Here is a 548,055-nt window from a genome sequence, read left to right on the forward strand (position 1 = left end):
AAAATAATGTAATGAAAATGGACATTCAAGATGGATATTGAACAGCAGCCTTCGTGCCCGAGTTCTTGGATGGAGACTTTTACCAGTGATTCCCAGAAAAGACAGTGCCAGAAATGTACGCCTGATAGACAGCTTCCCTCCTGCATACTCAAAGCCTAAAGCTAACAGAAATGTGTTCATATAATTGCAGAAAAAATAAAAACTAAAATCCAGGGCAAGCAAATGCCAGTGCTCACACCTTCCCTGCTGGTGTCCGGTGCAGCCACTGAGATTACCCGAGTGGCTCAAGGAGGGGGTTAGACCTCTGGTTTTACACCTCCTGTGCTGGCACTGAGGCACCTATGCACAAGGAATGGGGAGATAAACCAGCTGGGAAGCACACCATGCTCCGGCCTATGTCTGGTGTGCAAAAAATAAACAAAATGAGGGAAACTGGCAAACGAGAATGTTGCTCCCAAGAGCCAGAGGCAGAACTGGTACTACAGGTAAGGCCGGTGTTTGTTACGTGGGGCTCTTAAAGGTGGTTTTAAGGATGGTGGTGTCCCTTTAAGGGCAGTAGCACGCAGTTAATATTTTCTTTACTGCCAATGAAATGCAATTAAATCCCATGAATTAATATATTCACTTCAGGAAGAATTCCCATTCTTTTCTTAGGATATCAAAATGGAGCCATCATCAGTCAGTTAGTTAAATAGGAGAATCTGGAGAGTAAGTAAATGGAAGAGCTTTCAAATGCAGGGCTAAAAATGCCCAATGAATGTGTAGGGGGCTTCAATAAAAAGATTTTGACTTGTGTTTTCACCCCTTTCCCACTTTGCTCATTGTTTACTGACACTGCTATGGACACAGCATTCAGCCGCTGCCTGCCCGAGCCCTGGGATGTAAAAATGTCATCTCTATTGTGCTGCTGGGCCGGCTTTGATGCCGCCGCCGCCCTTTGTGCGCTCCTCTAAATCCCTTTATAAGGCTGTCCCGATTGTCCGCGCTGCACATCGCCACAAAAGCTCGTCTTATTGAGAAAGTAAAAAAGTCAGAGAGGGGCCGAATGACGGCGAATTGGGCCTTTGCTGTAAAAGGCCCAATGTTTGTCTGCACTTCTCTCCGTGCAATCACAAAGTTTGGGCCGCGGTCGCAGCAGCAAAGCCAGGCCTTGTTTTGAAAAGCCATCCCAGTGGGACACGTCCTTCTAATGTTCTATATAGAACTGCCAGTGTTGTTTTTGTAAAGAGTGGGCGCTACGGAGGGGATGAGTTAAGCCCTAGAAGTGCTCCTGGAGTGTATTTTCCCATTTCTGAAGTAGGACTCGTGTGCATTTCATTTGAGGAGCTGAGACGGGGTACACGCAGATTCAAGCAGTGCTGCAAAAAGTGCCCGTCGTTACAAACCCAATATAAATACAGCCCTGTCCCCGCGGGACCGCGTGTCTTCGGGACGGGAACCCGAGCTGCGGACTCGCACTGCTGCTCTGGCAGTTGTTCTCCTGCCTAATGCTATTCTGTTTTGTCCTGAATGTTAGTGGGCAGGAAGCAGACAAAGGCTGGATAAGGTCTTATTCTTTCGGAGTGGGCTATCGGCATGGGAGGACGGTGATTTCATGGCTTTTGTTGCCGAGGTTAGGGACCGAATTCTCTCACTGAATTAGAATGGTAACAAGTGGGACCGGGGATCTCTGGGGCTTTTGTAGTGCACTCATCTGAGAGATTGCGCTTTTCTCAGCCCTTCAGATTTATTTTGCCAAAGTTACAGGGCAATTATGGAAATGCGCCCTTTGAAGCTCGGCCGATTTCTCTTTATTTTCTCTCCCCCCCACCCCACCCCAGCAAAGCCAAGCTTCCCTCGCCTCCTTTCTTCAGCCTAGCAGCCTGCAGTGACGCTGGGGTTTTGAGTGGTGACTCTGCTAAGCTTTGGAACAGCAAGAAAAACTTCTAATAAATACATGCTAAAAATCAGACTTTGAAGCTTTTTTGGGAAGGAAGTGCAAAATAACAGGGAGGTAGCGACCTCCTAGGAAAGGCTCTGTGTATGTGGAGTGCTGGAAGATCCATGCTATGAAAAGAGCCTCAGTGCAGCATTCAGCCAGGCCGCTGCCCACTGCACTGCACTGTGCGGGGCTCAGCTGCACCTCGCACTGCGGTGAGGGGCCCAGGGCAAACAGCACTGTGCTTTCTCACCATCCTACACTATTTATCAGCACAGTTTGGAATCTTGGTGCTGCCTGTGAGCTAATATGACCTACTTTTGATTTTACTTCTGTCCTACCCCTAAAGAAACATATCCAAAACAAGATGGTCAGACCTGGAGCTATGCAGTCTCTGACTAGGGCTGCTTTTTGCCCCAAAACTCAGTTTTGCATTTCTGTTCAGCCCTTCTTTTGTTTCTCTATTTGTAGCAGGCTGCCTTGCTCCTCTGGGGTACACTGAGGCTTTTCTGGGCCATTCAACAAATGCTACGGGCTACACTCAGACTTGAAGTGAATAGGAGGTAACTACTGATCTCCTTGAAACTGACATACACAGGACCCAAACCCAACCTGAAATGTAGACACTTCTATCAGCAACTAAACATAGTAAGAACTGCAATATTCCTTGTCTGTGTTCTGTAGCTGCGGTGCCAATATCCTCTGTGCTCTCTATAGAGCTTATGAGGGATCTTAGGACCTTCAGCAGCTCCGAATACAAGAACCTGGTGTTCTCAATGGATTTTTCATGACTGATGCAGGAGATTAAGTGTTGCATGTGTGGCATTCAGCACTCGTATAGAGGCCCCAGCAAACACATTTTAAGGGAACTGAGATCAGCAGAGTTTCAGTAGGCACCATGGGAAGAGAAATAGCATTTATCCACTCCACCCTCACGACACCTTCCTCCCCTAGTTGGCTTTCACACATGCATGTGTCAGATTCCTACTGACATGCAGATGTCTTCAGCCTACCACCAGGTACCGCAAGATGAGTGGAACTCTTGTGTCTCAGCACAGAACCATTTCAGATGCCCATGTTTCAGCTCATACTATAAATAATTGCCATGCACAGCTCCCCTGACATGGTATGACAATGTGGGGTACTCAGGGAGCCTGGCTTTCTACTGGTTTAGGCTTGTACTCCAGTAATTAAAAAGACTTTGAATCTAACCTGCTAACACTGTTTGCCAAGTGCAGGGTTCACCAGCTTCTCCTCCCACTGCAGCAGCTCCAGCCATGTGGGTATATGGGGGTCCATGGCAGTGATCTGGCCTTCAAGCTGAGATGCATGTCACATTGCCAAAGTCTGGACCTGCAAGTAAATGTCACAAATTTTAAATACTTTAAATATTTTTGTAAGCCACTTTTGAAGATTGCAAAGAAAATGGGTTTCCATGTTTGGCACTGTCAAAAATGACCCCAGGAATGCAAAGCTTCTCAGTGTACTCAGGTTAAAGCTCATCAATAAATAGGGCAGCCATCAACTGTTAGGTTGATGTGAGGTCTTCCAGATGCCTGCTCTTACAAGGAATAATTTTGGCTCGTCTGAGCTCAGTTTTAACCCCCAACTCTTGTATTTACTCTACAGTGAAAGCAGAACAGGTCAGTGCTATGAGTGTGCTGAAGCTTTGGATATAGAGAGACGGGCATTGCAAACTACAATTATAAACTCATTTATGGTACAAAAGATGGTATCTCTGCTACTTCTACAAATAGACTCTGGCTGTGGGTCAGTGGGAACTGTGTGTCTCCTAAGACTATGACCTGGTTATCTCCTAACCCTGAGCAATTAATCACCAGTACCTAATAGGAAGTAGCAGCACACTTGGTGTCATCTGTTTGAAGTAATGCTTTTCCCTTTTCTACAGCTATCAGCCCTATAACTTCCCTCAACATGAAACCCCTAGCGCAGAACACCCATTGAATACCAATGGCTGCTCACCCAGGCATGGGAAGAGTGCACAGAGGGTCCCCATACGCCCTCCCTGTGGGTATTGATAAGTGAGAGCAGGGACAGATCCAGAAATACCAGTGGCAAGGCTGGGGATGTTACCAATGCTTCAGTTTAAACGAGAGGAATGGCTTTGTCTCCAGTGGGCTGCGCAAAGTTGGAGTAAGGTAGTGAAGGATCAGGCCCCAGCAATTCTTTGTAGTATGGGAGCTTTGTTTTGAAGTGCAATAAAAATACAGGTGGTGGAGGAGATAATGCACCGCACCGTTCCTTTGGGACACACGGGGAGACGCTAAAGAATTCCAAAATACGGAGCGTGGGCTTTTCCCTGCATTCATCACAGACGTTAGTTCAAGAAAACACCCAGAAGTAGCAAATATGCAAATTTGTTATGAAAGAAGAACCTACAGTACCCGCTCTGTTAAAGAATTTCTGTCAGGATATTTGATCCTCACGCGGAGTTTATCAGATTACAGCTTTAATTTGCGCATTCAGTTTAAAGAAAAAGGGGTGGGGGATCCCTTTTAAACATCTTTTCTTTCTCCCCTGCTCCAATGCTTGTACTTGAGCTATCTCACTTCTGCTCAGATACGAGAAGTGTGTTTACAGTGTAATATAAATCTGGGCTGGAGAATACCAATTTCATATAAATTAGATGGCAGAGCACTGTTCCGCTATTTTGTTGTCTAAATTATATGGAAATTGGTCTTATGCAAGGAGTAAGTCCTCACAGAACAGGGCCCTTAGGCTTTTGGTTTAATTATCATAAGCTTCCATTTAATTAAACTTATTAAATGGTTTGGTGTAAGAACAGACTATCATTTTGCAGAAGCTTTCTGGAAGAGAAAACTATTTGTGCCCGAGCTGCTTGGGAAGGAAGTAGAACTTCCCTTCAGAGCTGCTTCCTGGAGTACAAGGCTGAGCTCTGCCCATGCCATGCTGCCCAAAAAACCACCCAACAAGCCCTTCCTCTCTTTCAGATCAGCTCAATAAACCACTGGGCACTGTATGCTGTAGTGACAGCATTGGCAGGTTGGACCTGGTACCACAGGATACCTCCCCAGCCATGGGTTTGCTCCTCACAACTTGTGCAGGTATCAGCACATAGCTTCACCTCAACTCTGCTGGGCATACGCAGCCACTGTCCACCATATCCATCAATTTAACCAGGAGAGACCTCATGTGAGATACAGATGGAACAAAAATCCTCATTCTGATCAATTTGACTCTTTGTGATGTCCTACAGAACCTGAGCTTGCTTTATTCAGCCAAGACTACAGCACACTCACTGACTGACATTGCTGACTTCTGGAATAAACATGGGATAAACACATCTTATTTTCTTCTGCAACATATAAAACATTGTCTGAATTGACCAAAACAAAAACCCGCACCTATTGATAATGTCCATGTAAATGGAATGGTGTGGAATGGTGTCATATTCCACCACTCGTGGTACAGTGTACTGACTCCTTTAGAAAAGGATAATTAGAAGAATAATCAGCTGAACACATGAAATTGAGATGCTTCTTCAGGGACATGTGAGAAGCTGATTAATAAGAGGAAGGAGGGCCACTGTGTGTCAGGGACCTAATAAAAATATTTAAGGACAAATAGGTAGAAAAAGAAAGTACACATTACTAATGTTGATAGAAAGCCTTAACCGCCTAATGAATTTCAGAAATTGGTTGAGAATAGTTAATCTGTGTGATAACATGACCCTCAGGGTTAGTTAGATCTGTGGATTCTTATCCCCCCTGGGGACTTAGCAAGTTTCCAGAGATTCACACCAAATTCTTACAAGGAAAAGGCTTTCACAGATGGGAGATTTCATGCAGGTTTTGCTTTTGAATGCTCACATTACACAAAACCCAATATACTGAGATAATAGAGGGAGTGAAGCTCGGTGCTAGCCACACTGTTAATTAAAATTTTCACTTTCTAACAAACAATCACACACATTTGGATTTATTATGGGATCACATGTAACTCTAGATGAAAGGAAGTGTTTTACCATAACAATAGTTGATTCTTAGTTGCTTCTCTATGCTAATTTAATCTCTATATATGCTGAAAAGCAAATGTATCATCTGGTATTTTCTTCATTGGATCGGGCATTTCTTACACACCCTTCACAGGAATTTCATGGGAAAAACACAGGAAAAAAGCCTCCTCACTTTTATAGACCAGAGCCAGTGTGTAGTAATTGCTGTCTCATCAGTGCCTTAGGAATCCTGCCAGCACAATATTTCAGAGAGCTCCAGGGAAGATGCAGCATTGTAAGATGCCATGACCTGAGGAGTGGACAGGGACCCTCTTCCAGGGCAGTGGTTGCAGGGAACTCAGCTGCCCCAGCACTGGGCGGCTGGAGGTGCCACTTCACAGTTGTTGCTCGTTGATGACGCCCCACCTCTGTGCAAAGCCAAGAGGGAAATTCCCCCACAGATGGCAGTTCTTACACCCCCTCACAAGTCTACTACTAGACTGGGATTTCCAAAGGAATTCAGGGCAGTGAGACACCCAAATCCCACCAAAATCTCCTTTGAAAAATCTCAGCTGGAGCTGTTAGTGACAAGTTGCAGCAGCAGCCTTTTCCTTTGAAGAATGGCACGGATTTCGTTCTTAATATGGATGTAAAGGTGCAGAAGGGGGCAAAAAAGAAAAGAGTCTGAGCCCACGGAGCTGGCAGTGCCATGGACTGGTGTCTGGATTTGTCTGCAGTGAACAATGCTCTATCTATTTTCCAATGAGCAATGCTATACCTCAATTTCCAAGTCACCTACAGCAACCATTGGAAGCAAGGACTGGAAAGAGGTGTGTGCCCTCATTTTTATGTTGGGTCTATAGCTTGTGAGCTGCACTCATGCCCAGCTTGACCAAAGTGTAGCTCAGGACTTGTGTTCCTGCACAGTGACTATCAAAGGTCTTAGAAGAGGTAAGTGAGACCAGAGGGTGAGGATCCCCAAAATAAAAAGCAGATACGCATTTTGTGTGTGTATCTGCCTGCACACCTCCACCTCACCCACAGAAAAAGGCAAGGTTTGTTTGTAACAGTGACATTAATATAAATGGTGTTGAAGGCATACTTTTCAGCTGATATTGCAAAAATGAATGCTCACCACATACTTGTGCATAGGAGGTCCTGCTGAAAATACTTATATATAATTTAACAAAAAAGAAGCTTTTGTACTAAGAAATTATGGCTTAAAGCTTTCTTATTTGGGAAAATTCCAGCCTCTGTGCTCATATCCCAGTTATTACAGTAAAGACTTCCAAATGGGAGATATTTTAGAAGAAAACAGTACCAGAGTGATAAGGGTACCATGCTTATTTTTCTTCAAGCAATGGTATGCTTTTAGTTTGAGAAGGAATTTTAAAAGGTTCTAGATGAGATGGTACAAATCAAACATATTCTTATAATATTTATATAAAGTATGTCAGGGAAAGGGAATAAACGGGGCTATTAAAAACACTGCCTGACAAACAGAACAATAGTGGGGCCAGAATGCATCTTACTGATCATAGCTGTACTGAGCTAAGGATGTATGAATAGGCCTGTAGCACAGGACTATAATGACAGAAACCCTTCAAAAGACTTTAGAAACAAGCCTTTCGGTAAATATGAACAACATCCTTTTTGCTTTTGCTTTTCCATCTAAGTGCTATAAAACATGGCTTTCATGGGAAGATATACACCTGGAAGTACTGCATGGACTGCTACTGCTAAAAAGATGTGCACCGCTCAAACCAAGGCGATGTCTCTCAGCTCTGAAATTAGTGTTTGCTGCTATTTTTTCCTTTAGTGATATTAGCATATAGATAACATTAACAGAAAGAAAATTTATTAGCAATGACAGAAAGGCAAGGCAGATTGGTGAGTGAGATCCAAGGGTATGAGGGGAAAGATCAAAAAACATCACAGAGCCTATCATCAGCCTGTGCCTGGATACCTACAAGAGAAAGTGAGGCTTCAAAAAGATGAGAAGGAAGCCGATGATGGGGTGACAGAAGCAGCTCCTCTCCAGGACAATGACAGAACAGTAATTATAGACAACGATGACATGTGATGGAGAGCTTTACTCTACAACTTTACAGGGTAGGATCTAGGCAAAACACATGTATCGGCATACTCTATGATGTGAGAGATAGGGAATGAAAGGAGAAGTGAAGCACATCCTCTGCCACAGCAACTTCATCGTGCTCGCCATATCATCAGTGAGGAGAACCTACAGCAAGAAGAGCAAGGGGATGTGTCCCTCCACAAAGACAAGTGGGACATGCCAAACTTGAACATGTGGGAAGCCTAGGTGAAAACCTCTGGTGGGTGCTGTTGGCAGTGCTCCTAAGGGGCAGCACCCTTAGATTTATTTCAGTTTGTGATGCATACGTTTGCAGTGCTTCCTATAGGCGGATGAGATCACAAGCCTGGCTGGGTGTGAGAACAATGAAGCCGAGAGCCTGTCTCAAACCATATGGCCGCAGTGCCTTGGAGCTGCCTCGAGCCACGGGGTCAGTCTGCTTGGAATCAAAGTGCCATCGCCTGCTTGGTTTTACTGCCTCAGCACAAGCAGAGGTTGTTTTCATTTTATTCAAAGTGGAAGTGAGACAAAATAAAGAGATTCCATATTTCACTTGCAGTAAAACACCAGAAAATGTACCATTTAAAATGCAGTTTCAGTAAATAGCAGCATGCTTCCAAGACTTGCACTCTTTTAGTCCAAGGAATGAGCTACTAATTACACAGATGTCATAATTTAAATTACTCTCCCCAGTCAAGTCCTACCGACAGCAACCAAGCCACTGCAAAACTGTTCAGTGCTATCATTCCATTTGGCTCCCCTACAGTCTCTTTTACCTACACTACCTTGTCCAGAATAATTGCTGACATGACCCTCCCAGAAATGTGGCACGTTGTCTGCTGCTGCCCCACAGGTGGCACCGAGAACAGGGCTCCACGTGAGAGCAGGAGCTGTAACTGAGATCCCCACTGCCAGTTCTGCACAGCTCACCCTTAGCGCTGTCAGGGGCTGCAAGAACAAATGCAGAGCTTCATCCTGCTTGCACGCACACATGCATGCTCTCTCTTTCACACACAGATACTATGAGGACTAATAAAAGATCAAAAGCAAATGAATGAGGCAAATTAATGAAAATGAAGTGCAAGACTGTAATCACACCCAACCATGCCAAAACAAGAAAACAAAAAAAACCCCAAAATTCAGAACAAATTAGTATGTAATACACTGCTTCAGACAGATGTTCAAATAGGAACAAAAGGAAATAAGTAGGAAAACCATACAATGCTGGCTTGAGAACTTTCAGGAACATGAAAAAAAAATCACATGAAGGATAATTTCCCATTTAGCCTGCAGCAGGAATAAGGCTGGATTCTGCTCCCTTGAAGATCCTCCTCCCATCGCCTACAACACAACCAGGGTCAGCTGAGCATCACATTTCCCCACCTTGCAGGGCTCAGGGCTCGGCTCCCACAGCAGCCCTCTTTCTGCCTCTTGTAACCATTACTACACACAGTTTTTCACCGTGACGTGCTCAGCTTTTTGAGCATGTGAGTTCAGCTGTGATCACAACCAGCTGAGGCACGTGAGCTGTGGGGTGCAGCTTTCAGGGATGGCACCTCTGCTCCCAAAGCCCCCAAGCTTTCCAGTCTGCCCACATTTGCTCACTCAAATACAATGAAATCTAGCTGGAGTGCGATCAGTTGTTAAAACAAAGCACAACACCTTCCCAGAAAACAGACACAGTTTGGAAGACCCACGGCCTCTGTCAGCCCCAGCAAATGGGTCATGCTGCCTCTTTCACCCTGGCTCATCCCTTGCCCTACTCCATGGCCAGATCTTTGCTGCCTGCACACAGCCCCCAGCTCTGCTGCCCTCTGCACAGCTGGCCTTGAACAGGCAGCCATCCTTTCTCTAGCAAATGCTTCAACAGCTGGAACTTCCCCTCAGAAACGCATCAAACAACTACCTTTTGTTGTACCTGCTTTCCGATTGTCTCATTTCTGATGAGCTCTCTCCCTGGATGACTTTATGCAACGTCTGCAAATACCTTGTGGAAAGGTCACCAGCCTTTATGCGTTGATCCTCTTGAAGTTCCATGCTTGTTACACAAACTATTCTTAAAGACAAATCAATCCTTTCTTTTAATAGCAGACTGTCCTTTATCTTCCCCTTCTGCCTAAAATTCCTATGTTTTCCCATCGGGAAAAGCTTTCTCCTTAGCCCCAGAATGGTATTTTCCACCTGGCTTCCACTTAGTTTAAGTCCTGCTCAGTTTGTTCCTCCTGCAAGGCCCCATTGCCCAGCCTTGCTGCTGAGCAGCCAAAACCATTACCCAGTCCTTGGCTCCCCAAGCCTTCCGCTCCCAATGGGGCAGGCCATCACCCAACCTCAGCTTGCTGTGAAGCTGCCAGCCTGCCTTTAGCCTGGGCTCTCAGCCATCGCAGCCTTCTCTACTGCCTTCTCAGGAAGGGTCTGGGAGATGCCAGGAGATAATCCTGAAGCCACCACCCACCTTGCCATGCAGCAGAACCAAAACAGAGTTTTAAGCTAGATGAAATGACTACTTGTTCAAACAATACGAAGAGTTATTAATTCATCATGATAGATTAAATAGAATGCCTTTGTGGGCAAACAAAGCAGTTGAAGACTTTCCTGTCAACCTGTCTGAATTTGTACACAGCCAGCTCAGGCTCAAGCCTTAATGTGTTGTGTTGTCCTACCTGCCTTGAAGGACTTCAGGAGAAATACCCCCCTCAGTGCTGGAGTCAGACTGTGATCTTGTACCTGTGAGAAGCCAGAGCTCAGGACCACAGCTACGGAGCTGGACCCACACCCCCTGTATCTGTTACATCTATCAGCAGGGGAAAGGGAGGGTTGCTGATCAGTGATTTTATACCCTAGCAGTGCAGGTCTCGCTTCTCCACTGCTGTGCATTAGAAATTGCTCTGAGTCCACCAAACCAACCAAAAGCAATGTTCTGCCATTGCTGGCATGAACATGAGGGAGAAGCATCTGGGTTGGAGCGCTGAGAGTTTCTGTGACACCACTGCAAAGTGGTTTGTGCTTCACGCATCAAGGCTAATAAAGTAGCCCTTGCTGAGCAGTATATGCTGCTGCAGCAGGATTGCTTCTTGTTTCTTGTTTACAAAGTTACACATTTACTCTTGAAGTCAGCAGAGCTATCAGAGATTTGAACTTCATGTTTTTAAGAAAAAACATTCGACCATAACAATGCAGCGTGTGTCCTATCGAGTACGGCAGGCAGGATGTGGTGGTCCGGGCAGAGAAAGCTTACACAACATTAAACTGCAAAAGCTGCTGGTGGTTGGGTGACCCATCTGACAAGCAGTATGGTGTTACTGTATGTCACATAATTAACTTCATCTGCCTTGTTCCCTTCTATGACTTGCACCACTCCTCCCCATCCATACTTCCCATACCATGAGCTGGTACCTTGGCCTCTACTGTCTCTGTAGCTTTGCTTTCAGCATTTCTGCTCCATTGTGCCAAAATACAAACTCATTCAAATGAGGAAGCACTTATTATTACAAGAGAAAATAGGGAACAATCAAAATATCTAATGTTTAAAGCATTTCACTTTCACACCATTTTACCACTCTGCACAAGGACAGCACTGACGTGTTCTTGAAGTGAATATGCCTGCAGAAACTCAGCTTCTATTCTAGCAACAACAGTACAGAACAGTAGCTTGGATCTGCTTAACTGAATTTTGGTAGATAGTGGGAGATGCCCTCAAATACTCACGAATTGTATACATATCTTGCCAAGTAGTATCAATTCTTTTGGAAAAACCAACCAACCACACACATCATATATATGTGATACAACAACCAAGTCTGGAATTATTTTCGTTAATATGCCAAAAATAATTTGTAATTGTCCCTGAAAGTCAGCAATTTGCTGATGCTGTATTAGACCATAATACCCCTTACCAGCTGAACATACAGCCAGGCCCAAACAGCTCTGCATTTACGTTAATTAAAACCAACCTCTTTGCAGAAGTTTGAGTCTTCGCAAACAATTTAAACTAAATGAGCACCTCTGAATCTACCTTTCTTCTTCTGCCGAGAAAGTACTTGCAGCACCGTTGTCATCAGCCAGTTATGTCTGCGATATTAGGTACATATGATGGCAATTAGAGGCAGAGCCTCCCAAAATCCCGTAGTACGCCCAGGCATCGCTGTAGCTATTTTAAGCAGATTTATACTTAGGGCATCAAAGAATGTCACCGAGAGAAGAAAATATGGTAACTGTTGCTTTAAATTATAGCTATCATTACTTCAAAAGGATATTCAATCAGAAACCACCGCAGACTAAAACTATTTATGTCTTCTGACACTAAAAGGAAAGTAGGCAGTTTCAGCCTGTCATCTCTTAATTCTTTTTTTTTTTTTTTTTTTTTTTTTTTTTTTTTTTTTTAATAAAAGAAAAGTAGTGTTTGGTCTGTAAGAAACAAGTTAGAAGTGCAGCAGGAACGAGTCAGAACAGGTCTCCTGCTTGTCTCTGACCTTCCCCTGCCAGTCAGCCTCATTAAGTACCGCAGGCTCACAAAGGCAGCAGAAGAGCTGAGCAGAAGGGTGCAGCGACAGCTCTCCAAACGTGCCAAAGCCCTTCCTTGGCAATGCACACCCCTGTCCTGGGTGCAGGGAAGAAGCATAGTTTCAGTTCAACATTTGCGTTACGCAGACATAGTCACAAGGCAAAAGTGCCCCAATGAAGACTGAAGGCTGTTCTGCACTTTCTGGAATAGTGGGGCTATTTCTAAATACTCGGATTTAGAATAATGTCCAGCAAAGCAAAGCAAACAAGTGAGCCAAATGTGTGAGGTCACTTCCCATTTGTGGCTTTTAGCTGCATTTTGAAATGTGCTCAAATAATTTTTCAGTTTGCTGTTGAGACTGTCTTTTTATTATTATTATTATTATTATTATTTTAAATCTATGCTTGGTAGGATCTGTTTATGAAAAACAAGGGACCCCCTTTTACCTTTGTCTGCTCCCCTTTCCAAGCAGGCAGCACCGAGCGACCAGCAGACAGCTCGTACCGCTGACAGCTCGGTGCCAGCTCTCGCAGTGTAAGAGCAGCCCTCCCGCTGATGTCTATTCTCAGCAAAATTACTGACAGTTTGGTCAGGCACAGAGTCCAGAGAAGCATTTCCCCACCAAGATTCACGTGCCTGTGGTCAGCAGTGTCAGCCCAGCACAGGGGTTTATGCTGTATGAGCAGGAGGGAGCGCAAAGTCTGGGCAGCAGGAGGAAATACACTCCTTTACATGACCGGTAATAATATGATCATACTATGAGTACATAAAGAAAGATGTAATGCAGAGACAAAATATATTTCACGGAGAAGACGCAGAGGAAGAATAATCACAGAAACAACACCGGCAACAGGAAGATGGGGACGGTGCTGGATGTCCTGCTCATGGGGCTGCCATGGCTTCCAGAGCTCTGCTGCAGCTCCAGATGCCCACAGCCACCTGCAACAGGGACAGCAGCACAAAGGCACTCGGGGGAGGCAGCCCTGGGATGAGCCACGTCGGAGGAGAAATGTGGCTGACACGCAGCCCTGTGTCCGCTCAGTGCAGGTAACCACCGCTTCAGTCAATTGTTTCACAGACTGGAATGCAGCAAGAACTGATCTAATTAGCGTAGGCTGTAATTTAGGAGGGTTCATTATGTCACAGACATTATGACTCCTGGGTATTACTAAAGGACTCATTTGTAGTACTCGAAATGAATTTCTCAGAACACACATAATGTCACCCCTACGAGTGGTGTGTAGCTTTAAGACGATCTGACATATTTAAAATCTCTGACTTTGAGAAGGATTAACTTTCCAGACAGCAATAAACAAATCAGCAAATAGTACAGATTTACTTCATGCTAGGAGAAAAAAAATGATTTAATGGCTATTTCGGGTTGAAATGGCAAGTAAACTCTGTGACAGGACTACAAAGGGAACTAATAAATCATTCCAGGGGAAATATATACAGTGATTAAACACACACACAGACTTGACAACGACTTTGCATTTCCAGGTACAATATCTGTTTACTTCATCTAAGATGGAAAAAGTTTAATGGCTCCTTCGGAGAGGTCGGTTATTTATTATTTCTGCTCCCAGGGCTCCTGCAGCAGGAAGTGAGCTGGCCCTTCTCGTCAGGCCGTGCAGCACTTGGGGAGGCAGCACATAAAGGTGTACGAGCAAGTTTCAGTAGTAACGATGCTGAAGTGCAAACTGAGTTATAATTAGGCTTAAATTGGTCATATGAAGAGGTAATATATATAACCTCTATTACTGGCTTTCCTTCGGGGGAATGTCACAAGATATTTCCTAGTTCTTTGCTTTCCTGACCTAAAAAGTTGATTCCCACACAGATATAAATATGCTTGTGCTTTTTGCTTACAAAATGTCTGATATGAAACGAGAAAACTCTTCTGGAGAGCACTTTTGCACGTGCTCAACATGAGCCAGTCCTCAGAGCGCCCTGCCTGCATCTTCTTCCACCTGTAGCAAAGCCTCTGCTAATTTCACTTGCTTGTAATCCACACTCCATGCTATCAATATCGGTGGCTTCTGATGTGGCTGTTCTGAACACACCGATCTCCAGAACTCAGCTAAAATTAACTGAAAGTAATTAATATTTACTTTCACATGATTTGCTTTGGACTTGCCTTCTTCATGGGGGTCAGAACTCATTTCTCAGCTTCTCTTCAAAATCCTGAATTTTATCAAGTTAATTTTAAAAGCCTTTGTTTATAAAGCAGTACAGTAGGATTAAATCTTGTATGTGGAATACAGCCTTGTTCAGTACGAAATGGGCACAACCAGTCGGCTGTGACACATTAGGAACAAGCTGCAGCAGATGAGCTGCTTTTGCCTCACTGTTCTGCATCCCAGGGGCTCCAAGTGCCCCTGGATGAACATCATCAACATGAATTATTTTGCAAAACTTCTCTCCATGAGAAAGCTGGAGAGCTGATAGGGGTCACCTCTTCCCGTTACTTCCAAATACATACGGGAGCTCATAGTCTCATAGTCTCGTGCGGGTTGGAAGGGAGATCATTGAGTCCAAGCCCTGGGATTCGAGCCTCTGTGTAGCAGAGTGGCACTTCTACCACTTCAGCATCTCTTAAATGATTATTAAAAATCTCAGATATAAATTTAATTTCCAGAAACAGATTAGATCCCCGCTCCCTTACAAAACACCTTTAATGTTGTTACCACTGGTATCCTTTTTTGGCTGCCTAGGAATTCTAAGTGAGTACTGAACCAGCTAGAAAGAATGACTGTATTTAGTCCTTAATTAAATGCTGACAGATTTTCTTCAATAGCATTATGCTCAGAAATAATAATAATTAAAAACCTTAATTAAATGATGCTCCTACAGCAATGATCAGCATTCTTGCGTGCAAGGTGTGGTAGCAGAGTGAGCCAAGGATTACTTCTTAGTCTTAGTTTGCATATTAAAGTTCTTATAGCTCATGAGCAACCTTATTCTGTATGCATGAAACATAAACCAAGCAATTGTCCTGAGGATGCAGTGGATTTATAAAAGTCCATTAATCTGATTAATAATTGGATTGCTGACAAGTTAAGTGTCTCGGTGCTGTTAAAACGAAGTATATTTTAAACGTATCTGACTTCCTCCCATTATCTGTCATCTCACTGAAGAGGTTTTGGCAAATAAAAGGTTGTTACCATAAGACGTGTGGAAGCCCCTCTGGTGTTAGCAAGCAGTGGAAAGCCCAGAGTGAAGAGCCGGTGAACTGCACAAGCTCTTGTAACGTAATGAGAAACAATGTCAGCAGAAAGAGGGGCTATTAAGGTTGATCAGTAAGACTCCTTGTTGTAAGTGATTATTTTCCAGTATTAGTGAGCTCCTACAATTTGCGCATTTATTTCTGAAACATTCCTTTTTGTGGACATGCTCTACATGATGGCTTGGCAGAAATCAGGAGGTAGACTCTGATCTTGGCTTTGCCACTGACCCGCACTATGACCCTGAATAAATCATTTCACTGCTCCGTTCTTCTCCTTAGTTTTGCCTGTCTTGCTTCCTTAACGCACAAGTTCTTCACATGAGGAGCCAATCTCCAGTTATTTTTCTTGTCCAAAATCTGTCCTCAGATGAAGTCTATAGGTACTCTTGAAAACTAACAAGAATAGTGGTGAGGAACAGGTGGTACTGACATGCACAGTCCTCACTCCACTCCAGGAAAAACACCAGGTACCACATCTCAGCCACATCAGAAGAGCACTTGAATGATGAGTCTATTTTCTGCACAACTGGGCATACTTCTACCTCCTCTTGAGGCTATGTTTCACGAAGGACTGCCCTTGTTCTGGCACTCTGGCCCTCCAATCCAAGAGACTTAAATCCTGGTATTACCTTGCATCTCCGTTATGTGCTGACTCCCAAGAAAGGCACAGCTCCCAGAGGGCTCTCAGCACCTCCCAAGTCTTCCTTACTCAGCATGCTGGCTGCTGCAAATCCTGCTCCAGTTGCTCAAATTGGCTGACTTGGCTGGATCCCTCTGCACCCTCACCTCACCAGGAGACATGCTCAGGCACAGGCTTTGCAATGGTGATACATGAGAAACAACGTGAGAAAGCCAATCCTACCCCCCAGCGTGGGGCTGGCCAACCTGTGACACTTAGCTTCATGATGGTGATAAGCAGATTAAGTATGGCTCCTATGCTCAAACTACATCACATGCCTGGCACCAGGACTGTGCTGCTGGAAAACCTGGATCTTCAGCCATAGGAAGCTGTAAGTCAGCAGGAACTGCCCAAAATGGTATTTCAGGACCCTGCTGGCATACAACTGTATGCTCTATTCAGTAGCATCAGGTGCTGCAAAACTGAGATACCCCTAAGCAGCTTCCAGCAACTTACATCTGCAAAATCCTGTCTCTGAGGTATGGATCAGTCCAGAGCCTCCGAGCCACAGGACAAGTGGGTGCTGTGTGCTTCCTCCTGCACAACAGATCCCATACCCCAGATATCTCAGCAAAGCTGTGCCTGCTGCCCCAAGGAATCTGGGGAAATGAACGTCTGCACTACATTGCTAGCACAGAATCACTATAAAAACTCCATGCCAGGTCTGAGTTGAGCCACATAAAAGACAAAGGAAAGATAGCAGCAGTTTTGGTAAACTGGCTTGATTAAAGAAATGACTGTAGGCTGAGCGATACTGAATAAAGCTAGGACAGGATGAAGAGATGTGAGAAATGGAGTTTTCTTTTCCTCCCTTTAACACTCCTCCCTTTTTTCAAAGCGAGCTTGACCTAGTGTGACTCCTAGCAGTTACCTGCTGGGTGCACATCAGATATGTATCAGTAACTGGAGAATGAGGGATAAGTCTCAGGCCACGGAAAAGAAACCAAAATGAAAGCTTTGCCATTAAGAATATTAATATTGGGACTGTTTGAGTTCAGACAGTTACAGACTGGAAGGCTCAGTTGCCACCCATAGTTTGTGTAAGCAGGAATATCATCAATCCATCCTGTGAAAACCAGTACTTCAGCTGGCAGAGTGGGAAGAGAAGAGTGAGAGAAATAGAGGGCTTTTGTCTCAGGTTACAAGTCTGGGGGCTTGGAGAAACCCTATTACCTCTTCTTTTTTTTAAATTATTATTATTATTATTTATTTTCCTGTAGAAAGCAAATAAAATGAAACAGAAGGCAAAAAAAACCCAACAACACAGCAATGTGACAGTGATGTGTATAATGATCTCTGGCAGCCTAAGATAAGATCACAGCCCTTGGGACTGGTGGAGCCTGGAGCTAACGGACCCCTGCTTTGGGGAAAAACTAGAAGTGGACAGAAAAAAAGTCCTGTTCTCATATTAAAAAGGAAGGAGAGGTATGTTGCTAAATCTATTCCTTCTGAAGAAACCTTTGAAAATATAAATGTATGAAAACATCTGAGTCATTCCAGCACCCCTGAGTGAGCGATGCCCTCTCCTCTCCCCAGTGATACTCCAGTATGCACTGAGAGCTATGCAGGTTTGGGTCACTTCCACAAGAACAGTCCAGATACAAACTTATGCTTAAAGTTAAGAATGATCATATAATGAATGAAGTCCATCTAAATTGCTGCTGTCACTATCCTACCCCCAGGTCTCCTTCAGGTTTTGGGAGAGGGTCTGTTCTCTCAGGGAGGCTGTTTGGAACATCTGGAAACTAATAATAGAATAAAAACTCAGTTTTATCTAAAGAAAAGATCCAGAAACTCCTCTAAATCAAAAAATGGCTTTGTTCCTTCTATTGGTTTTAGACGGAAGGTGTGAAATAGGACAACTAAGTGACAGCACAGATGAAAAGCCACAGTTATTTACGGTCCTTTTCTGTTGCACTGGTTTCTCTGCAGAACTCCTTGTTTATCTGTGTTTGTGTTTGGTGTGGTACAGTGCAAGGCAAGCACAGGATGGGAAAAGCCTGATTTTTGGGATGCTATTTCAGCACAAGTCAAACAGTGCCCTGGTTGCAGCAGAACCCTGAGCTCTTATGTAAATCCAGCCCTTGGACTGAATGCTGAACAAAGAGCCGTGCTCGTGGTTAGCTTAAAAGCTTGGTACTAAAAATCACGAGTTTGGCATGTTGGAACAGGGGGAAACACACCACCACCAAATGCTGAGTGGGTGGAAAGAGCAGAGCACTGTGGTCCTGTGAATCATCTTCCTTCCCCAAGGCCTCGCTGTCATTAGCAGTACAGGTGTGTGTTTTTAAAAGCACATGCTGTCCGTACCACTATATCAACAAGCGCTAGTCAAAGTAGTAGCAATTTCAAGAGGAATTTGCTGGTCAAGATAAACTCTAAGCTCCCCCCTCTGGGTTATCTCAGTAGTTAACATGTTAAAATTGTAGCTGCTGAGTCCAAGAAAGGGTTTTAAGAGGAGTTAAAAATAAAGTCCTTTTTGTACAGGCATGGCTTAAGAGAGAAGTGTCCAAATCCCTTCTTCCAGCAAGAAGAATAGAAAGAAGCAGAAGAAAAAGAGGATTAGAGGCAGCATATGTGCTCTGCCTTCCCTGTTTTCTTCCCAAGCTTTTATTTTGGTCTGCTCCACTTACTGAGTGCACCATCGGATGCTGATCCCATTAATTTCCACGTTACCGTTTAAATCAGGCACATATAGAGCAGAGAGCTGCAGCCCAGGCCTCGGCAGGGCCAGCACATGGATTTCTGCTGCCAAGTGAACATTGGTGCAGGAGAAGGAAAGTGCTTTGCAAAGCAAATGCATCTGCATTCAGTCATCATTAGCTCAAAACCAGTCATCTTTTAGAAAGCACTAGAAGTGGAGGATGAGGGAGATGTTCTCACATCCATTCAGCTCTGCTACTGGGAACACATTGGAGAAACTCACTGGCATTTTCAGGGATGTAAGATTAGGCAGGGTTTGCTCCAAAATCAGGAGAGCTAAGTTCACATCCATCGAAGTGTGACCATAATCACACTTAGTGAATTTGGAGCGGGGTGCCTGGTAGCAGCCATGTACTGACTCAATCTGAAAGCAGACCTCTCTAAAGGCAACAGAAGTCTAAGCTGACACGTGCTAGGAAATAAAGTGTCATTTAACTAGAGAGAAGAAAGTAAATGAGGAAACAGCCATGTGAAAGTAAGAGAATTCAAGGGGCACTCCTTTCTGCTGTCATTTGTCATGTATGACACAGGAATGTTGACATCATCCTCTGATAAATGACACTGGCACCTGCAGCAGAGAGATATTCTTCAGCAAAATAGAAGTCTGAGAATCCAGCAGCAGGGCACTACTAGTAGGTTCCAGGAGCTTGCAAGAAAAGAAAGATAGATGATGGTAATTTTCTTCCAAAGAGAAACATAAGACTTTTTAAGAACCATTCTCTTTTGCTTCCCCTTCTGCTCCCTCTGGGCTTTGGGAAATGATTCTGTTTTCTAAATCTAATGCTGGCTTAGACACAAGCTATATGTTATCCAAAGGCTAACCTGTGGCATTCGTGCCACCAGCCAGTGTGAGGGGATCAGTGTCATGAAGCGCACCAGAAGGCACCTGGGACTGGCAACTCTGGAGGGGCCACCCTGTGTCCCAGGCCAGTTAGAGAAGCCTTTAAAAAGCCTATTCTGCCACTATTCCTCACTTTTGCATCCACAACCTGCAGTAAAGAGACTGTTTCTCTTGGGAAGAGCAGGAATACACATCTCCATCGCGCTTCTGCGAGGTTTTTGTACAGCTGCACGGTGGGTTTGTGGCAGAGGAGGATTCCCAGGTGACTTGAGCACAGTCGTGCACAGCCTGCTACAGCAGAGCATCGACATCCACAGCCAAGGGTGCCCAGAGGAATATTTTACCACATCTTCTTCAGACAGATATATCATGGGCTTTATGTTTTGAAAAGCTGGAGAACAGTGGATTAACTGTGTTTGTAAGAGAAGTCCTGCTACTCTTAAAAAAGAAAAGCAAATACATGTTTTCTCTGTCAGATTTTCCACTCTGTTGACTCATGGAATTCACATGCAGCTCGATTTTTTTTAATGGTGTGATTTATTTATCCCAGAAAAGAAAGAAAAAAACCTATTTGATTTGGAACAGCAGGTTGAGAAGGCGAGTACGTGAGCTCTGTGACCAAGGCAGCCCAGCCCATCCTCAGGAAAACTGCATTCAGTGCCAACAACCTCATAGCTACTGTCTAGTCCCAGTTTGCTCTGAGCTGCTAACTACTGTCCGGTCCATTTATTATTTGCCCTCTCCCGGGATTATAATGCAGTGATATGGACTAATAGCCCAGCAACATGCCAAGACGTATCCTTTACATCCAGCACAGTCAACACAGTCTTCCAGACCTCTTAGTGCATGAGGGAGACAGGAATCTGGAAGAAGAACAGCTGGCTTAAAACAAACCCTGACAAGCCAGCACTGGTGGAAAGGAGAAAACCCTGGAAGAATGAAGCAGTACACAGGATCACCTTCATCTGCAGAGCTTTGTCCAGGATGGTCAAAATATGATGCAGTGTTTTGGTCTCTCTAGATCCATCTCTGGTACTGAGTGCTCAAGCAGAAGCAACCACTGCACTCCTGACTCTCCTGCTGGGATAACAACCCAATGTTTGTGTCTTCATTATTTTCAGGTCGGATTATTGTAACCTGGGTTACATGACAAATTCACCGGGAAAATATATGTTCATCTTCTAACCCAGAGGAAAAACAGAGCATATCACACAGGGGTGCTCCTCAGGCTGCTTTGGACTGGAGATTCTTTAACTGAGTTTCAGTCACTGAATCCCAGCCAGCTCAGCTAAGTGCCTTCCCCTTCTGGGGTGATTGTCTGCATCATAGTAAAAAGGGAATGATAACCACAGATGATTGCTGATCAATGGGGTTAGAACAGCCCCATTTTGCAAGGCTGCTTAGCAAAAGACAACTAATTTTGTCTTGTAACTGAACAGGTGAATGGCTGTGGTTAATGACAGAAAGCAGTGACACAAACCTCATATTAAAGCACATTGAAAACTTCAAGTGCTCAGGCCTGGATGGGCAACTTTCAGCAGCCTGTTCTTTAAAGAAAACAGGAACTTCAGGGACTGAGGGAGGATGTGAATTCTTATGGAGGAGGGTGAGGCAGGGGATGGCTTTTTTAATTTCACTTATTTTCTTCATGGAAGTATGGACATTTGTTACAGGCTTGATACTATTAGCAGCTTTTCTATAGCAAGCTATTACTTGATTTGTTTATATTGTTTAGAGCACAGCAACGATGACATAATTTAGTTGTAATGAAGATGAATATTGTCTCAGAATGTCAGAAGGCACCACATCACCCATTAAGTGTAATGATTTCAAAATACCCTAAAGAAAATTCTGCTGGGCTGGTTGCAGGAAAATGTACACATACACACAAGTCTGATTTTGATTAAAATATAAGCTATTGAAATGCTCAGCTCAATCCCAAACTAGAAGCAACTGTTCAGCCCCACAGATCCACAGATTGAACCATAGAAGAAGGGGAAAAAAATCCTCCCAGGACTCTGATATTCTCTGTGCATTAGCCAGACAGTGACCTAATAGCATCAGTGACTTGGAGGATATTTGTTTATGTAGCCTGAGCCCAGTTAAATGGCTTGGAGTTAACCTGGCAGGTCACCCATGTTCTGCTGGACTGAGCCATGCTGTATGAGGAACCCTAGCCTGAAGGAAGTGATTCACGGTAGGCAAAGGTGCTAATTCAAAGATGGTTGCAAACACTTTGTGGCTACAAATGACTTGACCATATTTCTTCTCTTTTTACATCTGTAAATGCAAGCATAACAAGGCAGGGCAGGAGTTACGGTGTGCCAGGCTGTGGGTTACCTGGCAGCTCTACCCATGGGGCTGTTAGTTGGCAGCACAGGATCAGGCCTCAGCACAGACAACGTTCTGCCCTGCATCTTTTATGGCTTCCCCTTAGAAAGTATGGCTAGACGCAAATGCAAAATGCAGAAGATTGAGAGGATAGGGGTTAGAAGGAGGAAAGCTGAAGGAAAATATGCTATAAATATGAACTGGGTCATATAGAAAGATTAAGTATAGAAGACAGCTTTCTTGTAATGTCCAGCTGTTTCTCCTAAATATTTCTAGCAAACATACATATGTAGAGCTTCAGAAATGCACCAATAGGGAATACTAGTACTTCACTTAGGAAAAAAAACACACAGCTCTGTAGGACGGCTAGTGTTTTTGAAGCTCTAGCACCGAGATCTGTCAGGATAGGGCAGGAGTTATTTCAACAGTACTAAATAGCTCTCCCACTGCTTTACTGCAGATTGATCCATTTTCATCCTTTCTTGCCTTTCTGCAGTCAAACACAGATGTAAAACAGATTAAGTCTGTACAGAAATAAAATGAAATCAAAAAGACGCCTAGGACTTTTTTGACTTCCCCTGCAATAAAGTGCGGGGAGAGGTGAATAAAGCCACACAAGAGACAGTAACAAAATGACAACGGTCCTAACTGATAGCTTATCGAGATGACAACTCGGTGAGTTTTCAGACATCCCTGGCATGAAGACTACTTTTGTCTCTCCACAAGTTAAGACATATGTACGATCAAGACAACTGCCTGCCTAGCAGCTGAAGCCTGTTTCTCCCCATTACCTCTCTCTAGCAGAGCCATACCTGACTGCAAAATACTCCTTCTGCATTTTAATGTACTTTAGAACAACAGCTGACAATGCTTGAGAAGAAACCAAAGCACAATAACAAACCATTATCAATATATTATTCATACAGGATCCCAAATCTGAGGAACGCTGCTAACAAGTCACTTCAATTTTCAGTCACAGATCTTGTGCATGGGAAGGCACCATGATACACACCTGGCTGGTGGGGGAGGAGTGGGGAAAACAGTGTGATGAGAAAGGCCAGACTCTCCATTGACCTTTGTGCAGTCCTTGCCAGTGCATAGGGCTTTTACTCAGCCTTGGCAGCACACAACACCCTTCTCTGTTGATGCAGACTCTGCACAAGGAGCAGGAACATGGAGCACCAGTCCCTGTGCTCCCCACCCCCAGGTCAGTCCCCAGCCTCTGGCTCCACAGCTTTCTCCTCCCAGCCCAGAGCTCCAGCCCTTGTGGCACACAGCATCCGGGCTCTGGAATGCCTCAGATTTAGCTTCAGACACAATAAGCATTACAAATTATGGAGCTCAGTGGGAATAAAAGAGATGGGTAACCCTCTCTGACTATCCATCACTGTTTCCCATGTCTCTGGGCGACTGCAAAGCTTTCTAAATAGCTGAAAGACAAAAATAGGGTGTATGTATTTTCAAATGTTATACTTTCCCACTCTTAGGCTAATAAAAGTCAGAAAATAGAGAAAGCATTGATTTTATACTTTCCCAAGTCACCAGTAAAAGAAAGCCCCTACACACTTTATATTTTCAAATGATAAAATATTGAAGCTGGATGAGGTGGTTAAAATACCAGTTTTTCAGCAGCGGCTCTCAAAGCGCTTTAAAAAAAACACTTCTGTTATACAGAAAATTTGTTCTCTCTGTTTTAATCTGTAATTGGTTTAGGCAGTAGATGGTGAAGCAGTCTGCAGAACAGTCACATGGCAGGTAAGAATCAGCGAGGCTCTTTGTTTTGAGGTTTAAGATGTAAAACTTACTGAATGAGAAACGGACTGCTTTGAAATGAAGAGAAACCTCACAGCGAACCTGACCCCGTCACACCATCACGAGATCCCAGAGATGCCAACCAATTTCAAATGAAGAATTTTTGTGACGGTAACGCCAAAAGTCAGAGCAATGCTGGACATTTCTGGGGGTTCCGCTTTGTGTCTTATCAAGCCAGCTCCAGGACAGTGGGACACCAAAGGTACAGCTGCCATCAGCTTGAGGCACTGAATCTCAGGGTGATGGCTACAGATCCAGCAGAGAGTAAGCTGAGTTACAGGTACTACAGTCAGATATTACTGCAGAAAAGCCCTGAACCCTTCCTGGATGAATGGATGCTGAGAACCCCATTGCTGAGATGGAGACCCTCTAATTAAAAATTAACAACAAACAACACAAAACAAAACATAGGCAGATAAGGCAGATGGTGAATGGGGTGGGGAAAGGTTAGTTAAGCTGTTGATTCAACACCAGATACCTAAATAAAATGCTGCCTTGTCTCAGTTGCTGATCAGTGAGAATGAGGCACAGGTGAGGTCATGTAGTTGGTGACTTCAGAGTGTGTCTACTCTGAAATGGGGGTAATTCCAAAGGAAATATTTCAGTAATATAAGGAAAAAGGGCCATTATGGAGAAATATCTTCAAAAAGTAGGAAAAAAGGCCTTCATGAAACATTGATTTATCTGGCTCCCCAGGATACAAATGGAAAGCTAAATCTCATGCCTAAGACAAATGGATTTGCAAAAGAGAATTGCTAACATCTTCTATCCTCACTTTCTGGATCTTGTCACTTTTCAGTACTGGAAGAACAATTTAGACCTTGCTCATGAAATTAATACTAATGAACACTGAAATGTTTTTTCATTTGTTGCGAGTCCTTAGAAGGATCTGATGTTCTGCTCCTGGTCTCCAGCAGAGGACTAGGGACAAACCAAGCTGGGAAACTAAAAACTGCATGATTTCATGAAAAAAAGCACTGGGCAATTTAACATGAGATCTATGGCATGGTAAAGGCAGGAAGTCTCTTTGTAAAAATGCTTTTTTATACTTGATCAGAATAATCAATATCAATTCAAGTGGGATAGCACCTCTCCCTTAAATAATAGTGTGAGATTCTTCCAGAGTACTTCTAGCTTACTAATGTGCTCCACCTTCCAGCACAACGAAACATGGGGATGTCCGTACCTTCTGTGTCTCTCACCCACAGCCAGGCTGTTACTGTGCATGCATGTGCAGCAGGCTTGCACAGCCTGAGAGCACCAGCCCAGCTCTTACCCCACACTGCTGCTCCTGCTGATCATACCCAGGCTATATATCCATAGGACCAGAAATTTGCCACCTTAGGTTCATTTCACACCATTGGATTTCATTCCCTCCCATTTTTTATTAAGGCACAGCAATGCTTCCTCACTTCTATGATTCTTCCAGCCCTCTGGCATGGCTGGTACCCAGCAGCACAACTAAGCAGGGCTGGGCAGCTCCTTGCCAAGAGGGGCAGCTCTCAGTGCAGCAGCAACCTCCATGACTGCTGCCTGGGTGGCTGTACTGAGCAGAGCAGCAGCAGGCCCTGTGACAATAGTTGGGGGAAACTTGCTTTTGGTACTGTCGGAAAATCCTTGCCAAGGTGACACTACATATTAAAGGGTTTATAATAACAGAAGGTTGAAATTAAATTGAACAGGATATTAATACCTTGTAGCAGAGGAAATGGTATTTCCTTTTGATTTTACTCTTTGCTTTGTGACCTTGCCAAAACCTGCTTCCCTGCACAACTGGAACCAGCTCGCCAGGCTCTCCAGCTCAGCACTCAGCTGCCCGCATGCCTTAGTGCATAGAAAGCCTCTTCAGAACCCCAGAAAGTCTGAAAGATTGGCTCTACCTCATCCCACATCCCCTCCAGATCTTTTGTCTATCCTACAGGCTAAGGCTGTTATAAGCTGGCTTATAACACATCTGAACAACCCACAGTTGCAAAGAGAAGATTTAAAACATGGAATCGGTTTCTACTGTCTGATTTCATCCCATTTCCTTCTGCAGTTCATGGAGATCTTTTCCCCTTTCTCTTACAACTATCAAGGGAGCACAGAGGTGCAGGACTGAACTAGCATAGGGTAGTGCTGCCTGGAATAGCCCAGCCTGACCTGCATTGCAGCCCTCAGAAGGGGACAGGGCTGTCTGTCACCCCTATGTCCCAGGGGCTGAGTGTGGCTCTTGGGTAATCATAGAATCACAGAATGGCCTGGGTTGAAAAGGACCACAATGATCATCCAGTTCCAACCCCCTGCTATGTGCAGAGTCGCCAACCACCAGACCAGGCTGCCCAGAGCCACATCCAGCCTGGCCTTGAATGCCTGCAGGGATGGGGCATCCACAGCCTCCTTGGGCAACCTGTTCCAGTGCATCACCATCCTCTAAGTGAAAAACATCCTCCTAATATCCAACATAAACCTCCCCGTCTCAGTTGAAAACCATTCCCCCTTGTCCTATTACTATCCACCCTTGTAAACAGCAATTCCCCTTCCTGTTTAATGTCTGGGAGTCCTACTGCAATGCCAAGGCCTCTGCTAACTGGATCCTGCCAAAATCCATGTAGAGGCACACAGGTTGTATGTGTGGATACATGTATTTAACAGAACCCCATCTGCAAGTACATTCTTTAGGGACTGGCTTTTTAAAAGCATCAGGTTGAAGTATTTGCACATTATCCAGGCTAAGTTTAATGCATTTTTCTGGGCACTGGCATAGCACAAATGGGTTGGCCTGTACACCAGCAGCCATCACTAGGCTAGCAGCAGAGTAAAATTGGGGAAACATTAAGAAGTATGTTTTGTGTCCATAATTGTGTGTTTACAAATGAGGCATTTGAGTACTATATAGTTAGTCTCAAGCAACACTGAGATGGGAGTCATAAGAGTAAGAAAATTTGGCTTCCTGGTATGGAACTCTGGCCAAAAGCATCATTTAATCCAGACAAAGAAAAAGATCAATCAATTATGCCAGTAAGTTTGAAACAGCACTATAAAAAGAAAAAGTGACATGGCATAGGTTTGTGGTTCCCAGCTAATGGACCTAAAACCTAGCATCAGCTGGTTTGTGTTTTACATTATTGTCAAACAAAAATAAATCATTGAAAACATGGCAGAATCAAGCCTAACTGGCAGGACATACCATAAAGAAAAACAGCTAGTGGTTGAAGTGAAAATTAAGAAATGCTGTTTGTTCTCCCAGAAATGCCAGGGCTAACCAGAAGAAGCAGCTCGCTCTCACAAGCTTTGCAATTCTTTCCCTTTCTTTCCCGCGAGCGAAACGTTGTTACGCCATAGCTGAGTTCTGCTCCAGAGAGATTTTTCTTCTCGATACTTAGAGATTAGCATATTAAGTACATTATGTCCCATATTTACATAACTATTTCATTATGGCATAATTAGCATTTTGTCAGCATTTCTATTGCAAGCCTCAGTTATAGAGCCTGGAGTTGTGATTGAGGATCATCTCCAGATGACCATCACCACAGGGCAGGGGGAAGGGGAGGTTACCTATCTGTTTTTAAAACATATTCAGATCTCAAAAAGAAACAATCACCTACCAATGACAGCAGCTAATCAACAATGGGAGGGAACAGGAATTCTTTCAGGAAGAACTGATCTTTCAAATGTATGTACTGGCAGGCAGATGCTCAAATGACCATCATTCTGTACATCATCACCAACCCCAAACATTCACACACTGTGACCTGAGACCCAAAATATCATCTTTGGCATTATCAATTTTTTTTTTGGCCACAACTATCACTACAGCACAGACTATGGGCATCATCAGTGGACAGTCTTTGACTTCAGCCATGGACTGATGCAGCAGGGCCAGAAAGTGAGACAGACCTTCCAGGCAGCATTCTGCCTACCACAACTGTTCCCTGCCTGGGTTACTGCAGAACTACTGCTGCATCAACATCAGCAGTGTTCTTGCAGCAACCAAAGCAGAGAAAAGCATGCACTTGTTCTCCCAACTTTGCCATAGTTAGGATTAAATTTAGAATTTAAAAGGCACTTGTTTGAATACTCAAAGAAGTTTTACTTAAATTGCTAGCATAGACGAATGAGCTGTTCCAGGTAACCTGGCACAGCATCAGCTCATGTTGTAAGCACAGGACATTCAGATGTGTCTTGGGGTCAGATTCCCAAATGCAATCAGGTGTCTGAAAGAGCAAGAAAATGTCTGCATGCACTCAATAAACAAAATGACTATCTGAACCTTTAGACACTTATTCTGGCTCACAAGGTCCAAATCCCAGTGGCTCTCAATGAGTCTAAGAATCTTAAGTGCCTTCATTACCTCACTGAGAAGGAGTCTGAAGGGCAGATTTTAAAAGCCATTTGCAGCCTTAACTCTAATCTGGCCCTAAGCTACTGGGAAGCTTTGAGGCTTTTACCCACTGCCTCTCCTAACTCGGGTGGAGAAATGGAGAGGACAGTTGCATTGCTGATGATGAAGACCTGGACTGTACTCAGATGGCACAGGACTCAGGAGGAGCGCTTTGGTTGCCCAGCACCTTGTGGCTGTGCCATGCATCCTGGATGTTCCTGCACAGTCATTCATAAAAACAAATAGCCAAAGTCTTCTTTCATAACATATCTATGGAGAATTATTTCTTCAAAACATAAATAGTAAATTCTGCATCAAAACAGGCTTTGTTTATTGAAAAATGTTTTTTGTCACATACTTGATTTTTGCCATGAATAAATGTTTATGCATAAATGATAATGATCCAAAAGCAGGTGGTTATAGTGGGAATCAAAGCTCACACAGACCATTAACTGCTATGACAGAGCAGGGCAGTGCTGACACTCACACATATATCATGGTTATTGACAAGTTGCAGCATTTACCAATTTCTACAGTTCTGAAGTTGGAAAGTCAGTATCATATGTGAAGCCAAAGGCTAAGGGTAATATTTCATCACTGAGGTAACTTTCCTAAACCATGAATTTACCTGGCAGTAGATCATCCTAAAATATATCATGTGACAAGCCTCCATCAATGCGCAGTTCTTTCAATCCCCCAGTCTGCCATAAGTTACGTGCATTGCACTATGCAGGACAAGGCTAAAAACATTACTACAGTGAAGCATCTCACCTTGCTAAAGTAAACACCTGCCTTGTTTTGACTGAAGCAAAGCAATCCAGCCAGCTCAGAGCAAACTTTGGCCATTCTCCACTCTGCCGAACACTTACAAAACTTCAGCGAGTTTATCCTTCCAACATATAATGAAAATATTAGTATTTGCCGCAATGAAAAATACTTTCTTTGGCATCTTTATTTCCCATCCTTATTCTAAGATAAACACTGACAGCTGATGGTATTCAGGAACGTTGCCATATGTTCCCTTAGAAATGGGATGCTGAAATATGGCCGTTATCCACCAATTGGCATATTTGCTAATTAGCACAGGGTTGCTCAAATGCACTCATTTCTCCCCTGAGGGAGAACCCCTCTGAGGAATTCTTATCTACCAGATAAGAATCGGCATCAGGATCCCCTACTAACCGCTTATCCACTCTCACAGTTTCTGATTTAATGGTTAACACAAGGAATCAAACAACAATTCGAGGGAGCAAAGTCAAACTGTGTATCTTCCATTGTTATTTTTTCCAGATGAGCAATGCAAACAGCACTCATAGAGTTAATATTTGAATGCCTTTTCTAATAAAACCAGCTTCCAGTTTTTCAGTCTTTTGTGAAAGTTTAATAAAATAAATTTTGAATATCAATGGAGTACATTCTATTTTTCTTGGCATGTCTGTGCCTTGCTGTGTCCTTCTATTGCAGGAGTCATGCCATAGGGAGAGCACTTTTCCACAGTCCATTGAAGTTGTGCCATAAGGGCTGGAGATGATTTGCTAAAATGCTCCAAAGGTATTCAGATTTCTTTAAAGAAGAAATTCAATTTATGTGCATTTATATTGCAGTGTCTTTCAGGAAGAAAGGTTATAATCACCAGCATATTTTAGATTTACATTTTCTTCTATACATGAGGTAATGGTATTAGAGGTAAACTATGAGGTTTAAAGTTGAATTCGATGTATGGTACTATTTTCATTGCTGCTAAAAGCATGTTTTTGAAGTTCTTGAGGAAAGCATATGTTAGCATATGTTACTGAAATATCAGGAACAGGATGCTGGGTGGCTTAGAGGATAAACCGTTTGTCTTTCTTCTCCGCATTCTTACATAAAGTACGGCTGGGTTTCATGAGCAAAATGAATGGAGGATTCTCAGCTCACAAATTAGTTCACATCGTAAAGCTGTGGCACAGTTTTGTTGAGCAGAGTAGCAGTTAGGCGTGTTTCTGAATTAACATGTGAGCTAAACGTGCCTTTAGTCGTTACTACTGAGGAAGGGAAGAAGAGGGCTTCAGGATTTTGTGATAGTGCTTATGTGAGCCTCAGAAGAGCAAATATTCATCAAAAATTAAAAGGAAGGCACAGCACGAGGGGAAGATCTTCGTCTCATTTTACTCTGAAAATTTACTTCATTTAAATTCTCTGTGACGATATTAAATATTTAGATGTTGATATTTTTCACCGAGTAGAAAACATTATCACGATTCTTATCAAGTTGGAATCCTTCTAAGCATATGTTAACGTTATCTGATAATGAAATTGCCACTCTTATCTCATTCAGGATCCTGATTATAGCCAAAGTACTTCAGTTGGATATACTGCAGCTGATTTTGGACCTGTAGCTGAATGCCCTCTTTCAAATGAACACTGACAGTTGGTCAGGAGATTTATTTTATAATTTCACTGCTACCCCTGCAGTCTCTGTCAACAAGGAAGCACCAGAGCTATCACGATGGTTTTTGCACAGCAAGCTAATTGTATTTTAAGCCAACTTCCAAATTAAATCCCTATAGCCGATCAACTTTGCAAACAGCCATTTAAGCAGTGCTCTTTGGGGAACAGCGCGTGCAGGCGCACATGCATGCATGCTATTTGCTTCATAAATTCCAACAGATAAAAATCCTGTTTCATTTCTCACAGAGTGTTTATTTTTAATACATTATAACTAGATATTGGGCCAGATATGGCAACAACAGATGTTTGCTGAGTACCTGAGTGGCCCTTGACAAGATAGGGCTTCAGTCCTGCAGTGAGCTTCACAGCCTCATAACCTCACACATGACTTTTCTGTGATCAGAAGTACTTGGGGACAAGAAAGAAATCTCAAGAGAGGGGTTATTTCATTTGTATAATTGTCCATGGGCTGTGTCTAAGCCTAATTCACTGAATACTCTGATCCTTCCCCTTCCCTCATAAACACCTTCTATCAAAACTGATAAAATGCAATACTTCAGGACACCCTTTCTGGATATCTCTGGGGGAAGATTACTGTATTAATAGCAAAGCTTTGTGAAATGCATAAATTCCACTTGAAAGCACAAAGACGCAGGTCCAATATAGGATGTGAACATCTCCTGTTGGAGTCTTCCACTGAGATGACTAAATGTGTTAGCACACATTCTCAGCTTGAAGCCCTAAACCAAGCTTCCTTTATGACCATATTCGCACCATCTAAAAAATCCCAACCAACAAACTCATTAACAGGAAAATAAAAATAAGCAGGATGCATTGAGCCTGGCACTGCAGAACTAGTATTGTGGAAAAACACACTGAGGGTACACACTGTGCACTGGACAAAGAACTGCCACAAATCAGGCACCAAGACCAACTGAAATCAGTAGAACCCTATAAAACAGGGTAGAAAACACAGCCATGTTTCTCCCAGTACTTTGCATGGTTTGAGCTTTGAATGTCTCAGTGTTGTCAGCTTTGGAGGGCTTGTTTTGAACATTTTACCCCTTTCTAAATGGAAGCAAGAGTTCAGTAGTGCTCTATCACTTATTTAGGAATGGAGGACTTTTTTCTCTTGTCCATTCCTACTTTCTAGTTATTTTCCAGAACAGCTCAAGTCTGTTTTTTCCCTTTTGTTTCTTCTCTATAGTGAAACCAGCCATCATTAAGAAGGCCAATAAACTGCACCTACCATAAAAGACTTTCATAAAAATAAAGGATAAATTTCCAAAAGAAATCAAAGTTAAAAATCAATCACCAAATTGTTACCAGATTGCTATTTACATTTCTATTCATTCATCTGAAGGCCATTTGTTTAATGTTAGGAAATTAAAATCTTGCACATGATTTACCTGCTCTAGACTAGCCTGGGAACCCTTCCAGCTTGCACTACATTTCAGTGCAAACAACAGTGGCAGGAGTATTAATTCACAGTAGGTAAAAGCATTCTTATGAGGTTGCATTATAAGGGTGATTTTGTGCTCTTCCCCCTGTTCTTAACATACTCTGGAAGATGCTCACCCAAGTAGAACTATTCAAAATGAATCCCTCCAATAGACCAAACTGTGCCTTTGGTGCATGGCTCAGTCTCCAGCCTGCTAAGTGCAATACCAGCAGTAGTTAAAAACCAAAGCCCCCCATGTCTCAGCTGTCCATAGCACTGCTTACTTCCATGTACAGTTTTCTGAGAATGCAATTGCAAAATGGATTTCCACCAACAGCAAAGCCAACTTAAGGAGTTCCCATCACAACTGAGCTGATTGCTCCCACCCTGAGCAGCAGCTCAGTTACAGAACTCATCCATACTTGGCGCTGCATCACTGAAAGGATTTAGGTAAAAAAAAACAGGCAAGCTTTTTACTATCACAGGAAACATATTGTGACCTAAATGTGAAACATGCTGACACTCTGAATGTCTTTGTGACACCGGCAGTGGTGATATCACCAGCTGATGGTCAGCAATGATCAGATGTTCTGCTGAGATCCATGTGGAAGGGGCAGAGCTGGCACACACCAGATGTATGATAAGATGGTAACATGTGTGAACACATTTCTGCATAAAGGGGATTTGAAACAGGAGAGATGGGAAGCTTCAAATGGCCACATAAAAGAAAAGAGTACAAACGAAAAAGAAAGATGAGCACAGAAGAAAGGACAGCATATACAGTACAAACTAATTAATGCCATTTACAAAAACTCCCCTGACCCTTGCTTTTGATTCAGTTTTGAGTAAAATCACACTGTTTTAATTCTCACACTGCATTCTACTGTAATAAAGTTATAGCCAGGACTGTTGTTTTACCAAGTGCTAAATAATGAGTACCAACAGCAGCAATCCCCTAGCAGGATTCTCCACTTTCCTTCCAATACAGTGCCTGTAACACTTTTAACACTGCAGAAGTCAAGGGCTGATGTTCAGCTGGCAGCTCAGAGATGCTCCTGAAATGCCAGAATGGAACCAGAGGAGCATGGGGCCCAGTACTACATCTGCCTGGGAATTTCCCAATGAGATCTTTTTCATTAGAATAAACCAGCTGGTAGAAAAAGAAACATTCTGTGGAAACATATTGATTTTAAATTAGGAGACCAAACTTTCGTGATGCAGAGCAGGGAATGTGAAATGTTGGGCTCTTGCTCGGTGCCACATGCAATGCTCAGGTCTCTAGGATAGCCCTCAGCTGCTTTGGATTCAGGAAGAACTCCCCAAGGGCAGCAAGGAGCTCGGCTTCCTGCAGCCACAGGAAGAGAAGGGGTGCCTGCAAGACAAGAGAGCTGAGCAGTCCCATTCATTTTTGGAATGCTGTGTTGATCTTATTTTTGTAAATTTATTTCCAGCAGGAAATATCAGTATCTCTACATTTAATTCCAGCTAGAAATAAAACCCTTAGCATGTTCTTGTTTCCTCCAGCTGTAGCTACTGAAAAAGAAAATCACCAGGAGATGAGCTGTACTATTGGGAACGGAAGTTATCAGAGGCTCAGCAGGCTTGTAAAGGCTGGCTCTGTGTTCAGAGCTCTGGGGATGAGAATTTTGTTCCATTTTTATAGTTTTTTCTTATTTCAGTGTCATTAAACTTTTTCCCTTCCTGATACTAGCATGTGCTCAGCTAAACAGGCATGGTGATGCCATGTGCTGTCACAGCTCACCCCAGGGCAGCCCCGGTGTGATGTGGTGTATGCTCACTGGTGGCACTTGGTGCAGCTGATGTGCTGGGAGCTCCGTGCCCCTCCTGCATCCACTGGTGAATGCTGGCCTGAGTCCTTGCTGCACCAGGAGCCCCCATGAGATGCAGAATAGGTGGAGAGGGCTTAGAGCAAGGGGGAACAGGGGACAAGTGAGGCACTTTCAGCTGCTTGGTTACAGCACTCCTGCCCCTGGCAGCCTGCTGCCATTACAGAGCCTGCAGCATGGCAATGCCCACTTTGTGTCCCAAATGGAGAGGAAATGGCAAAATAAGTGATGGTATTAAATCTCTGTGTTCATCTGCTGCCCCAGTCTGAAACACATTCCAGTTACTGACAGGCCTACCTGAAATCAAAGCTTCAGGAAAAAAAATTAGGAGCCCTGAAGAATTTTCCAAAGGTAAATCAATTAAAAGGAAGGCCCATCTGAAATTCAAAGTACTCCTGCACATTTGGATTCACTGAAAGATATTACACAAGAAATCACAGCCCCAGTCGGCTCAGCGAGTAGCACCAACACTTGTCTGCACTGTGTTTCATTGCATCCCCACACATGGTATTTCAAAAAGCATGGTAATTTGAAAAGCAATTTTGTAAAAGCTTCCATACATCTCCCGTTAAGAGCAATTTGGCTAGTATCTGTTGCTAGTCGTGAGCGTGCTTTTAGATAATAGATGGATGAGTGCAGACTAGCAGGAGAAAAAACAGCGGATAAATACTTGGCAGTTCTCTAACAACTTTCACTAGAGGATCGCAAAGTGATTTACAAATATCAATTAATTAAGCCTCAAAAAGCCCCAGTGAGATAGGTAAGTATCATTACTCTAATTTCACTAATGCGTAATCTGAGACACTGAGAGAATAAGTCTTGCACCCAAGGTCACGCAGCAAGCATCTGGTACAGCCTGAGACAGAAACCAAGAGCACTGACTTACCTGGCTCCTCACCTGCTGGGTCACTACATCTCTTTTGACACTGTTCTTAAAGGTCTCTTATTGCTATGAGCAAATGCAATGCCCTGCAAACCTGCTGAAGTTCCCTTCTAGTGGTAGAGGTCACAGGGACTGCCAATACAGGGCTGTGCTGCTGCTGGTAACACACAGAGTCTGCTTGCCTCTCAGCTCCTAGTGCTACAACACACTTGGGCATCTCTTGTGCGGCTCCAGGCTGGTAATGGGGCAAGGACAAGAGACTCAATGCAAACAAAACAGTCCTCAAGGCTGGAAGCAGGACTGGTACTCATGGCTTCCACATAGCTGCTCGGTCATGACCAAAATACTGCTTGATGTTAGCATAGCTCAGCTGAGGAAGAGAGCTCCTGGTCAGCTGCACAGAGAGCACTCCTCAGGCACAGCAGGCCTGCGCACAGATACAGGGCTTGCACCATACAGAATAAAAGGCACAACATCGGTGTCGGCACCACTTGATAACACCATACACTTCAGAAGAGGCACATGTTTCTATTTCAAACTGGCATTTCTTTCTTGAAAAAGAACTTTTGATGCTTAAGGTTACTACTGAGTACATTACCAGGGATCAGTTTACAAGGATTTAGAGCATTGCCTAAAAAATCAGAACGGTGTCTAGAAATGTATATTTATGATATATGATGCATGCTCAACGTGCACCAGGACACAGACCTTACATATAAAATACTTCAGAAAGATTAGATAAACTCCCAGCAAACAAACATCTCTGAATAGCTCTGCATATATGCACACACATATTTATATATGCAGATAACCAACAATGATCCCATCCCAGATGGATGCTCCCGCGCCATGCCCATTTCTGCCCCTTGCTGCCAATGCCATGCTTTAACTGCAAGCCCAATTTGTTGGGCTTGCACAGATGGAAAAAGAGAAACAGAAGAAAGAACTGAAATGCAGATGGACTGTGTAAGAATGTTTTACATTTATCTGTTCATGTGTCAAGCACTAGTAGTAAAGCTGTTGCTTTTTAAAAGCAATTGCCTATTGTACTAATGTGCAAAATAAGGATAAAGGCAGTACTCTCAGCTATTGCAAATGATTCTGGTTTGCTCCCAAGGAATTTCAATTTAAACTATTTATTCAAGGTTTCATATTAAATCATACAATAAAATACCATTCCTACACAGAAAATGGATTTATTGCACACAGATGTGCCAAAAGCAAAACATCTGCACATGAAAAATCATCAATGCCACAATATTTTATCTCCTGTATGCAGATAAAGCAACTAATTGCTTTCTGAAAAAAAATTCAGGTCAGAAATTTAATGCCCCAAATTTTTAAGGGTTAAAAAGAAAAGAAGTAATTACAGAATCCTGTCTCGCTGCCATTTGCACACACCATATTGGGCGTGCGCACATGCCATCAGACCTCAAGTAATGCTTTGTAGATTGATGAAGTCTGACTCAAACAATATGTCACAACAGGAGTCTGACAACCAAAAGCACGCTTAATGTAAACTTGTAAAGTCGTAGGAAAGAATGCCAGAGCTTTAGCCAGTTAATGATTTGAGCAGTAGGCTCTTTTTACTGCTACTGAAATTAAATACGTCGGTAAACCTCTCGTCAGTTACAGATGTCCTCCTGCATCAAAATCACGCACCACTGTTTTGCTTCTTTAACAGAATCAGATGAAACAGAGCTGAATCTTTACTTCTTCCCACCCGGCTGCGATGAGTGGACAGACATTGCTGAACGGGACCAGTGAATCCCATTCTCCCCACCGAAACCCATTTTGCAGTTTTCTGAGTCAAACTGTAAGCCAATTACCTTAGTGAACAACTCTGTTTACTTCTTTTTGCTAGAAAGGCTCATAACACCTTGTAATACGTACACATTCTTTCCTTGCCTGGCTACTAAACACTGAAGTCATTGAGGACATTTATTAAAATGCATGCAGCTCTTTAGTTTGACGTTAATTGGGAATTTATGTTCCACAGAGCACTGTGTACAACACTGCGGTGACACTTGTTTGGGATGTGGATAAAGTACCAAACTTGTCTGTAAAGAACTCACAGAACATAAAGGCTGACTGAGTAGTTTCAAAACAAACAAAAGGAACAGAGGAAGGTGAGTAGACTGAAGTTTGGGGGAAAGTATTACTGCTTATTTTTAAATAGACACTCAAAGAACAAGGACGTAGGTGGAGGAATTTGATTATCAAATGTAGTTTTAAGTCTTGTTTCCCTCAGAAATGAAGAATCCAAGATGATTTTCTTTTTCCTGCTGCAGGAAGGGATTTTAAAATTAAAAATCGTGCTACACTTTATCCTAAGATGTTGTCTTAAATATTTGATGGCAGGTGCCCAACCCTACAGCTTACATGACACATCTGATCTTCCCAGATAACAATACCGCCATGCTCATTTTTATTTCATAAATCCTCTGTCAAAAAGGAGAGAAAAGAAAGAACCGTCTCTGAGTGAGTATAATTTGAAGGAATAGGCAAATTGTGACACTTGGGCAGCTGTTACCGTATCTAAACAAAACACCATTCCAAAGCTGCAGCTGTCTGTAGGAAAGATGGATACAAAGGTACTAAAATTTGGTTTATGATCAATGTAGAGAAGAAAATGAATATGAGGTCAGTATACCAGATGTATCTGCCCCATAGTACCAGCCTTGAAACCAGCCTCCCTGGACAAATTTCCCTAAGGAATAGTCCACGCCGCCATCAAAGGCAGGGATTAGGAGAGTTGCTTCTTTCCCACTATTTTTATGAAAGGTATCGCATTTCAAGCCAGTTAAGGGAGGGGGCAGGGGGTGGCCTTTCAAATTGGGGCTTGGAGCTGTTATTGCAACAACTTGAATTATCATCTCTTTAAGTCTACTTTTCCCACATGTCCAAAATGCATGTGGCCAGACTTGGGTAAAAGGGGGGCGGGGGGGAAAGAAAAGAGAAGGAAAGCCTTCTAAAAGAGCCTCTCACCAGAAACTGCTAATTTGTCAGCTGTATTATCAGAGGCAGTTTCCACATGCCTCTCCAGGCCTTTGAAACTTCATGGTACATCTATCTCCCTGTAACAACATTTACAGATGCTCTTTTTCTGGCATATGTAAGGTGCCTGGACTTACAGCACCAGCTCTGCTTGAAATCCTGCCTGCCCTCTCTGTAAGAGCTCACTTGTGGTGAAAAATGAATACTTTCCATCCCCCTTATTTTGCAAACCATTAAATATATTAAGAATAGAATGAATGTAGGAGTACATTTTGTATTAAAAACGTATGGTGAAGGCTCCTATGTTAAGAAGCGGGTTAACAAGCAACATCAATATTATATTGTACAAACTTCAATAAAACCAATACCTAAAGAAATCCCAAATTTTGTTTCACTACATAGAATCATGAACGCTTCGATGATTTCAAATGAGACACTTTGTCAATGTTGCTGCTATCTAACAGTACGTGTTTGGTTTGGGAAACAGCTTTTATCATGGCTGAAATGAGCTAAAAATCTGCAAGAATAATAAAGACAAGCAAAGGTCTTGTTTCTGGATTTGTCTGGGTGTGCAGTGTTCCTTTCAGGACAGCAGGACAACTGCAGTGCTGCAGGTGAGTGGAAGATGGCTCTAATGGGCAGCTTGCTCTGCACTCCATTATCCATGCTTTAAAATCACAGACCTAGGCAAATTACATGACTGAAACATACAAACTGCCAGCACCAGGACTAAGGATGGTCCACAGGCTCTAATGCTCGTGATCCATGTGTCATTGGAGGAATTTGTGGATGCACTCCTGAAAATGGTCAAGAAAGCTTTTCTTTTCCCTTTCCCTTTCTCTTCCCCTTTCCCTTTCCTTTCCCCCACAGTTAGTGCTGCTTATTGCACACTAAGCTGGAACATAGCATCTCTAGGTATATGCATGCAATGTATTGCAACAGGACTCTTATCCCAGCTGAGGTATTTGAGTGTTAATCACAAGCTGAGAACATCTTTTGATTTAGAAGCAGGAGAACGCTTTGTATAGTCACACAAGGACCATAAATGGAGTTGTGAAACTCCGGCCGTAGCTCTGTGTTGTAAAAGCTATTTAGCTGCAAACTATGAAAGATTCTACAGCCTATCACTTGTTCTTGTCTCACAAACTGAAATACATCAGCCTTTCAGCCACAAATTGTCACCTGAACATCTACACACACGCATATGTGTAAAGAAGAGCAGATAAAACAGTCACACAAGATATATCTACATAGGCAGTAAAGACAGATAGATGTCAGTGAGCCATACTTGAACAGAAACAAACTGCCAAAATAAAGCATTTAGCACAGGCCTGCAGACCAGCTCCTCCTTTTTAGCCATGTTCCACAGATCTTTCCCTAGCAGCCCATTACATCTCTTCCTGTTTTTTTTCTCTTTTTTTCTCCTGCCTGTGTTCTTGTATTTGCCTAAGTCTCGCCAGAGGAAACTTAATGACACTAATTTTATTTAATATTGTCGATCAGCATTTAAAAAAAGTTATTCTTTTAAACTTCCTACTTCAAGCCTTTTCATGGTTATTACGTTTCAGTCATTTTAGGAAAATGGATGGAGGTAGAATGGCAAAAACATAAGAAATCGCTACGTTCAGCAGCACAATTAATGCAGTCACCATTGGCAGCTTGGGAGAAGACAATCAACAATCAATGGCTGGAAGGTGACCTGACATCACAGTTTTCTGCCACAGCAATCAATATTGTTCTTGCTGCAGACAGGCTACTCCAGATATGTGATGTTTCATCTCAATGGCTTTTATTCTTGTCCAAATGCTTAATATCATCACACCCAGAGAACCCAGGACTACTTTAAATTACATTCGTATCATGCAGAAGTGAAAGAAGTTACTCTTGGAAGAATTTGTCTTTCTGTCCAAAACAAGTACTTTAAAAAGGGAGAAAAAAACCTCAACCAAACAAAAACCCAAGCTGAATTCATTCACACACATTATGCTGTTTTTACAATAGCAGCCATTTTCAATTTAATAGAAGCAAAAAGGCAAATTCCTATAGTTTCCTTTGTTCCCGACTAAAACGTTAGTTACTTGTTATTTTTTGTAACAACAAAAGTAGTCCCAGATCAAGTACCATTTGTCTACGGCATGATTATTAATTTTTTTCCCCAGAAAACACATAATTATCTTAGTGTTAATATCTGATAAATGAAACTTTATCATCCATTTCTTTTTTTCTTCCTGTTAGGTAAATAGTTTGGGAAATTATTGTGCAGTTTCTTGTAGGTAGAAGTTAATACAAAATGTAGACAAGCACTTGGTTTGGGATGTTGTTGACTGGTAATACTGCTCATCCTTGGACCAGTGAAACCAGGAGTGCATTAGATGGATCCTTTACAAAGACTGTTAGTCAATTTTCTCCATTTTCACAGCACTTGTAACATCTTTTTCATCTCTACACCCAGACCAGCTTCTACAGAAGTCGGTGGGTGCCTTCCCATCAGCAGGCAAAGGCAGAACAATGAGTTCCTTCTAAGAGCTCCCTGTTAATTTGAGACAGGCTAAAAAATAAATCTCTGAAAAAAAAGCTCCAGCAAACTAATAACCACGTTCATACCAGGCACAATATTCTCCAGATACATCCCGAATAAAAGCATTAAGATAAAATTCTTAGGATAGAATGCATTTGTAAGGAACAGTAACACACTTTAATTAAATGAAATCAAATATTTGAACGGCAGTGCATGACCCCACAATTACTGCTTGAAAACATACTTTCAATTAACTGAACAAATGCATCTTAGTGGATCCTTATGGTATACAGATTGCGAGACAGTTAGGCACCTCTTCAAAGCCCTGAACATGGGGCGACCCTGCTCACATGGGGATTTGTCCCCAAGGCTGAGCGCTATCGTGTTAGAGGGGCTGAGGGGAGCGCCTCATTGCTTCCCTATGTGCACAGTACGTGTGGAACTGCAGACATGTGGCATGAGTTGTGGAATCATTTTCAGATTTGTTTTGTGGTGACTATGTTTGCGGCAAATACTGAAAATATTATACTAAATGCTGAAAGCATGCCTATGGGCCCCAGGGATAGACAAGTACATTTTATAATCAAATTACCATATGCTTCTGGCCCTTAATTCAAGAAGTTACACCACTGCACATTTGGACGCTTACATAGGGTACATGCTATGCTTAAGGACAGGGCATAAGCACATACTTAATAAGCATATTGTGGGCTTTTTTGTTTCACCAGAATCTGGGCTACAAAGAACAAAACAAAACATTTGGATGAGTGATGTCCTTCGAAGGAGGAAAGTAAGTCTCATCCAAGCTAAAAAAGACCCAATAAATAATAGGCATGAAACTTCCAATACTAACCTAATGCCTGTTTCAAATTATGCTGCAGTCCTGCACCAGTGCCTTCAATATCAAAAAAGTTTTACCCAAAAAGAAAAGAAAAAGCTAGAAAAGAATAGAAATATTCACTCTTCATAGTGATATTATTTGTCTTTTAGTGTTTAAAGTTACATGTATAAACCTTTGGCTCAAGAAAAAAAAAATTAAATTGCTTTATGTTAGTGAGTGATTATAAAATATCTATTGAAAGTGCAGAACATTCCTGCCTCTGATTAATATATTTTTATTTAATTACAAAGGAGATTCATCAGCAAGCCTTCTTGTTGCTACAGTCTATTAAAGAGCCTCAAAGTTGCTGAGCAATGCACTTTTAACAGCCGATAAGCATATGCAAGACTGAGGCCTGGTTTTAAATGCACAGATGCAAGTTATCAAAGCAACCATTCATTTCATGTCAGTTTTAATATTCTCAACTCAATACAATTTGATGACTAATGACTTGAATTATATTTTTTAAAATGATAGCCTTTGACTCATGACACTCAAAGTAAAGGACGGCAACTAAAGGCCACCAAGTGTCAGTCCATCTCGGCCCATCACGAGTCTCACCATCTCTGATTAATCTCCTTGCATGTTTAATGTTAGGCAGATGCTTTAGTAAGGAGCTGGGTCAGGCACCAAAGCCAGTAAGTATCATCAAATTTCCTCACGTTCCATTATATAGAAATCAAGGCATAACAATTTTTAATGAACATCAGAGAACTGTGTCAGCATTGTTCTTAGGAGAACTACAGATTTGTTCAGTTTAGATATGTTCTAATTTAAAGATTTCCACAATAGGGAATTAAAAAGACCTGAATTATAATTCCTTTAGTGGCAGATCACTTGATAACACTGCCATCTCCAGCAGTTCTATATTAAAATGCACGGTTGTGCAGACAAATACTTTTTGAAGGAAAAGTGTTTAACATTATCATTTAACTTTGTCTAATTAGCTGAATACTGTATTTTTTTTCTCACCCTGAAGCTCCTAAAAAGCCGATCTAATTTCACAATGAACACTTTGTGCCATTATATTTGGATATATTTGCATTTGCCAACTCTTGTGCAATCACCGTTCATCCCTCTGCATTCATCCCTTGTTTCTCTTTCCTTGGGAATGATTCTCTACCTTCTGTTCAGATAAGCTCATTAAAAAACCTGTTCTGCTGATTCAAACAAACAAACAAAGTTGGAAAAGTTTCTCAGTGGATATTTTTCTCAAAGGGGAGGATGTTTTGCTTCCTCAACCATCTTCCGTCTCCTCTATCCTTAGCAGCACTGAAATTCAGTTCCAGAGGAGATTCCACACTCACTGTGTGCTGAACCACAGAATCACACAGAATGGGAGTGTTGGGAGGGACCTCTGAAAATCACCCAGTCCAGTCCCCAAGGTCAGCTGGAGCAGGGTGTCCAGTTGAATTTTGAATATCTCCATGGACAGAGACTCCAAATCCTCTCTGAACTTGCTGATGTGAGCCTATGCCAGCCAGCACTCAGCTGACAGAAGTCAAGCCTACAGGCAGCCCAGAGAGGCCTCCCAGAGGATGCCTGTCCACAGCTTACCTCACTAATGGTGCTGAGTAGACTGTCAGAGTAATGGCAACCTTCACCTGATAACATACCCTAATTGCTTCAAAACCAGGGGAGCTGATTTTAGCAGTACTGGCAATACTGCTCTACATCTCTGTAAATACAAATGCATTGATGTGCACAACTGGGAATGCCCAAGATGAAATACTAATCCATCTGACTGATCATGACAGCTATCAAGCATTTCACAGCTTAGGAGAATAAAAACGTTACATAGTAAAAGGTGACACTGCCTCAGCCTTCCTTGGACTGTACTGCTGCACAGGGAGAGCAGCTCCCAGCCTGAGAAAGGGGCCCTTTGGCACCTACCAACAGCTCGAGACATGTCAGCATACATTTTAGACAAACATTTCTTCGAAGCCATGCAATTGTTGTTTCCTCCATTTTCATTTTCCATTTGCTTGCTCAACCTCTGCAGCCCTTTTGTTGCCTGGTAATAGGTGAGATAGGCAAATACGGGCTCTGGGTGCTGGAACGAAAGGGCCTTTCATGTTGTCGGCGCTGCAGAATGAGCAAGTGGTGTAAGCCGCCTTTGCAGTTTACATACTGTAGTGGCCTGCTATAGAAACTATGTAATTTGGTTTGCTTTGTTATTTGATAAACGGCAAGGGAAGCTTTGTAGCATGTTGACTGACTCTACTTGTAAGGTCATAGGCCAGTGCTGGAGTGAGAGGACACAGCCTTCTGCATGGTCCCAGAATGCCTCCAGATTGCCTAGGAGAAAGCAGGCTTTATTAGAGCTACAAAGACCCCGCCATGAAGAGCAGCCGCTCCTAATCAGGAGAAAATATTGAAGGAGGCTTCGACAAAAAGGTACCAAGTAGTCTTAATGTGAATAATGCACCGTAAAGAACTATGAGTCTTATAAATGATGCTGCGTGCTTAGAAATCCACACTGTAGCCCACCATGGAGTGCCATTTTTTTAAATTCAGTCCCATACACTTTTTCACCCTGGACAGCCCATTTCAAAAGATCTGTAAAACTGAGTCTTTCAAGTGGATTTTCTCAAATACAAATGAGTGAAAGACATGTCCACTTTACTAGACTACTGCTTGTGACAACACCCACGTAGAAATGAATAAACAGTATGGAGAGGATGCAAGTCAGACTGTTCTCATCAGTTTTTACCTCCAGGAGCCATCTGTGACACAACAGCACATGTTTGTTAACAGGAAACTATGCCCAGCAGTGGCCCTGAACAAGGAGGACTTCTGGACCCCAATTAGTGGAAACATGTGGAGATGGAAGAGAAAAGGAATTCAGTCAACAATTACCATCCCTGCTACATCCTCCCCCTGCTCCTGCTCCCCTAACACTTGTGGCATCACAGACCAGGATCCTCCTCTTCATGGTGTTTCAGCTACCAAAGGGGAGCTTGTATGAGCTATCTGCACTGCTAACAATTACAGTATGTGCTACCGTACTTTACAGACAGCAATTTTTTTCCCTCTGGAAATATCCAGCTTGCTATATTTCAAGGCTCTATATTTCAAATGTGCAGGTACATCTGTCTTACCACTGAGAAATCGCTGACAGAAGCAAGGACCTGACCCTGAAGATTGTCTTTGGACATATCAAGTGAATGGGAGCAGCTACTGTGTAGGAGAAACCTGGCTCTTGACTGTGGAGTACACATAGCAAAAATTCATTATATTCAACACATCCTGATATGCAATTAAGAACATGAAATGAGTTCAGGTTATTGGCTTGCACCATCTTCCCAAGCAGTGCAAACCCAGACTTGCTCTGTAAAGAAGGTGTGGGAAATTTCCAGAGACAGTGAAGGTACTGGATGCCCTGGCCCAGCTGGGAGACACTGGCCATGCACAGCTCCAGCTCCAGGAGTGGGCTCAGTGCTTGACATGAATCTATTGCCAAATAACCGATTAAAAGTTAAAGCTGGTATTTACACCTACCATTTTCATAGTAGACACAAAGCAGGTGACGTTCAAGACCAACTGAAATAGCTCCTCTGAATTATTCTGCTTGTTTCTTATTTATTTTACGTTATTCTGAAAGTTAGTTCCATTTTCTGAGTCGGGGAAAAGCACTAAGAGGAAATACCTTGCTAGTCATTTGGTCAGAGCTTGACAACAGACAGTCTTGCAAAAAAAAAATAATAAAAATCACTTCTGCATTACTTTTAAAACCAAAACAAGGACTGAGTAAGCCTAGGGAAACTCACCTGGAAGCAAGATGTTACAAAGGGGGCAATGAAGTTTGACAGGCAAGGGATGAGACTTAATTAAAGCTAGAGAGGGGAAGAAGGGAAGAAATTAAATGCTATTTGGGAACACACAAAACATAAATAACTCAAAATATGAAATATTCATTATTTGTAGCTGTGAGAGGTTGCTTGGGAATATTTTATTGCTCTTCCTCCGTCCCCAGTGTTTTTTTCTGGGAAGGGAAAAAAAGTGGAGTACTTCAAAGGACGTGGAAAGCAGGATAACTGGGGGGTTAATTCATGTACTTTCTGGTCTTTCTTTCATTCTCTAACTCATCCCATCTGAGCCTTGGATCTTATTCTGGTTGGAAAGCCAAAGCATGTACATTTGGAAGTAATGGGAATATTCTCACTCCAAGTGATGGCTAACTATCATTATTAGGGCTCTGGATCCGGGCAATGCAGGGCTTTTCTCTGGCTTTGAAAACTTCCCTGTTCTGGGCAGCAGGAGGTGAGGCATTACCATTAGGAGGTGAGGATGTATCCTTCTACCTCTTCAGGGGCCAGGCTGCTCACATCAGAGCTGCAGCTGCAATGTGCTTTGAAAAGGTGCAGTATATATGCATATAAGTGCTCCTTTAGTTACTATGGAAGAGGGATTCAGCCTATTCCTAGCCTCTTTGAGGTGTCAAGCTTACTGAATTATTGAGCTTTTCTGCTCCTTTGAGCATGCTTTCAAAATAGGTACTATCTAGTCTTCAAGTATATGGATTCTCTATATTGAGCAACAGTTCTTGCAGTATCTGAGTTCTGCTGATTAAGACACCACTATCTTCCCTTTAATCATTACCATAAAAATCACAAACTTTCTGAAAAATATAAATTATTTCTAGATTTTATTCCTTTTTCTCTGATGTTAACTTTGTCACATCTTTTGTATGTTCTTTTTCCCTCCCCATCCAAGAAAACCATGCAAGCCTCACATTTCTGTCTGCGGTTTTAAAACGAAATCTTTAAGCTGGGGTAAAAAAAAAAAGTTCCAGTTATCACAACACGCAGAGTAATTAACAGATGGCCAGGCCTTTATCTGCAAAATACATTACAAATATTCTGCCTCCACTGCAGTATCCACCTCAGCAAACAGTACTACTTTCATGTCGTGGGGAAGGGTTAAAGCCATGGAGGGATGTGGGTAGTGCTGAGCAGTGCAGTAGCTGACTCCTGGCAGTGAACCCAGTGATGCTTTGTGGAGCTCAGCCCAATGCAAATTCATACCTCAAGCCATCATACTGCTGAAGTGTTTAACATTTCTATAAAATACTGTAATTATTACTGCTAACCTGATTATTTACTAAAAACAACCCTTCTTTAAAGCTCTCCTTCCCTTGAGAACACCAAACACACTTATGCGACCACAACTTCAAGTTAGATAAAGAACTGCAAATGCCGGCTTTCCAAGGAGAATGCTGCACAGACCTAGAGCAATGAGGGAGCTACATTAACAAAATAAGGACAAAAAAGAACAGCTTCAAGCAACACTGGTTTCACAAAACATATTCAAGAGACTCCATCCCTCCTTGAACCTCCTAAAGAATTCAAAAATCCATTTGAAAAAGACAGTTCTCCTTATTACACCGATAACAAACTCATGCTTTTGGTAAGGGCTGCTGTGCCAGGAAGGTCTCCAGCCAAAGACCTGAGGAATTAGGTGGTGCCATAGCAGCTTCTCTAAGTACTCACAGCTTCAGGCAGAAGAAAAGATACATCTAAAGATACTGAAGGAGAATGAATTTATGAAAGTTGCCTGCCAGGAAAGTCAGAGCAGTGGCAATGGCAGGGCTGCAGAGACAGAAAATGCACATTTAGGCACAGGGAGGTGCTTGGGCTCAGCACCACGGAGCGTGGACAAATTGGGGCCTTTAGATATTCACTCAGGTCCCAAAACAAATCAACACCAGCAACTCCAGTCCAAAGGGAAGAAAAGTACTCCTCACTCCACAAGGCTACTTACAGATCGCATTTGGGAAGCTCCTCCGCCATGGCCAGGAGCAGGGGCCATCTTGGTGAGAGCTGTGGACTCAGTGGCTGCCCCAACCTCTTCTCCAACAACAAACCCAAAGCCTTCCTTCTGCAGCCCAAAGGAAGGGCAATGAGTGGAATGATCCTGCTGGGAGTGGTTTGTGCCATCTGACGGCAAAGCTTGTTGCACAGCAAGCATCTCTAAGCTAGGCAGTGTGGGCCATGGCCTGGTGTTCAAACCAGAAAATAACTTGAGAAGATAAGTAAGGAATTAGTTCTGGATTAAGGTAGGATGTGAATTCAATTTGCTATGATGCTGCAAAGCAACTGAAGTAAGCTCAGCCAGACAAAAAGTGCATTTCCAGTGCCTGGGCCCTGGCTGAGGTGGTGTGAGGTGATGGGTGCCTGCGCCCTGTGATGCTCACTTCTGCCTCTGGATGCTCCTCGTCTGCTCTGTCAAAGCCATCGATGTAGGAAAATACTAAGTGTTTAATTTAAGCCAGATAATCCTGACAAAATACAATGGAGGATCACGCACGGTTGTGCCAGGAGGCACGACAGACAGCAGCCTTCAGGAAGGTCAGCATCCATGCTGGGGCAGTCCCTGAGTATCCCCACTCAGGCTCTGCTGTGCCCTGAGTATCACAGCTTGGCTCTTGTTCCTGGCCAGTTCTACACAGGTCTTTATGTGGAGCTGGCCATGTAAGTACCCTTAAGTGATCCTTTGAAACACAGATAAACAACTTTTGCAGGAAAAAGAAATAGGGTAATATAAGACAGAACATGAATGCTGCTTGTGTTATTTTGTATGTAGAACACTAGGCTGGTATTGAACAATTATGCAAACTTTCTGAGAGAACTGGCCGTAAACTAGTTCTTTTAAGAGGTGTCAATACCACAGCTGAATAAAATCTTTACACATTATATTGATCTGTATCTATCACATCTTGATCAAAGCTTCCTGCCTTCTGTTAAGGTATTAATGATTTTCTAAGCAAAATCAAACATGGCTACTTCAACTGTCTGAACAAGTTAGATGAAGCCTCTTTAATTGCTGACTTTGATGCATCTTTTCTTGCATACCAATTTCAGCTAGGAAAGACAGCATGCAAGCATTAAGTTATCAAAAAGGTGGTAGCAGAGCCATCTTGCTAAAAGCATCTCACCCATTCTTGCCTAAGCCTCAGTTTTAGGACCCTTAGGTTCAGATAGCCACAGAACAAGAGGGCTTGCCTCATAACTGACTCTTTGAGGACCCAATAAATAATAAGATCCCAGCTATAGCTGCAATATTGCTAATGAGAGATTGCCTGCTGCTATCTGGCAATTTGTTAGACAAAGGTTTGGATAAACAGTGGAAAAAACACCACCTGTAAAGTTAGGAGATACTCAAAAAACTGGAAAAAAAAAAAGCCCATCAAACTTAACATCAGAAAAACATTCCCACGGCTGTCATTCTGAAGACTCTAGCTCATCAGATTTAAGCATCCCCTTCACATCTAAAAATACTAAAAACTCCAGTATTATTATTACAAAAGCTGCGTGAGTGTTCAGTCATCAAGCTCTGTTATGTATTCTGTAACTAAATTATCCCTGGTCACTAAGGAGTAGAAGCATATGACAAATCTGCATGTCTACTGCTGATATGCTTCTGTCATCTGTGTCAGAGTTTTTAAAAGTTCACAGGTGCAATACAAAAATTCACTTTTGCACAATCACACTATTATTGGCTGCTTCCACCTTGTCACCTTTTGCTCAGATGAATGATATAATATTATATATATAAATATATATATAAGAAAATATAGGAATGAAATCCAAGCTTAAATATAGAGGAAAAAAGGTTTGGAATGGCACTTGCTTGCACCCAGATTTCCTTGTGCCTCAGCCCTTGGTAGGATCTCTCTGGCATGGTTTCATCTTTGTCTCTTTAAAATTCCTTATCAGGAGGCTTGTTCTTCTTGTGTCTGTCCTTGTAACATGATAAAAAGGAAAAATTAAAGAGAATGGGATTCCCACAGTAATATATTTGTATTGCTGTTGTTAAACTTGTGGCAAGAACTTATAACTTGACCACAGAAAGGTCTGTACTTGGAGTAAACCTGGGTTTGTCCCTTTGGGGCAATTTCATAAAACACCAAATTAAGAAACATCAGCTGGGTTCTTAAATTACATGAAGTAAATAAGATACATCAGTAGTTTCAAGTACTCATCTGTAATCAAATAATCTGTATTTAAAACCTGACATTTGGCAAGGGGTTAATTCCTTCTGCAGATCTGTTCTGTACACATTTTTTGAATTTTTAATAAAAGACAGATTGCCTCATAATATAGTAGAGCACAATTATTTTACTGTGGCATGAATGTTCTAGCCTGTGCCTAAACATGTTTTGTTTTTCTATGTTTGTTGTTGTTCACTTTGTAGAATACACCGTAAGTACTCTTGGAAATTCCTTTGCCAATTTTACAATGTGACTTGCAAATTTTATCCCTGACATGTTTGCTTAATTTCTGGACGACTGCCATTGTATGCACAAATGTAAGCCTCGTGTTTTGAAGTGCTGTGCCCCTTAACCACGACTAGTTCCTATTGCTTTCAACAGTTATTCACACATGGCTGTAAAGGTCCTGTGCTCTGTACAGGACAGGACCATTGGGTCGTATATGCATCTCAAAGAACTGAACACCTAAGCTATCACCTGATTCTCATAGGTTCTGCTTGTGAACTTTGTGGTTATAGTTTCAGTAAACATAAGTATGTTTGGAGAAGTTCAAATGCACGTACAATTACAACGCTACCCTTCCTGTGCTGTTGTATAATGGTAACGGTAATGGTCTCAATGAACTCAAGTTTCCTTCAGTTCTGCCAGTCCCTGCTTCCATCTGTCAGGCTGCAGGACAGCACAGCTGTTTCTACAGTTTGAATATAGTGGAATGCACATTCTAAGGCAAGTAACACTGCCCACCTGAATGTCTGAGTGCACTCTAAACACATGCATCCTTAATTTTCTTACCTTAAGCTGTCCTGCGCCATTGCTGGCACTGCATGTGGTACTATCTATCTGCCTCTATTTCCATAGCACTGACAGAGATAATGCTCATCAACACAGCCAGCCCAGCCCTGACAAGGATGAAGAACTTCAGTAGCAATGTGGACATTTGCTCAAACTGTGCTTTAACCAGCCTGATGCAGAGCTGCCTTTCTAGTCTTAGGCTCATAGGGCTGGAGACAGAGACCATTGCCAAGGCAGATGTGTGTTTATACAAAGAAAAGTAACAAATGTAAGCTGGAGGATGTTTCAGCCCCTTGCACAGGGGATTTAGTCCATGGAGAATGGTGGAGGAAGGCCTGGTATGAGAACTAACCCTGCCTTGAGTTAGTTCTCAGGCAGGTGAAATCTGATTTAGGAAACTTGCCCATATGATGGGAGACAGCTTTAATTCAAGCCAATTGTGCATTTGGCTTGCTCAGGGAACACCTGCATAGGGTCACTGAGGACCCCATGTAGTTCCCCACACACAGGGATGTGCTGGCTGCAGGACAGACACAAAACAAAATCATTCCCAGGGCCTTGGACTATAAAATCTCCTGTTTTCTTCAGCCACACTGTTGTACTCATTAGAACCAGTATGTGAAAATGTTAGAATGAATCCTTATAATATTTATTACCAACTGTAGAACATGTCCTGCCTCAAGTAACAAACACAGGAGTTCTTTCAAAGAGAACTAAACAAGATACCTTTCTGTATACTACAGACCAAATTATGTCCCTCTCTGAAGGATACACAAGTCTCTCTGGGAGGAATGAATACATATTTTTTTGTTTTAAAACGCTTTACTATCCTGCTGTATAATCAGAGATTTCAGAACCTTCATTGTCAGCGTGAAACAATCTTTTGTATATACTTCAGCCATTGCTACTACCATGCAAGAGGTAAACTACTTTGGATTTGTACTTCACTTTGTGCTGTAATGGTATTAGTTTTGCCTTAACAACAAAAGTATTTACCATCTCCAAGTCTGAATGAATGCTTTAATTGTTCTTTGAGTTGAGGAGAGGTGCTACATTTGAGGTTGGGAAATATTTCTACTGCAAACATCAGACTAAAGAGCACAAATTCAGCCTTCATTTTTCTCCATAGCGATCATCGCGTACAACTTCTGACACAAAAGCGAGTCAGTACATAATACAGCAGCAACAAAACATCTCAATAAAAAGATATTTTATTTAGTGAATGTTTCAGTTGCCTCAACAAACAAAAGATTTGCTGCTATGCCCATGAATGGCTGCTTCAGTTGCAAGGTATAAGCTATGTGTAAGTCTCACAACATAAGTGCTGCCCTTGAACTGAACTGCCCTGAAACAGGAGGGTCATAAAGCACCATCCTGATAAACTGATTTATGTCAGACTGAAAACCAGCAAGACTTCAGTTTCAGCTTCAAATGTATGTGGATATGTATGCTATGGAGTGGAACTAACAAAAAATAGTGCACCTCTGAAACAAAACCTAGCATGCCTTGTCTTTCTTTTTTTTCCTCCCTGTATAAAGGAGTTAGGATATTCATTAGGCCCTTTACTTTAATTACATATTGCTCTGTGCAATCATACATACAGCTCACTCCTAAAAGATCACATGTACAAATAGTTCATTCTCTTTTGTACAGATGTATGTATTAAAAACTCAGCAATAGCCAGATAGCAAATAGTAGACCTGCTCTCAAGGTGTATTTTCCAGTCCAATAAAGGTACACACAATTCCCAGTTACACTCAGTCTAACCAGTGCAACCATCTCAGGGCTGTGTGTGACCAAAAGGCACTAAAATTCCAACCTGAAGCCCTCGGTTTAGTTCTTCACCTGCCAGATAGTGAGGCACTCTTAAAAAATGGTGATTTGGGGCTTAAAATCCCATTCATGTTGGGGACCCAGCAATTAATTTTTCTTTTACTTTTTTGTTTGTTTGTTTAAATTGCTAAATTAATGCATTAGGTAATTAAAACACTTTTTAAAAAGTCTGATTTGCCTTTTTTTCAGCTATAGGTCAAAGTCACAGTAAGGTTTTTGCTATTAAAGAATCTCCCTAGGCATGCTGCTCTGTCACAGATCTTTACTCAAAATCATTTATTTAACATCTGTTCCGCAATCATTTCTTAAAGATTTACTTCCTTTAAACACAACTGGGACACTTGATCCTCCCTTGTTTCAATCTGCAATATCCTTAAAAATAACAGTAGAAGACGTTGTGAATACAAAACCGAAGCTGACACCAATAAATTTCAGTGACTCATTTCTCTTGCATTATTCCTGCTTGGCTGGTTTCTAGGAGGAGATGAACTATAGAGACACTCAGAGGCAATTTAGTGGTATTACAGAAAGACCCATTCATTTTGGATTGCAAAGATCCTCTCAAAGCTACCGGAAAACTACTTTCTAACTAATTCCGTGTAAAAGGATGAACAGATTTACCAGGTGCTAGAAGATCTAATGTCAGGTTATGAGGTTGTTGCCATGGACCTGTCCTCTTTTTTCCACCTGGAAATTTTGCTTGGGCTGAATTTAAGGATTCTGGGTATTGTTCCAAGACTTCTGGCAATGCAGCCAGAGCAGAAACCACTGCCAAGCTGCTGGTCATCCAGAACTGCAAACCAAAGGTCTCCTGAGCATGTACAGATCAACCCCATAGAACCCATCAGCTCTGCAGGACACGTGCTGTAGTTCTCATGTACCATAAGTTTGCTGCAAATATTTGGACCATCTGTCCAACTCAGGAGCATGTATGTCAGACCAGAAAATCCTTGCTAAGAAAAAAGTTTTTCAGGTTAGAACTGTGCAACTGAGAAAATGTAAATTGATGATCTGATGCCAAACATACATTGCAGCAACATGTAGGATAAGGAGCTTGCAAATATGACCTTAGAGAATTGAAAAACATGGGTGTGAAAAAGGAATCCATAATCATTTGTTCCTTGTTAATTATTTTTAAGCCACTCATTACTCAACCCACTGACAGCTTTGAAAGTCCATATCCTGTTGATGAAGTTCAGTTTGATTTCAAAATTAGATTTAAAATGCAGTTTACATGGGGCTGAAATGTTAATAATTATTGTGGTGTAAAAGATTTTCATTGAGAGAGGTTGTAGCAAGCCATTGCAAGCCCTTGTGCTGGATACATTTGTCACAGCAAGTGCCTGGGGTCTACTCCCAAAGGGCTGACTTGGCTTCTCCAGCTGCTTCCAGGTCACCACTGTGCCAGCCCATTACTGCACTTCAAATGGGGCTGCCTTGGATTGAACTAGTGCGGTCCCTATAATTCGTGTCAAGTATCAAGGAGGGAGAGGGGGAGGGAAATACAAATATCATAAATGAAAGAAAGATAATAGTCCTTTTCTCAGTCCTGTAATTTCATTCAAAGAGTCATAAGAGGTGAAAATTGCATTAATTACCTAAAGATATGCACATAATATTTACTAAAGAGGTGGTCTTTAAATTTATGGCAGATGTATCAGCTTATAGGTTTGTCGTTGTTTTTGCCCAGCAGTACGAATGAATCACAGAATCACAGAACTGTAGGGGTTGGAAGGGTCCTCTAGAGATCACTGAGTCTAACCCCTAAAATGAAAAGCAACTCAGCAAAATTCATGGTGACACACTGCTGTGAGAACAGCACAAGTGGGTGGAAAACCCACCATGACCAGAGTAAGGAATTAATCTTGGTCCTTCCTCAACCACAGCCCAGCCACACAGCTCCAGCCAAGTTAAAGTGCTTGAGAAGGGAAATGAGACTCCTTGGATAATGAAAGAAGTCTTGTGGGATGCTGCATATCTCACTGAAATATGTCTTTGCTGGTGGTAGTGTGGATGCTGCAAGAGGGCTCTGCCTCCCCCAGCAGCACCTACCCCAAGCCTTGCTGCTGTGTTGCCTTACTAAGAAAAAGCAGTTCCAGATCCTAACAGTATGATGCCTGTGTCTGCAACTGAAAACATCTCAACATCTCAGATGCTATCACGTCCAGATGGAATCCTGCTTGCAGCAACTCCCAGCTTCCTGAGATCTCTAGGTGGGCGGGCTGTTATCCTGTGCTATCTCCTGGAGTCACTGTTTGCCAGACATCAAATGATAACAAAGCAGGGAAAGGCCAGCCTAGTGTCCTGCTCACTACTGGGAACCCACTAGCAGGAGCCCTGATGAACTCCATCATGGAAAGATGGGAGAACTGCATCCCAAGGGCTGTGCATGGAATAAACTACATACAATCTGGAATTACTTTTGGTTGCTCAGGACCCAAAGGGCAATCACTTTTTTTGCTGGATCATAAGTGAAGGTCTCTTTGTTTGAGTATATTTTTCTCCTATTTATGAGTATCCTAAACTCGCACTGAGAACATTTCTCAAAACAGTAAATACGACAGCAAAGATTCCCTCACACACGGAAATCTACATTTTGACTTAATGCAAATATGTCACCCTTTTTTTTTTTTGCTGGAAAAAGACTGTTTCAAATATTTGTCAGTGCAATGGGAATGGTCTCCAGCTCTATTTTCACTGCCTCTCCCCAGGGTCTGTAACTTCTGTCTCCCATGGAGACTCGAGCATGACCCCCCCGACATGCTTCCTGCTCACTCTCTCTTCGTTTCTCAAATGTGTATTCTGGCAGGAGCACCACCTCAAGGTCTGTGCAGCACTGGGTATTCCCCCAGCTTCCACAACAGTCCAGATCCCATGTAGCTGATGGCAGAGAGGGGAGTGCTGATGGAATCAGCTGAATTTCCTTAATATTTTATTTGAGTGCTTCGAGGTTACTGCTTCTGTTTCAGACCCAGTGTGTCCAAACACGTATCTGTTGTTCCATAATTATGTCTAATGTAACTATAACATCTATAACGCCTCTAACTAATAGGAGATACTAAATCTCCTTAAATAGGTTGCTTCACTTTTGTTCAGACACTATCATGACTGCACCACCACTACGAATATGAGCACTTTACAATCATTAATGGATTAATCTTCACAGCACTATGGTAGAGATGGAAGACAAAAGCACAGAGATAAAGCAAGTAGTTATTTAAGCTGGAGACACAGCAAAAAGAAAAAGGAAAAAAAAACCTCAGAATACCAGAATCCCTTCCTGTATGTCCTCATGATGGGATTGCAGCCCAAGGTTTTTAAGTTGCCTTTTTTTTTCCTCCAAGTTTTTTTTCGTAGCTTTTTACACATAAGAAATGAAAACCTTAACTCTTATACATTTTAAATTGCACAGAATACCAAACTTCCACAGAAAATCACATCACAATCCAAACCGAACTGTTTCAGTCTGCAGTTTCCATGTAACAGTTTTGAATTGCTCTGCTTTTGACAACACTTCCGACAACATTCAGATATCAAAGCTAAATATGACTTTGTGAAGACTTTCTTTTAAAAAAGAGCAGCTTCTTCAATAATAATAAACTTTTCAAATAGCCTCACCACCTATAGGCAAGAAGTTATTTGCTATTTCATTGACTTAAAGATAACAAAAGTCTTGCAAGCTTTGGATCCGATAGAAGTCCACGTTGTGGAATCACAGAACATCCTGAGTTGGAAGAAACCCATAAGGATCATAGAATCATAGAAGGGGCAGGGTTGAAAAGGACCTCAGAGTTCATCTAGTTTCAACACCCCTGCTATGTGCAGAGTTGCCAACCATCAGACCAGGCTGCCCAGAGCCACATCCAGCCTGGAGCATGGAGTCCAACTTGCTCCACACAAGACCACTCAATTTCCTCAGAAATCCCTGCATGCAGTAGTTGAGCTTCTGCATGTTTTTGTTTGTGAATGGGGATGGGAACCTGGATTTTCAGAACAGCTCATTTCCACTGGTTACTGGGCTAAACTGACCAGCTTATTCATGCCTGACTACCATGAGAGTATGTCCACACATACACACTTCTACCTGTGAGAACACAGACAAGTTAATGCTGCCTGTGTGCTGCTTTTTGTTCCCACTCAGGCGAAAGAAAGAAATGGAATTTATTTATCTTAAAGCTATCGAGAAAAATAACCTCTGCTGGATGAGCTCTAGATTTCCAGTTCCTCCGCACTCCTCTATGCACTGCTGTATATAGATGCTTCATTCTTCAATGAGAAAGCCAGAAAATTAAAATCAATAACTTAATTATGTCTACAGTGCTTTTCTGTGCACTTGAGCTTTCCCAGTCTTAATGTCTTACTATAACTTAAAAATCACTGCTTGGCTTTTCCAAAATAGCCCATTTCTATTCCTTTCATACAGAGGTTAGAAATATAGAAGTGTATATTCTATCTTTTTTATCATGTAGATTCTGAAAGGATTAAAGCAGATCTGTTTTCTTTCACAAAGAAATGTCCAACTGAAGGAAATACAAACAACTATTTTTATGGTATCTTCTACAGATGGTAAAAAAATAATATTTAAAACAATGGAGCAATTATCGGGAACCTTTTACATTCATATTCTCATTTTCTGACAACAAGAATTCTTCCCGCACGGTTCCTCTTGTTTAGTGCATATACAAAAAATAAATAATTGACATTTTGTACTATATGAACTTCATGTATTATTAATTTGATGGAAATGAACACATGATGGAGCACCTTCTTTATCTTTGTGATTGTTTTCGCAGATATGTCAGTAACACTGATATTGCATTGTATGATGTGTCCTAGGGACTGCAACGCTTCAACAAAATACCTCTAGAAATGCATGTGCACCCTCAATGTCATCTAACAAACTCACCTTTCATTACAGTCACCTGCAGTAAATCCAAGCTTACATTTGAAAGGCAAATCTAAAAAGCTACTGAAGGGAAAAAAAATAATGCATTAACGTAGCAATAGAGTCTCAGAGATTACTTTTCCTATAATTCTAATGAGACAATAAAAATAAAAACCCAGGGATTCAGACTTGACGGTAATGTGGAACTTCCTTCACAAGAATATTTGGGGTCTTCATTAAATGATATACTGTGTGCTATTTCTATCTCATCTAAAATTCTGGCATCTCCTGACAGTGTGATCCTCCCAGTGATATGCACATGAGTAATCACTCATTTACATTAATGGGATTATGGGTGTTTTGTATCTAGGAGAGAATACTTCTTTTTCCATTCTTTTCCCTCTCTAAAGAGCTCACATAGTGCTCACTATGCACTTGGCAACTGAGATGTATTAAGGTTTTTCCCTAAACAGGAATTAGGTCTCCCCTGTACAGCATGTCATACTTGCCTGAAAGCGAGAATGCTGCCTACTAAGCAACAGACACCCTAATTAAAGTTGCCCAGCATAATATCAGCCCATTAGTATAAACTAAAGACCAAAGAGAATAATGGAGGTGGTATTAGGATACCACAAAACATAACCTAAGGTCAAACAAAGATTAGTTTGCTTTGGGTAATTTCTTTAAATTTATACATTTTAAACCAATTTCCAAAGCTAAATATAGACAGAACAACGCATGTCAGTTTTCAAGCACCTGCCAAAACAAAAATGATAACAAATAAAGAGCAATAAAATAATTGTCAATCAGATGCTCTTGCACGAACATTTTGCAATAATGAGATATAATAAATATTCATCAACGCATAATCCATAAAGGCACATAGGAGCATATTTTCTGCCTGCATGTAACATATTGTGCTGAACAGTTACAGCTGATCATGGAATAGCAGCAGTCTTACAATGCTTTCTTGCACATTACAATTCCTTTATCCTTGCACAGTCTGGAAAATTGGAACCCTTAGAAACTGTGGGAGAAGGAAGGAATAAAGATTGAGCATGTTGCGAACGCCAGGCGTTCCCTCAAGAGGACAGGCCAAGCTCTGAAATCAATCGACCTTGCAATTGCCGTGTACAAAGTTTATGTTTAATCGATAATCAAATATTTAAAAGTGTTGTTTTTTTTTTAAATAAATATATTCTTGGTTGACTGTTTTGGGTTGAACCACATGAAAATACTCCAGGAACAGAGAAATGCTAGCGGTAATGCTGCTGAATGACTGCCTATTAAAATGAGCCTGCTTTCAAAATAATAGCAATAATGCTAATGAAACCGAGATCCTGACAGCTAGCCAAGCAAAACAAATTATCCAGACTTGTTAAAAACACTCGCATGGCACCCTAACAAACAGGAGTATGTTTCAAAACACAGGGAAACCCCCCTCAACAGTAGATAAAGGAACCAGCTTGCAGAGCGTGGTTGGTTTCACCAGATCCTCCATGGTACTTGAAATGTTTTGTACACACCTATCATATAGTTCTTTGAGGTGTTTACTGCTGGATTTGGGGAAACAAGCACTGGGTGACCTGTGTCTTGTTAATGTAGAGCATGGGTGCTGTTGTGCTCAGGGCCCTGGAGGACCTCTCCACAGGCTCTACCAATGGCCCACACCATCTGCAAGGAGGAGAAAGGTGTTCATGGCATAGGCTTGTGGTCTAAATTTGTTCTGCATTTCTCCTACAACAATCACACCCAAAGACCAAATGTAAGGGAACTCATCCATGAGGATGTATTCAAAACCCAAAAGGCAGCAGATAATCCCACTGCTTGCTGCAGGGTGCGCCCCATGGGCATTGCTGTGCAGCTGAAGGTGGGCCAGCATATGGATGTCATACAGATACCAGTGCTCCAGCCCCCATGTGCTGTGCAAGGCTTCTGTTATCACACTTGGCAGTGGGATTCAAAAGAAGGCTTTAAAGGCTTGAAATGGAGATGACAGAGTATCTATAACAGCACCCATTACATGGATTAATCCCTTTTCTCCATGTGATTAAATGCACTCTGCTGGAGAGCATGGAAAGAATGACTTATCTGTACCACAGATGGGAACAGGATCTTGGAAAAGATGGGCTAGACCTCTTATTATGGATCATGATCTTTCTAATCTTACATCATTACATAGCAAGATGAGCAGGAGCTGCTAAAATAAATATGCATCAGGCAATAAATGTACTATTCAAGCTTGTCTGTAAGGATAAATTGGAAATGGTAAGATTAAAACCCAAAAGATGGCCAATAAGTATAAAGGGAAGCTCTCTGGACATATCTCACTGCCCTTTCTATAGATACCTCTTCCAGTGGTATTGTAAAGCACAGAGCCCACACTGTTGTCTGCTGCTGTGGGGAGCATTCATGGGACACTTTTCTCTAAGCAGAGATGCACAAATGGCCAAGGGGACACCGGCACATCTGAGCCCCGGACACCACAAGCCCTGCTCAGTCCCATGGGCTTTCAGCATGTTGTGTTTTGCAGCTGGGCCAGCCCCACTGCCTGCTGGATGTGATCATCTCTCGTGTCAGCCAGGTAGCCCTGGGCCACAGCCCAGTAATTGCCAGGGTTTCCCAAGTGCCAGGATGGAAAAAAGCTCCCATCAAAACTGAGTGGCTCTGCCAAGTTCAAAAGGTGAAATAAATGAATCTTTACACATTATAAGAACAAAATCAACATTCTTCTGTGGCATAAAGTGCCTGAAAAACTAGCAAGTAAAAGCAGGTGTGATGTGCTCCCTGTCAGCTAACGACACTGATAAGCTTGCCATGGCTGGTTCTGCTTCATTTCAAATAGACTGCTGGAAAAAAGGGGGAAAAGCCAGAGCAGAAATAATTGCTGGAGCTTCGAGTTAGCTGAGAGAGCCTGCAGGCTAAGATCAACGCGACTGATTTCATCCTCTTCCTTTTATTTCTATAACCTTAAACGTTCTGCTATTATAAAAGTCATCATGTCAGCTTTCCCCCAAGCCTTAGCAGCGGCCTATTTTAAAATTGTATCAATTGGTAAAGCTCTTGGCTGGAGTATTTTCATCTTGATTTATGGTTTTCGAGCTTTAAAGATGAAGGAAAACTCCATTGACCCGATTCAAGCATGTATGCACACTGTCGCCTGCATATGTTTATAATCAGGTGCTACAGAACCAAGACATGCTTAGAAAAGCTTTAAAATTACAGAGAAAGAAGCAAATTGCACATGAACACAGCTTATCCCATATTTGTCTCCAAGTAAGAAAAAAAACCAACACAACAAAGAAACAACACAGAACACCTATTTTGATTCTAAATGTTCTTCCTCTGCTTAATATCAGGGATTTAGGACTTCCTGAGGCCATTGATAAGGGAAGGTTTTTAGAATTAAGAAACTCGTAAATCAGTGTAACAAATGTGGACACATAGTGCTGTGGCCTTGTCCTTGCTTCCAGATCAATGTAACTGATAAAAGAAATCTGGGATAGTGAGGACGGGGGCAAAGGGACTCTTTTTTTTTATTTTATTATTTTTTTTAAAGCAGGGTCTGATCAAAAGCAAAGCTATAACTTGTATTATTTCAGCAAAGAAGCAGTCAGCCAGCGCCAACGCACATCGCTGCCTTTTAAACACTTGCAGCACGGACCCCAGAGAATGCATTATTAAAATGTTCAAGAGGATCGTATTAGGGTTTCAGAATAAATACTAACTTGCCACAATAATCTTCACACATTTGTCCATGGGGAACGGAGGAATAATGACCCTTTGAATTTGTAATACAAAGGAGAGGCTTTTCTTCTCCCCTCTCCTTGCCAGCAGTGAGGTGGCATTGCACACCAAAGAGCCTGCCGCTAGCGGAAAGGTTAAACTGCTGTGGGAGGGAGGTGGGGAGAAAGAACTTCATCTAGAAAGATGGTGTCTGAAGTGGGAACATCGAGGTAAGGCTCGCTTACATGGCGGGGAAATGCCTACTGCAATGATGAGCTGTGAGCCAGGGCAAGGAGCTCTGGCCTTTGGGTACAGCCAGTTGGTGATGCTCCCAGTGCAATTCAGTACCTCTGAAACACTGCCCTATGCCAAAAAGCACGGGAAGTAGCAGTGAGGTCCTCTAGCTGACACAGTGTTTTGGTGTGAGAGAGAAAGCCCGAGTGACCTCTTCAATAATTTCAAATAAACTATCCATCAAACGCATCGCTCCTTGTGATGCGGGGGGGAGAAAAGCTCAATCCAAGTCAGGGGTAATTCTCTTTGGATTAAGTGAAATTTGGATCATCCCCTAAAAATGATTTCTACCAGCTCAGCAGACAGCAGGTCAGGAAATGCTGCTCTTCCTTTGAGGTGAGTGGGTAGCTGGGGCCCAAAACAACCCCTGCTGCCTGCCTCTGCTCTTTGAGGAACGGCTCAGCACAGCTCACCTTACCCACGGAGACCCTTGATAGATGGCATGTGGAACAATCTGATCTCTCCCTTTTCCCAGGACAGACTTGTTCCTGACAATACGCTTCATATCTGTTATCAAATGAATTAAAACATGCAAATCGGAGAAAGGTCTGCAGAGTTACCCCAGTGCTTTCAAAGAGCCTAAAGTCACAATTTATTGCAACTCGGAGCCTTTTAAAAACAACGACTGCTTTAGCAGAGCTGGGGGGGAAGAGGGGTTGCGCGTGCAGTCAAAGCCGTAAACGCAAGCCTTAGCCTGAAAAAAGGTAATTGTGCTGTGAATGCTGACAGATCTGACAGAAAGTGTCTTCATTGAGAAATTGCATTTTGAAGTTCTTCCCATTCCTTCAGAAATAAATGGACTAAAGCACCAGGGCTGGCTCTGACAGGAAGCGGGGACTCGGGACTTCAAATACAAACATTATGAAAAACAAGCAACATCTGCAAACAGTAAGTACTTATTTATATTTTATGGAGTGTGTGCTTGGGATTTTGACAGGTTTTTAAACAGAGCCTATATTAGGCCCATACAAAGGCGAGAATGTCCCTTTTTAAAAATACATTATGCTGCTGAAAAGGAGTCTAAATCTGCAGCCCAAACCTCAGGTGAGCTCTGACCCCTCCTAACCTGGTCTAACAAAACACACATGTGGTGTTTGCAATGGAACAGTTTACTGCTACTTTCTCAAGGTCAGGACAAGCCAGACACTTGAGGGTTAGTATTCAGCAAGCTTTTCCCTCAGCTGCCAGAGTGGCTTTGAACTTTTCCCTTTTGAACAAATAGGAAACGAAACTGTGAGGAAACAAGTGCTTGGAATCATAGCGAGGAACACATACCAGATAGAGAGGGGAAAAATAAACAAACTATAAACAGACCCTTTTCAAGCAAATAATAATAAAAAAAATAATCCAAAAACCAAAACCAGCCTGACATCTAATTTAAGGGTTTAAAATTATTCCGTGTGTAGTTTTGAAATTTGAACACACAGTCCTTTTCAACATGCTACCCCTTCGGTTTTTTTTCTATAACAAATAATAACCGGTTGGCAGGTATGGTGCACTGTGCACTATAAAATATTTAGTAAGGCAATAACGACTCCCTGGGCAGCATAAGAAAACCACGATTATATTCAGAGAGAAAGCCATGAACAAACAGAGGGGAAAAAAATACAAAGAAAGATAAAGGAAGGCCTTTCATCAGGTCTTCCTGTCCAATAACACACTCAGGCTTGATCCATATGTTTTGAGAAAAATCAAAGTGTCACGACTACCAAAAATGTCAATAGCTCCAGTAAGGAATATTGTCTAACATTTTCTATTACACTGTTGAAGAATTTGCCTCCCAGCGCAATTTGGAAGAAAAGTCTTTTATTTCTAAAACACTAAAAAAACCCGAACAAGGCACGCTTCTGTGCAATGTGTAATACAATAATGCTGTGGGCTTCCAAACTATCCTGGAAACTGATACTCTGATGAAAGTGAGTCCTTCTCCACACCTCTCATATTTTCTGTCCTTTGCACATAGACAGGGCTGCAAGGCACATCCTGGTCAGTTTGATCTAACAGCGCAACGCACCATTCAGCCTGAAACTGGAGAAGGCCAACTTTCATCAGCCTTAATATTTTTATAATCCTGCATAATGATCCCCAGGATTGTCTGACCCTCCTCCACAAGAAAAGGGGGATGGGGGGGGTTGATCCAGGAAGGGGCATTAACTTTGCTCAAATATGTGCATCTTTCCACGTGTTCTTTGCATCTGTGTGCGTAGCTTGCTTTTAAAGACATCCCATTTCTTCCTGTCATCTGTAAACAAGCAATTTATTGCTGTCTTGGCAAAATGCAAACAAAACTTAGCACCTTGCCCTGGGGAAAGCTGCAGCTAACATATGGTTTGTCTGTACCTTGGTGCACAATTTCTTTTGTGTTTGTCTTTTCCAGCACCCTTCAAGTTCCAGAGGGAAAAAACACATCAGGCTGCTCTGTCTTTATCCCGGGGAATCTAAACTAGAATTGAGCACGTTGCAGGCAATCAATACTGCTGTGCAAATTAGCCTTTATGACTGAACCACTGTTTGCTCAGAGGAAGAAAAAAAAATCAGCGCTCCTGATGCCCAGATTGTAGTGCTGCCTGGGCAGTCCAGGGCTCTGCTCACAGGGCTCCCACAGAGCTGCTCAGTGTTGGAAAGACACAGTTCTGAGCTTGTTGCACTGAGCCTGTGCTGTTCCTCTCAAGCAACAGATGAGCAGGAGGTGAAGTGAGGACTTTGGACTGGAGTTGAGAAGAAACCTCCCCCAGGGCCCCAAGGCCAACTAAGCACGAGGTGTCCAGAGGGGATGTGCACTCATCATCCCTAAATATTTTCAAGACCTAAGGAGAAAAATCCCTCAACAACTTCTTTAGAGCACACAGTAACTTGTTTTGAGCAGGACTAGAGACCTCCAGTGGCTCCTTCTAACCTAAGCTATGCCACAAATCTCTCTTTAAAATCAAACTACGGCTGAGTTGCTTCAGTAAGACACACCTTCAGTAAGATGCTCAGTAAAGTGTTTCAGAATCTGGTCTTTGGGGTGCGACTTGTCATTAATTTTTGCCCCATCCCTGGTGGTGTTAATGCCAGGTTGGATGGAGCCCTGGGCAGCCTGACCTGATGCTTGATCTAGTGGTTGGCAACCCTGCTTGCAACAGGGGCTTGGAACTAGGTGATCTTTGAGGTCCCTTCCAACGCGAGCCATTCTGATTCACTGTATTTCCAGCACAATATTTACATCATCTCCCACCCACAAACACCCCTAATACACAACGCTGCATGCAGGAAATCCAGCAAGGCTGCCCTGTCAATATTTGGTCTTACTGTTCAGCTCAAAGTAGTTTGTCTTCCACCTGTGCGTTATTAAATGGGAGTGCTAACACAGTAATGGACATCAGTAGACAATAAACTAAGTCATACTCTTAATAGGAAGGTGTCCAAAAGTGAAAACAAACAGAATTGCCTGCCTAAGCAAATCAAGATGTAGGAGGAAGACACGTTCTAAGAATTTATTTGCTAGTGAATAAACAGTAGAAAATAACCAGAACTGAGATACTTGCAATGAACAAGTTATTCAACACTTGTAACTCCTTTATCTTGTTTGCAAATTATCTGCAAATAGACAGTGAGCCTGTGTATCTATTTGCTATTTAGAATTACTCAGCAAATGAGTCACGTCAGCAAGCTGCTGCCAATGCTTTACTGGTAGGGTGTTTTTTACGCTGTTTCTTTTCTCTCCCACCACCATTACTTTGAGTCTATGCTCTTCACACACAGCAAAAAATAAAAATCAGCATTCATACTGGGCAACCTCCTGACCTAAGCCACGCACTATTTCCCTCTCTCCCATCTGATCCCCATGCTGACATGGCACGCACAGGACAACCATCCACTTCTGGCACCAGTAAGTCATAGTCATGAGTTCTTTCCACACAGAAATGTTTTTGTGCAAAGAGAAGAGTTCAGAATGTTCCCAGAAAGCAAACAAAGATACAGCAAACACCGTCCAACCAACTTGCACCTTCTGCTTACAATAACACTCACAAATAATTTCTTCAAGTATTCACGCACTGCTAAAAATAACCCCTCTTAATTTTCTTCTCTAACAGCGGGCTATATTCTAAATAACATATTTAAAAGGATCACGGAAAGCATGAAATCTCCTTGCTTTGTGCACTGGGTTTAGGGTGCTTGTAGCTCTCAGGTCACCCAAACATCAGATGAGGTGGGGCTGATAATGCTGCACAGCCACCCTCTAAAGGCATTCCGAAGTGCTGTCCTGTCCCCAAGGCCAGCTGCCACCAATGGCCATGGGGGATCAGCTGCATCAGCAGCATTTTCCTTGCTGTTGTCTGCACGTGGCAAGTTGCATTTTGAAAAGAAGTGACTAAGATCTCGAGCATATTGTTACCAGAGATACGACACTGTCTTATTCCTTCAGAGGAAATATGGTCCCCAGATGATGAAGTTTTCCTCTAGTCGGTGTCAGTAAACAGCAACAGAAATCAACAGCCACGCGGGTGCAATTGTCATTAGTATGTAAATTTCAAAAACCAAGTCAAAAATATCGATACTTTCCACTTAATTTATTACTTTATAAAGATGGATGATAGTAAAGTGAAACATCGATTTTCAATGCCCTTTAAAAAATGGTGATGAAGAAAATACTCAAGGACAACTACTTCAAAATGCACACTCAAAATTAATTATTGGTGGTGATGCTTTTTGTTGTTGATGTTTTTGGTGTTTTTTTTTTTTTTGTTTTTTTTTTTTTACAACTGCTTGTTCAGTTCAATCCCATTTGATTGCTTTTTTTCTTTCTTTAATGAAGAAAAGGAATAGACCGTTTATGTAAAGGGCCATTTCAGAATTGATTAGATGTAAAGACAGGTTAGCATTTTTACAGTATTGACAGAAAACCATTAACCAGGCAGCCTATAGACACGGTCACTGAAAGTTAATCGAAGCTCACAGTAATTTGGGAGAGCTTTGCGTGACAGTCATACAAGCCCAGTGCCTCTGTTCGCAGGTTGGGGCTGTCACTGATCTCTGAGGTGCATTGAACTGCCTCTTCTGAACGTGGTGTATAATTACTTTGGGATTATCATCATTGAGTTTAAATGTTTTTGATAGTGTGTAACTGTTGTCACATGCTTGTTTCTAAAATTAACTACAGCACCTTCAATGTCGCACACAGACTTGGATTTAAGAGCACTGTAAGCAGTCTCGGGTAATAACTTCCCTTTGATTATTTACTTTTCAGATGACTCCAGTCTACATCGTAAGATAAGGCTAAAGCTAGGAAATTCTTTTAAAGGAAACAACGCTTGTGGGCATTTTAGGTCGATGGTTCCACAACAATTCTGTGCCACCTGACAAATGCTACCTGCTTGCAGCAAACACGGCCTTAATAGTGCTAAGCTGCCACTAACCAGTTTTTCATGTGGTTTTTGGACACGGAACAACCAGTACAACATCTGAACTACAACAGGCAGCCGAGATAGAAGGCCTGAGTAAGAGGGTGTCCAATTTAATAGTGCAGATAGCAAATAGCCACATTTCCTTCCACATTTACAATTACACTGCATATTATAAAAGCAGGGCAATTAAAAAACATCACATACATATGTGTATTACTCTTGACTTCCTGCAATTAAATTAATCTTAGCTTTGTTTCCCATTCTTATTGTGTTACTTGAAGTACTGCAGGAACATTTTGATTTCCATCTCATTAAAAATATAGGCAACACCAGTGGCTTCCATCTGCATGTGTCATAGCTCTGTTCCATGTTGCAGGGGAAAAATACCTGAAGCCTAAAGATTCTTTCCAGACTTGAAATACTTAATCATCTAGCAACCTTGCTGACATCTTCCTGGAAAGCATTCATTCTAGATAACTAAATTTGTGATAAAGTTAGTATCTTATGCCATGAATTTAGCACAGGAAATATAAAAACAGAGTTGAGTTTCATTCGTATTTCCCACATCTTAGCTAGCATGATCACCTACAAGATTTAACCACTGACAGCACTGAGCTGGACAACAGCATCCTTGTAAACCTAATTGGTTTCACTGTTCATCATGATTCTAGTATAAGACCAACAAAACCCAAAAGGATGGAGCATTTTGAAAGACAATCTCCAGAGTGAATACCAGGGAAATCCTGCTTTCCACCAAACCCTACAGCAGAAAACTACTGTGTGGATTACAAAGGGTACTGACCACAGCAGGGGCACCCAGAGGGACCACTGGCATCATCTTCATCTGAAGGTAGATTTTTAGTACAGTGGAAGCAGGCTGCTTAGCTCCTGTTCCCCACTGAGCTCATGGCACTTGGCCTATATGGATGCACAAAGCTATGCAGCAATGAGCTCCTGCAACCACCCCAGAGCTGCCCCACCAATCCTCTGAAGAAAAAGATGAAGATCACTCCCCACCACCACTGCAATGTGTTCCAAACACGTACATGGGATTTTATTTTATTTTTTGCTGAAGGTCAACATTCGGACCTTGAGCAGAGCAATATTTGATAGAAGAGTGTCAGTAGGGAATTTCTAATAATGTCCACTCAGAGAGAGAAACCAGTAATTAGGACAACCCTTACACAGCCAATTATATAGCAGCAAGGGAGATGTAGCTGCCTCTGTGCACCAAAGCCAACAAAAAGAGCCATTTCTCCTGGTAGCCTCCCTTGCACAAAGTGAGAGCTCCATGCCTCTCAAGGCACTGCAGCTGTAAGTGCATTTTAAAGAGAACAAAATGAGAAGCAGGAGCATGCACCTTGTCAGACTGCAAAGCGGTTCAACCTGAGGCTTGAATACACAGACCTTGCAAAAAGGCTCAGTGTGAAAAAGCTGGAATTGTTTTCTTATTTGTCTTGAAAGGAAAACAGGAGAAAAAAATGCAAAGATGCCAAAAGCTGGAGGCTTGCAAACCTCAGAAACACAAACCAAAGGCTGTCCCAACCTGCAGCTGTTGCACAAAATACACTCCAAGCCTTCCCCAAGTAAATATCTTCCTTGCCTGACTCTTTATTAGCGAATGCTATGAACCCTGACCCAGCTTAGAAAAATTTAATATTTTCCCCCTAAATACTTTAAAAAACATATTCAAGGGGCCTGGTGGAGTCAGGAAGTCTGGCGAGAGGTAATTTGACATCTGAATTATTTCAAGGCCAATATGGAAAGCTATTCAAAAGCTTATTTGGAGATACGTCAATCAAGAGACCAGTACCACAGAGATGCTGTTGGAAACCCAGATAGCTCACAGAAAGCTGTGAGACAGAGCAAAGGAATCAGGATGGATGTCACATCTCAATCTAAGACATCTATGATTAAGAAAATTATCTTGGTAATATGCGTATTTCCACACCTGTACAAGCATTTAAAATTTATTAAAAATGATGAGCGTAAACAACGAACATGGTGTAACTGCTTCCCTCTGCTAATTTGGCTGCACTGATTAAGATTTTCCATGATGCTTCTAAATCAGAACGTCAGCCCCACACCTCGCCATGACGCACTGCAGCTTGGGGTTCATGCACTGGGCTGGAACACGTGCCCTTCCAGCACGCCGTGCTCAGGGCAGCTGGGGGAAACAGCCTTCCTTTCATTCTGCTTGTGCCATGGAGGATTTAATTATTCACTGTTCCTCGTGCAACATGGCTTGAAGTAAAATGGCCAAGCTTTTGCTATGCCTTCCCTTACGTTATTTCCCCACACGCATATGCACACACACAAAAAACCTAATTAACCATTATTAAAATTTGAAAAAAACTGTAATTATGCAAATCTGGAGTCATTTTGCCAAGAAATGCCCAAGCTGACTCTGAATCAGAAGTAGAAATGGGAAAATAAACAAACATTCATTTCTGCAAAGTAGGAGTAGCATGTGGCTAGCAGCTATTTAGCAGGAAAAAGGGAGGTGCAATGGGTTCTGGGATTGACTGCTTAAGTTTTATTTCTCCAAAGGAAAAAAAAGGCCTTTCTTCTGCCATTGGCATTTTCTCAGTACAAGTGCTATTCTTACCTTCTGCAGACTTCTTCATTTTCTGGCTCTAAGGCTCAGAATCCAATGTACAGAAACGTTAAGTAATATCAGAAACATCACTGCATCCCAGTGCATAGGTGCACCTCAGGGATAAGCCCGTCATGCAGGAGCAGCATGCACTGATAACACCTCCCACCTTTCTGCTGTCCTGCAGCTTTACTAAGGAGCCCAGTGAAGCAGAGCTGAGGTGCAACACCAGTCTCCGCCATCTCCCAAGGACAGATGGATTGCTGTTCAGAAGGAATCTGTATGGGCGTCTGTAGAAACAGACAGCTCCATTTGCCAGAAGGGTAAAAGTTCCTGACCCTTCCATGTGCTACCTTTGAGCCAAGAGTGGCCTCTCAGCTGCAAACACGGTGTTCCCTAGCTTCTCCCATCTACATTTTATCCACAGCTACCAGACAATGTGAAATCAGAGTACAGCTATGGCATCTGAGGGTGAGTCCAGATTCAGAACAGCAGAATTTGTCCCCATCCTTCATGAGGCACTGACTGTCCAGTAATATGCATTTTCCTCTGGTTTTCAAACTTAGTTTATCCTCATAACAAAGGCAAATCAGGTTTTAATAGTCTTGAAAGTAAATCTCAACCCCAAAGACTGCTGGTGATTGAAAATGACTTCTTCTCTTTGTTGGAACACACTGAAAAAGAGATAGCTGGGCAGGGTAGCTGGGACAGCCAAAGCATGGGAGAAGCCATTTGCACAGACAAGGCCCTACGCAGAAGAAAGCAGAAGGTAACTGGCAAGACTTTGAGCATCCTTTCTGAAAAGACCACAAGCCATGTCCCTGAAGCATCAAACTATGCAACTCCAAAGACCAAAACCCATGATTTTCTGATATAAAGTTCCTCAGGCACTGGTCTGGCAAACAGTCACGCTACATTAATGCATCCTCCTGTCACCTGATAGAGAACACTTCATTCCAGCAGTTACATCTTACCAACATTTCACCTACCAGCAGATCTCTTCCTAAAGGCTTGCTAACACAATGCTGATTGGAGAGATAGCTAATGCCTTGTTGCCAAGTGATTTCCCTTCTAATTGCATTTTAAGTCTCTTTTAATTGGTGCTCTAAAAGTCTCACACTCTCTAAGTGGAATAAAGTTATACTGTGTGTCTGATTAGATTTCTTGCAAAGTATGTTCTGTAGAGGATTTTACTATGGCATTCTGGCCTTTTCGTTCATTAGTTTTAAGGATAGGATTAGCCTGTGTTTTGGATATTATTGCTTAAATGGCAGCTCTGGAATTGCAAATCTTCTCCTTCCATTAGAATTCTTTGCAGTTCCAAGTATGAAATACAGTGGATGGCACCATGTTAATCCTCACTAATAGTTTTTGACCTTCAACTTCAGAAACGTATTTTCCAGGTTTTCAGGAACAAACCCCAACTCTGTGCTCTGCTGTGAGCTGTTTCATCTCCCTGCACACTCTAAGTGAAAACTTTCTGCACAATCTCTTTGCTATTCACAAAGCCCACATATATTAAGGCCATACTTCCATTGACTTTGCCTTTAATATTAAACAGGCAGTACATGATACCCTCAGTATTGACTCTACTAAGTCCATTAATGACCCTTTTGTGGCTTCACTTTAATTTACGCTTTGAAGGAAAACTGCTGTATTATGAGTCAGGGGTGAGAGAGAATATTGCTTATATTAAAGATCTGTATAAAAAGAATATCATCTCTGACCTACTGAGGCAAAGTTGAACGCTCAAAATCATTTCTACTGTAAGGCACATGAAAAATATTATTATGGAATGCCCAGGCTTTCATCTGACAAGGAAGATTTAAGGATTTCATTGTTTATGTACATAAGAGGTAAAGGTCTTTAATTTTTTGTTGCCGACGAGGTGCAATAGAGCCAGAGTTGTCCAAAGTCAAAATATATACATCTATCTCAAATTCTATGTAATTGCTACAGCTTTGAAGGACCATCTTTTCCAGTCTCCCATTCTGCTAAACTGCTACAGCACAGAGTATTAAAAGCATCAGCTGCTGAGTGACATCTTTAGTACCTAACCCTTACAGGTCACATAAAGACAGAGTTTCAAAACTCCCCTAGCCTTGCTGGTTTAAGTGAAACCCTTAATAATTCAGTAGAGCTCTGTATGTGTATACCAAACCCCACGGTAGAGCTGAGCACGCTGTAATGAGATAGGAGCAGATCTGTCTTGCAGTGAAAGATGACATGGGCTAATGGCTTTGGCTACAGCATAAAGTGTGAGATTTAAATTGACTAAAGTGAAATGCAAGGGTGAGATTTGCTTGAATGCGGTCATCTGAGGCAAATTCCTTCAGATTGCCCCAGGGAAGAAGCAATTCAGAGAGGACATTCTGGAGTCTGTCAAGAAGACCTCGAGCTCCCCAGCCTGCTCTAAAGGGGCAGCTGTTGGGGATGAACAGAGGAAGTCCTGCGTGCCAGGACTGGAGCTCACAGCACTATTACCTGTCTGCATACAGGCATCTACAGGGGAAAGCTGAAGGCTCCTGCAGCAAGCCTGAAGGGTGACTGAGACACTAAGCAGCCACAGTAAAGCAGCTAAAAGACTCACAGCATATTGATGCATCAAAAAAAAAAAAAAAAGAAAGCTGAAAGAATATAAAGGCAGGTGACAGATTCAGAATGCGGTTGGAATCGATCCACTTGTAAGCGCACCGACACTGAAGACACCCTGCGAAAAGCTGGCGAGCTGCATAGCGACTACGTGAGAATTCCTAATGCAGGCTTTGCAGTAATGAAGGCTTGTTGCTTGGGAAATTGCAGCAAGCTTTAAGAACGCTGCAAAAGGCTGAGGAACACTTGGAAAACTTCGTTTTAAAACCTCCCTCAAATTGCAGCTGGGAAGAAATGAAATGCTAATGGCCGCTGGTCCAGTGCAACTGAACTGTATTGGCTGAAAGCTGTAAGAAGTGCAATTATCTCACTTCTCCTGCAAGTCTGAAGAAGTTTCTGTACTATCTCCTCCAGCCTGGCTCTGGTTATTCACTCCAGTCTTCAAACTGGAGGAAGAGAAGCAACCTCATCAGAAAATGAAGCTACTGGAAGGAATGTGCTTGTCTGTAAAGACAAAGGGCAGAGAAAGATGCATGTGTGTGTATTGCAGCTGGGGCACTGCTTCTTTTCATCTGGCCAACAATCAGAATGGCAATTACATTTAGATACAAATGTGAACCATGTATCCCAGCATTTTAGAGCAGAGAGTCCATGCAGTAAATTCTCAGGCAGCAATCCCCTCTCCCACCCAACCACCCACGCTCAATCTCAAACCAACTTTTAATTTCCTTTAATTGGGTCCTACCTGACAGGAAACCAGACCAATGCTGTTTTAAGGTGAGCAAAGTCTGGAGTCTCTCAAACAGCAAGAACCCAGAAGTCTGCTATAGTTATCCTGACCTTTTTCCAGCCAGCAGCTTCCACAGCCAAAACAAAGCATGGCAAGATGCAGATGGGAGAACGTTCACGTAATATTCAATTTTATTTTATTTTTTTTTTCTTCACATTTGTGAATGCCTTGTAAAAATCTTCAGCTAAAAACCAGATGTGGGAGAAATGTCCTTGCGGCCTGGAAGGAACAAGGCTGCTTGTTAAGGGGCAACACAAGTTGCAGGCTTCTCTGGGGTCGCACTACTGACTTGGATGGTTTAGAGGAGAAACAGTCAGGATCAACCTGGCTAGCAAACAACTTGCCTTGCTAAGCCTGAGCTCAGGGGTCAGTGCTTTCTACGCTGAGTAGAGCCAATGGATTGCAGTGGACCAGTGTTTTACTTATAAATACTTTAACAGAGGGCTGCATACTTCTAACATCTCACAAAGGAAACTGTTAACTGAATTCCTCCCTGTTTATCTGTATTCTGCAGTCATGTCCTGGTGTGAGAACTACAGCAGCAAGCAAGAACAGAGCCACAAAACAGAGCTGGTACCCAAACCAAGCTCCATGTTTCCCAGGTAAATGCCAGCCCTGTGCTCACGCCCTCTGATTCTGCTCACCTCTGGTGCACATCAACAGCAGCTCTGCAGGATTTGGGTACTGTATCCCAAGAGGTTCCCACGGAAAGGTGAAGCCGTTTGGCCTGGGGCCCTGGTGCTGTCACTGCACTGCTGGCTCCCCCAGACATGGGCATGGACTTCAGGTCATTAGCAGTGCCTTCTGCATTGCATAGCTGCTCCAACCAGCCTGCACAACTTGTTAAAAAAGGTCTTTGGAATGTTTTCTTGATAGATGCCACTGTTTGAAGCAGGGGACCAAGTTCTGCAGCTCTTCTATGAATACACAACAACTGCAGTGGGAATTTTTGCTGAATGAAAGACTACAGACTTTAGCCCATTAATTTTACAAATGTCTTGTCTTCAAATGCTACAGTAATTAGCTTAACTCTTTCACACTTTAAGATGCTTTAAAGTGTGCTGCAGGAATGTCTTAGATTTTAGGGCAAAGCTAATTTAAACTTCACTAGCAGTATGTTCTCTTGGGATACTGCAGGCAATATTGATTTTTATCTGCAAACTCTCTTCTTTTAACTGTTGCCAAGGTTTTAGATTTTATCATAATGTATTCACAAATATTTATGGAGACTATAACTCAAATATGCATTGGTTAAAATTAAGCATATCTTATACAAGGTAACATCGCTGCCAGTTTATAAAAGCAAGAGGTTTAGCTCTTCAGCAGGCTTATCCATCACATTTAGGAAAAGCACTTTTAAATCCTGACCATAGCATCTCATGAAAGAAAGCTAAATCCACGGTCACGGTGTACTTTCTGATGCACCTTTGCAGCACGCAATGGCTATTGCAGAGGTCAGTGTTGCTCACTGCACAGCATTTGCATGCTCAAGGCATGACATTAGCACTGAGGTGCATGGGTTGTTCCTTAGGGAAACTGCTCTGCTGCTTAGAGGGCAACTGGGCTGCTCACGGACTCGTGGAACCCTGCATTTCTGGACTCTGTAGGTTTCTGAGGAATGAAAGTTTTCCCATGATTGATCTGATGATGGGAACACACCAAAATAACGCAGGTAAAATAATACTCATTGAAACTTCTCAGAGAAAATAAGGAAATGCAACATGAGAACTCATCAGCTTCTGGGTGTTACAGATATGGAACTTGTTCAGTGTAACAAAAGAGTCATGGGAAAAGCAGAAGCAGAGGAAACAAAGCAAAGAAGGTACTTAACATTTCCATGGCATATAAACCTAAATTCGGTATTTTAAGTGTGAATATTTACTGTTGGCCCTGCAACCTCAAAAATGCTTCCAACATACGCATGCCATTCATGATTTTCTACAGTTCTAATTCAGCACGCTGCTCAAGTTGTTGGGAGAAAAGTTGTAAGGAGAAAGGGCAACACTGAACAATGGCAAAATTAACCTTGCAGCAACTAAGGCTGGAATCCAACTTGGATTCAGAGAAGCAGAAATAAATGGATTTATACATTCTTTGCAATGTGAAGTTTGTGTTTGACCCAAATTCTGCTAGCTAAGGGTTTACCCCTGCAAGGACAGTCACAGGGAAGAAACCAATTTTCTGTCCACATTGACAAGGTAAAGCAGGCCATCTGGTCTGGATTTAAGATGTTGGTATCAGAGAATCACAGAGTGGTCAAGGTTTGGAAGGACCTTTAGAAGCCAGCCGGTCCGACTCCAGTTTGGGCTGGGACATTTAGAGCCAGCTGCCTGGCACTGTGCACTGGGCCTTCAGAAGTTACTCAGCCAAGGGAAGGATGGACCTGCCTCAGCCTGGTTTGGAATGGTTTTCAGGCAGGGCAGACACACAGAATACATGGGTTAAAACGAAAGCAGATCTTACAATGGGCACACACCTCATCTACACATCGCAGTAAATGCTGCATGTCTACTTTCTGCTGCAGCCACATGTATGCATGAAGTGGATACAGGCCTTCAGTGATAGAGCCTAATAACGTCCAAGAGTAGAGTTTCAGACCCAAAGCTGTAAACATCCAAGCTTAGATTGTTTTTCTCATATACAGTATACGACTAAATGGACAGTCCAGTTTTGATATGTAAATAAGGTCAAATGAAAAACAGGGAAGGAAAAAAAACAACTATCAGTATTTGAAACCCTAACTGCTTTTATACGTTATCTTCAGTTACATACCACGTTATGCAACACTCTATTTTCTAGGCCTTCTTGGGATTCTTTCTCTATTTCCACTCAGTGTCTGATATGACCGCCGCTGGAATTATGTTGCAGCCCACCAGGATTGAGAGCCAGGTACTTCTCATAATGGGAGGTCAAACTAAATGAAAGTCAGAGCCCCACCAGTTCTCACAGCTGAATTCCAACACTGGATATGACATGGCCAAGGGGAAAATATTGGATTTATTTTTATGAGTTAGTCATAACCCTAATGCCCTTAAGAGGTACTGTGAGAAGTGAATCCATTCATAAGGCCAACAAGGTCACTTTTAACTTGTAAAAATAAATCCAATATTTTTCACTATGTCTTATTAGGTTTGTACAATGCAGCAACCACAGTGGTTTGTTTTAAAAACGTCACTTCCCACAACTGCTCATATTGCTTTTTAGTATGATTCTCATCTCCCTCATCCCTCTGCCTCTCAGCTCCTGGGACTTGTATTGGCTCTCTGTTAGTGCTTTGGGACACACCAGTGGAACACAGCCCTCTCCATTTTGTACTCACCCTTCACAGTAACACTACTTTACTGTCAACACTTCTTTTCAGCCTCCTACATTTCACCATTTCTGCACTGCTAGCCTTCACTGACCTGTCTTAGTGCCTACTGCTATTTGCAATGCAACCAATAGAAACTCTAAAGATCATATAATTTGTGGCTTAGCCTGCTCAGATATATAGGATAATAATTACCCCAAACCTAATCATTTCACAAGCTTTTTCTTTTGCATTCCCCTCAAGGCTTCCATGGAGAGAAGAAAGGCAGAGCTGGGAGCGCTGCCTCAGCCACCACATCCGCCTCTGCAGGCCATGGGAAATCTTGCAGCCCTCAGGACTTTTCTGAGGTTTGGAAAAGCATTTCACCCCACAGACAGCAAGAAACCATTACACGTTTCCTTTTCTTTTTCTCACAGATGGCGCCTTAATATATAAACAAGTTGGAAAAGCAGAGGGCACAGAAAGGCAGCATCTCTGGGGCAGCCTTGCAAGGAAGGAAGGCAGGTTTCAACACATGGGAGTGGGAAGGCTCGGGATGGCAGGGCTGGTCACAACTCCTTTGTTTGCAGGAGAAGACAGGGCAGCACTGCGCTCACCACAGACTGAAGAGCTGAGCCTCAGAAAGGTCAGGAGACAGCAGTGCTACAGCAGGAAGCAGATCAGATCACATTGAGGTGATCAGCCTTCAGCACGCACGGCAAAGTGCACTTTCAAGGATGACATGAATATTTGCCACTAAGAAGCTCAAGGAAAGCAGTGGATTAAAGGGCACGGACAGAGCAGAAAACTTTGCTCTCCATGTCATTGAAATTTGTTTGCCACCTTCTGCTTTTGGAGGCTTTATGGGCATTAACAAAAATTGAATTAGAAAATAAAATCTTTGTCATGAATCAATAGCTCTCCTCCTATTTGGTTGTAATATCCTAAATTAAAGTCACAAACCCAGCAAAATATACCAAATCAATTAAAAAGGAACTTTTTATGTCAATCACATTCAATTGCTTCCTTTCAAAATGCACAAAAGGAAAGGCTGCTTTCCACCAAAAAGCCTCCCTAGAAAGTATTTGCTTTTTTCCTAAAGGAGCATTCCAATGTTTCTGACTGCAGTCACAAACTTCTATTTTCTGCCCTCTTTAAGGCAGTGCAGAACACAAACAAAGCTGTGAACAGAAGTTACAAAGCCGGCTCTCCTAGTGCTCTTCTCATGCGTCCATCTAAGCGTCCCCATTCACCTAAATGTGATGATCTCCCATTTTTGGTGGTGAGCAAAAATAGAACAGAACTGGGCACTGACTGATACATACATCAGACCTCTCTCCAACTACAATTTGTTCACGCTTTATCCAAATTCTGAGCTACGTTCCTTTCTGATAATGATTCTCACTCACTTTATACTAACATAAATCATGGTTTCAAGAGGTGCAGAGAAGACGTTCAGCTGTGTATCTATCTCAGTGAGAAAAGGCTGTCCACGAGCAAATCAGTTCCAACAGCTCACACACTTTTTTTCCCCTGAAAATGGCAGGGCCACATCTTTATAATTTCCAAGCTCCTGCTCCCTGCTTGAGTAGCAGCTCCAGATCATATAGCGCAATTTAAAACCTTGGCACTTGGCTTTCAATAATTCCCTGTTAGATTACTGTCTGTGGAAGAGCATATAACACAACTGCTACAAATGCTGGGAGCAAAATCTTCAATAACAACTTAGCGCATATGATAACTTTCCCAATTTCCTGCATCTACACCACCTATCTCTTTACTCTGGTCTGTAGCAGCTTGTTTCTTTATTGAACATCTGCCTTGGGATCCCCTGTCATAAAAAGTAATAAACACATCAATCCGAAAGAAAGAGTATTTCATGGCCCAAAACTACTTAACCAATCAAACTGGCAGCTGGTAGCGTGAAACTAAAGGGATAAAACTCAGAGGTGCTTTTTATACCGAGTATTTCTAATGATATTACACACCTGCTGCCATTTTGCACACCCAACTGTCTGGGTGCTTCTAATAAGTTAATTACAGTTTCTAGCACCAATTATGGATTTCAACCTTTGTGGAAATACCAAGCAATGGGATTAATTTGTAAATCTGCTATCTCGCTGATATTTGACAGCTATTGCTTTGATTCTCTTTCCTACAAAATACAGATGGATTGTCTTGGGAAAAAGCATTCTTTAACTAAATAATAATAAAAAAGCTCAATAGAAATGCCTTGTAGCTTATTATCTACAGACCCCACAACTTGTAACTGTGACTGTAATTATAGTTGTTCTAGTTTCCCCTGCAGGTTTTGCTAAACAAACAAATGAAAAAGATCCCCAAAAGGAAAAACAAAAGCAATTTATGCTCACCAGTTATCATAATATAAATATCCATAGATTACTTGCATAGAGAGCAGATCAGATCTAATCTTTCACTGGAGTTGCTTGTAAATTAGAAATTACATTTACTTCAGGTGTATATTGTTTGCCCTGCTCATAACCAGCTGTAAATTAGAGCAGTTTTGCCTTTCGGGAGAAAAAAAACCTCTCTTTTGAAATGTGTCTTATTGACTGTGTATAAATTACCAGCAGCTGATCCATGAAGCAGATTTGAAGGCAGAAGTGCCTATAGGCAACTTTCTTTATTGATTGTAGATTGATATTCAGTTGATTTTAAAGAAAAGCAAAACAAAATAAGGCTACAATGTAATTGCTAACTCTTTGTTGGAGTAACACAAACATTATCTCTCATAATACTGTGACTTGACGAGCTATTTGTTCCTCATCCTGCCAACTTTCCTTTCCATGTTCTCCTTGAATGAGTATGGAGGTGACCAGGTTGGGATCCCGAAACCTAACAGCCCCATAGCCATGATGACAGCTGGCTTCCTTTCTGGGTAACATTGATCCAGAACATCTATACATACCAGTGAGTAGCCTGCTGCATGTGTCCCTTAGCAAGAGCAAGATCAGCACAGTGTTGTTTTGTTTTTTTTTTAAGCTTTATCACAATAAAAAGCACAAAGAAGCTCTCCAAGCCATACAATCCATGGATTCTTACTTGCTGTAGAGCTCTGTCTTGTAATGTAATGCCTCTGTAGGGTACCTGACTTCTGCTAGGACAGAGCTCTCAAAACACCTTATTGGTTCTAATAATGCCTCCTTCCTGCCTTCACTCACAAAACCTGCAGAAACTTTTCCCTTCCTTCAGTTAGATTTAGTTTAAGTAGGTCCTTGTGAGCAGCAAAAATAATTAAACCCATGGATTGAAATTTTCTGTCACTGAAGCCCCTACCCAATACCCCATCAGCTCACCTCTCCCCATGTTGGTTAGTATTTCCTCTAGGCAGACAAACCTTGCTGTGATTGAACCAGCCGCCCGCTGCAAAGGGACAGTGCTGCTCATATTGGAGGAAACACTGCCATACACCTCTCTTCCTTTGCTACTCTCTACACTCTCCATAGAAATTTCTGAACTTTCATCTCTGAGACCTGAATTTCTCTTTCACGTTTGATTAAACTTGGCTGTAAGTACAAAACTCAGCACAACTCAGGGAAGGACAGATGATGGAAATACATTCTCAGAGGCTTCTCCACATTTAGCAGACAGTTAAAGCATGTCAGAGTGAGCTTTCTCAAGCCAAACTCTGTCTACAGCAGAACCAAAGCTTCATTCGTATAGATGAAACAGCTGTGCAGAAAAATGTTCTTGCCTGAATTTGGTTACTCTATTCATCACAGAAACTAATCACACAGTCTTAACTTTTCTACCAAAAGCAATCCTTTCTGCAAGCAAATTCAGAAGTATGAAGGAACATTCCCACCTACCTTCCTGCCTCCAAGCGTATCCACCCAGTTCTTCCAGCTTTCAGTTCCCTCCTGGCACACTTCCAGCTGCAGCTGAGAAAGTAAATGGAGTTTGTGCATATTTACTTCCTTTTCCTTCTCACTCATTCATCTCCTCTGCCATCTCAGTTACTAAAGCCATAGACGACCACGTCCTTCACAGTTCAGGCCCAGAGGGAAGTGGCTTGTACATCAATCAATTGCCAGTTTCCCCTGCCAAAGGAAACCATTCCTGAGAATCTTTGCTATTAATTTGGTTCCCATATAAGTCCACATTTTCATGGTAACCACCTTCATGACTTACATGGGCAAACTAAGGACACAGGGAGCCCACTAATGCAAACACCTGCTATTCCCACAAACACCATTCAGAGCAGGTAGCATTAAATTATAACATCTGTGAACTACCTAGTGGAATGAAGTACTAAAACATGCTCACCAGTGCATTACATCTGTAAAGTGCTTAATATGATGAGCCACTCCCTCCTAATTGGCACATCTCAGTTTTCCTGTAATACAAATAATCAAATTACATTTTATAAAAGAAACTTCTACAGCAGCCAGTTTGTACACAGACTAACAGCTGTGCTTTGTGATGCAGGGCTACTCTCCCTGTTGTTGCTGATCAGTTTGCTTCTATTACTGATTTTCAGCTTCCACTTAAAAAAAACCCCAACAACAAACACTCAACCCTTGCTTATTAATCCTGGTACCTTTTCTATAACTGTAGAACATAGACATTGATACACATGCATTTGGAGAACATGTTAAGGACTTTATAACCAATTTCTAATGAATTTCAGCAGGTAGATAACTTATAATTACATACAGCTGCTTCAATTATTTGGGGAAGTAAATTCTGGTATTTGTGGTTGCCTGAGTGTTTGAGGAGTTTTCTTCTCTCATTACATTCTCCCTAAAAATGCTGGTAAGGCCACTTGCTTGACAGGAGTGGAAATGCAGTGCAGCACTTCATTTTGGGGCATGTTACTCAGTGATAGGCAGGCAAAATTACTTCACTGAGTGTTTATCTGCCCTCCTAATGGAGGAAAGGTCTGAAAACCTTTCCCTGTATGACTTTCCTATGTTAAAAGTACACGAGTTCCCTGAGCTATTGAATTTGTCTGCTTTTTAGCACTGGGCATGGCATGAAGATTTATGTTGCTCTGTGTGACCATAGCAATCATCCATCACTGTTAGTTACAATAAAATGTTCTCCTTGTTTTTAAAAGCCCTCTGAATTAGATTCCATTATGAAGTTAACGTACCACTGACTGTCAAGCGCTTGTGAATGTAGAGGAGGCAAACAATCTTCAAAAGCATCGAAGGGAAAGTCAGAGGACTTAGATGACTACAGATGGACTTTCTGTGGCCATATTTAGCCACCTGAAAGCCAGGCACACAAGTTGCCTTAGGTTTGCCTAGAGTCAAGGGGATGGGATGGGCTTCTTCAGAAGCAGCTCATCTTATCCTGAAATAAATATCAAGAACAGGAGGAGTGGTTAATACTCTGGAGCTGCTTCTTGCCTTCTGTTTTTTATGGAAACCATATAGGAATATGAATGTAATTATCAGAAGATCTTAACTTAGATAAGAAGTATTGAGGATTTTCCCGGTGGTTTCAAAATTATAACAACCTTGTATATGAAAAGGAATCATAAAAATATTGGAGGTGAATTAATAAACATCTGAACACAGTTATGCTATTATGATTCTATTTTAAAAATAAGTGTATCATAGTCTTCTAATGGAGTTGAAAATTACATTAAGAGCAAACGTGGCACATAGTTTTGTCTCTCACAAAGGACGTAGCACAGGCTCCCTTTTCTTCACCTGCAGAATTTCCTTTAGGATATACACACCTATATGAGAAGACAGCAGTTCATTTATACTCAGAATGAGATACGCAGTAGGTATTTAAGCCATGCCAAATCCTTCCAACGAGGGCTGCACTTGCACACGTGTTGTACTTTAACCACTAATCCCACACTACTGCCCATTAGCTTCCTTTAGACTTATTTTTGTTCACGCTGCCATGATAAAGCTAAACACACACCCAGAACAAGTACCACTAAATACTATTAACTGGGCAGGCCTGCAGCAACAAAGATTGTAGCTTTGTTTCTACTTTATGTTTTAAACAGGGATCTCTGTATTTGCCACCTAGTGTTTGAGTTTGCAGAGCTCCCTTCGATTCCATTCAGCTGTAAGTGGGAAGTCCTGCTATTTACTTCTTACATGAAAGCTAAAGCAATGTTATTACAGAGTCACTCATTTCCAGGACTTCAGACTTTAGGCAAAACAGCAAATACTGCATGCCTTTCAACTGACAGCAGAACATTGATAGGATTTGATCACTGAGTTACTGCCCATTAAAAGCCTATCTTTTGATATTTTCCTTGTTCTTGGATGCAGAAAATCTGCAGAGAAATTAGTCCCAGCAGAGCTTTGGTGCTCACGGAGGGGACAATGAGTGCCACTAAAAAGTGCAACACAGCAAATACATTCTTCCAACCATCAGAGCAGATCTGTATTTTCTCCCTGACTTTAGAGCAGTTTCACCAGTGTATGAATAAACAAAGACAGCAAGGGGCCTTTGCTATAGCACAGGTTTCCAAGGGCTGGGTTTCTGAAAGGGTTGGCTCATGTGCAAGCAGGATGCAGACAGTTCATATTGTCCCAAGGAGGGTGCAGACAGCATTGTTCCTGCTGCCACATTTGCAGGAACAGGAGGCATTCAATCCATAATACCTCAGCCACTTCTTAGGCAACAGAAAGACACCAAAAGCACCAGATTTTTGCTGGGTTTTCTCAGTATCCCATCAGCAAAAAAAGATTGCTCCAGCAGTGTGGAAGAGCTCTCCATTGACTCTGGCAGTGGCTCAGCCACTGTGTGCCTTCAGTTCACTTATGCTACTTAGATCTGTTATTCCTTGTTAAGCCGTTATCCCCCCATGACACATTTATTTATTTTTAAGCCAAACATACGAGGTATATTAATGTTTCATCAGCTGCTCTTACCAACCCATCCCAGGAAGCCCCCGTGCAGCAAGCAGTGGTCATTTCCTCACTCCCTGTGTCAGCAGCCCTCTGAGCAGCTCTTGCCACCTATCTGCAAAGGAGTTAAAAACCCTAATTTTTCTACTGGCACTTTAAAAAGAAACGCTTTTATAACAGCCAAATGCTGGGCTTGCACCCATGTAGCTCAGCAGAGCATTTGGCTTTCTCTTCACATCATATTTTAGTGAATGTTGTGTTTTATAAGATAAAATGATAAATGGCCTGACTTAAATGACCGCAGGGTATCTTCTTTCCTGCTAGTCTATTTAAAAGGTTTCTGTGAACATTTTACACACCTTATTGTGCGACTGTGGCTGTCTAATAGCAAAGGAAACAATAGCCTCTGATGTCCACAAAGGCAGGGCATACCACACAGGTGCCATGTTTTACAACACCACTATATCTTGTCATTCAGAAGTGCTCCCTGAACAAATTGCCTGTCATATTTAAAGATAAAATCTGACAGTGCCAGAGCTGACAACCAGTCCTCAACCCTGACATACAACACGGAGCTGAATTTTGCTAGATTCGCTGTAGATGGATTTGTCTTTAGAGATTCACAGCAAAGCCAACTGCTGGCAGAGCAGCAAAAATTATTTCAAAACATTGCTACTAAGTGTCAGGCTTTATTAAATGGTTGCTTTAAAAAGGGAAGGAAAGGTTCGGCGGTAGTCTTAGAGGAGAAATGTACAGAAACATTTTATACATATTTCACCTCTCTGTAAAATAACGATGTACGCTGTTTCTAAATAATAGAAAATCCTGCACTGCATTTCAGGAAAGGTATTTTCATTACTCCTTGGCACTGTGATATATTTACACTGCAGGAGCCTGTATTCTTTTATCTTTTACCCGGTGAGGCTCTGAAAGGAATGTGCAGTAAATACGAATTAAGGAGGAATGATGCAGCCGATTCAGTAATTACAGACTCGATGCTCCAGTGGTTACTGGTGCAAGCATGGAGGGTTTGCCTTGGGTACACCAGCACTGGCACCTCAGTGCTGTTTCCTGCGGGCAGTAATGAGGGGTGTTTGTTGTCTGGTTCTGTTGTATGGCTGGTGAACAAGCAGTGCAGTGGCAGGTGGGCAGAAGCAGGGCAGGTACTCAAGAGGTTTGTTATCACTTCACCCAATCACTGCCTCTAAGTCAGCCCCTTCTGATTTTGGGGTTCTGGGGTTCACCCTCTCCCACAGCTCTCTAGAGACATATTGTACCTGCATTAGATCACTGCACACTTAACTCCTTCCTTGCCACAGAAAGGAAACTTTGGTATATATAACAAGAGAGATTTTTCTCTTCCTCCTCATGCATCGAGCTCCTGTGTTCTGCATGTGCCAGATAGGAACATCTGTTGCCAGCAGCAGCAGCACCCAGCACAGGAAGACACCCCTTACTTTCTCCAACACAACAGCCACCTACCCATGCTTCATTTTCTCTCTCAAATCTTTTCCATAGCACAGATCTCTCTACTAGTCACTGGAAAAGCTCTCTGAGTCATCCTACTCTTCCTACACGGCATGGTTTTACCTTCGCAATATTGTTAGCAAAAGCTGTAATTGTCATTCTCCTGGGCTGCATCAAATCTTATCTAAGGATGGATCTTTTCTCAATTTCTCTTAGAGGCACTTTGCCCGGGAGAGAACCAATCCATTACTGGAAGGAGACGCCCTGACCCCATTAGCTGGGCAGACGTGTGTTTGAACCAGAGACCTCTGAGCATCCTCAGTTCAGGATGAGCAGCTCAGGCTGCTGTGTCAGACAGGGCGCATCCTCAGCCACCCTCCACTTGCTGCTCTGTACCATAGGGGCAGTGTGCAGCTGTGAGGTCAGTGTGTGCCCACGGTGCGATTAAAATGAGTGAGCATACAGGTATGCAGATAAACAAAAAAGCCTGGGAAGTGTTACTTGTTTAAAAATCAGCATTGGAAAGAAATTCTGCATGGTCTGTGATTCTCATATTAGCATGTACTAAAAAATTGCTCTGTTCCCAGCCTGTTTTATTTGTGTTTGATTCCGGCCCTCTGAGAATACTGAAGCTGCATAATACGAGAGTTTGTAACCTTTAAAAGTGGAAATGTCATAACTTAGTCTTAGGTAGTTAATTGTGGCCCTGACTGTAATGAAAGCGCTGTTGCCCAACAAGCTTTGCACTGCATTGATTTTTCTTCTATCAGCTGGGAGTTCTGGTAGAAGAACAATAGATCTAATAACATCAGCAAAGCAAAAGAGAGTAAGAAACAGCGAGCTCTTCAAAATAAGTAGGTCAAGCCACAATCAATTTCCAGATTTGAAATTATGCTTCTAAAATATATGTTTAATACAGGACCTCGTTCTATGTCTATCAAGTCAAAGCTTGTAAGGTTTAAAGTTCTTGAACAACTGCTTTATCAGGTAGCCTGGAGTTAGGCCCCAGAGGTTAAGCAATAAAAGAGAAACCAAAATACCTTAACAGTTGGTGCAGCTAGTTGAACCCAGCAACAGCTCCTTATGCAGCTTCTACATTCCCAGGGCTCAAAATGCCAAAAGGCCTCAAAATACATTGAGAAGCTCTGAATTTGCCACATAGGATTTCACTTCCTCTTCTTATTAGAGGTTATAAAATTTATTAGATGTTAGTAAAATCCTTGTGAACAGAAAATATGAAAGCATATAAAACAGTGCTTACTATTTGCACCCTAATAATTAAGATGCAGCTAGGAATAGGATGAAAACAGAAGCCTGATTTACAAAGTGCCATTAGTGTCAGAGTTGTAACGATACTTAAGCAACAAATTTCACACATAAGTGTTGAAATAAAATATAATTGTGTAGAATAGAAGTATTTATGGAGGATATCATAAAAAATCAGATCAAAACTTGCACGCATAATCTTTTTAGTTGGAAAGGACTGAATTACAAACTCACCTGCTGGGAAAGCACGTATCCAGAGAGTGACATAAACTTTCTCTATTTCCTTTTTTCCTATTTACAAACTCAATGAAGACTTCTTATCTTGAGTTTGTTATTTTTAATTTGAATCATCCTGGAATAAGAAAGCCAACACTGTAAAAAATCTGTAGTAAAAACTGCTTCTAGTGTCACTGTATGACAGCAAAGTAAAGAAACTGACTGGTAATCTGCAGACCTGCAATGCAGTATAACTTGAAACTTCTTGGTTCAGAAATTCTTATAACTGAATGGATGAGCTATAGGACAGTGTATACGTATACATTCTGTGGAACTCTTGTGTGCAGAGTCCTAAGTGTGTATACAGGGCACTAGAATCTTTATGATGAAAGATAAACAAGTCTCTCACCCCAAAGAGGACAGGGTTGTATGATAGATTTGATATAGATATTTGATATTGTACAGGGGCTCCTCCTTGGGAACACCTCCTTCCCACTGAACCTACAAAAAAACATGATGTTCCTCAAGTATTTGGAATTAAGCTTTTATATTTTCTTCCTGGCTTTACATACGCTGAGCTGTTGTTTCTCTTTAGGGTCTGGCTTGCATGAGAGGCTTTGTAAGTAAGTGCTTTCCAAAGGCAGGTTTTCACTTTTACATTTTAGAGGACAACTATCTCTCCTGGTGCAGGAGATTAGCTGGTGCAGGAGCTATTGGGCTGTTTCAACCCTGTACCAGCATGAGTACCTGGCACTCTCCAGCCACCAGTGCTGAGGAGGCATCCTGATTAGTCTCTGCCTCATTTAAGGCAAGCTGTTCTCAACTGCAGAGACCGAAAGTGTGCCTTACTCTCCCCAGAAGATGCCTATTTTTGAATGAAGAGGAGCAAAGTCTCCTTGTGTTTGCATCTAGCCCATAAAACCTCCTGAGGACTGCACCTTTTTATGGCAAGGTCACTAATGCCATGTATTTTGCCCACTCTTTTAAAAAGATGAAGAGTGAAAATCTAGGTAACCTTAAGGTCTGAGAGAACCAGAAAAAAAGTATAAAAGGATCAGTTTTAAGAAATCTAGATGCAAGGGAAATTCACCTTGGTCTTGCTAGGTGAATGTAACATACATAACAATGAACTGTTAAGAAACGTGTAAAACTAGTTCTGGTTTCCTGACCATATACTTACTTTTGGTTAAGCTTCTGAAGCCAAGGAAAGAATGTTCTAGGCTAAGAAATCAGATTTCAAGGCTCCTGGATACTTTGCTGACCCTCAGCTGGAGAATATGTGAATGGTGCTTTCTGTCAACCATTCTTGGCTAGAAGACTCCATTCAGTCCTGGCAGGGAATGACCTGGCTGCTGTTCTTCACACTCGTGTCACCTCCTGGCTGGCATCTAGTAATGTAGAGTAACTAGGCACACAGCCTTCAGTGTTAAGGACACTCCAAGTAACACAGAACACTGCAGTGCATCTTAGCATCATGGGCATGTGTACTTCAGTTCAGCCTTCTGTGCTCTACAATGGCATTCTTCAGAGTACCAAATGAAGTTTGTAGCACTGGTCCTCATCTCGCCCTGAAGTCTGTATCTGGCTTAGAATGGACTTCACACTTCCTTTGAGGTAGCAGAACCCTGCACAAAGTCTAGAAATAACAGACATCACAAACCTCACAATTTTTTATTCTATGTGCAAGACACATTTCTTTGATATTGTCTTATTCAATGTAACTAAATGTGTTTTCCATTGCAACTTCTACTGCAAAAACCATTGCACGTGTTTATACACTCAAAAAAGGTTGATACGGTGCTGGTAGGCACTGCTTTACTAGTGCTCATATAAGGTAAGAGTTTGTATTGCATATGGGAAGTGTAAGGTTGCACAGTCAGAAGATATCTTCTAAATTTAGTGGTACAGCTAAACATTCCCACACAAGAGGGAAGCACTATTATGGGATGTGCATGTGGGGAAGTTAGACATGTTTATTTATTGTATGAGTCTTACCAAATTAAAAGAAATTAATTTGCCTTCCAGACTAGAAGATACGTGTTATAGTCAGAATTTAATTGAATGAGTTTCAATGATAACAAAAAACTTCCCTGTTACCTTTTATCTACTTCCAATCAATAAACTGTCAGCATCATTAACAGAGGAGAATACCTATGGTAACTGACTTGGACAAGCAGAAGAGTTCAGGTAAAGGGAGATGCCCCACTGAAGACCAGAATCAGTGTACCTTTGAGTTTGCTGCTTTGAAGAAGCTTACCTCCTGCTAATCAGCATATAGGAATCTTACGCAAAATTAATTTGCTCATGCACCTGAATACTGTAAAAGTACACTTCTCTTATTCCTTCTTCTTCCACTCACTGCAACAGTGAAGAACTGATGATAACAGCTAACACATTCTGGAGGACAAATGACAGACAGCAGATTCTTTAAGTAATTTATTTAACAAAAGTGAGTAAAGTAGCAAAGATATAATACAAACTTAAATATCACTCTACATCTCTCAGTGTTACATAAACAGGCTTTAATACAAATCAGACGTAGCAATACCAAATAAATAAAATGAGCAAAAAACATCCAAATAAATTGGCTGGAAAATAAATGCATCTGAGTGAATGCTATCTGATACTTACTTTTTATGCTTTCTTGCTTTAAAGCCATGTCAGTTTAACAAAGAACAGAACTTGCTAATAACAGTACTTTTAATAATGAAACAAATGGGAAAAAAAGGGCATTGGAAGGCAGAAGGGAAAGAACAGCAGTGAAACAATCGTGGAATGCTTTGATAATGTTTGAGTAATAAATTACTGGGATGTTCATCACAATAACTAGGGAAGCAGTGCTCTCAGTAAAGTACTACCAGACTACAAAATAAGTACCAGACAAAAAGTGCTAACAGGTGCATAACAAGCATTCCAGCATGTTCCAGCAATGCATCTTCACCTTGATAAATAGCACCCAATACCCACAGGGGATTTTCTTAAGAGTTTCCTAGTACAGCAATTCTATCACCTTGGGGGCTACCCATTGAGCATATTTAAAACACAGCTAAAAGAGTGCGGGCTTTACTATAATACTCTCCATGGAATAACTTAATAGTTCCAGTAAAATTCACTTTTTCCCATTGAGAGCTCGGGGACTTGGAAAGTAACTAAAAGATTCACTTGAAAGTTTAATCAAGTATTAGGAAGCCTGAAAGATCTCTGTTACACAAGATGGATTACCACACGCTATGCAATTAAACAATACGTTAAATGTATGAGGAGGAAGGATTCCAGCTCCACTTTCAAATGTATCATTGGAGAAAAACTGTTCTATGAGAGCACCCCTAAGCTGAGAGTGGAGCTGATTAACTGGAAGTAACTGAGACATGCCAGCAATGAGGTATTATGCACACTCTGCTCCAGCGCTATTGCTCAGAACATGACCACACATTTGACTTCTGCCTCAGTTTCTCTGCACAAAGCATCCTGAGATCTTAACATCAAAAGTCACTTTACTATATTACTATAATTAGCTGTTATTGTTTCCAGTGAAACTTTTGAGCAAAGGACTTTGGAAAATCTCTTCCCACTCCCTTTGCATCCTTGAAGGATGCAAGGAAAGGAAACAAATGAAGAGGTATTTCTGACAACATAAAGGTTATTTCAGTGCCTTCACTTTTTCCTCTTTTACACAGATATTCATGTTCCACAAGAAACCAAGCTTCTCAGGACTTGCTGGTAGTAAAAAGCCTTAGTCATACACGCTCAGTTTCAAAGTTGTTACTACTCAGAGAGAGAAATAAATGTATACTGTATTAAAAACAATCATCCCAGCCCTTTAATGATTGGGTAGTTTAGCTTTGAATGCAGTTCAGCCTAATAGAGGTTTTAATGGCTTTTGACAGATTGTTCCACTGATCAAGGGCCATGTATGAAAATAACTGCCCACCGAGCCCTGATTTGATTTTAAGAAAAGAAAACTGAAGGTTAATGGTAAACAGAAGTTGATTGTTCACATTTTCAATGAAATAACTCTATCTGACCTGTTCTTAGAAACGGTGAAATAAAGGATAATGGGAATCCTATACACCTGACTTTTTACTTTAGCCTCTAATCAAGGAGACTAATCAGACCAAGATGTGTTGGCATGAAAGCAAGTATTTGGTGATATAGAGGGGGAGGAGAGCAACTTTTTGTCCAAATTCAGCTCTGAAAAACCAATAGGGTATTAGAGGAAGTAAACAGTAGACCAGAATGTCCTGTTCTATCACGTGAATTGAGCACTATCACCAAAGCAACAAGGAGATGAAGCACAGTTTTCATGTCATATGTGAAGTACTCACTGCCAAACATCAGCATTTTAATGTACTCATTTTATCAGTCATCTGATGGCTTTTATTTCACATATTGTTCAGCCAATTCTGTAGCTTAAGTACAGTCTTTTTGCAAATGTATACATTATCTTCTCTTGTTCAATGAATGCCTGAGGCTAAGGTGAATAGGAAAGATGAATGCAAATTATGACGCCTGGTAACATTAAAGGTGATGGGTTTGAGTTTGTACTAGAAAGACAAGTTGCTATTGAGGATTGCCTCTGCTCTGGTAGTGGAGTGAAGAGATCAGTACAGAGCTGAGCTTTTTAGTGTGCTGTGGGGAGTGCAGTGGTCTTGAAGAAGAAAAGGAACTTTCCTGCAGACAATGCCCTGTTTTTCTGGCCCTTCCCTATGACAGCTCATCAGCCCAATGGGGTAATGCAGATGATGAATCACAGAATCATAGGGGCTGGAAGGGACCTCCAGAGATCATCGAGTCCAACCCCGCTACCAAAGCAGGTTCCCTACACCAAGCTCCAGCAACTCAAATCTCAACAGAAACAGATGCATGGAGGCACTCAGTTCACAGAGGTTTGGTAGGACAGATATAGAGCTAAGCTTGTTCCTGCAGTATGAAAGTGCTCTTCCCAACTCTGTAACCTTGGCAGAAGAAGGTAGTGGTCAGCTCCTACCAAAGAGATGTGGACCAGCTGCTGGGGGCATGAGGAGGGTTAAGGACTGAAAATTAAGTTTGCATCAGGTGGTAACAATCAAGGGAGAGGTCATGGCCTGCACTGTACAAGTTATTGCTGGATGATTCCCATATGAGTTAAATTAATAAAGTTTTGCTCTTGTGAATGCACATCCCTTGCATCTCATTTCTCTTCCCCTCTTGTCATCCCACCTTTACCATTAGCTAGCTGATATATCAACCCAAATTCCACCATGTGTCACAGGGCTACTGGAACTGCACTGCAGTAAAAGAGAAAGGAGCAGTGTCTGCTGTTAACACACTATAATATATTAGCTATCATTTGTGTTAGATTTTTGTATAATTTTTTCTTTTTTTCCTGCAAAATGGCACTGGAATTCTGTCCCATAGCAACTAGAAATCCAGCGTGACTTTCAAGTACATCTTGCTAAGTAAATCTACTTCATTATCTGTGAAACTGAAGTCTGCATCTGAATGAGAGTGAGACAACTGATTTGAGAAGTTATTATGCTGCAAGTTACCTATCCTTGGCAGTTTCTGTTTGGTGAGTACCCATGGAATTCTTATTTTCAATTTAAATAATCAGGATCTTCTGTAAAGTTCAGAGCATAAGTATGATGTCTTTAAAATTTAGTGCACTGGGATTCATATTTTTTATTTACTTAACCTTTTAACAACAAGAATGGACCTACAAGATAAAATATTTTCATATGTGGAGCTACGAATGAAGCATTATAAAAACATTTCTAATTTACATGGCATAACACAGCAGTTTTCTATCAAATACTTATAAACGGCCTTTACCTTTCATCCCCCCCATTACAGAAACAATAGAAGTTTTTCATTTTCTGCCAACATTTTCTTTCTATGAGTGCGAAACCGACTCTATCACATTTTTAACCAAATCCTTTGCCTTGAGCATTTCATTTGTATTGGTTCCATGTTTAGTCAGTAGCTTTCGTAAAATTGATGAATATTGTCTAAAGGCAAGTGCAGACAGGCAAACTGATCTGTATCTTCTGTAACCCATTTTGCACGTGCAAGTGAACTATTTCACCTTAATTCTTTCATGGCTGATGAAAAGTAAATGTACACAAAGCCATGAACCTTCCTGTTTTAAAAGAATCACTGAATCTAATGTTAGAAACTAATTTATGCTCTCACTTCTTCCCTGAAACAAACTGACCTTGGTCCTCATGCATCTAGAGCATCCAGACTTGGTAACCAGTTGCTATACACAGAACATCCATTAGAGGCTGTGTGTTTCGGCTCATCCAAAACCATAATGTGTTACCTAGTGCTGGAATATAAATGGACTCCTGAAGCATCACTGCAACATGAACTATGTTGCTATTCTTTGTATAAAATAGAGAAAATTTCAAAGTATTTCCCTACTTCTAGTATGTATCTCAGGTATAGCAACAATTCACGCTTGGTCTTTCAGTTTTCTTTTACAGATATTTACCTTCAACCATGTTCTTCTCTAGGGGCACCCTTTGGCATTCCTTCTTGCTTCAAACAGTTCCATCAGCCTTACCCATGTCTTTGCCATCAACTCTTGTGGGCTTTGGAGAGATGAAACCTCCTTATACTTCTGCCTTTCCACTGAATTCAATCATGTTACACTGATTCTGATGATGTGAGACTCGAAAGCACCACAGAGCTTTAATTCTCTTTAACCACTTGATTATTGGTACTTTGCCATTGAATCTTAGGTCTCATTCATTCCAGATTTTTTCAGTTTTTAGTCATTACCACCCTTGGCTTAAATGAGCACTATTTGACTGAGGCTAGAACTAGTGCAGCTCATTCACTAGCTTTAATCCTTAGCATAGACAAAGCCTAGAATCACGTAGTTTTAACCATCGTGTTATTGCTGCCAGCACTCTCCTAGTACCAGGAAATAAAACAGTGTTGCTTCAGTGCTGCTGGAAATAATTTTTTGCCAATGATTTTTTAATAGCTTCCACTTCAGCAGCAACATTGCTGTGCCTTCTCTACCCCTTGTAGCTGTCAGATTCACTTCAATACTGTGATCCCCATGGTTTCTAGTAGCGCTTAATTAAACACAAAATAATCATAAAGTAAGGGCATAAACAAATAAACAATCCCCTCAAACCCTGTGTTGTGTTACGTCTTTAGCTCATTTGATTTCATCTTTCTCATTTCCAAAGTAATATTTGTTTCTGTGAGAACTGCCTTCCCCCAAAGCAGAATTCCCACATTCTCATCTTTTTCTCTAGCTTTTCTCTAGGTGATTTCCAAAGTAAACACTATTTAGTGTGGCATTCATCCAAATATATGCTATTTGCCCACTAGTAAAGCCAGCTTTAGCTAGTGTAGGAAAGAAAAACTATGCCCAAATAGAGTATTTCAAAATTGTAAGAAATTTGTTGAGCAGGAGACAGCAGATAAATCTGCAGATCAAGGTTATAATGTAATTAAACCTAATTTAAATAATTTATTCTTTAAAGAGTTTATTTCCTTCTGCAGGGTGGCTAACGGCTTTAGCAGAAGTCCAGGAACACAATGAAAATGCTTGATCTGGGTCTTCATACTTTTGCTGGCATAGCTATGTTAAAGGTGCTAAGAGGTACAACCTGTAGTTGATATAATTGTCCTGGCAGAAGCTGGTAGGTGTGGTCACAGTTTTATACCACTAAAACTGAATTTTTGCTGGCACAGCTTCCTCAGCTGCAGGGAGGTCTGGCATATGTTATACTGTCAAATGTACAGTTTTCAGCAGTACAAGGCCCATTCACACGCAGAACACTTTACCAATAGAGTATACTGGTATGCTTTAGGTAAGCCTGGCCTCAACAGTGATTTTAAGCGAAAGATTAACACAGGAGGCGTATTCTGTTTCTTGGTGGCAATGTCAAGCTCTGAGTCTCACTGTTCTTTTTTCTGTACTGGTAGTATAGACTGAATGCTGTTTTACTGCAATGTAATTTCCCGCTGCTTTTGTACAAGGGAAAAGGAATACACAGCTCAAGTCAGGAGAGCAACTTCTCCAAATGAAAAATCTCATTCAGGACATCATCCAACACAGAATTGTTCTTTTTATAGCATGTTATTACAAACTAGATCACAAACAGCTCCATTTCTCATAGGCTTCTGGTTTTGTTCTCATGGATAGATCAGCACAGATGTCTCAGTGCCTGGTGTCATACAAACTATAACTATTTTGTCAGGAAATCTGACCCAAAATGGAAACCCTAGGTCCACTTGCTCTGGACAATGCACTGGTAAAGCTGGGCTAAGAAAAGAACTCTCAATAGGCAGAAATAATGTAAAGGTTAGGAACTAAATTCTGAGTACCAAGAAACTGAGGACATGTAAATATAACATTGGAAATCTCTCCCTGACTTAATCCCTTTGGTCAGGTATAAAGGACAGGTCATCCCAATCTTCTAAAAGGATGGCAGAAGTAAATGTGCATCAGTTAGAGCACAGCCCTAGCAATGGGTCCTTCCAATCTGCCTAAAAGACAAACCTGCAAGCTGTCCTGCTGCAACAGTACTGTGCACCCCTTGGGCTGTACCTGAAAGCATTGTCCTTCAAAGCTACATATGAGGGTCCAGGTAGGATGTTTCTAGTCTAGGAAGTTTTTAAAAACTCATCTATCAGGGACAAGCACTGTCTGCTGTTCTCAGTAATGTCATATTAGCATTAGTGCTGAGACTAGCAGGCAAGTCTAACACCCCAAATCTAGACAGTTAAAATGCACAGCAGAGGAACCTATGGAAACACAACTATCCATGGGCTACATTGTCAATGGAAATTAGAATGGAAGAGGAAAGTCCTGAAGTTGGTGTTCCAGACATCATGTGTTAAAAGCCACTTATTTCTATAGACTTGGTACCTAGTCAGATTTTTTGTGACTCAGGAACTAAGGTGGAAACCAATAAAATTTGCATTGAAGCACAAAACAACAAATGACTAAGGAACCATAAAGCAGAAAAGATGAAAGCTGACAAAAAAAAACCACAAACTTCTCTTCAAATGTTGAGTATTATTAATTCTAGACTGGAAGTTTAACCTGATATCCTACCTACTGAACAAGATTTTGTAGATGAACAATTACTTCTTCGAGATCAAATGGCAGAGGCATGTTACTTTCTTCATCTGACCAGAAGGGATGGCATTCTGGCTTCTGCTCTTCTGGCAAGCTCTCCGCTGCTTCCGACTGGCATCTGAAAAATAGATAAACAGAAGAACTACTTAAGTAAAGCTACAGCAAGAAACTGAATACTCAGCAAGGATACGTTTGTGCAGTAACTTAAAGAGAGTGATGAAAAGAAAAAAAGCACATCTTCTGACCAAATAGGTTGTTCATTTACAGTGAAGTTCTCCTCTGTTGTAGCCTTTGTATTTTCTATAGGGATTTCTCAAAAAGCCAATCACAAAGAAAATGCAGTTAGCACACCTTTATATGGTAAATTATTTTTTCATTATCACTGCTGTTATTTAAAGCATGTGATTAAACCATTATCAGATTTAAATGTTTGCCGGTTTCCAATGTATTACTAGATTATTGAGAAAGATTAAACTGAATTTACTGCATTAGGGTCAGGGGGGATAGATTAAACAATATTAAAGAAGCTGGACTAGCTTTGTAGATTCTGGAGATTTACAAGTGTATCAACCTGCTTAGCTCTGAAAAAGGCAATATAAAAAGAGAAAATTCTATAAAGATAAATGGAAATGGAGGTTAATAACAACTTCCAATGATGAATAGGTGGGCAAAACTTCAATAAAATTAAATTAAGAGGTTAGCGTATGTTAGTCCCCTGAGAAAATGTCTAAATCACAGTGTTTTTTATTAAATGGATTATTCATCAATACTAGTGGAGTCTAATTATAATATTCAGCTGAACTGCAGCCTGCAGAAGAAAGTTTTCGAAGTGGAAACCATTACATCTCTTAAGACATGGCTGTAATACAATGTGCCACAACAAAAAAAGGTCACACTTCAATAAGAATTTCCCCTCCCCTCTTTTCCCATTCCCTCAAATGATCTGTATGTTGATTATTCATTAATTAGCATTTGTAGCACAACAGGACAAAGAAAAAAGATTTGTGTTGTTAGAATTTCATTCTAGGCTGCAAGTCAACATAGTTCTTCAAACATACAAAAAGCAAATTGTAAGCTTTTATCTTGAGCAAGACATTTGTTTTTAAATCATGCCTTATAAAACATTGTTGTGATGATTTAAACATTGTTTTAAACATACATATGAGTCTTCCATCTCTGTACAATCAACTCTGAAAGTATTGACACACGCAACTTCCTTGTCTATACTGACAGCCTTCTGGAAGTGACTGTTTCCAAATGGAAGATGTCTTCTTCTCTTGGGAATTATTAATGGCAATGTAATACCCACGAGAAAACATACTTCAGCTTTACACCCATGTTGGTGTGTGGTTAATTGCTGCACCAGCATCCTGGGCACTCAATCCATCGTACATTACACTACAAGGACAGTATTAACACATAACATTCCAATATATCTTCAGCTCTCCACATCAGCCCCTGATAATAGCATCTGTTAACATGCACTAAGTACTATTATGTAGCACATCACTTCATAAATAATAAGATTAGCCGACCTCAGGGCCCTGGGAAGAGTAATGTGTTTAAATGTTCTCATTATTTATTTAAAACAAGAATTAAAGGAACAGAAGCTACTTGTGACAATCCTCTTAGCATAAATATTAAACTGTTTGCATTGATAAGCTGCACTGTACAGAATAACAGAGGATTTGTTTTGCAGGCTGCTTTGTAATAGTTGTTAGAGCAAATGCAGTTTAGTGTATGAGTTTTGAGAGGTACTTAACTGATTGTGCCATCATGTTCTGAAGACATTTTCCAAATTATATAAAGGAAGAGGAGAAAATTAATATGCAAGGAAAGCTGAAACTAATTACAGCACAACTCTATGAAGCTTTTAAAATCTTGCCTTATTTTCTGTCTTGGCACACAATAATACGCTCAATTTACTGAGTAGTATAAGATATTTGAGTCTAAGCATTTCAATCTAAGAGTGGATAAATTAGCCGTGTACAGATTATTGCAGATGACAAATCAAGAAGCTCAGCTGGTATTACTGCAGGCATATTATGTGGTCTGCAAAACTCAATTTATAATAATAAACATTCTCTCCCTCATCTGCTATTAACAAAAGGATTTTCACTGAGAAGAAAAGCACACTGCCGCACACTGCCTCCCAGCTTCTTCACCATTTAGGCCCCTTTTTTCCTATCTCCTTTTAGCACATTTTTTAATCCTTTGCTCTCTCTGACAAACTGTATGTCCCTCACCTTTGGGTTTTGGACATTTGTGTCTCTGTAAGTGGGCCAGAAGTCACCAGTGATGCTGTAATGGGGCAGCCCACGAGCAACCATTCAACTCAGTACTTTTCCTTCTCTAGTTTTGTTCTCGAGCCATCTCTGAGAATTCCCCACCCCCCCCAGTGAAGCTTGTGCCTTAACATTCAGGCCCTTGGCATGCTCCAGCCATCTCTTGTTCCATGAGAGAGATTACAGGGATGGAAGTGTGTCCTTGGGTTTCCTGCACAAGTTTGATGACAAATGTATCAGTGTACTGGAAAATTATGAGAAACAGGAATATTGCCTTCATATCCCGAGTTCTGCAAACCACAGCTCCTCTGAAGTGTTTCTATTGTTCTGCTTTACATCACTAACAAGAACAGCAGGAATGTTACCTGTTTTTTACCAAACTTGCAATTTCTGAGCACTTATGACCCTCTGGAGTTAATGTCACTGCAGGCTGCCTGTGCTTTTGGGTGCAGGGCTGGCTCCTGATGACCTGGCATGGCTCTGTCAGCCCATCACAAGCCTGAGTGCACTCCTCTGGGTCTGTGCATCAGACCTCTAGCTTAGAGTTAGGATACAAGAACTGCCCAGATTAATATATCACTATTGATTTTAATAAATTTCAGCACGATTGTGGGAAAAATTGTTCCCATGATGCTCTTTAGTTTGTATCAGAGTTAAGGATCTTAAGAGTCTGCAGAAGGATAACAAAATTTCCAACCAAAGCAGAGCAATCAAATGCACTTGCAATTTCAACAGAAAGAAACACCGCAGTGATCAAAGTATGGTAGTGGGAAAACAAGATTGAAAATATTATACGTTAATTCAAATATTATATATTTAAAACAGATTGAGTTGTTAATAAGGTCAAACCTATAAAAGAGAATAAATTTATTGTCTGAATATTGTCTGACCAAATGTCACACTCTGAAATACAGAAGAAAAGTACATATGGCAAAATTAAGGGGCCTCTTTCAAAACTCACTTGCAGCAGCAGAAGGAAAGCACTACCTGGATATACATCAGAGCAATTTAGCTCCAGCACCTTGATAACAGCTGTCTGCCAGCACATCGGATGGATGACTCGTACGCCTGAAGATGTGCAGTCCCTACTTTCTTGCTAAACCAAACCAAACTGGAGCCAGTTTCAATTTAAAAAGGCCTGTATTGAAGGAGCAATGGGCTACTGTTGCCATGCACATTCTTACCACTCTGCCATGTAAACTTCACAGGTTCTGATTCCATTTTTGTTGATGGACTTTGCTCACTCATATTTAACAATAGGAGAATATAGATATAGGTCATGGCAAAATCTGGTGTGACAGTGCATGGCTCCTTCCCTTGGAAGGTGGCTGGTTTCACCACAGCAGGTACATTCACTGGCATGCAGTTGCTTGGTTCTGGTCCCTTGGGCTGCGCTGACATTTTGATGATCAGGGTGTCAGCTACATTAGAGGACACTGATCACAATGCTGAAATTAACCAAGCTAGCTAAAGTGTGTGTTAATTATGAGTATGCAAGCAGTCAATAAGAGGTTAATGCAAAAGTCAAAGGATAAATTTATTTCAGTATTGCATCACTCTACCAACTAAATGACTAACATTATGCTTTGTTTTTAATCAATAGATTTTACAGTAATGCGTGAGCCATTGATTTGAAAAACATTCTTTCTAACATCTAAGTTTTGCAACTATTTAGTATCAACCATCAATATACTCTTTTTTATTTTTTTTTAGAGCAGCTACTTTTTGGTTTCAGGGGCACGAACAGGAAAGCATACAGAGAGAAAGAGGCCTTGGTTTCTGCTGGTGTGTGATTAATGCAAATAAGAATTATCACCTAGGAACTTTAAATAAAGTACTGTGAATTAGAGTCCTGGATTCTACTGCACTGTTTGCTCTGCAGGAGTGTAGTCAAATCAGATCAATAGGGGTCAATCTGTGGCTCAGACTGCAGAGGCATGTTAAGTAAGTGATGATCCGAACAGTCTCATTTCCTAGATGGCACTAATTTAGTTAGAAAGGAGACCATGTGGAACTTTGCAAGGTAAGTCAAAGAATGTAGGCTTGCCCATCTGGCCCATGTACTGGTATGGTCAGAATAGGAGGAAAACGCACCCTACATGTGCAAAAGCACAAATTCTCCCATACATGCTTACTCCTTCATTTCTGAAGCTACTTTTGCTATATTTTATATTTAGTTTCTCCCTCCATTCTTGCTAGAAGCAGGTGGCACTTAACTATTATTCCAAGTTCCAAAATATTAAAAAAAACAAGGATGGCCCAGATAAAAAACACATCACTCTACTAAGATGAACATGTTCATTAATTGCACATTAACACTGTCTAAAATGGTACAATTATGCAAATGTGTTAACTTTGAATTAATTTTTTTTTGTTTAATAGGGGATCTTGTTCACCTGTATGGAAAACTGACTTCAGTCAAACTTGAAACTTTCAGTGGTTTCAGTGAGAACAAGACCTCAATTGAATGGCACTATATCAGCTGGTAAAATGTGCACCCAGAAGATGGGATGTCCTGTAACATCAATGTTGTCACAAAGGAAAAAATGTTCCATTTTATCAAGCTGAAAGATTCAGTAAAGAATGGAGAAACTCAAGCTGATGCTTTATACACATATTCTCCTTCACCTTTGGACATGGACAGGATATTGAAGTAAAGTCCCTAAATAGGATTGAAAAAGTCACCCCTGTTATTTGAAGAACTGGATTTTCATTTATCTTCATGAAAAATTAAAAGGTGGAAGGACAAATGTCACCCATGGTGAAATGGAATGGGGGGATAAATCCAAAAGGCAGCTGCTTTCCAGGTGGATGCCCATTACAGCATTAGCAATTTCAGAAATCACAATATGCCTTAGTATTTTGCTATACCCCAGGCAACTGTCTAGTCACAGTAGCTGGTGACAAGTGAAAATCTCCAACCACTAATTAAGGTTTAAAGCCATCAGGTAACCTATTGAGAACAATTTTATACCTAGAAACATTTATCAGCATGTCCCTTACATACCAGGGGTGAGGAATGGGGTATTTTGCTGGCTGACCAGCTAGGTGAGCTGGCCACTGAGGTCAGAGAGGCAAGTGAAGCCTCTTTTTTCCTACCTGCCAGTATGGAATAATATGGAGGTCAAACACTGAGGGTCATTACACATGGGAGCAAAATGCACGGTAGCCATTATGGCAATGACACCCAGATTCTGCATGGATCCAGACTCCATCAGTTATATTAGAAGGAGAGCACTGCTGGACCCCCTTGAGCATGAGATCTACATAGAAAGTTAAACCACAGTTTAAAAATGGTCATATCTTGACTTCCAGTTTGGCTTAGAGCAAATAGCTTGTACAAAATAAGTATTTCATTTGGATAGTTACCAAAATTGAAGGCAGTGGGGAAAATGTGGGCCAGTTAATGCACCATCATGGCTGGCTTGGAATAATTTCTGATTTCTTTCAACTCTTTAAACCATAATCACATCAATAGCTTATAAATCTTCCATTTGTGATTAAAATTAATATTTCATAATTTATACCCTAAAAACTTTTTACTGAATAAATGAAAGATGGAAAGCAAGTAAGTATTTTGAAATTCAACAGCATGAAAGATATTTTCTTCCAGTTGTTCCATGATTGTTGTACTGCTCTGCACAACTAAAACCTTTTCAGTTTTAATTTGTCTTTTAAGAATAGAACAAATGACATCAATATTTGACTTTGCAAAGCAGATTTCAGAAGTACTGGTCCCAAACAGGCATTGAAATGAAGTGGCCAGATGGAAAGAGCATTGAGCTTAACTCTTTTGAACATCAAATCCCCAGCGTGTTCCCAAATAGTCCGTCCCATTCACATTAAGCCACTCCTGATGTTCTTTCATGTGCTGTAACTGCTCCCAAGCCCAATCATAAACAATTCCTGGCTGAGAATAGGAATTGCATTTATGGAACAGAGAAAATTGATAAAATGACTTTTTTTTTTTTCTGTTCAGAAATGGAGACAAAAATGCCAGATTTAGGAAGGGATGGAGGCACTTCCCATCAAATTTTAGTCCATGGAAAAACTATAATGTATATATAATCTATATATAACCTATCATCTTTCAAAAGCTGATAATGACTTGTATAACTTGGCCTTTACTAAAGACAGCAAATCTTACAGTCACTGACTCAAGAGCTTTATGCCCCCAAAGTCACTAAACTCACTGTAATGAAGATTCTACTGCAATATTCTAAGGCATCACTGGCGACCTAGTAGGACAGACTGAAATCTATCAACATAACTATTGTGTTTACTTCTACAAAGTATCCATAAGTAACTGATACAATAAGTATCAGTTGTCTTCCTTATCATGTCCACCAACTCCACCCTACCAAAAGGGAACTCACAGCACATGACATGCAAGGACAGCAAGGCCAAAAAGGACAGTGCTGGCTGATGAGTGATGCTAACATGACCTTCCTAGACAGAATCTTGCCCTTCCTTTTTGCCCTTAGTCCAACAGACCCAGAAGCTGCTCATGAGAAAATCACTGTGCTTCCTATTCCCACAAGAGAATAGCTGTGTGAGGCAGTCTCCATTTCACGTTTGTTTGATTTTTTAATTAGGAATCATCACCACTCTCTATAAAGAGTAGGAGGTAGGGAAACCCCCAAGAGATACACTGAATAAATAACACAGCATTTGCTGAAAGATGAAGTTTAATCCAATTTAACCTATAGGTCTACAAATTTTTCTCTTTCAGTCCTGTTTCTCAGATGCTTTTGTTTCCCATTTTTAGAATAATACATATAGAAGCAATATTCCTGACAGCATAAGAAGCATGTTTATGCATATTTATGTACACACCCCTTCATACCGATAGTTGGAAATAATCCCATCAGTCCAAAAGAGACAGCATTTAGGAGGAAATTTTCAGCACCACAGACATGGATTTAGTTATATACTTTTCATTATCAGCAATGGGATTTGAATTATTCCCTCTGCGCTGAGAATATTTGGCTTCAACTTCAAACAACACAGGAATATACAAGATTCAATATAATTTATTTTCTCAGAAGGAACCTAGAATGCTTTAAGCCTTTGCTGAGGTATCTGATGCTCCAGTCCCTTCTGTTATACAGTACAATCGGCTGTTTTATTTCACTTGCAATCCTTGCTTTCCTATAATTTTTTTCAGACAAAGAAACAAAATGTCTGCTATATACTGCGTATAAACACAGCTGACTTGTTTTCCCGAATGTATTGATTTTATGCACTTTTAAAATAACTCTTTTCATTCCGTTATGCATAATCACCTGGGACATCGTTCCTCTACATTTGCAGAAACACAGATGGAATTGCTGATTTGGAACCTTTGGAGAAATCTTACACTATTCTCTAGAATCTAAGCTTCTATTAAAATAAGGTTTCTAACTTCTGGTTGTGAAGATAGCCTGGACAATGTAAATTGATGCATGGTTATCTTGTTGAGTCCACAACCAGACAGACAGACACAATAGCAACAAGGGAGCTGTGAACTTCCGCCACTTATTTTATTGGGTGTTTACTTGCGGCCAGATGCTCCCCTCTGTTGTGCAGAATGGCATTAAATGACTGAAAAAGAGAGAGGAAAAGGAAATGGAAATACAAACCAACAAAGAAGAGAAAAGGAAATCTCTGCAGCCTTCTTCCCTGGGGGTTACAGATGCCCTCCCTTGCCAGTATTAGACTGTTGGAAGATTTGGGGCTGAGCCATGGATATGGCGTGCTTTTCTAAAGACACCTTATTTTCCAAAAAAAGGCCACAGGAAAAGTTAATGACACTTTCAGCATTGTTTACCTTCCCTCTTTATCTTTTGCACTTTGTTTATGTGGAGGTCATAAAGCCAAGGAAAAACACAAATGTAGCATGGTTTCAGATACCAGTGCAAGAATATGGTCTTCCACTTAGAGATCTCTTGTTTAAAATAGGCAGTCCCACATTTCCAAGACATTCTGTGTTAGAATAATGCAAGCAAACTAAAACCTTTTCCTTGTTGAGGGTGTGTTTCTCCATAAGATAACTTTTCATGTCATAAGAAATCAACTGCTATATGACAAATCTGTATTTGTTACATGTGGAAAGTAAAATCAAAAGCAGCATGTCTGAACACAAGTAACAGTAACTGTATTGCCTGAAACTTAAAATAGGCTGGACAGAAATTGGCTGCATCTTTTCAGCATCAAAACCTTGCAATCCTTCCAGCTCCACTTCCTGCGTCACTCCCGCATGCACCTAACAAAATCCCTCCTCAAAATCTCAGTTTCCATCAAGGCCAAAGCAAGGGTGACACAAAAGGGGCAGTTCTGGGAAGCAAACAGAACAGCATGCACAGAAAGACTCTGCAGACAGAAGGACTTTGCATATGGCCGTATACCAAATAGTTCTTTGCAAGTACCATATGAGAAAGCCTAACAACGACAGGAGTAACTTCCCAGTTGCAGGATGAAACCAAGATCTGTAATGTGATATACATATGCTTGTGTACATATCTCTCTATATGCATACATACACCCATATATGTAAGTACAGCGTGCACCACATTTTCATGTCTTCTGTCTACCAAGAGGCATGGCTTTGAACTCCTATGTGGCTTAGGGAACAAAATGAAAACACGGTTTATTGTTCCATGGATCTACACTGCCTTTCCCTTGCTATACACTACAGCTGTAGCCTGCAACCCGGATTTTTATAACAAACATTGGTACTAATACGGTAAGAGCAATGAGGACCAAGGCACTAAACCACAGTTTCCTTCAGGGCAACATGATGCCAAATAGAAGCAAAAGGGAAGAGATACAAGAAAGGCAATCTTGATAACAGGAATAAAGTTTTGGAGTAAAAGAAGTGTCAAGTAAGTAATCACATTTGAAGCACTATATTAATTCTCAATGACTGCTGCTTTATGCAGTGATGTCTTATCTTAGAATCATAGAATGGCCTGGGTTGAAAAGCACCTCAAAGATCATCTAGTTTCAACTGCTCTGCTAAGGGCAGGGCCACCAGCCACCAGACCAGGCTGCCCAGAGCCACATCCAGCCTGAGCTTGAATGCCTCCAGGGATGGGGCTTCCACAGCCTCCTTGGGCAACCTGTTCCAGTGATTATGGATAAATGACGATCAAATATACCATCAAGAAAGTCCCAGTCCTGGCAGAGATGACTCATGAAATGTTACAGTACATCCAGAGACAAATAAAAGTCACATGGAAACAACAAAGGATAAAAGGAGCCCATTAGTAAAACCTTACCCAAACTTTGTAACTTCTATTGAAATCAATGCAAATAATTAGTAACTAGTGATCATGCAGAGAAAAGAGAGCAGTCGCTAACGTGCAAATTATAATCAGTGAGATCAACAAGATGCAGAAAAAATAATTAATTCTTAACTCAGCTGAGAGTCTCATTACCACTGAAGTTTGCTGATGGTTTCATTCTAAGTGGAATGCCAAAGAGCTTGGGAGCGTCTGGGATGCTCTTCCTTGGGGTGTATTATGAAGTATGTGACAAGACTATATATTCTTGGTGTAAGCCTCAAACCTACTTCAGTGTGATAGAAAACAGCAAGGAACTTTTAGTTACAAACAGTAAAGTCTTACCTTTGAACCTTGTTCAGTAATCGTTATACTGACAATATGCTCAGCACTAACAACACCTATGGATTTTTTCTGCTTTCCCTTTATAACTGAAAACAGTATATTGACATGTCAAATATCCTTTTCTACTTTAACTTGTAAATGATTATCATTTTCAGAATACAATGCAAGTAAACACATTTCTTTACTCAAATCCAACTCCTACTAAGGGAGGAAATTCTGTATGAAAGTTCATCTTCAGAATCTACCTCAAAATTATGCAGTTTGTAGAAGTCTGAAGTATTTTAAACACCAACTAAAGTTCCAGTACAGATTGAACATTGACTTAAAGATGTTAGACAGGAACACACTTTCCTATGTAGAACGTGACTGCAGTCAAACCATATGCAGCATCTCGTCCTGTCCCATTTTCACAGGCAATACTACCACAAGGACTTATAGAAAAAAGCACAGGATACTGATCTATAACATCCTTTCAGTGGAGCTCAATTCTCTCAGCATCATAAAGATATTTTTTCACTCAAGTCCAACTTAGTATCATAATTCTATGATTAGTACCAGAATGCTTATAGTAGGTAAAATCTAAAATGATTATTACAGTAAATGCATGCAGCTCTTCATACTATTTTTCTATGGTGTAAAGAATCTTTCTGATTGAATGATCAATGACTTTAAAACACAGACTCAGACTTTAGGCCTTTTGGTGGTGCCAGCTCACTTGTTTTGTATGTTATGATAGTCCTGGCTTTGAGCTATCTCTTGCTAACTGATGCTTTTGATGCTTTGTTCTCTTTTTACTTTAGGATAGAAAAAAACAAATAATGCTGAGTTCTCTTGAATTCTTCTGATGTCTGTCTTCAAAACTCTGCTAACATCCAATTTATGTCATTCTATTTCTTTCTTATGCTCTGAATTCGAAATGAAAGAAGGTAACATAATATCATAAGATCTATGGACGATTGAAAAGGCCTTCGGAGTAAACTTCAGAGTTATTCTTAAAACTCTCTTGCCTGAGTAGAAACTGAAAAATTGCTTTTCAACAGATAATGCAACTACTCTTCAAATTCTCCCTGGATGAAGTTATTACCGTAGGGAACACTGTAATGATAATAAAGTGCCCTAAGAGAAGTTCACATAGGTTCTTTTGTGAGCATTTGCAAGGCACAAGTCCAACTTGTCCTCAAACATCTATCTGCTTTCTCTTGATTAATCCTTTGTAATAAAAATGTTTACAAATACTGAAGTTTGCGAATGAGCGAAGCTGACATCTGCTTTACCAACTGGCCTGCAATATTTATTGTGTCACACAATTTCTCTTAAAATGTTGTATCAGGATTTTGAAGACTTGTTACATAAGTTAATTAAGGATCTGATTTGATCTTCTGAGCAAAACACATATGCATATATTCAAATCTCATTTAGCTCTGTGGAACTTTCAAATATATTTCAAGTTCAGACCAAGCTTAAAAACTTCATTGTGTGGGGTCCCTACAGGTGGTCTCAACATCACTGCTTGACACACTACCTCATGTACATACATGATTAACTGCAACTTAAGAACCCAAGGTAGCCTCCCCATACCTACCCATCCCCTACCTTTGCATTTAATCTCTCATCTCTGTCATTCATGATGCAATAGGCACAGTAGCCACATTGTCAGGTCTGAATTCTGAGGATAATGGTATCATTTTTAGAGCCTAAGGAAAATCATCTCTTGTTAGGTGTCATAAGCCATCTGTTTGTCAGTGCTTTGGGCAGATTCATGGGGAATAAAGATCTACTTAATGAAGAGTGTCCATTTCACTGTTCTCACGAGGGACCTACTGTTTTGTCTTCTTTTGTTCTGTGCCTGCTAGACAACAGTTATTTGAACTTCATGAAAAGTGGATTGTCTTGTCCTTCCTCATGTTCTGTTTTGCCTATGAACATTGTTTTTCAGACTCCCTTTTCCTGGTTTATTGTTTGCCAGCTGAACAACATTCATTATTCCCTTCAATGAGCTGCTGATGAAATCTTCTCTTCCAGATTTACACAAAATGATACTTCTCTGAGCATGCAACAGACCTAATACCCCTCCTATTTAGTCTGCTTTTTCAAATAATACTGTGATTGTATTAATCTAAAATGCAAAGTATATATTCATTTTTCTTCTTTACTGCAAGGCTGTAATTCTATCTTCTCTTAATGCCAAGCAATTAATAATATCATCATTAAGGTTGGAAAAGACCACTAAGATCATCTAGTCCAGCCAGCAACCCATCACTACCTTGCCTATTAACGTGAACCTTAGGGGATTTGGCAATAGCTATGCCATCACCCTTTTTGGTGCAAATCTATGTCCTTTATTTGTTTCCTTTCTAAAGCACATTTGAGCTGTTATTAATTTGTAGTTTCTATTTCTCAGAATATGCAGTTGTAAAGGAAAATTCGCATTGTCCTGTTGTGAGAACATCTGGGGAAAAGAATATTCACCTTCACCTGAAGTCAGGCCTCTTGGAGATATTAATGCCCAGCACTGAGCTATGCTATTAACTTACTAACAAACTGAAGAACCATGTGGCCCAATGCTGATTTTAAACAGAATCCTGGAAATCATGAAGCCTGGTAGAGAACTACCATAATGACAAAAATGTGAGCTACCCAGGTACCTACAGGCCCTGCAGTAGATCACTGGGCAGCAGAAAAGCTGTTCTGGGGTTCCTTGCACAGAAAACAGCAAGATATAAAGCATGACAATCATCAATGTGTTTGTCTGGAGAACAGTCTTGAAGGATAAACTAATTAAGACAAGCTCATATACCAGGAGGAGCTATGGAGAAATAGTGTAGGTTGATTTATTCTAGCTTGTGAATGATCTTTTTATTTTTTCATGTAGCACTGAATGTGAAGTGAACATAGACTACATGAAATAAGTAATGCTTACCAATTAACATGATGATAAACATCAATGGCGGATCATTACTGAATTGTGTCCCTTGTAGGGGATTCCTCCAGAGACTGACACAGTGGCCAGTATTAGTTCCCTTCAATCAGTATTCTGAAAGTAAATGTGAATGATCCAATACCTGATCATTTCTGCAGATAGCACAGAGACTGACAGAATGGTTAAAAAATCTGAAGAAGGGACTTAGTGTTGACAAGTTGCCCATGATCAGGACTGAAAGCCTTTCAGAACTATAGACAGAGACTGAGAGAACATGACTGGAAAATGGATGAGACAATGCTAAAGACATTGCATCTCAAAACAATGCAGGTATTCCAGGCAGTTCAAAATTAATTCCTACTATAGTACCTAACCCTTCTGCCTTTCGCTACATGGACTAAACGACAGTAAAATGGAATAATCTTTTTTCCAGCTTTTCAGAAGCACATTGAAGAGAACACAGAAAAGTGACTGTGGAGATAGGTAGAAAATATGTGATAATGATTAACTCAATTTGCTTTGCTTACCAGATTTAAAACTGATTGATGGAAGGAAAATAACCTTGTGTGAAAAAGCTCTCTAATCTGGAAGAGGAAGCTGGAATTTGAAACAGAACCCAGAGAAATTAAAGCATATCTGTTTTTTTTTTACAATGAAGTCAATCACACAATGGGACAAGCCATTAAAGAAACAGAATATTCTCTATTTCTGACACCTCCAAATCAAGAAAAGATTCCTGCCTGGAAACCATGCAGTTACACAGTTAAAATAGGGATAAAAAGCTGAAATTTAGTAACCTGTGATAGAAGTCAAAACAGCTGACAGAAAAAAACTTAAATACAGCAATGTGCAAACTTTTCTACATCCATTCTTTAATGAGCTCCCTTCGAAAACTCCTTGTAATTCATCTTGCTGTAAAATTACACACTCCAATTGGAATGGGTATTCCAGCAGAATGAAACATGACTTCTACTGTCAAAGTTCCAAACATCATTTTAGCCCTTGAACACAACACCTCCACAATGAGAGAGACTCTGATGTGGGGAACAGAAATGTGTACAAACATCCATATTCTCTATTCTCCTATTCCTGCTTCAGATTGCTACAAAAACTATATAATAAAAGAACTAGTTTGAAAATGAAGTAAGAACTGGCTGAAAGGCAAACGTAACCAAATATTTAACTGAAATAATGACTCGTCATGTAATTTCTCAAAATACTATTCATCAGAAAACATAATTTGACAGTATGTTTATCATTTCATTTACTTTGTTCCTCTCACACTTTCCTGGAATGACCATACAAGGTCAAATCAAATCAAAGGACATCATCTGTTTGTTTGAAATATCATTATGGACAAACCAGGACAAAGCAGCTGTATTACAAGTCACCTTTCCAGCTCTCACACACAAACTGTTAATGGAGAAAGTCGCTCCTTTGCAGTGCATGATGGGACCAAGGTCACTTGGGATACGATAAGGCCTCAGTGGATGCCCACAAGACAGAAGAACAACTTCAGCCCTTGACAGTGGTAAAAAGGTAATAGGAATGCTTTGGTAGGCTATCTTTGGAGTACAAACAGATTAAAAACAAGCACACATATCTGTGAATTACCTCTATACAGAGTCCTCCATGATGCTCCCAAAAAAATAAGAGGTTTGACCTGCTAAAACATAACCAGCTGACTACAAACTATGTATATGATATAAAATGTGGGAAACCCAATGTGGTTTCCTTCTACATCTTTACGTGTTTGAGAAGTCAGAGACATTAAAATCCTGCAGAACCCTCCACTAACTCAACTAGAGGTTACATTTATCTTCCCGAGTGAAGACATCTTAAAAAATACAGTGAAGTGGAAAAGGAAAAGCAAAAAATCTCTAGGCTGTGATCACTTCTTCCACACACAATTGTTTGTCTTTAAATCTTCCTTTCTATCAGTCTAACTTCCCTCTATTTATAAGTAACAGTTTCTGCACTTTCAAATCAGATTCTAATCCTACAATGGGCGCCATAGGTAGATGAAAAGCTCTAGGAAATATAGATTACAGGTGTGCATAAATGTAATTCTGTGATCGAATGGATTTAAAACATATGGTCCAAATCTTGTACCAGTTCTATGCTGTCTTAATCAGGTTGATTTAGCTTGAACCTTTCATATCAGTTTTACAGTAGCATAATTAGATTGATTTCAGTGGTAATTCTTATTGACACCTAAATAAGAAATCAAGTCCACAGATTATCTTTCATGCCTCAAATACATTATGCAAGGACCCAACAAGACTTCCAGTTCTGTGTGTGTTTTTATGTACGTACAGCACACATACACATGCTTTAAATGATGATGAAAGCGACAAGAACTGATGCCACTTATTTTTTCACTGTCTTGAAAGGACATTTGGACTGCTTAGTGTAGTCACATCAGAGTAAAACATGATCTCTACTTGTAAGAAACTTCAATTAGTTATTCTTTTATGTCGGGTACTCTAGCCACTAGAGCAACTTAACTTTAATTCCATCTGACTTCAATTGTGTTCAAATTATAGTAAAGAGGAAGAAGACAACAAGCTGTAAATATGAAAAGAGACAGAAAATCATTGAGAATCATGCCTTTATGAATATTTGATGAAGAAAGGTTAGATCTACTGCTGGCAAATTACAAGAAATTATGTCCATCATGTGACTCTGTCAGCAAAGGTTAATACAAATGGGTTTGGATTTAGTTGAGATGACAACGAGGATTAAAAAAGATTTGTCCTGTCCTCACTGCAATTAGTTTTTCTCCTATTATTATTGTAACAGAGTTTATCGTTAGGATTATGGTAACAGAAATACTGCTCAATGAATTCATTTTGTTTTTCATCATACTGTGGCAGTTTTGCAATAAAATTTTCATCTCTACTAATCTAGCTCTTTATTGTGCATTTGCTGACGTGGAAATACAACCATTAACCCATTTCCTCCTGCAATGCCTCATTTTGTCTGACTGTGACAGAGCTCCAAGATTGCCCAGCACTGTTCCCATGATGGCATGGGATGTTGGTCAGGTGTGACATCAAATGACTTCTTCTGGACACATCTGATGACATCTGAGCTCATCCACAGCAACTCTTGTATGCTTATGGCTATGGAAAATGGGAATATCTCAAAATTACTGCACATGTGGAATAAACACAGCTGTAAATGTAGATGTCCTGTAAAACCACACTTCCCTCTCACGTTGTCACTGCTTCAAAACAGAAGCTAAGGTAGGTTTAGATCTCAAAATTATCTTCCATAGTAGGAATTTATATGTAAACTAATACCAACGTGCCTGTGCATAAGAAATCAGGTTATGTGAAGCCAGGTTTTCATCAGTGTGCATTTTAAGTGTTAACTTCCAGGTTCAAATGGCACTTCTGCATTTGTGCTGACAAATTAGAGATAATTTTGCTATCTCGGAGTCCATGTTTTCTTTGCCTGCTTTTGAGTTTGAATGCGCAATTAAGAGCAGCAGAATTTTAATCCAGACCCTTTTTACTTTCATACCAAGCTGTGTAATCCCATCAGATAAATACATAAGTTAAAACTCCAGAAGCACACAGTGTATTAGCAGGGGTATCCAGATTTGATGAATCGCTAGGAAGTATTAAGAGTGACTGGCAGCTGACTAATTGGAATTGGCACGCACATCGCAAGTTGATGGCAAGCAGTCAGACTTCGGAGGTGTCCACTGAGAGTTACTTCTGCAGTTACATATACTTCTTCCACACTTAAAGCCATGTGAAAGAAGGAAATTTAACACATCAGGAAGCTTGCTAGATTATCAGAACATCTAATCAATACCATTGACAATAATTCTATCTAAAAGCATTGGGGCAACCCTAAGTAATATACGGGAACAGACGTTCAGGACCTTTGCCAATAGATTACCTTTGACCCAGCGTTTCCACTGCATGCCCAAGAGGAAACTTGGTTTCCTTCCCTGAGCTTTTCTACCTAGAGACTTTCCAGCTGCCTAGTTCAATAAAATGCACCTTCACCGTAGCTTTGACCCAGCTATTAAAAAAAAAAAAAAAAGGAAAAAAAAAAAGGTAAAAGCCCACCCCCAGAACCCCACCAGTGCTACAGGCGCTGAGGCACGAGAAGTGCTGCTCTGGGTCACAGCTGTTACCCTGCTGCAGCCATCTTATCAGTTGCAGAGATTGGACTTGTGTAAATCTCAGCACTCTGCTCAGCATCGCAGGACTCAGTGGGATACAAATGGCTTCTTCGTGTACCAGGCTTGCTCACAGAGACTTGAGTTACCTGCGGAGCAACTTTCCTGCTATCTGACATACACCTGGTGGTCCTGAAAGACATCATGACAAATTTCCACTCGCCAGATTTAACGCTCTAAAAAGCACCCAGATTTTATTGCTCAAGTTGAAGCTAACTCTGAAAGACAGAAGACAGGGATGCGTATGTCTCAAAATAACGCAGGTAGCATTAGGGAAATGAAGTGCAATGGAAAAAAAACATTAAACTCATAGTATATGCAACATATCAAGTGTGACTTTTGTTCCCATGTACTGGTAATGGCCATCTATCTTGAAAAAAATAATAAAAAATCAACCCATTCTGAAAAGAAACATCCCAGAGCACGAATGCACTACACAGGAGTCACAGATCAGTATACAAACTTCTACACATGCGGCTGCTATAAAAACCATAAAAGAGAACAACAAGGAGAGTCAGAGCTATTAGCTAAATTATGCACATATCCCCTAGAAGAAGAAACACATCTCACAGGGCAGGGAAAATGATTTTGTCATGTTATCGCTCACTTGATTGTGTGTTTAGCCACGGGACCAGGCTGCCCGTGAGAATCATTCTTCTGTGTGCCACTGCAAGGCAACCCACGGAGCCCAGGTTATCTTAGGGATGTGAACGTTATTCTACAACCAGCCGCTGAATTCTGAGAGTTTGAAATAAAAAAGTGAATATTGCTTTATGATTGCCAAACTGCCGTTTTTCAAAGACAACCAAATCAGCCCCCAGAGACACAGCCCTTTCAGTCAAAAAATACACTTTTCACAGTGATATCAAAGTCCAAAAGAAAATCTGAGGCCTTCGGTTTTAAAGACAACATAATGAGATCAGAGACTATGCCTGCAAAGAAATTAATTAATGGATGATTAATGCAAGTAACCTTAAACAGTAGGCATATCATCACAAACCATCACAGGAGCTTTGCACATTACTATAATTCGTATTAAGTATCTTAGAGTTCATTCAGTTATTACTGCTCCCTCTTCTTGGTTGGCATAGGATGAAGCCCTAAAAGAATGAGCTTACAAAAGACACTTAGCTGGGCCTCCCTCGCCTTTCAGCTACCTCTTCTGGACTCTGACTTTGCTTGGTTCCATCTTCATCTACTTCCTTCTTTACGAACCTCCTGCAGTTCCTTCTTACAGCTTTAGTACACCAGTCACTCTGTTCCACACAAAACATGAATCTAAATATTTTGCTCTTCAGGATTGTCCAGTTTCCTTTACTAAAACTGCCGAGGCCTCACACACATATAAACCAGCATTTTTTGTGGTTTTGTTTTTAATTAGTTTTCTTTATATTCATATTGGTTTACCTTGGTAATTGAGACTAAAAAGTCTCAATTTGAGAGAAAAGTGAGCTGCTTGTGTTGGGCCTTATTTTCATCTCCTTGTGGTGTTATTAGTAATTAATGCATCTAGATACAGCAAACTTATAGCATGATTAGCGTTACATATCAAATTGTTTGTTAGCTTTTCTGGGCAAGTATGTTACCTTGTATGATTAAACCAGTTTGCTTGTTACTGATTTGGACAATACGCACCATTTTTGCCTACTACCTCATCAGCCATCACGTGCCATCATTGGCCCACCTACAATACTAAGACCAGCAGTTGTCCAGAAGAGGTGGAGAGAGCATTTTTGCCTCCTTTTCCCAGGCCCCACACTGATAGGAAATAACAAAAAGAATTTAGGATGGAATTTTAAGGGTTTTTTTTTTTTGTTTGTTTGTTTGTTTTTTTAATAACAGAGTTGCTGTTGTTTTCTGCTTAGTCTAAGAGCTTATTTTGAATCTGTTTCATTCAGCACTTTACTCTCACCAAAGAGTAAGGTCTGGGAACATGACACACTTGGAGCTTATGCTGATCAGACACCCCGGTTAAATTGATGGAGTGACTTTAGAAGTCTTACATGCAAACAGCACTGCCTTGCAAGAGACAAAATAGCTGGCAAGCAGGTCTCTGTCTTAGTAAATCTACTCTCTTTTTTACAGAGGAGAAGAGACTTGAAGATAGTAAATGGTAAGTGACACTATGCACTCAGGAGTTAATAGCTTCATAATGATCAGTGAATGAATTTGCTGTTTGGAAATAAAAGGAAAACATCACAACAACAATTTCATCAAAATACTCGTTGTGCTGAAGAATGGTGTAATTTTAACAAAGAAGTTGAACTGACACATGAGAGCCTTCCAAAGCAGGATGCTCAAATTAACTCCTATGAAGACAATGTTAACTCAGAATAAGAAACAATGTAAAACCACCAGCAACAAGCTAATGTAAGTGATGTTGTCTAAAATGATTTCAATATATAAGACACGCTCATTTAGAATACCATATACTCACATCATGAATATTCAAAAAGGACTATGGAGGTGCAGAAGGGGGTTAATTTTGTTCAGATTAACCACAGTTATTATTTCAAGACACAACTGTAAGCAGATTAACTGTAGCTCAGATGGCTGTCATGCAGAAAGATGGCAATGTGTAGATTTTCCTCAACAAACAGCTGTACAGAAAAGTTGCCTACACAGCTCCTAAAAATGCATTAAGGCATTTGGTCATCCTGTCTCTTAAAAGCTGTTCTTTCTTTTCCACTTTAAAAATATTGAAAACACAATTGCAGAAACATTTTTTTTGATGGAAAGGTGGAGATTAAAATGAAACCAAGGCATTTTACCTAGCCACATATTACTATCTTACCTACCCTAAACCTCAGTAGGGATGTTAACTCAATCCCCCCTAGATTTTTACACCGTTTCTAGCTCAACAAAGTGAAAAAACACACATTTGTCTTCAGATATGCCTCTCAACAGAACTACTGGTTCTCTTACAGAGAGATCCATAGAGCCTACATAAGTTGGCCTGCATTAGTAGCAATCTGTAGAGTGACATATGTATGTAATATGGGAATGAATGTATACAAGGAATGATTCCTGACTTCTCCACAGAAGGATAGTAGGAGTTTTAGCTCCTGCAATCAATATATTTATTCACCACAACAGAAACAGCTAAGAATCTATGTAAGTTATTAGATAAGATTTTCCAGAAATAAAATTAACTCATTTCAATACGACCAGGTGAGAACAGCAGTTTCAATTGCGTGAAGGAATAGACCAAGTGCTATTCTACAGAACAGCTGGCTTTATCTGTGGCTGTCAGAAGAACTCAAGAGTTTGATACCATCTGGGGGTTACATTCATCTTTCAGGACTGGTCATGTGTGGCTTTGTATTTGATAAACACGAGGAAACCAGGCAACCATACATTAGTATTAGTATTTCAAGCACTTCCTCTAAACCCTCTAATGCTTGATGCATGAGTTTGATACAGCTTGCAGTACCATGACATGATACTGTGCACTTTGCTAAGAGCACATACTCTTCAGAAAGAGTATATACAAGCCACATTATATGAAAATTAGTGAAGGTATCATAGTATCATAGTCTTGTGTGGGTTGGAAGGGACCTTAGAGATCATCGAGTTGAACCCCCCGGGATTCGAGCCTCTGTGTAGCAGAGCAGTACTTCTACCACTTGCGCCACAGGGGGAATTTGAACCCAGGGCCTCCAGTGTTGCAATGCGGCATTGCTACCACTTGCGCCACCGGGGCACACAAGAAGGTAGCAAGAGTGAAGTAACAAGGATAAGCAACATATTACCAGACTTCTTTCACATAACTAATGTTTGTTTGGGGGAAAATAATCTGACAACTTTAATGACTCATACTAAACAAATCTGTTCAGAACTTAACCTAATAGATCACCCATTGTAGGTCCATGGACATGGAATCTTGACTGATATAAAGTATGAACTGGCTGGCTCTTTGTAGTGATTATCACATTCATGCTGCAGTCTATGCAGACATGATATAGAATTGCTATTATTTTAATCTTTCAAATATGAAAACTTTAAAGTGCTACTTAAAATTGGCATGAATACGGCTACACATTACTTTTATGCTTCTGTAAGACTGATGATTTAATTGCATATACTTACATTCAACTTAATTAAGACGATGAACAACCAAACGCTCTGTGAATACGAGTCTGCAAGATTCGTCTCAGTTACATAGGCACTTACAAACAAGCACTGTAGGAAAATTGATCATCCCAAGATGAATAGACACCTAGAAAGATAAAAATCTGTCTGGATGACAGGGCGACCAGGGGGTAGTGGTTAGTGGCCAGCACTTGCCTTGGATGCTTGCAAACAAGCAAAACACCACGGAATTCTATGCTAGGAATAACCTGGGCCAGGCATACTTATCCTTCTTGCTGATGACAACAAACTAGAGGTGAAAAGAGGGAGCTAGTCAATATACTCAAGGGTAGGAGAGCCATACAAGAGTGACTGGAGGAATGGGTGAATGGGAACCTCATGGGATTCAACATAGGAAAAGAAGAGTGGGAAGAAATAATGACATAGTTCAGGCTGTGGTGTAGTCCTTCTGAAAATGGAGCTGAGAATAGCAGGAGGACAGCAGAGAAGAGACAAACCAAAAGGAGAGATTCTGACCAGACATAAGAAAATACTCCCTTTCCATGAGGACAGCCAAGTAGTGGAACAGGTTGCTGAGAGAAATTACGCAGTCTCCATCCTTGGGGGTTTTTGTCTGCCCACTTAAAACCCTGCACGATCTGATCCAGCCTCACTGATGACAATGCTTTAAGCAAGAATCTGGCACAGAAAAATCCTGAAGTCCATTCCAATCTCATTTATCCTATAAGCTCAAGAAGTGAAGCTTATGAGTTCATATCATTAAAGATATGCTTCCATAATAACAGACAACTGCAATTTTCTTATGTTGCAGCTAAATTTGTTGGCTTAATTCCAACTTCCCAAAGCAGAATTTGCAAGGAAGAAGAAAACCCAAACCTTTATTGACATAAACCAAGACAGAGTGGCTTCAGGTTTCCCAAGTATTAACATTATAATTAGGAAACAAGAGTTTTTGTTCCAGCTCCGGGTTTCTCACAACATTCTGCCTTAACAGGATCTCTTGGAATTTGTGACTACTTTAAGCACAAATTGTTCTTCCAAAGAGATGTTGACTTTTGTGGTCTATTAAGCAAGCAATACAAAATCGTACAGTGACGCAAGTGCTTCAGGCTAAGCTGTATATAAATCAGCTTCTTCACCCAAGGGATTTTGTAAAAGTATAGACAAGATTAAAAGTAAACTTCTGCATTTTAGCAATAAGTGGCCAGGAAACAAAGGCAATTCATACAAGTTTGCTCTTGCTGCATCTTCAGGTGAAAATATATCTGCCCAGTTATAAAGAGATGGTATAATTCTAAGAGCAAAAAGAGAGATAGTCCCACCTTTTGGGTAGAATGAAAATTAGCATACATTCTCATGCCTTCGGATCCTTTCTCCAGACTCTGTACCTCCCATTTATGAAAGGCTACAGGATTAGCCCTTAAAAAGTGAGAAAAAATGCATGCTTCTGGAAAGAAAAGGACAGAACCCCCATGTGTGCATCAGCAACCACAGCAATGACCATTTTAGCTTGCTATAGCCTCCAAGAAATCCTAATGGGAAGATACCTGGGCTCAGATGGAAGGTAAACAAATGAAATTAAAAAGAATTTTCCACAAGTGCTTTACAGAGGAAAAATTCTACCGAATCTTTTGTCTATTTACTTCCAGATTTACTATCGTGTATGTTTTTCCCTCACTGGTGTGGAATGAACTACCACATTATTTGCACCAAGTTCAGCAGTAATATAAGCAGATGCAAACAAAAGCCTACTCACATCAATAGAAATTCTGACAATCTGATTTGAAGAAAAGATTTCTATGTCATTTTTTGCCTAACATACTTGATACAAGGATAGTTAAAACTGGAAGTCAAGGAAGCACTGGAAGTCAAGGAATAGGTGGATATGGAATATTTATTTTAGGATAGTTCCATTCCACTCTGCAGTATTCCACCTGAAAATTTATCTGGAAATTGGTAGTACTGAGAGCAGCCAGGGGCCTGGCATAGGATTACTTCCCAAGTACTTACCCAGGTTCTTACGTTTACTGTGATCCCCATTTATTAAGTTATCTCGCATATGTTTCCACTAAATATGCTTAATAAGAAAGTTCCACGTAGCTTTGGTTTATTTTTTTCAAACATACTTCATGAGATAACTTTCAGCTCATCCATGAACACCAGGTCAACATGCCTTGTGAAATCCTTTAGTATAGTCCACTCAGAAAAGCTGTAAACTGGCAAAATATTATGCACAGAAATTTCAGCTTCAAAAAGAAGTCCTTTCCAGTGGGAGCTCACACTCAGTTTGACAATTTGGGAAATTTCATTTGTAGATTTTAATTGTTCAGCTGATCTCTGCCTAAATTCAATAATCACAACAGTCACCGCAATGAGATACAAGTAATGTGTGTTAAGTTAACTCTTACAGGATTCAAAAGGGAAAGAAAGAATTTCTTTTCAAAGTCTTTGACAACTAGAAGTTTTTCTGCAGAACAAAAATAACTCTGCTTGTAATGTAACTTCCATGTTCCAGCTCCTATTCCTCCCAGCTCAAAGCACTTTATAACATTGGTCCAAATAGTTCATGCTTTATGCTTGGAAGCACTTTCATTAACTATTTATGTAGGTACAGAAAACAAGATTTGGTCCATGATAAATAATAAATCTTCACTAGATTTAGCTGGGATCTTTTCAATGAAACATGTTTTCCCCAGAAAATCCTAATTTATTGAAGCCATAAAAGTTGGTGGAAAAGGTCAGTTTCAAGTTATTAAACATTTCAAAGATTTTGTGGAAAGACATTTCCAAATTAATAATAATAATAATTTTAGTACATTCAAAAGAAGTAACACCCATTTGGAAATTTCACCTGAATGTAAACCAAAAACCCCCGCAAAACTCCAATATGTGTTAGGAACAGAATATGCACTCACCAGCCTGTGTGCTCAAGTGTCTTTGGAGCTGGAGGTTGCTATTAGGTTCCAGAATTTCACTTTTTGCCCTTGATATTTTTCCTGAGATTCACATCTGCCCTTCATATTGACACTATTACTATTTACATTTTGTTGCAGAAGAATATATGAACTACTTCAGATGACAGAGTAATTGCATTTTAGAAGAGTGAGAAACCAAACTGCTCTGTTTTCCAACAATATGCTGAAACTGCCTTGTTCCATACTTCCACAAATAAAAGCTAATAAACTCTAACTCATAATTCAAATGCTGCCATGCAGTTCTTATAAGCATCCCTGAGCAAGACAGGGTACACCTCCTAAGTGACATATAGAATAAGTGCATGATTTTGCAAAACTGGGATCAAAACAAGGTCATCAGTAGTACCCAGCTGCAGTTAATTTAAAGCCATTGAGGGTATGACTACGTAAAGTAAATTTACAGTACTGCATTGTAATTTACAAATATTGAGTTCAATCAGCTCATCTGTAGATAAAGAAAGAAGGGCATCATGGAGCTTTTCTCTCAACATTTCAATTACTGCTAAAGGATTGGACAAAGCTCACTCTGGCTCAGTATTTGCTCTGTTCTCTCATCACATAAAGTGCTTAGAACCAAGAAAAAGGAGTAGACCAAAGCTAAGCAAAAAATCCAAGCTAGAAATGGAACAGAAAGAACACTGGCAGTTGCCAAGACTGCTGATTGAGAAAGCTCTATCAAGAGAAGGAACAACACCCCACCTTGATCTGTCGCTAAAAACTTCAGAAGTCTGCTTTCCTAATCCTTCAGTCTTCCATGGACCTGTCAGCAAGCATTTATGTTCTGCTACGCTTCCCCACAAAAGACAGGATTCATTCCTAGGCCTGCTCTGAGACAAAACCTCGAGGATATTACTGGAGATTCCCAGAACCAAAGTGATGAAGCTAACGAAGTTAAATAGATTCACCATTTTGGACCAAGAGGGAGAAAAAAGAGATGACTCACACATCAGTATAGTTCTTTCTACTCTGTTCTGTACAATTCCAGAATTTGCCTTAGCAAAATCTTGAATGCAATACCTATCACATATTAAAGTTATAAGTATTACAATTACACACACTGACAAACAGGGGAAGGTATTATTTGCAAATAAATGCATCCTACAAAGAAATAAAAATGCACAAATGCTCTCTGAGGTGGCTTTAAGAGCAAGGCCCTAAAGAACTTCGTTATTTAATTTTAGCATTTATGCAGTTAGAAATAGTCTGAAGCCTTCAAAATTACCATGCTAAGCTATCTCAAAAGCTGAGTCAGGACTTACTGCTGCCATCAAAGACCCTGAAAAATGATCAGAACACAGCCATTTGTCCTTTAGATGTTGTTTTGGTACTAGCTCGTTTAACAGGGTACTGGGAACCCAACAAAATCAGTCCCTTTGCCAAGGTAAAGCTGAGGGTTTGGCTTAAATTAACAACGCATGCCATCAGATATATAAACTTAACTAAACACAAAAGACTCAATTGAACCAGAATTTTAAAACAGTCAAAGTGGATTTTTCATTTTATATATATATATATATACATAGGGGAGGAAAAAAAGTAGCTATTTTGTCACGGGGGGGGGGGGGGGGAAGGTTCTGAGACCTCCCTTCACAATGGCAACAAAGAACCCACTGGCATTCACCAAAAGACCACCCACAGAACATACAGTGTGTTGGAAATGTCAAGGAGGAGTGAAAATAAAGACTATGTGCCCTGTTTCCTATGAAACACTTCAATATGGCATGTATAATGTTTTAAATTTTCCACTGACATATTGGCAGTTACTGTGGACCAGTCTGGATTGTCACTCAAATGTCAAGACAGAAGGAGAAAATACAGGGCTAGGATTTTTCTTTTGCTTTAAACTTACCCATATTTTTACTGTCAGTCACCACCCTCCCTCTTGCTACTAATGGCAGCCCATATAATTCTGAGAGGTGGCAGGAGCATTTCTAAGACCACTACTCAGCCTACTCTGATTCCCATTCCCAACATGGAAACTCATTTATAGATTCTAAAATATGGCGCTCCATGCAACGTTGCCATCACGCTGTGAAGGGAAGGGATTTTGCTCTATAAAAAGACAGCAAACAGCTAATAAACAAGACATGCGAGCAGCTACACCAGTGTACCAAGAGAGTCCAAGTCTTGAGTGGTCTGAATGGTGCTGACTGAATTATTTTCCTGAGAAAAACCTTCAGAGAAGTCGTGGTGTGATGCTTTTATCAGATACACACATATATTAATACCAGGTCATGCAGCAAACTCCCCCAGGTGAGGCTGCAAGTTACAAACACGACATCATATCACAGTAAAGTCCCACTTTGCACTATTTCCCAGGATAGGAAAAACAAAATACAGAAGCGTGGCAATGAAATATACACAAGTCACCAGTGTTAATTTTCTGCTCTGACTTCAAGCTTCTACAAAGTAACATATGAATGCAAAGCACCGCTTTCTAACATTCCCTGGTAAGCAGCTGCTTTATGAATAACTAGAAGAAAACCTTTATGCTTGGTCACACCACCAGCAGGAGACAACTGGCTTTTCTCATGTAATACAGGGAATTGGCCAGTGCCAATTCCCATACAGGGAATGAAGCCAGTGCTTCATTAAAACACAAGACACTTTGGCAGACATGGATGCTGAACATTGCTTACTGTTCACATCTGTGGGTAAATGACAGCAGCCTGAAACTGTTGCCTTCCACTAAAGAGCAAGTACATGATCCAGTGCAGTTAATCAATAAGATAATGGAATGAATCAATACCAAAGATTTTTAGGAGGTCTTAATTAAACAAACACTTGCAGATACAAATGATGTCTTCAATCTATTGATGGTAACAGGGTGAAGGGTTAAACACGAACAAAACCATCAAGTTTATTTTACTAGCATGTATTTCTCTAAAGTACCATATAGCTTCTTGGCCTCTGCATTGGCCCATTGCTGCATTCCTATTCATTTTTACCACCATGTTGCACAGGCAGATTAGCCCATAACAAAGCAAAAGAATGAATCACTGAGGAATTCAAGATGTGATGACAAAGTAGATAAAAGTCACTGCTACCCAGTGTTATTTCCTCTCTGTTAAAAGTGCAACTACCTAGACAGAAGTGCTAACAAAGTCAGTTTCCAGCTGCAAGGTGTACAATTAGAATAATTAAAGAACACCTAAATTGATGGACCCATTAATGCAGGAGATCTCCAGCAGACCTTCTGCACAAACACGGCCAGTCAATATTTTTGATTCCCCCAATGGTTCTGTGCTAGGCACTGTTTTAAAGAGACATCAATCTATGATGTCAGCATTTATCTAATGAAGCTTCAAAAATCAATGTCAAGAGGGTGTGCTACATGCATGCACCCAATTTGTCTGTTCTCCAAGGGATGCTAGATAAAACAAAAACGTTATAAAAGCAGTGAAAACTGACTGTGACCACTCTACCTGACCTTGAAGATGTTAATGACAGGATGGAAACTTCACCTGGCTGATGGCGCAATGAAAGGTTTCTAAAGCCAACAGGCATTCCAATGCCTATTATGCATGTTCATACAAAACAATAGGCGGTACAAAAAGAAAATCATTTGATTTAAGGCCCTCTGAAAGTGCCTTTGTCAGCCTTACAGTGCAATGACAAAATAAACAGGTGGTTGTTCTTTTAAAAAGACTATAATCAAGGTTCTTCAGGATAACAAGATTACCTTAGCTATTAATATAATTCTCCCTCTGCCAGTAGCGTTTGCCTTGGCAGCATTCTCACCTGCACCCGACAGCCAGCAGGCTCAATCCCTTCCCCAGCTATTAGTGAGGATAGCCACTTAGCTTTGCTGAAGCTGTACATTCTTTTAGCTATTTTCTTGTTAGCATTTAAGACTCAACTCATCCTCACTATTCTGTCCACGAGATTCCCTGAAAGTGATGTTTTGACACCATATCAGACAGAGAGTGGAGGGCTAAGTTAGCTTCGTTCTCTCTCTCACGTTTGAATAACAAACTGGTCTCTGGCTGCTCTGAGGTAGGGCTGCCTGGGTTTGTAACTGGAGGTGACAGGTACTCGCTAGCAGATGGGCTGTCTTGTAATCTTTTTCTTTATTCACAGCAACTCTGTCTCTTCCTTCTGTTCAGACTATTTACTCTTGTTGGTAGCATGTAAACAGTTAGGTATGCCTTAGACAGTTCAAAGATGTGTTATGTGGGTGAATTAGTTGATGCAGGATGCCTGTCTGCCTCCATTCAGATGTGTCTCACACTTCCTAGTGCAGGTTTCTGCCCAATTAGCTGGCGATGCCGGCGCCCAGCCCAGGCTCCTAGCACAGAAGGAAACATCCTCAGAATTCAGGCAGCGTCCTTGTGGAGCAGGAAGTTGAGCACTGGTGGGAAGGTGCTGTGCCTCTCACTGCAAACCACAGCATCCCATGCACCGAGCAGACTTGTGAGTGCTGAGCCTCACTTATCAAAATACAAGGTAGCATAAAGCATGTAAAGGTAGCTCCCCATGAGCTTTGTGCCTTAGTGCTACAGCAGTGAAATCAATCTATTTTTCTTTTCTCCATATAAAAATTACACAGAAAAATTTCCTTAAATTTGTGCATTCAGCAGGAAGTGGGACAGCAGTGACATACAGGACAGCTTCTGACAAATAATGATATCTCCCACCAAGTGCAGTAATATTTCATACAGGCATTTTTTCCCTGCCTGTTGTCAGAGCACTGCTGATTTGCCTTTACCGCCAGCTAACATTTACTATCCGATGCAGTCCAATGAGGACTGACTTTGATTGCTGATATTTCAGCAAATGTAGATGGGTTTTGTATTTTAATACTAACAATGCTCAATTTGGCTCCTTTTGGGAAAACTAGTTCCCTGAAGGCCATAAACGTACACTCTTGCATGAGTATGAAATATATATTTATTATTATTATTATTTTATTCTCCTTCATGCAAAGTGGAATTTGCAAAATCGCCCAAGCGCTTTTGGAGCAAAGCCTCATTAACCTCAGGGATTCCGTATTTCACTGTACTTTATCTGCTCTTTTAGTTTATAAATGCAAAATGCAACCCAGCTTTCAAAAAGCAGCATAATACACACACTTTAGAAACTATCGTTCAGTTCATCCAGAAGATGTTAACCACAGGTATCCAATTCTATAACCATTATGGTAACACATCATTTGCTGCAGAAAATGCACTAGCAGTCCAATCAATAATAATTCAGCAGCTCACGTTTTGGCGGCACAAGAAGAAATTTTTCTACTCTTTACACCAACTACTTTAATTTTTCCTAAGGTGGCATGAAATGGTTGCAGAAGGTTTATTGCACTATCTGCCCATTTCTAGCAATTGTTTAAGATGAAATTTGCCCCAAAGGCCTCATTTAACCAACAGTATGCAGAGCAACAACATATCATGATCTTAAACACTGCTGTGAACTTCAGCCTGAGCAACTATATATCTTATTAAAAAATAGGTCACCACTGACAACATAGCATCTCTAATATTGTGCTAGAATATTCATTCATAGATCAGAACGCCTGCAAAAATAACTAATTAGTCTTTAGAAAGCATTAAGATACCCCTTCATGATCTCCCAAGAGCAGTCTGGTCTCAATCATGCTTGGGAGATCTTTGTAAAGCATATCTGGACTTAAAATATTAAGCTGCTGCAATTTTAATAGGTGTGATTCATATTCTTGTAACGGTTGAATTGAAACTCCGGCCAGACTCACCATGTGTGCTATGGTCTTCGGAAGCACGTTATAAAGGCAATCTAAAATCAATACCAAGAAACAATTACAACATCTGAATACCATTTGGGTGAAATAAGCTGATGGTGATGATGCAACCGGCAGATGTATGTCAATACTTGAAGCAAAGTACTATACAGCACTTGCACAAAGAGGGGTTGAGTAAATATCAATAAAGCAACTCTTGTTACAAAGAGCAAAAATGATAAAATCAATATCATAAAATAAAAAAGTTAGCACATGGATGAACTCTGGGGTCTGGACCGTGCTGTGTTTGGAGTGCTCCTAAGTTCCTGGTTCTTGGGTACCAGTAAGGGAACAGTGGTTGGGTTTGTCCAGTGTTCTGATTTAGAGAAACCAAGTGCACAGTGTTGCACCACACAACCAAAGCAAGCGATGTACTGCTACAGAAACTGATACCAAAAAAAGAAGAGTATTTATGTTGTTCAGCAGGGGAATGCACGTATCTACTGCACCTGCTGGTCCTGCACGCCGTCAAGGAGCCCTCTAGTAATCCAAAATGTGCTGTGTGCTGCCAGCACTATCTGGTTAATTAGAAGACGCTGAAGGACTTCCCATTTGTCCGTGAAAAAGGATAAATTAAGAAGAAATAATCTTGCCAAAAATTCATATGAAAACATCAAACCTCAGTGAATTCTTAAAACGAAAACAGCAGTTAAATGGGTAAAACTGTGAGTGACAGCCCATCTGCAAGATTCTGTCTGTGGTCCTGACCAGCATTTGAAAATAGGGCTGTTTAGCCTTTCTAGCACCTGAAGTTGGTTCTGCTGTTTGCATTTCATAGAAAATACTTTTGAAAGTAAACAAGAACCTTTAGTGAATTATTTAGCATACAAATAAACCAGCAAAGGAGGCTAAGTAGGCCAGTATGAACTAACTGGATTGAAATATTCATCTGTAAATAACTTTTCAATCTGCTGCTTTCACGTACAAATACTACATGGAACATTAGACACAACTAGCTTCTAGGGATATTTAGGCTCACTGGAGAGCAATTTTTATGTCTACTGGCATCTGTGGGTAGTGATATGGACTGACTGTTAATATAACCAACATAAAATTTATGTGAACGCTCACTGCAATAGCAACACACTGTCAGACAGCTGGTGGTTGATGCGTAGCACATGCGGATTTTATATGCACTGTGTAAACTAACCTTTGCAATAAAGATTTAGCAGGTTTATTAGTTTAGGAAATCGCTATAATTAAGGATAATTCATAATGGCCGCTTATCCACTCTCTAGCAATAGCTGCCTTAATTTAGACTCTGTTTCTCTGAGCCATAAATAAGTGTGCTGCTATCTTCTGCACAGATGTGGCACTCAACCTGTTCAAGTTGGTTGAGTTTCACTTCTGTTTTCATCAAAAGAATTAGTAGATAAGACCATAAAATGCACTTTCTTGAAATAAATTAGCAAGAAACACAGTTTGGAAGTTCTGAAACTGCTAAAAAGCTCATTTTGGGGAGAGAGAATAGAATATGGGAATTTCCCGCAGGAAAGGAATGCATTGTATAATCATAGATATGACCTGAGATAGAATACTGGATTTGCATAATTAATTATAGGAAAAATATACACGCTTGTGATCTATGCATATTATTTACAATCTACTTGGTTTGTAATTGAGGGTTTGCCCTCTGACAGCCCTGCCAGTAATGCCATCTTCGCCCCTTTTGTGCACAGCCCAGAGCTCATTTGCAGAAGAAACTGGATGGTGTCCTGTTACTTTAGCTCCTATTAATAATTCCTGTGAAACAATTCTTTGTGTCTGCACAGAAGATTCAGGGGAAAGCTCTCTTCCCAAACTTTCAGCCACAGGTTGGAAATGCACCCACAGATCCAGTTTTCCTTGCACTCCCTTCCCCTAGATGGGGTATATAGTCCTGATATAGCCATTACATGGACATCCAATATCATCACTCCTAAAAAGCACAGGAATTTTGCCTTACAGAAGGCAAGCCAAGAGCATACCAAGGATGAAGCAGATGCAAGGAAGGCAATAGCCGAGCAGACCACCCCTCACCAGGGCTTCACAGGAAGGAGCACTGACATACCATAGCACAGTCCTGCGTTTCTCAGTGGTACAATGGGAGAGAAGACTTGTAATGGCCTTCTGAGAGCAAACACTCAGCCCTTTCTGACTGAGTGGGAAGAGTCCATTTCCTTCCAGGAACTAATGTAATAAAAGATCATTTCAGGTTTAACTGGGTTTTTCATCTGGGTGGTGTTCTCCATAAAGAGGAACAATAAAGGCTGTGGAAGACAGCAGCAAAAACAGGGAAAAGGAGCATGGAAGCTGTAAAGTGAGTTGTTGAAGAATGCTGTAGGGCTTGAGAGGTGCATAACTGCACAGAAGACCAAGTGAGCCGAAGGCAAGAGGCACTAGAAGCTGCACCTGGTTTCCACTATGCATAGGATTAATGAACTAAAGCTGATGTTATGAGAATGCCTTGAAAACACATCTAAGTGTAAGTAGCTCTGCCTATGTTATGACACCTGCCTGTGATCAGAACCTGGGTAAAGCTGAGTGCTGCCTACATGCCGCAACCTCTTGTCCAGGATTCCCCATCCTTTCCCTCTCCTATGTTACACATTGCTGCCCAATGCTTCTCAAAAAAATTCTGCTTCACCATCCCATGATACGGATCAAGTCTACTGATGGCAAATGACCACAGCATTCTGGTCATTTCCAGTCTAAACTGAAGAGGCATTCATTGTGAGATTCATACTCAGTTAATGCAAAGATCTTGACTAAACAAAACAATTCAATAGAAACTAAAATAGTGCTGGATTTCACACTGCAGAGAGAAGTTTGGTCAGACTATGACTTGCATTGAAGAACACAGTCTGAAAATATTAATCATTAATTAAGACTATTTCATAGCAAAATCTATAGGGTTGACTAAAATCAATTAAAGAGCAAAATGTTTAAAGTCTTAACTATTTTTTTTCTATTATATCATTCCACTTTAAGATAACATACAGCTAAAAACATAAACTGTTAATTACTAGCAAAGTACTGACTGCAAATCACACACCTGCTTTATATAGATGTATCTTAGACGCCTAGGTGGGACAGAACAACATAGCTTTTTTTTTTCCAGTTGAAAGGACATGTAAGCAGAAAACATTTAGAACACAGACAAAATGAACAGTAATCTAAATAAACGTGGGTTTTAAAACCAAAAATATCCCACTATCAGTTTTCTAAAATATACTATTAAATGCCCCAAAACATTTCTGTAGCTAATATATAAAATAAATAAATGATCACATTCATTTTTTTCATGAGTTCACAGAAGAGAGGATAAAAGTATAAAGTATCTTCCAATTCCCTTTGCAAATCCACGAAGCAGTAAAGCACAACTACTGCTTAAGCACCATTTAAGGCACAAGAATTGCAATCATTATGTACCTTCTGGGTGAAAAGCACTATGAACAGAAAAGAGGAAACAAACATTTTCTTTTCTTCATATTTCTAAGAGGTGACAGGAAATAACCACATTTCCCCTCCCAGACTCAGAGCCAAGATTAGGATGGAAATGGAAGAGATGAGCTCTAGAGCTGGAAGTTTTACTGTCAATGCAAGAGACCTTTTGGCAGTATCCTCCTGCTCTCTGGGTTTTAACTAATATGTTCTGAATGAGATAAAAGCTCCTCCATTAGCATTCAGTTCAACCAACAAGAGCAATTGAGTACAAAAGAGAATTGCTTTGCCAATGGCATATTGCACAGAGCTGAATGAGAACGCAAATCTCTATGCCAGAGGAAAACTTCAGATTTCCATTCCTTTTTTTTACATATTGCATTTCTTAATCAAATAATGCCCAAATAATTCCAAATTGCAATGTTCACTCTGATTTGTGGAATCTAGTAGAAACCCTTGGTGTTCAGTCAGTGAAATACAGAGCCACAGAATGCTAATCCTTATGGTGACACACGGCTTGCTAGAAACCATGGCAGGTGAGCCTGATGCTCACATTCACACAGTGGTCAACAATCCTTAGAGGAGACTGTATCTCTGTTTTTTTTCACAGTCATTTAACTCCTATAACGCCATTTCATGGCTTTGTCATACAAAGTCCAAAATGCATCAAAGGTTTTGTGCTGTTGCTAAACAGCGCTGTTGCCAAAAGGAAATAGAACAAAGTGGGGGACATTTTATATTCACGTACAATGAAATGTTTCTGAATAGTCAGAAACTTGAACTACCATATTTCAGTTCAAATTCATATAAAATTAACAGATATTTTCCATGGAAAGCTTTAGCTTTGTTTAAAAAAAAAAAAAAAGAAAAAGAAAAAAAAAAAAAGAAGCATTTTTGATGAAAAAAACGTGACTTATATTGTGATTAGCTCAAATAACTACAAAAATATGACAAAATGGGAAAAGATTTAGACACTGTTTTTTTAATTTTTAGAATTTATGTACGATTCAATTATTTGCTGCACCCTTCTTAAGAAATTCCTGGGCTTGGCATAACATATAAATCTTCACCTCAGCCAAATGTGACACCACCTTACATAAATCATCCAGAAAATCTGTGCCCAAGACCATGTGAAGGAGGCAAAAAAGGAAACCAGAAATACCCAGCAAGGGAGCTGGGGTTGGCCCCTGGGGCTGTCAATGTTCCACCCCAGGTGAGGTGCAGGCACTTGGTGGGGAATCAATACCTGCTCCGAGCACTACAGAAGTTGCCCAGGTACTGGCAGTGTGCAGGGGAATTCTGGACTTGACAGTGAACTTCCACATGGGAAGAGAAAATTAAAAAGATGAAAAAAAATAACCTTGAGCACACTGGCTGTAGGGAAGGCTAAGGGCAGCAGTTCTTTTTACTTGCCAGCCTGGGGATTGAATGAACTACAGAGATTGTCCCAAAAAGGACAGTTTCTTATAAGCAAAAGGCAGTGGCCAGGTCGAGAAAAAAGGGAGAAAGCTGAGTTTGTGAACTAAAGAAAACGAAACCCCAAACGCAACTCCTGCCTGCTCACTTCTTCCCAGATAAATAAACTTCAGATTATCTAATCACACTAATGAAAACAAGGTCATGAAGAGTGACTGAATTCAGAGGTGGCCTGCAAGGTTAGATTACATCTCTTTGTCTTAAACAGACAAAATACAAAAAAAAAGCACCTTAACTATCATTTCCTTTTGAAAGAATATTTTGAAAATGTCTGGTCAGCATTTTAAAATTGAAACGCAGTGCAGTTGGAATTAAAACACTCTTCAACATAATAAACAGGAAAAGGTTGGATACCGAGTTTTAGGACTCATGGTTGACATCAATAGCTAAAGTACAATGCTTATAAAAGAATGTACCTGTGAACGGTCCCACTTTTCTCCATTCGATTTGCAGATGGGGACCTCTATTGGTATAAAAAAATTACTAAAAAAAAATAGACACCTGGAAAAGGATTTACTGGCTCTCACTAAAATCACAGGGGCCAGATTCTTATTTTCATTTCTTCAGTGTTAACCTATGCTGATTTCAATTAAGATGACAGGAATCAGCCTACAACCCAGTGTAATTAGTATAAGAACCTTGCTGAATTGTGAAAGACTTCAAATAAGTATTTAAAGAAAGAGGCTACGAAGCAGAAGCAGTGCACTTTTTTAACCTCCATGTACGTACGCCTGCAGCTCTTCTGTGCGTGTGCCCTATGTGTATTTTTACCCCATCCCTCGTGTAAGCACACAGCACACTGCCTTTGGACTGACATATCTCTGCACTGGGCAGGATTTTCAATCCTTCATGACTATCTATTTGTCACTGCAGGTGAGTGGTGGCACTCCGGCTGATCCCCAGCCACTTTCACAGTTACTTATCTGTCTTTATGGATTCTTCCTGTGTGTCAAGTTGGTGCATAACAGCATTACTGTCAGGGTGACAAAATTGTCCCCAGAGTGTCACAAATGATTCCCTATCCTTATGGCTGCAAGCAGGTAGTAACACATCGACACTGCCTTTCCAAGCTCATCTTTCTCCAGCCCTGCCAGCTGCCCATTGCTGTGAACACACACAGACATCCCTGCATGCAGGCAGAACGTGCTGCTAAGCACTGAGCCCCCTCTGATCCCACTCCTTCAGCAGGTCCACAAAAACCAGGCACAGTGTGTTTCCAGGGGAAATCTTTCTCTTGGGAACGTCTGTTTCTCTGCCCTATTTTTAAATAACAGTTTTTTTAGGGGAAGAGAACACTGCAAAATCCCTGTTTTCTCAATACAGAAACTGTGACTATAAATTCCCAGTGCTGAGTAAGATAGCTGTATGTTCTGCATTTGTAGAATTCTCCATGCCATCAGAGCTCTTCAGCTTCTTGAAATTTTTCTATCATGCAAAGCCTATTTTTTTGTCTTTTACCTTCCTGCCTATCACTTTATCGCACTTCTTTTCTTTTTATTTTTTTTTTTTTTACATTTTCTCCAGTTCAGAGCTGGGTGCTTTGCTGAATTAAAATTCTCATCAGACATGTGTTGGTTTAAATACTTTCCCATAATGAAAAATCATTCCAAAGAGAGAGAGAGAAAAAAATAATAATAGCCCATAAGGTTAAAACAATTTACACAATTGGAGAAGGCTGAGAACCTTGATGAATATATAAAAAAGAATGTTTTAACAAGACACCTCGCTCAGCAGCCTGAAAGCCATTCTGTGGTCATGTATAGCAGTGCAGGATTCAGGTGGTTCCCACACAAGCCACGTTTAAGCACGCTTTGCTTTAAGCACACTGTTCTCCAGTTCCTTCAGACATCCTCAGGAGTGGCTCTGGGCAGTGCCCATTGTGCTCCAGATACAATGTCTTGCTACAACACCTTGTGCTCCAGTTTTCCTAACTGGAATCCAAAGACTATTATTCCCGTCTTGTATACAGACGCTGAACAAACTGCAGCACAACCAGTTACCATGACATGCAGCCTGGGACAAGACTAGACGCCTTCAGCACGGAGGATGAAGCTCTCCCAAAGGACCTGGGCATGCTGCAGGGTGAAGCCCAGCCTGCTGCCCCAAGCTCGCAGGTGGGGTCAGGAGAGCTGAAGAAACAAAGCCAGAAGCAATTTAGAAATACCTGCCCACAGAGTCAAAAGGCAAAATATCTGAAGCTTCTCCCGGAATCTTTGACCTCAGAGGCTGACATGGTTTGATGGGAAATTTAATGTAATAGTCTGAGAAAGCCAAAAGGCCTATTGTCAGCAATGAAGTCTGAAAGTTAGCAGAATTAATATAACTGTACAATGGAAGTGCCCTCGAGGGACAGGGCTGCAGAACCAGGGCAGAGGGAAAAATGACTTTTGAAGTCATTTCACTATGACATTCTGTCATCGCCGCTAAACGGAAATAAGAAAATCATCTGAATCACCACGCGCTGCCGCGTGTCCTCTCCTTATCTAATAGAAAGCAATAACACGGCGGCTCCGCGCCCCACCTCGCCGGGCAGGGCTCGGGAACGAGGGAGCTCCATTTTGCATTGCTAAAAGCAATAAGAATAAATGCAAGTGGGAGGCTGCTAAGCAGAGAGCGATGGCTGGGCTGCAGCCCATCAAGGCCCAATAAATCTCAATGCTTCAACAAGAGATGAAAATGGTTAGCTCATCATTTCAGTGCTAGGGTGAAATTTTCTCGGAGCCGGAGTATTTTTATAGATGATTGATGCCTGCGCAGGGCAGTTGTTTAACAAAATGGCAGATAATGATAAATAGAAAGTAAATAGAAACAGCAGCAAGGGAGTGGTTCTTAGTTGCAGCAGCAGAATAAACAATATACTTACATAAAGTATATGTCACATATAAGTGCCATTATTCTAAATTCCATGAGTTACTTGCAACATCATATAACAGAGCTGGTAATGGGATTTACAGGAGAGGGAATTTAGGATGCACATGAGGCAAATACGTATGAAAATTCTCCTTTCTGTTCCACCCGCGTTAATCCCACTTCACTGAAATTACTCAGGATCTACAGCTGTGTAAAAAGCAGTAAGTGTGTCTGTACTCTGTATTTTTAATATATTACTGTGTTAAAATGGGAGGGATCCAGGAGATGGACTAATTTTGCTGTCCTTGAAATCTTATTTTTTAATAACAGTCACATACACAGTGTGCACTAAAATACAAAGATGCTTACGGAACAGGAAAATACCAATACATGTAATATCCAAACGTGCTTTTCATTACGGTCATCTAAAAATAAAACGTATTTATTTTTTAAAGACCGGAGTTCAGATGACGTGGTAAAACAAATATTCACGGATTTAACGATGGGAAAAAAACACAGTAAAAAAAAGCAATGCAAGGCACCTCTTGGAGTTTTCTGAATTCAAGATACGGTAAACAACGTCAAATTGGAGAGGGAGAGATTTGAGGTCAGGGTTCTCGGGTTGGGTTTCTTTCCCTTATTATGCATTTTTTCCTGTGGCTGTACACAAAGGAAAAAAAAGTCTAATTACAGCTTTAAATGCCCAAAATGCCATGTCCACCAAAAGCCCGATGCTCATTAGTACTAGTAATTAACTTTACAACTGTCAACACAAACACCATGTAGGCTGACAGATAGATAGTAGCTCTGAGGGTGCTAATAAATCCGGAAATAACAACTTGACACACAGATGCACAAAAGGATGCAGGTGATAAAGAAATGTTGACATCAAATCTAATTATCTTCGAAACGGCCAACTCCTGCCCAATGCACAGTAATGCACTGTTATTGCTAGTGATGAGCCCCACTGGAACGGCTCTTAACCACAGCATACATCCGAGCTTTTACAGCCCTTGTCATATCTAGTGAGGACAATATCAAAAAGGAAATTATGAGTGTCATGACCCCTCCAAGTCAAAAATCTAGTGATGAATATAGGCTCAGCAAGGCATAGCAGATTACCCCCTTACGAGTTTTAAAGCCAGGATGATATATGACATTTTTATCAGGCACTTTCTCAGGAATGTCACCAAGAGGGAAAATAAAGGCCCTGAAAAGAGACGACTAGGTGAATTATGCAACTGTAATTGCCGATCATAACCTGATATGAGCTGAAATTGCTCTGTTTTCATATTGAGATAGCATAAAATTGTCGGGAAATGCAATGGCTCCTTAATGTGGCCTAGATGAGTCTAATATTCTGATCATTTTTCACTCAGCTGCTAGGTAAATAGTGCTTCTTTAACACAACCACCGTGGCCCAGGGCAATCTAGGGGCCCAATTTTACACTTGAATTGAGGAAATATGTGTAAACTACAATTTTTCATATTTTCTGCATACATAAGAAGATGAAACATCTTTATCATGTGTATTGTCTGGCTGAGCTTATACAAAATATTAGTTTATCTCTCCTACTTTGGTTTATTCCATAAGCAAAACACATAGATCTAAAGGACAGGCAATATTCTATATACAAAATAGGTCCATCTTTTATGCGGCTTCATATGACGAATTCTACCATTTTCGCTTTGAAAAGCTGGCAATTAGTAAGTGAAGATTTTGCAAAATAAATTAAAACATTCTACAATGCACACAGCGCTCTGCAAATCAGAGCAAAAATAACAGAAAAGGTCACAGGAATACTTATCAGTACAACCTGAGATGTTACTTTAAGCAATAACCTCTAGAATAAAAGCAAAGCAAAGAGCAGTTCTTTATTACTGTGCTATAAGAGAAAATTATTTCATTGGAAATCTGTTGTACTAAATGCTTCATAAACCAGATTTGCTTAAAAGAAAACAACACAAGTTAAAAACAAAAGAAAACAAAACCCATGAAAAACACCGAAACAAAAAGCGTGCAACCACTCACTCTCAGATAATAATCAGCAATAATACCTGGGGCAGAAAGGTCATAAACCATACTTCCAAGAGAGGAATAATTCATTGTACTACTATGTGTTTAAGAATTAGTTTGATAGAGTCACTATCTACCCCGTGAGATATTGTCTATCAATCTGACCTTCTAAAAATGAGCAGCCAGGCTCCCGCTTGGATCAAACCCTCTTTGCTTTTATGATATGCGCTGTTGTTTTTAACAGCGATTTTTAGGAGCAGGCTTATGAGAATAACACGGCATCATTTGCAAAATACATCAGTGTAGAAGAGCAGCAGTACAACTAGGCTTTTCTTTCCTAATTCCTAAACGTATTTTTCCTCCCAAATAAACCACGCTGAAATGCAGCCTGTTTTTACTCTTCTCTAAGATCCAGTTCAGAAATAAACAAGTGCAAAGGAGGTCAAAAGGTTTAAATTTCTTTGTTTGTATTAATGTTATCTGTTTTTAATTCCTATATATCCACCTTATCGGGGTGCTCCAACACTAATTGCAGAGCAGCGCTGCTGAGCAGCAATAACCGGTGCTCAGAAACACCCAGCGCGTCACTGGTCACTGTAGATAAGAGCCCCTTCACAGAGTTGGTTATATTTGCATCAACAACTTCCTTCCTACTCCATTTTGCATTTTGTGCTTTCTAAAGGCTCAGATGTTGCAATAAGTGACACAGCAGAGGGTGACACCTTGCTCAATGGAGAGGCTCAAACACAGAGCATTCCAAGGGCTTCAGGGTGTGGGTGCAAGGCACTGAAAGTAGCACTCTGATACTTCAGCAGTCCCTCGAGCCTTTGTAAAGTATTTCCCTGGATGAAATAAAACGGGGTTGAAATACGGTGCCTAGCAATTAATACTGTGTGATCCTAAACAGAGTTGTTCAGATCTTCAGAGAATTTAAAATTGTAGACCCATCCGTAATTATTACTTTACCACTAGCCCTACTATGAGCAGTCTTTATGTAATTAACATACCAGCAGGGAATTTAAGAGGTACTCAGCATTAATTTTCAATCCCTATTCTCTGTGAATTTGGTACTCTATTGTAGTGACAAATAGAAGACACATGGCTATGATTATGCATTTTCTGTAACCATTATGTGCAGCAGCAGAAAATACCTTCTAATGTAACACAGGCTCACAGTTAGCAAGAAAACTGTTTGTTTGCATTCTGTTCCTGTAACTAGCAAAGCCAAGTGACCACTTTCCACTCTTTCTCCAATTTTTGCAGGACCTTTTGCAGAAGACTATTCTCATAGTCACTGCCTTCAGCAGGAATTGGATTCTGGGCTCTCCCAAAGGTGCAACACCTCCAGCCCCAGTCCATCCTTCCATCTCTCCATCCTTCTGCCTCTGCATCACCATTGCATCCTCCTGTCTCTGCATCCCCCTTCTGGAGGGTCCGTGAAGAGGCAGTGGCTGTTGCTAAGCGACTGCTGCATGGCACAGCATCCCAGCTGCACAGTGCTGCCTCTCTCCAGCCCCACAGATCTGGGGCCAGTGCAATAACAGCAGGCAGTGGTACCCATCAGCTGGAAAGTCAGCACAGGGATCACAAGAATTAGAAAAGGACTGCTGTCATAGTAGCATCACTGTCACTGTTATTGCTTTTCATCAGTATTTTAAATCAGAACTTTATGTATCCATGTGTCAGTTTTCAATTTTTGTGATTTTTATATTTTTATATTTTCTTTCTGTGCAAGAAAAAAAAAAAAAACAACACCGTATCTGTGCTGCTGAAAGTTACTGTGAGATCTATCAGTAATCAAATTTCAGCCCAGATTTTATGGTTAGTCTAACCGAGTTAATTTCTCTAATGGTAGCAATTCAGGGAAGAGGTCTCTGGTGGCAGCCCAAACCTGGGATCCTCAGCAGCTGTCAGAGGGACTCTGAGGAATTCCTTATTAGCCAGAACGCAACCAGGCAGAAAACTCATTACACAGTGCTAAATATACTTAATCACATCTATTAGAGAAAAATGAACTTGATAATTACAACAAATAACCAAAGAGCAAAAAGTGTTCACAGAAAAACCCACACCAGGGTGGGTAAGGAAAAGGGTTGCGCTGCCTGCAGAGCGCTGTGTCGGGCAGAGCAGGCATGCAACCCAATGTGCCAATGATTTAGGTTCCCCTTGAAAGAGAAACATTTACATTTAACGGCTTACATTAAATTTAATGCTTTAAGTAAATTAATTACTTAAATTTTAAAAATTAATTTGGAAGGCTCTTCTGAGAGTTGAGACAACTGCATCTTCTTAACATGCTTTTTGGAGAAAGCAAGCCTGCTGCAGACGTTCAACACAATAAATAAAGGTAATTTTGCAATAGCTGCTGTTTTACTACAAAATGAGTCTAAAGGCCTCAGAGCATTTCCCGGTTGTGCAGCTGTTATTTTCCTTCAAATGGGATTGGGTTGCAGAGTGCCCTGTGGTCCAGATTTTGGGCCAATGTGCTATCTGTGTTTTAAAACAGGGATGGTGAAACTAAAGGTATCAGACACAGATTTCAGAAGTTATAGGCCAAAACCAAACATGAACATTACATGTGTTTCCTGTCCTGACTGCTGTACAGACACGCAGGGAACACAGTGGAGCATCAAGCCTCTTACCTTTCAGAAAGGTTTAATGCACCAAACTGCTTTTACATCTTGGGAAAAGCAGTTCATCTTTAGGCAGACCCATGAACTTCGTTTCCAGACTGTTTGAACCCAATATTTATCTTAAATTCCTACAAGACTATATAGATTTTTAATACAAAACCATCTAAATACAGAAATAGAACATACTGAAATCATCAAATAAAACCTGAGATGGGATACTTTGAGGTTTTCATATAATCTTGACTTGGTTGGAAGAGGGCAGCTAAGTAATATATGAAGCAAGCCATCTGTTTTTTCTTTCGTATCCAAAAGTAGACCTTTTTCACCCTAATTTCTAAGAAATATCATTAAAGGACTAGATGGTATCCAGAAAAAACAGAAACAGATTACTCTCTGTTATATCCAAATAAAGATGGTACACAATGGCTAGAGAAAGTCCTTATCTACAGATTGGCAAAAGTATGAATGTCAGCACTTCTGTAAGTCAACTTAGGGACCTAGGTAACATAGGGACCTCATGTAAGAGGTCTAAGCTGCCTCTTCCTCTCCTCACCTCATTGCTTTCTCTCAGCTGTCAGGAATAGAATTCCATTTCCTAGAACTACAACTTAAAGTGGTGGAAATTAGGAAACAGGATTTGATTCATTGTGTGGCCTAACAATGGTGAAAGATCCAACCTCTGCGTGAGGATAAATTAAGAGCAGATGGACATGACTTTGAACTGATAGAAGAATGCTTCTTTTACTATTTTCTTGCACTTGCTTTCCTTTGTTTCAGCAGATTCATACTCTCTCTGGGTCACTGTCTGTACCATGTCAGTAACGGTATTATGAAAACACTAAAATAATAAAAATAGATAGCAGACACAAAGCTCAGGCAGTAGCCACTTCTCAGAAGTAAAGTATCACAGATACCATTTTCAAACACGTTCTTTTCAATGAGTCACTGAACAAATGTTGTTTTAAAGGAACACATGTAAAAGACAATCTAAAATAGTCTAAAATTCGAACAATTTTTCCAATGGGAACCCATCACCATCACCCCATACACACAGCACTTTGCTTTGAGGGGTTGTGGTACAATCAATTTTTTGTGGTGTTACTAATTCTGAAGATTATTTCTTATTCAATAATTCCAGTGTTTACAGGATGGACAGTGTCTTTACAGAAGGAAGCTACTGAGCCTTGAAAAAGTTACTGACATTATGAAATTCATTACTTATCCTATAAATCTAAACAACAAACCTTACTATAAAGTACATGACAAAGCATTCCTCTTGTGTGACCAAAGGTATCACAGTGCATACATAACTGACTGCTCAGTTCTGTATGTCTATTAACTCATTCATTTTTGTTTGCAGAAACTGAAATTCTAATTCTAGGCTGTCAGTCAGAACTTAGCACGTATATCAGGCCATGCTGAAATCAGAATTAGTACAAGCACTTGAGAATTAAATTACAAGCATATAATTGCTAATGAATTCTTAAGTCCTTTTTACAGTATTTCATCATATTCTAATAAATTTAACTTCTACTTACACCTAGATCTTCTTCATAAAAATATGCATAAAGGTTGAGATTGGGAAAAAAAGCTTTTGTTTTCCAGTGTCCTCTCTCTTTCCTCTTCCTCCAAGCTTTCAAAACTGGGTACAGTTCAGACTGGATTGCTGAATCAGTTTCTATATTTTTATGACTAAGATGCTCTTCATTCTAGAATTTTAAGGTACCAACACAAATGTGGCATTAACTGATAGGAACGTAAAGAGAGCTATGGTAGCAATGATAAGATAGAAATACAAAAGAAGCAGGTTTTAAAGGGCATAAAAGGCCACAATCTTTCTATGTTCAAAAAAAGAAATGGCTAGAATTGGATAGGAATTTTGTTCAAAGAGCAGAATTTGGTACTGAATGCTCCTCTTAAAATATCAGCCTTCAATGCTACATGTAAGGATCTGGGAAGAAGGGCAGGTTCTAAAATACGAAACAAAATATACATGCATAATTGTGCAGTGCTAGTGGTGACAATAGGAAGGTAGAACAATCACATTCAGGAAGGCTAACCATGATGAAAGTGCCATCAGAATGCCAGAATTCTGACATTAGTATTTTGGGGAAGAAAAAACACATTGCAATCTTTTCTTTCCCGATGGTAGATAAACAATAATATAACCTCTTCCTGTGTAGCAGGAAAATTGTCTATTTTAATATAAAAGTTAATAAAATTTAACTGAGAATTAAATTAATAGGGATGGAAAGGGTTTTATAGAATAAGAGTACTAATAGTACTCTAGGTATTTTCTACTTGATTTAGGTAATTATTGCATATTCTTATAGTTCTGTTGAGGAGGGGAGGGATTATAATTTTTTTAGGTAAGATTTGAAAAAAAAAATGTAGACTATAAGTAGGAATTGTTTGTGGAGATGTCAGCAGAGCAAGTCTATGTTTGAGAATGAAGAACGGTTTGGAGGTCATCACGGGGTGATGCACAGTGGCAAACAAGAATAGAGGAATCAATTCCTTCTGCAGCCTTCTCTGATGGTTCAAGGATTACATGTACAGACTTCTCACAAGAAAGAAATGTCCTATCTGATAGCAGAAATAATAGAGAAAGGGCCAAAGAAGAGCTCTGGCAGCAAAAAATACAGGAAACCTGATAGCTCTACATGTTCCAGTTTGTGTACTCCGTAACTAGAGCCTCTTCAGACAGAGTAAATTGGTTGGGATGCTTTTCTAAGTTTTCTCCTATTTTCCAACACAGCATTGCATCAGTCAACCTTGAAAAATATGGTAGAGTTAGGGACAACGGCGACGAACAGAGCAAGCAGACACAGCCCAGTGTGCCAGCAGCTGCAGAAGCACAGGGCTGGCAGTGGGATGAACACATGGTTGGCACTTATCAAGCAATAGAGACAACCAGGATATACCTAGAACTGAGTATGTAGCTGTGGGGTTCCACCACAAGGAATGACAAGAAGAACGGTCTCTATGACTTTCTCTAACACTCATAACTCAAAAACTCTGACCTTGATCACTTTAGCAGATGGTTTTGCTCTGCTGTAGTAGCAATTAAACAGAGTGTGCCAAAGTGAAGAGCAAATTACCCATGCTATCTATCGCAGCTAAAAAAAATCTGCATTTTCCAGTATCTAGTGGGACAACATCCAAGATTCTCCAACCTCAGCCCATGCTGGATTGCCATTATATTTTATGTCAGTCAGTACTTCAGAGAGTCTTAGACCCTCGGCATATGTTCTTAGTTAACAAAATGGAAAATTAAACTTTGCAGCAACCCCCTGCCACTCCCAAAATAAAAGAAAAATTCTATCTACATCAATGAGCAGGAAGTCTGATCTTCCTGTGCCAGCCAAAAAGCCTGCAATATAAGGACATTTGGCGCAAGAACAGAATTTGAAACAAACAAACTAGCCCTGTTTCACAGCCCTGCATTTCAGGTACAGTGGTACTCATTACTAATACCATGTTTAAAATCACCTCTATTATCGACACATATGAGTTTACAATTTCAACAACATTTTTATGCTTTTAAAGAGTGAGTTTGTCATTTAAAAACATCACCCTCATGGAAGAACTGCTCCTGAGTTTCTTCAACATGCTAAAAATCCTAACATAAATATATATACAACAGAAGTAAAACTAGTGACCCTGCAGAAGACTCCACAAAGTCTGAGGGACAGAACAAGACAACTTCTAAATATAGAGACCTATCTTTGGTATCAGAACATACCTGTGTCCAGGCTACATAAAAAGGAAACTCAGAGCCTGCATGCTGAACTGGAAATATCCAAATGCAGTAGTTTTTCCAATTAAATGCACAAAAACTGCCATGACAAGACTTACAGAAATGATAATATTCAAGAGTAGCTGTGAATAGGAAGAAGATACATAGATAAACTACCTCACTGGCAAACTCATGTTAAGTTTTTAAAGTCCAGATGGTAAGGGGTAAATGGAAAAGGGGCATTTTAGTCAGTGCTTGTACAATAGGAACAAGAATACTGATATGGTTTCTTTTTTATATAGCTGGGTAAAGAGATCAGAGAACACTGGAACGTTAGCCAAAACAAGTTATCCAGCTGCACTGTGTTTCATCACATATCAGTTTTTACTGAAAGAAAACCATACAAATTTAATCAGTTCTTCATATGGTAATATTTAACATTTTTTTTCCAAGTTGTTTGATATTATTGTTTTAAAAAGTTCCTTTTCCCCTCCCTCAAATGTGATGTGTGATAGCGGTGAACGCAGGAAAAACATCTATCCCTGGCAAGACTGAAAGTCTAATTTACAGTAGACTCAGTAATAAGTGCACTGGCGTCTGTGTCAATTGACTGTCTCAATGAAGAACAGGTCACGATGGGGGAACAGTACAAGCAGCGTCTGCATTTGAACTCCCACGTCCTCATCCCGTGCATGTTTGTAGCATCAGTAGAAATTAAATTACCCCAATAAACCTTTCTGCCTCCTGCCCTCCCCAAGAAACAAGTTGTTGTTTTTTTTTTAATCCTGACGTCTTAAACCACATGGGTTTTCCCTCCTTTCTGTAAGGCTATCATATGGCATTTGTATGGCACTTTTAATTATTTGAAAATATATAATAGAGTGGAGACATGGATCCCACTTATATAAATGCCTATTAAAAGGCCATGTATTCTCTCAGTAACCATAAAACATAAAACACCTCTTAAAAGAATATAATTCCTTTGTTTCTAAGCCAAACACATATAATAAGACAGCTTGCTTCTTTTAAGTAAATAAAAATGATTTGTATTAAATAAAATGAAATATTGTATGCACTATATAATTTAACAGTAAGACACATCAAAGTATGCATTACTGTGAGCTAACTCATGCCTCAGAGGTGTTGCTAGCCAAATACTTCAAATGATCCAAGAAACATGTTGTTACGGAACAGCAAAAACCACAGCGTGTCATAAACTATTGGTCAGATGAGATGTAAAACCAAGTTCCTAACCATTTGTGGTCATTAAAGTCCCCTGGCACTTACTGTACCATTAGAATGCTAATTTTGCCCAACTGGAATGCCTTTAATATACCAGTTACATGCCACCTATCTTTTATTCGTCAGGAATTTCCATAAAGAGAACTTCTCCATCGCCCATCCCATGCTGCCAGGCCAACCTCCTGCAAACCTGAGATGCTGTCCCAGAGCAGTGGCTGCAGCTCAAATGATTTCAAGGAGTGTCTTGTGGGTGAAGGCATTCACATGGATCTCTGCATGCGCTCTCAGTTACAGCCCATTAAAATGAGTGAAACTAATGGGATTTCTTGGATGTACTTGATAGTGAAACGTGATCTGCAGTTTGTAACACTGTTCAAAATCCCACAACTATAATGCAAGTATAAATAACATGATTATCTTGTATATAACCCTAAACAAAATAATTCCAAAAATGTAATCACTGAAAATACACTATAGCCCTTAATAGAACTCAAAGTATGCTAAAAAAAACACCAGATAAACCATTAGCACAGAAAAGCTTATACATTGTTTATACCAGCTTTATATGGATTTAAACTACCACAGTGCAGCCAAATTCCTCATTTATGAACTGCTCTGTAGTCCACACTGTTCTGTTTTAAAACTGTTTCAGTGGAAACCCTGTACGGCCAATCAGACTGCTCACAAAGCTGTTGAGTCAGTACTTTTTGTTGAAAAAGAGGAGGCTTCTCTCCAAGAGTGCTAACAAGCACGCTGTAGTGTAAGCTCTGGTTGTGCCAACCGTCTAGTAGCAGTAGAAAAATAATCCCACCTCCAGCAAGAGCAGAAAAAATATTTTAAATATATCATGCAGCAAGGAAACGTGATGTAAGCTTATTGATTTATAACACGGATCAGGAATGAGCAAATGGTGGCACAAAGTGAAACGTGCAGACTTTGGAATTTAGAGAACAGTTTACAAATACTAATGCTATTTCATAAAGAAGCCTTTCCAAAACATGACGGAGCCACAAACCTCTCACTGCATCCCAAACCACCAGCACTGCTTCTCAAAGACAGATATTTGAGTTATACTCTTACGTGCACAGCGCTGTACTATGGAGCTGCTGTTCCTTAGGTCAGCTGCTGGGACGTGTGCTCTGCAGTTGTCTCTGTGCATGCAGCAGTACAGGAGGCAAGTCCTCCTTCACCTGACAGCTGTGCAGGGGGTAGAAACTCTCTGCATGGCAAAATGGTTGCACAAGGCCCCATCACTAGCAACAAAAATATATATTACAAAGTTTGAAAAATTCATTTTGAGTAAGAAAACAAGTGATTATCAAAGTGATGATGAAGCGCAGCAGACTCTTCCTAAGTAACTCAATATAACTCCAAACCATTTTACTTTGCTGATCTAAATACACTAGTCAGGCTGGGAGGAAAACCATTGACACTAACGTTGCATCTGTTTTATCCCATTTTTATGGAGAGAGCAGAAAATATATTAACATATTACTTAAACTGTTTTTCCAGAAATATCAACACTAAATAATGTTACTGAGGTAATCATACTTTTTAAAATGCATAATTAATTAATATGAACCTTCATTGCTGCCTTGCAAACTAACCTGCACCTGAAGTTTCCTGTGGCTACAGCCTCAGCCTCCAAAAGCTTTACAATGGCACAGTAATATTTAATAAACACCTTTTATTAACCTGTCTTCCATCCACAGCATTATTACAGTCCGTAAATGTTACAGCAGCACTCTTACATTGCCTAAAAATTGTTATTAATTTGCATTTGATCAATTCCACGTGTGCTATGAGCCTAACAGCACAACTGACTGTTTCTAGCATGAAGCTGGAGCTCTTCTTAAGCAGATTCACACCACTAAAAACCCAAAATGTTTATCCACAAAGCAAAGAGCAGCCGAGCCCCATTTCATTTAGCTGCTCTTGGTGTGCTGGTGAACTACTCACACTGATTGGCATCGTCCAAATTTTAACAAAAGCTTTGCTGAAGTGACAGATACTTGTGGAAATAAACTGCTGACAGATTTGCTAAGTTATGTGAGTAATTAAGTACGTGAAGCTACAGATGTTGAACAATAGTGCCTTCCACCAAGATGTATGCCATCATATCGAAAAATAACCTGGCATCTGGTTTCTTTATTTAAGTACCTTTCTTAGGGTTTGAATCTTAATTTTTTTACAGTTGACAGCAATGCTATTTGAGCCAGTCGGTGGCATCTGGTTGCTGGGGGGGGTGAAAAAAAGCAAAGGAGGAGGAAAAAAAAGCTCCGTGCACTTTAATTAATTGTGGAGAGATTACATGGTCTTCCAACCGTGTAGTTTGTCATCAGAGCACATTACAGATTTATATTAGATGTTTCTCCACAGTGTCAAGAATAATTAAAAAGGTATAGGAAATGATGCCAGCTAGCAATGCTTTACATCAGCGGTGAAAGTTTTATATTTATTACAGCCAAACAATTTTAAAAGAAGATGTCAATTTTGTAGTTATACTGTGCAAGGAATAAATATTAGGTGGGTAAAGCAGCCAATACATTTCAGCTGCTTGAATAACGAGAGGTTCATGTTTAATCTATCAGACCTACCAGAACTGGTGTGACATGTCAGAGTTATTAATGAAGCGGCATCCCCCTTCCTCATAAAAAACATTCTCTCAATACAATAACGTATGTTTTCCTTTTCTTCCTAAAAGGCTCTCTGCCCAGCTCTTCCTCTGACTCACATAACTATAGGCATGCAGACTGTACACAAACCCTTTTACTAAACGCATTTCAATACATTTGGTGCTGAGCCGTGCACCCAAGCTCCCAGATCACTGACCACAGAGGGCCACATCTCTCCACTCCAATTTCTTAGTGCTGGCCCATAAGAAGCGTGCAGAGCAGCCTTCAGCCCAAGCAGCAATCATACCCCAACACCTCAGGCCTCCCTTCTGTCACAGACTCAGTCAATGCTGGGGCTCCCAGATCCTTCCCATCCTTTTATAGCATTCTGGTGAATTTAGTTTCTATTGTTCTAAACATTTCACAGTAAGAGCCTTTTGCTGAGCGCAAACCAGGAAACAAGCACACATGCTCAAAATGACCAGAAAGCACATTCAGCTCACACCTTTTAGCAAATCACATTCAACAAAAGTAAAAATAAAAAGCAACAGTTTGCAGTGCAGAGCTACATTATCCTGCACATCCCAGAGCTGACAAAGCCAGGTCCAGGCCACAGCTTCTGCAGTCCTTCCCGGACCGTCTGCACAGAAGAGACCATCCATTGCACTTCATTTCCAGCACTCAGGCACCTGTTCATCACTACACATGATGTTACACCAATTACAGATGGAGTTCTGCACATTATTATGAGCAAGTTTTCAAAAAAATTTAAAACAGACTTCTGGTCTTTGAATGTTCTGCTTTCACTCGATATGTTTAACCACACAATACAACATTACCGGGTTAAGGCATCACAGAACTTTTCTGCTGTTGCTCTGGCACGCATCCTATTTATTCCACTGCTAGCAGTGGCCACCACACCACCTGCTTTTGTTTGGTTTTGCTTTCTGCTGAGTGACTGCTTCATTTCCCATGGAAAACACAGCAATGACAGTTCCATAGTGTTCTGTGTATCTATAATGTCTATTTGGAAATGGTAGCCAGCACACAATTTGTTTGCTAAATGGCAATGCTCCAAACACTGCAAAGCTTCACTACATCCATTTTTACTTACTGCTGTCTTCTAAGCACATTTTAAAATTCAGTTTGTCCTGTAAAATTCCATAACACTGTGAAAATTACCTAAGTGCCCTTTCTCTCTTCTCCATCTGTCCGCATTAGAAACTGCTCCACCTGGACACAGAAGAAATGCCTAAGAGAGGGAACACTGGTTTGTGACTGAGATCTCCACTTGGAACCAAATCTGTGCCATTCTTTTCTTCACAGGAATTCCCTTCTCCCCAGCAGCTGAGGAAGCATTCTGGGCAAAGTCAGGTAAAGGCTGTGGGGAATTCTCCAGAGGCCTTCCCCAATTACATTTAGGTTGATAAGGTATTTGATTTGATTGGAAAAGAGGAAAAGCAAAAAAACCTATTAGTTTTCTTATCAAATAGGATTAGATTTATTTTAAGATTATGTGGAGCACTGAGAGCAAGAGATATTAAATAAAATACGAACACAAAAAAGGAGGAGGAAATTGTTCCCAGCTACATACTGCATTATGTACCACATTTTGCTTTGCTGATACCTTGCAGTTGCCAGTCAAAACAACAAGAAAAAAATCAGCTTTTCCCAGATTTCTACTTGTGAGTACATGTGCCACTGACAATTCAAAGTCCTTCCAGCCTTTGGAGAGCTAATTAACATATTCCAATGAATCTGAGAGGTGCTGAAGAAGCAAGAAGACCATCTCTTCCCTTGTGTCTAAAATCCTTTCATTTTGAAAGTTAAAATTACTCTACCAAGTTCGGTTTACTTTCTGGATCATAAATGATCATCTGAAGAAAATCTACTCTCAGGAAGAAAAAGATCAGCTGTTCACAATGACTGACTAAGCTCAAACTAACTTGTTGCTAATGCCAATGCACCAAACATGCCAAGTAGCACCTCCTGGAGAATTAAACCAGAACCTCTCCTAAGTTACAGCTTTTAGACAAATAAAAGTTGTACAACTAAAACTAGTGCATAATAGTCCAACCCGCGGTGTCAAAACTGAACCAGAGAGTCAAACACCAAGAATGTGTCTGGGAAAATAATCTCTTCATTACATTACTTTGTCCTCTAAAACACTTTTCTACCTCTCTACAGTTCAGTGACAGGTAGGCAGTGAGAGCCATTAGCAGCAATATGGCTGGTACAGTAACTACTGCAGTCTTTGATGATCTGCTTTGATCACTGTGCATCATATTCATTAGAGAACTTTTTACCCTTTTCATTCTGTAGATAATCTCCTTTAAAAATACCCTTCTTTGATTACTATCAACACTGCAGAATTCATAGCTTGCAACAGAGCCCTCAGATCTGACATACCCAGAGATGACAACGTTAAAATTTAATGCTTCAGTTACATCAGTATACAACTGCTTTATGGCCAAATCAATCCACTGATTAATGATATTTTATTATTGACTTGAAATTATGCTCATGCAGAACACAAGAAAGTTATTAATATTTGGTCTGATTTATAGTACCCTAATCAATGTTCATCTATTTATCTACGTATATATTTTAACTAATACTTAAGTAGCATTGAAAAAATATACAGTATTATCTAAGTTCTGGATATTTTCCATAGCATATTCATTCCTAGTGAAACTCACCCGGGCTTACTTTGTTTGCATGAGAACAATGCAACAGATAAACCAGAAATATAGTTATTTTCCAAATGATATACCATAGCAGTGGTTACCTTATTTTTTCCCCTCTGCTTTTGTAAGGAAGAGAGAGAAAAAGAGTTTCTTTTTTTCCTGGTCTGCTTCTTTATACATTATAAAATAACGTTACCTATTAGATATTTCCACTCCACCCCACTAACACATCCAGAGAGCTGCAAAGGAAACTGAAAGACATTAAACCATAAAGACTAATTGTAATTTAAATTATCTTTTGGAGAGGATTTTGCAAGACGGATGTTGGCTATGGAAGCTGAAAGACATTCCCGAGCTGAACGCTTTTATATGAAAAAATCATATTAGAATGCATCAGAGTTTTCCAGACTTGAAGTCCCCAGATCCTCAATGATTCATGTTACAAAGTGAAGGTGAATGTTGGCAAGACTGTTAATGGTTAAGATGCAAAACAACTCTGCTTCCTGTTAGAGCTGTATCTTCACTTAACAACAGATGAACCCATTTACAAAAATATTTAACCACAGATTCTAAAGAAGATCTAAATTTTGTCAACATTGTTGCTGACATTTTTGGTCAAGTTAAACAAATGTATCAAAGCATTTTAATTACAAAAATTAAACTTGGTGCAGCTGCCAAAGATGGTGATGTTTCTTAACCAAAGACTATACAACAGAAATTAAAAAGCTTTTCCACTGAGATATTTGCCAGAAGCTGAAAACGTGCATGGGTTGGCTGCTGCTGCTGTGCACCACATTTCTAAAAGCCAAAATAAATCCACTGGAATTTGAGAAAAGCATCACAGTGGTTCATCAGTGCCCCTCCGACACTTTTTTGGCATTTTATCTTATTCTTGATAATCCTTTGTCAGCGCTTTCCAACAGAACTTTCCATGCTATGATACCCACTGTAGAGGATCTGGGAGCTCTGAGGAAATGACTGCGCTTTCAGAGTAAAAGGGGCTGAATTGATATGGGTTATGTGGTGACCCACTTGACCTGTGCACAGAGCTATCTGACACTGTATGGGGTGCAGAACACGGAGCAGGTTTTGGTCACATTCCAGAATAGTTTGAAATTTTGGAAATACTTTATCTACAAAGTACACAGTTGGGTTTAAAAAGTGGCTGCGCACAAATATAGCAGTACAGATCTCTTGTTACAGACCAGGAATCCTCTATTACAACCTAATTTAAAACACTGAAAAGGGCAAAAATTAAGCTAAGTTAGATGGAGCCAAAGGCCTTCCACGTGAGACGTAAAAGAAAAATTAAACTGGGATAACTCATCAGAAAAAAAATGTTTTCATTCTAGCCGTAATGAACTTGGATGAAAAGCTGTTTCTACCTTTGTAGGATCACAGTTTCATTATCTACGTGCCTTACCCCAGCAGTGTAACATTTGGGACCAAGCTATCACACTTACTGCATCTCATAGTTTTCGTACAGAGCACCAGTAAAGCTGTGGCAATTGCATTTTCAGATTAAAAGGTTTAAAAATAGAAAGTGATATTCTTTTATTCCAGGTGAAGTATCCCGGCAGCACCTAAACAAGCCACTAAGGTGGCATACAGTGCTAGGAAGAAAGTGAACCGGTTGGTCTGACAGATTCCCATCCAGAGTGAAGCCAGTATAATTAATACTGGAGGCTTTACATCACAACCAACAACTTTTCCATCCCTGGATAAGTGCAGTGCTGCTGCTTTTACATGGGAAGTGGCACAACTTGCAAATGACTGTCACTTATCCCTGACTGCACTAACAACATTAGGCACCTCTGCTTGCAGATGAAAACCAGCAGCTGCGGAGTCATACAGGTGAATTTTAGATTCCTACACTCTGCTACAGTTGTTTTCACATGCATTAGGGGATATAGCCTTGGGCATCTGTCTTTTTGAAAATTAGATCAATCCAAGGATAGCAAGAGAAGGAAAAAACCACGAGATGACTAGGACTTGTCTAGGAATCTAAGCACAGAGAACTGAATTAAGAAAATTACTTAGGTTAATACAAAGGAGAAAACCTATTTCCACTAGAAACGTAATGTGTTTTAACATACGTTATTTCATTTTTGTTCTATTCAAAGATCACATCATTTCACTATCAAAAGTCACCACTATAATCTCAATTTGCAGCCAATGAAAGCAAGAATAGGTCTCGATTCTGAAATATTTTCTCCAGAGTAACAGCACTTGATCCACTCCTAATCAAACTCCAGCTTTTTCACTATAACCCTGTCCATTTAAATGGAAAATATTTTTCAGTGTAAGTACACACAACTGGTATGAAATTAGGATGGCTTGAATAGTCCAGATGCCACTTTAGGATCTTAAATCATAAGGCAGTATTCTGTAAAAGATATTTTTGAAATATACATAGATAAAGTAAATGTTTACTATGCAGTATGGTATTTAAAGGAGCTCTGTATTGGATTCTAAAACAAGGTATGTATAAGGAGTTCAGAAATAAGCAGTTTTATATCTTATTCTTTGATTTCAAATAGTCTTAAACATTTTAGAATTGGAGGTGCTCTTATACTCACAGTCTTGGCAGTGCACCTTCTAACCCTTCAGCACTCTAAAATGGAGCTGAGATAACAAATCTGGGAAGGGTAGTGAAACATGGAGCACATAATAAATTAAAGTCTTGGAAAATTGTGGTAATAAGCCTTTTGGGGTAAGACTCCTTAAAAGCAGTAGCACTGTTTAATTCTACTGAGACAGCTCTTGTTTTATTTAAGACTCGTGTTATGGAACTTCACCTACTGGCTGGAGGTATTAAATGCTTCTCTTAAGATGACACAAATCCGTTTCACTGATTTTCTGGCTTGTTTCATGATATCTTTAAACCCTTCATCTACACAAAAAGACAGGAGTTGGATGAAATTTTTAGTCCCACATGCAAAGAAAGACAAGACATTCCTTCTATCAAGCATTTCCATCGTTGAAGTGTGAAATATAGGGAAAACTAGGTAAAGCAGTTGACTCAAATGAAGACCAATATTTTTGGTGGGCAATCTTCAAGGATCTTGCTTCTGCAAAGCTGTGTAAGAGTAGCAATCATCTTTGCTATCAAGATCTCACCTATGCTACTCCCCAGAATATGAAGTGAGCTTGAGGGAAAGATGCCCTCAGGAAAGGCAGAATGACCAGTGGTTGGATTCAGATGATGGAAATGCTAAGAGATGCCTCAAACTATAAAGAGTATTCACTTAGTCCTTAAAGAATCTCATAGAGTCATGACACAGGTAGACTGGCTTTTTGAGAAGAGCTAGTGATGTGCACACAGGGATCATCTGCATGAATGAGCTCTGGGGAATTCTCTTCCAAGCTACAGAAGTTGAAAACATAAGGAACCAAGAGCCAGCATTGAGGCCTTTAAGGCAGGCACTTAATGTAGGCATTCCAGTTGCTGTTTACAAAACTGCAATGAGAAAAATGGATAAGCAATCAGCAATTCTGCAGCAAATCAAAACCAGAAATTAATATCTGTTAAATAACTGTTAAAAACAGTCCCAGGTGACTGTTTAGTCTGTCCTCTCGCAATGGGGCAGGACTGATGTAATTATCAGCATTCAGGTTCTCAAAACAACTGATGTGAAAACATGCTCAAGGTGTCATTTGACAAATGATAGCAAACATAGATCAAAATGAAGCAAGCAAACTGGCAGGAAAAATGAGAGACTGAATTGCCTGAGGGATCACACAGGTGTTATGTATATGACCATGTGAACAGAAATGCATACAAGTACTCACATGGAGCATCCTTTTACTAAGAACTTTTTTAAAATCTCCTCAGCATTATAAAGCTGTCAACTCAAATGCATTTATTAGTAACGTAAAGAAAAAAACAACAAAATGACTCATTGCTGTTTATTAGTCTGATATGTTAACTAGCAAAAGCGGAAAAATCCAGATGAACTGTGTGGAGACAGCCCACTCTCAGTACCTCAAGTAAATCTTTGATCTATGTTAATCTCATGTTATTGCAGTGAGCATGCAGGACCATCATTCATCTCACATACAAGCAAGGCATTCTTGCATGTCATGCTAGATTTTATCAAGAAGAAAATGAAGTCAAAGCTGGCTGATAAGACAGCAGGGTCTTGACTCAGTGGAAAATCTCAGGATGAGATTTTTGACTTGTAGAATTTGATGAAGGAAGCAAGGACATTTAATCAACCACTTTACATGCTCAATACTTTGTTGATCGTTAAAAAGCTTTCTTCGTCTAGATTTGTATAAAAACAATCTTGCCAACTTTACTGGGTAGAGGAAACTTGTGAAGTAATCAACAGCAGTTCAGTGCACAAATGAAACAATGGAGTAGTTGAGTATTGGAAAGGATGTCCTTTCACTGTGCCTTTTAAATGTTAAGGAGAGATGGGATTTGAGCACAGCAGTAAGCATAGGGCATGAGACTGTTGACAGGATATTAGAAGGAATCCTATGGTGGCAAAGTCAATGTAATTTTCATCACTCCATAGAAACAGGTCTATTTACAAGTAATAATCACTTGGACTTTTAGCAGATTGTTGACTACCAAAAAGACAAAAGCATATATATATTTTTTTAATTGCCTAAATTTGCTAAAAAAGATGAATTTAGAGGTACATTTTTCTCTGCTCTTTGTTGTTTTGGTGTTGTTTGTTTTTGACCAGTTAGTGTTGACAAGACAACACAGAAAATTTCCTCTTGACTAGCAGCAGATACTGAAGGCATTTCACTTTTGATGAGCTAGGAAAATAAACCACTGATCATTACCAAGAAGAGATGTTGTCCTTTCTGTCTGCAGTAGATTCAATATGCGTCAGACAAGTCCTAGACTCCAACCAAATTCACCAACTGATCTGCTCAAAAGCTTGGTGCAACCACCTGCTGGAATGGTTTTAACCCTGTTTGAGGACATCAGCTGAATTTCAATGGTGCATGCTTCTTATGGCAGTTTGCTGCACAGGAACAAGCTTTACCTACAGCCACACAGTCTGAACAGATGACATTCCAAAGTGGACTTCCCATCACATTAACATGCAAATGCTACCTGACCCCAAAATCACCAGTACGGTAAAATTAGCACGATGGAAATCATATATGTTGAGGTGATCACGAAACTGCACATAAATTGCATTCACATCACTCACATATTTCCTAAAAATAAAGAGTCAGATGGGAACAGGGTCAACATGCTTGAAGTTTTTTTCTTCTACAAGGAGACAAGACCCCACCTATATTAAAAAAATACATCACTTCTTCATTTTCCCACACTAATGCATTATTGACTACAATGTACCAAACTTGCACTTGCAGTCTAACCCACTATTACAGCACCATGTATCAGTACTTTAAACATTGCTTAACAAGAAAAATATGTCAATATACAATGAAAGCTTTCATTTATGCTCTCAAATTGAGCAAACTGCTGCAAGCTATGTTGTAAATTACCCCCAAGAATGTTTAACTGGGCAAAATAGAGAACAAATTTTAGTGACATCAGACGTGACTGGATTTGTAATTAGTAACACTTAACAATATATTAACTTTATCTCCATTCTATTCCAGTGACCCTTTCAGTTCTGAGCAATGTTTGCATATGCTCTTATAAATCATGTATCAGATTTGCCAACAAGCTCTGAGGACTTTTGTTATTTGTGAGAATTAGGAGAATTCCCAGATCAGATTTTTATTATCCATTACAAGGTAGGTGAGAACATCCAGACCCCCAGCTTCACTCTGTTCTCTCTTGAAGCTGGAAAAGAACTGCAATGAGTATCCACACAGCAGTCCATTGCTGCAATAAGTGATGCTACTGACTGGTGGGGCCATGCCAAACTGATCAAAAACAGGTACTAATGCCAAGTTAGCACTCTGCCTAAAGCAACTGTCAAGTAATGATAGATTAGACAAATCTGATTGCTCTATCAAAACATTCATCTCCAATCTTGATTAGTGAACCTATTGAATTATGATTAATTCACAAGAGTGCTGCTGACAGATAAGGTACTTTATCTGACAATATGTAGTAGTTGCTTTGCCTGAAGCAAAAAAGCTCTGAGTTGCTGGTAAAATAAACAGTATCAACTACAACATACTGAAAAGTATAATGAGGCCACATGAACCTTTTAATTTAATAAAAGCTGATCTATGAGAACCTAGCTTCAGCCACGAGAAAAAAAAAAAAAAGAAGAAGAATAGGAAATAGAGGATGAGGGCCAGGATATCATTGAAGAGCTGAAAAGAATGTAAGACTGCCAAAATACAGAGCTGAATGCTGCGTGGGATGGATTGTACTGTCCTTAGGACACCTAGAATAAATCAACAAGTCCCATCTACAATTATAGCACATGGCCTCTGCATATTACATTTTCTGGGTTTTACTGTATTATGTGAAAGAAAGACACTGCTTGTATGAGATGCGATCTCATCTACCTTGCACTTCCAATGCTTGAAACAAGTGGTTCAATACCGATTTTTGTCTTGAGTACTTTACTCCTGGAGATGAGGCATGCTTCAGTGTTAAAACACCTAAAGAATACACAACACTGCTTATAATTTGTTGCAAAAATCAACAAGATGTAAGGCATCTGTCCTAGTTCTGCAACTTAAAAAAACTACCTACAATTGTAGTTTTACAATTAGCAAATTGATTTTTGGAAAATTATCTACTTTCTTCTAATGCAAACCCTGCTATGAGTTTGTCCAGCACAGCTTCCTTTACAGGGCAAAATGGCAACGTAGTAGTTTCTGTTCAATGTTGTTAACACTTATACCTGGATGTGCAGGTGTGTAGACCACTAGAAAGCTCCCTTCTATTTGCAGCAGAGTCAGTGAAAAATAGGTACTGTAATATTCAGCTCTGACTTAATGAAGAATTCACCTTCTCCAAGTCACTTGTTAGCTTATCCTGACCTAACAATTTTACAAAAACCCTAATGTACTGTAATGATGTTTCTCTCCAGCCTGTATTAACCTTTCTGTGACTCTTTATTCTTTCTTCTCTCTCTCACACACATATTTATTTATTTTACCAAGCCTCTGTTAATCAATGTGAACTGCAGATGGGGTCAAGGAAAGCTACTTCCTCCTTTGATAGCCTCCAATGCTTTCACTCCTGGGGATAAAAATGCTTTAAATGGAGTTATATTCTAGGAAAATCAATATATGATTACTGCAAAGATTTGTATCGATTGCCCTGTTGCATTGCAAAAAGGCTAAAGAAAAATTGCATGGCACATTCCCTTCATTTTCTACTTCATAGAACTTGCTGCAAATATTTTGAGCAACTAAGAAGTGCTGGAACTATATTTAATAATCTAAACTTTTCTTTGTTTAATTCTGTTATTTGTAAGCCTGCTTTGAAAAAATCCCCTCAGACATCTCTCTTATCAAGCCAGAAATCAGGAGCTGCTTGAGATCCCCAAAAACAAATGCGCTGCAGTAAATACTGAGCTCTCAGTAACTTCTTCAGCTTTACGTATTTCACAAAACCTCATTTCCTATTTTCAGTGCTTACCAGCCTTCTTTGTATTTCTTCCTAACACAGAGACGACACCAAACATTCAGCCTGGATCCTGTTTTCACAGGCTCTGCTGGTGGAGGACCTGGACTTCCTGGCCTGGTGCCGCTTGTGTGGATGTAGCCAGAGCCGGGCTTGTTCACTCCTTGAGCAGATGCAAGTACAGCTGCAGTTTCAACAAAACAGAGCAAGATCTCCAAAGAAACAGATGATCCCTTTCCTCTCCCCATAAGAGAGGGGCTCAAATTTGATGCTTATTCTGATTGTGTTGACTGCTGGACACTTCTAGACTTACGCTCCAACCAGTAAACCAGAGCTTAGGCCACGTGAGCCTTATAGCCTGTACCTATGATTCAGGAGATGTGGAGTGTCATGCTCGTGACCACATCTTATGGGCAAGTGCTTAGCTAACCTTCAATCATCTCTGTAACACAAAACCAGAGAAGGACAGTATTTGTTAAGAAATTCTTTACAGGAATATCTTTTGGGGTTGTTTGTGATAGAATGATCTAAATGTTTCCAGACAATGGTTTCTATATAAACTCTTTGCTTCAGGTCTTACAACTGGTTTATTTTCTTTGTTTTTTTAAATTTAATGTTACATGACGTGTTCTAAACACAAGACCGCTGGTTTTACAATCTGAATTAATAATTTAAGGACATTAAATAAAGCACCATACGATGATACTTCCAAGTCACTTTGGATAAGTTACTGCATTTCTCTGTTCATTGGTTTCCTGAAAGATATTATTATTTAACTCTTTTGTAAATTATTCAGATTTACTGCCAGAATGTACCATGAAAGGCCTCACATAACGATGTTTATTACTGGCAAGTAGAAATTATAGCAATGAAACTGAATTTTTAAAAAGGACTAAATTAGCACCAAGATGTGCGCACTCATGGAAATGCCTACAAACTACGTTTGAATTCTGTGAAGAAATAATACCAAGTTAGAACCAACTCATTGCCATCATTTGCAAATGATGCTTGTAAATCCCTTCAGCCAGATCCAGCACCCAAACTGAGCAGGGGTTGTTACTCTGATCCCTCCTGACCACAAAACACATCACTCAGATCTGATTATTTTTACATTTGAATCATTCACATCTTGTTGCACAGTCAGGTTTTATTTTTACTGCCATTCTGTTTGAAAAAAGGAAAAAAAAAAAGTAAAGAATGAAGGGATTTTTCAAAACATGTTGATGAATGTAAAATTCCTTACATTCTTACTCCCTTCTCCAGTTTCATTCAGCAGCGGCTTTGTAGTCTCACTAACACTTCCATACAAAGATCTTTTAAAAGCCTTTCTTTCCCTGCTCCTCTGGCCAGAAGTTGATCATTCTATATGTATGTTTTATGACCTTTGTCCTTTTCCTGTAAGTCTTCAATTTAACCTTTGTTATGTGCCTTCCGCTTTCCTCTCCTTTTCTCATCCCCAACATACTTAGTGTTGAAGGAGTCCTGAGGACAGCACACTGGCTCCTTCTGTTACTCACATTTTTCTATTTCAGGAATGCTGTCAATTATTTCAATTTCAATTACATTAAAAGGCATTCTGCAGCATTCTCCATTACAGTATCTGCTAGGATTCTTTAGGCTTTTCTCACGTGGCTGATTCTCATTCTTCATCAATACCCAACACTAAGTTTCCTTTGCAAAAAATCTGCAACTTGCTCTCTGCAGTAGGTGCTAAAAGTACTACTGATGAATGCTAAACATACTGATTAAAAGACAGTGATGTTATTTATGGAAAGAAAGGGTAATGCTATGCCACATTTGGTTCATAAAATTAATATTTAATATTTCTTCTTGTATAGATATGTACCTGTAGAAAATAAAATTCAATCTGAGAAGAGTTTCTAACAGCTCAGTAATTGGGATGTCTGGCTATTTAAGTGTTCTGAAGGGAGATAGTAAAGACTGGGAATAAGGTTTGTTGCCAGATTATGATTTATGTTAATTACCAGGTGAATGGAGGGTCCCAAGTAGTCTATTTGTATAATTGCACTTTTGACATTGCTCAAAGAGCGCCTGGAGGAAAAGATAGGCACATCTTTTTATGGAATGTATATATTAGCAGAGTAACTACATATATGGCAATTGAGCACCTGTGAGAACTTGTCTCCTTTAATTAGATTCTGAAATGGAAGGGGTTAGCTGCTGAGCTTTTTAGAAATGTGGATCTTTGCATTTTCCCATCCTTCTCCCACAATCCAGTGTTGCTCTGCATGCAGTACGGCACTGTCAGCCATGTCCTGCTGCGCATCCAGTGCTCCTGGCCTTTGCTCAGGGCTCCAGCACAAGCACTCCCTGTTACAAGGCTGTTGCAGCACACCTGCATGACAAACCACCATAAATACTTAACAAACCAGCTAAGAACCTCCTTCACTCATTATTGGAGGTTATGATCCACATATACCTATTCCTCCCTACTTCACTAGGCCATTGACAGAACATGGAGAGTTTGATGGACACTGGGTCTGAACCAAAGCCACTTCTCATACGTTCATCCCTAAATTGTCCAACACACCTAAGTGCAGATGGGCTGCCCCATCTTCAGCAAGTACTGATGAATGTCCATGAGTGCCTTTTTTTCTGCATGGAGGAATTCAGTGACACACCTTTGCTTCCTATCCACTCCCATGTGAGACATTTGGTCAGACTGGCCCTTTGCTGCCATCTGTCATACACAGTAACAAAATATAACAGGTAATGGTGGGAAGGTTCAACCTCTACTGCCACATCACCAACATCTGCTTCTGACATCGTGGGACAACATAATAAAATAGGAGGCACAACGTTCAGAGCAGCCCTTGTACATACATATGCCCTCTTAAATGAATATCACTAGTCAATATGTTCACAAATGCAATGAGGTTTTTCCCTATAAGAAGTAACACATAAGGTAACATTATATTTTAATAATCCTGCATTTACCTGTGCAAAAGCAAAGTGAATATGATTTGAATTGAACACCGTGCATCCAGAAGGACTGGCTGTCAAAGCACTGCTTAGATTTATAAGACCTGCTAAGACAAATGGAAAACTTTACACAACATTTCTAAATGGAGTTGCTCAAATTACTTCTCCTGCCAATTTATGCCAGATACAGTATCCTTTTTTTAGAGGAGAAAATTCAATACCAGGAAAGAACAAAGGTGTTTTTATCTTCTCTCTCTCATTTTGAAAGCTACAGACCAGTATTTGCCACCAAATATTGCCAGTTTACCTCCACTTTATAATAATAAATAAATAACTATAGAAAAAGACTGCATTTCTTAATGCATCATTCCTGAAGCCAAGCCCCAAATGCTGGCTGAAGGACATGGTGTGTTGTCAGATCTATAGAGTTCTGTACAACTCCATACCTCCTTACAGGCAAACAAAGCTTCATGCCATGTATTTCAGCAACTGTGTGGGTTCTCAAATGCACACTCCTACTTATCCAAAGGTGTCATAAAGATAAATTGTAGCCTCAGTCTGACTTTCCAGGTACTCCCAAAATTCCTGGAACACTCCATCATTACCCAGTATTACATGCCTTTGTTCCTCTGAATCCAGCAGAGCTATCATAGTTCACACTAGGTGAGAATCTGACTGAAGTTTATGTCAGCTACTAAAGCTGCTTTCAGAAGGGTGTTTACAAGAAAGCACGGCAGTACTGGAATGAAGAATGGTGCTCCTTCCTGTATCAGGTGAATCATCTGAACAGCTCTGAGGTATGCAAGGAGATGCAGCAACTAAAACGTCCTCCTCCTCACAAGCAAACCAACAACCGACAATCTTTTCCCCATTCTAAACAGCCAGCCAACCAAGCCAGCACAACAGGTGGTGTTTAGATCACAGCTGGGCAGCTCAGGGAATTTCCTGCCATTTGATGAACATCGGCGATTGACCACAACACTAAGAACAAGGCAACACCTGCCCAAGTAAAGGTGAAGGCGCTGGCTGGGGATAACCCACATGAATCAGACCCTGGTGGCATGAAGAACCTCCTTCAGACAGTGGGGCACCACGAGGCGGTCAGTGGAGGTACAATTATCACCTCCGTTAGAAGGGAGGTCAAGCTTTTACAAAATTAAGTATCATATTAGGTACTGTTGTAATTAAACCAGATTAAAGTTATCACTCAAAATCTAGAGTAATTATCAGCAAACCCTGTGAAACACCCTGGGCACCAGTAAACAATTCAAGAACAAAGCTCTAGATTAAAAAAAATCATACACAAATGTATACATATATATGTGCGTGTGTATGTGTATATATATATATATATATATATATATGCATATAAACATTCACACACACTTATTTTAGTGCTGTTTCAGAAAAGCATTAGGTTACAATTTAATATACACAGATTTCCAGACCTCTTTTACTCTGCATAAATAATTGCTATTCCTGTATAATCTATAAGTAAAAATCTGGTTTTGTTAAGTCCAGAAACACAATTTCTTCAATGTACAGAACTGTACAGTTTATTAAATAAACACAAACTGGGATATAATGGCATACATTTGTTTTCATTACAAGTAGTAATGCAATATTTCTCTAAGGCTTACTACATTAGCATTTCTTTCCACGTTCCAAATGCCTTTGAACTTTCTGAAAAGCTACATCTGTTAGCTCGCTTGTATACAGCCGAAACTTACCAAGCGAATTAACTTTTAATATAAATTGCTTTGTTCACTATTAAGATTGATGTTGGACACACTGTACTGTAAGTTGCAAACTGCAATTACAATTCGCTGCAATTATCTCTGGTTGTTAATAGCACAAGATAGCATGTCACTTTCTACCAAGTGTATAATTTATCATTTGTTTGGGTGTTTTTTTCTTTTCCCCCCATGAACTCTTGTGGTATTCCAAATGTATAATCTTGTTGTATTTATTTCCCAGTGGTCCAACAAAATGCACAGCAAGTGCTGACTAGAACAAACTAAAAGGCAGTGCTATTGACAAGCCGTCACTTGAGCGGTAATGAACACCCTGCCTCTACTTTCACCTCACCAAACTAACAGCTTTAATTTATGATAAAGCAAACGAGAGACAACCTCCAGTTTTATTATACCCTCAGTGCTGTTTCAAATAAAGTAATTAGAAGGTCAAGAGGCAGGTCTAGAAAGCCAAATACAAATGCAAGCCCTCTGCACTGACATTTTTAAAAAATCTTGACTGTTCAAAGAGCATTTTATCCATTCCTCCTCTGCAGCACAGCACAGGGCAGTTTTTACCACCGTAACCAATCTGAAACAGCGCGGTTCAATTCTTTGCTCAGTAATTAAGCCCATATGTTAAGAGATACCTCGCAATGTCCCTTCCCATGCCTTTCATTTAAAAGAAAGGCACAGGTGAGTTTTAAAAATGTTTTCCTAAAAGCCTTTCTCAGAAAATGAAGTGGGTTTTGGTCCTTTTAGCTGTGTAAGAAATCTCATGGGATACCATAACTATATAGGAGAGAAATACTTGAAGATAATAATTATGCCAGAAAAGCAAGTTTAAAACCTCTAAAAGCTTACTTACAATTAAGAGAATGAACTTCTCCAGAACTGTTGAAGAACAAGTTTTTCTTGAGCTTTTGGACGAGGCACATAGCTAAAATTTGGTCTTCATTGTATTGTTACATAAATATTTACAACTAGAGATATATAATTATACTAATGAAGCACGTCTCCACTTTCATTATATGATATCATCTTGCATTTAAATTTCTTTCAATCAAAAGTATCTCATAACACCTTAGTATCCAGTCAGAATTGTTCCTCTGCTAGATACGAATGAAATCTATACAATTAGACATTCTTATTAACCAACCATATGTCTTAAATTACATCAAAGCATGCTCCAATGTATTACTACAGTTCTGTTATGTTGATTGGAAAATTACTTCCCATTAAGAACCTGTTTCTGTTGAGCCTTTGATGAGTTGTCTTAGACTGGCTTCTCAACTTGAGATAAATCACTGAACTCCAGCCAGGTCTGAATAAAAGGCAGCAGCTGCTCACCACCGAGCAGTAGTTTAGGAAAGACAAAACTGAGTCCAAACGAAATAGGTGGGGACCTGAAACAAAATACGGACATTTGAACAAAGACCTTGCTCTTCACCTCAGTGCTTGTAGAATATGTGCTATAGACTGCCACAATACTTAGCAGACAGAACTTAGTCTCATTTAAGATATTGTCGTTCCACCAGTCCTAGACTTCATGTGAACCAGGACCAGAGAGTGCCACCTGCAGACTCATGTCACACACCAGTTCAGAACCAGCTTCTGCATTGCATTCCTGTCAAACCATCCAGTCAGCTTGTTCATATTGCCTTGGCTAAACTTCAGGGGAGAATTCACAGTCTAAAGGTTACCTGACTACCTCCAGAACTTCGGGTCTTGGTTACTGGTAGGATTTCTGCATAGCAAAAGCATTAGATGAGTCTGCTATAACACACACAGAAAAAATGCACAACCTTAGAAGTTAGGACAATGGACAAGTGCATGCATAAGGAAATACTGAAATTACCCAAGTATTTGGGCATTAATGATTTTCTTTGCTTTAAGTACTAAGTTTTGGTAAGCATGTCTTACATAATGGTCTTTTAATTAAGATTCTGTTGTATCATTTTTTCTCAAAGTAATTCTTACACCATCATGGCAGATTCGTATAGCAAGTGCAATTATACTTAAAGACATAAGTGGTGTAAATGTGTAATTATATAATTAGAACATGCAGTTACATTGTAAATGCCCTTGTGGGACTGAAGACGACACAGAACATACCGTACACATACATGGGAATTAACATAGCTCAGCTGCCACAACTGAAGTTTTTAGAGACTACACGAAAGGAATTACCTCAGAGGTTTTCTTACAAAAGCTGTCCAAACAGCAGTTCTTTATAAAAACTATTATAAATGGCTTCCACCTTCCCTGTTCCATAGCTGCTAACAGAGATTTTTAAGTTTGTAGTGCTGCCTTGGATAGTGAAGCCTGAACTACTGCAGGGAAAGCAAAGATGGAGTTACATTCTGGACAACAAGACTTCTTTCTGTCTCTACATTTAAATTACTAGTCTTTCAATTGTGTGTTATTTGCTCAAAATTCATTTATGTAATCTAAATGACCAAATAACCTCTTTTCTCACAGTATGATCGCATACATAGAAACAAGGAACATCACACAAACAAGCGTGTGGTACTCTGAACCGTGAAGTTTTATCCTGGCTCACCTGAAAAGCCTGAAGCTACCTGAATTCAGAATAAAGCCTTTCAGTGAAACTTCTACAACCAGCTTTTCCTTTAGGATCTATTTTCCCAAACTGGCATTTACTGTATGAGGTTAAATTTCCCTTTTTTAAAGCTACATACTCCCAGGTAACATTCACCATCAGTCATACAGAGAGCACCCTTTATCTTACCTTGCAGGTCAACAGCAGTGCAAAGATCACTTTTTCTTTGTCAGCATCTCCCACAGAATCTCCAGCTCTGCAGCTTCCACTTTCACAGTACCCTCAGGGTCAGTGAATTCTTTACTAAGACGCAGCTGAAACCAATGGCTGCCCCTTTGCTGTTCCCTTGCCCGCCTCAGCCCTTCCATCTTATGTTTGTTACTTCCCTTCTTCAAGTGGGCTGTACACTACCTGGTGAATGCAAGAGGTCTATAAACCTGGCATAGAAGTTTAATAAAGTACACAACAAATGGATCAGAAAGTTTAGAACACAGGATAGAAACATCTCATGTCTCTACTGCTCACATTAATATAGCTGATGTCTATGCGTAGTAAGCAAAAGAGAAGTGAAATTGTGTGCTCTGACAGGGAGCAGCAGGTAAGAATGTACACGCATACAAGAAATTAAACCTTTGAATGAAAGATGGTAGGCACTCTCCCTTATAGCATCTGCTGCTGAAATGCAATGTAAATCTTAAGATTCAAGCCAGATAATACTCTGTGTAAAGTATTTCTTTAAACAAGCCTCAGGTGGGTTCTCAAATATATGACTACTGCACAAATGCAGTTTATGAGGATAATTAAGAGATTTTTTAGAATTTCTCACTATATATTTTAAAACATCAGTGTTTTTGATTCAGATATCACCAACGCTATAACACAGCATAACAGCAGCTATCTTCAAACTGCTATATAGATTGCAAGCGTTAGAGGAAGTACTGAGGACATAAGGAAATCTGGGAATCAGTGAAAGATGTTGGTATGCAGGAGTGAAGATAGCCCAGCTGGTCCTACCGCTTCAGCTGGTTTCCAGAGGGCCAGGAAGAAATTAGTCTCAGACTTCAGTTGAAAGAACACCTGGACATTAACCTGGGGCACCAATTCCCTTATGAACAAGGTAATCTTTGTTTCCTCACCAATACATCTAGAAACTAAATAATGACTATTAAAAAAAATCCTTGCTCCCCAGTGTCCTTAAATCACTTAAGTTCAATAAAGAAGTATTTATAAAAAGGCTGAGGGAAAAACACAACAACCAGGCATGCTCTAACATGGAGATAAATGTGAAAAAACATTGCAGTAACATCTCTGGCCTTCTTGAAAGAAACGACATGGACTAATCTAGAGATCTTGAAATCTGCATCTAATTTATTTCCAGTAATGAAAATGGTAAATAGTTGCTGCTATCCTCAAACATTTGGATCCTAGGATCAAAATGGACCACCAGGTAAGGGGGGGTCAGGGGGGAGTCATCACTGAAAATGATGATAGTCCCAAAATATAAACAGTGTTACATTTTGGCTACTAGTCTGCATTTTCTATTCCTTGGAGATCTTGCCTTGGGATGCTGAATGAAGACATTATTTGTGTTTGCATATTTAGATCATCCAAAAAGGAGGACTGCAGAATTTTCAGTCATTCACAAAAGCCCACCTATGGCTAAGCAGAAACTGTTAGTGGTATGTGAATCACACTGTATTTATCAGGAATGCTATTCAGAGTGCCAAATACCTCCCAGTTCCAAATACAGCACTAAACCTCTGTACTTCTTGCTGCAGCACATGCTGCCCTTCAGAAATCTGCACCAGGAAATACCAATGAACTAAAAGAAATTATAACTTTTTCCCCTATAAACAATGTTTTAGGGGAAAAAAATAAATCAGTATATTTTCCAGAAAAGAGATTATATACTTAAAAGATACTTGATTGCTTTGAAAATAAAAAGGAACATGTATTATTTATATCTATAAAAAAGGTATTAAAAGTTTGTCTTTTAGTTTCTTTCACCTTGTGCTGAGGGCAAATAAAAGAGGAACATGTCAACTCCCACACAAGCACAAATAAAGAAAAATCTATTAGCCACTCTAATTGGAAACAAATCTGATAGAACCGATTGCCTTTGGTGATTAAATTACTACATCAACAGTTTTTATTACATTGTTCATACAATTTTCAAAGCAAAAATTGAATTCCACTACAAAGCTGGCCTGAATCTCCCTGCCCGTTTTCCTTTACTTCTTTACTTTTCCCCTTTCATTCCTGGTGCTGGGGCACTTTTGTGGTATTTTCACACCTCTCTAGGCAACAAGCAACACCTCGCCATAGCACTTTGATGATGGATATCGGTCAATTCTTATAAAAAAAAATTACTGTAGAGTCAGATTTGCTGTTCATAGAGGAGCAGGAAATCTAAGTAATGTGTATGCAAAGGACCAAGAGAGGAATGGAAAGGATAAGCAGATGGAAACCACTGCAGGCTGAAGAAGCTAGACAAGCCCACCATGAAGCACAAACTGTCAGCTAGGATCCAGCTACATGCTTCTTTTTTATGTGTTGGATAGTGATGCTTCTACTGGGCTAAAGAACTTCCTATTTCTCCAGCAGATAATTCAAACTCCAGAAACAGTTTTGCGTTATCACTTATATTTTCAAATGACTGTTTCTTTTTCTACCCCTGATTACTGCAATATAGCATGTAGCATCTTTTACCTTCCTGTTCAGATAATATTTGGATGATAAACCATTTTCTTGCTATCCTGTGTAAATAACTGCATATCAATAACAGAAGCATATGTTTGCAAAGGATCCTAAGGTAGCCATCATCTCACCATGCACTTTAATTCAAGCCCCTGGCTTGAGCCTCTTTGCTGTTTTGAATTAGTTCTAACCATCTTCCTTCAGATGTCATGGAACAGAAACAAAATATACTCTTCTTCCCATGGCAGATTTCTTACTCTATGAAAGCACTACAAATGCGATTCCAGTCAGATGGTGGAGTTCTCCATTTTTGGGTCAGTCTTCATTTGCATCCTATACACACACTAAAGATGTATATTTTATCCTTCATTCAGTTCATAGCAGTACATGAAAGACACTTCCTAGAAATTCTTTGCTACAGCTTCTGATTCATGATGTATCTCATGGAAGACATATTTTAGGTTGTCCATCCTTTGATTTCCCACAGAAACTAATAAATAATCAACAAAAATATGATTAAAGGCATTGCTTCAAGTCTCAGCCAAAATGAATACTAGCTGGTTGAAAATCTTTCTGATCCAAATCTGTTTATCTTAGAAACAGAATTCTAACTTAGGTTTTAAAAAGCCTGATGAAGGGCTCAGCTAAGTTTTGACATGATGTTTTCATATTCAAAATATCCCTTGAAATAAGAGGGAAAAGCAAATGAAACTGGAAATTACAGAAAGATAAGACAGAGCATCAACTAGAAAGGGAAATTACTCATCTATAATTGCAATTCTCTACCAAAAAATCCTCTCAAATAACACTGAGCCACTAATTGATGTATATTTGATGGTGAACTCTGCTTTAACACTTTGTTTAGGTAACTCTAGGAGCACGGCCAACAATAGATAATGGATTAAAAATATTCCAGCTCATGTCTCACTTTTAGAACCAAGAGGTGAGGAAAAAATAAAATTAAAACTTCAAACTGAGAATTTCCTGTAATTCAATTCTCTGTGAGTCTATCTGTTTATCTAAGCCTCTGTTCCAAACTTCTCAAACATATTCAACAAATTGGGAAGTCGGTTTATATTATGTTTATTTGGAGAATATACATGGGACTTATCCCTTGTCTAAACTTTCTTTTACAAGCACAGGAAAAATACAAAAGATCTAGTTAAAGAATATCATTTGTCAAAACATAAATGACCTCTAGCCTTGGTAAAGAAGTATTTATTTTCATATAGGCCAACCTGAGATACTTTTATGGATCAGTTATTGCTATCTGTAATGCCCAAGGTCTGACATGTGAACCCTGCATTTTGTTAGAGCAGACCGGTTTTAGCTCTGAGGAACAACATCACCTAAGTAAACACAAGAGGAAGCATCAAAGGAAAGGACCCTTTGTAAGAAGCTGAGAAGTACTAATTGCAACTTCCAGCTGTTTTCTTACAGAATTATTGCTTGTAATTGAGTAGCAACTATTGTTAAAAGTTGATTTATAACTCAGTACAATACATGACACGTGTATTTGCCAACTCTATTGTACATACTTATTTGGGCAATATATACACTACAGCACTTTGTAAACTATTACTAATTGTTTAAATATTTATTTAATTGGCATCATTTTCATCTGCATTTGAAAAAGAAATGAAAACATGCAAGATAATAATTTGTTAATAGCTGTTTTTAATTAAAAATGCAGTGCACTGGATAGATCAGCTTGTTTTTTTTCCATGTCCAGCGATCTTTTATAACCTGTAGATCCAGTCCCCTTAGATATCATTTTATTTAAAGGTTCGAAGAGGAAAATAAGCTTTCCTGCATTTTCAATTCTCAATTGGCTTCTCAGCTTTGAATGAATTAGTCATTGAACTGAACCGTAATGGAGAAAAACTCTGCATGCCGCTACTGCTGCCAAAAGCCAGCTTAGCAGTTCAGCAGCCTTGCTCCAGGTGTTTAACTCTTTCAGTCATGAGACTTTCTTTAAAACTTCAGCTGTAACCAAGCATGCTGCTAAATTACTGGTTTACTTCCAAAGGTTTTCATCCATCATAAGAACTGACTAGTGTTTATTTTTACATATTTAATTTAAAATGCAGCGATTTGAATATAAAACATTTTAAATTCATTTCCTTCAAGCTGTGGGTTTCGTGTTTGTTTTTGTGGCCCTAACCACTATTTAAACTTATACTACTTAAAATAAAAAAAAAAAAAAGAAATCCCATGAACTTGATTTCACTATGTCAATTCTCCTCTAACTGCTTTCCTTAAGGTCTTAGGAAAACAGGCAAAAATCCATGCTTTCCTGGAGCTTCCTCTGGTTTGGGGACTCAGCCTGTCCTGCTCAGCACTTCCAGAAGGCACACTTCACATAACTTTTACAACTGGGGCACAGGAGTCCCCTTAATTTAAATGTTTCAGAAGCAAACTTTACTTCTTAAGAGCACCTGCTGTAACTGCACAAACATGGGCCCAAGCAGAGCAACAAAACACCTCCTTCATGAATGCCACAGAGATGCAGCATGGATGTAGAAAACCCATAAGTCTACAAACCCATATATATGTATATGGGTATATATATATATATATATATATATATATATACATACACACACATATATATATACACACACATATATATATATTTATATTTATATATATATATAAAATTAATTTTACATGTTACTTAACACTCCAGTTAGAAGACTTTCTCTGTTTATGTTATTGGTGGCTGTTTGCAGCTTAGAACTCTTTATGACACACGGACATGCAGCTGTTTGAGAAACCTGGTAATGGCTGAGAGGTAAAATTTGCCCATAATCAGTAGGAACTGCTCATCTATCAACCTGTCCATTCTCACAGGAAATTAAAATATTGGAAATTCACAGGCAAGAACTGTACTTTACCAACATCATGACTAGAAGCAACTGTATTCTCAAAAAACCAGGATGGCAAAACCAGTAGAAGCACAGCGCCCAGCAACAACACAAAGATTAAATTAATTCTTGTGCAGTGAAACGCTGAAGACAAGAATCAAATGTGACACACTGTTAACATACCCTACATAGAAATAGCTGACGACTCGTTGTTGTTGACAAAAGGAACATTTCCATTTATTACATAACCTAAACGTTCTTCCTTTGCCTTCCCCAGTGCAAAGATGGTACCTTTTCTCATTGAGCTCTACAAATGATACACAAAATAATTTTACAGACTGTCAAATAAATTTTGCAAGAGAAATTTGAGGAAGTAGCAAAGTACGTACACCTCGGCACTAAACAGGTCATGCCTTGGAAATACTTTCATTCATTACATTCCTTAAAGGAGGAAACAACAGCATTAAAGCACTGTCACAACAGTATTTGCTCTAGCAAAAAAGATCTAGTTTTACTGAAAGATAACCTGACATTTGTCCTTAAATGAAGGAGAGAAAGATGTTTAACATCTACTGCTGAAAGGACATTTCTAACAAAGCATCTTAACCCAGCTTCCATGCACTAACATATGTCACTAAAAACCTGAGCATGTTTGTTGTTTACAGCATCCTCAAAGCACAAAATGCTAGTATAGTGCAAACACACCCTTTAGCTTATGAATGAATGTAATTTTAAATGAACCTTATGCACAGAGGCTGGCAGTCTGCTCTCCTGCCTGTAAAAGCCAACTAATGTTTTCTCACATTTCACAGACTCATCCAGGCTTTTTGAGAGTGTTCCTGCAAGGACTACAGGATTTCAGCCGGAGTCCCCAGAACAAAGCACAGAACACTGAAAAACTCAGCCTTCCATACTTCAAACGAGCTCATAAGCTAACTAAATGAAAAATGAGGCAATTAGACATTACAGAAAGCCCAAATGTCTGTCTCTGTGTTCTCTAGGTGATTTGCTTTGCTTGAAAGCTATTAACTAAAACGTAAAGAAATATTTCTCTATAGGAGTCCTCTGCACATATTCCATGTCACTCTTGGAGTTTAAGAGCAAGGCATCAAACCACATTAGGTGCCTCTGTACAACTAGCAAACTGAGCATCAGTACAGAGGCACATCCAAGCACCAGGTCACTTCTAGCAATGATGAAGCAAATGGATTTCTTAGCAGGGAATACAAACTCAGTTGAAAGTTTAGAATCACTTACAAACCATTTCAACATGATAACTGCAATTACTCAGCTTCAATCCAGATATTCTGTACTTGCAGATATTCAAAACATCAAGCATCCCACCACATGCAACAGCTGTATATGGAGTTAAGAGTCACAGTACAGTAGGGTGAAGAAAAAGCCAATGCAGATGTGCAAATCAGCAGTGCTAACTGAACAGCTGTTGGACATAGGAAGGGAGCTGGAGGCATGTGTTACTGTGCATGAGTGATGAGTGTGAATGGTGAGCCCTATAAATCAAATGCAAACAAAACTTTGCCCACTTACTCTCTATTTAGAGGGAATATAAAAAATGTCTGCTCAGAGATGTCTCTTGATATCTCACAACAGTTCAACTGAAAGCGTAATAACTAAACCCAGTGCGTGTACAAATACAGTTACCGATTCTAAAATGTACCATTATTCTTCCCTATATTCCTCCAATTTGTTTAGTTCCATTTTAAAAAGTCTGAAATACTGTAATAAATACTCATAAATTGAGAACAGAATATACTCATATATGAAGTAGAATATAAATAACAGCAGAAGTGCCAAGAATGCATCACGGCAATAACAGATATTGCTGGCAAGTGCCATAAATCATCATTACCTGGTGCTAGCCAGTCATTTACACTGAGAAACAATGAAAACAGACGTACATTCTCTGTGGTCCCAGCCACTATTTGTAGCACCACATCTGAAACAAACCAAATTTCTATGAAGCTCCTGAACAAAACCCTGAGTCTTTTGAAGTTCATAGCAAAGTTCTCATAGACATCAACGTGGCCCTGTATTTCTTCATATTAGGAAACATAACACAAAATATTAATAAAATTGGCATGCTCTGGCAAAGACTAAACTACAGTGCTACTGTCTGAACCATATTCCCTGTCTTGAAGATTAAAGGCTGAGTAGCAGCTAGGGTGAGTGAAGGAACTACACAGGGAAGTGCAGCAACACAAGTCTCCAGTGAAGGGCTTTGTGCATCTTACTGCTCAGTCTTACACACTCTCAAGTCAGAGCTACTAATAAGACCCCAAAGCATGTATTTTGTTTAATATAACCCACAATATTTTCACTTTGAAGTCTGAAATGCTTTAAAATTCTAAAAGCTAAAAAGGGCCAATTTTTGCATTTATAGAAACTGCTTAATTACTGTTTTATAGAAAAGAGCAAAAAAAACAGAAACTTTTCTGTAATGAGCAGTAATCATACCCTGCCTTTAACCACAGCCACTCCCCTTCTCTGAAACTGGAACTATTTGTTTCAGACAATGCTTTTTAGCTGTAGGAACACAGTTAACAGTTTGACTTGTTCTGCAACTTGCTTTTAATTACTTCAATGCTTAAAAAAATGTGATAATTAAATTATTATGCAGCTCTCCCAACCCTGTTGACAGTGTCAAAGCAGAAACATCATATTAAGAGTACCACTTTCACAGCATAAACAATAAACTAAACTACCTCTTGGAAACTGGCCACGTGAATATTAACAGTAAAAGCAGAATGAAAATATGGTTAATACAAGATAAATCGCCATAGTAAAATGGCAATAATTACTCATTTTGATGATTATTTTCAGAGCAATATGCTACATCACTGTATGACAGACCAGTTTTTCCAACAGAACTCTGTAGAGTAGGAAGGCATTTCTGGAAGCTTACAGAACACCAACCAGTCATTCTGCTTTTCATCTGTCTCCTGGAGGTGGGTATGTGGATTTGCACAGGTGGATTGCTGAGTCTATCTCAGACCTTTTCCTCAGGCTATTTACCCTTCAGCCTGCTCAGATTTGCCATGGTGCATTTCAGAGCTGCACGGGATGAGCTCATAGCACAAATCCTATCGTTTGTAAAGAGCATCTGTGTACTACATTCCTACACACACCTTCAAAACTTTTTGACTTTGCCTTTAATACTCTTCATTACCTCTCTGAAGTAGGCTAAGCTGAGGAAATCCTAGCCGCTCCAGCTCCAGCCTATGAATCTGTGGATAAACCTACAGAACTTCGCTGAAAGACAGAGACTGACGTGATTTTGATTGTAAACTAAGGCTGAATTATGGTCTACAGACCAACACAGATTTCCACCAGGATTTACTTCAGATCCTGGAGACCAACCAGTGCTGCTCAGCCAAGGGCTGTGTGGGTCAGGGAAGGTCTGATTACAGTGGACAGAGGAGGATCCCCGCTCCAAGTACACAGTGTATCTATATATACTGAATTAACATCTATATATACAAACTCTGTATGTATATTTAAGACAAGCTCAGCTAACATTATTTTGATTGCTTTTCCAAATGCCAACATTGGCCATGAATTGTAGCTCAGTTTTATCAGGTTTTAGGCTTCCTAACTTACCCAGCCTGGAGGAATGCAAGCTCTGCCATTTCTGAGGCACTTATTCTGACTACCTTGATCCTGCACACGCTGAAGGCCAGCAGTCTCTTTGGAAGCAAAACAGCTATGGCCCTTCTCTTTATACTCTAATAGCTTTCGAGATAACCACAAGCTCCGCTAGGGAAAATACAAGTTTGAAAGACACAGAAAACTACCTTAATTCAAACCTTTTCTCACACCCATGAGCACATTCTAATCTATTTCTTATTTGAGATATAAGGATACTGGTACAAAGTCTAGTGAACATGCTTCTAAATTTGTGCAGCCAAGATCACGGAGCCTCAAGATTTTAAAAGTCCCAGAAGAGGCATATTGAGATATAAATGGCAGATGTGTAATACTCCCCAGCTAACTGATTTGGCAGCAGAAACTCAAAAGATGGTTTCAGAGTTCCTAAAAACCAGAGTTTCCAAAGAAGCTCAGCACCAATATCACTTCAGTGCTTACAGCCTTGAGGACACAAGAAGAGACATCAGCATTTCACCAGCTTCTCACTCACTCCCTGTTCCTCCTCTACTCATTTGTACCGAGACCAAATCTGCACAACTTGTTTGCAACCAGCATACTACCTGCTGTTATAATCTGAACAGTAGAGAGTTTTCCTTGAAGTCTGAGTGTTTTAAAGAATGAACCTTAACCTCTCTAAGTATAACAGTGCAGATTCATTTGTCTGCCATATTAAACACAGATCTTAGGGACTTCAAATTATTAGACTTAGTATAATCATTGCATAGAAATTATTATATTATTAGAGAAACACCTGTCAACTGTATTTTAGAGCTTTTAAGAACCTAAGAGTTAATGAGATGCTATGCTTTGTGTTCTTGACAATGTCCACTACATTATGTCTGTGTCCTACAAATCCTGCCATTATTATAAAGGCACAAAGTACAAAGAACAGCATTTACATTTTATCACTCTTATAAAACATTCAACAAGATCTTCTCTCAAAAAAAAAACAAACCACATCACTTTTGGAGGATATGAGTAATGGCAAAAGAAAAAAAAAACCACCTTCTTAGCTGATATCACAGCGCTACCTAAGAAAAACAGACACCAAGGCTCACGTTAACATGATAAACATTTGAAACTCCGAATTTGATTATTTCAAGGGGTCTTAAAAGGTTTTCTGAAAAGCGAGACATAAAAAAAAAAAAGAAAAAGAAATAAAAATGTAAAATAACCCACCCTTCTGTTATAAATCATGGAATTTCTTTTCCCAAATCCATTAATAAAAACAGTGATAGTATTTCATGTTACAGTTATCTACAAAAGACCATTCTTAATTGCTCTTAAGGCATTATGTTTTATTTTAGCCAGGTCCACATTTTATTATAAAAGACTAATGGGGCATAGACTCCCAGTAGAACTTACTTTAAAGCTTGGACCAGTCAACTATAAAAAGGGCATAAAAATAGTTATAGAGGCAAAATAAAAATTAAAAACTATAGCAAAGCTTTCAGATTTACAGGTGTAATAAAATGTGTCATAAAGTTTTGCTTTCATTCCAAAGCTTCGTCGTAAGAACACGCAGAATCTTTCTCCATTTCCAAAGCGTATGCTCAAATGTTAAATCTCATTTTTCATCTTTACTTTATAGTCTTGCATAGGTACATGTGATTCCTTAAAATTTATTGCTTTCCCATTGACTATCCTTGCTGATCAGAATGCAGGAGTGATATGAGAGAACCACCACAGGACAGTAATAATAACTTGACGACATTTCTTGTTAACGAGGCAATAACAAGAGGCCTTCAGGCTTTCTGCTTCAAAGTTTATTTAACCAAACTACTTTTGTTATTATCCTATTAACCAGAACCCTCAAAGTGTCACTGCCCTAATAATAATTGCAAGTCCTACTGGATTAACTTATCAAATTGGTCAAGAAATCAAAAAATAAGAGTTAAGAACTTACAAAACTCAACATATTAGACAGATGACCTCCTCTAGGAGCGTATATAATACTAAGAGCTAATTCAGAACCAGAGGGACTGTTATGCTTGTTTGCAGCAAGATATTTGAGAAAGAAAAGACTGAAAAATCCTTATCCTCTGAAAGGTAAGAGCTTCCCAGGACTTGTGGAGGCTGGCTTTCTTTAGATTTCATTACTCTTAATATACTCCTGTCATTCTTGAGGTCTGTAATTCAGATCAAAAATGGGCTTTTTAATAGTAACACATTCTATTCAAAAGCCCAGCACAGTTTCCATGCAAAGAACTGCAGAAATAACATTGTTGCCTTCCATGGCAGCAACAAATAAGGGAGACAGACAGGTTCACCATAGCAAGAATCCCTCCGGCCTGTTTTACATATATTTTGGACTCGCCTAAGACTCAGCTGAAAGTCTACAGCTGCCAAGGCACACAATTGGTCACCCAGTTGTTTTTGCACAAATCTAACAAAGCATGGTTACAACCAATGGAAGCACCATCTCTTCTTCATAGAATAGGCTAGTTCTCTAGTTCTGCTGTGCTATAGTGCTCCACTTCATTATTTTTTCTATCTATTATTTCAGCATGCTACATTCTGCTCTAAGATGTCATTTCTCAGGCTAAAGGAGCTATGAAAATCAGTGTCAGATGAACAGACTTAAGAGTTCCTCTTAACTATTCTGGTCACACCGGGATTAACAAAGAGAAATTATCCACGTGGAAATATTCTTATTTCCTAGGTGAACAACAACAACTGCACAGACAATATGGCTTCGTTATGCACATACACCAACTGATGTGCACAAAGACGTATGTGCAACAACTATCTCTCACTGCAAGATATCAGCAGCTAACAGGTTTATTTCTATTTCCTGTCATACTCTCCTGCCACAAACACTTAAATAGAAGAATCTTGAACTGGCTCAGGTTTGTTCCCAGCAGGCATGCTTGTAAAGATAAAAAGAGTAAGACTTTTCCCCCTGCATACTCGCTACTTTAGTGGTTATTAACAAGGAGGGCTAAGGAAGGAATGGAATGTTTAGCCCGGCACCACAGTCTGATCCTGCAGAAAAAGAAAACATGAGCAGTCAAGCAAAGTAACTGTATTCCTATTTCTGGGTCTACATTTCCATGCCAGGTTGTCTTTTAAAGTCTGGTTCTCAAAGTTTTCCTACTCTTAATCCTTCTTGAAAAAAATAAATAATAAAAATTGTTTTGTTTCCTCCTCCTGCAGCTTCTGGCAGCAAGTGGTATGTAAATGTTCAGTAGCCCATCTGAACCCTGTTTCAGAATAAAACAATTTCAGTTTCTAAGTGTCTGAATTACTTTAACTAAATCTGAGGATTTACTTATTGAAGCTTGAGCAGCTCCTTTTCAACACTGAATGAAGGAAGAATTATGAGACTGGAGTTATTCAATGAGAGCTATCTGTCCTGGCACTTAATCAAAGGGATTAGGATTTGGAAAGAAAAGCCTACAGGTGATCCTCCAGGAAGCATACCAAGCAGTTATCAAAAACATACAAGTTCAAAGCAGCTCAATTTTCATATGCTAAAAGTATTTGGATGAAGCCTCAGGCTTGTTTCTAGGTAAAGAATTGTGTTAAAGCTGTTTGTACTTGCATACTTAGTAGACAAGGGAATGAAATAGCATGTGGTGAAGCAGTACTAGGTCCATCTAACCCTGATGTAACACAATAAATCAATCTTGTTCTGTTAGCGAAACATGATCTGATACTGAGTCCAGGTTTCAGTGTGGTTTCCTCACTCTGGCAGTCACAATAGACACTCGTTTACTTTGTCAGCAAAGAGCTCTGCATTAACATGGAATATGTCATACGCTACCTCAAATGCTTTAATAAGTATTAATCACGAAGCTGCATTCTTTGCTGCCACAGACTAAAGTATTTCAAATTCAAAACATGCTCAGTATCTTTAGTTTGCACTACAGCCATTCCAGGAACACCTGGGAGCAGGGCTGGCTCAGCAGTGGGTTACAGACCAATCACCTGAGCACTATAGGCAGCACCAGCACATCTCTGGGATGGTCTTCCTCACCAGTCACAGCAGCCACATTCTGCTTATAATACAGGAAGGCAGGGCTGTCCAGGAGCAGACATAGCGCATACACCTCTCCTACCTAGAGCTGCCATAAGAAGTGAGCAGGGCATCCCTGTGCAGAGCTCACTCTCTGTCAATGCAAGGAAGAAATCAGAGAGCAGATTATGCATCAAACTTATTCTGAAAAAAAAAACTTTGGAGCAAATTCATCCTTGAGAGCAGCAAAACGTAGCCCTAAAGTATTTAATAATGAGGAACAGGGATAAACTTAAATTTATACTCTGGCACTGTACAGTGTCTCCATACAGGCTCCTAAACGTCCATAGGAAAGAAATATGAAAAGTATGGAAGAGTTTTCTTAAGATTAGAGAATAATTATTCTTTAAAAGGCAAACATTGATCTTAAATGCATGATGAAACAATAAAAGTCTACTTAAGTACACCTTTTCTATAGCTAAAATGCATGAATTAGTTTAAACCTACGCTTGTAAAGGTCATGCTAAATTAATAAGTCTCACCTTACTAACACGGGTTTCAAAACATTACTTACCATCAAAACTGTGCTACTTTACAGAATAAATATATTAATGGCACGGTATTTTTAGCCTGCTGATAGACTAATTGGCTATTACTAAGAAACTGTGAGGGCTTGAGAGACTCTGACCTGTAGGGAGTTGCCAGGTACCCTAGCTTATTTGCCCTCACAACTTGCCTTACATCAGCCTCACAATCCAGATACTGTGCTAGGAAGCATGCAAGCAGAGCCTGGAAGAGTTCACATTCAGAAAAGCAAACAAGGTAGGAAAAAAGTCTGTTAAGAAGACAGTGCTACAGCACCTACACAAAGAGCAAGGGAGCTGGAACTGAAACCGTAGCTTTTATCTCTTTCCAAAGCATAAAAAATTATCAAACTCAACGATAGCTGCAGGCACTCAGCACCTTGTGAGATCCACGCTGCAGGAAGTTCATCTTTATAATAAAGCTATTGAAAGCCAAATATCACTTTCATTCATAATGGTGTAAATGCACAAAGATTCTTTATTTCTTTGGAGACCCTTAGAATGGGATTTGGCTCCAAAAAGACTGAGTTACTGAATTTGATGAGTTTGGTAAAGAGTTTTAACAATGGAGTTCCGTTGGATTTACACCAGGATAACAATATACTTGTCCTTGGACAACCAAAACACGCAGCTATATCAGTTAGCTTCCCATGCTGCCTCTTGTAAAAACAGAAAGGGCTGTTGCCATCACAACATAAACACTGGGATACATCTTGTGTACACTATCAGGAAAAAAAAATGAATTGCATGATTGCTATAATTTTGATTTTATGTCTTTTTGCCAAAAAGAAAATATGTCTTTAATATAAGTTTACATCTGCATGGTATTACATGCATGTAAAACAGATGTAACCTCATTACATTTTCATTTAAATTGCTAAATAGCTACTTAAGTAAAAAGCTAAAATAACATACAAACAACAGTTACTATAATAACAAGTATACTTAGAATTAAATGAAAAGGATCAAAGCTACAGCATACAAAATTTGAGCTGGTCTTTGAAAGAGATACAGTGACATAACGACGCTGTATTGATTTACTCAGTAATTTAATGTCTCTGCAAACTCAGCCAGAAGACACATCTCAGTTTAGCAGAGACACATGGGGGCAAATCCAGAGTTTATACAAAGCTTTTGGATCTCAAAGATTAGACATAACCTACTGGAGATTATGTAGCAAAATCCCAAATTGAAAATTAGAATACCAGTGCAATACAATCAGCTTGATTATAGTTTTAGGCAGACCTGTCTGAACTGGCTGGACTCAGAAATCATGTCATAACAGAGCAATCAGACCCTGTGCTTTATTTTTAGCAGAGACTACAGTCTTCAGAAGAGATACAATATTTATTTCTATTGCTCCCCATACAAACGTGTTCTAGAGCTACAATTAGGGGACTAATCAAAACAGTGAGTACGGTGGAAAGACCAGATTAAACTCTTTGGGGTCATTAAAGAATGGAAAATATATCTAATTTTTATTCAAAGAAAGGGCTAAAATATCAAAGCCCAAACAAATGCAAAACTGTGAATAGCATTGGTAAGAAATACTTTAGCACTGGCAGATAGACAGGAAAAGGACATACAAAAGGATTCTGTATTCCTAGTATCACTCTCAGGAACTTAATACACTGTTAACATTTTGTATGAATGTATTTCCATTACAAGCACATCATATGCAAATAACTTCCACCAGTGTACCACTCAAAGAAAGAAGCAATCGTATGTTTTTATGTGCGATGAATCCTAACTTCCATTTACCTAATTTGTTCACACTGGGTTTGGCAGAGCTCATCTTCTCCACGTGTTGTTTTCCCAGCCAACTGTGCAGACTTTTGTAGCCGGACAGAAGACACTGAAATTGATATCTACCATCACGAGGCAGTTAATATGTAGGTTTTACATGTACATTCACACTTTGCTAGAGGCAAGTTTTTGCACTGTGATTCATTTCTGTTTACTTGTTAGGTTAGACTGATGGAGGCTCAACAAGCTGATGAGCAGAGCTTTGTATGGACACGCAGAAGCATGTCAGTATTTTGTATTAAACTGTTAAGGATATTATTTTTAGAATAATTTTTTCAGAATAATGGTGATGTAAACATGAATTTGAAGTGGATCCCCCTGGTCCCTGTAGGCCACAAATTACCACTGGACTTTAACTAAACGTTAAAAGAATAAAAAGCTAGAAAACACTCCAGAAACAGTGGCAGTTGAATCAGATTCCAGTCTAACTCAAGGAGGCCAATCCCTGATAAACCACACCTCCTGTCCTCTCATTGAATTACAGCGAATTCGGAGTGATAGCACAACTCAACATGTGCTTAATCTATCAGCAGTTCTGAAGGCAGAACAAGGTGAGCTAAGAGTACAAACTATTTAACCTACCCACTTACACAAACCCATGTGTAATTTAGGGCAGAAACCTGGGTGTTGGTTAAATGATGGGAGGCACACTTGAAACAACGTCAGTTCCCAACAAGGTCAACAGAAGTTCAAATCTCTCAACATTTAATTACAGGTACTCGGTATACATCAACTGGACATAAGTGAAATTCTCATTGAGAGTCCTCAAAAATCTATATCCCTTCTTTTGTGTTTTGTTAATGACCTGCTCTTCTCTTGCTTCTGTGCATCCAGACATCACAAACAGGGATTTAATATGTACAGAAAATTAATGCAAAGTACACACTTTGATTATGTATAAAAATCAATAATCTTCAAAAGGAAAGTCAAAGCCAGAACATACGCTGCTCTTAAGGCACAAACCAACAGGGGGGATTATGCAAAGTCAGGAAGTAGGTTTGAGTTCTCCCTGCTGCCATTGTAAACAAGCAGGAAGAAGGATAATACAAAGTCCTATTATTCGTAGTACCCCATCTTAAGATGATAGATCACATAACATCTCTGATATAATGTACGTGAATACTGAAGCAAGGGTTTGGTATTTTTCAGCCACCCTTATGCAGCCTAAAACAAACAGGAATCCTGGCTGATGACAGCAGGCTGCTGAGATTGTAGTTCTCATCCTCTAAATACATCATGTTGCACATCTCTTCCTTTTGTGCATTACGGCTAAGTACATACAGATTGAAGTACACTCTTATGTATTTTTATACTAGACATGGTTCAAGCAGAAAACATACATTTATCTTGCAGAAGTGCTGCCTTTTCTGCTCATTTTAAAGAGACTGTCTTCATTAAAGTAAATATGAATTAACTTGCCAGGCAGATGTTATTCTGATGCCTTTTCTACGTTGTCTGGATAGAATGAAACATCTTTCTGAAAATTTCTATTTTCTCAAAATACTGAACTCTATACTACTATTTATAGAATTTTTAAGGTCTTTTGAAATAAAATACCCTATGTGTTTTTGTTTTTTATTGCAATAAAGTAACAGTAGCTACTTTGCCTTGAAAGGTTCAGTGTATGCAGTCCACATGCATTACAACAGATACTTCTAAAGGACAAACCAGCCTCTGACCTTATTTTTGAAGTGCCAATACAACTTTACCGCTCACATTTTTAAATATTTATTTCCTTCATAGATATTTTATGTGTAGAACTCAGTCCCCACACAGTAAATATTCTTATTTTCACATTAGCAGAAGCCCAAGACTAACAAGATGCTCTATTATGAAAGACCTTCCTTCTTGGAAATCAGATTGTCTTCTGTCATAAGCTCAGACTCAAAGGCATAAAATCATGCGTGCATTTGGTGATGGACAGATGTAGAATCATAAATATGGAAATGCAAATGTTGTGCTGAAATGCTAAATAAAAACTGTCTTTTTTTTTTTTAAACACTCTGTGTCTGTGGGGGAAACATCCTTTGTTTTGAATTCTTAGTTTTGAAGCTTTGAGGTAATTTTCATCCGTTTCTAGCTTAGCTCAATTTCCTCTATGCATATTAATTCAATCTCTGCAGCTTTGTCTGCTCTTTTTTTTTTTCTTTTCTTTTTTTTTTTCTTCTTTTTTTTTTTTTTTTTCCCCCATATAGAAGACTGCAATCAGAAAGTAAAGAAACTGATCCAGTGAAGATTTCCACATCCCCTCCAATTACCAGGACACCACGCTGAAATGAGTTTCCCTCACCCACAAACAATAACTCCAATTCTGCCCACTGCCAGCGCTGAAACCAACAGCTGCACCCAGAGGTCTGTTAACCATGAGTTGGTAACCAGCATCACACTGAAGCTGCTGCTTTTTTTTTCTGTGATACCTTTTATACAATTAAAATCAATACTGTCTGACAGGATAAATCACTACCAAGAAAAACACTACATCATCTGGCACAAGCTGCTTTTTGTACCACAAGTCAGGTTACCCCCAAGAAATGTAAACGCTTTTGTTCCTTAGTGTTTAGTATATTTCAGTAGCGAGTCCTTTCCATCATGTTCTGTGTCAGCTGACTACCAGCCTCACCCCTCACACCCCTTCTTTTCCACTTTTTTCTCCTCTTTTCTCCCTCTCAGCTTTTTAATCCTTATTGGCAAAGCCCTCCCAAAACACCGATGCTTATCATCATGAGAAAAAAACTAACATGAATAAAACCATTTCAGATCTCAACTTTCTCTTCAATGATTACTTGAGCTTTTAATTTTCCTACATCCACTGAATGTTTCTGGCTGCGATGTCCCTGAAACATCTTTCTGAATTTCTTACCAACTTAAAAACTTTAAAGGATGGATCCATCTCCTACAATCCCTTGAGTCTATGGCTTTGTGTGTTACGGAATGCAGAAAATTACTTCACAGACTGTGATGAACATATAGCAACGCACAAACCTGATTTTTCTCCAGTGATTTATTTGGCAGCATACATATGCCATGCTGAGCTGATCAGTTGTTTCCAAGAAAAGCAACAAACTGGTCTCCTCTCATAGTTAAATTTAATGTTTTAAGACATATTCTTCCTGTTATTCATGATAGAGTCTGAGATGTTCCCTTTCACTTCCATCATTCCTGCCCTTCTTTGATACTGTATTTTACCTTGATACCACACAAGTCAGTATTAAATTATCAGTTTGGCTAAGTAACTTCTTATTGAATTTTTAGAGACTTATCCTACGTATTCATGTGTTATGTATATATAAAGTAGCTGCACCTTTGATAATAGGCTTCCAGAGAAACACCACACTGAGATAAAGGAGTACATAAAAACAAAATCTTTCTGAATTTCCCCATAGGAGATGAGATAAAATATCAAACTAATTTACCTGTTTGCATTTGAGCTTCCTGAAACTTGTGAGGACAGAAAAGTATTCCCAGATATTGGGTCTTTGCTTGATTTGTCTATTCCATCATTGGGCACTTATTTTTTGTTTGTGTTACAATGGAGATGATGATCAATTCCCAAACTTGTAGAACAAATTTAGTATCTAGTCATACACACATCTTCAGATTTCACTTTTTGTTTGGTTTTTAATAAATAAATCTGCTGAAACAAAACTGTGCTCAAAAGATAAAAAGAATGTTTTGTTAAGTACTGTGTGGAAAAAAAGACCAGCAATTTTAAGGGCATAATATGGAGAGAAAAGGAGGAGTAAAGTGAACAGATTAAAAACTAGAGATCCTTCTGGGACCCTTAAAGTTTTATGAGAATAGCCTTAGTGAAAGATCTTAATGCATAAACATAAATTAATTGAAGAAACTGAATCTTTACTTGCATAAATTTGTTACATTTCACAATTAAAATCTATTTAAATGTTAATGATTTAAATTTTAAGATGTGCCCTCTATTAACAGAGATGAAACCTTCAGTAATCAGTATTAACGATTGGAAAACGTTAAGGTAACAAAACTTAGTGCATTAGTAGCTATTGAGGAACAGGAGGGTTTGATAAAGTTCTCTATAATTGGAGACAGTCTCCCATTCCATTGTGTATTTTGTGTACAGAAAATACTGCAAAGGATGATTTGAAGGAGAAAAGGGCCAACAATTCCTTATGCACTATGGAATATCATTTATCATTAGGTACTGTTACCGTACATACACTAGCAAATTGGTATCAACAGAAGACCAAGCAGCTCTTAAGAAGCTCAAGGAGGCTATCTGAAGAAAGCCTCTTATCACTACCTAGAATAAGCCTCTTGTACACGTAACATCAGTGGCAAACTCACTGCACCCAAAACTGCCCAGTCAGCAGCACTCTTTGAAAATGAACCTCCAAAGCTATAAACATGTTTCTCAGTAACCTACAGTTGTATCCCCTATGTGAGTTAATGTTTTTACACAGCTGTTAGAAATACCTGCTAAAATGCATAGGCATCGTTTTACTGAATGATATTTTTCTTTTCATACATACATAGATTCATGTACATATTAATGTATGGTTGTCTTTTTTTGCAGTGGTTATTACACTTCACACATGGCCTCTTTCTACTTTCCAGTTGGCTTATTTTACCAGTTGGCTTATTTCACACCTACACTTTTCATATCTTGTAAAGGAAATATCCTTAACATTTTTAATTCCAGGTTAAGTCCACACAATCACTAAGACTTTATCTGGAAGTACTTTTCACTCTGACACCTTCTAAGAGTCAGTATTACCAGTTGCTTTTTCAAGCCTTTCCCACCCATGCAGTAGAGAAGAAACCAAATTCAGGTAAAAAGAAATGCTACCTCATTACTGACTATTTTCCATCCATGGAGCTAGCAGGTAAACTGAAAAACAACTGAGGAATATTCAAAAATCAATCTCAAACTCAGGATCTAGAAACACTTCTAAAGATGAGCATAGGTATTACTGAACTGAAGGGCAGGTGGTTCAGATGGTTATACAAACAACCCTGATGCAATTCAGCATCAATACACTTGCTTTTACTCCTGCAGTGTTCCATCAAGGACAATATCAACGCTTAAAAGAAAAACAGGGGCAGGGTATCACCGAGCCAGCCCTCCAGCAGGGCTGATAGCCGTGCTGTGCCACCAGAGGGCACACACACATACAAATGAGAGTACCTCACCTGGATGAATGAAACAGATTTAAGCAGTTCTTTGTCTCTCCTTAGCCTAGAGAAGGAATAATGAACTGATCAACTCTGAAACAAAAGCCTTTCTGAGAGTAGTACTTAAGTTTAAAAAGTCATAGCAATGACAGAGTAGTTTTCAGCCACTCCTATTCAGTGGCACAAATCAGACTAGTTCTAGCCTCCATATATGACTCCCCAAATCATGGAAGATTTGGCCTAACAAAAGAAAAATAATCCTTTAAGCCTTAAAAAATCCCACAGAACTTTTACAGACCCTGTGTTCTGTCCAATACCCAGCCTGACTTACACTGCACAGCGTATGCAATTTCCCCTGTAATTAATGTTAGCTTTCTTACTTTTTCCTTACCTCCATGAACAAGGCACAGGCTGGCAGATGTGATACGATGCACCCTTTGCCAAGTAGCACAAGGATAAAGGATTTTGAAGGAGTCTTGTTAGCTCACCTCCTGAAATCAACTTCTTCATAAATGTTTTGTATCCAAGCTATTCCAGTCAGAATACAATCTCAGTTTAGAACAGACAATCAAAGTTCTTTTGCACGTACAGTGATACCACAGCACCACAGCAATGATACCACATTCTGCCCAGTAACAAGGTCATAAACATCTTCATTCTTTGCCCTGTGGTGGGTATATAAACTCCCATCTGACTTCAGTTCCATCTTGCACATTTAATGGTGCTCACAGCTGAATGAATACATGCTTTTATGTCTGAGGAGGCTAGACATCTACTCGACTGTGAAAATAATAATTAACAAAATCATTTAGGACAATTCCTACATTTCATTTAATAAAAATTCAACATAGGAAGAAAAACGAACTCATAAGTGCACAATAGTGATACATGCCTATAGTTAGATGCTGAAGCACCAAGAATTAGTTTCAGTTCCCCTACTCAAGGCAGATACATTACAATTAGGAAAGGCATCAAGAAGAGCAAACAGCTCCACCAAAGACACAGAATGAGGTTTTCTGAAGAATGACTGCATACAATAAGACTGCTCAGCACAGAAAAGTTACCACAATGGGAGGATGCAATGGAACTCTATAAAAGCATAATTGAATAAACAAACTTACTGAAGTAATTACTGAGGGAATTACTTTTAACTATTTACTCATATAAGAAAAATGAGTAAGAGGAGATAAGCAGATTGCTTCTTTTTCTTTTTAATATATAGAAGCTTTTGTAAATGTTAAAAGCTTACATAAGTAAAAGATGATTGCATAATTTCACGTCAAAAAATATCCGTGAAGGATCATTAAATGCAAAGATAACATCTTTGCAGCAGAAACTTATTCTCAAATCACTGAAGCTGGATCAGCATCCTGAGAGAGAATCACTCTTGCTTCTCTTATAACCATTTCCTTCTTTTGGTATCCGCTGCTGACCAGTGCTGTACAAAACAGCCAAAGATCCAACAAAGATCCTTGGCCTGAGCTGGCAAGGAGCTGCTTACCACAGGAGGGGAGAGCAGCACAAGGGATTATTAGAGCAACATCAACACCCTTGTTTTTCCTTCACTCTTCTGACAGACACGTTCATCTTTACATTAGTGTATTAAAACCCCAAACAGACACAGTGTTGAAGACACGAACATGGATGCTCCTTACAAATTACCACTCTTGACTTGCAGAAATACGATGTTCAGAACATGGGTACTTTGTATTCTGAACGCACATGCACTGTGATATTCACTGAACGGAGGGACCACTGGGAGTGACTATGGGCACTAATGAGCTACTGCCGACGTGTAAAGATGCAGAATTGTTCCTAGGCAAATGTGCGTTGGGAGGGAAGTTTGTGCAATGAAACTGATCACTTTCCTGATGGGGAAGGTGAGTCTCTAACTGGGAATTTTTGTGGAGGAAACACTCCCCACACAGACATTTGTTACAAGATCTCCCATTCTCAACCCTCTGCCTTCACTGCTTCCTACCACAAGGAAGACTTCCCTCCCATAATAATTTATGTCTATTCTACGGGAGCTGTTCAGCCTTCCTTAAGCCATACGCCCACATGCATAGATTATTATGCTATTCAATATACTTGCCAATGATCATCAAATCTCTGGAATGAAAAAGAAACCTCAAAGTGACACAAAGCCGAGATATATGAGTTTAAATAACTTAAAATTGCTCTCATGCTTTGTAACTGCTCCTAACAACAAATTTTTATTTAGAATAAAGGACAAATGCTGTCCTTTTAATTATCAACATTTATCTCTGGGACAAGGCCATCAGGTATATAATATAGAAGATTCTTTTAATTTAGAGGACAGATGGCAACTTCACTCCTGGGACATACTTAGACTGCCCCAGAAAATAGATAAATAAATAAATAAATCCCACAAAAAAAAGCCCACCACCAAAACCCCCATAATTTTAAAAGGCTTTGAGAATTCCCAAAGGAATGCAAGTCTGGATACAAGAAAGCAGGACTGCCTTGTTTGCAAAGCAAATGATAAAGCATTCAGGAATGTACAGAAACTCCTCAGGACTGCAATGTACAAAACTAGCTTAAAGAATGCAATTCCTTACTATCTACAGTGGTAGAATCATACGCAACAGAATTCCTTTCTGAAAACAAAACAAAACTATGTTAGCAGAATTTATGATGATATAACATGTAAATCCACTATGGCAAAAAGGAATGCTTAGGAAAGATGTAATTAGGTTGTTTTGCAAGCTACAAATAATTCTTAATACCTTAATAAAATCCTTTCAAAATAACTCTTTACAAAGAACTTGAACTTGTCTTAAATCATACGTGCATCCATCTATGCACATGTCATTTCACAGGCATGTTTCATACTTCGCTTCCAGGGTGCTAATATCATAAGCTGTGCATCAACACTTCTTTCTCAAGTGTTAATGCCACCAATGCTCTGCTGGGTAAACAGCCACAACCAAGATGGGTTTCTCAGCTGCCTCTGAGAGAACCCGGCCTTCCCAGCCATGCTTTCAGCACATAAAAACATTTACTTTGAGTACTAATTTTCTCATGGAAAGAGGAAGACTCTAAATAAAAGTTTAGTAGTGGTTTTAGAGAGCTGGATGACAGGCTTCATGCAATAGCATTAGTTGAATATTCTGCAATTGTAATCTGTAATGTGATTATTACTGAGGTTTTACATGTCTGTAAAAAAAAAGACTGGAATCTAGTCAACTCGATGGTGTTTGTCTCCATTGCTGATGCTTTGGGCCAGAAAGGGTAATTTCCATCTCTTCCAGTTTCTTTACATTGGCTTAAAAAGCACAAAACAATAAGATCCGTTACATTTTTCTTTAGCCCGTAAATGTAAAGAACATAGTAATGCAAATATTTTTCCTCCTTCAATTTAGACCAAAGTTTCAAAACCACAGTATTTTATATTGCATGATGCGCCCTTTAAATAATTAAACCATTCAGCTCCCTCCCCAAGTTAAAAAATACATAGAACAAGCTCAGTCATCAATACCGGATTTGCCCCTCTCTGAATTAATCCAATTATTCAAATGTCAGTTATAACTGTCAGAGAGCAGTTCCTTGGGCTGGACCAAACTGTTAAAAATTAAAACTGTTTTACCTCGTTTAGTCTCTCTGCCTTTTTAATGTAAAATCCATGGTCTTGACAAAAAGTTGTGGGATTTGACACCCAATGCAACACAACCCTATTTCTGTCATACATGCATAATTCACTTTGGAAATTTGCACTTGCTTTAAAATATTACTAAAATATACATGTAACATATGCTAATTCAGCCGCATTGGCTTGTAAGCTTCAGCCACTAGGTTATATGTAAACTTTGCCAAGTGCACACACTGTACATAAAGGGATTATAAATGAAAGAAAAGATCACTGTCCCTAGCTCTCAGTTTCCAGCTTTGGCCAAACTGACAGCCCCAAATCCCAGCAACATCTAACATGCCCTTCCTGTGGAGAAGACAGCCTGTTCTCAGAGCCTTAATTACATCCCAGCTGACTGCCCAGCCTTGCCAAAACCAGGCAACAAACGATGCACCTTCACTTGCAATATGGTCTGCTAAACAGACTCCCAGTCACACAGAAAGAAACTTTCACAACAAGGAGAAATAAAGGGACAAGCTCGAGCGGGAGGCAGAGGGCAAGCAGCAATCAAGGCAGGGAAAAAGCCTTGGCGGCTCCTCAGGGAGCAGTGAGCAGCAGCACGGAGCAAACAGTCCTCGCTCCAAACAAGCTCATGGCCCAAGGTGCCTCGCGCCAAGGACTGCTGTTCTCCAAGATGGGCCACGGGAACTGAGGCTCGCTAGATTAATGATTGCTAAGGAAGGCTAACCAACCCCACACTGCTCCGGCCATTATAATTACAGGAGAACAGCACGCCGCATTCTGCAATCGCAAATGGTATCATATGTTTTCCTGGCTGGTTTGCAGGAGGAGCTTTATTTGCACAGATGAAATTGGGGAACCGCAGATTTAAAGCAACAGAATTATTTTAAGATGAGAATTAGCAGAATTGCACACATTTACAGATAACCCGCAGTATGAAGCCCTACTGAGCGCTGCTCCAGCTTGCTGGCCTAAAAGACCAGAACGAAGATATTCCCCTCTTCCTGTCCAAGGCTGGTGGCTACTCACAGTATTTAAGGACAGAAAAAGTTGTAGTCTCTTAACAAAATGAATTCAACTTTACAGAACTGCTGATAAAGCACAACATTTTGCTGAGGCTTCTTGGCTTCCTTAGAATCTCTGAAATAAAGCATCACTCTTATTGTAAGTTCTAGGGAAATGAAGAGGTTATTTTCCAATGCTTCTAAGAATATTAATACAAAAACTGTATCAATTAGCTTCCACTAGTGGACTTCAACCTAACGACATGCAAATATACTCCATCCCAGAAGCATTAGTTCTGCTTTGTTTTAGTTAACACATTGTCAGAACAGCTTACAAGAAGTAAAAAAGTACTTTGGGTTACTTCAAATCCCTGAGGTATCTTACTTCCTTGATAAAGCCAAGTAGTTCTACCTACCAGTCACATTTAATTTTCAGATCTGCATACTTCTACAACACACATTTGATGAACTACTGTGGTATGATACTTATATGAAAAAAAAAGAAACATCAAAATAGATAACCACTCCACCAGATTAATACTCCCTCAATCTAATTCTTTCCTTGCCATATTTAACTTTTACATGACAGACCAACTACTTCCCCCAAAAGCCAGAGAATTTTTGCTGCTGACTTCAGTGGGAACAAAATTAAGGCTGCAAAAACTGGCTGCATACCACTTCAACCAGCAAGGGTATGCCACAAACAATAAATCTTAATGCTTTATGAATAAGAGAAAAAGTATCTCTTAAAAATAGTTCCAGATTAGTCAGCTTTGTTGATATAAGTTTACAGGACAGAACCCAAATATAATAACTTGCAGACAGCTCCATTCTAATTTTCTTTCCTTTCCAGCACTTTGTATAAGAGTTATAAAAACCAATTGCTACAGTCACAATACATCACATTTAAGCCAAGGATTACATTTACTACCTTTTAATATAAACCTATGTTGGAAAATTCTTAAAAATAAGAAAACGTTCACCAGCATCTCGAAGGTTGAATTGTTCATATGAATGACAAATAAATTATGACTATCAGCACCTTTATAGTGCTAACATATGTTTATGTCCACATATCATGTCTGCAAAGTGATGCAGCCTTCATAGAATTCTATCAGTCCTGTTAGTTTTATAAGAAAATATATATTTTTTAAAATAACACAAAAGATTGAAAATAGAACCATCTGTATTCTCACCTGTATTAGTTAACAGCTCTCTTGCTTTACTTCAAGAATGCCTACAGTAAATTCTACACAACATAGCATACTTCTTATAAGTAAATAAAACAAATGCAGAGTATTTCTTCAAATAAACAGTACAACTTTCTGACTACATTCAACTAAACTTAGTGTGTTTATACTTCTGGAGCTCCACATCATGTTTTCATTCAGCTTCAATACCAATGCTCCACTGGAGACAGTGAATACAGTAAGGTTGCACTGAGACTGTAAATTCGTAGACATTAGAAGATGTGAGTAATTAAGAGACTATTTTGACAACAGACTGTTGTATAGGGTAGATACATACATATCTTTTTGCTGAGTCACTCCGGAGTTCAGTATTAGTCTATTGTAAAAGTATAACAGCATGAAGAGCCATATCCAAGCTCATTCTGGGATAAGCAGAAAGGTCACGAGTAATCCTATTTCAAGAAATCCAATCCCATCAGACCGAAATCTTGTTTCAAGAAGAAACAGGAAAACACTTTTGTTGTCAACTATTAGTTGTAAAGGACAAATGCTAAAAACAGAGGACAGATAACACCTAATGATCAGCAGGAGTTCCCTAGAATTCCATCTGTATGTTGTAGATTTAATATATGTGAACAGAAAACTAATGACTAATTTTCTAAAACAACGTAACTGCACAGATACCCAAGAGAACTGAAGAGATTATTACGATCCTGGCATGCAGGCTTTTGTTCATCACTGACAAAAAAGCAGAGCTAACAGTAGGGGCTACATTGAAAAAGAAGGTTTTGGAGCGGAGAATCTACTCCACCAAATACTTGTGCTTTTTGTATCTCTTGCAGTTTCCATGCAAATAAATAGGAGGCACTACCATTGGAGCAACCTGTGTACTTCTGTTGAGAAAAAACACAGGACACAAATGTTGCTTTTCTTACCTGGCTGGTAAGAAAACTTCCCATTGTCCTCAAACCAATAGAGGTAATTTTAAAGGATGCATTTAAAGCTAAAGACAAATCATTGGACTCAATACAGGGACAGACAAATGAAACGTCTTATGACACAGGACATCAAACTAGATTACATAATGGCCCCTCCCAGCCTTAAACTCTATGAATCAGAGAAAAAGAACTTAGAACAAGTACAGGAGATAAAAATAAAAGATAAGCTTCTTTTTTTCTTTTTTTTTTTTTTTTTTAATGCTTATTCCTTCAAAAAGAGCTGCATTTTGCTCTGTAATTTTGATTAATTTTACTACTGGCATACAATTATTTTAATATTATTTCAATTTAATGTTATTTCCATTTAATGTTATTTAATTTAATGTTATTTCTAAACATCTTCATTTTTCACTCATAATATTTGTTTAAGTTAACACTGAATAAAATCACAAAGGTTAATTTTTATTTCCTTAATAAAAAAGCCTAGGATTTAGAAATTCCATATCTGTACAGTGAAGGAAAAGCATCAACCTACTATAGTATTCTATTAGCACAATCCTTGAATCCAGCTCTGAACATCCACTGAAAGGTGCTTTTGAAGAATGCATGAGATGAATGCCATATTCACTCAGCATCCATAAATCAACTCAAATAATTTAATACCTGTTGAAATTTTCCTCCAATTTATTTTATGAAATAATAACATGAGAAGTAATTACAATAAAGAAGAAGTTCAGGTGCAACAGTGTTAGTTCGACATCTAGGATCAAGTGTCAGTGGAGATTAACAAATTTCATTCATTTTATCTCCAGCACTGGAGACACGCTGCTTCTAGCTTTAATAGTCAGGAATGCCTGTTAGTTAAATGACTTTGTAAAGGCAGTCAAGTGAGGGCAGACAGCGACAGTTTAATTAGGGAGCTTGCTATAACTCTATCTGGGAGCTGTAGGCACTGGACTAGAACAAGTGTAAAACGGCACTCAATGCTGACTAGCAACCCCCCGCATGCACTCCCACCAAATAGAAAAAGAAAAAAAACACACAACAAAACCACCCACAAAAAACAAAGAACCAACCAAGAAACCAACCCACAAAAACCCTCCATAGAAAACCCCCAAGAAGATACTTTTCACTGCAGGTTGTCTCATTTATTCTGGCGTCAGGTTGGCTACAGGTGAACAGGAGCAACGTAACCGCAGCAGCAGAAGAAAGGTGAGGTTAAGAGAGCAATCATTTATCTTGTATTGATTTCTGGACGCTATGTCCTAGATACATTCCAAGATAGAATGACAGCTTTCTGTTTTGTGTCAGTAAGGGAAGAAAATGACTAGCACCAGTACCCATTGTTTTCCTATCATATTTCCTTTTAGAAACATGCCACACTTAGATTTTTATTCAGACAAGGAAATCCAAACAAGTTTATCACAGAAAAGGAGAGTTAGGGGATGGTTAATCAGCCATTTGTCTTTGCTGCCGGGTAGCTGGGTGTCAAAGGGTCAAACCCGAGCACAATTGGACCATTTGGTTTTATCTCAGGTAACCCTACATCTCTGGTAATTGAACCCATTTCACTCGGTCAGAGTTCCTGTCACTCATATTCAATGTCTGTCATTACTGAGAAATGCTTCATGACATATTACGCTGACAGAACCACCACTGCAAGACTGCAAAGAATCCCCAGGCACCAGAAGTAGAAGACAATAGAAGCTTCTTTCAGACCAGTGATGTTTAACATTTTATGTGCTGACATTGTGACTGTAGCCACGATATAATGAAAGTCTGGCAAATGGAAGATCAAAAAAAAAAAATAAAATCCATAGTTTATATCTGTTTCAGGAACTAACAGGCAACATCAAAAGTAAAACAAACTGGCAGCTGCAAGGTTACTTGCACATAACATTTAAACCCTTACAACAAAGGTTATATAGAGTACTGTGTGCATGAGTACACACATTTCGTAATGGACCCAAATGTGACACTAATATTGTTTCTATATGTTACACATCCCTTACCCATGGCAATCCAAATCCTTTTCCCTCTCTAACAGTTCCTTTAGTAGTTATAAGACACAAACAGAAAGCAGGAAACATATTTTGCATAGCCTATGCTAAAGACAAAGGAAAGCACCTCAGCTTTTTAAAACTTCTGAAATGCTCATCTACAAGTAGATGAATTGCACATTAACTCCATGTTAGCGCAAGCTTCAGAAAAAACAGCAGATAAAAGTCTAGGGCACTTGGACCCAGAGATGGGGGCAAAAGCAACAGAGGGTGCTAAAACTTACTTGTGATCATAATGGATCTAACCCCATTCTACCTTCTTTACTAAATAATACGGAAGCAAGGTATCTATAGCACGTCCTTTAACTCTCTTCAAGTAAACACTGTGAAAATTGTTTGGATTTCATATATTTTAGATATAATTCTTAAGTTCCAGCTTAAAATGAAATGAGTTACTAGATTCCCAGTTCCCTCTGCTAGGTACTCTACCCAAGTACTATGATTACACTTCACACACTCCCTTATTTGCAGCAGCTTCTTGTGCTGCTTTAGTGATGTTCACACCAATGGGAGGAGTGAAATCATTCCTACCCTGAACACCCCGACTGACCAATAGGCAGGACCTCTCCCAGAACTGCTCAAGTCCTTAAGTTTAGCTGAGATTAATTATATCAAACACCACAGCTTCAGAGCTGAGGAAAATATCAAAGGTACACCAAGAGTGTGGATATCCATCCTACAATCATTAAGAATTCCATATAGAATAATGGAAAAACTCTTACATGTTTTATCAGACGAGAGTCACTTATAGAATTGAATTAGTTCTCTTCCATAGTTCTTGTGCAATATGTGAATGATTCATTTTAAATAAGGAGTCCCTAGGAACTGCAGGATAAATAAGGAACTTCATCATTATTCACTCTCAGTAAAAAACAAAACTAACAACAACAACAACAAAAAAAAACCAAAAACGAACAAGACAACACAGCTGAATGAGGAATACAAAGCCATCTTAAACTATGAAATTGCTCCACGACCTGAGAATACACTGCCTTAAGTCTGTAAGAGCTCTAATACCAACTAAAATACATCATTTCTAAAGCAACCCTCACTTCCATTCAAAAAATAATCTTTATTTCATTGTAAAGTACATTTACACACAAAACCTTAACTAGATTTAGAAACTAAGATTTGCGGCCATAAAAGCAGTTAAGACATCCAATAAGAAATATGTAACAAAGAATTGCACAATAATTCAGCCATTCATAAATCTGGCACAGTAGCTGTTATCTTGTCACGAAGGAAGATAACACAGCTCCAATCACTCTGTGCTGGATTTTTATACTGTATTTATATGCTAAAAGGCTTCTTAGAACCAGATGCTTCAAATCCAAGCTCCAAAACAAGCACCAGCTCTATTCAGCTGGCTGGTTTTGCCCATTTTCATACAGTGAATACTTCTATACTTCATGCCGTGAGTAAAACTCCAGATCTGGAGTACTGTGGCCAAAGAATCAAAATGAATGATATTCAGGTCTACAGCCTAGCAGGAAAAAATGTGTTGCAACAATTTTTCTAATGCTGAAATACCATATCACCAAATGTTCCTGTCAAGGCATGGTTTAATTACCTTGGCACCCACGCCACTTATAATCACCTGTCATTAGCAACAATGCCTGCATCTGTTTGCACGTCTGTCAGAAATGCCAGCCCAGATGAAGTCTACACATAAGACAACTTTTACTGCTGCTTGACCCCAGATGTGGAAAGGTCGTCTTAAGGTTATCAAGCCCCAGAGTAAGATGTGTGCAGTAACTGAAAAGTACTGTACTAATTATTGTTGAGTTTATAATCCATTGGATTAATTCTATGTAGAATTAGAATACTCTCAGCTAACAAAACAGCATCTATACTCTTTCAAAACTATTTCTTTTTAATGCTTAGAGAGACTTGCGTGAACATTTACAAACTGAGCTATGCAGAACGCAATTATTTGCTATAGTCTGTTAATCTATTTATTAACTGATTTTCTGAAATGTAACCTTAAACTGGGAACAAAGAACTGAATTCTACAGAATTCAGAATACTTTTATGGGTGATTCTGTCTTTAAATACAGGAGTACAGGAAGCAGCAGTGAACATTTTGAAAAGCTAAGTCTTTAGACGTGATGTTGTGAACACTTCCGGCTTTGCTTGCCTACAAATCCAAACGTTATCTTAACCCACTCCACAAACAAGTATTTTATGCTGGCTGCTTTAATAACTGATATTAATGGTTTTCAGCAAAAATTATGTGTTTTTAAGCTTTTTCAGAGCCTATTTGAGAGTTCCTCCACACAAAGTATATTTCAATTGAGGAAAAGACTTCCCACCCATTTGTCATTACTATGAGTGACAAAGGACTTCTGTGGATATTTAAAATCCTGGATGTTAGTAGTACCTGGGTCTTTGGACTGCATTCATCTATTGGGAACTGAAATTCATAGCAAACATTTTGAGACTCAGAAGAGAAAACTAGATACTAATCTATTGCACAAAGAAATACATACTACAGCCTAACAGATAAAAATATGAAATGTGTATTTTTGTGACATGCATTTCAACAAGACATTACTGATTATTATTTCATTTGCTTTGATTCAGAGCTAATTACACACCAAAAGGGTCCCAATCCTCATATACACACGTTCTCGATCCACAGTTTATGTCAGCAATTTTCTATTCATTGCTACACCTCTACTAGAAAGGTATTCACCAACAAATAACAGTGATCATTAAAGCTGCAACTACCAGCTGTATTCCTTTCTCAACTTGCATTTTGTAAACATGAAGGTTCTTCCTTTTAATTGTTAAATATCTTGCCTAGCAATTTTATCCAGGTATTTCAAAGTACTATCTAACACAGAAAGAATAGTCTAAGATACCCTCTGCATTTCAAGTTATTTAATGTAAATGACAGGGCTAGCAAAACAAACTCCAAATGATATGCTGACAGACCGCACCCTAAAAGGACTCAGGTATCAGTTCAATACACACCGGGCAATCAGGTGCGTGCTTGCATGTGCACCTTGACTAGGCTGGTCTAGAAAGATCACACCAAAATGAGAGAAAGAGCGTATTCCATTATTTTTTATAATTCTAAAAATAAGACTCCTGTTCATAGGAACAAAATGTATTTTTAGTGGTTTTAGTTTGTTGGGTTTTTTTTTTGTTTTTTTCTTTTTGCTAAGTAATGAGAACACTCATTATTGGCCTTTGAAGCTATTTGACAAATATTACTAGAACAAGTATACAGACAAATTACACAAGCAAAATTATGGCTTACTCCTGCAAATAGTATCTGCTGCAGCACCTTCTCTTAACGTGCATAGCAAGTTAGCAGCATATTCAGAAGCATTTAAAGGGATCACAGCTCATAACACGTCAGTCCTTTATGGGCAATGCCCCGCACAGAACAGACAGGCACCCGTGCTTCCCTTTACACAGGCAAGTCTCTGGCACTGATGGTATCACTGTGTTCAGCTACTGCTAGGAAGGGTTGGAAAAAGTTTATTGTATGCACTATCCCTGGAGAGTTCAAGTTCCCTCCACCAAGCTCTTTAGCTGGCAAATTAAGAGAATTTACTGCCTAATTATTTTCACATCTTTTTAATGTTGTTGAAAATAAAAGCTTGCAGATGTTATAGATGAGTAGCCACAGTGAATATTATGACTTAAATGCACTTCTGATCCTTGAAAGATGCATGAAACAAAGCCAAGGACTCTTTGGCTTTACGTTCTCAAGGAATCCAAACTGGTCTGAATGACTCTAAATGCTTTCTGTTTGTCTTGGCTCCTACCTGTATCAGATTCAGACTGAAGAATCTTAGTGAAGAAATTATAAGGGATAAAATGGATATTTCTAAATTACAAGACCACAATTCCAGAGGTTCAGTATATCAGTTTTCTCTTTCATCTAAGCCTGCTGTAGAGAAAATTGTGGGATCTGACAACAAACAATTGAAAACATTTACTTTTGTGAGCCAAAAGCTGCTTGCCTTGATTACACTGAAGATTAAAAAAAAAAAACAACAGATGAAGATCGGTTACATTTTGTTATTGACTCAAAAGGATGTAGGTTACCAACAGCACAGTTTCTAGCAGAATCCTGAAGTGCTTTCAATTTAAAATGAATACAATCACAATTAATATAAACCTGAATTTTAATCCTAGAAGTCGGGAGTGTTATTCCAGAGACTTTCTAGCTTGTAACATTAAAATAAAGGGGAAGCAAACACTGTCTCTTCTGTTTGACAGGGAATAGCACTACAGACTGCTGATGGACTACACTTAAACCAGCACCCTTTGAATACTTCAGATTTTATCTGACCTTAATGACACCAGCACTGCCTGGCTACCCAGTCACAAAGACACGCCAGACACCAGCAAGTCCCATCAGCTTAGCTGTGTTAGCAAGTAGAAAGACACAACCAATCACGTGCATGGTGACAAATATGAATGAAAACTCTTTCCTTATGATTTCACCAAAGCCACTGTTGTTATCTTGATAAGCAACATCCTAATCCTAACTTCAATTTTAATGTAAGGTATGAACCCTCCACTGTAATAATGTTCCCACACCCAGTGCATGACAAATAGCTAAAATGCATAATTACTCATTAATTCTAAATTATCACTTGTATTATACTTTCGTGCACATGGCTGGAGGAGAGATACACAAATACAATGTAATCCTGACAATCCAGAAATAAGAAAGGATTAAGAATAAGGACAGCAGGGCAAGGCGGAGGGTGGGAAATTGCAGGAAGAAATATATTTCCTCTTTAGGCTTTTGCTGAAAGTATTGAGATCTGTGGGGAAACACGAAGAAGAGAAATATTTGTTCTTGGATGGAACGACAAACAGTTTGCAGGGCAACAGTTCAAATATTACTTCTTTCATAACATCAGGCAATTAAACCATACAGTAGTTAGCAATTACAGCTTTTGTTTACAAAATGTACTTTCTAAACCAGGCTGCTCTATGTATTATTACATAAAGCAATGGAATAGTATTCTTATTTCCTAATTGGAATGACTGATTTCTTCAAGTTCATACATATATTAACATTCGAAGTCAACATGTATCACCAGCTAAATTAGACAGCAACGCAGCTCCCCACATAAAACTAAATGCATTCTGAAGCTTCAACAAGGTTACAAGTGTCAGTGCAGATAAGAGGCCACTCATCCCAACATCTTTAAAAAATCACTAGCATACACCGTTTCTCAATGACAAAAGAGGTTTCTGTACTAAAAACCTGCACCGTAACACATCATATGCCTAGCTTATGAAAGCATGAATGAAAAGCATTATTAATTGCTGAAGCTTTTCCACCACATATCTGCTGCTGACAAACTGAAGCCTAGAAGGCTTCAGCCATGTTCCAAAAGCCCTGGCTCCCCCAAACAAAGGTTTTAATCATTCTATCAATACACAACATGCAATCAAGGCACTTCAAGAGCTGCAGCTTTCCAAGGTGTTTTTGTATTAGAAAAGACAATGAAACGACTCGAAAAGACTCATGAAAGAGCAGCTAGCATGCCTGCAGTAAACATATTAGCACCATCCACCACAGGACAAAGCTTGCCATTTGCACCATTAGGCTTTCTAAAACAAATGAGGCACTGCATGTGATGTATAGCACCAGAGAGCAACCCCAGCTGTTTGTTTCTGTAGTACATAGGTGCTCTGCACCTGAGTCTGCAAATATTTATTAAGCCCGTAACAGTGAGCTGGTGATGCTCAGAACAGCTACTGCTGAAAACCATTATCTATGGATAATTAAGTACGTCAAGACACTGAGGTCCTAACATGAGGTCCTCATCATTTCCCCACTAAGGGAAAAACAAAACAAGATTATTGCAATATTATCTGAAATATTTCACAAAAGGATCGTACTATTTTTATTTTAACAATGAAGGCTGAATGCCAAAGTAGGGTTTAAGTTGTGTTTAATTTCTCACGATACAACATCTGAAATAAGCGCTCAGCAAACCCTCCCAGCTTTTGTTATGATTGAGCAATCTGCTTCACCAACAAGCAGGGACAGCATACAGTGACGAAAGGTTTTATATGTAAGCGAATAAAACAGAATTTACGTCCATGCACGTTCTACTGTTAATGCAATGGGTTTTTTTGGTTTTTTTTTTTTGGTTTTTTTTTTTTTCCTGTCATTCTCAAGCAAAAGAACTGAGAAATTCACAAAACATTCTTATTTTTCACTGGACAAAAATGATTCACATAAGCTTCGGAAGCCCTTGTATTTTTTCCCCCCCGCAAGATTTTAAGGAACAGTAAAAAAATTATAAAAATAATATTTCATCATGCAATAAAAAGGCTTTTTGACACATGAAGACAAAAGCTTCAGGTCGTTTATTAAGACTACTTCCTACTGTGTTGGGCTTTGTTTTATCTCATAATTAAAATCACACCTGAGCTGGGCCATCTGCGAGAGTGTATTAAGTTTCTTACAAAACATGAAAACCCTTTCATTTTTTCATACAAACGCCAATAAATCTTGTAGGGGTACATGTGTGTGCATAAGGTAATATGCCTAAACAAAGCATAAAGCTTTAAGCAAAAAGTGAGCAGCAGAAATTCTTTTCTCATATTCATTATCAGTTGTACCTCTTAATTGTTACACTTTTAGAACTGCACACTTCAGCAAAAACATTTTTTCATATTTGACAGCATTTTGCTTTCTTACATTTTCCTTTTTTAAGGTAAAAGTTAGCAAAAGTAGAAGGAAAAAGGATTTGTTGCATTTGTATTTTCCATATTCCTTTGCAATTACAGTGTGCAATAGCGTGAGTGTGTTAATGTACACACCTCTAAGCTTTAGTTAGATAAAGTTTCATAATGACAGCTACTGAGCAGATGTCAGGCAGGGACTTACAGTAGTTTGCCTCCAACAGGTTCAAATTCAAACAGCAGTAATTCTGTTTATTCTGTTGTAATCTAAATTCCTTTAAAGCAAACAACATACATTCCAGAAATTATCTTGTTCAAGACTTCTGTTGAGCCAAGAGGCAAACATGCATTGAGATTTTGTTTCTTGACCTGGTGATTTTAATTGCACAATTAAAAGCACATACTATCATGGTACTCTGAACAATCCTACTCTGAAAGGTTTCAGCTTCTCACCCAAGGCAAATCATAAAAGGGCTCATAAACACAAACAGTAGGTGGATAACCAGAAGGCCCAGCTGAGTGGTGAAGGACACTGATTTTTCCACCTCAGAGTATCAAAGTGCAATGTATGAGAATACTGTGAAATAAAGGAAATTGTTTCACATCAAAACATGCCATAACGGAGAGAAGACCAGTGTCCATATCTTGCTTTCATGGGCAAACCGAATGAGCAGGTGGATCAACTTCATTCAGAGCATTGCTGATTTCACAGAACTCAATGTAAGCAGAGAACTTCCTGCATTACTGGGACTTCTAATTATTACCAAGCAGAAAAACCTACTAAGAACCATTAAAAATTATGATTTCTATAAAAATTTTGAAGCACCAAGCTTCAGTACTTATCTCCGCAGGCTATCACTGAGTCTAATCCTTTCAATATTTACATATAACTTAGCAACAAAATGGTTTTACTCCTACAAATTCATTTGGCTGACAGCTCACTTAAATAGGCAAACATTTCAGTTTTTAGATGAAATTTAACAATAACAACGAAAAATAATAAATTCTGTGTATTTCATTTAAAAGAACCTTCAATCATGGAAAAAAATGAACTGTTTGGGAATCTAAGGACTATGAAATACTGAAGCTATTTTGAAAATCCTTTTTCTTCTTGCCTTAAAAATAAATAAGACTGCATTGAGTCATGTTTAGCAAGAAAAAATATTTTCTTAATGACTTTTGTCTATATCAACTCCATGGTCAGTTCTTAAGTTACTCTGCCTCCTATTGCTTCACAGCTACTGCATTCCTTTTGGAAAACAAAAATCACAATATTATGATGTTGTTCTGAAAGTAATGCCACCTATTTAATTACGTTGGCCCATGATGTCAGAAGCAGATGTTAGTGGTATAGCAGCAGAGGTTCAACCTTCCCACCAATATTCCACTACGTTTTGTTGCCACGTGACAGATGGCAGCAGAGAGGCACACTGACAGAATGGCATCAGGCATGGAAATGCAGATGAAGCAAAGGTGTGTCACTGAATTCCTCCATGCAGAAAAAATGGCACTCACTGACATTCACTGATGCTCACTGAATGTTTATGGAGACCAGAAATGTGGATGTGAGTACAGTGAGGAGCTGGACTGTGCAGGCAATGACACTCTCATACTCACAGCAGCTACATAGCAGTGGTTCACTTCTGACTGTGCAAAAACGGGACAAAGGCTCTTGCTTATCACTGGTGAAAATGCACAGGTAATGGTGGGGACTATGTAAAAAAAAAATATAATGTTTTCTAACTGAGAATCTGTTCTATCAAATAGTGTTATTGTGTTTTTTACCTGTTGTTGTTTCAATGGAAAGAAATAGTAGGCATTACTTTCAGAGTTAACTATGTGCATTGTTCAGTAGGTTTCCAAATAGACCTTTTTCTTTCCTATTACATTAGGCAACTTCATTCTAAGAAATTTCTTATTCAACTACACAAAAAGAGAGATCTTTCTTTTGGAAGAGAATTAGTTTGTCAATGACCGTTATACATGCCAAAGTACCACTCAGAAAGAACATATATTAGGACCTGCATCCTAATTTTCTTCCCATTTGCAATTACATCAGAAGCAATTCTCTTAGACTTAGTGATGCTGTGATGATGTAAAATTAACCTAAGAAAAGACTACTGTGATGATAATTAAAACAATTTCATACTGTATTAGAGAAAATAAATGTTTCCCTCTCAGATGTTCAGTCTCATTATCCCTTCAGAAAGCAGAACAAGACATTACATTCTCAGACTACTTCTCTGTCCCCAACCTACTCTACCTCAGCAAATTAAAAAAATTAGTAAGAATTGTATCATAGCAGATACTTCCCAGCTGTGGTGCATAACAGCCCACAAAGGAGGGAGTGCTTTGGCAAACTGATGGATAACCTTTGTAAAGGAACTGGCATCCTGCAGCGTAGGAGGTAATGACGTAGATGACCAGGTGCATCAACACTACACTTAAAGGTATATGTCAGCAGCAGTTATACTTTTTAACTCCTTACTTCTTCCATGGGAGGGGAAGACGGAATGAAGCCTAGAAGGAACCTGACCTCTGAGGAGCAATGCCTCTGGGTCTGCTCTTGAGGTGATCTGGACTTTACACTTTACTTTGCCCATGGCTGTGCCTAATGCACAGCTTTCCTCTGTGTAACCTAAACAAACAAACACAGCATTCTGGTCAGTTGAAACTTCTGAGCTTCTTCTCTGCTGACACTGAAATGCACAGAGACGCCTCAGGGAAAAAAATGTCTAAAAGACATTACAAGGCACATTTACAGAGAATTCCAAGGGGAAAGCAACAATGAACATGCATTAGAAGTGCACTGATATGCACTTACGCAGTCTTTAATCAGCTTTTTTCTCCCACTTTGCAAATGTATGAAAGACACAATTTACAAAGCATTATTTTCAAAAGAGTAAAACTCACTGCAAAAATGAAGTACTAATAATTAAACTGAAGACCGCCAAAACAAATGAATAATAGATATTTAGATACATTATCCTCGTTGGTTTTCATTATTGTGTTGGATCGTTTTCTCCTCAATTGAATTCCCAACATTTACCCATTCACAATGGTCCGTACATTCACATCTGCACAGCGGTTGCCTATGGAAATGTGCTCAGTGTCAGCTTTCAGCGCTCCTTCTCATGTGCCTTCCCAGCTGTAAATGAGGTTAGGAAACAGCACTGTAAACACAGAAGTCCTTTTTGAAAGGTAAAAGAGTGGAAGGGAAAAAGCTCCACAGGAAATTTGATTTGTACTGAGGTTTTTTCTTAAAAAAGAAAAAAACACACCCAAAGCTTGACAGCATTTAGAACTATTGAAATACTAAAGGAAGAGATAGTAGAATGAGACATAATATTTTATGGTAGCCTTAAATAATTGCTATAAAGAAAAGAATAAGGCATTACAGAAATAACTCAAGTTTAACATGAAAATGCAAGTAGCAGAAAATGCAAGTAGCACTGAATGCTCAGTGCATTGTTCTGAGTACTTGGTTGCTTTTATTTTTCTTTTCTTTTTTTTTTTTTTTAAATAGAAAAATCTGTTTTTGCAATTCCTTCAGCAAAAACCAGGACACACACACACAGATGTCGTAATTCCACTACAGAACCACGCTAATTTACTTAATGTGAAGCTCTAACGCAAATTGCTTTGCAATGGAATTGCGCCTCATCACATGGTGAGTGTGAAATAAAAGCAAGCAGATGTGCTCTTCCAAAAGCAGGCGGCAGCTACAATTAAACCCACAGTCATTTTACAAACCAGCGAGCTATTTCATGTGTAGCTCCAGCACTAATCACCCTTCCCGGCTGCCGCAGCCCAGCAGAAGAGTGAGTTATTCATAGAGTTATCTATCTTGCACTTTGCAGATGATGCCTAACATTATGACAACGGTGGCAAGGTCTCCGTACCTGCCTACCTGAAGCAAGTTTCTGTAAAGTAATGAATAGAGACAGCTTGGGGACCATCCACCTGCCCTGCCTGCCTCTCGCTGCCTGCAGAGCGCAGCCACCAGGGACTGGCAGAAGGCCCCTGTCTGACAGGCCAGGACAGCCTTCCTGTGCCGTGACAGCCCGGGCCGAGCCGCCAGGCCTGACCCACCGTAATTCCTTCACAATGCAGCGGCGAGGCAGCTGACAGTAGCAGCTGCACCTCCTAAGCGAGATGGATGGAATTTTCATAACTAGTTCCCCAAGTTACATTTTACCTTCAAGATAATTTATGAGCTGCCGCGGAGCCTTGAAGAGACAATATGCTTGCCATAAAATTAACTGTAACAGTCTTGTAGGTTATAATTAACACTGGGAGGGTAGCACCAACTGGATGAAACACATGGCATAATTGATGGTGAAACTGGAAATTAAGGAACCTAACAATATCATTACTGCGCACATCACTTCAGCAAAACCCATGCATTCCAGGGGTTAATTACAATCCCCTCCTAAGGTACACATTCTGACGGGGAGTGGACGAGTGTCACAGCTAGGAGGAGACAGGTTTCCTGGCAAGGCCACCTCGCACCTGGGCTGATGTATATATTGGTTTTTGCCTGGAAGAGATATACATGTCAAAGCAGCAGCAGCAGCACCTGAACATCTGGCAGCAGGCACACCGTAGCTCAGAGACAGAAGATTGCTCGAGCCTCACAGAATATTTCATCTTCTCTGCAGCCAGCATACTTAATAGCAAAGAAAAAAAATCCTCTGTGAGGTTTGGCTTAATGGCCCACATTATTAATTTAAATGACTTGAGTAAAGAAAAACATTTTAACTTCATATTGCCATAAGTTAGCAGCAAATTAAGATATTTTTTCCAACAGCGTATTATCATCCTGGTTTATTACATTAGTCTTCAGAAACACGCAGAGCAATCCTTTTAGCAACTTGCCTGTCAAGGGGATACGGTGCTGAAGAAGCAGTGCTAGTGAGCTAGTTAATCAGAAGTAATGTTATGAGCTGCTGCCATCTTTGGGAAGAAGAACATGCCATTAATCTAGCTGTATCTAGGACTCTTTGCTTTAACTAAGGCTTAAGGAATCATTAGCGTACTGTATTTATCTGATCATCTCTCAAATTATTTTAATGAATTTTTTTTTTTTTTGTCCCTGGATATGTGAAAATGTACAGATAAATGATGCAACAGTGTCACCTACAGGCAAGCAGAACAGTTAAAAACCTTCTCCAGCATGACGCCCTCACACCTCTCAAATCCTCTTCCGCCTCTCCAACTTCCTGCCCACTCCCAGCCACAGATTAGGGTTTAGGATTGGTACACACCTCCAAAGGTAAACAGAAGGCCAGATACTTACGTATTTTCAGGATGGTCTAATGTAAAACAATTAGGCCATATGTTGATCTTAAAATAAACATGCTGTGCAGCCAATGAGTGGATACATCGATTACATCTCATTTCCCAAACACATTTTCAAATCCACCTTTACCAAAAAGTTGAAAGTAATTCTAATCAGGTTTTTCAGAAGAACTTCCTTTATTCAGCTTAGGAAAAGCTTGGTTAAGTTACTGGGAAAGCAAACTGAGCAGATACTGCAACAAAATAATTACTAACTATTGGTTTTATAGGAAAAGGTTTCAAATACTGCACCAGATTTACCCACTTATTTACTCAACAAAGCAATGCACTGAAAGGAAGATTTGCAGAAATGGCAAATTTTAAAATCTAATATTTGAAAATTCCAGACTGTAAATTGTGAATGTGTAACAATGGGAATTTGCTTTGGATAACCATATATTTGTTTTCAGATCCAAACAGGAAAAATATCTGCTGCAATGATGATACCTGGATGATCAAAATAACTCTTGCATATAATGGGTTTTTGTTGACAGAGTTAAGACAATAGTGCTTCCATAGTTCTCACTACCTTAGCTTTAGCTGAGATGGAATTGTTTTCTTCAGAGTGTCTGGTATAATGCTATGTGTCAGTCCCAGGAGTTAGAACCACATGTAGATAACAACACCAGTGTTTATAGTCACCTGCTAAGCGGAGTTGCATAGAGACAAGGTCATTCACAGCAAAGGGCCTGAGGAGCTGGGACTGAACAGCTTTAAGACAGCTGACTTAAACCAGTCAAAGGGATATTCCATGAGATATGACATCAGTCAGGAGGAGTTCTGAAGGGTGTGCGAGTTCATCTTGCTCTCTTTCCCTGCTTGAGGGGCTAGCAGGGTTGGAAAGCAATTACTTGTATATCACTTGTTACATACAATTAGAGAGAGATATATAAATGTGTGCACACATACACACATATAGTCATAATAATTTTCTTTTTCTCTTAGTAAATAGTTTTATCTCAACCCATGAGTTCTACTTCATTGTTTTTCTTTTATTCACTCCCCCATCTCGCTGGGAAGGGGGGCAGTCAGCAAACACTGTGTGTTGCTGAGCCACCTGCTGGGTTAAACCACAACACTCACAAATTACTTGGTAGGCCAGGGAAACTTGTCAGAAGTTATTTGACTGATAATTTTGAACAGAAAATAAAAATGAGAAGATGCTGACTTGCTCAAACGCAACTGGCAAAAAGAGAAAGACCGCAGTATAATAAAGTTGTACAAACACCCTCTCCAGCATAATTTGGAGCTGAATCTAATTTCAGCAAATCCACATGAACCTTTCAGCTTACCTTTGTAGAAAGAGTGGAACAAGCTTTTATTTGCAGATCTTAAAAATCATCTGAACTCTCCTTCCTCCTGATATTACTGCTTTCACTTCAATACTTGACAGCCTTTTCCAGTCTCCCCCATTTGGAAAGTCTGTGCAGCTCAGTTAATGCTCTGGATACAACTCATGCTACCTTTTCAGTTCACTTATCTCAATTTTGATTTACATTTTTGATGTTTAGTCATGTTACTTCAACCTGCTTCTTACCTATGAGTCCCACCTGCTGTATCACCAACCCAGCTAGAATATTTGCTAGTATATGATGATATGGAAATATAATTAAGGGTTATAAATTACATCCTGGGGTATTACATACCACTATAAGTCATCTCAGTTAGCTAAACTACTCATTTTTCAGTAATCTACAATAGGATGTTCTGCTACTGTCGCTTAGCATCTCATTTGGGGCTGCTGTCTCTTAAAAAGACAGAATATGAAAACAACACATGCTGTGTAATAGGTCAGATCAGAATAGATCTCTGATTCTACAGAAGATCTCCAGAGGAAGAAATGCCAACTTACTTTGTTAGCTATTTTAAACATCATCATAGTTTGTATTTTAGGAATTCCCCAACTAAACACATACAACTGAAAATTCAAAGAAAATAAATAATAAAATATTATAGCCAACATAAACTGTTAGCATGTCAGAAAGAACTCATTAGAAGTCAAGATAAGCAATAATTCTATTTTCCAGTTATTCTTAATTTCTCTGATGAGTTACACCCCCATCCCACCCCTGGATTCCACTTCCCTCTTATCCATGCTGTTACCATTGCCCAGTGGTTTACCACAGTGCTCTCTCACCAGTATGCTATTATCTATGTATGTGTATCTACATTGCCATAACTTTCAGTGCAAGACAAAATACAGAGCAAAGCAACAGACCAACGCCCCCTTTCTGCTTTCATTCAGCCTAGATATCCATTGGCTTCTTGCTACCACAGCCATGCTGTAGGCAGCTTAGAGCACTGACAGCATCTTGCTCAGTTTCTACATCCATTTAATTTTTGGCTGCTCTCAGAATGCCAGCAAGGGTACCAATTAGTGTCAGCTGTAACAGTTGCTTTACGTGATATACACACCTGCCTACAAGGATTGGAGAACCAATGCATTTTACATAGGCCATCAAACAGATATCCAATGGGAATAATCTTTGGCACTATCTACCTGAACCACATTTGAACCACTGACCTGAAAACAAAAGGCTTTATATTTCATTACCAATCCCTGGAGCCATCAAGTTCTATATGTGTTGAAAAACTTTAATAACATGGGGTTGACAGCATTTGGGACTGAAGTCATGAACTTATGTAAGCATCTGCTCACACGTCTCATGCAAAGACAAAAGCACATCATTTGGCTAGGACAAGTCTTTGTCATCCTCTGCTTTTTTTGCACTGGTAACATATACAGGTTATTTCACCAACTTTATTTAGCTTTATCCATCATAAAACTGAATTAAATGGTAACAATTAATTAATAAAGTCCCAATTGAATATATATCTATATGTATAGAGAGATATATAATGTAAGGGAAAATTCCATCTTTATACTCATTTACTATCAAAGGAGTATTTTTAGACAGAATTTTGATTTTTACAAAGTTTGCAAACTGTGAGGCAAACTACATACCATGACCACAGCACAGAAGAAACCTAAGCTGACAAAGGAAAATATATCTGTGAGAATTCTTCATTCTCTCTGTAACACTGTGCCTTTAGATAGAATGGGCAGCCGTGGAGCACTGCAAGATGCTCAGGATCCTCCCTGCCTCTCTATTTTTCCCCTGCCTCTGGCACACGCTGTTCTCTCTTACAGGAATGATGACAGCTGATGCTAACACTAGTTTGTGGTTCAACTGTCTGATGATGTGGCTAACACTTTGTCTCCACAGATTATAAATTTGTCACCTCTGTGATCTATTCGCTCCCCACTATCCTGCAGCCTGGAAACACAATAATCTCCATCTCCAGCGTTCAGATCTCCCAGTGGTAGTCAGCAAATCATTGTCAAACTGCTGGAAAAACAACACTAACTATCTTTCTTGTACCATGAGCACAAAAGCTTAAATAAATAAGTAATAAATAAATGTCACCCATGCTGACTTAAAAGGCCTGTCCAGGTGGAATAAATCTAAACCTTCCAAAAAAAAGTTACCCAACGATTAAAACATAAAAAGAACCACGTGCACTTTGGTAGAGTGGGAAAATTATTTATCACTTTCAGTTTGGGGAAACTTTAATTGCACTATAATCAAAGACTAAATTTATGCCATCTGTCAGTTTTGGAAGCGTCACTTGAAAAATCCTTCCAACATATGAAAAAGAAAAGCATGAAATCCAAAAAACAATACATCAAAATTAACCTGTAGTTGTCCAGGTACGGGATGATGCATCTCTCTTCACAGCTTTCAGAAATGGAGCATTGAAACTGAAGTGGTAACATAACCCTCAGTGTAAACAACCCTCGACAATGTGGCATAGCAGAAGAGCCTGACACACACACAGAGCTGAACTCCTGTGACTTTCTTACTGCACCATTCTTTAATACCACTTACTTCAAGTCCTTGTATCAAAGAGCATTTTTATGCCATTATCTGCTGCGTCTATAATGACATCACAAGGTAAGATGTAGAATTCTCTGTAAATACCCAAGCCTGTATAAAAAGTTTTTTCAAGGGTAAAGGGTCAAAAAAGTTTTAAAGGAAATAAGAGTGGTTGCTCAAGAGCAGTGTTTCATCAAGCAGAATTTGCACTGCTCTGTGAAGCACTCATAACTACTGATGCCAAGCTGGGTTGCTTCAAAGACTCCTAGTGCAAAACAGGTGAAAGACGGTAGAGAGGGGCACAAGAAGCAAAGCAACCTGGTAATAGGCAACTGGAGGAAAGTCAGAGGGCAGCTAACATCTGAGCATGGCTACAGCAGGAGACCTGACCACTTCATTGAAGTTTGTGTTTCCTATACTCATTTAAAAGCTGCAAGGCTGTTTTTCAGATGCCTCAAAGCATCTTCTTGAGTAATGCGCAGTACCAGCAGCAGCTGCTAAATCACATGTTCACTTTCAAAATGGGTGCCGAATAGTTTTTCTTCTTTTAAAGAACACACAAAGAAAATATCAAACAAATCCAAATCTTCTGTTGTGTTCCTCCCCCCCATCCCCCATAATTTCATAAAGGAGTACTCCAAATTTGCCTTAGTTTGTTGCTAATTGTTATGCTTGTTGCTAACTCACCGAGTATTCATTCCAGCTGGCACACGTGCTGTCTGGAGAGGACAGCTATGACAGAAATCCCACTGGAGTTCGCACAGCTTTGTGTATGGAGATCCCTACTGATGTCAGAAACACAGACACTGGATTTCCCCAATAGAAAGAAAAAAATCTGTTGTTCTAAGATTACACACAGCAATCACAGAAGATGTAAACAACCCAAAGCAGTTGTAAGTAATCCAACACTTTCTCCCGCTGGAGCAAAGAGCAAGATTCACCTCATTTACCTTCTTACGCGTAAAGAGATAAGGCACAAGAAAAATAACAACTTTTTCTTCAAAACAGAAAACTACAAAATATATCAAAACCTTCCTGTTTGTTCTTGCTTAACTTTATTAGGATTCTACTCTCACATTCTGTTTTGTGCTTTGAATCCAACAAGATGACTGCAGGCTAGGACTCAGTTCTCACACTATGCACTGACAATTAAGAATAGAGTTGTAATAAATAGACATAGAGAATATCTATGTGGTAATCCAGGTACCACTGCTGACAGGTATGACTATCTCAGTAGTATGACAAGCATTTACTCTAGAAAAAATACATACCTTTATAGTGTTATGTAAAAGAAAGGTGAGACCTACATATTTCTAGAGGGGCTGGAGAAGAGCAAATATGGTGCCCAGGAGACAGTAAGGAACTGGAATTGGGGTTTGACTGGAAACCAGAAGTTTGTAACATATGTCATGAGTAAGAAGTTCTTTTCTGAAGGGCTATGAAAAGATGGAAGAATGTAACAACTCTTAAAATGCAGTGATCTGATCTACCAAATGTTGTAGCAACGACCTCATAAAATAGATTTTGTTCACTGTGCCATTTCAATGGGCCAAGGATTTAAGCTGTCGACCCTTACAGGAAATAATCAATTAACGCTTCTTTGCTGTCTATCTCATGAACCAGGAGAACTTTGTGTTTACTTTGGTCCAAATTATTTCCTGAATATTTATTATGTTTTCACTGTATCAACTTGTTATTATGTGACAGCTTAGAAAGAACTCTACTAAGATTCCAGAATCTAACTGGCACAACTATGAAAACATTAATACTGTAAGTAATTTTATTTTTCCTATCAAACTTTTCCCCTCGTCAGATCTTTATCCAAAGCTATACGCTTTCCCTTAGCTGACTGAATTTCTCTTTAGAGACGTGATGCAAATTTCACTCAATGAAACAGCATAATGGACAGCAGTCTGCCTCTAAAACCATTTCAGACTAATCATCTCTTGCATGTAAAAGACTTATTTAAAAACTGTTCCACTGTTTTTTTTCTCTATGAGCTAATATTTTCAGCACAGTTAATCATTCTCTAATTTCATCTATTGTTGACTGTTCGATGACAAACTAGTTTCATAGTAAATGTATTTATTAAAGAAACAAAACACAGCAAAAAAGATCACTAATAATTAAGCAGAATATGACACCCAAGCATTTAAGGCAATATTATTATAACTCGATACAAGTTTTGTTAAGGGAAGAAATGAGATAATTTTTATGAAGCCACGCTGCCCAGTTCTGCTGGGCATTTGTTGGCACAGAAAAGTGAAACTTTCTCTCCAGAAATCCAAGTCATCTTTCTGAAAACAATTATTTTCTGGCCAAACTGTTTCTTTAGGAAAACAACAACTTTTCTGGACCCACTTAAAGGTAAGATAGCAAAAATTGTCAATTTCAGCAGCAGACTATAAATATTAAGACCTTTTCTGAAAACGAATCAGGTGCAGATATTGAACTGTACTTCATCCTTTGTCTCACTTTTCAAATGATAATTTCTTCCACAGTCACCATTAAATCTTGATCTATTCCAGCTCCCTGTATGGGTCATTGATTCTAGATGTACCATGGTTATTTTTAAATGTTTCCCTTTCGTAGAGTAAAAGAGGGCTGTCCAGAGCCAGATGGGTAACTTCACACTTCATTTATCAAACCCAATGCATCAGACTCCACCCCCTCTTTCCCACTATTGCTGTTAAACTTCCATATAATTTGGTAACAATTTTCATTATCATACAGTGAAAAAAAAAAAGCCTAGGCAGGTTTGCATGGTTCACCCCAAACCCACAGCTGCTCCCTGACCCCCCGTTCATTACAGTAGATCTGGGCTCCCCGCACTCAGTGTGCCGAGGGGGGACCTCTTCCAGCCGAGGTCGGGAAGGGGTCAGTTCAGAGGGTTGAGCAGCTCTTTACAGCTATAACAACCTGTCCATCAGGCACTATCATGCAGCACAAACAAATCCAAGGCTTTAGAAACTCTGGACCATTTCTGTTAACACTTAGAGATCATCCACTGGAGTCCTACCTGAAGTATTTGGGATCACTGCCACTCAGCACTGAACAGTTCGAATCCTTGGAAGACCTGCACAGTTATCTAAGGTACCAACGGCATCTTCAAGTAAATAGCATATGAAAGGGCAGGCTGTAAGGCTTGGTGTGCTACTGGGCAGATTGGGCTACATGCTGAAATAGGAGCTCAGAGTATTTGCAATTGGCTAACATGCAGAAACAGTGGTATGGCTTAAAAGCAAATGATGCAAGGATGTGCTTTATCCCTGTAGACACTGACACACCAAAACAGTTAAGATGACATTAGTCCTCTGAAAAAGTATAAACATATGAAGATTCAGTCAGTTTGAACTAATAATTTCCAGAATTTTTCTTTCTTCTTTTTTTTTCTTCTTTAAATCTTGAGGCATCAATGACAAATAAAGCACATGACAGAACAGAACCTAACTACTAAGGCCAAGTGTGGGTAAAGATTTTGCCAGCTGCCTCCCCTTAGTTGACCTAAATTTCTTGGAGTCGTCCTGTTCATAATATGCTCTCTAATGCACAATGTAAAGTAATTAGAGTCATCTGTATTTAACTTCCAGAGGAAAAAAAAAATTCTATTATCTAATCTAGCTGATCCCCTGATAGCCTGTTGAAAGTAAAATACTGTAACCTATTGCCTGCCCTTTGACAAGTGCTAATTATTTCCTGTCCAAGCACATTTTTCTCATGTAATTCCAAAGTACACAATAGGCTGATCTCTAAAACATGGGCAGGCCTGCCAGCACCACGGCGGACGTTTTATAACTTTCACCACTGCTGCTTGATGGCTACTGCAGCCAGTGCCTCATTCCAGACATCTCGCTGGAGCTTTGATGAAGCCAAGGGAGGTGTATGGTAACAGCCTGTTCATGCAGATCATATGGATGAGACTCAGATAGGTCACCGGGATGGGAAACATCAAATGGAAAGAAAAAGGATTATGGATATTTAATACTCAAAGGACACTTTCAGAACTTTCAAGGCTCTGTGCTCTTGAAATTTTCTTTCAGGTGTTTAGTCTCAAGGAGGCCTGCACTTTGTCTGCTTCTAAGTCTTTTCCTGCCCCCAACCAAGAGCTTCGGCATTTCTGTGTCAGACAAGGCTGCAGATACAACTGCATTGCTGGCTCCAGCCACTGATTACATTGGGAACTGTAAAAGCAGAGGCCAGGAACACTGTAACCACATTGCTATTAAATGACTCTTGACTGCTATGACTCCTGATGACTTAGTATATTAGGAAATTATTGTTAAACTAAACAAACCTAAAAAGATATTCCACTCTTCGCAATTGCTTATGCTTGTTGCTATCTCTAGAAAGTTTTCTACTCTGGTTCACAAGAACGATGCATTCTACCCATGGAAAAGCCTTAAGTGATTTTCTCCATTTCCAATGTAGTAAAAACTATTTGCATTATTTAGTATGGGGGCAGTAGGCAAAAAAACAAACAAAAAATCAACAACCTAAACAAGGCAAATCAAAAGAGCACACAATAAAATACACTCTAATTCCTTAAGAAGGTAACAAAACCTACACTGGAATATGAAAGACACAAGGTGGCATAGCACAATAGTTCTTCTTTGAACTGACTTGATTATAAAAGGACTAAAGGTATGAATGTGTGAACACCATCTGGTTAACACAAGGAGGACACCACAAGAAACTTGAGCATCATGAAGAAAACAGACAAGATGGACACGTCTTTGCATGCCATGCCCCATTGGGGGTATTGCTCATATTGTTACTAGCATAAGGAAATCTTAGAGTAATCCTCGAGTATTTATGCCACCTACTTTGCACTACATCAGCATAGTAAAGGAGCATTCCACCTCACAAAGAAACTCTGAATTCAGAAGCAGACACATTAATTATTCTATTAAGGGAAAAACTCTAATTAAAAAGTTAAACTTCTGACCTGTTTTAAATGCCAGTTTGTTGAGGTAGTTTTCTCCATCCCCTAAAGAGGTTTAATAGAACTATGTTATATAGGCTTATTTTAACTTCAATATCTCACCATTTTTCTCAGTTTTCTCACCTTGCAGCCCATTCATGACGCAGCCTTTGCCGCTCCGTAAGAACTAGCAGTAAACAGCTGATGGTTTCATTCCTTTGTTCTTCAGTTTGTTCCTTTTTTCTAACTTCTTGGAGGACCAGGCTCGTCTGAAAGGGGAAAAAAAAGAAAAACACATTAAAATTATAATCTGGAAATAGGAAACAATGTGTAAAATTAATAAAAAGCCCATAAGCAAATAAGGACAGTAAATCAATACTTTTTTTTATTACAGTTCCACTGCTGACAAATCAATACAGTAAATGATGGTTAGAAATGGCCACCATATATTTGATATTTAATCAATGTACATGGCACATAAGGTAAACCTTAAAATCTCATTGCCTTAAGTAACACAGTAAGACATTGTGCACTCTAGCTCATTTTCTTAAAATATAATTCCATTCTCTTCTATTTTCTTATATCACATCAAATCAGAAGCGTTTGCCTTACTACAGCATTTGGGGGAAGAGTCCCTCCTACCCTTTTAACCTTGCTGAAGACAATTCCCATTTGTATTGTGTCTCCTGAAAGAAATTTCTTACCATGTACCCATGCTCTATTTTCATCTTATTATGAAATATTTCAAGCAAACAAGGAGCTAAACTCTCCATTTTTAAAATTTATGGAATACATTACAAATTGCTGGAATATATATCCATATATATTAATATATATAATATATAATTATATATATTATATATATATACATATATTTTTGCAGTGGACCTAGCTGTAGAGTAGAATTACATTCAGTCTCTGAAAAATACAAGATACTGGCTTTTCCAAATGTTGCATTAACAGCCAGGCCAACAAAACTGCAGATCTGTCCTTCATCATCCAGTGAGAAATCTTGAACTTCCTTGTGTCAAAACAGCATGTACTGATGCCTGTCTCTACCAACACGTGCACTGTTGTGCTGTGGACCTCTGCTGGATGGACATCCAACCACAACAGAAACAGAGTCCAAGCTGCAATCTTTTCACTCATTTGGAATAATGTATTTCCCTTTCTCACCTTAATCAGCCATCGATTACCATTTATTTTTGATGCTCTAATCTTCGTTAGCATGTTTTACAAACAGACCAAAGTACCAAAATGCTTTTGGGAAGGATGGGCCTAAATCGGCAGAATGCTTACACCAACCTAGTTTTTTTTTTTTACCCCAAAGAAAAGGAAGTTAAAATTACATTTCAAACCTGGGCAGGTTTGAAACTCAAATATCACTGATAGCTTTAACCGCTACCTCCAGCATGGCCTCTCTTAAGGGAACAACATGAGCAACCATCACAGCATACAGTTCCCTTCAGAGTCTGCCTGGCCCCAACGTACACATACAGATTCCTCCAAGGATTCTGTAATATAAACCACTGTTACCTTTAGGTTGCCAAAACAGGAAAATCCATCTTTTACCCAAAAGATGGAATATGCATATTATGGACTTACTCTATGTAAAGTAGCAGCAACATTGGAACCACGACAAGGATTCCAAAAGATAAGCATACCAGGATTCACATAGAAAGAAAAGCATTTCACCAACATCAGACGACAAAGACCACAAAGCATCTACCTTTTCCTTCTCCTCCCATTTCTTTTAGTTGGCGTTCCAAAAGGCAAAGAAAATCACACACACAAAAAACTCCATCCAAATAAAAATAAACACCATCTCACACGCACACCAAAAAAAAACAAACAAAAAATGTACCCAATGTCCATAACTTTGTACAGACCACATTCTTGACCCTGCTATGACATTACAAAGCAAACAAAAAGCCAGAGTATTTTCAGATAAGATTCTCTGACCTGGGTTTCCCTTGCACTGACCTACAACGTCTTTTCCACAAGCTCTAGTACCTGCCAACTTCCACAGCCCTGCTCATCTGCAGCAACTGCACAGGTCTTCACAACGTACTCACAGGAGATAAGGTGTGTACATTCTTCAGGAGATGAAAATGAACTTTCCTTATTGTTCTGAATAAACACGCCCATTAAGGCTATATCTTCCCTATTCTAAGATTTTTGATGCAGCATTATAGTTGAGCTTACCTCTGTACAATAGCACTCGCCATACTACCAGGGCACAGCGCACTAGGACTTCCCTGTCAGAATTTTTGGGTGGCTGTACTAATCACAGTAGAATAGGGAAATCCCCAGGTGATGGGAAAGCTGGAGATAGGATAAGTTTATTTCTCTCCAAGACTGCAGAAAGGCCACAAAGACTAACGTGTTCTGCCTGACACATCTGGAAGTACAGTTATCTGCAGACAACAGATGTCAAGATCCCCTAAATCAGTGCAAAGCACAGATCATAGGGAACTGGTGGTTCCTGAAGAGAAGAGGATGCCAGTGGAGTCTGCAAAGATGGGTGATTGCTTCTCCCAAGTTTCAGTCTCTTAATGCTTTTGTAAAAATGCTGACAGCCCAGCAAAACTGTCACTTTGGTGCTGAATCCCCCACACCCACAGCTACACCTGGGAACTAAGCATTCTTTAATTATTGTTGAGAGAACAATTATATTGCACCAGACTTCCACTAACACCTTTCAGTTCTGATGCACAGAGACAAAAGTCAAACATGGATTGACACAGACATCATAAACGCTTCTTTAGTGAGCCCTGTGAGCACGCTGTGGCTACCTCAAGGGTGAAATAGTGCTATTAGGCAACACACAACAACCATACATAGCAATTTAACTGATTTACTTGTTTCCTACAAGTGCTAAGGGCAGTAAGGTTACCTGGAATGCGAGTGCAGAGTTTGATATGTAGCTTTTACAGAGACATTTCTTAATAACTTGCCATTCTTACTGTCTCAGTAAAAGTCCCAAATTGTATAAAATAAAGCAGCACTCTGGGTAAAATTATAAAACATCCTCCTTTGAAATAAATATATTTTTCCCCATGTAACTTGTTTCAGGATTTATTTTTAACAAGGGGATTCAATATATACCTTGACTGATAAAGGTCAAGGGTTCAAGAAACTCGGTCAAAGATCTTATCAGCTGGGAAAGCCATTTCCTCACATCAACGCTGATAAAAATCCAACAGAAACCCAGCCAATACCACCCTGCTCTAAAGGGCAGGAATGACCTTCTTTTGAACATCCCTATAGTTGCACATCTCATCAAAGAAAATCTGACCCCGTGTCTCAATTCTTTTAATGCTCTTTAATGACAGATAATTGTCTGCAGAGGCCCCCTGTGCACGATGCTGAGTGAAGCCTTCACACTGCTGCTCTGGACTCTGCACCAGCTCAGTGCTGTTCAGAACACTTGGGACCACAGGACAGCAGAATAAACAAATAGCACAACCAGCCCTACAGCCTGTCTTATCTCATCTTTGGGCTCACTGAGATTCTTGAGGGTGGTAATGTTTACAGATCGTTGAAACTTTCTTTCTTCTGCTTCCTGAGCTAGCAAAAACATATCCTGGACAACCTAAGAAATGAGATTAAGCAAATTGCTTATCACTAGAGGGAAGCAGCTTCTCATCCCATTGGTCAGCACGTCTCCTCAGCAAGCACTACTGCTAACATTTACAAACACATCTTACAGATCTACTAATGCAGTAAGGGCATTTCCTTTGTAATTCCTAAATGGCACAGTCTTAAAAATAAAAACCCACCTCTCAAGAAAACCAAGCCCATATAAGCACATTATATATGTATATAGATAAATAGATATAAATATATAGATAGACATATCTAAAGCAGCTGGCAATAGTCTCATACATTACAGATTGCTCAGCAAATTATATCCTTTAACTTCTTCCTGGCACAGTGGCAATAAATCTACTGCTCTACTGACATGCCTGGCAGCAACCAACAGGGCATATTTTTTATTATGTTAGAAAGGCAATAGACAAGACTTTAATAGACTGCTATCATATTCATCTCATTCCCACTGACAAAACATATCAGTGACATGGGAATGAACAGAAACTCTTGTAATCATGTCTTATTACTCATCTTAGGATGCCTTTTATTAACATTATAGCTATTATAACAAGATTACAAATAGACTTTCCTTCATACATAGCAGAAGAATCTTTGTTTGAAAGTAAATAAGCCACTACCAATGAAAAAAAAACCAACAAACCTAATTAAACAAAAGAGGAGCCTCTAAACACTCCAACAACCACACTGGTACCTTCTTAGTCTTTTAAAGTTTCATTCTCCCCCCTTCAACAGAGACCTCTCAAGGTTAGAAACATACAGCTCTAGACATGAAGCCTAATATCCTGTCAAACAAACTAGCCCTCAGTCTAAACTGAAGTTAAAGAGGCACTTGGGACAGTTCATCTTTTGGACCCACTTTATTGGGTCAACAAACAAATTCTTTTCACTTTGAGTTAAGATGGAAATTACTCATCATGAGTTTAAATAGGATAGGGCTTCTGAATCTTTATTAATCAATTCTACTTCAATATCGCTGTCATCTCTCAGTAGCCAATAACTAATGCAAGAAGGAAAAGCATTAAGTTTGAGATGTGTAAACAGGCCTGATTTTTATTTTACTTTTTAGTCTTTTGGTTTCTCATTATTTTTGTGACTTTATGTTATTGTTAGTGTAAAAAAAAATTCCCTGATGGAAGTCTGCAAAACCAGAACAACATGCCTTTTAGAGAAAATAGAACCTGAAATCCATTAAGCCATGTTAATTTAACATGTCATAACTTCCTTGCCATAAAAAAGCTAGTAATTGCTTACAAACCACTGCTCATTTCTTCTTTACTTTTAATTTTTTATTATTATTTTTTCTAAGTTAAAATATGAGTAAATGCACCCATTTTCACTGATATGTGCAAGTACCCAGTATGGTTTAAGTTATCACCCGGCAATTTGGACACTTTAAATCCAATTCTTTGCCTTTTGCTTATTAATCCACTATGCCAGATATCACAGTTTCACTCAGCAACCTCATGTTTTGGATGATATTGAAAAATGGCTCATGTTTGTCAAAGAAAAAAAAGAAAAAAGGAAAAAAAGGAAAAAAGTGTTGTTTATAGAAGCCAGCTGCTCCAGCTTCGGCGCCAGCAGCTCCTCATCCTGCTATTTTACGCTTGCAACCCCCACTGCCCCCACTGGCACAGGTACAACTAAATGTTGACTTCAATGCTTCAGAGAGCACTCAACTGATTCTGTACATGATTAATTGCCAAAGACATGGCTGACCATATGGAACAGAGAAAGCATCAAGTAATTCATACTTCTGTATATGATCATTTGGCCCCTGTTGTTTTAATGTACAGGAAAGAGCTAGTATAGCACAGACCTGGTGTCTTGCCCTTGACAGCCCATTAAGAAATCTCAAAGCACCTAGTTGAAGTTATGCTGTTGGCTTTTCAATAGCAGCCTAATAAAACAGAAGCAAAGCTTTCCAACTAGTCTTAAATCTTTCACATACAGTACATTAACCACTGCTGCTAAAACAACTGGTTTCTTATGATAGGAAATGGGATTTGATTTCTAGCCTCTGCATACTTACTGAAAGCCTTTTTCTGACCTTTGGAGGGTTTACAAAATCATTGTTCGTATTTTCCTGCCATTTTCCCAGTTTCTTGCCATCGTGATCCTAATAGATTTGTTTAAGATTCAGTACATTCTACCCTTACTAGCTGTTATAGGCAAACTGTACAGTAAAGGTAGGCTCACGGGAGCTGAAAGGGAAGAAATTATTATTAACTGTTTTCTTCCTGAGAGTCGGAGAAGTCAGTGCAACACCTAAAACATAATTTACCTTTAAAGAGCCTATAAAACAAAACAAAAAATTCCTGAAAGAAGGCAATATAGCAGCGTGTGCTTTCTTTCATCAGACTGGAGACAAATCATCAAATTTCATTTGAGAAGGAAGGCCAATTTATTTTAAAACTGTAGTATTCTCAGGGACATCTGACAGAGCTCAATGAAAAGAAAAAGCTGCAGACTCAGAATACGTGTCACTATCATTAACTACTTTATATAAGTTTTATCTACTGTTACCATCTCTGCAGTCATATTCAGTCAAGAAAAATGTTTAAATAATGTTTCCCTGTCAAGGCTTTTAAGATGACAGTGCTAAAAAGTTAATCCCTATCCTCACAGATCTTTTGGCAGTTTTGACGTATGCTGGCAAGGATTCATTTGCTGGCACCTTCCATTAGAAAATATTTACATAGAGTTTTCTTGGCTGTGGATTTTTTAGTTGTCTAAATTATCCTCATGCTCTGAAAGACCTTATGTGGGAAACCCTAATCATTGGACATATTAGTGGTAATTTCCCAGACCAATAAACTCAGCTAACACTATTAGTACACCAACACAATACATGACGTGAATAAACCACAAGCTGGCATAACACTTCACAACCATTTTTGTTTTTTAAACTCCTACATATAGCATTGACATATTCTAAGACAAGAAATCAAGGAATTCCCACAAGAATTAAGTTATTCAAGAGTCAAAAAGGATGCTAAAGTAGATAGAATACTTCTAATACTAAAATTGTTCGTCTTTGGGTCAAATGCTATGACTGAATTTGAATAAACTATAAAAGAACAGGGAATCTTATAAACATTTTTTTTTATTATTACTATTTTGTAGAATAAAAGGAAAAAGTCTCAAGTTTCTGGTTGGAAACCATTGCTAAACAGCAGATTCTTTTCTACCATTATACTTAGTAGCACGCAATTAGCGGACGCACTTAAGCACATCTGAACTAAGCAAGTGCACAACCCAATTATAGAGTAGAACGCTTGAAGTTCGACATATGCTTAAGCTCTAAATACAACAAACCTACACGCATTAAAATGTAGGAAGCTCTGTCTCTCTTTGAGGTATTCACTGCTGACAACAAAGGATGAATACCTGACTTGATAGATGAGTAGTTTGACCTAGAAAAACCTACAGAGAGTAGATCACTTAGACATTTCCATAAAAACTTTAGGTCTTGTCTGTACCAGAAACTTGTACCATTTAACTATACCTGTGGAGCTAAAGCAGTACATTTTGGACTTATATGAGTTTAAAGGTCATAAATTAAACTAGGCAGAGCTTATTCCTACACAAGAAAGGAAACAAGCATTATTTTTATGCCTATATAGATCTATCTGAATTGTAGTCTTGAGTTACATATTTGGAAAAATACAAAAAGGAAAAAAAAAAAGCATTGAAACAATACTATGATGAAGCAGCTTAAGGTTTTTCTGGCATAACAAAATTGAATGAATTTCCAGCAGGGAGGGAACTTACTTTACATGATGATTCAATGCAGTTACAATGATAATCTGAAAGTCTGGGGAAAAAAAAGTATAATGAACAGCACTTTCAAAATCTTTTTTGCTGCACTAACCAGTTTGGCAGCACTCTAAAGGAGAAGTGTAACTCATCTCATCAAGAAAGAGCAACTGACCCACTCACAGTGCTTGGAATAAGAGTGGCTTAGCACCTTCAGATGTATGGGTGAGTGAAAGGTTACCCTTTAGCCACATTCTCCCAGAGCACGGCCCCTCCACCTCCGTCTGAATCGTCAATAGCACAAAGACAGAAGCAGGCCTACCATGCATAGTGGATTATATGAAGTGTAAAACATTTGGGGGGAAAAAGCTTTTGAAAGAAGTCAGGAAAAAGAAATCAGGCTTGCAAGAAGATCCAGCTGACAGGCTAGTCCCTAACAAGTGAATATGTTTGAAAACATTGTGAATGCAAGAAAAGAACATGCCTTTTGTTTCCAAACCTACAGTGTGTCTTTACCCCAACTGTTGCCTGCATGGCTGAACATATGTTTTCTGAACAAGAACTGAAGCAGAAAGTGCTCTTTGTAATAATTCACTCCTTTGTATACACCTCCCTTTCTCCCATTTTGTTCACACGCAAACAGTAGTTACGCTGAACACTTAAGTTCTGAAGAACTGCACAGTAGTATATGCTTCAGTGATTATTCACTATCGCTGAAATCAGTTGAGCTAAGATTCCATACCAGACACTCCACTGATGAGCTCTTGGGACAGCTCACACCTGCAGTACTGAATCACGCTGGGTACAACCTGCATGAGGTTGCTCAGCAAGAGAACAGTTTTCACCACCAATTATTAACAGTTCTGAGCATGGATCATATAAATGATCTTACCTGCTGAAAAACTCCAAAGAAGTGTAATTTTCTTAGCATGTCAAAGCTAACATCAACAGATGCTTAGGGACAAAAGAAGGAAAAACTATGGGCTTCAAAGCCTGAAGTGGGTAATGCCATCTCACTAAACCTATGAAGTCTAGTTGAGATGAATACTAGTTGGAATTGAACCCTCATATAATTTTATTGATTCCAGTGAAATAATTCTGTAGGGTAAGCAAGACTTTGTTCGGACTCATCTGATTTATACTGAAGCCTCAATATGGTAAGCTACACAGAAGTCACGATCACATTTTTGCTTGCAGCTCTCAGTGCTAGTGCTAAAAGTGCAACCTGCCATATCACTGATTTCCTTGAACTGATCTCAGGATGTATTTCATGTGGAAATGCCTTGAACACTCATATTCACTGAACACGACTGAAGTCACCACCTGTGGCCATAAACCACCTACTGCCTTACCACAATACTTTTTAGCGCAATTGCTTGTAAAAAAAACTTGCAAATATTTGGGACATATTCTTGGTGCCAATAGTTCTATTGAAATAATTTCAAGTACAGAGATTTAAGTTACAGAACGAGTTAAATATAGCTAATTGAAGAAACTGCTAGCTACAACCAAACGAAAAGCTGAGCCACGTATGTCCAGAAGTGCCTGTGGGCATGTTTTATCTAGGACACATGGTATAGCTGAGTAGCAATTCAGTACACATGCAAGATAACCACATACCTTCCAGTGACATATGCATTCAGTGCCTTTATCCTTCTCACAGTAGGAAAGGTACCATGTCTATGAATCACCCCATGATAACGGGACTCTCACCAATTTGTTTACAAAATGAAGTTTTCCCACATTTAGCACAAGTAATAATTTCAGTACCCCCAGTAGCACCACAGCACACCTTCATATAGATTTAACATTCATATTCATGTAAGGGGCAGCAGTACATACTTGCTGTCAAGGCAAAAGGGACAGAAAAAGAAATCAGAGCATGCCCCTGGAAAGAGCACAGACAATAAAATAACAAAACCTGGCATCTTATTCTTATTCATGTAATGCATGGGGAATAGGATTTTGTCAAGCAGCAAGAAGGACGGTACCATTAATTGCTGCAGGCTGATCTTGACAACAGTGCATGGAAATATACTTCTTTCCAAGCTGTGATTTCTGCCCCTCAACCAAACAGTAGACCACTGATCTAACCTCCTGTGCTCCTCCCATTTTGTTGGTTTAAAAGAATGGCACTTCTTATACAGCCCTGCAAATGGTGACAGCGTGCCATCGAGGGTGTGCAGCGCAAGGATACAAATGCAACACAGCAGAAAATTTAAGCAAAACAAACACAAAAAAGGAACCAACAAGGTGCTCCTTGTTGGAGCACTTACCTTACTTACTACATACAAGCAAGTTTTCTGAGTTAGCCCTCATCAGTCACCCAAACCACGTGTGGTCACTGTCTCAGATACAGAATAAATTGATTCCTTCTCTTGCGCTTAGAACATGTGTAGGAACAAATTCTCACACACTCCATCCTGACCCAACAGAGCATAAAGCTGTATCATCTTGTGATACACATTCCACCATAACATACATGGACAATAATTTCCTTTGTAATAGGCAACACAAATTTACACTTGAGAAAACTGCAAAATGAATTCAGTAGTCCAGGTACATATAAGTCACTAATTAAGGTAACAGTTCTCTATAACAAGGTACTGCTTCTTTATAGTGTCTACTCAAATTTATGGATTTCTTGGCTCAGAAGAAACCTATACTTTTTACCAGAACAAGAACCACCTGCTAAAACAAACAAATTAAATGCAAAGTTCACTCAGCCTTGTTCTGAGTGTGCGTCCCACTCAGGAGTGTGCTCCCAGTGCAGGCACACACACAGTAGACAAAGCACACCTGCAGGCTCAGTTCTGCTGTGCTTGTCCTCCGAGGGGCTGTGCACAGACTGATTTCTACCAGGCCATGGGATGGGAGCTCTTCTGAGCACAATGCATCTGTAAAACCCACACACTATAAAACCGGTTAATGCAAACCATGACCAACTATTGATTATGCTGTTTTGATGGAGTTATGTTTGGATTTTGCCCGTGTTTTCCTTCCATCAGAGAGATGAGACACTGGAGCAAATGACAAGTACCAGCATGCCAATAGTTTCTGCTATTAAAGCACTACTTTTCTACCACTGGTATTCCCTGGTCTCCTTCTCACATGGGTTTGCTTTCACTTCATTGTGAATTTGGGGAAGGATTTTTGCTCTCTTTTGCACTCTGAGGAAAGGAGCAATAAAGCTCTCTGTAATTAATTTATCTCCTCAGGAGAAAGGAAATAAAAGGTTCATTTTTCATCCTTAAAAGGCAGATTATCAACTAATTAACCCAACAAATATAAGGATACACACAAGGATAGAATGAGGAAGTGACTCAAGGGAAAAATAAATCAATTTAGAAAATTTTAACATTTATTTTGTCCCTTTCTAGTGTATTAAAAGCACAACAACCACCAAAATCAAAATACTTTTATTTCTTAAATATTTTCAGTTAATTTTCAGTTAACTGGACTATAAATTTTATGATTTGGTCATGTCCATTTATCATGAACATTCACTTTTTATAGATAAACACTTAAGAGAGGTTTAATAGCTTGAATAGACAAGTATTTGAACATTTCAATACTTATCGAAAATTATGACTCAAACAATTTTCATGAGTGAAATATCATTTCATTGGGGGAAGATTAACTTTATCGTAAGATTTGTACACCTAACAAAGAAAACAAACAGTATGACCAGTATATGCTCGACAATTACTCTCTGAATACATCATTCAGCACCTGGGTCACCTGCACGATATGCTCACAAATTACACCATCACCACTGGGAAAAGTTGGAAAGCTTGATGTCTATTCTCTCATAGCAGAAGTTCTGTCTTAGGAAGGCACCCTGACCAGTTCTACTACAGCTCCACATCTCCAGCACTATTACTGCCCACTTCACATTCTGCATTATCACAGCACGGCAGGACAAATCACATTTCACAGTATTTGGAGCTCACAAAAAAGAGGAATAGCCTATATGAACAATAACTCAAACTGTCCATATAGTACATAGAGATATTTCTCTTTTTAAAGGCGAAAACAATTAATTTCATTTAAAAAAATGTGTCTTTCTTCAATATTTTGACAACAGAATTGGTGGGTTAGCATGGGTGTTTTTCTTGTTTTGTTTTTTTTTATTTATTTATTTCCATTTTAAGTTTTTAAGATGTTACTATGCAATTTTTGAGGTATACCAAAGCACATTTTAGGGCTCATCTGATTTAAAACACAGGAACACAATACTGTGAACCTAACTCACATTAAAAAGTCACATCCCAGAAAACCACGTAAAACAGCAAAAATAAACAAAACACCATTTTCTGTCTTGATAACCATTTGAGAGCCCACAAGGTGCCATTCATACTAACTGACAACTCGCAGTATACACAGAACAGTAACTTGCTGTGATAAGCTTGTGCTGTTGCTTCAGCCTTTTGCAGTTGCAGCCTACCCTTGCCTTGATCAGCCGGTACAAACACAAATCACAGCATACAACCTTCTTTGGTCAAACTCTTCACATTGGATACCCACATATATACAACCTGTGTTGGCTTACGCACGTTTATACACTGGTATAAATCCATGTGTCTCAAAAGTAGACATGAATGACATTAAATTAACAGTTCAAACTAACAAATTAACAAAAGTTAACAACCAAAATGAAGAAATCCAACAAATCATCTTGATTTTCGACACAGTAAAGCATAACATTTAAAAGCATAACTTCAACATCTCTGGCCTACAACACCAACTGCAGATGTCAATCACATATGCTAATGGTAATTCAAATTGAAATCTCCAAACAACCCTGGATCCAGGGCCAATTCCAGATAATCAAAACCAAAACAACCCAAAAGATTTCAACTGCATCTTTCCTTCATACCTGTAACTAGAGATAGAAAAGCACAAAGCTTGCTGAAATCTCTTGAAATCATTTCAAAAAGATATGTTTTATTCATTTTTCAACTGGTTAAAAAACACTAAGCATTATTTTGAATTTATTTATTTATTTTTAAAACGAAGTCAACCTTACCCCTTAACAGCAATACATTAACAGCAACTGGTAAACTGCCATGTAAAGGAAAAAAACAAACCAGTTCAAGCTTTGTTTACCACTTGCAGGGTGTTAGGAAGGAGGAAAACCTTTGGTTTTTATTATTTGATGTGAATTCAAAGAAAGCATCACAGGTCAAAAGAACAAAATGACACAAAATCAATTACCAAACTGGCTGCTGGTTGGATGCACAAGAGTAATGCTAAACAACTGTGGTATGGAGACAAAATATGCTTTCTTTAAGACACATTTACAACAAGTTATTTCAGCCTTGTGAACAGCCTTGCCTTGCATCCACCCCTCATACATTAACGAAAACAAAGGGTACCCATTTACATTGTGACCGTGCAGTAGGGTTAAGCATGTGACCTTAAAGTATGGTCTGCTTGTACTTGGTAGAAAGGTTCTTGACAACATAAACAAGAATCACTGCTGTTAGAGAAAGGGAAGACAATTAAAAACAATCTAGGATGCATGTTGTACAGCTGTTCAAGTTCCAGCTACATCTGACCTCTAAAGATGCTATGTGTTTTACTTCAGAAACCTAAGCCATTTCAGCTTTATTGGAATAATCCTTCACCAAAACCTAAATTTGTAGGAAAAACATGAGGTTTTGTATGAGCAACACAATGAAAACTGTGTATTGCTAGCAAAACATGCCATTACTGCAGTTAAAAAGATGTTGTGGTCTGCACATCTCATTCCAGCACTTACATTTACTAACAGCTAAGCAAAATTGAAGTCTTTATGAAGAAAGCTGGAAAAAAAACACCATTCCTGAAACAAAAGAGACTTCAATAGGTCAGATCCTATAATCAAATATATTTGACAGACCTTTGTGCCCAGGCAAAACCTGGGTGATTTCAGCAAAACTCTGGGCACATGGTCCCAGTATTGATGCAATTGCAGGACCAAGAAGCCACAACATTATTTTCCAAACTTAATTTTGGATGTCAATGATTCCAAATGCAATAAAGAAGGACTGCAATTATGGTTAGCATTTTCATAATATACGCTGACAAATTTTCTAATAACCAAGAAAGCACTTGAAAGTTAAACAGAAAACGATGCATCAAGCTCTTTTTTCCGTCTGTCACTACAACTAATTGTCCTAATACTGTCCTTAAAAAACAGGGTTGGAAAAGAAAAACTTCTGAGAAAATAACAAATATCTTGGCTAACTTTCTCAAAACCACAATTTTCCTGCCCGTTTGATCTTTGTACAGTCAGCATAAGCCAGTGAAACTCCTCCACAAATGAAAGGCATTCATGGGAAGCCATCAGAAAAGCATTGCTCTTCCTCTGGGACCCAGGACAATAAAAGAAAAGTTTGTGCCTGCCACGTGGGCCTACGAGTCAGCTTAAATGAACAAACCATTGCAATATCCTTCAGCTTTGTGAAAGCGATACTTCCTACTTTTTTGCAAGAAAGGAAGTCATATATAAACAGAACAAAGGGAAGAGGCAACACAAGTTGAGCCTCTCATAATAAATATTATGGCAAAAGTTTTGCTCATCAAACCAAGATTAAAAACATATTTTAATCTCTCAAGTTTTATGCCTTTGATGTATGTCAAAGAGGAAAACTTATATATTTTCTAAGATTTACAAGGTTTCTAGTGGGAATAGTTTCATCTTCCATTTTTTTCCCCTGTATCTGAAATTGAGATTGTATTGGGTTGATTCTATCCCCTAATGCTTTGCATGTCATTTTGAGCACTTCTTTACGGAGCAGAGCTTAGGATGTCCTTTGGATGGTTTTTCCCCACAGATGTGTTCCACTGAGCAAAGTGCTGCAAAATCACTACACTAGCATAACAGTGATCTTTTCAGCTATGAAATACTTCTTAAAATGCCATGTTTCCTAGACCTTGGGAAAGTTTGACTATTCACACAAAATCCTGTAATGGAAAAGTGCAAAAAAAACTAAAAATTGCACTTCTTTGTGGTGCTAAAAACAGCAAGACTATGTAGAGAGGCTGTCTTATTATTTGTGATAACACCAATATATGACCACTATGCAGCCTGATAAGCTGTGATTAACACATTAGAATTAATTTTCAGAATCAGAATTACAAGATACAAAGTTGGTGCTCCAAGGGCTCCCTTTATAACATCTTTTGTTAAGTTCCGTGCCGTTTTCTTGCCCTCCCATACAGCCTTTCAATGCATGTTTTCTTGTTCTCTCTTGATATAGCAATCATCGCTATGGCAGAACTACTTCCACTTCACCCTATTTGAGTAAGGGCAAAACCAGATACAGAAGCCAGCTCTTGGGGGTAAGTAACAGTAAAAGAGAGCAGCTAAGTATGTTTCCTCCAGTTTTGCATGTTATACAACTTGTTCTGGGGGTAAAAACAAACCACTAACTTCAGAGGATGTCATTGGAAGAGGAACTTAGCAAGAATACTTTAGCAAACACAGAACTCAGAATGGTAAAGCAGAGAGGAGTTAGAATTTAGCTTATAAAAAATAAGATAATTGTATTGACTACTGTTGGATTTATAATCTAATGACCTATAAGAATTTTTTTATTATTATTTTCAGGGAAATACAAAATTAGCAAAATAGCTATAAGTAACAAAAACTCTAACAAGTGGATACATGTGTAATTTAAAAGGTAGGAAGGGGGATGCAGCTGATAATATGACATTTCTCCACCTACTGAAGATCATATAGAGCTGATATGGGCTACCTTCTCAGATGCATCATTCCAAAGACACCCAGAGCACACAGCTGCCTTTCCAGAAACCTGATACTTTAAACATCTTGTATTAAAGTACCATCAGTCAGTCCATCCAGTCCCAAAGATGCACAAGGAAGCTACAGAAGGAGGTCCAGAGATAGACAGGGTAAGAAAAAAAGAGCAGGCCAAGAGGTTTCAGGGATAGCGATACCACTATCATAGCAGATGGGCCTTTTCAAGGAAAACAAGGAAAAAACTGAAAGGCTTTAGGATAGGAAAGAGTTATTGCCCCTGAAAATGAATGTAGATTTCAACCTAGGGATAGTTATAAAACAACCCCCACCCCACAAACAGCCTGATTCCAGAGCTACTACAAAAACAAACTGTAATCAGAAATGCCACTAAAGAAATGAAAATGGAATGAATAAAGAATGGCACTAAAGAAACTGCAGTTTGATCAGGAAGACAGGTGTCTTGTCCATAAACACTGATGCACACACAACTTAAGTCATTTGCCTTAAGCAAACAGTAAGCAAATGGAAGTGAGGAATAATAGGATTCTTGTCTCCTACTCCACACTCCCCTTAATGCTGCCATATGGCACCCATCTCTGCGAGGAGAAGCAGTACTTTGTACACTGGTGTTTCAGTTTTCAGGACACTTTACAAGTCTCATTGCTCATTTCACTGCTTTCTACTACCTACTCTGCAATGACACCCAGCCATTCCTTCCTTTACTTTCCCATAAAAACTACATACTCAGGAAATAATGAATGTATGTTTGTCTCTTTCATGTAACTGCAGCTCAGTTTTAACCATTTACTTTGCAGTAAACTTTGCCCACAAAAAATGTCTATATATCATAAAGGTAACAATACACTGATTTTTTAAAAATACATAAATAATATCCCACAGCCTCATTTCTGAGCTGCAGCCTACATAAATTCCCCCATCCAGGCACAAAAATGAAAAAGCAAGAAATGAAACAGTGAAGTACTCCATTACTCTCTTTGAGTCTTCAGCTCAAATAGAAACAGTGACTGGCATAGGTCACAAGAAGGACTATCAAATTACTTCTAACAGTGAATTGCTACTTTGCTAGATGTAGTTACTTAAGAAGTTGCTGTGGAAACAAGAAAGAATTGGGCTGCAGAAGAGCAGGGGGAGCTCACTGATAGCAGCATGCTCCAGTACCCCAAGCCCTGGCTGAAGGAGCCACATGAACAGGTGGAGTCCTTTGGTCTCTTCTGATCTGTACATCACAGCCTCAAACCAGGAGCCAGGATTGAGCAAGTGTGCTCAAGCAGGTGTCAAAACTGCTGCTTTAGAACCACAGTTCCTGCATAAGACTCAACATCTTGAGCTATTTTTAAATAGGTTAAGGCAATACTTATGTTCACAAGAAATAAGATGGAATATCTCAAGGAAACTAGCTATCTTTTCTCAGATTTTCACAGAATTTTGAAGCTCCTTCCATTCTCAGGTCATTGCAACTGTTCCGGAAGACATCCTAAAGAGAAAAAATCCCCTGCATTTAGAGAAAGTTTAGCAATGAGTTCTACAACATGGCCTAGAAACAGTATTCCAAGGCATTAAACAATAAACTTGCATGAGAATAACACATGCAGAAACCAAGGCTAGCCTTATTTGTTGCAGAATGCAATAAGATTAATAAAGCAAAAAGATTCTCCACTCTTCCTAACAATTAATTTTCCCAGGGAATTTTTTCACCTGTTCTCCTCTGCTTGGCCAGACAGAAAATAGATTTTGTTGGCTATGTTTAATTTTCACAGCTGTCATTGTGATCTAAAACATTTATGATGGAACCATCACTTATATCCTTAGAAAACCAGGGACTGGAGGACCGGTTCAAACACTGTAGATACAGAAACCTGCTGCCTGCTGGCCACAGCAGCATAGTTTGACTGTGATCAGATTAACTGGATAAATTTTATTTACAAAAGGTGCCATCAGAAGAGCAGCATCACAGATTCACAGCAACTGATTCTTAGCCCCAATAATGAGAATCATGATAATAGCTGATGCCCATTATACCAACTATTCAAAGAGTTGTCCTGAGAAGAGATTACAGCACTTCTGCAAATAATTATGGTTCAATCCAAGAAAAGAAGTAGTTGCTCATGACATTGAAAAAGAAGTAGATCTCAACAGGCTTTGAAGCAAGACCATCAATATCACAATATAATACATATTTACACACAATATAATCTTCAATATAAAAGCTGCTAAATACATTGCTCTAGGTATGTGAGCAAAGCCAAACTTGTTCCATTCTTCCTGAAGCAGATCTTAGTTACCAAGCTGGATCTTATCATCCACATTTAAAGTGCTCATATTTATCAAGTTAAAACCTCCATTCTACATTCCTTGTTTTGCTAATTCCTTTCCTTGAGTTAGTTTCCTTTTCCCCCTCACCTGAAGGAGTAAATATTCTGTGTTTTTAATCAGGCAGTTCATCACTGAATGTTTCACACAGGCACATCACTGCAGACGTTCCACCTGCAGATTTAAGGCTGGGCTTCCAGCTAAAGTCAAGTCAACGCACAACAATTTCTTAAAGGTGATTCAGAAATTTATCAGCAGACAAAACCATTTCTGACTTATAAAGAGAAAAAAGGACATTCACACAAGCCACATTTTTAAGTGGCTGTGCTATTTGTTATTATAGCTAATATTGTTCTAGGAAGTTATATAAAACACTACAGCCAACAGGTTAATTTCAATAAGAAAAAAACCACAGATTTTCATATTAATACGTTACAGCTCCTATAGACAGAGCACCAACCACGGTATTTGGCCCAAGATTCCCAAGAATATAGGCTAAAATTAGACAGGCAATTTGAGAAATTTTGACCTCTAAAAGCAAGAATTCTCCTTCCTGTTCTTCCAGTGACTGCAGCTCTTCTCACCTCAGGGAGCAAAGCAAAGGAATAACAACTTTGAAAGATGAGACACTTCCACATTAGCTCCATTATGCTGACTACAAAAAGGAGTTTCAAAAAGTACACTGACAAATTCTAATTCATCGCTCTTCCTGTTAAAATATCTGTTGCACTTCCAAGATTCTTTATACTTCTATTTCTCTTTTCTCTGCACTTCTTACCCTTCTTTCACCTTATAAATTCTCTTCCTTCTCACCATCGTTTCCCTTCGCTGGTCCTCCCTCTTTCCCCTTTACTTTCTGTGTTTCTCTGCTCAGCTCACAAACCACTTTGCCTTGAATTCTGTCTGCTACTGAACCCTACTTCAAGCCTCTATGCTTTCCAGACATTTTGTAGTACCACTCTGCTCGCTCTCTGCAGAACTAGAACAAACACAGCTAAACTCAAATGGAACTATTAAAATGTGAGCAAAACACTGACTGAACAAAAAGGGGGGCGAAAAGGGAATGAAATAAAGCCAGTGCAGTGTGTTTTATTTGTACAAGAGAAACAAAGCTAACCACAGGCCAGCAATTGAACAGCAGACAGCAGTTAAATAATCTTAAAAAGAAAAGTCATGTAGGAAGCCACAGTGCTATATGCAAAGATCCCCCAAGGAGCACGTACAGGAAAATAGTCCCCCTACAACTTCAGCATGTCTGCTTTTTATCCCACAACATAGGACTAATTGTCCTCAGTGTCTGTGCTGGATTCCTTGCATGCTGGAGCAGAACAAATACTACTTTTTCACCTATCTGTCACAGCAAACATGAAAGATTTTGACAAAAGCAAAACAGCGCTAATCTTAGCACCTCACAAAGCTCACAGCAAAACACCAGAGAAAAGCAGAGAAAATGCTGGCATACAGGCTGTAAAGCAAAATCATGGTATGAAGAGCTGGAGCATCCCTAACAGACACCCTTTTCATTGTAGAGCAGCACTGAGCACCCACAATTTTTGGTGCACTGATTAAACATACATTGTTATAATCTGTTCCAACTTTCTGGCAGACTGAATGACTTCATCCAGCAGCTCAGGCATTAAGGCCACAGCCGGTGACTGAGTTAAAACAGAGCTTTTGGATGCCAGTGAAACCAGGTTCCAGCTCTGGGAGATATACATTGCTAATACTTGACCAGCCTAGGGTGATGCTGAATTCTCTTAAAGAAACAAGTCAGGATCAGTTAAGATTCTTGGAAAATGAGGAGGCAGACCCTTAGGTTTCCAAGATCAGCATAACTGGAACTGTAAACGAACTGCAGCCTGATGCTCAAATACAGATCTCACCAGGCGAGCCGCTCTCCTTTCATTTTTGGCTTCCTAATAACAATGCTTCCTTCCTTAAATAACTTCTTTGTTTATATACAAGGCTTAATCACTTCAGAGGGCTAGCAGCTACCAAAACAGTGCTCCTGTAACTGGCTTCCAACAGCTTCACATAGCAGCACAAAGGTTTTAGTATGGAAAAACACCAGTGAAGGAACTCCTGCAGATCTTCCTAAATCCCCATGCTTCTCCATACTCACAGTAGATGGAATTTCTACATCATGAAGGTGGAACATCTGCTTCAGCCTCTGCAGTCCAAACCACCTCTCACCAGCTTCAGAGCTGTAAGTGGACCAGCTCAGCAAAACACAAAGGCAACCACAGTCTTACCAGAAAGGCTAGAAACTTGGATAAGGTTAACTTCCACTTCATCACAAGCTTTTCAAAGGCCTATAAAATACCTTCTCAATTTTCAGTTCTATAAAACACAGTAAGTGGGAGACCAGCTGACGGTTGGCCAGTTGTCTCTAGAGCACCTCCAAACCACTTGAAACGACAGTTGTAAACATTTACATGTAATAAAGAATGTGTGTACTCATCAACAAGTAAGCATGCATATGTGTATACACGCGCAGCTGTATAAATGCATGTACACCCAGAGGTACGCACATATCACCATCCACGTATGTGTGCATGTGTACCATCCACGTATGTGTATGCAATGGAATCTTTAATAAATCTGCTCTCCAAAATGGTTAAGAAGGAAACTTCTGCAGGATCTGTTTTCTTGCAAAGGAAAATTTACCTTCTCATGACTTCAGCTTGAATGGCTTTGGGTCCCAAAAGAAGGAGGATGCTTCACTGTTTGCTCCCCACTGCTCTAAATTACCTTAAAGTAGTTTTAAGATTAAAAAAAGAAAAAATAGAACAAAACCTTCAATAGAAAAAATACCATTGGAAGAAACCCTGCAAAATACCCAAATAAAAAACAGTACCTTTGACCTCTGGTAATTCAAATAGAGTGTTAATCACCAAAGGATTAACACCTTCTGCATTATAAATAACATAATCAGTCATCAGGAAATTATAACACTCCATATAATCAAGAAGCAAGCCAAGGTCTACTGGAGAACTATACACAGTCAGTGGGAGGCACTATGATGAGAAAGGAACATATTCTATCAGTTCAGTTAGATTCTGCATCTTCAAGCATTGTGGAGGAGGGCAAACTGCTTACATAGATAAATCTCTCTACATGTGTCTGCATGTTTAAGCATATAAGACCAAACAACTCCCACATTTTGCACGTTAAATAATCCTTTAAATTGTTTAAAGTCAGCGCTCATTACCTTCCTGGATTTTTTTCCTAAGTTATTTTCTACATTTATTAGATAAAAATCAAATCACTCCTAACGTGCTTTAAGTAACTTTCTGTACTTCACATAACTATTATTTGCTGAAGGAAGGACCATTTCTCTCTTGCTTGGCTTTCCATTAAATCTAGCATTACTTTTTGTTACTTTAAAGGCACCAAGGAGGAAACTTCCATCAACATATACACTTTTAAAAACATATGAAAAAACACCAAAGAGTTTGCTACCCCCAGTATCCTGCTTTGAAGGAGACACAGCTACTTTACCCTCTGTGGAAGGATTCTCTAGATCTTTTTCAAGTCCCTCAACATCTGACACTGCCCAGGTTCCCCCCAACTCCATAAACACTTCCCATACTGCAAAGCTCCCACTGTCCCATTTCTCCTAAACCACACCACTCCATTTCACCTCAGAGCAACTGCCATTCTTTTCTTTATTTCCCCACTCCTGCAAACTCTAAAGATCTCCCTGTCAACTCTCTTTTTTTGCTTCCAGTGTACCCAGAAGCCCATTCCACCTATGCTTCCAGCTTCAGGTTTCCCAAATTCTGCAGTTCTTCAATATTCCTGTCCTGGGAGCCCTCTCTCTCAGGTCACCATCCTTCAAACATTTCCTGTGGCTATGCTGGCAGCCTGCTGTCTGCTCTCCTGCTTATTTCCCCAAATCAGACCTCTTTTTTTTTTTTTTTTTTTTTTTAACATAGAGCATGTCAAGAAGAACACAAAGAACAACTCAGCTCAAGGAAGAACAATTCAGCTTAAATCACTTCAGCTTGTAATTCTATTTTCTGCTGAGACAGAGATCACAGGAGAGAAGATCACATCGTCACAGTGACACCAAACCAGTTACTATTCTTCTAAGGAACGGTGAAGAAGATAGCGTGAAGAGCCCAGTGACCCATCTGCAGGCAGGCAGGGTAAACTGGGATTAACACAGATGGTTCTTACCATTAAAAGAAAAAGTGTTAAAATTAGATGGGAGAGGGGAATAAACATTTCCAGTATGAGAAGCCTTTACATTCTGAACTGCATTCACATTTCTCTTTTAAATCTTCAGTAAAAGAAGCACTCTCCTTTTAACTGCTACTTCATACTACAGAATAACGAGCAAACTTCACCTTTTTCAAGCCTGCTATGAAACCTCAACAGATTTCTCCAAATCTGTGTCATTCTACAACTACGAAATACACCTTTAAACTGAAACATACTTTAGGGCTGTTCTGTAAGAAAAAGTACAGCTTAATTAAGTTAACTAAGCTGATTAAGCCATGCTCTTTCACCTATTACAGGAAGTATTTAGCCCTGGAGCCATCCTAAAGGCACCTCACAGAGCATATGACATGTTTTCCAGAGATACTGTGTGCATTCAGTCACTGTGGAGGGGGAAGAAAGCAAACACCCCATATGTCAGCATGCCAACAAAAGAAGTATCAGCTGATAAAGCAGCTGTTTATGTCCCACTCTGGTCTGGCAAGTAGGTATTAATTACAAGGGAATAAATGAAGTTAAGAGAACATTTTGCATTAAGAATACTCTCTGAAGTCCTCAGTCTCTTATATTAGTATTGCGATCTTTGTATGTTTACAAAGAACTCTGACAAATGGATTTTAAATTGAACAGATTAAAGCAGTCTTATTTTTAAGCAATTACGATTAATCTTTCTCCTTTATTGTATCTAAATGAGTTTATATCATGAAAAGAATTCTTTAAAATTTTCAATCCTTTCAAAATGTCCAAAAGCATTTCTAAAATAAAGACGTAGCTAAGCAGCATTATGCTTATCTTGGCTGTTACTGGTACAAGGGTGCTGCTCTGTGTCACAGAAAGATTTCTGGCAGAGTGTGAAAACCTGGTCCATTTCATGGTCTTTCCTGGGACCTGTCTGAAGTGTCGACAAGCAGCAAAGCTGAATATTAATAAACTCTCCATCATCAAAAGCTGTTGCATACCCAAAGGATGAGAAATATTTTAATCAGCTTTCAGCTTGTCTAGTACAAGTCAGTTTATTCCTTTGGGATTATATATCTGTATGCTCAATTTTTGTCTTTGTACGCTTTCTCTCTCTATATATTACTTTTGAAACTAGCAGTTAAGTCCCTAAATCTGCTGTTTTGTTGGGAAAAGGCAGCCAATGCACTGATTCAATTACAGTACTTTGTATTCAACCAAAGAACTAGAAAATGAAAAGCAAAGAAAATGGAAAGAAAAAAATAGAGAATCGGTCTGCTGTTGTGTTTCTTAACAGCAAGACTTCTCAGAGAAACCAGTGGGACTTCTTTTTGTTTTGTTCAATATTTTTGTCAATCTCATGAGTTTTCAAGACCGATTCAGCTGTCATTCCCACCATTATCCCTGCCCTCAAGCTTCAACACTGCAAACTCAAAATTCCCTCTTGAAATGACCACAACTGGAACTGACCACGACCATAAACATGTCTTATAAACAGGCGTATCAAGTATGACCTACATGAAAGACAATGAAAGATTAGTAACGAAATAACAGTCTGAAAAACCTTGACTACAAAGCTGTCTTTGCATAATAACTCTCTCTGCTGTGAATCAGAGACATCAATTATCCTACTGTTGCATTAATGAAGATACCAACTATATGAGACTTTGTAAAAAGTGAGAAACATCAATCAATTTAATTATTATTATTATTTTTAATATTCCTTACAGAAGTATCATAACATTTCAGACTCGCACATAACCTAGACTGCTGGCCTCTGCATTGAGCATCTGCATAAGCAGAACACGGAATATCATGTTACTTCATGATTGCATCCCTGGGAATAGATGCATCTCCTATACATGTGGTACCACAGGACTCATCTTCCCCATAAGAGAGGATATGACAAAAAATAAAGCATAGCTGCTGAAAGATTTTCAGCTACTTGTGAGCATCAAGGAATTCTGGGAAGCATAGCATTTGTGTACATCAGCACTGCCCAGCAATTGGTTCACAGAGACTGATCTCAATTTCTATTCAAATCTTCCACCAGAAATATTGCCAGTCACTGGTGTAGAGAAAAGGGGTGAATACCGAAGTCACACTACTGCAAGTAATTTCATGAAATGGAAGCAGGAAACTGGGCAGAAAATGAGAACAAGCAGTAGAGGACAATGAGTAAAATTACTCAGTTATGTGACTGAATAAAATATATCTGGAAGAAAACATCTTCCAATTCACCTATCCATGCTGAATCCTACCAAATCCTTGTGAAACCATTGGCCTTCGTGCCAGCTTACAAATCCTGTATAACTTTAATCTGCCAGTGGGTAGCAAACAGCTTCAAGATTGATGAAAACATAATTAATAGAGTACATATATATATGCAGTGATATATATACATGCATATAAAATAACTTCAGTTTATTACAGAACAATATCGATCCCCAGGCAGCTAGACAATATGAACTGATGCAGTATTCCTGATATTAACAGAACACTTCCCAAAACACTGCATGAAAGCAGCAAGGCAGGTTCATCTTGAATATCACTTCACAGATGCCATGCTTACTCACAAGCACAGATATGGCCTATCCTTACCATTCCAATACATCAGTCTGTATTAGAAAAATTCATAATGAAAAGACATGTCATTAGTCTGATTGCGATATTAAATTCCATTATGCCACAGAAGTAATTCAGAATGTTTAATACACTTGAACTTGATATTTGAGCCTCTGCTGTAAGAATCTTACAGTGTTCAGATTCTCTATCAGTCCAAAAAGATCTGTTGAAATCTGGTGTTAACTAAAGATATTTGATAAAAGCCAATGATAATTTTCCCACTGCAGAAAACATTATGTCTTGATCTTCAGGATGATTAAGTAGAAGGATGTATTGTAAGAAAAGTGCAAAAAGGATGTATACAAAACCAGCTAAGGGCTAGAACTGGAGGGAACCAGGGTAAGGCAGAACACAGCAAGCTCCTGCTATCACACTTCAATGGACAGAACTTGCTCATCTGAAAATAAAAGCAAAACATCTGAAATGTGGCTTCAGTTAGACAATTTCCAGTCGTGGCAGGGGGGAGGCAGAAATTTGTTGTGTCCTTTCAACTGCAAAACATTCTCTCCATAGGATGTAGCCAATAAATAATTCTTTCAGTGATAGCAAAAATATCACAACCTCATACTATTGATGGGGAACCTAAGATGCAAAGTAAGCCTGCCTTCTAAAACCAAAATAAGACTTCAACATTTTAATTTCCAGATGGATTATGAAAAGTACACTTGAGTTATTTGCACAAGTTAAGCAGAGAGTCAGGAACAGAATCACCACCTAATCCAATGGACCATAATGCTTCCTATGGCAAATTTTGTTTCCTTATATATAAAGTAAGAGCTTTAATTCTGATTAAAAAAAATGAAGTAAATGTTAAAAAAAAGATTGCAAAAAGATAATTGGACCATGATCCTGTTAGGAATTAGGACTAACGGTCAAGTAGGAAAGAAAAGGTATCAGTGCAGCAGTGGCAACTTCTTGAAGGCATCTCCTTTGCTAACAAAGTCATTTGAAAATAAAAAGTGGATACACAGCCACTAATATATAACAGAAACCAGGTTTACAAATGATTGTAGCACTCAAAAAAAATAAAATACTACTATAATCACGGCAGCATAGGTGATGGCATTTCAGCGGTACTGCTATTCATATCCAGTTTCAATAGGAACAGTAACTTCCCCCAAGCTTATAGGGATCACATTAAAATCAGTTCCCACCAAACCACTGTAATTTAGCTTCAACAACAAGCCAGATTTTTCTTGTTCCAATGTAGCGTCTTCATAAACATATAAAACTTATATCCTTAAACAAAATAAATAAATAAATAAATAAAAAATCTGTACTTCAAATTCTATGATGACATAAATAAGAATTAGAAATCACTTTCAGTACTTTCATTGCTGGTGAAAACGCTGAGCTAATGGTGCTTACTGTATTGAAGAGTAGTGATTGGCACTCACAATTTGCTCCATCACAAAGTGTTATTGTGCTTTTTGTATATGTTACAGTTTCCAGGGAAATAGTAGGCATTACTTTCAGAGCAGCCTACATACGTACAAAAATCAACCCATGTACTACTTCACCATCTCCACAGAAAATAATAAGCCTTATAAATCAAGCAGCATGCTGTTAACAAGATGTTCCTTAGTTATTCCAGAGCATTCCAAGGTTCAGGGAGAAAGCTGTGCAAGCAGTACCGAGTTGTATACAATCCACTATGGCCAACTTCACTTTCATTGAAATCATCACAGCTCCCACTGACAATAAAAGGGCAATATCAGGGTATAAGAAATCTTCCCAGCATTGACACTGACTCACAGGAGTGCAGGAGGAGCTCTGGCCCGAGCTTCCTCACTCTGGCACATACCAGGTGTTCACAGTGCTACCAAGAACAGTCTTCACCCTCTCTAACAGCTATTTGCTGTTCCTGCTGCTGAGAAATACAAGCAAATTCCCCCAGTGTTACTCTCAATAAACCACTTTCCCCCTAAGTAAAATTCTATAGCATCCTAAAACTACACAAACAAAGCAACAGAAAAAAAACAAGTAAAAAAGACACACCTGTGTATGTCTTTTCATGTATATACATACGCATGTTCTGGCAAGCCATCCAGTCTGAGAACACTTCGGTGTGGGATGGAGCATCCAGTGTAAGTCACCGTGCTCAGCTCAGACAGATCAATTTATGCAGCAGTTTGGGTATAAAACTGGGGCATAACATACGTGCATGACTCCTGCTTTCTGCTGATTGTGTTGCACATGTTTTCATTTTAAATCACAGAATGGTTTGGGTTAGGAAGGACCTTTAAGATTACCTGGTTCCAACCCCCTGCTGTAGGCAGGGACACCTCCCTCTAGACCAGGCTGTTCACAGTCCAGTCCAGCTTCCAGAGAGGGGAATAATACTAACGTGGAGCTCACTTTATGTGAAGCATATATATATATATACACATCTATTCATACATATCACACATGACCACATACATCCAACTGCATACAAACACAGTGAAGACAACAAAAAGAAGCCCAACTACAGGAAGAGTTTAGCACAAGAGAACAGCACCCCAGTTCTTCTGAACCAAGGCTCATTGAGGCACAGCTCCTCACTCCCCTGTAGGACATAAGGTGAGGTCCCTTGTCCCAAACTCTTCTTCCTGGCTTGTGCCAGTTTGCATCACAATCTCAAATGTTTTCAGAGCAATTTTCACAGCGCGCTACATGAGTTGGAAAAGTGCCCTTTGAACAGTTCCAGCGTATAATAGAAATGTTAGAGAGCTTCACATCAGCCCAGCTTAGATATCAACCAGCTCACAGAAGGGTTAAAAATAGAAAGTGCTATCCACTGGTTTGCTGTGATGTTCCTGTAGATATTGTCACTGGATGTATCCTCAGTAGAATTCTATTCAACACCTCTGTCTTTAAGTACAAAGCTGTAGGCTGTAGCAGCTTTAGGAAACATAAGTATCCTTTTTTCTGCTGCACAGTATCTGTGTGTGAAATTCTCTAAAGGGGTTTAAGTATTTACCCTGAACACTATCAGACAGTTTCTAAAATTTTCCTTATCCTGTTGCAAAAACACTTCAAAGAGAATCATAAACACAGCCCTTTGTGCTTTCAGCACACACTTTGTTTTGGAAGCTTAAGTCTGAATTCCCTCAGAATTGTAAATATATATATATATTTTCCCCCTCTCCTGAAATATGTGCAAGACTTGTATTTATTTATTTATTTTAGTGGGGAAAAAAGGACAGATTCTACTGCACACAATGCTGAATCCTTTCTCCTGCTTCTAGTGGCTAAAAAATATTGAGGTCAAGGAAAATAATGTCCAAAATATTTTGAAAGAAAAGCAGGTCTTTGGGATCAGGTTGTCTTGCTGTTGTTTGAGATCAAAGATACATTTCCAGGAATATCTGACTCCTAGTGTACATAAAATAAAACCTGCCAAAAACACATTTATTTAAAGGGTCTGGACTAAACAGATAAGAAGAGCCCCAAAAGACAAGAGATATGGCTAAAATTTGGGTCTTTGAGCTCCCGTGTTGTGCCTACATTTTACATCTCATTAGGCAAACACTATCACCCATCACCACGTGCTCCTCCAATAAAGCAGTGTGACGCTGCAGTATCTAAGCACAAGGGGAAAGCTAAAAGAAATTAAAATCATAGCTCAGAATTCATGAAATTTGGCTGCCAAGGTCAGACCAATTCAAACATCAGTTCACTTGCTTTGCATTTTCTGAAAACGCTAAACAAACAACCAGCCTGTTTGTGATCCCATTATCTTTCTGTGTGTTTTTCCCCCTCCTCCGCCCCCCCAGTATAATTGGTTAGCTGTTTCAAGTGCCAAAGTCTAGAAAAGCCAGGAGAATTCCTTCTAAAATACCTTTTAAAAGCACATTTTATATTATAGCTTACAGTGGTTATTCTGGAACTGAAATGTCTTGATTTAAACATATATTTAAGCCCCTGTTTTAATTTGGAAAGAGGAAGAAAAAAGAAAGAAGAAATAGATTACAGCCCTGGGCTGAGATTCTGCAGCTCAAGTTTCAGCCCAGACCATCAGGCTGTAAGCCCATGACAGCAGTGGCTTACAGCAGAAACTATGGCATACTTCATACGTAGCATTGGTATCAAAGAAACAGATCCCAGAAAGGAAAGAAAAACAATTTTAAGTGAAAATATCTCTGCTTTCTGATTTCTATTCCGTTGCATAAGCAGATAAAAATCTAGTATTGAGAATAACAGTAAAGCTATTATGATAAGTTAATGTGCTAGGTTTTTTTGTTTGTTTGTTTGTTTTTAAAAAGAACATTAAGGTGAAACAGCAGTACAATACACAGAGCTATCAGCTTGCTTGAATGCCAGTTTGCTCACTACAACAGCGCAGGACGTGCAAACTGCTGTTTGCACACAATACTCGTAAATGAAAAGGTTTGTGGTATAACAATATCAATACCTGTATTTTAGGATGCCAAAAAGTGAAATAAAAGGTGTAGCAATTACTTGTGTTTCAGTTATAACATAGACCATAAAGGATTTAATGGTATGTTCCTTTAAGTAAACACTTAAGAACAGGCAAATAGCTACGTTGCTAAATAAGCTAAGTCACTCTATTCCCCCCGCCCCCCCCCCCCCCCAGTATTTTAGAACTACAATTTTTCTCCAACTTGCCAAAATCCTGCGTAAATAGGTGGGATTAAATGGAGCCTAACCTACCTAACATAATTATATACGTTGTGCTTTTATACTGCAGGGGAACTGATACATTTTAATAATCCCAGCCTTGGCTCTTACCCACCAAAGTCAATAAAGGTTATTAAGGCCAACTGCCATATAAATACATTGCTATGTTGCTAAATGGACTGTCAAAGCAGGAAATACAATTCATACCATACAGAAGTACCAGGGTCATCATAAGAAAGAGCAAAAAATAAGAAAGAAGGAAAAAAGGAACACTGGATATATAAAAAGAAGTCTTTAGATATTTGGTATTTGGGTATAGTAATGTATGTTTACTTTTCATTCCACTGATTTAATTTTCCAAATGTGAATCGGCTTAAAACAAAACAAACAACAACAACAAAAAGACTGTAGGACTTGTACAGCTCTCACTGATTTGGCACGGCACTGAAACATTTCCATAGCTAAAATAAATGTCAGATTGCAAGGTTTGCATGATAACAGACCCTGAGAGACAAATTGTCTCTCCACTGAATCTCAGAACAGCTACAGCAAGACTTCCTCACATCACATGAGATTTCAGCTTTTCAGACTTCTCTTTGCTCAGAAAGCAAAGCTTGTACAATCTTTTTTTTCAAATGGTAACTCTCCCTTTGAATTCAGCAAGCATTTATCCTGATGTTGCACGTGATAACGTGTTAATCTTGGATGACTTTTTAAGGAAAAAAACCCACCTCAAACACTTGAATAGCCTTCCTATTTTCAAGGGAGGGGGGGAAAAGAGAAGAAGATTGGTTAAACTGCTTTAGATTTAATGGTTCATACATTCATGAGGTAATATTGTGGGAAATGTGATGTTTTATCAGAATGTCATTCAAATGAAAGGTTTAACATTTACATCACAAGAGCGAGCTCTAAGTAAAACTATCCTCAGGGAAAGAAATGCCAGGACTAAACATTACGATAAAGTGGTGTGCTTGCTATAACGTACAGAAACATTAAATAGAGCCCAAAGGTTTGAAGACACCGGCTTTCAATTCCTGAGGCATCGCACTTTGCTGTGATACTGGAGCAATTACAATTAGCAGAACCAGAAATTTTGGAAGATTTTTTTTTTTTTTTTCCTCCCTTCTTCTTTACAACTGCATTACTAAGCAGGGGAAAGAAAGGCACACGGGGAACCCAGGACTGTCTCACAACAGACACATTCAAAACATTCCAGTCAAGAGCTGTTAAGCTCACACACAAAGAAAAATACATTGCTTAAGTATTTTCTTTTAAGAAATAGCTCCTCTACAGAATAACATTCTACCGAGACAAGATCCACAACTGCAAGACACGAATACTTGAAGAATTTTCTCACATTATGCAAGGGAAGTTTTTATTTTATTGTTTTCATCTTTAAAAGAATCATTCAGTTAAAATGATAAATTTGGAGAAAAAGAACTGCCTGCAGTCTACCGGTTACCTTCAGAAATACCTTTTTGATTTAACTTAATGCTGTGGAAGCTAAGCACGCACCAAAACACCACACTTTTTATGTTAAATTGCTGTTGAATTTGTTAACCCACAATTGATTTCCTGTGTTATGGAATCTTAGAGATTACAGCTAACTTGAAGCAACAGGGATAATTCTTGATGTTAATGCTCCATTTCTATGCATTTTTATAAAGCCGGTGCTCGCTGTTGTATTAAAACTGCGGCTCAACATTGCCCCCTGCTGACAGTTTGTGAAACACAAAGGGCAAAATGTAGGTTAAAAACAACAAAAAAAAACCCACCCCACCTCCTAGCCCAAAACACAGTAAGCATCAGATTCACTCAGAGACCAAACAAACCAGACATTCCCAATTAACATTCTCTTCTGTCTCCGTCAATAGATGAAATTAATTGTGATTAATGTATTCTAAGTCATAAAACATTAAAGCAATTTTTAAAATTTAAATTGGAAGCAGCTTCTGTCTTGGCCCAAGCATCAGCTTGCTGATAAATATCATCCCGAGGCCTGTTGAAAGGAGATACACTGACGCCACCGTGTTTCTAATTAGAGACACATGGCAATGTCACACCAATTGCAGAAAACCTAACCCTAGAGAATTGCCCTGGTTTGCTGTTTTTCCATGTTCTCGACACACAATGGATATAAAATAACAATCAAACGTTCTTGTCTCTACCTCATCTAAGCCTCTGTTACAAGAGGGTAAGTTGTCATTTGAAAGAAAAACAAACCTAAGGGTTCTTTTTGTTGTTGTTTTTTAATGATAAAGGTCAGTCCAGATTAGCTCATTTTGGGAACATGAAGATGAGGGGAAAAAACAAAGATAAGAAGCCATAAAATCTTTTCCCCCTCTTTTTCTGTATGACAGTCTGATGTTCAGCAATTCCTCACAGCAACTGACTTCACACACAAACATCCCACTTTCCCACACTTACTTTCCAGAGTCAAAAAATCAGCTGTTGCCATGAAAAAGCTTCCAAGTACTTGTGAATGTGCTAGAGAGTAACAAGGTTTCTCTCAGAACTCAATTAGCAGCCTCTTTTTGCACCATACCTCCAGGGATTCAAAAACATTTCTACTACAAGTGATATTCAGTATCCTCAACCACAGGACAAACTCTTCCAAGACAACCAGGGACAAGCTGAGGCTTACACAGTGACCAGAAGAAATGATGCCAAAGAAGCTTCTCATGGAGATGTAAGGATACCAGCAAGATAATGTTTCTCCACATAGTTTCTTCTGCTTACAGATGTAGAAGCAGGGCCCAGCTCTTGCAAAGTCCCCCACCTGGGTCTCTACACTTAGATAGCAACAGCAAGCAAGCTAACACTGGTCTCCCAGTCAGCTTTGAAGGAAGGCAAAAACGTACCTTTAAAAACAGAGCAACTATCATACCTGTTATTCAAGAAACTAATCACCTCTAGCTAGTCCTAGCCAGGGTGTAATTGCACACAAACTGCTAACAGATAGGTGAACCTCCACACCATTAGATTTTACCCTAAGCTTTCCCCAGTTACATTTACCACTGTTGTGATTGGCAGAGTTGTGCTGTCCATCTTGGTGTTGAAAAGTGGCATTGCACAGATTCAGGTGCCTGTTGGTGTGAGGCAGCATCTGCCCCCCACCCCCTTCTCACACTGTCAAGCTTTAAAAACAAGCCAAGTCAGGAAACAATTAAAATATCCTCTTGGGTTTCGGATCTTATTTTGCTCATATTTGTTTTGGCTACTGGGGGAGAGGAATAAGAGGAAGCAGTGGAAAGCTGACAGTGATTCTACTTTTCATATGTTCTGAATAAAGCAGAAATCCTGTTACTACAGTATAATTAAAAACGTAACTGTTGGTGCTTTCAGAATTAAACTCCAAAAAGCTTCAGACTATAAAACCAGTACTCACCATGATCTCCATTTTTCTCCAGAATTCTTCCAGTTTAGCCATAGGCTTAAGCCACCAGTCAGTACACTTCAAATACCGCTTGCCTTGAAACCAAAACTGCCTAAGCCACTCAAATTCAACCTGCAAGACAAAACCACATGGTTGTTTGAATCATTTACTTGTCACTAAGTGGGGCAGGGCTGGAGTGGTCATGAGTAGAGATACCTGAACAATCCTTTGTAAAATGACAAGGCTACTGAAGCATTCATCTCTAAACACGCCTTGCACACAGTTGTTATTTTTATTTAGTAATACAAAGTATAGAACAAAACTGCAGCAATAAATTGTGCTAGAACACAGCCTTGTCAATTGCTATGTATGAAGAGCATAGCTTTACAATGAAATACAGTTTCCCTTAGTTTACCAACCAGTCTGGTTACCAGAGAAGCTGCCAGGAACCTGAGGATGAGCTGCAGTGCTGCAGCCAGGCTCATGCTCCCTCTACTGAACCTCCTGCACAGCCTACCTGCTGTGTGCACACTGAATGGAAGGCAGCTGTCTGCCACTTGGTGCACTGGGAAGAACAGACCCCACTGCTTTTCTGTTTATGTGGGAACTGTGCTTTACAACGAAAACATTATCCCAACAAAGCAATAAAGCTTTACCATGAACAAAGTAATGCTTCTATTCAGAATATGAAATACAAGTTCTACAGTACATTGCTAGTTTTGTTTGTTGGTGGTTTTTAATTTCATACGAGCGGCTCTTCAGCTTTAAAACATGATAGTTATACATAACTCATCAAATATTCTTCAAGCAAAATAATTCTATTTGCCCTAATTCCCACTGAGCCTGATTGCTATCTTTAATAGCAATCCATACTTCTGGCCTTTAGAATTATGTATATATTTTTGTTGTTGTAGTTAAGTTTCACACTAAGTTCGAAGTTGCTTTGTTACTTGCTACCACAAAAGGTTTTGTTTATCCTCACTTGACTCTGATGATGCAAACAAAGGCCATCTGACAAGGTGGAGGAATAAAGAAAACCGCCCAAAGCTGCCACTGAACTCACTGCAGCAGGGACAAATCTCAGAGTGCTTCAGCTAACATCAACTCAATGTTTGGTCAATACACATTAACAACCACGATAAAAGAAACTGAAATTTGAAACGTGAACTTTGTTATTAAAATGTAACATGATTAAATGGCAGATAAATCTTAGAATACTTCCATAAAATTGAATGTAACCACATTGGCTCATAGTATAAAAATCTGGGGACATACACCCTTCCTAAAAATTGGTGCAGTGGTATTTACCACCTCTGAGGTATTAACGAGGTACAAAGTATCAAGCATCAAGCCATGCTTCACTAAAAATCCGTACACAATGTTTCGGGATGGCTGAGCACACCAACAGTTCAACAAGGGCTTTTTAGTACTCACTACTCTTTTCTTCTCTTTTTTCCTGGCTGCTTTCACTGAAAGGGCAATAACGCATAATATCTGGCAAGTACGTTTCAGGAAATGAATGACATTAAGCCATTAATCAAAGAAAAACTATTAAAAAAATATGGAAGTCAATGCTACAATATGGCTCATCATGATGAAAATCTATTTCAGCCGATCTGATTTTTAACTATAATCATATTGATTAGTTATATTACTCTATGTAGTTTCTCAGTCTAAGTCAAGTCTGATGTCTTAGCCAAATCTTTAATGCATCTTGATCCCTTACAGCACACACAAGAGCAATGGACTAGTTTATTTTCTGCAGGACACCTGATCTCATTAGATGTCAGCGCATCAACATGTGGCCATTAAGCGATGTGGACTGACACATACTGGGGCTCTCATACTTAGATCAGTATTCATATCTGGTGCCTCAATTTAGCTCTAAACAGGGTTAAAAGAAGAGGGGGAAGAAAAGACCAACATTTCACCCAACAACTTTGTCACCAAGCAAACTGACAGCCGAGCTGCTCCTCTGACCAAGTGACTGCTGATTCTGAACAAGTCATCTTGATGAGGCACAGGGACGAATTTCTCTATCACTTATGCTTTAAAAATTAGTAAGCATGTATACTCACTCTTGCTAAAAATCTGCAGAGATACCAGTCATGAGTTGGTTTGGTATTTTAAAATTAACTCTAAATTAGCATAAATTCATAAACTCTACCATTGAACTCTAGTTATTAATCTCTTCCTGCAGGAAGAAGGCAATCCTATTGGCTGGCTTCCTTTCACCTCTTTACATGAAGAAAAGCTTCTATACCAAGAAAACTCAACACATACTGGCAAGTCAAAAACTCAATTTTAGCCTTAGCAGAAGTAAAGGTACAGGTACTAACAGTCATCTGCAACAAAACACTGAGGTTAACTGTTCTTGCCAAGTGTTTTACCTGAGTTCAATCTAGAGAATCCTACATGCTAGAGCTAATCTTAGTTCAGGTAAGAAAGTAGTCTACATGACTGCATAGGACAAAACTTAAACTTATTAACATGGGAAGGAAATACACATGCTGCACATGCTGTGAGTGGGTTTTCTTTTAAAAGGAAATATAGATCCTATGTGTCTACTAAGGCTAAGTGCACAATATGCACAAGTTAAACAATGGTTTCTGTTACAGTATACCCCATATGCGTAACAGGAAACATCCCTGTATGTCACACAGCAAAATTATTCAGGTGACTGCAAACACCAGGGGCTAGTCTCTCACCTGATGTAAACGGCACAGAGCTTTGATGTTAAAGGACCCATGCAAATTTACACCAGCTGTGCTTGTGGCCCTAGCTGTGCAAACCACATATGCGTATAGTTTTATGGACTGAGCCTGATTAATGTTTTGTAAAGCCCTGAATGCAAGAGACTTTAAATAGCTCTAAGAGCTGTTCTGCTAAAAGTCAAGGGTGCAAATCTTTTGCTATCACTAAACCCCTTTTTTTCCAGCTTTGAACAAATAAAAATATGCTCTACCAAGTTTCAGTAGCAACACACAGTATTACATTCCTCAGCAGATAACAATTTAAGCCCTTTACAAAAGAAGTCTCGTTTGAATCAGAATTATTTCAGTACTACAGATGTTCTAATACAATGCTGATTGTAATTATTTTAGTAGATTAGCTCCTCCAAAATGTTTGAACATAAAAATGCTGTAATTGATACTTAAGAAAAACTAACTCAGGTTTGTATTTTGCTTTCTATTGCTGTTTTTAAAGAGATCATCAGTGCTTTAATGAAGAAAAGCTGAAAGTTTTTTTTTCCAGGTACAAGTTTCCAGAGCAACTAAGCTATGTGAAATCATATTCCTTATGCATAGCCATGACTGCATTTTCTTTAAAAAAAAATAGTAATTAACCAACCAGCTTTGGAAATGTTACTGCTATGAGAAGACCCATCTACCATGCCGTGTTACTGACTGTTATTAACAAAGAAAAAGCAAAAGCTGCACTCCTCACGGTTCTGCCTACTTTCACATCAGAAAAAGTACCATCTCCACAGTATCCCCAAACAGACATTTCAAAATGAATGTGTTTGCTAAGACACCAGACCACGAAGCACTGCCAGCTTCATCGAACTTCTACAAAAGTGCACTGCTACCTTTGTACATTTTATAGCACAAAACAACTGGAAGTACATTACAGTTATTTCCACTACTTTTTCTTGAGAATGTACCTCAAAGCAGACATCTACAATCATCTCCAGAGTTCGAATTCCCCCTGTGGCGCAAGTGGTAGAAGTGCCGCTCTGCTACACAGAGGCTCGAATCCTGGGGATTGGACTCAATGATCTCTAAGGTCCCTTCCAACCCGCACGAGACTATGATACTATGATACTATGATCTCACAGCTGCCATTCAGTAAAGAACTGGCAGCTACCTTAATACTTGACAAACAACTAAAATAGTCTTACATGCATTTCTCCTCCCACTTTCCCCCCTACACACCTCACCCAGCAGCTTGGTTTGTCCATCACACAATGACTTCGTAGCCTTGGCACAACGAAACCAACCCTACCAACTGGTCTGTACCTCTACCAGCAGCGGGATCTTAAGAAGTCAAAAATGAAAACATCATTGCAATGAAAGTACCAGATCTGAGTCCATCCTGATGGCTGTGAGCAATTAATGAATCAAAAAAAAGCACATTATGAGCTTATGCAGCACCATGCTTTGTGAGCTGTTGAACACAGCACCAGATTGCACATCTCAGAACCCGTCTGAAGCATTTTCCAATGCTTCTCACCTCGTTATGTATTTCTTCCACTTGCTTTACAATTGCAGTTTCCAGTGATTTCAGAGATAAAGCCGTTGAATTAGAATCAGTTTGTAAATTCTGGAGTGCCAGTTCACACCGTCCAAATATGTACTCCAGTGTTCCTCTTGAACACTAAACACAGAATAAGAACAGATATTGAGCCATGTCAGGACACAGATGTTTCTGAAGTAATGCTGAACCATTTAGTTGTGAAATAATCAAAGTGAAGGAGTAGAAGGGATGCATTCCTTTAACTGTATTCTATGATCTTTTAAAGAAAAGCTTTATACAGTTTTCGGCATAAACTACGCAAAAGTCTACTCAGCCAAACATAACCAATCAAGCAGTAAACTATAAACTGAAAGGAGAAAGAATAGGACTAATTTTCTATTTGCTTTATAATTAAGGTAGACAGAAAACATGGCTGCATTCTCCACCAGTTGCACATGTGTAGTTGCACAGGCTAACAGTAAGACTAGAATAGAATTTCAGATTCAGTCTGAGCGTGCTGTTTGTTTAGAGGCTGAAAGTAACATGAACAGAACAGATCTGCAATTCTGCTGCTTTTGTTTTCACTTAATTTTTTGCAAAAAAAAAAAAAAAGAAAAAAAAAATTTAAAATTCCTTTTGGGAAAAAACAAACAAACAAACAACAAACATGCTATATAGAGGTTGAGACCACAATAGTTTACAAAAACAGAATACCACATCACTTAATAGAGAAGCGTTTATAATTGAAAATACTTATTTTCTTGCAAAATAACACAGACAGGAGCAGTAGGTCAGAGTAAACTTAGAATGAGAAAAATTCAGAACTACTGATCTTAAGAGCACAGTGCACAACTTCATGCTAAAGTCCATTTCAAGTGAGCATAGTATAGTTTGGGAAATAAAGTCTTCATTTTATTACGCTTTTATTGTATTTGTCCATGCTTGATGATATTGCTTTTCCACTACTGCACAAACTAGGAAGAAAAAGCACACATGGATACATGTATCACTCTTGCTTCAATAGTGTTACATTCTGGTTTGCTCCAAACTTAAAGCTGTAATTTTTTTAATACACTTTAATTTCAATATATTTTTACAGTGCAGTGTATTGTTTGATTTCAGTATGTGTTCCCATTTAAATACCACATAAAGAAAACTTCTGCTAAAACTACGGACAGGAGAAGGAAGGGAGAGGTTTAGCAATCAGAAGCATCCTTATACTTGACTATAATGCCAAAGTCCTGCTGCCCAGAATGATTGGCTGAAGGGGGTCACTTTAAGATTCCTCTGCTTCTTCCATCCCAGAACACACAGAATGCTTAAGGATCCAACTTAAGGCATATTCGTGACTCAATTCTTCTGCTCTTCTAAAGGCCATTTTAGCCTGTGAATATTGGTCATCTGTGTTTTGAGCATTTCTACAGCATCATAAATAACACTTCTCGGTTTGAAGTGGAACACAAACACATCCAAAAGAAAAAAAAAAATCAGGTAAAAATAATTGTTTCTACATTTTTTGTAAGCAATCTATGAGGTGTGGCATAGAACATCTTTAATTCTGGTCTTACATGAATGACTGAGAATTTAGGAAAAATAACCAATACAGAAACAAACGTACCTCAATCCAACTACAAAGAAATAACAGTGATCCAAGGAAACAGTCTGATTAAATGTAACCCAATGCAGTTCCTAGATAAGGCAACATAATGCTACATTTATAGTACCGGAGTATTAGTTTAATGAATGATCAAGTAGAAAACCATGCTTTATACTCACATCTGCCACTCTGTGAGTGGAGCTGAACCGAGGTGAAAAGCCAGCCAGAACACAGTGCTGGTGTGTCATGTTGAGATCATCTGGGGAAAGATTAGGAAAACCTGAGTACAGGAAAAATATATATATGCTCAAAAAACTAACTGATATGTAGGCAAAATAAAAGATACTACGCCAAGCATTTAAAGAAAGAAAGAATTCAGTTAGTAGTACCTTCATAGAGCTCTGGCGCTTGGCAGAGCAAAGCTATTCACAGTTGTAGCGTTGCAAACAGCTCTACTACAGGTGGTTTTCCCCAATTTCTATATTTTAGAGGTGGTGTTCTTCCCACCTCTTATAGGGAAAGGTCTACAAAACAAAATGCATTCTTTCAGTGTTGAGGATCATGAAAATCAAGAGACTACTTGGAAACTACAATCTCTTTTCTCCAATCATTGAGCAATAAAACATTCCTTGGGGGAAAAAAAATATGGAAAAAAGAGGCAAGAAAAGGAAGGAAGGACAGAAGGATGGAAGACAAAAGACATGTTATTTCCTTTTCTTTTTTCCCCTGAAATTCACAACATGTTCTCCCTCCAGCTCAGAATGAACTGAGAAATTGGGAACACCAGAAAGTGCACCCTGCTGTAAGCCACTTCCTCAGCATCTCATTGCTGCTTTCTTGTAGCTGGCCATAGACTGCAGTAGGTAAGCTGGCCAGAAAGCATCCCCATCAGCCTGCTCTGAAAAACTGGGTTCGAATTCATTAAAATTACTCCAGCTACAGAAAGTTCATATCCTGAGAAATTAGCACATTTTAGAGGAAATACATTGCCCTGAAGAAATTCACGCAACATCTAGAAGCAACATTCAGTGTTATGTTGAGCATCATTCATTAAGTGCTTTAAATTAAGTTTCATTGTTAAAATTATGTGGCCCTCTCAAACTCAACAAGACACTCATGAGAATATATGAATAAGTGCTGTAAATTAATTCCTGCATCACACTTACATAAGTTACTACAGATTAATAAAGCCGTAAACAAATTAACTTGGAGTCAGTATCATCCTGAATCTGTCCTGCTCTGAAAACTGCATGCAGGCATGTTATTTGTCATCACATCTCCCACATTTTGTAATTAGCTAAGAGCTAGTATGGCATCTTTTCTGCCTTAAGATACCGGGTATTTATCTCACTACAAATTCAAGTGGATTCTGGCACAGCAATTTCATTTCACTAACTATCAAAAACACATATATGAATTCTTTTATGTGAATGCTAACTTCAAATCAGTTTCTGATCTTATTAAAAGTTTTGCTTGTGCTAAAGTAACAAAACTCAGTAACAGACACCCAACATTCAAACGCCAGAAAGATACAGTTTTCTATCTGAATTGGAGTACCCAGGAATCAAAGATACAACCACTATTGACTGCAGAAGTGCACATGGCAAAATCTGCATTTCTTGTAAATGGATTTTTTTGTTCTTTTATTTCCAACACCTTCCTTCTGTCCCACACTTCCCTGCTACCTTATGGCCAGATCCCATTATATGACTACTAGCTGAGATGAATGTGGGCAAGATTTATTAAAAGAAATTAATCACAAGTGTGATTGTATACAGGTGGCCAAAGCCACTTTGGAAAACACAGTTATCAACCTGAGATCTGTTTAAATAATTTGGAGGTCAGGTGCAAAAGGATTTTGACTTTACAGATGTAGTACCAAAAAGTCATGAGACTGTTTAGTAGATTATCTGATTACTTGCAAATGCACACAACTCTTTTGCACAACATAACCACTAAAGAAACTTTAGATAACATAACTTGTATGAAACACAGACACACAATGGAATTTTTATTTACTATAGAACCTTATTCCCAATACCTGCAGACAAAAAGTTGTTTAAGATGCATGGTGCTTTAATACACTGACCCATGCAAGATGTGCAGTTGGTAACTGACACAGGAAAAAAAACAAACACTAATGGAAAGAAGCTTACTAAAGTTTGCACAGAAAAGCACAGAAGGAGTTCAGGCTTCTTTTTCAAGTAAAGCAACACAAGCACAGTCTAATATTGTTCCTGTTCCTGTACAGTCTCTTTCAAAAGAGCAAACTAAAATAAATACGTATGATGTATGGGTGCATATTTGTATGGATGTATGTATATGCATATGTTTGAATATTTTAATCTCATTACTTAATTGGCTAAGCATCAGTAGAGTGATGAGTAAATGCACTAAAACACCACATGACTGCATACTGTACATCACTGTATTGAGACATAAGAAATACAAAATAGAAAGAAAGGTAATTAATTTGAAGCTGATCCTTACAGAAAGGAGCATGGAATAAAGGCTAAGAATGCAGCTCCCTCTAGCTGAAGAGCTTCTCAGGAAGGCACAAAGCACTGTTCATAAAGTGCTCTGAAGATTAGCAATAGCAGTTTATACCATCTTTATTAACTACTTAAAAAGTTCAGGAGTAATACTTGCATTGGGACATCTCTGTTTTAATTTCACAAAGCAAGTAAAATGTACAGTGGGGTTTAAAGCACAGGCTAAAGCCTGGATATTCCACTCATCCCAAATACCTACTGATACAGGCAAAATTAACCCATGCGTCTCATTTTTGTAACTACTTAAGTGAATTTTTTAGTTGTTTTTTGTTTGCTTACTTTATTGCAATTTCCAAACACATAAGATCATTTTCCTATTATTTACACTTATTATCAATTCGATTTCTATGCAAGCACACAGCAGCACTCAAAGTTGACTGATGGTTTGCAAATACATACTAAAAAACAAAGATGGCAGTAACTGCCAGGAACAAGTCATACACGTGCCATTTTATCTAGCTCATCTGATTATAGGAACACTAATTAAATGATTTTAATACACATTATGCCCACAAATCATGTGGTACTCTTGGACATAAGGGGCTGGTTACAGAGACTGACAAGATGTGATAGAAACCAGCTCCTCTTTCAGCCACCACCTAGTAATGCTTCAACGGCAGAAAACCAAGTCAAGCTAATTGTACTGTAAGTCAGCAGAAAGTACCAGGAAGACCATCCATGTCCCCATCCCCAGGAAATTACAGGTCAATGGAGTGTGTCTTGCAGCACTTGTCTTTCATATCAGAAATCTACAAGGATGATCTGGCCCTAATTAAGAAATATTTTTAGTTTTTAAACAACAAAGTGTGCACAAACAAAACGCCAAATGAATTAAGAGGCTGAACTAAATAAAGATGTCTGGAATTCACCAAACTTCATGATCAAAGTCCAGCAACGACAAGTTTCTGGGGTTCGAAGTCTTAATAATCAAGGAATATAGCATTTGGATTAAATGTGGAGTCAAAAAAACATGGGGTTAAAAAACTCCAACACGTTCAAGATGCTAGGGAGCAAAAAGGGTTCAAATTAGTTTGTGGAAATAGAAGCAGATTAAATACCTAGAAATAGTTTAATGAGCTACTATACGCATGTGGAAGTGTTTCCATTTAATACTTATCTCTAACCACAAGCCAACCTCTGCAATGTGTGCATCCAACTTCTATACGGTTATGAAAATAATTTTTTGATGCTCCTTCAACTATAATCTGCTAGTGGGTGGGGAGGGGTATAAGATTCCAAATTCATCTTCATGCTGTTTTAAAACCCTAACCTTCAAGCAAGAGCTTGATCTATGGGAAACAGCTGCAGAAAAGTAAATCTTCTCCCTTTGAAAAAGTCCAGAGTGTATTTTTGTTAAGCATGTTTTGAAGTCATGGTAGGAAAATTAGTGAAAATTGTAAATCTGCTTGCCAATCTGGTTGTGTCTAACTCAAAGATCAGGGGAAAGATTCCAATTTAATACTAAGACCATGACAACCCTAGTTAAGCATGCTCTAGGGCAGAGCAGATGGGGCCCTTTGCTCACCTCCACACGTTTTGGATTTATTGCATGCACCCAACACGTTTCATATTAGACACCCCTTGACTGTGTACTTGAGACAGCAGGGTTCAGTATGCACTTCCCCTGCAGACCAATATATTATTCTAAATTGGGCTAAAGTGTTTCCGTTTTGTGAGTGATATAAAGTTCAGATTTGAGGGTTTTTATGCATTAGACTTGCAGGCCTTCAGCAAATCTTTTCATATCAAGAAAGTCAAACCTCAAAAAAGTCCATCTTACTGAATAATTAAGGATTCCATTCCATTGTGTTTAAGTAACATTCATTAATTCCATCGTAATATCTTCAAATGCATGGATCTGATCACCTCATGGTTAGTACCAACATGCATTATGGCTCATTATGTCAATTGAATAGGAGTGCTGAGAATGAAGGTGTAAGTTTTTAAGACTGCATTTTATTTAAATTCCACCCAGAAAAATATAGAGCCACTAAAGAGAGGAATAAACTGAAGTTCTAAATGCCTACCAGAAGTACTAAAAACAAACATAAATATCCTTTGTAGTACTATGAAATACCCATAGATTAGGATTCACTGATTTCTATATTAGTAATCTTCTCAAAGAAACATTAAGATACCTTGTTTCTATACACTAGATTAACACACACAATTAGGAAACAGTTGAGGTTTTAAGGGCACAGGAATTATTAGAACCTGATTTCAATTACAAGCAGCATATTGAATTTGACACATCAGTATTTTACAGTGCTTACATAATGAAGTAAGCACTACACCATTCCAGAAATTGAAATAACAGACCTGCAGTGCTTGCAAGTTAGTTGCTCCAGCTGGATGAGTCAAAGCTCATAAGAAAGAGCATAGTCCTTCCAGTCGGTCCCTCTACATCAACAGATGATACCAGCTGATACCCTGAGGTGCAACACTCATCATAATATTACATTTTCTACATACTTAGCATGCTCCTTGATCTGCTTTTAATAAAATGCCAGCAAGATGATTTCACTTACTGAAATGATGTTCTGGAAGGCATGACATTTAAAGGAACTAGATTAATTAAGCTAGACTTGTATTCTTTACTGTCAAGCTACCTCCTAGAAAAAAAAAAATCGTATTTTATCCTTTAGGCATATCCTCAAGATGCCTCCCCTGAAAAGTCAGTTTATAAAACCTGCATGGCAAAAACAACAACAAAAACAAACGCTAGAGCTGTATACATCCATCAACATTGCCCATCTCTCACTTCAAGCAACAGAACATGACAAAGGCAGTTCCGATGTACGCTGAAACTTATAAAAGTTTGAGAGTACTGGCGGACTGCTGCCAATTAGTAACACTCAAATACATCTACCTATACATATTATTTAAGTAATTGAGAAAAAATGCAAAGCCAGAAGAGATTATTTAACACCTGGCCTACAGAAGTAACTGTAGCTCCCTGTGAAGCAGTAATACCAAAGCGATTTACACATTATCCTCTGAAGAATGTTTAACATTGTTTCCATCTAAACATAATAATCATGTTTTCTGTTAAATAAACTAACTCTCTGAGCTGATCTTCATAGAGCATTCCCAATACTATAGTTACAGTACATAAATGCCATTGGGGAATGAGAAATATCCTTATAATCTGGTAACTTGGCCAACTATAATTTACAATACAATGCAATAAAGGAAGGGGTCTGACCATTATTTTTGTTACTTTCCTTCTGATTCCGCTGCCCAGCAAGGCTGATCAAGAACAAGGCTTCCAGTCAGGAAAGATGAAAGGTTTTCTTGTGCAGTATTTGTTCAGGCATCAAACAGATTAATAACTGCCTTTCTAGGGATGTTTAGCTGCCACCTAAACTTCACTTTCATAGAAGAAATGTCTCAGTCCTCTAACATGCTATTGCCAAATATATATATTATATATATATATATATATATATATATATAAATATATATAAAATATATATTTATGTGCATGTGTGCGTGTATTTCCAAATATAAAAATGGAGGCACATCATATCTACACCACTGTATCAAAGGAGCATGCATCTTAACCCTTTCTGTTCACATCTCAAAGCAGTTATGAACACAGACAGCCCAGTTCTTTTATACAGGTACTTCATTGATAATAGTGCACATGATTTGATGAAGTAACTAAGAAAACTGGTACTATTTATTAAAGATGATAACAAAAGCACTGCACATATTAGTTAAACTTTGCTCATAGTTGTCAAGAGGCCAGACAGTAAAATGAAGAAAACTGGTCAGCCTAATAAGTTTGCAATGTGGTAATGTCATCCTAGGGAAGTTCCATATTATCTACCTGCAAAGAAACAAATAGGGAACAGAAAGCATCCTCCCTGTCCTTCAAAAGGTGCCTGTTTAGTTAATTGGCTTCGCAGGCAAACACAACAATGTCAGAGTTTGTTCATACTTTTGATTGTGTGATCTATGATTCAATTTGTTCCAACAACAACACAAGAAAAACACAAGCAAAAGGAGAAAACTGTTTTGTGCAAACAAGACTTAACTGAAGTCCTTGCCTTGCCTGAGAAACCTGAGCATGTGAGCTAAGCTTCAAGTAAATGAGCTCAGTTTAACTATATTTTTTTTTTTTCCAATCTTCTGCACACAAGACATTGAGACTCAAAGTATGGCAGCATTGCTCATTATGATCTCAGTAAAATCTCAGTACTGGGAAATGATATGTTCAAATACACACACTGAGAAGTGCAGCTGAATGAAGGGAATGTCATGTCCTCATTTCTAAAACAGGTGACCACTAAAACATCCCCAGATGAGTACAATGGATACCTCAAGAACCAAACTATAACTGCTGCAGTCAGAGTTTGTGTAGCATGGAGCCAATTCATAACCCAAACATCAAGAATGGGATTGATGTTTTGTTGTGGGTTTTTTGTGTTTTTTTTTTGTTTTTGGTTTTTTTTTTGTTAAACAAAGCAGAAGTAAATGCTTAAGAGTGAATTAGTAAAACTGCATTAAGAACAACAAAAACTGGTGTCTACAAATATAAGAATTGGACAGGGAAAGCTCAAGATCTCACAAGATCTGAGGAAATTCTATTTATGTTCTCCAGTCTGACTTGAACTATCAACTCCAACTATATAATTTATGGGGAAGAAATGCTCAATTTTTGTTTTTTCACTGAAGCAAAAGAAAAACTGTGAGAGAAAGTTCCTCAAAATAGATTGGAATTGGTCAGGATAGGAAGAATTTGCCATATATTCAAGGTAGCTCTTTTGTTTTGTTAAATTAGGAGACCACTAACTGAAAGAAAAGAGTGAGAATTTATCAGCTTCTGTGTTTTTCAACAGAAGATTCAACTTCCCAGCCCTTGAAAATTACCAAGCATCAAGTAGAAGTCGCCTTGGTGAAGCGGTATTGCTAATCCAGGCGTCTCTATGTCCCATGCTACCTTCAAGCCTACATGCCAAACAGCTGGGTCTCTTCCCTTCAGGTTCCAATCACTCGTTTCTTCAGCTGATGAATCTTTAAAAAAAGAGGAGGGAAAAAGTGAACATAAAGGTATTAAGATGACAACCATAAAATACAATATCTGGTCAAGCAATACACACTTAATGATGACCCACATTGGTATAGTCTTAATAGGCTTAAATTTTTCACAATCTTCATCTGGTGTAATCAGCTTCTCCAAGGTCAAAAGTACATAATAGGTACCAAAATAACATAAGAGATTAAGAATTTCTTGCAAATAACTTTACTAAGATGAAAAATTCATGTTAACTACCAAGTAGAGGCAAACCAAAGTTCTTAATGGACTCAAGTTTTTCTGCCACTCAATACACATAATGAAAGTTTTACAGATACCAGCTTTTCTCACTAATTACCAAAACTTCAAGCAAAGGAAAAAAGATGAAATAGGTGGATCACTGATGTAAGAATAGGTAACTTCTAAAAATTATTTCAAGTCAAACTGGAGATTTGTTTATATATTTGTAATTTCACTAAATCATAAACTGAAGCAAAGATGAAATAATGTGCACATGTAATGCAATGGAAAGCACAGCAATGACAGAGTAGCAGTGAAGTCCGAAGCTGCAGCAAGTGAAGATCTGCTCAAATACAACATACAGAGACATAGAAACAAACAAACAAAAAGATTACCTTTGGAAGGCCTCAGGTAGGCAGGGATCTCCAGCAAGATCTGTTTCCTCCACTGCCAACCCTTATATGAGGTCTGGGAAGGGATGGATCCTGGCTCCACCCCTTCCAGTTGCTCAGGTACACTGCATGCACCTGAGATCCCCTGGGTTGGCCCTGCCTTCCCACCAGGTGCTCCATCACTGCTTCAAGCCATGACTTAGCACTCCTGCTACATTCACAGAACAGTACATCTAGACCAATGAGGTTCAGGAAATCACCAAGAATCTTAACTGCCATTCTTTTCTCAATATTATTAGTCAAATGTGATAGATAATGTGGAAGAGCCAATGAAGATTCAATGTATTAGTCACAATGCTTTTCTTATCATTAAGTAACACAAGCACGTAAAGCTTGGGGAAAAAATAATCCACTGCATAAAAATAGTATTTAGAGCTTAATCCCTCAGAACTATTTTCAGAGCTTACCTCACTACATTATAAATTGTAAAACTGTGCATAAGAACAGTTTAAATTGAAAGACACAGCCAGCATTTATAACCAGGTATTTGGGAGCCATGGCATAACAGTCTTATGGCCAATGTAACAGAGCATTTTGACAGAGGGAGGATGAAGTTTTAATAAGCAGCTGGCACAAAATGGCAATCAACTATTAGAAATCATCAACAATGTAGAATGCATAATTATTGCTTGTTAGTTAGCAACAGTTTGTGTGTCTCTTTCACTGCCCATTGCAAATGTGCTTTTGTATAATATTTTCCACAACTTCAGTATTCATTTCATTGTAGAACACAAATACCAAAACACAGATTTATAATCTTACTATATCACATGCAGATAAGCGACCTTGAACTCCTAAATGTTCAAGTCATTCATCTCGCACGGTTACTGCAATGTTTGTTTAGCTGGAGATAACCTTCAATAATTAATAAATTGTCTTCCTGTGTCAATTAAGTATTGCCTACCAGCAGGAAGCAGAGAGCCAAAACATCTCAAAAAGCCAGTGTGCAGACCTCAACTGAAACTCCTACTGTAAACCCATTCCCCATATCTCCTCTTGATTGCTGCTGCTCTCCTCTGGCTGCTGCTCTGGCTCAGGAGCAGCTCTAGGCCTTTCTATCAAGGAGCACACAAATGAGAAAACAAGAGTGAGCAAATACTCAGAAAAATCAATACTAAACTCTTTGAGGGGCTTTCATATTTTCTGACCCGTTAGGATAAATCGTAACTTAATTTAAAAAAAAAAAAAAAGATCTCTGAAAACTGCAAATAAGATGGTTTTCAAGGCATTTTTAATCCAATACATCATGGATATTATAAAAAGAGGTAACCTTTCTGGGTTAACTCTCTGTTATGCTGCTTTCCCATTCACTTTGGCAGCAGCACTGTTCACAATATGGCACCAATAAAATATAGAACTACAATCGGAGACAGCAATTTCAATGAAAGTTTCCTGGGGTCTCCTCATAAATCCAGCACCTTTGGAATGTGCTCGTTAAAATGACTTATTTTTTGCAGTTTGATAAATTTTTTATTGCTTAAGTACAGAGTTCAAATGTAGCTCACAGGCTCCTTTTCTCTGTATTCTCAATTATTGCACCTTATAATTATCAGCAGCAATTGAAACTGAATGCTCCTACCATGTTATTTTGGTAACAAATGGAAGAAAGGTGCTACTAGCTTTCAAATGCAAACTAGTCCAGAAGTGGAAAAAACATCTTAACACTCATAGTATATCTCCAGGTAGCAATGACAAACTTTTACATAACATGAAACTTTATTAATGTTCTCTATGTCATCCCTCAAGCATGACTGAATGCTGTATGTAAGTTAACAGTTCATATTTAAGCGAAAACATTTGAATGCATCTAAACCTTAGGTACATGAGAGTAAATCATGTGGGCCTTACATATACACAGCACATAAAGAACATGTATTTATTCTAGAGTAAACTATACAGAAATGGTCCAACACAGAACCACTTAATGGAAAAAAGACAGTTTTATCTGCAGTTTTGAACTCTGTTAATGGTTATAGAATTTGTCCTGCAAGAAACCTTTATACTTGTACCCCAAAAGGAATGGTGCAACTGGTTAACAAGCTTGCCACAGCATAATAGCTCAAACCTATCAGTAAGAACAGAACCACGAAAGAGCAGACCATACTCTGTTTCTCAGTAGCTGGCAGGACAAATTGAGTTTCTACCCAGAGATATTTCATCTGCCTTACTACTGAAAAGCCATAACATGAAAAGTTAGTTAGACACTAGTAATCTATATATCGATACCCATAACATTAGCTTTCTCTTGCAACTGACATTCACAAAGAAAAGCCCAAGAACTGAAATATTTGTTGACCTTTATCTTATCAGTTTTCATCTAGAATACGTTGTCTAAATATACCAAGGTGATATTTATTTCTCTAAGCACCATTTCTATTCTTTCAACAAGCAACATGTCTGTTACTACCAACATTAGAAGCCACTTAATATTGTTGTTCTCATCCTGTACAAAACACTTTTCCACAACTTTTTCCATTAAGCAATGCATAGCTGAGATTATTCGTCAACTACAAATATAGATTTATTGCAATTCATAACAACTTCCACAAGTTCAGAATTTCTTATTTTCAAACCTAGTGAGGTAGTGACATCAGTAGTAAATATGAATTATTTTTATCCCAATTCCTGCAGCAATGAAATAATCATTAAGTTCAGTGATAAGAACAAGCACGAGAGCTCCTTCTGGATCAGTCATCAATACAGCTAACCTCAGCTCTGCTAAGCTGTTCAGCATTACCTTGCCAGCTGACAGAGCTGTTTTATTTATTATTTTTACTACTTACAGAAAGCAACCAAACAAGATACAACAAAGTATCCAGAGGAAGTATCCATCTCCAGCCTCAAACTTCGTTTGTGGTAAATTCAGGTGAAAAGATGGACATCTGCAGTGAGTTGGTTACTCTCCCCCTCCATTAAGATGGCACCTGAAACACCTCTACTTCAAAGTGCATTTTTAGCACCAACTATTGCTATGCTGAGAAACAAAACTCTCTACAAAACTTACAAAAGATATTCACTAGAACACATCCATGAATTAAATTCAGTTTCTGAAAATGCTCTTAGTCTACCAGTATTTGGATTGCAATTCATTTCCATAAATAGAGCAGGAAACAAGAATCAGTCATTAGCCAATTATCTTAAAATTCTAAACAAGTTTTTAACCTCAATATTCCCACATGGCGTGTGTAAATTAATGTATTATTATACATCCTAAATGGATCAAAATTTGGAACTACTATTCAGATGAGCATTCAGCAAGACATCTATCTTATTTTGCTGCTTTAAAATGTACTTCGTGCAAAAGAAACAGTGATACTAATTACAGTATCAGCTTGTTCCATCATCTGTGTTTTGGCTCCAGATTTCTTCAGTGGCACATTAAAAACTGTTTCTACTTTAGATAAACACTTAACAAAGTTTCCAGCATCAAGCTTTCACTAAGGCACCAAAAAGTGAACTAATGAACAAGCAGGTAGTTAGTTCATCTATAGCACTGCATGCTTTAATAACAGTTACTGAAATAAGCACAAAACAAATGATACCAAAATGCAAGGGGAAGTAAAAAGAAAAAACACAGAGAGCTGTGCATCTCTGAACAGTAAAAGAGCAACCTGGATGCCATAAGACCACTCAGCTCCCAGTGCTCCTGCTGTTCAAACTCTGAACAGGCTGGGGATTCTGCCTCCAGGCAGAAGAAATCTGTACCAGCTGCAGAGCTCTGCGAGCTCCAGCTTCCTCATATAAGCAGATTCCACAGATCCTCACTGTCTCAAATGTGACAGTGGTTTATTAAAAGATGGTTTATTTATGCTTAGAAAATCAAGTAGACAAATTACATGGATGCACTGGGTAGAATCTGACATCGACTTGTTAGAGAATCTTTTATTGAGTTTGCTAGGTGGACTGATGGAAAAATGGAAATTAACAACAGATAATGAATGAAAAAACATAAGCTATCGTTTTTATATAATAGTCTTTAGCCAAAGCCTCTCAAAATCAATGTGAATTCTCCTCATGTTTTGAAGGAAACAAAGGATTTTTGGAAGTACTAGAAGTCAACTGAAAATGACATGCAAATTAACATTTACAAATTCAAATCAAATCCAAATTCTAGTGTTCTGTTTGCAAAGCTGAGAACCACTCACCTTCACAGCTGTAGCTGTACACAGCAACTGTTGACCTCTCAACCAGATTCTCATCATGATGCCAACTCACTGCCATGTTCCCCATTCCAAAATAAGGCTCTTGTTTCAAGTACGGCATTTGTAGCGGATCCATATAATTTAATAAAGTCAAGTTATAAGATGTTCTCTTATTTAGACTTGTGCAGTCATCCTCTGATACGTTGCAGTTGTTTTGATCTTTTGAAAAAGACCCTTTCTCTGTAAGCGAAGTAGCAAAATTTTGGTCCCTATCTATTACAGTAGCGTCTTTGATAACTCTGGTGTCTAACAGACTTTGTCCTTGTAATGCCTTGACTGCTTCAATATGCAAGTAGTCATTAAGTTTGATTAATGCTTTACAAGCATCGTGTATTTGAGGGCTGCAATATTTTATTTCACAACCCTCAGTAGGCCAAGGAACTGTAAATAATCTTGTATTCAAGTACTTGTAAGTGCATCCTGGATTTCCAATTAATATACGAGACACTGGGGTAAAAAAATCTTTTCCTTTGATCCTTACAAGATCTTGAAAAAAACAATCGTGTTTCCGGAGGGTCAAAAAGCCCTCCTGTACCACCTGATGGAGCTCTGCAGGTACTGAATCCGACTTTCTGAAAATCAGCTTGGAATATCTGGTCTTCTGCTAAAGGAGAAAAGGAACAACAAAAAATTATTATTTTTTTAACAAGTACTTCACAATATTCAACAATAAATTGACTAATTAGAAGTCTGAGTCTTGAATATAGGAAAGAGATAAATGTCAGATGCCAGTATTTGTTGATCATAGAATCACCAAAGACCAAGATCAAAAAGACTTCCTTAGCAGTCTGTTCTATCCTTGGTAACCTTTCTACTGTCACGTTCATCAAGATGCCAGCTAGACCTCCTTTTTTGATTATAAAAATTGCCAAACTTGTTTTACTCTCATCCCCCCATCGTCAGCACCCCTTATTCTCATGTCCCCATCTGACCACACCAGCTGTGTTATCAGACAGGGATCAGAATTCAGCAGGTTTTATATGTAGCAACTCCTAGCAAAGCATGACACTGCTAACCAGCATCATCTTGCTTTGCATGTAACACACTGCTTCCCACACCAGGAAGGAATTTTATTTCATTAATATCACTTTCTAAGGAGGAAGGCATTACATAACTGCAACTTTTACTGGCTGCCTGTAAGTCATTTTTAAATACTGTTGAGATTGTTCTGCAAAACAGGCACGCACTCAGAGAATAAGTTCTTAAGAAGACAATGTTAACTGTATTTTTCATTACAATTTATAGATAATAGAAACCAATGCAAACTATTGCCCTTGGTAAGGAAAAAGCTGCAGCGTGACTCTATTGGGTGTCAATCAATACTTTGGAAGCTCAAAACTGCTCACTAAGTTCATTTCCTCTTCTCACTAAGTCATTGCTGTAGGGAAAAGGTAGATACTGATGGTGCTATGGGAAAAGAAATAAGGAAAGGTGAACCCTGAAGGCACTGGGAACAGGGTTAGAGCCCACAGATGCATAAAACTGATCTAAGTATTTTTCTCATGTAATAGCTTATGTTCAAAGTGCTTTTAGCAAAACAAAACCACTACCACAAAAGCATTATATCAGCCTACAACACACCTGCGGGCTCCTAGTTGAGCTCAAAACCACTTCACTAGTACTTCCTTCTTCTAAGTGGGATCTAAACCTGACTTTCAGGAAAGACATTTTAAATGCATCTGTTGAAAATACAAACTAGTCACTCAGTATGCACATTTTCTACTGCATGCAAACAGTTATACATCAGCATCATAACATGTTAACTCACAACATTTAACAGAAGACTTTATATGACTATGGATCTAATAAGAAGGTGAATGTAAAAGGAAGCCTGTTTTAGCAGTAATATTTAAATATCATAAACCTCTGTCCATCTACAGAACTTGACAGTACTGCTGGTCAATTCTTAGAGAGACACTAACTCCCTTTCTTCACACATTTTTACTGTTTCAGATAAGTAGTTTCCTGGAAATAGGGGAAAAAGTTAATTTGATATCACAATAATAGATACAGATAATAATAATTCCTGACAAGAGTATTTACATGCTTAACTCTACATGCCAAAGCTTAAAAATACTTCCAGATATTTATTTGAAGGTTTTTCTATAATCTCCAGCACAGAAAACTGGATCCCAACTTTCATTAAAAGAACTGAGCATAAACAGGAGAAACAATTGCCAAGAGCCTGGAACAATTCCATTAGAGGTCATGAACCACTCAACTTGTTTCAGTCAGTGCTTTTTGTTTGCAGCCTTTGAACAGGACTATGAAAAAGAAAAACCTTAATGACAAAGAACCAAAGGCAGTAACTGCAGGTTTCATGTATTTATAGTGAGAGTCAGATATGTGGGCACATGTTGATGGGAATTAACAGTTATTTCATAATTGTTCTTCATAACAATATGTTGTGACATAAGATTACTGCATCAATGGTTTCATTAATGCTTCTGCAGTTCAGATTAACCAACAATTACATTATATAGACTACTATGGCATATAGAAGCATATACAACATATATATTTGCTATCTTTTATTATATCACTAAATACACTGTGTTGCTGGTATGAATAACACGCATACAGTTCCAAACTATTAGAGAAGCAGGGAAATAACAATATGATGTAAAGCAATTAAATGCTTGGAATCATGTGCTAGAGAGGAAGCACACCATTTTCATCTTATTTTTAACCAAAGAAACAATATTGCATTCCCCTCCCAAAATACCAAGGTAATGGCTTCCATATCCTTTTATTGATCAAGTCAGAGGCATGTTACCTTTGGACTGTGTTTTAAGATTATATGCTTAAGAACTGCTTCATTATGGAATTTTACGTGTCACACTGAAGATTCTACCTTAATCTTAACACTACCCTGCTATCTCAGAAGTCAGGAAATGGAAACACGTTTCTGACACACGACAAGAAAACAGTTTGGTCTTCTTTAAATCTCTAAGTCATTGTGCTATGTCTAACATAAGGAAGGCATTAAGGGATCAGAGCACAGGGTGAACACTAGGTTCATACTGGACACCTCGTTGTTTCGGGGGGATGGGGAAGAGGGAGGAATCATGTACTGCATGTTGTAACTCTGACAGCAAGTATCAAAGGTCAATTCACTGCTCACTGGGAGAAAAAAAGAAGGGGTTGTGTGACTGGCAACCACAGGACAAGAAAAAAAAAAAGCACATGTGATGGTTGATTCTCCATCTGAATGTCACATACACTATTTCAAGTACACCCATGATCTGACTTCCATATCCGTCACCCTACAGAGTAAACTAAAGTTATAACAAAGCTGGAAATCAGCAACAAAGGACACCTTGATAAATAAAATGATACACCACTAAATAAGTTTGTGTTTCACATATTCATATATTGCCCTTTTTTAAAAATTTTTTTTATACAGACTTATTTGCTCACAAGCATCCTTAAATATTACATTGCTTTAGCCAACAGTTTGGGGCCCATTTCTGAAATCCTTCATCAGTCATGAAACCTATTGGAAGAGGATGTCAGTGAAGTTCTGCTTGTGATGGAACTGTTTAGTTCTGTTCAGACTGTACACTTCCATACATGTCAGTAGACAGTAATTTCTGAATTACAACCCAACTAAGCTTTACAACACATTGGAAGCATGCTGATTTAGAAAGGGCAGATCCTCAGAGAAGCAAGGCAGATCTCTCCTGGGAAGACAGACTAAAGAACTAAACTTTATCGCATGCAACATTATGTTTTGCCAATCAGTTGACTTCAAGCTCTTATCCTTCTTACCCACTCTTTCCCATCAAAGAACCTGTAAAATCTGCATGTGTGATAAAAGAGACATTTCCCAGTCTCAGAAAGAATTCAAGAGACATGATGCTTATCATATATACTTAGAAGTCCCTAGTGTACACAAACAATACACAAACTACAATTCTGTATAATGCAACTGCAATGAATCTGAACTCCAGTAAGGCTTCAGTAGGTCAGATTTGTCTGTTTATCCTCATTTTCTTCTACTTATAAATTCCTAATGCCAAGCAAAGGAGCTGCTACTTGGACAGCCTGAGCAATAACTTCTCTTTTACTGTCAGCTCTATAAGACTGTGGATGTAAAAGACAGGGGGAGAAAAAAAAAAAAAAAAGAAAAAAAAAAAAAGATGCTGGGCAAGATCAGATATAAAAAGTGATCAGGAGGGAATATATTACAGGAGTAGCACAGAGAAAACACCAAGCTGCTCGAGTCTCTGAAGTAGGAAAGACTTCCTGAACACTGGCTTCAGACTGGAAAGAACTTCTTTTCAGAGAAGAAACAACTCTCTAACAAGATATTGTTCACTTTTCCTTTCCCACTCCCACAGAAGTGCACCACAACAGCAAGTCTGCAAGTCATTTTACAGCTGGTAACGATCCCAACCAAGAGCTTACTTCCACTATGGTCAGCACTCGAAGATTACAGAAAACTGTGCTTTTCCTATGCACCTTACAACTCCAATCAAGTAGAAATGTAAGGGAAACATACAAAATGCTCAGTATCACTACTGCCATCCTATGACAAAACTGTTTGATTTTATGCTCCTGACTTGTAATCCAGAGCCCAACAGAGGAATTATTAAATGTGCAAAACATTTCTTGGCATTGACATCCTATGAAAGAGAAAATCATCTTTGCCAGTGAGGAGTGTGGTATCATATAGAGCCATATGCCAATGAAAGGCAGGTGACATTCCTGTAATGCTATAGCTGTTAAGAGATTCTTTCTTATGCCTTTTATCTTACTGTGTTTGGATTTGATCTGATTTAACCTACAATTCCTGCCATATGGTTTCTTGCTGACCTAAAAAGATCCAAGGCAGATACAGAGTATTCTCCTACTCATTTCATGGTAATCCTCAAAACTTTCATTTGGCTTACTTCCCATGTAGCTAGCTGGCCTGTTTTCACTTCTGTTTGGTTTCATTTGAGGCATGCATTCTAGTTTTCACCATTCATTTTCTCTGCAAAATTAAGGGTTACTTATTGTTTAAAAGTTTAACCATGCCAAGAAACGTTTTTCATATTTTGCCAAATCTTCTCAAATCATAAATATAGCAAGTTGCAAAAACATTAAAAGAAAGACAACACTAGCTTTATTTCTATGAAGCATAAGAAACAGTGATTCATTGTTACATGAGTTGCATGGCTACACACTTTGGGAAAATAAATAAGGCATTTAGTTACTCCTAGAACGCAGATTGTCACTTCAATAATTATTAATACATATCCCTATAGATTCCAATGTGGAAGTAAGAAAAAGTGAGCTTGAAAAACTGCTCACACCTTGAATCAAATTAAGTTTGAATCTTTCATTCTTGACTATGTTGATTCTAGAGGTCGTATTTCACTGTTACTTTTACCAGTCATCGGGAAGAACTAGAAGAAGTTCTTACGGTATGTCTTGTTTGTTGAATGCAAACAGCCACTTTGGTTTAAAACAAGCATAGTTAAAAGAAGTACATTACCAAATGATGGAAATCAGCATCAGCTGGTGTCAGGTATGGAAGTTTGCCCTCTCCAAGTTCTTCAAGAAGCTTTTTTTTCTGTTTTGGGGAATAACATTAAAGCACAAAGTTAGACTAATAATACTGGAACACAAAGTTAGACTAAGGAACAAGATAAAATGAAGAATAAAACTTGTTGTACAAAAACAGCAAATGTGCCATTAATTCTCACCAGTTCTGGAAAAATAATAAAGAATAAATAGATGCAAAAATCAGTGAAGATTTTCCACTTAAGAGCAATTCACCTCATGTAATTTCAGAGAATATGAGTACTTTTCCTCTCAAATTCTTTAAATCTCACCTCATTAAACAGATAAAAAAACATGTTGCTCCAACGTTCTTCAAACTTATTCTGAGCTTAGATTTCGATACCCATTTCTTATTTTGTTCTTCTACTTTGTTTTGTGGACCTAAAACTCATATTCCATTTAATGGCTTAGTAATTTTATATTAAAATAACGAGTCTAAATGTTGGCCACATTTTGAAGTGATTGTTAAAATGGGAGCATGAGTGAAAAACACTAAAAAAAAAAAATCAAAAAAAAAAATCACAACAAGCAGAAAACACAACCATCTACTGAAAACCATTGTTGATAATATTTAAAACTCCATTCTCAGCATGCACCATTCTAGCAGGCAACAAAACTCTGATGTGATGCTGGCAGCAACCACAGAACCAGCTGACTGCATGGAGGTTTTCCCTGCCCCTCTATCTCAAATCTCTCTTTGTCTGTTACAGACTAAGGGATCCCCACCAATGTTCAGCCAACACTATCACTAATTAATTGTTAAGAAAAAAAAGAGCTTAGTTTTCCAAGATCTGTTTTGCTGTTGTTTGTTTATTACTAATAAAACTGACCTAGAAAACTTGCACTTTTCCTTAGTTTCTTCTTCCTTTTATCCTGCCAAGATGGTTTCTATAAAAGCTTTGTTTATTAACCAGAATTTACGAATAGGAATACAACTGAAAGAACCTTTTTTGTTATGAGTATTCCAGATAACAAAAGGATTCAAATTCTCATTTTTACAGCAATCTTTTCAGCTACATGAGCACTACCAGCAGAAATAACTGAAACTGCAGCTTGCTCTGAACTTGTTGCAAAAAGAGCAGATGAAAATGGAACAAGGTTTTTAAGGGAGTAGGGTTGTGATACAAAGGAAAAATATCATCATAACTAAAAGAAATATAAATGGAAGAGCAGGTTACTAACACTTTTCTAAAGCATATTTATACAGAAACAACTGCATATTTCATCACTTAGATGTCAACGGAAATTTCTTATTCCATAGAGAACTCATCGTTATAAAGCAACATTTCTTATTCTTCTCATAAATTTCCCTTTTTATAATCTTTTCAGGTTGCAACTCTTTAATATGTTCCATATTCAGTGAAAACAGATCTCTTACATTCTGGCAATCCTATTATAAAAAGCGGGGAGGAGGTGTTAAGTATTACATGTAATAATTCCTGGTTCATAACAAACACCTAAACAAGGATAGGTGAGCTATGAAAAACGCTAATACACATTTTATTCAGTGGTGGCAAACAACTGAAATTTAGGCACCAAGACAGAAGATAGACAGACTTAAGAAAGAAGTGTAGGAGATTTTAAGGTTTATAACTACTAGCATAGCCAAATACAAATCTGAGCAGACAGTTCTCACATACTCATCTCCACATTCTCAGTCTGCTGTTCTTCTTACAAGACCGATAACACAGCAGCACTGGAATTTGGAAAGTAGGACTGTAATTTCTCTAGGTCTCTAGTTTCCATTGGGGACACATTATATATTGACATCAAGTCATCAGGGGAGCAGAGCATAATGCAGCTTCAGATTATGTTGGCAGAAAATGACATGCTAATATGCTGTATATTCCAAAACAATAACTCTCTCCTATTATGAAAAGCTGGCTACAATTTTATTACATGAAATCACTGAAAACATTAGATTGCTTTTGTCAGCTGTAAAATAAAGCCCATTAAACAGCAGGAAAAAAAAATAAAAATCCTGCATTTCAAACATGGACTCAACTGTGGGAAAAAGAGGTGGGAAGAAGAGAGATTCTGACAATTTCTTTGTCAAGTCTCAGCCTCCTGGCAAAAACACACACAACATTGAAATGCACTCTTGTGTATAGGTAGTACTCGCTCACATGTGATTGTCAGATCTGGCTAAGTGCCGTGCCTCAGCTGATGTACAGACTAATACACACAGCTGGGTGGTGGAACGCACTGCTCATCTCCTATGCGAGAAGCTGTCACACGGATGTCAGAAGCATCAAGCCACTCTCTACTACCTCCAAAAAGTCAAAAAAAGAAAGTCTGAGGATCTAGCTGCGCCAGCTGGTTGATGCCAAGTGTAAGCACTGCTACATAAGCACTGCATAGAGCGCATCTAATCCTTAAGTAAACCCTTGCATACAAAAAATTGCCTTTCCTTGAAGTTATCTTAAAAATATATTGCTAAATTGGATTTATTTTTTGTTTATTTGAAAATTATTAATGCCAAAACAGTTCATTCACACATTCACATTTTTTATGTCTTAAACAACTGATTTTTACACTTACATAGGCCACTCTGAAAGTAATGCCTCCTATTTACTTGCATGGAAACCACAACAGATATAATGAGCACTATGTGATCAAGCAAATCCTCAGCTACAACACACTATTTTGCAACACATTCCCATTAACCATGTGGCCAGCCATGAGCAAGAGCCCCTATGCCATGCTCATAACAATCTGCATCAGCAGGTGACCACTGTCACCGCTGCTGAAATGCGGAACCTGCTGCCTCACTGTGCTCACATCCACTATTTGGTCTCCAGAAACATTCAGCAAGCACTGATGAATGTTGATGGGTGCCATTTTCTTTCACACCTTTTTTTTTTTTTTTTTTTTTTTTTTTTGACACTTTTGAGTCAAGGAGCAGGACAGTGTAAAGTTTTGCAACTAACATTTCCCTGCAGGTTGTCTATTCCATTCTCAAAAGGTTTCACGTCCCCCTTCATTGTAAAAGAGAACTTCGATAACCAGGCTACAAAGCTTTGCCACAAAGTAGAATTTCTATTGAGTTTTATCAAACAGGTCAGAAGGGAACAGTCTCTGTCCAATTGATTGATCATTGTTTTGGCTGAAACAACATACTGAAAAGTACCTGCACTCAAATATTACTGAAATTACTGCTGAAAACAAATTTAAGGCCATAACATCTCAACAATTTCTAACACATAAAAAAAATCTGAGAGCATTAAGCAGAAAAATAGTTTTTCTAGTAGTTAGTACAAAATGCACTCATGAAATCACTGTAGAAGTTGCAGTTAAGCACAGAAGCCAACTTAAGTCAATGCCAGCAGGATTTGCCTCCAAGATAACCCCCAGGGCTGTTTGCTGCCCTGCATTTCCCATGAACACAGGGGAAAGCTTCAGCTTTGCTACACCAAGGAATCTCTCTGGGCCTGAAGCACCATCCCATACAAACATAAAAAGTCAATCACAAATCCAAGACACGGACAGACAATAATGACAATCAAATATTTAGACATGCTGACTTTCAGTTCTACAACAAGCACTCCCTTACATGAGCAGTTAAAATATATGATTTATTCAAATTATCTTGTTTCCCAAAAACATGGCTGTTATTCTCTGCCCTGGAAAGGAACATCTCAGTATTCCCCCCAAAAAAGACATTTTGGAAAACAGGGCAACTGGAAACTTCAGACAAATGCATTTCCAACACATGAGGGAATGCAAGCAATTTGCAGTCCACTGCTGGGTACATACCTTCACCTTACAATCAGCATTACACAGAATAAAGGAGAAGATGAATCCTGCTATGGAGAAGGCACATGGAAAGATGATTCAGGCAAACCAAACATCTGACTGTTGCATTTATCTTCCTGTTGTCTTCCCATTTTTACAATTACTGATTTCACTCAGTCAGATTTTCATTACTTGCAAGGATATCATACACTCAGTAAGCTGGGGACCGACCATCTGCTACATTCCACAGAAGGCTGAGAACAGGCTGAAGACTTGGATCACCTCCTCAAGCAAGTACCAGTGTGCCAGGTATGCTGAAAATAGCACCATCAGCAAACTTCCAGGGGCAGTTGCTTTGGTCTGGGTTTAAGGAAGTATCATCTGTACCTTCATATTGTTTTCATCAGTAGTTTTTTGTTTCACAAGAGGTTATCAGAGTTAGGAAGGCAGCACTTGCATTCCCTACTCAAAAAGAATGCTCTCACGATAGGATTCAACCTCAGACACAAACACTGGGCTTTCCATAAGTCCCTCCCTCCTATTAGCTTTTTCCTTCCATAAGAAGGCACGGTGGGGTCTATGCGGTTTTACCATTGTTTTTAAGCTAACTGTTGCAGAATGTGGATTTACTTCAGGTCATTAATGCAGAAAAGCATTGATGCTCTCAAGTGAGAGAAAGGAGGAATATTAAATTTATATGGTCAAAAATTTTGTGATACCATAATAAGATCCCATTTACAAAAAAAAAAAAACAAATAGCCATCACTTCACAGGAACTTCCACAGCCTTTTCCCCCAACATTCTTTCGCATGATTATAAAAATAGAAATCAACTTTGGGATACCTACTTAAAGCAGGAATGTGATTTCTGAATTTGACATTTCTTTAAAAGCATGAAGCTTTCCAAGTGTTACCTATTAAAACTTCAGAGCAACCAAGATCCTTCAAGCGGCTCACTGAAAACAGTTATGTCAGCAGCAAACCTAGAGTAATAAAAAATACATTCTAAGTGCACTATTACAGCTTTTATTTCTCCATTATCACATATATTAGATTTCAGATTTTTTTTTTCATCCAGTTATTTCTGTAAATGCCGCTCATTAAAAGATCTTAAGGGACTGGCCAATTTTACAGCACCATTTATTCACATGAAAATGTTATGTTTCCAGATTACCCTTCATTATAGTCAAGATTTACCAACAGCCTCGTCCGTGCTACATTCCTTCTGTCAGAAATACTGGCAGGCATCTGACCATGCCACTCTGTGCTTTGCATCCTACAGCTCCCTCCACCCTCCCCACGATACTATATGCCAAAACCATTTTCATCTTAATGACAAGAACTTATATTATTCTCTATAAACAAGCGTTCAGGTTATCTATGACTAGCGATATTTAACAGCCCATAACTCCATTTCCGAACAACACTGTATTTCAGCCCGCTGGTTATTTAATACAACACCGTGCATCTGGCTCTCCCACTGCGACGCAAGCAGACCTCAGCTCTACCACCAACCTCTGTAACTAAGCAGCTGTCTAAAGGACTGCTTGATGCTTTCTCCTGTGAAGGTGCTGCCTGGCTTTACTTACTGATTTCAGACTCTTTTTGCCTCCCTCATAAATCAGCAGGCCCAGGTTCTGGCACACACACAGACCAGTCATGCATACATACAACATACTTGACTGATGTAACTGAACCACGAGTTAATTTATGCACTGAGGCAGCTCAGCAATGTGTGAAAAGTGTCTTTGCTAACAGTATCCCCTCTCTGACCGCCTCGAGATGTTAAGTGCCCCTTAATTGTTGTTTTAACCTACAGGAACATTACTCTTCAGCCAGTGGCTGTTAATGGAACAGAACTGGACATTTTCTCACCCAGTTGAGCGTAGATAGGTTACACATGGCTTAGTACTTTATGTAACTATAATAGAAATTTTAAATGATAAATCATTCAAACGCAGCCTCTTTTTGCTGACAAAATGTTCCTGAGCCTCCTCAGCATACCTCTCAAACCTCTACCATCCCTGCAAATATCCTGACACCAGCATGCATTCCTGTTTCCCTGTATCATTTGTGTATCTCCCTCTTCCAATGGGCATCATTCAAGCAAACAGATCAGCCGTATCTGACCAGAAGAGCTTTAGTACTTCAGGTGAAAACAACCAAGTTTCAATCAGATATCCAATTCTTCTTCTTCACATTTATATGCGGGCAAGAGCACACACGTCTCATAATATTTAAACAGGTGGATATTTTTAGGATCAGTATCTTGTTTGTGGATCACAAGGTACTAATAAGGATACTATGGAATTTTTACTTGTCATACTTCGCGTAGTTCTGCAGAAAAATGGTTTATATATGTTAAGAAACCACATCTCCTAACCAAGTAATCAGATCACCTCCACTGAACTGGAAGGCAGAGACCTTTCATACTGACTGTCGCCAATAATTGATTCCACACAATGCAGCAAAAACACCCAGTCCCAAGGAATCAAGTATAATGGTTTGATGAGGTGTGAAATCCTGAGCAATCCTTAAGCATAGAAAAGGATTCAAACTTTAAAACCAGATAACGTAAAAATAAATTATGAGGAATGTTAACAGCAAAAAGAGGATACATTTGGCTGCGCTGCCTGCAGACTGAACCACTTGTTAAGATGAGGTCTTTCTCTCCCCCCCAGTGTATTTGCACCTCACTTAAGATGGGATGGGACCTTCTGTTTCTACAGAAATAGTTCAAAGCACTAAACTTACACAGTAGAAGATGTATGCATGAAGGCATGCCCCACGGTATGCAGACATCTGGATTTGTGTCGTGAAAGAACAATTGCTTTGAAGTCACTACAAGGAATGCAATCAGCTATGACTTTTGACAACTTCTCTTTGGAGATGCCCTCTACCAACCAGCGTGAGAAAGAAAACTGGCTACAGGAAAGACAGTACCATATTCCTGTGGGAAATTTAGACCTGTTGATCAAGATGACACCTTTTGAAATAGAGATAAAATCCAAGACTGAACTTGCAATTTCTGTTGTGGGTACAGTTGATTATAGCCTTTTATCCTATCACATACTTCCCATTCAAATTACTAAAGATGATTCTTAAGATTCATCATGTGATCTAGGCAAACACCACTGCTTACAGATAAACTATCAGAAGCACCTGCAAGATCAAAAATGCAATGAACTTTCTTGCAGCTTTTCATCATTTCCAGGAAAGACTGGGCTTAGCAGGAATCCCAGTGAATAAACATATCTATATTTTACATGTTAAAATATCCCCCAGAAGAAACAGCAGTCAAAAGTAAACTGAAAATAAAATGGATGCTTGAAAAAAATAAATATATGTGTATGTATAAATATTTCCTTAAGTAACAAAGTTAGGCATCCAGTTTGGTTTCCAAAGTTCCCTTGATAACAATTCCAAAGACAGTGTTAATGCAGAAAGAACAGGTGCTAAGTGCAAATGCTTGTGCCATGCAGTCGTCTACAGGGAAGATCAATAAGGAGCTAGAGCATTAAATTTCACAAACTGTAACTGTCATGTCTATTACATAGTACTTGAACATCTTCGTAGGGCCTTTTTTTCCCCCCCTAACAGAATAAAAGTTATTTTCCACAGATTTTATTAGCAGAATAAGCACCACAGAAAGTATAAAAACACTCAAACCTGATAAAATTTGAAGACCTCTACACCCATTTCATACATCATATATGATTATTTAAGCAGCTTCTTCAGTCCGTAATAAAAAGATGGTAAGACTATCAAAAGCCTTAAATATAAAAATAAACATGTTCCAGGAATGCTTCCCTCATGTGTTGGTCACATTTCACCAAATACAGAACTTTTTAACATTACTTCTGAGATTATTTCTGAGGCTATATACCACAGTCCACAGAATCACTATAGACAACAGAAGGGTACACAAGGTCCCATGAAATTCAACTGCAGAAGCAGCTCCCTGATGCCTATTCCTTGCAACCCTTGTGATTTGTCCTTTCCAAGAACACAATAAGCAGAGATTTTCCTGTAAAGGTTTCTGATGCTAGAAAAGCCTTCGAGCAGAAGTTCTGTGCAAGTTCCCTGTCCAATCCTCAAAACCATTTAAAAAGGCAGCTATCATGGATTTATGGTCACAGTACAACAAACGCGGTGTCATACAGACTGTCAGCATTCTGAAAAAGCACAGTCAATGAATAACATCTTTAAAGCTATGCAGGAGTACAAAGTTAATATGGTGTCATCATCCTTTACAATCAGTTTTAAAGGGAAAACGCAAGGTAGATAAATTTAATGTAATAACAATAACCTATTAATAACCAATATTGCTGATCAAACGATTACAATAATACTCACTTAAACCTATAAACTGCAGTTGTTGCCTTGGCATAATAAGACAACTATTAATAAAACCCTGCTGGGTTTGGGTATCCAAATTAAAGAAGGATGTTTCTGTATTCGATTTATTGAAAGAAGAGGATTTCTCCTTGTAGCAAGAATGAGTTAAAGAAAAAAAAAAAAAACAACACCATCAAAATGAACAATTCACATGCAGTGCAAAATTCAAATGTGGTTAATTTTGTTCAGTTTGATGGCTTTGTTTTGCTCACAGCCTCCATAATAAGCCACATGGGGAACAGAAAGCTAACATTTAACATTAAGCTGGCAGACGATTAGCAAAACCCAGAGTCTGAAAGAACGCTAGGCAAGTTCAGACCAAAAACAGGGAGTTCAATTTAAAAGCGAGGATAATTAGCACTGGAGAAGAGCACCACTGCATGAGATGAATTTGCCATCAAGAGGATTCTTTTTATATCAAGTTTGGATGTTTTTTTTCTAAATGATATGTTTTAGTTCAGTGGCTCCCAACAGACTGCAATGAATCATCCATATTTCCCTCATTGCTGCTCATACAGCCTAACCAAATAAACTGTAAGCAGTAGAGACACCGATTCTAAGTTTGATCCATCTTATTCCTCCATTTGGTTTTCTTTAACCATTTTGCCAGGTACCTGTGGCTGGTGAATCAGGAGGCAGTTCAGTAAGAACAAACTTAACTGGAGTCCTAAAGCTGGTATTAAGAACTCTTCTGCATCACAGCTCAAATGGACAAGAGTTGTCAGGAACAGTATTTCATTCTACTTGGTATCTCGACAGTACAATTGTAGAGTCAATGTACTACAGTGAAAGAAAGGATTCTTCAGTTTTCTTTCACTCACATTTTATCCTTAAATAGTCTTTGCATGCTTTAAAGAATAAGCTTAGGGTGTGCAAGCAGGTAAAACACAAGAGAGTGCTGATCTACTCTGAAAGAAGTAGAACTGTTGAGCCTTTTGCTTTGTGCCAAACCAAGGAAAACTTCATAATGTAAGTCAACATTTTGCTTAAGAACACATTTGTGGAGCAGAATTGAGAAGTTTGCTTTGTGGTGTTTTGTGTTTGTTTTTTTTTCTCTCAACTGTAGCTTTACAAAAAATATCCTAATACTTGTGAAGACTGTTTTCAATTTTATCTCTCACATATACAAACTTCTTTCTTATTAACTTTTTCTAATGCTTGCAGTGATCAGCTCTAATTGTGCAGAGCAAAAGTGCTACTTAACTAAAGCAGCCGTGCACAAAAATTGTTTCTGAAGCCTTCTGTGTACATTTGTTCAGGAGAGACATTTGACTTTCCTTTTTCCACATATATTTATATTCCTAACTGGCCTAGAAGTCAAACAGTCCTGTTGCTGTCACCGCCTGTACTTTACAAACGAGAAGGAGCATGGTAGTGACTGCTAAATCACTGTTTTCCTCTTCATACTTTATTTCCAAATAGAGATTTCTGAAGGTGAGAAAGACAGCTGAGCAGACAAAGAACCATTCCAGATTTCCTCACAGCTCTCCTTAGTCCTGTTTGGTCTTTTAACATAAACAAAAAGATAAACTAGATTTATACTACCTCATATCCCAGCATCACAACCATCAAATTCAACAAGTGAACAATTCCTACAAAGAGTGCTAACTTAATCAAGCTTTGTTTTGTCCTCAGATGCAGAGAAGCTGTAGTCTTCTAATCTGCAACAGATACTCAAGCTGCATCAGATTGAAAGGAAAATGCACACACGATCAGTCAACTCCATGGAAACATTAAAAACTGAACCCATGCAGCGATCCAGTAAATGAAATGCACATAAAAAATTGGACACTTTCAAAATATATAGAGTAAATCTTTACATGTAAGAACATCAAAGGCACACAGAACAAGTGAAGGAACAGGGATGGTAAAGAGATAAAAATACTTTTAACAAATCCTTAAAAAAAAAAAAATCAAATATGATGGTAAAACAGAGAAGGACAGTTTGGAACTACTGAAATATTTTTTAGAGGCATACAGGCAGGTCTCTATGTAAGTGAACGGATCATGAACACTTCAAATTCAACTCTCTTGCTTCCTTGGAACATATTCTCAATACAAGCATGAATTTTATTTCCCTCAGAACATCTACAGCAACTTAAGTCAACCATTTTATAATTTGATGCCGTGCTTTTGTATGTTGGGGTACTCCCAACCTGAAATTCTAAAATCTAGGCCACCCTTTTTGACACATAGTATGCATGTGTTAAAACTATCTGAGTGACAGCAGTGCAAATGCATTAATAACAGAGGCTGAGGGCAAGGAATTGACATTAAGAGAAAGCTGCCAGAGTCACCTTTGTTCTTATTTGCTGGATCCTCTGCAGGATTACTTAGCTTTTTAAAGGAGAATTGTTTCGCCAGTAACTAGAACTCACAAGAGCTGAAAATAAATAACAATCAACATAGATTAAAAAAATATATTCATTGGGAGGATTTCAAAATTCAGTGCTATCAGACAACAGCAACAGTTAATGGCCAATATTTAATACTATATATGCCGGAAATCCCATCTTGACTAGAAATGAGAAAGCTGCTTGAGGAAAATGCCTTGTTTGTCTCAATACAGAGCTAAGCTTCCATATGACAAATGCCTCAAATCATTGTAATCTGAATTAATTCATTGCTTAGCAATTTCATTAGATTTTTACTTAGGAGTTGAACTAAAAACATCTACCTTTGCCTACTAATCTTGGTGAACTTTTAACTTCATGTGATCTTGCCATAATATCTGCAAAAAAACACAAGATGAGAGGGATCCCTTGCACAGTACTTACTCAAGGACCTTTTCATTTCCACCAGAATAATTTTGTACAATTCTTCATTCACTTCCAGCTAATAAAGAGCAAAAAATAAGTGCTTTTTTTTCCCCTTGCAAAAACTGGAATAAGTGTTGATCATCATAACAAATGAACATCAGTAGCAGAAAGATCACCCTTAATGTGCATAAGAGAAATGTTCCTCCAAAACAACACAAAGCAATCTGTACAAGCCTTGGCAAGCCATTACAATAGGCTCCTACAGCATGCCACTGGTAAAAGACAGCATAGTCTACCTTCCACAACTGCTCATTCACTTGCTTTTGTTCCGAGAGTTGACAAGTTCACAGTTCTGTGTTTACAAGTTTTCAATAGTCCATTACAAAAAGACTCACATTTGTTTGCGTTACACACTGCTGGGATTAAAAAGAAGTTAATATATATCTATTCAATATGATCATGCAGAAAATAGCTGTGTTGTACAGGGCTCAGTCTATGACCCGCTTAACTTCATTCACAGAATGCACGATCCATCACGTACAAAAGCACTGTGGAAAATGTGAGGTGTTAGTAAGTACCACCGTTAGTGAGAAATTCTGCTAATTATTACACCAAATAAGCACAGTCAACAGGCCAGAGCAGTAAGAGGGCATGTTTCAGGGCACTAAATGGCTGCCTTGAATGGAGACGAATATATTACAGTGCCCCCTAACAATAAAACAATTTCCTTGACACTTACAAATCCAGGCAGCCCTAGCGGCACAGATGAAGAGCTCATGACTGTACTTGGCATATGGTGATGTTTCAGTGCCACCTAGTGACATGCACTTTAACTTTATTGTCTCTTAAGATTTATAGGACACCAAGAGTTCAAAAGCTAACGCAGTTCAGCATGGAGCCTGCAGAACAGCCACGCTGCAAAGGGGAAGGCATGTGGGGTCACCATGCAGCAACCTCCTCCATGTCCTTTAACATTCAAATACTTAAATAGCTAATAAAGTGTTCTAAACACTTTTATTATAAGTTGCTGTCCTAGATAAAAAGAGAAACACCTTCCAGAAACAGAAAATAGTACATAATGAAGTTTGCACTAAGCACAAGAGAGCTGACTACAGATTAATGCAGGTTGGATTCTAGCAAAAATTCCTACTGGTAACAAAAAACACAAATTCATGGGCTCAGGTCAGGTAAAAGGCACAGACAGCAAAAGAAATGCTAAAATAATCCAGTATAATCATAAATGAAATTGAAAGTGAAAGCTTATAGAGGCCATTTGAAATGGAATTCTTATTTTCCAATTGATCAAAACTAGGTACACTGAAGGACAAGGTTTAGTTGGCATGGTGGTGATGGGTTGATGGTTGAACTAGATGAATGAACATAGTGGTCATTTCCAACTGTAATGCTATGATTTTATGATGCAAAGAGCCTAGACGCTGCAGGACTAAAAATCCCTTAGAAAGAAAACTGAGAAAGCTTCACTCAGTACCGACAAACTAAGTTCCAAAACCTGTAGAACAAATAATGACATTTAATCCATACCATACTTCAGGACCTCAACTGCTACCACAAGAATCAATACTGCCTCTATTTAAATGGCAAATAAAACAAAGAAATAATCTTATTCCTTACATGTTAGAGAAGTCTACTCATGGCTTCTCAAACTAAGCCTCAGGGATTAAGGTATCCCTCCATGAAGATATCTGCTCTTGTATCTAAGATGACTTTCTGTGTTCCTCATCATATTCTCAGAGATACTGATTATTTACAAACATGGATGACTTCAGCACAGATAGCCACATATTAAGAAATGAATTGCTTTCATACAGCAAGATCATCAAGCTGGGGAACAATTCTAAGTAAATAAAACAATTTTGCAAGGAATTCTCTTTACTAGATGACATTTAAGAAAAAAAAACACAACAACCTTAGTGATCACTTAAATCTTATTTTGCTATCATAAATAAATTGCTATAATGCAGAGTGGCTTATTGTTGCTCCATTTTACTTTGTTTTCAACATTGTTTTTATTAGATATTGCAGACCAATAACTATTACTAAATTATTATGATTAACGCACACTTCAGAGAGTATTAAAGAACCAATTTACCATCATCGTTCTAAATCATATGACAACATCTTTCTAAATCATGTGACAACAAGCAAGTGGGACCCTAGTTTGGCAAACACAGCACAGGCAATACCAACTGTTGTACAGCTGTATTTTGTTGTACCCAGAAATACTAAATGAGGGCACACTGGACATCAGTAAAACAGGTTTACTCCCATCAAAGTGCTCAGCAGTGGAGAAGGAAGGAGAGAAAAGAATATTGCTTCCTTCTTGCTTTCAGGAATTCTTTTGAGTACAGCCAGAATAGCTTTCTTTTGGACATGAACAGCTGATTCACATGACAGCTCCTGTTACAAGCTCTGGTGTAAAAAAACTACAGTAACTGCAACTAAAGCAGAGCAATGCTGAGTTTTGGTAATATACAGGTAACATACAGGTCTAAAAGTACTTCTGTTTAGCATTAAACACTCTTATTATGCAGTTATTAATTCTTATTCAAACATACTAGATTATACTGATGTCTCGTATAATGGAAATTACTCACAGGCTCCTGAAGTGCCACATAAAATAGCTAGACTGAAATACAACCATAATTCCGAAGCAATTACTCTAATATGCATCTTACAGAAAAATACTGGTTGTTATTAACGGATGGTTGTCATATAGAAAGGTTACTGTATTACACTGGGTTTTATTCACCCTACTGCTGAAACTGTCTGCGCTCTGCTGTCAAGACGCTTTTGCTATATGTAAATATTTAATGCTATTACCATCATTCACTCAGTGCTCGTATTGTCTGATCAAGCACCTATTACTGTCTGCTAGATACATTTGAGGACAGCATTTTTCATGTCTACTGCTCCATCATGTGCAGACCCTACTTCTCAAAGGTTCTTCGAAGTTCAATAATTCATTAAACACCGTGCAAAGGTCTGTATCTTCTGTAAGAATGTCTAAGCGAGGAGTATGAAAATTACAGTATCTCTCTAATAAAAAGTTGTCGCTTCTTTAAACTAATGACACTGAATATTGTTCACAAGTATTTGCCTCTGGTGCGTGTATACACTGAATGCATGGAATAGTCCAGAGCACTTGATACTTTTAATAAAAGTCAGAGCATAGTGGGTGCATTTTAATTTATCTGAAAACAGAACAAAAAGGTCATTGTGTCCCCTATGTGCAGTTACATGCATCACAACATTTTTCTATTTAAACCATGTCCATATTATTGTATGTAATAGATCTATCACTTGCTGATACACAATATTATTCTATAAACATTATCTCGTAATGCATCTTCCAATATAATACCTTAGACATCAGATTTCAAAGAGTCCTACTAAGGACCAAAGAGAAGGACAAGACAAATTGCCACGTCTATAGAAAGACTTACAGAGAATTAACAGATCTCTTCAGTGTTCCAGTGATGGCTTAGTTTGTATGAGAGTGTGAAACCTGGATATGAAATATATAAACTCAAGAATTACATATCTACAGTCTTAATTTTGCCCACATACAAAACAATAGACGAGGGCAATACAAAAGTGATTGGGCTTTCAAGACCATTGGAATTGGTTTGTTTGCTTGTACAACTTTTGTGGAAGCAACTAAGCAAGGAGAGCTTACAAAAAACTCGTTCAGAGGAACAAAAGAAAAATCCTAAAGTATTTTAAATGTAACGCTGCCATGATTTTTAAGAGAATGAGAGCAGAATGATTGACTATATGGCACTTAAGGAACTGTTCAAATGGTCCAAAACAAAGTTTTGTTTGAAATCTTTGCTTTAGTTTAGACCAAAAGAAAATCATTGACTTTTTCTTAATTAGGAAACAGAAGCACCACAGACAATCACAGGAACTGCAAGCCAGCACAATTATTAATTCTGTCCCAGCAGACGATCACCCTTTATGAACATATGACAAGATCCAGCTATTCATCAACAAGACTAGAAGGAAATGAAAACGTTGAATTCACAAGATCTGCCTTTCAGTTAACATTCTTAATGTAAATTAGGGTTAAATGTGAATAAAATTAATATTTAATCACTTGAAAAACTTGCATTCCTTTCTTCTCTTTAAACACTACAGCTTAATTATAAAATAATGTAAAACAAGTGTAAATTTAAAAGACTCATTTTGAAGATTTGCATTAATAGTTCAAGACCTACTGACATTGAAGAAAAGAAGGGGAGTCCCAACATTATGTTGCTTTAAAGTAACTGTGTGATTCTATTCCTTGCCAACAGACAGCAGAGCAGGAAGGCCCAGGGGACTGCTATGCAGAGAAGGAATGTGACAGAGGGAGGCTGACCCCTCAGCAAAGACAGGCAGAAATGGCTACAGGTGGAGCAGAAGCCCTATGTCCCACCTACCAGAAGAGGGTCTCCACATTTTACAGTGAAATAAAATGTTCTTGTCATTAAGTTGCACAAACCAATATTTAATGATGATACAGTGTACAGTGCAAAACCAGAAAGAAAAGCTCCAGCACAGCAGCTCTCTGTAGTCTTACAGTGCTTATGCAGACTGCACTGCTGCTCTCTCAAACTTCTGTACTGAAATCCCACACAAATCCTATGTTTGTCATGCTTTAGCACAGTTGTTACCATTATATGGTCCACCACTATCATCAATTACTATGCTAAGGGAAGTCTAATAATTATTTTCTATTCTAGCACATAAGTTTTTAAACTGTAGAAAGCAACGTACAGAAGCTCAGATTTTCATAAATTATCTTTCACAAAGTTGTCCATAAATAATGAATGGGGACAACTCTGCCATTCTTCCCTATGCGTATGTTGCACGATGTATAGGTTAGGAGTTGTTTCTTTAAATACTGTACAAATGTGAGAACGTTTCCTGTTCCCTTCCAGAATGTAACTGAAACAATTTGTCACTATCAAGAAGATGGGCATTAATATTATTCACCAAATAAATCCAGCAGCATTGTCTATTACTAAAGTATAAAAGTCAACATTTCAAATTTTATACACCACTAATGAACAGCATTGCTCAAAGTGCACTCAAGCATAATTTAACTTTTCCTTCTAAAAGGAAGATTTCCAAAGTTCTGTGGTTAACTTTTCCCAACAGGGACAAGCTCAGAGATACTGTGCAGCATATTTGTTCTGGGGATAAGCACAAGATGATCTTCACTTAGATGAACAGAGGGCACCTCTCCTATAAGGAAAGGTTGAGGGAACCAGGCTTATTTAGCTTAGGTAAGGCTCCAAGGAGACCACACTGTGGCCTTTGAGTGCTTGAAGGGAGCATATAAACAGGAAGGGGAATGACTAGATACAAGGGTGGATAGTGAGAGGACAAGGGGGAATGCTTTTAAACTGAGACAGGGGAGGTTTAGTTTAGATATTAGGAGGAAGTTTTTCACCCAGAGGGTGGTGACACACTGGAATGGGTTGCCCAAGAAGGTTGTGGATGCCCCATCCCTGCAGGCATTCAAGGCCAGGCTGGATGTGGCTCTGGGCAGCCTGGTCTGGTGGTTGGCGACCCTGCACACATAGCAGGGGGGTTGAAACTAGATGAGCATCGTGGTCCTTTTCAACCCAGGCCATTCCATGATTGCATGACAAGAGGTCATTTTGTTTGCGCCCTGCAGAAATCAAATATATATACAAACCTTCCATTTATTTATTTTGGATGCTTGACGTTTTTTTTCTTTGTTTGTATTTTAGCTAGGTGAATCAAAGGGAGTGAGAAAACTGGATTGCACTGGGAAAAAAAAACATCAAAACAAACTATTTTGCAGACAAATAAGCCAACACTACACTGCGACTGGACTTAAAAAGCAGCAGCACTATGATAGTTAAGTCCCTTTTTCTTGTTATTTAACTTCTGTGAATTGAGCTTTACTAATGCCCAGTAAAAGAATGGGGTCCTGTTTCCCATCAGATAAGTTACTTGCTCCTTTCTACAACCAGATTGTTTACATGGATTTTGTTGACTGTAATCTACCATGCAACATTTCTAAACCTGCATCCCAATCAGGGCTATCCTCATTAAAAATATGGCCTTTCACCTTCTATGAAGCACTGCTAACATAAATTACATTCTGTTGTAGCCCAAAGGTGATAGAGATGAGCAGAGGATAAACAAGGAGTAATACAAAAGCCAGTTGGGTCAGCCTTTCATTACAGCCCTTTCAGAAGCTATTAATCTCGCTTGTAGTCAGTGGGCTGAAAATAATTACTTCTTCTAACTTATGTTGTACTCAAAAGTAGCAATAAGGACAGGTCAGGCAAGACACAAATAATTCTTGGTCCTCGTAAAACCACTTCAAATGGTAGTATGTGAACAGCATGACATGTTACTTCAAATTTCACCAACAGAAGAAATCTCAGCAGTAGCAGTTACATTACACCACTCAGACTGGTTGCATTTTGCCATAACATGTCACCAAAAGTTGCTAAGGAACTAATCAGGGCAAACAGCTTTTCAGCTTTCAAAAAGTAAACACAACTCTTTTAATCAAGTCCAGCTTAACTTATCTTTCAAATCAGAGTTTGCACTTGGAACTATATACAGAGATCTTCACTTACCCTTAATCCGCTTAGTACATCTTGGATGCTGATTTACAAGAATTAGCACAGACCTGGAGCACATTAAGACATTCTCATGTTGAAAGCAAACATAAGAATCCTGGGAGTCATGCATTGCTGCAGAGCAGTTCAGTAAAGAACTAAACTTGGTAACTCGGTGACTGCTTTAAGTACTGTCTGGAGAATAAACAGTTACTTCTAAGTAAGCTTGCTGCCAACTACCAGACTAATAAAGACTCTGATGAACCAGATATGCAAGAAGTCCTATCTCCCCAAATAAAATGCTTACTTAAATATTTATTCTGTTGAGTGCAAGCTGCAGGCAGGCAGTTCTAGAATAAAGAGAAGTAAAATACTGAGAGTTCTGCCAACATACAACAGCCTGGTGCTTATTCATCTGAACTAAAAAGCTAAATGATAAGAAGGGAAAAAAAAGACAAGAGAAATTTTGGGTTGTGTAAAATTAGCAAAACTTCTACTCCAAGCATCACCGTGCAAGCATTTTACACATATTTGGGTAGTACCTTGAAGAGCAGAGATTCATATCCCCTTTCATGCCACAAAGAGCTATTGTAGGATGAAAACTGGGACACTAACCAAAACCTCAGCAGTGTATTTAACCAACTCATCAACTAATGAACAAAGCACAACTTACAGCTAATGCCAGAGCACACTCCAGAATTTTTTGCTGGCAAAAAAGACATGTAAACTCTTAGCTTAAAGTAACAAGTGGCTAAATAAAGGAAAAACAACACGTTCTTTTGTATTTTTGTAGTGCTAGCCAAAGATTTACTTTCTTCATTGCTGCTATTATTATTAACAAGTTCTTACAGGATCTCCTGTTGGTTAGTACAGATCACGAGTCAGAAGAATCTGTTATTCAATTCCAATTTCCTGTTTGAATACAATCAATCAGTTTTACTAAGGCTCACTTGTCCAATCCTCTTTCTTCAAGATTGCTTCAAAAATTAAAAAACAGGAAAAATAAGAAATTTGCATATGAATGATTTCAATCAGAAACCCATTCTGCCTAAACTAGCATCTAAATTCAGCCCATCATATAGTAACAACCTTCACAGATGTAACTAGAAGAACTCACATCTGGTTTAACCTAAAGCCAACCTAAGGGAATACAGTGCCATTAGTTGGCACAGATGCATCACCTCACACCAGATCTACCTCTTATGATCAAGAAAATCAAGATGACAAAAAAAAGTGGCTCATTCCCTAGCTACACTACCATCAAACAGCTAAGGAAGATGTCCAAGGACAGAAGGTAGCCATGCCCAGAAAAAGACAGACAAATGCTAAATAGAAAGTAACAAATGCTTCAGAATGCAGAAGTAATTATCAATGAGATTACTGTTAATTACAAGCACTATAGAGATTTAGCCCCACTAAGGTAGTGTAGGGAGGTCCATAGAAAGGACCAGTACTTGGGAACTCTCTCCTTTCTCCCTTCCAAAAAGAACAAGTAGGCTTTCCTGTATTTCTAAGTACTTGGTGCAAACCCAGATACAAGCCAGTCCCTATGAAATACAATGACAGATTTTAGTAGTAGGCAACAATGATTTTGTCTACCTGCATCTTATTTTTTTGGTACTTCATGGCCAATTACAATAAAAGTTGCTCAACAGGATGCATACATAAGAAAATTCCTGTCACAGAGCAAATGCAAATTTAATTACTTTAAGTTAAACCTTCCATCTTGTCTAGAGGTCCTTCAAAAATGCAACTGTAAACAAGCAGTACATCGCAATCAGGTGTCAAGGGCTTATTTGATCTCCTGCAAAATATGTCACAAATCACTGGCAGAAAGTGGGTCGAGGGGGAGAACAAAGGAAAAAACTGTCAATGGACTAGGTAGCTCATGTGAGCACGCCTATTAGTGCACTGGATCTTTCTGTTCCTGTCTAATGCTGTCCATATAAAACCTTCCTCATTTGACAGTGTTCTGTTATCCTGCATTTGATGTATTTTTTCTGTAGTAAGCAAAAACAAAAATAAATCTGAAGAGCTGATAGAGTAACCAAAAGACACTGAAGATTATATATATATATATATATATATATATATATATATATATATTATATATATTTATATTCTGCTGAAGTATTAGATGTGCTTCATGATTATTTTTTTTAATTATTACATAATGGCCACATATCTTTACTTTGCACAGCATTGTTAATAGCTTGAAACAAGCAACAAGGTAGTACTGTACAATGGGCAGGAAACAAAGCAATTGCATGTGGAGCACACATTTTAGCTCTTATTGAAACATGAGGTACTTCTGGGGGCCAGGAGCAACACACCAGATAGCTCTCTGCAATCTGCTGGCCAGTCCAAAATTCCACTAGATAATTGCTATATATAAATCCCTGAACTAAAGGGTAGCTCAGAATGCACAGATCCATCTGCTAGGAGTTCTTCTAAGAAATTCAACTTTGAAGACATATCTCTTATGGCAAGAAGATTGTATAGACATTTAGTTAAAAAAGAATTATCTAGTAGATATGAGAGTATACTTTTCTGCACTAATCTTCAGTGAAACCAAATGGCTGCAGTTGAAGTATAATTTGTAAGCTGCACGAAAAATTGAGTTCTGAGATGCATTCGGCATCCACAAAGTTAAACAACAGATGAATCACGTTATTTCAGCAAGAAAGATTACTGGTCTGCGTAGCACAGCTTGCCTATTGAGAAGCACCTAGTGGTGTCTATGTATTTAACATGTAACAAAGGGACACATAGATCCAAGTAATCCAAAATATATTGGGGTGCTATGAGGCCATGCTGGCTGTGGGCAAGGTAATAGCTGTGGTGTGTCTTCTTTAAGAACAACCAAAATCACTGGAGAAGGTCAAAATAGATTTTTGGATACACAAGCCCTTCTTCAGCCTAGTATAACACTTTTATAACCTTAGAAGCCAGTCTAATACTTATTACCTCTACCTATCAAGCTTGTCTTAACCAAGCAAAGAACTGAACTGATATTCTTACATTATATACTTCAACATGTCAAAAGCCTTATTTTTACATTCTCAGATCAAACAGCATAGCTTTTACATGACATTCAATGGAGATTTTGTTTAAATGCCTATGTATCCTAGGGAAAAAAAAAAAACAAAAACAAAACAAACAAAAAAAACCAAACAAAAAAAAAAACAGAAAAAAATTCTGGTTATTAACTGCAGTTTTTCTATTTTTCTATATATTGACTTAATATTCTAATACACTTACACGAAGCCAAGGCACATCCTTACTGCCTGTAAGACGTTTTCAAAAATGGCATCTTAAAGATGGAGAAGCTGATGGAACAGGCTGAGAAGCTTCTGCTGACTGCCAAAAAGCCATTTCTACTGAGCTAAAATTTGATCGGTGCCTATATTCTGGTGCAGGAGATTCACAAAAAGCAAAAGTAACTTCTGCTTCAATAACACGATTAGTTTAAATTCTTAGAAAATAAAGGAAAAGGTAAATTATATATGGGTAATAAATAGACAGATCTTCTGTGCAAATACGAGGGGCCCCAAAGCTGCAGAATCGTACAATTTGATACATTTTCCTACAGAAATCTTTAGTTACTGCTTTGGAGGAGCAGTCCAGTCACTTTTATCCTGAAATACAGAAACTGTTCAGACTTCAAGTTTATATATTTGGGAAATGAAAATTGAGAAGATAAATTTTTGAAATCCCCAAATGAAGATGGTTCATTGGTTGAGGTCTTACTTGGCCTCCTCCACAGGCTGCTGTTGGTCAGCTCATTTGACTGGAGCGGTATGTAATACTCACCAGGCTGTTATATTCAGCTTAACTACACTTAATATTCACCACCTGTACTACTGGGCAAAGAAGCCAGATTGCTGAAGTCCTCCCATCTAGTTCACTTATTTAGCAGAATATATCTTTAATAAATAAGCAAAAACAGATTCTTTCAGTTCTTCCTTCTTTTAAAAAGGAATACTTCCTCCCAACCTAAAAAAATATACAATTTTGAGCATATATAAATTTCCTCACATATTAGATAACAGCAGTTGCAATCACTTATCAACTTCTGCATTTTTTTAAATCCCCTCAATTTTAACAATGCATTTACCAATACAAATGCACTAGATCTATTTATCTCATGCCAACAAAATTCGAACAGTGCATCACATTATTCTTCCACTCATATTATAAACTGCTGCGTACATTAAGTGGATAATATTATTAACACTGATGTTTCTGTAGGCCATTCATAAAATAAATGGTGGACAAAGTAATTCCATCTATTACACACAGAGCTCAATAACAATAATAATGAGAAAATTGCAATAGACATAGTGAGTAATAATCAGAACTAAACCGACAACTGTAACAATATATCCTTTGTGTAAATGTTCTGAGCATATAAACAGACTAATCTGCAATTTTTCATCACTGATAAACACTGGAAACCAGTCAGAATTCAGACTATATTTTATCCCTGTCAGTTTGTATCTAAAACAACAGCAAAAGCTACTTGATTTATTAACTTAATGAGAAATAGATAAATATGTTGTTCACCAGGATGCAGTTACGTGCAGCATGACATCGTATCACTATACCTGCCTAAACACTACAGTTAGCAAAACATACTATACCTTTCCACATATGTAGCTACAAATGCGACACAGAGTTTTGCCAGCATAATGTCATAAAGCTGTACTGGGTTGTCAGTAGAAGTTATCTAAGGCTTCTTGTTAGCATTTACAGGCACCATGTGATCCCAGTTTAGAGGCTGCAACACTGACTGCTCATGTCAGAACAGAGATTGAGGTAGTTTTTGAGAGCTTCAGCGGTCTTAGCTAAATTTTTTATTACCTCCAATATTTTAACATTTTTCCTACCGCACACATAGTAATGCCTAGAAATGATTCATAGAAGCATAGAAAACTATCTGGCCTACTATAAACACAGTTGCATAAAGCATAAAGATGAACCAAGAAGAGTCCAGCACATTTTGAAGAACAATCACAATAGAAGCCCTAATATTTCCCATTAATTCAACTGATACAAAATTTCTGTTGTGTTTTGACAAAACACTAAGAGTGGCAAACACCAAGGACTTCTTACAGAAAGTTGCCTTAAGGAAATGCCATCTCTTCTGCATTTTCTACCTCTTGGTAGACGTGCAAAACTCTCCAGTTAGAGACTAAAAAGGTCGAGGTGAGCTCCAAGCTTCACAATACAGACCAGATGGGGAGGATGCTGCAGTTGGCGCTGAGCCCAAGGAGAAAGATCTACAGGGAGTTCAGAGAGGCAAACGTTTGACAGTGAGACAGGAGCTCTCTCCCAGACATCATCCACAGGGATACTTCATTCCCCTTTGCTTATTTTGTCACTGCATATGCACAGTATGACTGAATGTATTATGCATGGGAAATCATCACATCACTGGCAAGAAGTCATTGAGCTTTTATTATGCATGCAAAGGGCTGCAATTTTGCACATACAGATAGAATTTGGAAATCCCAAAGATCTCCAAAAGTAAATAAGAGAGAAAATTGGGCCCAGGTCACAGGGGAAGGGATGATTCCACATGCAAAAGAAATTTTCCCGAAATAAATGAAGAGGCCCTGAGCTATTCAGACTTCCAGCCAGGTGCCTCTCAAAAGGACTCCATGGCCATGTCCCTGCAGGGGCTTACATACAGGTAGGCCATGTGAATTCTCAAGCAACACGTTTGGAACCTTTTTGTTAACTACGTTAACATTGGACCCTTAAATAACCCTTCCACTCATCCCCCTCATCCCCAAGAAGTACTCACTGCTCCTGCTTATTATGTTCCACAAGCAAGTACTAACAGATGCCCAGGTGAAAAAAGAGTTGCCTTTAAAAATGTTCATCTACTTACAGGCTAAATAACCTCATTTGAATTCATGCAAATATAAAACAGCATAACCATGATCTTTTTGCTAATAGCCATCTCCAATAAGACTTCAGATCATGAAAATGAAAAGGAGAGGAACAGAAGTGCTCTCCTGCACTGGGTTTGGAAGAGCTGTTTCTCCTGCCCTCGTCAGCACAGCAGTCACAACTCTCTCTTTTCAGCCACATTAGTATTGAAATGGGAGCATCTGAGCCCTTCACTCATCATTTCAGTGCTAGCTCCTTCTCAGAGTGACAGCAAGCCTTATGAACAGCAAGACACATGCAAATTCATTTATATTATAGTTTTTATAACACTGCTTTGCATTCCAGTCAAATAAGCACTACAGTATTACACTGGAACCCAATAGGTGCTAGGTGTTTGAATTTATGTATTACTGATTCTCTTCCACTCAGATGTGTCAGTTTTCCACTTATTTAATCACCTCCCAAAATAAACATTACCTCACGTGAACATTTTGGCACCTTCCAACAAGTCCCTATTTGGTAGTTTTTGTTTTGCTCATTCATCTCTCATTGCCCAGCTCCGCTACTGTCTTGATTCCCCAATTTAATCTTAGGAAATGGATCATCTCCAATTCATAACATAACCTCCATGATATATGCATATTAAAAAAAACAACAGCAAAAACACTGATCACTAAAAAATAATGATAAATACCTGAACTCAGCAACACAAATGGCTCCTTGAATGAAGCTACATAAAACAAGGACCAGCCAAGTATAAAGTCAATGTAGTACTTAATTCCATATACATTTAGAAATTTAAAGATGAAAGTTCTGCAAAGCCATCTCTGGTTATTATCTTTCTAGGATACCAGCAGAAACACCACTAACACAAGATAAATCCAATTTCTGACATACTAACTGTTCTTTCTCTTTTTAATTAATGTATTTTTAATTCACGTTTGTACTGGTAGGTGAAAGATTAAATTGTTGTTTTGATGTTTGGAAAAATGACGGTTATACCATTCCAGGTAGAAAAAAAAAGGAATAAAATGCCAGAACTTTCAGGATCAAACAATGCTGCACTGATCTGCTTTAAATTAGAATTAACGCAAACTTCCTAGTTTAATTATATTGTACCGCAATTCCAATCAGCACCAACAGAAGTATTGGGATGTCAGTAGTCAATGTGCTGTGCAGTGGAGTCTTACTCCTGTAACATAAGTTCATCAGCAAGAACCAAATTAGCTCAATGAAGGGGACAGATTTTAGATTAATAACTTATTTTTCAATTTTCCCAGTAACTTTACACTTCCCATTACTTGCTAAGCACTCATTTAAGAAGCATGAACATCTGAGACAATAAATTGAGAAGTAACAAATGATAAAAGTGACCGATTCAACTATACAGCCCTAAGCTGTATAAAGCTCCCAAGCAATGGGAAGACATTGTATTCATAAGAGAATGCTGTAAATACATTTCATTTGGGTCTGTTCTATAACTTCAGGGAAAAAAAACAAACCAAAACTTTGAGCTTCCCAACAAAAAACTAAATTATAAAGAACTCACACAAAAAGGATTTTATGCATTACATCGCCATCTTGCAAAGGTGTTAACCATTTCTAAAACACACTCCATTTTAAATGTAAATAAAAAGAATAACAGAATTCTTCAGTCTCAAATCTAGACCCCGAATAGCATGAAAATCACCTTCATTTAATTTACAGAACGCTGTGATTCTACTATTTATGGGTTAAAGTCGTTTAATGCTTTGAGATGTTTCAAGTCTAAAGTTTAAGCCAGCTAAATTACTTATACATGTCATTATTCACAGTTACAGTAAGCAATGATTCATAATTACTACTAAATTAATTGTTACAAAACTATAAACTTTACAGAAGAAATGGTCTAGGACCAGACAACAACCGTCTCCACAACATCACAAATGTTAAACTGCTGGTACTAGCTACATCCACGATTAAGCTCTGCCTGTTGTACAGTATACAGTCACATCAGAAGTTCAAGACAACTCAAGAGATGTCAGCTTTTTGTGTACAAAAAGGCCACGGACAAGCAAAAAGCAGGTTAAATGTACAACTTGAACCCTGAGTGTCTGAAGTTGTAAGAAGGAATCTCTTGATACGCATCATGTGTCCTGCAATACCAAGGGCTCACAATAAAAAAATATCTCTGCATTTCTTTGCAGCCTTGCTTAGTCGCATAAACCAGTTCCTTCTTTCTACCCTTGAGTACGTTTTATCAGTAGCTAGAAATGTCAAATACTTCTATGGTAAACAGAAATATCCCAGCCTTTCTTTATTTTCCTATACACTAACACTAAAGAAGGTGACAATATAATCTGCCTTGGGCAAGTCTATCATCGACCACAGTAGACAGGTCATTTTCCTTTTATCAAAGAGGAGAGTAGGTCATCACATTTTAGTGCATGTTGACACCACTGCTAGTAAAAAGAGATAAGAATTCAGTGCCCTAAAGGTGCCTTAACCTCTATTTTACCTAATACAGATATTTCACAGCTATTGCGTTAAAGCCAGAAGAGAGACAGATTTGTATCCTGAAAGAATGCACTACAAAGGTCTCAACCTTTGTGACAAGCTGATATTTGTACTGCAGAGAGTGTAGGTGACAACAAAGCACTTCCCTTTAGTTATCCAGCCCTCCTTTATTTTGCATTAAAGGATTTATTTTTCTCCTATAACACCAAAGAGGATCATGGATGTCTAACCTCAAGTACATGAACACAGTTTCCAAACACTTTTGGAAGCTGGAATAAAAAACACACATACACCTCTTGCTCCACCAAAACTCACTTCAGGAGCTATTTTGTTCCATTAAAACATTTTGGTTTTAGTCCAGATACTGTAACCACAAACAAAAAAAAAAGCAATGACATTTACCTTTACTCACTGCACCTTTGCTTTTAAACATTCAATTCTAATATCTACAAGTCAGAAGATGCTTTTATGGTGGGGTTCTTTGTATGTAGACAATGCTAACAAAAGGACTTCTATTTGAAAACCTATACACAGATGCAATAAACTGAATAACAATGGTCAGTTTCTTCTGCACAGAAGTAGGAAATGTGACTTCAAAAAAGGCAGAAGAAGAACCCTGGTTAGGAGAAATAGTACATTAGTACTTAGAGATCCTAAGAACGGTTGTTTTTTCTTTCCCTCAGGAACACAGCTACAAAGAGTATAATTAAGTCCCAACAAGAAATGCAGGCTTGATTTGGACAGTGAAACAGCAAAAAACTTCTTTCTGAAATGGGACAGAAAAAAAAGTTAGTGCTATTAACCAATCTAATCACTTCCTATGATTTTATTGATTTTGCTTAATTAGTGTGAAAACATTTCAAAATGCCCCAAAAAATATAAAATAAAAACACATCTTATAGCCAAACAGCAAGATAATGCAATCATTGCCCTTCTGATCTACACTGTCCATTATGACGAAGCTCTAGTGAATTGTGATTGACCACGATATTTATAGTCTGTGATGTCACTGTGATAAAACATTTCATATGAGAAGCAACTGGGATGTTTAGAGAAGATAAACAGATGTGCCTGAAGAAATAGAACAAATAAATTGCAACTTGCTTGTTTTGCCCAAGTGACTGGTAAATATTATGCTAAAGCAGAACATGACTCCTCCAAACATGAAACCACTCTCCCTATTTGTTACTGTATGATGCTAGTTTAAAGGATTCACTTGCAGACCAAGCTTATGCTCCTGACTAGTCCAACGCTGCAATTCCCTTTCATTTAGTTAATGGTGAGTGAGGTTCAGCCCCAAAGTCCTTAGCATTCATTATTAGAAAATACAAATGTATCTGCTCATTAAATATTTTCAACATCAAGCATTTATCACTTAGTGAAGTCCATCCTTCCCATCTCTTTGTAATGAATTCCAATGCTCTTCTATTCACCGTATTCTCTACTTGAGGGGAAAAAAAAAGAGTGTTTTATATTACCTTGGGTTTCTTACTCGATTATGATAAATGCTACCTACTCTCACACTCTTGGGGAGAGAGCAGGGGGGCACCTGAAATAAATTTCAGCCATTTTAAGTTCTCACAACCACTTTACAAATCACGTAGCCTGAACTCTTTTTACACTACTACATTACAGCAAGATCCCAAATAACAGTGCTGCTTGACAGCTAACCTCAGGCACCACTGGTCGAGCATTGTGCTGCTTACACTGCCGGCTGCAGAGCTGATAGGATACGCAAGACAAGCTGAGGGTTTAACTGGCAGAGCTGCTCAAATCTAAATTGTGCTATTTGAAACATACCACAGGAGACAACAGTTCACTTTTTACCATGGCAGCAGATTCAACCTCTTGGCCCCATGAAAGCTGCATGAATACATTCAGCGCACACGAAAAATATCTTCCTATATTATGATCAAAGACATATTCAATACGCATTTTTTATGCACATTTGAGTGTTCTGTTGACAGTCCTGGAAGTTAAGTACTATGGGCTGCTGCACATGAGTTTCAAGCTGTGATGGAGCCCGATGGCAGGCTACTCCTGACAGCCCGATAATGACAGGCACGTTGCAGGCCGATGCCCGTCATTCACCAGCAGCCTGGCCTGCTCCAGCCGCTGCAGAGCGACTAAGTGGGCGGTCAGAGGTTAAGTTCTGCGCAGACAGCAATGAAGGGCAACTGTCATGCACCACTGAGTGCTGTGAGGCAGCAAGGAGTGGCTGTCTTCTGCAGAACATGCAAAGCGCTCTCATTCTGTCCAGGCAGACACGTATTTCAAGGTCCTAAATGAGACCGCTGCCAATTCACGAAGAGCCAAACTGACAGCATGCCATTCAAACTGCCTGTCACAAATTTCTCTTCCTCTCATTTCAAATCACAAATGCATGCAAAGTGTAACGTTAAACAGAACTCTCAGCAGCTGTTTTAAACAAGCCAGATTTGGCAGGGTAGAAAGAGTGAGGAGAATTACATCCAAACTTTTTTACTTCTCTTTCTTTTAATATCTAAAAATGTTCAAATCTCTCACCATTATTTCTCCAGCTCTCACACAATGAGCCTTTATGATGGATATAATTAGGAAATATTTTGTTCTATTAAACAACAGCGATTCCTCTACTATTAAAAAGGAGCACCTTACTAATTAGGGTTAACACAATCACTTGGATCTGTAATTCCACATTTCTATATTAGTTTTGCCACACAGAATTACCTTAAAGCACACAAATAAACACTTTGCATCAGTCTCTACGTATCCCAAGCCTTTCTGTTATAAATGGCCCAATAACACTGTTTTCTATTTCTTTAAAAGCACTGTTTGGTGTGGAGTTATGGCTTGAACAGTGTGATTAACAATGAAATGGCAGTATTTTGCATAAAACATATACGCCTTGCTTTTAACTCATTGGCAGTAGAGATGTATATTTTTTACTTACACATTTAAATTATGTGATCATATTCACATTCGCCTCTATTAACATATAAAAGACTCCAGGAAAAATAGGAACACTTTTTATTATTAGATAAACAGTGATGCCTCTCATCTTTCATACAAACCCATGCTCGACACCAAATTTAATCACGCTGACAAAGGATCATACAGGTTGGCTCTTTATGCCCTTCTCATGAGCAGTCCATCCCTCCTGCACTTCCAGGGCCAAGCACTGTCCTTCAACAACAGACCGACATACAAACTGCTTGTTCCTCTTCACCGGGTCACTGGCATCACCCTGTTTGTGACATTACTGCCCTGTACCAACTGCTGACATGGCTCCAGTGCATTAAAGACCATATTCACAAGCTCTGAATCACAAACTGAAGTGGAACTTCATCATTTACGATGAGCACATTTGGATCAAGAAGCATTAAAGCTATTGTTCTTCACATAAGCAGACATAGACCCCCTCAAACCTTACAGCAGGGACAACATTCCTACTTCAGGAATGCTGACTCCATCACCTCACCACTCTAAGAAGTCTTTCCAACATTCAGCATGAACTTCAAACAGTCCAACACTGTCCAAAAGGAACAGGAGTTACTGCATACACACAGCTCGATTACAAAGAATGCAAGCAATGTATCCAATGCTTATCATACACCATCTATTCATTTGTGGTAACTCACAAATCCACCTGAACTTCCTTTTGTATTTTAACTTGTAGTTGTAGAGGAGGGAAAAACGTCCCCTACCACAGAGGTGATTTATGAGGACAGTGCTAATGTGACTGTATCACAGGGCTATTTTTCACACAACAGTGGCTTTAAGTTTAGAAAATGAAAGATAGTATGTACCAAAAGGTTGCCAGGCTTAATAGATTCTGCTGTAAGGAATGGGAGAAATTAATGCTAACTTAACATTTTTCCAGGTCCTCTTCCTGCCCAAATATTTCACTATTACTATGAAAAAAAGAACAAAGATCCAAACAAAAGAACCAATATCACCAATATGGTATGTATTTCATATACCACAAGATAAACCAAAAACAGAGCAGCAAACATACATAAAAGGCACGTGTCCACTGAATTAGTCATCACTGAACCAAAAAGAAAAAAGTACACTCCAAGGGTATGATACTACAGAGCAATACGAGCAGTGTTTTTCAGTTGCAGAGCTGCTTAGACTTACTACTGTTCACTTTCTGGCAAGTAAAACCTTATCTGATCTTTACTTCAGCTTTCTTCCCCCCCTCAAAGCACAGCACACAGTGTACTACCAATCATGATCATTGACTACCAAGATTCAGTGCATTCAGTTGTTGCACTCATCACAGCATGTATCAGAAGCAGTGGTTTAGCTTGAAGTTAAAATCTTCTGCTATTGTAGACTGAAGTCTCTCCAGTGAATTACAGGCAGAAGCTTCAGTATTTGTAAGGAAATATGCAAATCAAATCCTGAACTTCGTATTACGGGTTGTTTGATTTCAACACAACTTAAAACCTTTGAACAGAATCAGCAACATCTCTTAATCAGATATCATCAGATACCTTTTCAAGTATTCACCACATGAAGTACCAGTTGCCTGGGGCTTATGAAATAATACTAAAAACTTTATAATCATTCATTGATTTAGTTTTGAGAATAGTATATCATTTGAATCCAATGGGAACATAAAGAGCTATTTGTGAGGTCAACCACAGTACAGACAGAGGCTGACATGATATCGATGGCAAGGTGGAAAGAAATTGCCAAATACAGCAGATCAATACCTCGTTTCACTGTTACAGCCTTCTGCAGACATAAAATATATATCTTTACAGCTACGAAAATAATAATAATGAAAGTGGGAGATAAATGTTTCCCTCAAGGTAAACTATTTGATTAGCTGAGGGCAAAGGTGACAACAGCAGTTACACTGAAGTAACTTTACAGTCTTAAATAAAAGTGGTGGGATGAGCAGCAGACAAAAGGGCAAAATGAAACTGAGCAAATTCTAGGAGGAATAGATGTCATTCTTTTATAAAAGTGCCGGATGCGTATGAAGGCAAAATAAGTTAATACTAAATAGGGTAAAAAAATGTCTTTGTTTTACACTCCAGTAACACCAAAAACGCTTGTTTTAATTACAGTTTTATCATTTCCTATGCAGAAGACTTGAACATTACATTTAAGAAAACTGCTCCAAGCCATGGTACCATCACATAAGAAGCTCCTCTGTACACATCTCCGTACTCTACAAAATTATAGGGAAGATGCTGTTTGACACATGAACTGAAATTAAGCAAACAGCATTTGCTCAGTTCATACGTTAATTAAATGGAACAAAGTTTGGGGTTCTGAGGCACACAAAGAATTAATCAAAAAGAATCTCATCTTTCAGGAGCCGTGTCTGCTCTTTCCTTGAAATCACCCACAAATGCAGCTGACGGACAGCAAGAAACCCACAAAAGGGTTTTGCTTTTCCTGGATTTACTTCTGTTGCATTGCCATGACTGGCACTTCCATTTAGGGCTTGGGAGAAACTTCAAATACCACCAGTAATTGTGACCAACTCTACAGCTGCTTCCAGGCAGGTAACAGGAATTGCAATTAATACTCAGAACGCGCTGCCTATCTTCTTACTTTAGAATACCAAAACCTGAATTTACACTTACATTTTAAACATCCACTAAGACTCTATTAGGCCTCTTAAATTATTATTTGATAGCAAGCAGAGCTCATCACTGTCTGTAAAGTTGCAAAAAAAATTAGATTTCATAGAGAGAAAGGCTACCCAGAAAGGTACCGCAATAGCTTCCCAGAAACCACAGTCTCCCTAAATGATGGAAGTTAGATTAGTTAAATTAAGGCAGAAATAGAAAGGAGAGGGAATAAGTAGATAAATACTCTGGCAAAACCAATATGTGTGGGGTTTTTTTTGTTTGTTTGTTTGTTTTTTAATCTACTTGATGCTACAAAACAAAAACAAATGCCCTATGAGGTTCACCTGTTTAGCTGTTACACAGTACGCCTGTAATTAAACTTCTGGCACACAACTAAGCCAAAAATCAAAACTTCACTTGGCTAAAGGCTACACAAGTTTCAGACACGTGCTTATATTCTTAACACACAAGTCTATGAATGAGCAGAGGAAAAAGATGAAGTAGGTGAAAAAATAAAATAGAAAAAATAGAATAACCAGGCCAAGAGGGCATATCGGAATACGGCAGATGTTAAGAACAGCTCCCATTCACTTGCTTATGTCAGAACCACTAGGATCAAAGAGAACTGAAGCCCCTTAGACCTCTGGCATTTGATTACTCTGACATTCCTCACATTTGGCCTTACAGGCTACAGTCAACAGAACACAAATTCACGTTTTCAGTATCCACTTTTCTCACATCCTCAGCTCCAAGATCTTACAAGACATAAAACACAGATCTGTTCTTATTTACAGCAAAAAACAAGAGACTGAATGTAAAACAACATGTTTAATAAATCTGGGGAGTCTAAGTACCAACACAATTCAGAGAAGCAAGATAGACACACACTCCTTAATTAAGTGGGTGATGTTCTAGTTAAAACAAAAAGACAACCCTGGGCCATTGCTAAGATTAAGCACTCACTCTTGCAAAGAAAGCTCCTACTATCATCAATATAAGGGCCTTAAATCACAAAAAATAAACCATCTCTTACTCTAGATCCCAGAGTAAGTAGAAAGTCAGGACACAGACTGATTTGGATTTACACATTTTCAGTTATAACAAGTAATTTTACAGAGGATTAGTATCTTGATGGTCCGATCAATACTAGGCACTGCTGCTATTACAGATGAAGAGAAAATTACCCCTCCAGTAATAAAGTGTGTATGTCTTGGTTCTCCTTCATTTGCCGAGTCCATTACTGTAATGGTTCCAGCATTAGCAGCTGAGGCAATTTAAGCAGCAGGAATGTGATGAATTTAAAAGCGAGGAACATTTGCCACTCATTCTTTCTCGTGTTTTATTCTGCATATGCAAGGTTTCTACTTGACCATTTCCAATACACAAATTGTGCGTTATTTTACTAACAACACTATTTCTTCATTATTGTCCCATTAATAATGGGATGGGCCAATAATGCGATTACCACAAAAATTGCTGCTGGCATATTGGCTGCTGATTCTGCAAAAAAAACCCTGCACACCATCTTACCTAAGCAGAAATACGACATAACAACAAGCTTATTTAACTGTATCTAAGCTGTTTCATTAACTTTAATTTGCCCAAATAAAACTCCTAAAAGAATCTATTTAGTCTGTCAATTGGAAAATGTCATGTTTTTATATCTTAAGAGGCAGAACAATAACAAAAAAAAACCAAGAAAGTAATGAAATATTGGAACAAACTCTGAATAGATGAAGTTGACACACTTCATGGGCTGGGTAATATTTTTCACCACTGATCCTAAAATCTCTTAAGTATTCAGAGAATACTTTTTTTCGCCCCTTGGTATTAATATGTTGAAGCAACTCATTTCATCTCAAATAAATAATCTTCTCCAGCCAGAAAAAATGAAGATGATGCAGGAAACACAACATTTCATCAAAATCTCAGCCAAGCTCCTACGTTCCCTGTTACTCCTTGTAAATAAAACACATGCAAAGCTTTGGGTTATTTAAAGCTTTATATTGCCTTGTCACTTTGTCTAACGTCTCGCAAATGTGAAATCACACATGAATATCTTTGTAAAAGCCTTGTGAATATTCAGATACGCGCATATTGATGCATTTATTATTTGTATAGCAATAACTTTATTGGATTGGGGTCCCAGCTGCACTGGGAGCTGTACAAATATAACAGTAATGTCTGTGGAATAAATTCTCTGAAGCTGGTTTTGGTTTCTCAGCAATGTGAATTAGCATAAACAGCTACACAAGGTAATTGTGAACTGGGCCATCAATGTAATCCTTTCCAAGAAAAGGAAAATAATACTCCAGACTAACTGAGCATCCCATTTTTCTTATGGCAATGTCATACAGCCTTAATATGCAAACAGTGGCAAAAGGAAGTATATAGATGTAGTTTACAGAACTTGGCATATATCATACTGAAACTTACCCCGAGCATTTTTGATAACATAAGGCTTGAAACCAGCCATGTGTTAGAGAAGAACTAATCAAGATAACAGTCCAACAGCATTGCAGCTTTCTTCCCAAGTTTAAGAAGAAAAAATTATTGCCAGTAGACTCCATGCCAACACACTTGTGTTTGCTTTTATTTTACATGGGACCCAGTTTACCAGAAGATGAACAGAGTTCTGATCAACAATGCAAAGAGAATAAAAATAACACTAAGGTGGCTAAAAAGAAGTGAATTTTAAAGTGTTAACAAGTAACATCTCCTCCATCAGCTGTGTTTTTATAGATAAAAATAACATTTGCTGTGGGGAAGAGTAGAGAAGTTGATGGCATGAAACATTCCCAAAGGTGGGTTGTGTTCTATGACCCATTTCACAGTCAGAGGGATAGCGCACAGGACACTACCATCCCCAACACAGAGTCATAGGATCATTAAGAAAGACATTTAATTCTTGGAGATGACCGCTAAGATCACCATCAACCCACCACCACATGGAGCTTAACACAGCTTCATAGATCACTTCTGGCCATGATCCCCACAGCTTGTTTTTAGATCCTCTTCCCAGTAATGACTTGGCATCCTTCTCCAAAAGGAAGGAGCCCTCCTGGGCCTGGATCACCACATACAGTCATAAGCAGTTTCATTTCAACTGGCCATTCCATTTCATTCCATCCAATTGGGTGATTACAAAGTACAAAATGCTGTATAACAGCACTGCACTCTGAGAAAACTCCCACCACACATCCTTGGAACTGAAGTGCTGCTCCACAACAGCATAAATCAAAACTGGTCTTACCCATGAAAATTTAAGAGATAGAACAGCTTGCCATATAAAAGGAGCATATCATGTAATTACAAAGCTAAAGCCAGTTACCAGGCTTTTGAAAGACAGCACTCAGCAGCACACGAGTATTGCAAAACACAAACTTTTATTCAAGATTTAATTCTCCAGACAAGAGACGCTGCCAGGAGAAGCATAAACCCAACCAGCCCCTCGGTCCAACCACTTCCCTCACATTAACAGGCCCATAAATCCTGCTGTCCAGAAGAGGTTGGATTAACCTCACTCATATTTGAGGTGAAAAGAGAACTTGCTTTGATTAGGACCTAGATGGAACCTCTGGCAATGCTAATGCAGTAAGATCACATTCTCTCTACCTTCAGTGTGGATTTCCCACCCTTGGAAGTACCTGAGGCCAGACAGGACCCTTGGCAGTGGTTGGAAACCAGCCCACAGGTGGGAATTGCAACTGGGTGGGCTTTAAGGCTCCTTCCAACCCAAAATATCCTATAGTTCTGTGACTTTGTGGTGGACGATAGAGGGAGAGGAGGAAGAACCCAGCTTAGAGCCAAGCAGCCCTTTTAGTTCCCCTTCTCTGACAGCATTTAGATGCAAACCTCGAGATCGAACCCCCTGCAGTGAAATAACTAACAGCAACAACGTAACAGCAGCACCAAAGCCAGCTGTGCAGCCACACAAATCAGCTGAACCTGCCTGTAACTCTGTAGCAGGAGCCTCCTTGCTCAGCACCGCCCTGCCAGCAGTTTGCAAACACGGCACCGGCGTGTAAGCAATGCACAGAGCAACGCTGCTCCGGGGCACGTTGTCACGGCACGACCTGAACACGCGTGGGGGGTTACACGGGAGATCTAGAAGCGTTTATTTAAGACGGGCTTAGCAGAGAGTGCTTCAAATTGGCTGATAGAAGTGTAGCTACGTAACACACCGCCGGCAGCTTTTTACACTTACCGCAATGTCTCCTGACGCTCCTTTTTAAGGGAAATACCCAAAACCCCGCGAGCAAAATCCCTTATGGTGAGCGCTGTGTGGGGCTGTGCACCCTCCTTAAACGTGGCGGAACTCGCAGCCTCCATGAGCTCGCGGCCCCTCCAGCCCCACTCGGGGTGTCGGATCGCGGCTCTGCACGGGAAGCACGAGCAGCACGAGCCGAACCCGCTGCAGCTCCCACCCGAAGCGCTGCTGCTGCTACAAGGGCTCGGAAATGAAGGAACCCATAGCAGCCCCGGGGCAGGGGCTCGCCCTGCACTGCCCTTTTAGGGTGGAGGGGAGCGCGGGTACCTCCAGTACCTCCAATACCTCCAGTACTTCCAGTACCTTCAGCTCCTTCTCCCGCTCCCCCGCTCTCCTCTTCATGCCGCCACGCTCCGCTCCGCCGCCCTTCACAGCACTACAAATCCCATCAGCACCGCGGAACGGACCCAGGAAGTGCCGCTTTACGGTCGGCCCTATTCGGTTCCGCCCAGAACTACAGTTCCCATAGAGCAACGCACGATCCGTTGCGCTGCCCGGAACTGGAAGGGAGCGGTTGGCAACCGACCGTGTTGCTACCGGAGCGCTGGGACGCGGCGCGGGGCGGGGAGTCGGCTGTGAGAATGGAGGAGACTTTGAGCGTCGGGCTTTGCTATTGATAATCGCCCCCAGGCTCTCTTTAGCTGTGGTGTCTGGTATATGTATAAAGAGTAAAGCCGACCATGTAAGACTCGAGGGGATTCCTTTTCTCTGTGAGGGAATAATACCGCCTCCTTCCGCCCCTTCGGAATGTGTCGAAGGCAGGGCTGGGGAACCCGAGGAGCGCCGGTACGGTGTGAGGAAGGTGAGATTGGGCTTTGGTGTTTGATGGTGTTTCTGTGGGACTATCGGGGCTGTGAGGACCCCTTCCCTCACACTGCAGCTGTTCTGACCGTTTAGTATCCATTGCAGCCTGCTTTCTGTCCTCGTTGTAGTTCGTTGTACTGATGCCCACAATACTGAAACGTGTGTGCTCTGAACGAGCAGTAAGTGAGGTTGTTTTAGTCGGCGAGGCCAATAAAGTGGAGATATTTATGTTGGAGGAGTCAGCTGAGGAGGCAGGTGGGCTGGGAGCACGCTGCCATAGGCTGAGGCGCCTGGGCGGGCTGCTCTCATTTCTCCCTTTAACACATGAGAAAAGCATCATCACAGCTGGGGCTGAGGCACATAAAGTACTAAACTGTGGTGAAAGAATGAAGTTAATATCTCGGTATTTAAGATATCACTACAAAGTGCCACTTACTGCACCCCTAGCTGAGAACTCCTGGTAATCTCCATAATCCCCCCCCCTTAGTTTTGCCCCATTGGAATGATAGTGATGGAGCAGTATGTCCCATTGGAATGATAGCAGTGTGCTTTGTGGGTTGTATAAGAATGTGGGCCTGTAGCATGAGCCTTTCACCTTATTACATTTAATTCTCACAGTTAAATTCCAGAGATATAGCGAAAATTCCTTTCTTTAAGTGTGAAGTTTGATGACTTCTAGTGATTATTAGAGACATAAGTTCTTTTATTTTACCAACAGAACAAATTTTAATGTCAGGCACTATGTCTGGAGTTGTATTTTGCCTAAAATCAGATTGTGGGTTTCAACTGTGTGTATCTAAAATACGCTTTTTCATTAAAAAGGTTGTATTTTCTTCGGACACCAAATGAAAGCTGATCGTTTTGTTCCTGTCAGTTCGTAATGAGACGACTAACTTTTCATTTTGCTGTTGAGAATATATTTGAAGTCCAGTAAACTCAGGTAATATAGCAGGTCTGTTTTGCCATTTGTTTGCTAGTCTTGTCATCTTGCTAATAAAACTGGCTTTCATGTACAGTCCTTGACCTCTGTGAAACTGCTAAGAATGAGAATGAAAATAAAAAGAAATAAAAGACAAAAAAATAGTGTTATGATGAAGGCGATCACATTGTAGATAGAGGTGTAAGGACAGCATCCTCTCCTTGGTACCATCATGAGGCAAATTTGGACTGATCATCCTGCATCAAGGGTTCACTAGGAGAGTGGTTAGGCCCTGGAACAGGCTGCCCAGGGAGGTTGTGGATGCCCCGTCCTTGGAGGTGTTCAAGACCAGGTTGGGCAGGTCCCTGGGCAACCTGATCTAGTAAATGTGTATGTTTGGTGGCCCTGCCAGGCAGGGGGGTTGGAACTACATGATCCTTGAGGTCCCTTCCAACCCGGGTCATTCTGTGATTCCGTGAAAGGTTCCTGTAATGATGTTGGCAGTGACACATAATGCTGTGTTCCATAGTAAACCCAGGTAGAGAAAAGCTGATGACTGCAGATAGCACTGAGTTTATACATAACAACCAAGTTGGGTGGCAGCTAAGAATATCGAGGGGCTACTTGATAGTTTATGTCATTAGAATTGTTCTGCTGGTTAAAATGCCAGTGTGACGTGGGCTTCAGCATCACAAGGTGGTATTTCTGTGACCAACTGTGACCAAGGCTGCAAATAAAAAGTAGTTAGTTTACAATTGCAGATCACTTCAGGCATTTATACCACTACAGGAAGGGAATGTTTGCTCCATATGTAATGTAATGTAATATATTTTAATGAATAAGAAAAAATCAGAAGATTGGAAGCAAAGTTAAATTAATCGAAGGTTATATTGAATGTGGTTTTAGGAGTTGAATGTGAAGAACAGGGTGATATGGCTTCTTGTCAGGCTGAAATAATGTAGGAGCTTATCAGGAATGCTTACATGATAATACATAAGCTATTTATTTGCAGTGGTAGTATTTGAAGTCTTCAGTGACTTTGGTCAACGTAATTTGTGCGTTATAGTTTTGTTGAAAACTACATTTAGGTTAATTCTTCTTTCCTTCTGGATAAGTCCTGAGGAGAGCTGTGATAGGAAACTGTACTGGCTGAAGAAAAATGTATCTCTAGCATCAGTTTTGGTTGTGATAGAATTAGCAGACACTTCCTGGAATGTCTATGTGTTGTATTGTGTCACTTTGGTCCTCTGATACTGGTCTTTCATAGCATCACTGTTAGTTTCTCACTGCTTTTTTGATTTATTAGGGATTCATATTGGCTCTCTATTAGCGGTGTGTAACAACTGGGGGGGTGGGGGGGTAAGATTGTCCAAAGGACACTGTGTTTTTGTTTTATTCTTCCTCTTTAATACTGTTTCTGCCTTAATTGACTTTATGACCATCATAAAGAAGAAACAGTAGTTGTTAACATCTATCTTCATATGTTACTCTGAAACTAACGTAGTGCATTCTCACATTAATACCTCCCTAATCCCACTTTGTCGTGTAGCTAAGTTTTCTATTGCCCGAAGAAAGAAATGTGTTCAGATTTATGAGAATTGTTCATAGGAGAGTCTCTGTCTTAGAAAGTAATTTTCACTATGTCAGTGACTGAAAGAAGACTAAGAGAACAATGGGGGCAATGCTGAAATGACTTCATAATCCCCAGCACCTTTTTTTTTTCCAAAGAGTTCCACTCAAAGCATGGCAGATGGCTTTATGGTCTATGGGTTAAGACCTTAAGACTTCACCTGTCTTAAAACAGGTAAACAATTAAATAAATACCCTCAGGTCCTTCTCCCACATGCCCTTTGACATATGGACTTAGCCCAATGATTAATGAAGAAAATGGAATAAGGAAGTTAAAAAATCTAATTCCAAAAACATGAAGTAAGAGTTATTAGAAGAGAAAGAAAGCCAAAGTAGAAAGGAATAGCACAGCTTAATGCAACATGGTGTTTAGCTTGAAAGTTTAGATTGTCCTGAGCCAAACAACTGAGAAAGGAGTATTTACAGTTGTGTATAATGTATAAAATATAATGTATATGTCAGGGAATCTGTCATTACTTTTAGATGAAGCGATTGTAGTCACACAGCTTAAGTCACATACTGAAAATAATTTGATTTGAATTTCGTTCTTCACAGATAAGCCATGGCTGCTGTAGCTGGTGTGAGAGGCTCTCCTGTGAGAGCTGTGGGTCCAACTCTACCTGGAATTGGAGGATTACTAGGTTTGTACCAGCTGCTATGTATTACTATTACAGTCTTTGATCTGTGGCTTCTTTAGGTTCTTTCTGAAAATGTTTCTGACATTGACACTCAGAAAATTGAGTTCAAATAACACTGCAAATCTGGATTACATTCTGGAAGGTGAAAGATACTATGACCCATTCTTTGTTCATGTTACTTGTTATAAGAGGGGCACTGCTGCAAGATGTTACAAACTGCATATTCTTCATGCCTCCTGGGAAAAAAAGAGGGCTTTTTTGCTGAATTGAGAACAAGGCCAGACCCATTCAATAAAATGGGAACCAAAAGTAGGAAGTAATTCTGACATGCTACTAAGTTGCTATTAGAATGGAATTACTGGCTTCAGTCTTTTATCTGAGTGAATTTACAGAATTATGAGTTAATCTTTTCAAGTTTTGAAACAATACGCTTCCTTTGAAACATATCAGGAAGTATCCCCGTGGGATGGGTCAATCTTCCTGTGTTTGACAGCACCTTGTTATGTGCTAGACAATTTCCTTTCCGTTGTTCGGTACATAACCAGTTTGCTATATCATTTTAGTTACTTTTTTTAATCTGTAAGAGGTGAGAGAAAAGTAACTTATATACCATTAAATCTGAAAGAAATCAACTCATACAAATGTAAAACATCAAATTACTTGGGAACTTCCAATATGCAATAGTTCAAAATAAGAGAGTGGGTTATGTGTTGTTTAAATACATCACGTGTATTGAAAGTAATCTTGAGTTATGTTGATTTGGGTTGAATCAGTGGCTACACGGAATATTAGAGCTCGTCAAACTGTGTCACAACTCAGTCGAAAGGAGCTGGAGGATAAATATTTTCGTTTACGTGATGAAAACATCTTACTTAAACAGAAAGCAAATAAGCAAGAGGATACAATTAAAAGGTATGAACTTTATTTTTTATTTTTTAAATTTTGGTTTTATTTCGGTTCAGAGTAACTCTTTTGCTACTTAAAGTATTAATCGTCAACAAACTTACAATTATTATTTTTCTCAGAACACTCTTTATAGTGGTCATTCAAAGCTTGGTATTCCCTTCTGCCCAATGGAAGCTTCACATAGTACATTCTACAATTCTTTTTCAGTGAATTTATTTTCTCCTAACTAATGGAAATTGAATTGGTACATATGAAACACCTGGAAATAAGTCAGTTACTTCACTAGGACAATATGGAACAAGAGACTTCATTTTTTCTTCTAATTCTGCTTAGCAGATGGAAACAAGGAGAGCTGTACATTATGATCTACAAGCTATCCAGGAATTACAATTTGAGCCTCTAGTTGTACATAAACATAGTGTAAAAGTTTTTATACTGATTCATAGTATCAGAACCTTTGCCCCAAAATCCATTGTGCAATCCATTTTTGTTTTGATTTCTGATTGTGTGTGTTTGTATGGGATGCTTTTCTGGTGGGCAGTATTTAAAGCTACATCTAGAAAGTTTTAAAGTTGTGCCTCTCTTTGCCATTTAGTGCTTGCAAGCAATCTCAGTCTAGGTTCAGCACAACTCTGTGCTGTTATGCTGCGTTCATGTTGTTCCTGAGGTAATTCACAGTTACTAAATTGAAGATGGCATAAAGCTAATGAATTCCTAAAGTTTCTGTTTAATGGCTCATCAACCGCAATCGTCCATTTAGGGAAAATTCCCAGAATGTCCAGATTGGAATATCTGAATTAATAATTTAAGGCACAGAAAGTCCAAAATTCTTAATACTGTTTTTGTCTTTATCACTGGAGAAGAATCATAATTCCTTAAGCTGCATTTTTCTCCCAGCATCTCTAATGCCAAAACCCTTCTGTATCTAGAAGTTTGGAATGAATTTGCAGTAGAAATACATTAGGGAAAAAAAAAAAACCAACACAAAAAAACCTAAACAAAACAGAACTGTTTACAGGCAGGTAATGTTCTGTGACATCCTAAAGTTATTACAGAATTTTTATGTTTCACTTTTGTTCTTTTAAATACAAGCTTCTGTCCACAAGTATACCAAAATAAAACAAGCCTCTTTAAATAAATGAAGTGTGTCCTTATTTTCAGTTTTCTTTCTGAGCCTGCAAAAATAGATTCCATGTAAACTAGAGACTGCTTGAAGATGTGTGACCAATTTTGTAAAGTCTTGAACTTGTCTTTCTCATCAAAGCCACCTTTTCTTTCTTTACACGCCAAGTTTTTTCCATTCACTGTTGGTATGTTTTCTGTTCTTGTATATTACATCACCTCCATGTGCCCTTTCTGCCTTTTGTTCTGGCTTACCAATGTTTATCAAAACTAAAGGGAATCAAAGGTACAACTCTTGAGATGCCAAAAGCAAAATTTGTATCCTTTTAAAGACAAATAAAAACCATACCCTCCGTATCTATTCTTCAGCTAACTGTTCCTTCTCTGAAGCACATTGGTAATATTTACTAAATATAAAATCGAGGATGGTAATATCAAATATTTAGTCTTTTTTAAAACAGTTTAAGAACTTTAAGAACTGCATTTTAACAGTTTAAGAACTGAAATGTATCTTTACATCCTAAAATGCTATAAATGATCAATCTTTGGCATGTTGCATATTATTAGCATTCTTTCAATATTTGAATGTTTTGTGGAATTGCAGCTTTTCTAGTTTGGCCCACCACATCCAAAATCTGTAACTTTACTTAACAGCATGCGGAGGTTCCTATATAAGGTCATGCGTTAAAAATTACATTTAAGGAGCATATGGAGTAAATATGTGTCCTCCCTTTACTAACCTTAAATGATAAGCCTTAGGAAACTGTTATTTGTCAGTGCTATAAAGCAGATTGCTGCACAGTGGTTTCAATTATCTTCAAAGAGTTCTTCACAGGCAGTAATAGTTATATCAAAACCTGAAATTTATTATTCAGGTTCTATGCTGAAATCTTCACAGTGATTATGTTCTTTTCAACAGAATGCTTTTTATGCTGACTTTTCACATTCTTTTTCATCTTTTTTATTATTTTCCCCAGAATGGCCATCAGGATAACGCGGCTTGCTAATGATAAAAAAAGGAGCGAGCTGGTTGGTGGCGGCCCCAAGCGGCTGGGTCATAATCTGGAGCTGGAAAAATTGGTTGAGAGTTTGAAGTTGAAAGTTTGTGATCTTGAGAAATATAATGAGATCCTCCGCAGCAAACTCATTTCAAACAAACAGCAGCGCCCTGCTCAAAGCCGTAGGCCTATTCAATACAGACATGCTCAGTCTCTTGATAGCATTGGTTTCAAAAAACCAGATGGTGATGCTGGCACACTGGAACACACAAAAAAAGGTATAATTCTTCATGTGTTTTAAGCATAGTATTTTAAATACATAACACCAATTACTGCTTAACTGGAGCATGAGTGTGTCCTTTTCTGAATACAAGTGGACATTAGTACTTTTAGACAGAAAGATCAGTTTTCTCCTTTTTCATGTATTTATAGTAATCATGATAACACTTTCGTGTTTTAAGTCCTTGTTTTGAGAATCCACAACAGTAGGGGTAAAACAAATGTACAAATTTGAATATGAAGTATTTATCAAACGTTTCCTAAAACTGAGAGACATTCCTATGATATCTCCAAACGCCTTATAAAAGCACTATATGAAAATGTTTAGCATTCTCATAACAAAGTTTTGTGTCTGTAGTTTGTTTGCACGTTATTTGCCTTTTTAATTTCAAGGTTTGTACTCAACTCTTTATACATGTGTGCACAACATTGTAGACTTTGGAAAATATCTATTACATGTGTGGACTTCTGAAAGCAAATATCACAATGCAGCCATCATTAATGATGCTTTTTACTTTCAAGACTTACTGGTTGTGGCAGCTTCATTCTCAGTCATTTATTTCTGATAACTGGTTGGAAATTGCACTTAGCAACTTTTCTGTTTCTATAAGAATATTTGTAGAAGTTGCTGTTATGTTGTGCTTTTCTCCATCTACCTCTGCCACTGGTCTTTATTTTGGTTATTTTGATAAATCAAGAAGCCCAAACTGTGAACATTAATCATGTTTTTAGACAGATAATGAAAACCAACGAGCTCTACCACTCTGAAATTGAATATAATGGGATAAAATAATTGAAAATTTTTACACTTAATATTCTTTTTTCCTCTAAGTAATGTAAAGATGGACTTGAAATAAGATAAATGTACTCATGCGTATTGCTAGCAGGGAAAGGTGGTTTACTTTCTTTGAGGATTGAAGAGCAAATGTTGATTGGTTACACTGTGAGGATTTCTCTTGGCATCAGAACAGATCCAACTCAAGTGATTAGAAATCCATTTCCAGTTGTTCTTTGAAAATACTGTCTCAGTTCCCCGTCCTTCAGATTAAATTTCCTAAGAAAAATATTTCAAGATGGTTTTTTTAACATCTCTCTTTACCTGTGTATACTGTGTTGCCTGTAGTTCAAATTTATAGCAGCTACAATTGCAGGTGCTCTAATTATCTCTCTGTGTGAATTCTACATGAAAATGCTTTTTATGGCATCTGCATAGACAGATGTGTTAAGTGTTTCTACTGTAGGTATTAAATTTTTTTTGCAAAGTGCTTTGTCATTTGACGTCATGATTTATTTTTTTTTCCCTTCTTATTAGAAGTGAGATTGCAGGAGCCAGAAGTGGCACCACCCAAAGTTGTTCCCCGAAAATGTGGCCCAAATCTGCTCGAGGATGCAAGAGCTAAAATAAGAAATATGTATGATATTCATATTTTTTCATTTCTGTCATTATAACTGTTACAACTTATGGATTTTTTTTCTTAAGAAAAAGTTACAGTTTTCTGAAGTTACAGCATGAAATTATTTAACTTCAGTGCTAACTAAAATTCTTATTATCTTGACATTCTTATCCCTAAAATCCATGGGATGAAGTGTCATTGATGGAATGCAATTTACCAATGTTTGAGTTGCACGGATCTTAGCATAGTCTCTAACTGTATTTGAGTAGCTAGACTTTATTTTTAAAATAATTTTATATTTACTAGTATGTTGTATGAAACAGTCTTTAGTAGTTTTATAGACATGGGCCTAGAAGTGACTGCTTATCCTATACTAGTCACTGTGAGTACTAGGAAAATAAGAGCTGTTTAGACTACCAGGAATCTAGGTGTTCATAGTAGTTTTACCTTGGAAACACTAATGGGGGGGAAAAAAAGTGTTATAATGTCAGAAACATTCAGATAGCTTTTCTCTCAGATATTTCAGTTCACACAAGTGATAATTAAAAAAAAAAAACAAAAAACACACCATAGTTGTTCTAACTGTAGCTTGGAGCAACCAAGTATAAGTGTGTGACCAAAAAAACTATGTGACACTTTTAAAGTCTACAATTGGCATATGAGGTAAAGAGGAACTGTAGCTTATGATTCAGAAGCTGTAGAGTACAGAAAAGTATTTATTCATTTTATTAAATGCTTACCTGGTTTTGGAGCATAATATACCTGTTCTGGCAGGGAATCCGAGATTGATTTCCAAAAGGAGCGCATTGGGGAACTGGAGCAGCTTAGAGACTTACTTAGGACTCAGTTGAACAAAAAAGAAAAAGAGGCTGAAGAATCCACCCGATATCTGAAAGAGCAAGAAGTGGCGAACCAAAGGTACTGTGTAAAATGAAAGTCTCCATGATTAGAGTATGTGCTCTATTTGTTTCTTTTTTCTTTGATAAAACTAAGTTATATAATATTTGACCAAGTGACTGTGGATGATTCTAAGCTAGGAGAATGTGATTATGATTATTGCTTTTTGTGTGACTTTTATTATAAACAAATAACCAAATAACTTAATACTTACCATTTTAGAGAATTGATTTCCAGCTGATTCAGATTCAATTGAAGTTGAGATCATTAAACTTTGTTCATCTATCAGCTCTTCAGTACAAACCTGAGAAACGTCTCAAAACACTTTCATAGTCATTTAACGTTCGTTAATACTGTCTTGTGACAGTAGAAAAATAATGGCCCTGTAAGGACAGGTTAGTGAATTTTGGAAGGAACATGCTATAGCTGTACAGCGAAACAAACTCAGATAAACATTCTTGTGGAATGTCTCACAGTAAAGTGGCCGTGAATTCAGTGTCTTCTCTACTCTTCCTTTCAGTTTTACAATAATTTGTGCAGAATTGTGTAACTTTGCATATATTTGCCTTCTTCCTACTGTTTAAATTCAATCTGGTACTTTTGTGTTAAGGATCAAGTAAGGTCCGGTTCTGTTTATTCCTCATCAGACATCAACGTATAGTTACTTTTGCCTTTCTAAGGGATTGTTGTATTATTGTGAGCACTCTTGTGCATCAGTAATGTCACATAAACCAAACTTGACAACAGATATGTTAAGTTCTTAAGAGTTACTGTGTCTGGCTGAAGACACTGAAAAAGTTGAATTTTGGTAACATATGTATGCTACAGCTATTGATACCATTAATGTTTTTGTTTTCTACAAATGTGCTTTCGGTTACACAATGTAAAGGTGTTACTAAAAGGTACTTTTTTTTTTTTCTCTCTTTATCTTTCACTTCCTTTAAGGGACAAGAGGTAAGGGGAAGAACATAATGTATGCCAGTGTATGATCTGGTTACTTCCCAAGTGTTGTAAAAAAGTGGGTACTGTATATTGATGTTCTGTTCTCTACTTCTCCTGGGAGTCCTGTCTTACTCTTTGGTGTAGTTGTGGTTAAACACTATTAGCTTAGAAGCCTTTTGTTTTCTTGGCCAGATGGAGCGTATGTGAGCCTGAAAAGTAGAGCAGTGCTATTCTTTATGTTTGTTTTTCTTGTTCTGAATGTGATTAGAGGAATGTTTGAGAGCTACTAGTCTCATTTGAAAGAACAGTCAGGGCTCTCTAAGAGCAATCTTGTTTTTTTTATCAGTGTCCTGCTCATATGGAAGTAAAGACTAGATGCAAGAGATGTGGTTTAATTAGACCTCAACTTTATTAGCTTAGCCATCTGGGAATTACTGGTATAAATTTGTACAGTGCTGGTCAAGATCCTTTATTTAATCATTTCCTTCTGTTGAAGGTTCTATTGGTCCTCCATTTCCACACAGCTGGTCCCCAGTCTATTGTTGGGATCCTACTCTGTTGTTTTAATCCAAAGGATATAGGGGCTGGAGAAGAGATTGACTTCGCTGTTCTGCAGACATCAACCCCAAACTTAAGACCTAATATTTTAAAGGGTCACTTTCTCCTAAATGCATTTCCACTTTCAGTCTTTTAATCTAGCTTTTAGATGAGGTTTAGAGTAGAAAGATAGAGTTTATGTTCCTTATTTCTGTGCTTGTGGCAGAAAGTAAGTTAGAGGTAAATCAGAATGCTCATTAATCAAGGGTATTGCTATAAAAGGGCACCAGTTTGTTTTCATTTTCTGACTTCAGCAGCAGATACGTGTTTGTGTCTCCTGGATCTGCAGCAGAACTTTCAGCTTTTAGGGCAGTAGAGAAAATTTTGCATGAGTGCAGCTTTATTCTTGTAGGTAATGTTTTTTTTTAACATTGAGGAAAATATTACCTATATTAGAGAAATGTAACATTGTCTTTTAAGTCCTTATTTATCTCCTATTTTAAACTAGTCTAGAAAATGTGGGAAGATATTCTGGGAGCAAAGTCTACCTGTGTGGATAATCAGTTTGTCTTCTGTTCTACTGTTCTGTGACATCATTTATGGAAAACCAAAATAATCTTTCTCTAATAACTTCCTTAACTAACTAAATCTGAAATGATTTTGTTCTTAAACAGTGTGCTCCTTGTCATGTATCTTCCTGGGATAAATACTGTTACAATTCTAAGAGTGGAACTGATCCCAGTAAAAAGTAATTTTTCACTTATGAGTTTAAACAATTTACTGATAATATCAGTACCCAAAAGCCATTTAAATCAAGTAGTGCTTCATGCATTGTTGAAAAAATAGTTATTGTTGATTGTCAGGAGCCGTGGGGTTTACATCTGTACATCATAAATTTCTCTATCATCTGCTCCTTTTTCTACTTAAAAGAGGGAAAAAAAACCAACAAAAAAAAAAAACCAAAAAAAACAGCCTCTGCTTAAAAAAGAATGGGGAAAAAAAGAAAAGAAAAAGCCTTTGAAGGCATCAGAGCCTTTTGTTTGATGTGTGGAACAAGATTAATAAAAACGTGCCACTACATTAGCTTTTAAATAGCTTGCATGAGACGGTGCTGCTGTCTATACTCACCATAACTTTAATTTATGTAGATAACATGTTTTAGGCACATGATTGTCTTAGTATTGTGTTGTGTTTCTTGGGCAGTGTCTCAGATTTCTGAGTATGTTTATCTCCTGTGTAAGGACAATGAACTTGGCAATGTCAAAATACAATAAACTTTGATTTTAAAGCGTAAGAGGAAAGTTTTTTGCATTCTCAGCTGGATTACAGATGTATAAATTGTTTGGCCTGTTTTCTAGGTCCAACGTGGCATGATGATTTCTCCGACATACCTAAAACAAATAAATATTGGATGAAAAATTACATTTCAAATGATAAAGATTTGTTCTGATAGTCTATTAATAAAAATAAGAATTGATTGCTCTTCCTACACTTGAAAAAAACTGCAAAAGTGTCTGCTTTCACTGTTTGAAGGAAAACTTTAGAAATAAAAAGTTATTTAAATTGAAAGTAATTTTAAACATTTATTAATTAGTGGATTCTTGAGTTAATCTTAGAACTGTAATGATATAGAGCACCTATGTGGATATTAAATGATTCTCATGTGGTTAAAGACATCTGCAGCTTGTTTTGAATGCTGTTCTTTACGTGTTAGCAGTATGAATTGATAAGTCAGTTTTTTTAACAATATTTCATAGGTGTAGACTGTAAGAGAAAATTCCTTAAAATTGTGACAAATGCTTTGAAGGGCAGGAAAACAAATAATCTCTAGGTTATGGATTGTTTTCTTTTCCTGTAATATGTAGTATTCAATAAAACCAACATCTCTATAAATTGATTGCTCCTTTGACATCCTGAATTACTTAAGTTCTTTAACATAAATCATAGAAGACAAAATCAAGTTGGCTACCACATGCTGGATCTTCTCCCAAATGTATTGTAGAAAGTTTATTTCCACGATATCAACTTATCAAGATGAAAATAATAGGACAAGTCATTTTGTCATCTTCATGCTCATGATGTGCTCCTTTTTAATACAATTTTGAAGGTCAAGCATTCGAGACAATGTGGAAATGATTAAAATCCGTAAACAGCTGGCTGAGAAAAACAATGCTCTTTCAGAAATGGAAAGCGACTTTCTCCAGCTTCAAGAGGTAATTATGATTTAGTCAGTGACATTGCATTACTCTCATCATATGATCATGCTTTAGTGGAAGATAAATATACACATTTCTTGGTTCCAAGTCATTTCTGAATACAGAAAATTTATGAAAACATCACCAGAAAATGCAAGATCTTAGTGATATGATATTTTTCTGCTACTTCACAAAAATACTGGAAGAACTGGGTATGATTGCAGGCAGAGACAGTATGATAATGAGAGGAGAATTTCTAAGATTTAAAATAAAAAAACCCACCACCCACGTATAACTGAGCTGTATAAAGTATGTTTGTCTTCCTTACAAAGTGGAAGTGGTAGGTACCCTTGCTGTTTGCAAGGTGTAAAATTCCTAACTGTATCCTGAGATGTTTATGGTCAGTTAATTTATAGTTGTTATATTTGTTGTATTTTATTGTATTTCTGTTTTGTTTTTTTAATTTAGTAATATGTCTTAAGCTTTTGTTAGATGGATCTACAATTTCATTGTACTTGCAATTCAAAGAGAAATTAAAATTAAGAACAGGAAAATTCTAAGGAATTAAAGTGGCTTTTAAAAAGTTCAAACAAAGTGAATTTTGAAGAGCAAGTGCTACGTTACTGGCCTACAATATGGGGGTTGATCCAAAAATAATACTTCTGGTTTTTTTTTATGTTGGCCCATGACATCAGAGGCAGATGTGGGTGGTACAGCAGTGTAGGTTAAACCTTTCCAGCAATATTTTATTATGTTTTGTTGCCATCTGAGAGATGAAAGCAGTGGGGCGGTCTGACAGAATGGCATCTGACATGCAAGTGCCTCGGAAGCCAAGGTGTGTCACTGAATTCCTCCATGTGGAAAAACATTGGCATTCGTCAATCCTAACTGAATGATTCTGGAGACTAAACAATAGATGTTAGCACAGTGAGGTAGTGGGTTGTGCACTTCAGTAGTGGTAACAGCAATGTGTAAGACAAGCCACATTCTGGATGGCCATGTAAGGCTGTTACACTACAAAATGAAGATCATCTCGATCAACAAATCTGCATGAATTGGTGGATTATGACCAGGGAACTATGTACGAAGCTGAATATTGGTTTCAGTGAGTTGGAAGCAGTGGTGATATTGGAATATCGTGTTGGATCCTGCAAATGCTCGCACAGGAAGAGCAAGAACCCTGTATGCAACACAAGGCTGAAGGTGATATTTTCCTGGATTTCATCATTACCAGTGACAAGACATCATGTTACCACTACAAGCTGGAGTCAAAATGGCAGTCTAGGGAGTGGCGATGTGAATCCCCCATCAAACAGAAAGTTCAAGACAGACCTCAAGGGGATTAAGTGATGTGTGCTTTTGTAATGGGAAAGAAAGGTGATCCTTGAAGGTTTCCTGGAACCCAGAGGCAGCATCAGCTCTGAGTGCTACACTGTGACATTAAGGTGAAGATTCAGACTTCTAGTCAGGCCAGAGAAGACAGCTTCCTACTGAAACACAGTAGAGTCAGACCCCACGCTGGTTTGAAGGCCATGGAACATATTGCCGGTCTTGGCTGAACTGTCCTACCACATGCATGTTATAGTCCAGAATTGGCATCTTCTTCTAACTGTACAGGCTGATGAAAGACGGGCTGTGTGGGCAACATTCTCCTGTCATATTCTTGTAGCAGCTGTGAAACAGTGGGTCACCTTCCCCAGTGCAGATTTTTACTAGTGCAGCATACAGGCTCTTGTTCATAGCTAGTAAAAAAAATACGTGGCTAATGGCAATGACTGTGTTGGAAACAAGTGTTTTATAGCTGAGAATTTGCTCTATCAGATAGTTGTATTGTGCTCTTTGTATCTGTTGTGGTTTTTGTGGAAATAAACAGGAAACATTACTTTTCAGAGCAACCTGTGTAAACAACTAGAAGGGCTAAAAAACTAACAGTGGTATAATGTTTCTGTAGTAGAATTTCCTAAAAGTTGTACAGCACAAGAAAGAAAAGCCCTAGTGCCTGCTGCAATTCCAAGATCTTGAGGCAGGAATATCACACTGTAGATAAAGGTCTTTATTTAGTTTGAAATGTTAAGTGTATGGATCCTAACCTTATTGACATTCCTGCCAGGATGATCTCAAGAAAACTTTTTGCTTTATTTCTGCACACCTTCAGGATTGAAGGCTTCCTGCAGTCCACATTTCTCTTATTCCCTATTCTCCTATTTTCAGCTTTCAGCTCCATAGTGGGTTCTATGACTTCTTTGTTCATTTTTTTCCCCCCTCCTAATGCTGTTACCTGCTTCTTTCCACGTGGTCGACAAGACTTCTGCAATTATCATTTTGTTCCCTTCCTTTTATCCTTTGTCTTTCTGCTCCTATCACTGGCTTTGCTCTCCTCAACCTCCAGCCTAATATCTTCTCTGCCAAAGCAGCTCTCTTTTGGTAGTTCAAATCTAATTTCACACTGTGAACTATGTTGAATGTAAACTCCAAGGGATACAGCTTTTTGTGTTCTTAAATATAAAATGATACGGAAGCTATTCCATCCTGAATCATATACGACTTTTTGGTAATTTACAGCAGACCTCAAGTTCTTATGTTCTTGTGCCTCTGTCTTGATAACAGCTGAATTAGAAACACATGACAGAGATTCAGGCTGCTATACAAAGTCATTGTTTCTAATATTCACATTGAAAGCTGCATTTTATTTTTTTTTATTTTTTTTTTCCCCAAGGAATGAAAGTGTTTCCCGTTTCATCTTATTTTTATGAAATAATGGATACAAGTTTTTTCCTATTTACAAATATAGGTATAGGACAGAGCAATAGAAGCACTGAAGAAGGACTATTAAAAATTGATGAGTGATACTTTATCTCTCTCTGGAATAAGACTGTCTGCTGATATTGTTTATTCCCCTTCAGATTGTTCTTATGGAGAAATGAGATGTGAGAGGCCAAAGATACGGACATGCATTGGATTTTTTATGGTCTTGTTTCTAGATATTTGTATTTAATGTGAACCTAAACAATTTGCACTGGATTTGCATTCAGCTTCTTCATTTAATTACTTTCTAGGAATATTTTAAGGAAAACATGAAGGTTATAGTTTTTTGTCTATAACCATTGAACCTTATCTATTCTTATATATATACATATATAGCCATCTTATATATGTTTATAGCCATCTTATATATGTATACAGCCATTTTATTAAGCAGGAGATTGGCTTTTAGCCTTTTTCTTTTTTCCCCAAGTCATAATTTGCGTGTGTTTTACCTGAAATTTTTTTGTGAGGCATTATTAAAGCATTATGAAATGTAGACATTACAACATTAACTAATATTTTGGAAATAGAGGTTCTGTCAGTATCCTCCATTTAATATTAAAATTGGTTAAATGTGCCCTAATATATACAATTAAATAAATTAAAATGTAAATGAAATCATAAGTCCTTTATTAAATTACTGCTAGCAATGAAGTACAACCTAGTATATTGGGATTATGAAACAGTTATGTATCTACAGCTAAGGGTTAACAGATCTGCGGCAAGTTCTGTGATTAACATAACTGTGGTCAGCATTCATTTTTGCTTGCTACTGCAGTGTTTTTGGTCAGCATGTCTAACCACTGTAACCACAGCAAAATCTTTTAATTGTTTAACAGATGTATATCTTGGTTCTTTTCATTATGACTAAACTGGTGGTTTAACGTTCATGAAAGCAACAGGAATGCTACCTTCTCTTGGCCATGTGTAATGAATTTTTTTCCAGTTTCATAGTTCAAGAGTGTCTCCTGTTGACCACGTTGAGAATATATATCAAATGCTGCCAGAACACTGATAGAATATGCAGTATTGTAATGCACAGAGTGATTTTCTTTAACTTTTCCTACCCATGATTTTCTTTTATTTTTGTAGAACCAGAGGAATTTGAAGGCTAGCCATGATGCTTTAATAGCAAGAAGTAGTGACCTGAATCACCAGCTTAAAGAGGAGCGGTTAAAGAACCTGCATCTTGAAAACGAATTGCAGTCAGTGGCTCTTACCAATAAAAGGACTGAGGAGGTGAGGAACTAGTTCCCAGTGTCCAAGGGAACTAGAATCTGCTTTGGGTGATAAACATAGATAAGGGAAAATACTTTTCAGTGCTAAAGGGTAAATAAACCTTCCAATCACATTTAGAAGACTGACCTGATTAAACTCATAACTATTCATTAGAGAGAAAATCCCATGGTTCTGCTTGCATTTCATAAAGTACTTGTCAGCCAGGCTACGTAATCACTGCACCAGTGTTTGGACACTGAAGAAAAGCATAGAATTTTGTTATCAATTCTAATGCTAAACAAGTGGTTTGTTGAGGAGAAACAATCATAATACTTTACTTGTTGATCATATTTTGCTATTTATTTATTGAATTAATCATATACAAAACAAAAAATATTCTACGGGATGAGATAAAATATAACTAGGTACTATTGTCACACTAGTCTCAGCCTTATATAAGGAATATGAGAGAGGCTGCGATGTGGTAGAAAAAAACTGTTATTTTGAAGTTTATTAGGCATGGTTGTATGAAAAAGACTAGTAAGTCTTCCTGACAATACATACAAAGTATTAAGTAACTATCTTTCTAATTTCTTTATAGTTTATTATTTTCTATTTCCTTACTGTCCTTCCATGTTTGAAATTTTCTTCTTCTTAGTTACAAGAAAGAATAAATGATCTAGAGCAAGAGAAGGAGCTCTTGAGGAAAGACTATGAGAAGCTATCTAAGAGGTAAATCATTTACCTAAATCTACTGTTTAATTGGCAACTTTTTCTGATACCAGTTAGAACAATTTCTGATACCAGTTGGAATAATGCAGAATACCTGTTGCCTGCAGTGGGTAGTCCAGTGTCCACAGGTGCCAGGTTATTCAAGTTTCCTTGAGTTGTTTTCTTTTTTATGATGCTGGGTTTTTTGTTTCTTACAAGGGAAGTAAAAGACATGAACCCTTTTCTTGAAAATGTCGTTCTATCGCAAGTTCTTTTCAGAGTTGATGGGAATTTTGCCAAGGCCAAGACTGAGAATCAGATCTGAAAAGTTTAGAAAGAACAAGCATGAATTTGTCAGTTGACTCTTATTATGTAGTCACTATCCAAGAAACCAATTCATTTGGATTAAAGATTGGGAGGAATTGTTTTCATATGACCTTGTAATGCAAATCTAGAAATGCTTAAACTGTCTCCAAAGGAAGTGGTGCCAGATGTGGTTGACCATTTATAGTTAGCCAGATGGCTCTGTCTCCTGTGAAATACAGTAAATGTGAAAGAAATTGCACATGAATTCAAGTAAAAGTAATCTTAAAATTCAAAGGGAGAAAACAGCAGAAGTGGACTCCATTCAAAGGGATATAAATATTAGTACAATATAGGCTTCTTTCCAAAACTTATGTTCATTTAAATATCTAAATGCTGAATTACTGTCATAAAATAACATTACTGTGTTATTTTTCTGACAGCACACTCTTTTGAAAAACTGAAATAGTGTGTAGCTGCATATTTATGTGAAGTAATTGTACCTAAAGATATTGAATGCATGTAGAGTTGGGCACAGTGGTCTCTAAAATTTTAACATTTCAGAAGTTTGAAAACTAAAGATAATTCATATCTTGTCTTGCTAAGATTTATTCTTTCCTTATCAAAGCCAGTTACACCTTGAAAAGTGATGTCTAAGCAATTATAAAAGATACTGTCTTTCCTGTAGCTGTGTAATACTACTTACAAAAGTGACTGTGGGTTCTGTGCATTGTATTTACTGCATGCTGTTTTCCAAACTTTGTCACAGCAAAGTTAAGTTTATGTTACTGTAGGACCTGGAAGCGCTTTTTAAGTTCACACATGCTGTAACAGACACTATCGTCCTGTAAGATAGTATGTACTTAGAGAACTGTGTCAAAAAGCAGGTGAGATCAGATATGGGATGAGAAAAAGAATTTCAGGAGTGATGAAAGTGTTCTAATGAATCCTAGGAATTGACAACTCTTGCTAAAGCTGTTGGAGCTTAGAATTCATGCTATATTTTTTCTTTAGTCTTCAAGTCATTCTTCACATATACTTAGGTATAAATTCATTTTTATGTACTCACAACCACTTTGTGTAGTCACTGCCCTCAGAACTGGCTGTTGTCTTTCATTCAGCATGTACTGTCTTCCAAGCTATGTGGGCTGTCCCTTTTGCCCTATTTCTTTCTTTTCTTTGGTTGTTGTTTTTTTTTTTCAGTTAGCTTTTGTTATATGAAATTCTGGGATAGATCAGTACATAGATGGATGGATAACTGTGTGTCAGAAGATGTACAAAAAGAAAAGTTACGTTTCTAACCAGACAGCTTCACCAAGGTGCTCAGTGGAAAGAGCTCGTTTATTAATGAATACACTGCCATTTCTGATTTTTCACAGATTACAGAAGTCAATAAACTGCTTTATGACTGTTTTTAAGATGGAGGGCATTTTTCTGGTCAGTAATGCAACTACTGAATAATAATAGCATGAAGAGCATGGTACTCAGTGTATAAATTATAAGAAACACACTGCATTACTATGTCTTCTTACCCACGGGGAATTGTAATGTAAATTGGGCAATGTCCTTTTATTTCAGTCTGAGCCGCACATTTTGTCATGGTTTCAGCAGTTCTGATACTGTGTCTATGCAATCTTACTACACGCAGATTGGTAGTTTACAAGTAAATAATGTGTTACAGGAAAAATAGTTATTCTAATATCTGCCTGCCTCGGTTTTTTATTTCTTTAAGTGGAAGAAAGATTACTTCTTATTATTTCTTAATCGGTATCAGAATTGTTGTTCTACATTATGAGAAAACTGTTGTCACTTTGTGGTCAGCATTTCTTTGAACAGGCAACTGACTTCAGGCTCTGTGTCTTTCACAGATTTAAAAGGAATCAGGTGGGTGATCCTAGTTCTCTGCATTAAGAGGTTTTGTATGCGGAAGGAATGGTTTTGTTAGTTGTCAGTTGCCGAGGTTTGAAGCTGTGGATTACTCTGGAATACACATCTGAATTCCTCTTCTAGTCCCACAAATGTTGCGTGTTGCCAACTTTTCTGACTTTGGAGCTCTAAATTAAGGCCAGTTCCTTTGCTCATCCCACAGACTCTTTCATGTTTTTTAACCACAGCCTGAGAAAGGCGCCTTGGTTTCAACAGCAGCAGACCAGCATATGTTTACTTAATTCCTAAGACATGATGACAGCGGTCTCTGTGCCACAAAAAGCTTTCTTCTTTATTATTTTCTGTTGAAGTTGATTTTGAAAAGTTATTCATATGCCACATGTTTTATTGCAGTATCTTCAATATGACCCAAGAACAGGACTGGAAATTAAAGGAAGAGCAACTGAAACTTCAAATTGCTGAACTAGAGACTGCTGTCAAATCTAGTTCAGCCGACAAAGATAAAATCCTTGACCAGATGAATATGGAAAGAGGTACATTTCTGAAGTAACTGCTGTTTTTTCCTGATGCGAATTTCTCTGGTGCTGGACTACAGATATGTTCTGCAGAAAAATGCAGTTCCTTGGTAGTGGTGATTTCAAAGCTGTCCTTTACTAGTACATTGAAAAGTGCGCTTAAGTTATGACTATCCTTAGTAAAGAAATTGACTCAATAGAGATTATGTGCTAAATGAAGATCCTTTAACTCCAGTTGCATTAATACTTCGGTGGTACTTCTCGTTCCTTAACAACTTCAGTGCTTTTAAAACTTTTCTATGAAAAAAAAAAAAGCATGTTGTTATAATTATTTGATCCAATCCTGAAGTTTTTCCTATTATGAGACTAATTTCTTCCTGAGGCTCCTGAGATGTAAGTGTGGAAATAGCTGTGCATTTGTAGGTGTTTGTTGAAATTATCTTCAACCTTAGACTGAGAAGTGGAATTGTATTTAGTTATTCAGACTGAGAACTCAGACTCTCTATTCTCTTTCCCAACCCTTCCCAAAAGCAGAAAGCCAATGAAGTCATACTGTAGCCATGCCTAGTGGTCTGTCTGGTAATACACAAAGTGTAGAATAATGCTGTCAGTTCAACCTTCATGAAAGAAAGAATGTTTTGGTTTTGTTTTGTTTTTAATCTCTAAACATCTACCAGGTGTAAGAAACAGCAGGTTCCTACCCGGCTCCCTCCTCATTTGCTAGTAAAAGATTTTGCTGTACCAAATAAATTAGTTTCTACATCTCTAGATGAAGTTTTTATGCATATGTTAATACAAAAAAAGCAAGCTTATTTTGTTTTTATAGTTATGTTAAGCAATATGTTCTGTTATTTCCCGATTTAAGACCAAAAGGAAAAGCTGATGCAAGAGAACAAAGAACTGCAGTCATGTTGCCTGGAAAATAAGAAACTGCTAGAGGAGCTGAAAGATCGCATGAAGTATTTGACCAAGGTAAAATCTTCTTAGAAATTTACCAAGAAACACATTCTATATTTATTTGTAGTGCTTCTTGAAAGTAAAAAAAATACAAAAATATTAATAAAGTTTAAAATGTTGTGCCTAGTGAGAGTGCATCTTGTTAACCTGAATATAATTCTTCAGTGTTCACCCACATCTGATACTGCATCTTCACTGAGTATTTGTCTTTCAGAGATGTGATGCTGATGGGGCAGAAGTCAGTAGTGAAGTTCTCTCGCTCACAAAGGTAACTTTCAAAGAACTCTCTTTTTTTGTTTACTGTTACCTCTTTTGGACACAATGCCCTGGATTCTCAAGGCCTGGGTTTCTGCAGTAGTTCATGCATCCTGCATGTATGTGTGCACAGGTCATTTTTCAGGTACAGTGAAGCAAGAGGAAGATGAGAATTGTGAGGATGAAATTTAAAGTTACCTAGATTTCACTCTATAGAGTTGTATAGAATTCATAATGACACTAAAGGGGAATTAAACCAGATTCATAAGTGTTTTCTAAAAAGCTTGCTCTTTCTCATTTCAATGAGCAATTGCACCATCTTGTTCTGTAATGCTGATTAAAAAACATTTTCTTTTTTTAATTCTTTAATTCATTATGAGCATATTTTAAGCGTTGAAACTTTGAAAAAGTGCTGGAGCAACCTCGTAGCTAACTAGTTATTCTCTCTATATTTACTAATAGAGAAATACACTAAAAATCTGCTTTTTTTTTTTTGATTTTTTTGTTTGTTTGTTTGTTTTTTTTCCACTTCCTTGTAAGTTGTAGTTTTATTTATTGTCAAAACTGAATTGAAAGTGAGCAGGACAGAAATGAGTGCTTTAAGTTTCCACTGTTCTTGAAGACCTACATTTAATGTAAACCATGTTTACTGAAATTTACAATGTTTACTGTAAGTAGAATCTTACCGCTACTTGAAAGCTGATAATAATTCTATAATGGTAACAAAAGAAGTAAAGCAAGGAAAAGATCAACAATAAAACATCAGTATTAGTAATAGCAGTAATGTAGGCTTGAGAATAATTTAGTTTTTGGGCATTCACTGGAGCATTATTATCAAGTATATAAAAGGTAAATGTATTAGGTGGATTGAGAAGTTTGATCGCTTGTGAATATCTGATATATTGGAAATCTCCACAAATTGGAAGTTTACATTACTAAATAAAACGGTGATGGGTCCATGTCATTTTTATTTTTTGTGTTATCATATGTCCTTCTTCCAGTGTTATATTAAACTATGCACAAAACATCTAGGTAATTTGCAAAAGTTTTTTCTAGTAACTTTTAAAATTTGCTCCAGGTTCAAAAGCAGCAGAAGAATGGGGACCTTTTATGTCTGGAAAAAGATGAAGATGATATCCTTAAAGATTTGGAAGGTTCAATGCAGAAGCTCCAGTTAACACATGTGGAAACAGTGCAAGAACTTGAAAAGACAAGGCAAATGTTGGTTGTACAGCAAAAAATTACCAAAGGTTACAAGGTACTAAGCTTCACTCATAGTGGTAGATAACCTGATGATAACATTTGTAGCACTGGAACTTGTTCCCTCCGTAAAAAAATGAAGGAATAATTAAGGCTTCAAATTCATTACCCAAGCCAGTCTCTTTTATGAAATAACCTAGCACAAAATTTGTTAGTGTTGAAAGTGTTCAAAAACCATGAGATCCAAATGACTATAACTTCAGTCTTTTAACTCACCCTGATTAGAGCTCTTAAGCACTTGCCTTCATGGGATTATCTCAGAGCTCTTATTGGGCCTACACTTATCGATGAAGCTTCCTTTTCTACAACTCTCAGCTTTCAGCCTCTTGTGCTAGATTATTGTGGATGATATTTTGGTTTTCATTCGATCCATCTGAGGTTAAAATAATACAATCTTTACAAAAACTATCAGGAATATTGTTCTGAACGAATCACTAGTCAGTTTTCCTCAATGATGATTTTAGATTTTGCTAAAATTAGAACTGGTTCCTGTGGTGTTGAATTCAAATTTGCTCTTTTTCTGTGCCCTAAATTCTTTCTCAAATTTAACTGTATTTTCTCTTTTGTAGCCAAAAGCATTTGCAATGTCAGTGTAGATATGCTTCGGTGGTCCTTTTCACATGCAACTTTTTTTTCCAGTCTGAACTTGAAATAGTGACACAGAAGATGGAAAGTCTACAGAAAGAATATGAGTCAAAAATAGAAAAGTATGTCCATCTTCTTGATAGTAGGGCTGAACGCATCAGAAAACTTGAAGGTATTTTTGAATCATATTTTCCTCCAATTTTTTTGTTGTTCTCAGAATACAAACTTGTTCAGCAGTTGAAACACCTTTTAATTATTAAGACAGAAAGATCAGATCGTCCATGTTCTGTTAACTGTGCGCTGTTTCATTGACTTAAGAGCTACTTATTAAATAAAAGGCAAGAGGGTACTTTATGCTGCAACTGTTGCAGCGTAAGTAGACAAACCTCCATTTTTAAATTCTGTATTTGTGATTTGTCAATTATTTTTTTTTAATTTTGCTGTTCAGTAATTACGTAACTTTTTATATGTCGCAAAAACTCTCAAAGTTATGGCATAACATGCCTACAGAATATTTTAACATCATGAATTTGAAATTATGTTTTAATGACTTCATTGTATTTTATAAGTGGTAAATGGGAAGCACAATATGGGATAACTTACAAAGGTTAATGCAACATCATTCATCATATTTTGTTTCTAAGTTGCATATTCTGTGCTAAAGGACTGTGTGATGATTTGTGTCTTAATTCTGTAAGCACATATTCTTTCTTTCCCCAGCAAATATTATAATTTATAGTTCAAACCTTAAAAATACACATCTTTAGTAGAGACCTAACTTTAGCGTAAGAATACTTACTTTGATCATCATATAAGGCTTCAGTATTTTTGCTATTTTACTGTTAATAATTTTTAGCAGTCTGTGTTATTGCTTATATTGATGCAACTGCATTGTGGAAGTATTCTGAGCATGCTAAGCTAACCGTGGGTGCCTGATTTTAAGTGCGCAATTTGTGTTCGTTGTTTTTTTGTTTTGTTTTTAAAAATTTAAGATTGTTAATGTAATAGAATTATACTTTTTTCTTCTCTATGCAAGCATGAATTATATTTGATTTTTAAACAGTCATATTGTTCCTCTCATTCTCTTTATTGCAGCCCAACTGAAAGATGTTGCCTATAGTACTAAACAGTTCAAATACAGACCAGAAACAGTGCCAGGCAATCCACCAAATAAATTTGATGAAAGTCAACATTTAGAAAGAGGAGAGGGCCTTTTTGAATTTCATATCAGCAAAGTGAAGTTCTCTTCTGCAGCTGTGAATGCTTTTGGTGACAATGAACCTGCAGCTTTTTGTTCTTATTCATTTTATGACTTCGAAACTCAATCAACCCCTGTTTTGCATGGACATACCCTGTCATATGACTTGACTTTTCAGTATCTTGTAAAGATTGATGACATCTTCTTGCACTACATACAGAGTGAGAGTGTCACTCTTGAGGTTCATCGTGCACGTGGCTCAGATTATGAAACAGTTGCTGCATGCCAGCTGACACTCCAAGAAATCCTGGAACAGAATGGGAGGATCTACACCAAGGCAGTTTTAGTTGGTAATTAACATATGAGAAAGTATTTTGTTTGGTGTGATTAAGTGACCAGTAATCTGCATTTGACCAACAATTGATTTATTTATTACTATGTCAAAAGAAAAAAAAGAATGGCTTAAATATATATATATATATGTTGGATGTGCAGCATTTTTTGTTGATTCTGGCTCTTCAAACAGGTAAAATTTTACCAATAATCATTGAGAACAGAGATAATGGTAATAAAATGACCTGATGTGACATATTAGAAGTTTACAACATACTGCAAATAGCATTAGAAAATCTTGTCTAGATATAGCAGGAGATTCTTTGTCTTGTACAGAAGTTACTTACCAAGTGTAATTACGCAAGTAAAGGATATTTTATTAAGACAGTATTACCTTTCTCAATATAATTATATGATGACAGCATGGAGAAAAAGAGTTAGAGCAGAGTTCTTGTTTGCATTACTGTACTATTCATATTTCACAGTTCTTTGAATGCTGCAGGGAAGATCTTAAAAATCTGACATTCTCTTTCATTTTTCATTATTGTCTTATATGTGTTTTAGTTGTTTAATGCAGGTTTCCTTCATTCTCTAAGATTATTATTGATACAAGGTGGCCCTACCTACTTAACTATAAAAAAAATTATTTCAATTAAGTCTTGTAATGAACTTAAATTAAACTAAATGATTTTACTCTCACATATATAGTTTTTCTGATTGGTGTAATATACATGAAAAGCAAAAATGTTTCTGCTTTATAAGACTGTCAAATATCAGTGCTTTATAGTTGGCCCAAAAGTCATAAGTATCTATTCTCCTTTATCCATAAATAACAGAAGAAATTATGGCTGTTGTAGTTATAACTGTTAAGTTCACTGAAGACGTAGGAGGTCTGCTTATAATTAATACTCATAAAGCATTGAGAAGGCAGAAATGGTCTGGTTACAGTAGAAAATGCTTCAAATAGTAGCATCTACAGGGGGGAGTTGGTTTGGCTTTGGGGTGTGTTGTTGTTTCTTTTAATTTAAATCATTGTTTTGAAGTCATTTTAAGTTGAAGTGAAAATGTGATCCCATATTTCCTTAGGAAAAAGTGGAGACATCCAAGACTTTGGTACTATAGAATATTGGATCAGGTTACGAGCTCCTATGGATCATTCCATTGGTCTTTACAAAAAGAATTCTAAGGCTCGGGGATATGTAACACCCGAACTTAGGGAAGGCGAATCACAATGCCAGGTATGCTTAGTTTTGTGTTTACATAGTTTTGGATAAACTGTTCTTTTCCACATTCCACATTTTTGTTTTTTTTTCCCTGCATTACAGCTGAATTGGAGTTTTGCTGAAGAGACAATGTCTTAAACTACAATTGCTTACTTAAGTAGTCTCTGTCACTAGAACACATGAAATTATCATGTAAATATTATATTTATTTTTCTCAATCTGTAGAAAAGCCAGATTTCATTTACATTTTATCCTAGTGGAATATTCAGGAATGTTAAACTATCCGGGTCTCAGCTAGGTATTAGAGGTGAAGCAATTGTTCGGAAACTTTTAGAAGTTCGTACTGTTTGCATTGACATTGAGATAATTTCACTTTTTGTTTTCTTTTTAATTACTGCTTGATGAAGAGAACCATCATGATATAAAGCTCTGTATAGCTGTGATTTATCAATTAGTTTAGGAAATAAAAACAACTCTTTGTCTAGTGTAACTTCAATGTATTTTACTGTACAACCACGCGAGTTTATATTAAACCCAAATCTCTACTGATTCCATAATGTATGCTGGGAAGTATGATGTACAAATTCTATGAAGGGTCAGTGCAGATATTTTCAAAATATCTTTGGATTAGACAACAATGTAACATTTGCTTTAAATCAGATTTTACTCAGAGGTATTTTTAACTCAAAGGAATCTTTAACTAACAACTAAAATCTGGCCATTTTTAAATGCTCAAATCTGCAGTTTTCTCAGCTTTTGATTGTTATTTCTAGCTATGTTACAGATCCAAACACGGATGAAAGATAAGATATGCAGAACAGAGCATTTTGTTGTAATTATTGTAAAACTGGAAATGCAAGCAACTGAAATATACTGGTTATCAAGGAAAAAATAGAATAGCAGAGACTGCAGAAATGAAGAACATCTTTTAAAAATAGCTGTTTGAGACACTGCAGTTTGAGATGTTTCATAGCAGAAACTGAAATTCATGTAAAAATGGCCCAGGTGGTTACGTTATGTTACAGATACTATTAGTCTGTAGCTGCAGAAATGCCTTCAGTTGTGTGTTACAAAATGGAGGCTTTCACTAGTTAAACATATAAATATAAAACTTTGTCCTTTATGAGAGGCAGAAATCAAGGAAACGTGAACTGTACATAAACTGCCATAAAGAGTCTTTCTCTTTTTTTTCTTTTTTTTCCCCCCAATTCTGTTTGTAGCTATAAATAATAATCTTAATGTTACTTATTCAGGAGAATCTAAAACTGTCATGATTGACTGTCTCTACCAATTTCAGTTTGGATTATTTAATAAAAATATTTACCATTTTATCATGCAAAATCAAATTGATTCATGTTCCCCCAAATACCGCAAGACAGAATTCTGAGTTCCATAAACAAGATAATTATGTACGATAAATTAAATTAGCTGTGACACATTACCATAAAAGAAAGCAAACCCTTATGAGAAGAATGTAGTTGGGGATTGCTTCTGAAAGACAGTCATGTTATTTGGATTTTTGTGCTGTTCTTTCATTTTTATTAATTTACCTAATTTCTTATTCCACTTCAAACATATTTTTTTTTTTTGCTGTTCATGTGCTGATTTCTATTTTTGTCATTTCTTTACTAACATAAAGGTTCTGGAGAAAGAAAAAGGGAATGTAAATCTGCAGTGCTGTTTTAATTATTGAAAATCACATACAAAAAAGAACTACAGTTTAAAAATTGTCTTGACACAGAATAGCTTTAAAAATCCAAATCCATAGTTTTAAAGTGGCACTGGTTATGAATCATCCGTAACACTTGACTACTTTGGTAATCAAATAGCAAATAGGTCACAATATCTTAGAAGAATTAGGCAAATAATTGTGTTCTTGAAAGGATTAACCTCTTATCTCCTCACACCTGCAATCAAAGAGGACTGTAGTTGAATTTATGGAATGAATTAGATTTTGGCATAGAAAGTTAAACAGTAGTTGGAGTGTCATCTAGATAACTTATTTGTTCTATTTATATATTTCTTACTGTGCCAACACAAGAATTCTAACTTTAAAATTCAACTTGTTTTTCATTTAATGCAGCCAGTTCTCAGAACTGCCCAAGTCAGCACTTCAACAGACGGCGATTTAAATGAACTCCACGTTACAGTAAAATGTTGTAACCATCTACAGTCCCGAAAGAAACATCTTCAGCCAAATTCATATGTTGTCTACAGGTTTTTTGATTTTGCATACCATGATACTCCCATCATTCCTAGCAGCACCAACCCACAAATAGATGACGTTATGTGTTTCCAAATGCCAGTGACTGCAGATCTAGACCGATACTTGAAATGGGAATCCTTAACATTTTTTTTATTTGATGATGCTGAAATAGGAGAAGATAGTTATTTAGGGAAAGCCAATGTGCCTCTTATTCCCTTAGCATGTAACAGACCTATCTCAGGTAAGAATTTGTTCTCTTCAAACATAAAAAAAATCCTCACATCTTGTTTAGTATATCTATTAAATATATTTAGAACTTTGCCTAGTTGAATTTGGAGTATTCCAAACAATAGAGATCTACTGGCAGGCTGACCTTGTTCCAGTGTTTGGCTTCCTCTGTCAAAAAAGAACAGAAACACAAAAATGTAAAACACCTTTTTCTGTTGGGTCTCCTGTCCTCGCTGTGCATCTATGGTTCCATCTTTTCTGCATTCTACAAGTAGTGGCTGCAGATAGCAATAAGATGCCTCCACTCAGAGCTGCCTTTTCTGAAGGTCAAGTATAGCCACTTCTTTCAGACTCTTCTATGCTCCAACTTCCAGAATTTCTTGGTACTCCTCCAGTCGACTTGCTCAAGTGTGTCAATGTCTGTCTTGTTCAGGGGAGGCCACAGTATTCCAGATGCCATCTCATAGGTGTTAAATAGATTAAGAAACTTTTCTGGACCTGCTGGCTGCATTCTGGCTGATGGAATCTGGAGTGCAGTTGGCCTTCATTGTTCCAAAAACATGTCTTTACTGACTCATATTATGTCTCTCAAAACAGGATTTTATTTTATTTTTTTAATTTTCTGCAAGGAAGGCTGCTTGTAACTTATCAATCCCCAGCCTGTTCTGCATCTTGAAGCTATTCTGGGGCAGATGCAGGACTTTGCATTTTCTATCACTGAACTTCATGACTGTCAGCCTATTTTTCCATTCTATGTGAAAGCAGCTCTGCTTGCAAGGCATCAACTGCTCACCCATAAATTAATATCATTTATAAATTTGTTGTGGCATATGTAATACAAAATCTATATAATGATCATTTGATTACCAACTATAAGACATATGTGGAATTGTTTGTTGTCAATTTTATTATACAATTAATGTAAAATGCAATTTATAATGACCTCCACAGAAAGGGCTGATAGGCGAAAAAATCCAAGTAAATTTAATGTCTCTTCTTTGATAAACTTTCAGCAATTGATAGATTTTTAAAATATTTATTTAAGAAAAATAAATATTAGTAGAAAATGAGAATGTTTAAGTTAGAAATTTTGAACCATGTTAGTAAGAATTACTTACCTTGTATTAGGTTACCTGAGAACCTACAAGATATTCTGATAGGATATAGTAGTCCTGTTCATTCTAAATACTGTATTTCTGAGTTTCTTTAATATTACATCCAGTGTATTTGAATCTACAGAAAACAGTATTTTGGCTTTATTCAAATAATAAAATACTTTCTAAAATGAGGACTGCAAAAGCTGTTCTGTGCTCAAGTCATGTTTTGCTTTGCACTGCTGTTTACTGTATGCAATCTATTTAATTGCAGTTTACTTTTTGTTGTCAGGTACATTTGAAATAACAGATTCTAAAAGAAGGGTTATTGGTGCCATCAGAGTTGAGTTAAAATGGAAGTTTGAGTACCTAACACCAAGTGGAGCCACAGTAGCTGCAGGTTTGGAGAATGACATTCAAAATGAGAAATCAATGGTACCTAAATTACGCTCAGAACAAGATATGCAACCTCCGATCTTCTTTCCTGCTGGAGAGGAGTCATCAGCAAGAGTAAGTAATTTAACAAACTTGAGAAGCTAAGAGATACAAAAGACCTACTACAGCAGGTCATCTAGATCTACCCTGATGGACAGGGATTTGACCTTAGGGTAAAACAATGCATAGTACAAATGCTTCATGTAGCCACTATCTTGGACTTCCATTGGGATGTAAAATCTTTTGTCATGTGGAACTCACTCTGCATTCCATAGATCTTCTGTAGAGTGTTACACCCATTTGTGGCTTATTTCTGAAAGAGATCTCAGTTTTTGGGGAAGTTATTCAAACAAAACCTACATCATCTCACCTATTTGGAATTGAAAGTAGTACAGTTTCATTTGTCTATAAGAAAAAAAAATTAATGTCACTCAGAATTTACATTAAGATGATTCAAATATGCCAATAAAAAGACTTCACCTCTATTTTTATTATAGGTACCAGTACCGAAACCCAGCTGCCGTGTAATTGTAGTAGGCAAGGCAGTGTCAGTTATGAATACCAGTTCAGTACAGATGACAGTAAGTGTAATGTATTATGTTTGTGCATAGTGAAGCAAGGAGACATTCTTAGGTTATAGTGTGCAAATTATGGACCTGTTAATCGAGAACACTCAGCTAAAGAAGATGGCATGTCCAAGGCAGTGAATGATAATCTAGTACTGCATAGAGGCTGGAAAACAATACAGAATCCCTCAAAATTCCTTACTGTCTTCCACAGCTTTTGAGCTTCCATTTTCATGGGTTTATGGCAGATTCCCACAGGACTGATTAACACTCTCTGGCCTGTTTCTTAGTTCTCCAGGTTATTAAAGTGACTTAAATTAATTAACCACTCACACAAACATATAAGTGACTATAGAAATTAAGATGACTGAAATCAATTTGAAGTGTTTTGCCAATGAGATACAAAATCTGACGCCATTCATAGTCACTCCTGTACAACAAGCTTATCAGCTGCAACTACACATGCTATGGTTACAATTAGATTTCAAGATATGGGATAAACTGTCACTTGAACATCCTTCTGTGAAAGGATCTGCATGGAAACAACTCAAACATGGTTTAAATTTTTATTTGATTTTATTTGATTATTTGATTTTAAGCTCAATACTGACTGTATTAATCAAATCCTATAGTTCCTGGTCAGTTCTCTAACAGCTAATGATAAAAGGTTATGAGTACTGTTTTTAATACCACATTGGAAATAAGTCATGCATTCTTAAAAATTAGCTGCAATGATTTTTTTTTTTTTCTATTTGCATTTATTTTTTACTAGTAACATACCTTTTCAATCTACAGCACTTTCTGCTATTGCTTTGTTTACTATAACTAGAACTTTATTCTGAGCTTTACATCACAGACTAAAAACATGAATTAGGTTAAATATGAGAGAAATCAACTGAGATGCCAGATGTATAGTTACAGGTACAACATCTTCAGCTATCCAAACAGCAACCTCTTAAATCTGGTAATTTTTCACAAAGTATGGTTGTCAAAGGCAGAGATTTAGCTATTTGATCTTTAGCAAGAGTTGTTCGTTACTGGGTGGGCAGCTGTCCTGGCTTTAATATAATATATAAATTATAATATAAATATAAAGTCATGATATATTTGGACTTTATATGAAGTCTGAATCTTGTGGTGACTGTGCAAGAATGTATTCATGCAAGACAACTCTTCAGTCACACATTAAAAACAGTGCTATCATTAAAGAGTATCTCTTAAGTCAGAAATGTGAAATGTGAGGGGAAAAAAGTGATCCATGGTTGTGACTCTTTCATTTTGGTCATTAGAATGACAGGCATATCTACTTATTTACTTCTGTGTCTGGATAAAACTTTTGTCTTTGCTTTAAGAATTTATCCTCATTTAATGGAGAGGGAGATAAAGCAGAAAGGTAGTAACTTTGGAATATTGCTAAATAGATAACATTATAAGAGTGAAGTGTTAAATACTGCATTAGTCCAATTGATTGTGAAAGTAAATTCTTGTGGAAAATTGGCAGTCTTTTGGTTCCAGTGGTGTAACAAAATGCTTTTTTTCCAACTGCCTATCCTTTGTTTGAGAATTGTCTCTTTTGCATCATTTTTTTTGTTAGTACATTTGAAACCTTTTCACTGCCAAAACAATGTAGTTGTTTACAAGGTATATGTGTCTATAATGAATGTGAGTCAGAACTCTTCATGTTTTAAACCTTCATAACTTGCAAGATGTTTTATGAGATTAACTATTCTTATATTATACATGATATATAAGGTCAAACAAGAAAGCGTTACAGTTCTTGAGGTGAAGGAGTCTGCTAGAGAAATTCAACAAGAGGAAGAAGATGGCTCACGTTTGTCAGAAAGGCAGCTGAATGGCCAAAGCTCAGATACTTCTGGAAATCAGACAGAAAAAACTGAAAAATGGGAACCAAAAGGTAGAATTCATTTTTTTTAAATAAGTGGCTATATTTCCTTAATAAATGTCTTTCATTTTTTTTTATTTTTTCTTTCTCTCATTTCTCACTAGCAGTGGGAGCTGCCTCATTATGAGAAGCTTCATGACAGAAATGATATTCTGGTGTGTTTTATAGCTGAAGATGGGTGGTGGATATGGTGGTGTTATTTTCATCCCAAATGGAAACTGTATTGTAATTGAATGCAAAAATCTGGTATCTGACCTAGATTCATAAAAAATTAAAAGAAAGCTGGCTTCTATTTTGAATGTCTTCATATTCTCTGTTAGAACTGCATTGTTATAAAGACTGTTTAAATGAATATGCTCCTTTTGTCTGCAGCTAACAGCCAGTGCTGGTATTGGAAGCCCTTTTAGGCTGTGAAAGGATAACGTGTCTTATCACAACTGTGACATAAAGTTGTTAAGAAGCAGATTTATTTCAAGTTTATAACAGCTGGGTCACTCTGTTCTACCATTGAGCTGAACTGTGTGTTAGTGAAATAAGTTGTATCTAAAATATGGAAACAAACAGAATGTTAAAATTTTACATTGTTCTTTGCAGCTTCTGCATAAGAATTCATTAGTAAAATTGGAAATCACAGTGTTGAATCCATGTTACATGTTTAAGTAATTTACTTCAGAAAGGAGAGGCCTGAATGCTCTGGAAAATAATCTATCTTCATTACAGAACTACATTGTTTAAGGAAAAAAAAAAAGAGTAATTCTTTGGATGTGTATGGTATTGAAGCCGATCATAGGAAATCTACAAATTCAGGCCGTATCCTTTATTATACTATATGATATTTATAATTCAGCTTCTCGCAGGACTTTTATCATTGTACTTACCAACTTTAATCTTGGAAATGTGCGTATTTTTTTAATAGAATAAGAAGGAAAAACAACTATGTATGTAGTCCGCTTAATAGGTTGTTGATTTGCCACTCCTACCTTCCACAAGGAAATGCTTTACTGGACACTATTGTACTACAGTGCTTATTTGGAGTAGCTAATATATCACTATCACGTTATCCAGCAAATCTCAGATGCTGTACAGACAGTGTTTTTTTTACTACATTTATTTTTTGTTTATTTATTTTTGCAGATGGAGTTGGTAGACACACAAATGATTCCATTGAATCAGAAAACGACAGCGACGACTGTATTATTTCAAGTCCATTATTCAAGAATATTAAACAGGTCAGTTGGAGTGTTTTATGGCAATTCTAAATCTAAGAAAAAAAAAGAAATGTAAAGCCTGACTGTATTTAGCACTGGTGTGGCCTCACCTTGAATACTGCTTACAGTTCTGGGCTCGGTGATATATAAAAGAAGTTAACTTACTTGAAAGCATCCAGAGGACAACTAAGTTGGTAAAAGGGCCGAACAGTATGTCTTGTGAGGAGAGGCTCACTTGGGTTTTCTGGAGGAAAATTTGCTTACCGGTCATCTCATTGCTCTCTGCATCCTTCTGAGGATGGAAAGTGGAGGGAAAGACACTGGTGTTCTTAACTTCTGATTAGCCCTGATGTGGGCAGGCAGTTTAACTTAGATGGCCCATGGAGGTCTCATCCAGCTTAACCGTTCTATTGTACGACGTGATTTGGTTTTATACATTTCTGAACATTTTGGTTCCATTAACTCTATATTTGTTGGTTTTTAGCAACTTTGTTGTCACTGTTACAAGTGTTGTAACTTGAGTTTTTGCTGCCAGGAAAACCTTGGTTTACCTGGCTGCGATTTCCATATATTGTCCTTCCCTGTGTTCAACCAACCAAAAACAAACTGTAGAAAATCAGGAGATATTAATAATTACCAGTATCTTTCTATGCTGCATTTGTTATAACCAAATTTATGTAATGTTCACCAAACACTATTGAAAAGCAGACATCCAGCACTTGAAATCATTTGCAGTACTTCTAATAGTTAAGACTTCTCTGGTCTGTCTTAGTCTCCTTTTAAAGGAGTAAGTATATGCCAAGTAAATAGCAATGTAAGGCAATGCTTCCTAGGAGAAATACTGCAGTTTTTGTTGTTGTTTTTAAGTTCTAGAAGGGTTTTAGAAGTGCTAAATGCTACCACTTACATAAGCTGAAGGGAGGTATAGAGGGTATTTTTGAAAATGAATCATTTTAAAGACATATATTATGTATAAACATTGCATTTCCATTTGTAAATTTGAGAACTCAAATGGCTGCTACTTATCTCTACCAAGTCAAACAATAATGGAGCTGATCTGTATATTCTTTGTCATCCTCTATCTTAGGTTATCAAAAAAAAAACATTTCTGAGAGAGTACATTGAGTTCAAGTTTGTTACTTTCCCTCTTTGTAGATCTATTCATCAGGTAACGAAGTGCACATTCAGGAAGAGAGGATAGTAAAATTAAAGCTGTAGGCTATGAAGGCAACATGTGGTACAAATTTGATTTTAAAATCAGGCACTGATGTATTTGAAATTTTTAGTTTACCAAATACAGAATGTGAAAGTTGGTACTGAATTCATATTTTTCAAAGATTAAAATCCAGTGCCTTTTATCTTGTGAGATAAGTATCCTGCTGGTAATCAAACAGTGTAAATAAGTCTTCTGATTTTAAGTGATTGTTATGCTAATTATCCCATGAATCTCAGTTGTATGCCAAACTGTTTAAGCTACTTAAGATCATACTGTTTCTTTTTTGCATGTTGCAAATTGGACAGTTCATGGTTATTTCTCAGATATGTTGATCATAAAGGAAATCTAACAGATTTTCCACCACTTAGCTGTACCACTTGCTTCTTTCTCTTTTCTTCTTGTCTATGATGTATAATTAATCATAGATTACTTCATTTTGTTTCATTTGATTTACAACATTTATGAGCTTCACTTTGTCGGTATGAAATGCTTGTCCCCTTCTTTCCTTTCCAAAGTGGTGTAATTAGTGTTAGCATCTTTTTTAACAGGCTACATAAAGTTTAGTGGCTGGATTAAATCAAGTCATTAACATAATGTGCTATACAATTTGCCCCTATCTCTTTTCGTTTCCAGCACATCAAAGTGCCAGAGAGTGCCAGTGTAATTGGGCCTTGCTAGCTTGTCAGGTTCAGTCAGGCTGATGGCTGCTGCTTTTACTAAAAAGCTTCCAGGCATGATAATTAATAGAGAAAAGAAGTCTGAGAAATGTAAAAGTTTGGACAGTTCTCTATGAATATTTCATACATTTGAATAATCAGAAGTTAACATTATCAATTTGATGTATAATACGTTGATTAAAAGCCTTGTTTCAGATCCTCAAAATAGACATCAAAACTGGAAATTTGCATTTTCTGTGGCATGGTCTTTATATTAATAAAAAACCTCTTTTCTCATCCATTCCTCCTCCCTTTCACCCCTATGTCTACACTTAATCTGTAGAGGAGATAATATGGCATTCAGTTACCAGAATATAATTTACTGCTGTCAGCTTCCAACTTAAAATATGCCCATAAGGCAATTACTGGCAAAGCCAATTCATTTGGTGGTGGTCCCACTTTTTTTTCCTTTTCTTCAGGTGTGTTTACTTCCCTGCATTTCACTGCTGGTACTTTTTTAAGAAGTTGGAATAGTAAGATAACAAAAACAGTTTATTTATAGAAATAAGAATGAGAACTCATGAAACACAACTGTTTATTGGGGTGAAGTGTGAGTTATTACTAAAGCATTGTAGTCACTACTTTCAATGTGAACAGATGGTCCTAAAATTAAAAATCAGCATTAGCTGTTGTCCATTTTCAAGATCATTGTTGGCTGCGTTATGGTCACTGTTAGACAGGAACTAAAAACTAATAAGGTGGTTTTTTTTGCTGATAAAGCTTGAGATTAACCTTGTTGGAGTCAATACTGAAAATGATGAGTTTACAGCTTCTAGTACTTGACTAATGTGTTTGTAGTAGTAATGAGAAATGTGTGCCAGCCATTGCTCTTGTTGGAAGAGGGAAAAGGGAGAAATAATATCAGCCTGGTCACAAACACTGGCTTTTAACCTATTCAAAACCACAGAATTCTAAGTCATTAGGTAACACGTTATATTTTACATAACAATTAAAGCTAATTAGAATACAAAATTATGTCAGAGTAGATAATGTTGAGTGTATAAGGCCACAGGAAAATCATCAACAGAAGTCCTTAACATAGATAGTATTATTTGTTGGGGTTGTGCATATGGATGCTCTTAGTTTCTTGAGAGGCTACATGTGTTAGAACTCATTGATGTGGAAGTTACCTAGGGACATTTTACAGGTAGAAAGAAGAACTGAAGGACCTTCTTTTTCTTCTAATTGGAAGTTTTAAAAGCATAGCATGGGATTTGAAACTAAATTTGAGTTTTCATTAGCTGCAATACTATACCAAGAACTTTTTTCACATTGTGGTTAGTATAAGGGAGAATTGTATTCCATTAATCTTTATACATCTATATTGTCATCATATAATAATATAATGGGAGATTGGGAATCCTTCACAAATATAATGTGCTAAGCTTCTAAATAAAAACAATAACCACGTTAGAAATATGCCATATGTTATATTTTGTCACTATAACTTCCCTCTTAGCAAATGAAAGTGCTATGCTGATACTTTATTCCAATCCAGGCATTATTGAAATCATATCTAAGTCTATGATCCACATAAAGAGAAAGTATGCATGAAAACGAGAATTGTTTAATCTTATTTCTCTAGTTTAAATGTGGATGAGTATGAACATAGCTGAACTGTACAGAGTAAGTGCTCTCTTTATTGAGCATTTTTGTCTTCTATGCTTAGTTAGCTAAAGATTGTGCTTGCTTTAGAAACTGGAGGTATTTTAAAGCTTTTCTGAAGCATTTGAATTGCGTAGTTTTCTGACCAGTTGATATTAATGTGTAGCTAACTGGCCTTGAGTTTTGATCCTGTCAGTGTAGCATAAAGTTTGAGTGTTTAAACATTGAGGGGAAAAGAAAGAAGAAGGAAGTGTCTTGGAGAGAGTGCGTTAGTTAGATGGGTTTAGGTTGGTACAGGGCTGCAACAGTATTGCTGTCATAGACTTGACTGGGCTGCACTGAACCTTGCTGTTGTGCTAACTTTGTAGTGCTGCATACTACTCCTAGCACGTGGCAAAGGCCAGAGATCGTATGAGAGTTGTGTGAGCCTTTCCCTTCTTCACAGTGAGTTGGACTCTAAAACAGCTATTAAGGAACAGGTGACAAGGAGGTCGCTCCTTGTTTAAGAGAGTCTGAAGTGGGTGCACTTCTATAATCCTGTCTGTTAGGAGAATGAACAGGGAGTGTTGTTATACCCTTCTTCCTTTCCTCATGTCTTACATGGTCCTGAGAAAATTAAGAAAATAGAAGATGTTCATCTTGACATGAAAAATGGTACAGAAAGAATATTGCCACTGACTAAAATACCGTGTCCATATTTCTTTTCCCTCACACTGAACCATTTTCTCAGGAGTAGTTACTGAAAGTGTTTATCATGTAATTTTTTGTTTTTATAGGTACAGCCAATTTCTCTTATTAGAGGAAATTTTTTACTAGACTTCTTTTTAAAATATTTAAAGAATGACTTTATTCCTTTCAAAATATAATTGTCTGTGCAAAATAATTGATCAAGACAAGCTGCCTATTTTTCATTTAAATAGTAACTAATAAATGAGAACAAGGGCAAAAAAAAAGGAAAAAAAATAAAAGGCAAACCAAAGCAAAAAATCTTAAAGGTTTAATTAAATACTTCAGTCTACATCATACAACTGTAAATAGTTGTTTAAAAATTAATTCCTATCATATATTACATGCTGTGCATATTTTCACCAAAGGCCATGTAATATGACTGATTTATATTAGTAGTGAAATATGACTAAGTTGCTATGCTGTTCTTTATCAGTCCTGCATTTTTATTTGCAAATATTTATTTTTTAAGTTAGCTTCTGTTCTCCTTTATGTACACAGTATTCGTGTTTAATATTAATTAAGTGAGGTCTTTATTTTTTGAGTATTTAGCACTAAATTAATAATAACTACAACTCTGTAACAGTATGACTGAGTTATTTGTCCTCTGCTGAGCTAACAGTACTGTCAATACTTGGATTTATCCTGCTCTCCTTAAAAATAGCTGTAACATTCTTTGCTTACAGTGTGCAATTAGAAGGGTTAATTATGTCAAACAGGTTTAAGCAATGTAAAAGAACCACTTTATAATACAGGCTATGGCATTTGCAGTTGATTCCTAAACTGCAGTCTGTACAAACTAGCTTGACATAGCTGCTAAATACTTTGGGGCAAACAAACCTCAGCATATCACTTAAAATACAGATGCTAATACATCTGTTCAGTGCAAGAAGAAAAGAGTTGTTTCTGAAGTAAGATTAGACAATGGAGCCAATTTCATTTTTTATGCATGTGAATGTAGAGTGCTTGAGGTTATTAGTTGAAACTGAGTAACCTTTCCAGGCTTTCATCTCTTTCTTTTCAAATTTGAATATGAAAAGCATATTCAAGTCAAAGACCATCACTTTAATGACATTTGGCAGTCATTTGATTTATTAGATTTTAGAAAAAAAAATTCCTTTAAATATTTCATCATTCTATGCTAATCCTAGTAATATTGCCAGCTGAAGCCATGTACCTGTATTAGTGGAGACAGAATGGTGTGGAATTTTCTCTGTCATCCTAGTAAAATTTCCATGAATCTACTGAATAATAAAACAACCTTATTGAAATATTCAGATTTGGGTTTTTAGTTAAAGTGTCTTAGGATACATTATAAAAGGAAATGTCTTTTGAAAGGAGGGGGTAAAATTACTTCATCAAATATTGAAAGGGCTTGACAGCAATGGAAATTGTTCTATATGATGGATATTTTTACAATAGAATACACCTGCTTTTCAGTTTGATTAATTATATAATTTGCTTGGAAAAACACAGGCTATCTCCATAATAAATTAGGATATTGATTTGCAGTTCTGACACTGAATCTAGAATGCTGATCTTTTGAATGTAATTTATTGCTTCAAATGACCTGCATTTACCATAAGGTCTCATTGAAATATTTGCACGTAGGGGGAATATTTTTAATAAAGTTGTGAATATGAAAAGAAAAAAAAGAAAAAAAGTTAAAAAATAAAAATGTGATATTTCTGTACTGCAAGGAGCTCTGCTTATTATTTGATGACTCTCATCTCTGAATGCTCATCTGTGTACTTAATTTTGAAATTGTAGTGGCTTTTCTTTCTTTAAATCACAGTTATCTGGGGAAATATTTGTGACTCTGCCTGTCAGTTCTGACATTTCCTCTTAAATGCAATAAAACTTATTAAAATGTACTTGTAACCAAATAATACAGGCATTGCTAGGTGGTATAAAACAATTTTATATAAGGAATAGAAAAAACGTCACTTTAGTTACAGACAATGAGAAAAAGTTCTGATGGAGACCTATTGGAATACTTTATTATCAAATTAACAGTATGGTAATAAAGTATTTCAATAGGTCTCCATCAGAGACCTTTTAAGTGTATTATTTGATTTTACTAGACAAGTTTTGTGTATGAAATTGAATTCCATATGTGTACAGTGTTACTTAATATACCCGAGTACTTTGTGATTTGATGTATTTTTATTGAACTAATTGTAGTACAATCTGCAGTAGGCACTTAAGTCTAAAAGATCTCCTTTGGTGGGAAAACTCTGATACCTCATATTACTGAGCATATTTCAGGTGGCTATAGGAACAAGATGCACATGACTTTGCTTATAGTTAGAAATAATGGCAACTGAAATCTGTAGTTCAGACATCATTAAGATAGCTCTAGCTCATCCTTCCCTAGCACAGAACACCACTTGTAAATTAGTATCTGTTGCAGCAGTGCTTCCAACTTCAAACCCTGGGGCTTTAGAATCTCATTGTGTCTATGTCAAAATCAATCAGTCAGTGTTTATACGAAACACCCGATGTTTTACATGTGTATGTTAGTATGTTTTAGTTAACACTTCAAGAAATGAAAGATAATTCATATTTGTGCTTTATCTTTAAATAGGCATCTGAAAAAATCCGTTTTGAAATTATATCGCTTTGTCTTACTGAATCAAGAATTTTAGAAGATGACACAATACGACGACTGTTTGTAGAATGCAGATTATACAATTTAGTTGCAGAGGAGACCCCAGTGTCACTTCCCAAACCTATGCGTGGACAGTGGATTCACTATAACTATAGCAATGGTAAGTATTATGAATTTCTAGTAAAGATTTATTTATTTATTTTATTCTAAATCAAAGCCTATCAGTAAAGTGTGTTGGATTTATTTGTGTACCAGTTGTATTTGTTTGGTTCTCAAGGATTTTCAGAACTGTTATTTCTTAAGAAATGCTATGGTTGCAACTAGCTAGAAGTAAAGTGTTGAATTATGGTTCTGTAAGAAATGCTGATATGATAGTACAGAATATTTAAGCATACTGTTAGCTTGGAATTTTGAAAAAGACTTCATATAACTCAAATCAGGTATTTCTGAAAGAAAACGTTGAAGTGATGTCTTTATTGGTATCTGATGATACAGCAGATGAACATTCTGTGTAACCCTATACAACTAAAGCAGTTCAAAAGAGAAATTTTACTTGACCATCACTTGGGGTTATTCTGTTTTCCTTTAGTATGAACTTTTTGAAGTGCTTTATTCAGCAATGTTTAACATTAATACCTTGCCTTCTTCGTATTACTTAATCTTACTTCTTCTATGCTATTTTCTGAAAAACATCTGAAAATGGTTTGTCAATACATAATGTAATTTACACTAATAGCATCTAAAGAACTGCTGTAATGATTGAGGAATAGCTCCTATTAATTCTTTTTCCAGCAATTCCATGGTATTTCAATTACTTATTCATTAACCATTTTTTGTAATTTTTTTTTTTTTCTATTAAATTCTACTACATTTAAGAGTCACTCTGGGTGCTTCATATTGTCTTGAGCATTAATTAATGTATTTTTAACTGAGAGTATCTGTGAGAAGATGAATCATTTTGCTATTTGGAAAACGCCACTAATAGAGACATTCATATTGAGGAGTCTTTTGAAAATAGGGGTGTTTTTTAAGTGGCTTTGTAAGTCATTATCCCATTCAGATCTTTAATACTTTAATACTTTATCTTTAATCTTTAATAACTCTGATTTTTAGAAGGTGACTGCAAAGATTTTTTTCCTTTACCTTACTTATATCCTTCTAATATTCGTAAACTATTGAATTATCCTCAAGTTGAAGACTGAAATCCCTTATAGATGTCGCATCAAGAATTTTCTTCGCTGTTGTGCAAATGCCCATGTGAGAGAAAATGTAGGATGGGTTAAAATGCTTTAATTTCTGTAACTTTGAGGAAGACACTAATCTTTGTATGGCTTAAGGAAAAACAACAAAAACTAGAGAATGCTACAGACTGCATTTCATTTGCTGAGGCTTACTTCCATTTAAACAAATGGGAATCTTGTCATTGTGTAAGACATATAAATGAGGATTTGTTTTTTGGTTTAACAATATTTGTCCTGCTAGCTGCTGTAAACAGTTATCCAAGTATGCTAGATAGGAAGCAATTATTGAAGTGGAATTTATAAAACCACATTGAAAAGAACAGTGTTAGCCAACAAAAGCAATCTAGCACTTAATTTCTCTTCCTTTTTGAGTTGATGTTGTTTGGTATGTAAGAAACATTCAGACAGCATTTTAAAATAAGTTCTTACTCAATCTTGTGACTTGAGTTTTGGATATGATCTAAGCATAGTAATAGATTTTTTTAATTATCATCTCCACAAAGTACAACTAGCAAAACATAATGAAGTTAGAACAGGTAAGTTATAAGTGGGAAAGAAGAAGCGGTGATGAATAAGGAATGAAATTTCAGCCTCTTCAGACAGTTATGAAATTTAAATCTATTTCAAGCTGTGATATTGGAAGACACTACCATGCCTTGCAGAGTATGTAATTCCTAATGAATTCTGAACTAGAAGTGCTATATTGTACGACTTCCGCTCATCAAAATTTGGCTTCTTAACTACTTTTCTATTTGCTTCTCTATTTGCAATTGTAGAACTGCTTAAACTTCAAAATTTTCTAACAAATAAATGTCAGAAAGTGGTTTTGGTCTTAATTTCTCCAGGATTGTATTCCACAGTGTTATAGTAACATGGTTGTTATTTGTGGAGTTTTTGTTTACATGTTGGTCTGCCAGTTTCTGCTTAAAATGAGCTTTGTACATGGTGGGGACAGAGGAGATGAATCTACTGTTTGATATTGTCAGTTGGAAAGCCGGAGAGATAATAGTAATGAAATCTGCATGTGTGTTTACTATAGCTTTATGGTATCTTTTATTTATCTAATACTGTCTTATTATGTCTAGTTAGAATTCAACATGCTCAATATTTGAGATTAATTGAATATTTTCTTTAATAAAAATGAGATTTCAGTGAGGAGAAGGAAATGTGCTTTGCACTCAGAAGGAAAATTAGTCTTCTAGTCTTTCTAGAAAAAAAATACAGCCATAAGTATCCTAAAATCATTAATTATAAATATTTTTATTTTTTATTTGAGCAGCTCAAGTGTTTTATACATCTCAGCTGATACAGAAGATTCAGGTGTTTTGCTTAAAAAGATTGTTTCTGTATCTGTTAAACATCCTTTGCTTTCATTGGTTCATATGTAACATACAAGAAGGTTTATCAAAAATCAAATCACTAATCAGAAAGCTCTGGCAATTAGCATGCGATGGACAGTCTTGAAGTGCAAGTATAAAAAGACCAAAGGAGTGTTAAAACTTCATAACAGAAACATAGATGTGCTTCACAGTGGTTACTCCTTTTCTCCATTAGTGCTCAACGCAATGTGAGGCATTCTTTCATTGTTGTGATAAGCTTCTGCTTCATCACATACACATTTAGCTCTATTAGAAATTTCTTTATGGAAGTAGTATACTGTAACACAACCAGCTATGTTGTTATTTAGCATTGTGGTGATTTTTAGTAAGATTCAGGATGTGGTAATTTTTCAGACTGTGGTGTTGTGTTAGAATGAACTTGGAAATGAAATTTCTAGATGCAAACTGTCACAAGTTAATGTTGAATGATTTTTGCAATTAACTGGGCAGAAACATGAGATGGTCTGTGCCTTAAAGCAATGTTATAATTCTAAGTTCAAGCAGTACTAGGGGTGATATGAAAGCAAGTTATCTCTATGTAAGTTTCTTTTTGCTATAGCTAATCATTTTTTCCCCAGATATGAAAGAAGTTCTCGTGTTGAATGTTTTTCTTTCTCGCCTGAGTTCCACCGAGTTCAAACTCTTCAGATTTGTAAATAGACTTCCATTTTAAATTTGTTTTAGATACAGGCTTAACAAAGTTAGGAAATTCCAGTTTGAATTCTTCTGGGCGAAGGAAGAATCTGTTCATGTGGCTGCTTCTTTGAAGTTCCTTAGCTGTCCATCTGTCTCCCTGCTGCCTCCCATCGTTTCCTGTGATGGCCCCAAGTGTACTTGGCCATGAGAGTAGCTAGCACATGTGGAAAGTCATGCACTTACCCAAAAGAATAGCAGATGGCAGTAACAACTTCTTTTAACCTGTCCAAGAAATTAACCATGTTGTGTGTAGAAACTTAGGAATCCAAGCACCAATGCTTTGCTCCCTGCTATAGTAGAGGAAAAGGTGCTGAATTGCAGATTGCTTTCATTGCATGATTCAAGTGCTGGCTATTTTCTCTAAGTAACTTGTTTCCAATAATGATTGTCTAAGAGTTGAGAAGCAGCTTTTGGAGAAAATTGGAAAACTGGTGGCTCTACAAGATCTGCTTCCTAGAAGAACTCTTTGATAGAGATATGACCCTCACTAAATTCCTTTGCAAGGAATTAATGTGAACCTTGTCATCTCTGTTTTGTATGTCTATATTCCAGTAACCTGCTTCTTGGTAAAATGATTAACTTCTGTTATCCAAATAAACTTACTTAGATAACATATGAGAGCATGAAATAATTTAAAGATTTATATCAATGTGCAGTGAAAAAAAACCCTGAATTTTATGTGGAGAAGGAAAGGTATCGGTTTTTTTCTTGGTTTGCTTTTTTACTACAGTTAAAGAGTTAGTAACGTGAGGCACTTGAATAATAAAGGTTATGGAATTTAAAAAGAGAAATTTCTAACTAACTCCTGCTCAAAAGCAAAAATGTTTCTAGGAGCTACATTTATTACTCAGAGCTATATTCGTTCTACTTCTGTCTTCAAACATTTTTGCAGCTGCTTTACGAATTTTTTTACTACTGCTTTTCAGTTTTCCCATACAGGCTTTTAACAATCTTTTGGAGTAGTTTTAGCACTTGTAATACTTGTTGGTTGATAGCATGTGCAAGGAAGAAGCTACTTTCTTTGTATAAGATGCACAAAAAACTTTTTTAAAGAATTTCCTGAAACTCCATATTTTATTCTTTTATTGTTTTTCCAAAGCAAGATTATTATTTGCTGTAGATCACATTAATGATTAAAAATAAAATAAAATAAAAATAAAAAAACCAAACACATGACCAGCTTTTTAAAGGAAAATATTATATGGCTTTCAAAGCATTCACACACACTCCTCAGACTGCGGATTTTCTTCAGTCCATTGGTCTAGTTGTTCCTCTTATTGAAATATTGTGGCAGGAAAGGAGGATTAAATTACTGAGGCTGTCAAAAAGGACAAGCGTTCTGCCATAAGTTATCATTATCACTAGATTCCTCAGTGGAAGAAAATGCAGTAAATCCTTTCAAATACAAAGCAGTAAAGACCACTGGCTTTTAAAATCATGACTGCTATTGGCATTAAGAGAAAATGACAGCTATGTGGCATACTTAGATGCTGCTTGTATCTTTTTTGACAGTATGCACATAAACCTGCCAGTGACATGCCATTAGATCACATGACCTTTCAAATTTGATTCTAGCATTATTGCCTTTCTTTAGGATAGACAAGGGAATTAGATGTTTATTTTTCTTTGTTCTCTTCTTCATGATCCTTCCTCTAGAAGATGAAAAATAGTCTGTAAATAATTATAATAATTCCAATTTGTTTTGCAGTGATATATGTGGATAAGGAAAATAATAGCGAAAGAAGAGAGTATCTGAAGTCTATACTTCAAAGGCCAAGTCCAGATGCTGGCAGGTACATATTAGCACTGAAAAACTCCATAAAAGGTCTTTATAAAGAATGCTTAAGGTTTGCCTTTTGGCTTGTCTTGTTCCTTGACTATACTGACATATCTAATGAACTAGAGAGAATTTTGTTTCAGCTGGGAACGTCTTGCAATGGTGATTGATATACATTTCTTCCCTGGAGTAGGTTTGTGTGACGTGGTATATCACTGTCTCTTTTATTGTTGTGTTATGTGTTTGGTGCTATGTTTTGGTTTTTGTTAACAACCTTGATTTGCAATAGCATGTGTCTATCATCAGCACTTTATCAGCAATGAATTTTAAAACCACATATAGCAGAGCAGAACATCTTTTGCTTTCTGGAGTGTGAAAGCTTTAGAAAGTATTCTTAGCCCTAGAATTTCCAAAAATCTACTTATAATTTAATTCAGCATTTGGCTACTGTATCCTATCTTTCATCCTGTTCTATTTCCTTGTCTTTCACTACTTACATGATTCCTCCAATTGATTTAATGTTGACACTGAACAGATTTAATGTTGAACTTGAACCAGGTTTTCTGTTGGAGGTGGTGGTGGGTTTTTGCCCAGTTTTGAAGTTGTTATGATTTCATTCAACAGTTATCTTACACAGTTCAATATTGCAGTTTTGCTCCTCCTTAGCTCTGTGCCCAAATCTGAAGTTAGATATATTATACTCAATCAGGGCACCTGTTTTTGGATATTGTGATATTTTTCCATTTTTTCTCTAGAACTCTATTTTAAAACAGTGCTTATTGCTAAGAGCCAAGCTCAGAAGTAAAGTACTAAAAAAAGCTTTTTGTAGCAATTGTTGTTGTGTTGAAAGGCTTTTGGGAAGATTTGGTTGTGATTTGTCTGAGGGTAGTCATTCCTATATGTTTGGATTTTGCATGTTTGTTTGTTACTCACTTGGAATCAGGCTTGAGGTAACATTTTTAGGTTGTAAAACTCAGAAGCATTCTCTGTTTTAACAATGTTGCCAAGACATACCAAAAAAAAGTAGTTAAGTCTGAATTCCTGTCATTGTCGATCTCAGTGTGTTTGGCCTCAGCGCAAACCACTAACTCAAGTCAGCTCCAGCACAACGTTAGAATTACATGTTTAAAAGAAAAACTATACTGGGATACAATGTGTGTAATTTAAATTCACACAAAAATTCAAGCATTTTCATATAGTTGTTTGTCTGCAATATTTGGGATCAACAAATAGGTTTCATTTAAGCAGCATGATAAATAAAGGTTCTATGTTCAGGGTGCATAGCTAGTTTTTTAGGGGATTGTTTGCTTGTTTGTTTTTGTTGTTGTTTTTTAAGTGTACAACAGGGGTGGAGGAATAAAGGCAAAATAGGAATTGTATTGCTCAGAAAGGTTGAGTGCAGGAGTGTAAGGTGTCAGCTTTAATTGTGATTTCACAATAAAACATTAGAAATACGGTGTTTTGAGAGAATCATCTTAGTCATCATCAAGTTCCTGTTCTTGTCTTGGAATATGTTCCTGGCTAGAATATGGTCTCCAAGCCTCTAAATGAGGTGCGGAAATTCTCACTAACTTTCAGCTTAGCTCTTGGTGTTTGGAAATGCTGTCTTCACTGAATTTAGTTAATATTTCTAAGATCCAGGAGATGTTAGATTTGTTTTGCCTTTCTCAAATAGCGATCTCTTGTCTCACACCACTTGTTATAAAATAAAAAAAATGCATGGATTAGAATTTACTACGGCTATATCTCTGTTACAAAGCAGTGGGAAAGAATCTCTAGAGCAAACTGTTGCTAATGGTCTGATATTCACTATACCTAGATTTTGGGATGGTTTTCACAAATCATAATGTTCCTAGCTGATCCCATTGAGTGAATATCTTTTTGCAGCAGAATGCTGCAGGGCTACTTCTGGAGTGCATCTAGTCTTGTCCAGGTAAAAAAGAATCCAATTAACATGTTCCAAGACTACTTAGCAAACAAAAGCACTATAACTGGGGACAGCTGAAAAGTTTTACTTCATAAGTATGATCCACGTGCAAGCCCAAACAATTTCATTTAAGTGTGACCTGGCTAAATTGAAGCGGTTGAACTTCTCTTACAAGCTTTGCTCTCAAAGATTTTGGCTAACGCAACATTAATGACATTTAATCTAAAGTATTATTGCTATTCACTTATTTTTTTAGTTCTTCATGTCAGACAGCTTGAATGGTATAGACAATGATGTGAAAAATAAAAATACAAAAATAGCTCTTAGTACTTTTAAATGTTGTGTATATTAATTTTCAGAAAAACCTGAAAGTGCATAGGGTTAAACTTGGTTTTATGAATGGGAAAAAATGTAAAGAAATTAAGTGACTTCAGTTCTTCTACTACTGCTAAATAATGGCAAAGTGGGAGGGAAAATGTGACAGAAAGGGTCTCTCAAACTATTGTTTTTATTGAAAACTTTGCACATCACTAATAGAGAGATCTGGTTTATGGTGAAATAGAGCCTTTTTGCCTTCTTTGTGTGTTTTTGAGTTAACTTTAAACCCTTTCAAAGGTCAAACCTTAATTTATTTATTTATTTATTTATTTATTTGCTTAGCCTACTATTTACAGTGGTTAGTGATCCCTTGGACGATGAACCGGATCTTGAATGTGAAGATATTGGTTTTGCTTATGTCAATTTGAGAGAGATATTTCAGAGTAGAAGGGATATCATTGAGAAGGATATTTGCGGTAAGTTTTAGAGACTACTTTATTATTACTTTATTGAAACCAGTAGTTACTCACTTGAATTTCTTCTTCTCTCCACAAGAAATTCAAGCTTTATTGTGTAAGTAGTTGTTTGATGTTGTCCAAATTAGTACTAATATCAACTAGAGATCTCCCCATTAGTTCACAAAATTTTCAAAACTGTGCCATTTTGTGATTACTTAAGACAAAAATTGAAGAAAAAAAAAAGAAAAGTAAAAAAAAAAAAAAACCAAACAGCACACTCAGCTCATAATAATCAGTTGATAACGCCTTGAAGGACATGCCTGCTTCCTATGATTCTCTATTTTGTACTATATGCTTCATCCAGTCAGACTGTAAATATGTATTACTTTGTTATTAAAACTTGTGTTAACAAATACTGTATTGCTAACTTCTGTATTGTGCTTTAAGAAATCCTATAATTCACAGATTTTCTTAAATTTGCATTCTCTGTGTAAAACATGTCTCTGATCAAAATGAAATAACAGTAGCTTTGGATCAGGTCTAGCAGTTTAAAGTAAGATTTCTTCTGTAACAGTCTGTGACTGGGCCTCCACTGTGACTTATTAAAGCAAGATGAGGTGAGTAGGTGTGGAACCTTCTGTTTCCTGTGTCTTATGATGACATTTTTATGAAGCAGAGAAGGTTAATTTGTCTTTTTATAGTGAAGTATCTTTTCTGATCTCCAAGGTAGCAGGAGCAGGGCTGTCCATTGTGCATTTTTGTCCTTACCTGCTCCACTCCATTCTCATTCTGGAGAATGTAAAGCTAAGTAATGAATAATCTGGGAGTGTTTTTGTTAACAGTTAATCTCCTGTAAAGGTAAGTGGGCAGCATGATTACCAGAAGTAGTGTGCCTGTGCTTGCAAATCACTCTTAAACGACAGCAAGAATGTGGTTAGTCCTGGTCAAATGCTGCACTAATACTTGTACACTTGCGTGTCTGATTACCATACCTTGAGCGATGGGCTAGATAGTGAGGGAAAGAAATAGTTTCTTATCCATTCCTATTATCGTACATGATTTGCATCCATGCCATTACTAAAATACCAAAAGTATTTATCAAAGTTCAAGGAACACAAGAAGAATTCTAAGAAGAAGTAAATTTTCATATCCTGGAAAAATAATACACAGATTTGCTGCAGTTCTTTCTGTGACTGAACCACTTAATTCTTTTTCCACCGGTAATTCTTCTCTGAGTAGTTATACAGACATTGTATCTCTTCCAAAAAGATATTTCATAGTCTCTCATTGGAAAATTGTTTTTGTTATGGATTCTGTGGCTGTTTTGTCTTCATTCCCATTTGATAAGATTTACAAGCGATATAAGTATAATTTTGTTCTCTTGAAAATCATCTTTCACAAAACTCTCAACTATAATCTGAGATAATTATTACAATAAAGACACTTGTTTAGTGTTAGTTGTTTTAGGTAATCATTACTATGTAATGCCAGCTGCTTCACTATTGAAAGGAACATTTCTTCCTACAGTCATAAGATATTCCAACTATTTTTTTAACTTTATGTACATTCAGTCTGTGAAAGCAGTAATACTGTATAGAAATACATTTATTCTCATTCTTATGCACGTTTCTCCCCATCCCTCCAGAAACTAATTTTGTTTCTAAGTAAAACACTGCTGAAGCTTATAAAGTTATCTCACGGACTGGATTTTCTAAAAAAAAATAAAAATAAAAAATAAAAAAATATTGGCTTTACACCATACAAAGTTAGGGTTAATTTAAGAGGGAGATTTCTACTGTCGCTTGATAATTAAAACACACCCTCTTGACAGTTAGTATCTTTTTCATATGGATTTATGGTAATGTTGTTGCCAATGGCAATGGGATGATGCCATTCTAGTCCTTCTTAAAAGTTTGATGCTTTAAACTTCATTTGGACTTTTTGAGGACTGGATGAAGATGAGCATATACAGTGGCTTATGATGGTGTGTCTTGGGGGATAACTTGACCATATTAAAATCGAGGGAACTGAATTAATGTTATTTTCCATAATCAATTATAATTACCCTAATATTCTTATAAGTAAAAAATACGGTCTCCACTAAAATTTTCTCTTCAGGTTGACATTTCACTTAATTATTTATGTATACAAAATTTGTTTGCACCTCTAAGAATAGCATCCAGTCTGTCCTTCAATAGCTGTGTCAGCAATGTAAATGATGAAAGGTTTATTGTTGGTTTTTCTTTCCCCAAACTTAACTCTGATTGTCCCTGCAGCCTGGGCATTGTAGCGTGTGGTATTATTGCATGTTCCCAGAGTATTTATCCCAATCTATTTAGTAAATACATAACCTTGCTGTTTCTTTGCTGTACACATCGCTTTGAGGAGATGTGCTGTCAAGATTATTTGGTTTAAGTCAAATTCCTCCTAGAGTCACGTTAGACAGCCTCATTACTTTTTATGCAGGAATGGGAAGTAACCTCATTCTTGACTGTTAGCATGTTTTTAATCAAAGCAGCAGAGAATGTGGCCCGCGGGGCTTATGTAGATACTGTAGGAGAGTGCAATTGTAAATCATGTTAGCTAATTTCTGTAAAATAAAAATTTTAAATAGTACTTTAAAATACACACTCATAAAGATGAAGGTAGTTAAATAGTTTAGTGTTGAGTAAATAGCATCTTTGTCTACAGTTTGCTGTTTTACAGCACACAGAAGCCTACATTGCACCAAATGGAAAGAAACAGTTTACCATTTAAGTACTCTCCAAGCTGATTTGACCTGGTCATATACACGCTGTTTAAAGTATATACACACTGTAGAAAATACATCTATTTGTATATTTTTTAATTAGTGGCATTTGCATACCGGCATATATGTCTTTAATAGCTTGGATTCTGGATATCTGTATATCTGTATTTGTGAATTATGAAAAATAAACAGTTTGCATAGGCAGTTTTCATACAGAAAGTTCTCTTTACTTGAAAATTAATTGCAATGTGAATGCTTTTGTTTGAAGCACTTTCTAGTTCAGAGTGCTCAGGTTCCGGTAGACTGAGCACTAGCTACTACCTTTAATGTGAAAGTTGGTTAGAAGCTTTCTTCATAAACCCTGTGGAGGTGAGTGCCAGAAGCGGAAGCTATTTTTTGTTCTTTCAGCATATGCTGGGTGCCTTTTAATCTATCCAAATCCTAAGCAAAATTATCAGAACAAAACCAAAGCCTTAAATGAAATTACTAATGCTGTTTTCTGATATTTCCTTTCTAGTTTTTGATTCACAAGATGATAGTGCAATAATTGGAAAGCTCAGAGTAACAGTGGAAGCCCTCCATGCACTACATGCAGTCTACAAGGAATGGAAAGATGGCAAGGAGGCATGAAAGGGAAGTTTGCCTACAGAAGTTCCTTCTGTAAAAGCATACTAGACAGTGCTTCAAAGATAAGATCTTCATAATTCTTAGAGTATATTTAATGCATAATTTATTTTAAAAGGATTCTTGATTTATCCTAATAAAGTTTTGTAAACTTTTCAGTCTGTTTGTTTTTATATTTCCCCCCTAAGGCTAAGCATCTCCCCACAGTGGACAACGCTTGGTGAATAATTAATACCTACATGATTGAATGATGTGCTTTATTTGCATTTTCAACATTTTTTCCTACATAAAACAGTAATAAAAATGCAAGTCAAATTTTTAATTTTTAATAAAAAAACCATAAGCCTTAGAAAACTGATTAAAAATACTTTTATGTTATCCCTAATCACCCCGCTAAATGGAATGCCTGTGATTAGCCTCATTAAGAATTTTATACTGTGAAGATTTTATTAAAAGCAATATATGAAAATTACTTGGATTAATGTGTTAATCTGCCTCTTTAAAATGCTAATATCCATTTTATGCACATTAAATCTCAGTATGTGTTTTCTTTGATGCATACAGTTCCTATCAATTAAATATAAAAAATGAAGCAAGTTGGAAGACTTATTAAATTACTGCAACCTTTTTTCACTAACTTTTGCCCTTCTGCTAACATTATAATCAGCTGTTTATGATTATCGTGATTTGAAGTAGGGGAAGGGCAGGCACAATAATTTTTCTATACAGTAGAAGATTTACTTTCAGCCAACATCTGTCAAAGCACAAAAAGAAGCCATAAAGTATCAGATTTTGCTTCACCTAGTTTGAGCTGGAGGGACAAGCAACTGTGTTTTCATTTGTTTTCTATCACTTTTAGAACTTCTATCAGACACGGAATGAATTGTTATATCTGAATAACCAGTGTCTATCTTGGAAAGTTAATTTTCTAGCCTTTAACCAATCTCATTGAAGGATTTAATTGATATTTTTAATGGAGCTGTGAACCACTGCTGCAAAAGGATTGTCTCTTGAGAACGAGGATATAATACATTTCATTTTTTAATTTACTTTTTTATTTGTCGTTTTCTTCAAAGAATTTTATGTGCTGTGGATTTCCACTGTTTGCAAACAGGCTATGTTTCTTCATAAGCATATGTAAAGTATTCAGAGAGATAAGTAATTTATTAAAATCTACCTAATTTGCCGTGATATATTAAATCTCTGCTTCAGTGATCACAGACCATTTCATTTAGAGAATTAGGCATTCCCTCTTTGTGTGATTAAAGCTCTGGAAAATGAGTTCTTTGCTCCTATTTGTGAACATTCAAAGCCTGCTAATGGCAAGAAGATGGAATAGATTATGAGACAATTCATTACAGTTCAACAGGAGGGAGAAAAAAAAAAAAAAGCAGCTATAATGCAGAAATGCAAGTATGAATATCTGCATATAGTTTGAACCATCTGTGCTCTAATGGCTTCAGTAATGGCTCTTCATCTTCAGTAGGCTTTGAAATGACACCCATACAATATTAATTTGTTGATGTACATTATGAGGCCATTGGAATGAATATACTCTGACCACAGAAATCTCTAAATTCCACCGTGAACTGAGGGTTGACTCCATTTTAGGACCTACTATCTTCAGGAGTAGTACTTTTCATCCAGACTTTTGCCAATCCTTGCAGTATTTCATCCCTCTGGAGCTTTCAGGAGACCACAGACAGCTGCATTCCTAAACCCCTCCATTCTTCGGTTAATGGCCATATGTTTGTTGTCATTTGGGCTGGCTGGCTGTTCATCGTTTTGGCCACTATTTCTAGCTTTTTTTGGCTCTGTACATCTATATTGTCAATAAGACTGTTACTATACATCATCATAATTTGAAACAGCTCGATTCAACACTGAGATTAACTGAGTGGCTTTTGCGAAATTTAGTTGTGGTATTCTGCCAGGAGGTTCCTATTATTCTTCTAATACTTTGCAAACCGAACTAAATATCCTGCACATAAACAAAGAAGCAAATTGTCTTGAGTTTTTTTGTGTATGTGTGTGCCTGTTTACTGACTTGCAGGAGAGCTGCGTAACTGGTGCTTGTTTTCTTCTGAAACAAACCATGTGGTAAAATTAGAAAATCAGTGATGTTCATCTCAGTTAAATGTTTTTAGTAACACCCTTAGCTCTTAATCTTTACCATCTGAAGCTGAAAACTTAGAAATCGAGCATTTGTATATTCATTAAACACAGACCTCTTTGGTAAGTTACTGCAAAATATTCTAGTTGACATTTGGTTACACTGTGTTAACTGTTCTCAGTGACTCCAACATTAACAAGTATAATTTGCCTCAGATTCCGAAGCGTGTTTCTTTGTAAAGCTCACTATTATCTGTGTTTTTAGGTTTGTTTTTTGTTTTGGGTTTGTTTGTTTGTTTAAATTGATTTCTATTCATGTTTATTACTAAGTAAGATACAATATTCAGTGAGCATCTATCCAACAGATGGCTTGTGTTGTCTTATGTAACGTAAATATGAGCTTACTAGAAACTTTTGTTCTTGAATTAAGTAGTCTGTATTTCCAACATGCTCTTGTACCTTAAGACCAAACTCTGTGCTGTCCAGGGAAGGTCAATGCAACTGAGTACAGCTTTGCTCAGATTATAGCTATGAATACCTTAGAGAAAAAATATATCTGTATACTGTATCCATTCCTCTCTTCTCATGATGTCCAAGATATGTTTATTGAGATGTAACCTTAAATTTAGCTCACAATTTCTCTTTTTAATGTTGCTTTTAGCCTGTTGACACCTATAACTTAGGGGTGGACGTTATAAAAGCAAGTACATCGCAAAACAAGGTAACATCTGTATGAACTGCATCAATTTTGCTGTACAGTAAGTCTCAGTTTATCAAATTATATGCTTATAGGAGTAGCTATAAACCAGCAACAATAAAATGGCAATAATAACTTGCCTATGATAGAACCTCTGCAACTGAAGATGAATATTTATGTCAGTAGTACTGATTTTAAGTGTTCTTTATTGTTTCAAGGTGTAATAACACGGTATTGTAACCCAAGAGGTCACGAAAAATACCAAGACTAAATATGAGCTGTTGAATTTTGTTTTCTTTTTTTCTGTCAGAACTGAGAAATTAATTTAAATGAAGACTTAACAACAGTGCCATAAACAAGTTTTTATTAATTGGACTTGAGTACAAGTCATTATAAGCTAATATTAAATTGGATGCACGTATATGCAGGTATGAAACTGACTGCAGAATATAAATCCAAGTTGATGTTTCTGCACGTAACAAAAAATTGTCTTCAACATATTATGCTGTGTTCATTTTTTTTTTCTCTATTTTTGGTAAGTTTTTAAATTCTCTTTGCATTTTTTTCAGTTGGGGTGGGCTAACTTTGTGAAATGTGATTTAAACAGAGTAATTATTACAAGGGAAATGTTGGATCTTTTATTTTTAGAGTTGTTTTTTTTTTTTCTTATTGCAATATAGTCCTATCATTTGCGGAACAAAATTGTGAAAATCACTTATGAATTAAAGATCTGGGTCTTTATTTTTGAGCACCAAACTCACTGTAAATCTTGCATCCATAGGCTTTAGAGTTATTTAAAAGTTTCTTATTTCTAAAGTTATTGCTCAGTCGGTCCTCAAGCATTCATTATTTCATAGGACCAAAGTCTAACTCAGTCCTGGGAAGTTTAGTTTTAGTTTTAGATTGTGAACTGTCAGATGCCCTTGCAAACCTTTAAGACATTGACTGTTCAAAATCTTTGGGCAGCGTGTCCCAGCAGCTGACTGTCCTCATGGCAGAAAAAAAGAGGTGCTTTTCTAAACATTACTTAAATCCAGAGAAGTTTTGTAGCATATTAACAGTCAGTTTTCTTTTTATTTGTTATTTAAGCCATATTTAGATCTAAGCATGTGAAAACAGCTTTTGTACTTAATTTGTTCACAGTTCTACGGATGGCATAAACATGGTCTTGTTTCTACAAGTAAGAACTTTGTTTGTTTCGGCTATGTAACATTATCCACAGAAATACAAATAACTGTATATATATATGTATGTATATATACAGGTATTTAGTGATTTCCATGCCTACTGCCTTGTAGCATGCCATCCACTTTCTGTTCAGTTTGGTGAAATAATTGACAAAAACTAGCTGTTTTTGCTGACAATTTGGTTTGCTTGGCTATTTTTCTTTAGATTTGTACTCATAATGTATTTTCTGGTTTTACTGTTGTTTATTCCTGGTTTTGTTATATTAGATTATTTTAAAAGTAAGATAAATCAGATAAAACAACCAAGACCATGTTTGCATTGAGATTATACTCTGCTTGTCCTTCTTTCATTAATGCTTAACAAATGGAATTTAGATTTACAGACAAACTTTCTTCTGTGAGCTGTAAGAAACAAGGATCTAAGCCTGGAAATTCTGCCCATACCCATTGCCTGTAACAAAATATGTGTTACTCCAGTAACCCAACATCAATAACTGCAACAGTGCAAGACAGGTCTTGCAAGCAGTCTAACAGTGAGTTATTTGATGTTTTTGTGGATTTGGAAAATAATCTCTTTTCTGTTTAAACAAGAAAGCTGCTTTGTCTAATGTCAAATGATTTCTGCATTAAAGCTGCAAGAGCTGTGCTTTCCTTGAAGAACTGTTGGAAAAATGATCACTGTGCTTCTACTACAAATGAAAAAGAGGGAAAAAATGGAAGAAAAAACAAAAAGGGGGGAAAAAAACAATAACAAATGAACAAACATTAACAAACAAACAAGAAAAAACCCACCCAAAATACTGCGGATGTGAAGTCCATCTAGATCAGAAGCAGCATCACGCAACCAGTGAGTATTCTGGTTACTTACATGTAAGCATAAATTGCTACAATAATGACTGGCCTTTGACCTTAATGATAATGAATCACTGACAATGTATTACTACGTATAGGATAATTTTCCCAAAGAGATAAAAGGATACATCACTTAGTATCCTGCTTCAAAAATGAATAGTGATTGCACTGGTTTTGCTAAGTCCTTCCTCAGAATCTGTTGTTAGCAGTTACCATAGAATAACAAAACTAGACCCCCTTGGAAACTTTCCAATGAACTGATAATGTCAATTAGTATAATTTATACCTTAGATGAAATGTATGAGAATAGAAATATTTCTAAAGCAGTATCAGTCATGTATATATTAGCTTACAGTCATTACAATCTGAGCTAGAACATAAAGTTGTTCTTTCTTTTTAATTATTTTTTGTAGCCAATTTATATTTAAGTCAAAAAAAAAAAAAAAAAAGATAGAAATTTATTTTAGAGAGCAAATTACTGTTATCTGTGTCAAGTCTTTAGTAACCATGCTTTTCATATAAGCTGGTAAGAGTACTGAGAGATTACATTTGCATCCACAGGATATGACAAATAGGACAGAATCCTGCAACATCTAACCTCTGTATAGCTATTGATGCATCCCACATGTCATGGAAAGCAGTGATCGTTTAAGCTAATTCTACACATCAGTGCCCATTATTTGGGAGAAAACAGAAAGGACTAGCAGGCCTTCATAACTTCCCTTGATTCAGCTCAAACTGGGGCTTTCACTCCACTGGAGAGTGAGTGTCGCACTGAGCATTGCCTCCTGTTCTCACAGGTTGAGGTTGGAACACACCAGTAAGTGGCCTGGCTGCTGCTGGAGCGAGTGGAGAGGAAGGAAGTGGAGGGAGGGCCTCAAAGACCTAGGAGCTGAGTATAACTACAGTAAGTAGCTGGTAGCTGTTCAGTGCCCGAGGAAAATGGACTGTTGTGTGTGCAAGGAAACTGGGGGATGAATCAGAGAAAGTCACACTGCAGTCATGCTGGGTAATGGCAAAAGACTAAAAAATAATCAACAAATGAAAAGGGAAATAGAAAAGCAAACATCATAAAGAAAATGGTCTTCGTGCTGAAGTGAGCATTGATGCTGTGCCCTGTATGTGGGTTTTTGTTTGTCCATTCATCTGTTTTCACACTGAGCCCATTCTCATAGAGCGTTTACATTAGAAAAATGCTTCCAAAAACCTCTGCTGTCACCTTATTTATGGGGCAGATTTAACTAGGGTTATAACAGAAGCAGGCGCATCATGGATGTGTGCTTTCTCTTCACTCATTTCAGAATAACCTAACACAATCTGGCAGGCTGTCCCTCCAGGATGACATGTTCTCAGCCAGAGGAACTGCGCCTCCTCGTTTCCTAATAAAAAAGGAATGGGAGGCAGTGGTTTGGTTTCACATGGCATTCAGTCCCGTCGGACAGTAAAACAGCAAGATGTTTCTCAGCCATGGGTTAAAAAAAAAAGAAAAAAGCCCCAAACAGTGTGTTGTAAAAGAGCACAAATTATAGGATCATGAAGTAGTAATCTCTGGCGGTAAAATATCTGCTTGGTGGTTGTGTTTGGTTTTGGGTTTTTTTTGTTGTTGTTTCTGTGTTTTAATGATTAGTTTTCTTTCTGAAGTAGTACGGTTGGTACCAGTTACACATATGCTTTTTGAGTATTAACATGAAATGTAAGTTCATTTCAGGAAATGCTGGAGGGTGGATGTTTTTTCACATCTTGTAATCCTTGTTTATGCTATGCTCTGTCTGTTAAGAAAAATACAGCTTAAGCACACTAACTGAAACAGAAGTTTTATGTTTTAAGGTGGGGTTGTGTTCAGAGAAGTAATTGGTAGCTACATTGCTGAAAAAAAGCAGATCCGTAGTGTGTTATTGAAGGGTCTCAGGGCACTCCAGAAGAAAGGTCTGCAATCAGTTTCTTACTTGGTTATTGTAGCTTGTCATCCAGTGTACTTTACCCTCATGTTTGAAGCTTAAATGGAGCATGAAGTTCTGTATGAGTTGCTTTCCACTGTTTGACATCTTTTACTTGAAGTCATGATTTTGCCCCAAATTTGCTAAATCTCACTCCAGGCCTAACCACTTTGTTTTGTGAGTCTTCTATTAAGACTAGCTCTGGGTTGTAGGGTTTTCACATGTTCCAACTGGCAGGATTTGATGTGAAAATACTTTCACTCTACCCCCTACTTCTTAACTTTTCACCAGTCTAGTAATGTAAGAGTGAACGTTAAAAGGAAATCAATTAATGGCATATTAAATTCTGTAACTGTTATATTCTAATCCACAAGTCTTAGTTATGCAATGAAAAAATACCATGCTGGTTTCTTATACCCTCTCATGTTGAGTAGTTAGTATTTGCTGTGTAGTTAGTATTTGCTGTCCTGGGAAATTAAGAACCAAACTTATTTTTTAGGTGATACATAACATGACATGCTGAGGAGAACACCAGTTTACCCTTAAATAAAGGTTTATTGTTAAGCACAGTTAATTTTGCATGTTAACATAATTAATGAATATTTTGCTGGTTTTAATAGCTTTTATGTTACTGTCTGTTCTGGTTTTTAGGTTGTTAAATTACTTCTTTTATAAACTGCTTCATCAAGAAAGCATTGTTATCAAATTGCAAGTGTGGAAAAATATGCTCATGAGATTGGTTTCTCACAATCCCTGTGACAGGAAGCTAGATGAATATAGTTGTCCTTCCATTTCTCAACAACTTTCAGAGTGTTGTTTCTTATTTTATCTTGCACTATTTTTTTCAGCTACGTAAGCCAGATATTTCCTCAGCATACTGCCTGGAGAACAAAGCAGGGGTTAAAAATGAAACCTTATGTTTTACAAAATTGATACAGACCACACAACAAACTTAGGTAAATATTGAAAGTAACCACTTCATGTCCTTATATCACAGAATGCATGAAGTATGACTTGTGGGTTAAAGTTGCCCCCTACTGTCTGGTATGATATTTGCATACTGAATGAAATTTCCCAATAAAATCTGAGATTTCATCTACTACTTCTTTAAAGAACATACCTTAATTCTAAATTTTATGAGTTCTTATGGAGTTATGGTGCATACAAGAGGAGGAAATGAATTCAAAGATTTCTGATCTGCTTAAAGATCTTCCAATACCAGAGTGTGTGGATTAGTGTAAAATCTGAAATGTACTGCAGTCCTTTCTCCATTCTCTCATAAGACCAGTGAAGACCAACAGGCAGCACTAAGCTGATTAAATGCTAATAATAAGTGAGCAGTTTAGTTCTCTTTAGGGATGTACCTGAGTGTGAAGCAGTTCTAGTGTTGATTGCATTGGAGGCATTGGAATTGAAATTATCTTATTCATTTTTTCCTACTTGTTTACTGCAATATAAACTTTGTGGGATTTCACACAGTAGGAGTTTATATATAATTTTCAGGGAATCTGTATCTGTTCTGGATGTTACAAGCCTTTGATGAGTTTTGGTTTCCAGTTAGTTGGTTTAGATTTTGACCTCTGATTTTTTGTATATGATAACCATAGTGTATCCTTCTATGATTTTCTGACTTCAGATAATTTTTGTTTGTTCAAATCCTTTTGGACATAAAGGCTTTTATATTTATTTCTTTGTTTTTAAAATGTACTTTTTCAGAAAACTGTAAACTGACATTTTGTTTACCCTTTAAATAGCAATAGAAAGTTCAGCTTAATAATCTGTGGATGATTACAGAGAATTTGTCAACATAACAAGTGAGCCAACAGTTCAAAACCATTATGTGCATAAATGCTTTAAAGAATGAAGAGAAATGAATCTCAAATGCCAAACCACTGGGAATTCTGTAGACAGCATTGTCCTAGTCACAATGTGAGTATGTTTTTATTTATGCTGCAAAAATTGTACTTTGAAAACAACAGCAGTGGTAGCAAAACAAATGCCAGTGTTTGTTTTCAAATTATGTCTGTCAGAACAATTTGCATGTAAGGATCTTAAATTATTCAGTAATAAACACCAAGCACTCTAGCACATGACAACTGATACCACATTGTTGTTATTAAGATTTAAATACCATTTCTGTTGAATATTTTTGTGAAGTAACACTATTCTCAAATCTAATCTTTGTTTTACAGCTTCTGTAAGGAATCTTTATTGCAGTTTAGAAATGGTAGCACAGAACATTATTTTGTAAAGAAAAAAAATAGGAGAAAATGTGTAGCTGCAGTTGGTGAGAGCTGAGGACATATTAATGGCAAAGTGCAACACGACTGAACAAGGACAGGAATTGCAGGGACAGTGGTGCGTTACTGAAGGTAACACATACTCTTTCTCCAAGTCCTTCTATCCCTTGCTACTCTGCTCTGTGCTGTTTGATTTCAGTGTAAGACATGTTTCGCTGGCTAAACGTTTTGCATAAGGGACAACTGAACAAGTTCAAGGAAGACAAATTGGTCTGTATTTATTGAATACTTAGAAGCTACTTCTGGCTTAGAAATATCTCAAGCTGAAAATGGGTAGAAGGTGCAAAAATGTTGAGAGGATGTGCCATATATTCTTGCTCTGTTGTGATTCTTTAGGTGTACTTAGACATAGCAGAATTCAGGGTAATCAGAGAGATGGACCTTTGTTCTGACTTCTCAGTTGTAAGTCATCTGCCTTGAAACATGAAATGAAACTTTTCCTGTAAGCCTCTGCATCATCAGGCTGTGTACTTGGTTGCCCAGAGGAACTCTTCAGCAGTATACCACGTTCAGCAGTATAGAAGATGCTTTTAAACTGGAAAATGAAATGACATTATGAAAGCTGAAGCGCAATACAAGTCATGGGTTCTAATTACTGAGGTTTGTTTTTTCTTGTCTTCTTTGCATGCCAGACACCATGAACTGTACACAATTTTAAGTTTGGGGTAGCAGTGGAATTTATCTATTCTGTAATCAAGTCGTGACATTATCACTCTGTGGTTTGCTCATTTGCCACTATTTCTGTTGTTCCAGCCACTATCATCGTTTCAAGAATGTATGGTTTAGCATGTATGCTTTGAAGTCATTAGCAGATATGAAAATACATATTTGAACATGCAACTGCTGTGTTGCACAAGTATGAACTTCCTCTCATTTGAACTGTGGTGCAGCTCCAAAATGTTCATTTTAACGAGGTTTCACTGTAAACAGAACATACGCTGTAAATTTATCTGTATTAATTCAAAAAGCATGACAAATGTATTTGTAATCTTTCACAAACTGAGCCAGATCAATTAATGGATCTAATTGAGTAGATCTGAAAAGATGTAGGATGATCAACCTCGAAAGCAGGTATCTGACAATATTTCTGAGGGAAAAAAAAGAGGGCGGAAAAATGAGTAGAGCATAAAATAAAGTATTTAACACCCCCCTAAATGTATGGCAAGGAAAAAAAATCATGTCAAATTAATAGGCACATGCTGGTTAAAAAGAAACAAATTCCTCCCTGTGTCAATACATCTACTGTAGTTTGCCATTAAACACTTTCATAATTCCTTTCTTTCTTTACTAGATGCAACATATTTGACTGAAAAGTAGTTGCAATAATGTGAAGTTTTCTGGAAAGCCATGAATACCTTATGTGAGTGGGAATATGTTCAGTTGCCTGTTGCTCCACAGCCATTAATCTGATGAATAAAGAGTTTGCACATGGGTTCACTCAGAGAGTTAACATCTGATTTTACATGGAAATATTTGAAAGAAAAAGTACAGCATTGCCTGAAGCCTGTTAGAGAGACTTTGGAGATTTATTTAATGCAGTTTCTTGCTTTCATTCTCGTTGTCTACTAAGAAAAGTATGCTGTTTTGAAATATAGAATGAAATAAGGGGAAACAAGTCAAACAATGTTTCAAGCAGAGGGAAAAAAAATGTCCCTTGCCTCAAACACATATAAAACCTGTTTTCAGTGTTCAACTTTTGCTATACTACTTCATTGCTATCAACATTAAACCAGATGATTTCTAACCCTACACTGATTTATTTAAGATGAAATAAAGGGATGGGAATTACCATAATTTATCAATATGAAACATCCTTTTTTTTATCTAGGATAATCACATCAATAATTCAGTTTAAAATAAACTTTTAAAAAGATATTTACTACTTATATTTTCCCCATGGAGTAAGCTGAATGTCAGAAGTTACTAAGTGAAACTGAGTAACAGCCTGAACAAGGATTTAGAATGATTTTGGTTTCCTGGTGGGTTCAGGAAGTCTTCAGTCATAAACTGTGTCTCTCTCTGTGTTGCTTTTCTCACTAATTTTGAATTTATTGGCTAGTGGATGTTGAGGGTGTAAATGAGGAGAAGAAATAGGTGGGACAGCTGTATTGGCTGGTGGAATATGCTGGATAATCTCTTATGAGTGAGGTTGTAGGTACACAGCTTCTGACAGTTGCTCTGCCTTTTCCTTATTGCAGTGTACTGTATGTGGATGATTAGAATAATGCTTGATTGGGCTTGTCCTTGCTTCTTCCTGTACTGTTTTTAAGGACATTAAAGAGATACTTGATTGATGCAAAATCTCATGAAACCAGAAGTTGCATTGTTTGAACAAAGTATATATCAAACTATATTCCATATTGGGTTCATGTTGTCTACTTGGTTTGAAGAACAAAATAGTTGTGCTGCTTTCAAACAGTTGTGTTCAGCAAATTGCTCTCTCCCTCAAGTATTTAGGAGTATTAATTTAGATATTTATTTTGATTTAGTAAATTGTCTCAAGCTTGTGTTGAGAGAAAAAAAGCTGCATGCATTCATTTGTTCAGTCTTATCTCTTTGGTCTGAGATCTGAAACTTCTGAGTGAATTCAATTCCTTAATTATTGTACGTACAGTTTTCTTCATGTGTTCTTTGTTGCTGGTTTGATGGGGGGTTTTCTGAGTGAAATTTGCTGACTTGTACAGATTTGTCTAATTGCAGGCAGTTGTCAACTATATCTAAATGGCAGCTGGGTGTCCTTAGAAGATAAACACACAACATTCGTATTCTGAACTGTGTTCAGTTGCTTATGTGGTGTTGCCTGTAGAGACCAACTGTCCCACGTGTCTGCAGATAAAGTCAGGACTCTTTAGAGCTGGTTCATGACCCAAGAAAGAAAGCCAAAAGCAAGGCAGTAGGGAAGTTTTCTTCTTTGCTTTTAGTCGCTCCTATAGACAGCAAATACTGACTCAGCACATAATCCTCAGCTGCTTCAGAAACTGCTTGGGATGTTTGGCTGTGACTTTTCAGCTAAGCAGCTTCCATAAGAAGGCTTCTTTTTCTTGCCAGACCTTCATGTATTGGAACAAAGCTTGTTTCAGAGCAGGTTTTGTCTTCATTTAGCTTGGTTATTAACTTAGGGAGGTTATGAAAAGATACAGAGGCTCTTCAAAAATGGGGTTTGTTGGCCTGCTGAAGGGTAAGAAATAAATCCACAATGAAAAAGAATAAAATAAAACTGTGAAACAAAACGTTGGTGGGGGAAAGATCTTTAGCTCTGAGCTGCAGTCATGTGCTATAGTGCAATCTCTTATAGCATAATATTTCCAGAATCCAGCTTTTCCAAATGGGTTACTGTTGCGTTGAGATGAAATTATTCTTATTTGGTTTCATACCCTAGTATCAGAGAGATACAATAGGAAGGAATAGTCAGATTGTGGTTTTCAAAAGGGATGTTGACACCCATCAGTTGCTTGTGTGAGCTTTCATTTGCACTTCCTTGATTCATAAAAGAAAACATTCTGTTCACAGATTTTATCCTGTTCTGTTATTAAATTGAATTGATTTCAACTTGGCCTTGCAGAATTTGAATGCTCCTGAATGGCTACAAATCATGTATTTAAAGAGCATTTTGAGTAAGTAAATTCCTTAATGTTTTTAATATCTATTGTCTAGAACAATAGAGGCATCCTGGAGTTAATACATATATGTGTGTGGCAGATGCAAGGCCTGCATGAGGATGTTCAAATCTACATCAAGGCTTGTATCAGCTCAGCATGATGCAGCAATCGAGACTGGCTGTTTGCAGAGCTTTGGCCAGCATTAACCAAAAAAAAAAAAAAAAAAAGAGGCAAAAAAAGAGGCAAAAAAAAAGAAAATGCTGGGTTTGCATTCCACAATGCTGTTGTAAGTCTGCGCCTCTGTAAACCTTCCTTTATGTGGGTGCACGTCATTCTTCAGGCACATCCTTGGTTTAGACTAGCTGTGACTCACATGGATAATGTGTTAATCTGACAGCTAATCTTGCTAAAAGATGGATTAACATCTCTGTGCACTTGACAGAATATCTAGCAAGGGGCATGATTTTCCTTTTCAAATACTTTGCTTTCTTCCAGTGGATTCCTTTACTCACAGGGCCCATCTGCTGAACAAGAATGGTCTATACTTACTACAGCTTTTTGAAAGAAAGATTATTCCGTATGGCCATATAACCTCAAAAATCTTCCTGACTCTTTTCTTCCTGCTAATTGTTCTTGGCATTTTCATTTTATCAAAGTTAACTATCTTGCTCATAAAGCCATTGAGGATGCAAAAACATCTGTGAGCCATGCCTTGTAGTTAAATACTTCCCAAATCAGCATTAATGGTCAGAGTTTTGCTTATGTTTTTATTTTTTAAGTCTGTATGTATGGGGTGGATTTCTGATTAAGTGAAACGATACTTTCTAATTACTAGCTTTGTCTGAAACAAAACGTGAGAATAATCAAATCTGGTGTTTGGAAGAGGCAAATTTCTGCATGATATTGCTACTATGGGCTCAGAAATGACAAAAGAAACTCATCATAAAACAGGAATGAGATGAAGGTCATTCCATCTGCTGTGAACTAGTCTTGCTGGACTAAGTGAAGTTCAACCTAATTGTGTAACATCTTTTCTTCAGGGTGTAGAAGCTGCAGATATGCGATTCAGTCTGTGAGCACCAGGCACCCAGAGATATGCTGCCCAGTTAGATCAGATTTCTTTACAGCTGTGATCCAAGCCATGAAGTGAGAACTCAAAGTAAGTGCTTTCAAACATTGGGGTTATAAGAAGTTTCTGAACTAAACCGTGCTGCTTTAAATATAGTGATTTTGTCACCATTGTAAATGGTATCACAACTCCTGCTCATTAAGAAAGTTTACCCTGGTTTTGAGCTATTTAGATATTTTTACTGACATATTAGTTAGACTATGCATTATCATGTGAAACTTACGTATGTGTTCATATACATGCGTATATTTTTAGGACAGGCACTTGTGGAGAAAGTTAGCAACTCTCTCTGCCACTAGTTTTAGTATAGAGCTGATGTTTTCTGTTCTTTTTCTTTCACTTACATATTTTTATACACAGAGATAAATACATCTCTCAACATTGTGTAATATCTAGATCTGTTAGGTTGTATTGTGCATGTAATTACAGATTGAAATAATCATAGCTCACAGATGGGTTTGGGGGTATCTTTTGGATTGGTTACCCTTTAAAAGCAGATTAATCTTACTTTGTTTAGGCCGAGTATGGATCTTTTATTTAATTAGAGCACACAGACTTCTATGATGTTTCATACGATGTATCTTGGAGCACATCTCAGCATCTGGATAGGTTAAATTTAATATAATTCATCTGCACATGAAGAGCTTTCCCTTGCATTGAGAAGGTCATATGTATTAATTACCAGCTACCTCTGTTTTATGACTTTAATTTCATTAAAGTAGCTGGTGAGGGTCATTATCAGTCATTTAGTATAATTTTCTGAGTGATAAGAAAACAACTGTTTGCTCATTGGCTTAAAAAAAATGTCTTTATAGACAATTTTGCATTTCATAAATGACCGTGAAACAACTGTTTCAAAATGAGAGAAATTAATAAATGATGCAGTGCAGTTCAGTACAATGTATTCTTAAACTTATAAGGCTGAATGGCTCCATTGCAACTGAAGGAGATCTTTTGTAATAAATAGGATAGATAAATGGTATTTTTCATCTGAGAATCCATTACTTTGCAATAAACCTGGATACTCCCAAGTGCTTTTGTTATTGACATAACATGTTAACTGAATCAGCAAATAGGTTTCAATTGGATAATCACCTTCATGGCTATTACTGGCATTAAATATGAAATTTATATGAAACGTATAGGGCATGTAATTGACCTGCCTAATCAGTAGTTCAGATTTGATTCAAATTCTGAGTCTATTATCAATTTAAATTTGTTGAACTTGGAAGTACTGGCTACTTCAAGGGGTGATCTGTCCCATCGTGGAGCGATGTAACATGAACTGACAATTGTACAAATTTGCCGTACAATCTGAAGATAACTTTTATAAGCATAAACTAAATAGTAATAATTTTGGATAGATATGGCTTGTAAAACCAGAAGTTTCACAAATGTTTAGCAGAAGTTAACCTCGGGCTGAAAATAAACTCCTCTACCTGTTTGTTTCACATAAATTTAGGGATATGAGGATTTGTGAACGCTTGATAGCTTTTGAATCATCTGCAGTTCATATGCATTTGAGTGTGGCTCAAGAAACCTCCTTGTGACTACAGAAGGCAGCACATGGGCTTGCAGTTTCCTTGAACTGCAGAACCTTAAAGGGAGTGAAATGTACCAATTCAATTCTGTAGTGCAGCACAGAGTCCTTATTTCTACTTTCTGTGTGTGAGCTGTATAGCTTTGTCCTTTTGATCTCTCCTGCTCTTTTGAGAGTGACTTTTGGCCATGCAAACTTTTTGGTATGTGGTGTTTAGAACCAGCCAGATTTGCCAAATGTGATCTGGAGTGATCTGATGAGTATTCCTTAACTTCATAAAAGAATAATAATAAATTTAAAACTGTTTCTGGTAATTGCAGCTTTTCATGCCCATACCATGATTCCAAATAACAATTCGTTACTCATTAATCTTCCATGCATTCTGATCCCCTGAACATTAGTGATACTACTTGCTTCTTGTGTGCATCAGAAAACAAACAAAAATACTTGGGCCGTAGTTCTGCATTTCTGCTTGGTTTTATGGAGGTTTTATTTTGCTGCAGAGAATCAATACTTTGTTTTTTGAATAAGTGAGGGATAGGAAGGAAAGGATTAATTATAGTCGTGAACCGTGTATTGTTAGTCACAGTGGTAACTGTAGACATACTTTACTCCTATAAATAGCAACTCTTTTATCCAACATCTTTCAGTCAGATGGTGCTATGTTCTCTCTCTCCTCCCTGAGACTCCTACAGTCTGTATTTCAGCAATATGTTTTATATGTAATACAATAAAATCCACAATATGTGCTATTGCCTTTCCTTTTAGTACAGTAGCACAAAATCACATCAATTCGTGTAGAGGATGAATAAGAATAGTCAGGTTTGGATTTAATTTTCTAAATGAATTCAGCTGGACTGGCAGCCCTGGAGGTGCCCTAAAGCAGAGAAATTGTTAGAGAAGTTTAAATTAGGTGATAATTGCTGGACACAATAAAAGTTGAACAACAGTTTTTCTTTCCTTCCGGACTTTTGAGGAGAAATGAATTGGCTCTGCAGATTGAGAAACCAGGAAAACAGCGGGCTTCACACATTGTTTGTACTGAAAATTAAAACCTCAATAATGAAAAAATGCTGAAAAGCCTCCAAGTACATTCTGCCAAATTCCAAACTTGTATTGCCAAGAGGGTATTTACTTATGTTATGGCTCCACCTACAGTCATGAGAAAGAAAATCTTATTGATGGCGGCTGCGGATTCTGGGGCTCCACTGTTTCACAGTGTTCAATATCATAAACTCTCTCCTTTAATTTGGGTCAGCATTCTTCAAACTGAGCTTCAGTCCAAGTTGAAGTATCCAATCTCTGATTATTCCCAGAAAAGCAGCAAATAAGGTTATGCGTGTTGGTATCCCGGTGTGGTTAGCTTAAATATCAGGTAGTTTTTATCAGCAAAAGGCTAAAAGGCACAGGAAGTCCTATCTTACCTCGTATATTTATTCAGTTCCTTTAAACAATAACCAAGGTTTTTACTCCCTCTATCTTGAGATGCCCTTTAAGGATGTTATTCCTCAGATGATGAGCACCCTTCTAGTATTTTAAGTGTACAAATGGGCTGTTTGTATCTTCTTGATTTTGTGCTGCTATGGACCTTAATGTTAAACAGACTGTATGTTATCCTTAATCTAATTTTAAGATGAAGTTTAGAAATAGTTACACTATTTATGTGGCTAGACAGCTGACATAGTGCTATTTCATTGTACGTTCTTTTGCAATGCAGATGTGAATTGCAATTTGACATAGGTTTTCCATGTTTTGGAACAGTCAGTCAGAAGAATGAACACCCATTTGTGAGGAAAGTGGAAACTGAGTGAAAAGTAAGTGCAAGTTCTACTGTTGCCTGAATGTTACTCTATCAAATAATTAATCTCACGTGGGTTAAAAAATAAAAATAAAATGTTTGCTTACAGAACAGAAAAAGTAGGGAATAATACAAAAATCAGGGGAAAGGGTTAAGTATGAAAAATGGCAATAAAAAGTTGTTAGTTCTTAGTTCTTGTGTATGAACAGTTTATGAGAGTTTAGCTACTGACTGCTAAATAGTTGCTAAGGGAAATTTCTTTACATTTCCTATCACAGATAAAGCAGAGAGGCATAAAAATTCCTCAACCTGGCCTCCCGTTCAACTAAAGGAAATAGTCACAGTACTGAGTACTTGGAAATTTTCAAGGTAGGGTGTTTCTATCGGTTTTTCTTTTTTATATCTCTCATGAATACATGATTACAGAATCACAGAATCACATTGTTCTCATGTAGCTGCACAAAAGGAAGCCTAGTCAAGGAGATGGACATGGCCTCTGGTCACTTAAAGTGATGATTTTGTCTTTTTTGGTGTGTCACCATGTTTTACAGGCTGACACACCACTTTTGCTCTCTTTTCAGCCTAGCCTAGTTGTATTTTGATTTAGGTATAATCTTGATGAGCAGGAACTGGTACATTTATAAACACAGTAACTTTACAGCATGAATTCAAAACTTAATCCAAAGAAATGTGAACACTTTTTAAAACAAGGAAATTATTTTGAGTATACAATCAGTGAGGATAAACTTTCACAATGAAAAGAAAGCTGAGGTTGTCAAAAATCTTGCCAGCTCTTTGGATGCACACATGTGTTTAGAGTTTTTAGGCCTTCTATTACAAAAGGTTCATTTGTAGATTGGCCAAAATAGCAAAACCACTACATAAGTTGGGCAAGGAAAAGAAACCATTTCAGTGATCAGCAGTGCGTGATTTAATATTTTGGGAGTCAAAGAGGCTCTTGTGATTGCTCCTGTTTTACTCTCTGTGTGTTTCAAAAACCCTTTCATATTGAGCACAGCTGCTAACACTTACAGTTTGGGGATTGTGTTGACACAGGAACACAAAGGGTTTGAGATATTGCTAGCTTATTGCTAGGGTGGGAGGTCAGGGGGAGGGCATGGAGGGGTAAGAGTTTTCCAAAGACAAATAATTGCAAGAGTAACTCATGGCTGAGGTTAAAGACTATTTTTGTAGTTAGAAATTTATGATCAGGACAGAACGTGCATCTCATTCAGTGATTCAATAGATTCAGGTATCTTGAGGGAAACTTGGCAGGCAGTTACAGATCTACCGCAGCATGCCACAGACTTGAATGCAATCATGGCAAAGCTACTGATGCATTCATATGGCATTTTGATTGCTAGTTGCAAGTATTTCCATAAACATGACAGTAGAGAATTGGTTGTTCAAAGGAATGAGTGAACTTGGGAATAGCAGCTTTTGTTTATATTTTGGTCCCATGAGTTGCTGAAAGTAGAATCTTGAAACCTGTGCTGAAGATGGACAAGCAGCTGATAAAGTGGGTTTTTTTGCCACTGGCATTTTGCATTTTGTGCTTGCCCTGAGTCAGGTTCGCACAATTCAGCAACTCTGAGAGTTTTCATAAAGTGGTAAGAAACCAAGAGGTTGGCTAAATGGAAAGGGTAATTGCACTGGGGCTGAGGTTGAAGATCTAAATTCCTTTACTAAGCTTGTCAAGTTGTCTGATTTGTAGAGAAAGACAAGTTCCTTCACTAAGTGACTCATCAGGAATTTAAACAAACCTTCATGGAGCATCCTTCCATGGGGAAGGATTCATTTCTCTCCACTAAAGGAAATCAAGAGTGCTTAGATTTCTAGGTTAAGGATAACCTTTGTAAAAGGTCTCAAGTGATTTCATTCTGTGCTTGTTATGAACTGAAAGTGATGCTAATTCTTTTGCATGAAGTTCCTGAAAATTAATTAATAATTAAAGAAAGGAACTTGCATGAAGTAGAAAACCTGTAGAAAAAAATTGTATTTATTTCTGCAAACGTTTAAAAACTCTACAAGAAAAGGACACCTATGTGTTCCTTTCACAGTGTCTCCAATCCTAAGAGAAAAGAAAGCAGGATTCCTTTCAGGGATCCAATTTAAAAAATAATACATATATGAGAAATAATGAATGGAATATGTTGGGTTCAAAGACTTAGAGTTGTTCATAGCAAATATATGATGTAATAACAAGGATTTCAGTAAAATCGCCTCAATATAATGATTATGGCTAATGAAGACTTTGAAGAAAGAAGCAAAGAAATAATTTCCATCTGTTTTTTCAAATGTTTTTTACATTCTTCATAGGTACGCAGGATTAAACGGAACACCTGATTTCCACATCTGTTTCTTTTCAAATGGAAAAGAAGTGGAGGTTCGTAAGCTTTTGAATGCAGTGGTGCTGTTTGTTTATTTGTTTCTTTCAAAACTCAGGCAAGTAATCCTGGGGGTAATAATACCTCCAACAGTTAAAACACTGTGTTACATTCAAACAGAAGGAGTTTAGATTCCTCTCCAAAATGTATCTTTTTCTAAAAAAAGAAAATCCTAACTCCAAAGACTGAGAAACTTTGTGCAAAGTGAATGGTGCTGGTACACTTCAGTGGGTTACCTCTAACCTCCAGGCTGTTTGTGCACTGTGTCAGCTACTGCACCGAGCTGCAGTTTCACCTGGTCACAACGATGCAGGTGAAATATTCACAACTGCTTTCTCCTCTAGCTTTATTTCTATGAAGGCACCACAAACGCTGCACTGTTGTTGCTAAACAATGCTATCAAGTTAGTTACTGATCTATGAAAGTCAAGAGATTGGATATGAAAAATTGGAAAAGATACTGTTTCTTGAGGTGTCTTGTCGATCTTAATTACCATCAAAATTCACCCTTTAGCCAGTGTGGTCCATATCATTCTACCTTGTCACCATTAGAGTTCAAAACATCTCTCTGAAGAAGGTATTGACGTGTAAAGCATTGGGCTGGACCTTCTCTCTGCTCTGCAGTTCATCCAGAACTGCTGCTGTACAAATGCATTTACAATTCTCATTTGCAAGTGTCAGTCATAGACTTTCTCTTTTCTTTTGTGACCTGAAAGTGTTCAACCACCAGATTCAATTAAAGTTTCTTGCACGTTTCTAGATACTTACTAGATGAATTGGATTTGTCCCTGTGTCTTTTGTCCTCTGTGAGGGACCATAACACTGAGAAACTGGTTAAAGCAGAAGGAACATGTAGCTGTAAAACATTACATGAGGGAGGAAAAAAAGTCAAGATGTAAGGAATGCAGACAGAATTAGAGCTGTTGCATGTTTGGGCTTGATGTTTTTTGCATTTATATTGATAATGAAAGCGAAACGATAGCATTCACTTGTGTTCATTTCCCATTGAAAGGTATTGCAGAAAGGTATTGCCCTGCTGGAACCTGAGCGAGATGTGATGCGTTAACTACCGTATGTTCACACCCAGTTTACAAAGGAGCGGTTTTCTTGTCAATGCATCAAATTTTCCTTGTTGTGGTCCACCTAAGTAGATGATTAATTATGGTAAGTACTTCTGATGATTGATTATTGTTAACTTGTAATAGCTTGATTTTTTTTAAAGTACAAATGTTTTGCTTTATTGTATAATCTTACAACTATACCTCTAAGATATTATAGGGTTTAAAAGTTACATTATGTGCCATCAAGCACTTCTATTATTGTTGAGTAGATTGATAATTACTTGGCGTTTTCTGTACTTGTAGAGTTGCATGTTTAAGAAGGTCTGACAATGTCTGCCTTAAATGTTGCATCTTCATTTTGAAAATGGTAGTGCATTTAATAAGGTCCCATGATAAATCCAATGAAGTTGTACAGAAGTGTGCTAAGCTGCCATTTTACACTTGAGAAAGCTTAGCTATAAAATACAGTGTGACTTGCTTGAAGCCACACAGCAAGTCTTTGAGAAAGCCAGAGTAAGTTTGGATTTATTCTTTCTATCTTTTCTCTCAAATATAAGAGATATTTCTTGTTCCAAGGAAGGTAAAGCATTTAGGGAGAAATTGTCACAGTTGTATACAGCAGAAAAGAAAGAGATGATGCAGTAGTGCACATTAATGAGTATGTTTGCATTTGCAAGTTAAGATCAGTCATGAAAAATCTGATCTTAAATGAAAATTTTAATAAGTATGTGCATTTGAACAACTATACAGCTTTATTATCTGAACTGTGGCTTTCTCTAAAAACACATAAGTATGCATCTGCTTGAAAGATTTCTAATGTTGCTATATTAAAATTCTTGTTATCAATAAAAAGAACCCTCTGGAATAACAAACGATTTTTCCATATGCAAAAATCTTTAGAACTGTGTGGTCTAAAAATGAGACATTTCCAAATAAAATTGTGCTGTGCACAAGAAATTGAGGGAAAAGTCCTTAAGGTGACTTTTAAATGAAAATGAAATGTCTTTTAGTAAGTTTCAGAGGTACAATATTACAGACTGGTAGAATTGTATCTCATTAATTTCAAACATAGATTTTATGTGAGGCTATTTGATTATAATTTGATTATCTGACCCTGTAATTAAAGTTTATTGCCAATTTCAAAGCTTATGTGTAAAATGAACTGGTTTTCTTCAAAGCAATATACAATCCATTGGACTCATTGACTTCTAGTTTTGCATTTAAATCGAAAAGTCTGTTATAACATGACAAACAGGTTCAGTTTTTGATCATTAATCCTGCTAAGCAATATTCATAAATTCAATTTTGAATCAGTTGGAATACTTTTCTTTTATTAGTTTCTGTGTTATTAAATGAGATTGTTTCTGACTAATATATTTCTGGACTCAAACTGTAGCTCCAAGCTGTTATTCAAATCAAATAACATGCCCCTTACTTGTGCCTAGCACTAATAAATGCCAACTTGTGATACATTTGTGGGAGACTGTCACGAATATTAAAGGAGGCAATAATGCCACTAATGTCTCATAACTAAGCTTATTTTTCTAAAGGGCTGAAATCAGTCATCCTACTGAGGAGGGCAACGGGGGAAGAACCTTTAAGACTTAAAGCCTAAAGCATTATTTTACTCTGCTAAACATTATTATTGAGGAGGTAAATGACCAAGAAATTACAACTGAAGAGAATGAAAAATAAAGCGTGTAACTTCTGGTGCCACCCTGAGCAACAGAAATGCATCCACTGCTAAGCATATGCTCGTTCTCATAAAATTGCATGTTCATTGGTCTGGAGGCATGTTTTTCTTCCTTTGAGTGTCTGAATTAAAGAAAGGGGAGAAAAAAAATCCCCCTTTTACTGTTATTGTCAACCTCCTACTTCAGTCCTTTTGTGATATTCCTGGTAACGGTTCGGGGGTTTGGTGTAGAACACAAGTTTAACACGCTGACATGAAATCATCTGACAGATAAATAGGATTAACTTGTCTGAGATGTCATCCAGCAGCCTGGTGACTGGGGAGGCCGGGCTGGGGGTGTGACTGGGATGCTGGAAACAGAATGGGCCCAACCTGTGTGCCAGTGTGTGGGCACAAGGTCAGTGCTGAGACTCAGACGTGACTATTTTAACTGTTCTGCTTCTTCCCCTCACAAAATATAGCCCCAACACCCCCCCCCCCCCCCCAAAATAAAGAAATAAAGAAATAAAAATAATGATCTCATATTTCTGATATAGTTTATTAGCATCGGTATCATACAAAGTACCAAAATCATTGATAAATTGTAGCAAGGCAACTAATGTAATTGGGCTTAGTTGTCTTTTGTTTTTTTAATGCTGATTCCTACCTCAATGATGTATTTAACTGGAAAGCATGAAAGGTTGAGATGAAAACTGTTGGTGTTTTGTGATTGCCTTTAGTTCTTATAGACTGTTCTGTTGTGCGCAGGGTTTACTCTAATGTGATTGAATTAGCTAATTCTGTGACCCCTGCATGATCTGTTTCAGAAAGGTAGCCTTTCCTCTGGACTTGCTGACTGCACATCCTGGCTGAATGCCCATCATACTTGCCTTATCTTGCTCTTGTGTCAGAGTTCAGGCTCTAACAGATGGCACCAGGTCAATGCTGAGTGGTACCTCTGGGGAGGTGATGCTCTGCCCTAGCACTTGGCTTACCCATTTTCAGTTTCTCAAATGAAACAGAAACTAATCATGATTTTTTTTATCATCAGAGTAATTTCTCACTGGGCTACTCAGAGGTGAGCTGTGAGCTGGAGCTCTCAGAGCAGATACTTGCTTAAAGTTTCCTGTAATTTAGCCAATATACATGTATTTTAATTCTGAAATGTTTCCTAATTTAACAAATGTTATCAGCCTCCCCAGAGAGAGATTCATGTATCTTCTCCATGTAATTCATTATTTTTTTTCTGAAGTACAGTTGAATCCTTTGGTTTGAAAGCTTCTAAGTGATTTTTAAAGTAATAAGTTGTTATTTGAACTTGTCATTATGCACAAAGTACTTATTTCTTACAGTCAGCACTAGAAGAGAACAAGGGTCGTCGTATGTACTTACAGCATGTTATGACCGATGCTAACTCTGGATGGTATGATGCAAAAGTGGTTTGAAGTATGCTACTATTTCCGTCTATTTATGTGAGTATTTTTTTAAGTCCTTAATTATTATACATTCTTAAAAATATCAATTGAACTTCTTTAGAAAACTGGAGCAAACCTGCCAATGCTTTCATTTGACATTTAATAAAATCTAGAAAAATATCAGTTTTCAAAAATGGTATTTAAGAAAATAAGTATAAAATGTTCCTCTTAATACTCCAAGAATGGACTATTTGCAAATTTTTGTTACCTTTAAATGTTGTATTAAAGTAGTAAGGCAGATAAGATTTTAATGATAGGTTACCAAGTGAGTCAGTGTTTCAATCTGCCCAGTAATCTAATGTCTGGTTTCACTCAGCTTACAATCTTGCATATCCATCCTTACTTTGCATAGAATATACAGAGGTGGTTCTTTTACATAAAAGGGACTTATCGTAATATTTTCAAACAGGAGTTGTATAGCATTCATTCTTCCTCTCAGTTCTGTTCCAAACAACTTTGGAAGGTTGTTTTCTCTCCCAAAGTTTTGGAAAATCACTAACTTTGTGTATGTATGTTACTTAGAACTTAAAACTGAGGATGCACACACACCTGTCATTGCATATGACACTGCTAAGGGAATCTGAAGGTTAAGGACAGAGAGGAGAAGTTCTAGTCAGATGCTGGAAGTGGAAGGTATTGCTTCAGCACTCTCAGTTCACAGAAATAGAATAATTTACTTTCATTTCTATTTTTGCAGCATGACACAAGTGTCAATAATTTTAACGCAAGATCTTTGAATATTTTGTTTCTCCTTTTTGCAATGGTTGGGAAAGTCTTGAAATTTTCTAATAATCCAGCTTAATCTAACTTAAAAACAATCTACTTCATGTTTAAACTTTAAAACCTAAAGATGAATTTCATTGTACAGTCTGAAACTTTTTCCTAGAGGAAAACTTAATCTCCAGAATTGGTGTTTGGACCTTTACTTACTTATGTATATCTTTAACTGCTTTAAGGTTAAAAATGTTGAGTAGTGGTAATTAGGTTTTGAAAGTAATCAGAGTATTTACTTTTATATTTAATAACCAGGATGAGTCAACTCGGAGAGGCTTTGAAGAATATTAGGCACACCTAAATTTTATAGGTTATGCTACTTCTTAAACCCATCTTCCTTCAAAGAAAGAAAAAGTTAATATTCAAAGTATATTTTAAAAAGAAAGAAAGAAAAACGAAGAACTCATCAACAAATTCAATGCATAGAAAATTATTATCCTAATAGTTCGATTCTGGTGTCCAGAGAATGATTTCTATACTTCTCCTACATTTTACTCCACTTAGAACCTTGAAACTTCATTCTGAGTATTCATATAATCCACGAGTTGCTAATTCACCTCCAACAATAAGGCTTAATAGAAGAGTTACTTTAGTACACTTTTTTTTTTGGTTAATTTCTACATTTTTGTGGAATTTGTCTCCTTGTGCTTTTAAAGGTTAAATAATAATTTTATAAGTAAAATATTACAGAAAGAGTTTATACAACATAGATATATTTATATATTTTAGTTCATACCACTTGAACTCTTCATCAGAACACTCTCATCATGGAAATGTATCTGAGATATTTTTCTCATAATTCAGTTGTAGAGAGATTAAATGGTTGTTTTTTAATTAAGCCTCTGTTATTCTGTCAGCTCTTAAATGCCTCTGCTGAATTTTAGCTGCATAGTTAAAATACAGCATAAGATTTGTAGGAACCAGCTCGGAGTATGGAACCTTGCAAAACTGGTCTTTCTGGAATACATCCAAATAGATATTCAGAATGTGATAATGATCGCTAATTATAAATAGCATTAAAACAAGAGTCAGAAATGCTTTCTACATTTTTGCAGTGACAAGAGTATTTCCTCTCAGACACAATTCTCAAAGGCTGAAAATCTTCCTTTTGATGACACTTGATGGCAAAAGAATTCTAACCCAAATGGTGCATAATGCTGTCCCTGTTCACACTTAAAATAATAACTAAAAGATGGTGTGGAGAAAAAACAACTATTTATCATGTTTTATCCAGTAACACAATTTAAACCCATAAGCCTGAATTTATTCATGATGTTAGTGATTTATTCCTACTGCTTTTTTTCCACAGGTGTTGCTGTCAAAGCTTCCCAGTCACCTTGGTTAATCCATTCCAAGTGCCAGTAGTTATCATGAGCTCTACGCTGACTGCTATGATGTGAAACTTTGCAATCTGTGCACCTCTGATGTCATCAGGAGCCACTGATGTCAGAGCTGCTTCTGCAGAGCATGAAGGTTGTCACATTACCTCTGCATGAAAGGTATTGATTTAATCCATCTGATGGTAGGCCTGTTAGAAATGTAATTGTCCACTGAAAGGACAGGTGTGCAAATGGACATCCCAGCAAAAGGCAGCAGTCTTTCAAAGTAACGTTTTACATTACTCAGATCATTCCTGCTTGTTTTCTTCCTCCAGTTGCCCTCAGCCTGAGCCTGTTATTGATATAAAGGTTGAAGCTCAGGCAGCTTAACTGTTATGTGGAATGACCTTTACTTTTAATATTAATATATTATTGTAAAGTCTATGAGACTCATAAATGCAATTTTAGAATTCATATGAAATGCCATGTGCTGAACCTATTGCAACTTTTCCTCTAGTCCTGTGGCAGGTTGCAAACTATGTGAATTAATATGCATCATATTCTTTCCCCTTTATTTACTTAGAGAGGTTTGCCGAGCAACTTTATCAAGAGTAACATTATCAAGAGCTTTCCTGCAAGCTTCTTTATCATATTCACATCCGTGTCTGCTCGACACTTGTCACTGTCAATCAAATCGCAATAATACGCAGATGATTTGCTCATTTGGTTTAATAAAATCTCTCTGCTTATTTGCACTGCAGTCATTATGCCACATAATTGCTCTGCCGCTGAGGTGAAAGGCAGCCAGTTGCCTGGGGGATAAGAAGAGACTATTGCTATATGAAGGATTTGTTTCTTTTCCTCTGTCTCTCCCTAGTCACTCATATCCCTAAAATTAATATTGTATTTGAATCCAGTCCTGCTATTCTTATGCAGGCTAACATTGTTATTACTTATTATTTGGATGTGAAGTCATTTATTTTTAGTTTTGATGTCCAAGCTGTCAAGCTAAATTTCATTGTGTTCTGCCACATACAATTTTTAACTGCCATTTAAACTAGATTCAGAACCCAAATTATGAAGAGAACATGTTCAAAGGAATGGGCTGACAGGAAGTATAGCTACAATTTCTATTTCCTAGGAAATCAAAGTATAGATCTTGTTATTGTTCTGCGGTGGAAATATGTGCGGTTTTCGTACTTCATAATGGTTTCTGTATTGGCTGGACACTGTGCTTCAGAAGCAGAAGAAAGGCAGCTATGTATGCATATTGGCAGCCCTAGAGGTGCAAAACAAAGGCATCCAGTTCTGGAAATGACAGAGCACAGAACCAGCTCAACTTACTGTTGTTAATTTCAGAGTGATTTGTACTCCATTTTCCAGTAGCTTCTGCTGTGATGGATAATGGGAGTGAAAATGAGGAGTCTGTGTGTGTAACACAAGCCTCTGCTACTTCACTGCACACTTAATATAGCAGTAACTGCCATATGATGACAATCATGAGCCCATGTTTTGGGGATGATTCCATCTCAGTGGCTTAAAATAGGAGCCTTAAATACTTTTCTCTGCAAATGTATTTCAAACAGAGAGTACTTAACATTGAAAATTAAACACCAGACTGAATCTGCCTATGAAAGAATACAACCATATTTAATCGGAGCTCTGTTGGCATGTCAGAAGTAGTACTGATATTTTAAGGCAATTGAACCTGAGAATATCATCTCTATTTGTGCATTCCCATTTGCCTTTGCTAGAGCATTTGGTATATAGCTTGCATTCTGTTTGAATGAGCATACCTATGAAGGAGATCATCATTTGACTGTGTATCTTGGTCGATCTATACCATTGTGGAATGGATTGAAATTGTATTATCCAAGTATGCTATGGCTTGAAACTTCAGTTTCCGGGGGGAAACTGTATTATTGCTATCAGCCCACCACTGGAATCCATGGTTGTTATGGCAGGGTAATCTGAAGATACTCAAACACAAACTTAGGTGTCAGAAGCACATTCCAGCCAGATGACAAATAGTGTTATTTGAGTAGGTTGTTTGTAATAAAATGATGATCTTGAATACTCCTTTTCTACAGAATATATAGCAGTGCAGATTTATTCTAACTCTCATTCTCTCATTATTTTTCTTGAGTAACAGAATGTTCATCAAAGGAGGTTGGTAAAGGCATACCAGTTTCCTACAGGTAGTTCTACTTTCGTGACATACTTTTCCTTACACATTGTGTTCTGAGCCCAAAAGCTAGCTGTTCATGTGGGTGACCAAGCACCGGAATCAGAAAGTACATTAAGGAATATTAAGAGATATCCAAAACCCATCAGGATGCACTCCTGGGCAGTCTGAGAGGACCATTTCCACTTGATCCTTTGTGTGAGTCTGTAATGCAAGGATGCAGATGTGCCATACAATCATAATCTTAAACTGCGTTTCCACCTGTAACAAATTTTGTTATGTATGATTCCTTGGTTATTGTTGATTATTTTTTTGTTGCTTGCAACATACAGATCTACTTAGTTAATTCTAGGTCTGCCTGATTCTTTTCCCACTGAATAAAATTGCACAGGATAAAATATTTTCTGCTAGTAAATATTAAGTTTTAAATCAGATTGATTTAAATCCGTCACAGAAAACTTGAACACCAAACCCCTGAGACTGCTTTAAATAAAACCTTTCCTTTGGATTAATCACAAGTGTCACTAAGAGAGGAAAGAAGGAGTTTCATTTTCTTGTCCTTACGTGGCTGTTGATCCTTTCTAATCTCTAATATTAAGAAGATCTTAATTCTAAAAGAGCTTATTTTGTCATGCTGGCTGATTTGGCTTTATGAAATGTGATGAGCTTTTGGAAGAGATGTTAACTATTATATGCATAATGGTTTTCTCAGATGGAAGCGTAGCTGCTGTGTTACTATTGTTTTAATGTTGGCTCACTTTCTTCTTTTTGTATGTAGTCCCAATATTATTGTTATGTTCCTGTATCATTTCGTTGGTGATAAGCTGGGGGGAGGGAAAACAAAACAAACCTTGTAAAAGCATTTGTGTATGTTTCCAAAAAAATCATTCTGACCTGTGGGGAAACTTGCACCGGGTCATGTGCAACAGAAAATACACAGCTTAACATATCCCTCCATATCTTACAGGCAGAACTGTATAAAAATGTGACATATACCTGTGTATTAATGATTTGTGTGAATAGAGGATAAACTTTGGTAGACAGGACTTTCAGAGGTCCTGAAAGGAAAGATTAATTTGGAATCATATGTTTTGTAATGAAATAATGAAAATTAATTCAATTATGACAGTAGCTCTTGGTTTGGCTATTTTCGCTTGGCTCCTTGATGTATTTTAGCCATTTGTTTTGCTATAAATTGGAATCAATATATAAAATAACATAGAGAATACTGCATCAGGGAACATTGTATCCAGGATTTTCATAAGAAAGAGCTGAATCTAATATTATACCTGCTATTAATTAACATTAGATTTACTATCTGGAAGAAGGTGTTTAAAATTCTGCAAAATGAGACATAATTATCTTCTTATAGTCTCTTTCTCGTGATCTTCATTTTCCAAATGCATTAAGGGACCTTAGATTTGCAAAGTGGAAATTATTAAGTATAATTAAGCTGAAAGTTTTATTTGATAGAGGAATTCTCATGATGTTTGGAAATACTTGGTTTAAATCTAATCTCACTTCACGCTCTTGCTATTTAGAATGAAATATGTAATAAAAGGAAACCACAAACAGCCAAGCCAGGTTTCAAAACTGAAGAGACTCTACTTGTTCCTTTAAAAGAGAAGAAAAAAGCAACTTCTTAACACTGATTGATTTTGGTAACTATCAAAGAGATAGAAGATAGGACTGAATAAAATGCAAATCACAGCAACCTGAGGAAATAAAAAGAACCAAATGAGAAGTAAAAGCTTCAAGTACCTTTGGAAAAAAAAGTTAAAAGCAAAATACATAAAACAGACATGGACAGAGATGTTACATTGAGAATTTCTTGGCCAAAGTAAGTTCTTCACAGATGAAAAATCTCAACTGATATCCTTTCGAAGTTAGCAAACTATTGTCAATACTTTTAACTGGTCTATAATATCCACCCCTAAAAATGTGAATATGTGACTGGTCAAAGCTGGTTGTAAATAGTCAGAACTGGGCAAGCAGAATGAAGTTTATATATCTTGGTCATTCTGTAGCAGAAGCAAAGAGAAGCCTTATTTAGCTCTAGATTGCTTCCTAATGAGCAGACATTTGGTTTTCTACCTGTTAATGTTTATTATTATTATTTTTTTTCTGAGGATCTTCATCAGTACCTGAAGAAAGATTCAGAATCCAATTGCATTTCTAAGAGATCCACTCATCTGAGCTTATGTTCTCCTTGCTTCTCATTGCAGGGGATCCATCTGCAGCAGAACCAAAATGCTTCTGTACTTCCCCACGCCGCTCATCAGCTCTGCTTACATTGGCTAAACATTTGAGAGCAAAATCAAAGATGTAACAAAGTTCCTACATGCCTGTTTCCAGTGGAAGTATAACTGTAAACACACATACTTCTACTTAAACATAAGGCTGTGCAGGCTGCAGAGAGATGCTAGGTTGGGTGTGAGTCTTTTATTTCCCTTCACGTAAGTATTTACATCAAGTCCTAGCTCAGCTTTAGAAAGGGCTCAATGTAGTAATTGTTTTCTTTATATACTCTCTATAGTATTTCTGTTTAGTTTAAGCTATACATTTGAGTACAGAAAGCATTCAAGAAAATAATAGAGGAGTTATAGCTTCTTTCTTCCCAGTTCCAAGCTCTGAGAAAGGTAGCGTTGGCTGTAGTTTTTATTTGGAGGGAAGAGAAGCAACCTCTCTCATAAACCTTTCATTTATTGAACACAGAGGTGACCAAGCTTCCACAGCAGAGTGCATGATGAGGGTAAGACTGGCTCATGAAAGGGTGGGGTGAACCCTAAAGAGACAAGATTTTATGGCATGGGTTGAGAACATGGGATATGAGGTGCTGCTAAATGGCATGCTGTGTAATTAAGCACATCTCCCTCTGCACAGAGATTTACTAGATGACATGTTCATATCCTGCCTTTTCTTATTCCCTTTGAAGCAAGCAGCCCAGTTGAGATGTTGTTTTTCTACCTGAAGAGAAAGATGGAATAAACTTCTGAATTCTAATACTTGAGCTGTGAGCTTGAACTTGTCAGTGATAGATATTCTTTCTTGCATGTAGAGGGCATTCTGCGTTATTTCTCTAAAAATTGGATCTTGGTAGGTTTTATAGATTTATTCTGGACAAAAATGCTGTAAACCATCTCAGTTTGGACCTGTGTGAGTTGGGATAGGCAGACACGATCTTTGGGTAGCTGTTCATAGCTGTTTCTCATTGAACATGATAGCTTCCTTTGCATATTCATGCTCACTCTTCACTTTACTCTTCATATTCAGTTCTTTGATCAGTTATATGCTAAGTTTTTAAAATATGCATCTTTTTAAAATAACCAACCGCTTACATACCTGCTTAATGTGTCACTTTATTCAGAAAGTAATAAGAAGATGAAAGGAGGAAAGTGACTTTTGTGTAAAAATCTCACTCCAGGTGTGAGTGGAGGAAAAAAAACATAGTCCTACTTCATTATGTCCTATCTTTGAAATTATGCAGGTATTTTTCAGTCAACAAATTAATTTTCAGCAGGAAAATCACAGCTATGAGTTGGTTGGGTTTTCACTCATCGTATCATTGCGTTACAGCAAAAACTGGAGTTCATAATGGTATTGTGGAAACTGCTGATCAAAGGTTGTTTACATGGGCTGTGTTCAACTAATTTGCCACATTGTCTCATACAGATGCGCTCTAATGACTATTCTCTGCAGAAGTGATTTTTCAAAAGGATTCTTTAATCTGATTACTCTGTAATCGTTGGTTATTCTTGAGTGTTTACGTGCATATTTGCTTGAACGTATGTTTCACACGATTGTGATGCAAATATGCCACATAAGAGAGGCATTTCAAGAACAAAATTATTAAAGGAAATAACAGTTTACACTGTAACTAATCAGCATTTTTAAGAATAGTTTTTAAAAATGGTTTCCAAAATCTAAAACAAGGAATTGTAATTCACCTGTAGATATACGGAGGTATGAATTTCCACCATCAGACATAGCCTTCAAGCTATGCTTTCTTCAGTGTAATGTGGTCTTTAATTAGTCATCGATAGCTAACGCTATTCAGGAACAGCCAGTCTCCCCAGCAGTCAAATCAACAGCCATTCAAATACCAAAGAGTCTGAATATTACATACATATATATGTTTTTATATGAAGCGAGTCTAGGAAGATAAAAGGCTTCCAATGGGGAAATATAGTTCATATTTCTGACCCTATATTAGAATAGTGAGTTTGCAGTTGAAATCTTACACTGTTGTTGTTGACAGCACTGGGATTCTTTAATTCTACCCCAAAAACTAAATAACAGATTTTGATGATGCAGTTAGGACTGTTTCCTCTTATCTCTTCCCCCAGGAAAATACACTATTAAAGGCATTTTTATGTAGGTGCATCCATTGCTACATCTATTCAAACAATTTCATTGTTAAAAAAAATGTTGGGAAAAAGTGAAAAATGCCTTTAACTGACACTGCTGTATTAAAAAAAGAAAAGTTTCCAGTGTGTGCTTGTCTTCCAGACAACGTCAGTGCCTGGTCTTTTTGGCAGGAACATTTTCATAACTAATTTGATACATAAAGGCAGTATTTCTGTTATGCCACTCTGCAGTTCCTTTGTACGTCTGGCCGGTCCCATCGCCTAATTGCCTAAAGCTGCCAACCGCAAAGTCCTCAGTTGGGTATTCACACTTCATTCCTCCTCCCCTGCAGCACTTTGCCTCGGTAATGCTTGAGGTACTGCAATGAAAAAACATAGCAAGGAAGTTATTGATCATGGGAAACTGAGAATTTGTGTATAGATCACCATTGCTCTCTTCTCTTTGAAGATGTAGGGCAAGCTTTCAGAAGAAAAGAACGGTGTTTGAAGTACAGTAATAGCTCAAGAAGTGCTCACCATTACCTGAACTCTGTTGCCTTTACTCTTGAAGTTAAGTGGCCCCTGAAATGGTAGATTTCTAATTAAACTTTACTAACTTGGTTTTTTCTTTGTTCCACTTTGTTATCAGGCTTTTCTTGTGCTGAAGTAAATCTGTGTGAAATGGAGAGAAATGCTACACTTTTAAAATCCAAATGGATTTCCATTTCTTCCTGTGGATGGACAGCTGCCACTGAACTCTATGAAATAAGCTCCGATCTACTGACTTCTTCCTACAGGTATCTAAAAGGGAAATAACCTGTTTTAAACCACTCTTGTAAGTTTAACTAACACATTTGAGGAGCCTGATAGTTTCTCTCTCTCTCTCTCGTTTTACAGGAAGATGCGCCCTTTCCACATTCAGCATTCAGTAATTAAACACTGATCAGTGTGTCAAATAAGGCGATGCTTTGTGTAACGTACTTATCCTCAGCCCTGCCCTCTCCTTATCAGCCAAGCCTTATCATCGCTCAGCCGCCCCATTGCTCTCAATACACGCCTACAGCAGCCGCACAGCGCCACCTAGCGGTGCGTCAGCAGAGACACAGGTAGGAGCTGGGCAGTTTCAGCCTTTGGGTTAGAATATGTGATTTTGGGGTATATGAGGCTACGTAGCGTGGAAAATCGTGCCTTTTTCCTGTGCTAATTTGAAGGCTTTATTATTATTATTTGTAATATATAATTTAAATAAAATATCCTCGCTGTATTTTATCTGTGAGTGAAACAGGTTGGTGTGTCCACTTAACACTTGCACTCTAAGGCAACCCTTGGCTTTTGATTTCCTTCCTTGATGGTGCAGGGGATAATAACCCCATGTTACAGCTTCAGGGACCGGGGCACAACGCTGAGGGGCCGGAAATAGCTGAGGAGCCTCAGCATGGAGCAGCTGGGCCGGAACAGCGCCATGTCCCTGAGCAGCTCCATGTCCCTGAGCAGCTCCATGTCCCTGAGCAGCTCCATGTCCCTGAGCAGCTCCATGTCCTGTACAGCTCCATGTCCCTGTGCAGCTCCATGTCCTGAACAGCTCCATGTCCCTGAGCAGCTCCATGTCCTGTACAGCTCCATGTCCCTGCACAGCCCCATGTCCCGGGGCGGTGGGCGGAGGGGCGGGCCCATCATCTATTTCCTCCGTCATGTCCCCGCTCCTCTCAACCAACCAATGATCGAGAGCCGCTTTTTCTCACCCAAACTCTTTCTTCCTGCTGTGAGGGAGTGACAGGTGCGTCAGCCCGTCCCATTGGCCCCGCCGAGCCAGAACGAGAAAGCGATTGGTAGCGGGGAAGGCCGGGCCCGGATATGCGAATCCGGGGGGGCGGGCTTTAAATGGGACCGAGGCGGGGGGAGAAGAGGAGCCGTGGTGGTGGCGGCTGGTGGGGCCTGGACTACAGCGACTACAGCGGGAACGAGGTGAGGGAACGCGAGGGGCGGCGGTGGTGAATATATCACGGCACTGCGGGGATAGGGGCGGAGGGGGGGGGTCTGTCTTATAGCCGGGGCCCACCCGCGGCACTGGGGTCGCGTGTCCTCACGTTAACGGCCGCGCTGAGGTGAGGCGGCGGGAGGTACCACAGGGACAGGTACCAACTGGGTACGTTAAGGAGAACTCCGTGTGTTTCTCCTTATTGGATAGAAGATCTCAGTGCAGAATGATCTCAGTGCAGAATGATCTCTAGAAGCCTTTCCGTCGTGTAATAAGGGTTAAAATATGCTTTGCTTGGTGACGGAACCGGTTCTTAATAGCTTGTAAATAGGCGTCTCTGTGATGACAAGCTTGTCAGTAGAGCTGCGAGTGTGCTGAGATGCACAGCTGCCTTATGAGAGGTGGAGTCGGCAGCTGAGCTCCATGGAGCAGCAGCGATCAGATCTATTAGCACTGATGACAGACTTTGTGTACACACCTCATTCTCTGGCCTCTTCAGCTCCTGTATCAACAGGAGCAAATGTTTCATCCCAAACTCATCAAGTTATCACCCTGAGGTCCAGCTAATAATTTCCAAGTCTGCATCTCAGCTTCCTGAAGCTTTCACTTGTCAGAGCTGTAGTACTTGGATGCTCTTTGCACATCAGTTTCACCACCCTGTGGTTAGCCAGAAACTCCCTGAGGAAATGCCTTGTGTTTTTCTATGCAAGCATCTCGCTCTTTGAGTCTGGCCAGGTTTCATGTAAGAGGAAGGGCCTGTGGCACATCCCTCTGGCAGGGCTCTGCTTTGTAGACAGGAGATAGGAAAGGCCAGAACACATGGGCTGTTTCTCTGCTGTCCCACAGCGTGTCCCGGCGCTGCCCTGCCGGGCTCTTTGAGCTGCCTTGGCTGATGTGACTTTGGCTGCTGAGGAGGGGAAATGTCTGGAGGAATTGTGTGCTGGAATGTTGGCCTGAGATGATCCCGGGTTGGGAGAACGTATTAGTTTTCAGCCCTTTTCTAAAGGGTGCTTGCATTTGTGTGTTGTTTTGTTGTTGTTTTTTTATTGCTGGACTGTTTTATAGCCTGAATGGTTGTTAGTTAGACAGCTACAGTTTGGTATCAGGGTTTCTTTTAAACCATTACCACTGCTGGGTAAATACTCTGGATTATTATTTTTTTCTTTTTAACAAGATTAGCATTTATTGACTATTTAGGAGAAATTCTGTGCCTTGTGTTATCATTTTCTCTGTGAACTAGTCAAAGCAATGTGTAACAGGTGGCAGCTTGTTTACCATAGGAAGAGAACAGTAGTGTTGGCCACAATAGAGCCTGTGCTAGTTTCTCTCAGTTTGCCACATCCTCTGGGATGCTTTGGACAGTTCTGTACAATTTCCTATTAAAGGAATTGAGTGAATTGTCACAAAACTTAATTTAACCAGAAGGGGAAGGATCGGAGGAAAGGTATTATAACATGACGTTATATAGGTAATAAGACCTGTTTTAAACAAATGAACAGAAGAGTTGCTGCAGGTCTCTACCCAAAAAGGAACAGCATGAGTTATTTGAACAGTAGATGAAACTCTGGAGCTCTGAATACTGCTCAAGTCCTTGTTATCGGATTGCTGATCTAATGGGTGCTAAGGCTTAGTGCTCCTAATGAACCCATTAAATAGCTACAGAAAATCATTTGTGTTCTGTGGCTTTGTTTCTTCCTGGTAGGGTTCCAATGCAGTTGGAAGCAAAATGACATTTGTGTGGTGCAAACTCAATGGGAGGATCATCCCTTTCACTAGGAATAGCTGAGATTTTTTTAAACTGGAGTGCTTCAGAAATGCGCCAACTACAAGTTCTTATGTCTTACAGGAATATAAAGCTGGATATGGAATTCTGTCTGAATCCTGTTTATATATGGAGTTCTGTTTATCTGTAATGATGTGTACTCATTCTGTGTGTTTTCAGAGAGGTGTGAAGAAACAGAAGACACTGCAAAATTGTGGACTTTGATCTGAAGTTCTCGTTATGAACCCTTTCTGGAGCATGTCTGCAGCTTCTGGCCGCAAGGTAGGTATCTATTGAATAGGTACTGCAGTTTGACATCAGGAGGGTTGGGGTCTTGTTCATAAAGGGGTCAGCTGCATTAATTGGAGCATGCATGTGGATGAAGTGTGCTGCAAAATTGGCTGTAATGACTTTTCTTATCTGGAGCATTTTCAAGGATGGAAGATAAACTTGTTCAAATAGTTGCAAGACTTAGTAAACAAATGTCATGAGAACTGTCTTACATAAACCTTAGCTGGATGTTGCATGTGCACTGGAGTGTTGACAAAACTCTGCATGAGTAACATTGTTAGTTTCTACATTTTATTTTATCTTAAAGCGTGATTGTTCTAGGGTTAGTCACTCCTCAGATTTTCAGTGCTATATTTAACTTTGTTGATGGTGCTTGTGACCAAAGTATTGCTATCAGTGCAGGTCTCAAGCCCTTCATGGTGCCATACTGTAAATCACCACTGCCCAGTCCCAACCCTGTGACCTGCAGGTTTGCCTTGGCAACTTGTAGAGGGATTTTGAAGTCTGTGCATAACACAGAGTTGTGTAGGGGGACAAAGAAAGTACAAAGTATTTTGTTAGTGAATGACGTGGGCTTGAAAGGTCATTATAACAAAATTATTTAAACACATCTTGGTGTCAGTGGCCAACAGAGACTCTCCTGCATTGGTAATGGGCACTATGATCCGTGTGCAGGGGGATGTTTGTCTTAGCACAGACAGTAAGTGAAATATGTGATATTTGCTGTAGAAAGTTCCCTTCTCGGCTTTGCTACGTTACTTTTCAGAGACTTTTTGAAGGCTAGAATGAGAGGATGCTTGTCAGTGGAGAAGTGATTTATCTTTATACACTGTGCTGGCAGTAGTCTTACTTCTAAGCTGATGGTTTATGTTACCTGCTTTCAGTTTCTAAAAAAATACAAGCCTCCTTAAGCATTTGTCTTAATCTGCAGATTTCCTATCCACCATCGGTTTCTTTTGTGCTTGTAGACTAGGTTTAAGACAAAAGCTATAAAGGTGCACACACTTCAGTGCCCCCCACATACAGACAAAAGCCAACCAACCCAACATAAATCTCATTGGCCACACTTGTAAATAGTGCAATTGGATTTAAGCCTATGTTAAAACATGTTCTTATGTTAAATATTTTTAATTTCAGTGTCTTGTGTCATGGTCTTATTTTAAATCTAACAGAGACCTGAAGCTGATGAGAAAACTTTGAGTGGGGAACTGAGAACCAGTCCTTCAAGAGCTTCTGGAAAGAAACAGTTGCCTTCTGTTCCGAAGAATGCTGTGCCAGTTACCAAGCCTGCGTCCCCTGCCATGTCATCCCAGTCAACAAATGGAACACATGCTTCTTATGGGCCTTTTTATTTGGAGTATTCCCTCCTTGCAGAGTTGTAAGTTTTCACATTTAAAAATAGAGCTTCTCTTAGGTTACTGAACTTGTGCTTCACTGGTGGGGTTGGGAAAGCAGCATGCAGGGATCTACTTCTGCCTGGTGTCTCCACCCTGAAGAACACAGTAAACCTCTGTTTTATCAAATTGTTTTTCTTGGGCAGCAACCTCACTCTAGAGATAGTTGAGGAGAAGGAGAGGTGTGTTTAGATGTGATTTTTCTGAATTCTTGTTTCTCATTCTTTAAGTAAATATATTTTATGTCTGTGCCTTTGGACCAGTTATCATAATAGCTTTTTTTTTGTTGTTGTTGTTTTCCCCCAGAAGTAGCTACTCCTTAGAACCATTATTAAATTAGAAGCAAGCAGGTGTCTAGTTTGTTATGAATGTAGGGTACCAGGCAGTCGTGTTCAAATGTGGAACACTTGAATGCTTCCTGATGATACAGCTTATTAAGTGGATTAGGAAGACAATTCTTGCCTGTCAATCAGCAGTATTTAAAGTGAAACATAAGAGGGAGGAGCTACTGCAGTTTAGAGAGCTTTTGTTGGGTCAGTTGCTTTGATCCAGTCTAGTGCTTTGCAGAGTGTGGATCATACAAGACTGCAAAGCTTTTTAGTTTTATAAAGATACTGAAGCTGTTCTGTGCTATGAAGCTGGACTAACTTCCTCTGCAATAGATGTACTGGATTCTCAAGTATTCAGTGCCTCTTGGAATGAAATCCCTTGAGTCCTGATGTAATGCTAAGTTTCAGTTCTTGCGTTTAACCCTTGTATTGAAAGTGAGTTCTCAGAGCATTAGATCTTATTTCAGGCAGCTGAGTCTGACTTCTTAATACAAAAAAGGTGGTTTTCTTCTGCAGCGTGCCACAATGTAATGATATGCCTCTGGTTGAACAAATTCATGTATAGTGTGGAAGTTGTTAGCAGGGAAATGTCTTACTGATTTGTTTTTTTAAATTGTTTATTGATGCAAGCATGCTGAATTCTCAGTTTAATTGCCCTGTACAGCAACTAACTGCAAAGACTATGAAGTGAATATTTCAGTTTATGGGGTGTAGTTTTCAGTACAATCCGCATACTTTGCATCTATGGCTCATTAAACCTCCTTCCAAATTTTAAGTTAAAGCTATGATAAAAGCTTGGAATTAACTGTAAGCCTAAAACTGCACACAAACTCTCTCAACTGTGTCCCTTCTTTCCATCTTTACTTTAAAACTGGGAATTCAGCAGAGAAGTCGAAAGGCATTAAGTGCGCCTTTTGGGGAAAGAACTTATTTCCACTTTTCTGCTTTTTGTTTTCTCCTTGTGGGAGAGTAGAGAGCTGGGAAAAGCACAGTGCAAGTTTATGGATAAAGTTTCCTGTACAGTGGATTTACTATTGTCACCTTGCTTAGGTGTAGTGTATTGTGGAGCTATTCTAAATGCCGATTGTAATTGCAGTACGTTGGTTGTGAAGCAGAAATTGCCGGGTGTCTACATTCAGCCATCCTACAGATCAGCACTAAGTAAGTTTAAATTTAACTTGGGAAACTTGAATAATTACATGTTTTTTAATTTCTTCTGCTGAAGAAAACTTTCTCACTTGCAGTGTGGTTTGGAGTGATATTCATAAGACACGGGCTGTACCAGGATGGTGTGTTCAAATTTACTGTCTATATTCCTGATAATTACCCTGATGGAGACTGCCCGGTAAGTGGTTGTGGTTCTGTGTCTTGGGTTTTTCTGCTCTGGTTTTTTAAGCGTGGTTCCTTGTTAAAGTTATTGTACCAGTGAGCTTCTCACTTCTTTGTATCAGTTTTGTTTAGTTGGCTGGCCGTGTTTGTGATGCATCTTGTACATGTCTCCCAGTGTCAGTGGAGGGAACTTGCTGCTTTCGTTACTGAAGCTGGTACAGATTGTTTGATACACTGGAGTGTTAAGCAGTCAAGCAGTTCTTTACATCAACTCTTGAGTTGTTTCCTTGCTGAGGAAGTTGAAGTTTAAGCATTTATGTATCCAAATTTGGAGTAGCCTGTGATGGAAAGCAAAATCCAGATGCATGTGCTACGCTCAGTGTGGTAGGATTTCTTGTCTTTTCTAAATACATTGAAACAAAGAACTAAGGGAGTTTGAGGAGAATGAAGTAGCAGGAAATATGGAGATGTGTGGTATGGTGTTACCTTTGATCTTTGCTTTTTCTCTTTCCTTCTGGGGGAAGGTATCCAAGTTCCTACTTTCCTTTCCTGCTGTTTGTAGCAATGTGACTCTCTCCAGAGAGGAGCATCTGGTCCTCTTGGCCAGATTTATTGAAGAGGAAGGTTGGGGGTGGGTGTACGTAGCTGCTGCAGCTGAGAATGAGCTGCTGTGTCAGGAAGCTGCCTGTTTGATATCAGGCTTTGTGTAAAGCTTTACGGGGACAGAATTAATATAAAGCACTTGATTTCAAAGATTAGCCTTAAATGTCTCTGACATATCTCTCGTTCTTTTGCTCGCATGGGACTTTATAAGCCTTCCTGTTGAAAATAATTTTATTATTATTGTGTTTTAGAGGAACACGCAAATACCAGAGGAAACAAACTGTACAGAGCTGAATGCATCTCACAGCTTATTTAGAAACTGTGTAAGATAAAAGGAATTGCAGCTTGTAGCTCAGTAATGTAAAGAACTTTCAGCTGAAGGTTTTTTGTGATGTTTTGTTTGTTTTTTTTCCTGGCTTAATCTGATCTTATCTGATGCTGTTACCTGTGTTGGCGCTGGTGCTTGTGCTGTGAGCTGGATTAGTCTCCTGATTGGGTGCTAAGAAAGTCAGGGAGGACAGGACCCAGCATATCACATGGGTCTGCTGGGTTACAGTGTCACAGTCGCTTTCTTGTTACATAGTAGCAATTAATTGATATTTGGAAGCATCATCATAAGACCTGAAACAGCCTCAGCCAGTGCTTTAACACTGGGATTTTTCTTTTTTCAAATGCAGCGTTTGGTTTTTGATCTGCCTGTCTTCCATCCACTAGTAGATCCCTTGTCTGGTGAGCTGGATGTGAAAAGAGCATTTGCGAAATGGAGGTTAGTGGTACCATATTGATGTGAGGTTTGGAAGGTTCTTTCCTTTTTTTCACCTTGTTTTGTTCTCTCTAGGCGAAATCATAATCACATATGGCAAGTACTAATGTATGCTCGCAGAGTCTTTTACAAGATCGATACAACTAGTCCTCTGAACCCTGAGGCTGCAGTGCTGTAAGTATCTTCCAGGCATTGAAGATGTGATTGCTTTAGAGACTTTTGCATAGAAGTACAGAATCAAGAGGATTGTATAACTGCTTGTGGTCTCTGTCTGGAGCTCCTTGTGCTAGAAACTAACATGGAGGCTTTGCCCCAGTCCATCTGTGCTTCTAGGGCAAACCTGTACCTCCTTGCAGTTTCTTGACATTGCTTATTTCTCTCTTGTAGGTATGAAAAAGATATTCAACTGTTCAAAAGTAAAGTGGTAGACAGTGTCAAACTATGCAGCAGTCACATATTTGATCAGCCCAAAATAGAGGATCCCTATGCAATCGTGTAAGTACCGTGCACAAACTGACAACAGCTTCATGCTTTGAGAACACGGTTTTGGTATAGTTTTTTATTTGAAGCCTTTCCCTGCCAGAGGATTCAGGTTGAATGACCTGTTCTTTTGTATGTATGTAAGAGTACCTTGAATGTTCTTACCTTTATTTCTTTTTGCTTAATATTGAGTAAATCTGAAATTATCTGACACTGTGTTTGCTGTTGATAACATCTGTGTCAATATGTAGTAAGTTCTTGTTACCAAAACCTCATGATTTGTAGTTGACTTGAAATTAAGCAAACTAAACCAAGTAAAAGTGGTTTGTTTTTTTCCCCCTGTATTACTTCTCTCTGTGTGTTTGCAACACTGTGGAGTAAGAGAACTGTATTTTCTCCACAGTTTTTCTCCTTGGAATCCAGCTATACATGATGAAGCTAGAGCGAAGATGTTAAGTCAGAGGGTAAGTACCAAGTCTAGATTTTCACTATAGAAAGGGTTTATTGCCTGATAAAGGAAGGAAATGTTCTGTGTCTCTTTGTGATGAGCACGTACCAGGCAGGCTTTATTCTGCTTCTCCTCTGGATCTGGAAATGTGCTGAAACTGAATTGGTGTCCTAACTGAGCAGTTATGTCACTGTTCTAACGTCAGTGTGTTAAGCAATTAATCATTCACCCAGCTAAAGTGCTTTGTTAGGCTGAGTACAATTGTTGGTAGATTTGGCAGGTTTTCTTTTGTATAGAGATGGAAAGGAACGAGAAAGTAGAGATTTGCTGACTGCTTTGTTAGCTTGTCCTGTCCTGGTCTGTACTGCTGCGTAACCGCACAGCCTCTAACTTTGTTCTTCTCTTCTGTTGAAAGATCTTTAATGAGTGAATCAAAACTTGAAGGCTTTCTTTGTTATTTGAAAACTTTTTTGGGACTGTTACTTCTGCCTCAGAGTGCTCAGATACAGCAAGAGTGTGTTTGTTCATACAGCTCTCGACAGAGCAATACCTTCGATATTTGTACAGTCCAAGTGCAGTGATGCTGAGTGTCCCTTAACCTGCTCTAGAACTGAAGTGCTGAGGATAAATAACTGTCTAATGGCTTTTGAGCTTAGCAATGCATACAAGAATTAGAAGAGGCTTTCTTGTCTTTCTTGGAGAGATTTAAAAGAAATGAGCCTGCATTCTGACAACGAGCTTAAGGCTTTTAAAATATTATTGAAAACACACCTTCCCTTTGATTCAGGTTATTATTTTTATATTTTAAATGATTCCTATAACTTGACAGGAATTGATGTGCAGCAATTCTGAGCCTGCATGGTGTGGCATGACAAATGAACCAACTTGCAGTATCTCAGGGCCCTGAAATGGTGGCTGGTATCTGTGTTGAACTGGCATTTGTTGTAGTTACAAATTACTGCATATATGGTGCTTTAATTTCTGGAGTAGTTTGATAGCAAGAGCGCTCAGGCTTCTGTGCATTAGGAGACTTGTTCCACAATGACAGTGCAGTTGAGCGTGTTCTTTGCCTTCCCTGTAAAAGGAAGTTCCTTAGTTCTCTTTTCTTTCCTGTGTGCTGCAACCCTGGATCGATGTTTATTACCCATGTAACTTCTGTGCACTGAGAAACAACTGGCTGTGCTGGAGCTGTTAACAGCAAGTGAATGACATATGTGCTTTGATTTGGATTGACTCTTCTTTCTGTAGAACCAAGAGATTTGGCAAATAGCAGCGCAGCGCTGCTGAGCCATGGTCTCCAATCAGGACGCTCTATCCAAGGAGTATCTGTTTCATCTTTATAGTATAATCGGGTGACAGTACATGAAGTCAGTCATTAGAACTCTCCTGTAGTGTCAGTGTAGATCTACGCATGTCATGCATACTCACAGAGATTAAAGCAGTAGATGTTATGCTGTTTCTCTTTGAGGAAATGATTTTGACCACTTTTCTGCTTGTAGTTGCCAATCTGAAAATGTGTGGGAAAGTGTGCAAGAGGGCTTCTAGTAATTCTGACTTCAATTTTCTTCCACCTAGAAGAAACCAGAAGATCAGCACTGCAAAAACATGCATGTCTCTGGCCTGTCATGGGTAAAGCCTGGCTCAGTTCAGCCTTTCAGCAAAGAAGAGAAGACAATGCCTACCTAGCTCTTCTGGACTGTGGTGCACAGAACACTTTCTATGGGTGGAGGGAATGTAATGGAGGGAGAAACAACAAAGCAGCAGTTTACTGTATGGTAGCAGTGACTCCAGAAGATTATTGATGGATTACTGTCTCCGTGTTTTACATATGCATTAGGTTTTAAAGGCTTGCCTGGAGTTTGGAAGTATCTCTGAACACTGCAGTACTTCAATCTGAAGACTGTCTGGAGTGGGTAATTCCTCAGGGCTCTGACATGCCTGGAGGTTTGGGGTTGCTTTTAAGCTTTTATTTTTTCCCTCCAGGAAATGGCTATTATTTTTTTTTTTTTCTTCTAAATTTTAAATTGCCGGCAGAAATACTAGCAGGAAATATGATGCCAGAGGTAAGCTGTGTTCATGTAAACTAATATAGCAGAGTTAAACACTATATTTAATGGTTTTAAATACTTTGGTTTCTATTGTAAATATGATAGGATTTGAAATTGTAAATAGATGGTTCAATGACTCCATTTAGCACTTTCCAGAGATAAAGCTGAGGATGATACTCAGTGGATGATGTACTATTGATTTGTAAATGGATGCTGTCCCTAAAGCACACATTAGTCTGACAGGGTGAAAGAAGAATGTCAGGCTTAATAGACTTTTTATTACATAAACACTAAAATCAAAGCTTTTAATGGTGGTCTCTTGAGCTAATAAAATCTTAGAGGATTTTAGATTCCCTAGGTGTCTACGCTGTAGGGACTAATAGAATAGCTTGACTGATGTGTGTTAATGGTGACATCTTACGAAAATAAAATGGAATCATCACTTTGCATTTGTCCAACTGTTCCTGTTTTAGACACTCAGTAAAGCCCGGGGCTGGGCTGGAAGCGCCTGGCAATAGAAGTGTTTGTAGGTGTCCCGCTGTGTGCTGAAGAGACGGGTTGAACACAGCTGTGTTCCACATCTAGGAAAACCTTTCTAAAGCTGGTGTGAGTTCATGGCCAAGTCTTCCATCTTCCACAAGAGCCCTCCTGATATCATAACGTAGCATCATGTCTTACTGCTGCATAATGGGATTTTTCTATAGATCCCATAGATTCTATAGACTCGTGATACTAGCCTGTTACAGCTGGGATTAATGCTTGGCAAATGTTTTGTTGCTGTCTCACCCATCTCTTTAATCACAGTGCAGCTGATTTTCTTGCTGGGTGGGAAAAACTTCTTTGGCTGTTGTTATTTGCTTTACAAGGGGAAAATGCCCGATAATACTACAGATACATGTGTTCAGTTTCACTCTGTAGTGAAACTACATGAATTCAGCCAGTGAAGCACAACTGCTGTCCTGCAGCTTTTCTGCTGGGGAAGTCTCTAGAATGGTGTACTGTGTTCTTGAAGAGGAGCTTAAAGCAGCGCTGGACTCATGAAAAGAATGGCTCAATTCCTTGGGACTCGGTGCAGGAGGAAAAGGCATCCTGGTGTTGTTCACCATGGTTAGACTTCTTCTGTGTCTGACAGATTGTCAGGAGACTGTTCAGAACTTCCTCCAGGAGACAGGAATGGAATAGCTGCTCTGAAAGGTGAGCTGTATCATGTGCAAAGTGGTGGTTTTGCTACTAGGAAAGGTTTTCTCTGAGCTGCTGTTCTGGCCTGTGATGTTGCTACTAAAGTAATTGTGAATGTTCATTCTGCTGCTGCTCTCAATTCTCTTTTGTTTTTCTTGGGAAGGCTGAAAGTCATGTGTTTCATGTTCAGTGTTTGAGATATTTAGTGAAACAGGGACTCATGTGGAGCAGAAAATAGGCCTAGAATTCAGAGTGAGCACAATGGAGCAGCGAGGCAGGGAGCCAGAAGCAGAGCACAGAACTGGAGCATTCCTTTTTAGTTACCTTGATCATTATTCAGGTATGAATTTCCTAAGCTGCTGAACTGAAGGGCTTGTGTGGATGTTCAATCCCTTCTAATTGTAGGATGCTCTGTCATTTCAGCTGCAGCTTGGTAGATGGAAAGCTTAATTCCTGATGGCGTATAAAGCAGAAAAGCAGTTTTATCCCCCAAGTTACCATGGGGTTGGACAGGGCACACATGCAGTAAGTTGATGGCCATGTGGAATAGCAGTAAGCTGGCATCAATTCAGAGGTGTGGTTACAGTTATTTGTCTAATTGTTGCTGGGGTTTAGAAACCACCGCAACTAAAGGAAAAGCAGTAACAAGAAAGGAGCTGAAATAATGGTTATTTGAGCAAGTTTTGTTTCTTTTAGGGTTGTTGGAGTAAAGTCTGGACTTCCTAGTGAAACCCATGTTAATAGCAGTTTCCTTATGAGAAATTGTATATATTTAAAGAAAGGCAAATCTATTTCTAGTTCAAAACAAATAAATGGATTAGCTTTTTTTCTTTTTTAAGATTGAAAAAGGGAAGAGAAGGGAAGAGTAATGGATCACCTGTAAGCAATTCATGCACAAAAAGGAGCAGTTCCAGGAGCAAGGTAGGCAGACAGCACCCAGACTGCACTGAAGAACCAAACCCTTTCCTCCAGCAGTTGGCTGTTACCTGTCCTGCTACAGCTGGGAGTCAGTTAATGAAAAATGGACTGCAAATGCTTGAGCTTCAATCAGTACCTGGCTTAAGCAGCATTTTAAAAACACTTGTAAAAGTAATTCTTGTAATTCTGATTTCTGTAAAGAATATTTCAGAAATAGGAAGAGAAGCTACACTATTTAAGACTATGACTTAAACAGAGGCAAGAATAGTAATTTTTTTAGAGTGAGTAGTTAATGAAGCGCTGCCCCGTTACCTGACACCCTGAATGTCAATGTCTGGCTGAGGTTCTTGTGATTAATTACATCGTGTGCCTCGCAGAACCCAGCTATGTGCTATTTTGGTGTTTGTGCCATCAGATCAGCCCGAGCCTTTGACAGATGCACACTGGGTGTAGCTTTTGCTCTTATGAAGCTTTTTTTCCACACAAGCCTTATTATGAGTTCTTTATTGAAAAATACACTTGCAGTATTTTCATACAAATGAATGGAAATGGTACAAAATAACAGAATTGTCTGACAAGTTCATAAATATTTCTACAGAAACATCTACACCACTGCTCCACTTCAGCCCTTCTTACACAGGTAAGAACTAAAGATGCTTTTATTTTACCTTAATTGATTTTACTGTGGAATTAAGTCTTAAATCTTTCCATTATTCAAAGGAGCAGGAATGAGTGAGAACGTGGAGCTTTTAAGTTCTGCTTCCTTACAAAACCTTCTGGCATCCGTGTGTACTAAATTTTACAAGTACAACAGCATTGTCCCCAGTTGTCATTAAAGATGAGTGAACTGGCACAGGGCAGTAGTTATTAGGAAAGGTCTAAGCATACCAACAGGGCTGGTATTGTAGAATTGATTAAAATTTAAACAATTAGTATGTCTAATTAATATACGCACTGCTTTCTTATACCATTAGCAGGGGAGAGATTTCTCCCAGGCAGCCTGATTCTGTCCATTAAAAAAAAAACCCAGAACCTCTTCCTTTGTCCTTTATAACCACTCCAGAAGCACAGTGTGCATCTTGAGGAGACTAAGGCCACCTTCCTTCTACTGAGGAAGGGAGGTTCCTGGTTCTGACTCTCAAGTAGAGCCAGCTGAAGAAACAACAGAGATGTATAAAATTCCTTGACCAAAGCCCACGTCCCTGGCCTCCTGCATTTGTTACTGCATGCACGTAACGTTAAAATGAATTCTTAATGCCATTTGCTGAAGAAGGGGAGCTGTGGGATGTCACGTTGAAAATAAATACAAGAATTGGATTGTTTCCGTGAAGAAAAAAAGGCTGAAGTCAGCCTTTAAAAAGATATTCACATTTAGAAAGTGCCATTGCAAATATACAGCAACACTAATCTGCCTTAAAAACGATGCTTCACAGCCCTATCCAAAGTGCCACCTTTTGAACACGAGTTCACCTTAGAACATTGCACAGCTAAAAATGATGCGTGAATGGAGTTAGCTACTTCTATACAACAAGGTGCCCAAATGTTAAAGCAAAACAACGTGATGGATTTGGGGGCACACAAAGCATCCTGAATACAAAAAGAATCCATTCGGACAGCTTCCTTCAGCGCTCAAAAAGCTTATTCCTATCTTCCCTTTCCAAGCAGAAAAGGCTGGATGTTGCCAGACTATTGCTTATAAATCATTCTTTTTATGGCAGTACTTAACATTTTATTTTTTCCTTTTTTTTTTTCCCCCAGAGGACACATTTGACTATGAGTGCCTTGGTACAACGCTCCCATGTTTGATACATATACAACTTCCTATTCCAAAGCTGAAAATGGTCAAGCATTGATGAAAACACTGTAAGTACACTGGTTGAGCAGATGGATTTAAATACCTGTTACAAGGCAGAAAGCTGTATGAGGGATACATTCTCCAAGCAATACAAAGCTTTGAACTGCCTTCTGAAGCCAAAGCCAGCAGGTAGATCACTTGCCTTCTGATCAGCTTTACAACAGACAGAGTGGAACTGCAGAGTTCAGAACGCATCCTCCCCATCCCCTGGCACTGGGGAAGCTCTGGCAGGCAGAGACTCTACAGCCCAGCAGGGACTGGTCAGCATGGCCTGGCAGGAGGAGCCTGATGCCTGTGCGGTCCTGCTGAGTCCGTGGGATGCTCTGAGCTGGCAGCCTGGCACAGCAGCACAGAGGTCCTACCTGTGCTGAGCCCCTGCCCTCAGTGGGACCCTCGGTCGTTGGCTACATCTTGCAGGCGGCGTAACAGAGCAGTGTGGTTTTCCTGACAGATCCGCTTCGCTGGCGCTTCACTGTCATCTTCTAAGAGAATGCCTCTCTTCTTTGTTGGAGTTTCTCCTGTTCTAATCATGCTGTTAATTTCCTTTAGCCTCTGGGGAGAGGTGGAAAAAACAATCTCATTATTGTAGCAACCAAAAAAGTGATGTTTTTGCTTGTCCCGTTACTGCAGGCTTACAAATGCCTTATTTTTGGAGCTGTGTACTGTACAGTGCTTTCTGTAACAAACTAACCCTTTTGACCATTGTACTGGTCCCACTACTGGAGTCTTTATCAAGGCTTCTGTGTAAGATTTTTGATGCTCTGCTGGTGCACATGGAGCTGGAAGGCCTTCCTGCTGTAGTTATGACATGTTATCTTACACCACAGGTACAGAATTCCTATCCTGAGTGAAGACATTGCTTGGAGAAGGCTTCTACTTAATGGTGGATGACTGGAGGTCATGGGATTCAGTCTGTTCCATGTTCGCTTGGTGAGTCTTTTTGTGCTAAGAGACCTTTTGCCTCACTACGTAGATAAGAGGGAATGACTACTTCATGTTTGACTCTTAGGGCCTTCATGCCACACACCCCATCTTGTAGTGTCACTGATGTACCTTCTGGCTCTTTCATGTGCACCATTACCAAGAGTAGCTTTTAAAAGTACACAAGTATCTTGGATACCTCACTGCTCTCCAGCTTCTTAGATCTGTAGACTGACAAGCTGGAGACAGTCTGGTGACAGAGTACAACTTTAACAGTGTACACTAAAAGGAGTGTTGAGCAGTCTTTTCTAGTCTAACACATCCCAACAGAAAGGGCAGAACTAAGGATTTATAAAACCAAACTGAACGCCTTTAGTTCTTACCTTGGATGGGCTGCTGCTGAAATAATAGAATATTTTCTCTCGATGAGAGGGAGCGGGCACATTTTTGTGTGGTGAGATGTACACCGGGTGGTTCTGAGACAGCTGGACTCGGCGAGGAGAGCTGATTCTCACAAAGGGGTAGGGAGAGAGCGGAGGAGAATCTGTCTGCTCAGGAGGAAAAAGAAAACACTCATCTGCAATGTAATCTCAGTGAGCCACCTGCAGTACAGTTGGTGTAAGCTGGTCATCTTAAACACAGTGTAGATCTTTTTTTTTTTCTCCACTACAGCCATAGCTTTCCTTAGAACATGGCAGGATTTGTCATACAGCCAGGTATTTTACTCCTTTTTAACTATATCTGAGGCTGGTGGACATTGCTTGGTGCTGCATATTTCTGTGAGAGGAAACAGCAACTAGGCAGCAAAAGGGCTTAATATTTCAGCACCAGGTTATATCCTTGAACTGGAATTTTTGTCATAAATATTCCTTGAATTCACTTTCCTTGAGATGAGGTTAGTGAAGAGCATTTTACCAAACACAGTAAAATAAGATCTATTTACTATCAAAAAAGCACAGCGCTTTCTTACCCCATTTGAAGTATATTTCAGGGCAAATTCTTTAATCTGCTCAATGTAGACGCTGTTGTAGAACTGTATGAGGTCTCCTCGTTCTTCCTCCTCGGTATCACTGTTTGCACCGGTCAGACGGGTGGGAGTAGGAGGAGCACTGCTGGGGTGCGGCACAGGCAGGGTGCTGCTGGAGCGCATCACGGGGCTGGAGTCTCTGCTTGCTGAGGAGAGAAGCGCACAATCCTTTACCACCCTGCTCTGTGCATCTCCATCCCCAGTAGGGCCCAGGTGTCTGCTGTCAGTGCTGCTGGTCCTGCTTAGCAGCTTCTCTGACAGCAGACAATCAAATTGCGGAGTATTGCTACAGAAACGCTTCATTTCTAACAGCTTATTGGATGAGCTGAAAGTGATTTTTCTGTAGAAGCTGAGCTAAAATTCCATTTCTCAGGCATTTCCCCTATTTCCCTTGTTGCCAGCTGGCACAATTTCAGTTAAGGAATGTCAGTCTTTCTTTCAGCAAATGGTAGAAATATTTGGGTGGTACTTTTCAATGTGGGAAGCTGTGGAATACATGATATTTTTGTTCCTCCCCTCCTTGCCAACTTTCTGTGACAGAAAACATTAAAATGTACATTTATGCTGTCATCTATTAAGTGCCTTGAAAGCTGGCTGTAAGAATACGCATGCTCATCTTCTTGCTTTACTGTGCAAAATTCACTCAAGGAAAAACCTGTTAGTTCAAATATCAAGGAAAAGCTCTTTGCTCTACAGAGACGTGGGAGGGGCTGGTGGTGGTTCTTATCTCTGAAACCAGCCAGATACCACCTCCCTGCTGGGCTACTAAAAGAAACTGCTGCAGCTCCATGACTGCAGTAAGGAAGCAGCTATGGGCATGGGCTGCCACTGATCTACTTTCACTCTACATCATGTTCTCTGGCATACAAATTTACCTGAGGAGTTGAGGCTGCCTCTGTAGTGCACTCTTAAAGGAAACACACACAGTGACAGACTCAAAACGGTACTGACAAAGCAGGTGCAATGATATGCTTCACTTAGCAGCTCTTGTCCGTTGTCAGTACGTTCCTAATTGTAGCAAAGTTTATCAAAGAAGGAACTGTTTCATGTGTGGGTCTACGATCTGTAATCCAACTTGTACGCTACCTGTACTGTTTTGTGGGATTAAAAGTAAACGCCTGGAATTTGGAAACACTCACTTCTTTCTTTACTTCTCTCCTTACTTCTGTCTGTAGGTGAGTTCTGCTGGCTGCTGCCATCACTGCTGCCAGACTGGCGACGACATCTCCTGCCTTTTATCAGGACGCTTCGATAGACCTGCAGGGAAATGAGAGCATAACAGTAAGTGTGATTGGATGTGCAGTTACACAGCCTGGAAGCAACACTGAATCATACATCTGCTTTTTGGAGCACTGCTTGACATTGCATTGTTTTCTACAGGGGAAAATGCAGGCAGCCTCCTGACTGTTATCCAGAAGGCACTGTCAGTGTAGGTTGTAAGCAAAGGTATTTTAAGTTACAGGTACAGTTGAACAGCAGCAGCTTTCAGTACTGCAGGATTTGGGTGTGACTGTTGTATTTAAGGGTAGTGGCTCAGAGAATGCATCACTTAATATTAAATCTTACATAGTATTAGATGATGTCATATATTAAATGCCTCAGTTCTGCTTTGGGAACAGAGAGATTTTTGACTGTACTTACGTGACTCTTGGCTTGTGGTTGTGTCCGGTAGCAGCGCATAATGTTCTGAAAGGACCTGTCTTCCTTAGTAACCTAAGAAGAGAGAGTATTAGTTCTTCTCTGGTGGTTTTTTGTTGGTGTTTTCCCTCCCTGTTTGGTTTGTTGAGGTTGTTTTTGTGGGTTGTTTGAGTATTCTCTGGCCTACCGAGCCTTAAAAAACACACTGTTTTTATTCAGCTTACCTTAGCCATTACGTAGATAGCGCACATCAGCAGCTGATCCAGATGCCTGTCCATCATGATTTCAGGGCAGTGCATCAAGGAATATTCAAAACATGTCCAGACTTTTTTCCGCAGCTCATCAGATATGTCCAGTTTGACAGAGAGATCCCGCAGACGAACACTAGCTAAATGATAGACCTGTAGGAAAGGAGACAGCTAAATGATACACCTCTAGGAAAGGGACCACATCTACCGTGCTTGTCTTGTCCAAACTGAGCTCTAACTTGGATGTGAGTGCTTTGTAGAAGCCATGCAAGTGATAAACTAATGACAAGTACTGAAATGAGCTGCTTTTGCTTACAAGATTAAGACACTGCTATACTGGTACTGATGCTACAAAAGCATTTGTTTTTGAATTCTGCAGTTATCTGGAAATACAGAAACCTCTGTATTGATTAAATATTTCCAAAGTAAATTTCTCTTTCTATAAGAGCCTGAAAGAAGATGGACACGTTTAAGCAGCTGCTGGCCACAGATGTCAATCTGCTTGCCAGCTGGTGACAGCCGTACTGTTCATCTACCCTGACAGCGAGGAAGCCCTGTGCAGGAACACAGCTCTTCAGGTATGCATCTGATCAGACAAAACATGTTATCTTTGAAGCTAAATATTCTCTTATTAATATTAGCAATAAGGGGATATTTTAATATCACAGGAGAGCTACCAAAGATATTAAAATATCACAGAAGAGCTACCAAAATACAAACTAAACAAAGCACGAATTAGGCTGAAAAGTACCTTTCTAAAGAAGAGGGAAAGCGAGCCCATCTTCCGGGACCGAGCAGCTGTGGCAGCAGTGAGGGGCTGGGCTGGCCTTGGCTCTCCAGAGGTGATGTGCTGAACAGTGACCTGTCCTGGGAGCTGCAGCGCTGCCCCCGACATCTGAGTGCTCAGGGGGCCTGTGAGAGCCTGGGCGCTGAGGGGCTGAATGGAGCCAGAGACTGCCTGCGGCTGGGCCCCAACATTGACCTGCACTGGGAAGAAAGTTATTCCTCCATTTTCATTGGCGATACCTGTAATTTAAGAAAAGAGTCTGACATAAGAGCGAGTTGTAGGGGGTTGTTTAGTGTGGATGGTGTTTCCTGTTACAGCTTTTTCTTAATAATTCAGTGTACCTTACATTAATTGATTATAATTTGTAGTATATTATAGATAAGGAGACAAGAAGATAACGGAATTGAACTAATCTTTAATTATAACATCACTTTCTTCCAGCTGAGGAAGCAAAGCTCACTGAAAAAGTTGCTAATACAGAGTCACTGAGCATCTTTGTGCTGTCTCTAAATTCTGCTCATCTATTCATACCTTCTTAAGCCTGCTTTCCTGCTCTGGATGTGCTGTTTCCCCCACATCCCCTTACAGGATATTGGACAGAAATCAGCCTGATCTGACAGCAGCTTTTCTCTTACCTTGTACAGGTATGGTCACAGTTTGCCCATTATTGGCTGTCACGGTGGCAGTTGCTACTGTAACCAATGTCTGGCCAGGCACTGGAGTTACTGACACGGTGTCAGGGTTCACATTCTGCACAGGCACCGTATTTACCACGGGCTGCTGGGCAACTCTGACTGGAGTTGAGGTGTCGGAGGGATTATCGTTATCGACAAACAGCCTCCTCCTTGTAGGATGCGCTGTAGGAGAGCTGTATCTGTCATACAGGGTAGTGGGGGAAGATGAAATGCCTGTGGGTTTAAAAAACAAAAAGAAAACAATCTTGTTGTAAAATCCTTTATTATACAAATAGATAAAAAAGAAATCTGATGAGACCTCAAAGATGACAACTGGAAGCATTTAAAATTAATGTCTACATCTGTGGCTCACACAGATTATGAGATTATTTGATCTCATGTAACATGGCACTGAGTAGCTTTTTCTCAGTGACTGTGTTATGCTTTAGTTCCTCTGTAGAAAAGCCTGAAGCCTCACAGAGCTGAACATACATTGGAGCTTCTAATCTGGTGTAACAAACTAAGCTGCTGAGCAGAGCAGATGTATTTATACATGTACATGTGTGTACACAGATGGTGTTAATAGACACAAACTCCTGAAACCACTGACACGAGACTGTTCTGATCTGAAATAAGGAAGGTTTCAGTCTTAGACATCTGACTTAACTATGCAGGTTACAACAGAAATAGCATTTACAGGTGCCTGATTGTACAGTAACCACTAGAGCAGCTTCCTTCCTGTATGCCATTTAGATTGTAAATTCAGGGCACGGTGTAGGAGTGATCAATACGTTGTGCTTGAAAAATAGCTCACCTTTTCCCAGGCCTCCACTTTCAGCTCGGACCTCATTTAGTCGTCTTGGTGTCAATGGAGAACTGACAACACTGCTGGCAGCAGATCTCTCAAAGTACTGAGGTGGCATGACCTAAAATAGTTGTACTTTTATCAGTGCAGCTGTAGCACAAATTCAATGCACAGCTGATTTTTAGAACTTCTAGTCTAAACATGTTGAACAGTGAAACTATACAGAAGAAAAATGAAGAACACTGAAAAAATACTGTAACCTTAAACTAAAAACTGTGTAAGTCTGGGCATGCGAAGCCTCTCCTGCAAGAGCTGATGTCCACCCTCCTCCATTCTGTCTGAACAGGAACCCCACGTGAGCCATGTTACACAATACAGAGCAGCGCTCACCTCTTCACAGCTCGGAACTTTGTTGTCGTTATCTCTGATTCTGTCCCACAGGATGGACTCCTGTTTCCAGGCCATGCTTTCCAAGATCTGTTCTTCAATATGATTAAGGTGTTTCACAACTTCCCGACAAAGGCCATCTTCTGCTCTAATGAAAACCTCAATTACCTGTAAAGCAGAGAAGGATGACGTCCATGTAATACTGAATAAATCAGTGACTGAGTATAACCTCTTTGTTTTCATAGATTTCTTCTTACAATGAAATGAGATCCTAACTTTTCAAGGAAGAGACAAGAACAATTGTTAGACTGTGTCAGTGTGGTTCAATTGCCTGGTGGGCTGCAAGTTTATCTTCCCACATAGCAGTGAATGCAAAACAGCTGCAGCAGCAGCTCAGGATCCCTGGTCCCTAGTTCAAGATAGATGACAATTCATTAGTCACTTGGACAAACTCCTGCATTCCACTGATTAACAGCAGTCTGATTTTTAGATGCCCAAGCCAGCTGTAAAGTACTTTCAAGACAAAAAGAGGCAAAGCTAAGAATGAAGTTAGTTCACAATTTAGCATTCGGGTAAAGAGATTATTTAATATAAGTTGAGTGCGCAGGGCTTGATCAACATTTCTAGCTATTAAACACTTTACCTTATAAAAGTGATAAACTGGAATGTCGAATATTTCTGTGATGAAGGGAAAGTTTCCAGGTTGCTTGTATGTGAAGGTGACGATCTCAAGGCAGCACGCCAGCAGGGAGCGATGGAACACGTCTTGCTCCAGTACAGCCTGCAAGAGAGTTGCCCGTTTTAATGCTTCATCTACAGTGCAACAACACAACAGGATCATGCTTTCTATTCTGCCTCCACATCAACATTACCCAGCTTTTAAACATGGGATTTCCCTTTGTACCTGATGGAACAGAAGCCAAATAAAGACATCTTTACTCTTTATAAATTTTATATATCTTTTTTGTTCTCAAACAAACAATTTCTTGTAGTTTTCCTTCCATTCAGGTACACCTTCCAACTACCTGGGAGATTTACTCATTTAAAATAGCAGTATGTAATAAAATATTATAAATATATATAAATATTTCCTTTTTTGTAGATCCAACTTGAAACATAAGGTGCAATTGGAGTAGTTGTCCTTACAGATAAGTCAGCGTCTCCCAGTCTCTTCCTCTCTTGCTCAATGATCGCCTCCAAAACCTTGTAGTAGAGCACCTCAGCACGACGGAAATGCTTGCTGGCCACATCTGTAAACACAAATAATATTGTGAACTGCAGTGAAGGTGTCATCATTCATCTTAAACTACAGTGATAAAGCAGCAGCTTATTTGCTTGTGTGGATTCCTGTGCAGCTGTGACAAAAAGGCACCCTTGAGAGGAGAACAATTCTGAGTGCTTTTCTTTCCTCCCTCCTGTAAAACATCATAGAAATATCATCAAGTCCCTATGATTTATGCCAAGTATGATTATGGAAGTTTATATAGGGTTGAAAGTTGCCCTACTGTAAGACTAGCAGGCAAAGAGAGAAGAAATAGAAAAGACTCTTGTGCTAAAGCACAGCTTCTACATAAGGCAGAGTTTACTTGGAAGAGATCAGTGTTTTTAAATACACATGAATTCCTATTTATGTAAGTAAAATGTTTCCCACCTTTGGACAAATTACTGAACTCTTCTTCAGTCTGCATGCTCTGACAATACACTTCATACATTTCTTTGACTCTGTTTGCAATAGACTGTGAGGGATCTCTGGAACACGCCCTGAAAATACAAGCTAGTTTAAGTGTTCTATTTCTGCTAAGACAAAACACAAATACACACACACCAAAAAAACCTACAATAGGATTAAAGCATGAAGCTGTAAATTATCTTTGATAGACAGCAATGCAAACACACCCACACGTGCCTTGCTGGAAATGCACTGTGAGAAATCCACAGCAAATTCTACTGCAGTGAGCGTCAACTCATCATAAGAGTTTAATACTAAACAATGTATTCCAATGTGAATTAATAAGAAAAGGCTTGAAAAAATTGCAATAGCAGTTTGCTGTTAGTGAAGCTCCAAATTTGGGTGTTGTTATCGCTGTCGATCTCTCAAGGATAAACGTGCAGAAATAAAGACAAGAGCCTTTCTGAAGCTGAATGTCCCTCTGGCTCCTGTTTCACTCCAGACTTCCAACACTTTACCTTTTAAGTTACGCTATTTCACATTTGTTATTATAGTTTCTAACTTTTGTAGCTAAGCATCAAAGTTACCTGAAGATTTGCTCCAGGTTTTCACTGGGGGCATTTTTCAGCCCCGCCAGCATGGTGTGAAGGCGGCTCAAGCTGTACGTTGCTATGGAAATGGGTGTCACATAGGGGTTGCTCTCCTTAATGTACTTGCGGCCAGTGAGGGGGGTCGACATCCGAAGCGATTTAGACTAGAAAGAAAACAAAGTATCTCTCTGTACATTATTACAACACTCCGACCTTGTAAGAGACTTAAAGTGTCAGGTGCTAGAATTGTTTCTTAGCTGGTTACAATATATATCTATCTATGAAAGGAGAGCTGGAATCAAACAACCCAAACCAGTTCTCTCCCAGTAACAACCATCAGCATCAGGTCTATCTGTGGCTTGGATGTCAAATACTAACACAGAAGTGTCTGAGCAGTGACAAAATGACCTCATGCTGAAACGCCACAATTGGACAACTCCTTCTCCACAGGAACATCAAAGGACTGTGCCAGACTCACTCTGTCAAAGTGCTGCTGTAAATTATGCTTCACTTGTACTCGCTCAGCTGTTTCCATTCCTGAGGGTGTATTTAAGCACCGTGTGAGAGTTCCAATTTCTTCATCTGCATCCTCCCCGAGGAATATTCGCTCATCGAGGTTTCCTACTGACAAGACATACTCCTCATAGGCCTTGTTGATGGCTTTGCTACAGGGGAAAAGAGAGAGAAAGCCCTTTAGTTTAGACAGCGCTTTCACTACCTGCTTTCTGACTGAACACACTTCTTGGCCTATCAGAAGATCTCAGAACTTCCTTTTTCTTCCTAACACTTTACATCATATAGAAAAGACCATGGAAACATGAACAAGAGCAGACATCGAGCAATGCTATGCTGAAAAGGCCTCAACCAGCAAAGAGCTGAAACGCCTTTTAATATAATATATAAATAGTAATATATCTATAAATTAACTAGCTAGTATTAGTGATAAGACACAGGTAATAACCCAAAGGGACACAAACGCAGACAAAAGCACAAGTTGACTCACAAGCTGTCTCCAAAGTTTCCAGGATCCAGAAATCCAGTCAGATTTTCATCTTTTCCTTTTAAGAGCTGAAAGAGCAAAGAACGGAGACACGGCAGTCGTTAAAGTTCTGAAGACAACAAGTAGAGAAGCATTTTCTGCATCCTGAATGCACCCACCAACCTTCTTGTCAAAAAGTTTCCGAATGTACGGCTTCCAAAAATGCTCCTTGATGCCTTTTGCTTCTAAAACTAATCCGTAATGTAACGAACACAGCTTTTCAATGATGCAGGGGGGATCAGATGATGTTTTATAATCCTTACTGTGAAAGTCTTCAGGCAGACCTATAGAGAGACAAAGGAAGTACTGTTTGATTCCGAATAGTCATACCTTAGTGAACTCACATTCTTTGCTATGATGCCCATGTAGCCTGAAATTAAAACAGAAAACTATTTTGTCCCCTTGAAAGAAAAGCTGTGCACCCTCAACTGGATAATCTTATCAGAACTGCCTTTCAAGTGACAAACCCAAAGAGCTCAGATATTCAGTGATAAATAGCATTGGTTCTAATAGACAAATGATGAAGCACTTATGAGCTGTAATATTTATTCAAATAAGTTTGAGATAACAGCCCCTGTTCACATCCAAGCCACTACAGGACAGTAAATACAATACAATACAACACAATACTGAAAATGAAGCATACCATTCTGCCTACCGCCCACCTTCATGTCCATTTCAGCAGCCTCAGAGGTTTGTGCAGATTTTAGATAAAGACTTTTTTTTCCCAACATACCTTTAAAATTGGGATTCAGAAGTTCTTTGTGGTTGGGGCACTGGAGAGCATTTCCATACACCAGATCCAAAGCACATAACAAGAGATGATAGGAATTGACCAAGTCATCACTGATCATGGGAAAATTACCTTCAAAACAAGAAAGATAAATGAAGATAAAGAAAGAGAAAGATACAACAGAACTATCAAGATTTGCATTTCCAATCAACAGTGGAGTATTTTAAGCACAGATTTTGGTGACTGGATTGTCAATATCTGGATAGAAACACAGGGAGTAAAACAGACACAGCTAAAACAAAGCACGTATCATTGCGTTTGTTCACCTTTATGTTCAGTTCTCTGATCAGAGTCTATAAATAAGTTCAGCAGATGAGAGCAGCTCTATGGCCACAAGGGTCACTACCTTCCTTTGCAGCATACACCAAGTGCAGGAACAAGACTGACGCTTTCTGACTTGTGAAACCAAACACAAGATGCTGAGGTTTGCAGAAAGATCACGGCGACAAGCCTCAACTTGCTGCTGATGTGTGGTTGCCACGCTAAGGATTACTGCTGGCCCTCAAAACACAGCAAACAAATGGGGAATATTCAATTCCTCCAGTGGTGCACATTTACTTCACATTGTTGTACTGCCACACTTCATAAGGTACCACTCGTCACTTATTAATTTTGCAGTTCATAAGTACTGTAATTGTTTGTCTCATAAAATTAATGGGCTGTTATCAACACTGTGTTCCAGTCCACAAAGTTAATCTGTACGTCTGAAACTGTTTGCCAGTCAACACGTACTTAATGATGACCTGCTTACTCAAACATACCAGCCAACACTCAGCAGGAACAAGACCTGCCCAGACCCCCTGTGCCTGTTCAGGAGCAACTTGCAGCCTATGAAGCAGCTTCTACACAGGACACAGTTGTTTGGTACAGCATCACACCTTTCTTCACATGCCTGCAAAGATCCAGGGATATTGCCAGTGACTTTTCCAAAATGAAGCCTGCTGGCAGCGCTCTGCTTGGTGGTGAATAGAAAGGCTCAGCTGTACAGGACAGAGCTACTGCCAGAAAGTCCATAGTGAGACAACGTACTGCATCCTATCCTCAGAAACAACCAGGGAGATACTGCAGGAAGCCTACACTGACTGACCCTGCAATCCCAAGCAGTCCCACAAGCTCTCCTTTCTCATGAAGTTCTTATAATAATAAAACAACTCCCTGGAAATTACAGAAGGACCAGAATACGACCTAACTTACGTTCAAAGGACTCCCAGTGAACCCATCCTGACCGTACCCGAATCAATTCCTACTGATAACAGACTGTAGATGATGCTGTACAACTGAACAACTTAAGCCAAAAATGCTGGGGAGCTTCACTGCCCCTCATACAAAAGGATTTACTTCCATTCCCTTCTGTCTTTTTCTCCAATCAGTCATTAAAGAAGAAAAATGACTGAAATCCTCAGCTATTCATATCAGCTTTAAGGGTGCTCTTACAATAAAGGCAATACTTGCATGGCAATATACCAGCTCCTCCCTGCTTTGTTTCCAGGGAAGCCTGTTAACAGAGCATTTCACATGTATGATCCAAGGGAATCTGAGTCTTCCAGCCAGGCACTTAGGTGAACAAATCCAAGTGCTACCTGTGAGAGTGCCTTGAAAGTCCCCTCAGCTACAGCCTCATGACACAGTTCTATGTTACAGAACAGAATCCATTATGTATTATCACTGTTGTTGGAGACTTACAAGGAATTTAAAATCATTTTGTTCCTAGGGAACATAAAGCAATAATTTACATTAATTACAACTATCTAAATATGAATTCACTACAACTGTGAGCTGATTTTCTTTTAGTATTACAGCCTAAATCGCCAAAATACAGCAAACCCTGCAGCAGTATTTCAGATAAAGCTACCAGGCTGGCAGGGCACAGTGCTCACCTCAGACAGCTGGGAAAACAAACAGCTGCAGGAATTCAGGTGCATTCGTTCAGACTGCTCCGAGGAGGCACTTTCTTTGAAGGGCCTGCAGCTGGCTCATGGTTACAGACTGATACAGATTAACAAGAAGGGGTTTGTGGTATTCAGCCCCTTTCAGATCTCTTACCTTTCGCATGAACAAACAGCACCCAACAGAACTGGAAAACTTCAGTCACTGTGCACGGCTGTCGCCTTTGGGGGGAAAACACAAGAAGCTCAATGACTTACAATGGACAGACATCCCATCGTTCTCAAAGAGCTGCTTTGCTACAGAGCAGCTAAAATCTGAACCGTGTCCCTCCCCCTCAAAAAATAACAAAAGTAAGAACTGGTCTGAAATAATGCAGTGGCTGCTCAGAGCTTCACAGCAGACACAGCTGAAGCCTCAGCCAGCAGCGATTCAAACATCACCAACAGAGCAGCACACGTGGGATGCCTTCTGAAGTACTGTGAGCAATGTAAGCACGTGTGCACGTCCTGCGAGGCTCACATCACACAGCACGCTGGGTTTTATAAGCTGTTTGCTCACAGACCTCACCTACACACTTTGCTGAAGTGTTTTGTGTTTTTGCATAGAATTTTACATACTATGGAGAATTTTGCACTACAGCTGTTTACCAACACCAGGTTCCTCCGCTAGTCGTAACCATGATGCCCTCCTGTCCATCAGGAGTCCTGTACCCACCTTACTACATACTGAAGTTGGGAATTCTTTCATTCAGGCCAAATTCACTCACAGTGAGGTGTTGTTCTCAATTTCTGCAGTAGTTTTATCAGCCTGCACACATTTCTTTGGTTACTCCACCAGGTTATGTAAGGAATGGTGTTAAATGTTAAAAGCTTAGACGTTTCACATAAGAATTTGGAATGGATAATTCTGACTTAACCTTCAAACTGAGTTCCCACTCTGCTATGCAAACAGACTAGTAGGGCTCACTCAACTAACTGCAGAACCGTACATGTGCTGTAATGAAGGCCAACAGACCAACTCTGGTACCATAGAGAACCACTAAGGAAGTAAATTAAAATACAGATAGAACAACCAAACAGCTTCTTGTAACAGCAACAGCTGAACATCAGTCTGGACATAACAGAACCGTACCTCTGTTTCCTTCCTCTCTGCTGACGGGGTTGATCTTCCTGAGGGTATCTGAAAATGTCCTGAAAAATGGGCTCGTACTTCTTAAAAATCACTGCAGAAACAGTGAAGTTTCTCTCCAGCCTTTCAGTCCTTTCTCGGAACTGGGAGGGCAGGTTTGCCATGTCTTCCCATTTCTTCATCTTGTTAAAGAACTCAATCAAGCTGAAGACATTGAACAGGTTAGAGCTCAGAGCGTTGGCTTTTGTTTGCTCCTATTCTCACTGCATTTGTTTTGCAGAAACACTCTATAAACATACATTTATATACAGCAAGAGTACAACTAAAACTTTCCAAGCTACCTGTAAAAGCAGCACTGCAAACACGATGATTATAGTTTGAAGTGTTCAGAGCCAGCTCCTCATTTACAAACCAGGAAGAGCTGAGACAGCTCAGAGACAACCACCCTACCTGTGTGAGCCACAGCACACAGATCCCCAATGTATAAACTCAATATAACAAATCTATATAACAAATATGTATAACAAATCTAACAAAGACATCCAGACTTCGTTCTTAATTTCTGTGTTCCTCAAGGTGCTTTAAATTGGTTAAACTGAGTTACCTTTGCTCGGAGCAGCGCAGAATGCGGGTCAGTGATACATAATTGCCCTCGACTGTCCCCCTGCTGACGGTGGGGATGGCTTTCCTGCAGGCCACATAGAGGGCACATGCCAACCAGTGCAGCTCGTTGCCCTGCAAAGCAGAACACGATGCATGTCAACCCTCTGTGAGCTGCTGGGCACCGAGACATGGAGCACATTGCCACAAATGGACTGCGGCAGTAACAGCACCAGGGCCGCCTCCTTGTTCTGCAGTGCCCACGGCTGCACAGCACATATAGAGCATATAGAGCATATAGGGCATATAGGGCATATAGAGCATATAGAGCATATAGAGCATATAGGGCATATAGGGCATATAGGGCATATAGAGCTGACAGCAACAGGGCAGCAGTGACACCGTGTGATGTGCGGTGTGAAACGTCATGGCACGGCTCGGCCATGGGGTCACCGCTGCCCTTCATAGCGATGTTCTGCACTGATCTGACACTAACAGGAGGAAATAAACAACATCCAGCTTTCCTTTTTATCTAAACGTCCTTCTGTGCTCAAATGCGGGATGGCACAAACACGGTTCCGCGTCTCTTACACAACACAACACAACAGGGGCTACAAACACGAGTGGATTCCAACCAGCACAACCGACCCTCACTCTCAGACTGAGGAACCACAACATCCCGCCCCGCTGCCCCTCAGCGGCCGCTCGTGTCGGCACGAGGCCGTTACCCCCATTTACACACACACACATATATACATACAGACATACACACACACACACTCAGACCCCGCAGGCCGCCCCCCGCGCACCTCCAGCGTGTAGTTGCGCTTCATGCTCTGGTAGCTGATCCAGGCCTCGGAGCGGGCTCGCTCGTCCATGTTGAGGCTGCTGCAGAGCTCCTCGTAGCGCTGCCTCGTTTCTCCTTCCTCCGCCGGCGGTGACGGTGCTGTGGGGATCCCCCCGCCGGGCCCCGCTTCACTCTCGGCCTCCTCCCCTCCCGCCATGCCTCGCCCCGTCGCTAGGGGGCAGCGCTCTCGCTTCTCACTGCGCCTGCGCGGCCGCCCCTTGGGGCTGAAGACGCGAGTTCGAATCCCAACGCCCCGGCGCTCAGCCCCGCCCCGCCCGATAACGACATAACAACGCGACGGCGCCGCCTGCCATCCCAGGGTGCAACGGGCGGGGATCGGGGGGACGTGGGGCCGAGTGTCACCACAGGATTCCGCTTTGTTTCTGGATAAGAAACTACAGTTTTGTATCAAAATGTTAAGAAACGTAGTGAATTGAGGCAAAACAACTGTGGTAAAAGCACAACCTTAACTGTGATGGCACCAATAAGTCCCAGTTATGTTCACTAGGGGTGAATGATGATCTTTATCTCCTCAGAAATGAGGTGGGCTCCCAGATAAGGCTCAGGTACAAGGAGAACTGTGCCAGCACAGCAAGAGATGGTACAACCACAGGTATCGCTGTGTGAGAGAAACAACAGCACAGAACGCAGCACAGAACACAGCCCGTGTCCTCCTGGTACTGCTGATGTCAGCCCACCTGCTTGTAGCACAACGCAGATGGAACAGGATAAAGCAGGAGATAACAAGTTACCAGCTCCAGAGTTGCTTTAAGAACTGAAATAAGCTTAAGGCCAAGCTGTGATATGAAATGTCTTCCACCAGTACCAGCACTAAACTGACATTAACATCTCAAATATCTCAAGCCTCCCTCACATGAGGAAATGCCACAAGAGTCCTTACCTGAACAGCAGGGAGAATTCAGAACGTTCTTTCCTTCTTGTGGTATCAACTGAGAGAGCCTGAAGGGAGGTGGGTTAAGAAGACATCAATAGCTTTCATTGGCCTTATTTGAAAGCGCTCTCGCTCCTTTGTGAACTGAAATGTTACAGTGAATGTTAAGCAGAGGTTTTTGGCTTGTTCTTAAAGAAAAGTGAATATTAGGTAAGTTACCCCTTACATGAGGATACCTAACGTGTAAAGTGTTCTTAAAATACTGAGTTAAAATAATCAAACACCGCTCATTCCTTCCAGCAGGCTGCAATTCCAGCAGTAATAAATGCAGTTTACTGACACCACTAAGTTCTAATACGTTTCAGCACCCTTCCTTGATGTAAATAGTCTCTTCATTAAGTAGATCCCATTTATTACTCACAAATTTGATCTAATTAAGCAAACAGAAATTGAACAGATTCTCTTCCTTTTTGAAGGCTTAAGCGGAAACTTCCTACTTGTACCACAGGAGTAAAAGCTGCACAAGCCCCAAGAAGCTGATGAAGCAAACACACAAGTATCAGTTAGGGTGGCTGCTTCTGCACAAATACTTACAGATATATACACACACAGGTAAGTATATTTATATATGTGTATGTATGTATGTATATATATATATATACACACACACATACATACACACACACATACATCTACATATATGGTTAAATCTGTGACAGCTCTCTAATAGACCTGCTAAAAACAAATGAATATATATATATATATAGTTAGGGGTTCTGCAGGGCTTTAAGGAGAACACAAATACAAGGCACATATACATACGTGCATTTTCATCACATAGATCTGAGAAAAGAAGAAATTGTAAAGGGACACATAAGAAGGATACCACAATTGAAGCACAATGATATACTGAAAACAAAGCACCTGAGAACCAGCAGATAATTCACATTCAGGAGAAGCATCCGTACCCTGCATGAAATAAATGAAAGACAGTAAGTGCCGCGTCCAAACGTAAAGGTTCAATAAACACATAAAAACACAGAGTTTTGTAAATAAAAACCCCAAAAGACAGTCCACTACCACAGCGCTCACCCTGGAACATAATATACATCGTTATTTCATATTAATTCAACATTTTACCAGAACCTTGACTGTACTCTACTCCCTAACCCACAACTACACAAGTGCTGCTGCAGCATCAGCTCCTTTTGTTTGTAAGATAGCAGAATTACAGGAAACCGATTGAAACTGATTCCCAGTACAGATATTCAAAGTAAACATTTGGCTCTGCATACAAACAGACATCCTAGCTTTCATTTTTTGTACATTCAAGAGAGTAATTTCACTTTCAGACCTTAGCACTGAAGCTCAACATTTGCTGCTCCAAGATTCATATCTGACCTTTACACAGTGTTATTTTTTTACATATTGAGGCTGACATCATGGGTAGTCAAAGAATATGTTTAATAAAAAATAATTAAACTTCCATTTGCTCTATAGAACATCATAGAAAGTAATTCAATAAATTACAAATGACTTTTTAAGACGCTCGTTCAACTACAGAAAGCAAATTCAGACTACACAGAACACAACTGGCAAATATTGCAAATGTCCAAAAGAAAAACTGGACTAAGACTTGGATCATGAAGCTTGAAACAAGGGATAGAAATACAAGGCAATAACAGCTAAGGTTCTTTTAGTAACTACCAACACACACTTTATCATCACCTCGGATATCCTTTTAATCTTAACTTCAGTATTAGTGTAATTCTACTGAGGTTTCCTTATAACCCTTAACTTTATACAACCATTTTTGCATATAGTCTTGCTGACAGTGGGACATTTTTCCCCTTCTGGTTCAAACTGATGAAAAATAAACCCAATATATTATGTTCAAGTCTACACCAGCCTTCATTACTTGGAACTATAATTGCCTTATTACATAGAAAGAATCACTAGAATGGTAACCAAACTCACTTGAGCATAATTAGGAAAATACTTTATTTCATAAATCTGATATAAATTAGGTTTTAGCCACAAGATTTAAGATTTCTTTTGTGGGGGAAGGGTGGGAAGTGATGGTATAGTTGATGTGCTCCATCAGCAAACTAAGTTAACGACTGTCTGTAAAACTTTGGCTATTTCATAGATGCATCCTAGTTAAATAAAAGTGCTATATTACAAAGGGCTAAGTATTAAATACGCAATACTTCTTTATTTTATTCCCACGATGAAGAATTGCTACCCCCTTCTCTTGGCAGTTTTGAATTCTCACTATTGCTAAGACACTGCATGAAGGGCCGAAAGATCAGAATACTATTTGGGAGAATACGTAACCAGCACAATCCAAATGGGACTTGTAAAGTCGTGTATGACATGTAACACTGCTTCTATAATGGGGTTATTTCGCACATACAAACTTAGATTTCATTGGTAAAGTTCTCGGTTAAAAAAAAAACAAAAACAAACAACACAGTTGTTTTACTGTACAAGCAAGCAACAGAACTATATCAAAATATACAGTTTTGCTTTTTCTTTTTAAATTTATCCCTTTGTAAAGCTTTTTCAATGACTCCTACTAGTACCTGTATCTATTTTCTCTTAACACTTGCCTTTTCTTGGACCGCAAATGCTGTAACAAGGGTCAATTGAAATCTCAGTCAGTTGAGAACTTCTGTAAATGTGAATCTGGGCCTCTACTGTGTCACAGTAATAGCAGCTTAAAAAGAAGGAGGAATCAGATCACACATCAAATGTTAGACAGATTTTATATAGTAAAGGGTTCTAAGGTTTTGGACTTCAACAGATGCCTTATGGCCTGTTACTGTGGTTTCTAGGAATAACTTGTCTTCCTTACTATTCAAAGTGCTTTCTTTTTTTTTTTTAAGTGGGTAACTCAGCATAACATATGAAAAGTGATATCCCAATAATGATTTGGGGTAATATTTTCTATTTAGTCAGATTTAAATCTGCAGAGAAGTTTAAACTCAAAAGGAGTTCAAAACTATCTATACTTTATTTACCATTATTAACTGGTAACTCCAGGAGGTTTTATGACATAAAACACAAATAGAAATCTACACAAACAAAGCAAACAAACAATTTTTACATGAAGTATGCAGTGTTGAAAGGTCTTTTCAGTGGCACTTTATGACAGTTTTGCCTTTTCCGAGTCTTGGGGCAACTACTCCTCATTTTGGGACTTCTAATTCTGCAGAGGGAGCCCAAAACTTTGCAAAGGTGTAAACTAAATAGATCTACGTGGTGCCAAGTAGCGTGAGACAAGACCATTTTTGGGTTGATTTCCCCTTACTGCTGTCACAGAGAACAGTCGCAGTGAGGGGGAAAGAACCCACTAACAGTCGTATCTCAGCTCAGATTTTAACATGATATACAAGATGTCTTTAGAAAACAAAACAAAACCTGAAAACAAGTAATAGAAACCAATGTAAACTTCCTAAACTAACTCAGCTGAGGTAACAGGTAGCCAGTTTAATTGGCTGATTGGGAAAAATTTATCTTCTTTTAAACACACTTGTACCTGAATTGGAAACAGCAGTGCATCACAACACTAGAGCATTTTCATGTAATTAAAGCAATGGATGGTGATGTAGATTCTACAGCTTTCATGACATTCATTAGCTGCCCAAATTATTGCTGAGTTTTGATCTGTAAATTATAAGTGTCAAGGAGGCTGTAAAACTATATTCAAATTAAATCAATAATATGCATAAAGTATTCTGTGTTCACTGCAAATATATTAAATATACAGCTCTTTCTTGAGCATTATTTTCATAAAATTAACCCCCCAACAAAATTATAATGCCTTTTGTTGTAATTTTACACCATTGTGTATTTGATAGTACATACAAGTTCAGAAACTCATGAACTTCAGGAAATATTACATGCAAAACGTCTCTGAAAGCAGTTTGCACTTCTAAACAAATACTGAAATGTTCGGTCAGTAAATCATTGATGCACTCAACACTGGGTTATTTACAATGAAATAATTAAAGAATAAATTCAAAATCAGTTCATAATTTAAGTGCAGAGTCTGGGGTCAGTCTTCATCACTAGAATCTGAATCCTCGGATGAAGACGATGTACTATCAGATCCAGATGAAGCATCTGCTTTCTCTGAACCTTCATCTGTGCTGTTTTCATTGTGAGAGCTTGGCTCTGTTCCCCCTTTGTCTTCCTGATCTCTAACCCGAGAATTTTCCTCCTTTTCTTCTGTAGGCTTGGCTGAGCCCGTGTCATTACTTTCACTGTTCTGTACATCAAAAATATTAGACTGAGACAAAGCTGGGATATGAAGATTAAGGCCTGGAGTGAGAAGCATCCCTGGATAAAGTATGTTGGACAAAAGTAATGGGTTAAGAGAGAGAGGATTGGCAGCTGCAGCAGCAGAGGATGTTGAAGGAGAGCTTGAAACAGAGTTTTCACCACCAGTATCTGTATTTTGGTCTTCTGTCCTTTCTTTCTTTATATCCACCTCTTTCAAATCACTTCCCTTTTTATCCTCTGAAATAGATTCCGTAGACTTTGTCAGAAGTCCTCCCATGCCCAGCAAGTTTGGTAATCCAGCCATCCCTGACAGCAGCATGGGGAACATGGCAGCCATGTTCTTCGCTTCTCCTCCAGTAGTTAAGCCAGCTGGCATTCCAATCAACCCTGCCGTTACTTGCAGTGACTGCAGGTTTTGCAGGTTTTGTTGTAAGGCCTGAAGACTGGACAGATCCACTCCCGGGAGCAATCCGTTGGTGAGCAGAGGGTTCACTGATACACTTGCAGCAGTGGCAGCAGCCGCAGCCGCTGTTGCCTTAGCAATCTCACTTTTGGGGCGCCTTCCCCTCCGGCTGACTTCTTCCCGTACAACAGGCCCGGTGAGAATACGGTCAAACATAACTTCTGGAAGAAATCCCTGCAAGAGAAGCAGTGTGAATCTTAATGTCTTCATAGTTCACCTTAGCCATAAACTTCAGAACAAACAATAAAGACTCAAATGCAATTCTATTAAAATGAAATTCAGGTAGCTTCTTTTTAGGGTTGCATAGTATTTACCTCACCTCTGTAAGCCCTCCTTACGTAAGCACTGCATAAACATGTGCTATTTTCTCTGTAGCAGTTTTCCTTATTTGACCCTAACAATTGATTGAAAACGATAAATGAATACAGGAACAGATTTGTTTATATGCCTATGGTTGCATGGCGTAAGACTTACTGTCCAGGTTCGGTTATTTGATATAGGCAAACACCCAGAAATGCTGTCCATAAATGCACACAGTTCTGTAACCTCTGTGTTAACCATAGTCTGAATGTAACACTGTGCATGTACAAATACACATAGGAGCTCACATCTACCTACAAATGTGGTGCACTTAGATGCACTTTTTCCAAGCATCTGGGAAAAAGCTGCTCACTGACTGTAGCTTGCTACTAGCAAGAAACTTAAGACATGCAAGCAACGTGCTACTCTTACTATGGATGATCCCTACAGAAGGAATGCACGGGCAAAACTGAAGTGGCTGCACAGACCTACACCTAACAATGTATTCATATATTAACCTTGGTCTCTTTCCTCTGCAATCCCAGTGTTAGTTTCTAGCTCATAATACAACCTCTAGGAAGAGAGAAATGCTAAGAAAGAAATAGCTGTATTAATACTTGATTCACATCTCAATTGGTGATATTGATTTCTTAAAAGTAAATCAGCTACAAAGTGAAAGTACGTACTTAAAATAGTATTTATCCTCTTCTCTCTAATGATAAACTATTCTGTGAGCCAAATACCTTTCTTAAAGCCTTCAAAGTAACATTTCAGAGATTAAAATGTCACAGCATTATACAACCTTCAACTAAATCTCTGATCTCTAATTTAGGGTTGACAGTTACTGTCCCTTCTCTTCCTCCTACTCACAGCTGTGCCAGCACACCAGTTTCAGGAGCCAAGGTGGCTGAAAAAAGCTAACACTGACTCATCCTCCACATTTAATAGAATTTAATACCAGAAGTGAAAGCCTTGCCTTCCCATCACGTCACAGATATCTCATTCTGCAAATACTCACAGACTGCTTCACAATTTCTCCCCATTCAGGAGCCACTCCATACTCTGGATTTTCTTTCAAGAACCTGCACAAATCCTTCAGAGGGGGAGCAAACGCACCCCCCACCTGAGAAACAAAGACAGGAGTCAGTAAGTAGTTCTATGGAAAAGGAAGAAAGACAACTGACATTGGGGTTTTTTTTTGCTTCTTACAGAAAATAGGACACACAGTCTTAACTAAAATTATCAACACAGCATTTAATTGATTTCTGTTGGTTTATGAAAAATAGAGTTTTGGAGAATTTGGTGGTGCAGACAAGTAGGAGGCAGTTAATAACTGAGGAAACCGAGAATAAAAACATAACAGAGAAGAAGTGAGTTTCACCTAAGGTGTGGAAATCTATTATTAGAGCAAAAAGCCAGCATGAAAACAGGCTCTTACAGCAAGCTAAGATCAAATCCCTCATTTATTCATCATCAACTCAGAAGATTCCTCAGGGCGCAGCTTACTAGAGAAAAGTCAAGTGTCTGTTTTTCAATAGACCAGCTCCTGTACAGGTTCCTTTTCAGAGCAGCTATTTCAATGCACTGAAGAGATTAAAGACTGGAGTTCTGCCTTGCTTTCTTCTACAGGTGCTAAAGCTTCTGACCTTAACAGCAGCATAAAAAACAATCTGCTTTCTCTCCAAGAGAAAAACAAGCTCCAGATGTCAATGCAATACCTCAAAGTCTCTCACTGGATTGCTCCTCTAGGACTCCCACTGACATTCAAAGACACCATCCCATGTGTCTCTCTACAGTTCTTCCATAAATATCTATGTTCTATATACTTTTCTTGAATATCATCTTTCAGCCTCCCTGAAATCCCATTTTCAAATGCATTATGTCTTTCCCAAACTTTAAATACCTATCTGAAAACTTGTATTAAGCTGCTGATTTTCTGTCTTCCACTGTCAAGATTTTAGAGAAAAATCCTCTTCCCGCTTTGGTTCTCTGTTAAGCTACTATTTAACCTAACAGTCTGATTTACAGGGGTTATATACTGGCCACCCATAAAAAAGAGAATAGGAATACAAAATAATCCAATGCACCGGATTTAAGTAATTCCAAGGGACAGGTTTTTACAAAGGATGAAATACCAATATAATGTTAATCATATCAAAAAGTTGTAACGCCAAAATAAGATAATGTGGCCAAAATTAAGAACATGTGAAACTCCTCATTAGAACACACATAAATCTATGATCTCTATATATATATATATTTTTTTTTTAATTTTTATTTTTATTTTTTTTTTTTTTTTCAAATTTACAACAGGGCCCTCTTTAAAAGCATGGTTATTTTTGCTAGTCTTGAACCAAATTATTACACAGAAAATAAGAATTGTCTCTGAAAAAGTTTCTGTATCAGGTCCAATAGTCAAATTATATCAGTAAAGTGCACAAGAGCAATTTTTAATACAGAACAATAGATTTCAGGGCCATACCAATACAGTGGGCATGCCTCTGTATTAATCAATGGCACAAACACTGCAATATATGATGTGCTCAATTTGTGCTGAATGTTAACACTGAAAGTTTCTAGCAGTATCATGTATGTTTTCAGTTATAAATTGCTTGCTAGAAAATTGTAATTGACTTCCTTGTTCTGTACCAAAACCCTGCACAAAACCTTTTACTTGTGCTCAGTATTACGCTTCATCATTTCAGGTCACTTTTCATCTGGAGTACATCTGAATGGGAACAGTCAATACGAATACCTTTCTTGCATTTCTTCTGTTTATGAGCTGGACACGTTCTTCACCAGTCAAACTATTAACATCTAGTTTATTAGGGTTTCGACAACGGTGTCGTTTTTGTTTGGGCCTCCCTTCATGCAGCTGCATCCTCTGTTATAAAGGAATAAAAGAAGTCAATTACTTTTCTGATATGGCTACTTCTAAAACAGTTAAGCGGCTTTCAGAAATAGTCTTCTGTTTCAGTCCAACAGAGAATGTCATAAATAATACTTCCTTGTGTTCTGTGCCACATTAATCAAGTTTTAATTCAGAAATAACATAAGAAAGCCATATGCACAACATCACCATCGTACTACTGTAATGTAGGTAATGAGAATTTCCAGCAAATCCTGTTTTGTATCACTATGCAGTAATGTTATTTTCAGCTCCTGTAATTTCGGATTAACTAATCATTTTCACTGTAACATGACGCTTCTTAGATATTTTTTAAATCCTGTGTAAAACTAGACAAGGATCAAATGTCTTTGCTTCGTGTTACTTTTCTTAGCAATTGTATTTGTAATGTTTTGCTATTAGTTGAAGTTAACACGCAAGTATACTCACAGGAATACAAGCTCCTAAATCTTCAACGTAGCCAGGATGTTCCTTCAGCCACCTTTCTAAATCTTTCCTTTTGGGGGCATCATCACCTGCCAGCCTCGTCCCATCTTTTAGGTTAATAACAGGAACTGGACTCTCTGCATCAAGCACACCTTGAGACTGCGTGTAATTGAGTGCTGGGTTTATTCCGGCAGCAATGTGACACGAGTTAATTCCTGGATTTACCTGGAGAAATTCAAAACATGGCTCTAAACTCTCCACAGAAAGCAATCACAATTACTTCAAGTATGATATGATGAAAGCCAGAGTCCTGCAGATCATTAAACACAAACTGAAGGACTCAAAAACTGCCTTTAATTCCCTCTAAGACCAAGTCCTGTCACATGCTACAGGAAGCATTGCTGTGCCATACACTGAGTATGCTGCTACTTACAGCTTAACAGTGGTGTTTTTACAAGAGGCACTGGTTACGTGCTACTTGTTTCACATTTGTTATGTTTAGCAAACATCTACCAATTCTCATTTGTGTACTAATAGACAAAATTCACAACAATTTCAGATAAAACAGCTGAGTAATGACATTTTTGTTGATTGATGACAGTTACATGGAGTTAAGGATTGAACAGTTATCTGGATCTTACTTTTGGATACAGATTTAACTTTACTTACATGATTGGGCTGCTTATTTCTGTTTATAAAGAGGACATCGACTCCTTCCACGTTCTTCCTTCTCCCTCTTCTCTTTTTGAGTACCGGCTGACTATCAACTATCACTCCATTGGCGCTGGCTGCTAAGTGACTGGAAGTACCTGGCCAAATTACAGAGCAAAATTCATGTCAGATCCTTAAGTTATTTACAGTGATGAGCACGTTAGAATAATAAAAGAAAATGAAATTGATACAGTACTAGCGCAGGTAATTTCTGCATGCAGTATCTAAAAAACTACAAATAGCAAGTTAGGGATAATAGTTTTAGAGATGTTTTCTTATACACACATACGCTAACTCAATGAATAACAGCCACTCGGTCAGAACTTGGCCTAAAGGAGGCACACAGCACAAAAGCTACAGATATTTTTAATCCAAACTTTAACTGCTCAATTCAAGCTCATTTTATATTGACAATGTAAACTCACTGTTGCTTATTATGAAAATAACCTCAATGTTTGGCTGTAAGCCAAATAACTCATTCCAGACTATTGCCTTCAACTGTTTCATTACTTGAGACATGGGAAAGCATCTGAAGGGTGCGAAACAAATAACACAGGCATAAGCCTGGAATTTTTCATCTTCACTTCCTAGACACGGTATGTTCCAACTGTAACTGATTACTTACAGCATAGAGTGACGTGCTTTACAATAATTAAGGTCTTCTTGCAGGAGGATTTACCATACATAATGGAATCCTTCAAATAAATGAACGTCACAAAAGCTGACTGTGAAAGCACTCAGGGTCCAATTCCACACTTCAGCTTAGGTGCCTAGATTCCCTAACACACTGCACACAATTGCTCTAAACTATGGTTTAGAGCAAATTTCACAGCCAACATCTCTCTCCACTGCATATAGATGCAGATCAACAGAAGAGCAAAGAACAAAAGATTTATTACTAATCCTTGCGCCCTTCAGACATTTTAGGAATTCACAACATGTACCTGATTCAGGAAGAGATTTTGGGAAGTTGACAAGGCTGGTTTCTGAAGCATTCTGGAGATCACGTAGCCGAGCCAGGTATTGCTGCTGTCCCAGTGCACCTTCCTCACTTTCAAATGGCCTTTTCTGAGACAGTCCCTGCTTCTGAAAAGTCAATTTCAAACCACCTTCCTGTTAAATAAATCCCAGGGTTAGAAGTGTCTCTTCTGAAGCAGAAATGACTACTTCATAATCAGGAGTTTCTCACTTAGAAATGGTTACTCCAGAGGAGTTGAGGAAGAAGAAAAGCCATATACCAGGCCTTAAAACTAGTTCTGCTTCTCCTCTGCATGAAGGAAGCTGACCAGAAACTTCCTGGAATCGCCTATAAATTTTAGTTTACCTGCCCGCTTAAGTGGAAAAATGCAGACACTGAACTCTCTAAATAAGCATCAAATCCAGTTACAAGGGGAAGTTTCATGTATTACGTGCTATCAACAGGTCATAAAATACAAGCTAAAAAAAATAAATAAAATGAAGCATCTAGCCTGCATTTTGAAGTGCAGAATTTACCTGTAAACCTCCATGAAAAAGGGGAAGTGCTGGCTGAATAGGATATGCTGAAATGTTAAAAAAGAAAAGCCAAAAAGCAGAAACATTGTTCATAATTCAATGTTTTTCGTTGTTTTTTTTTAAAGAAATGGCATAAAACAGGCTGGCTGAGGAAGCATCACAACAGGATTTCAATTCAGAGAGGAGAGTAATGAAGATTTCCCTCCAGAGTTTTATGAAAACTGGAAAAAAAGAAACAAAACCAAACCAAAAAAGACCCCAAATACTCAATGCCCAGAAAAAACAGACCCAAATACCCACAAACAAGTGTGTGAAGAAAGTGAGAGTAAGAGCAGGCAGCCACTTGCAGGTAAAGCATGCCGCACACCGCAATCGCAATCAGGTCCTAGGGCAATAAAAATAAACATACGTCATTGATTTTCACTGTAAACTCCTTTTCTCGTACATGCTTCTTCACCTTTGACATCTGTGGCGACTGATCGTATTCTTCTTTAACACCTGCAAGAGGGGGTGTTGGTGCACTGGGCTCACTGTAATCTGTAGCTGCGCCTGGACTATCCAGAAGTTTGGTTGTGTAGAAAGATGCCACTGTATTGCTGTCATAGTTCCTTCTTGCTGAAGGCCATTTACCCTTCAACACTGTTTGACAAATACTATCAAGCCGGTTAATCATAACTCGATCCTAAAGAAAAACAGAGAAAGTATTTTTACAAGAGTAATGACACTGCACGTCACATTTATGTATGATGTTAGAAACTGCTCCGTGGTACAAACCAGAAATCAAACCCCACAGATCTTTGACTATTCAAGAACAAATCAAAAAAGCATTTTTTCAAACGTTCAAATGAAATAAAATGACTAAGAATGAAAAACAAACAACTATAGGAGTGAACTTGGCTATGTCAGCCACAGTAATTCAGAATAACTATAAAGCTTAGGAATACTCAGTACTTAGTACTTAACTCAAAGAAGATGAGATTACAATAAACTAATTCTAGTATCTGTTCCATGTACACTTCAGAATTTCAACATAAGGAATCACATAATATAAATTCTAATATTAAAGTTGTAACATCAGTGTTCCACCCAGTCTATACCAAGCATTTCACAATGTAGCTGAAGGCGTCCAATTACCACTACCTAAGTCATTTCTTATATGTAGCTAAGTGAATACTCACTCCACTTCTTACCTACTTTGAAACTACTCTAAATAACACTCATAGGATGATACAAATATGCTTCCTTCAAAGTTTTGCTTGCTATGTGAACATTCTCTCATATACAGAAATAGTTTTACTATAAATTAAACTTGAATAGAATTCTTCCCCCCCCCCCCCCTCCCCCATTATCTTTCCACAGCCTCTGCGACGTGGTTTTATCACATTTAACTGAATATCAGCCCACCTTCCCCTATGTACTTCATTTTCAAAGAAATATACTAAACTTGCCTTTGGCCAATAAGATGCAGCCAACATGTATCCACCTTGTAGGAGATAGCTGGAATTTGGTGTCCCGTTATTCATCTGGAAGCTGTCCTGCGTCTCATCGTGTGTTGTACTCAGAGAAGCTACACTCTCTTCATCATATGCTTTTATATGAGGGGTTCCTTCTGCTAAATAAAACCACCAGTATAACTTCATGTTGGAAGTTAAAAAAAACACTCAAAGTAGGTCAGGTGAGCAACACACAAAACAACATTCAGAGAAAAACCTAACAAAATTATACTCAAAAACTGGTGATTTGAATAGGACTATTGATCCTTTCCCAGGCATATACATTTTGTACATACTTCTGATAACTTTTTTGAGAGTCTAAAAATGAAATGATGCACACTGCAGAACAAACTGATAGGCAGTCCCTACTTACTTTAACGTATCTCATTTGCAAGCAAGAATCAGATCAAACAGAAAGATATCTACTCCAAGAATGTGGCAAACCTGTTGGGATACTAGTTATAAAAATGCCCTCATTTCTTTTATTGGATGGAACGCTGGATGCTCTACTTCAAATATCATGAAAATTATTTCTTTTCATTTTAATCACAGAGATTTTTTTTCCCTTATTAACTTCCCATTATGTCCACAGACTTCATTTTAATTCTCATCATTATTTTGCTTTTTCCTCCACCCGGACAAGACAAGTTTCACCCTGACATGGGAAAACAGTTGTACTGAATGGCAGTGCTTCCAGAACAGGTAAATACTAAGTCAGCAAACAGAACAGGAGTGTTGAGGGATGATTCTACAGATCTCAAGTCTGTCCTTCAGAATGGCTATGTATAAATCATCTCATCTCTCTTAAACGATGTTCTCAATATAGAAATTAAGCCAAAGGTTCGATGACCATCATAGAATCTTATGCCACAGAACCTGGCTTAAAACAAGCGCAGACAAAACTGAGAAAAGTTTCCCCGCATTTTCCAGTCTCTTCAATTCCAATTTACAACAAAATAACCAAAATAAAAGGAAGGCTGACTGATTTACAAGACTTTGCAATCTGAAGTTTACATGATTACTTGCATCAACAGACTGAGTTGGCAGAAAGGGAGACTAATATTTTGACTTGCAGCACATGTTTTAGTAGTCACCATTTAGAAACAGCTATGTCAGATACTCCTTCCTTTTCTCTCACTGGTTTTACATTTTCCATACAACTGTTTCCTCTGAATACAGCCTTCCACTGCTACAGGCAGCAGCTTCATCATTCTGTTTAAACACCACTTTACTTCCCAAGAATCGTTTTCCCAACAAGTTAACTCTAAGGTTTCCATCTGTGATTTTCTCAAACACGAGGATCCATCTAATTACACAGCGCCATTTTTCCTGAGCTATCAGGAAAAACAATTAGCTTTACTCATACTGTAATGCCACTGCCTAACTTTGTTCTCTTCACTTATCTATTACCATTTGTTATCACGGGGTAGAGAAATTTTTTTACATTCTAATTCTGAACATGGATACAAGAATACAGGTTGCAGTACCTCCAAATGTAATGTGTTGAATTGTAATACCTCAGCATAAGTACACTGTTTGACCGCATCCAACTTACAAGAAAATATAGCCTACATTGCTCTTTAACTAGTACAGAAGTATTATTGCAGACTTCCTGAAAACACAATGAGGAAGCTACACAGACAGGTAAGCAAGAGTGAAAAAATAACAACAGGGAAACCAGAAGAATCTCTGCATTAAGCAAGGAAGAGAAACAGCAGTTGGGAGCATACACAAAATACACTTCACAGAATACACTGGCCATTCAACTCTCCTCCCACACGTGAGCCATATGCACTGTGTGCTTGCTTAGGGAACTGGTCAACAAAGCTGAACTACCTCAATTCAAGGCAGTGAGTAAGAAGCAAAGAAAATACTGCATCTGAAATCCTCCAGCTCCCTTGAATAATCGAGTGCTTACATTTACTTCTGCAGAATTTAATGTCTTTTTTTGGACCCTTTCTATAAAAAGTCAACTTGTTCAGTTTGAAAATCGTACTTCAGAAATAAGACTACACATACCACGTTTTTGCGCCTCCTCTTCATCACTATCACTCTCTTCAGACGATGACGATGATGACGACGACGATGATGAGGATGAAGATGACGAGGATGAAGATGCTGAAGAACAAGATGAAGATGATGAAGAACTAGAGCCTGATCGAGAGTGTGAACAAGATGAGGAAGATGAAGAGGATGAAGAAGATGACCTGGAAGAACAGGATGATCTATCTGAGTCAGAGTCTGAGTCAGAGCTAGAGTCTGATCCTCTTTTGCTGACTCTCTGTTTTTTGGAAGCTGGGTTTGGAGTTAGAGGCTCTGTCCTTGCTGCAACCATGCGCCTGTCTGTTTCAATCTTCACGCTAGGTTTGTGTTCTGTATTTTGTACTGGTGTGCCATTTTTTGGACTCAGAGGCTCAGATTTCAGTACTGTCTGCGTCTCCTCTGTAGACATAGATTCCTCTTCAGACGACTGAGCATCCTCTTTCCGATTTTCATTTTTAACTTTCGTGTCCTCAAGAGTATTCACTTTAGCATCTGGCAATCTTGACTGAGGTGTAAGAGGAGAAGCAGCTAATGCCATCTGATACTGATGCAAGAGCGGAGTAGAAGTCCTTGACAGTGCTACTTTGTTCTGACTATAGTTCCTCTGGGCAGACATAAATGAGAGTTCAGGATCACGAAGAATATGATAATCTGTCCTGCTAACCCCATGTTTAGCAGCTCCAATAAGTAAATCCCTGTCATGAGTCCCACATTCCCACCAGACAGGTAAATCTGGGTTTGGCTGACACAGCTTTAGTCGTTCAAACAACTGTGGATGTCTAAGAGCCTGTTCTCGCACCTTCCTTAGAAGCTCAATGCGATACAAAGTCCGAGACGCACGTTCCTCTGTAATTGGTTGGATAAAAATGTTTGGGTCTACCAGTTCTGTAATAAAACACAACAGAGATGAAAAACTGGCAAAAAGCAAACATAAAACAGAAACCACCACCACAAATCAATACCGGAACTATATGGCTTGAGTAACTTGATATATTGCCCTCTGTAAGCTTTCAATTTTACAGTTCACTTAAGATCTTTCCTTATTTTCTTCTCCATTTTAATTCTGGAAGATGTATTTCAGGATAAACACCAATAACAGAAATCAAAGAGAAAACTAAAGATACAAAAGCAGACACCCACCTTCTTTTGAGGGGAGACGACAGACTCTCCTGCACATTGACATGAATGCATACAGGTATTTCTCTAAGCTCTCATCAGTTTTCTTATGCAGCCTAGCCATAGCTCTGAATTTGGTCCAATCAAACCGTCCCCGTTCAGGATCAAATACCACTCCAAATGTGGACACAACTCTGTAGAAGTCAGCTTCTTCCCTTCTTGTCCACCTTTACCAGCAAGGAAAAAAGTAAATACTGTAATTTTCTTCACTGTATCATTCAGCTAGCAGCTATTATTTCTTCTAACTGTATAATGCATATACCTTTGCTGTCTTTCTATTTTAGCAGCCATCTTTGGATTTAGAGCAACTTCTTCATATGGAGGCTGCATCATACTAGTTTGTACTGGGAATGCTGGCTGGATCTGCTGGGCCTGCCTATTTTTACTTGTTCTTTGATAAGCTGTTATTAGGCGGCGAAGACGTGTTGTTAAGGCAGACTGAGTTGGCCAATAGATTTTGTCACCTTCCATCATTTGCCCATCTATATTAAAATGAAGTCACAGGAAAAAGAAAGAAATTAATTGTTGCTGTTGCCTATGGTTCTACAGTAGGCAATCTAAATGTTTTAGCTAAAAGCCAGGGGAATCAAGCAATCAAAAATTAAGTGTAGATTTCAAATTGTGTATATTTACCTCCATCTGCTATTACTAGATCACCTGGGGATGAAACATCATCCTGTAGAAAAACAGAAGCAAAATAAAGTAAAAAAGGGACTTGGATAACTGCCCCCAAAAGGTTCATTCTAACAAATATGACAGTGAACAGTAATGCGCATTTTGGATAAGTGACTAACAAGGCACACAGCAGAATTGTACAATAATTTATAGAGAGAAACGGGGAGTAAGGCCTATGAATTCAGGTAAGTATAGAAAAATGTACTGATTTGCTCAAAAAAAAGGTGGAAATGTGACATTCTGTGAGTGTTAAAAGGAGCAATTAATAGATGCCTACCATACCTCTATGTCATCTTTAAACAATGCTGGTGCTGGTTTATATTCTGGATCTTCGACATCCCTGTTAAAATTGTAAGAGAAAAGCTTACATTCAGTCACAAACAAAACTCACTTCAATTTACTTACATACGCTATGTTTAATCTTATATTTGAAGCAAGGAAAACATTTCATGTAATTCTGACTTGAAACCTGCCTCCCCTCTCAAAGCTATTCCTTACGAGTACAGTTGCTAATATCATTGAATAAGTAAGGAATAAAGGAAGTTCTCCCTTTCTGAACTTATCAGTAATACACAAATCGATCTATGGGGGTCACTGGTTAACAGCACAAGAATGTTGCAGCACACTGAACAACCTGAAATAGATCTGTAATACTCTGTCTCTGAAAGCTTTCAACCTTGACAACTTAATGAATATTTCTATTTCAGCAGCATGAAGTACAGTCCTTTTAACACCAGGTCGCTACATTCTTCCTTAACTGTGAAATCTGGATTTAAATAGTTCTGTTACACTTCTCTTAAGTCTGCTGAATGCAGTGGTTTTCAAATCAATGACACCACACTGGTATAAAGCCAGGTAAAAAGAGAATGAAACGAAGAGAATGAAGCATGACACACACAAATTCAGCCTCTTTCACATTATTAAGCATTCACACCCAGTTTGAAGTACCCCTACCCATCAATATAATCATTTGCTCTCTGCTCAGCAGCAACTGCTTTATCATCTGGCTTGCCAACCCTTTCCAAGAAGCACAGCGCTGGGTCTGCTCTGATCGTGTTGTATTTTTCATAACCTATGAATGAAAAAAAGGCAAAAATTCAATTTTTATGGTGAACTATAAGAAAAGATTATAGCCATTTGTATTGGGGAAGAGGGGGGAGAGTACACATGCAGTCATTCATGTTACTGACCATGTTTAAAAACTCCAATTAGAAGGGATTTGTCTGCCTCTGCATCCCACCACTCAGCAGGAACTTCAGAGTGATCTGGCTCAGGGACCCAAACATCAATTTCACTACGGAGATTCACCAACAGCACCAACATCAGTAATATTCAGAGGGAGCAATACATTTCTTTTTCTTCTTTGGAATTTGTATGCTATTCAGGGTGTTCAAACTACTTTCTTCAAATACACATAACAGCACATTCCACATCCAACAAACTAATACAAAGGTTTTGAAGATTGTAAAGCTTTCAGGATTTTAAATTTTTAAATTGACTTTGGTATTTAAAAGCAACTAACAGTTAACAAGTGTAAGGCCACGCTACTATGAGGCACATAAATTAATGCTATAATGTATAGCTCATCTTTTAAAACTGTTTTGATAAGCCAGTTTGGGCTTACAAAACTTAATAAGCCAAAAATTATCAGCTTCTGCATTCAACAGCTTGAGATGGACCTTTCTGTGAGTATTTATAGATGCTTTCTGAAAACAGAAGCACTTCCACAGATAAATAAAAAATAATGGAATACGCAGCACTCAGCCAGAAGTGTGCAGAAAGATGCAGGGAAAAACCTACCAGTCAGCATGTAAGGTGTATAACTTCATCTTTTACTTACTTTTTCAGTCTCTTTTATTTTAAATAGTACTATATATATCTATAGATTACAACGAAATGGGAAATCAAGACTTCTTCATGTCAAGAAGATACAAAGTGTTTTGTGGACAGAGCAAATGCAAACACTTCTCTCAGAGCCTAAATATACAAATATTTGCTTGCAGCTATTCTTATTTAGGTCTGGGAAGACTTCTTCCATTTCATTTGATACGTTTAAAAATGAACAAGTAAAAAAAGCCTCCATATAGCTCACCTGGCATCAGTTCCATCAAACACTTTTTGAATTTCACTACCAATAACTTCTTGTTTTAAGTAATACAGCATTCTTACTCGAAGCAAGACCCTACAATAAAAAGAACAAAACAAATGTATCAGTACTCTATAAACTTTATTTTTTTTCAATACCACCACAAGACTTTCAAACAGACTTCCTTCAGTTAGGAGAGGAGATATGCTCCAGTTCCTCCACCTTGCACTTCTTCACTGCTGGTGTTTCATCACCAAAAAAAATAATAAATCTCTCATCCAGAATCAGCAGAAAAGTCATCACTTGCTTCATAAACTACTGTTCAGAACAAACTAGTATTTCCCTTTTCCTACACAGAAGATTCCCTTAGAAACATTTCAGTGAGCTGACAATAAACACCTTCAATATTCCCTTTTGTTCCTTCTCATTTCAGAATTAAATTAACGTGGCTTCTCCTTGTTTTATCTCAGTTCTTGACTACAGCTGTATGAAGTTTGCAAGCAGAGCATGACAAGTTTTCTTATAGATTAGTCCTTTATCTAAAATAAGCTCATTCGTGGTTACTAGTCAAGCAAGCCAGTTCACATTCTCAGCGGCCTGGCCTCTCACCATTTAAATATATATATTTTTTGTAAAGAATAACAGAATTATTTAAATACAAACACCTAAACCAATAAACACCATGAAAACTTGTTTCTTCCCATCAAAACAATAAGTATCTTACAGTTGAAGACAGTGAGGAACAAGAAGAAAAAATCTGCTCATAAAGAGTAAAAAACATTCCCACTTCAACTGCTCCTTACTTGTTGCAGTGATGTTTTATGTGCTTTTTGTATCCTTCATCTTGCAACAGATGTTCTGGATTGTATTTTCGAAGCCATTCTGCTTTGTGTATATCAAAAGTGCTAGCCTGGGTCTTCACTTTTTTTCCTTTTCTTCCTCTAGGCACAGGGGCTGACAGGCCTATATAACATAAGACATGATACAGTAACAGCAACAGGTAGGCACAGATTCCCCGTAACATTGTTACTAAACCCTGGCACAATACGGGACCTGCAAAGCAGAAAATACAGTATCCCCACAGCCTCTCAATAGGAGGCGTCCTTTTTCTTTGTTTTGTCTCCTAGAACATCTCTCAAATATATTTCACAAACTGAATACAAAGCAGGATTGGGGGAAAGAAACAGTTGTCAACTATAATGACAAAGAACAGGTTCTTATGAATTGAAATGAAAAGAAAGCTTTTACACACATTATACCAATCCATTTGCAATTTTGATTTGCCATCAAAACAAAAGTAAAGCAGAAGTGAAACTTGTTTTTCCATCTATTGACATAGGTACCTGCAGTAAGTTCCATTTATTTTAAGTAGCACACTTTCAGGGAGAATTTTAAGCTGTGATTTAGCAGAATTCACAAGTCAGTGTATGCGAAGGTATTTAACTGCAAAAAATACCTTACCAAGATGATTCTGCAACTCTCGTGTTTGCCCATCTTCTGTTGGAGTAATGAGATCCCATATAAAACTTTTTATTTTCTCATCCCCTCTGTAGTGAACAAGACAATAGGCTAAAAGAGCTCGACAAATTATCTCCACATCTTGTTCGTTTAGCTGTCTCTTGAAGCGACCATGTGATAAAATGTCTCTCCATCGACCCCACCTAGTGCAAAGAAAAACAGACAGGAGTACTTAAAGTTCATACATTCCAGAAGCCTGCAGGCTTATTCTTTGAAAAGGAAAGCTAAAAATCCTAAAGGAACTCCACTTTTTTCTTCTGCTTAACTTACTGAGTGGGAACATGAAAGCAGTGTCCCAACAAACTGTTTAAAATTGTTCTAAACAAAATTTGCTTGCTATGAAGAATAGTTTTAGTCTCTTAACACACAAAACTTATGCAAACTCATAATGACTAACGCAGTCATTTATCTTTTAGGGGGGTGAGAGAAGACCTAAGATTTTATTTACAAAATGACTTAAGTATGTTAGAAATAACTGATAAGATTTTCAGTTCCCATTCAAACTTCATTGAAATACAAGACTTTCTATAATTACGAACAAGTCACTTACTAAGTCTTTGATTACTTTTGTTTTAGGTACTTACAGAGTCTTGAACCTACCCATATTGTATTGTAATGACTAAACCTAACCCCCTCTGCAGAAAGGTTTTCGCCTCTTTTCACTAATATTTACTCAACTGCAAATTATCAGAAAGCTTTATGCAGGCTCTGTAATTATGAAATAAGTTTGTGGTCTAATACACACACATACAAGAAGTTACTATAAGTTTGTTTCTATCTAGATACTGTAACACGTAACACTATAAACACAGCCATTTATGTACCTACAGCAAAAAGCCCCAAAAGGTAAACCTTGAACTTGCAACAAAAGCAAAGATATAAAATTATAGTTATGTAATTAGATGCATTTTATTGCAACTCAGAACTTTTGCAAGAAGTCGTAAATCTTCAAATGCTAAGGATCACATCAGACAGTAAGGAGGCTATATGTAAAAGGAATACGCACACACACACACTTACTTATTAACCAGTCAAGATCTGTATTTATCACTGCCAATATAAGTCACTCCATAAATACAAACACATTTTAAACTTATTATCGTTTCCTAGATCTAAGAATGCTATATACCATACCCATAGACCAGTAAGTTTTTCTCCACCCGAAAGCACTCCGTCCTTCCGTATCCATTGGAACGGTCACAAGGTCTGCGGAGTTTGGGCTTCTCCTCCCCCTCGCTCTCCACTTCAGACAATTCAGCCAGTTCATCTTTTGTAGCGCTGAAGGGCCTTGTTTGTTTTCTGATTCGTGGGGTATCAATAACCAGGCTGTTCTGCAAAATTTCAAGCAGACCTTCTTAGACAAGCTGTTGTTAAGTTGTTCTTAAAGAGGTGAATTTACTTCAAGAATGAACAGCCTTGTAACTTACTAATAGGTTTTTTGCAAAGATATCACTGAATATACCCATGTATAACACGTATAATATTTTGTGGTATTTAAGACAATAACTAAAGGTTTTGTACCATGGTGCCAGCATGCTGCTAACAAACCAGACTCAGTACCTCCTCTGAGCTGAATACTTGCACTAAATGTTAGTCTCTATCAGTAAAAATAAAGGCCAACAAAATCCTTATGGAACTGACTGCATGGGAATGTTGTCAAGCATTAGTCACAACTTCCAGTATTATAAAACTAATGTTTTGCCTTTCAGTTAGCTATTTTGCTGATTCCAGCATGGGATTTACAGTCAGAGAAAGAAAGTAATCAGAATAATTACATGCTTCTAATTGTTTTCAGATCTTAGACAAAAATAAATAAATACTATATATAATGTATCTATGGGACAACAGGGAGCTAGGAAATTACTGAAGTAGTTGATTACCCACGCAGAAACTAACCACCAAAAATTCTGCATTGCTAACTAAGAATTAAACAGCAAGGACATACTTGAAAAGAAAACAAACTACAATATGGCAGTACTTACTCGGCCACTGATAGCATCTATATCTATTTCTGCTTTTTTGGCCCATTTCTGCCAGAAGTTGGGATCATCTAGAGAAATATCAGTTCTGTTTCCAGACGCAACAAAGCTAGCCTGCAAAAAAATAAAACTACATCGTACTAACAGCATACATGAGACGTCTGTAGGGTTTGAATGCCCCAGTGTTGTGAAGACTGCATAACTTTATTCCTACAAAATCTCCTGAGTTGCTGCTAAGCCTTCAGAAGTTACTTAACAGTGCAAAGTAACTCAAAAGTTCTCCTCCCCCTTAGACTTTTCAATTCTGACCTATAACGAATCAGAAAAAAATCTAATGAACTTTCAGGTACCAACAGGAGAGAAAAACATTAAGCAGCAAGATTGTTCTGCTTCTAAGTTTGAATCTCAATTACTCGAATGGAAAAAAGTAGAATCTTTTGAAGAGGTTTATCAGCATTCAGGGATTTAATCTCATGCAAAATTACTCGCTTGGGGGAAATTTCAAAGGAGTATTTAAGCTACCAACAATCAAAGCCTGAGAGCACTGAATACACTACATTTCAGAAGGTCTTTAAAAAACTAACACACTGCTTTTAGGGAAAAAAAAGATTCTTTCCAACTCTTGTGATAAAAAGATAGAGATGATCACATTCCCTAATAGGTTCTTCAGATTTTTACTTAATCCATGATTAGCACAACACAAAAGATCCTAAATATATTTATAAATAACACATTTTTACGTATTAATTACATACATTTATTTTTATTGTTTTCTGTCTGCCCTTTTTTTTAAAGAACATGAACAGAACCATACTGTCAAAGACCAACTTGCTGCTTCCATACCTTGGCAAATGTGGAGCCCCTTCCTTCTGATTCAATTGTGATAGTTTTGGTACGCCGCTGCAAAATTTGGTCAATGTCTTCCTCACAGAATTTGGAGCCCTCATCTTCTTCATCCATAATGGCACCATATGCACCCCTTCGAAGCAAGTCCTCTATTTCTTTTTTAGAGAGTTGTTGGATCTGCATAAATAAAACCCACATCAAAAAAGCCTAGGAAAATCCCCCTGAAGTGACATTTATTTCTTCTTCATTTCTATGTTTCTGCAACCTAGTTACAGATTTGTTAGAATTTAAAAGCTAAGTCATTAATCATTAAGAGATACGTTTTTTAGAAAATAAGTCTACATACACCACCAACACTGTTTTCTCTTCCACTCATACTCTGTAAGACAGCCTTATCCAGTCCCAGCTTCAGACTTGCTCTGTCAAACATCTCTCTTTCATATGAGTTACGAGTTATCAGTCTGTAGACCTTCACCGCTTTGTTCTGTCCAATCCTGTGACAACGGGCTTGAGCCTTTTGAAGGAAGGGTGAAGAGTGGTAAGAAATCAGACTCATTTAAGGACAGCATAAGATTCAAGCAGTTTATCCTGTTCAAGCACAAGCTTAAAAATAACAGTACAAGCTTACAAAGAAATCAAGTGGCCATTTACTTAAATTCCTAAACGTGATTCGCTGCTTTACCATACACTATAATTAATTTCTATATACTGCATTACTCTAGTGCTGCCTTGGCTTTCATGTCACCAAAATCTTTATAAACCCAGACTTCATTGTGCTGTGCATGTAGAAAAGTGAACAGTTGAAAAGAGAACGTCGGAACCCGATGAAGTCATCTGGGTTTCCTCTATGTAGGTAGAAAGCACTCATCAGTAAACATGAAGCATATGCCTTAAGAACAATGTTTAAAAATTATGCAGGTTCAAAATAGAGACTGAATACTCCAAGCAATCAAACTTTTAACCCACCAAGTTTATCTCTTCAGGTCTCAATGTTCAGTGCATTTACCTGCAGATCATTTTGAGGATTCCAGTCTGAATCAAAAATTATACATGTATCTGCTGCAGTCAAATTAATCCCCAAACCACCAGCTCTGGTGCACAGAAGGAACACAAAGCGATCAGAATCTGGTTTGCTGAACCGGTCAATTGCAGCTTGCCTGAGGTTGCCACGTACTCGTCCATCAATTCGTTCATATAAGTATCTGGAAATTGTCATATGCACAGAAAATTACAAAAATACTTGTAATTTAAAGAGAAAGTAGAACGGAACTCCTGCCTGCATATCTATTTTTACAGTGAATGAAAGTCACAGCTAACTTTGATTATCAGAAGTCAGAACAGAGCTCACTTATTTGTACTACCAACACACATCAGGAAGCCCTAACATCAAATATTTAAGACAAGTTCTTTATTCATTGGAACAATTAACTGACAATACATGCCTTTAGACATGTATTACCATGACATTTAGTTTGCACTACAAACTGGAGTTCAACAGGTACATTTAGAAGTTTTTCATGTGCTATTCCTGGATTGCTGCCTGTGGTACAGAAGCAGTCAGTGTACTTTTGTATTACATACCAAACTGTCTAATCATGATAGGGGTTAACCAAGTAACGTTTACAAAGAAGTACTTGGTGAGCTGTCATTCAACAAACCACACACTGATTTTGTCAAGAGCAGGAGAAATAGAACAAAAAGAACTTCACAGTACCTCTCACTGCCTTTCATCAAAGGCATCAATGAATTTGACTTCCTCAACTAAAAGTGGCAAAATTAGAAGCCCAGGGTAAAAATACTCTCTTCTCTTATCTTTGATAATTACAAAGACTCCAATAGAACTTCAGATATCAAATAAAATGCCTGTCTTGCTTAAAAAAGAAGTACTTCCACATACCGTAAAAGGATGCTGAGTGCATATCAACTAGTCAAAAAGCTTCACAACCATTTTTCTGCTAATCAGACATAAAATAGGAGAGCAGATAATCTACAGGACCACAGGCTATTTGGCAGGCAGCCATCTCCTACAGTCATTAATCCTGCTAAATACCAAGTCTAACCATGTGTGCACACTAACATTTCTAATCAAACAGTAGCATAAAGCAAGATTCAGCTTCTGTGGATTTCAGAAGATTGTACTTGAAGATCACAAAGTCACAGAATTGCTCAGGTTGGAAAAGACCTTAAAGATCATCGAGTCCAACCACAACCTAACCACACTACCCTAACTAACAACCTTCCACTCAATCATGTCCCTGAGCACCACATCCAAATGGTTTTTAAACACATCCAGGGATGGTGACTCAACCACCTCTCCAGGGAGCCTATTTCAATGCTTAAAAACCCCTTCTGTAAGGAATTATTTCTGATATCAATGATATTGATCAAATACATGATATACTAATCTAGATGCAGTTATATTGTTATAGAAAAGGAATCATTTCATGCTGGATTGTTAAACATTACTATAAAGTTAAAAGTAGCATGTTAATCAGAAATACAAAATACATAATGTTAAGCTCAGTTCACGTAAATAGTTTTGTGAAACAAAACCACAGAATCACACTGATTACATACAGTTAATAAAAAACACACAACTATTTTTGGTATGCTGTAGCCCACAACATCCAAAAATACGCCCATTGAGACCAATAAACTACACAGTATGCACAGTATTACCTTTTATGTATAAGGTAATCCTCCAAAATATCAAGGCAGCGCACCATTTGAGAGAAAATAAGGACCTTGTGGCCTCCTGCTTTCATTTTTGGAAGAAGTTTATCAATAAGAACCAATTTACCAGCAGACTGGATCATTGCTTGTAGATGGAAGTCAGGAGCAGTTGGGTTGTAAGTTTCTTTAAATTCTCCAAGGATTTTCTCTTCAGCACCTATCAAAGAGTATCTCTTAGTATCTACAGGCATAAGCTACATAAATCTCTATGTACAGGAATAAGCTATTAAAAATACACAACAATGCCTGCACTCTATATATCCCTGGTTAGCCACTGATGGAGACAGAACACAGTGTTGGATGGACCTGATGTTCATCAAGAACATCTGTTTCTATAGGTTTGGTTTTTTTTGAAAACAAGTCTTACATTTTTAAGGAGAACAACACTGGGGAAAAAAAAAAAAAAACATCTAAAATCAGATGAGTATCTCTAAATCGCACAGTGGAAAATACAACTTGTTCAAGTGTTGGGTGAAAAAGTCATTTAAAAAGTCCTTTTTACAGCTGAGATATTTGAAGTAAGACACGAGTCATTAGTGGTATTTTTAAGACGTTTTCTGAAGTCCCAGTATGACTGAAAACACAGTAAGATCTAAGAACTTCAGATGCATTTTCTTGCAAGTAGGAAAAAAACTAATAAACAGAGTGAGAAAAGCACAAAACACTGAGACAGATGATGTAATCTGCAGGAAGAATATGTTTTATAAGTTCACCCTAAATGCTGTTCTCAATGATGTTTTTAAAAACATGTATATTATTTTCATAAAATAATCACAGATATCTTGGGAAAGCATACAAAAAAGTTCACATTTTGGGTCTCAAACATGCAACTTCCTTATATCTATCAAAAAATGCTTCCATCTCATTAAGTAGTTCTTAAGTAGTTTAAATAAAGTGCAGAAATAGTTCAAAAATTGAATACAATTTTGATTTCACATATACTTACCTTTGATGAGATAAGGATGATTACAGCATTTTCTGAGTTCCATCATAGTGTTAACCAAATTTGGTACGTTTGCTTGCCCAGCTCCTTTAGATAAGAAAGCAAAGTTTTTCTCCAAGATTGCTCGATAGTATTTCTTCTGAATATTAGTTAGTTCTACTTCAATTATTGTTTCTTCCTTAGGAGCCAGCTTTTTTTCTACATCTTCCTTTAATCGCCTGAGCATCATGGGTTTCAAGATAGCTTGTAATTTCTGAACCTGAATGAAACAGAAATTTTTCGGAACACATAAAGTGCAGTTAAATTCAATTACTTTGTTTTACATTTATACTGCTTTTTATTTCTAAGCTTATATAAACTGCTTTCCAGACAGGATATCATCTTATTTTTAACCTCAGATTACTAAAGAAGTGTTTGATATACCCCAAAAACATCACGCCTGCAAACTGCCTGAATGAAGCCCGAAAATTTCAATTTTTATACTTCTCCCTACTCTCTTACTGAATTTTACATCCAAAAATGTAAAAAATAACATCAATTAAAATTCTACAATTTATTCACTGCTTTAAAATTTATCAGAGTATTTTCCAAGTCATGTCAATCTCTAACTGTTGCTAATGCTGTAGGAGTTATGATTCAAGCCAGAAGTTTCTCCTACAAGTCACCTGCTCAAATACTCAAACCCAAGATGAACTAATTCAATATGCATTACCTGTTCTTCTGTTTTAAGGTCTCCAAATTCTTGCATGAACGTTGATTCAGCAGGAAAACGCAATGGTTCAAGAAAATGAAGAAGACTAAATAACTCTTCTACCGTGTTCTGCAGTGGCGTACCAGTTAACAGCACTTTATGTTCCTACAGAAAGAAACAAAAAATGGCTTATGTGCAAACACTAAAATTTTTCTGTCATGTTCAAATGTCATAACCTGAAATTAGCAGCTCTGTATTTTACTAAGCATACAGACAGATGGATTAGTAGTAGATAAACAGAAAGTATTTTCAACTAGTTTTTCTTTAAGTCCTGTTTTCCTTCAGCCCCAATGAATAAATAAATACTTGAACTTGGCCTGCAATATTCACATGAATATAATTCATCACCCTCTTTCCACAGTGAGGAAAAGAAACATATCAGAAAGCAAAGATAATTTCTGACAACACGTAGCAATGAGTGAATCAAAATAAGTCAAGTTTAGGAAAAAAAAGAACCCAAACCCAGTCATGGAGCATCTTGCAGTAATGCTCCAAAAACCTTAAGTCGTGGTAGCAGTTGCTTTTTGTAAAGCTCCCAGAATATCAAGCAAAATCCAGACTGCAGGATTGGTTAATAATTCTGCCTTAAATTCCAGGAGTTGCATAGTACTATTTTAGGATTAAGGAGACCATATTAAAGGAAGCCTTCATAGTAATCAAAACATACTTTAGAACAGTATCATCACAAATAGATTCTGCTTACAGTTAAAGCTTAGCATCCTTTTTTTAACCCATCAAAACCACACCACTATCAGGTCTCAATAACACATACATTTGATGAGAGTTTCAGGAACCTGCCTCTTCACAGAGAGACTGCTTAAAAGGTCTTTTCTGACACATAAACAAGCTTGTGATTTATCATACTCTACAGTATTATTTTTAAAGAAAACAAACAGAATCAAACAACAGAAGTGAAAAGCAGCTACTCACGAGGTTCATTAATTTTAGTCCTTCTAACAGTTTGCAGTTTCTGTTTTTCAGTCTGTGTGCTTCATCAATAATAACACATCGCCATTCAATTGCATTTAGCTCTGGACAGCCACCAAGAATCATTTCAAAAGTTGTGATAATGGCTTGGAATCTGTAGGTACCTCGAACGATACGTCCCTGGAGATTCATCAATGCAAAATTTGTTATGTTACATTGAATCAACTCAATTTACAGATTTTGTTGACGTTTTACCCTAAGGTGGATACCAGATTTTATATTATAAATTAGTTCATCAACCTATGCATATTTTTAACTATGCACGTTTTCTACCTATACAACATCAACAGGAATTCAGTATTATCTAACCAACAGTGTATTCTAACAACTTATGAATTGCTAAGAGTTTCAGTAGATGCATGTAGATAATATTACATTTTTTAATCCTGTAAAAATCTGTAAGACTGACAGAAAAAAAAACGAGTCAACCCATCAAAATGTGACAGCAATATGACAGTCAGCACTCACACAGTTAGGTATGAAAAAATATGAGCTGACAGCTAAACAAACACTTTGCACCTGGTTTGATCTGCTACACTGGTCTGATAAAGAATACATAAGCACTCAATACCACAGAGCGTACACAGCAATTCAATGGAGAAACAAAACATTCCCTTATTATTTTGATCTAACTATAAACAAACTTCTGCTTTACCAATAATACAGAAATATCATGATTTTTTTTTAATGTATGACCATGTAAAATACATTAAAGAGGCATAAAAGGACTAAAGAAACCCTGAAATCTGATTAGATAATGTCAATGTAAATAAGAGAAAAGCAAACTGTACACAAGCAAGGCTAGTTTACCGTACAGAAATGAAATTAATAGCTATATAAAGGAAACAGCTTAATCAGCTCTACTTTTTTTCTTAATGTTCTTCTTATTCAGCCTCCAACTGCAACTATCTGCATAGACTTTAATCTCCACGTGTATATTTGTGTCACTTCTTTGATTGTAGAAGTGTTCTCAGCATACCAAAACACCAAACATCCTGCTGCAACCACTTCCACAAAATTTACTCAGTAAGAATATGGTAAAGATTTAGAGAAATAAAAAGCTTAAAAAAACACAATGGGATGTAAAATGAGTTTCTGTAAGACACACGTAACAGCTAATCTAAAGTGTACTTTTCAATCCTACTACCTGTGATGTGCCTTGGGTAAGATAGCGCATGCAAGTGATGTTACAATACCTGGGAGTCCCTGAAGTACATTTCATATTGCTGAATCATCTGCCTGCTGATCATACTTCCATGGTACACCACAACATTAAGGTCAGTCCATGTGCGAAATTCTCTTTCCCAGTTTGTTATAGTGGAAAGTGGAGCTATGATCAGAAAAGGTCCTCTTATACCAGACAGGAGGATTTCATAGAGGAATGTAATTGACTGAATGGTTTTGCCAAGACCCATTTCATCCGCTAAAATGCAATTTCGTCTGAAAGTAAAATACATTTATTTGTTATCAAGGTCAAAGAAAGTACAGTGCTCAAGTTGTTTCTCAAAAGGACAATTTATAAAACAAAGTTCAAATATATCAGTTCAAAACAATACTCAGAACTGAGGTACTGCAAGAGACACTCATATGTTCACTGGTTTTGGTGAAAGAATAAACTGATGCACAAAACCACAGTTTTCAATCATGTTTAGCACTGGCAAAACCTCAGGATGGAACGTTCCAGGAGATTGTCCTAGAAAAATATTATGAGGTTATTTTTTTTGGGACTACATCTATCCCAATTTAAAGGAATTCAAATTAATCAGTTTTCCTGTAAGTATGCACACCATAATGAATCTTCTAAAGATCCATAAAGACTCCATACAAGTCACAAATACAAAGCACCTCAGTCACCCTTACACAAACAGGGTGGAACAAAGTATCGCCGCCAAGCTTCCCCTGCATTTCCAAAACCAAAACTGAGGCATATAATCAAAAGAGTATGGAAAGTACCACTGGGTGCTCACACTCAGCCACACATTCAAGCTCTTCAATCTGTTAGCCTACATGCTCACACAGCTATGGAGAGCATGACTGAGAATTGAAAACATTTTTTTGTAATCATGCACCTATATGTAGTAAAATGTTATGACTGAAAATGCATTTTCAGTTAATTTGACTCTTTTTTGTTTTCTTTTACTCCTGTTGATAAAAACACAGTTTTCAAAGTTTCAAAGGAAGAGAAATTCCTTTTTTTTTTCCATTGTATCTTTTCAGCTCTAAGCAGAGAAACAAAGATAAATGTAGTTAAAACAGTACTCATTCCTCGTAAAATTCACTCCTCGTGTTACAACATTTACGTTAACAAAAATTCCATGCATTTACCTATTGTACCAGTTGAACAGAAGCCAGTTAAGTCCTTCCAGTTGATATTCCCTGAGCTGATTGCCATTTTTATATTCCCTCGAGTGTTCTATCTTCTTCCATGAGTTTGGAGGTGGTCGGTCCTTTAAAAGAAAAACAAGTATGGAGGTTAGCATGTACTTCTTTTTATTTCCACCAAAACCTTCTACTCACTTTTACTCAAGCCTAACAACCTAGATTTAGAAGGAAATTTCTTAGCCTTTAAACTGGGATGCTGTCACTGTTGACACTACTTACTAGTAGTCTGTGGAAAACTGAAATTTGTATTTGTCTATTTAAATTAATTCTTTTAAAATTGGAGTTTATACTATAAAAATATTAAGGACATGAAACAACAGACTAACAGTATCAAAATATATTATCTTAATCTCCCTGGCTCCAAGCTTGTGCACTCAACAGACTGGCAATTAGATTATAGCAGGCAACCTAACAAAGAAACCATGAAGCTGTTTGACTGCAACTAAGTAGGATTCCAGCAGCAGACACCCTCTTCAGGTAGCTCTACGTTACGACTTGAACAAACTTACAAATTAAAGCAAAATAATTTTAGTAAGATCTTTCCTGATCAGCTGTACTTATTACATATCCCAGGATTGCATTTACTCTTGACTCATGTAGCCTTATCTGGCAACCTGGAACTTAATTTTCTGTCTCTGTACTTCGTGTCAGGATTCTCTGACAGCCCCCCGCCCCAAGCAGGAGTTGCTTTCCCTCCCAGTAGCTGTGGCCTCCTCCCCTCCAACAACAGCAAGCATCTGCCCATTCCCCCCATGCCAGGAAGAGCCACACTCCTGCTGGCAGGGCTGCTGTCAGCGAATAATTCCTTGTATGTGCTAGGGCCTGGAATAAAAAATACTTGTTGCTGATCCTGACATGGCTACCAGTAGTACAGCTGCATTTCAATAATTGTTTTGTCTCCAGGTCAAGTACGGTAACAGAGATGTGTTATCAAGGCCTTCTCAAATGCCAAAATGGCAAGGTTTTAAATAAATACCAGAAAAATGAAAAACATAATCTGAAGAGGTTAGCTGTGACTACTGTCATTATTTGCAGATAAAAGAAGATTAAAAAAAAATCCTACAAATTAAAATACTGTTCATATTCAGTTACATAAAATAAATAATTAGAACATGTGTGGTGTACCACTCCAATGTCTTAAGTCAGAATAAGCAACGACAGTGACAAATACAGGACTTTAAATAGAAGTAGTATTTTTTCCCCCTCCTACTCTGAGACAGAAGATTGATAACTTAAAGACAACACGCATTTCCTTGTTACATGTATTTTTCTTCCTTTCAGCTATCTCGTTATTAAAAGAAGAAAAATGAAAGCAGGAAGTAATTATGGAATCTGTTTGACAGGCCTGCTTGTCAACTTCCTTTAGTGCAAAAGCACAAGACTTCAAGCTAAAGCACAAGGTCTCTGCAAGAGGATGATGATTATATTTTATTCTGTTTTCTCCTCATCTTAATGGTGCTTAGATTCTATAACAGCCTTTTTCAATGTGTTTCTCATCACTTAGTTAAAAGCTTAGAAAGTTATAATGCTTCATATTATCTCCAAACTTTTTTTTTTTTTTTAAAGAGAAAAATGATTTAGATGAAAATATTATCCTTAGGTAACAAAGCTCACAAATCCTTCACACAGAATATCAGCAAGTCTTACATTTCAACACAGAAGTATACAGTGGGGAGGAGAAAAACTGCATTTGCCAAGACAGACAAGTAAATTAGGCATAATTTTACCAGTCTCCTTGAGTCAGGCCTGGAAGCTTGCAATTGTTCGAATTCTTCTATTTTTGCTTGATCTACATCTTCTTTCAGCTCCCACGTACTGTCTTCATATGGCAACGAACACCATTTTACTAAATAGTAAACAACAGGCTGCAGAAGAAAATTCTGAATGTTATCAGCTTTTAATTTAGTATACAGACTGTTAATATACCTTACTACACAAGCAACTAACTTATGGGCTATACCTGCAAAGAAAAATACATTTATAATACTTTCTGAGTAATATGTGTATTTATCCTTGGGTTCTTATATTTTTCTAACTGTTGTAGAACACCGGAGTACTTTTTAATCCTGCTTACCAACATCTGCAAACTTATCTACAATGTGATCAGTCTTTTATGTTGCTATCACCACTGCCAAAACACACCACCCATCACCTCACAGTGCTCACACTCACTGTTTGGTCTCTGTAAATGTTAAGCAAGCATCAATGAATGTCAACAGGTGCCATTTTTTCAGCACTGAGGAATTCAGTGACACACCTTTGCTTCATCTGCACTTCCAAGTCAGACACCAACCTGTCAGATTGCCCCTCTGCTGCCATCAGTCACATGGCAACAAAACATAATGGACTACTGATGGGAAGTACCTTTTACATTTTGGGCCAAAACTATAAAATATAAGGCATTACTTTAGGAGCAGCCAAAATACATGTTAAATATGTTTAACATATTTGTTAAACACTGAGGACAAAGCCCACTAGTGGCTTCTCAATTGCTAACTGTCAAAAGCCTGTGGGTAGAGTGAGAGAGGAAGAGGGAACCACAAAAGATACTTATTTCTTGCCTTCTTTTGCCTTTTTCCACAGTGACGCCTTGTCACCACCTGACAGACAGGACCAGTCTTTTGTCTCAACACACACATTAATTAACACAGCTCACCTTTGCATCAGCAACCACATAAGTGACTTCTACTTTTACATATTAGTAAAAAGCAAAGCCACTGAGCTGTGATTTCTATCTCAAAAAAAACAACAACAACAACAACAAAAAAAACCATTGCAAAGTAATGGCAAGACTGGTGTGGATCAAAGAAAATATGATTCAGGATTAAAATCACGACAAAATCATGAATGTGTTAACTCTGAAATCTGCTAGAAATACTATTACCAGTCAGTTACATTATCTTGACATGCTTTGAGATATGCTTACCTCACCAGTGTCTTTATCTTCACAAAGAGAGACTTCTAATACCCGGTCTACTTCAACATAGTCAGGATTAAAAGGTTCCTCTTCCATCTGCAATGCAAGATTAATAAATCAGTAGAGAGAGGGGAAAAAAAAGAAGCTGGTACATGCTGGGACTTGGTCTCATCATAGACAAAATGTGATCATGAATGAATTTGATCATTGGAAACTACTGATGCTTTGCAAACCACAACCCCTCCCCTAAATGAATTTATTTAGTCATCAAGTTTTGTCTTGGGAAGTTTACATACTGGAGAACCTAGCCATGATAAAATAATCTTTCCTTCATTACCACCTGGAAAGTTACCCCAATAATCCACTATTTAATAAGCCATTCAAGCTAGGTTAGTTCAGTGACTCCAGAAGGCCTGCTCAGACAATTACATTAAACAAACAACCCCCACTGCAATGCAAACCCAGTCCTAATGGCTAGATTTTATTTCTCAGCATTCAGATGTTGTATTTTAGTAACAAATATTCATCATAACTTCTATTTTAATTGTGTGTTTCATACTCACATCTGCAAAAAAGTGAGCTCTTTGTGCTTGCCTTAGTTTGAACCGTTTTATTTTCTGCTGGATTCTTTTATCCTTTAAAAGCTGCTGTTCTGTGGCCCACTCACAGTGGAGATAAGAGCTAAAATTATAGAGATTAACATTAATATATTAATGTAAGCCATGGCTTACTATCTATTTTTAACATACAGTTAAAATAATTCAGTTTATAAACCAAAATTTCATTCAAATGGGAGAATATTTTACCATTTAAGACAGAATTCACTGCAACAACTAAAGATTTATTCTTCTAAATAACCATATTATCTATTAATTTCCAAATATGCAACTAGTTAGGGCAGTGTTTTTTTTTTTGTCTAGCATCCACAGAACTCTCAAGACTCACAGATTTCATGTGGCCTGAGACAAAAGCAAGGAAGTTAAAAGTGAGCTTAAGTTCAAATTCTGACATTTTATCAGAAAATATCCATAAATCCAGAGATGTAAGGAGCAACAAAAAAATAACTAAGAATATCCTTCAGAGATAGAAGTACTCAACTGGACTTAACTTTTTCCACGTACTTAACTTGAGCATCTCTTCAAGTGTATTACTGTTTAGCTGAACTGATCTAAACAATCAGTGAGGGGCATAAGCAGCAGCAGAGCCCACATCAGAAAGCAGAGTGCAATCAAATCATCTAAGAGGAAAAGCACGAAGGAGCAGGGACAGGAAAGAAGGAAGCATGAGCACCACTTTCAATGGTAGCTGTACTAACTAACTGTACCTCAAGTGAACCTTTCTGAAGTCAGATCTAGTAGCTAGACAGAAGACAGGTATGAAATGGGGGAAAAGAAAATACAGAAAAAGCCATTCCTTACTTCCTGCTTCTGATGTAAATTCATTTCTATAACTAGAAAAGCTTTTTTCAAAAAAGAAAGTGACACCTACACCAGCCTCTTCTAAATGCCCGACACTGTAAATCTAAAAACAGCTCATTTAAATTCATGAAATTAAACTTAGCCTCAGGCAACGTAGCCCCTGCTGAATTTAATAAATAAACATTCTCAAAAAACTCTGTTCTTTTGGCAACTACAGCTGGCAGCTTACTGGTCAAAGCAGGTTTCAGAATAGCATTAACTTGCCGATTATTATTCATAACATAACAAAGATTTTTTAACAATTTTAAGTTTGCAAAGAGAAATCTGAAAAATGACAAAAACTGGTCATAAATCGTCCACCAGTATCACAAAACTTTGGTATATGAATACAGTCCACACTTCATTCAACAGCTTGGTAATACTTACTAGTTCTTGTATTTTACGAAAAATTCTTCTGTTTCTACTGTCATCCCAGCAGATATCTAAGAAAGAAATTCAGGGGAAATGTAAATGATGAAGTAAAACCTATTTTAAAATATATAATTTCATCCCACAACAATCACTTACTTCTTTCTTTATTATCCTAGAGGATAAGATTTTGTCTACAATTGCTGCATCTTCCTCACTTGGATTTTCCTATAAAGATAAAAAAACAACGCCATCATTATAAACACCAGTAAATGCCCATTTTTCAACCATATCAGGCTTAAAAGCCTCATCAGCAAGAATGGCTTGTTAAAAGATGCACAATAACGGTAACTACAACTTTCAAAGGCAGCAGTCCCTATCATGCCAGTAGAGAAATTTCAAACATGGTGAATATATCTGCTCCTCCTTGAATGTATGCATGTCTGCTTTAAGGAAAAAAGTACATGAATATGATTGTCTTTTTCATTCAACTGATATTTGATTGGTACTATTCAGGCTGTAAAATACATTCCCATGCTAAACCAAAATCTTCCAGATATTTAACCTTAAAATGCATGCTTACTAGATTTATAGAGAGAACTCTATGCAGAAGCACAATTAAAAGAGCATCAGACTCCACACCCACTTGTCATATAAATTTCCTTTACAAGCAGTGGTGATTCCAATGCTCTCCAAAACCAGACTTATTGTTTTTACCCTGTTACATTATTCTAATGCAGTGGACACACTCTGACCTTCATTACACAAAGATGGAGAAGCAAGAACTCTGGAAGACAGGTTAAACAAATCAGGAAAATGAAAACAACCCAGCATGTGTCAAACATAGATTTACACTGAACACCAAGGCAGATTTTACTCACCACAAATAATTGTAAGGGCTGCTCGGCAGGTAAAGGAGCAGGATTCTTTTTGACTTTTGCAGAAGCTTTAGCATCTTCTTCTGATTGCTTTCCTTCTCCTTCTTCAGCATACTTTTTCCTTTTAACTTGACGATTTGATCTTCTCTTCTGCATGGAGTAGAAGAAAGCTAAGAGGCTGCACCAAACATCTCCCTAACACAGATTGCCAATTTTGGAATACTTAAGCTAAACCAAAAACCAAAGGCCAACATGTGATGGAAAGTACCAGGCATGTGAACCACAGAAAAAGTAGCCACTAAATATTATTTTGAAACAATTAGACTCTATTTTTTTCCATAATGTTTTTCATAGGAATATCTGATACTTCTAATTTCAGAGTTCTAAAGGGATCACAGAACATCCAGATATATAGCAAATCTCCAATAAGGAAGCATCAGTATTTCAATAGCTTTAGAGCACTGAGAAATATAATCTGCAAAGTAAACCAGTTTCTTTTAATTAATTTCATTATAGCGAGCTACACAGCAAAGCATATTTTTGTTTAGGAAAACCCACTGGCAATTTCAGTACAGTTAGTCAGTTGAAGAAGAAAAAATTGTGAATAGAACAAAACCGGACATCCCTGTTGTTACACTGGTTTCTGCAGAGCAGATATTAAGTAACAACACGATCAGAAAGGGAACTTTCTTCCTGGCTGTTAAGTTCAACCCTTGGTCTGGCAGGTGCCTGGTAAAGGCCTTGCTACACTTTAACAACAACTTCAGAAGTGTTTTAGTAAGGTAGAGTAGTAGTAAAGTATATGCAACACAGTATAGTATCAAAGAATGAGCATCAGATCACTCTCCTGGAGATGCTAGGACAGCGAAACAGTCCACTTTCAACAACAAAGCAACTAAACTAGCTATTCACCATTAAAAAGTGTGCGAGGAGGCTGAGGGGAGGGTGGTGTGATGGGGGGATTTAACGTAAAAATAAACTTCAGATATAAACTAAAATGTCACGCTACAGTTTAAAACAACAATGGGAACATTCTTATTAAGAAATGCTAGTTAATAGGAGCAATGCAAAATGATGTAGGAATTAAGAACAGGAGGTTAAAGAGCTACATTCAAGTTTTACTCATTAAGTAGCTGTTGAAGTTTTTAAAACCTACTGAGGTATTAAGAAAGCCTGAAAATGCTTTTTAACATGTCTTTACTTAATGTATGAAATGATTAATAAAACATCAGCAGACATATGATCTCCAATGTTAATATATAATCTCTTTTGTTTGAGAAATGCTGAATTACTTCCTTAACTCCTTAACTGAGAAATACGGTCGTAAGAAAAATAAATAGAAAGATCTGATGTGCAAAATAAATCAACATACTTAAGGAATATGCTTACTGAGAAACTGAGCATACCAAATGAATTAGGGAGAATAACCTAAAACTACTGCTCCCATGGGTTTAGAAACAGAAAGCTACTTGCAATAGGAAAATTATGACCATGTTGAAAAATTGAACAGAGAATGAATTAGAGCAGAGAACGATGGAAAGAAACAGATGTTCTTGTTTTGCTTCTCTCCAGCCCCTTTGCAGGTACACAGAGCTGTAGTAAGTGGCATTCAGCAGCACAATACTTTTCTTTCTGTGATACCCCTCAATATCATCACTCTTTTCCCCTCATGCAAGAATTATTTAATACTAAAACTAAAATAGCAAAAAAGGCAAATCAGAAACTAAAAAGAAAAGATCTCCATTCTTCTGAATTACAGCTGTTGACCCACAAGTCTATATTTATGTGACAACAGGATTTTAATTGGTAACCTATGGTTCTTAAGAACGTGAAACCACTTTCTTCTTCTTTTTACATCTACTAAACAGGCCTTCCATAATAAGACAAATACCCTGAGGAATAAATCATTCTATGCTCCCTTCCTAGTAACCTTTACCTAAGGCACTTTATCACCTAGATTAATAGAAAGCCATTCCTGGAAATGGCTTCTGATCCCTTCCCCCCCCCATCATCATCGCCTGCAAAATACTGAAGGTCAGCTCTGCATTCAAAGATTATTATCTGACATTATCATCAGATCATACAACTAATTTTTACTCAGCAACTTATTATAAACATTGATTACAGCTCCCTTCAATGAAATCGCCACAGAATAAAAACCCGCACATTGAATGAAATCTTACATTTTAATGGAATCTGCCCAAAGGAAGAGAGTTACAATTCTGTTACTAATATGCATATGAATAAGATACAATCACTTACACAGTTCATACTTCCTTGTACATGAATTTTGCAAATGATTATACCAGGGCTATTTTTTAAAACAGTGAATAAAAGTTAAAGGGAGACCTTCCTGAAAAGAATGACTACCACTTTAACTTTCAATCCTGCACTTCCTTCAGCTGTGTTCCACACTGGTTGCTCTGAAAGTAATGCTTCCTCTATTTGTTTCCATGGAAACTACAACAGATGCAAAGAGCATCTGTAACAATATACTGATGGGAAGATGGAACTTCTACTGCCATACCACCATCACACCTGCCTCTGATGTTGTGGGCCAACATCAAAAATTAGGTTGCATTACTTTCAGAGCAGTCCTCATGGATACTGGCATGATGAAACAGTAACAAAAGGCTTGCTATCTATGAGAGACAGACATGAGTGACAGAAAGAGGCAGTCAACTGCCACCATATAAAAAAGAAATAGAACTCACTGGAGAGATGGGAAAAAGAAAACCTGTAGACAAATACAATTTTAAGAAGGAACAATTCTGATCACTTACCTGTGAATCTTCATCTTTCGATGGCTTCTGTGGAGTCTGCTTAGCATCAGACAATTCATCTGAAGATTCATTTTTTCTTTTCTGTTTCTTACCCAGTGTGATGATTAGCTTTCTGTTAGGGGGGGAAAAAAAAAAGCATCTAAATGAATGTTATATACCAGTTTATTTCAAGCTTAAAAACAATGCCAAACCCATAAGCAATACCCTCAATTCCTGTTACTATAAAAATCAGGAAGTCCCACTCCCTTAAAAATACAAAACACTTCACAAAACAGAATGGTATGACCTGACAGTAAGCATTTTATTCTCCTGTCAGTGAGTTTCTCCACAGGTAAGCAGTTAGCTTCATCTCAAACTTCTCTCTATCAAATATGATAAATCTATAAGCAAATGTTTGAGACATACAATCTAAAATTTAGACTGACAATAGGAAACTACACAGATGAAATTAGCACAATTATCATCTGCAGACGATGACAGTAAATAACTGAATTCAAACAGCTTCTCATTGTAAAACGTCTTCTCATTTAGATTTTAAAAATCATCTGGACAACAATCTAAAATCATTCAAAGCTGCCTGACATGTGTAGCTTGTATGTGCAAGTCAGTCAGTGCACAGATAAGAGGAAACTGTACCACTTTGTTTGACTTCAAAAAAAAAATCACAATAAGCCATATTCAAAACACAGATATCTAAGAACACTGTACTGAAGAAATTAGTTCAATTCTAATTAAAAAAGCACTATTGATTTTTCAGTTCAGACTGAACGGTTATGCTAAAATTATGACATCAAAATAATCTGTTTTATCTATCAATATTTCCTTTCTATATTCAAAAAGTGCCAACCACTACTCTTAAAAAATATATATTTCACGTGGCATCTAATTATCACTTTTGCATAACAGACATGAGAGAACTGTTACAACACAAACGGTCTCTACCATTTTACAGAACCAGTTAAGCACAAGGCACTAAATTTTATTCATATAACTGAAGTGTTTAATCCCAAAGTAGCACCAAATATTGTCCACCTGGAAAGCCATCAAAGAGAAAGTGCTGGCTGAAACAATTTCCTCATTTGTTTCTTTTCAGAAGAGTTCAGATAAGAGAATTATCAGATGTTCATGACAACCAAACTAACAGTCCACAAACAAAATGAAAAGTTACCAAATCATTATGGATAGATTAAATAACATGGTAGACCTTCATAAGATTACAGACCTTGGTAAAAACCAATGTTTTCACAGTGTTTTCAGTAGTTAGCCATTAGGTTACATTCAGTGGAACACTTCAAAAAATAAAAAAAAGCATTATCTACATCCATCTTTTTTGACTCAGTACAAACTGAACTTCACAGCAAACACCTGATGAACGTGCGATAAGCATGACAACAGATCTGCTTGTTTGCAGAGCTGCCTATTCAAAACTAACTTCTGGTCCCCGTGTGTTCACCTCTTCATCAGTCTCTCTCTTCAACTTCCATTTCCTACCTCCAGTGCTTCTCTTCACATGCATTTTCCTGATATCTTCTTAACATCTTCCCTTCATGTTGCTGCTGTGAATGTTTCTTCCTTTCTGTGGGTATGATGCCAATGAGAGGAATACATGCCCAGTTCTGCTTCTTTCCGATCCAGCACCCAGAACCACAATGCTCTTTGATATCAGAAGTTGCTGAATGACAGCATGGTGCTAAAGTCAGGCATTTCTATTGGTAAGAATGCAATCTGCTCGTATTTTGGCCAAAAACGTATTACAAAATGTGCTACGTGAAAACAAGGATTTTAAGAAGCCTGTAAACTGGATCGATTCAGAGATTTTTTTTTTGACTGAGAACAAGCTGCTTTGCCAGTTTGTAAATTTCTGCAGGAAAGCATAAAGATACTTGGCTACCATCCCTTCTGCCAAGCTGAAACAAACTGTTCTGAACAGCAACTATCTTTCTGTTTCCGTGAAAAGGAAACAGCACACTGCAGCATCAGAATAAATCATATCACTAGACTCCATTCCAATTTCACTTTCACTTGCCTTTTTAAAGTGTCTTATTATGTAATAGAGAAATATAATGATTTGGTAAGGCAGATTAATTCAACACTTTTTTTTTATAGAGAAGGAGGAGAAAAAGTAGTAAAATAAAAATGATGAGAAACTTGCACCAATGGAAAAGACCAAGAAGAAGCCACTTCAGGAGCCATTATTACTTCTCATCCTTAGCACATAACTCCTAAAGTATTTTAGGTATACAAAACTCGAAGCACCACCATTTGAGGAGTAGATCTCTGGACACTGTAACTTCTTCCTTACAGACTAACAGCCAGTTAGAACCTGGTTCGTTCCCCTTCCTTCTGCTAGGGGAACAACACGACCACAGAGTTGTCAGCACTTCTGGGAGCTTTAAAATTAGGAAGAAGCCTTCAAAACACTGAACATGAGGAAGTATTAGAGAAGAAAGGAAACAGCCAATACGTATTAGGCACGTAAGAAAGAGCAGCAGCTTCCTGACTTCCAAAGCATACCTTTAATACATCACTTTTAGTTCTTAAAACAGAGAAGTGGTATATAACTGGTTATTAGTGTATGAAAAGCCACCTTCCAAATATTTTTATTATTAAATTATTAAGTATTTTATTAAATTACCAGTAATAGAACTAAAGCATTAGTGTTTTTAATCACTAAAACCTTTAAAAATTCTACTAGCAAAATAAAATGCAGATATCTCCCTGACAAGATTGTGTATCCTCTTCAAATGGGAGATATATTGGTAGTAAAACAGCTGCTCTCATCATTTCAGCATATGTTTAATAAATAATACTAACACCCTAATGTTACCCACTGTCTCCTCCTCCAAATATATCTCTAATTAATAACTTTTGGATTACAGACAGATTTTTTTTAAACAGTCATCTAGTCTTACTTGGAACAAGCAGCCATTTCAAGCTCATACAGAATGTGGAATCATAATGCAAGAAAAAAAAATATATGTTTAGTTATTTTCCTGACAAGACCAGAGTGTTTTGCATTCAAATATTTTGCAGTAATTAGCAGACTTAAGATTACATCATTTAAGCACAAGTGATGCATCAAAAATTGAGTTTGGGAGCAGAGGAAACTATGACAAGGAGTTGTGGCTCAGTATGTGCAAACACATCCCAGGAGGATGATAAAATATTACATTTGTGCCCTCTAAAGTCATGAAAATACAGGGTTAAGACCTAATAGAATAAAAAGATTCAACAAGATCTCTTCCACTTATGCACAGATCTGTTATCCAGCATTTGTCTGACTTACATCAATCATACAGTAAGACAATCCACAATGTCTGATTTCTGGGAAATTCCCTTCAATTTCTTGTACTTAGCAAGATCAGCACATCAGCAGAACAGGAGAATGGTTTCCCATTTCTTCCTCCTTCACAGTAGCAGAAGTGCTGTGAACTGGTGTTAGGAAGGACTCAGACCACCTCAGAAAGAAAGATTTTCTACTGGCATCCATAACTATTCCTTTAGCACATCAAATGTTAAAACCATTTCTGATACCTGGGAATTCAAGGGCTACCACTCTGGATTTAATTCTGTACGTCTAATTCCGAATGCCTGAGGGGGATTTATTTAGTTATTTATTTTTAAAGACTAGGTAGTCTAATGATATCACCCTTTATATCACTAATGCAGAGCTGTTGCTTTTCATCAGGGCCGTGATATTTAATTTTGTGTTTGAGTAGGTGGGAATACTTGAGAGCGATATAATCTAAATGCCAATCTACTTTTCTGAACAACAGAATGTTCACAAATTCATAACTCTTCAAACCCTTATATAAAAGTGGTAAAAGACGTACTTAAACCAAAAAATCTATCACCTTAAATGGATGAACTGAGATCATAAACATTTCATAAAGCTTATAAGTCATTAGAAGCTCTAAGCAAAACATTAAGTGTTTAGATTCCTAATCCTTAATGTGCCTTGCTAAATAGCATATGAAAGGTGGCTTGGAATTCCTCACAAAAATAGTAAAGTAACTTAATTGTAAAGAATTAGGTTGATCAGTAATCAACATCTGAAGGTAGCTGGAGACACATTTGGTAACCCTAAATACATTATACACGCATTCTTACACTGCTAATAGTTTGTCATATGCTTACAACATCCTTAGTAAATAATAATAATAATAATAATAATAATCACTCATTTATCTTTACCTTTCTTTACAGCACAGAACTTTACTAGGTCTTGAATCCAGTGGACTGAAGCCACAGGCCTTGCTTCTTTGACTTGAACAGGTCAGAGGATTAACAATCTTAAGTGGAAACTTCAGAAAGAAAATACAGCCTGCCTAGAAAATAATTGGCACTAATTCATAACTAACTGTGATATATCAGAATGAACTATGCTATAAACTTTCTCTATATGTAGATCTCAAATGAACTGTGACAGAAAATGTGAACAGTTAACATGAACTCCCAAAGGCAAACCAATTTAATCAGTGAGAAAAAAAAAACCCATTTGAAATCATGCCATCTCCCCTGTGCCCAGGCACACAGTAGCCAAAACGTGACCCTAGACGAGGGCTGCCCAGTGCCAGGAAAGCTGTGTCACATTACATCTAAACACAGACTTTTTAAATAGAAACCGTTGGCTCAAGCCATGGGATAAAAGTCTGTTCAGCAACTAGCGTGCCAGTTCCACTTTGCCAGTTCAGCAAGGCAGAGCGTATCCTTTTCACAGCTGGATCACTAACTCTAAATCCTGCTCAAGAGCAGCACAGGCCACACTACACACTAGCAATGGCTGCGAGCCCAACCCAAATAATGAACAGCTGTTTGACTAGAGAAGGTACGCTCAGACTCCTGTTGAATAGGCCCTGTTAGATAACAGAGAGGATGTGAAAGATCAGGTTAAAAGCAAGCAGAGGTCACCTGAACAACGAGCCTGACTTCAGCCCCTCTGAGAGGCACAGCTCCTTGCCCCAGCCTGGCTCTCAGCATCCCAACGGAGCTGACCTGTAACCGTTACTGTCAGTTCCAAACGTCTCCAGAGAGCAGAAAGGTGCTCTGCTGGGATGACATGTCACAGCCAAACTCCTTTTAAAAGGAAAGCCCGATGCATTCATGAAAGTTCTTCACTACAGCTAATCGTGCACTTCATTTGTTTCTTTAGTGTATACCATCACTGTCCGTAAAGCTGATGGTTTCACTGCTCATAAAAGAACTACAGCTGACAAACAACTTTCAACTGCCATAAACTTACTTTTTATATTTTATTATCTTTTAATGACTTTTTACTGACTTAAGGTTTCATGCTTGCATTTAAGCAACAGTTACACATAAAACTTAGTTGTTGTTTTTGTTTTTTTTTAATTGCTAACCTTCAGTATTTTTTTCTCCCAGTTTTCAACAGATTACAAAAAAGTTTAATTTCCAAAAAAAATCCCAAGGATTTCATGAAATTCAAGTTCTCCCTTCTCCTTCTTACCCAGGAAAGTACTTCTGCCTTCTAAAGTATTACTTCAACATGATAAAACTTCCTCTCAAGGTTCAGAGGGAGCTGTATTTTAAGATAACAAGGAAAATGAATGCAACTACCCACACATTTAAAATCCTAATCCTATTTTGTTATTGCAATTTGCAGCATGTGCTTCCATTAGTTAAAAATAATTTTTCTAAGAATGTGAGATAACAATATATCTTTATTAGAAGGTGTTTAGTCTCCTTAAATCCTTATTCGTTACTGGATTTTAGGTAAACAAGTTTTGTGAAAAATTTGTAGCCACGTAGTTGTTTAACCACCTCTGAGTAGACAGTTTTAGCCATCCTATAGTAAGTATTGTACTTACATAAGATCAACTGTTATATTGGCATAGTAAACACTCTCATAGGATTATTTTCAAACAAACATCCGGGTCTTCTTGCAATTAGCACTCATTTTTTCAAAATCACTGCAGTATGTATTCTTGCTAAACAGTTGACACCTTATTAGTAAAAGTACATGCATTAGAAAAGATATAGTGTTAGCACAAGGTAACACCACATGAAAGTACTCATAAAAATGCACGTGGATGTCCACAAGCAATATACTTCGTTGGACAGTTATGCATCTATATAAGTTCTTTACAGTGTGTAATAAGTGGCTCCAGAAGACTCACTTCATGTTTCCCTAACAGCATCTGAGTACTGATTCTTCAGCTACCTGTTCCACATTGATTACTTGACCACGCTGCCTGACAGCATGCTGCTGGGGCTTTAGGAAGTTGGGGTGGTAAATAACAGAGGCAAACCTTCACAGCTTGCAGCCAAGTTACCTAAAGTTGACTGTACTTAATTAAATGGGAGGCTGTCTACCAGCTAAAGATCGAGCACAAGCATCACTTCTAAAAAACAGTTTGACAAATGTCTACCTGTCATTTGCTGCTACTTTGTGACAAGTAGAAAACTGATGCAAATTGATGTGCACAGCTAAGCGTTTCATAAAGACAAAACGGAATGCAGAACTGTAACTCGAAGGGAACAGATGATTTGACTATTCTGATTAAAAAGCAGCAAAAACATTACTGGAATTATGTAGCATATCAAAAGGATTATTTTTCAACAGCATTTGTTAATTATTTGGATGAACAACTACAAAGCTTACTTAGGGCAACACAGGCAAAGGTTCCAGAAAATGATACTAGCTAACAGCAGTGTGTAAGCTTCCTGATTAGAACAACCCACAAAATGTCTGCTATACAATACAAATAACTTTGAAAACAAATTGGGGAGTATACATCCCAAAACCAACATTAAAAGAGATGGGGAGTGGAGATACAGGGGAAAATGTGACAAAGTGCTCAGGAGCATAAGCAGCACTCATTTGCAAATCCATTAGCAGAGAGAAGAATTAAGACCAGTAAAGTTCTGCTTAAAATCATGCAAAATTTGCAACAGAAATCTTTATACTATTGGACTAATTCTCAAGGAAGTAGTTTATTTGGAGCATGCAAGAATAGTACCACAATAAGAATAAAAACGGAAATGCAGAGAAATGGGCTGATTGAAAGAACATTCATTTATGCTGTCTATACATGAAATATGCATACGAGGCATTTAAATCTGGACAGATATGCCAGTTCCAATTTCTGTTATTGCTAAAAGGGTGAAGGATTTCAAACAAGAATTGAACCACAGCTGAGCTTTCTGTTTCAAGTCCTGACTGACAAGCTTAACATCAGAAATCACATTATTTCCTTTAAAAGTATCCTGAAGAACTAGGTTAGCTCTGCAGTCAGAAGTGTGCCAGGCATGGAATTCCTTGCAGCTTTCTGACACCTACCATATTCCTTGGAGGCTTCTTACCACCGCTCCAGGGTATCAACCCAGCTCAACCCAGCTGAGTCTGCACAATTTTTAAGATGGCAGACTAAATTGATACAACTAAAGAACACAAAATACTCAAAATACCAATATGCATTGTACTTTTGATACAGTACACAATATCTGTAAGAATATTCATCTGATAGTAAGTTTGTTACACTTCCAGTTTCGCCCTATATGATTTATCATACACTGAAAATATGAAGCCAGAATTGACAGACACAGAATTTATATTATCAGATAATTTGGAGTCAGAACTGAAGACCACACTAGATGAGAAAGACACTTTGGTGTTGTCTATGCTTCAAAGTAAGTACAAAGTAATGCTGGCACAAAAGTAAAATACAGAAGCCATTCCTTTCAAAGGACGGTTGTAAAATGATTTCATCTGAAGAGAAAACAAAGCACTCTTGTTCCTGAACAAGAAAGCCCACACATGGACTTCATTAAGAAGAATTCTGTGTAGGGAGTAAATGAGAATATTATCAGCATGCAGTTTTCATTTTAATCAAAGATGTGAAAATCTGAAGAGAAGAAGACATTTAGATCTACTTACCCAATTTTTGCTTTCTCTTTTGTTTTGGATGAGGAACCAGTTTTTGGCTTTTTGCTCTCCTTGTCCTTGGGTTTCGATTTAACTTTTCTACCTTTCTTTTCCTCTTTTCCTTCAGCTGAAACACTGGGGAAGTTTTCTGGACTCATTACCCGTGGGATGTTTCTCTCTCCTCTCTCTTTTGCTTTTGCAATTGCTTCAGATATTATGCGATTTGCCTTCTCTTGTTTACTTTCAGAGTCTGCTTTTTTCCTCTGCTTCTTTTCAGACATTGCCCTCACCTGGGTATTCTGTGACTTAGTATGTGATCCTGAACCATCAGTCTTCTTGGAGGAAGGAGGCTGCGGCAAGAGACAAAAAGTAAACAAAACCCCCTTATTTTAAGATACTAAATATTTCTTAGAAGAAAAAGTACAAGCTTTTTAAATCTGGAATTAAATTTGCAGAGACCCATACAGACACAACAAAGAAGGAATTCTGCTTTTACCACAGAATGGCGTGGGTTTCAGAATAAGTACATCAATTGTTGGCTTTAAACAACCAGCCTATGTACTAAAATTAGTTTTAAAAAAATCTTCCCCAAATCCTCTGAGCATTCTTTCCTTCTCCATAGTTTGTCACACCGATCCACAGCCTTTCAAGCATCCCCATACATTTGATACACATCTCCAATGTCCCCAGTAAACATTCTGCTCATAAAATCGGAACAAACCAAGACCACCCAAAGGTAACAGCATTAGCATCTCTTCTTCAGTAAGATACCAGGGCACAAATACCTTAGAGCACGCATCATATCCACAAGGCTAAAGCGGTGCTAAACAGAATCACTGTTGGAACAAAATCACGATTAAAAAAGCAATCCAAAACTAAGCCTACACCGCTTTCCCTGAAAAAAAAGACCAGAAGGCAGTATTTTCATTACGATCAACATAGGGCCAGTATCTCAGCGATTAAAAAAAAAAAAAAAAAAAAAAGAAAGAAAAAAGAATGTTTTTCAGGCTTTTCAGTGCTATTTCTCCAATGTAGGACTGTTTACACGCGAGTGCAATGCCCCAGCCACCAAGCTCTTCGCAGACCAGAAGACATGTTTTTGCTTTCTTCCCCTCCCCCTCCAAGGAATGGAAAGAATTTCCTATTCAAACAGACAAAAACCGGCAGATAACACTTATGTTACATTCTCACCCGTAAAGGCGCCTCTGACTACAGCACGAAGAAAAGCCACCAGGAATTTCCAAACACATTTCCAGGCTGAATCCAGTGCACTTCACTGGATCCATTTTCTATCTGCGCCTCATCAAAGGCAGAGAGCGGTGCTGCGGCAGGGAGGGAGGCCGGCGCGGGATCACTGAAATGCCACCTCAAGGCCTACAAGCTCTAACAAATAACCATGGCTCGAGCAAACAGCAACAAGCTCAAGATGGCGATGCAGCACGGCTCCCGCCGCAGCAGCCAGTAATAAGGAAGGTTATTCAATCCCATTAGCCTTTTAGCCCAAAGAACCCCTCCTCCTCCCACTCATTCAGGCTTTCACTTACCCTTCCTCTTGGCCTCTTCACTGAAGACATTTTTGGCGTCAGACAAAGGCTTGCCCTCTGCTTTTTCAGCACCCCAGGCAGTGCTCAAGAGAAAAGCATTGAAAGAAGATTGCTAAATGGCCTATTTAGCAAGCCGCAGCCAAGATATGCACAACCCTCCACAAATGCACATTGTGATTTATCAACATATTCCTCCCTTGGCGAGCACACAGCAGCGCAGGTAGGGCAGAGCCTGCCCGCCGCCCCTCCAGAGCAGGATTTCCACCACAGCTGTAAGCAGATAGCCAGATTCCAACAAAGCACAGAAAGAAATGAATGCACAAAGCATCAAAATGCATCAGCATGAATATTAGAGATGTCGTTAAAAATACTGACTCCTTCTGCGGAAGTAGGCCAGCAGATGGTGCTACCAGTTATTATTCCATTAGACTCTGCAATTTAACCCCCAACGGACTGCTCTTCCCTACATGTGGTATCGGGATTAACTCTTCCTTTTCCACCTCCTGCTGTAAAACTGCAAATACTATTTTCCCTTAGGCTGAAAATTGTGCAAACTGCATATTTCTGTCACCAAGCCTTCCCTGCATCGTGACGAGTCTCGCATCGAGATGGGGAGGCTGCAACGCAGGCATAAAAACCTCGGGCTGTGGCCTCAAACATGTTTTGTCCTCCAATATATCGTTTACTTTTTTTCTTTTTGCAATTGAATTCTGTACTGCAAACAAGCAGCAGCAATTACATAAGCGTCCTCATGCAGAATTCACAGCTGCTTTCAGAACAGGGAGGAAAGCCATACCCTGCTTTTCCCCCTCCCCCTCTGCCCACACCATCGCACACCTTGTGATGAGGGCCCATGGCCAGGTGTGAATCTCCCCTGCCTACCAAAGGGGCTTAAAGGTGCTATTTTAAAAGACTAGGTAAGTTTTCATAGTGTTTTTTGTCAGCGTATCAAAGAAAAGCCAGCAGCTGGTATGGTTTTCTAATTTTTTGAAAAGTTATTTGAAAAATAAGAAGCTTTGACATCATTGCTACTCCCTACCAACATCCTTGCTTTTCTTGGAAGCCCGTTAAAGAAGAATCAGGAAATAGATGGGGATGCGACTTCTCATAGGATTTTGGGACTGTTTAAGAATACATCATGATTGGGATTTTACTTCTTCAGCCTCATTTCAAGATGAACTTCATTGTTTAAATCCGTGGGATGAATTTTCTTAGTTATCACTGTCATTACATTCAAAGATATTTCTGCAAATACGCAGCTTAACTACAAGGACAACTGTTAAGTTTTCATTTCACTTTTTAGAACTGTAGCAAAAATGCTTCAATGTTATGGTTATCCAACCTACAACAGAAATTGCAAACACTGATCTTTCAGAAAACATCTTTCAGAAATTACTACTTAATAGCTTAGGAAAATGCTAAATAATGCACTATTTTAGCATTCTGAGAGCAGCTAAATAAAATTAAGGAAGTTTCCTAGTGCACTCGGTATAATTTCATCTCTAAGCCAAACGCTACTGAGGCTTGTAAGGTCAGAGAATTTTAAACATAAACTGATACCTTCCTGAACCATTCTGGGGCTGAGAACAAGCCCCTAATTAGTAAATGAGCAATAATGGCAATGGTAGCTTTTTGGCAATTTTCTGAAGTAATATTCCTAGGCATTCAGTCGCTTTAAAAAGAAGTTTCTTATGACACACCTACTCAAAGTTGCTTCCACGTTCACTTCTATTACCTCCCTCATGTAGAACTGGGAGCATTCTGGATGAGGTGACTGGCTGTTTTAATCTGGAGGCTGACCCACTACTTCTTGGTCCATACTATTGCCTCTGTTTTAAGTTACATGTCCTGCACACCAACAACACTAAGCTGTTTGTTAGCAAACTGCAAACACATTCTTTCGGTTTAGCTATGACGTTTCTAACCATATGGGAATAACATCCACAAAGACACAGGAAGTCACCAACCAGCCATTACAAGCTAAATAAAACTGTAATGAAACCTGCATCAGGGAGGTCACCACTGTCACACACACAAACTGCAAAGCAACACAACTGTTTTGAGAACCAGAAATACCCTTGCTTTACAAAGAACAGTATCTGCATGTACTTGGCAATCAAAGTAACATAAGGATCAAACGCTGCAGGGATCTTTTATACTGAGTATTGATTAGATCTTTTTAGGAAGTACAATAATAAAGAAACAGATATAAATTATCATGTACACTGGAAACAAATCCCAAAAAGCTACAAACCATCTACAACAAAAAGGACAAAGCCTTTTGCCAAGCCAAATACAGCCCTCCCACCACTGAGAAGGGACACAGATCAGACATCCCAATGATGCACATCCTTTTGCCAGCAGCTTACAAACCCATTCCATCCAACAGCACTGAGAGGAATTTGTAACTGAAGAAGATGCATGAGAAAGTGGAAAAGAAAGCCCCAAGGCAGCCACATATTTACAAAACTAACATTTTATTTGGAAAAACAAGCTTCTAGTTTTCATGGTTGTGAAGATTGTCATCCAAATACAACCAAACACAAAACAATGAGATGTTGTCCCACTCCAGAACAGCTCCAGGCTATCTGCTGCTGCTAACAGCTTCAGCAAGCAGCAGCCAGTGGCACTACTGGGGCTCTGTCAGCTGCTGTGCTGAGTCCTGTGGGCAGCAGGGAAGTGCCAGGAATACAATTCTGTATCAGGTTCATGCTGCTGCCACCCACAAAAGCCACTGGAGCAGCAGGTATGGGCCATGCTGCTGTTCACATTAAAGGGGTATCCCTAAGGGATGTTAAGGATGGAACAAGTAAGATAACAGCTGTAGACTTGACCACACGTACCCCACATTCACGGGAACTGGTGAGCACCAATATTCAAAATACCTGAGTAGCATTCAAAAGACTCCAACACCCTGTTTTGAGAGGTAGAAAATACATTACATGTCAGAATGGTATCTTACTTAAACTAATGTCAAAACAATCAAGTTACTGGGCAACATCCAGAGAAAGAATCATCTACCTTCCCATTTCCTACCAATACTCTGAAGGGGTTTTGCAGAAAGGTATTTCTGCAACACCTATGTGGCATTTGCAAGACAGGCACTTCACAGCATAACAGTACTTCCCACAGCAAGGAGAAACCACTGCCATGAATGCCTACAATTGGTTTTCTTCTTTTCCTTTGAAAACCTAAACACACTTCAAATTTGCCCTACAACAATAAGTAGTTTTTCCACATCCCCTGTGTATCAACTTCAAAGGAAGCCCCAAGAAGAAAATGAGTTTAACATATGAGAAGCTTCCATCTCCTAGGAAATCCTCCCAGATTTTTCCTTACCCACTCCACGAACAAAACATCAACTCTATTTTAGCCAGAACCTGTGGCCATTCATGCTGGAGCAGGATTGCTTTCAATTCTGTGTGCATGCTGTCTTTGTGGCCAAGCCTCCTTATCAAGTTGCATCCATTCTCAATATCCTCTAAGGACCTGTAATGCCTTTCCTAGTATTTTAATGAATCATACATTCCTGACTTACTTATACTATACATATTCATATATTTTTCAATGGCTCTCACATGTGCATATGCTCATTAAAATACTAGTTAATTAATTAAATTATGATTGTACGTATTGTAAAAAAACAAAAAACAAAACAAATCTAAGCTTTGCACTTGCAGTGCCTCAGAAGATCCATCCACTTCTACTAACAGGAGGCATCAGCATGAAGATGTGACTATGAAGTACTTTGTGTCCTGAGATCAGTTCCTGCTCATCTACCAGGTCCTGAGGCAGAACAAGATGACCTTGACATCAGCTGCACTGAAAGCAGCTAAAATTAGCCACCTGGAAACCTGATCCTCATGCACTGCCACTCCATCATCTTTGTCCACATTTATTAATAAAGAAGGAATCCTTTTGTGCATGTCAGGTCCCTGAAATAGTATCAATATCCCAGCTATATTGCAAATAGAGGAATCACCTAAATGACGATCAGTTCTGTGTTTTCACCCAGATCAGACTGTCAGGTGTTTTCATATTGTGATCACATCAGAATTTGAAAACTGCAAATGCTTTAAGCTGCCACACTCTCCTTCAGAGCTTCTATTCTGACTTTTAAGTCTCTTCTTCAACAGTTGCCCCACACCATCTGGTAGGATTTCTCCATCAAGCAAAGAGCACTGTCCATGGGGTTCTGGCATTTTTCCTTTCTTTTGGGGTATATATGGAACAATTAAGAAATGAACCATTCTAAGTTGTGGTTCTTGCAATATACTCATAATATTATTTGCTCTTCTCCTTCCTTATTATCATTGCTAATAAATATCTATTTCAGGGACACAGAATCAAGAAATAGACACTTCAAACCTAATTGAAATGAATACCAAATCAAACCCAACCACCCAACAAATCAACATCTGACTTAATGCTCTATGAAACAAGCCAGGTATTTCAGGTAGTAACTTATGGACAACAAAAGAACAGATCTTTCTGAAGTGACCAGTCATTGGAGTTTAAAAGCACCAAACAAAGCCCTGAAAATATATCGACCCATTGAAAACTGCAAACATCAAAAGCAGCCTTAAGAGGTACATATAAAGGTTAGCCTCTACTGGTACACCTGCTTTTGCATATGGTAAACTTCTGTTTAACAGGTCAAGAAGTTCAGAAAGCTTCCATAACTGTCCCAAAGCCACAGTTTTGAAGGCCCTGTGGATCCCACTAACTGAAATGGCACTAACTTTCAGACTTTCACTGCTGAACAGATATCAGTTGAAGTAGTCTCTCACAGTGCTAGAACCCGATCAGTAACAATATTGGAGCCAAGTGGAAGAAGCTGGTATTCTCTCATTTGGCCTATTTTTGCTTTACATATTAAGTACAAAGTAAATGGTCTCTCTGAAGGGATAACTAAATGTAAATGTGAAGTACAACTAGGGATGTAATGAATAATTTGTACTGCACTTCAGGACATATGCTTTTCTTTAGTCAAAAATAATAAGGTGTGTCTTTCCTGAACTCTTTAGATTCCAGAAAGCAACAAAACTCACTAAGCCCGCTCTCCCTTAGAAAAATGACAAAGAATAAGATGGCACTATTTCCTAACTTTTCTAATACTGAAAACAAAACCACAACATAAAATAGAAGCAAACAACAGGAAATCTCAATATGACTTAGCTGAAGTGATAAATATTCAAATATTTATTATAAAAGCAAAAGAACAATCACCACCAAAATACAAACACAAGCAAAGCAGGTTGTCCTGCAGAAGAAGGATTTGGTTCTCTGCCTTTCTGCTTTGTGAGCGCAGGGTCTTTTGAAAACACACAGTAACAAAATGTAGCAAGTAAAACTTAATGAAGGCAACATTTTCTATTCCTGCTACAATGTGCTGAAATTTTCAAGAGCACACTGAGAGCAACACCATTAAAGAGAACAGAAAGATGCCACAATCACAACTGTGGACCACATTTATTTGCAACAGTTTTGCAGCCGTCAGCAAACTGGCTTCTACAGCCCCTCAATCCGAAGCATCCCTACAGCAACCAGAACCCGAGCCAGCACAGAGGCACAGTGTGAAACTTCAGATAGCAGTGCAGAGTCCATTCCTCCGCTACCATCACCCAATAGGGTGCTTCACAACTGGACACGTAAGACATCTTCATGTACTTATACTCAAGGATAACTTAGCTAAGTATAACATGATATGTAGCTAAGTTTGTCCGCTACAATTTCATCATGTCCCACTCGCTATCCCACAGCAATATATTATTAATACCTTCACCTGGCTGGCTTCTTGGTCTAGGCTGAGCAACATGGCAAACAGGAAGACAAACCAAACACCCCCAACAACTGACAGAATATGGAATGTCTCTGCCCCTTATTAAGGCAGCTTTGATAATCATGCATTTTTTTACTACAGACTTTGAAGAAATATTTAGCTTTAGAACACGCAGCTAAGCTCTCAGGTTACAGTTATGCACGCACATTAAACTTCAAGTGACAGCTGCTCAATTTTTATCTGGCTTGCTGCAAAAAAAGCAAGGCAGCACAACCACATCAGACAAGTTGGTACATTCATGCCTCCAACTTCCCTGCAATTTCTAAGCCACTTATCTATTAATTCAAATAAATTAGAAGAATAGACATCTCAGAGATGTCCTTTCCACTGCCATGAAGTAGACAGGTAGAGAAGAGATCTTAATGGGGGAAATGAAACACAAGCTCCTTCCTTTTTAGTTCTCCAAGAATCCACATAAGACTGCTACAATCTCTGTGGCCACCAGCTGCAAAATACTCTGCCTGGACAGCAAATCATCACATACTCATTCTTTCATTCTTTCCTCTGACAAAAGAAACCCCTGAACTTCCTCCAGCTAAAGCAGGAGCAGCCTCCCTAGCCCCATCTGTTGCCTCAAAGCATCCCAGCACAACCAAGCCAAAGATCTGAGGAAATCCCATTGGAACCCATATTTCTTCAGAAGGTATTTGGTCTGAGTGGCCAAAATACCCATCCTTCACACCTATCTTTATTATGGATTTAAATCCAAGTGTTGCAGTGCCCAACATGGCATTCAATTTTCTATTTTCCCCATAGTATAGGCTTATTTTAAACACAATATTCTCTAGTACTGAACTATGATTGAAAGGGAACTTTATGATGTACAAATTAAACTGCACTCATTTTGAAGGCTAAGAGAATTGTATATTCACAGAAACTCCGGGTTTATCACTCTTCCCTCTTTCAAAGAAGCTTAATATAGCACATTTATAATTTAGAGTAACATATCCTGAAAAGACTCTAATTACTGTACTTCCCTTCTGATTTCTCAAACCTGTTTCAATTCTATGTTTAACAAAAACAAAAGACTGCTGTCGTTACCTTCCTAACCATCAGCTTCAGAAACTACTGCTTTCTATTTTCTTTTCTTTTGATGTGTTCAAGAAAGATAAATCTGCAAGTTCAGTTGTCTGAAGCAAAAAAAACCTCATACATTCATATTTAAATGCAGAAACAAATCTGATACGATGGTCTAAAACACGAGCTTTTCACTGACACGAAGCAAGGCAGCCTGTTATGGGAAAGATTCTTTCAGAAACTGCCTGTCTGGAAGGGAACAAGCTCTGCAGTGATACAGCAGCTTACTTGAAGGCCTTATGAGTCACAAGAGGAAGCCAGCTAAGCATTTGCTTTTTTCCATAACTGCAAGAATGATCAAAAAGCAAAAGAAAAGTTCTGAGCAAAAATCTTAGCTTGTTTTTGCTTGGATACCCAGAGAACCTGTGATATCCTGCCATCAGAAACCATAGTTATAAATTCCATCCATCATCAGAAACAGGAAAAATTATTGCTTGAAATTAAATATACTCCACTCATAATACAGAACAAGAGAAGAGATACTGCACATAGAACATACCAAATGCCTCAAGTTTTACTCACTACCAAAAACTTGATCCCTTTTTAAGCATAACTTCCATAACAGCTCAAATAAGCCATCACTAACCTATGCCATTCCCAACTTCAGCTCAGTACACATATGCTATGCAGTGAAGCTGTATCCAGCAGATGCAGGCTGGTTGTTCGGCAGCCTAACTCACAGGTGCACCAGATACAAGAGCAGCATCCCCAGCCCATGCATCCATCAGAAAAGCAGCACTGGCCCATCATATCTGAGTGCCCTCGTGCTCCAGACAGCACAGTAATAGTATCCATGTCAATGACCCAATGCTCAAATAGACACCAGCCACAATGCACACTGTGAAACAAATACCGTGAAAACTCAAGACAACATTGCTCGATCATTACAGGTACCTTCACTTTTTATGTTATCGATCACCCCACATTTGCACGTATCAAACTACCCCACACAAAAAACTACAGAGAAGCAGATAGAAAGGTTCACAGACTTAAAGGAGCTGAACGTGTGAGACAGATTTTACCCAACTGACTCACTGCACACCCAGCCAGTTAAACAACACAGGTACTACCCAGATTTACAGCCCTCACTGAGTTTCTATATTACTTCAAAAGCATTCAGGTTTTGGCCACTGTTTACATCCAAAAGTATTAAGATACTTTGTTTACTTAGATTTTTATTTTTTTTTTTAATACAAGAGACAAAACCCTTAAAGTCGAGTTTAATGTAAAATTACCAAGATTTTGCTGCAAAAGCCTGCAGAAGAAGTTTCTACCCATTAGCTCGCATTCTAAATTGCCACCACGTTTTTTCACCTTTTATCCTCATGAAGTTCACTACTGTCACCATTTCCACATACTCTCCACCAAACTCTCAAGCTTCTCTTCTGCCCCACGGACTGAAGCCCACAAGTCCTTCAGCCACAGCCCCTGCAGCAGGGAAGGGCTGCAGGATGCCAAGCCATCCATGGGCCAGCTTGGTGCACCCTGCTTCTTCCAGGCAGCTGCTTCACCACAGGGGAGGAAAGCTATGGGCAAGCAGGCAAGAACAGTGTACAACTAGCACCAACCTGCCTCGCTCTGGGCTCTGCACCTCCCTGCAATTACCCACAGAAAGCAGAGGCAAGCTGGGCCAGGCCAGAGAAACAACGATGGATTCAACCAAACACAGACACAGATTCTCTTCTATCACTTCTTTTAACGGCGTAATTTATCAACTTCCATTCAAATTTTGTCACGCAACACAACTGTAAATTTCACTTAGAACTGACGCAGCTTATTCAAAGTATGAATGCTGCTGGAACAGAGTGCTACAACTGACTGCAGCCTTGGGCAATGCCGGCCAATGTTTCTATCATATAAGCACTCTCTTTTTGAAAAAAATTGAAGCTAAAATATTGAAAACCAGCATATATTTTCATTGCTGATGGCAAAACAACAAAGTGCTATAAAAGATGATGAAAGAGCTATGAGTGCATATTAATATGAAGATAGTTAATATCTTTAAATCCAAACAAGCTACATATTCAGAAAGACTTGCAAGCAAGATCTCCTTTGCAGTACTTTTATTCACTAAAAGCAAGTAAGTGCAGAAGTTCACCCAGCCTGTGAACACAGCATTTCTTATAGGTCTTGAATGTCACTAATTGCAGCTTAACAAATATCAGCACATAGCGCACATTAAAAGATACCAATATAAAAATAAATCACTTTTCCCAATTTAACAGCTAGGAAGTCATGTATAATCATTAAAACCGGTGCTGACTGTACAGCATATTCACATTTAAATCAAAGGGGGACAGACATCTGCCACTGCAATTGAAACAAACTTACATATTCGCCCTAACAGCTTCAAGGAATTGCTTTGACAGCTTTCTATGCCAGGGTGCAACCTCCAATGCCAGAGCAAGTTCCTTAGCATAAATTAAGCCTAAAAATCCCACTTCTATTGAACAGTTTTCACAGTTACCCCTGATCAACACCCACAGTAGAGGAGGGAAATCAGATGCCCACAAGAGAAGGCATTTATTAAATGGGTACCAGTTTGAAAACAGAGCTCACAAGTCACAGGATACTACTGGGGACCAGCAGGATTCAATTTCAGGCAAGGGAAAAAACCCACAAGGGAAAAAACCAAACTGTCTCTTTTCCCATAAAACTACTGAAAAAAGTTTTAGGCTTAAAGTGCAGCATCCAAGAGCTTCACTGGGATAACCACAGAAAACAGCAGGGAGCATGAGCTTCTGGTAGGGATCAATAGATAAAAGCAAGATTTAAGACAGCTCACTAGAAACAAGCACAGAAGTGCTCAGCAGAACCTGCCTTTCAGCACAAGAGACAGGACCAGACCCAGTGTGAAGATCAACATAAATGGTTCTCAGACCGAAGGCAGCAGGAACTGTTAGCACCAGGCACAGTCTGGCAGGCTGGCCAAGGACAGCAGTGCTCAGCAGGAGCACACCTCTGGGCCTCTTCCCCACCTGAGCATGGCTCATACACCTGTTCTGAGACACTTCCCCACGTCCTTCAAAGCCTACTCACACAGCAGTTAAACTGTGCTAAGCCAAAAAGACAAGCAGCCTGGCCCCATTAAACACGTCTCTTAAAAAGGACCGGGACACGATCACATTTCCTAACACCAAATGACTATAGGTGAAAGAATACTGCATAGGATTCTATGAATTAAGAGCTACAACACAGATAATTCAAAATGAATTTGGCTTTTTTATTTTTTTTTCTTTTAATGAGAAGTTCTGATTTCAGCACTGCTTCAAGTAAAACAAACTTTAAGAAACATTTTTGTTAAGTTTACACATTTAAAACTCCTCTCTTCTGAATTCCATCGACAAAGATGAGACGCTGAGGTGCCCTTCCCTGTCCTTGTATGCATAACCGAGCCATAAGATGACGTTTTACCCACGCCACTTCAATTTGTGGGTAGATGTTCTTTGCGATGGCTGCCACTGGCATGATTTGCAAAACCACATCAAAAGCCATTTAAAACAGGGAAGGCGGGGGAAAGAACAAGAGAGCACACTCATGTATGTCTAGAAATCACCTTCTAATTCTGACATGATTTTTTAATCACAAACCAAAATCCCCAAAGGAAGAGGTAATACAACACTTATCTGAATGAACATGATCAGGGCTGTCAGGCATCAACAACCCCTTCCTCAGTGACAGTTTAAACGGGACAGGTATTTCTCCAGTCTGAACACATAAAACTTAGTATTAGAAATCCACCAGCACAGACATACTAAAATGAAGGCAGCATGACTTAAGACCAGTGGTCCCAAAGTCTAACAATTTCAGAGTAATCACAACTATACACTGAGACCGTGGAAAAGATAGCACTTTCATGGTACTTTTCTCACTGATAATGCAAATCATGACAGACTAGACATTAAAATTCTATTTCACAGCTCTAAGTATTATTAAAATATTCAGCACTGTAATGCTTTAGGACTCCAGAAGCAGCTTTAATAACTTTAGAGAGCTTCCCCAGGTCCATGTGCGCAGTGCTCCAATCAGCATTTAAGCAATCCCTAACACTGCAACCACAGCATGCCAACCAACAGCTTGCTACTGCTACATCCTGGGAGCAAGGCCTTTCCAATCTCTGTTTTAAGAAAACAAGGAGATTAAAGAGTTTGTTTTCTCTTTATGATACAGTGTTTCATACTGTAATAAAAGCAAACAAATGCTCAGAACAAAAGTATCTGAAATGTTTTCTTTAACAAAAAGGCCAACTCCTCTTTTCTTTTTAACACACAAACTACAACTAAATTGTGAAGTCAGTTATATTTCACGAAGTAGAACTTGTTAACAATCTATAAAGCTAGCTCTGCTTTGCTTTTCAAGTGTGTTACTGAATAGTGTTATGTGTGCAGATACAACATGCTACCAACACTGAGATTACCTTCAACTATAGACTGACTCCCAGCACACACAAGTGGGAACACTTTCCTAAGATACAAATGCAAGTGCAAAGACACAGAGAGCAAAAAACCAAAGTACAAGCACAAGCTAAATAACCCACGGAAAAGAAAGCCTGCTACACTTAAAAAATAAAAATAAATACAAATTACACTGTGTTCAAAAATACAAGGCTTGTCAACTGCTCCTAGACTAAAGCTACACTCCTAGATTCATTTATCAAAATTATTCAAATCAACAGATGACTTCTCAGCTCCATCACCCAAGAAATTGACTCACTTGTATTTATCATCCTTAAGAGCTGCCAAATTCAATCCACTCTTGAGACAGTTTGAAATCCACATAGCCAGAGGCTTGTGCAAATTTTGTACCTTAAGGAACTAGCAAGGCAACAATTCTCAGCTGCAGAAGGCTTCCGGGTGGACAAAGCACGGGGAAATCTTCTGATTTATTTATGCATTTAGAATTAACATTTACAGCTAAAAGAAACTGTAAAACAGGAGTGCACAAAACACACTGACATCTGAACGAAAGCCACATCAGTTCCACATGTACTTGAGATTCTTTGCCTTCAAAACCATACCAATGAAACTCCTTTAAAAGTTCCGCTTTTATTTCATAAGCAAGATTTCCCACACACCCTATGAAACACGACTTTTCTACAATCTCTCTCAAGATGAAATGCTATTCTGGAAGTTGTGGAGACAACAGTGTCTGAAGCCATTAAAAAAAAGCAACTCAGATTTGAGATAACAGCACTGGACAGAGCAGTACTCACCACTGGTACTGATGGAGAGTCCCACCATGAGCCCACTTACACTCACTTGGCGTTTGTGACTACAGCATGCAATTACTTTGCCTGTACTGCCGAAAAACATGCTTCCCATTTCAGCACTCCTTCCCTCCCTACCACTGCTTCCATAATACACAATCTTGTACACAAAGCACTAAAATCAATTGGGAACTTTCACCCCCTTAGACCTGGCTAAAATAAAGGCAAAAAATTTCCCAGCATCTCAACCAGTGTCGCAGTTCAGTTCATAGCACACAAGATATATTAACACACAGCAGAAAAACAGGAGCTTTTTCTACTTTATATTTTCACCATACACTGAAATGCCTCTTCAATAGTCCCTCATACAGACTGCTGTCTTCTGGAAACAACTCAAGACAATTTCTTCCTTTCTTGCTTCTGTAATTAGGTACCACTTCCAGACTCCGAGCTTGCAGTTATATCATTACTCTGCTTCACCAGTCTTCAGTGTTAACAAGACATCTATTTGTAAACACTAAGTATTCAGATATTCATGCTTATTCTACATTATCAATTTAAGTAACTTTGTTTTACATATTTTTGTCAACCACTCTCACCTCAAGATCTGCAGGGTTACTCCTGTACGTTGATCCATCTGTTAACTGCCTTTTACAGAAAGCTTTCTCTTTTGGCACATTCTAAAGACAATTACTGCAGTCATCTAATGAGCATGCAATTAGCACAGGAAAAATGATATCCATAAATTGTAACAATCATTACAACAGCAAGAATTTCTTTTTGAAGAGGAAGTACACAAAGAATCAGACAGTCTACATATCTGACAACTGCAGAAGGTTCAGAGAGACTTAAGCGAAGTGCCAGTAATAACTACAGGCATTCAAAACCAAGAAGAGTGATTAAACACTCCTAACAGATTACTGACAAACTCACGAGGTTTTCAAAATAGTAAACTGAATACCCTGGTAATTTTCCCCATGTTTAAAATTCTATCAATTCCCTTATTATAGAGCCATATTTCCCCAAGGAAAAGCAAGGGAGATGAAACGTGTAAATTATAAATAGCAACAAATATTCATCAGTAAGCACGTTACAAACTAATCTCATGACTACATATTTCATTCCCTCCATCCAATGCGATTTCTTATTTTAAGACAACAAAATGTATGAAACGCTCCTCTGGAACTTGGATAAAACACACAGAAAACAAAATGTTTCACACATGTTCACCTACAAAGCCAGCAAAACATCACCAACTTCACTGATGAATACATTATTGGCAAAAAGCCACAGATTGGTAATGAAAGCACATTCTATACAGTTCCAGTTGATAAGACTGCTCTCTGCACTGCTCAGCTCACAGGTAACTGCAGACACCTGACACAGCTGTGCCACTTTTATTTCCTCCTACGTGCATGGGCATCGTGGAAAAGAGCGGAAGCAAAAAGCAGGAAAAGATTCCTAAACAAAGTCAGGGATTACTTGGGTTACTTCTCCAGTAATAGGATGATAAACTTGTGTTAGGTGCTGAGAGATGACAAGTGAATTCTGCTGCCTCACTGTGGCAGAGACAACTTATTAAGCTACTCCAGCTGCAAGGTAAAAACTGCAGACAGATATGAACTCATAGAAACATTTAAAAGGCAAGTTCAAACAGAGATTTAAATTTGTTAACATGACAACGCCCTCCATAAAACTAACCATAATTAAGGAACAAGTACAGCACAGATCCAATGGATATGAGATATGCTCAGCAGCATTTCAGAAGAACACAAGGGTTCAGGGCTCTTTTCTAGAGGAGGAAAGGATTTTATTTGATATTTTTGAAAACGTTTCAAGATTACAAGACACCCTATCAAATATAAATGCTTTGACTGCAACAGATGTCTGGATTTCAATTTCCAAATAACACAAAGTAGGAAAAAAATGGAGACACAGATTTTATTATGCTTAGTCCCACTGAAAACTGTCATCCACTGCTTCACAAGCAGTGAAAATAACAGCGTCATCATTTTACTATCTTTACTGCAGAATGCTCAGGAACCATGCACAGAAAAGCCAGTCTCTTCTGCAAAGAAACCCGATATGGTCCAATCACTGAGTATTTGAAATTGCTTCTCATTACAAGTTCACTTGAACTATATAGAATATAAGACATGCACTCTGAAAAATACTTTATCCTTAATTCCTGTGCAACATCCTTCACTGCACTTACCAACTAGCTGGCATGCTGAGCCTACCATAACTGCCTGACAAACACATCACTGCTTTCCATCTATGTCTTCCATAAAAAAGACACAACCTGAGATTTTGCATACAAGTACAACAACAATGAACTGCAGAGCAAGAGGTTCATAAATGAAATTACCTAAGGGATATCTTTCTAAAATTCAGAGGTGACACAAAAGGGAGGTACTATCCAGCAGCCAGAGGTGCAAGGATGTGATGTGCTGCAGGACAGGAGCCTGTTGCCAGAGCTCCCTCGTGGATAAGGTGATGCTTACCTTCCACCTCCATATACTCATATATGCTCTGAAGTACAGAGATGCCAAGGTTTCTTTCTAAGCTTTCAACAAGTGCAAGGCAAATTCTCTTCTAAAGCAGTGTAATCTGTTCCTCTGAAACAGGCAGCAGGAAAGCATGACACTGCAAGCATAAAAGCACTTTCAGGTTTTAAGTCAGTGTTAAAAGAAATAAGAAGTCCAATGCAAGATGCTGGAAGTCACGAATACACTGAATTATCTAGTTAAGTTATGAACATTTCATCACAATTAAAAGGAAAAAAAGATTCTCTGATAAAAAAGTTGAGACTACCACCTTGTGCTATAACACTTAAAGTTACTAATGGATTATTATTTGCTAGCTCAATCCCAATTATTCTGCTTTTGTTTATGTAACTACAGCAGATTTAAAAGCTTATTACAAAATCACACAACACAGACAGCAGGGTGGTTGCAGAGTTCTCTCAGGTCAATTTGTGCCCCATTCCAACCTCCTTTTACTTCTCAACTGAACGCTGAGGTCTGTACTTCTGCTGCCTCTTTTGAACTTATGAAAAACAAACAGACTACTTGCAAAACAGTTTCAAGCAGAGGTAAAAGGAACAGAAGCACTGTATTAGCCAAGGGTAGGACTATGTGAATCTCCTGTGTATTTCTCCACTTCACTTTGTTCTCATAATCAAACTATGATGAAAAATGCATGATGTAAAATTAAGAGCAACAATATATTTACAATTATAATCTAATTACAGCAGGCATAGAAAGTGTAACAGCAGCACAAGATGCTCTAGATTGCTTTTAATTGTGCACCATTATACTGAGCTATTAGTTTTGAAATTAATTTGTATTGAAGGAATAGCTTTATAAGTTAAACTGTGATAAACACGCCTCCTTTCAAACAGCAGAACAGAAAGTAGTCTGTTTTCTCTCAGTTTTTAATAATCTCAGTGTAACTGCATTTGAAGTTGAAAAAAAAAAGCTGAGAGAAATTGATCTTGAACTCAAAATTCTACAGAGTTATCAAAGAAGCAACAGAAGTGAGAACTGGAGTCAAAGTCCCTCCTGGAATTGCAAGAAGACAAAATACACCTGAAACATGTAGCACCAGTAGCTGTTATACTGCTCTATTACTGATTTACACAATGTACATGGCAGGTTTAAAGAGGCTTCTATATTGTTTGCTTCTCTCCTCCCTGCGCTGATGCATGCCTTGAGATAGTCTGACAGCTACTGCTGCATGTCCAGCTCCTGAAGGAAACTCTGAACATATGTTCTACTAGATAAACTTAAGGTCAGAAGGCAATTCATACAACTTAGCATATCCACGAACAATAATAAAGAACAACTGAGCAGCCTTTATAACTGTCTTCTGCTGGTTTCATTTCAAAGTTCCAGGAAAAAGTAAAAGGGAAAGTAAAGGGACCAAGTACAATCTTTAAATACTGCCAAATTGCTTTGTTCTTCCACCACTACAAGAAACAAAGTAACATCCCCAAACCACCTAAACACCCTCTACAGGTCTCAGAGCTCTATACCTCATTACTATACAGTGCCCTCAACTCATGTTAGTGAGGCTGATGAAGTCCTGAAACTGTTCTGCTGCATGCGACAGAAAAGTTGCAGCACCAAAAGATTTAATTGGACTCACCCCTTCCACCACCTGGCTTGGATCCTGCACGCTGCTCACAAACAGACCCAGTGCATTTCTCACCATCTCCAGGACTCTACATCCCACCCACCCCTGCACTCCCCTGGGCCACAGCACCACAGCTGAAGGGCCCAGCACTATGGCAGGGATAATGAGCAATGCCATCCTTGCAGCACCTAACAGATCCCATCACACTGCTCTCTGCTAGGTACCACTGGCATGAGAACACTCTACCACATCATTCAGTCTATCAAGCTAATCTTGATGCACTGCTGTACGCAACAACATGCCAGCACAACACCAACAAAAGCTTCACTAGTCGGAACTGAAAGTGACCTGTTTCCTGAACATAAGCAGGAACAGTGCTGGAGCAGCAGCCTACGGAACCAGAGATAAACACATTGGGCTCACTTCTTTCCAAAAAAGCAAAGTAGCCCAGAAACACCAGCCTACATTTCTATTTATTACTGCACACACACTTCCAACAAAACACAAGGTGATACAGATAGAGATGAGAGTCAGCATGTTAAAAGAACTGCGTATTTCAACCAATTGATAAGACTTGAAAATTCACTTCTTTCTCGTGGCAGAAAGCTTTCAGAAAATGAATCAATAAAACCATGTTTCAAACACTCAAGTCACTTGAAGCACAGCTTTTCTAAACTCTTCAATGCTCATACAATCTTAATTCCCTTCAGATACACAAAAAGCATCATCTCCACAATTCATTTTTCTTGTACCTGTTAGTACAGAACGAGACAAGTTTTAAGCTTTTGTGTCCCCCACACAGTAGATGTGGATGAACCGGAGATCATTTTTAGTCAGAAGTAAAAAGCCCAACAAAATAGGCACAGCTTTTTCTATTAATACTAATCACATAAAAGCAAACAAAAAAGTATTTTCAGTTAACAAGCATGAGCACTAAGTTACCGAGCAAAGGACCAATAGAACAAAACTGGACAATCCTTGCAGGAAATCAGCCACACTGATAGGTCTTATTAAAGCTCTTTAAAAAAATGTTTAGCTCTGAGTACTTTAAAATACAGTAAGTCACAGTATTTGCATCTGAAGCACAAAACAAACATTTCTCTCTGCTGTACATCGGGAAAAATAAGAAGCAGGACTGGCTTCATTTTCTCTGAACAAATACCCCAAGTGAAGCAAATCTTGTTTTCTACAACAGCAGGAAAACCAACAGAAGAGACAGCAGGTTTGCAGCAGTTTTCTCCTAGACTAGCAGGAGCCAATTACCAACAAAAGCTCTGAGATTTCATTACTCTGTTTCGGTACAAGCACCAATATGAGATCAATCAAATCAGACAGGTCACACTCCCACACTCCAAACCCCCACATACCTGTCCTTGAAAGGTTACACGACTTCTGTCTTGCAGATGCTGACTAGAAACTGAAGAATGCCAAGGATGGATCTGAGTTTGAGACTGTGCCCGAACAATATCAGATGACTGTGTTACCGAATGTGGGGTTATGTGGTCTTCTAGGTCATGCTCTAAAACATGGCTTGTGCTATCCTGAACAAATGCAGAATCATCAAACTGTGGCAGAAGGTCTTCCTGAAGGAGGTCATCCGGGTCAAGTCCTGTAAACGGTTCATTCGAAGCGTCAACTTGATGAAGTAAGTTATCATCCAAAGACGTAAAACCGTTGCTCTCAATAGGGTCAGTGAAATGGCTTATCTGAGAAGCAGAACCAGCAGAAGCTGGAAAACTAATACTCACAGGAGAGAGTTTTGAACTACTAAAGTTGCCCTGAGGATGCGAAGAATGCAACATCTGAAAACTATTTGAATTCAAAGCTGTGTTAGCATTTAACATGTGCTCAGCTGTGTCTTGCTTGGTCCCCATTTGAGATGTAAAGGCATCGCTTCCAGTGAAATCAGAGATTGGATGTGTCTGCTGGCTACTAGAAAGAGCTGTGGTAGACTGAAGAAGGCTGGTAGGAGAAATGTGGTTATTAGAGTAAGAATAAGGAGATGAAAATTGTTGGCTATTATTGACAGAACACGGAGTAATCGTTGGGGACTGTCCACCAAAAGTTCCTTCTTGATTCCCACAAAAATGTAACGAAGCACTTGCAGACTGAGAAAACGGCTGAACAGACAGAGGCTGCTGTGAAGTTGAAGGATTAGAAACTGGAGGTGGGTGGTTAACACTGACTCTGTGAGAAGTAGATACGTTAACTTCCATGAAGTCTTTTGGCTGACTCAGAGCATCTTGCCCCGTGTTGCTCCTGCTTTGTTGCGATCGTAGTGAGGCACACTGATGCTGTGGTTCATTAGCCTGAAATAAGGCAAAGTCATGGTGTGCTACAAAGCTTTTGTTTTGCTGCATAGACTGAGAATGTCCTTGGTGAAAGGGGGACCCATTTTGATTTGAAACAGTTGTGGCAGTTTGATGACCCCACATAGGGCTACCATCGGCCACGTCTGGAAACATCCCATTAGACTGATTTTGCGGATGAATTGGTGAACAATTGAACTGAGAGTGTGGTGATAAGACGTTGTCTGTCGAGCTATTAAAAGACTGATTCACTTGGTGAAGTTTCAGGGAATCGTATTGATTCAGCTGTTCAAAGTCACTCAACTTTTGTTGATTCGGAGCATCCTGCACATGATTCAAAGAGTCTATGTGCAAAGGTTCAAATTCTGCACCTAAATTTAATTCATCAACAAGTGAAACAGGTCCAGGTTGAACAAAGGCATCATCTGACAAACCTTCTAAGGTCTCGCTAAAAAGATTGGCATCATCAAAAAAATCCATCATAGGATCAGTCATCTTGATAGGTCTGTACTGCTATTTCTCTCAACTCCAAATGGAGTCAGTTTGGGCTCTCTGCAGTAAACAGAAACAAATTACATCCAGCAGTCACCACCTTATCCAAGGCATGCCAGTAACCATTAGTGCTTCCGATGAAACGCTCGTCTTGAAGTGTTTAAAACATCCTATGGGAGAGTAGAAAAAGAAAAATGGCGATTACACAATTGCTTTGTATTTGAAGACTCTCCTCAAATCGCCTCTCCTTAAAATACCAAATGGATTTTTGGTATTTCATTTATGATATGGTACTTTAGTTAAAACAGATCTATTATGAGTTATCCTTGCTGTTACTTAATACCTTCTACAGCCCTTTCAGTTTTTAACCTTTATGTATTTAGTGTAACTTGTGATGTTTTAAATATACTGGTTCCATTTTTATCTCCCAGTTTGGTCTTAGCACAATTTCAGGTTCTCCTTTGCCACATTCATTAAAGCTACCAAATCACAACAGGCTTGTGTTTTTCAGTGAACACTAAATAAAATACATTTTTCACTCATGTATCATTCTTAAGTTGAAAGAAATTGTAGTATATAAAATGTACCTAATTTTCTATGCTCAAACAAGAAACCTGAGAGGAAGTAAACTACACTTCCTAACAGTCACCCCAGCTTCAGCAGGAAAAGCTGAGATAGTCTATTTTTTCCAGTTCTTACATTAAATAAGATTCCAAAACAAAACAGAATTTCATCTCACTTAAATAGGATTTTTCTGTAACTTATTCCAAGGAAAAGCAGGAAGATAAATACAGCGATTCAAAGATAAACATTCTTATAGAACTAACTTCTGCTCAACAACATTTATTACCTAACTTTAAAACATCAGTTTTACTTTTTCATTTATAATATCACTGATCACCAACCACAGTTTCCAATCAAGGATTTCAAAAAAGGAGAGCACAGAAGGTTATATCAACTTTTGTTATAAAACCCTGCACGTTTATATTGTGATCAAGGTGAATAGGAAACGTCTGAACAAAAATGTCTCTTATAATTTGTCTCCCCAAATAACTAGAAAACATCTAGAATGGAGAAGAAATCATTTTAAATGAGCATCTTCAAGGAATAACTGTTCCTTTACCCTGGCCGTACGCTTATCTAATTACCATGAGAATAAATAAATAAATAAATAAGCAAGCAAGACACACCTTTTAATTCCTAATGAAACTGCTAAAATTCACCCCTATTTCAACTGCAATTCTTTACTAATTAATTCTCTAAGGAATAAAAAGAGCAAAACCAGAAACAGAGATGCTGGAAATCTGTAATATTCTCCCTACGTATAAGGCTCCTGTTGAACCTATTAAGTATGAAACAGTCTTTGACAAACTGATGAAAATCCATTCAGCTTCTGTTTTCAGTCCATTGAATGTGTTGCGACCATGGTCAAAATAAAACCTAACTTATGCTAATAAGTTAGGATGAGGTACATAAAACTTCTGGTCCGTGCAGAAAGAGAACAGATGGATCCTGTATCACACTGAAAGACACCAAAATTAGGCATATCTATTGAAGTATGAATTAGTATGAGCATTACATACCAGATCCTGTTTTATTATGAAGTTTTAAAAAAATAAATAAATGTTATCCGCATGTTATTTTTTCCAGTAAAATAAATACTTTTACCCCAGCTTTTTACTTCCACATCCGTAAACTGCATTGTATTTCTTCAGCCCAAAGAAAAGCATGCCTGGGAACTTCAATAATTTGGAGCAAACAGCCCTCCAAATTTACTTAGCAACTGCGACTTGTGTGTCTCTTTGCTGTACTTGAACATGCAAATATTAAACACTTAGCTTGCAAATTGTAAAGGCAGACGAAAGCAAATTGTGGCATTCTTCTCAATTAAACTAGCACATGAACATTATTTTTCCGACCCTATGTTAAAAAAAATGTCCTACCTTCTCACATTCAAATTAATGTAACAGAAACGTTCTGACACAGAAACCTTTCCCATATGCTTCATGCAAGTGCTTTTCTTCCCCCATCTTCAGCCTCTCCTAGAAAATGATGGTAGCTACAGCTATGCCTCAGCACACTTCCACTCAGCCTTTCTCTTCCCCAAACAGATCTGTCACACTGATCTCAAGTCTGGACACTCTTTTACCTTCTGTTGGCAGAAGAGCATTCTAGGAAATAAATATTTTGAAAACTTTCATCTGTTGGGCTTAACAATCACAAGTTTAACAATGCAATTACAGACAGTATTTCACAACACAACCCCAAAACACTTCTCACTCAAGGTAAGCTTCCCTTGCAGTCATATTTTAATCAAAACAGGGAAACCAGTTTTGAACACTTACTTAACCAAGCAAACTACATTAAAAGAGGCAGAATATAACAAACCCTACCAACATTCCTAAAACTTGATTTGCCAAAACTAATTATTTCACATTAAGAGATCACCGTTATAGCACATAACTTTATTTTACAGCCATCACAAGCTTGATTTCTCTGCAGAAATACCATTTAACATTTTAGAGCCCCTTGTATCCAGAATTTGCTCTAAATGAATTGTAATGCTTTGCTAAGTTCTCTGTCACTACTTTATATTGATTTATCACTAATCTTGACCCAGCTTAAAGTTGGTAAGATCCCTCTACAACATTTATGTCTAAGAATTACTTCCTATTACTGGTCCAAACAAAACAAAAGAATAGAAAACAAAACAAGCATCACAATACAGGTAGAATGTGACAAAGCAGTTACAAGCCTGTGGTATTTCTACATGATTTTAAGAAGCTTGAAGCATCAGCTTGAAGCTCTTCAACAATAATTGCCAACTATAGGACATTTTGTACATTTTTAGTTTTCCCTGATGTTGCACATTTTATTTCATTAAACACTGTGGAACCCAGAGACCTCTAGCAATGTTTCCTACTGTTATTTAAGCTTCTCCTCTTGTATTTTAACTCCTCGATTCTGTATCAATTGTGATGATTTACGGGCAAAAACTGAACAACAGCTAATGGGAAAAATCAACAGTATTACTCTGAAACATTTCAAGGTTTTTCATCTTCACATATTTTAAAGTACCTCTAGTTTAAACATAACATTTTTCAAACTGCCAACTCCACAATTCAGTGTCTCAATCAAAGCACGCTTTTTTACTTAAAAAGTTGAAATAATGGCTAGTCAGAAACGCAGTAAAAACCATCTTAGAATGAAGCTAGGGACTAGTTAGTAAAACAGATGAAAACTGAAGCCATAAAAGCACATCATAACAGAAAACCAGATTACATGAAGAAGAAATAGGAGAGGTAAATACAGGTAGTCATCACTGGGGAAGAGTTTCCCACTGTATGTATAGACAGTGGTTTGGGTTTGGGGTTTTTTTAGAAAGCAATGCAACAAGGTACAGAAGATTTGCTACCAAAGGAGATCTGTCAGAGACAGAACAAGTGCTGTATGCTTAATTCTGTGTAACATATGAAAGCATTATGTGCTTGTGCCTTTTACCATTTGCCCATCTATTAGCAGGTGGAACACAGTATGAAAAGAGGAAGTCACAATAATGTGTTAAAAAAATACTCAAAAACCTTATCACTTCTGAATAACGTTCGTAAATGATAGAGATATTACCTCCCCAATAATAAAAATAAATGACATTCACACTATCGTTATTTATCAGATTTAATTATAACTAAAGCTTTCACTGTGTTCAAAAGCAGAAGTAAATTAAATACAAAAGTTATTTCCCACTGTGGCTCCAATATAAATGAGTCTATTACAGTTTTAAAGATCCATGTGCATGTTAGAATTAAAATGCACAAAGGGACTGCACAATTTTCTCAAAATTCAAGCAATGTAGAAGATAAAAAAGAACATTTGGACATTCATTAGAGATGAACTGGTTTATTATCTAACCCAAAGTACTAAGTATTAGTCCCATAGTGCTGTGACATCTATAGCTAAATAAGGATTGAAGAAAAGCATTTTATCTCAATGGTAGAACTAAAATTAAGAGATATTTTGTCTAGTCTGTTTGATTGAGAACAGATATCTGATTATTATTAAGACATACACAACTACCTGCTAGTTTCTCTCCTCCGTTCTTCTAAATCAATTAGCCCCTGAGAACATTAAATGTTTAGAAGAAAAAAGAACTAGTAATCGTCCATTGTGAAGATTATTCACAGAAGTTCAAGTCAGTCAACATAACAAACAGTATTTCACACATAAATGAAATACATATTTCAGTCTAATTAATACCAAGTTTCTATTAGCATCAAAGACATTGACAGGTGCTGAGTATGGGACAGCTTCTTTCTAGAACAAGCTCTGCTGAAACGCAACAGAGCAAAACCAAAAGCAAAGTGTATCACAGAATTTTCTATGTACATTTGCAAGGTATCTGAAAGTCACAGAACAACTTCCGTGCCACAATTAGTTACATTTAAATATAGGAAGTTTTGTGATTAGCTTGGGTCAAAGATAAAGAGTTAACACATGCATCTCACAATCTATACTAAGCGTGCAATTAACCCACAGGATTTAAGTGGATAAAATCTTCTAAATTAACATTTCAAAAAAACTTAAAAGAAAAAAAGTTCGAGTAAAAATCAAAATCATCCTTACCCATGAATACAGAACACATCCCTTTAACGAAGAATTAAGAAGTTCAGAGATGTGCTTGAACTCCGGATGGGTACCTCATTATTAGAGACCTGAAAATGAGACATGGTAAACCAATCACACAAATACTATAACTGAAATTACAGTATTATGCAAATGCGCTACTCAGAACTCAATTATGTAATAGATACCATAAAAACAAGAGCAGCAGAAATAATTTACCACCAGTAGAAGCCATGATATTATAAATGTCTTATTTATAAGGAAGTACCTATATTTTAGGTGCCCCTGGGGAGAGAAACAACCCCACATGGCTCTGCAAGACTGAAAGGAAGGCATAATCTCTGCCAGATCAATGGAAGTTCAGACCAACATTTGCACACAATACAAAGACCAAAGCAAAAAAATAGATGTAGGCTTTATGCTAAGTTTTAAAGCTGTATGTGCAGAAGGCTCTGCACGTACATTTGGCTTTTTTGAAAAGCAGAACCAAAGTTTCTGCTATTACAGTGACTGATGTACTTGTCAATAGTAATTGACGCTGGCTTTCTAGGGGAGCATAACTGCACAACAATTTTACCCCACACCTCCCTTTGACCACATGTAGAAGATCTCACTGTTGCAAGACTCTTCTTTAATCCAAAACAGGCTTGAAAACATTAGACACTTTAATAGAAGAAGTTTGGTTAGAGGAAGGGGGGATAAATAAAGTCTCTTTAAACACGCATTTTCCTCTCCAAAAATAATAGTATCTTTGTAACAAACTCTTAAGCACCTTAGCTACAAAATAAATAGTTCAATCTTAAAACTTTATAAAAAATAGAAGCTGATAAATATATCACTTCATCGGGAAGCAGATTTTAAGGCCAATATTACTTACTCACATCTCTAAGACAGAACTGTAACACATGTCAAAGATGCAAACTGCCTATGATAGCTATCAAAGCCTGCTGCATCCCAGTAAAAATTTCTGTTGAGTTCTATTTAGTACACAGGTTATTACACTAACCATTCTTCTATTTTTCAGTAACTTAAAGACTTATTCTTGGGTTGCAGAACTACATGGTCTCCACTCCCTGTTTAAATGAACACTTCAGAAGCAGCTTTTTTCTTCCCCAAATTCATACACAATATGCACATAGCCACTAGGTGAAGTCAGACAAAATATTTTGATCTACGTTTATCATCTACATGTTGCAACAGCAACTGTATCAGAATAGCAAGAAAAATTCCTTCTTGCGGCTCTCTCTTTCACTTTAACTTCATGTAATGTCACACAGAGCTCTCATTACACAAAAGATAGACATTTCTTACTCTTCAGGCCAGCGGTCACTTGCTTGAATAGCTTCCAATATGGTGCCGGCTGCGGAGTACTTAGAAGTTTGAAAAATCCTACGTTGAAAAGAAAAAAAAGGCATATATAAATAAATATACATTCAGCAGAACTGCAATACGTTATTCTAATAGTAATACATAATAAATACTTCAGACAGAGGAAGAATCATCGATGATTACACCTTCACCTGCCTGCCAAAGCTTGTGGTGCACAGAGAAGAACATGTACTGCTCACCATCTCCATTCAGTTTCAACCCACCCTCCTGTCATTAGATGTCACACGAAGGTGGCTGAGCTGTAGACACACACATTTTCTCATTTATGTTTTGTGGGCATTAATTCTGACTGTGATGCAATGATAAAGAAGCTAAGGAGGACAACTACAACAGTTTGTGAGCTTGGAAAACAACTAGAATTTCAAGAATTTTCTTGTATAAAGCATGAGGCTTATCCTTGAGACATTCTATTTTACTGAAAATAACATGTCAGAAAGTTCAAGGGTTCTGCCATAAGACTGCTGGAGGAAACTATTCTAATAACTTATTCTGCTCTTTAAACATTATTAACATTTAGTTTCTCCAAAGTGTACTTGTGAAGACTCATAAATTCCAAAACGTAAGAGTTTCTGCTTATTTTTCTAACACAGATCTCACCATTTCCCAGAGTTCTGTTACACAATATACATTACATTTGTAACTCTCACTTTTGGTCAGCAGAAAGGCAGTTGAGTCGTACAAGCCTCCTTCCAAGTCTAAAAACAATCCTCATGGTGCCCTTTGGATTCCTGATGCGTGCATTACAGAGCTTCTAATTAATTGCCAGTTACTTCTGTCATAAGCTCCAGCATTAGACACGTTTCTTAACACCAGTATCTTACTTGAGAAACTACAGTGCAGTTTTAAGATGTGGAGAAAAGAACACACTGAAAGCCAGAAAAGAAATCCTTCTTGTTTCACAAGATTTCATTAGAAACCTTTAGAGACAAAGGACTGCACAGCACAGCCCTCTTCCAACTCACCACCTGTCAGCACGCTCACTTCCAGCCATTCCCATGTTCTACTCTGATAAGCACCTTTATGAGCTACTGCTATTTTGACATAGAAGTACCAACTAGAACAATTCAGAGGCTCGTGTGTCTTCTACAAATAACCCCAGACAACAATCTGACCAACAGCAGCGAAGTTTGACACTAACACAGAAACCTCAGCAAACACCCACACCAAACAACACCATTTCAAGTCTCCACACCAGATGAGGACGTGACAGCACTATGGCCATGAGCACCACGAGACCATACTGCTCAATAGAACCAGTGTCCTGACACGCCACTGCATACTTCATTAGCTGCCATCAGGTGAATCACCTACTGCACAACTCCATGCCCTTCAGAAAAGAGGTTGCATGCAATTTTTCTTCCATAGAAATCTACACAGACTTGAAACAAATGTTTCTTAAAAACATCCATTCCAAGAATATATTAAGTAAGATATTCTGAGTTTGAGGCACAGACTACGGGGGCTCCTCTACAAAGAGAAACAAAAATAGCTGTCCAATGTAATCCTCACATTCCCAAAAGGACATGGAGCACCTTTTTGTGCCTCTATACAGGCACCACCTCTATGAAACTCAAAACTTTATTTACTGAGGTGTTGAAGCATCAAATGTAATAAAATAATGAGCTTCACAAATGCCATTTGCAGAATAAACTGTGGGAGCCCTCCTCAATTTTAGCAACAAACAGAAGATAGAACTTCCTGATACTGCTCATGCAACACAAGGGAAAAAAAATAACTCCCAAGGACACATTGCAGAAGGAAATCTTTTGGCATTCAGTTACTACTTTCCCTAATATGACTCAGATAAAGAACAAAGTCAAAATTATTGTCTTCAGAAAAGCAATGCAAATGTTTTTCCATCTGGTTGCAAACTAACTGCTGTTTTAAGACAACAAGTATCATTTAAAAAACCCAGCTATTTCTTAAAAGGAAAAGTAAAATACTTGTACACTGATGGCCTAAAGACATTAATGCGTGACATCTCTTTGATAACCTGTATGAACGAAGCTGAAGATCAATGCTTTGCCTCATTGAGGGATGCCACACTACACTACATATATTTCTGCTGACTTCCTACTTAAAAAAGCAGCCTTTCTTGTGGCTTATTTCTTACAGCTTAACTGAAGACAGAGCCAAGGCAGCACTGAAAGAATTGCAAACTTTAAGAGCCGCAAGCTATTTCCAGGGGTTGGAAATCCAAGCACAACAGTCCACTTCGCTAAATGGGAAAAAGGATATCACTATTTTAATAATACCCTAAAATATTTCCAACAACTTCAGCTATCAATTCTTGAAAGCTGGGCTTTCTAGGCAACTGATTGCTCCATCACCCATCTGTACATCTGCAGATACACTACATTCCTGAGACTATTTCTAACTACAGGAAAAGCAGTAGAAGATGGAATGAGAGCACATAACGTGGGACAGAGCGTGAGATTTCTACATGTTCATTAATCACACTGTCCCTTAGTTTGACAGAATAGAGACCATAAAAGGGAGAAATACAAACAGGTCACTGGAGGAAGACAAAAGTATCCATCGAACTAGTTTGGTCAGGAAAGAAACTGATTGAAAAAAGTTACTGGATTCCAGATAAACCAAGGAAATTCTTCAAATGAAGATCTTATGAGCTTAAGTACCAAAAATTTACTGAGAACTTAGTTTACATAGAGTGACGGAAAGAAATATAACGCTGCAATCCAAAGATTAATAATAACATCATGCCACTTGACTCCTCCAGATGCAACTTCTTTCCTCACTCTAAATCACAGGAGCAGTTTCTAAGCAAGACAACAGTGCAGAGTTTGGACAATTACAGCTTCAAGACTGAGATAAAGGGAAAAATCCCCCATTGCAAGGAGCCATAACCCATAACATACACGCAGAATTGTCCAGCTCACCTTTACTTTCAGAGTGTTTCAATGATGAAAATACTGATATTTTGAGGAAAATGTATATTGTAAAGTTCTAAGACAGACAGAAACATCTTAGATCATCTTTTTGATTTATGGGTTTCACAAACAAGGTGATTTTAATTCATCACGTCAACGTTTTTGTTTTAATCCAGCCACATCATGTACATGTCTCTCAACAAAGGAAACAAATGAACAATGTCTGTTTCACACAGAATCACAAGGGTTGGAAAGGACCTCTGGGTCCTTTGGGTCCTGCTAAAGCAGTTTCCCTACAGTTTTAGGGCTTGAGTGGCCTCTTAAAAGAGGTTCATATCACATCTTTCAGACAGCACCACCGACAGCAGCTTTTAAAAACACACTGCACTTTCACAAACATTTCTCCATCCTGAATTGTTGGAGTAACCTTCAGGAGCGTTTAGCACCCGCAGCTCATGTGAAACGAGTAGGTGCTGAGATTCCTCAAAATTCATGAAAACATATAAGGCTTGAAATCACAGCTCTTCTTCCAGTAAAAGGAACAGCTTTCATCTGAGGGATACAAGTTAACAGAGCTTGACCATCGCAAAGAGCAGCATAAATTCCTATAAATCCAACTATCCGGTTGCATGAAGTAAACCAGCAGACACATTGTAATAGTGTATGTTCCTGTCCTTATTACACTATAAATGCAAAGCAAGTTCACATAGCTCACAATGCACCATAATCTCAGAGCAGCTGATACCTGAAGTTTTTACCTTACTCAGTTTCCCACTAGCGTCCTTGCACGGTGTAGCAGTCGGACAGATCAGTAAGATGGGAAACATGTCACAACAAAGGTGTGATGATGGAAGGACCAGCACGATAGAGAGGTACTATAAAGGAAGAACATTGCTCACCCGTGTTAGAAGATTCCAGGTTCGCAGGGGCAAGCTTCACCAAGGAGGGATCTCCAGCAAGAGATCCTCCCCCAGTAGCAGTCAGCCCTTAAATGAGGTCCAAGAGAGGTGCAGCCAGGCTTCACCCCTTCCTGTCTCACATCTGAATTGCCTTCACCTGTGCTCGCAGAGCTGAGTGGGTCCTTTCCTCAGGTGCTCAGTCAGTGGTTCAGGCCAGGACTCAACAGTTCAATATACGTGCATTGACTGATGCATAGGGCCTGACACACAGCTCCCTGCATTGGTTAACTTTCAAGAATACATAGAATAGCTTTTGCAATTTGGTTGATAAAAACTGCATAATTAAGTCCATGGTGCTTTGGAAGTCCCATCGGCCACAAGCAGGAACAATGAACAAGTCATTATTTAGCCTGAAAGAAAAAGATATACATGGGAGGGGGAGAAATTATGCGAGTGGATAAAACCCAAAGATTGCTACTCATTTTTTTTAACAGTTAAATTATAGAATAGGAACTAATTTTGAAATACTTATCCAGTGAAAGACACCGGTAAAGAGTTGATATGTGTACCAATATATGAAAACTAAGAGCCAGGAAAAAAAACAATCAAAGGTGACTGACTGTCAACATCCTGCCTTGAATCCTAAGCACATTTATATCTGCATACAAATGATTATAAGCACAGTCATTATAAATAGGAACTTGATGGTGTCAAACAACACAGGTGTAAAGACAGATACTAGGGGATCTTACGCCCGATGGGCCTAACTTTCCTGAGAGGAGGATTACTTTTTATGGCTCCTCATCTCAGTCCAAAAAAAGACTTAAAAACCCATTTCTCTCTGTGTAGATTGTTATTTTGTCCCCTGTAAGTACACATAATACTGCTAAAGGGCTCGCATTTCTTCTACAGAAGCAGACAGAGCTGCGTTTCTTCACGCTGTTGAAGTTAAACAACTTTCATGAACTGAAGTTTGTAGATGCTCAGGATTCGTGGCACTTACACAAAGCGAGGAGCACAAAACGTTCCTTAAGAACTGAAACTGCATGCATCAACCTTCACGTCAAAGCCACGCAGCTGAGAGAGAGAATTCTGCTCTCTTCACCTACTTTTTAACCCTGCCCACAAAAAAATGCACGTGAAGAGGGAATTAGAAGGTTTTCACATTTCCCTGCTTTGCATCTCAAAAGGAAATAGAAGATAATCACTCCATTTGGGTAGAATCGTGATGCCCCCTATCCACCCCTATGCCAAGCGCACACCGCACCGAGCTGACCCCGGGATCCTCGCCCTGTCATGCCGGGAGGAGGCCGGGCCTGTAGCCCCCACCTGGAACACAGCAGCTCCAAGCTCCAGCCTCGTGTTCCCACAGCCGAGCCCCTCCCGAGCCCCCACCCACGCGGGGGGCCCTGCGGCCACGTGCCCCCGCTTCTCTCCCTCACAGACCCGCCGCCCGCCCAACCCCGGCCTTCCCAGCCGCCTCACCCAGCGCCAGCCCAGCCTTCCCCGCTCCCACACCTCCCGCTGTCACGGCTCCAAGCCGGCGGGCTGCCACACGCGGCTTCTCTCCTTCCCACCGCTTCGTTTCGCCTTGGGAAACGATTCCAGTTCCTGCCCACCTCTGTCACCTCGCGGTGCGGCGGCCAGGCCTGACCTTCCGCCGGCCCGCCCGGTCGGCTGCCACATCCCTCCTGCCACGCAGCCTCGGGCACATCCTCGCCCTCCTCCCCCCCGCCGGCCGCCCCCTCCCCGCGGGGACCCCCCAGAAGCCGCCCGCCTCATCCCGCCTCCGTACCCGGCGGAACGCGGGGCCGGCATCCCACGGCCCCGCTACCCGGGCCTGGCCCGCTCCCTCCCTCCCTTCGGATCTCAGCTCCCCCTCGGTGCCGCCCGGCCGCCCCTCTCTTCCCGCGACCGGGTCGCTCAGCCCGATGCCCCGCACCCCCTCCCGGCCGCTGCCCCCGCCGCCGAGGTGCGAGGGGCGGAAACGGGTCGCGGCGGGGCCGCGAGGAGAACAGGCCGCGCCGTGCCCCGGCTGGGAGGAGGGGCGGGGGAGGCCGCCGGCGGGGAGCGAGGGCCGGGGAGCGGGGTTCGGGCACCGGGAGCGCGGCCTGCTCGGCTCGGAGGCGGCGGGGAGCAGCCCTGCCCCTCGCACGTACTCACCGCCGGGTTCGCCATTACGCGGCGGCGCTGCCCGGCAGGAGGCACGCGCGCGGGGAGGAGGCGGAGGCGATGCCCCAAAGCCTGACAGCTCCCCGCCGGGCCGGCCCGGGGGCGGCGGCGGCGACGGCTTCCCCCCCGCACATACACACACACCCCCGGGGGATTCCCGCCGGCCGAGGGCGGCACTTACCGGGCAGCCGGCTTAGGCCGGGAGAGGCGGGCGGCGGCGGAGCGGGCGAGGGCGGCGCGGCGTGACTGGCTCGGCTCAGCTCTCCTCCCCCCGCCGCCCGCCCAGCGCAGCGAGGCCGGGAGGGGCGGCCGGGCAGGGGGCGAAGTTTCACTCGCTCCGCGCCGCGACCCCACCGGCCCCAGCGAAACCGCGGGGACGGGCCGGGGGGAGCATTTGCATATTTCTCACCCCCGCGCTGATTGGCGCTGACACGGCGCCGCAGGAGGGGAGGAGGAACGGGAGGGGAGGAGGGGGCGAGAGAGAGAGGGGGTGTGAGCGGCGGCACCGGGCAGAGGGGCCGAGGGCGGGGGGAGGAAGAGGAGGGAAACACGCCGGCTGGGACGGGGCGGATTTCCTCCCCGAGACACCTTTACCTCGCCCCGCAGCCCCCGTGGGAGGGGGCGGCCCCCAAAGGGAGGGGAGGCGGCGCGGAGCGGGCGGCGGCGGAGCCGATAAAATGGTGCGCCGGGCGGCGAGGCGAGCACATCCAATATGGCCCCTTTCTCCGGCACAAACCAAGCCCTTTTTTTTCCACTGGAAGCACCGGTGAAGGCCGGGCCCGGGCTGCGCTCCGCGGTGAACGGCCGCCCCGGCACTGAGCGATGCGGCGCCCGCACGCAGCGCCACCGCGGGCGGCGGGGGATCCCCGGGCAGCGCGGGGGCGGCGCGGCCCCTCGGCAGCGCAGCGGAGCGAGGGCGGGCTCACCGCAGCACAGCGCCGCCGCCGGGAGCCGCCTCACATCGCAGCACGGCGGGAGCACGAAGCGGAGCGATTGGGGTCGTCATACGGCACCCAGGGGGCAGGCAGCGTCTGGGGCACAGCGGCTGATTACATAGGAGAGGCTGCGTGGCGAGATGCCGGCGATGTGCCTCGTTGTTCTTGTACCGAGCAGAGCTGGGAGCGCGCAGGAGGACTGGAGGTAGACACATAGAGCTTTACAGCTAAACTGTTATCCTTCCCTCTGCCTTCACGTGTTTGTTTCACTCCTACAAAACATGGTTCCCCGCATAGCAAATATTGAAACGTTAAACCGTAAAAGAAGCAGCTGACGAAACACTTCACGCTGAAACTACCTGATGTAACTTCTCACAAGCAGAGCTACAGTTTCCTGCTGCAGGACCTGTTTCTGACAACGTTCCCTGCAGCACAGAGCTGGAAGGAGACCTCCCTGATTGCTTAGAGGAAGCACTGAGGGGCTGCACATAGACAACCCTCACTGAGAAGGCCCCAGCAAAAAGGATGAGTTAGGCAAAGGATTCAATTGAGTCTTACAGGAATAGAAGAGAATTTGCTTTCTCCCACACCCCAGTGCTGAGCCTGTTGGGACTGTGCATGATATACACGCAGGGACAGGAGAAATCTCACCCTCAGGCTTTTCCTGCCTCCTGCTGTAAGGCAAGGGAGGAACATCAGTTCTCTGCAACCTGTTGCTTACACAATTAGGATGTAGGTTGAGTGTTTCTCACCATAGCCAACATCAGATTGCCTATGTTACCCTACATGTAGACACTTAACTGTGTTACTCCATAAATCAGTTGATTTTAGAGTCCATAAACAGCTCACCTAAGCCTGCCTACATAGAAATGTAAGATGGGCTTTTATTTTCTGTTTCTTTGGAAAACAAGCATTTCAGCAAGCATTTAAATGGGTGGTTTAGCCCATTTAACACTATCTTCTTTCCACTCCCAATTTTTTTCATGGCTGAGGCTCAGTCTTTCCCCATAACATAGTCCCCAGTTACTATTCACTAACACTCTTTGTAATAGATAAGCTGAAGTTATCACCCAGGCTTCTTCTTAGTTAGCCCTCTAGATTCTTTCCTGCTGCAATTTCTCTCCCCCCCCCCCCCCAAACAGTGGGGAAAAAACCCCTCTAAAGATACTCACTTTTTCTTTTTTAAAGCAGTTTCTGAAAGTAAACACATACACTTGTCTATCCTCCACAGAGAAAGAGGCCAGTACTTAAACAGGAGACAGACAACCTTTATTCTTTTAGCATAATTAGCAGCCAGTTGTAGCACTTCCTTAGCAAATAAATCAATGCACTTGTAGCAGTGTGAAGGGCTTTCAGCTGCAGATAGTTCCAATGGTAATGCCATAAGTTGAAAGCATAGGTTTAGAATGATAAAGCTCATGAATAGCTGAAAACAGGATCATGGGGCTGGTTATTCTGCTGCTGAAAGGACACTGAATACTGTAAAGCCCTTAGAATTTAGGTGAAAAGCCCAGTTGATTAAATGAAAGAATTAAATGCAGACTTATGTCAGGAACTTTATTTTCTGAAGTAAGTATCTACTCTGGTTTGGTTGTTACTAAGATAAAGCTTTTATGTAGTACTAAGTCCTCTTTTATTTTAAACTTTTGTCACATATCACTATCTAGAAGCGATACCATTGTTTAAACAATCATAACTTTAGTATATAGTACACTTTATGAGAAACTCAGTACCGCTGCTTTTTCACAAGTTAACAACAACACTATAGCAACTAGACAAATCAATACAATGGGAAAGGCATTGCAACAAATGGGTGATGACAAAATGGCCAGTACAACAGAGAGATACTATAAAAGAAGGGATGATGTTTGCTCACCTGTATCAGAAGATTACAGGCTCACACAGAAAAGCTTCATCAAGGGGGGATCTTCAATTAAAGACCCTTTCCCAGTCACAGTCAGGTCTTAAATGAGGTCTAAGAGAGGTGCAGCCAGGCTCCACCCCTTCTGTATGGACACAGCTGAATTGCTTTCACCTGTGCTCCCAGGGCAGAGTGGGTCCTTTCCCCATGTGCTCCATCAGTGGTTCAGGCCAGGACTCAACAGTTCTGTGCAAATGTTTGAGTGATGAAAACTCTGCAGTTGCTTGTTTTTTCTTTCTTGGAAAATTTTATCCCACACCCAGAGCAGGATAAAAGAAGAGTGTCCTTGTTTTGTAGAGTACAAGTCTTCTTCCTCTACAGACCATAAGACACACAAGCAGTAAGTCCTAAGGCAGACAAATTTTTATAGCACCAATGGGAGTCAAGAACAGAAAAATGCATGCATTCTATCTGCTATATGTGGGACATCTGAAGAAAATAAAGGACAGGGACTCAGTAATCTTCCGTCTTTACCAGACTTAAGAGGCATCATCTCTATGTTTTCATCAATCAAACATTTGCACAGAACTGTTGAGTCCTGGCCTGAACTGATGGAGCACCTGGGGAAAGGACCCACTCCACCCTGGGAGCACAGGTGAAAGCAATTCAGCTGTGTGTGCAGGAGGGGTGGAGCTTGGCTGCACCTCTCTTAGACCTCATTTAAGACCTGGCTACCACTGGGGAAGGTTCTCTTGCTGGAAATTTTTTTCTTTGTGAAGGTTTTCCTATGAGCCTGGATTTTCTGAGGGAGGTGAGTGCTTTTGCTTTGTATCATGTTTCCATTTGGATTGGTTCATTTGTTTCTATGTATTTTGTTTTGTTGTTCTACCACATTGATCTTTCGGATAGTTTTAACAGCCATAGGCTCTTGCCCAGTTCAAACTGGGGAGGTCTTTATTTTGTTTTGTTGTTCACTTGCAGTTTGTATGAACTTTTGATCTGAAATGTGTACAGGAACTTCTGTAAGCAGTAGCTATATTCTACACCTGCAGATGTGAAACACTGCAGACTTAAAATATGTGGAAGCATATGGTTTCTTTTATGGTCTCAAAAATGCAGCTGTAAAACAGGTTATGGCTATAAGTAGTTTTTAAGATGAAGAGGAGCTTTAATTCTTCAGTGTGTGTGTTAAGGAAACAATTGCATCCAACGGTCTCAGTGAGAAAGAAGAAATGGAGTTTTTGATGAGCGTTTGAGAAACAGAACTTGATTTCTAATTATTTTTGTTAGTAATTTATTTGGAATGTGGAAGTCTCTTTGCAGCTGACATGTCTGATTCTGCATAGCATGTTGTGGTGGTTTAGTCAGTGGTTGGAGACTACCATAAATCGAGTAAGCTTGTAGTTAGGATATTAGAGTGCTGCTTCCATTGCTGTTTCTACAAACTCCTCCATCTGCAGTTTGGTTGCCTGCTTGCTACAATGACAGTTTGAAATGTATGTAACTGACAAAACCATGATAGTATTCAAGTGAAATCTGCTGTGAGATAGGCAATGTGGGAGAAAAGCACTTTAAAATCTGAAGTTACTGGGATAGTATTTTAAACTAAATTCTGTTTTCATTAAGAAATGAGAAAAGCCTTTTATCTTTACAGGATTGATTACGGTGGACTTTTTGAAATGTACTTATTTTTGTCAAAGGTTTGTTGTGCTTTGAGAGAGCCAAAGTTCCTTTCTTGATAGGCTGAGAATAGAACTCAGCCTGTGCTGATGTGAGAATCTTGAATCAGGTTTTAAAATGTATTCTGTGAAGCTTATGCCACAAGGAGGAAGGATGACTCAGGGCTTCTTCTAAGCATTTGTGTTAGGAAGAAAAGAACCCCTTTAAGAGTAGAGCAGAAAGTTCTGATGGGTACGCAGAGCACAGGATTGAAGGTCAGCTGATTTCTTTGAGCAGCACTGAAGGTTCCATTCTCTATTTCTGTAAGAGCTGAACAGGGAAGGTTCTTGTGAGAGCATGAAGCCAGTGACAGGAATAAGCTGCAAATACGTGGTGAAATCTGGAGGAAGTGACTTGAATCTTCTGAGAACAGGAGTATGTTGGATGATTGCAGCAGACCAGATGTTGAGAATAATGTGGTAGTTAAAGCTGGCTTTATTTTATCCCAGTTTTGTTCTTATTTTGTGTTCTTTATGTTAAAATAAATGGAGTTAATGTATAACCTGTTTTTCAAATGTAAAGCTTCATGTAAGTGTAGTATTTTTGTTTCGTATCCTTATATAAGGATATATAAGATATATAAGAAGATATATATATAATCCATATAAGATTTACACACAGTAAGACTAATCACTAATATTTGTATTGTACCAGCTGCCTTTAGTGATAGAGGAGGAGGAAAAGGAAGGATGGCCTATGGGGGGGTTGATCTAGAGGCAGGGGTTGTTGTGGGATTTTTGTGAACAAAATGTTTTTTTTTGGGTCACTTTCTGACTGTGGAATAACTGGGGTCTCCTGCTCAAGCAGTTTGATGTTTTTCTTCTGTTCTCTTGCTTTTTGCTTATGAAAGTTGTCAGAAGAGAGATTCTCATCGGTTGTGAGCAGTGCAGGAAATAAAGTGTAAGGTTTTAAGGCAGTTCCCTGGTGCAAAATGCTATTTATTTTTTGACTGTATCTGAAAACTGCTGTGACAAAATAAACAACAAACTGTTAATAACCACTCTTTCTCCTTGCTCCTAATTTCCTTTTACTCATTCTGAAATACTGAGCCCGTTAAATAAGCTCTGGAAATGGTTTGAAAAGCATTGTATAGCTCTGTGTTGTAGTTCAGTGTGCTTCAGGTATGTTCTACTATCGGAAGAGTCTGGGGAGTGCGGATCTGCTCAGTTTTGTGCGTGCTGGAGCGGTGTGAACGAGGGGGAGCTCCGAGCGGCCATACGAGTGTAAATGGAATGTAGAAATCTGCTGCTGCCCTCTTGTGGTGTTGTGTAGAGAGCTGTACAGCTCTTAAAGTAGCGACGCTGCTTTGAAACTGGGATTTTAGCTGTCTATGAAGTTAAAGGTGTATTTTCTTTCTTTTCCGATGTTGTAGCATATGCATTATTATTTTCTCTACCGTCGTTGGTAACAGGAGGGCAGAATGTGCCGTTTATCTTAATTTTAGCAAGGCTTTTCATACTATCTCTGGCATTATCCGTATGTCCAAGGAATTTATGCTCCGTGTAGTCAGGCAGCTAGACAAAGTTTTTAAAGAAACAACAAATAAATTCCACAATGCAAACTAACAAAAAGCCAGTCACTGTGGTCAGGAGCAGTGCCTGATGCTCTACACAAACTGATAATAGGATACCGCAGGGATGCATGCTGAGACTAGTTTGTTAAACACTGTTAGTGGAAGACACTGATTCAGAGAAGGAGCTGCAATATGCTCAACAATAGGGCTTTCATTCATGGACTTGGCAGGCTAGAGGACTGCCAGGTACTTGCTTTCTATCATTAGACCCCCTAGCATGTCTTCAGAAATCTATGTGGTCTTCAACTTGCTAGCATTGACTTTATGTAAGTCCCACTCAAGCTTGCTTTAAGATGACTTCAGTGATCTTGAAACTGTGATGATGAGGTATTTGTAATCCTGGTCTTTAACTATTTTTTGTATATGTATTGAGTCTTTACAGTGGACTCATCTTGGTAGACATAGAAGCAAGATCTTCAGTTTAAGACCTCTGAAATAAATCTAGTACTGTGTATATTTCATGTGCAAATATTGTCTTTCAAATTGTCAAGATATCATGAGTTAACTACTAATACTGCAGAGATTAGTAAATCATGTAGTTGAGCACTTGAATACATGAACTACAGAAATCAGTTTGGGTCATCTAGTCTAGACTTGAAATCATAATGGTTTGTGTAGTACATGAGTGGTGGCTTTCTGTGTTTGCTGAGCCTGTCTTACGATTTTCAATATGGAACAAGTAACAGGCTGTCTGACTTCCAGACTGAATATTTTACATCTTCTATCAAGAACTGGTGTGGACTAAGCTGTGTGGGATTCAGCAGCTGTGTGGCTTAAGGATTTAGGGAATCCCTTGTGAGCCCAGTCTACTATAAGAGCAGTAGTAGGTAGCAGCAGCTCTTTCCATCTGCTGTACCCTCCAAGAGGGAGCTAAAGGTGGAAAGATGTCACTTATAGAGGTTTTGTTTAATTGGAATTATGCAGCAATTTGTACCCATGCACCTAAATTCAGTTCAAATAATTCTTTGTATCTGTGCCTAAACAAATGAAGCTCCTTTGGACCTTGATTCTCTGGGCTGAAGTCAAATATTTAACATCAGCTTTGAAGCAATAAGTTGATGTGATAAAATAAACATTTAAGAATGTTATGCTTTCATTTCTGAAGTTAAGCTGAAGTGAAGCTTCTTTACCACTCATGATGCGCAAGAATATGGCAAAAACTAAACTTAAAAGCCTTTTAAAATATTACTTGTGTAAACTTTTGGGATGTTTAGGCTAGCATAGTTGCAATTGTCTGTATTGTATTGTTGTTTATTACTGCATACAGTAGACCAGGTCTATGCAAAGGAAAAGAAGTTTGCATCTTCTAGCAAAATTTTGATTGGCCAAAGGGCAGACTTGCTTTTCAGGAAGTTAGTTCTAATGTGTTCTGCCTAGGAAGTTTGATTCCTCTGTCGCTTGTCTGGTTTGCTGTTGGTGCCACAGAACATAAATGAGTTTTCAGATATTTATACCTATCTTGCATTTCATAAAGTATGTAATGATGGTTTGATCTCATGATGACCAGGAGCTCGCTTCTGGATAACTAACTTTAGTTTACTAAAGATGAAGTCTTAAATATTTGTCCTGTTTGAGCTTACATTGCTGGCACACTTTTAATACCCATTTTCTAATTTGTTCTCCATAGCCATCAAGGATTTAGGGTTAAACTTTCTTTTTAAAGAAAAACAAAAACCTTTTTTCTTCAGTTGTTGTATCCTTTGGTACCTCATTGGTTATTGTTTAAACTGTAAGGAAAAACTGTTCTATATTTACTCCTACCCCCCGGCAGTACTTAATACAACAAGACTGTGGTAAGGAATTATGGCTCCAATAATTTGATACTGGTTTCTCATATTTAGAAGCTGAATCAATTTTAAATGTTTCACTTTATAAGAGCATCATTTTGGTTACGGGAAGGCTGTGTATATGTTAGTGTGTTTATATACATTCGTGTATATACATGCAGCTTCTGAACAGGTGTTACACTTCTATTCAAAAGAAGGCTGCGCTTGTAGCATCAACGTTGCAACACCATCACCAAGATCACTGCTAGGGCTTATCTAAAAGTGGGACTAGTCTGCTCACAAGAGGGCACTGCAACTCTGCTTTTGTGAGCTGTAAACAGGGATGAAGTCTAACATCACAAAGCAAATAACATTTCCACTGTCTATCCCCTTACATTTCTAAACCAGGCTTGTACCACTCAAGATAGCCTACCTTTTATTTTAGTATGAAATAAATTTCAACTTATTGAAGTAATGAAGGAAGTTGAGTGTAGGGAATGTCTGCTTGCTTTTGGTACAGAGTTCTGTAGATGGTGATGACTGAGTAAAGTGAATGACATAATAAAATATGATCTCATTTAAAAAAAAAGATGGACTGTAATGAACTAGTTTAGTTACTTATCAAAGCCTTAGGTGTCATTAGACAGCTCAGTAGACAAGTCATCATAAAAGGAGTGTTCACTTAGTAAAGATTAATTATAGCCTCCAGCACATCCAGTTTATTATGTCCAATAAGTATGACAAACAGCTGGAGGAACGTGTTTGTCTTTACACTTGATAGCATTCTCTTGCCTCAAGGTCTGACTTCTGAAGAGTAATTAGCTGTTGTGGGCGAATTGCTCCTAATTCTGCCAACTGTATTTTTTGGTTGCATGTGTTTAATCCTGTCCTTAAAACAAAATGAAGGTACAGGGTCTGATAGTGACACTATACAATGCATAACTTTTTAAATAGTATCTGAACTCTAAAGTAGGGGCTTATTTATTCTTTTTTTTGGTAGTGGTTACCTGTAGCCCATGTATTTGTTGTGTTTAGAGAAACTTCATGCTTTTAGTCTAGAATGATTTTTTTCAGTGGAGTTGTTAGACTGGCAGCCCACAAATGGCTGGGCTTTAGATTTGTTGCAACAAGCTGGTTTTACAGTTTCCCATAATGACTTTAAGTCTAAAATTTCTTCCTACTGATTAATACAGAAATTCATGAACTCTGTGTTGTGGGAAAGCATGTATCAGGGAATAGGCAAGACATATTTGGAGCTAAATTATGTGAAGAACTTATGGAGTCATAAAAGATCTGTTGGGGAAAAACTGTTCTTTATATGTTATGATTCCCTTTTGGAAAGCATATGCGCCATAGGACTGTGGTGAGAAGTGGGAAGTGGAGCAAATGTAAGAACTAATGAAGACTTCTCATCCAATATCTGGATGGTTATGGAGGAAGTGAGGAAGAAATGATGTAGAATCTCAGTACAGTAAGGGAAGCCTTCTGACAACTAAGATTTATCTTATAAATGTAGAGTCTCAAGAATAGGTTTCAGCTGAAGTATATAAATTTGCATTTTATTCAGTGTTCTGATGGAAATATCAAAAAGGGAGGCTTTAAAACACTGAAGTTGATACTGTAGTTAGTGACAGTTGCTGATTTTAGCCAGTTAAGTCTGAGTTGCAGTGATGCTATAGTGTGGCTTTGAAACAAATTTCTCTCACTTGATGCCTAGGTAACTGGCATCAAAACCAGATACCATGCACTGGGTGACAGGCTAAGTCCTTTTTAACAGTTGAAAAACTGTTTTCCAGGGGAAAGGAGTATGACCCACTAAAATAAATGCGATTGGTAAGGAATTAAGGACACTGGTCTGTCACAGTAAGTATGCAAATGTAGGTGTCACTTTGGTGTGCTTTAACTTGGTAATTTGGGGTAGAGAGGAATGTCAGTACCTGAAGGATGGAGGTCTCTCTTCCATTGGGAAACAGATGAACTCATTTTGTAATTGGCATGTTCTATGTTTCAGTGCAAGTACTTCTGAAGTCTGTTTCCAGGCACTGATGTGACCTTATTTGTGCATTTGACATTTTATTGCAGGTACTGAGGCAGTACTTCTGTAGTTCTGGCTAGGTAACAAGACCTGTGATGAAACAGAAGATATGAGAGATGATGATTTTATGCACTACTTGTTTATTTTACTTGTAGTACTGTACTGCAGTAACACAGGAGAAAGTTTGGGCTCTTGGTCCTTAGCTCTGTCACATCCTACAGTGGGATTGCTGTTTCTCTCATTCACTTAACAAATAGCAAGAAGTTGACATTTATCAATATAATGAGATAAATCTTATTGATGTTTGTAAAGCACATAATAAAAAACACATGACATAGCTAACACTGGAAATTTTAAAAGCTCTTAATATTTCTTAAAGTTGGTTCTGTGAAATTCTCAAGTACTCCGATGTATTCATTATTTAAGTTGTTCTGAAAGTAATGCCTTCTATTTATTTCTATGGAAACTCTAACAGATATGAAAAGCACACCACTATCTCATAGAGCAAATTCTCAGTTGCAAAACACTATTTTTCCACAATTAGCTGATTTGTGTGGTTGAGCTGATCAAGACACTCTTCATGGTGTGGTATCTGTGCATCCTTACCTTGAATTTCTAAAGAGAACAGATTTCCTTGTTTCTTTCTACTTAGAGAACAGAAACATGGCCATATCTGACTGCAATAGAAACAGCAAACTAGGATTGAGGTGCAAAGAAATATGCATGTATGGATTCATTTCCTTTTGAACTTCTTTAACATCTCTTTAGGTTAATAGCAAGTAGGCATTCCTTCGGCATCTTGCTGCTGATCCTGGATATCTACCAATTTAAACTAATTGGGATATAGCCTCCTTCTCCTAGCTATTTCATTCTTGAAGATTGAATAAAAAGACATAAATTTCAAAGCAAGATAAGAAATATCTTAATGAGAAATCTTATAAGAATATCTTACAAGAAATGGAGAACTGATGGTATATTTTGGTGTTGTGCAACTGATAGTCTTAGGATTTCCTTTTTAAAAATGCTCAAAAGAAATGGAACGCTGTTGTGGGGGAGGAATTAACATCTTTTAACCACAACTGCAATATCTTGTCTATGTGCAGAATAACTGTATTTCAGTCTTTCTTGAAAGGACTGACCAGGTGGATCTTGTTGCCGATGAGTCAGTAGGAGGGGAGTTGTACAAGTACTAGTTAAATGCATGACAGTAGACAATTCTGAACACAATGGGCCTTGTTGTCAGTGTCTAGTGCTGAGTAAATACTATCACTGGAGCAGTGTACAGTTGTATTTTATATTATGCAAACACTTCTCAGGTTTGCTGAGGAAATGTGTGCAGTCTGCTGGGGGAAGACTGGGAACATGTCTGTGCAGGGATTCAAGCTGTGTTTGAAGCTTGCTGGCTTTCTTTCAAGTACTTAAAGGGCACCTGACCCAAAATGGTTGTAGGCCCATTATCTTACTTTGTACTGTAGTTGTAGTGTGAAACTGTGTATAAAATCCATTATTTTTCACCTGTGAAAGAAGGTGTATGTATTCGCATCAGAAAGGCTACAGTGCAAAGTCACCTGTTTTATTAAGACCTTTTGTAACCAGGATGATATCTTAGGCCTCGTCAAAACTTCTATGCCTGTATAGTACAACAGATTTGACTTAATGTGTGAAGTAGAAAATGTAATGCTCTCCTACTGAATGGAGCTTTTGGGGTCCATTAATTCTTACTGGTAACTTCAGAAAGGAAGGATATGAGAAACTAGAACATCTTCAACTGTTAGAATATCACTGTGAGCCTTCCTGCCTAAGTCCACCTAAACAGACTTTTCCTTCTGTGATTCTCCTTCCCTCATTTTCAGAAGCGTGAATAGTTATATCATCTCTGGCAGGAACATATAAGGCATATTTTGTACCAGGATTTACCATTTTGATGAAGCCTGATTACACATAAGGAGACTTGCTGGTGCCAAAGGTATTACGCTATTGGCTTTTGCTTCTTGGAAGAGAAATGTAATTTAGTCAATATTTAAGACAGTATCATCAGAATATTTTCTTTTTCTTAAAGATCGTAGTCTCCGTATGTAGCTCTTGCAGCTTCTAGAGGCTGTATAATATTGCACAATCAATGTAGGGTTCAGCTGCCATCTAGTGGGGAATTTCAGGCAGTGTTCTGAAAATGAGCTGTAAACTGGAGTTGCGAGTGCTTACACAGGTAGACTTAAGGACTGCTGGGGGCTGCTGAATTTTTTTGCTTGATCCTTTTGAGTCTTTACGTGGGAGACAATTCTGCCTCCTCACACATCTAAATTAGAAGGAGGAAGTATGCAAATGTGGACAAATGTAGAAGCATAGAACTGAATTGGTACATGTTTTGTAGTTCTAAATTAGTTATGTCTAATGTTCCACAGGTATTCTGTTAATGAATTTTCTCCTACTCTGTGGCATGGCTTATCAATTCTTGTGGGGTTAAGTGGGTGTTTCTAATACTACTTGAACAAAATAGAGGGTTGTACATGATGTTAATGAAAACCCTGCTTGCTTAACAGCAATTTCTAAAACAAAGCAAACAAACAACATCAGCCTGAAAGCAGTAATTAGTGTTTCTGGTGACAACTGAGCAGAGATTAGTAACATGAAAACATCTCAAGTCATGGTGGTGAACTGTGTTGTGCTGCATGGAATTGCTTCAGGTGCACAAATCTGTGATTGTCCTTGACCTGCAGTGAGTGTGTGTTTTTTGGACAGAATCTTAAATATTGTGCTTCAGATTCAGTAGGCTACTTCAAAAGAACTGAGTTTCCCTCCACTTTCATGGAATACTGTTTGAGGTGCATGTGACTTTGTTCCCCAATATGAATATCTTTCAAAGATACCTCACCTAAGGTACTGTTATTAAAGCTCTGAAGTGAATGCAGGAAAGAAAAACATGTAGTTTAACATCCAGAACTTCATCTTACAGCTGTAGGACCTACTTAGTCCTGCAGTGCTAATCTTACAGCTGTGGTCCTGATTGTCCCTTTCAAGGTACTTGACATTTCAGGTTCTGAATGTTTTTCAACCAATAGGTGCAAAACTATGGAGATGCTACTGTTTAAATACAAGAATGAAAAACCCACCAAGCCTGCTAATATTAAAATATTTAACTAGTAATATAGAAATAACATAGGCTGCTGTGACATTACAGATCTTTCTTGTAGTGCTGGTTGCAATAAATTATATAGCTCTTCATTGGCCAATGCTTGATTAGCAGGATTAGCATGTTGTCACAAATACTAAACAAACCCTTAGCTAAATAGATTTCCCTGTTGTATTGCTTTAGTTTCTTTTGTTGTTCCTCAATCCTGCAATGCAACGAACCTTCTATAGACTTCTATTAAAGAATCCACCACACCTTCTTGGACTGATTGAGACCACAGTGGGCTGCAATACCAGTAAAAGCATGGCAGTTATGGAATCTATCAAAAAACCTGGAGGGTGAAAACAAGAATGAAGACCTCTGCACAGAAACAACTGCTGAAGCTGCCCAGAATTCAGCTATAATGGACAATGCTTGTGATACAGCAAGTTGAAATTGGATATTGATGTACTTCAAATACAGACTGCAACTACGAAGTAAGCAACTTAATTATTGGTATTCTGCTCTTGATGGGATTGATCTTTGTGTTACTGACAGACTGTGGAGATGAATGCAAGTTTTGTATAGGATCTCAGCCTAATCTGCATTTACAGCTGCTGGTGTGCAATTGCCATCTAAATTGATTAATTTCCTGTGCAAATACTCAGAAAAATAGCCATGTTGCACAAGAAACAAGCCATCAGTGTTACCTCCTGGAAACTCAAACTGTCTCTGGAGTAACCTCTTCAAAACCAGTGAAACCCTGAATCCAAGGAATTAACTAACTTTTAAAAACGTGTGTATATTATTTGTCTGGAAAAATTATTCTTGTAATGACAACTATTAATCTCAATTGTGTTAAAGAATCTGGAAGCTTTGACCAGTAAACACAAATCTACATCAGTACATACAAGTTGAACTACTTATTGACTTATAGTCTCAAATGTATGAAATTAGTTGTTTTGTTTTACACTTGTATTTACTACAATTCCAGTGCCTCACATCATAATGACCTGGAAGTTTAAATTCCCAATTTTGATGTGCTGTGATTCATATTGAATGCTAAAATGTACAACAATTTCTGTGCTTGAAGACTTAACCCAAGTAAATAAATGTTATAGCTTATTTGGTTCCTTTAGTTCTTATCATTTGCAGTAGATGTGCAAATGGGTAGGGTGGATAAGTCCAAATGAGGTGGAGCTCTAGTAAGGGCATTGTGTTGTTTGGATTTGTCAGTCCTTCTCATGCGTCAACGGTGTTGTTGATGGTTATATTAAATGCTCAGCAGGCTTATATGAATAAAGTGATGTCTACCCTGCATATTCTTCAGCTCCTTTTGCAGCTGTGGAACTTCTAATGCATACCAAAATACCTCGGAGGACATGAGTTTTCTCCAAAATTGCCCAGTTTCTGAATAGGGCAACTGAGCTACGTTCGAAAAAGATCTGAAGGTAAATACCACTGGAGGGCAATGTTGTAAAAGGAATTGTTAGGCCGAGGCTGCAAGAGAATGAGTACTAAAGTTTTTTTGCTGGTGGTAGGTAGGAAAAAATGCTAGAAGCCAGTCTGACTTAGCTTTCTGAGTCCTGTAATTGGAAAGGCTATAGATTTAAATCTATCAAGGCTTTGATTTTATAATTGTGTTTTGCAGCAGGTACTTGCTAGTCACAATGGGCTATTTGTAACACTAAGCTATGGAGGCTCTATTTAGAGGCGAACTACTTTCTGTCAATCTTTACCCTGTTGAACTCTTCAGTAAAATTCTAGAACTGCTTTTGTGTTACAAATTACTCCAAATGTGTGCAAATTTGTGTCAGGAAATCCTTGCTGTCTGGTTCTAGGCTCTTTACCCTTTACTTTACCCTTCGAAATTCTTTTTTTTTTTTTTTTTTTTTTGTCTTGAAAGTCTTATACTTTGCTTAAGAGAAATATGATAGAAATTCGGAACAGTGCTGGAAATGTGCATTCGCTAAGAACACATTACTCCTCCCTAGATACTAGAACAAAATATCTCTAAAGGATGGTTGAAAATGATGTGTGCAGACTTGCTGCCTTACCCTTGTAGGTGATGATCCTTAACAACTTTAGAGCGTCTATTGAAAATGTAGATTTTTAAAATCGATTTTAATTTAAATGCACTCCACTCTTACAGTGGAGTAAGAAAATTACTTTGCTAAGCACTGTTGTATTGTATAGCCAGATGTTAATGTTAAGAAACGAAATTCTCTAAATGAAATACTTATACTAGAGCCAAACTAGTGATGTTTTATTCATGAGTTTATGCATGCAGCAGCTCTAGAAAACTGGTAAGTCACGAGCAGATTTACCGACTGAAAGTCATTTTCTTATCTGTTAAGTAAGCAGAGGTGATTTCAGACATTAAAAATGCCATTTGTAAGGAAAAGTTCTACTTAGAGATGGTTGTAATGATCTTGTTAATACTTTCCCTGGTTCATTGATCGATCAAGTGTCTGTGGCTTCCATCAAACCAAAATTTCTTCTTGAAGATGAATTTATTACGTTGAAGTCACAGATAAACAGCAAGTATTTGTATAATTACTTTGTTAAATTCCTAGAACATACTGTAATGGCAAAATGCTATTCTCAACAGATCCTTCAGGAGAAGCCTATAAAACACTCTGAGAGCTGTCTCAGCTGCTCTTTTGGTCTTTACTAAGACTGCTTTACAGTCTTGGTTCTTGTGTCCTGTAATCGTTTCTTTACCTGTGGCTCTCTAGTGCTGACTCGTGATCATGCTTACTCGTCCTAGTCTGCTAGCTCTGATTCACTTTAAGCTACCTGCAGCTTGTGCTGACCCTCTCTGAGTTTGTAACCAATGACTTCTCTTGGTATATGTTTTTCACTTTGGCTTGCTCTGGGTTGGATGTCTGTTGTCTGCACTGCTAACATCAGATCCAGTCTGATAGGCTTAAATCCCTGATAAAATGTTAGATGTGAGCATTGTTTGCCTGTAATCTTTTTGCTCAGGCTGGTTATGTCTTATGAACTATGTATTTTGTTGGAAAAATTGCTTTTGGGATGGCTGTAACTCCCAAATCCTTGGCTTATCTAGGTTGCTTTTGGTGTTTGAAGTGTAGGGATTAATGGGTGATTCTTTAAATACTTCTTTACTGCTCTGAAAACGCTTGAGATGGTAGCAGTGTTTGTGATTACTTCCAGTATCAGTAGTAGCTGTTTGCATGGTTATTAGATGATTATCCTCCTTCCACTTCTCAGTTAGCTAAGAAAACTCAACTACTTGTTTCAGGCAACTTTATAATCCACACCATGTTATATTCAAATACTAAGGTACTAAACATTCATTCTTTTTTTTTTTTAATCTAGTATTTCTGCTTTTTGTACATGCTGTGGGATGCAATTTGGTGTCTGTGCTTCAGAGCTAACAGTTATTGAGGCCAAGCTTTTGTTCTTGGTTTCTCCAAGCGTACTGAACTGTGTGTATATATATCACTTTGTACCCCAATCTTCATTCTTCTTGTAGTCTCCTGGTACCAAACAATCTGCACCCAATTTTCCTGGTCCCTGTGCTGATGCTGGTATTTGAACACATGTTCAGAATACAGCATTATTTTCATTGTTCCTTAATTATTATCACTTGAAAGACAATAATTTTGAAGTGAAATCTAATTGCTCTGTTAATTCAAACATCTGCTGGAAGATTTTAGTGGATAATGGTACTTTGAATTGTTGCAAGCTGGAGTTTGTTAGTGATGGCTGGCAAAAGTCTGTCATTTATTAGCTTTGGAATGGCACTAACTATTAACAGTAGTAAACAGTTTGTACAAATGGATAAGTCTAAGAAATGCTTAAATGATTCTGACAGTCTTTAAAGCAGATTAATTCTGAATGGGAAATTTGTGGTTGAGTTAGGAATTGGTATGAAGGTATTTAAATTCTATAAAGTTGTGCAATAGCAAATCATAATGGGAGTGAAAAATATTGGGAAATCATTTTTGTGAAAATAAAGATTTACAGCTTAAAGGTGCAAATGAAAAGATACTTTTTTTGAGAAGGAGATCAATGAAAACCACTTTATTAGAAAACATAAATCACTTTTTAATTTCAGATGCAGCAAGGAAAAATACTTTAGTTTCATTGAAATTGATTGGTACACCTGCAGAGAAGCAGCTTTATCATCTCATTATCAGTCAATTAATATTCAGGTCCAAATGTGAATACCGTTGTGGTTAACTGTAAATGAATGGTTTTATTGAAGTCTTAATAGACCAGTGGAAGCAGGCTTCCACTATGCTAAATGAGGGCAGCTGAGGGAAAAGTAATTCTACTGTGGATTTAAACATCTTTTCAGTGTTTCTGAAACTTTAAATGGGCACTTGCTTATGTGAGCATCCCTTTTGGTTACATTGAAGCTTCATTATGGGGGCTTACTGCTTGAGTTGGGAAGCTCCCATGTCTAGGCCTGCTGGTACAGAAGATTGGAGTAAGAAGTTTGTGTACAGGAAGTGCAATACCTAAACACTGAGCATATTTGGATTCCTGATGTTTGTCTTGGACAACATGGTTATCTCCTTTGACATGCCTTGATTTTGGTTTGCCTTGTTAGCAATATTTTGGAGTAGTTACAGACTTTTGAAAAGGGAGGGTGGGAATGATAATCATTTCTACCTCTGTGGGAGAAACTTTCTGCTTCATTCTTAACTGAAAGCCATAATGAACCTGTTTCAGTTACCTATTGAAAACTTCTAGGATATTAAACAAAAAAATAAATCAGCTGATTATAGTTATCTTGTTCAGTTGAAGTTTTGTTTCCCTGTAACACAGTTGTCTTATGGGTTTGGACATGAATCAGATTTTAAGTGCTTTAAATTGGTTTGAAGAACGGTGATCCTCCTTCTGCACACAAGAAACAGGTAAAGAGCAGGTAGTGTAAAGCCTTAGAATTGAATTAACTGCTCAAGAAGCAGCTATTAGAAATCAGTTGAGGGTGAAATTTACACTGGTCAGTTCTTGATCATGGGTTTACTTTTAGACATTATAGTGCATCTGGGGTATTAGAGACAGAATGTGTATGGGGTTGGTGTCACTTTGAGGCTCTTTAGTTTTTGGTCAGCAGTCTATTCTGAGGCACCAAATATTTTTATTCCCTTACAAAATCTAGAACTGCTGTAAACCTTTAGTTTCAGAAGTTATCTTTTGAAAGTTAAAGCTACTATTTAGAGACCCATTTTATTTTTCCCCTCACTTCTTGCATGTGATTTAATGTTTGGATGATGAACCTGTGTTGTTGTTACAACAACCAAATTTCTAAAGAACACCTTCCCTGCCCCAAATGCAATTAGAATTATCTGTAAGCATTTCTGTGGTGATTGTCATAATGTATAATCAGAAGGGAACCTAATGTAATGATAGGTCAATATCAGCTTCCTTAAACCTTTTCTCTAGTTCATTACTTTCATGTGATGATTTGGAAAGCCTGTAATGATACCATTATTACTGTTGTCCCCCAGGTTCATGCGTTCTTCCCAGAGGAAGAAGCACCCTGGTGACGCATTTAAATCTGTTTCCAATTTTGTCTGGAAGAAACTCATCTGCTCTTTCAGTTTAAAAAAATAAAAAAACAAAAACACACACACACAAAACACCAAGAATCTGCAAGAGAAGACTTGCTATCATATCAGCACCTTACTGTCTTAAGGGCAGTATGGTTTTATGGATGATGCACTTGGGACTTCACAATTTATAGGACTGCATGTCAGTATGACTACCTGTTTGCTTCTCCGAAGCGCTCTCATCTTTGAGAAATGCAGTCTACTGCTGAAACATTGGTTTTACTGTCCATTATTGGAACAGATGACTGGTATCTGTCAAGCAGTGCATACTGGTGTTAGTTACATTTCTCATGTATGAAAAATGTAGAAACTGAAAAGAAGGCAAATTGTTCTTTGATATATGGTAAGTCACAAACACACAACTGCAGATGTAAATCAGGTAGAACTGAGCTGTATGGAAGACAAATGCATTGAAAGCTGGTTCAATGTCTGCTTTAATCATTAGCAAGCTTTCCCCTGTGATTTTCAATTATCCATTTATCTAACCTACTGAGCCATAAGACACTAACTGTTGCATGAGGACCAAACAGTTGTTAGAAGACCTACTCCTATGGATAGGATAAAGAGTCCATTTTAGACAGATCATCTGTAGACATCTGTTTAAGTGTTCTATTACCACAGATTTTTCCTTGTTTCTTTATTTTAAAATGCTATAGCAAACTCAGTTATTGATCTTAGGTTACCCACACTCTTTAGCTCTAAGTATTCACCAAGGAGAACTAAATCTTCTGGAAAAGATTTGTCATTCTCTTCATTGAAAGCAAGGCTTCATTATTTCTTCACTAAATTGGATCTGGTTTTCATATTTGAACCTTTTACTTTAAGGTGTCCTGTAGCTGACTGACTCTTGCATACAGTGTGTATGCCTGTTTCTTGCATTTTTGGTTTTTAATGCTATCATGACATTATGTCACATGGCCAGGCTGGCTGATGGTCCCATAATAGCTTGATACCTTTGTTACGGAGTAGTCCACAACTGTGAAAGTAAACTGTGTAGGATATCCTGCATAAAGTAGTCTTCCAGTTAATTATATGACATTTTTATTGTCTTTTTAGAATGCATTAGTATTAAATGCTAGTATCCTTGATTCTGAACATTTGAATATATAGTTGTGTAACTATGTGAAATTTGACAAAGAAGGGAAGAAGGGGAAACTGTTATTACTAGTGTGTGCCAAGTACTGTAAATGAGGCAGCAGTGGATGTGATCCTCACATTTGCCTTGATTCCAGAATTCATGGTTAGCTTTTTTTTCTGTATTTTAGAAAACTAAAGGGATTGTCATTTTTTGCGATGCAGCTGAATGTGTACTTGTAATTAATAGATAGTAGTGGATAGTAATCCAATAATTTCACAATTGTCACTCACAGAATTAAGTAAATAATGAGGGAAACTTTTGATGGCATGAAACAATACATTACCACTGTGACCCTTTGGCACACTAAATGCTGGGTGATCAGGTAAAACCAGACTTTGTTTTGGGATTTCTGATGTGTATATGTATACATTACCAGTATAAACCAAGAGACTTTTGAACATGAGCCCAATTCTGTATCCTAATTCTGCAAAAACTGCAGCACTGTCTCCCTTTTCTCTCTCCAGAAGTATTTTAGATTTATTCTTGGTGAGAGGGGGGAGTGGAAGTATTTACTCATATTCAAATATTGAGTGATGTGAAATCACTGAGCATCTACCCCGAGTAGGTAGTGCAGGCAGCCATACTAACAGGTCACTACATCAGTGAAATGATCAGTGCAACATGCATCTAGTTCAGTGTTTATTTGTGCCTTCTACAGCAAGCTGTGAGCTAGTCAGCCACCTGGTGCCTCTTTCATCAGTGTTGCCAGAAACACCTTTGATCTAATTAGTTGTATATGGATTAGAGCTGTGAACATGTAGCTTTCAGAGTACTTGAAGGGCTAACAAATATTACTTCCTCCTGTCCAATTCTATTCTGATCCATTTGGTTCCTGCTGATTTTGGGTCAGAATCTTCCCTCAAAGTGCTTTTTCAGGTATACTGACAGTTTCTTGTTGTGATACATGTTGGAGTCATCATGGTGTATTGTATTACAATATGTGTTGAATAATTTTATGAATCTTAACTATAATGCTTGCCACTATTCTCAATCAGGCTTTAAGAAGTGTGAAACTTATGTAAGAGATGAACTGATGGCACAGCTGAAGCTGTGTAAAGCTTAAAGAGATTTAAGACCCCAAGCCTATACAAGTCTAATTTTTAAGTGTCTTTTATGTATACAATTTATACACAAGTGTGTACATACTTACATGGTATGTATTGATAATTTAAATAGTAAAAAGACAATGACTGCCAGAAGCAGCATCTCTATTCTTTAATTATCTCATCCCATTCTTTATTCAGAGTGCCATGGGCTGCTATTTCTTTTTAGAGTCCACCTTGATTTAAAAAAAAAAAAAGATATACATAGGTTTAGACTGTGAGTATGGGGATAATGATGACAAAAATGTCTGCATTAGCTAACGCTTGTGTTTACCAGTACTAATGTAAGTTGACAGATCTGTTAACTGTTGATTTTGCATATTAGGGAATAAGATATAAATAAGATTCTTTTTGTCAGTACTTGAGCTTTGTGTTGTCTTGATATTTCAGGTGGTCTGACAATAAGTAATGAACTAAGAAGACTTCAGAGGAGAAGACAAAATCTACTACTCAACAAGTGAGAGCTGACTTGATTGAAAGACTAGTTTAGACAGAATGTTTGAAAGACTTTGTGGTAGTGTAGTGGAAATGATACCTCATGGCTTGAAGCACCTGGTGGGAAGGCAGAGCTAACCCAAGGGAGCTCACATGCATGCAGTGTACCTCAGTGACTGGAAGGGATGGAGCTAGGATGCACCCCTTCCCAGAGCTCATGTAAGGGTTGGCAGTGGATGCAAAAGGATCTTGCTGGAGATCTTTGCCTACTCAAGGCCCTCCAAAGGTAAACAGCTTTTTTTCCTTTTTTTTTTTTTCTTAGGGTACTGCATTTGGGCTCATTCTCATTTGCTGCAGCTAAAGACTTGGCTTTATTATTGCTGTAGTTTCCATCACATTATGGTGTTGTCAGTGTAGACTTCTCTTAAGATAAAATGTTTATTTTTTTGACATATCTCCTATATACAGCCAGTGTTCTTCTTTGTTCTCTTCCTCCTCTTGTCCACTTTTTTTCCCAGTTTCTGATATTTTCGGCTCTCACTTTATGTGAAAATATGTTCTGACCTTCCACATCCTTATGCTGAGCTCTCAAGCAACTGAAGAGGCAGCCCAGTAGTTGCTACTTTGTGTTATGGAAGAAATAGAGTTAAGGAGCTACACTGGAGGGTAGAAGGAAGTGTCAGAACTTTATTCTTTTAATCTTCATTTTTCTCTATGTTGTCTGTAAATATGTTCTGCTTTTCCCCTTCTACAATGCCAGCATGAAGCAGCTGATTGCGTTCCTCTAAGCTAAAACAAAATGCTAGAAGTTCTGTTCCCCTTCATTTTCTTCTCAATGGTTTTGATATTGCAGGTGTGTGCCTTTGCAGAAGATCCGATTAGTAATTAGGAATTACATATTCTGAACTTAAAGTTCTGTGGTTATTGTCTGCTAACAGGGCTTTTATGCAGGTGAAAACTTGCAGTTTACTCTCCTGGTAGTTCTGTTAAGCTTTCCAATAAGATCAGGCCTCAACTTTCCCCCCCCCCCCCCCCCCCTTTTTTTTTAAAGCAGAATAGATCAGAACACAATTGAGCTTAAAAAAAAAAAAAAAAAAAGACGGAAGAAACTGAGGGTGTTTAATTAGCTCTGGTAGTTGATAACTCACTGGAGGCTTTTTAAAGTGCTCTTTATTTTTTGCTCTTAAAATGTGTGGAAACTGTATGAGCTCTGCTGTACCTCCAGAATGTAAAGAGTAAGAAGTATAATGTAGCAAATCTTGTGTTGGTACTTCTAATTTAATACAGACTCTAGTGGAAAAATGTGGTAGTTATCTGAATGTTACAATTCAATATAATTGCTGTTTGTGCCACTATATGGTGTTAAAGAAATTGCACTAACCCAGTGTTTTTTGGAACATGTGCACACATTTGTATATATGTGTATGTTTGTTCTAAAATACAACCCAAATACACTATTTACACCCTCACTGAAATGAAGAGCTGGTAAACCTTGCCAGCTGTCAAGGAATAAACTGACAAAATAGGTAACTACTTTTATCCTCAAATTGTGTAGCAATATCTGTATCTACAGCAACAAAGAAACTGATCAGCTGTCTGCTGTTATATTTGGCACTAGGATATGACAGGGATCCTAAACAAGGTTTGTTGTATTGATTTAGCTGTTAGGTGTTGGATTTGCAATGTATTTGAACATAACGAATGTGAAATTGCTCCTTCCTATCCAATAACATCTAATCGGGCTATTACTTCTCAAGGAATGCGCCTGTGTTACCCAGCCACAGAGGGCCCTGATGATAATATAGGACTGTGAGCTATATGAAATCTGTTATTGTGCAATCACTGTTTCTGTTGACTTGGTGTTTTGTATTTTGTTAAAGAAAAATCCCTTTTTGTGTGTGTGTTATGTTAACGTATGTGTAACTCTTGAATCTGACTAGTTTTGGTAATGTTGCTTGTAGGTGGGTTATAGCACTGTTAAGCTAGGCTGTTATTGTGGGTTACTTTTGTTTAATTAAGCACCATGTTTGCTTGTTGTTTTCTTTTAAACAACAACAAAAAACCCTAAACAACCCAAAACCCAAACGAAGTAAGTCTCAGCTTGTATTATAAACAGTAAGCACACATTTCTCAGAGTATACAGGTATTTAAGATTTGTGTGACTTGGAGTTATAAAAATATGTTCATAGAACACTAATAATTTTAGATGCTAGTGGGAGAATGCATTGATATCAAACTGATGTATGAGAAGTCTGTACTTGAAGATTGGGGTAGATTTTGATATCTCTGATGTCTTAGAAATTTGAACTAGAAAATGTTTGAATTGTGAAGATCTAAAATATTTCTGAAATGAAGTTTAATCTGTATCTGTTTTTGGCTTTGTTAATGTAATGCTTTTACACTCCAAGGCAATCAGTGCACTGTTGCTATTTCAAATGAAATGTTAGTGAACTCAGTACTTCAAATTCTTGTGAAAACGGGTTATAAACTTATTGAATTGCTCAGCATATTACAGACTGCTGTTGGTCATAAGTCCATGTTCAGACTTCATTTTTTGGTGTATGTATGGTTAAAGTGCTTGCATCTGGTTGTTAGTCTACCAAGTCGTTAAAACAACCACAGTTAAGCAATTGGACCAGCCCACATTTAAACCTTCAGCTGAACACTTTAGCATTGATCTTTCTTCATTTTAAGTTGAAAGCGCTCAGCATCAGGCTGTTGTAAAACAAAATAGTTATTGACAAGTTCCATCCTGAGTATTGTGATTCAGTTGGTACGTGGCTTGCCTTGGAAGAGAAAATTCTTCTCTGCTGATATACTGCTATTCATAGCTGTCTCAGATAAAAGAAGTCTGTTTGTCTTGGTGAATGAGAGGCTAAGTAAGTGCATAACAAGCAGTCTGTTTGTAGCAGTGAATTTTATCTGAAATATACATCTTAGCAGTGTCTTTAAAATGCTTTGTTCTACTGAAAAGGAGTGTTTGGTTTAGGGAAATTGACATGTTAATAGATTTCGTGTATTTCACAGCAGATTTCAAGTTATCTTCAGGTTCATAAGTAGCAGGTGAAATAATTGTTTTCCTTCTGGCTTGAGTTTTGTTGGTTTCAGATGTTGTTTTACTCCCTCCCTCTTGTACCACAGTTCATGTGGCAGTAGAAATATGCTTTTCAAGTAGATGATAATTCCAGAGGCTCATAATTAATGGTTATGGTCATTTTTTTCCCCCAGAAGCAATATATCTTTCTTCAAATACTGCCTTAATTTGCATCTCTTTGGTAAATCTCATTCTAGTATCAAGTAACAAGAAGGTGGGAGTTGGAGAAATTAGATTTTTTTTAGGGTTTCATCACAGACCAATGATAATTAAATGGTATAGTATGAATGTTTTGCAAGTTTTTCAAGTATGTAAGGCATCCGCCTAGTATTTTTATACCTGAAAGATGTGAATGAAACAGTCAGGCAACTCGAGTTGAGTGGCTTTGTATTAGATTCCTCTTAAACAGTCTAGGAAACTTTTTTTTTTAATGGGATTCTTAGTTACTGTTGTATAGACACAGCAAATCTTTATTCATGCTGTGGAAGTCATTTGCAGTGCTGGATGATGTGGTGTGAATCTTGGGTCTGATCTTTGCTTTTGCTAGTTATATGAAATTAATCTTAACAGCTGAGTTAATTGGAAGGAAAAATGACATCAAAACCAGAATAAGCCTAATGAAGTCCATTAAGTAATTTAATGATTACATAATACTGATTTACATTCAGGAGTTCTTCAATTCAAAATTAATTTCTGCTGTCTTTGTACTCTTTAAACACATTTATTGTTGAGGTGAGGAATAGTTCTCATTTCTGGTTGTCATTTTTGTTATTATAAAAAGAATGTTACGTTTCAGTAAATGTGTCCCCATTATTAACCTTTTAATTGTAGATGTTCAGTGTCAAGATGACTGCAGTTGAATGGACTTAGCAATAGCAATCCAACCAAAAGCAAATTTGGATGAGTCAAAATGTTTGAATCAAAGACCTGAAGTGCTTCCATTTGAATAATCAAGGCTGGACTTTTGGCTGACCACTAGCAGCTGCTATCTTGAGGGTACAGATTTTTTTCCTATATACTTAGCATCATGTATAATACTGTGATTCACGTTGTCCCACTGTCAATCTGTTTCTGTTCTGTAGCTTCAGTGCTATTTTTTTCTACATGTTTTCTAAACTGAGATTGGGGGAAATTCTAGCAAAGTTTCTGCAACTTCAGTGTCTTTGTAATGCTCCAGAACTAGGTGTAAGATCATGAGTGAGCTGGTATTTTACAATGCAACATGAATACATTGTTGTGCACCTTGACATCAGCTGATTGCTGGTGAAACATCTGTAGCAGTAAATGTTTCATTCTGGGACGGATTCCCCATGCATCTTGCATACCTCAATTGGGCAAGTACTTGCTTCTCATTCAATATCCTTTTTCACAAATTCTGCTTTAGATCTTTTGCTTCAGAATATCAACAGAAAGTTGAGCTGAAATACTTAAAGGCAAGATTCTGATCCAGACCTGGTTGCAAGAGAAACTGAGACAAGGGTTATTTGAACTGGTTTTTCACTGCATTCTCCCTCTCTCCAAATAAGTTGGAATAAGAGATTATCCTTACCTTTTTAGCTCCGCAGATTGTGGGTGTTTTTATTTATTTATTTATTTATTTTTAAGAGCACAGTATAGAAATGACAGATGCGTTAAACAAGATGAAATTGCCTGTTCACTGTCATATTGGATTCTTTGGCAGAAATGGAGAGGAAAACGAATGAGTCTTGTCATTCAATTCCATCTGATATGAGAGTGTAATAGTATATGTGTGTGTAATAGTAAAATACTAAGAAGAACCAAATTATCAAAATAAGTAAAGGAAGTTTTTTCTGCCCTCCTCCAGCAGTCAAGAATGCTGAAAACATAGATTACTACTTTTATGGAAATACAGCACAGAGGAATACTTATTTTTGCAGCATTGACAGAGTCATTTGTATGTGTAGTGCTCTTCAAAGATTTTAAAACAGTAACAAACCCCACAAACAAAGATATAGTTTAAAATCTACAGTGCCAAGAAGTGTTTTGGAAATGCAACAGTTTGACAAGGATGTAAAGCAATGTGAATGTGCAGTGTTAGCGCAGCTTGAGGAGGTTCTATATTCCATATTTTTAGGGAGTCACAACTGGGTTACTCAGCTTATTTTCAATTCCTTTGTTGGTTATGTGTACCATTAGCACTTGATGCCATGTGCTGTTAGGCGATAGCCTTTTCTGTATGAATAACCAGTTTTTAAAAGATGGTGCCCATTGCCTCAGTTTAAATTTTCTCTCCTTCTAACATAAACATCAATAGGGCATTCTCTGTAAAATATCCCAAGTGTAGAATGACAAACTTGAATCTACGTAGCTATTAATAGCTATTAATTCAGAGAAACTGGCTCTCTTGTTTGTAACTCACCCAACCAAAAAGTCACAATTTAGTATGTAGATATTAAGAATTAGTTCTCGGGGGAGGAAAAAGTGGTTTAAAATTTTCATTTTTATTAAGTAAAGTTTTGTTGCCTTCGGTTGCCTCATCTATTTTCTTGCATGCATGGAAGAACAAAACATAGCTGGGGGTGGGAAGAAAATAAGCTAGGAGGTAGCTTTCTGAACTGTGTTAAAATGCTGTTAATTAATGTTTATTTGATTATTGGTAGGACTTTTTATTAAGCTAAGTATTAGAGAAGTTCTTTATTAAGTTTAATATTAATGTTCCAAGTAGGACTTAAAAATGAAATTTCTTATTCAATTTTTTTTTTAGTAGAACTCTAATCTTAACTTGAAGGCGGGAGTACAGAGGTAGCATAACCGTTGTTCTAAGTTTGCTAGGGGACATAAGATGCTAAATTCTGTCTGTGCCTGTTTCTCCAAGTATTTATCCTGAGAAAAGCATTTCAGTGGGAACTACACCAAATAATTGTGCAACTTCTTCATGCAAAATTTAACTGTTCATTTTTAATTAAAAATAAAGAAAACATTTAATGAGCAAATTGCATGTGGTTGATTTCTTCAGAAATTATGCTTCTCAGTACTTGAGCTGTCCCCATTTCAAATATATGTTCTGTGGAGCTGTTTCTGAATTTTAATATATGAAGTATTATATAGGCTTATACAAGGAACCTTGTACTACAACATCTTTTATTTCCTTGTTTCTTGCCAGAATTCTCATATACTTTTATAAAGACAATAGGAAATTGCAGGTCATGGTCCATTTGTTTAACAACCTGTGTTGATTGTTAAGCTTTCTGTATGTTTGAAAAGAAATGCATCAAAATTGAATCAGTGGGTTTTACTGAGGGAAAAGGTGTTTCTGTTGTACTGTCCCATTGCCTTTCTGTTCTGTTTTGGTTAATATGTGTTCTGATGTTGGTAGTATTGGTTTAGACCCCACTTGGTTGCATCTCATTAGCATCTTTTGGATTTGTATTGGCCTTTCATACTTGAGCTCATAATGGCTTAATAATGAATGTTTTGACTGATCTTTCTGTGGTGTGTCATTAATTTATAGCAGTTAGTAACAAGGCAATGCTTCAGGATTACCACCAGTTTATGAATGCATGCAAGATTAATAGAACAATGTGTTATTTTACCTATGTAGTTTCCAGTATGCCGACTCTTAACTAAATTTTAAATATACTGATTAGCTTTGTGCTTAAAAGTTGCAGCTCCTGTGTAGTTTAATAAATTGAGATTTTGTTTTAGTACATGATTTTTTTGTGTGTGTTTCATTTAAAAGACAAAACCCTCAAAATCAGATCAAAATGCTCTGTGTTAGATCTGAGTAATACCCTCTGGTACCTGTTGAAGGGATTTGCATGTGCAGGTTAGAAAGGAAGGTGAGGAAGAAAATGGATGACAAATAATATGAGTTGTCGAAGAACATTTCTAGCATCTGTCCTCTTTAGTGCTTCCAGTTAATTTGTGTGCTCACTAATGAGAAACTTGTAGTCTCCATAGCAACCATTCCATTTTGCCCCATCATTTTCTAATATGGAGAATTTTAACAGAAATAAAATACCTCTTACTTGCTCTTTCCCTTCTCCTTTCCTATGCCTTTATCTTGGAGATCCACACGGGACTGGCTAATGGTGCTGCTCTTCTCGGGTTACTTGTTAGGAGTCAGGGTGCTTGCTGCCTTTGAGTGCAGGAAACTTTTAGAGGTTCTGGTCAATGCTTTGCATGGGCATAAAAAATTGGATGGGGCAGCTACTACGCATCTCATCCTGATGTATTTAATATTTTAGGGATAAGTTGTAGTTAATAAGCAAACGCTAATCACCTGATGTCATGTGTCTATAATATTCTTCTTCAGCAGCAGACTGGTGGCTGTCTTTTACATGTCTTGTCATCAATTTTCTCCCTGAAAAAAGGGTTTTTGACTTACATTGTCTGTAAACTTTAATTCCACAAAGCCTGGTTTCATGTTCTGATTCTTGCTGAGTTGTTTTGGTTCATTTTATGCTTGGTTTCTGTATTGTAATAATGATTACTATTCTTACCTTTGCTTGTGGTGATGAGTATTTTTACTGTATGCTTGTGTCATTATAAGTTCTCAGGAAAACAGCTATGTCAGTATGAGGGGATGATAAGTAGTTTTCCTTCATAGGAAACCTAATTACCCACATTTTTGCTTAAATAAGCAAATAACTTCATCTTCTTTTGGGTTAGTGCCTGATGTGCTACAAATGCTGTTGAAGTAACATAACTTCTAATCCTTGCTAAGGAAGGGCAGCACCTCTCTGTTTTGGAAGCACAGGCCATCTGCTGGAGCCTAAGGTTTTTGTTTTTGTTTTCAGCATATCTCAAGTTTCCTTAAGTTCTGCTTGTGATCAAAAGAGAAATGATGACACTTTGACTGAATTTGTTTGTGCAGCCTTATTTTATCCCTTCTGGCTTAATTTTTTTGTGTGGAGGGTTACCCTATGTAAACCAAAACCTGAAGTTTGAGGTATGCTCCCCTACCCTTGTGTCCGTGGGATTGTACAAGTAATACTTGTTTTCTGGAAGTGTTCAAGTTGGGAAAACTTGCATGTCTTACTAATAATTAATGTAGACACAGATAGGAACCATGCAGGAGATTAAAAGTTGTTTATTTGCAGAGTATTCTTAGACTGTTGCAGTGTGTTTTTGGCATTGTCCCATCAAAAGTACGTAATCTGCTGTAATTCATCATAACAGATGCCCCACCTTGGGAGGATCCCCAGGCATTAGTTACCGTAGCTAGCTGCATATTTTTTCCTTGAAGATTTTTGCATGCTTAATTGTACATACATTTCCTAATCTGTCAGCTAGGTGGAGTCTCCTAATCTAGCAGACCTGCTCTGAGTGTGACATTGGGCTATGCAGAGTAAACTGAAACATTAGACTGCTTCTTCCAATCAGTGCTTCTAAACCAAATCCCCAAGCAGCTCCTATTTTTGTGTTTGTGTGCTATCATCTTCCAATGCTCCTGAGGCATTCTTTTTCATAAGAACTGTGGCACCTGAAGTTCTACCTCTGAGTATGCTGGAAACAGGTGTTCAGAAGGGTGATTTAGAATGCTTTAAATGTAATCAGAGTCTCAAGGAAAGAAACAGCTGGTGAAATAATGGGGTTGCAAAACAGATAAGCCTCAGTGCCTAGAATGAAATGCTTTGGAGAAGTTGCAAGAAACCTTTCAATGAGCCCCTCTGGAGCAGCCAGACAGATCAGCTCAATTGATGATGATTCTGTTTGTATTTGATAGTTTTAGTTTGCTGTCTCCTTTCAGGGGGTGCTGGAAGTTTAATACAGTAGATGTTACTTCTCTACTACTTGCCTGCTTTGCTGCTTTTTTTTTTTTTTCTTCTGCCTTCAAGGCCAGCTTAACTAATTTCAAACCCCACTTAAAAGTTGAGCATACCACTGCTAGTTCTTGTTTCAGTGTTCTATGAGTGCTCTGTTTGCACTTGTTTCACCCTGGCTGTTAAACTTGTCTAACACACTGTCCGCGTAGCCTTGTTTCTTGATGGCTGCAAACATGGTTGCATTCAAGGAGAAATATTTCCTTCAAGTCCTAAAAAAGAGTTTAGAAAATTGCCCCCATTTTATGGGTGGCTTTTTTCTATGTAGATAGCTCAAACCTGTTGTTACTCCTTTATTAGTACTTCATATTTCTTTTGCAACTGCATTTGTTTATTTTCACTTTTTTCCTTGCGTCCTCCTGACCCAGCAGTCAGCACCTCTACTAAATTCTCATATTATCAGACATGTTTGCTTCAGGCAATGTGAATTTTATTGCATATCCCCTTCTGTTTAATTGCTGCACAGGTGCCAGCAAAGCTGAGTGCTGCTGTGAGCAGGATGTGATACAGGGTCACAGGATGTCTGCAAGATGCCCTAGTATAGAAACTGTTGCTGCTGACAGCACTGCTGCTGGAATGGGTGCAGTTGCTTATTGCCAATCCAGCTGCAAAAAACACATGGCAAAAATGAAAATATTCCAACAAGAGCTATGAAAAAATATTAAGACACAGAGCTGTGTGAATGAGTGTTCAGCTATGCCATTTAAATCCCAAGAATACCCAGCAGATGGCAGTTTGATCAAATATGTAGTTATTGGATTTTACATGGCACTCTGAAAAGCTTAAAATATTTATCCAAATTCAATGAAAGTCTGCTTATCAAATCATATGCTTGCAATTCATTCAATTTATTGAAACAACATTAAACTGGTAGTCTAGCTTCCTGTGGTGTTTGAGTATATAAAAGGAATATTTTGAGTTTTGACTTAAAGCTGTAGACTGAAGCTGAAACTTCCTTTTCTACTCCTTGCAGAAAACTGAGGTGAAAATCATTTAATTCCAAAGCCCAAATAGCACAGTTCTGTTATGTCTCCTTTGTAGCAGGAGTGCAAGTCAGGGCTTGAAGCAGTGATGGAACAACTGGTGGGAAGGCAGGGACAGCCCAGGGTATCTCAGGTGCATGCAATGTACCTGAGTGACTGCAAGGGATGGAGCAAGGATGCACCCCTTCCCAGACCTCATTTAAGGGTTGGCAATGGAGGCAAGGGGATCTCACTGCAGATCCCTGCCTATCTGTGGCCTTCCAAAGGTAAGCAGCTTTTTTTTTTTTTTTTTTTTTTTTTAATTTTTGTGTCCTAGGCTGCTGTATTTGTTTATATCCCCCCTTGCTGCAGTTTAGGACTTTGCTCTTCAGCTGTCATTGCTGTGCATTATATCATTACACTCCTCATCTGCTGCATTTTTGAACAATATCTCATTTATATCTAGGATAGTTAGGTATTTGTATGCATAAATGAGGTGTTTGTTCATGGTTACATGTAGGTTGCACAAAAAGTAATGCCTCCTATTTATTTCTATGTAAATAGCAAATTCTGTGCTACAAAACACTAATTTTCAATACAGTCTCCACCATTATCACTATGCATTTTTGACAGCAAAGAACAAGAGCCTGCAAACTAAGCTTGTAGCAATCTGTACCAGAAGAATCTGACCAGTAGTTACTGTTGAAACGTAATGCCTACTGCCTTGCTGTGTTCACAGACACTGTTTGGTCTCAACAAATGTTCAGGAAGTGTTGATGGATGTCAGTGGGTGCTACTTTTCTGTGTAGAGGGTTTCAGTGACACACCTTTGCTATAGAAACCATTCTGTCAGACTGCCCCTCTGCTGTCATCTGTCACACGAAAGCAAAATGTAATGGGATATTGGTGGGAAGGTTCAACCTCTACTGTCATCCCACCAACATCTGCCTCTGATGTCGTGGGCCAACAGAACATAGGAGGCATTATTTTCAGAGCAACCCTCATATAACAGGTTTGTTTATATGAAGAGATATAAATGATACTATTTGAAAACAAACTAACCACTGTCTGTGCATCTCTAGCATACTCTGGAGTTTCTTTATAGTTGAACAGAAGTGAGATATGCATGTTAAACATTTTATTGCAGTGAAAATTGTTTCCATATATGTGTAGATGGGTGCAGAAAAGATTTCTTTGTTTGGAAGCTTACATGCAAAACAATAGATTGATAGTAATGGTATTTTAAAGCAGTAAGTGTTTATGTAGCTTAAAGACTTTAAGATGCAAATCTACTTTCTTGATTTCTGTGTTTCTTACAAACATGCACTTTAAATATTTAAATATTACTTAAGTGTAATCAGTAGTCAGGCCAGCATTGGTTGGTCTCTTTGGTTTTTGTAGTTTGGGTTTTCTAGGGCATGGCCAGGAACACCTAGCTGCACCTTTGTAGGACTCTGTTATGTGGTTGACTTCATGCTAGAAGACTAGGAAAAACCAAAAAAAGATTCCAAGAAAATGGTGTAATTTGTTTTATTTATTACCAAATCTAATAGTTCTTGTCTATACTTAAATATGACTCTATCTCTATCTAATATGTATTAGTATCTAATATCTATGTAATGCTTTTGTTTTTCTTTATTGGGTTTTCTGTATCATGAGAACACTTCCAAATGCTGACATTTTGCTGGAAATTTTTCATTTTGTACACAGATGTTTTTAATCCTTTTAAAGTGAAAAGAAATATCTTGTACTAACAAATGCCTAAATTGCATCACCATCCTTGGGTCCTTCCATTTGGCACAAGAGATGTTAATACCTATCACGCATGTCTTAGACTGCTGCACAGGCTATGTCTTATGTTTTCTGTTAGTCCTGCAGAGTTTCAGGGGGTGGGAGGGAAGGGTTTCATCACTGAAATACACACAGCAAAGTAATGTGATCAGACTCAAACCTGACACGCTGAGTAATCTGTAATATGCTAACATTTCACTATCATGTTAGTATTGCATTAGACTAATATGACATTAATACAAAATGACAGGAAAAATGACTAATACAATAAGACTTTCATATATTACTTTAGGGCTGCCATATCTGTCCTTTTTAATTCACCTGAAACTGTGCTTAAATGCCAAGTGAGAGCTGCATCTGGAACAGTGCTGTGGAAAAAGACCATCTTAGGAAGGAGGACATTTCAAATATTGTGTAACAAGAAACATGGAAATAATTTTATGACATGTGAGTTTTACATGCTAAGGATGACGGCAGCTTTCCTAGAAGGGTACAATTAAGTGGTAAGCTGCAATTTATTTGAGCTATTGGAATCTGCAGTGATGACTGAATGGCATTTGTTTTCAATTTTAAATTGATGACAAATCACAGTTTCAACAGAAGGATTGAGAATGCTGCCCTGTTTGTCTGGAAGCTCAGATATAATGGAAGGTTTGATTCTGATTAAAAAAAAACAAAAACATGTTGGTGTATTTTGACCAATTCTTTTAACTTCCTAATTCTTAAATGAAAAGTCCATATGAGGAGGATTGTCCTTCAAAGGGTATATATACCTTAATTTTTGTCAATGTGTGCAGTCCTTAATTGCTTCTAGATGTTTCTTCTCTGTTAACTTCAGTTTTGTATGATTTTGTTAACAATGGATTAATTTAAGAGGAGCATTTGCTGAAGAATATTAGTCTTCATCACTTTTCCTTATGTTTTTATTTGAATGTAACAGCAAAAATACTAAGGCAGCTTGAATTCCAGGCCTTTCAGTCATATTCAGCTGATAGCACATGCATATGCATGTCAGAGTGTTTCTGTAATGAGCTAATATGGAATTTTGATAACATTAACTTCTACATATCTGTTTGTAAAAGTGTAATTAAAGAACTGTAGGGCTTCTGGATATTGTTTCAGGGTAACGCAACAGTTATTTCAGTTGAGGTAACAGGGAAAAAAAAAAAGAGATGCTAAGAACATCACACTTAGGTTTTATCCCTGTGTGTTGCTTCAGCAGTCAGTAGAGAGGTGAATAAAGCTATCTTGAAAGATGGCTGACTTTCTTAGTATATTCCTCTCCAATCCATTACATTTCTCTGGTACCAAGCATATGATGGTGATACTAGTGTCATTTTTTTGCTCTTCAAATTAAACCAGTTCTGAAGAAAATTAAGTGATCAAATGAACAATACAGCATCCTAAAGTTAGCAAGTCTTGCACCAAATCTACCTGAACACAAGCATTTACTTTGTGCTCTCCTGAATTCCATTTGTGAGTGTATTTCTGAACAACTGCTGCATTCAGCTCCAGAGCATAAAGTAGAAAGCTCCTTGTCAGAAGTAGTGTCCTGGTTTCCCTGTGGAGGGTTGTACCCATGTAGTCAGACTGAAAACTTTAGCCATTTTGCCTCTATTAGTAAGAAGATTGATCATGTTAATGTGTTATACATTGTAATTGCAATATATTGAATATTGGTTAGAGGTTGTCTTTGTCGTTGTGCCCTTAAACTGTCACCTAGCAATATTTATATGTAAATTTCTAAATCTGACTCCAAAAAGGCTTTACACTGGGATTCAATGGGGGTGTGAAATGAAAATCCATGAGAAAATGTGTTCTATTTCAGATATGTAGCTACTGATTTTTGCTACTGCTGTGGACTATAGGGAGAAATAATTGTGTCTAAATGTTAGAGTCATTAAGCTAATATTTTATATCTTCTTGCTTTAAATTTTTCCTTTACTTTCTTGTTTACATAAGTACATTTCTTACTGAAATTCTTAATATTAAAGGTTGGTGATTCATCTTGTTTCATCTAAAACATTTGTTTGTTGGATGTTCAATATAATGGCCACATAATTATTGTAGTGTTACAGGTCAAACTCAGGTTCCATAAACTGACAGCACAATATACTTCACAGTATGGATTTTGTAGGTATGATTCATAGGTACTGAATTCATAGGTAGAGTTTTGGAAGTTAGGTAAATCTTAACTTGTTTTTAATCAAACCTGAGACACTGTATTACTGTATCTCTCATTCCTTTAGGAATGATGCTAAAATAAAATGCAGATTTTAATATTGTACCTGCTTCTAAGTAGTTCTTAATGTAGCTTGAAATGCATTGCATATGTAAATTGTAAGACAGCTCATCCACTTCAAGAGCTAACTTGGAACTTTGCCATGCTTAATGCATTGGACAGTTCAAAGCTCAAGATTTAGGACAGATGTTTGTCTAAGCTGCTAGTAGAGATTAGAAATGATAGAGCCTCTGCCATCTCCCTGGGCAATGTCTTCTGGCTTTTACTAATAGAAGGGTTTTTGTTCACGTTCAAGCTGAAGCTTTCTCATTGTAATTTAAACCCATTACTAGACCTGTTCAGGATGGTCATGGGGAACAGATTATTTTCTTCTTCTTTGTAGCAGTAGGGGGTTATAAATGTGTCGCTTTTTGTACAGAAACTTCAGGTGAGAGTTTGGGAACCCTGCAGTCCTATTCTTATATACTGCCTGTGTGAAACTACAGGGAAGTATCTTTATGCTGTTCTCATCAATATGTAAACTAGGATTCACCACTCAGCATGGAGACACTCATGAGACAGTGGTGAAAATTAATGTGTATTATCACTGCTAATGTTTTAACAGGTGGCTGTCCATAGTTATTCCTTACCCTGACAACCCTTCTTAAGGATGGGAAGACTGCAGAATGGAGATGAAATGTTTGTCTTATCTTCCTAGGTAAGTAATTTGTTAGCAGTAAATAAAGTAGCAAAAGAATGTACTTTGAGTTCTATTAGAATATTTTTGAGACTTGATTCAAAGCCAGCTGAGATAGGAAATCTTTCACAAATTATACATTGGATTCTATGATGGCACAGGCTTGTAGCCACTTCATGAAGTATGTGAAGGGATAAAGCTGTAAACCTTTATAGAGGAAGCTAGTTGTTTCCAAAGCAGCAAATTAGTGGTTTTTGACAAGGTGTAGAGGTCTTCCTGAGGTTCTCTAGGAGTCATTCTGCAATTGTTGACAAGCTAGAGAATCCTGCAAGTTGCTGCTATGTTACAAGAAATAGAAAAGGTGTATAAGTATTTCTTGTGTGCTCCTCAGAGAGTGTAGCTTCCAAATCTGAGGCAGATTTTCTGCTGTGTTACTCATAAGAGTAGGTTGGAGCTGCTGTAGAAATAAGTCAGAAATAAATCCAATTGGAATTAACAATACAGAGACAGTAACCATTTAGCGAGAAGTTGGTATGTGAGCCATGGCAGGGGAGAAGGAAAAAAGGTTTAGTACTTTACTACAGGACAACATGTGAGTTCAAGTTTTAATGCTCACTGTGCAGGATGTGACTTAAATGACATCTTTGTTAGACCCACATCACATGGGGTAATAGCTTTACACAAACTTGCCATTGCTGAAATCGGAGGAACAAAGTTCCTTAAAGAAGCATGTAGAAGGGAGAGAGAGAGGGTTCTATCTCTGTGTGGAAGTACATCCTTATCAAAGGAGGATGTCCTTGCTGAGAATAAAACCACATTTAAATTTTAATCAAATCCTTCATAGTGTAGTATTCCGATGACTTCTGAACTTGTGTATCACTTTTTGTATGAGGCCTTTACCTGAATAGCTCTGTTTAGCTTTGTTACTTAAGCAGCAGTATAAAACATGAAGTCCAGTGATCAAGAAAAAAAGCACTTGTGTTTTTTCTTGTTGTATGTGTGTAGGTAGTATCATGTAGCAGGTAGCTGTTGACTAGAAAGGTACAGCTTGTAAGTTCTTTCACTGTAAGTGTAAGCATCTTCTCAGTGGTTAAAATTCTCAATGGTTTCTATTATTTGAAAGCCAAAGGCTAATGAAGGTGGACAGGTCAGGGTTGTTAGCATCACTGAAAATAAATTAGTATTTAAGTAAAAAAAGTATTTTTGATAAGCAAAATTGATCAAAATATTAGGGTAATGAAGCTCTACAATAGTCTGTGGATGCATCTGTAGAGATATGTTCATTTAGTAAAATGTTCCAAAATCATCAAGAAAATAGTAATCTAGCTTATTGACTTAATGTTTTTAATGCAAAAATCAAAATACTTCATGTCAGAAAAACAAACCCTTTGTGATTAATATTTAAATCCTCGTTCTCAGATAAAGGCTTCTGAGCAGTGATTTGTAGTTTCTTCTCAGTATTCTACTTCCATCTTTAAGTATAGAAAACAGAAATGTAAAGCCTCAGTACTAGAACTGCATATGGTAACTTCAAGTATTTGATGTTTTTATGTGAAGTTTGAAGTGTGTGGGAATATAGGAGTTCTTTCATGTATTTTTGTCATGACCGACTTTAAAAGAATCTACACAGCTGCAGTTCCTCACCTGCTTAAATAACATGTATGTTTGAGTCTTTGCCCTGTTCTACTTCTGCCCATCATGAGAAATTAATTGGATGATTTCTCATCTTTTTTTTTTTTAAAGATAGTTTTGTTTAAATGTAAAAAAAAAACCAAACACCCACAAACCCCAACCTATTCTTGTGCATTTAGACTGTTGTCCTTCCAGTTATTGTATTTATTCTTAGTGCTGAGTTAGTTTAATTTGGCTTCAAAAGATTGTTGTTTTGAAGCCAATCACAGAGGAAGAGATGATCTTAAATTTTTCTATTGCATGCTGTTAGGAATACACTGAGTCTCAGTAGTTTTCTCTTGTCATTTCTTTTTGTTCCTTTATTAAGTTTTCAGAAATACCTTGCTGCTTTTCATTCAGATATTCCAGCCTTTGATATCTATGAAAACTCAGTTTTTATTTTATGAAAAGGTTTTGCAGTTTAAGGTATTTGTAAGTATAGTTGTCTTGTGCTTTATGCTAAGAAAAAAGATTAGTGTCTCCTGATACAAAACATGTGCTTGATTGACAGTGGATTTCAGTGGCTGCCACAGGCTGCAATTATTAAAACTGTTGACCAGTGACCATTATTACTACTCACTTGAGTATTTTAGTTAGCTATTTATGTCAAAAGCAGTATTTCCATGGAAATAAATTCCCATTTATGCCTTTGGAAACTCTCTTGTGACATGTTTATTTATACTTGATAAGTGTAACACTTATGTTGACAGTGAGTGATTTAACTTATATTGCTCTGTAACTAGATGATTTGTAAATGATGTGATAATTTCCTGTGTTTTAACTCAACAACCTCAATAGTTTGAAATGCTTCCTTCTAGAATTTTGTCTGCGTGAGTGCACAGCAACTTTCTAGGGAGTGAAGAATGTTAGAAATGTCATTTTTCATAAGTAAATGGTTGGTTTTTTGCATAAGCCAGACAGTTTTCCTTGCGGATGCAGTTGTTTTCTGGTGTCTCACTGATGTTTGTTTGTAATGGTAGCAAAACATCATGCTCAATTAATTGAATTAACTCCCATGATTCCAACAGAAAACTCATGTTATCTCTAATTCTAATGTACAGGGTCTTCTTCCTCTTTTCTACATTCATGTCATCTGGTTGGAAGACCAGGTTGCAGTTTGTATTTTCAGAGGGTCCATAACATGTGATTGAACAGGCAAGAAGCTTTTAATGTGTACAGTGACTTTTTTTATATGTCAGTAGGTCTAGAAATACTTGAAAAACTTTTTTGAACTTTGTCATCTTTTAAAATTGCTTTTGGAGATTTACATGTGTAATAATCACTTTGAAATAACTAACATACAGACTTCTGGAGAGCATTATCTCTGTTATGACTTTTTCAGGACATCTGTGCAGAAATATGGAATAATCAAATAGTATAATAAGAGTCCTTCAGTAGCTGTGCTTTGGTAGATCCATCAAACCATAACAACTAATAAAGTAGGTGACCAGAGCTTTCCCTGGTGTGTTAGGTCCTTCTGACTGCTGAGCTGAACAGCAGTGCATAACTTTTAATTGCATTTCATTTATCTGACTTAAACAGGAATGGTGTGTAATCACCATCAATCTTCATGATATCAGAGAATGTTTTTTGTCAGCAGTGATTCAACCTAAAATAAATATTCCTGTTTTAATCCTTCTGAATTTCTTTCCTCTGTTGTCATACATTTGAACTTGGGAGGAGAAGGTTCCAGCAGAGTAGTATTTTCAAATGTGATTAAATGTTTCTCTAAATCATGCCATATCTAATGATGGGAATAGAAACAAAAAAGTCTGTTACATCAGGACAGTCAGTTTTCAAGTATGCATTAACTCTGGCTGATAAAGATGAAACCATGTGCTTCTTTTAGTGTTATTTTCTTTACTCTGCACAGCAGTTGTGAAGTTCATATGGTGAAAATGACTTAACCAAACTACTTTGGTTTAATTAAAACTACTTGGTTTTAATTATTATGTGATGTTACTGAACTTTATTTGCCTGTTCATCTCAGTTCAACTTCAGAAGAGGCTTTGCAAGTGAACGGTTTTAATGCTATTTGTGACAGCTAATGTAACATGATGTGATATAATGTAATGTGAAAGTAATATCTATACCAAACCGAAAGGCATGTTTATGTGGAGGTATGCAACCCATGTCCTGTGTACTTATTTCTTCTATAACTTTAACAAATGGGAAGAAAATAGTGAATTATTACTTTTCCTATTTTACTATTAAGTCTCTCACTGATTTAAGAGGAAAAAATGCTTGTAAGCACTCTTTAGATTTTCATTATCTTACAAAGTTTCAAAGTTGTATACATTGTAGTCTTTTTTTACTGCAGGAATCCTTAAATTCTCCTGAAATTTATTTAAATGTGCATTATTGTAAGTCTGCTATTGTGGTTTTTTTTTGAAGGTGTTATGGTGAAGATCATCAGCAAAACTGGAGTTCACCTGTAATGGTTAAAAATAAATTAATATTCTGACAGGATCACAAACTCAAGTAACATGGTATTCTAGATGGGGGGGAAGCCATCCTGGTTAGGAATCAGAGTTAAGCAAAATCTGTTTCAATCCTCAGAATACTCGTCATGGTAGTTAGTTGGCTTCCTGCATGAAAGATAAGAATATTTTGGCAGAAACACTGGTGGAGTTCTTGAGGTTGTTTTGAAGTATGTCAGAAATATAGTGCTGTTGTTCACTCTGGTTTAGTTTCTGTAGTGAGCTGATTGGTCATGCCACAATACATTTTTAAGAAGCTTCTTGTTTCATCCTTCTCTAGATGAGTAGTTGTGTTCAGGTCAACAAGTGATGGTTGGGCTAGATGATCTTGCAGGTCCTTTTCAATCTTGTGATTCTATGAAGTTTACTTAAGAGAGTCACTCAATTGCTCTGCAGAGCCAAGCTTGTTCTGAGAAATAAACCAGGTTCCCAAGATTTCACAGAGGATGAGTAATTCAAGATCTAAGCCATTTAAAAATGTATCTGCTTCTGCTCCTAACTGGGGGGGATCCTGACTTGCCCCAAGGTTGATTAAGGGCTTAGGTGTTGTTGATCATAGCTAGGGCTGTTTTAGTGTATAAATTTACTAATTTCCAAACATGGTTCAACCAGAACTGTTCTCAAATTTGGTCCTATCTCAAATGGAACTATTCATAAAGGGAGAGAGTAATAATTAATGCCTCTAGCTATTGTGTGAAATTGGGCAAAGAGATTATTTGTAGGTTTTTTTGGATTGTTTAATTACTACTTCCATTTAAAGACTATTTCCAGCCATTCTACAGAAAAACACCCCTATCTTACTGCTTATTACTTGCCGTATGAATGTGTTTGCTACAAAATACTCCTCAAACTTTGCCTGTGGCTTATTTAAATGTGAAAGAACACGTGGGTAGCTGGGAAACACATTTTTTGCAAGCTATTATATTTCTCTTCCTAATTCAGTAATCCTAAATAAAAGTATGCTTGCCTGCCCCTAGGTAGCATGCATTGATATGTAATTGCCTTTGACGGTTAGTTGTATTTAGCATTGTCATGAGAAACAAATCTATGAATTCTGTATATTAATTACAATATTCTAAGGATCATTTTTCAAGATCAATATAAAAAGGTTTACTACAGTGTCTTTGCATGTGTATAATCATCTACATCAGAATCCTTGAGGAATCACAATAACAGTGATTCATTCATAATTCACAATTTCCATTATCTTTCTACATTTAGTATGTGGTAAAATTTATAGCTTCATTTACATTGTGTCCCATGAATAATAGAAGAAATACAGTGAAGACCATGGGAAATGATCTTGTTGCTGCAGATGCACTCTTAAGCAAATCTGCATCACAATACAGCATATTGCCTCTTGTGCTACAATTTCTACAGAGCCTGCAGCTGCAGCGGGGACACTTCAGATGGTCTTCATTAAATGTAAACTCAAAGCAGCGTGATGATGAAACCTTGAATAAACTGCTGTAGGTGAATGACAGAGTTTCAGGCATTAGTATAATATCTTCATTTGAGCTTACTCAAAGTTATCAAGTAGAAAAGAGTATGTAAATAGGCAGCTACAGTTCATAAGAATATTCTCTTTACTTTCTTAACAAGGTAATGCTCATCAGAATATATAAAAGCTTGTTTAGGGACCAAGAGAAAAGTTTGTCAGAGATAAATCTAGCTTCTGTAGTAATGCTGGCCTGGAGCAAAACTGATCATCAAAAGGGGTAGTACCGGCTGCAGTGGGAAATATTTAGAGATGTGACATAGTGAAATAATGACATAATAGTTGAAGTGAAACCTTTTCCTTCTTGTTTTGTAACACATAACATTCCATTTGTTTCTCTATATTCTGGTAAACTGTTGCCAATGTTCAGCTGCTTTGCACTGTATTTTTTTCTTAGTGAGTACATGCTGTCATCAGTAAAAATTACCTTACTTGTGACTTGTTGGATGTGATAGTATGATTATGATGAGTTCTCCAAGGTTTTGTGTACTGTGTGATAGTTATGGTATGATAGTTAGCTCAGTTAAAAGTTAAAATTTTGCTTTGAGTTGTTAAAATCTCAGCCTGTTTTCGCTGAGGTGGTGGCACAGATAACTTCAAACTATTGAAGCTGTTAACAATCTTCTGTGTCTTACACAAGGCCCCATAATAATGCATTACTATACATAAAAATTACTTCCTTTAAATATAGAAGAGATTGTCATACTCTTTTTGGGATTATAAAGAGGCCTAATCTATTTAAAGCAAAATGCAAATCCAGAAAGTTATTGAAAAACTAAAGCCATTTTTAAAGGTTGCTTTTTTTTAATTTTTTTTTTTTTAGAGAGGAAGGGAATCTTAAAGATGTGAAGCGCACTGTTTTGAATTGCACTCTTTAATTCAGTTGACTTAATTTTGATCCATTTTTTTTTGCCAGTACTCAGCCATGCATACTTTAATTAGAAACACTTTTAGAAGATTGTGTAGTTTCCTATAAGTAACTGACACATTGTCATTTAAATAAATATAATGACAGTTAAAAGGAGTGGGTTATGTTTCAGAGAATTTAATGTTTTCAATACTCAGCTGCGTAGCATGGCTTAATTCTCTGAAACATTATCCAGCAAAGTACTCAAATGTCTGAGATAATATCAGTACACTTTTTTTCCTACCCAGTAGCTGGTTTTCTATCTAAGCTGATCTTTCCCGTACTCTGTAAAAGCTGCTTTTTCTCTTCTTTAGAAGTCTGACATGAAGACTGACAAAACTGTTTCTTATGCACTTCAATATTCCTTTTAATTGCTTCCTTCCTGGAAATGTTGATACTCAAATTATGCTCTTACCTCTGTGATATATATATATATTTTTTTGCTCAGTTCTGCTGGTTTTGGTTCCCAGAATGCCAGGCATTATCTAGCTTTGCAGATGTGTCAGATCCATCCATGCTGCTTCTTTATTGTGGCCTTATCCAGGCAACTTTAATTGTTTTTGATAATTCTTTCAATAAAGTTCTTCAAGACAAATTGGGCCTAATGCACTATTTGACTCACTGGGTAAAATCCATGCTCTGCATAGGTCAATAGGTACTTTTCTTCTGATGTCAGTGAAGCTAAGATATTGAGCAATTATTTCATCCTAAAGGGGTAGCAGAATCAATCCCAGAGCAATATTTCCTTATTTTGACCTTTCTAAATCACCATTACTGTTCAGTTTTAAGTGTTAGAAACATCTGGGGATTTGCATTGTTTTATTTCTTGTATGTTTTGAAAATATGTTCTACCTGTTCAGTATTATTCAATTTCTACTGTCCAGAAAGTACAACAACTCCTCTTTACAGTGCAAAATGTCTTTCTTGAGCTTTATAGGATGAACATGACTGAACCTGCAAATACAGTGTGTGTGTGTGATCTAACAGATTGGCTTGAGTCATCTTGAGAGGACTTGCTAGAGAACTAGACAAAATGACATCTATATTACAGGTATATGGAATGTTTCCCTTTGTTAGAATTTCTTCTTAGCTTTGCCAAGAGCTTTTATGAACAATTGTTTTCATCTTTACGTGTAAAAGCTGGTAATAACAACTTCAAATAATTAGTGACGTATGGTAGAGCTGCATATTGATATTTCCTTCTTCACAGTGATAATCAGACAAAAAGTTATGTTCCACATTTCTTAGAATGTTTCTATAGACCTACACCTATCTACCTGTCTATTTATTGAGGTGTAACAATGACTGTTTTGAATATATAAAAATTGAGTGTCAAGAACAGTGTACAAGAAAATACTGAGAAAGCTTTTTATGTAGAAATAAACTCAGCTGCTCTGTAGAAATGTGCATGTAATGCTGGAGTATGTAAAATTATGCGAGTTAAATATCAAGCTGAGAGGCACAAGTATTACATGGGATAAAAACTATGCTAGGGATTCCATAGTGAAATCACAAATAGCCTCATAAAACCTGGAAGCTGGACTTTTTTTTTTTTTTTTAGAACGGAATCATTCAAAGATTTTTACTAATGATTGAATTTGAAGTATGAGAGATCATTCTAATTTTATAGCTAAATGTTTGAAAAATTACTCTCCCAGCTCAGTTTTGTTCTTGTCTGTTCAGAGATGAGTTTCCATGTTTTATAACTGAAAATGGAACTGGGGTTCTGACACTCATCTTCGGTCACTACCTGGTGTCTTGAATAAGTGTTTTTAAGTTGTATGGTGAGTGAACAAAGAGGATGTTTTCTTCCAGTTCCTTTTTGTTAAAGTTATGTAATTAATAAGAATATAGTGATTTATTGAGAACTTGCAGTCTGAGTGAGACTACTAGAGAATCTGTCACTTGTCAAAGGAGTGTGTTATATGTATACAGTGAATAACCTGTTGCAGTACCACTCTGGTAGGGTACAATCTAGGTACAACTTGCAATTTAATTCTGGCATCCAGTTGCATACTCTTTTATTAGTATTATAAAGAAGAATAGATCTGCATATGTAATTTTCATTGATTTCAGGAGAAAAATTACATGTGTCTAATTGCTAAGTTCTGATGTTTGACAAAATAACTTTGTGAGTATAATTATGTTTCAATAATTGTCTGGAAGCTGAAACTCCGAATTGCTTTTGTTATGTTTGTTCTTAAAGTTTCTCCTCTTTAAATCTCTCTTGTACCTTTTAGTTGCTGTTTTAGACCACAGCCTGTGTTGTTCAGTGTTTGGTGATTTGCAGGATTCCAATAGTAGAGAGCAGTTTGTTTCTCTGTTCAGTTAACTTGGCTCCTCACCATTTGGGAGGCATATGAAAACACTGAAGCACATTCTACTGTTGTAATAATCTATTTGCTCAGTGATTTGTGAAGTGAATTTACACATGTTTGAAAACATAAGTGAATCTTAATAAAGTTTGGGAGAGGCTATAGGAACTATAGCAACCATCACCTGTAGGTTTTCTGTTAAGGAAGAAAATGTTGTATTTGGTGCTATCAGATCTATATGTTAATGAGATTATCTAATGAGATTTAAAAAAGTTAAACTACTATTTAGAACCACACACACACCAGAAAAAGGGTGACAGAAGTAACTATTATGAGGAAGAGAAGAAAAAGCCATGAGGGGGGGAACAGAAACATGCTCAGGAACTCTGAGGACTTGAATGAAAAATCCAGTGCTGATCTGAACCATGAGGTGGATATGAGTAAGCAGTAGAATGGGAAATGTTTGGATGAGATAAAGGAATTACACAGGAACTGGGATGAGAGTGTGAATTTTGAGATGGTTAGTAGTAGAAAAATGGTGAAAGTGATAAAAAATGAATAAATTTCCTGCTGTTCTCTAAGAGCATTTGAGCTGTGTTGTGATGTCTCTGCTTTTGCTATTTTTTTGGTTGTCAAGCTAGTCAGAACTCCAGCTGTACTGGCATCACTGGTGAGTGTCTGTGTGACTCCATGACTTGGACTATCTCAGTAATATGGATATAAATCAGAAGTATATCTCCTCTGGAGTTGTATAGTTAGAAATACTTCTGTCTTATAATTTTATAGGTAAGATATTTGATGAATTGTTCAGGTGGCAACACACAGTATTCTCATGTTAGTGACCAGATCATGGGAATAATGCCCTTCACAGAAATCTGTATTCAGTACTGTTCCATGCAGGAAAAATTGTTGGAGAGAATACTGATGAATGATGAAGGAGAAATATGTGGAAAAATTAACTGCCTCCGAAGTACTATTTTAAACAGTGCGCAATAAGTAAAATCAGTCATTTTGGTCCAATGACAAAGAAACAAAGTACTGAAGAGCTGCTCATTAAGCAGGCTGCCATTCTCTGGGCTGAATAAAGCAGGATATTCATTAACTCTGTTTCCCAATTTAAAAGCTTGACTTTGCAAGCTATTTCACTTTTTTTTTGCATTTTTATTTTTTTTTGTTTGTATTTCTGCTATTTTAAATATTAGGATGTTTTTCCCCCCCTTCAAATTCCTTGACTGTGCCTTTTATTGAAAGGAGTTCTGTTACTGGAGGAGTAATTTGGTTAGAATTTTATATATTTGATTGCTATATAGAAAGCTTAGTGGGAGACTAACCTTCTGTAAGTACAAAGCTCTATTAATCATGAAGTAATTGAGATTCCCAAAACTCATTCCATGAAGAATTATTCTTTATTTTGGTTTCATTGTGTTTTTTTACATTTTGATTTTTAGGTAATGATCAGAATCTCTTCAGTGATTTATTGTCATTACAGATTGCAAGAGCATAACAAAAGAATGCCTGACAACAGTATATTATTATGCAGATGATATCACGGAATGGTTTAGGTGGGAAAGGATCTTACAGCTTACTCAGTTCCAATCAGGTCTTTGCTCAGATGGTGAGCAGGCTTAAGCACTGAGTGGTGTGGCTCTATGCTTTTGTAAGTGTTTGGAGTTGAGTTATAACAATCTCTTCTAAGTAGGTATGCTAAGCGATTTAGAAATCTGTGCAGGAATCTGTTTGGAGCAAAAACAAACACAAGAAGAAACACTTGAAAGACTGCAAGCAGTTCCATGTTGTTGATGGAACTTATTTTTGGGTCAATGTAAGGACGTATTTTGCCATTTATCTTTGACAAAAAACATGGTAACCCAACTACATTGTGCTGCAGTCTTGTTAACCACACGTATTCAGATGTTCCATCTGCTTAGATGGGATACTTTAAAGAAAAATTTCTTCTCCCTGTTGATAATGATATTGTCAGAAGATGTCTTGCTCTTCAACTTGGTCGTAAACTTGAGCTTTTGTCATAGCACTAGAAGGCAGTATGCTAAAAGCATTAAAAAGTACCTGTCACTTCTTTGTAAGATGAAAGGTATTAGCACCTTTCATAGCTGGAGTGTTTCCAACTCTGCAATTAAGTTCCTTAATTGTCTACAGCAATTTGAAATGAATAACAGTAATTTTTAATGTCCTGTTCTAAAAACTGATGTGCTGCTGAATTGCTGCTCTATGGAAATCCAGGAAAGACTCCATTTCACTGATGTGTACAATTGCATCCTATCTACCTCTTTTGTGGCTGAGTATATTTTGAATTTGATGTAAAAATGTTAAGATGTCAAAACATGAAACGTTGTTTTCATATTGTCTTCAATGATCTGATAGCCTTTACTTATTTCTGGTAAATCATATGTATGTATGATAAAAGCAAAGGAAATGTTACCTATGAATCTATTTGCTCCCTGCCCATCACCCTCAGTTCTACAGAAATATTCAGTGACTTGATCAAGGAACTGTTTACTGTCATTCGTAGTTTTGATTATTTGGTGACTAGAATATAATTAATCCAGATTATTGGTGTACCACAGAGCCTGAGCTAATAAGAAATAGCTGTTTTCTTTTAGCAGCACACAGCCCCTGGGCTCTTAACACTGAGGTTGTAACTCCCCTCTGAACTCTTCTGCTTCAGTTTTCCAGATCTATTTTCTCCAAGTACAGTTAGTTTCTTTATGGCTTGAAGGAATGTATTGGTTTATTTACCTGTTAGAACTGTAATAATATTGCCTTTGGAGTCCTTTTTGACAATAAATCTGACTACATTTTTTTCCCCAAGTATAAAATAATTAAAGTAAAAATTGAATGTGCCAGAAATTCTGTACTACAGACAGAATGGATCTGTGGGCTATAATTCTCAACATTTGAATTTGCAGTGTTCTATTTTGTGGGAACAAGAAGGATTTCATTATAAGGCTGTATTTCACAAGGAACTTTAAATAAAAAGCAATTTTCAAATGACTTTCTCCCCTCCAAATTAAGTTACACTTAGTCCTACTAATAAGATTTACAATGTAATTATAATTATTATATTCTATTTTTTAAGAGATGAGCTATGTGAAATGACTGGAATTAAGTACATGCATTTGAATGAGATATGGCAAAACTACAGGTTTGGGAAAACTATATCTACTGCTCCTACCCAGCAAGAGACTGCATTTAGTGTTACTGCAATTGTGAGTTGTTTTGAGCCAAGATACTGTATCTAAACTTCATTTTTGCTGGTTTTGTTGTTGTTACTGGAAAGGTAACAGCATCCCTTCTTTATGCTGTTTCTGAGCTTTTACTCATTTTCCATCAGTGATCTGATGCATTTGCTCTGTGTTGTACCTCCCTGTTGATGGATGGATGTTAAAGCTTCTCACAGAAGGACTTTATTTTACTCCTTTGCGTGTTTAAATGTTTTCATACTGTATTCCATTGGCATTATTGCTATATGCCAGTTAAAGACAGCTTCCACTTCAGAGAACACTGTGGAAAATAAAATTCTTACCTAACTTAATAGGATCTTCCCTCTGAGTCCCTTTGGATTCTGTATTAAGTTTGTAGTGAGTTGAAGTTGTGTATCATAAGTTGGTAGTTAAATTTTGGGCTGATGAACCAGTAGCACTTTTGACACTGTAGTTATGGTAGGGAGTGAGACTTCTGTCTCAATGTCTTGTAACTGATCAAATGAGAGATGCATTAAACCAATGCTTTATTGAGTGAGAGGTAGCAACTGCTAGCTTATAGAAAGAGCCACAAGAAGACAGCAGAGTAGTAAATGCAGGCTGAATGTCATAATCCTTGCCTCTAACAGGAGTTGAGTGCATTTTGTCAAGGTAGGTAGGGCTACATTTCAGTCTGCTGGGAATAGAAATAATGTCTAGTTCAAATGTGGCACAAATATAGAATATTTGAAGAATCCATATAGTAAGTCAGTTTTCAGGAAGATAAAGCCACTGTGAAATCATATTGCTAAATCATCTGCTAAAAAGCAGAGACTTTTCTCTCTAACAAACTGTAGGTGTAGGCATTCATTTCTAAACCTCAGAGAGGTGCAAGTGTTCCAGAGATGCTGATTTGGCAAACAAACCAGACTTGATCTCTGTGACAATTTAAAGTAGATCTGCACTTTCAGAGGCAGAACATCCCTGTTTTGCCATAGTTGCCAAGTTTTTTTTGGCAATTAGATAGTTTTAAGGAGTTAGGGGCGTTACCTTTATGAGCCAGACTTTAACAAGTGAAATCTGCAAATCAGCATGCAGGTAATTCATGAGGAAGCACTCAGTTCCTCACAGTATTATTTTCTGAAAGTTTCTGAATTTCACTTCCTGTACTAGACTGCTTTTGTTAGTTTGCAGATGAGCTCTCTATAGAAAAGGAGTTTTATTTGTGGATTTAAATGTGACAATGGTTTTCATACTGTTTCT

The 548,055-nt window shown here is 38.4% G+C and overlaps 5 protein-coding genes and 7 long non-coding RNA genes across 51 annotated transcripts in view; 7 read left to right on the plus strand and 5 right to left on the minus strand.

Moving 5' to 3' along the window:
• Positions 1 to 13,059, minus strand: part of LOC146760534 (uncharacterized) — a 115,379-nt gene extending 102,320 nt beyond the window's left edge. Inside the window, exons 1-2 of the long non-coding RNA XR_014947750.1 lie at positions 12,937 to 13,059; positions 3,131 to 3,271 (exon numbers count right to left, since the gene is read on the minus strand). This is a non-coding gene — a long non-coding RNA (uncharacterized LOC146760534). The remainder of the gene's footprint in view (positions 1 to 3,130; positions 3,272 to 12,936) is intronic.
• Positions 13,060 to 87,718: 74,659 nt separating this feature from the next.
• Positions 87,719 to 304,462, minus strand: FTO (FTO alpha-ketoglutarate dependent dioxygenase). Of its 7 annotated transcripts, XM_085551799.1 has the most exons (10): positions 304,270 to 304,424; positions 268,160 to 268,237; positions 262,621 to 263,281; positions 257,639 to 257,782; positions 250,391 to 250,470; positions 248,612 to 248,755; positions 244,391 to 244,510; positions 212,262 to 212,386; positions 94,474 to 94,615; positions 87,719 to 87,809 (listed from the first exon to the last, which is right to left on the minus strand). In XM_085551799.1, exons 1-9 carry the CDS (start codon positions 304,306 to 304,308, stop codon positions 94,474 to 94,476), a joined length of 1,533 nt encoding a protein of 510 aa, XP_085407925.1. In that variant the 5' UTR covers positions 304,309 to 304,424; the 3' UTR covers positions 87,719 to 87,809. The 7 variants fall into 7 exon arrangements, 5 of the variants coding, with proteins under 5 accessions (XP_085407925.1, XP_015729303.2, XP_015729304.2 ...); XM_015873817.3 differs by lacking the exon at positions 87,719 to 87,809 and having other exon boundaries at positions 87,836 to 94,615; positions 304,270 to 304,462; XM_015873818.3 differs by lacking the exon at positions 87,719 to 87,809 and having other exon boundaries at positions 87,836 to 94,615; positions 262,621 to 263,278; positions 304,270 to 304,423.
• Positions 304,463 to 304,482: 20 nt separating this feature from the next.
• On the plus strand, positions 304,483 to 356,317 carry RPGRIP1L (RPGRIP1 like). Of its 8 annotated transcripts, none has more exons than XM_085551793.1 (26): positions 304,483 to 304,768; positions 305,593 to 305,722; positions 307,874 to 307,959; positions 308,730 to 308,868; positions 310,962 to 311,260; positions 312,574 to 312,673; positions 313,430 to 313,573; positions 317,139 to 317,244; positions 321,124 to 321,270; positions 321,908 to 321,981; positions 324,544 to 324,683; positions 325,531 to 325,637; positions 325,837 to 325,890; positions 326,956 to 327,135; positions 327,777 to 327,894; positions 328,818 to 329,270; positions 330,340 to 330,491; positions 332,560 to 332,923; positions 334,297 to 334,514; positions 334,937 to 335,020; positions 336,758 to 336,920; positions 338,043 to 338,137; positions 344,967 to 345,150; positions 350,015 to 350,099; positions 352,671 to 352,804; positions 356,053 to 356,317. In XM_085551793.1, exons 3-26 carry the CDS (start codon positions 307,881 to 307,883, stop codon positions 356,163 to 356,165), a joined length of 3,732 nt encoding a protein of 1,243 aa, XP_085407919.1. In that variant the 5' UTR covers positions 304,483 to 304,768; positions 305,593 to 305,722; positions 307,874 to 307,880; the 3' UTR covers positions 356,166 to 356,317. The 8 variants fall into 8 exon arrangements, with proteins under 8 accessions (XP_085407919.1, XP_015729301.2, XP_085407921.1 ...); XM_015873815.3 differs by having other exon boundaries at positions 305,593 to 305,710; XM_085551795.1 differs by lacking the exon at positions 334,937 to 335,020.
• A 4,552-nt stretch (positions 356,318 to 360,869) lies between these two features.
• On the plus strand, positions 360,870 to 365,316 carry LOC146760535 (uncharacterized). 2 transcript variants are annotated; one of them, XR_014947767.1, is made up of 4 exons: positions 360,870 to 361,002; positions 361,808 to 361,914; positions 363,793 to 363,900; positions 364,699 to 364,834. It is a non-coding gene; the product is annotated as an uncharacterized LOC146760535 (long non-coding RNA). The 2 variants fall into 2 exon arrangements; XR_014947768.1 differs by lacking the exons at positions 360,870 to 361,002; positions 361,808 to 361,914 and adding an exon at positions 365,137 to 365,316 and having other exon boundaries at positions 362,990 to 363,900; positions 364,699 to 364,873.
• A 264-nt stretch (positions 365,317 to 365,580) lies between these two features.
• On the plus strand, positions 365,581 to 376,860 carry LOC107319220 (uncharacterized). Of its 3 annotated transcripts, XR_004308619.2 has the most exons (6): positions 365,581 to 365,844; positions 369,884 to 370,002; positions 373,230 to 373,326; positions 373,589 to 373,679; positions 375,630 to 375,696; positions 376,709 to 376,860. It is a non-coding gene; the product is annotated as an uncharacterized LOC107319220 (long non-coding RNA). The 3 variants fall into 3 exon arrangements; XR_014947764.1 differs by lacking the exon at positions 365,581 to 365,844 and having other exon boundaries at positions 369,887 to 370,002; positions 373,274 to 373,326; positions 376,709 to 376,846; XR_014947763.1 differs by lacking the exons at positions 365,581 to 365,844; positions 373,589 to 373,679 and having other exon boundaries at positions 369,882 to 370,002; positions 376,709 to 376,846.
• Positions 376,861 to 379,780: 2,920 nt separating this feature from the next.
• Positions 379,781 to 382,206, plus strand: LOC146760536 (uncharacterized). Its single transcript, XR_014947769.1, has 2 exons — positions 379,781 to 379,901; positions 381,988 to 382,206. It is a non-coding gene; the product is annotated as an uncharacterized LOC146760536 (long non-coding RNA).
• A 6,237-nt stretch (positions 382,207 to 388,443) lies between these two features.
• On the plus strand, positions 388,444 to 389,797 carry LOC146760537 (uncharacterized). Its single transcript, XR_014947765.1, has 2 exons — positions 388,444 to 389,325; positions 389,426 to 389,797. It is a non-coding gene; the product is annotated as an uncharacterized LOC146760537 (long non-coding RNA).
• A 610-nt stretch (positions 389,798 to 390,407) lies between these two features.
• Positions 390,408 to 400,400, plus strand: AKTIP (AKT interacting protein). 3 transcript variants are annotated; one of them, XM_015873638.2, is made up of 10 exons: positions 390,408 to 390,493; positions 392,449 to 392,550; positions 393,732 to 393,937; positions 395,379 to 395,443; positions 395,527 to 395,627; positions 396,892 to 396,980; positions 397,053 to 397,151; positions 397,365 to 397,472; positions 397,861 to 397,921; positions 399,405 to 400,400. In XM_015873638.2, exons 2-10 carry the CDS (start codon positions 392,509 to 392,511, stop codon positions 399,414 to 399,416), a joined length of 783 nt encoding a protein of 260 aa, XP_015729124.1. In that variant the 5' UTR covers positions 390,408 to 390,493; positions 392,449 to 392,508; the 3' UTR covers positions 399,417 to 400,400. The 3 variants fall into 3 exon arrangements, with proteins under 3 accessions (XP_015729124.1, XP_015729122.1, XP_015729123.1); XM_015873636.2 differs by having other exon boundaries at positions 399,481 to 400,400; XM_015873637.2 differs by having other exon boundaries at positions 399,484 to 400,400.
• Positions 400,401 to 401,012: 612 nt separating this feature from the next.
• Positions 401,013 to 410,620, plus strand: LOC107319082 (uncharacterized). Of its 6 annotated transcripts, none has more exons than XR_014947757.1 (8): positions 401,340 to 401,472; positions 401,556 to 401,657; positions 401,972 to 402,053; positions 402,649 to 402,690; positions 403,809 to 403,913; positions 404,733 to 404,835; positions 407,029 to 407,134; positions 408,186 to 408,323. It is a non-coding gene; the product is annotated as an uncharacterized LOC107319082 (long non-coding RNA). The 6 variants fall into 6 exon arrangements; XR_014947759.1 differs by having other exon boundaries at positions 401,982 to 402,053; XR_014947762.1 differs by lacking the exons at positions 401,340 to 401,472; positions 401,556 to 401,657; positions 408,186 to 408,323 and adding exons at positions 401,013 to 401,147; positions 410,447 to 410,620.
• On the minus strand, positions 402,540 to 419,115 carry RBL2 (RB transcriptional corepressor like 2). Of its 2 annotated transcripts, none has more exons than XM_085551792.1 (22): positions 418,908 to 419,115; positions 418,103 to 418,233; positions 417,502 to 417,702; positions 416,527 to 416,591; positions 414,427 to 414,555; positions 413,814 to 413,974; positions 413,655 to 413,719; positions 413,130 to 413,316; positions 412,649 to 412,815; positions 412,044 to 412,153; positions 411,539 to 411,642; positions 411,036 to 411,173; positions 410,396 to 410,560; positions 410,015 to 410,126; positions 409,162 to 409,434; positions 408,491 to 408,765; positions 407,716 to 407,892; positions 407,495 to 407,566; positions 407,017 to 407,110; positions 405,797 to 405,999; positions 405,210 to 405,374; positions 402,540 to 404,457 (listed from the first exon to the last, which is right to left on the minus strand). In XM_085551792.1, exons 1-22 carry the CDS (start codon positions 419,100 to 419,102, stop codon positions 404,287 to 404,289), a joined length of 3,360 nt encoding a protein of 1,119 aa, XP_085407918.1. In that variant the 5' UTR covers positions 419,103 to 419,115; the 3' UTR covers positions 402,540 to 404,286. The 2 variants fall into 2 exon arrangements, with proteins under 2 accessions (XP_085407918.1, XP_015729120.2); XM_015873634.3 differs by having other exon boundaries at positions 406,993 to 407,110.
• Positions 419,116 to 419,268: 153 nt separating this feature from the next.
• LOC146760538 (uncharacterized) lies at positions 419,269 to 420,808 on the minus strand. Its single transcript, XR_014947770.1, has 3 exons — positions 420,724 to 420,808; positions 419,847 to 419,905; positions 419,269 to 419,340 (listed from the first exon to the last, which is right to left on the minus strand). It is a non-coding gene; the product is annotated as an uncharacterized LOC146760538 (long non-coding RNA).
• A 474-nt stretch (positions 420,809 to 421,282) lies between these two features.
• CHD9 (chromodomain helicase DNA binding protein 9) lies at positions 421,283 to 499,702 on the minus strand. 16 transcript variants are annotated; one of them, XM_085551788.1, is made up of 43 exons: positions 499,087 to 499,464; positions 497,737 to 497,851; positions 496,734 to 497,143; positions 492,866 to 492,943; positions 491,555 to 491,643; positions 485,501 to 487,104; positions 466,340 to 466,677; positions 458,443 to 458,554; positions 455,663 to 455,809; positions 454,941 to 455,009; positions 454,800 to 454,855; positions 453,519 to 453,636; positions 452,965 to 453,051; positions 451,766 to 451,903; positions 449,982 to 450,103; positions 448,853 to 449,096; positions 447,600 to 447,776; positions 446,631 to 446,774; positions 445,922 to 446,177; positions 444,922 to 445,132; positions 443,249 to 443,444; positions 442,589 to 442,756; positions 442,240 to 442,419; positions 441,400 to 441,510; positions 440,552 to 440,748; positions 439,361 to 439,560; positions 438,703 to 438,862; positions 437,906 to 437,995; positions 437,004 to 437,107; positions 436,768 to 436,885; positions 436,096 to 436,153; positions 435,772 to 435,814; positions 435,401 to 435,620; positions 435,103 to 435,305; positions 433,939 to 434,847; positions 431,875 to 432,038; positions 430,836 to 431,108; positions 429,877 to 430,045; positions 428,891 to 429,030; positions 428,225 to 428,446; positions 427,643 to 427,771; positions 425,906 to 426,010; positions 421,283 to 424,761 (listed from the first exon to the last, which is right to left on the minus strand). In XM_085551788.1, the coding sequence occupies exons 6-43, from the start codon at positions 486,935 to 486,937 to the stop codon at positions 423,898 to 423,900; spliced, it is 8,679 nt and encodes a 2,892-aa protein (XP_085407914.1). In that variant the 5' UTR covers positions 486,938 to 487,104; positions 491,555 to 491,643; positions 492,866 to 492,943; positions 496,734 to 497,143; positions 497,737 to 497,851; positions 499,087 to 499,464; the 3' UTR covers positions 421,283 to 423,897. The 16 variants fall into 16 exon arrangements, 15 of the variants coding, with proteins under 15 accessions (XP_085407914.1, XP_015729107.2, XP_085407915.1 ...); XM_015873621.3 differs by lacking the exon at positions 497,737 to 497,851 and having other exon boundaries at positions 499,087 to 499,275; XM_085551789.1 differs by lacking the exons at positions 497,737 to 497,851; positions 499,087 to 499,464 and adding an exon at positions 498,897 to 498,970.
• Between the last annotated feature and the right edge of the window lie 48,353 nt (positions 499,703 to 548,055).

Source organism: Coturnix japonica, chromosome 6 (assembly GCF_054131305.1).
Source record: "Coturnix japonica strain WE chromosome 6, WE-NBRP24, whole genome shotgun sequence".
In the NCBI taxonomy this organism is placed as follows: domain Eukaryota; kingdom Metazoa; phylum Chordata; class Aves; order Galliformes; family Phasianidae; genus Coturnix; species Coturnix japonica.

Bases quoted from the DNA above. Each gene is read 5' to 3' on its own strand.
- RPGRIP1L (XM_085551793.1), top strand. From the start codon at position 307,881: ATGGCTGCTGTAGCTGGTGTGAGAGGCTCTCCTGTGAGAGCTGTGGGT. The intron at 325,638-325,836 runs GTAAAATCTTCT...TTTGTCTTTCAG, and splicing joins GCATGAAGTATTTGACCAAG to AGATGTGATGCTGATGGGGC. The intron at 325,891-326,955 runs GTAACTTTCAAA...AATTTGCTCCAG, and splicing joins AAGTTCTCTCGCTCACAAAG to GTTCAAAAGCAGCAGAAGAA.
- RBL2 (XM_015873634.3), bottom strand. From the start codon at position 419,102: ATGGCGGGAGGGGAGGAGGCCGAGAGTGAAGCGGGGCCCGGCGGGGGG. The intron at 414,556-416,526 runs GTAAGAGATCTG...CTTGTTTTGAAG, and splicing joins GCTGTTTGTTCATGCGAAAG to GTAATTTTCCCATGATCAGT. The intron at 410,561-411,035 runs GTAAAGTGTTTA...TCTGCTTTACAG, and splicing joins CAGTTTATCACTTTTATAAG to GTAATTGAGGTTTTCATTAG.
- CHD9 (XM_015873622.3), bottom strand. From the start codon at position 486,937: ATGACTGATCCTATGATGGATTTTTTTGATGATGCCAATCTTTTTAGC. The intron at 453,637-454,799 runs GTAAGTATTACC...CTATAATTTTAG, and splicing joins TTCGTAAAATACAAGAACTA to CTCTTATCTCCACTGTGAGT. The intron at 432,039-433,938 runs GTATGTGTAGTC...GGTTTTATTTAG, and splicing joins AGAGGAGGCGCAAAAACGTG to CAGAAGGAACCCCTCATATA.
- AKTIP (XM_015873636.2), top strand. From the start codon at position 392,509: ATGAACCCTTTCTGGAGCATGTCTGCAGCTTCTGGCCGCAAG. The intron at 397,152-397,364 runs GTAAGTATCTTC...TCTCTCTTGTAG, and splicing joins AACCCTGAGGCTGCAGTGCT to GTATGAAAAAGATATTCAAC. The intron at 397,473-397,860 runs GTAAGTACCGTG...TTTTCTCCACAG, and splicing joins GAGGATCCCTATGCAATCGT to TTTTTCTCCTTGGAATCCAG.
- FTO (XM_085551799.1), bottom strand. From the start codon at position 304,308: ATGAAGAGGAGAGCGGGGGAGCGGGAGAAGGAGCTGAAG. The intron at 268,238-304,269 runs GTACTGGAAGTA...TCCCCAAAACAG, and splicing joins AGCGGGAGAAGGAGCTGAAG to AAAAAAAAGCTTCTTGAAGA. The intron at 248,756-250,390 runs GTGAGTATAAAG...TTCTGTGTTTAG, and splicing joins CCACTCACAGAGTGGCAGAT to TGTTCAAGAGGAACACTGGA.